Source organism: Pecten maximus, chromosome 1 (genome assembly GCF_902652985.1).
Source record: "Pecten maximus chromosome 1, xPecMax1.1, whole genome shotgun sequence".
Classification (NCBI taxonomy): Eukaryota; Metazoa; Mollusca; class Bivalvia; order Pectinida; family Pectinidae; genus Pecten; species Pecten maximus.
Window position 1 is genome coordinate 22989776 of NC_047015.1, and position 576716 is coordinate 23566491.

Consider the following 576716-nt stretch of genomic DNA (forward strand, 5'->3'; position numbering starts at 1 on the left):
ATTAGGAATATAATTCCTATCTCTCTTCATTCGAAATATGATTTACATAATTCTACATTAAACCTATTATTCCCATAGCTGTCCATTCGGAATATGATTCCAATATCTCTCCATTCGGAATATAATTCCCATCCTTCTTCATTCGAACTATAATTCCCATATCTTTCCATTCGATCTATACCTCCCATCTCATACAATTCGTCCTATAATTTCCATCTCTCTCTATTTGACCTACAACTACATTGTATATCATCTCTTTTTCAGTATCAACAAGAACGATCACTCATAAACAAAACAAAGTACAAAACATAATGATAATGATATATTGATATATTCATGATATAGGTATTTAACTGAACATAGCTGACTCCACATCGACTGTTTCGTCATACATGTAGCATGAACCAATCCTTAAATAACGGAGAAGATATGACCATATTCCATTTCAACCTTAATTCTTAGTTCAGGCTTTTCACGTAATTATGAGTTAAAGACATGCTAGTGAGATCCGTATTGAAATGAGGGCTGACATTTAGAATGATATGTTCTATGAGCTTACAGTGCCTGTGGAATTCTGAAGAAGTAAACAAGATAAGATTTTGTTGTTATTTATTGATTTGACTTGCCTATTTGATAACTAAATGTATTTAAATCAAATATGATCTTTATCTCAGCTATATAGTGTCTCAAAGTGAACTTAAGAGATTTCATAATAGTGCCTGTATCGTGGTGTTAATACTAGGTATCAAGGTAGGAACCACGCAACCTCCCAACTCAACCGCCCCGTACAAGCTTGTCCTCCCCTTGAACAAGTTCCCGTTCTCTATACAGACCTCTCCATACAAATCTGGATTTAATCTGCCCCGGGGCCACCCCCACCATTCAGGCTTCCTAGTCTACCTCCACCACTCAACCTTCCTGGTCTAACCCCAGCACTCAACCATCATGTTCTACCCACCCCAATCAACCTTCCTGGTCTACCCCCACCTCTCAACCTTCCTAGTCTGCCCTCCCCACTCAACCTTCCTGGTTTACCCCCAACACTCAACCTTCCTGGTCTACCCCCACCACTCAACCTTCCTGGTCTAACCCCAACACTCAACCTTCCTGGTCTACCCCCACCACTCAACCTTCCTGGTCTACCCCCACCACTCAGGCTTCCTGGTCTACCCTCCCCACTCAACCTCCATCGTCTGCCCTCTCCACTCAACCTTCCTGGTCTACCCCCACCACTCAACCTTCCTAGTCTGCCCTCCCCACTCAACCTGCCGAGTCTACCTTCCAAACTCAACCTTCCTGGTCTACACCAACCACTCAACCTACCTAGTCTACCCCACCACTCAACCATCCTGTTCTATCCTCCCCACTCAACACTCGACCTACCTAAACTAAACATGCCCCCACTCAACCTAGTCTACCCCACCACTCAACCATCCTGTTCTATCCTCCCCACTCAACCTCCGTGTTCTACCCCCACCACTCAACCTTTCTGGTCTAATATCCCCAAATTAACCTACCTAGTCTGTCCTCCCCCACTGAACCTACCTAAACTAAACAACCCCACTCAACCTACATAAACTAAACATCCCCCACTTAACCTACCTAAACTAAACAACCCCACTCAACCTACCTAAACTAAACATTCCCCACTCAACCTACCTAAACTAAACATTCCCCACTCAACCTTCCTAAACTAAACAACCCCCCACTCAACCTTCCTAAACTAAACAACCCCACTAAACCTACCTAAACTAAACAACCCCACTAAACCTACCTAAACTAAACAACCCCACTCAACCTACCTAAACTAAACAACCCCACTAAACCTACCTAAACTAAACATTCCCCACTCAACCTACCTAAGCTAAACATCCCCCCACTCGACCTACCTAAACTAAACATCCCCCCACTCAACATTCCTAAACTAAACATTCCCCACTCAACCTTCCTAAACTAAACAACCCCACTAAACCTACCTAAACTAAACATCCCCCCACTCAACATTCCTAAACTAAACATTCCCCTACTCAACCTTCCTAAACTAAACATCCCCCACTCACCTACCTAAACTAAACATCCCCCACTCAACCTACCTAAACTAAACATCCCCCTCTCGACCTACCGTAACTAAACATCCCCCACTCGACCTACCTAAACTAAACATCCCCCACTCGACCTTCCTAAACTAAACATCCCCGCACTCGACCTACCTTAACTAAACATCCCCCACTCGACCTACCTAAACTAAACATCCCCTCACTCAACCTACCTAAACTAAACATTCCCCACCCAACCTACCTAAGCTAAACATCCCCCACTCGACCTACCTAAACTAAACATCCCCCCACTCAACCTACATAAACTAAACAACCCCACTCAACCTACCTAAACTAAACATTCCCCACTCAACCTACCTAAACTAAACATTCCCCACTCAACCTTCCTAAACTAAACATCCCCCCACTCAACCTTCCTAAACTAAACAACCCCACTAAACCTACCTAAACTAAACATCCCCCACTTAACCTACCTAAACTAAACAACCCCACTCAACCTACCTAAACTAAACATTCCCCACTCAACCTACCTAAACTAAACATTCCCCACTCAACCTTCCTAAACTAAACATCCCCCCACTCAACCTTCCTAAACTAAACAACCCCACTAAACCTACCTAAACTAAACAACCCCACTAAACCTACCTAAACTAAACAACCCCACTCAACCTACCTAAACTAAACAACCCCACTAAACCTACCTAAACTAAACATTCCCCACTCAACCTACCTAAGCTAAACATCCCCCACTCGACCTACCTAAACTAAACATCCCCCCACTCAACATTCCTAAACTAAACATTCCCCACTCAACCTTCCTAAACTAAACAACCCCACTAAACCTACCTAAACTAAACATCCCCCCACTCAACATTCCTAAACTAAACATTCCCCTACTCAACCTTCCTAAACTAAACATCCCCCACTCAACCTACCTAAACTAAACATCCCCCCACTCAACCTACCTAAACTAAACATCCCCCTCTCGACCTACCGTAACTAAACATCCCCCACTCGACCTACCTAAACTAAACATCCCCCACTCGACCTTCCTAAACTAAACATCCCCGCACTCGACCTACCTTAACTAAACATCCCCCACTTGACCTACCTAAACTAAACATCCCCTCACTCAACCTACCTAAACTAAACATTCCCCACCCAACCTACCTAAGCTAAACATCCCCCACTCGACCTACCTAAACTAAACATCCCCCCACTCAACCTTCCTAAACTAAACATCCCCCCACTCAACCTACCTAAAATAAACAACCCCACTCGACCTACCTTAACTAAACATCCCCCACTCGACCTACCTAAACTAAACAACCCCACTCAACCTACCTAAACTAAACATCCCCCCACTCAACCTACCTAAACTAAACATCCCCACTCGACCTACCTAAACTAAACATCCCCCCACTCAACCTACCTAAACTAAACATCCCCCCCCCCCCCACTCAACCTACCTAAACTAAACATCCCCCACTCAACCTTCCTAAAATAAACATCTCCCACTCGACCTACCTAAACTAAACATCCCCCACTCGACCTACCTAAACTAAACATCCCCTACTCAACCTACCTAAACTAAACATCCCCCACTCGACCTACCTAAACTAAACATCCCCCACTCGACCTACCTAAACTAAACATCCCCCACTCAACCTACCTAAACTAAACATCCCCCACTCGACCTACCTAAACTAAACATCCCCCACTCGACCTACCTAACCTAAACATCTCCCACTCGACCTACCTAAACTAAACATCCCCCACTCGACCTTCCTAAACTAAACATCCCCCACTCAACCTACCTATACTAAACATCCCCCACTCGACCTACCTAAACTAAACCATCCCAGTCTACCCTCCCCTGCTCGGTGTTCCTGGTTCTCTGTTCTCTGAGACTCCTTCCGTGCTGATCGTGACCTGTGTGACCTTAGTTACAGATTTGTTACAGCTACCTGTGACTACCTGTGACTGTATCCACGCACGGCTAGCAGTATAAGTATGACCTGTGACAATGAAGGCAAAATGTTCTTTTGATATCGAGAAGTAAAAAGGCAAATTACCCAACAATAATGTGTTTGTAATGAGTGTATAATGGAACACCGTAAAGCAGGCCGTCACTCCGCCGATCTAAAAATACACAATAACATCTGTTGTTAGATTTTAACAATCACAATATAACACAAGAAAACTTTGTTGGTGAAAGTTCGGGCTTCTCCAATCTCCCCAAAATAAGGACGTTATTTGTGTACTCTGGGAAGACGTGATGGAGTAAACATGTTTGGAACTCTCCTCCATCAACATTCATGCCAGACATGAGTTCAATGAGTTAACAGGCGTTTGATTGGCACGTATTTTGCATGGGAACTGGCAAAGGGCTATAGTAGCAAAGGTCATATTGGGTACATGATAGTGAAATTATACCAGAATTTATTTGGATTGACATCTATCTAATGAAATACTTGTTTGATCTTCCTATCTGCTGTATGTACTCTCTCCGGTAGCCTAGGTTTGTCGGACTCCAGAGCTCCAATAACATTGAATCGTCCGGCGTTATCTACAAATGACTCGCTATGTTCGATTCGTTTGTGTGCTGAACTTTACTTATGGCCCTCGTTCATTACATGCCCTGTTCGTCCGACAATACCGACTTCATTCACACCGATATGATACACCGGTAAATCTACAGCGTGTTATGGGTATTTCGGTCAATTTGTGATGAAAGCGTGAGCCATGCAGGTGGGATCTATACGATCGAATTATAATTCACTTGTAAACGCACGTAATATTTCCACAACACGCTGGTGTGTTCCTTTACAATGCTTTGATTGGGTCGGGTGTCATTACTGTCGCCTGTTGTAAAGTCATTCGTGTGTCATTCTCCCTCCTGGTAATATAGGCTTAGTCAACCGATACAAAGACCATCCCTGGTCCGAAAAATCGCTCTACCTGTAGTGTACATTAGAGGTTTTAATGTAAATAAGTGTTGATGTAATTAATTGTCACCAAACATACACTTGTCAAGCCATGACAAGTACCCGAGGCGCCATTTCACGCAGATGACTTTTCTAACATTTTCCGCTAAGTAGACTGTTAAATCCCTTTGTCACGCTGGCGATTTTACACGTGATTTGTTATGTTAAGTTTACATATGATAACTAGTTAAATCAAATGTTTCATACTGCGCCCCACTTTTGGTCAGGCGCTCGCGATCGGTTCCCTGAGGAGTTGGCGCTAGAGTATATAGCGCTCACTGCTCACACCCGCTGAGCCCGGCCCACCAGCACACACTTATGTAACGAATATATCTCATTCGGTGGTAACTAATTACACACCGTAGACTTTCCGCAGGTAGAGCTCCCTCACAGCCGCGGGGAGATCTGATTTATTACCTGCCCTTGATAAGAGTAAGTAGTATAACCTAGTGGGTCATGTGACATACCGTTGTACAAAAAATATGCCAGCTGTGATCTGTTGTATACAAGTTAAAGCGGAGCAGTCCGAGTGCGAGGCGATACAGTACGACCATATCTAGTGGAGGACCCCGTACTATACAAGTTGTGTAAGTGAAAGTGTGTACACTCGATGAATGAGTTAGTTTTACATGTCTTCATTCAGAGAAAAAAATAGTTTGATGAAGTTCAAATGGATGTTTCCGGTTTAGCAGACGACAGCAACCTGTCGGATATAACGCCGGACATGGACAACAACAATCTGAAAATGGGCTCTCTTCAGGACGTGCAGCTCCTTTTAAGGAGCAAGGATGAGCAAATTAAAGCTCTCCAAAGGCAATTGGAACAAAAAGAGGAGAAAATATTACAGCTTCGTAGTCAACTGGATAAATACCAATCAGTGTTCCCGACAATTAAGGCATCGGTTGGTCCGCGGAAACAGAGAGCCCAGGGAATCTCGGCCGAGCCTTACTCACTCAAAACAATACAGGACTTCGTAGGACAATCGGCAATCAAACACAACAAGAGTAACAGGTAAGTGTACCAATCAGTCTAGGGGGGGGGGGGGGGGGGGGGGGGTGATGACAGGTGGAGATGTGGTGTTATGGTTCGGACGAGGCTGGTCGCCAGGGTCCTGAGTGGTAATAAAGACGACACGGTTCATCTGACCATTTATAATCATCTTGACCGAGTTGTCACCAATTTAGTGAGTCTGTCCGGTGTCATTTATAACCTTGTCATATTTTGAATCCTTTACCCCTTATCGTTATCTGTAAAATCAATCATGGTGTATCAAGACATGGTCAGTCATGTCAACAGTGATCCCGTCCTGTCTAAAACAAAGAAATATCACCAAAGTTTGAGATTCCATACCAATACTAAATATACACATTATCTAAGGCGTCGGGACAACCGGTGTCACTCTGGCGATGTCGAAAGTAAGTGTGTCACCATTATGCCTTAGGCTTTGTGTGGGAAACTCAAGACTGTATATATAACACATGTAGTTAGTGAGGGAAACGGGACATCTTAATGTGTTTGATGGTGGGCATTAGCATATGATTTATGTAGGGATATTTTGATTAAAATGGTCACACGTTGACAGATATGCGTGCACTCAATATGATAGAAGTGAGTGTGTTTACATGCTGTCGGCACCACACATACATACACATACCGTATACATCTATATATGTAATACACGGAACGAATGCACGCCGGAAGGCGATAGTATCGCACTGCCTGTTTATCCCATCACCCTCACATGTACACCGGACTATCGCCACTTCCGCACGGAATCCGCGAGTCGTTGGGTGTGTTAGTAGTCGGTAGCCTACATTTATTTGTACAATACCCCTGTGAATGACACGGTAAATGGACACACCAAAGGTGTTCTGTGTCCATCATCACATACCGGTCCGTGGTAGAAAAGATCAGATCATTAAATGCACGGTCAGTTTACGGAAATGTCCGCCATAGATGACACCCGTATACATACAGATTCGAGTCTGGTATACAAACCACAGACCCTTTGTAACAGTTTAGACACTTCTGCCCTCAAGTGACCATCAATCTCTCTGGTTGGTAGATCAGAAATGATGGACTTCTTCACATCAAGGTGCCAGTCTCGACTGAAGCGCTTTCCGAATCCCGTAACTTTATGTTACCGCTATCTCGTACCCTTATTGTCGAGCGAGATAATAATTAGTTTCTAGTATCATAGGAACAGCCCCTTCAGGCCCACTCTCAACACTCAATTTCGGGGTTGTTTTCGGAGTAAACAAATCATTCGCGTATGTGGATACTTGAAGGCTTGTGCTACTGGAAGAATTGGCGTGTATTTATTATACTCGGACACTAGGGAGATTGGCTTGACCTTATCGGTGGGATGTGAAATATTCGGATTGTTGTGAGAGTGAGGAGGGTTTTACTTTGACTGGAATTTAGCGAGGGGAGGGGTTTAAGTGGACATTTGGAATCTTCTGTGATAAAGGTCCTTATTAAACTTTTCTGTCCACTGTTATCTCGGATAATTTCCAAAAGAATCCATTATTAAAATATCGTAATATGGACATATTAAAAAGTGTAGAGCTGTGAGCAAACACAAGAATTAGACTATCGTTGTGACCCTTTAGCTTACTATCGAGACCTCAATGCATGTATCAGTATGGAGTGTTGGGGCCGATAAGGACCTTACCAAGTCCCAGTGGTGCAGACATTCGTCAGTGTGCCTCGGTGTCGACGTTATGCTGATTACATTGTTAAATCAGCGAGACATAACACTTTAACGCGGTATTTATTGCAACACTTAAACACGGGAATTATTAAAACAATTTAAAACGGGGATTATTACAACACTCTTACACGGGGATTATCACAACACTCTAACACGGGGATTAGGTTGTGGTGATGTCAATGATTTATTGGGTATAGCAACTATAGTAACTATAGTAACAGGACATAAGGTTGTGGTGGTGCCAATGTTTTATTGGGTATAGTAACTATGGTAATAGGACATGATGTTGTGGTGGTGCCAATGTTTTATTGGGTATAGTAACTATGGTAACAGGACATGAGGTTGTGGTGGTACCAATGTTTTATTGGGTATAGTAACTATGGTAACAGGACATGAGGTTGTGGTGGTGCCAATGTTTATTGGGTATAGTAACTATGGTAACAGGACATGAGGTTGTGGTGGTGCCAATGTTTATTGGGTATAGTAACTATGGTAACAGGACATGAGGTTGTGGTGGTGTCAATATTTTATTGGTTATAGTGACTATTGTAACAGGACATGGTATTTAGAAGGCGACTGTAGTCAGACATTCCTTCGTCCTCGGTTTCTCTTTCCTGTTCGATACGTGCACCAATGCTGGTCCAGGTATCTCGCCATGCTGGTGGGCCTGTTGGCAGTACGAGGTCCTTTCAATCGTCTGTACTGCCATGTGCTAACTGATAAGTTTGTTTTTCTAGCACTTTCACATTTAGCCTCGAAACTGTTAATCTTTCTTTACTGTCTGGACAGTGTCGGAGTGAAGTGCCAATCTATGTTCCCTAGTGCTGCTCTATGTAACACATACATTTAATGTCAAGTAAAATGTATTTAGATCATCATTACATAATTAGTTTTGACTTTCTTTGTCCACCACAATGGTGCTACCCAGCCATATATGTAGTACCCCCCCCCCCCCAGCCATATATGTAGTACCCCCCCCCCCCCCCAGCCATATATGTAGTACCCCCCCCCCCCCCCCCCAAGCCATATATGTAGTACCTCCCTCCCCCCGCCCCTCACATGTCCATAGATTAGGTGTCCCTTTACCAGCTACATTCCTCGTGTTAAGAACAACAAATGCACTGAGACACACGTTCCAGTTCCAAGGTTTATATAAACAAAAGTGGTTATAACATGATATGGACATCTATTACTACTATTTACTTGTGGGGCGAAAATTTCCCCGTGATATTTACACTGAGGGGACAACTTACTGGCACGCTTTGTGGCGTGTTGACCTTGAACTAGGGTTTCTTTACATGCTGTCGCCAAATTGTCACATCAAATATCTTTTCATAGGTGTAAACCCCACACCTAGCCAATGTTACAACAATGGGGAAGCGAGAACACATGACTGTACAGAGTAACCTCCCCTTTGTGAGTGCTGGTATACATAAACCTGTAACATTTCTTAGTTCAAACGTCGAAAGTGAAACGACATGCGTGTGTTTTAATCAGATCTCTTTTCCCGTTCTATCGAGGAAACAAGGATTTGATTTTAAGTATATTGGTCTGTGTTTATTCTGTGCTAATTTTAGACATGGTTTAGATACATTAATGTACTATCGTTTTCACATACATTTTAATACATGCATCTATAGTCTGTCACATTAGTACATTATGTGAGATGTTAATGACACATGGCTATCGGCAGTAACATGATATGGGAATCTAAATGGCGTGTCTATAGATAGATGTACACCGACCGGCAAAAGTGGTACGCGTCTTTTTTAAACCCGTCAGTGTTGGAGTATTTATATATACATTTTGGATTTGATGTCTTAACGAATTGTGGACTCAGCTGAAATTCACTTAATCAATCTGATATGAAAAGACTATTTAAAAAACCCCATTTATCTTTCTTGTTATGCAATTTATTTATTTATTTTTACGGCCTTGCGGCCTTTCAGCTGACGAGTGTTATGCAAAAAATAAGCATACTTTTATAGGCGATAATTCCGCCATATTGTCCCTTTTTATCGCCTACTTTTCTCTTGACATGTGTATGTGTATATGTTGTCGCCTTTACTACCAATCCCTCCCAGAGTTCAATTGCGTCCCCCCACAGAACTCTGGCACGGAACCTAGGGATAGATTTACTACGACCTCTGTATGTAATCAGAAAGTTGTGACATATGTCAGTTTCATTTTACGACGTCACATAAGGCCGTGTTAATGAGTTCACACGTGAACTACGTGTGAAAAATGTTGTAATTATGATGCTCCTTAGTGAAACCCCGGTGTACTGATGATGAATTGTTTTAGTAACGGGATTCGACAAGGTGTACTATGTATATATATATATATAGCTACGCTTCAGTAAGCTACAGTAACATGGAGCCAGGTAGGACCGTACAGTCTGGAAACACTGCCTCTCTAGATCTGTCACCGACCCAGCATCGTCACCTTCTACAAACAGCCATTAATTCAACACTGGCATATCACATTGACTTGAATTAGGAAAAAAACACACTTATAACACTGGAAAAGCATTTCAAAGGACAGTCAGATCACGTGCTCTCTGGCCAACTGTCACGTAACTCGGTGCAATGCCATTTGCCAAAGTTCATCGGAGAAAGACCTGTGGCAACGAGAAATGATGCAAATTAATCGTAACATCAGCTATAATAAATGGCGATATCATGGAAATTCACATCCAATTTATTACATTTAAATCTACCTCTGGGTTTCCGCGAACAATAAGGCATCTGATAAAATAATAGCGTTCCTTGTGTGTCTGGTTGACCGAGTTCAAAATTACATGATGTATAATTGGATCTGGCCTGATTCGTTATGGAGTTTTGTATAACATACACACATGTTCATACGTTTTTCGCTATATATGAATAGAGTTGATTCTAAGATGCCTGTTGGTGACAACTAAACCAGCCGAGGTCACCTCAGACATTTAGTACGTCTGAGAACCTGACGACGATATCTGTCCGCGCAGCGTTTATGATTCACAACAATACACTCATTATATCCACACAATGAAAACATAAGTAAAACAATTATCCAGAAACAGAATGTGATATATATGCCCCGGGACTTGTCTCAAGGTCAGACAGCCACCACCCCGGGATATGAACCAAGGTCAACTGGTGTCCCAAGGATACATTGTACTACGTGTGTATTAGCATACTGTACCTGTGCATCATATATTTCCTAAAAGTTTTCCTAATATTGTAGATCAGTGACGTCATAGAAAGGCCCAGTTAGTTGTCGAGTAGCAGGTGATGGTATGACCCATTGACCCCAGATTGTCTTCCTGCCATACCAACATAATGATTCGAACCCAATCACTACACATCCTAAGTGGCAGGGAGTGACAAGTAGAAGTACACTCCATCATAGTTATCGGTGTGGCCACAGCGGGACAATTGTGCATCATAAATTGTCGTCAGATAACTGGGACTGATTTAACTGACTGGGATTCTATACCAGTAGTTTTAGTCACCAGCTATCTCGTCTTAATAACAGGTACGATGGAACCGGAACTCTACGACATAGACAAAATCACCCACTTCCGGCTCCTGCGCCTGTTGTTATAGCTATGAAGCCGATACATGTTTTTTATGTAAGATACATTTACAGTGTCGATATATGTTAAAAAGGTAGATATAGATAACAGGAGAGTACGAGGACAGGGCTTTGGTTCAAAGTTTGATATCGGAATGAATGACCCCAGATACGCCTTGGCTGTCAAATGTATTAACAGTCAATGCATTGCTAAGCTTGCACTTGAGATAATTATATAGTTAGTGGTAAAATTATTCATTCTGCTATTAAAGATGTATTGCAAATATTGAACTGGTCGTACATAATTTAACAAACGCAACCAGGTCTTTTAACATACCTTACTAGTGATAATTATATTACCGTCATTAATGACGCAAATTGTCTCTTTAGAAAAAAACTGAAGACAATCATTTCCAATGACGTTTATTGTTTATACCAATGATCTTAGACGCCTATTGTCGGGTGGTATTGTAACAAAGCCTATTGTCGGGTGGTATTGTAACAAAGCCTATTCTCGGGTGGTATTGTAACAAAGCCTATTGTCGGGTGGTATTGTAACAAAGCCTATTCTCGGGTGGTATTGTAACAAAGCCTATTGTCGGGTGGTTTTGTAACAAAGCCTATTGTCGGGTGGTATTGTAACAAAGCCTATTGTCGGATGGAATTGTAACAAACCTGTTGTCGGATGGTATTGTAACAAAGCCTATTGTCGGATGGTATTGTAACAAAGCCTATTGTCGGGTGGTATTGTAACAAAGCCTATTGTCAGGCGGTACTATAACACAGTCTATTGTCTGTCGGTACTGTAACAAAGCCTATTGTCGGATGGTATTGTTACAAAGCCTATTGTCGGGTGATATTGTAACAAAGCCTATTGTCAGGCGGTACTATAACACAGTCTATTGTCTGTCGGTACTGTAACAAAGCCTATTGTCGGATGGTATTGTAACAAAGCCTATTGTCGGGCGGTACTATAACAAAACCTATTGTCAGGTGGTATTGTAACAAAGCCTATTGTCGGGTGATACTGTAACAAAGCCTATTGTCGGGTGGTATTGTAACAAAGCCTATTGTCGGATGGTATTGTAACAAAGCCTATTGTCAGGCGGTACCGTAACAAAGCCTGTTGTCTGGTGTATCGTAACAAAGCCTATTGTCGGGTGGAATTGTATCAAAGCCTTTTGCCGGGCAGAACTGTAACAAAGCCGACACTCGAGATTGCTGGTTGCTTTAACAATTTTGCATTTGCCCACAGGTTTCAAGGCTACTATTGGTATCTGTCCCCTGGTTTTTGGTTACAATTGCCATTTGTCCCCTGGTTTCTTGGTAACCATTGTCATTTGTTCCCTTGTTTCTTGGTTACAATTGACATTTGTCCCCTGGTTTCTTGGTTACAATTGACATTTGTCCCTCTGGTTTCTTGGCTTCTATTGACATTTGTCCCCTGGTTTCTTGGCTTCTATTGACATTTGTCCCCTGCTTTCTTTGCTACTTTAGACATTTGTCCCCTGGTTTCTTTGTTACAATCGCCATTTGTCCCCTGGTTTCTTGGTTACAATTGACATTTGTCCCTTGGTTTCTTGGTTACTGATGACATTTGTCCCCTGGTTCTTAGCTACTATTTTTACATTTGTCCCCTGGTTTCTTGGCTTATAATGACATTTATATGAACTCTTTTCCTGTCATGCTTTCTGCGTCTTGTATTGAGAACATAACTCAGTTCTTAGGATGAGTGAGGAAAAGCAATTATCAATCTGATAGAGCCGACCTGGAACTTTTAGGGGACATGTTCATTGTCTCCCAGTTACAATGCAATAAAATACATATCACCGAAGAAGAAGTACATTAATTTATGTCAACTTAGGACGGTGATGGTTCATAGATTGTTTCTGTTCATTATTAAGTACCCTTTTTGTCATTATTAGGTGTCCTTTTTGTCATTATTAAGTACCATTTTTGTCATCATTAAGTACCCTTTTTGTCATCATTAGGTACCCTTTTTGTCATTATTAAGTACCCTTTTGTCATTATTAGGTACCCTTTTTGTCATTATTAGGTACCCTTTTTGTCGTTACTAAGTACACTTTTGCAGTTATTAAGTACCCTTTTATGTCATTATTAAGTACCCTTTTATGTCATTATTAAGTACCCTTTTTGTCGTTACTAAGTACCCTTTTTGTCGTTACTAAGTACACTTTTTGCAGTTATTAAGTACCCTTTTATGTCATTATTAAGTACCCTTTTATGTCATTATTAAGTACCCTTTTTGTCGTTATTAAGTACCCTTTTTGTCAGTATTAGGTACTCTTTATGTCATTATTAAGTACCCTTTTATGTCATTATTAAGTACCCTTTTATGTCATTATTAAGTACCCTTTTATGTCATTATTAAGTACCCTTTTTGTCATTATTAGGTAACCTTTTTGTCATTATTAAGTACCCTTTTTGTCATTATTAGGTACTCTTTATGTCATTATTAAGTACCCTTTTATGCCATTATTAAGTACCATTTTATGTCATTATTAAGTACCCTTTGATGTCATTATTAAGTACCCTTTGATGTCATTATTAAGTACCCTTTTATGTCATTATTAAGTGCCCTTTTATGTCATTATTAAGTACCCTTTTTGTCATTATTAAGTACCCTTTTTGTCGTTATTAAGTACCCTTTTTGTCGTTACTAAGTACCCTTTTTGTCATTACTAGGTAATCTTTTTGTCATCATTAGGTACCTTGTTTTTCATTACTTGGTACCCTTTTTGTTATTATGAAGTACCATTTTTTGTCCTTATTCAGTACCCTTTTTGCCATTATTTAATACTGTACTCTTTATGAAATCAAATTAAAGAAAGACTGCAAAGATATTCCCTCAGATGTTTTGTATTTGAAAACCCTGATTTCATTTAGTTGAATATGACACTTTACTGCAGATCCCAAATGGCCTGATAGATACCCCCATACTTCCTATAATACAAAACAATGACACCCATTGTCTTAGCTAGACTAGTTCACAGCAACAAAAACAAATACTAGCAGCGTCCTAATAATGACTGGAAGTTACAAAAATAATCTTCGGGAGCTAATTAATTATTCATCCTCTTTAAAAGATAAATGAGAGCTCCAAATATCGGCATACAATATACAATAGTATGTTCTTGTTTTCAATCCATCATAAGTACTCCTAGGTCGGAGATGTAGTATTTTTGAAATAAGATATAAACTACATGATGCTTTGATATGTTAGATTGTGATTAGCTCCTTTGTTTACCAATATAATACGAGGCTATAAACATACCCAGCTGCTGAAGCCTCGGGTGTTCACTCGAAGTGACCCCCTTATACACTTCAACAATATTGTAAACGGACATTATTTTCCAGTACTTTATCTTTTGAAGCTTGAAATGTACGTGAGAAGTAACATTAATTGAAGCAACCAGCCGTCAGTCCTGCCCATCACAATCTCGTTATCCAAGGCCATAAGGTGAGGCCGGCTTTCATGTGGGCGCCGTATGGGACGGTAGGAGGATCGGTGGGAGGAGATTACCAACCGTGTATTACAGTTTTATTACTAATGTAAAAATGAACATACCGTTCAGATAAATTATCGATTTTTTAGGTATCTGTTAACTGACAGCAACCGCATGTTCATTGTCACCGGTTACCACAGAAATATTTGTGCTTCGGGTAAATTAAACTGATATCCTGATCCTGACTTCAATGGCTTTATAAACATCCCTTCTGTGGAATCTTCTCTACAACTGACATCGACACCAAATTTTCTTTTACTATTTATATATCGATACACTTTATATCCAATGACACCCTAATCATCAGTTACTCACTGATCTTGACACCATCAGTAACTCACTGACCTTGACACCATCAGTCTCTCACTGACCTTGACACAATCAGTAACTCACTGGCCTGGACATAATCAGCAACTCACTGACCTTGACATCACCAGTCTCTCACTTACCTTGACATCATCAGTCTCTCACTGACCTTGATACAATCAGTAATTCACTGACCTTGACATCACCAGTCTCTCACTAACTTTGACATCATCAGTCTCTCACTAACTTTGACATCACCAGTCTCTCACTTTCCTTGACATCATCAGTCTCTCACTAACTTTGACATCATCAGTCTCTCACTGACCTTGATACAATCAGTAATTCACTGACCTTGACATAATCAGTAACTAACTGACCTTGACATCACCAGTCTCTCACTTACCTTGACATCATCAGTCTCTCACTTTCCTTGACATCACCAGTCTCTCACTTACCTTGACATCATCAGTCTCTCACTTTCCTTGACATCATCAGTCTCTCACTGACCTTGACATCATCAGTCTCTCACTAACTTTGACATCACCAGTCTCTCACTGACCTTGACATCACCAGTCTCTCACTAACTTTGACATCACCAGTCTCTCACTAACTTTGACATCATCAGTCTCTCACTGACCTTGACGCTATCAGTAACTCGCTGACCTTGACATCACCAGTCTCTCACTTACCTTGACATCATCAGTCTCTCACTAACTTTGACATCATCAGTCTCTCACTTACCTTGACATCATCAGTCTCTCACTAACTTTGACATCACCAGTCTCTCACTGACCTTGACGCCATCCGTAACTCACTGACCTTGACATATGTTCTCACAGGGACTCCGCAATACACACACCGTTTGCCAATTGCCTGTGGCTGTTAACACCCACTGACTGTTTGCTTGGAAATTTTCCTGAAAAAAAAAAATCAAAAACCAATTTTATTGGGGAACCGTCATTATTTTAGCGGTGATTAAACCTAAGCACCAATTTTATTGCATAAACATATGTCGTCCAAATCCTGCAGCATATTGATCTATTGACCACGACTTTTTATCTACACATGAAATGCTTACTTAACGTAGTTACAGAGGTTTGGGAACGCGGGGTCGACTGATAGGTTGATATACTACACATGATGCATTGATACCTATCTTTATCCAACTTTAAACATATGTAGTTATCTAGATACTTCTGGTATTTTGGTTATGTTTCACGAGTCTCACGTGGTGGCCAGAGTGAAGAGTATCCATTGTCGCCTATTGGAGTCGGTACGTGTACATATGTACACAACACTTCGGGCCTTCTATAATACTTGTACATGTCCTTTGAAATTCATATCATCAAAAAGTGTATCACACTTTAATGAGTTAGGTTGGTAGGGAATTCTGTGATTTTTATCTAAATCCAAGGTAAGCTTATCCAAATACTGATTACATTATACAAGTGTTCCAATTTGTGTCTCGGTATTAGTGAGCAATGCTGTGCGAGTGGCATACTGGGCATACCAGTCAACTTAGGGGCTGTGCATGTAAGTCTAGCCTCTGTTGATGTACATGGGCTGTCAGTCTATATACAGTATAGGTTATAGGACAGGTACACGGGGGCTGTCAGTCTATATACAGTATAGGTTATAGGTACACGGGGGCTGTCAGTCTATATACATGTAACCCTGGTAAATACTAGCCGCAATATACCGCTCGGCTAGAGAGATCTTCTCTTTAGCTCGATCGGTTGAGCGTAAGACTAGTAAGCCAGGGGTCCCGGGTTCGATCCCTAGCGGAGGCAGTGATTTAAATTTAATTAATCCTGCAATCTGTTACATTGGCGCCCATGTAGGGACTCGGGAATGATACTCATCGCTGCTTGCGAAAGCATCGCTGTTACCCCTGGAAACTCGAGGACGAGTTCTTTCCTGGAGGGGGAGTATGTAACCCTGGTAAATACTAGCCGCAATATACCGCTCGGCTAGAGTCATTCTTATACAACAAGTTATAGGTACAGCGGGGACTGTCAGTCAAATCTAATACAGTATAGGTTATAGGTTAACGGGACTGTCAGTCTATATACAGTAATAGGTTATAGGTATCACTGGGACCGGTCAGTCAATCTATATACAGTATAGGTTATAGGTACACGGGGACTGTCAGTCAGTCTATATACAGTATAGGTTATAGATACACGGGGACTGTCAGTCTATATACAGTATAGGTTATAGGTACACGGGGGCTGTCTGTCTATATACAGTATAGGTTATAGGTACACGGGGACTGTCAGTCTGTCTATATACAGTATAGGTTATAGGTACACGGGGGCTGTCAGTCTATATACAGTATAGGTTATAGGTACACGGGGACTGTCAGTCTATATACAGTATAGGTTATAGGTACACGGGGACTGTCAGTCTATATACAGTATAGGTTATAGGTACACGGGGACTGTCAGTCTGTCTATATACAGTATAGGTTATAGGTACACGGGGACTGTCAGTCTATATACAGTATAGGTTATAGGTACACGGGGACTGTCAGTCTGTCTATATACAGTATAGGTTATAGGTACACGGGGACTGTCAGTCTATATACAGTATAGGTATAAAGTACACGGGGACTGTCAGTCTATACACTGTATAGGTTATAGGTACACGGGGACTGTCAGTCAGTCTATATACAGTTTAGGTTATAGGTACACGGGGGCTGTCAGTCTATATACAGTATAGGTTATAGGTACACGGGGACTGTCAGTCAGTCTATATACAGTATAGGTTATAGGTACACGGGGGCTGTCAGTCTATATACAGTATAGGTTATAGGTACACGGGGACTGTCAGTCTGTCTATATACAGTATAGGTTATAGGTACACGGGGCTGTCAGTCTATATACAGTATAGGTTATAGGTACACGGGGACTGTCAGTCTATATACAGTGTTGTAGGTTATAGGTACACGGGGGCTGTCAGTCTATATACAGTATAGGTTATAGGTACACGGGCTGTCAGTCTGTCTATATACAGTATAGGTTATAGGTACACGGGGGCTGTCAGTCTATATACAGTATAGGTTATAGGTACACGGGGACTGTCAGTCTATATACAGTATAGGTTATAGGTACACGGGGACTGTCAGTCTATATACAGTATAGGTTATAGGTACACAGGGGGACTGTCAGTCTATATACAGTATAGGTTATAGGTACATGGGGACTGTCAGTCTGTCTATATACAGTATAGATTATAGGTACACGGGGGCTGTCAGTCTGTCTATATACAGTATAGGTTATAGGTACACAGGGGTTGTCAGTCTATATACAGTATAGGTTATAGGTACACGGGGACTGTCAGTCTATATACAGTATAGGTTATAGGTACACGGGGACTGTCAGTCAATCTATATACAGTATAGGTTATAGGTATACGGGGACTGTCAGTCTATATACAGTATAGGTTATAGGTACATGGGGGCTGTCAGTCTATATACAGTATAGGTTATAGGTACACGGGGACTGTCAGTCTATATACAGTATAGGTTATAGGTACACGGGGACTGTCAGTCAATCTATATACAGTATAGGTTATAGGTACACGGGGACTGTCAGTCTATATACAGTATAGGTTATAGGTACACGGGGACTGTCAGTCAATCTATATACAGTATAGGTTATAGGTTACACGGGGGACTGTCAGTCTATTATACAGTATAGGTTATAGGTTATCACGGGGGCTGTCAGTCTATATACCAGTATAGGTGATAGGTACACGGGGGACTGTCAGTCTATATATCAGTATAGGTTATAGGTACACGGGGACTGTCAGTCTATATACAGTATAGGTTATAGATACACGGGGACTGTCAGTCTATATACAGTATAGGTTATAGGATACACGACGGACTGTCAGAGTCTATATACAGTTAGGTTTATAGGTTACCACGGGGACGTAGTCTGTCTATATACAGTATAGGTATAGGTACACGGGGGCTGTTAGTTCTGTCGATATACAGTAGTAGGTTATAGGTAACACGGGGGACTGTCAGTCAGTATATACAGTATTAGGTTATAGTACACGGGGACTGTCAGTCCATTCTATCTAACAGATAATGTTATAGGTACACGGGGACTGTCAGTCAGTCTATATACAGTATAGGTTATAGGTACACGGGGACTGTCAGTCTGTCTATATACAGTATAGGTTATAGGTACACGGGGACTGTCAGTCAGTCTATATACAGTATAGGTTATAGGTACACGGGGACTGGCAGTCTATATACAGTGTTGTAGGTTATAGGAACACGGGGACTGGCAGTCTATATACAGTATAGGTTATAGGTACACGGGGGCTGTCAGTCAGTCTATATACAGTATAGGTTATAGGTACTCGGGGACTGTCAGTCTATATACAGTGTTGTAGGTTATAGGTACACAGGGGCTGTCAGTCTCGATCAAATTCCCCAATGCATGTATTAGGTCGTATATCTAGGCTATGGTATTTCGATTGTACTATGAGTTGTCAGGTACTCGATCAATTTCCAATATCAAGATTTCGGTATGCATGCTATGTGAACAGAGGAGCTGTTGGTCGGTAGAGTACTATCCCCTCACTGTTACAACTGTTATTGTAAAATTGAATAGTCAGTAAGTCGTTATACATTATAGTAAGGCCGGGGACGTCAGCCTGATATACGAAGGTTATAGGTGGTGTAGTCTAACGAAGGTTATGGTACCGGGGACTGTAGTGTTATATCAGATAGTGTTATAGGACACGGGACTGTAGTTGTCAAGTACAGATAGATTAAGGACACGGGCGAGGAGCATAAATATGGGTTAGTAGGTAACGGGGACTTAGAGCACAGTATAGTTTAGGTAATCGGGAGAGTTGTAAACAGGATGTATAGTACAAGGGAGGGACTGTCAGTCGGTCTAACAGAGGTAAGTACACGGGACGGGTCTATATAAGTTGGTATAGGTATGGTGGCTGGTCAGCGTTAGATCAGTATGGTTATAGGACACGGGGAACTGGTCATCTGTGGAAAGTAGAGTTATGGTACCAGGGACGGCATTTAGCGGTATAGGAGGACACGGGGCAGAGTATAGTGCAGAAGGTGTGATGGTACAAAAGATCGTCCGGGAACTATTGTGTAAGTGAGGGGTGAAGGAATACTGAGGGTTGGACAAGTGAAGGAAAGGAAGGTGCGAAGGGAGAAATATGGGGAGAGGGGAAAGGGATATAGAGACGGGAGAGAGCTGGGTGAATCGAAAGGAGAGATATAGTGGGAAAAGGATGGTGATGGTGACAAGGGAGGGATGTAGGGGTATAGGAGGAGAAGGGAGAGATATAGTGGGAGAAGGGATGGTGATGGTGACAAGGGAGGGATGTAGGGGTATAGGAGAAGGGAGAGATATAGTGGGAGAAGGGATGGTGATGGTGACAAGGGAGGGATGTAGGGGTATAGGAGGAGAAGGGAGAGCTATAGTGGGAGAAGGGATGGTGATGGTGACAAGGGAGGGATGTAGGGGTATAGGAGGAGAAGGGAGAGCTATAGTGGGAGAAGGGATGGTGATGGTGACAAGGGAGGGATGTAGGGGTATAGGAGGAGAAGGGAGAGCTATAGTGGGAGAAGGGATGGTGATGGTGACAAGGGAGGGATGTAGGGGTATAGGAGGAGAAGGGAGAGGTATAGTGGGAGAAGGGATGGTGATGGTGACAAGGGAGGGATGTAGGGGTATAGGAGGAGAAGGGAGAGTTATAGTGGGAGAAGGGATGGTGATGGTGACAAGGGAGGGATGTAGGGGTATAGGAGGAGAAGGGAGAGATATAGTGGGAGAAGGGAGGGGTATATAGGTTGAAGCGAGAGTGGTCGGGTGGTCGGGTGGACACTTATCTTCCACCTAGACGGCCGGGGTTGGAATCCTCGGTCCAACGTGAAAAGGTATGGTTCATTGCCCGACCACGCGGGTTTTCTCCGGATACTCCGGTTTCTAAGACCCCTCGCACGCTTCCATCCGGGTCAACAAGCATGAGATATTTCAATTGAAAAAAAAATACAAGGAAGGGATGAGGATAGATAGATCACGGATGAAGGGATGGATATAGCCGAATGACGTTTTGTGTTAAGGGGAAAAAGGGGTGAATGGATGAATGATGGGAGAACAAGATGGAAAGGGATAGACTGGCTCGTGTCTAAAATATATTAAAATTGTAAATAAAAATTAAACTGACAATTTTGAAATCTGATTTCTAAATTTCAAACACAGAGGGAATGGGCTAGTATTATCATTTTAGCCAGTCTAGGCGGAGAAGCAAGGATTCTGGTGGATTACAATGCATCAGCGACACTCCCGACAAATTTCAGTGCGTACGAATGTAAATCTGAAATAAGCTGAGAGTTTAAAATGGCGCTGCGGCCTATACGGTATACATAATGAAGAGATACCAGAAATACTGACTGTTTGCCAGCATCAAAGACTTTTTGTAAAAACATAATTTTTCAATGCCACAAATCTGGCGTGAGGTTGATGGAGAGCCAAGCATGTGTGATGGGGTACTTCCCCTCGCTTACGTCACGGCGTGGGGAGGGGGAGGGAGGAGGGGGCAACACATCAACATAAACATTTACTTATGCAGTATATCTGTGACCTCAACATTCCTCACAGTATCCCGGAAGGTGTACAATCGCGAACGATATGACCCCGGACACCTGAGCCGAGTCTCTCGTTAACTAATTCCTGCAGATGGTGCTCTCTTTAAACAATTGACAGAACCTTCATGGTGTTGTTGTGCAATATACATATTATAAGCATATGAAGTGATGGTGGATGGGGTTGGGCGGGAGTGAGTACGACACGGTAGTGTCGGTACTTGATATTAGTACCAATAGGCCGTGGAATAATGTACGACTTGTGATTTATGTTCCATTTGTTATGTGCATTCGAAAAAATCTTTTGATTCGTAACCAAAAAGGTGTTTGGTTTTATATTATACTATGCGTCGTGGGTAATCTGATCTCCTCTTGAGCGAAAACGAAAGTAACCTAGACATACTTAGTCCATACACGTTTGGAGCTTCCGTTCTCCACACCCTGTATGTATAGTGGTTAGGAAAAGAACCTCATAGAAAGCATAAATTGAACGCAATATTATTGCATTAGAACTAACTATGGCATTTTTCTATTGTGTCCGTTGCCAGCCACCGTAGCATTCAGATTATGGGAAAACGTTAGCAAGTTTGTATTCATTGGAAACCTAGACACAAATGCAACCAGTTACGTCCTAGTCATTACCAATAATGCAAATTTTATTGATGAGATCTTCGGTAACAAACTCTAATACAAAATGACGCTTCAGTCACAAAATAGAACACACAATTACGCTTCATTATCAAACTATAATACACAGTGACGCTTCATTATCATACTATAATACACAGTGACGCTTCATTATCAAACTATAATACACAGTGACGCTTCATTATCATACTATAATTCAAACTGACGCTTCATTATCACACTATAATACAAAGTGACGCTTCATTATCACACTATAATACAAAGTGACGCTTCAGTATCAAAATATAACACACAATGACGCTTCATTATCACACTATAATACACAGTGACGCTTCATTATTATACTATAATACACAGTGACGCTTCATTATCAAACTATAATACACAATGACGCTTCATTATCACACTATAATACACAGTGACGCTTCATTATTATACTATAACACACAGTGACGCTTCATTATTACACTATAATACACAGTGACGCTTCATTATCAAACTATAATACACAATGACGCTTCATTATCACACTATAATACACAGTGACGCTTCATTCATTATCACACTATAATACAGAGTGACGCTTTAGTACCAAACTATAATACACAGTGACGCTTTATAATCAAGCTATAATACACAGTGACGCTTTAGTACCAAACTATAATACTCAGTGACGCTTCATTTTCAAATTATGATACACAGTGATTCTTCAGTCCCCAAATATAATACACAATGACGCTTCGGTATAAAATTATAACACACAGTGACGTTACAATCCTAAACTATAGTACACGGTGACGCTTTATTATCATACTATAATACAAAGTCAGGCTTCATTAAGACACTATATTACAAAGTGACACTACAGTTCCAAATTATAATACACAGTGACGCTACAATACCAGACTATAATACACGTTGACGCTACAATACCAAACTATAATACACAATGACGCTTTAGATTTTAACTATAATAGACAGTGACGCTTTATCAAACTGTAATACAAAATAGCGTTTTAGTAATAAACTGTGAAACACATTTACCCTTCAGTAAACTGTAACACACAGAGAGGCTACAGTCCAAACTGTAACACACAGAAATGCTACAGTCCAAACTGTAACACAGAGATGTTACAGTCCAAACTGTAATACACAGGGACGCTACAGTCCAAACTGTAACACACAGAGACGCTACAGTCCAAACTGTAACACACAGAGACGCTACAGTCCAATCTGTAACACACAGAGATGTTACAGTCCAAACTGTAACACAGAGATGTTACAGTCCAAACTGTAATACACAGGGACGCTACAGTCCAAACTGTAACACACAGAGACGCTACAGTCCAATCTGTAACACACAGAGATGTTACAGTCCAAACTGTAACACAGAGATGTTACAGTCCAAACTGTAATACACAGGGACGCTACAGTCCAAACTGTAACACACAGAGACGCTACAGTCCAAACTGTAACACACAGAGACGCTACAGTCCAAACTGTAACACACAGGGACGCTACAGTCCAAACTGTAATACACAGGGACGCTACAATCCAAACTGTAACACACAGGGATGCTACAGTCCAAACTGTAATACACATGGACGCTACAGTCCAAACTGTAACACACAGAGAGGCTAAAGTCCAAACTGTAACACACAGGGACGCTACAGTCCAAACTGTAACACACAGAGACGCTACAGTCCAAACTGTAACACACAGATGCTAAAGTCCAAACTGTAACCCACAGGGACGCTACAGTCCAAACTGTAATACACAGGGACGCTACAGTACAAACTGTAACACACAGGGACGCTTCATTCCAAACTGTAACACACAGGGACGCTAGAGTCCAAACTGTAACACACAGAGACGCTACAGTCCAAACTGTAACACACAGAGATGCTACAGTCCAAACTGTAACACACAGAGAGGCTAAAGTCCAAACTGTAACACACAGGGACGCTACAGTCCAAACTGTAACACACAGAGACGCTACAGTCCAAACTGTAACACACAGAGATGCTAAAGTCCAAACTGTAACCCACAGGGACGCTACAGTCCAAACTGTAATACACAGGGACGCTACAGTACAAACTGTAACACACAGGGACGCTTCATTCCAAACTGTAACACACAGGGACGCTAGAGTCCAAACTGTAACACACAGAGACGCTACAGTCCAAACTGTAACACACAGAGATGCTACAGTCCAAACTGTAATACACAGGGACGCTTCATTCCAAACTGTAACACACAGAGACGCTACATTCCAAACTGTATAACACAGAGATGCTACAGTCCAAACTGTAATACACAGAGAGTCCAAAGTCCAAACTGTAATACACAGGGACGCTACATTCCAAACTGTATAACACAGAGACGCTACAGTCCAAACTGTAACACACAGAGACGCTACATTCCAAACTGTAATACACAGGGACGCTACATTCCAAACTGTAATACATAGAGATGCTACAGTCCAAACTGTAACACACAGGGACGCTACAGTCCAAACTGTAACACACAGAGACGCTACAGTCCAAACTGTAACACACAGAGACGCTACAGTCCAAACAGAGAGTTATAAGTTATAAGTTACAGAGAGTGACACTAAGTAAACTATAAATGTTTGTAGAAATCAAGCACATTGTGAAATTAGAGTTACCTCCCTTCGTACATCACGACTTTCTAAAAGGCACGCGTCCATTTCGTTGCGAATACGAATTAATTAAATCGCGTGACTCAGTCGCATTACGTCATTTTAATATGCTTCTGGTTGAGGCTTCATGCCTGTAGGACTTAGTAAGCTTTCTTTTTTATGAGATTGAGATACATGCTGTCTGTCGTACTAAGGTCGGCTTTTTCATTTATACATGCTCCTAAAACAAAATATCTTTAGGATACAAATGGATAACGTCCCTTGGTTTTATAATCGTACGGAAGACATGCGTGAGCACGTGTGTAATTAACAGGTTTAATTACGATAACCAACATTCTTATACTGTAACCTCTATCCAGTAACGATGGTATAGAGTCGTCGTGATAGCTCTGTATCGTGATTACTGATGAACTTTGTGAACACGTAAAATGAAATATGTTAGCATGCGTATACATTTTAATTAACCGTGTTAACTGTGTACATGCACATGCAGGTAACTGTATGAACACACATGCATGTAACTGTATGAACACTCATGCAATCAACTACGTATTCACACGTGTAAATAACTTGTCGAAGTTTGATTATTTAGAACAACATTTCTCTGTTTATGACTCAATTGTACATACATATGTATCAATTAAACATACATAATACTGTACAATGTACGTATAATTCCCAAAGCTTTACAACTAGCTAAGCCTTTGTATACTGCAAGCTGGAGATGACACAATTTGACTTCGTTTATTGATAAACTAATCAGAATATCATCGAGTGCTGTTTAGAGCGAACACGGCCATTTGTCAAACAGGTAATTGCTTTCTTATTGTCTATTTATTACTGCTGACATTGACTTCAATGCGTTCACTGAAATCGAATAACATCAATAATATAATCATAAAACAATGTTCTCAGTATTGATGGGGCCGCTGTAGCCATTCAGTGTATTTGTATCTATGTCCGGTATTGATGGTGACCGCTGTAGTCATTCAGTGTATTTGTATCTATATCCGGTATTGATGGTGACCGTTGTAGTCATTCAGTATATTTGTATCTATGTCCGGTATTGATGAGGACCGCTGTAGTCATTCAGTGTATTTGTATCTATGTCCGGTATTGACGGGGACCGCTGTAGTCATTCAGTATATTTGTATCTATGTCCGGTATTGATGAGGACCGCTGTAGTCATTCAGTGTATTTGTATCTATGTCCGGTATTGATGGTGACCGCTGTAGTCATTCAGTGTATTTGTATCTTTGTCCGGTATTGATGGTGACCGCTGTAGTCATTCAGTGTATTTGTATCTATGTCCGGTATTGATGGGGACCGCTAACATAACCAATGGTATCTTATATATCATCTAACGTCTATTTTGTCATCATACATCATCAATTTCATCCACCAATTTGAACATCGGCAAAGGCCATCGATTACGAAAATCAACAAAAATTATCTTATACATCAAAGGACGTCTAACACATTAAAGCCGAAATAAATAGAGAGGGTATTGAATGGTTTCCAGTTTAATATAACATATATTTCACAAGTATGACAGAATATCGATATTTTTGACGAGTGCGAAACACTAGTGAAAAATATCGAAATATTTTGTCATACGAGTGAAATATTCTATATTAAACGGGAAACCATTCAATTTTCTTTTTATTGCATCTTACATATTTAAAGATAGAATTAGAAACATCGAAAAATTAATAGTCAAAAAGTGCGGGAATTCGTGACGTCAATTCTTTGTGACGTTACTCCACGTCAACTGGACGGCGCCATTTCGAAAGGACTAATCATAATCAACGTAGTTTAATTCTGCTGTTATCGGAGAATCTGTGCATGAATAGCTAACGTCAAATTATCATTTTGTCAAAAACTAGTCTGAATATTTCAGAAATACATTTTTCATCGATTGGAAAAACCGGCAAGTTTCAATGAGGTGAATACAAAGGTTCGCTCTGATAAGTCAAAAACGAAAAACTTACATTTTCACTGCAAAACTTATAATTTAACTGCAAAATCTATAATTTCACTGCAAAATCTTATATTTTCACTGCTCATCGCTGCAGAGAAAACATAAGTTTTATTAGTTTGATGAATTTTTATATTTCACCGGCAAAAATGCAATAAAGATTGATATTGCACTCGGCGACGAAACCTTTAAAGTCCTAAATTGAATCTTGATTAAGAAATTGCATACATTAGAAACGACTGAGTGATCGAAGAAAGCTTAATCTAGGTTATCAATCAATACTACAATGATTGCTTGAATATCCTCAATACATATTTATAAAATTTACTACAATTTACCAACACGAATGGAATGTTTGACAGCGTGTGATAGATGTGGTTAGCTTTCGTTTAGACGTAGCATACTTTATATTGGATATTATGTTACAGATGAAGCCATGTCGTTTTTCTCATACGTGGAATAATACATAGATTCCTGCTGATTGTATAATAAATCTGGATGTTATTGGCGTTTAACGTTGTAACGCACTACTCTGGTTGTATATGGATGCTAATAGAAGGGTTTGATCAGGTAAGACAATTATCCGATATATAGTATATCGGCAGTAGGGAACATGTGGTCATATAAACTGGAGTAGAGGAAAAGGACATAATACATGGTAACATAAGATATATATGGCTGGGGGAGTAGGGGGTCATAAATGCTTGTTGATTAATAAGCAGCAGGACCCTACGCTCCCCGTTGGGGGTTGGTGGGGATTTTGTTGTTGTTGCTATAGTCACTTTACAAAAGACCATAACATATCGGACAAGTTCCATTTTCAGGACTTTGGGTCAAATTTACCATTACTACAATTTCAATTTCTTGTATTTTAATGTTAAAATCAGTTACAAGCTTTCTTTTTCCTACCTTAATCATACTGTATAATAGCCAGCGACGGCCGGTAGGGGACAGGTATTGTTTTATCAATACTCAGTGTGCTTGTTATATTGGGGATCATAGGGTCATGTTTATTATTATCCCGAAGATAACAGGGTCCTGGTGCTTATTAAACCAGGTATCACAGGGCCTCGTTTCTTATTACACCGTGGGTCATGGGGTCGCGAGGCTTATTATACCGGGATCACAGGACCCTACTACTTATGATATTTCGGACCATAGGGTTCAGGTGCTTATTATAGCTGGGATCACAAGGCCTTGGTTCTTATTTTACCGGGGATCACATGGTCTTGGTTCTTATCATACCGGGGATCACAAGGCCTTGGTTCTTATTATACCGGGGATCACAAGGCCATGGTTCTTATTATACCGGGGATCACAAGGCCTTGGTTCTTATTATACCGGGGATCACAGGGTCTTGGTTCTTATTATACCGGGGATCACAGGGTCTTGGTTCTTATTATAGCGGGGATCACAGGGTCTTGGTTCTTATTATAGCGGGGATCACAAGGCCTTGGTTCTTATTATACCGGGGATCACAAGGCCTTGGTTCTTATTATACCGGGGATCACAGGGTCTTGGTTCTTATTATACCGGGGATCACAAGGCCTTGGTTCTTATTATACCGGGGATCACAGGGTCTTGGTTCTTATTATAGCGGGGATCACAAGGCCTTGGTTCTTATTATACCGGGGATCACAAGGTCTTGGTTCTTATTTTACCGGGGATCACATGGTCTTGGTTCTTATTATAGCGGGGATCACAAGTCCTTGGTTCTTATTATAGCGGGGATCACAAGGCCTTGGTTCTTATTATACCGGGGATCACAGGGTCTTGGTTCTTATTTTACCGGGGATCACAGGGTCTTGGTTCTTATTATACCGGGGATCACATGGTCTTGGTTCTTATCATACCGGGGATCACAAGGTCTTGGTTCTTATTATAGCGGGGATCACAAGGCCTTGGTTCTTATTTTACCGGGGATCACAAGGCCTTGGTTCTTATCATACCGGGGATCACAAGGCCTTGGTTCTTGTCATACCGGGGATCACAGGGTCTTGGTTCTTATCATACCGGGGATCACATGGTCTTGGTTCTTATCATACCGGGGATCACAGGGTCTTGGTTCTTATCATACCGGGGATCACAAGGCCTTGGTTCTTATCATACCGGGGATCACATGGCCTTGGTTCTTATTTTACCAGGGATCACATGGTCTTGGTTCTTATTATAGCGGGGATCACATGGTCTTGGTTCTTATTATACCGGGGATCACAAGGTCTTGGTGCTTATTATACCGGGGATCACAAGACCTTGGTTCTTATCATACCGGGGATCACAGGGTCTTGGTTCTTATTATAGCAGGGATCACATGGTCTTGGTTCTTATTATAGCGGGGATCACAAGGCCTGGGTTCTTATTATAGCGGGGATCACATGGCCTGGGTTCTTATCATACCGGGGATCACAGGGTCTTGGTTCTTATTATACCGGGGATCACAGGGTCTTGGTTCTTATTATAGCGGGGATCACAAGGTCTTGGTTCTTATCATACCGGGGATCACAAGGCCTTGGTTCTTATTATAGCGGGGATCACAAGGCCTTGGTTCTTATTATAGCGGGGATCACAAGGCCTTGGTTCTTATTATAGCGGGGATCACAAGGCCTTGGTTCTTATTATAGCGGGGATCACATGGTCTTGGTTCTTATTATACCGGGGATCACAAGGCCTTGGTTCTTATCATACCGGGGATCACAGGGTCTTGGTTCTTATCATACCGGGGATCACATGGTCTTGGTTCTTATCATACCGGGGATCACAGGGTCTTGGTTCTTATCATACCGGGGATCACAAGGCCTTGGTTCTTATCATACCGGGGATCACATGGCCTTGGTTCTTATTTTACCAGGGATCACATGGTCTTGGTTCTTATTATAGCGGGGATCACATGGTCTTGGTTCTTATTATACCGGGGATCACAAGGTCTTGGTGCTTATTATACCGGGGATCACAAGACCTTGGTTCTTATCATACCGGGGATCACAGGGTCTTGGTTCTTATTATAGCAGGGATCACATGGTCTTGGTTCTTATTATAGCGGGGATCACAAGGCCTGGGTTCTTATTATAGCGGGGATCACATGGCCTGGGTTCTTATCATACCGGGGATCACAGGGTCTTGGTTCTTATTATACCGGGGATCACAGGGTCTTGGTTCTTATTATAGCGGGGATCACAAGGTCTTGGTTCTTATCATACCGGGGATCACAAGGCCTTGGTTCTTATTATAGCGGGGATCACAAGGCCTTGGTTCTTATTATAGCGGGGATCACAAGGCCTTGGTTCTTATTATAGCGGGGATCACAAGGCCTTGGTTCTTATTATAGCGGGGATCACATGGTCTTGGTTCTTATTATACCGGGGATCACAAGGCCTTGGTTCTTATCATACCGGGGATCACAGGGTCTTGGTTCTTATCATACCGGGGATCACAAGGCATTGATTCTTACTTTACCGGGATCACAGTTACTCCTATAACATAAGAGGCCGCTGGTCGGCTCTTTTTCTATCGGATATTATTTTGCCGACTGCGACAAAAGTATCTCGCCGTGTAAAACCTCTAACATTGTTGGAGTACTGCTCAATATGCCGCAAAATATATGGTCATATTTTTAACGTCAGGATGCCTTTGGTACCTGCCGTTATAGGCGTGGTGGGAAAATGTTGTTACTGACAGATCTGTTCCGGCTAACTATTCCTCTTTTCTGTCATACAAATGATATACATCCGCAGCCTAATATAGTTCCTATTTTGATAGCAATTATTGACACAATTTAAGTGATGTAAACCGTGTTTACTGCAATTATTCAAAATGAAATGTGAATGTTTGGTGTTCTGGACTATTTTAGAGTATAAATATTAACATTTTTCCTCGTCAGTATATGCAATTTTGTTGGCGTAGGACAGAGACATATCTCGATACTGCCTTGAAAACGAAAGTAGAAAAATCAGTTTGATCGTCGTGGAAATTTACATGCATTCACAGAGAAACTATCCACATCTGTTCATCCTGAGTTCATATGCAGGAACATTTGATAGCTTAAAACCAATCCTATTTACGTAGTCAAATGCACCCGAGCATTCCACGAGATAACTTCCGCTGTCACGTGACTCATCACTAGTCAGCCAAAATGGCGGTTATGTCTACTGTAACTAAACCAACGACCGTTCGCAGTTTCATATTCATTTGTATGTCGCTGGAATACGCAAGAAATATGACCAGGAATTGAGGGCAAGTTGTAACAAACTACATTGCCGTTTTTCGTGAGGATTTTATTAAATAAGGTTATTATTTGTTGTTTGAAAAGAATCTAATGATTATGATCCGTGACTGATCATGATGTACTGGCGTCGGTGTCAAAACTAGATATGTGTCGTCGGACAACGCGACCGCAGTTTTCTATCGGAGTGAAAATGTGTTACTACGGGTCATAAAATAGATGTTTGATAGGCCTTATTAATAACTTATAGTATAAATAAAATTAAAAAAACTTCGGCTGTGTACATCTTGGATTTTATCTTTAGGTGTAGTTACTTGAACAACATGTTCTGTTAATAGACAGATTTGTCGTTCAGTTGATTCTTTTTTCAAAGTTTACAAGCAGCTTTACTGATTCAGGAGTATATCAATAATTTTCCACAAGCATTAAAGAAATGAGGAAAGAACTATACTCAGCTATTGTAAAGTTGTCAGCTGATATATATATAGAACAGGAATACCAGGGCCAGATGAAGACATTTCATCTGATACAAATGTAACTGTTTGACTATAAAATCCAATTTTAAATTTCTTATAATATGACCTCAGACCCTGACGTTTCTCATGGCCTTTGGCCCTTTGATTATCATACTACAGATCACAAAATCTTGGTGCTTATTATACCGAAGACCATAGTGACCCGGTCCTTATTAAAACACGGATCACAGAGTCATGGTATTCATTAAACCGTGGATCACAGGGCCTTGCGGTTTTTATTAGGTGGAACACTGGAGTCTTGCTGATTATTATACCAGGGAGCACATGGTCCTGGAGCTTACTTTATTATATCGTCATCACACCGTCCCGGATCTTACTTTACCGGAAATCACAACGTTCTACTGTTTATTATATACCGGCGATCGACTTTGTTGTTTATGATGCTGGAGATGGTCATGTACCAAGTAACACTAAATCAAACAGGGCTATTTTTAAATGTATTCTGTAGTGGATTCAAATATGATCTTGGGTTTCACATGATCATTAGGGTTATATGCTGGGTAACACATGATCCTTGGGGTTATATAGCGAGTAACACATGTTCCTTGGGGTTATATGCTGGGTAACATGTGATCCTTTGGGTTATATGCTGGGTAACATATGATCCTTGGGGTTATATAGCGAGTAACACATGTTCCTTGGGGTTATATGCTGGGTAACATGTGATCCTTTGGGTTATATGCTGGGTAACATATGATCCTTGGGGTTATATGCTGGGTAACACATGGTCCTTGGGGTTATATGCTGGGTAACATATGACCCTTTGGGTTATATAGCGAGTAACACATGATCCTTTGGGTTATATAGCGAGTAACACATGATCCTTTGGGTTATATGCTGGGTAACATGTGATCCTTTGGGTTATATGCTGGGTAACATATGATCCTTTGGGTTATATGCTGGGTAACATATGATCCTTTGGGTTATATGCTGGGTAACATGTGATCCTTTGGGTTATATGCTGGGTAACATGTGATCCTTTGGGTTATATGCTGGGTAACATGTGATCCTTTGGGTTATATGCTGGGTAACATATGATCCTTTGGGTTATATGCTGGGTAACACATGGTCCTTGGGTTATATGCTGGGTAACACATGGTCCTTGGGGTTATATGCTGGGTAACATATGATCCTTTGGGTTATATGCTGGGTAACATGTGATCCTTTGGGTTATATGCTGGGTAACATGTGATCCTTTGGGTTATATGCTGGGTAACATGTGATCCTTTGGGTTATATGCTGGGTAACATATGATCCTTTGGGTTATATGCTGGGTAACACATGGTCCTTGGGTTATATGCTGGGTAACATATGGTCCTTGGGTTTACATACTGGGTAACACATGGTCCTTGGGTTTACATACTGGGTTACACATGGTCCTTGGGTTTACATACTGGGTAACATATGATCATTTGGGTTTACATACTGGGTTACACATGGTCCTTGGGTTTACATACTGGGTAACACATGGTCCTTGGGTTTACATACTGGGTAACACATGGTCCTTGGGGTTATATGCTGTGTAACACATGGTCCTTGGGTTTACATACTGGGTAACACATGGTCCTTGGGTTTACATACTGGGTAACACATGATCCTTTGGTTTATATGCTGGGTAACACATGGTCCTTGGGGTTATATACTGGGTAACATATGATCCTTGGGGTTATATGATGGGTAACACATGGTCCTTGGGGTTATATGATGGGTAACATATGATCCTTGGGGTTATATGATGGGTAACACATGGTCCTTGGGGTTATATGCTGGGTAACACATGGTCCTTGGGGTTATATGCTGGGTAACACATGGTCCTTGGGGTTATATACTGGGTAACATATGATCCTTGGGGTTATATGATGGGTAACATATGATCCTTTGGGTTATATGATGGGTAACATATGATCCTTTGGGTTATATGCTGGGTAACATATGATCCTTGGGGTTATTTGCTGGGTAACATATGATCCTTGGGGTTATATACTGGGTAACATATGATCCTTGGGGTTATTTGCTGGGTAACACATGGTCCTTGGGGTTATATGCTGGGTAACACATGGTCCTTGGGGTTATATACTGGGTAACATATGATCCTTGGGGTTATATGATGGGTAACATATGATCCTTTGGGTTATATGATGGGTAACATATGATCCTTTGGGTTATATGCTGGGTAACATATGATCCTTGGGTTATTTGCTGGGTAACATATGATCCTTGGGGTTATATACTGGGTAACATATGATCCTTGGGTTTACATACTGGGTAACACATGGTCCTTGGGTTTACTATAAGACTCTATCATATGTGGTCATGTAGGATAGGGATATTCCACCCGAGGGGTCACAAAATGTGGTAAAACCCCAGGCTCCGGCGAGGGTTTTACCACATTTTGTGACCCAGAGGGTGAAATATCCCTATCCTACATGAACCACATATGATTGAGTATTTTTCTATCATTCCCCAACCTAAAATATCTAAAAATAGGCACTATCTGTCGATAGCTTTCTCAGATAGACGCCATTTTTTTCTCAATCCAAACTTTTTTTCTACTGCATATAATAAAAAAAGAACAGCGCCATTCGATTAACCATACCCCATATATGCAAACGACGTTTGCTGTTCTAAAAACGAAGGAAACCATTCATTTCCACAGTCTAACGTTGTTTCAGCAGCCCTGTCATTGCAAGCGAAGCCAAATCACTTGATGTCGGCCAAGCTAGTGTGTCCTTTCGCGTGAAAATATAGTTCCATGTTTTATTAATAAAAAACAATAAAAGAACGTGGTTTTTTTTACATAATTTATATCATAAATAAAAAATTTTTTTTATCTGATTACATATCTTAATTCAATGTATTGTTGAAATGTTTAAATCATGGAGAGATTTAAAGTACCGGCGACCTACTTTTGTATCATTGCGCGCGCGTGGCTATCCTACACCGGAAGCGAGGTAATACACACACAGCAAGCATGGGTGTATTTACCTGGACAGACCAGTATGATACCGGTAGGGATGAGAGAAATACTGGGTAACACATGGTCCTTGGGTTTACATACTGGGTAACACATGGTCCTTGGGGTTACATACTGGGTTATCTTCCGGGTATAACACTAGCCTTTGGTTATATGTCGGGTATCAAATCATCCTTGGAATTGTATAAGTGGTAATACATGATCCTTGTGGTTATATTGCAAGTATTACATGATTAAGCTATATAGGTTTTATTGCGTCATCGACACATCAGATATCATCTAATGTGTCATCTAATACATCAAATACCATCTAATGTGTCATATAACACATCAAATATCATCTAATGTGTCATCTAACACATCAAATATCATCTAATATGTCATCTAATACATTACAGGTCATCTAATGTGTCATCTAATACATCAAATATCATCTAATGTGTCATCTAATGCATCAGATATCATCGAATGCGTCATCGTACGCAGCAAGTATCATCTAATGTGTCATCTAACACATCAAATATCATCTAATGCGTCGTCTTACCAACAATGTAATCAATCTGAAATAATAGACAACAAAATTGACAGAAAAATATGCGTGCTAGTATTTGAGAGTAGGTAAAGTGTAATAACATAAGATGTACTTTTAATGTGTATGTATCTATAAATCACTAGTACCCGTATGTTTTTTATCACCTAGAGCACGTGTCAGAAATTGTGCTATCTTGTGTGAAGCTAAACCGTCGCATATTTATCGCGTTTTCATCTGCACGTGCCAATTTCACGCAGGATTGGCGTGAATAACGTTTTCAACATCATACTTACGAACTTCCGTAACCACAACTGACGGGTCTTAACATATCTCATAAAGAGATGTATGAAGCAATCAAAACGTTCACTATAAAACGCCCGTGTAATTGCATAGGTGAGAATAATTGACAATTGGAATCTTAACACCTCCCTGACGATGTATGTGGAATGTTGATCCCTCTAGGCCGGACCTCGGACCCCGGGATTACTACGGCCATGTCGATAGCCGATACATCTTTCCGCGCCACGTCTGAAGTTTTAAAGTGACCTACATGAACCAGTCGGTGGGTATTTTGATAAATCATGGTAATACATCAACAAGCATTTAGACATGGTTATCAATACTTAGATCTCTTGAATGTTTCTTCTTAGGGGAGGTGATTAATAAAAGCTCAATGGGAGTACGCCAGGATCAGATAGTGCTGCCATCGCCCCCTAATCCGCCCTGACATGGTGACACTCCCCCCGCCTCTCATCCTCGTCAGCGTGCGGTCCAGTCCTTAGTAAAGACTCACTACATGTACGTATGTTGTAAAATTCTATTGTCTGCGACAGACAGGTACTTGGCTGAGCCTGATAGTCGCCTTCCAATTCTATCTCACCACCAAACTTCACGTGCTGCTTCTGTCAGCTGACCGATTCAGGGGCAAAAAGACGAATGGACAGGATCACAGATATAGGTTGGAACATGGAAAGCTCTGCTTGTTGACTGAAAGACTTGCAATTCTTCTTTCAGTTTTGACCTAACAATGTATGATTTATCGAGGAATTTCGGTGTGTTGTTGTAATTTAAAACAATGCTACAACAGATTGATTAGTCGTATACAATCACGATAAACATTTCTCTGGGCTAATTACTGGATATCTAACTTCTCACGCCGAACCTCTGTATGCGATAGAGTCGGGACACAAAAGACAAACGGATACATACATATTTTTTAGAGTTAGACTGAATCAGGAGAACAGAACGGCCAGGCTGAACGAACGAATCAAATGGGGAAGAAAAACATTGGTATTGAATAACGTGTTTGAAGCATGTTGTTCAAAACTTGTGTCAGATTGAAACGTGCTTTCACGAATTGGAATTGAAATAGCGTACTTCCATGTACTGTGGAAACCGTTGCCTGCCAAAGCTGGGTTAACGCGTACACGTAGTCCAGACACAGTGATTGACGAACATTGAAATTAGTGTAGAATCCCGAGTAAAGAGGATCACGAGTCACGTGTCATCAACTACCACAAGTTACCAACACGTAACGTTTGTACAGGTGGCGACATCTTACGGGATATAAATAGCAACGTCTACAACAGGTGGCGACACGTAACGGCAAAGAGTTGGCGACATGTGACATGTGTCGGTGGCGACACCTGGCGACAGTACAGGTGGTTACAGGTGACTGGTCTATCTATCTGCTGATTACTTACTATAATAACACACCATTGGCACGCCACAAACTCACCAGCAACTTTTGGTACGGAGGAAATGTGTGATGTTAAGATGGTTTAATATATTGCCGACAGGCTTCCCTATAGTTTTTGTCCGAAACACCGCGTGGCTGACATAACCTTTCCCGACTTTTCATATAGCCCAGTAATTTGCAATTATTTTTTTCGGACTGTTTTAAAGATCATTGTCAATAGTTGATGCATTCTTGAGATAACTGGAGATCTTATGATAAGTCAAAGTTTTTGTTGCTTATCCAGCGATGCCCTAGCTATTACGAGCTACAGTAAACTTTGATGATGTTACGATTCTGCCTGTAAGTTGTGAGGATGATGGATTTTTTAGTGGCTTTCCCGTTGTTGTAGTAATATGAATTTGATGATAAGAGGCCACTGGTCCCCCTTTATCAAGTAACCTTTGGAACAGATAGCTTCTGTAACCATACGGTGTCTCAATGGAAATGCTGGGGAATCACTTTCCATGTATATCTGACGGAGTCTGACGATTGTTACTGTTGATAGGCCGTGTATTACGGAAACTTCCGGGGACCTGCGAGGCACTAATTTTATCAAATGTCATCGGCGGAATACTGTTGGATTAACTCAGTACATTAGGAATTATATCAAGCAATTACCAAACTGTTAAACTACGGAATTAAGGAGCATGACATTCAATGTGTTGATTGTATATGGAGGAACATTACCGTAAAGTCAAAGTATGTCCGATATATCAGCAACGACATTACTTGAGTGTCCATGTATGTCCGAGACATGAGTGAAGTGGCCATACTATACACTGTAACCGGAGTGTCCATAGTATGTCCAATGTGTAAGGAGGTACATACGCTGCAACCGGGGTGTCCAAAGTATGTCCAATGTATAAAGAGGTACATACACTGCAACCGGAGTGTCCATAGTATGTCCAATGTATAAGGAGGTACATACACTGTAACCGGAGTGTCCATAGTATGTCCAATGTATAAGGAGGGTACATACATTGTAACCGGAGTGTCCATTGTTTGTCCGTTATCTAAGGAGGTACATAAACGGAGTGTCCATAGTACATCCAATGTATACGGAGGAACACTAACGTGTGTATTTTTCATTTCGAATGTCAATTCAGTAATTTTTGGAATTCCTCTAATTTCCGATGAGTGAAAGTCTCCTACCATGGGAACACTGAGGGAGCTACAGATGATGCTAAGGGACAAAATTGACGAGTTGGTTCAAAGAGATGAACTTATCGACGAATTGGAGGCCGAACTTGACCAAAAGGACGAGATGATAGAGAGGCTCCAGACCCAACTGGACAAATACAAGGCCGTGCTAAAGCCCGCGCACGAACTACCCCATAAACAGGTCCGCCTAATCCAGCCAAGAGGCAAGAGGACCGCTATTTCTGCCGAACCTGGCAAACCGGGGTCTATGGTTACTCTGTTTAAACCTAGAAGAGTTCCGAAAGACACGATGTAAGTATATATCTGTTTAACGCCCATATCGGCCGGTCTATAGCAGACAGGTAACGCAGTACTAAGGTTTTACACATTCTTCTGGGCCGCACAAACATAGGCGTATATTCGTGTCTTAATAACAAGATTCCTCACAAATGATCTGAGCTACGCTAGTTCTGACATTAAATTCACATCCAAAGCGAGCGATATATAATGTGCTGCAAGCATGAAAACTAATTGGACAGTAAAAGAGCATATCACTAAACGCAGGAAATTACGTGTTCTAGGCAGATACTGCTTTTGTTATCGTCTATGGTAAAACTTCTAACGACAGGTGTACAGCGAGGTAACCCAGGTTCAGACACCTGTACTAATGGGTACATGTTTAACATATGTACCGACAGGAGTAACATAGGTACTGACAGGTGTAACATAGGTACTGACAGGTGTAACATAGGTACTGACAGGTATAACATATGTACCGACAGGAGTAACATAGGTACTGACAGATAAAACATACAATATAGGTAGCGACAGGTATAACATACAATATAGGTACTGACAGGTATAACATACAATATAGGTACTGACAGGTGTAACATAGGTACTGACAGGTGTAACATAGGTACCGACAGGTGTAACATAGGTACTGACAGGAGTAACATAGGTACTGACAGGTATAACATAGGTACTGACAGGTATAACATAGGTACTGACAGGTGTAACATAGGTACTGACAGGTGTAACATAGGTACTGACAGGTATAACATAGGTACTGACAGGTATAACATAGGTACTGACAGATAAAACATACAATATAGGTAGCGACAGGTATAACATACAATATAGGTACTGACAGGTATAACATAGGTACTGACAGGTATTACATAGGTACTGACAGGTATAACATAGGTACTGACAGATAAAACATACAATATAGGTAGCGACAGGTATAACATACAATATAGGTACCGACAGGTATAACATACAATATAGGTACTGACAGATAAAACATACAATATAGGTACTGACAGATAAAACATACAATATAGGTACTGACAGGTATAACATACAATATAGGTACTGACAGGTATAACATACAATATAGGTACTGACAGATAAAACATACAGCAGTGTTCCAGCTAGGTCGGGTTAGCAGGGCGCGGCGCCCTGCCCCTAATTCAAAGTTAGAAATGCGCCCCGCCCCTTTTCATGTAGTACTGCCCTTTTTCTAAGTGTCATTGGTGCTCATTTTGCCTCGTACACTCTAGATCCGATTTGCTGAAGCCATGCAATATACAGTCAGTCAGTCAGTCACTAATTGGCCACCTGTAACACCAGTCCCCTTACCTGTAGACCTTTATCCACGGTACTGATGGACGCTGCCCGAGGCAGAGATCGGTCAGCTGGGGATTGAGCTGGTGTTTTATAGATTCATTTAACCGTGACGAGTCGATAGGATCGGTTGGTAATCCAATTAAATCATAATCACGAAGGCTTTTTGAAGATGGACAAAGTAATTATAATGGATGGAAATGTTGTTTTACTTATGTAAACAACTTTTGACAAGACCGAAAAGAGCCGCACATTTGTCGTAAAGTTATCCCATGAGCATGTGTGCAATTGGCGATCGATCTATATATCTTTGAAATTTTCTTCACATGACAACACGAAATCCTTCTGGTTTTAACCAAGCAACTTTTAAGTAAATGATCATGAGATCACTTTCCAGTGATTTTCCAGTGATCAAAATTAGCTTTCGGTTGATTTTATTTGATGAAGTTTGGCGGGACGCCGGAAATGGTTCGTTGTAAATGCAGATGTCGCAAATTCCTTGTTGGATTGACGGATTTCTATACAAAATGTTTATTTTTCATCAATAAATAAAGGACACATAAAAATATCTGCTCATGTGAATAATGGTTGCAAAAGTTTAGTTTATATTGTGTTACTTTCGTATCTGAAATGCCGACTCCGCATTAACTGCGGGTCATGTGATAGCCAAGTGATTACATTTCTACAACACGCGGGGACCGTTTGTTTACGAGAGCAACGGAACAAATGTTTGATCAGAAACTTGCGAATCATGATCGGCCCTAATTCGTTTACCATTTCTTATAATTAATTCAAGAAAATGTTAACTTGCTATAATTTCCTGATTTTAGTTTACCGTTATTTCTAAAGCGTCTAAAGTGAAAGTAGAAATTTACCGCCGCTTACAAGATACATCGCAGTTATTTGGACGACATTTATTCAGATATTAAATAATATAATTTCTTTTACTTAATCATTTTTTTCTCGTATATGCTTGATCACCTTTTCTCTTTTGCTCTATAATATCTTCACTTACAATTAGTCGTCTTACAATCACAACGGACAGACTAACTTCTGGTTGAAAATATCGCTCTGTTGACTATAATCTGATAGTAACTTTTTGATTGGACGTAATTATCGTATATGGATTCTCTCAATACACCCTTAAATTGAAATAATGCTAATATCATTTTATTTTTGAATTACTCTAGGTCATAACTTTTACCATCAACATTTAAAACAATATTTGAAGAATAAAGAGAAGAAAGAAGACATTTTTACACACAAACGAAATAATAAAAAAAAATCAACAGATTTCCATTTGTCTCTTATGAATCAGGTCATATGTAATGCATGGATGTACTTAAATTGTCCTGTAAAATAAGGTAGAAGATAGATAGGCCCGGAAAAAATGTCGCGCACAAAAATGCCCTTTTTTTAGGCAGCGCCCTGCCCTTTTCAAATCCTAGCTGGAACACTGAATTACAATATAGGTACTGACAGGTATAACATAGGTACTGACAGGTATAACATAGGTACTGACAGGTGTAACATAGGTACTGACAGGTGTAACATAGGTACTGACAGGTATAACATAGGTACTGACAGGTATAACATAGGTACTGACAGATAAAACATACAATATAGGTAGCGACAGGTATAACATACAATATAGGTACTGACAGGTATAACATAGGTACTGACAGGTATTACATAGGTACTGACAGGTATAACATAGGTACTGACAGATAAAACATACAATATAGGTAGCGACAGGTATAACATACAATATAGGTACCGACAGGTATAACATACAATATAGGTACTGACAGATAAAACATACAATATAGGTACTGACAGATAAAACATACAATATAGGTACTGACAGGTATAACATACAATATAGGTACTGACAGGTATAACATACAATATAGGTACTGACAGATAAAACATACAGCAGTGTTCCAGCTAGGTCGGGTTAGCAGGGCGCGGCGCCCTGCCCCTAATTCAAAGTTAGAAATGCGCCCCGCCCCTTTTCATGTAGTACTGCCCTTTTTCTAAGTGTCATTGGTGCTCATTTTGCCTCGTACACTCTAGATCCGATTTGCTGAAGCCATGCAATATACAGTCAGTCAGTCAGTCACTAATTGGCCACCTGTAACACCAGTCCCCTTACCTGTAGACCTTTATCCACGGTACTGATGGACGCTGCCCGAGGCAGAGATCGGTCAGCTGGGGATTGAGCTGGTGTTTTATAGATTCATTTAACCGTGACGAGTCGATAGGATCGGTTGGTAATCCAATTAAATCATAATCACGAAGGCTTTTTGAAGATGGACAAAGTAATTATAATGGATGGAAATGTTGTTTTACTTATGTAAACAACTTTTGACAAGACCGAAAAGAGCCGCACATTTGTCGTAAAGTTATCCCATGAGCATGTGTGCAATTGGCGATCGATCTATATATCTTTGAAATTTTCTTCACATGACAACACGAAATCCTTCTGGTTTTAACCAAGCAACTTTTAAGTAAATGATCATGAGATCACTTTCCAGTGATTTTCCAGTGATCAAAATTAGCTTTCGGTTGATTTTATTTGATGAAGTTTGGCGGGACGCCGGAAATGGTTCGTTGTAAATGCAGATGTCGCAAATTCCTTGTTGGATTGACGGATTTCTATACAAAATGTTTATTTTTCATCAATAAATAAAGGACACATAAAAATATCTGCTCATGTGAATAATGGTTGCAAAAGTTTAGTTTATATTGTGTTACTTTCGTATCTGAAATGCCGACTCCGCATTAACTGCGGGTCATGTGATAGCCAAGTGATTACATTTCTACAACACGCGGGGACCGTTTGTTTACGAGAGCAACGGAACAAATGTTTGATCAGAAACTTGCGAATCATGATCGGCCCTAATTCGTTTACCATTTCTTATAATTAATTCAAGAAAATGTTAACTTGCTATAATTTCCTGATTTTAGTTTACCGTTATTTCTAAAGCGTCTAAAGTGAAAGTAGAAATTTACCGCCGCTTACAAGATACATCGCAGTTATTTGGACGACATTTATTCAGATATTAAATAATATAATTTCTTTTACTTAATCATTTTTTTCTCGTATATGCTTGATCACCTTTTCTCTTTTGCTCTATAATATCTTCACTTACAATTAGTCGTCCTACAATCACAACGGACAGACTAACTTCTGGTTGAAAATATCGCTCTGTTGACTATAATCTGATAGTAACTTTTTGATTGGACGTAATTATCGTATATGGATTCTCTCAATACACCCTTAAATTGAAATAATGCTAATATCATTTTATTTTTGAATTACTCTAGGTCATAACTTTTACCATCAACATTTAAAACAATATTTGAAGAATAAAGAGAAGAAAGAAGACATTTTTACACACAAACGAAATAATAAAAAAAAATCAACAGATTTCCATTTGTCTCTTATGAATCAGGTCATATGTAATGCATGGATGTACTTAAATTGTCCTGTAAAATAAGGTAGAAGATAGATAGGCCCGGAAAAAATGTCGCGCACAAAAATGCCCTTTTTTTAGGCAGCGCCCTGCCCTTTTCAAATCCTAGCTGGAACACTGAATTACAATATAGGTACTGACAGGTATAACATACAATATAGGTACCGACAGGTATAACATACAATATAGGTACCGACAGGTATAACATAGGTACTGACAGATAAAACATACAATATAGGTAGCGACAGGTATAACATACAATATAGGTACCGACAGGTATAACATACAATATAGGTACCGACAGGTATAACATAGGTACTGACAGATAAAACATACAATATAGGTAGCGACAGGTATAACATACAATATAGGTACCGACAGGTATAACATACAATATAGGTACTAACAGGTGTAACATAGGTACTGACAGGTATAACATAGGTACTGACAGGTATAACATACAATATAGGTAGCGACAGGTATAACATACAATATAGGTACCGACAGGTATAACATACAATATAGGTACCGACAGGTATAACATATAATATAGGTACTAACAGGTGTAACATACAACATAGGTACTGACAGGTATAACATACAATATAGGTACTGACAGGTATAACATACAATATAGGTACTGACAGGTATAACATAGGAACTGACAGGTATAACATAGGTACTGACAGGTATAACATACAATATAGGTACTAACAGGTGTAACATAGGTACTGACAGGTATAACATAGGTACTGACAGGTGTAACATAGGTACTGACAGGTATAACATAGGTTCTGACAGGTATAACATACAATATAGGTACTGACAGGTATAACATAGGTACTGACAGGTATAACATAGGTACTGACAGGTATAACACAGGTACTGACAGGTATAACATAGGTACTGACAGGTGTAACATAGGTACTGACAGGTATAACATAGGTAGTGACAGGTGTAACAGGTACTGACAGGTGTAACATAGGTACTGACAGGTATAACATAGGTACTGACAGGTGTAACATAGGTACTGACAGGTTTAACATAGGTACTGACAGGTATAACATACAATATAGGTACTAACAGGTGTAACATAGGTACCGACAGGTATAACATAGGAACTGACAGGTATAACATACAATATAGGTACTAACAGGTGTAACATAGGTACTGACAGGTATAACATAGGAACTGACAGGTATAACATATAATATAGGTACTAACAGGTGTAACATAGGTACTGACAGGTATAACATAGGAACTGACAGGTATAACATACAATATAGGTACTAACAGGTGTAACATAGGTACTGACAGGTATAACATAGGAACTGACAGGTATAACATACAATATAGGTACTAACAGGTGAAACATAGGTACTGACAGCTATAACATAGGAACTGACAGGTATAACATAGGTACTGACAGATATAACATAGGTACTGACAGATATAACATAGGTACTGACAGATATGACATAGGTACTGACAGGTATAACATAGGTACTGGCAGGTATAACATAGGAACTGACAGATATGACATAGGTACTGACAGGTAGAACATACAATATAGGTACTAACAGGTGTAACATAGGTACTGACAGGTATAACATAGGTACTGACAGGTATAACATACAATATAGATACTGACAGGTATAACATAGGTACTGACAGGTATAACATACAATATAGGTACTGACAGGTACAACATACAATATAGGTACTGACAGGTATAACATAGGTGCTGACAGGTGTAACATAGGTACTGACAGGTGTAACATAGGTACTGACAGGTATAACATAGGTACTGACAGGTATAACATAGGTACTGACAGCTATAACATACAATATAGGTACTGACAGGTATAACATACAATATAGGTACTGACAGGTATAACATACAATATAGGTACTGACAGGTATAACATACAATATAGGTACTGACAGGTATAACATAGGTACTGACAGATATAACATAGGTACTGACAGGTATAACATAGGTAATGACATGTATAACATACAATATAGGTACTGATAGGCATAACATACAATATAGGTACTGACAGGTATAACATAGGTACTGACAGGTATAACATAGGTACTGATAGGTATAACATACAATATAGGTACTGACAGGTATAACATACAATATGGGTACTGACAGGTATAACATAGGTACCGACAGGTATTACATATGTACTGACAGGTATAACATACAATATAGGTACTGACAGGTATGAAATAGGTACTGACAGGTATTACATAGGTACTGACAGGTATAACATAGGTACTGACAGGTATAACATAGGTACTGACAGGTGTAACATACAATATAGGTACTAACAGGTGTAACATAGGTACTGACAGGTATAACATAGGTACTGACAGGTATAACATAGGTAATGACATGTATAACATACAATATAGGTACTGATAGGTATAACATACAATATAGGTACTGACAGGTATAACATAGGTACTGACAGGTATAACATAGGTACTGACAGGTATAACATAGGTACTAACAGGTATAACATAGGTACTGACAGGTATAACATAGGTACTGACAGGTATAACATAGGTACTGACAGGTATAACATAGGTTCTGACAGGTATAACATAGGTTCTGACAGGTATACCATACAATATAGGTACTGACAGGTATAACTACCCTAACCCTAACCCTTACATGCAGTGGATGACTTTCTGAACAGCCAAGAACATGAGTTCTATAAAAGTGGCATTGAGGCTCTTACAAACACGCTGACAAAAGTGTATAGATATTGAAGGGGATTATGTTAGAAAATAATACAAAATGTCCGGCAAAATTAAAATCCTTCAATATGCGGCCCACAACTGATCAATCAGCCCTCGTAGGTCATTACAGCAAATATTTGGCGAATTCACACTAAAGAAATTGTTTTAAAGATTCAATTTTTGCCACGACTGATTTGCAAATTCTTTCCCAAAGTGAACATTTTGAGAAATTCCGTTTTAGTACCTGCAAATAAGAAAAATGTTCATGCAGACTATAAATACGGCGTTATGTATGTGTCTGGTTCATATGTCAGCGCTGTTATAGCTTGTGTTAATTACAACCAGGTTAACCTTCATGACGACAGTTGTCGAGACCGACATATGCATGATTGATACACCACCGACAGCCATACCAAGCCACAGACATAGAATTATTGAAAGACATGAAATTGTTTGTTGAAGAGTTTGAAGTTTTTGCCATTCTGTGGCGAAGCTGCACAGTCGGTACACATACCACTGAGTTCTGTTGCTGACGCTTATGACGTCACTAAAGCCTTAAGTGCGAATACACGGCGCTGATCTGGTGTATCCATTGTGGAAAATGTCTGGAACACCGATCAGTCTGGGGAGGAGGTGAGAAGAGCGGTTGCCATGTGGCTTGTTTCACCTGTAGCGGTCCAACTGTCATACAGATCTGTGATACTTCCAGTCTGGTATCGACATCTTTATCAAACCCCGCATACTGCTTTTTATTAGGGTTAGCGGTGAAACATTGACCGGTGATCCAAATAGAACGACGGATCTTTACTTACCCTGTAATAGGAGCGCTCTAGTTCCTGAAGCTAAACGGTAGCGAGCTGGAGTCGGGAACAACCAGTAGGGGGCGCTTGTTTCCATTGACGTTTGGACCACCCACGTTGTTGTTTTTGGTAACAAACTTTACACACACATGCAAGTGAAGTGTCTGTCCCGGTGACCAAAATGTTTCTATAATCACGAACATCCCACAGGCGCATGCGTCGTAGTGATTTAGATTGACCATATTTAGTGTCTAAATGAGATTTCTCTATTTTGAATAGCATAGAATATTAGATAACATGAAAACTGTGAAAAATCAAATCACAAAACTACTTAGTGTCAGAACAGTCATTTCCTCTTAATCTTACAATGACAAGTACATTTTGGTTAATCAAACATTTTCCGGCAAAAGTGTGGTATTGTCCATGTTTCTTTAGAACATTTCGGTTATTATCATGTCAACATAATCACATTAACGGAGTAATCGGGATAAACAAGTGTTCACAAGGCAAGCCTCTTTATTGTGTATATGTTGTAGATATCTTTTCAAACTCAAGCATATTTCGCCAGGAATAAGTTATCCGTTCATTTATTTATAAACTACATGTAGATTCGTATATATTCGTTAATGAATGCTTATTCAATGTAATAGGGTGACTCCTGAACAATAGATAAGAAACTACATATTGATTACGGCTCTCAGGTAATGTGTTTTATGACGTCATCGCCCACTTGCTCCCTACTGTTGAAGGGCTCCTTTGTACCAATACTAACGGCCGAGTCGTGAGGCACTGTCCTGTTGTACTGGATGTGTCATGTGTAAATGAGACTAGTCCAGAGTTGTTGTGTTGGGGTACTCCAGACTGGAGCCGACGTACTGAGAGCCAATTACAAGATGACATGTATTCTATTTAGTTAATGACTTTCCCATCCATAACGACGTACCACTACACACAGCATGTACGCTACACAGTTATTCGTTTCTAAAACTTGCAGAAATGTCATTCATTAAGCAAAATTCAGAATTACACTTTAAGGAGAAACATGTAGTAATGCATTACACACAACAGCTGGATGCGCAGTCTAAAACAACGGGCATCACAACGCGAAACAACTGGAAACAGCAACACTAAAACACGCGAAATACAACATGAAACAACATGAAACAACGAAGCCACAACACCAAACAATGGAAATATAACAAACAAACAAAACTGGAAAGCGAAACACAACAACAAACAACGGAAAACACAACAACAAACAACACCAAACAATGGAAACATAACACCAAAGTACGGGAAACACAACAAGAAACAACACCAGACAATGGAAACAACACCAAAGTACGGGAAACATAACACCAAACAATAAAATCATAACGCCAAAAAAAAAAACTTGAAACGCAACAACAACAAAAAAGTGGAAACGCAACACAAAAAAAAAACAACTGAAAAAGCAACACCAAACAACGGGGAAAACACCACACAAGAAGAAACACATGCAGCATCAAGCAATGGGACACAGCATCAAACAGCGAGAAACACAACATCATACAGCGAGAATACAAGGTTCAACACAGCATATAACAAGGTTCCAGTAGCAATAGTACGTGAGGAATTGGATATCCTTGTCCCTTTTTCAGACTTGTCAAGCTCAGTTTTCTTCTCGAAGCATTTCCGACCATGCGCATTACTGACGTAATGAACCGATACACCTTAGTCTGGCGCTAGGTTAACAGGGAATATGGTGGACTTTGCTGTTAATGTCAGATCGAGCACATTTCTCCCTTCCAATCAGTAATTGTTGTAATTGGACAAACTTTCAATCACACGGTTATGTAATTAGTGATATATATGTGGGATTACCATTCCTGTGTGGCTATGGTTCCGACACATAACTTATCGATCAAGCAGGATCGACTTTAAATCTCATACATGACAATCGTATTAGTAATAATGACATTTATACACGCGCCGGTATTAGCCCACGTGTACGACTTTACGGTGCGTTTTATTTATACACCTGTAACGGATGATTACGAGAGCCGGCAGGTGTATGGCGAGTTTTTCTGATAACGTAAACACCAGTTTCTTGAAACACCTATTTTAGTACATTGTACATTGTTATTGTCAGGCAATTTTGCTGGCTGTGTAGAGATATTTGACCAGACCACTTGTCACCTCAATATGTGATAGCAATGACCAATGATCCCAGAAACAATCTTCAAGACAATGTACCATTTTTTTAGAGGAACATACATAATTGTCGATGTCAGTGTTATGTACATATTGCCAATGTTAGCGGTACATGCATAATTGTCGATGTCAGTGGTATGTACACATTGCCAATGTTAGCGGTACATACATAATTGTCGATGTCAGTGTTATGTACATATTGCCAATGTTAGCGGTACATACATAATTGTCGATGTCAGTGGTATGTACACATTGCCAATGTAAGCGGTACATACATAATTGTCATATTAACGGTACATTTCAAAACGTCAAATTAGCGTAACAATGTACATACAAAAATAAGTCGTAATGGGGGCAGAGGTTACAAGGTACTAAAACAACAGTGTATATGTTAGTAGTCTCAGACTGAGGTTACAGGGTACTAAAACAACAGTATATCTGTTAGTAGTGAGTCTCAGACTGAGGTTACAGGGTACTAAAACAACAGTGTATTTGTTAGTAGTGAGTCTCAGACTGAGGTTACAGGGTACAAAAACAACAGTGTATCTGTTAGTAGTCTCAGACTGAGGTTACAAGGTACTAAAACAACAGTGTATCTGTTAGTAGTGAGTCTCAGACTGAGGTTACAGGGTACTAAAACAACAGTGTATCTGTTAGTAGTGAGTCTCAGACTGAGGTTACAGGGTACTAAAACAACAGTGTATCTGTTAGTAGTGAGTCTCAGACTGAGGTTACAGAGTACTAAAACAACAGTGTATCTGTTAGTAGTCTCAGCCTGAGGTTACAGGGTACTAAAACAACAGTGTATCTGTTAGTAGTCTCAGACTGAGGTTACAGGGTACTAAAACAACAGTGTATTTGTTAGTAGTGAGTCTCAGACTGAGGTTACAGGGTACAAAAAACAACAGTGTATCTGTTAGTAGTATCAGACTGAGGTTACAGGGTACTAAAACAACAGTGTATCTGTTAGTAGTGAGTCTCAGACTGAGGTTACAGGGTACTAAAACAACAGTGTATCTGTTAGTAGTCTCAGACTGAGGTTACATGGTACTAAAACAACAGTATATCTGTTAGTAGTGAGTCTCAGACTGAGGTTACAGGGTACTAAAACAACAGTGTATATGTTAGTAGTCTCAGACTGAGGTTACAAGGTACTAAAACAACAGTGTATCTGTTAGTAGTCTCAGACTGAGGTTACAGGGTACTAAAACAACAGTGTATTTGTTAGTAGTGAGTCTCAGACTGAGGTTACAGGGTACTAAAACAACAGTGTATCTGTTAGTAGTGAGTCTAAGACTGAGGTTACAGTGTACTAAAACACAGTGTATCTGTAAGTAGTCTCAGACTGAGGTTACAGGGTACTAAAACAACAGTGTATTTGTTAGTAGTGAGTCTCAGACTGAGGTTACAGGGTACTAAAACAACAGTGTATCTGTTAGTAGTGAGTCTAAGACTGAGGTTACAGTGTACTAAAACAACAGTGTATCTGTTAGTAGTCTCAGACTGAGGTTACAGGGTACTAAAACAACAGTGTATTTGTTAGTAGTGAGTCTCAGACTGAGGTTACAGGGTACTAAAACAACAGTGTATCTGTTAGTAGTCTCAGACTGAGGTTACAGGGTACTAAAACAACAGTGTATTTGTTAGTAGTGAGTCTCAGACTGAGGTTACAGGGTACTAAAACAACAGTGTATCTGTTAGTAGTCTCAGACTGAGGTTACATGGTACTAAAACAACAGTGCATCTGTTAGTAGTCTCAGACTGAGGTTACATGGTACTAAAACAACAGTGCATCTGTTAGTAGTCTCAGACTGAGGTTACAGGGTACTAAAACAACAGTGTATTTGTTAGTAGTGAGTCTCAGACTGAGGTTACAGGGTACAAAAACAACAGTGTATTTGTTAGTAGTCTCAGACTGAGGTTACATGGTACTAAAACAACAGTGTATCTGTTAGTAGTGAGTCTCAGACTGAGGTTACAGGGTACTAAAACAACAGTGCATCTGTTAGTAGTCTCAGACTGAGATTACATGGTACTAAAACAACAGTGCATCTGTTAGTAGTCTCAGACTGAGGTTACAGGGTACTAAAACAACAGTGTATTTGTTAGTAGTGAGTCTCAGACTGAGGTTACAGGGTACAAAAACAACAGTGTATTTGTTAGTAGTCTCAGACTGAGGTTACATGGTACTAAAACAACAGTGTATCTGTTAGTAGTGAGTCTCAGACTGAGGTTACAGGGTACTAAAACAACAGTGTATTTGTTAGTAGTGAGTCTCAGACTGAGGTTACAGGGTACTAAAGCAACAGTGTATCTGTTAGTAGTGAGTCTCAGACTGAGGTTACAGGGTACTAAAACAACAGTGTATCTGTTAGTAGTGAGTCTCAGACTGAGGTTACAGGGTACTAAAACAACAGTGTATCTGTTAGTAGTCTCAGACTGAGGTTACATGGTACTAAAACAACAGTGTATCTGTTAGTAGTCTCAGACTGAGGTTACAGGGTACTAAAACAACAGTGTATCTGCTAGTAGTCTCAGACTGAGGTTACAGGGTACTAAAACAACAGTGTATCTGTTAGTAGTCTCAGACTGAGGTTACAGGGTACTAAAACAACAGTGTATCTGTTAGTAGTGAGTCTCAGATCGGTCTCTTTCCTCATTCGAGTTCAGAATAATATCAAGAGGTGAAATAGTTAAATGTTTTATATTTTATTAAGGATATTTTGTTTGGTGTTTTAATGGTCAGGAGATGTGGGCGTGTCCTTCAGTTGACCCTAGGCTGAGCCGGAGGGGTACAGGCCAGACACAGTAACACCACTACATATACACTCCCGTCTCTGGACGGGCAAAATCATTTCGACTCTTGATTTGTTTACCATTAGTTCACGTGCAAGTTATTTCTAGATCATCTTACCTTTGCTGTTAGTTGCAAACGATTTGAGAATCTCTAGGCATTAAAGAAACAAAATGTAAACTATCGTTTTACGGCTTGATATGAGTTGGCTGTGAGGCTCTCTTACTATCGAGGCTTTGTATATACCATCCGTAAATACCTTACCGGTCGCCCGGTAAAGACACGGCAAAACGTTTGAAAGGTTCCGCGATAGGCCTTAAAACATCTCCGTAAGGTTGGATTTGGCGCATTCTGGACGCCTGTTGGTAGAAGATATAAACTCCGAAGATACTCGGGTCTCTCGGGGTGTCCGTAGATAAGATGTTCCGCTGGAATGTTGGTTCAGTAATTCCAAGTGTGTCATTGTTGCCAATGTGTTAATATCAACCGGGGAACTTTTTCCAAGTCAGTGGACATTGGTAGTCCTAAACACCACCAGTAATGACGAATTGATTCTTGGTTCAAAAGGTGTGCAAGCCGTGAAATTGTCGGACTCGTGTGGATTTTAATCATCGGTGCTTTTATGGCTTCAATGCATTACAAACATAGTGGTCGGTTCGTCAATAACGTACCGGGACAGTAAATACTTGCCTCCGACAGTCACTAGGTGTCGCCATCCTCAGTTATGTAGTTGTTGACCCGTGCCACACCTCGACTTTCAAGGAACAGGCTAATTCACTCACGAGCGCCAAATGCTTCAGTAAAAAAAAAAAGATATAATTTGAAGAGATCATAACTGAGACTGTTCCTAATTGGAGTGAAATGATCCCGTGACAGCCGAATTAATGTAACATAACCCACACGCTAAGGCCGCAGGATTCTACTCGAGTTTGAAATTACTGTAAACGTGTTAGCACCACGTGTCCGTGGAGATAGGTTCCCACTGTCTAATTGAAATACTTACATTTCTAATTACACGTGAGGGTATGCCAACGTTTCACGTGCACTAACAGCTGGGCCATTCATTTCCGTGTGGAGGAGTCAAGTTCCACGACATCCCTTAGACCGCTGTCGTACTGAAAGTATATCGGGGATGTGGCAGAGGGCGTGTTGGAACAGGGGCCCAAGGCACAATCCATTAACACCAATGTAGAGTTACGTCAGCGTGTGCTTGTACCATAAGGAGGGGGTGCGTGATCAGAAATCAGTGATAAGGGATGACTCCAACGCACTCCCTATGTTACCATGGTGATAAGAGTTGACTCTGGTGCACTTTCTAAGTACACACAAACTGTTATAAGAACTCTAGGGATTGTTTTTTATTTTACTGTGTAAAAGGCATATCTAGTAAAAAAAAAAAAAGCTGACCGTCAACTGTCAGACATACGGCTGACTGGACCGAGGACACAACACCTAGCATACTATTACACGTGTTTTACTGGAGTATGTACAAATGTAACAGTTACAATAATCCTTGTTGGCTGTAATTGGTCTGTGGCTGTAATTGTGCCCCATTGTTACAGTTGACAGCCGGTATTACATTGCCTTACTCTGTATCTGGGATATTACGCTTCATTAAGTCCGTCTGATGACAATTGCTTGTGGATAAAAAGGGAAATGAAATAGAGACTGGTGCGGATGTTGTGTTCCATTAAAAACCCAGTGGTTTCATGGTGTAAGTAGCCACTCCTGTCATACAATGGGGACACTCAGAGATTTACAAATGTCACTGAATGAAAAAATAGAGGAATTACGTCAAAGGGACGAACTCATTGACGAGTTAGAATCGGAACTGGACGAGAAGGATGTTTTGATAAAGAAATTACAGAACGAGTTGGACAAGTACCGGTCCATTCTGAAGCCCGCAACACCTCCTGTGAAGAAACGGGTGGCATTGACGAGAGAGCGTATCAAAAGGACGGCTATATCTGCCGAACCTGCTTGTCATTCTGTGTTGAGTTTATATAAGGCTAAACGAATTCCGAAGACACCTCCGTAAGTATCCATACTGTTCAAGGGTAGCAACTACAACCTGTTGGCAACTCAACCGGAAGTGCACCTTTGAGGTTGAAACTTTTGAACACACGTGCTTTTGTATGTGTATACACGTGCTTGTGTAAGGTGTATACACGTGTAAATACACGACTAGTAACACGTATTGTTGTAGGTGTTTAAATATGCTTGTTTAAAGTTCCATACACCTACTTGTGTAACGTGTATACACGTGCATTAATTTTTGTGAGGTTTTATACACATGCTGATGCACGACTGTTTACACGTGCTGATGTAGATATATACACGTGTTTGTGTAAGTATGTTTCTCTGCGGTTGATCTACCCTTTGGTTTATTTAATGGCTTTCCGCACTTTGACTGGATTAAAAATCCAAAATTTGGATATCTCGCTTAAAAATCCATCGTGAAGTTGACATATACACTAGTTAAGAATTCGATGAGAACAATACCGGGATATCTATAGTAACCTTCAGGTATAACATATTTACATCACATGTAGACCTGTATTCCTACCCGGATTGATTTATGTAACCCTCATAATAATTATTATTATTGTTTAAGACTTGGAGATATGTGGTTTCTAATTTAGGTGGACCAAATGCCCGGTCACTGTTTTTACTCATGGCAAAGCTTATATTTTATTGACCTATCAAACAAAATAAAGAGCACGTGATTCCACAAGCACACGTGCAAATTCCAGTCCTTGCCGCACGCGCCATGTCCGGTGATAAGATCTAGGACATGGAGCCAGGTATCTCTATACCGTGGTATCTATACTTCCATGTTTTCCGCCAATTAGCCCAGTCGCCATTTAATCGTGCATTGAGGCCCTTTCATGTACCCCAATTCAAGCCCATTCGATTTCACATGCATGCACCCCAATCAAGTGTATGTACCGTCGATTACACGTGGATGAGAGTAACGAACGATACTTCCGTAACAAACGGACGAATTTAGATGTCTTAAAATGTTTCATTTTAAGTCTAAATGTTTTCCGACTGAGAAATGTTTGTGGATTTTGCGATAAGATCGACAACCATTTCACTTCCAAGTTTATTTTTAGATATACTTATTGTAAATCATTTATCGTGATAAGCCACAGATACAAGAGTAACATTCCGCTTCAATATACTGCCATCCAACTGATAACGCTTCACAAACATGCTTCTTACATCAAAAGCTTTCCCACAAAACCTGCGATATGTTTTAAAGAGCGATCTACTGACACAAGCCAGCATTGGGCTGCTCATCATCCATGTCGTTTGGTTACAGCTGGTCTCTGGCGAGTGTGACGGCAAGGAAACAAGCATGCACTAGCCAACACGCGCGGTCCTCAATACTACAAACATGACCGGTGTATCATCGCTCACTCGGGCTAGGGGGTCTAATTTTCCCGTTTCCTTTATCATTAAGTAATTGTCTTACAAAGCCGCTATCCAACAGACATGTGCTGACACAGTATACAGTATGTTGTTTCATACAGAATTGAACTTTAACATCTTTCTTGGCACTTTTCCTTCATTGCTGCGCCGTAGTAACTAATACTATTTATCTGGTAATTACTTACCATCAATCTCCGGTAAGAAGTATAAGTCATACCATTGTTAGCGACCCATTGACATTGTCATTAGGACAAATACAAATTGGTGAGTAAAATGGGCATCACACGGAACGGCTTCAAACAAACGAAACAAACCAAATATTTAATTCAATCATCAGGTGACCGTACGAGGCACAAATTAGACAATTGGTTTTCAAACTCCCTGATTATATACTCCATGGTAACGACAATAAAACCTTAACAGCTCGCTTTATTCCACTTTGAATGTGTGGTGTCAACTTTTATTACAAATATCAACGTGTAATCACTACAGTTTGAAAGATGACGCCGGCGGACCATACTGCTGTTTTATATAACGCTATGATGTAGAAGATTTCCGCGTGACGTCAACTTTCTAATGGGAAAAAAACAACACGCGTTTGCTCTCTTGACCTATATCTGGAAGTTGTAGATATATTCTGTTTGCTTTGGATCAATCAAAGTTACTCAAAAAAGTTCTATCATGATGCGGTGTGTTTCACAGCCAACTTTTGTTTTGATTAAAAGTGAGTGGGTGAGATCTGATCTGATATGTCTGATTACTACAGGAGATAGAGATGGGTTCACTAACGTATGTACTACACTGTAGAACGCTGGGTGGTTGTTTGGAGTTCTCGTCTCGGTTATAGATGACAGCGGCATGATGTTCTAGATATTTTTTATTTATTATAAATCACGTCGACGTCATTTTGACTGTTATCTGCCTTAGTCTGCCTAAGTTCATGGTGTGTTACGTTTTGTGTGGACCACATCGATAGATTAAATTATGTTTATAGACAGGAGCCGCCGATAATGACATTAAACACTCAAAAATCATGGGTAATGTAGCAATGATTCCTCACTAATGATACCATGTGATAGGTGTTATCGGTACTAATATGCACGTACATTGCACGCTTGTCCATACAGTGATGGAATGTTTACCTGCATCAATCCCGTAAATACAAAGTAATTGAATTGATCCGAGTTTCCGGTCCGTTACTGGCACGGGAGATTCCATACCAGTATTAGGAAGCTTAGTATCGCCAGATTTATCATTAATATCAGCGCCTAAATCTCGGCATGGATCTATCCTACCTACCACCTGTCTCTCTGCCATGTAAACACCAGGTGGTGAACACTGACATAATTACCATGTAAACACCAGGCGGTGAACACTGACATAACTAAAGTTACCCTGTAAACATCAGCCGATGAACACTGACATAGCTACCCTGTAAACACCAGACGGTGAACACTAACATAACTATCCTGTAAACACCAGCCGGTGAACACCGACATGGCCATCATGTAAACGCCAGCCGGTGGACACTGACATAACTACCATGTAAACCCTAGGCGGTGAACACTGAAATAACTACCCTGTAACCTCTAGGCGGTGAACACTGACATTACTACCCTGTAAACATCGGCCGGTGAACTCTGACATAACTACCCTGTAAACATCGGCCGGTGAACACGGACATACTATCCCTGTAAACATCGGCCGGGGTAGACGGACATAACAACCCTGTAAACATCGGCCGGTTAACACTGACATAACTACCCTGTAAACATCAGCCGGTGAACACGGACATAACTACCCTGTAAACATCGGCCGGTTAACACTGACATAACTACCTTGTAAACATCGGCCGGTGAACACGGACATAACTACCCTGTAAACATCGGCCGGTTAACACTGACATAACTACCCTGTAAACATCAGCCGGTGAAGACGGACATACTTATCCTGTAAACATCGGTCGGTGAACACGGACATAACTACCCTGTAAACATCGGCCGGTAAACACTGACATAACTACCCTGTAAACACCAGTCGGTGAACACTGACATAACTACCCTGTAAACATCAGCCGATGAACACTGACATAACTACCCTGTAAACATCGGCCGGTAAACACTGACATAACTACCCTGTAAACACCAGTCGGTGAACACTGACATAACTACCCTGTAAACATCGGCCGGTAAACACTGACATAACTACCCTGTAAACATCGGTCGGTGAACACGGACATAACTACCCTGTAAACATCGGCCGGTGAACACTGACATAACTACCCTGTAAACATCGGCCGGTGAACACGGACATACTATCCCTGTAAACATCGGCCGGGGAACACGGACATAACTACCCTGTAATCACCAGCCGGTGAACACGGACATACTATCCCTGTAAACATCAGCCGGTGAAGACGGACATACTATCCCTGTAAACATCGGTCGGTGAACACGGACATAACTACCCTGTAAACATCGGCCGGTGAACACTGACATAACTACCCTGTAAACATCGGCCGGTGAACACGGACATACTATCCCTGTAAACATCGGTCGGTGAACACGGACATAACTACCCTGTAAACATCGGCCGGTGAACACTGACATAACTACCCTGTAAACATCAGCCTGTGAACACTGACATAACTACCCTGTAAACATCGGCCGGTGAACACTGACATAACTACCCTGTAAACATCGGCCGGTGAACACTGACATAACTACCCTGTAAACATCGGTCGGTGAACACTGACATAACTACCCTGTAAACATCGGCCGGTGAACACTGATATAACTACACTGAACTAAATGATGCATGCCTATTGACAAAATTACACTAATTCCTCGCTTAGTTCCTAGCGGGAGACTCCCGTTTTATATCTCGTGACCTTTAAGGGTCATCTAAATAGCTAATCTTGTGATATTTTCCAAGCCTATAAATATCTATTAGCCTGGAATTTAACAGAAATAATCAATTGATAGTATATAATATGGCTAACTATGACCATTGTTGTTGATATGTTATTTGATAAGCTGTAATTTTCGACAAAACATGCTGACAATGCATGTATTGCACATAATAACCACCATGTCGTTAAGCTCACAAATGACTATAACACGCAATAAGGGCATTTCACTTGATACGTTGGAAATGGCTGTTGTAAATGATATCACACAAATATGGCATACAGGGAGGCAGGCGTAAAAACGATGCTCTTATTAGACAGAATAAGAACTCTGAATATGTTAAAAAGACTGTTTTGGGGAACAATTTTTCAACCGTTTTAGGTAAACACTGCATAAATCTCAGAAAAACACCCCACAACAGTTGAATAATTTGTCTTGAAAGCACCAATCTTACTATTGATAAGATGTGTTTAAAGTATCCAAAAGGAACATTTCGACCAAGTGTAATCACCTTCTCCCTCCAGAGCTGAGTGTTAAAGACCTGATTGCGTCTCGGTGACATTGCTTTTTCATGATGTAACTTTTTGATGTGACTGTTATTATATTTCGTGATTGGTGTTTCAGTAGACGTACCATCGCCTTAGTTTATCTAACCATCGCTGTTTCATGTTACAGTACAAGAGACCTCATCAAACAGGCGATACTTGATAACGACTTCATGAAGAATCTAGACATGGGTCAAATCAGAGAGATCGTGGATTGTATGTATCCAGTGGAATATACACAGGACAGTCTCATCATCAACGAGGGCGAGATTGGGTCTTTAGTGTACGTCATGGAAGGTAAGGGGGATAACTCTAGTGATTAGTAAATCAATATCAATAATCCGTTTGTAAAATATAACAATAATAATCAAGCATTTGCTACCGGGAGCAAATAAATGATGAATGATTATCAATCCCGCCTTTATCTCATGTTTGACTATCCTCGGATAGTTGTCGTGTGGTTGTTGTATTATAGAAGATTGATTTAAAAACCTGACATTGATAATATCCTCCTATTTCCTGATATGATTCGACAACATATAGGACGACAGACTACTCCTGTAGTAAATGCCACGACACCACGCCTGAGTAGTAAACCATTTAATGGTGTATGCTGAAATCGGCAATTTTCTACGTTAAATAATCTATAAATGCCAGTCTTTGTTACTCTGATCAAGTCGAATGTGCGCCTGATTAACAGAGCTCCAATGCTGATGGTGTTCTCTAACAAATAAAAGAGATGTGTAAAATGCGTGAGAAATACGTATCATGTGATTTGTGACAGAGCACGTGAGGTATACACAGGTCAGAAGTATTAGCAGATTCTAGTCCGGTATCAATGTTTTAGAGAGGTGCTACACGTACTAGTGGAGACCGCTCTATCTAAAGTACAAAATAAAATTCAGGTATATTTGTATGCTCACTAATTAGTAACTTCCCGAACTAAAACGAATTGATAAAAATATCAACTACCATCATCGAAAATATAATGAGATGACAATTGTTTAAGTCTATGGTCTGTTCCCTTTTCATGTCCCTCATGAGGAGGATCCTTACGTTCCCTGGAGCCAGGCTCTTCATCCCTAAGTACATATAGTTTATAGTGTAAAGATATCATCATTTCCACTCGCGCCAACTGTTACGGTTTTTGCTCGCTTCCACTTGTTGAGCGATTATAGGTTACGTACATAAAGATAGAGGAATGGTAGATTATCATCAGATAGGTACAGTGTAGATATCACGCTAATTGATGTCGACACCTAGTAACAATGCCTACCTCCTGGTCTGTCCGTTATAACTGGGCGTGTAACTTCGATTAGTGTGGTAGTGTACCTATAACTAGGGTTAGTTTGGTAGTGTACCTATAACTAGGGTTAGTTTGGTAGTGTACCTATAACTAGGGTTAGTTTGGTAGTGTACCTATAACTAGGGTTGGTTTGGTAGTGTACCTATAACTAGGGCTGGTTCGGTAGTGTACCTATAACTCGGGTTAGTTTGGTAGTGTACCTATAACCATAGTTAGTTTGGTAGTGTATCTATAACTAGAGTTAGTTCGGTAGTGTACCTATAACTAGGGTTAGTTCGGTAGTGTACCTATAACTAGGGTTAGTTTGGTAGTGTACCTATAACTAGGGTTAGTTTGGTAGTGTACCTATAACTAGGGTTAGTTCGGTAGTGTACCTATAACTAGGGTTAGTTCGGTAGTGTACCTATAACTAGGGTTAGTTCGGTAGTGTACCTATAACTAGGGTTAGTTCGGTAGTGTACCTATAACTAGGGTTAGTTTGGTAGTGTACCTATAACTAGAGTTAGTTCGGTAGTGTACCTATAACTAGAGTTAGTTCGGTAGTGTACCTATAACTAGGGTTAGTTTGGTAGTGTACCTATAACTAGGGTTAGTTCGGTAGTGTACCTATAACTAGGGTTAGTTCGGAAGTGTACCTATAACTAGGGTTAGTTTGGTAGTGTACCTATAACTAGGGTTAGTTTGGTAGTGTACCTATAACTAGGGTTAGTTTGGTAGTGTACCTATAACTAGGGTTAGTTTGGTAGTTTGGTAGTGTACCTATAACTAGAGTTAGTTCGGTAGTGTACCTATAACTAGAGTTAGTTTGGTAGTGTACCTATAACTAGAGTTAGTTCGGTAGTGTACCTATAACTTTAGTTAGTGTGGTAGTGTACCTATAACTAGAGTTAGTTCGGTAGTGTAACTATAACTAGGGTTAGTTTGGTAGTTTGGTAGTGTACCTATAACTAGGGTTAGTTTGGAAGTGTACCTATAACTAGGGTTAGTTTGGTATTGTACCTATAAATAGGGTTAGTTTGGTAGTGTACCTATAACTAGAGTTAGTTTGGTAGTGTACCTATAACTATAGTTAGTGTGGTAGTGTACCTATAACTAGAGTTAGTTTGGTAGTGTACCTATAACTAGGGTTAGTTTGGTAGTGTACCTATAACTAGGGTTAGTTCGGTAGTGTACCTATAACCAGGGTTAGTGTGGTAGTGTACCTATAACTAGAGTTAGTTCGGTAGTGTACCTATAACTAGAGTTAGTTTGGTAGTGTACGTATAACTAGGGTTAGTTCGGTAGTGTACGTATAACTAGGGTTAGTTTGGTAGTGTACCTATAACTTGGGTTAGTTCGGTAGTGTACCTATAACTAGGGTTAGTTTGTTAGTGTACCTATAACTAAGGTTAGATTGACATTGTACCTATAACTAAGGTTAAATTGACATTGTACCTATAACTAATGTTAGATTGACATTGTACCTATAACTAAGGTTAGATTGACATTGTACCTATAACTAAGGTTAAATTGACATTGTACCTATAAATAATGTTAGATTGACATTGTACCTATAACTAAGGTTAGATTGACATTGTACCTATAACTAAGGTTAGATTGACATTGTACCTATAACTAAGGTTAAATTGACATTGTACCTATAACTAATGTTAGATTGACATTGTACCTATAACTAAGGTTAGATTGACATTGTACCTATAACTAAGGTTAGATTGACATTGTACCTATAACTAAGGTTATATTGACATTGTACCTATAACTAAGGTTAGATTGACATTGTACCTATAACTAAGGTTAAATTGACATTGTACCTATAACTAATGTTAGATTGACATTGTACCTATAACGAAGGTTAGATTGACATTGTACCTATAACTAAGGTAAGATTGACATTGTACCTATAACTAAGGTAAGATTGATATTGTACCTATAACTAGTGTTAGGTTGACATTGTTCCTATAATTAAGGTTAGATTGACATTGTACCCATAATTAGGGTTAAGTTGACATTGAGCCTATAACTAGTGTGAGGTTGTCATTATGCCGATAACAATGGTTAGTTGCAAGCACAGCAATGTTTTCATCAAATATCAGATTCTTTGCAAAAAAACAACAACAACAACGACAACAAACGGTAAGTGAACAATGCATTTTGTAAGAATGGTAAATGTATTTCTAGAATTACTATTTTCCTCACTTTTCGGTAATGTTCATCGTGGAAAAGCAGACATATTGTCGTGTGAATAACGTTGGCGGAAAATGGCACTTATACATTCCGGAAGTCTTCGGGCAAACATTGACCTACATTTCGGAAAGCAGCGCCGTGTCCTTCCGTCGACTGGGCATGCCAGTTTTGATATGTATCCCGCTGGTGTCAACTAAGCCCCCGCCCTGGGGCCGGCATTAGTGTTCAATTCTCTGCCCCTGGGTGCACCATTAATCAGTCCGTTCAGAACAGCGCCTAGTATAACGTATCAGATGGAATAGTTAAGTAATCAATCCGGACAGAGATTGGCACACTCTCCTGGCAGCGGCTCTACACCGTATATTTCACTATTCAGCCTGAGTACCGTATCCGGAGAGGGTAGTGTTCAAAGTCTAGAAATATCTCTGGTTTAAACAGTGACATAATTCATTCCTACAATGCCAATCTAAATACTGTATAATTGAAAAGATCAAAAACCAGTACCAGGTATTACACCAACAATGAACCTCCATATGTTTCCTGCGATTTTGCTCCCCAAATCAACTGCATGATTAAACCAAAATTAACTTATCAACACTGTTTAACCTTTATTATCGTTAACGCACAATGCCCTCCTATGTAGCGCGCTGGGTTCTATTACTTATCAACCAGCTTGGCTTACCGTGATGATGGCAATTGGCATTTTGTGTGCATTCTAAACATCCGGCAGCTTTACAAGCAGAAACGTTTGTTTAGCCAAATGGAACTATTGTGTAAGGGGAACACGGTATAATGATTTGTGCTCGTCTGCACCGAAATATCTCTCCCTCCCCACCCCCGCCGACATCCCCCTACTCCTACATACATCGACATTACTGTTTCCTTATATACACTGTCTATAGTTAGTTGTATGTATTGCCATCGTTATCGTCTCCAACAAGGCCGCCTGTTTCGGAAATATTGATAGGAAATGTTATGTTTCCTTTGTGGAAGCATAAAGCAATGTCTATTTGAATCAGGCCGACAAGTCGGTAGCATATAACATGTGTTTGTTTTGGTTCGTATACAACACACCACGTCAGCACTATAGTATACACGTCGTTACTGTAATGGCGGGAAATGTACTTCCTGTTGAGCCCAAACAAGCCTTCTAGAAGACAATGTATACAGCGTAACGAACGTAAACTATCCACACAATTCCTCCTTCTGTCTTCACAGGTCCCAGTGAATCGTCATTCAGCCAAATGTTTTTTTTAAAATAAGCTTACTGTTAACGGTATGAACTAGATGTCGATTTGGAAACTTTATAACGTATGTGTGTATTGATATCACCGAATGTAGTACCTGAGTTCTTTTTTTTCAACTTCGATAAACTTCTAGTAGAGGGTATTTCAAAGTAGCCGCCATCACAAGTTTTCAAAACAACTTTTTCCTTTCGTTAAAAGAAAAAAAAATGCCGGTGCTATTAGTAACACAGCCGGGAAATCATTCCCTTGTGGGAGCCCTAGACTGCATTTTCTACATTGGCACCATGTGTGGTATATCCCGGGAAAACTGTCTGATTAGTGGGGTGGGTTCAGTGGGTTGAGATATCTCCAGGATAACTGTCTGATTAGTTGGGTTGGTTATCACTCGGGGGGAAAAGTGGGTGTTTGTACCTATAACTAGAGTTAGTTTGGTAGTGTACCTATAACTAGGATTAGTTCGGTAGTGTACCTATAACTAGGGTTAGTTTGGTAGTGTATCTGTAACGAGGGTTAGTTTGGTAGTGTACCTATAACTAGGGTTAGTTTGGTAGTGTACCTATAACTATAGTTAGTGTGGTAGTGTACCTATAACTAGAGTTAGTTTGGTAGTGTACCTATAACTAGGGTTAGTGTGGTAGTGTACCTATAACTAGAGTTAGTTTGGCAGTGTACCTATAACTAGGGTTAGTTTGGTAGTGTACCTATAACTAGGGTTAGTTTGGAAGTGTACCTATAACTAGGGTTAGTTTGGTAGTGTACCTATAACTAGGGTTAGTTTAGTAGTGTACCTATAACGAGAGTTAGTTTGGTAGTGTACCTATAACTAGGGTTAGTTTGGTAATGTATCTATAACTAGGGTTAGTTCGGTAGTGTACCTATAACTAGGGTTAGTTCGGTAGTGTACCTATAACTAGGGTTAGTGTGGTAGTGTACCTATAACTAGTGTTAGTGTGGTAGTGTACCTATAACTACGGTTAGTTCGGTAGTGTACCTATAACTAAGGTTAGATTGACATTGTTCCTATAACTAAGGTTAAATTGACATTGTACCTATAACTAAGGTAAGATTGATAATTTATCTATGACTAGTGTTAGATTGACATTGTTCCTATAACTAAGGTTAGATTGACATTGTACCCATAATTAGGGTTAAGTTGACATTGAGCCTATAACTAGTGTGAGGTTGTCATTATGCCGATAACAATGGTAAGTTGCAAGCACAGCAATGTTTTCAACAAATATCAGATTCTTTGCAAAAAAGAAAACAACAACAACAACAAACGGTAAGTGAACAATGCATTTTGTAAGAATGGTAAATGTATTTCTAGAATTACTATTTTCCTCACTTTTCGGTAATGTTCATCGTGGAAAAGCAGACATATTGTCGTGTGAATAACGTTGGCGGAAAATGGTACTTATACATTCCGGAAGTCTTCGGGCAAACATTGACCTACATTTCGGAAAGCAGCGCCGTGTCCTTCCGTCGACTGGGCATGCCAGTTTTGATATGTATCCCGCTGGTGTCAACTAAGCCCCCGCCCTGGGGCCGGCATTAGTGTTCAATTCTCTGCCCCTGGGTGCACCATTAATCAGTCCGTTCAGAACAGCGCCTAGTATAACGTATCAGATGGAATAGTTAAGTAATCAATCCGGACAGAGATTGGCACACTCTCCTGGCAGCGGCTGTACACCGTATATTTCACTATTCAGCCTGAGTACCGTATCCGGAGAGGGTAGTGTTCAAAGTCTAGAAATATCTCTGGTTTAAACAGTGACATAATTCATTCCTACAATGCCAATCTAAATACTGTATAATTGAAAAGATCAAAAACTAGTACCAGGTATTACACCAACAATGAACCTCCATATGTTTCCTGCGATTTTGCTCCCCAAATCAACTGCATGATTAAACCAAAATTAACTTATCAACACTGTTTAACCTTTATTATCGTTAACGCACAATGCCCTCCTATGTAGCGCGCTGGGTTCTATTACTTATCAACCAGCTTGGCTTACCGTGATGATGGCAATTGGCATTTTGTGTGCATTTTAAACATCCGGCAGCTTTACAAGCAGAAACGTTTGTTTAGCCAAATGGAACTATTGTGTAAGGGGAACACGGTATAATGATTTGTGCTCGTCTGCACCGAAATATCTCTCCCTCCCCACCCCCGCCGACATCCCCCTACTCCTACATACATCGACATTACTGTTTCCTTATATACACTGTCTATAGTTAGTTGTATGTATTGCCATCGTTATCGTCTCCAACAAGGCCGCCTGTTTCGGAAATAGTGATAGGAAATGTTATGTTTCCTTTGTGGAAGCATAAAGCAATGTCTATTTGAATCAGGCCGACAAGTCGGTAGCATATAACATGTGTTTGTTTTGGTTCGTATACAACACACCACGTCAGCACTATAGTATACACGTCGTTACTGTAATGGCGGGAAATGTACTTCCTGTTGAGCCCAAACAAGCCTTCTAGAAGACAATGTATACAGCGTAACGAACGTAAACTATCCACACAATTCCTCCTTCTGTCTTCACAGGTCCCAGTGAATCGTCATTCAGCCAAATGGTTTTTAGCTCACCTGGACCGTAGGTCCGGTGAGCTTATGTCATGGCGCGGCGTCCGTCGTCCGTCCGTCCGTCGTCCGTCCGTCAACATTTGCTTCAAATCGCTACTAGTCAAAAAGTTCTTATTGGATTTTTACCAAATTTGGTCAGAAACATCCTTGGCAGAAGGGGATCAGAATTTGCATAAATGGTGGCTCTGACCCCCCAGGGGCCGGAGGGGCGGGCCCAATAGGGGAAATAGAGGCAATTCCTTTAAATCGCTACTAGTCATAAAGTTATGAATGGATTTGAACCCAATTTGGTCAGAAACATCCTTGGGGGAAGGGGAACAGAATTTGCATAAATGGTGGCTCTGACCCCAAAGGGGCCAAAAGGGCGGGGCCCAATAGGGGAAATAGAGGTAATTCCTTTAAATCGCTACTTGTCATAAAGTTATGAATGGATTTGAACCCAATTTGGTCAGAGACATCCTTAGGGGAAGGGGAACAGATTTTGCATAAATGGTGGCTCTGACCCCAAAGGGGCCAAAAGGGCGGGGCCCAATAGGGAAAATAGAGGTAATTCCTTTAAATCGCTACTAGTCATAAAGTTATGAATGGATTTGATCCCACTTTGGTCAGAAACATCCTTGGCAGAAGGGGAACAGATTTTGCATAAATAGTGACTCTGACCCCCGAGGGGCCAAAGGGGCGGGGCCCAATAATGGAAATAGAGGTAATTCCTTTAAATTGCTACTAGTTATTAAGTTATCAATGGATTTGAACCCAATTTGGTCAGAGACATCATTGGGGGAAGGGGAACAGATTTTGCATAAATGGTGGCTCTGACCCCAAAGGGGCCAAAAGGGTGGGACCCAATAGGGGAAATAGAGGTAATTCCTTTAAATCGCTACTTGTCATAAAGTTATGAATGGATTTGAACCCAATTTAGTCAGAAACATCCTGGGGGGAAGGGGAACAGATTTTGCATAAATGGTGGCTCTGACCCCCGAGGGGTCAAAGGGGCGGGGCCCAATAATGAAAATAGAGGTAATTCCATTAAATTGCTACTAGTTATTAAGTTATCAATGGATTTGAACCCAATTTGGTCAGAGACATCCTTAGGGGAAGGGGAACAGATTTTGCATAAATGGTGGCTCTGACCCCAAAGGGGCCAAAAGGGCGGGGCCCATTAGGGGAAATAGAGGTAATTCCTTTAAATCGCTACTTGTCATAAAGTTATGAATGGATTTGAACCCAATTTGGTCAGAGACATCCTTGGGGGAAGGGGAACAGATTTTGCATAAATGGTGGCTCTGACCCCAAAGGGGCCAAAAGGGCGGGGCCCAATAGGGGAAATAGAGGTAATTCCTTTAAATCGCTACTTGTCATAAAGTGATGAATGCATGCATGTTCTCAAAACAATTCTTGAGGTCTTTCAGACCTTAGAGAATCTGGACTTCATTAATCTTTAAAGCAGTTCGGATTCCCACACTATAACCATATATAGCATTGTTAGAGATTTACAAATAAAACAAATAGAATATGAACATTATTTTGACATTTGGTCTAATCCAACCAGGTGAGCGATACAGGCCCCATGGGCCTCTTGTTTTAAATAAGCTTACTGTTAACGGTATGAACTAGATGTCGATTTGGAAACTTTATAACGTATGTGTGTATTGATATCACCGAATGTAGTACCTGAGTTGTTTTTTTTTCAACTTCGATAAACTTCTAGTAGAGGGTATTTCAAAGTAGCCGCCATCACAAGTTTTCAAAACAACTTTTTCCTTTCGTTAAAGGGAAAAAAATGCCGGTGCTATTAGTAACACAACCGGGAAATCATTCCCTTGTGGGAGCCCTAGACTGCATTTTCTACATTGGCACCATGTGTGGTATATCCCGGGAAAACTGTCTGGTTAGTGGGGTGGGTTCAGTGGGTTGAGATATCTCCAGGATAACTGTCTGATTAGTTGGGTTGGTTATCACTCGAGGGGAAAAGACAAAAGATCCGTCACACCCATACTGTGTTGTAGGATCCGTCACACCCATACTGTGTTGTAGGATCCGTCACACCCATACTGTGTTGTAGGATCCGTCACACCCATACTGTGTTGTATGATCCGTCACACCAATACTGTGTTGTATGATCCGTCACACCCATACTGTGTTGTAGGATCCGTCACACCCATACTGTGTTGTAGGATCCGTCACACCCATACTGTGTTGTAGGATCAGTCACACCCATACTGTATTGTAGGATCCGTCACACCCATACTGTGTTGTAGGATCCGTCACACCCATACTGTGTTGTAGGATCCGTCACACCCATACTGTGGTGTATGACCCGTCACACCCATACTGTGTTGTAGGATCCGTCACACCCATACTGTGTTGTAGGACCCGTCACACCCATACTGTGTTGTATGATCCGTCACACCCATACTGTGTTGTAGGATCCGTCACACCCATACTGTGTTGTAGGATCCGTCACACCGATACTGTGTTGTAGGATCCGTCACACCCATACTGTGTTGTAGGATCCGTCACACCCATACTGTGTTGTAGGATCCGTCACACCCATACTGTGTTGTAGGATCCGTCACACCCATACTGTGTTGTAGGATCCGTCACACCCATACTGTGTTGTAGGATCCGTCACACCCATACTGTGTTGTAGGATCCGTCACACCCATACTGTGTTGTATGATCCGTCACACCCATACTGTGTTGTATGATCCGTCACACCCATACTGTGTTGTAGGACCCGTCACACCCATACTGTGTTGTAGGATCCGTCACACCCATACTGTGTTGTAGGATCCGTCACACCCATACTGTGTTGTAGGAAATAGGACAGATATAGAACACAGATGGTAGTAATTTCCATTGATAAACGGTAACGAGGAACCTAGGAATAGATTTAGATATAAGTACACGGTATGGTATTTAATCAGTTTCGAGTTAATTGACTAATTCCCGTTGTTTAGACATGCCATTACAATAAAGCCGACACGGAGAAAACAGACATACATATCTGATATCACCAAACATTGCTGTGGAGGAAACACTGACTCCCTGTATATACCCCCAGACGTTTTTGTTTATTTTATAAATGGGCTGGTTATAAGTTAAGTTTAATTTACAAAATGGCCACTACTGATGGAGGAATTACTTTGTGTTGCCTCCGTACCTGTAATAGCATGTTTACTGACTGTAAAAAGAGACGGGGAGACTGCGGATATTGTTCCAAGCGATCTCATTTCACTTAGAAACCTTTTCGAAAATCTTGTTTTCTCAGTTTTTTCCCGAATGAATCTGACCTTAGCTAGTCTGTTACGAATCCCGGACCGAATAAACATCCGAGATGGTCGCAAAGGCTTTGAAAAACGTTATCGATGTCATTTTCGTATCAAGACATGACTTCAATTATGGTCCATAAATGGTCCCAACTATATTTCGGACCAATGTGTATCCACAATAGTTGTCATGGTCGCCAATCGACTGTAATAGCGACAGATGAGGTACGTAGCGGGTCCAATAGTACTTGTTACTTTACGAATACCAGATGTACTAGCCAATCAAATGCACCGACATAAAATCACCGTGTAAACCTGTATTACTACTTCCGTTACTGTAACATGACATACCACGTGACAGTTAGATCATGCTGGTTTATTTTATTTTGTTAACGTCCTATTAACAGCCAGGGTCATTCTGAATGAAACATCAAAATGGAGACGACGTCCTGCTTGGCATAAAAACGGGACATCAGTCGATACAAATGACTATAATTACAGTAGCCACTGATCAAGTGCATGTAAATAATGTTCTTTGTCATCTTTAAACGAGACATCGCATTTCATATAAAATGCCGAAATGAACTTATTAGCGAAAGGCTTTCATTATCACAGTCGTATATATTGTATCATTAAGTTTAGGGCGGGGGAGTTCCATCAATCATGATAACAATAGGAAAACACCGCCGTGTATACTGTGGTCGAGTGTGATAGGTAAACACGACAGCAGACCCGGACGTGGTAGAAAAGTGACGGTGTCGGCCATGACAGGTGTACATGTGTCCCCATTGTCAGCCCTCGTTTTACATGCCCGTTGCGATCATAATGGGACAACAGTTCCTTCTCTGAAGGACATCCTGCTCGGCGCGCGCTTCGCCCGGCGCTTCCTCGAACAGGCCATTAAAACAAAAATGGGGAACTTCTGCCTTTGTTATCAACCCATAATTACTATATTAATATAAAGGTACTGGCTTTGTGTTTATTATTCACGTTTGGATTTTCAGAGGGGAAGGTAGAGGTGACCAAAGACTCAACAAAACTCTGTACAATGGGACCGGGTAAAGTGTTCGGGGAACTCGCCATCCTCTACAACTGTACCCGTACAGCCAGCGTCAAAGGTTAGTATACATTGCACCCGTAAAGCCAGCGTCAAAGGTCAGTATACATTGTACCCGTACAGCCAGCGTCAAAGGTTAGTATACATTGTACCCGTACAGCCAGCGTCAAAGGTCAGTGTACATTGTACCCGTACAGTCATCGTCAAAGGTCAGTGTACATTGTACCCGTACAGTCATCGTCAAAGGTCAGTGTACATTGTACCCGTACAGTCATCGTCAAAGGTCAGTGCACATTGTACCCGTACAGCCAGCGTCAAAGGTCAGTATACATTGTACCTGTAGTCAGCGTCAAAGGTCAGTATACACTGTAGCCGTACAGCCAGCGTCAAAGGTCAGTATACATTGTACCTGTACGGCCAGCGTCAAAGGTCAGTATACATTGTACCCGTACAGCCAGCGTCAAAGGTCAGTATACATTGTACCTGTACGACCAGCGTCCAAGGTCAGTATACATTGTATACGTACAGCCAGCGTCAAAGGTCAGTATACATTGTACCCGTACAGCCAGCGTCAAAGGTCAGTATACATTGTACCCGTACAGCCAGCGTCAAAGGTCAGTATACATTGTACCCGTACAGCCAGCGTCAAAGGTCAGTACACATTGTACCCGTACAGTCATCGTCAAAGGTCGGTACACATTGTACCCGTAGCCAGCGTCAAAGGTCAGTATACATTGTACCCGTACAGTCATCAGTCAAAGGTCGGTATACATTGTACCCGTACAGCCAGTGTCAAAGGTCAGTATACATCGTACCTGTAGTCAGCGTCAAAGGTCAGTATACATTGTACCTGTACAGCCAGCGTCAAAGGTCGGTACACATTGTACCCGTACAGCCAGTGTCAAAGGTCAGTATACATTGTACCCGTAGCCAGCGTCAAAGGTCAGTGTACATTGTACCCGTACAGCCAGCATCAAAGGTCAGTATACATTGTACCCGTACAGCCAGCGTCAAAGGTCAGTATACATTGTACCCGTACAGCCAGCGTCAAAGGTCAGTATACATCGTATCTGTAGTCAGCGTCAAAGGTCAGTATACATTGTACCCGTACGGCCAGCGTCCAAGGTCAGTATACATTGTACCCGTACAGCCAGCGTCAAAGGTCAGTGTACATTGTACCCGTACAGCCAGCGTCAAAGGTCAGTATACATCGTATCTGTAGTCAGCGTCAAAGGTCAGTATACATTGTACCCGTACAGCCAGCGTCAAAGGTCAGTGTACATTGTACCTGTACGGCCAGCGTCCAAGGTCAGTGTACATTGTACCCGTACAGCCAGCGTCAAAGGTCAGTGTACATTGTACATGTACAGCCAGCGTCAATGGTCAGTATACATTGTATACCAGGACCCCTGGGAACCGGAGGGGTGGTACCAAAAGAGGTCAATTTTGGCAATATTGAAATGAACGACTTTTCTGGCACTTAGCAATATATGATATTTTTATATTTCAGTGTTAGCATTCCTAGGTGGGTGTGATTTAGATTTATACAAATGATGGGGCTAACAACTCAGGGGCCTGAAGGGCGGGCCCAAAAGGTGTATGTTTGGCATTATTGAGCATTTATGACTTCAGTGGCAGTATCTTTAAGTGACTGGAATCCAAATGGGCATGGGGTCGATGCCAAAAGAGGTATATTTATCTTTCCCCACCCCAAGAGACTTAGTTTATTGGTTATATATTTGAAGTTGTTGAGATCCCCACACAATAACAATAGATATCACTGTCGGGCATCAAGAGATAAACACAATCATGTTGTAAAAATATGCCCTGGTGTCATTTCCCACCCATGGGTCTTAGTTTCTTTGTTTTATCTTTGAAACCGTTCAGCTCCCCGCCCACTAACCATGCATAACATTGACGGGCATCAAGAGATAAACACAAACCTGATGTAAAATATGCCTAGAGGTCTATCACACCCCAAGGGACTTAGTTTCTTTGAACACAATCATATTGTGAAAGCAATCCCTGTGGTCTGTTCACACCCCTCGGGGGTCTGGACTTCATTTCTGGGTTATATCTTTGAAGCAGTTGAGATTTCCACCCAATAACCATATATAACATTGTTAGACATCAACATGAACATTATCTTGACGTTTTTTCAAATCAACCGGGTTAGCAACACAGGTCCTCTGGGCTGTTTGCCTTCTGATTGGCTGAAACATTTACTTTTATTCTGTTGATTGGAAGTATTCGTATAGGAGGTTGTGCTTAGAAACTTTGACATTGTTAACAAAATGTTTGTCACCATGGTTTTTTTGTGAATGGTCAAAATCTAAATATAACATGGTAGTCCGAATTTGATGATAATATGTAGGCAGGTAAAGTATTACACTAGAAACAATGTGGACCTCAGTGTTATGTTTAAACAAAATGTCTGCTGTTTGCTGGCTTTGATTGGTCTTTGATGTTGTTTCGATCAAGTTTGTTGCCTAGGTGTATAATGATAATAATATTGCGGCTTTCTGTTGTTTTTGGCGACCTTGGTGACGGGCCCATTCAGAAGAGGAACTTTAGATAGGAGAAAAAACAACTAAATATTGCAATTTTGACACATGGTCCAAAGTGGATTTTAAATGTGTCTTGATCAGAAAATGCATCAGAAAATCTCAAATTTTGCAGCACCCTTTCCACATAAACGATTTCAGGTATAACACGCTGTGGTATCCAACAGCCATGTAATATGATGGATACTATACCAATAGTACAAGAGAGGTTATCTCCCTTTTATCAGTTAGCAATCATATATATTATACAAAAGGACACGTTGCAGTTTTAAATCAACCAATATGCATGAACATGTGTATACGGGGACAATGTAATTACCATTAAATGGATAATGCAAATATAGATAATCATAAATGTGATAAATGTAATTTGTTTTGTTGTTTAGCAATCACCGCCTGTAAGTTATGGGCGATAGACCGACCATGTTTCCAGAGCATCATGATGAGAACAGGGCTCATGAGGCATACGGAAAACAAGGAATTCCTCAGAAGGTAGGATACCGAAATTTTATAGTTTATATTTAGTTATTTCCTATTTGGTTTTATATAGAAAAATCCCTGGACACTTCCCGGCCGCCAACCTTAGATGAATATATCAGAGTTATTCCCCTTAGACCTCAATGAGAAACAACACTGCTACATTTGTATGTTGATAGGTCGCGAAACAAATAAGATATCTCTACTTAGTGTTAATTATTTTTTTGTCGGTTTCTTGTTTTTAGTTCACCGGGCCAGAAGGCCCGGTGAGCTTATGCCATGGCTCAGTGTCAGTCATCCGTCAACATTTCCTTTAAATCCCTACTAGTCCCGAACGCCTGAATTGACTTTGATGAAATTTGGCCTGGAGCATAATTGGGTAAAGGAGATCTAATGTTGAATAAAACTAAGGATGTTGCTCTCTCGGGGCGGAAGAAAAGAGGCCCAAAATCGGAAATAAAGCAAGAAAAAAAAAAAAAAAAAAACCTTTAAAATCCCTTTTTCAAGAATTACAGGATCTTTTTTTCAAGAATGACAGGATTTTGGTCCGCTTGTAGTTTGAACCATTGCTAGGTAAGACGGTTCAAAAGTAGGAAAATATTTGAAATATAACATAAATTTATAGTATTTTGCCATTATAGCAGAAATATCCAGGTGAGCGATGCAAGCCCTCTGAAGATCTTGTTTTAATTTCTATTTCTTCCATGGATTTATAATGGTTGCATGACGTGAAATAAGACGCGGACGCATACACATAGGCAATGTTGATCTGGTGAAATTTGTACAGGTAGATGAATCAGTCAGCATTGAGTAGTTTCATTAAGGTTACTTACTTTGAGTAGCAATTAATATGTTTAACGTTTGAATTCCAATGATAATAAGTTTCAAATACCGAAATCTCGCTTTTTTATTTAAACATATCTTATTGTATCATAAATATACAAAGGGATCGGGCACAAGTTTTCCAACTTACGTATATAAAGCCCTTTCCCAAAAACAGTATACAACACAAATATTTACACAAGATGACATTAGAATTTAAATAAAGTGATTTTATTTTGAGAAAATGTGAGTGTTTAAGAAGAGTGGAGATGGTATGATGATTAGTGGGAATGGAGGAAGAGAATGTAGAAGTCTCATTCATTTACAATTTATTTTACAATTTTTGAAGAATAATTAGGAAATATTTTACAAGAAAGTTTTAAAGTATTGTTTTTAGACAGAGTGAGTGATCTTACTCGACTCAGCTTCTGTCTAGCATATCCCTGTGTTCACACAAAATTCACAGGTAGGTTCAGTTACTTTATATGTCAACCATGGGCAAATAGGAAGACGAGACGAAAGTAGCATGTTATATAAATAAAGCACAATATGTTCTCTGACCCTGGCGACTGTACAAATTACACTAAACAGAAATATCTTAAAAAAAAGATAAACGGCATAGTTTTAATGCTGGTGGTTATGATTAATGTAAAACTGCAGGTGAAATAAATTGATAAGAAAATTATATCAGTTTGTATATCATTTTTGGTGATAATAATACTGGTTTTGAATCAGGAATACAATTTTATTAGTGTGTCATCTGAAAAGATGCATCCACTTATTCAGCTTGCATTCAATCTTAACTTTGTTTCGTTTTTTCCGCTACATTGACCAATCACATACTACAAATGTACATCTTGACCAGTAACGCCACCTGTCGCGTCATATCCGGGTATAACAGAATATTATACGGCTATGCCGAAAAACCATATCGAACCTTCTCGTATCTGGAACGACCACTATTTTGAAATATCGTATCACTTTTCTGAGTAGCTCTGAGTAGCCATGCTCCTAAAGCACTATTACATGGGTTTCACGCCAGAACAACTGTATCATAGCTCCCACCAGATCCACGCATGTCACTAGCACCCACATCACCTCGGACTTGAGGCGCAAGATTTTCTACAAACAAGATTGCTTTTTCCGATAAAGCTGAAAGTCAGTAAAAGGTCATTCTTCAATCATATGTAAATCTGAAACGTTGGAGAGTTTTGCTTTTAATTCAATCAACAATTGCGATTTGGTTTTCTGTCTCAACTATTTTTACTTTTGCGCTGTTCGGATTCATTATTTTTCCCGCCAATGAAATGTCTAAAAGCTTTACATATCCAAAACTCTATCACAGCCTGGTCACATCCGATGGTTTTTGATTGTCTTTACCTGACTGGGTTTCTGAAAGAATTTTCTATACACTTTTACTCGTTCTGATAAGCTATCTAAAATTGGAGTAAACTCCCTTCGTACGCAATAAAGCAAAGCAGCTGCCCCAAGCTGTAGTTGTTTTCCCAACCACCTACATATGACACCAACAAATAACACCGACACATTACACCTACATATTACACCGACATGTTACACCTACATATGACACCAACAAATAACACCGACACATTACACCTACATATTACACCGACATGTTACACCTACATATGACACCAACAAATAACACCGACCAATTACACCTACATTACACCGACATATTTCACCGACATATTACACCGACATATTACACTGAAATATTACACCTGCACCTACATATTAGACATTTTATTACACCGACATATTACACTGAAATATTACACCTACCTATTACACCTACGTATTACATCGACATCTTACACCTACGTATTATACCTACATATTATACCTACATATTATACCTACATATCACACAGACATGTTACACTGAAATATTACACTTACACATAACAACTGCATATTACACCGACATATTAAACCTACATATTACACCTACATATAACAATACATATTACATCTGTATATTACACATTCATACTACACCTACATATTACAACTACATATCACACCGAAATATTACATTCGGTAACCAGTTGTAGTCTGTTCTGACGTACAAAGTGTCTCCTTTTATCAATCAAATGTTTATCTTTATAACGTGTCCCCGTTTATCAATCAAATGTTTATCAGTATAACGTTTCCCCGTTTATCAATCAAATGTTTATCAGTATAACGTGTCCCCGTTTATCAATCAAATGTTTATCTTTATAACGTGTCCCCGTTTATCAATAAAATGTTTATCTTTATAACGTGTCCCCGTTTATCAATCAAATGTTTATCGTTATAGTGTGTCCCCGTTTATCAATCAAATGTTTATCTTTATAATGTGTCCCCGTTTATCAATCAAATGTTTATCTTTATAATTTGTCCCCGTTTATCAATCAAATGTTTATCGTTATAACGTGTTCTCTTTCATCAATCAAATGTGTATCTTTACAATTATACAGCCTTTGTATGTGATATCGTCCCAATAACTTGTTTCAAATTATCGTTTATTTTCCTTGCATATATAGTGTTTTTACATGAAGCTTGCTCAAAATATGCGAAATATTACGGAATCAAAACGATTTATATTTAAACAAAATTTTTGACGCTATTTTGGTCCTAGACGTACTTCACCTTATCAAAATACTGTATGGTAATATAATACGGCTCTGGTCCGATATCTTTGCTGTTTGTTTGGAGTTGGCATGTAACTTCCACTTGACTCGAATGCGATCGTATTGTAATCGTGTACACCACTGGTTGTAGCGCTTTTGACATGCCGAAAACATGTAGTGGGGGCGCTAATCATAGCCCGTCAGTAAAAATCGTGTTCTTTGTGTGAAAATGATGATACGAAGGTGGGTTAAGTTTATTGTAGCCATCTCTGAGCTGGTGTGTATACTGTATACATATGGGTGTGCATGGCAGTATATATACTGTGCATTCTAATTAACACAATTTAATTGAAATCAAATAGTCTACACATCAATATCACAAACCGGGAAATGACGAAGCAGGTTATCCGACGTCACATAAAAAGCGATAACATTCGGTTGCCTGAGTCTGTTTATATACCTGATAAAGATATCGTTTGATAAATCTTGGCATAATATTATGTACAAAAAGTGCGTATCTTGAAATTTTGACTGGAAACATGTCCATAGCATGTACATTAAATCTGACGAGCCGCACATTATGTGTATCCGTCACGTGGTCCATCAGTCCGCCATTGCGCATCTTGTCGGTTGTAGAAAACGTTGATAATGCCCTCCTGTAAAATGGATGGTCGAAACAGATGCGTCGTCACTTTCGTTTCTAAGATTGTCTGTATTAGCACTAGATTCCCGCGAGATTTACACAACTAACGCGTTATCTGGTGTAAGTCTCGGAAAGATGCGCTGTGTGGTTATGTGTGTTAAGTGATCAGTCGACAGTCAGTGTCATTTTAAGTCAACATATTATGAAACCCAAAATGTCACATATAGTACGGGATACGTTCTGTCAGTACACTAAATTCTACATTGTCATTTTGTAAAATTTTCGTCACAACAGGGCTATTACGTGTAAACACAGGTGTCTGCTTCTGGTTAGTATTAATAAAAAAATAAATATTATCTCTACTCCTTCTATATCAAAAAGGTGTAACACACGAAAAACCGGAAGTTGGAGGTGAGCTTCAATTCACTTTGAATTTAAGTTCAATCCGATTAAAATATCAAATGGACGTAAACTTCAGTAACGTACCTTGGTTTAGAATCCTTAAATATCAATGCATGCTATTCTTTTGTCGTATGACAATGATTTAAAGATGAGAAGATGGATCAAAAGCGATCCTGATAGCCGACGATGTATCGACTGTGGAACGGAAGTAGGCTATATATTTTAGAGTGGTATGCGGGGGTTATGTATAAACAATACTAATTGTTGACTAATCAAGTCTACTTCCGTTCCACAGTCGATGCATCATAGATCTACAAGTGTCACACCTTTTTGATATAGTATGAGTAGGGTCTAATATTTTTTTCTTTTAATACTAACCAAGAGGAGTGCAACAGTCTCTGTCCTCATAGGCTGTCAAGCGTTCCTTATCATCTGATAACGTTGAACGAATCGAATGTTGTCGATTAGAATGCTATCCCCGAGCTAACATTTTACCTGGCTTGCTATGATCCACATGTTTAAATGCGACACTGAGTATTGCCTAGCCAACTACGAACCTCAACATTCGACAGTGCGTTTCCCCTAGCTCACTACGAACCTCAACATTCGACAGTGCGTTTCCCCTAGTTCACTACGAACCTCAACATTCGACAGTGCGTTTCCCTTAGTTCACTACGAACCTCAACATTCGACAGTGCGTTTCCCCTAGTTCACTACGAACCTCAACATTCGACAGTGCGTTTCCCCTAGTTCACTACGAACCTCAACATTCGACAGTGCGTTTCCCCTAGTTCACTACGAACCTCAACATTCCACAGTGCGTTTCCCCTAGCTCACTACGAACCTCAACATTCGACAGTGCGTTTCCCCTAGTTCACTACGAACATCAACATTCGACAGTGCGTTTCCCCTAGTTCACTACGAACATCAACATTCGACAGTGCGTTTCCCCTAGTTCACTACGAACCTCAACATTCGACAGTGCGTTTCCCCTAGTTCACTACGAACCTCAACATTCGACAGTGCGTTTCCCCTAGCTCACTACGAATCTTGATGATAAATGTGTGCGTACTCCGTATCTCACTACGAACTCGAGTTTAAATGGACGGGTATTGAGTAGGGTCTACCACCATACTCGACATTCTGTCCTGATGTTAGAGACCCAATCAGTAGCTCTGCATCAAGGCTTCAACCACAGAGGAATGCCAGGGAGTCCATTACAACTAATCGGTATTACTTCTGTTTTAAAATTGCGTGGATATCAAAACTTCATAAAACTAATGCCAAGCAACATGCATATCTGGGGTGTAATTGTATTTATTTCACATAAAAACATATGCTTTCTAACAACCGGAAATAAACAATATACTAACGTGATCATGTCATTCTAGATACCGCGTAAAGTTTATAGAATAAGCGTCAGTGCAAATCAAAACATTCACCATTTAGTTTGGGGTATGTTCTTCACGTAGAGGCCATTTTAGTATCCATAGAAACAGTAAACATGGACATGTGACTCATTTCTAGAAGCGTTATGGCGTGTCGGCGTATCACCTATCAACACTGGGGTTTTATTTAAAAAATATCGAAATATATATCTGTTAACAGTGATTGATGCTTACCAAGATATACTATATGATCCGTCAGAGATCCATTGCCCTATTTAAGTTCCGTGGGATATCTATCAGCCTACTGCCCCAAACAGTTGCCAATACCTGAAATAGCTCGGAATATTATTAGACTGTGTTTATTTATTTGGTAACTGGGTATCGCGATTTGCTGTTCAGCGAGGACGAGAGCGTGTCATCACAGACACGTCATCAGATTGTGATGGGAATCAGATTACAGAACGCGCAATATCTATTAACTCGGTCGTCTGTCACGAGACACTACCGGAACCTCTCGTATGTTATGTCTTCTATCGGTAGACCCTTTCGGAACCTCTCAGTAGTCTTATCATCTATCGGTAGAACCTCTCGTCGACTTTTGTTTAACTAAGTCAACACAGACAAAACACGTGTTTGATCTAGTGGTATATTACGTAGTGCAGTATATGTTTCCCATAACACGTGTCATTGCTTGAGATTTACAAGTACCTGTAACTCGTTACTGAAAGGAGGAGGATAAAAAAATCACACATCCAACAAATAAAAGCACTTGCCTCATTGAACAGTGAGCCAATCTTATCTGTTCGGAGATTGAACAGTAAGTCGATCATGTATGTCCAGAGATTGAGCAGTGAGCCAATATGTGAGTCAGTCTTTCTCGTCTCTCCAAAGACTGAACAGAGAGCCAATCTGTGAGCCAATCTGTGAGCCAATCTGTGAGCCAATCTTTCTCGTCTCTCCAGAGACTGAACAGAGAGCCAATCGCGTCTGTCCGGATAATGATCAATGGATCGATCATTTTTGCCTGGAGATTGAACAGTAAGTCAATCCTGTCTGATCGAAGTGAGCCAATCTGTGAGCCAATAAGTGAGCCAAACCCGTCTGTCCGGATATTTAACAGTGAGTCAATCCTGTCTGATCGAAGTGAGCCAATCTGTGAGCCAATCAGTGAGCCAAACCCGTCTGTCCGGATATTGAACAATGAGTCAGTCCTGTCTGATCGGAGAATGAACAGTGACCAAATCAGTGAGCCAATCAGTGAGTCAAACCCGTTTGTCCTGATATTGAAAAGTGAGCCAAACTTATCTGTTTGAAGGTTGACCATTGAGTCAAACGTGTCTGTCGGGAATTGAATAATGAACCAATTATGCATGTCAATGAATAGCGTGAACCATTTAAAATTTAAAATTCTTAATGGTTAAATGTGCTGGAGGATGGTTTGGTCATACAGACATTCCAGCTTCATGGATGCGCATCATATTGGTGACAACAGCTGGAGGGTTCCAGCGTGGCAAAGTAGAAACCAAACATAGTTGAGCATTAGTGATTAGTTTATTTCCCCTGGAAAAGAATATTTGTACAAAGGGCTCCTAAGTGTCTAATCGGTCCAAATTCACGGAGGTATGCGATGAACGAATGTTCGCTGAATTGTCTTCCCTGTCGCAACAGGTGGCGCTCTTTACATATTGATTGAAGAATTCGTTTTACCTTTCCAGTTGCAGTTTATCTCCAACTGCAGAATCGGAGAATACATGAATACCGGGCTTAAATAACGGTACAACTTGAAAGGATCCCTGTAATTACAGCGCTAATGAAAAACATCCCTGTAATTGATCATTTTTCATTTTCCCATTTCAATTAATGTAAACATTGCCACGTTGTTTTACGCTATCCGCCCGTCTGCCGTGTGTATGGGGAACAGGTGCGCGCACATTACCGCTCTTTACGATATGTTACTTTTCTATGAACTCATTTACAAAAACATTCGACACCATAAACTAAACTTTCTCTGAACATCAGGAATAATATTTACAATCTAACCCAAGCATTGACCCAGCAATGAACATAAAGAAGAACATTTATGCGATTAATTTTCCCAAATCCTACCACGTCGGACTGATATTAATAAATATTATATGCACTCTTTCATCCGCGTGTAATAACCCCGGCGGTCTATATATACTAAGTGATTGCGCGGATAGCGTGACTCACACTCGCTATATGGCGTCCTTGTATCGCATTTGTTATCGACTGCAAGCTCATCAGTAACTGTGATGTTATCGACTGCAGGCTCATCAGTAACTGTGATGTCATCGATTGCAGACTCATCAGTAACTGTGACGTTATCGACGTCACACTCATCAGTAACTGTGATGTTATCGATTGCAGACTCATCAGTAACTGTGATGTCATCGACGTCAGACTCATCAGTAACTGTGACGTTATCGACGTCACACTCATTAGTAACTGTGACGTTATCGACGTCACACTCATCAGTAACTGTGACGTTATCGTCGTCACACTCATCAGTAACTGTGACGTTATCGACGTCAGACTCATCACTTACCGTGACGTTACCTACGTCAGGCTCATCAGTAACTGTGACGTTATCGACGTCAGACTCATCAGTAACTGTGACGTTATCGACGTCAGACTCATCACTTACTTTGACGTTATCGTCGTCAGACTCATCAGTAACTGACGTTATCGACGTCAGACTCATCTCTTACTGTGACGTTATCGACGTCAGACTCATCACTTACTTTGACGTTATCGTCGTCAGACTCATCAGTAACTGACGTTATCGACGTCAGACTCATCACTTACTGTGACGTTATCGACGTCAGACTCATAAGTAACTGGCGTTATCGACGTCAGACTCATCAGTAACTGTGACGTTATCGGCGTCAGACTGATCACTTACTGTGACGTTATCGACGTCAGACTCATCACTTACCATGACGTTATCGACGTCAGACTCATAAGTAACTGACGTTATCGACGTCAGACTCATAAGTAACTGTGACGTTATCGACGTCAGGCTCATAAGTAACTGTGACGTTATCGTTGTCAGACTCATCAGTAACTGTGACGTTATCGACGTCAGGCTCATAAGTAACTGTGACTTTAATGAAATTAATCAGTTACTGTAACGTCATGAGTCCTACATGTATCAGTAGTCGTGACCTTATCGACGTAAAACACATCAGTTACTGTGATGTTGTTTATTGACATTTTTGACATAGTGCGGTCTTCAGTAGGAACACGAACGCCTGTTTTAAACTACTTCGGTTCTCACATACAACACATCCTACGTTTGCTAGGGATGGGATGTGGTATGACTCCACTCACAATAGCGTGACGTCATCATTTTATGTAGCGTAACCACGTCGCCATTTGATAACGTCATCAATTTTGGACTCATATTTTCGAGATTGTGCGATGATAAAGAAGATTTTTATTATTCATGTCCCCTACTTCTCATTCCAAAAAAAATCTAAGAAAGGCGATTCTCATTTAAATTGGCGTTTTTTCTTATGTGGTAATTATTGATGTGGATCTATATCATGAAACTGATTAATTAATGAAAACAGACTTTGTCCGTATACATATATATGTATGATTTTATTACTTCTCCTTGGAATGTCCTTGAAGCACACTAGTCCCGCTGTACATGACCTAGCAGCTTCACGTGATTGACGCTATTACCGACGCACTTGCTTTACGACGCTACCAGGAAACATTAAGGTGCACTTGTTCGGATAATTCTCGTCTTAATACTGGTGCAAATCACAGATAATGAAGTGCCGGTTACACATGAAAGCGGACAATATCGTTGTACTCGTGTATCATCCTGATGGTTACCAGTTGTATAAACCAACTGCACACTTGTTCATTCTTTGATACTAAATCAAGGTTAACCTGAGATACGACAACCTTAAACTGAACGTCATGTTAGATCCTGGCCGATGTACTGTCGTCTTTGCATTCAGCATGAAAGGCATTCTCATTGCAATGGTTGCAACCTATTTGCCTTTTAGCGTTAAGCGATAGTTTACGTTCGTGCATTGGTACATTTTGTAACAAATAACAAGGCTCCGAGAATGCTCCTAGATGAGTTTATTTCCGTCTTTTGGTCAAAATATAAATGCCAGACAGTTGTAAATAGTTTAAAATGACGCTGTGTCAAGTAAGTGTAAATGTCGCAGAATGACGCTTAATGTCTCACAAAAACGTGTGACCGGTGTAGGTGTGGCAGCGCCTTGGCATGACTTTTAACAGAGAATGACAGGTGTCCAGTAAGAAGTGTACGTACATACGGTACATGGCAATTTGTTGACAGTCTAATTGTTGTGTTGCATTCTTCATAGTTATTTGTTTATAAATTAATTTAACTGTTAACTAATTAATGGGGCCTTTTTCTTTTTGTGTGGTATATACACTAATCCTCTCGGAGTTCCACAGTTGATTGTATACTTCTATACGTACACATGCCTGACGTTTATGGGGAAATTGATGACTGTTCTCGCATCCCCGAGGTCAAATTTATTTTGCTCTTTGAAAATTGAGATATGAACTTGAAAAATAAGCGATTCCACCTGAATAAATATGTTAGGCACTAAGTAGGCATGTTATTAATATACGACTGCCGTATGTAGTGGTGATAAGCTGGAACCACTAAATCAGTCCGTCCTCTGGACTAAGGCCAAACTACGAAACTGACCTTTATGTCCGCGGTAGTGGACCATATGTCCGCGGAAACTTACAGACCGGAAGTTGTGTGCAATTGGAAACGATCCTTGTGACGTAGAAATCACTTCAAGGACAGGCCATCAACATGAGCGTGAAATAAAACATGCTCCTGCAGACGTTAGATCCGAAATCGGTAAGATGTTTGACAGTTAGGTTTGATTTCGAAGAAATTTCAACAAATGTCTTCTGAGAGACATTAATTTTTTTATTATTTATTTTCGGGGGGCGGAGAGGGGGGGGGGGGGGGGGGGGGGGGACATCAAAAGATGAAAGTAAAAACATTCGATCGATGTATGTAATTAAAATCCTTACATCAAAACAGTGGGAAAACCTGCCAGACAAGATACATGTGTTCGCCTCACTAACGCGTGAGGCCGTTATCGGGTATTTATGTTGCGTATCTATTTGGAAAATAAAGATAAGAATCTTAATTGATGTATTTAGATATGGATGCGCGTGCGTTACTGGACGCTACCTACCACACACCGTGACAACATGGTCAAAACACGTGGTCAGCACGTATCAATCAAACTTAAAAAACATACACACTACAACTGTTCTATCGCCAGGTGTGGGGTCCTTGTCTCGTTGGTACAGTTCGTAGGTTCATGGTTACTAACTACAGACGTTGACCTTGGACTACGGGACCGCGGTAATGGCGTGGCTCCCCCTGATCCTCAGAACTTCTGATTTGTAAATGTATTGAGTGATTAGATAACTTGCAGCTTTCTCATCAAAGTTGCTTTGGTGCTTTTATTTCTGTTTATGTAAGACCAGAACACTGCCAACCACTGCACTTGTTTGTACCTATTTGTGGGAGATGCGTTAACAAAAATAAGGATTAGAAGCAAATTCGGTTTCTTTTGATTCTTTTGTTGCACCGCGATAACGCGTGTGTAGTAATATTATACAACTCTAATGTATACAGCTGTTATCATTAAGTCGCCATATACTTTACTATAAACCTGTAGTTACAATCGACAGAAAAACAGTTTATGTCATATATACATGTACCCTTAGTTTAATACGAGTAACAACGCTGTAAACCGTGACTAATAAAACATATTTTGATAACGTCATACAAAAGGCACTACTTTAGTTTGATTTTTACTAACTATATTTAGCACGTCAATCTCACACAAACTTTGTATTTACATGTCGTAATCGAATTGAAAGTTCCTTGCCGTCTGAATTTGAAAATTAACCTATACTAATTTAATCTCAAATATTAATATGTCATTATTAAAATAAGGTTGTTACATAGTGTATTTTTGATATGGACGTGTTCCTCTATATTTATCGATTAGAATCTATCGAAAACTGTCTGCCTAAAGTTAGGTAAAAAAGTATTGTATGATACGAATGATATTTTAGGCGTCGAATACCCCGGTGACTGATGCCGATTACACATGTATATCTTAGCTGTCGAATACCCCGGTAACTGATGCCGATTATATATGTATATCTTAGCCGTCGAATACCCCGGTAACTGATACCGATTACACATGTATATCTTAGCCGTCGAATACCCCGGTAACTGATGCCGATTATATATGTATATCTTAGCCGTCGAATACCCCGGTAACTGATGCCGATTATATATGTATATCTTAGCCGTCGAATACCCCGGTAACTGATGCCGATTATATATGTATATCTTAGCCGTCGAATACCCCGGTAACTGATGCCGATTACATATGCATATTTTAGGCGTCAAATACCCCGGTAACTGATGCCGATTATATCTGAAGTACCGAATACCCAAGTGACTGATACCTATAATATCTGAAGTGCCGAATACCCCATTGGCCGATATCGATACTGATATAGTTGTATATTAACCCATTTTATGGTGAAATCCTGGTTAATCCCAAACCTTACCTCTATCAGTTTGGCCAATATTGGTTTAGAAGTCCCACGGGTCTATACTACTGTCCAGGTCATTTCGTTCGCTCTAGAATAACATGGTAAATTGTATTGTTTACCGAACACAGTGAGCGTTTGATGTAGTTTGGATTGATATCATTACGTATACAACTACTGGCTGTCTAGATGAGTATAAGTATATTAAAGACAAAGGATTAATTCCTGCTAACTGGTACATAGAAATCAAACTTCACAAAACAATTCTCCAGCACCGTACTAGCTGGGAGTATTTCAGTCCAGGCACCACACAGACAATGGCTGACGACTGTACTACCTGCTAACGTAATGGTCTTTTACATATCGTGTTCAAAGATTTCCCATAAAGTAAGCAAGACGCGGCTGTAATCTACGGTATAATTTGTATCTCGCCAAAGAATGTGTCTTAACTAAGTCAGGAAGACGATTAAACGTTCGTAATGACGTCATGTTTGGAGTCTTTTGAGATCTTCACAGAGTTGTCTCCCTTGTTTGACCGTTCTGTCCTCTATTACACTGCGAACAATGTGTCTGATGTTGGAGGAGTGGTGTTCTTTCTTCTGTAAATAAAGTTCCAACAACATTTTTTCAATTGTATCGTTGAGTAGAATACTGACGTCCACATAGTCGTCGCCATTATTGACGATTGCATCGTGCTCTTTGAGGTATTACAAAGGTTTGATCATTTCCTATTTACAGGTGACGCGTTCGACATGATTCTTCCTTAACTTACTAGGTACATATTGTATGAATGTCTTTGTGCTACAAACAACAAAATTACAGGTGACAGTCAGTGGCCCAGTGTACGTGTCGATGTTTTTGTGGGCTGATATTCCGTACATTACCGCCAGTGTAATGTCGAGTCTGCCTTGATTAGAGTCCACTGTCGACACACAGACAAGTCCCTGTAGGAAGTCGACGTGTTCTTGCCAAACTAACACGGACTGACCCACTGACTCTTGGCCATTTAACAGGTTAAGTGGTCAGCATCCCGATCCGTTGCGAGTGTTGATGTCCGGTCCGATATGGTATTGTGGAATTCGGACATACTTTTCATGCTTTATCAAACGCCGGTTTTGTGCCTATATGAGAAATTTCAGTTTAATACTACAATTCCTGTCAGGATCGAAGATTTGTCAAGAATTGTTCAGATGAATTCAAACACTTTAATGTGAAACTTAGTGCCAGACATAGCATAGACATCAAAATGGTCTCATTTCAATTTTCAAAAGAGAGGGCTAATTGAAACTGTGACATTCTCGTTAACTTTTCATGTTTTCGGAAAGCACATGACTGGGTAACAATACTCAGTCAGATAAATGACATATATATACGTATTTTCGGACTCGAAAAATGTGTACATTTTGTACCAAAAAACAATACATTACCGTTGTGTATGGTAAGAACCGTGCATTACTGTATCATTGTTTATACTAACACCAACACATCACTGTACCGTTGTTTATACTAACACCAACACATTACTGTACTGTTGTGTATAGTAACACCAACACATTACTGTACCATTGTTTATACTAACACCAACACACCACTGTACTGTTGTGTATAGTAACACCAACACATCACTGTACCATTGTTTATACTAACACCAACACACCACTGTACTGTTGTGTATAGTAACACCAACACATTACTGTACCTTTGTGTATAGTAACACCAACACATCACTGTACCGTTGTGTATAGTAACACCAACACATCACTGTAACATTGTGTATAGTAACACCAACACATCACTGTACCGTTGTTTATAGTAACACCAACACATTACTATACCGTTGTTTATAGTAACACCAACACATCACTGTACCGTTGTGTATAGTAACACCAACACATCACTGTACCTTTGTGTATAGTAACACCAACACACCACTGTACCGTTGTGTATAGTAACACCAACACATCACTGTACCGTTGTGTATAGTAACACCAACACATTACTGTACCGTTGTGTATAGTAACACCAACACATCACTGTACCGTTGTGTATAGTAACACTAACACATCACTGTACCGTTGCTTATAGTAACACCAACACATCACTGTACCGTTGTTTATAGTAACACCAACACATCACTGTACCGTTGTTTAAAGTAACACCAACACATCACTGTAACATTGTATATTGTAATACCCACACATTACCGTTGTATATTGTAATACCCACACATTACCGTTGTATATTGTAATACCCACACATTACCGTTGTGTTTTGTAATACCCACACATCACCGTTGTGTATTGTAATACCCACACATTACCGTTGTGTATTGTAATACCCACACATTACCGTTGTGTTTTGTAATACCCACACATCACCGTTGTGTATTGTAATACCCACACATTACCGTTGTATATTGTAATACCCACACATTACCGTTGTATATTGTAATACCCACACATTACCGTTGTATATTGTAATACCCACACATTACCGTTGTGTATTGTAATACCCACACATCACCGTTGTGTATTATTATACCTCACTTTTGTTAGAATTCTTTTCATTGGACGAAAACATATCACCTGACATTTTATAAATCGAATATCCCCCGTCAAATGCCGTCGCCGGGGTATAACCCGTCGAATAACCATGTAACCATGGCAGCAGAGTATTATACCCCGGTGTATAACCTCTCCGCCCGGTGAATAACCCATCGTCATCGAACGCGCCTGCATCGGAAGTCGGGCAGTTGAACTCTTTTGCGTTTGTTGTCGTCTGGTTCCAAAAACACAAACAACAACACAGGCTTTTGAAACGGTAGTGTCATCACGATTTGGCCGATCAACAGAAGTAGAAATAACAGCGATATTGGACAGCAAGGATGCTTTAAACACCAAAAAGGCCACAAAATATGCTCTTCAAGCTTTACAAGCATATTGTATCGAAACAGATCGTGAGATCGATCTTTTCAACAGCAGCCCAGAATCTTTTTTATTGTGTTTTTTTCGGTATAATAAAACTATTATGACCCTCTGTGTCGGGATATATCCAGAATTATGTCCCTGGGAAGAGTTATTTTCCCTCGGGCTACGCCCTCGGGAAAATAACCCTTCCCAGGGACATAATTCTGGATATATCCCTCCACAGAGGGCCATAATTGTATATTGTATTACCCACACATTACCGTTGTATATTGTAATACCCACACATTACCGTTGTGTATTGTAATACCCACACATTACCGTTGTGTATTGTAATACCCACACATTACCATTTTGTATCGTAAGAACCGCATATCGACATTATGAACTTATTAACATATATAGGTTCACACACTGTATTTATATTTGACAGGGCCCTACGTCGTTATTGGATGTTCACTGAATCTTTACTACACAGTTCATATCTATCGCGGATTCGTCAGGAAAAAATGATCGTTTACTTGACTCTTGGACGAATCTGCACCAGCTCGCATGCCTCGTTTTCGTTACACGTTATCAGGAGCCAGCCATACAATCTATGTAGTATTCAGAAGATTCATCATCAACACTAACTTTTTGTTCACACACTGTATTTATATTTGACAGGGCCTTACGTCGTTATTGGATGTTCACTGAATCTTTACTACACAGTTCATATCTATCGCGGATTCGTCAGGAAAAAATGATCGTTTACTTGACTCTCGGACGAATCTGCACCAGCTCGCATGCCTCGTTTTCGTTACACGTTATCAGGAGCCAGCCATACAATCTATGTAGTAATCAGAAGATTCATCATCAACATAACTTTTTGTTATATAGACATGTACTATCTTCTTCATATAGATTACTCCGCGACACCTGCCGGACAGGTGAGGATGTAATTGCTAGTTCTCTAAATATCGTGCAACAAAACGGGCAGGCCAGGTTACGGCCGTACCTGTAGGCAGATATAGTCTTTGATGCGAGTTTTCGTCCGAAAAAAAATCTGAGACATTTGTAAAAAAAAATACTTAGGTGGACTGATTTAAGTTGCCGAGAGGTGTCGCACACTGACGATGCCATTCACACGCATTTTCCACAGTCATTAATTGTCTGTACTGTTGGAATTCATCTGTGTTTTTTCGACCTTCCTAATCTACCATGAGACCGTTTTTTTCTCAATTCATTACTGGGTCTATTTGCCAAAAGTCAAGGATTTCTTATGCCTTTCTGTGTACCTGGATGGGTGAGGGGAGAGGGGAGGGGGGTGCTGGCTGGCACCTGTTACGTAATAACCTTGTGGTACAGACAGCCGGCGACGGATTTCTTATACACAGTAGAGACGCAAGCACTAATTTGTAGAAACCTTGTCTTTGGTGGGCGACCCTCGGGCCATGAAGGGGAAGGGCTCGAGTCGTGGAGGGAGTTAAGTTGGGACTCGGGCCGTGGAGGGGAAGGGTTCGAGTCGTGGAGGGAGTTAGGTTGGGACTCGGGCCGTGGAGGGCGCCCCTTGGGCAATGGAGAGGAAGGGTTCAAGTCGTGGAGGGAGGGAGGGAGTTTCAGGGCTCGGGCCGTGAAGGGCGACCCTCGGGCTATGAAGGGGTTGGGGGACCGAGTTGTGAAGGGAGTGAGGTTGGGGGCTCGGGTCGTGGAGGCGACTCTCGCGTGTTTAAAGGAAATCCAGTAAATAAGATCATCTCAGTAAGTTCGCTACGGATGAACAGTGCATGGACAGATATAGAATATTGTGTATGTTGTGTAACAGTACACGACAGTACAATAGCGACCGTACAGCAGGGACATTACTCAGTTATTATATAATATATGTATAATGTCATTGGCCAAAACAGTTCTTACGGGCAGATACAGACTTTTCTTGTGGTTTTCATAGTCATGGAAACATGACGACCCCAGTAAGTGTTAACACGCGCTATGACGTCTTATTGCATGTGACCGTGTAATGTGACCGTGTAATGTGACCGTGTCATGTGACCTTCAGTACGACATCAACTGTTCTCACCTGGAATGTTATAAATTCACTGTTGAGTACAGGTGATACTTGATGGTAATGGGTGGGATATTGGAGAACGTTGGAAGTGCTGTTGGAGCATTGGAGAAGTCTGATGATAATTGGAAGTTTGGTGATTTGGTCCATGTAAGAGTATGATCTGTATATGATGTCTAAGTGGAGGTGATTGTTGGCTCTGTTATGGGCCTTGGTAGCAAGCGTTCTCAATTTCACTTTCCCCTGGCAAACTTAATAAAAGTATAATCACTTGTTCTCATATATTTAATTTGGGATTTTGAAATCGAGAAATGAATGTTATCATTGAAATACTTTGCCATTGTATGATAATACTCTTGGCATAATGAGACATTCCAGAGTATGTATTGTTCCCGTCAGCCAGAACAAACGATTGTTACACGCCGACCTGCTATCTAACGTTCATTACTATGTATTGTCTCGTCGTCAATTTGTACGTATTCCATTTATCCTGCCGCCTCATTGCCGATAGAATTTGAATTGGTATGGGACTGAAGAATAAGGTATACGATAACTTGGGTCCTGTAGGAAATGATGTATATCCTCCCCTCCCCACTTCTCCCCCGTCATCCTCAAATACCTCCTCCCTCCTCCAAATTTCTCTCCATTACAACCTCATCCCCTCCCTCTCACTACTGTCTCCGTCACTGCCCACACTTCCTCCTTCCCCTAAACTCTCTTCCTCCTCCCTTCGTCCTCTAATGCCTCCCCCACACTTCTCTTGCTCTAACGTCCTCCAGCATCTCCTCGATCACAACATCCTCCAACATCTCCTCCGTCACAACCTCCTGCAACATCTCCCCCATCACAACCTCCGTCCAACAGGCCGCCAGCACACAGCCGCCAAACAGCGCCGCCAGCACAACCGCCAACATCGCCGCCAGCACAACGGCCGCCAACAGCGCCGCCAGCACACGCGCAACAGCGCCGCCAGCCCACACCGCCAACAGCGCCGCCAGCACACCGCCAACAGCGTCCGCCAGCACAACGGCGCCCAACAGGCCGCCAGCACAACAGCCGCCAACAGCGCCGCCAGCACACCGCCAACAGCGCCGCCAGCACACCGCACACATCCGCCAACAGCGCCGCCAAGCAACGCCAACAGCCGCCAACAGCGCCGCCAGCACAACGCCAAACAGCGCCGCCAGCACAACAGCCGCCAAAGCCGCCAGCACAACCGCCAACAGCGCCCCAGCACAACGCCGCCAACAGCGCCGCCAGCACACGCCAACAGCGCCGCCACCCCAACCAAGTCCCCACACACGCCCAACAGCGCCCAGCAACAAACAGCCGCCAAACAGCGCCCAGCACAACAGCCCCAACAGCGCCGCCACACACAACAGCCCCAAACAGACGCCGCCAGCACAAACAGCCGCCAACAGCGCCGCCAACCAACAACCAGCCGCACAAAGCGCCGCCAGCACAACAGCCGCCAACAGCGCCGCCAGACACGCACAACAGCGCCAGCCAACAGCCCCAACATGCCACAAACGTCCCAACACCCCACACAACCCCAACACTCCTCCACAAACACCGCAAATCCCACACCCTCCAACCCCAACAGCCCCCACAACACCCAACATCCGTCCATCACACCAAATCCGCCACAAACACCCCATCACAACATCCTCCAACATCTCCTCCATCACAACATCCTCCAACATCTCCTCTATCACAACATCCTCCAACATCTCCTCCATCACAACGTCCTCCAACATCTCCTCCATCACACCTCCAACATCTCCCCATCACAACGTCCTCCAACATCTCCTCCATCACAACATCCTCCAACATCTCCTCCATCACAACATCCTCCAACATCTCCATCACAACATCCTCCAACATCTCCTCCATCACAACGTCCTCCAACATCTCCTCCATCACACACACGTCCCAAACACGACAACAGCAACCCAAAGGCGCCCCAGCACAACAGCAGCCAACAGCGCCGCCAGCACAACGCCGCCAACAGCGCCCAGCACAACAGCCCCAACAGCGCCGCCAGCAAACAGCCGCCAACAGCGCCGCCAGCAGAACAGCCGCCAACAGCGCCGCCACACAACAACACTCCAACAGCACCGCCATGCACAAACGCCAACAGCGCCGCCAGCACACCGCCCAACATCTCATCCATCACAACATCCTCCAACATCTCCTCCATTACAACCTCCTCCCCCCCCCCCCCCCCCCCCCCCCCCCCCCCCCCCTACTTTCCTCCACCACCTAACTCTGCCACTACCATCACTCCTCCTACTTTCCGCCTTCTCCTCTTCCTCCTTTAGGTTTACGTTAAACTGTACCCCACGGGCCGAGCTGGCCTCTCACCTACAAGCACCCGGCCACAGTTTATCAGTGAATTTAGACATCTCAATATGCTTTGATGCCTGCCTGTTTAGCACGGCCTCGACAGCCGTTATCTGACGGAGGGTGTGCAGTGCTTATATACATCGGCCCAGCTCCTCGTCTCGGCAGTCTACTATTGGATTTACCGATACAGACGATTAACGGTGCCGAGGGGACGTTGGGGACTGAGAACCAATATTGTGTGGGATATAAGGTTGTGTTATGGTTTTATTACGTTATGTACAATCACGGCTGGCATGCGAGTGACCGAGGTGGACAATCGGCTCATTAGACGCAGGTTCGAACGCGTAGCCAAAAAGTGAGTGTAGAGGTCACACCAATTCCGTGTGGACGTCGTTTTATAAAATTTTGTCGTTAAAAAATCTTTAACTTAACTTCATAATGAGTTGGGGATTTTTGCATTTCTTTAGATTTTTTTTTTCACTTCTTTGCAAAACTTTCTTTTTGTGCAAAATTTTTACCGGTGTTTGTGAAAAAATAATGCATTTTGTAAAATCAGTCGACGTGAATGATTTGTGCTGACGAAACGTTTTACATTACAGCGTCCCAACCTTCAAACATCTTCCAGAGGAATCGCTCAGTAAAATCGCCGATGTTCTCGAAGAGGTAAGTTTTAAATATTTCTTATTCCATCGGTCTTCTGTTTTGATTTTAAAATATTTTCATAGATAGCATTTGAATTAGATTTTATAGCATTTGAACAAATATTCACGTTGACCTATATACAATGTCGTGTAAATGTCGTTACGTGTTTGTGTGGTGACATTAATCTCCTTGTGAGAGAGAGAGAGAGAGAAAAAATAATTTCATTTTTGCTTGATTATTAATTATCTGTAATCATAACTATGTAGCGATAATCATTAGCAGATACTGTCAGTAGATAATCAGTGATGTTAAGAGAGTAAGTATCTAGACGATCGATGACAGTGCAAAGGGAATCTTACAAATCTTACTGGTACAATAGGGGTTCTACATAAAAGATAAGTCGGCATTAGGGGCCATTCTTCTTCGAACACCTTTCAACTTTCAGATACTGTATAGTTAATTTTTTTTTTTTTTTTTTTCAAATATAAAAGAAACAATTGAAATTCCTATGCATGTTCACGTGCATACGTGTTTAGGTTGATTCAGTTAGGACACTAAATTATTCCCAATCAGTTGATCAATCATTTTTCTTTTGAAAGCGTTCCATTGTTAATAAACGTGTGAAGTTCGGCGTCTATTTTTTCACACAAAAGAGTTTATTGAGAATACCTCGCCGTAACATTGACCAGACGTACTTACACATTGCCTATTATCTTCTCACCTTGCTCAGACCTAAGTAAGAGGAACAAATTGTAGATAGATATCTCTCTCACCATCGTAAGATAGGGGTCGATAGCATGGGAATTGTCTACTGCCGGCTTGTACTCTAAGTATGGTAACAGTTTCACGGAAACCATGGTAAGTGGTGATTACACGTTAAAATTCAAATTGAATGTTAAAACTGATGATTAATCTTGAGACAAAAATCAAATAAAACAACATAGATTATTGTTGTAAAAGTGTATGACGTACCACTCGGCACGGACATAGCGACATTCTTCCTTTACCGTCACGGTATAGACCTGTCTCTGTTACATACCAACTGCATAACCTACTTTTACATTATACTAATTAAAATTCACTGCAACAGAAATCAGCAAGGGGCTGGATTCGTTAATCGAATCCAATATCTCCAATAACGAATTCGCTGCTAACTCCATTCTCTTAATAATCAACACAGATGTACGGAATCACCCTTTTATTTATATTTTTATCGAACAGAATCACGTAGCTCCATGCCTAGGTAACATCTCCTTATCAACACAATTTATTAGCTTCTTGCCTAGGTACGATCTCCTAAGTATCATAATATCTTAGCCCCATGCCTAGGTAAGATTTCCTAATGATCACAATATCTTAGCTTCTTGCCTAGGTAAGATTTCCTTATGATCACAATATCTTAGCTCCTTGCCTAGGTAAGATTTCCTTATGATCACAATATCTTAGCTTCTTGCCTAGGTAAGATCTCATAATGATCACAATTTCTTAGCCCCATGCCTAGGTAAGATTTCCTAATGATCACAATATCTTAGCTCCTTGTCTAGGTGAGATTCTTATGATAACAATGTCTTAGATCATTGCCTTGGTAAGATCTCCTAGCGGTCAAATAAGGGTACATAAAGCTGTGTACATTTACAACGTTCTCTCTGACCTTATATACGTATGTGATATCATACTTTACGTAACATACAGTTCTAAACCACGGAAAAAATTGAATGCGAATATCGGCATCATTAATCGAATATTCGAGATAGTCACCAGCGATCGTTTAGAATTTTGAAGTACTGAAAAATATATCCTTTTTTAACTTCAGAAACTTTAACTTGTATGGATGTCACTTTGTTTTCAAACTTGGTAATATCAAAATGGCCGCCATGGGTCATTTCGAATTTGGCATTTAAAGTTTGTTACTTGGATATATCGAGAAGTGTAAATCGAAGATACCGTGTTGGGATTTCAATGAGTCTTTTGTGTACGTCACTGTTTCAGCTTGTTAACTTGTTTATAACTGCTGTTAATTAGATCAAGTTTAATATTTGATAAAAGGTATTGAAGAAGGCGGCTGTCGGGCTGATTTCAATTGTATCGTTATTTCTTAAGAACAACTTTCACTGATGGGTATCAATGTGATGCTATATATACTGAGTGTGATAGATTAGATTTGCATTTCGATTTTGATTTGCGTTTGTAACTGTTATTTCTTAAGTATCGCTGGTGAAATGTTTTCATGCAGCTTGTTGGTGTCACGTTTAAACAAGGTTAATGTAGTGACTGTCAGATTTAAACTTATGTCAATAAAGTGTCACATTTTATCATCTTCGCGATCATTTCTAACAACATTATGACGTACTATCGTAGGAGTTCATCCCAGGTTTCCATTGACGTTGGATCAAGTTTTAGAATAAATTAACATGATTAAAATTGACGATTTATTGATGCTTCTTCAGGCGTTTGGCAAGATTAATCTTGGATCTCTTGTTTAGTATGAAGTATTATATATGTACTAATCATGCAATGAATGGAAACAATACGAGGCAGGCTATATAACTGTTAATTTGTGCCAGTTATTTATTCTGATAAACAACATCAGAGATCGTATTCCCAGAGTGGACGCTACTGAGATGTTGTAATATATCCAATGTTTTCCTGTTGGTAGGCGAGATATATACTGACCCAGTTTTTAAAACTGTTTACTGTTATTGCCTGATGTTTCATTTTTAATGTGGTGTATACAAACATGGTAATAAAAAGATGATCAAGTGCAAAGTGTATCTGATAAGTATAAGTTTCTTATAAACAAGTCTGATTTCGTAGCTGACGATGACATTTATAAATATGTTTTGCAGTCCGAAAAAACCATCAGAATGGCACAAACATAGATATAATACAACGGCTATTTGTGATGGTTTTAAATTCCAGTGAAGGCCATATGATGGAGGCCGGGCGCGGGGGAGACCACGGAATAGGGTGGGGCATTGGTGTTTACGTATAGTAAAGGGGTTCGTGGGTCTTCCATGGGAAAATTAAAAGGCATGTGACTGCATATAAAAATAGAGCATGTTTTGGATAAGAAAACCCGTGTAAAACAGTCATACCTATTTAATTGTATAAAATACGAATATTTGGATGCAGTAAGTTGTTCACGTATGTGGATACAGACTTTAGGGTGTCTAACTGTATGGGGTACATACTTTAGGGTGTCTAACTGTATGGGGTACAGACTTTAGGGTGTCTAACTGTATGTGGTACAGACTTTAGGGTGTCTAACTGTATGGGGTACACACTTTAGGGTGTCTAACTGTATATGGTGCAGACTTTAGGGTGTCTAACTGTATATGGTACAGACTTTAGGGTGTCTAACTGTATGGGGTACATACTTTAGGGTGTCTAACTGTATGGGGTACATACTTTAGGGTGTCTAACTGTATGGGGTACAGACTTTAGGGTGTCTAACTGTATATGGTGCAGACTTTAGGGTGTCTAACTGTATGTGGTACAGACTTTAGGGTGTCTAACTGTATGGGGTACAGACTTTAGGGTGTCTAACTGTATATGGTGCAGACTTTAGGGTGTCTAACTGTATGGGGTACAGACTTTAGGGTGTCTAACTGTATGAGGTACAGACTTTAGGGTGTCCAGCTATACTTACGTTATATATATGTCGTTAGATGGGTTTGTTTTGGTTGTCAAGGATCTACCATCACGTGCTCAGAGTTTGTTTGTGTTCCCTATTTCAGCTTACATTATATAACCTTTCAAGCCAAGTGTTTATCGACTACGTCTGGTTTATCGTAGAATTTATTATTAAACATAAAAACGACGATTCCCTGTCGGTATTTCGTAAACAGTCTTCACTTGACTTTAGTAAAAGATCAGAATAACGAGAAAATTAAAGCCTGATTAGTTGAAGTGGTGAGATTTGGGTATTTGAGTGTGAATATCGACTCTGTCTGGTCTAGGTCTTTGGACCGTGACTCAGCCTCCCCCGGAATGGTTTCAAAGATAGAGGCCGGTTAGGGGTACAGATAACTGAGTATCAGACCGTGGAGCTCGCGTGCTACCTCCCCTTTATCCTACATTATACCCCTACGCCCAAATGTTACGGTGTAATCTGTGATAACTCTGTCCATCAGATCTTGTGTTTCCGTGGACTACTTTTCTCCAGGACAAATCTCCGTAGGAGGTACATCACTGCTTATGGCCACCCCTCTTGGCTTCCCTAGTAGGCTGTTACAGTTTCGCTCTCATTTCCTTATCTTGTATCACATCTCAAGATGTTATAACTACCACCTTCATCTAATAAAACCCTTGAATCTTACAGGCCCAGGCTTCTCACCTGTATTAGTTTTAATGACTTTTAAATAATAAATATATTAATTCATTTTAGAACAATACAAATTAGCTTTTTAAAGCAATGTCTCTAAAGTATATATACACACACAAAATAAATTCAAGAGGATAAAATCAAATCCTACTTCACGCGTCACCCAAACGTTTCTAGCAGTGCTCATCCTTGTCTTAAGCATTGTTCATCCCTATGTCTCTAGCAGTGCTCATCCTTGTCTTAAGCATTGTTCATCCCTATGTCTCTAGCAGTGCTCATCCTTGTCTTAAGCATTGTCCATCCCTATGTCTCTAGCAGTGCTCATCCTTGTCTTAAGCATTGTTCATCCCTATGTCTCTAGCAGTGCTCATCCTTGTCTTAAGCATTGTTCATCCCTATGTCTCTAGCAGTGCTCATCCTTGTCTTAAGCATTGTCCATCCCTATATCTCTAGCAGTGCTCATCCTTGTCTTAAGCATTGTTCATCCCTATGTCTCTAGCAGTGCTCATCATTGTCTTAAGCATTGTTTATCCCTATGTCTCTAGCAGTGCTCATCATTGTCTTAAGCATTGTTTATCCCTATGGCTCTAGCAGTGCTCATCATTGTCTTAAGCATTGTTTATCCCTATGTCTCTAGCAGTGCTCATCCTTGTCTTAAGCATTGTTTATCCCTATGTCTCTAGCAGTGCTCATCCTTGTCTTAAGCATTGTTTATCCCTATATCTCTAGCAGTGCTCATCCTTGTCTTAAGCATTGTTTATCCCTATGTCTCTAGCAGTGCTCATCATTGTCTTAAGCATTGTTTATCCCTATGGCTCTAGCAGTGCTCATCATTATCTTAAGCATTGTTTATCCCTATGGCTCTAGCAGTGCTCATCCTTGTCTTAAGCATTGTTTATCCCTATATCTCTAGCAGTGCTCATCCTTGTCTTAAGCATTGTTTATCCCTATGTCTCTAGCAGTGCTCATCCTGATGTCTTTAGCATTGTTTATCCCTATGGCTCTAGCAGTGCTCATCCTTGTCTTAAGCATTGTTTATCCCTATATCTCTAGCAGTGCTCATCCTTGTCTTAAGCATTGTTTATCCCTATGGCTCTAGCAGTGCTCATCATTGTCTTAAGCATTGTTTATCCCTATGGCTCTAGCAGTGCTCATCCTTGTCTTAAGCATTGTTTATCCCTATATCTCTAGCAGTGCTCATCCTTGTCTTAAGCATTGTTTATCCCTATGTCTCTAGCAGTGCTCATCCTGATGTCTTTAGCACTGCTTAAAATGCTCATGTTCCTCCTATACTACGTTTTTTAAAGACACTTGAGATGTAACGATCGATCATGAGGATTAATGCATACGACTGTTGGGTTGTGGGCTCTCGGTTAATTTTTGTATCCAATCAGCCCGTAGGTGATATATATGTGTAGTATAAACACGATATCGATAAGATGGTGGTCAGGAATGTCTAGGAAATTCTCGACACGTAAAACAAAGCCAGGGAACGCGAAGGGAAATATACAGTGATGTGTTAAACAAGTAAATACGTTTGTTTTGACATATTACTTTGGTAAACCCCGGATTATCGTCCTGTGTTGCCTACTATTCTGCGTACTAAATTACAGAATTGTCTTCATGTTCTCATTCGCGTCTGACAGAAAAACATGGTTAATTTGACAGTGACAGAAACATTTTGCCCGTTCATTTTTTTTTTATTATTATGAAACGATACCCGACATAACTGTATATATTTCGTTTAACTGTGCACACGTGTGTACAAATATGTCGGTTAAGTTATACAAACACAAATCGAAATCGATAATTGAATTTTGTTGGATTCAGATAAATTTTCAAGAAGAATGTCACCAAAACTTAACCAATTACAGTTTTTAGTTGGTGATTTCAACAAACAAACTACATTGTTTTTAACAACGGAAAATCATAAGCCTGTCCACTAATAACGTTTCAGTACAATGTTTTACTCTACTATACAGATAATTTAATTCCAACCAAAACCGATGATAAAATCATAGCAGTTCACCTGTCCCTGCCTTACCTCGCTATATAGCAGGTTTGTAGGTGCTCAGCAGATGTTACCACGTGATCAGTATAAACCATATGTGCTAAAAATGCAGTACCACCTCACAACTGACAACATCGTTTTATAACGCAATATGCACATGTCGGATAAATCTGTGTAAACCTTGTTATAAATCTCTATAATCTTATCTGACCAATCGCAATAGATCTTGGGTCTGATGAAATAGGGACGAACCTGGTCTTATAAAACTTTAGTATAAAATTGTTTTACCTGGGTCTGATAAATTGTATAAATATAGTTTGGATAAATCCGGGTCGTAAGAACGCTTCAGAAGCACGGTACATGCTGATGATTCCTGATACCGGCGATGCCCTTGTTTGAATGCTAATTGATGATGAGCCGACATGGTTACTGTGGCTTGATAAAGACGCCTGTTAGCCCACTGACCCTGATAACTTTCCTCGCTACAATCAAAGACATTTGTATCGCGGCAATTAAGAGCTAAGATACACGTGCCTCTTCCTCGTGCTCATTATTTCGAGTTATTCCCGCGTTAGTACTATAACAATAACAAGCACCGTAATTCTATGGTCTGTATCACAAACGACTAATTTTAGAATGATTTCCGGAACATCTAACAACACACACGAAAATATTGGCAGAAACATCAGTGTGATAATTATGTAATTTGACGTCATATTGAAATGACGTACTTATATTGGGATAGCCATTCCCTATGTCATCGTTCCGTTTTAAGACTGTAGGTGGCAGCAGCTGGAGTGTCTGCCTCCTCCTTAAACAATGTCACATAAATAAAATGTACGTAAATCCATGTATTAACAAGGAGTACGCTATTCAGATACGACACATTGATGTTTACTAAACTTACACAGCACCTTCAACTGTATATACGAATGTTTTATAGACTCATCTTAACAAAATGTTACCCTAGCTTATACAAATACAACTTTCCTAGCCAGGGAATGTTCCTTTCGGAAAATAACAGTATCTTATCGAACATCTTTGGCTAGCGAAGTTGCTGCAAATATTTCCAGAACATTTCCCCTGTGTCAAATTAGTATGTAAAGATGTATTTACAAATTTACTAAAACAATACGATGTTTTCCGTCCTTCTGCAATGCAAAACATTCACCGTACAACTATATTTTGAAATTATGAAATCGATGGGCAGATTGACCATTTGACTTGTGACCAAATGATAAAATGACATGTTTCTATTTCAGGCTCACTACAACAATGGCGATTACATTATACGACAGGGGGCGCGCGGGGACACATTCTATATCATCGCCAAGGGCAAGGTAAGCAGATGTCCCTACTAGATTAGGTCTACTTCATAATGTCTTTTATTGTTTTGTTCCGTATGTTTTCATTTTAAACCATTGTAAATATGTCTTCTTACTGCTAATCGGCGTCTCACAGCTTTTTTCGATGGAAAAAAATAGCATATCAATATACCAGTGAAAACAAAACACTTGTCTCTTTAAACCCATTCTTTGTTCAATGAAGACATCACCTGTGGTTGTTAATGTCTGCGTATCTCTGTGTCGTCAGGTGAAGGTCACAAAGAAGACATCGAAAGCCGGAGATGACCAGGTGATTCGCTTCCTACAAAGGGGCGAGTTCTTTGGAGAACGAGCTTTACAGGGGTACGTACAACACAAATGTTAATAGTTTGAGAATGTTAACCTTGTAACAAGGCGACAAAGAAAGATGGCACTGTTCGTGTAAATTGTTACCTTGTATCAAGGCCACGGAGTATTGCGCCACTGTTTGTGTGTATCGTTACCTTGTAACAAAACCGCAAAGTAATGCGTGTATTTCAATCTGTTTCAACTTCATAAGTAATTATTATTTACATATTTTTTCACATAATTATTTTCGCAAATAATTTCCAGTCACAGCCTTGTAGCAAAAAAGGGTTAATGTTTAGATGATAACAACAGGTTTCTTAAAATGATTCAAAAATAGCCGACAGAGCTTTTCGATAATTCCTTTCGTCTGTTAAACGGTTCTAGTGAACTTGATAAGTCGAGCATTTCAAGACTTAAAGCCTGTCAAACCGTCGGACATTCACAAGTATATCTGCCGAATATAGGCGAACGCGGCAGGTACGTAAACGTTCCATCAACTGTAGAATTAGTTTGACTAATGCAGTTCATTTGCCACAGACATGCTCATCTGACGTTTGCAGCTTAACTGTCACATCCGAGCATTTGGTACACAAACGTGACGAAATGCACTGACAGATTGCCTTGTACTTTAGTTGTGAAGATAGCAAGAAATACATTACAGTCGAACTTTTGGCGAACTATTCTAGAGGAGTAGGGATCAGACACCTCTACTTGGAAACCGCCTCTTTATCTCAGCTTAGTCAGTGTAGGGATAACCACGCCATCCTCCTCACATCGAAAACTGTTTTTTTTTTTTTAAACCTTGTACTCATTGTTATAGTGCGGACGGAGGTAAGAGTCAAAACAGAAGCAGAAGTGTACCTGTAATTGTGTAAAATAGATTATGTGTGCATGTACAAATATCTATAATAAAGTATGAGATAACCGTTCTCACTCATGATATAACAGAAAAGTGGCGCCATTGTGTACATATCATAAAAACTTGATGTAGCGAATCATCAAATAGAATGCTTAAACAGTGGATGACGGAAACATGACTCGCGTACAGACGCCTGACCCGAGGTTACATCCACCCTCTCAGAAATCCAGTTAGAATACTTCCTTTGTACATCTTCGTTGAAATGAGCCTTTCTATATTACATAATCGTGAAATAGCAATTATCTATTATATGAATATCATGTAATGTCGACACTTTCTCTTGATAATAAATTACTTTGTAATTTGTAAATGAAAACCAATCACCAGATCTCGTTTTAAGACACTGGCGTGTATCAGAATTAGCTGTTGATATGGCGTATAATGCACGTGCACAATGCCATAACTACAAAGTTATAACATGCCAAAAATAGCATTCTCACCAGAGGGCGTCACAATCGTCACATTCTGTGTATAAAATGACGGTACATGTTATATATTAAGGTATTATTAGACCAGATTGTTTTCAGCAGTCTTGTTTATAGGATGAATCATGATACACAGTTATGAAGGTTTCTCCTCAAGGCTAGACCCGGTACTGATTAAGGTCACAAATTGTCCCGTTCTTTCGTTGTATAACAAAATATAGTATTTGATGTATGGATCTCCCCATAGGCTGATACTGTAAAACCCATACACCCTATAACGGGGTCAGATATGGTCCTTATGATTCTGGAGCTCCGGCGTCTTAAATCCCTCTCACAGAATCCGCGGTACGTTCTCCATTAACGGGGCTTATTGGGTTTTAAAGAATGATTCACAAAATGAAGAAATAAAAATAGACTTAGGCCTACTCGACTAATCGTCACAATTTCTCAAGGTTAAGGACCAGTAATCTACCGGTTATATATAGTAAGCACCCTTCAAAATAAAAACTTTAAATATCAGTGATTGGCAGCGGTCATTTTGTCTGGTCGGTCATCAAGGTTCTGTAAGTATAGAAGGAAATGCCAAACCAGATTGATATTGAACGGTACGGAGTCTGCTGAAGGTTATCGCAACTGTAATCCCCAATGACTCATCACCTCTTCAAAGCACTAAAAATAGCGCTTGTTTAAAAAATGTTGGATATATTGTGAGCTTTGGAAGGCAATCGCGTGCGTTTTTGGCGTATGGAGCACTGATGCAAAGATGTATAAACGGGTTCAATATGACACGCATTAAGTCGGCGAATCAGGGAGGGGTCGAGTGCCAACCCCGACAGCAGTAGATCGCCATGTACTGGCCAGTTAAATATACATATGTCTGGGAACCCAACATTTACAAGGTGATGGCGCCGGTGTTCAACGGTATTCTGTGGGATGTTTGTTAAATATTCTCCGTTAACTGGCCCATTCCCCTTTAATGACTGTCATTGTGTAACTACTGTACGGATTTAGCGCCTTTTGTCTATTCTTGTATTGTTACACAGGAAGAAAATAAAACCGAAATTCCTGTAGACACGCCCTGCTGAACAGCACTTCGTATTATTAGATTGATCACTGACCACATGAACTGTACGCGTTTACAGACTGACCGTCGCTGCGCGTGCTGTATTCACGTTTTATGTATAGGTACATGTATTTGATTTATCTGCACGTGAGTAAAGCTCGTTCGAAATAAGAATAATATTTGTGTTTATGATAAAGCTGTACAATATCAACACGTGACGTCTTAGTTGGCGGAAGTGCGGCTACCTAGTCCAGATAACGGACAGGAATAGATGTACTTTATATCAAGGCCACGCGAGATACCAATTACAGGCCAATTTGTTGATTTTCATCCTTTTTAAAGCTACCGATAGGAAACAATCAAACATTTTCTTGATGTGAATACGGAAGTGACAATCTGTCTATTCGAACCAAAGCAGTACAAGAGGGGAAAGTCAAACCTAATGTTTAGTGTTATTGAAGTTGCGGAACAAGCTGCAAAGGACAATCTTACTTCTAATATTTAGGTGTTACTATAATTTAACCGTCCCAAGGACAATATAACCTCTATATTTAGGTGTAACTATAATGTAACAGTCCCAAGGACAATATAACCTCTATATTTAGGTGTAACTATAATGTAACAGTCCCAAGGACAATATAACCTCTATATTTAGGTGTAACTATAATGTAACAGTCCCAAGGACAATATAACCTCTATATTTAGGTGTAACTATAATGTAACAGTCCCAAGGACAATATAACCTCTATATTTAGGTGTAACTATAATGTAACAGTCCAAAGGACAATATAACCTCTATATTTAGGTGTAACTATAATTTAACCGTCCCAAGGACAATATAACCTCTATATTTAGGTGTAACTATAATTTAACCGTCCCAAGGACAATATAACCTCTATATGTAGGTGTAACTATAATGAGTTCACATACCGAAGTAGATGACATTGCTATGTTTTTATTTTCAGTGCCGCGTGCAATTTTTAAGCTTCATTTCTCATTTTATGGATTATACATTGTTCTACTTCATAAATATAGAGTTCAATCAATCATTCTCGGATTCTGAAACGTCTGTGAATCCACCTACGTTTGATGTCGGTTCCCACCCATGCGAGACTCTGGGCCTCTGACCGCGTCAGGGCGATGGCCCGGGCCTGTAATCTCCTCTGATAGTTTATCCAGTTTTCTTGCTGTTATATGTGAAAATACTGAGTATTCTCTCCTCCCTAACCCCCCCCCCCCCCCCTACACCAGTAATCCTTCCTTCAGACTGTGATCCCCCTCCTCCTCCTCATATCTGTATCCGCCTCGCCTTCCATTAATCCAATTTCGACTGTAATCCTTTCGAAAGATGCCTCAGCGTCTACGGAACATTGACGTTCAATTTAGCGTTGAAGTAAGGTAAACATTAGCCCGCGGGAACCAGCAGGGAACCTCGGTCTGTAACGCCCAGACATAAGGTGGTCACGACATGTCAAGATGGCCGATAATCCGGCAATATAGAACATCTTACGATAAACACATACACCGACATATCACGTCATTTTACCTATCTGGAAATAAAACAATGATCGTTTTAATATCTCGTTATCGGTAATTAATGTTCGCTGTTTATTCAATAAAAAATGATAAAACGATGTAAATTTAAATGGCGACATTTGAACCAGGAATCGGATTTCTGCGACTGACAAAAGGCTTGACAGTTACGTGGGCAAGGCATTAATTAGTTGATTTTTTTTTTCTTTTACAAAATGAGAGAATGATTTGCTTGTTTTACAGGGAAGATGTCCGGACGGCCAGTATTGTGGCTGCTGACCCCGCCGGAGTCGACTGTCTCGTTATTGATAGAGAGTAAGTATATGGATTTGTGTCAGCTTTCCTTCTTCAGTAAATAGACAGAAAGCCTAAGAATTCCGATCGTGTTATCTTGGTTAAATGTGACGTAGACATAATTGGCGTCATATCTGGGTCTGTGTGTTTTGAGAGCAGATACAGACAGTGTGCTTGAACTGTTGTAAATTTGCTTTGACGTCATTCTCCCCCCAAAAGTACTCTCTCTGTACCTCCGAACACAATGGTCAACTGGTGGTGTCTGGTCGACGGCGGTCATTCGCCACAGCGTACTTACCATCCATGCCGCCCAGGAGCGTGCCAGACGTTTGTAAATGTTTTCTGATAACCAGACCCCTTTTCTCTCGCTCTTAATGCCATATGGTAACCTTTTGATTTGTGAGAATTTATGCTTATTGTAATATCTGGCAGATTCAAACAACTCCTACCAGGGATAACCCGGCACCACAGAGATGGCCATTCTACACCAGCGCCATCTGGTGGGTGGATAAGGGCCACTGTAAGGGAGTGACAAATGTGCCTGATTTACACAGGGCTTCACCTAGTCCGACCTTAATAAACAGTCGAGCGATGATGAATCTTCCTCATCAAGGTCAACATAATATAGATAAGATTTTTGACATCCCGTTAAACGTCGACGCGTATAGCCCCTCCCTTGACAGACAGATATGACAGGACCCGTCAACACTAGTTCATCAGTGAAACTTAGATACACAACAGCCGCTGTAGCCAGCCTTATAATCCCGACAATGTATGCTGACTTCAGTTTGGTTGCTGATTATTGTATTAATATTGGTGGCTGTCGAATGTTTTGAAATGTTACATCTTAACCATTGGCGTTCCCGTTGGTACCAGTGAACCGGCGGTTTTATGTTTTCATCGCCTTTTTGTGAGCACTTTACTCTAAACGAGGCTGAAAATGTCCGGATGTTTTTAGCAAATGCTATTTTTTGTCTTTGAATACAAAGGTCTGTTTTTCACTAGCGGAACAAAAGTGAAGTACAGGTACGCTGTATTGCATCACAGCGAGATGTAACTCCGCCAGTAAGTGTGAGGCTCGTTAACGGGAACCTGTTGATACGATCTCCCGGGGCCTAATACCTATCTCTGGTTTATAATGGGGTGTTGACAGGTACTTCTTTGAAATATGGGATCTTAATGAGCGCAGACAATTCCCTCAATTTAAAAGCCAAACTTTGACTAATGTCCTCTAATCTTATACGGGTTCCGGAAAGGTGAGGCGTATCAAAATGGGCCCGTTTAAATACAGACATGTATACGGGTAAACGAAAATGGACTGACCACACCCAAAAGTCCAGTAAACTATCATTCAGGGCATCCAGTAGACCCTTGAGAGTATGTTTTTGACTCCCAAAATTGAGATCTGACTCTTTTGTTTGAAGGGACATGTCTATTGACATATGTTTTGGCCCTTCAGATTTCTCAGAAATAGTTATTTGACTTCTGAAATTGCTAAAAGTCAAGGGTCAACTGGATGCCCTGTCATTCATCCTCCCCATGGTCAGAATCCAAGGGTTTGGCTGTCGATGCTAACTTGCTTTGGAACGTCAAGGGGAAATTGAAGGCCTTTTCGAAAGCAAAATAGCTTGATGCCTAAAAGCATATTTGGTCTTGTACTGGATGGTCAAGACATCAAAAAATCCAGGAGCCTTCGGTTTGTGATGGCGTAGTCAATTGATGTAGAAAAAATAGCTGATAGCATGATGCGGTTCATAAGATTTCTAAAATGATGGCCTTCCCTGCTGACGGAGTCTTCATGTCTCTGTTCATGGCCTTCCCTGCTGACGGAGTCTCCATGTCCCTGTTCATGGCCTACTCTGCTGACGGAGTCTACATGTCCCTGTTCATGGCCTACCCTGCTGACGGAGTCTTCATGTCCCTGTAAAGGGCCTGCCCTGCTGACGGAGTCTACATGTCCCTGTTCATGGCCTACCCTCCTGACGGAGTCTACATGTCCCTGTTCATGGCCTACCCTGCTGACGGAGTCTACATGTCCCTGTTCATTGCCTACCCTGCTGACGGAGTCTTCATGTCCCTGTAAAGGGCCTGCCCTGCTGACGGAGTCTACATGTCCCTGTTCATGGCCTACCCTGCTGACGGAGTCTACATGTCCCATGTTAAGGGCCTGCCCTGCTGACGGAGTCTTCATAACCCCGTTAAGGGCCTGCCCTGCTGACGGAGTCTACATGTCCCTGTTCATGGCCTACCCTGCTGACGGAGTCTACATGTCCCTGTTCATGGCCTACCCTGCTGGCGGAGTCTACATGTGTCTGTTCATGGCCTACCCTGCTGACGGAGTCTTCATGTCCCTGTAAAGGGCCTGCCCTGCTGACGGAGTCTACATGTCCCTGTTCATGGCCTACCCTCCTGACGGAGTCTACATGTCCCTGTTCATGGCCTACCCTGCTGGCGGAGTCTACATGTCCCTGTTCATGGCCTACCCTGCTGACGGAGTCTTCATAACCCCGTTAAGGGCCTACCCTGCTGACGGAGTCTTCATGTCCCTGTAAAGGGCCTGCCCTGCTGACGGAGTCTACATGTCCCTGTTCATGGCCTACCCTGCTGACGGAGTCTACATGTCCCTGTTCATGGCCTACCCTGCTGACGGAGTCTACATGTCCCTGTTCATGGCCTACCCTGCTGACGGAGTCTACATGTCCCTGTTCATGGCCTACCCTGCTGACGGAGTCTACATGTCCCTGTTCATGGCCTACCTTGCTGACGGAGTCTACATGTCCCTGTTCATGGCCTACCCTGCTGACGGAGTCTTCATGTCCCCGTTAAGGGCCTACCCTGCTGACGGAGTCTACATGTCCCTGTTCATGGCCTACCCTGCTGACGGAGTCTTCATGTCCCTGTAAAGGGCCTGCCCTGCTGACGGAGTCTACATGTCCCTGTTCATGGCCTACCCTGCTGACGGAGTCTACATGTCCCTGTTCATGGCCTACCCTGCTGACGGAGTCTACATGTCCCTGTTCATGGCCTACCCTGCTGACGGAGTCTACATGTCCCTGTTCATGGCCTACCCTGCTGACGGAGTCTACATGTCCCTGTAAAGGGCCTGCCCTGCTGACGGAGTCTACATGTTTCTGTTCATGGCCTACCCTGCTGACGGAGTCTACATGTCCCCGTTAAGGGCCTGTCCTGCTGACGGAGTCTTCATGTCCCTGTTCATGGCCTACCCTGCCGACGGAGTCTACATGTCTCTGTTCATGGCCTACCCTGCTGACGGAGTCTACATGTCCCTGTTAAGGGCCTGCCCTGCTGACGGAGTCTACATGTCCCTGTTAAGGGCCTGCCCTGCTGACGGAGTCTACATGTCCCTGTTCATGGCCTACCCTGCTGACGGAGTCTTCATGTCCCCGTTAAGGGCCTGCCCTGCTGACGGAGTCTTCATGTCCCCGTTAAGGGCCTGCCCTGCTGACGGAGTCTCCATGTCCCTGTTAAGGGCCTGCCCTGCTGACGGAGTCTTCATGTCCCTGTTAAGGGCCTGCCCTGCTGACAGAGTCTACATGTTCCTGTTCATGTCCTGAATGTCATAAGTGTCCCTACTCCTTAGTAATCAACTAGACAACATCAGCTCTGATTAAGAGTCTTTTGATATATATGGCCATTCCCCCGAGTAAATACAACCTAACCTGACTACCTATCCAACATGCCTTTCCGTGATCTCGTTTGATACAACAAAGATACACTCCTCTGGAAAATTTGGCATATTGTTCATTTTATTGTACATATCTATAATTAGGGTCAGGATACTTGTCCTTGATTTGATGTCTTCTCCTTGTCGCCTTTACGTACAGAATGTATCTTTTCCATCCAGCTGTGTTAGCGCTTTCTTATAAAGTCAGTTTACAAGTGTTAACACTTCTTATGGGCAATATTTAAAGTCTATAACAAAATATTTCGATAACTTACTTTGAGTTTGGATACAGCTTATTTAATCGGGACGAAATAAGGGAACAAACGAGACAGCAAATTATTTCAATAAAAGATGAAAATCGACAGATGTATTGATGTATTGTCTGGAATACGTGAAGAAGTATGTACTGTGGTCATAACTTTACGAGGATAGAATCCATGAATAAAATATCTGGAAAGTGTGACTGGCCTCGTGACACATGGTGTGTATAAACGGCACCATTCCGGAGATACCCATGTCAACAAGGCGATGTATCTGCCTCCGCGCTAGATAGCAACTTATTCTACATGGACTTGGCTTGACGACAATATCGTATTCTTATCACATCTAATTAGCTGTGGACGTTCCCACACGTGGAAAGGTTACGGAAAGTCTACATGCAACTCGTACATGATAGAAAGCATTGTTGCTGTATACGGTCAGAACTTGTGAAGGCAACACTTCAAAAGCTAATGATTTTTCGTAAGAATCATGTCAAGTCAATGTAAATTCGATAGTTTGCTCCCCTTTCCTGAATTTTGTTATCGTCACCAAGGCCAACATTTCTCAGGGCTACTTTCATATTAATAAGCCTCGTCTCAGACCGAGACTTGGCGGGATTGTTCTCTGGAAGACTCTTAGAGGTCATATGTTAGAACATCGGCTGAACTTTCATAAACTTATATCAACCAATGATTGAAGCGTCAGTGTGTTGGTCCCGTATAGTTTGTCATTACGTGGTACAGCATACAGGCCCACCAGATATGTACTAGCTATCACGGCGATCCAAAACGTAGTCTACTATATACATCTCTGAAAAACTGCATGATGTTATAAATAGCAATATATCGGAGTCAAAAATCTACTGTGTTTAATAATGAAATAGATGTTAAGGTATAAGCGAAGATGGGTACATACGAAATACCTCACAGACAAAATTTATCGAGTTAGATAATGGGTAATAATTTCTGTAAATAGAGACACTGCAATGATGAGGTAGAGACGAAATACCTAGTAGACAACATTTATTGTGTTAGATAATGGGTATTAATTTCTGTAGATAGAGACACTGCAATGATGAGGTAGAGACGAAATAACTAGTAGACAAAATTTATTGTGTTAGATAATGGGTATTAATTTCTGTAGATAGAGACACTGCAATGATCGGGTACAGCGCCGTCCGTGTGTTTCCTGTGGTCCACACGATTTGATAGATGAAATTTCCGAGCTCAAAGACTGTACCAATCTTAGCAGATGTTTACCACTTGTTTACCAAAGTGACATACAGACTGATGTTACCTGTCTCTAACACGTCGGATCAAAGCCAAATCGTTAACGGTCTATCATTGTGTTTGTAGGTCATACTCACAGCTAATCAGTGATCTAGACGAACTCAAGCGTGTGTATGAAGATGAGGATGAGAAAGCTGTGTAAGTATATATACACACATACATATATATATAGTCTGCTAGTCCTTAAATAAACACAAGTCCGATATGCTCAGTCTAGCGGGGACATTGATTACTTGTTCTGATTACTTTTTCTGATTCATTTCAATATGGGCATGGCAGTTGCCTTTCAACAAGCATCCCAACTATCTTTTTCTTTTGAGACGACAACTATATTATCTCTGTGCGTTACAGCAATTCTACGAATTAACTGTTAAATTAAGAAGTATATTCTGACGTCTGACGTATCCTTCAGAAATCAGCGTTATATTTTCAACTATCAAACTGAAATTACATTACTCACTAGGCCATACTTAAACCGTCGACCGCTTCAATATCAAAATTTGTATCAGCATAAAACGAGTCTATCGGACAGCTGTCGGCAAGCAGAATATACATGTAGTTGTCTTGAGCTTTAACAAATATCTTGTACAGACATATTCGGAAAAGATTGTTTGATATGCATGTATGTCGCTGTTATCATTTAGGTTCGATCCGGAGTTTGTCAAGCTCAAACTCAGCGACATCAGTATCATCGCCACGCTTGGAGTTGGGGGTTTCGGCCGCGTGGAACTGGTAAGTGCCATCCTTGTACATTTGTAACGGGTTGTTTCATGTACCAAATAGTCTTGTTTACATTCTGTACCTGAGTTTTCGGATTAGTTTTATTGACGGCCTGATATTGTAAACCTAGCGATTTATTTGACAGGAGAGTTACTTATCAACTGTAACGGAACAGCACTGTACATCTAACACACATCAAACTGTAGGTAAGGGAGGGGAGGGGAAAGGTGTTGATGTAGTCCTGTATTATCTAAGATCTTGGCAAGCTCAACTGTGAAACGAAATTATAGAAAAATGATATAATTTATCACCGTTCTATAAAAAGACGATAGTCATGCTCAGATAGATACGAACAGATGCTGGCCCACAGCTGACAAGAGTATATATGTAGATAGGTCGTTGGCATTTCAGCAAGATTGGTACACCTCGCAAAAGGATTTAATACGCATTCATCAATTTCCTATAGACCTGTGCGTGCTGCGTTTTGTTTGTGGTTCGCTGGTTATCAGATAGACATGTTCGCGAAATGAGAGTTATCACCGCTGCGGGAAAACCATCAGACTTACACATAACACCACAGCTAACGGACAGTTTATTATACTCTAAAACAACTGTATATATTTGTGGTTGGTAACATTGAACTTGTAATTATTTTGACGTAACATTTTATCAGGTTTCTTCGGTAACAATAATGTGCTTGTCCTCAGTTTTATTGAGTACTATTACATCTGATTATATAACGCCCTCCCAGGTTGCGACCGTGATCTTGGTGTTTCCACATAATTGTGGCTCGTTTTCATTCCAAAGATGCGGTTTTGGCTACTTGTATTGTTTGGGGATATTACGTGAGGTAATTACATACGAAACTGAAAACTGCCAAGAATTACATCATGTTCGGTTATCTAAGGCCTTACGCCAGTGCATCAACTGTCTGGGATATGCTCTCATCCTGTAAGATCACAAAGGATGGCTTGAACCTACACTATCTAAGGTGACCACGTGTCGTTCCTTTGGTCAAGTGCGATTACGTGTGTTCTGGGAGACCATGAACTATTGGAAACATGAGCTCACCTATAACATTTAACCTATTGTAAAAGAGAAATAAACACATTGGTTTAAAACTTTACAAAAAGCTATTGTGTAAACCGTTAACCGTCCGTCCTAGTGTAGTGAGCAGTCCCTTCATTAGCTAACTTATCACCTGGCCTGTGTAAACCTTTCCCAGAAATGTATCATTGAGGCACTTTGATGTGTAGTAAAGGTAGGTCAAGCGTTTGACAGGATCGCCATTTCGTCGTTCCACTATAGACGTTACGATCTAGATTTGTGTATTGTCGACTCTGAGGCACCTGAGGTATAGTTAACCACACGTCTGGCGTAGAACTGAATGACTATGATTACGGCAAACATTTCCTATGTAAACATCAACACTCGTGGGACTCCCTCCTCACTACAAACGAGCAAACCTCCCAACTCATTACAGTAGCTATGTACAAATGGCTCCGGCGCCTCTACTCCATATTGTCACGTTCGTTTCGTGGTTATGCAGTTGTATGCATTGTAGGTGCATTGTGTCCCACCTGTGCAGACATTAGAGACAGAGAAGCCTTGGCCTGAATACTTGTATTCGTTATATACCTCTCTCCAGCAACGCTCTAATAACTAATAAATCACCTTGCCTCCTGGAGATAAATGTCTCTATTTGAAGTACCGTTCACACGTTGTTATTGTTGTTTATTTGAAGTGCCGTTCTCACATTGTTATTGTTGTTTATTTGAAGTGCCGTTCACACGTTGTTATTGTTGTTTATTTGAAGTGCCGTTCTCACATTGTTATTGTTGTTTATTTGAAGTGCCGTTCTCACATTGTTATTGTTGTTTATTTGAAGTGCCGTTCTCACATTGTTATTGTTGTTTATTTGAAGTGCCGTTCTCACATTGTTATTGTTGTTTATTTGAAGTGCCGTTGAACGATTGTTATTGTTGTATTTTTTAGGTACAGGTTAACAACGATAACACAAAGACATTTGCCCTGAAGATTCTCAAGAAACACCACATCGTAGAAACCAGACAACAAGAACATATCATGAACGAGAAGAAAATCATGTCCGAATCCAGATCAGACTTCATTGTGAGGTAAGTTTCCATTGAATCATACACGGTCTGATTTCTTGGTAATCATAATTGAAGTAGAGGATAATTGCGCTATAAGTCATCTTGCATTTGCGTTCCACCTTCTCCCAGTGGCCTTGATAAGGGCATGAGCGTGACCAGGCTTCCCCTATAGAGCTGTTTCGCACGTGCTGTTTGTTTATCTAGCTGCTGTGTTTTATTACCGAAATTTTAATGCGTCTTTACAATAGCTCTGCCAAAATGTTATTAAGTATCTTGTATCGAGTGCAGCAGTGTGGGTCGTACACATCTCTGTGTTAACACGCCCTCCGTCGTATCGCATCTCATCTCGCGCATAATATCACATCACATCTCACGCAAACAGCACGTGGGCGCACATGGTGGACTCTATTAATAACATAAAATTGAATTCAACTCTTATCACGAAAACTTCTTGCCTGGCACGCTTTTGAGACAAATCATACTGTCTTCTCTTTATCACACATTATCTCCCCTTGATCTTCCACGCCGCCATGATTACAAGTTGTTGTAAATGTTGATTTCTTTTATAGATTATATCGCACGTTCAAGGACAGAAAATACCTGTATATGCTACTAGAGGTCTGTCTAGGTGGGGAGCTCTGGACCGTCCTCCGAGACAAGTGAGTATAAACCTCTCTCTGGACCGTCCTCCGAGACAAGTGAGTATAAACCTCTCTCTGGTCCGTCCTCCGAGACAAGTGAGTATAGACCCTCTCTCTGGACCGTCCTCCGAGACAAGTGAGTATAGACCCTCTCTCTGGACCGTCCTCCGAGACAATTGAGTATAGACCCTCTCTCTGGACCGTCCTCCGAGACAAGTGAGTATAGACCCTCTCTCTGGACCGTCCTCCGAGACAAGTGAGTATATACCTCCCTCTCTCTCTGGACCGTCCTCCGAGACAAGTGAGTATAGACCTCCCTCTCTCTGGACCGTCCTCCGAGACAAGTGAGTATAGACCCTCTCTCTAGACCGTCCTCCGAGACAAGTGAGTATATACCTCCCTCTCTCTCTGGACCGTCCTCCGAGACAAGTGAGTACATACCTCCCTCTCTCTGGACCGTCCTCCGAGACACGTGAGTATATACCTCCCTCTCTCTCTCTGGACCGTCCTCCGAGACAAGTGAGTATATACCTCTCTCTTTCTGGACCGTCCTCTGAGACAAGTGAGTATAGACCTCCCTCTCTCTGGACCGTCCTCCGAGATAAGTGGGTATATACCTCCCTCTCTCTGGACCGTCCTTCCGAGACAAGTGAGTATAAACCCCTCTCCCTCTCTCTGGACCGTCCTCCGAGATAAGTGGGTATAAACCTCCCTCTCTCTGGACCGTCCTCCGAGACAAGTGAGTATATACCTCCCTCTCTCTGGACCGTCCTCCGAGACAAGTGAGTATATACCTCCCTCTCTCTGGACCGTCCTCCGAGATAAGTGGGTATATACCCTCTCTCTGGACCGTCCTCCGAGACAAGTGAGTATATACCTCCCTCTCTCTGGACCGTCCTCCGAGATAAGTGGGTATATACCTCCCTCTTTCTGCCCTCCTCACATGGCCATATCTAATCAAAGGATGTTAAACAAAGTTTAACTAAACCAAATACCCCTTCTCTATCTAAAGCAGTCTTCCAGATATCAATTGTTTGCAAATTATTTGTTTTGTATCAATATAGTATTTGTGTATGACTACCAAACAGGTCATATAGTAAGTCAAGTCGCAAGCAATATTATCATTCTGAGGTTTTGATTGAAAACCTATTAAAGTTTTAAATTTGATAAGATACTAGTAACAAACCAAACAGCACTATTTTTTTTAAAAGCCATGACCAAATGGACAATAAAGTGATTGTATTTGTTGTGTACCAGGGGTTCGTTTGATGATAGTACGACACGGTTCTACACTGGTTGTGTGGTGGAGGCGTTCGCCTACCTACATAACAAGGGCGTGGTCTACAGGGATCTCAAACCAGAAAACCTCCTCATCGACACTCAGGGATACGTAAAGCTGGTAAGTATTGCTCGATGTTAACACAGCTTTATCGTCGATTAAACTTTACAAGGAATTAGAAATGGAGGGGAAATGTGTTGACCAGGATACACGTGCCAAACAGGCTGCTTCAGCGAGTTAAAGGACTCTAGGCTATTGTTTGGTTCGGACGCCAACCTACCTTAAGCATCCAAACCCTATATGACACTGCGCAAGTTCCGCCCTTGATTTTAGGTCGAAAAGAAATAGACAATAACATCGGTATTCATTAGTCTAAACTTGGTGACAACAGTGTGTACTTACAGTTTAGGTATTATATATCCCATTTAAACAGTCAAATCACTAATTCACACCAAATTAATAATACTTTGACACAAAACACTTTGCTACACCATTCCACCGCTTCACGTAACCTATTTCGAACATGGCGGCATTGGTTGCAAAAAATACGGAATGTGTGTACCAAGCGGAACAAAGATCAAGTGCAAAGCAAATAGCTTTTCATTTGTTTTTGCTTCATATTCCATTTTTGTTTTTACCGGGCCGCCATTTTCAATCCGACTTGTTACCGGAATGAAGCCTGGAAATGTAAATAATCGTGATTGTGTCGTCTTTGAGTGCTATTTTTGTGGATTTTATGACGGATTCATAAAAATGAGATAATAACATGACACCATTATACACTTAAATGTAAACTAGCTGCTTGACATAATTAAAATCCTAACTTTGAAAATTTGACATTCTGTGCAGTGTAAATCCGCCTTGGGCAGTTAGAAGTTACATGGCGCCTGTCATAAGTTTCTCTCCGTGTTATCCTCTAACATTGTTGGAGTACAAACAGGCATGAATGCAGTTGATAGTCATTTTTACCTGTCAAACAATGAACATAAACAGGCCAAATTTAGGTACAAGAATGTTGGTAGGACTTCTAATCAAGAGGTCAAATGTCATTATGGGTTGGCCTGTATATATTTTATAACCTGGTCTATATCGGTCTCGTTCCCCCTAAGGTTGGCCTGTATATATTTTATAACCTGGTCTATATCAGTTTCGTTCCCCCTAAGGTTGGCCTGTATATATTTTATAACTTGGTCTATATCAGTCTCGCTATTTTATAACTTGTCTATATCAGTCTCGTTCCCTTTAGGTTGGCCTGTATATACACGATGTATTTTTGAAGTTAACGAGAGGTACTTTCTCACTGTGATCTTCAATCCCCGTTTCTAGTAACCAACCAACCCCATCCTCGCCCGACACATCAACACAATTTTAGAGAAAACCAGATATATTCATAAACCGAGAAACCACTGTTGGTCATTCCCACGCTATACGCCTAAACCGAGAAACCAATGCCCGTCCTTCCCACGCTATACTCGTACACCGAGAAACCACTGCCAGTCCTTCCCACGCAATACTCGTACACCGAGAAACCACTGCTAGTCCTTCCCACGCTATACTCGTACACCGATAAACCACTGCCCGTCCTTCCCACGCTATACTCGTACACCGAGAAACCACTGCCATTCCTTCCCACGCTATACTCGTACACCGAGAAACTACTGCCAGTCCTTCCCAAGCTATACTCGTACACCGAGAAACCACTGTCAGTCCTTCCCACGCTATACTCGTACACCGAGAAACTACTGCCAGTCCTTCCCACGCTATACTCGTACACCGAGAAACCACTGTCAGTCCTTCCCACGCTATACTCGTACACCGAGAAAATACTGCCAGTCCTTTCCACATTATACTCGTACACCGAGAAACCACTGCCCGTCCTCCCCGCGCTATGCGCCTAAACCGAGAAACCACTGCCCGTCCTTCCCACGCTATACTCGTACACCGGGAAACCACTGCCCGTCCGTCCCACACTATACTCGTACACCGAGAAACCACTGCCATTCCTTCACACGCTTTACATCTAAACCGAGAAACCACTGCCCGTCCTTCCCGCACTATACGCCTAAACCGAGAAACCACTGCCAGTCCTTCCCACGCTATACTCGTACACCGAGAAACCACTGCCCGTCCTTCCCACACTATACTCGTACACCGAGAAACCACTACCCGTCCTTCCCACACTATACTCCTAAACCGAGAAACCACTGCCGGTCCTTCCCACGCTATACTCGTACACTGAGAAACCACTACCCGTCCTTCCCACACTATACTCGTACACCGAGAAACCACTACCCGTCCTTCCCACACTATACTCGTACACCGAGAAACCACTGCCCGTCCTTCCCACACTATACTCGTACACCGAGAAACCACTACCCGTCCTTCCCACACTATACTCGTACACTGAGAAACCACTACCCGTCCTTCCCACACTATACTCGTACACCGAGAAACCACTACCCGTCCTTCCCACACTATACTCGTACACCGAGAAACCACTACCCGTCCTTCCCACACTATACTCGTACACCGAGAAACCACTACCCGTCCTTCCCACACTATACTCGTACACCGAGAAACTACTGCCCGTCCTTCCCACTCTATACTCCTACACCGAGAAACCACTACCCGTCCTTCACACGCTTTACATCTAAACCGAGAAACCACTGCCAGTCCTTCCCGCGCTATACGCCTAAACCGAGAAACCAATGTCCGTCCTTCCCACGCTATACTCGTACACCGAGAAGCCACTGCTAGTCCTTCCCACGCTATACTCGTACACCGAGAAACCACTGCTAGTCCTTCCCACGCTATACTCGTACACCGAGAAGCCACTGCCGGTCCTTCACACGCTATACTCGTACACCGAGAAACCACTGCCAGTCCTTCCCACGCTATACTCGTACACCGAGAAACCACTGCCGGTCCTTCCCACGCTATACGCCTAAACCGAGAAACCAATGCCCGTCCTTCCCACGCTATACTCGTACACCGAGAAACCACTGCCCGTCCTTCCCACGCTATACGCCTAAACCGAGGAACCAATGCCCGTCCTTCCCACGCTATACTCGTACACCGAGAAACCACTGCCCGTCCTTCCCACGCTATACTCGTACACTGAGAAACCACTGCCGGTCCTTCCCACGCTATACGCCTAAACCGAGAAACTACTGCCCGTCTTTCCCACGCTATACGCCTAAACCGAGAAACCACTGCCAGTCCTTCCCGCGCTATACGCCTAAACCGAGAAACCACTGCCAGTCCTTCCCACGCTATACTCGTACACCGATAAACCACTGCCGGTCCTTCCCACACTATACTCGTACACCGAGAAACCACTGCTAGTCCTTCCCACACTATACTCGTACACCGAGAAACCACTGCCGGTCCTTCCCACGCTATACTCGTACACCGAGAAACCACTGCCGGTCCTTCCCACACTATACTCGTACACCGAGAAACCACTGCCGGTCCTTCCCACGCTATACTCGTACACCGAGAAACCACTGCCGGTCCTTCCCACACTATACTCGTACACCGAGAAACCACTGCCGGTCCTTCCCACACTATACTCGTACACCGAGAAACCACTGCCGGTCCTTCCCACACTATACTCGTACACCGAGAAACCACTGCCGGTCCTTCCCACGCTATACTCGTACACCGAGAAACTACTGCCAGTCCTTCCCACGCTATACTCGTACACCGAGAAACCACTGCCAGTCCTTCCCACGCTATACTCGTACATCGATAAACCACTGCCGGTCCTTTCCACACTATACTCGTACACCGAGAAACTACTGCCGGTCCTTTCCACACTATACTCGTACACCGAGAAACCACTGCCGGTCCTTCCCACACTATACTCGTACACCGAGAAACTACTGCCCGTCCGTCCCACGCTATACTCTTAAAAACCAAGAAACCACTGCCCGTCCGTCCCACGCTATACTCTTAAAAACCAAGAAACCACTGCCAGTCCTTCCCACGCTATACGCCTAAACCGGGAAACCACTGCCGGTCCTTCCCACACTATACTCGTACACCGAGAAACCACTACCCGTCCTTCCCACGCTATACTCTTACACCGAGAAACCACTACCCGTCCTTCCAATGCTATACTCGTACACCGAGAATACAACGAGATATCGCCATCCCTCTCTAACCCATGTTATACTCCCAGAGATATCACTACCTCAGGTCATCCGCATTTATACTGCCGATTAACGCAATAGTACATCGTTACCTGGTATGCATGTACTGGTTAATTTACTAATGTAACCTTAGTAATTCAATTTGTGTTGTATACCAAACAGGCCAGCCAGCCGTCGACTCGCCAACTCAAATACAGTCCAACACACATGTCTCGTAGATATTATGATATGACTCTGTTTTGTCTGGCACATTCCTTGCATAAAACATTCTTGGTTACATGTCAAAACTGTTGTAAAGTACAATAGTTATAATTACAGTTGTAGTGTATATATAGCGTGGGTAGTTAGGTACATTCACACGAGACGTGTACATAGGGATATATATGTATCAAGGTCATCGGTACGTAACAATTACAACAGATAAAGAAACAATCAGGGCTAGCCATCACGCCATAGCGCTATCACTGCCTCCTAAAACCCATCCACCAAGTCACTAGCCTCAACACTACAACATGTATGCCTCCACAACAATTCTTCTGATGTTCCCTGACATGAAATAGACCCCCAACGTACTCTTTAATAAAACTGTCTGTGCCAGATTCAGAAGGCGAAAGAACTTCTTTGTAATGCATGGTAGATAGTGTTCGTAGGTCAATACATCCACTGTCATTCGTTAAAGATGTCCGAGTCTTCATCCCTTACGTAAAACCTCCCTGGCCTGTAGGTAGATCCTCTCCAGACCTAAAGTGAAGCCTACCTTGCTCGTAGGTAAATTAACTCCAGCCCGAAAGTGAAGCCTAACCTCTCCAGTCCTTACATGAAATCTCCCTGGTCCATAGGTAAATCCTCTTCAGTCCTTACATGAAATATCCCTGGCCCGTAGGTAAATCCTCTCCAGTCCTTACGTGAAATATCCCTGGCCCGTAGGTAAATCCTCTCCCGTCCTTACGTGAAATCCCCCTGGCCCGTAGGTAAATCCTCTCCAGTCCTTACATGAAATCCCCCTGGCCCGTAGGTAAATCCTCTCGGCCCTAAAGTGAAATTTCCCTGTCGCATCAATAATGTTATACAGTTTGTAGTGTTTTAGCACGTAATTGCATACGTTCGCATGGTTCAGTAAAAGAAAATACAAATTATATGTAAGTCTGTATTGAACAGGTGGACTTTGGGTTCGCCAAAAAGGTCGGACTGGGGAGGAAGACCTGGACATTCTGTGGCACCCCAGAGTATGTGGCACCGGAAATCATTCTTAACAAAGGTCACGATATTTCTGCTGACTACTGGTCTTTGGGAATACTCATGTTCGAGTTACTGACAGGAAGGTAAGGTATCACACCGTGTCATACAATGACACCAAAAACTCTGTTAGCTTTTCAACAACTTGATGTTCTTAGAGGTATACTTGATTAATACACGCTTGCAGATCGGTAAATGAGAAATAAATATACCCGCTGATTCATACTTCATGATCGTAAGATAGAAGCGACTTAGAAACTCGTATAGATTTCCACATTTGCTTGTGTGTTCTTTACCTAGAGGTACGAAAATGTCCAAAATCAATCAGCTTAGTCCATTTCATCATTTGTTGTCTTTCTGTCTAACTGCCTGTCTTAACAATGCCTTACCTCTGGCCTTTGTATTGAGCAATGAATGGGAATAGTAATGGATCTGTGCCGTAAGCAAGACATCACATAGTTCTTAGGTTCTTGTTATTCTCTTAATCTATCGATGTATTACACCGGATGTATCGATGTATTATCAGTAAAGACAACATTGTCTGCCATCATCATATTTTACAATACCGTCTGTAACCAATTACTAAAGAATATTTTTCGTTACAGTCCTCCCTTCACCGGTCAAGATCCAATGAAAACGTACAACATTATTTTGAAGGGAATTGATGCCATAGACTTCCCACGCAAGATCACAAAGAACGCCCAAAATTTAATCAAGAAACTATGCAGGTATGGCTCACAAAGAACGCCCAAACTTTAATAAAAAAAACTATACAGGTATGACTTACAAAGAACGCCCAAAATTTAATCAAGAAACTGAAAACCTGTGTTTACAAAAGAGCATTTGTAAGCAAAGTGTGTTAGACTATATAAATGTAAGATAAAATCATTACCTGTTTATATCCCTCTATGATATAGCACGAATATGCTGATGTCATGACGCTGTAAATGACATTGGAGTTACATAGGTAATTGTAATTTTTGTTTATAGGGAGACACCGTCAGAACGTTTAGGATTTGGACGGGGTGGAGTGCGAGAGATCCAAAAACACAAATGGTTCGAAGGTTTCAACTGGGATGGTCTAAAGAAACGGAGTCACAAACCACCTATTACTCCATCGGTAAGTCACTTTCACACACAATGGTACTCATTTGCTTTTAATATTATTCGCTTATTAGTATATATTGTGAATATCAGTCTTTTTATCATCATTCGAATTGAAACAGTGTGAAAAGGGTATTTCTAAAATGAACTGCACAATAACAATTGAGCTGGATTTTACCTTAAATTCTTTCCCATAAGTCGGACCAATTTTCATCAATGTAATTAATTCTTTATTGTATTCTTTTTACAGATAAAAGGCACAACAGATACCTCAAACTTCGATGATTACCCAGAGGAGGAAGATGAGCCTCCTCCCGACGATGTCACAGGTTGGGACAAGGATTTTTGAGGGCAGATCTGGTGATATATACTGGTGATATATACTGGTTAAATGTGATGGCAGCCTTACCTGATCACAACCGGAAGAGGTTGTGGAAGGAGAGCACAGTATGGCAAAAACCTTCATCTAAAGATGCATTTTGAGGAGTTTGAACAATGTATTGTCAAATGTATTCTCCTCGGTGTAGGAAATGACGTTATTGGCCTTACCGTCCGTTCTTACTCAAACCAGGGAGGCGTCACGTTAGTGGTAGGAAGAATGTCGTTACAGACATAGCGGAACGGCGCCCATAATGTATAACTATGCAAAACGTGAAGCAACTAGTGCTGTTCCCGTGTCTGACCAAAGTAAGGCGACTGGCTGTGATAGAGAAGTGCGTGGTATCCTGATCTCCGTTAGACATTTGTCTTTATACTTTCCAGTGTCCAATGTGTGCCTTGCACCAATGGCTGACAGTCCACATGGCTATCCTCGCACGGTTTTCATCGATCTGAAGAACCACGTACTGCAACTTTGGTTAGAACTTTGTATGCAATGTCAACAGTGATCCGAGTTGATTTAATTCGGTAATTTGCAGATCCAATCTGTTTGCCCCAGTTCTATCCGAAAGCCGTGCGCCTGTGAAATGATTTTTCCAACACCGTCCAAATATTCTCGGAACTAACAATATAATTGCGAATGTTTTAAGTGCTTGAGCGAGTCATCAGATTGTGAACACTTCTCGTATTAAGTATATGGGTCCGGGAATACATGTAAATATGTTATTGGATAGCTTTGTATGGCAATGGTAGGTTTCATTGTTAAATGCAGCTAATTTGTTAGTCCCAGTTATAATGATTCGTGTTTTTGTACTAGGGAGAGGATTCCTGTACGGTTACTGTAAATCTGGTATAATTCACAAGGAAATATTCATTCTTATCCAAACTAAATGTTTACTTAATTCGCATTCCGGCAATTTAAAGGTTTCGACACATTTCTGAAAATAAAACACTCGTGAAAAGTATTGACTAATATAGTATCCCCAGTCTTTGGTGAAACAGGAGAACTGATCACATACTTCAACATATAGCTGATATTTATCTCGGCAATTTAACATGAAATCATTTGTCAGTTATTTCTTCACGAATTAAACAAAGCTCACTAATGGTTGGATGGAGAAGTGGAACTCCTGATTATTATTCGATATACAGTAATAAGACGTACGGAGGAATTTGTAATGGTTTATATGTTATGTCATAATAGATAATAATGTAACGGCTGATGCCAGTGTATATTTAGACATTTTGTAAAGATATAAACCGGAGTTTTTCAACATGAAACGCATACAGAAAACCAGTCGTGTGCCGGCCGATGGCTGTCAGTTTTATCAATGGCGTTGCCTAATCGTTCGGTGGAGATGTATGACAATAATTTAATTTTGTCATAGAGGGTAATAATGTTTACTATTTGGAGTTGATTTTAATTAAAAATACATGTGTCATTAATTAAGGGGGCTTATTATTCAGAGGGAAATACTGATATAAAATGGGGTTAGCTGGCTAGCATTACGTATATATACTGTGTGCGAGTGTTAAATAGTGAGTGTAGTATGTGAGGACAGATGATTCTCGTGTACATTCTCGTGTACCTACGTTAGGACGTGAGGATAGATATAATTCTCGTGTACCTACGTTAGGACATGAGGATAGATATTATTCTCGTGTACCTACGTTAGGCCGTGAGCATAGATGCTTCTCGTGTACCTACATTAGGACGTGATGACAGATGCTTCTCGTGTACATACGTTAGGACGTGAGGACAGATGGTTCTCGTGTACCTACGTAAGGACGTGAGGATTGATATGATTCTCGTGTACTTACGTGAGGACGTGAGGTTGATATAATTCTCGTGTCGTACGTTAGGACGTGAGGTTGATATAATTCTCGTGTCGTACGTTAGGACGTGAGGATTGATATGATTCTCGTGTACTTACGTGAGGATTGATATGATTCTCGTGTACATACGTTAGGACGTGAGGTTGATATAATGCTCGCGTCGTACGTTAGGACGTGAGGTTGATATAATTCTCGTGTCGTACGTTAGGACGTGAGGATTGATATGATTCTCGTGTACACACGTTAGGACGTGAGGTTGATATGATTCTCGTGTACATACGTTAGGACGCGAGGATAGATATGATTCTCGTGTACATACGTTAGGACGTGAGGTTGATATAATTCTCGTGTCGTACGTTAGGACGTGAGGATTGATATGATTCTCGTGTACATACGTTAGGACGTGAGGGTTGATATGATTCTCGTGTCGTACGTTAGGACGTGAGGATTGATATGATTCTCGTGTACTTACGTGAGGATTGATATGATTCTCGTGTACATACGTTAGGACGTGAGGTTGATATAATTCTCGTGTCGTACGTTAGGACGTGAGGTTGATATAATTCTCGTGTCGTACGTTAGGACGTGAGGATTGATATGATTCTCGTGTACATACGTTAGGACGTGAGGATTGATATGATTCTCATGTACATACGTTAGGACGTGAGGTTGATATGATTCTCGTGTCGTACGTTAGGACGTGAGGATTGATATGATTCTCGTGTACATACGTCAGAACGTGAGAATTGATATAATTCTCGTGTCGTACGTTAGGACGTGAGGATTGATATGATTCTCGTGTACATACGTTGGGACGTGAGGTTGATATGATTCTCGTGTACATACGTCAGAACGTGAGAATTGATATAATTCTCGTGTCGTACGTTAGGACGTAAGGATTGATATGATTCTCGTGTACATACGTTAGGACGTGAGGATAGATATGATTCTCGTGTACATACGTTAGGACGCGTGGATAGATATGATTCTCGTGTACATACGTTAGGACGTGAGGACATATGGTCCTCGTGTACATACGTTAGGACGTGAGGATTGATATACTTCTCGTGTACCTACGTTAGGACGTGAGGATAGATATGATTCTCGTGTACCTACGTTAAGACGCGAGGATAGATATGATTATGTGTACCTACGTTAGGACGTGAGGATTATTATGATTATCGTGTACCTACGTTAGGACGTGAGGATAGATATGATTATCGTGTACCTACGTTAGGACGTGAGGATAGATATGATTCTCGTGTACCTACGTTAGGACGTAAGGATAGATATAATTCTCGTGTACATACGTTAGGACGTGAGAATAGATGACTTGTGCACATACGTCATGACGTGAGGATAGATATGTGTACATACGTTTCGTGATTTTAGTGTCACAGTTGGGCTATATAGTTGTTGGACTGTATTTATTGTTAGGTTTTATTATTATACTGATCGGTGGGATGTTTTCTGATGGCCAGTTCTACAGCACCACGGCCCGCTGTAAGGGGGCGATTACCCTGTCTCCAACAACACAAACTCTGGTTCATGATATTTCAGTCGCTACTGACATGGTAGTTTTAACACTTAGTTTTAAACGTTTAAATGAAATCTGATAAAGACATGACTATATTTATACGGATTACTGTTCACTTACTTTCCTTATTGGGATTTCGTTTGTGATATTTTAAATCTGATTTTATCACACGTATATTATATTAAGATTGTGTTTATACTGGTGCTGCAGTTTTATATGTCCGTCTGACTGTCGATACCGGACGTACAGACGGACGATACCTGTGTACTACTTGCCGTTGTTGGGTGTTCCACTGAGGGGTAACGTGCCTTAAATAGTGGCTGTGTGTACTCGTGACTATTTTGATAGAAAATAAAGAAATCTGAAATACTCATATCAGGCCTTTGTCTCAGTCTGTTAGACAGCATGTTACCATATACCATACTCATATCAGGCCTTTGTCTCAGTCTGTTAGAGTACAATCTACCATACTCATACCAGACCTTTGTCTCAGTCTGTTGGAGTACAATCTACCATACTCATATCAGACATTTGTATAAGTCTGTTAGAGTACAATCTACCATACTCATACCAGACCTTTGTATAAGTCTGTTAGAGTACAATCTACCATACTCATACCAGACCTTTGTATAAGTCTGTTAGAGTACAATCTACCATACTCATACCAGGCCTTTGTCTCAGTCTGTTGGAGTACAATCTACCATACTCATACCAGACATTTGTATAAGTCTGTTAGAGTACAATCTACCATACTCGTATCAGACCTATGTCTCAGTCTGTTTGAGTACAATCTACCATACTCATATCGGGCCTTTGTATAAGTCTGTTGGTTTAACACAACCTGACAAGAATTGAGAAAGGTAAGCAATGTTAAATGGTAGGAACTCTTGATCAGTGGGGGAGAAGGATGGTCGTCACACTGTTTCTGTTACAGGGGACATGACATGGATGTACCACTTTAAGTATAGGAAACTCTCCGAGTTACATTGGACATGACACGGGTGTACCACTTTAAGTATAGGAAACTCTCCGAGTTACAGGGGACATGACATGTGTGTACCACTTTAAGTATACGAAACTCTCCGAGTGACAGGGGACATGACACGGGTGTACCACTTTAAGTATAGGAAACTCTCCGAGTTACAGGGGACATGACACGGGTGTACCACTTTAAGTATAGGAAACTCTCCGAGTTACAGTGGACATGACATGGATGTACCACTTTAAGTATAGGAAACTCTCCGAGTTACATTGGACATGACACGGGTGTACCACTTTAAGTATAGGAAACTCTCCGAGTTACATGGGACATGACATGGGTGTACCACTTTAAGTATAGGAAACTCTCCGAGTGACAGGGGACATGACACGGGTGTACCACTTTAAGTATAGGAAACTCTCCGAGTTACAGGGGACATGACATGGGTGTACCACTTTAAGTATAGGAAACTCTCCGAGTTACAGGGGTGGAACATGGGTGTACCACTTTAAGCATAGGAAACTCTCCGAGTTACAGTGGACATGACATGGATGTACCACTTTAAGTATAGGAAACTCTCCGAGTTACATGGGACATGACATGGGTGTACCACTTTAAGTATAGGAAACTCTCCCAATTACGGGGAACATGACATGGGTGTACCATTTTAAGTATAGGAAACTCTCCGAGTGACAGGGGACATGACATGGGTGTACCACTTTAGGTATAGGAAACTCTCCCAATTACGGGGAACATGACATGGGTGTACCACTTTAAGTATAGGAAACTCTCCAAGTTACATGGGACATGACATGGGTGTACCACTTTAAGTATAGGAAACTCTCCGAGTTACATGGGACATGACATGGGTGTACCACTTTAAGTATAGGAAACTATCCCAGTTACGGGGATATGACATGGGTGTACCACTTTAAGTATAGGAAACTCTCCGAGTTACATTGGACATGACATGGGTGTACCACTTTAAGTATAGGAAACTATCCCAGGTACGGGGATATGACATGGGTGTACCACTTTAAGTATAGGAAACTCTCCGAGTTACATTGGACATGACATGGGTGTACCACTTTAAGTATAGGAAACTCTCCGAGTTACATTGGACATGACATGGGTGTACCACTTTAAGTATAGGAAAATCTCCGAGTTACAGGGGACATAACATGGGTGTACCACTTTAAGTATAGGAAACTCTCCGAGTGACAGGGGACATGCCATGGGTGTACCACTTTAAGTATAGGAAACTTTCCGAGTGACAGGGGACATGACATGGGTGTACCACTTTAAGTATAGGAAACTCTCCGAGTTACAGGGGTGGAACATGGGTGTACCACTTTAAGCATAGGAAACTCTCCGAGTTACATTGGACATGACATGGATGTACCACTTTAAGTATAGGAAACTCTCCGAGTTACATGGGACATGACATGGGTGTACCACTTTAAGTATAGGAAACTCTCCAAATTACGGGGAACATGACATGGGTGTACCACTTTAGGTATAGGAAACTCTCCCAATTACGGGGAACATGACATGGGTGTACCACTTTAAGTATAGGAAACTCTCCAAGTTACATGGGACATGACATGGGTGTACCACTTTAAGTATAGGAAACTTTCCGAGTTACATGGGACATGACATGGGTGTACCACTTTAAGTATAGGAAACTATCCCAGTTACGGGGATATGACATGGGTGTACCACTTTAAGTATAGGAAACTCTCCGAGTTACATTGGACATGATATGGGTGTACCACTTTAAGTATAGGAAACTCTCCGAGTTACATTGGACATGACACGGGTGTACCACTTTAAGTATAGGAAACTCTCCGAGTTACATGGGACATGACATGGGTGTACCACTTTAAGTATAGGAAACTCTCCGAGTTACAGGGGACATGACATGGGTGTACCACTTTAAGTATAGGAAACTCTCCGAGTTACATTGGACATGACATGGGTGTACCACTTTAGGTATAGGAAACTCTCCGAGTTACAGGGGTGGAACATGGGTGTACCACTTTAAGCATAGGAAACTCTCCGAGTTACAGTGGACATGACATGGATGTACCACTTTAAGTATAGGAAACTCTCCGAGTTACATGGGACATGACATGGGTGTACCACTTTAAGTATAGGAAACTCTCCCAATTACGGGGAACATGACATGGGTGTACCATTTTAAGTATAGGAAACTCTCCGAGTGACAGGGGACATGACATGGGTGTACCACTTTAGGTATAGGAAACTCTCCCAATTACGGGGAACATGACATGGGTGTACCACTTTAAGTATAGGAAACTCTCCAAGTTACATGGGACATGACATGGGTGTACCACTTTAAGTATAGGAAACTTTCCGAGTTACATGGGACATGACATGGGTGTACCACTTTAAGTATAGGAAACTATCCCAGTTACGGGGATATGACATGGGTGTACCACTTTAAGTATAGGAAACTCTCCGAGTTACATTGGACATGACATGGGTGTACCACTTTAAGTATAGGAAACTATCCCAGGTACGGGGATATGACATGGGTGTACCACTTTAAGTATAGGAAACTCTCCGAGTTACATTGGACATGACATGGGTGTACCACTTTAAGTATAGGAAACTCTCCGAGTTACATTGGACATGACATGGGTGTACCACTTTAAGTATAGGAAAATCTCCGAGTTACAGGGGACATAACATGGGTGTACCACTTTAAGTATAGGAAACTCTCCGAGTGACAGGGGACATGACATGGGTGTACCACTTTAAGTATAGGAAACTTTCCGAGTGACAGGGGACATGACATGGGTGTACCACTTTAAGTATAGGAAACTCTCCGAGTTACAGGGGTGGAACATGGGTGTACCACTTTAAGCATAGGAAACTCTCCGAGTTACATTGGACATGACATGGATGTACCACTTTAAGTATAGGAAACTCTCCGAGTTACATGGGACATGACATGGGTGTACCACTTTAAGTATAGGAAACTCTCCAAATTACGGGGAACATGACATGGGTGTACCACTTTAGGTATAGGAAACTCTCCCAATTACGGGGAACATGACATGGGTGTACCACTTTAAGTATAGGAAACTCTCCAAGTTACATGGGACATGACATGGGTGTACCACTTTAAGTATAGGAAACTCTCCCAATTACGGGGAACATGACATGGGTGTACCATTTTAAGTATAGGAAACTCTCCGAGTGACAGGGGACATGACATGGGTGTACCACTTTAGGTATAGGAAACTCTCCCAATTACGGGGAACATGACATGGGTGTACCACTTTAAGTATAGGAAACTCTCCAAGTTACATGGGACATGACATGGGTGTACCACTTTAAGTATAGGAAACTTTCCGAGTTACATGGGACATGACATGGGTGTACCACTTTAAGTATAGGAAACTATCCCAGTTACGGGGATATGACATGGGTGTACCACTTTAAGTATAGGAAACTCTCCGAGTTACATTGGACATGACATGGGTGTACCACTTTAAGTATAGGAAACTATCCCAGGTACGGGGATATGACATGGGTGTACCACTTTAAGTATAGGAAACTCTCCGAGTTACATTGGACATGACATGGGTGTACCACTTTAAGTATAGGAAACTCTCCGAGTTACATTGGACATGACATGGGTGTACCACTTTAAGTATAGGAAAATCTCCGAGTTACAGGGGACATAACATGGGTGTACCACTTTAAGTATAGGAAACTCTCCGAGTGACAGGGGACATGACATGGGTGTACCACTTTAAGTATAGGAAACTTTCCGAGTGACAGGGGACATGACATGGGTGTACCACTTTAAGTATAGGAAACTCTCCGAGTTACAGGGGTGGAACATGGGTGTACCACTTTAAGCATAGGAAACTCTCCGAGTTACATTGGACATGACATGGATGTACCACTTTAAGTATAGGAAACTCTCCGAGTTACATGGGACATGACATGGGTGTACCACTTTAAGTATAGGAAACTCTCCAAATTACGGGGAACATGACATGGGTGTACCACTTTAGGTATAGGAAACTCTCCCAATTACGGGGAACATGACATGGGTGTACCACTTTAAGTATAGGAAACTCTCCAAGTTACATGGGACATGACATGGGTGTACCACTTTAAGTATAGGAAACTTTCCGAGTTACATGGGACATGACATGGGTGTACCACTTTAAGTATAGGAAACTATCCCAGTTACGGGGATATGACATGGGTGTACCACTTTAAGTATAGGAAACTCTCCGAGTTACATTGGACATGATATGGGTGTACCACTTTAAGTATAGGAAACTCTCCGAGTTACATTGGACATGACATGGGTGTACCACTTTAAGTATAGGAAACTCTCCAAGTTACATGGGACATGACATGGGTGTACCACTTTAAGTATAGGAAACTTTCCGAGTTACATGGGACATGACATGGGTGTACCACTTTAAGTATAGGAAACTATCCCAGTTACGGGATATGACATGGGTGTACCACTTTAAGTATAGGAAACTCTCCGAGTTACATTGGACATGACATGGGTGTACCACTTTAGGTATAGGAAACTCTCCGAGTTACAGGGGTGGAACATGGGTGTACCACTTTAAGCATAGGAAACTCTCCGAGTTACATTGGACATGACATGGGTGTACCACTTTAGGTATAGGAAACTCTCCGAGTTACAGGGGTGGAACATGGGTGTACCACTTTAAGCATAGGAAACTCTCCGAGTTACAGTGGACATGACATGGATGTACCACTTTAAGTATAGGAAACTCTCCGAGTTACATGGGACATGACATGGGTGTACCACTTTAAGTATAGGAAACTCTCCCAATTACGGGGAACATGACATGGGTGTACCATTTTAAGTATAGGAAACTCTCCGAGTGACAGGGGACATGACATGGGTGTACCACTTTAGGTATAGGAAACTCTCCCAATTACGGGGAACATGACATGGGTGTACCACTTTAAGTATAGGAAACTCTCCAAGTTACATGGGACATGACATGGGTGTACCACTTTAAGTATAGGAAACTTTCCGAGTTACATGGGACATGACATGGGTGTACCACTTTAAGTATAGGAAACTATCCCAGTTACGGGGATATGACATGGGTGTACCACTTTAAGTATAGGAAACTCTCCGAGTTACATTGGACATGACATGGGTGTACCACTTTAAGTATAGGAAACTATCCCAGGTACGGGGATATGACATGGGTGTACCACTTTAAGTATAGGAAACTCTCCGAGTTACATTGGACATGACATGGGTGTACCACTTTAAGTATAGGAAACTCTCCGAGTTACATTGGACATGACATGGGTGTACCACTTTAAGTATAGGAAAATCTCCGAGTTACAGGGGACATAACATGGGTGTACCACTTTAAGTATAGGAAACTCTCCGAGTGACAGGGGACATGACATGGGTGTACCACTTAAGGATAGGAAACTTTCCGAGTGACAGGGGACATGACATGGGTGTACCACTTTAAGTATAGGAAACTCTCCGAGTTACAGGGGTGGAACATGGGTGTACCACTTTAAGCATAGGAAACTCTCCGAGTTACATTGGACATGACATGGATGTACCACTTTAAGTATAGGAAACTCTCCGAGTTACATGGGACATGACATGGGTGTACCACTTTAAGTATAGGAAACTCTCCAAATTACGGGGAACATGACATGGGTGTACCACTTTAGGTATAGGAAACTCTCCCAATTACGGGGAATGACATGGGTGTACCACTTTAAGTATAGGAAACTCTCCAAGTTACATGGGACATGACATGGGTGTACCACTTTAAGTATAGGAAACTCTCCGAGTTACATGGGACATGACATGGGTGTACCACTTTAAGTATAGGAAACTATCCCAGTTACGGGGATATGACATGGGTGTACCACTTTAAGTATAGGAAACTCTCCGAGTTACATTGGACATGATATGGGTGTACCACTTTAAGTATAGGAAACTCTCCGAGTTACATTGGACATGACATGGGTGTACCACTTTAAGTATAGGAAACTCTCCAAGTTACATGGACATGACATGGGTGTACCACTTTAAGTATAGGAAACTTCCGAGTTACAGGGGACATGACATGGGTGTACCACTTTAAGTATAGGAAACTATCCCAGTTACGGGATATGACATGGGTGTACCACTTTAAGTATAGGAAACTCTCCGAGTTACATTGGACATGATATGGGTGTACCACATTAAGTATAGGAAACTCTCCGAGTTACATTGGACATGACATGGGTGTACCACTTTAAGTATAGGAAACTCTCCGAGTTACATTGGACATGACATGGGTGTACCACTTTAAGTATAGGAAACTCTCCCAAGTTACATTGGACATGACATGGGTGTACCACTTTAGGTATAGGAAACTCTCCCGAGTACAGGGGACATGGACATGGGTGTACCACTTTAAGTATAGGAAACTCTCCGAGTTACATGGGACATGACATGGGTGTACCACTTTAAGTATAGGAAACTCTCCGAGTTACATGGGACATGACATGGGTGTACCACTTTAAGTATAGGAAACTCTCCCAATTACGGGGACATGACATGGGTGTACCACTTTAGGTATAGGAAACTCTCCCAATTACGGGGAACATGACATGGGTGTACCACTTTAAGTATAGGAAACTCTCCGAGTTACATTGGACATGATATGGGTGTACCACTTTAAGTATAGGAAACTCTCCGAGTTACATTGGACATGACATGGGTGTACCACTTTGAGTATAGGAAAATCTCCGAGTTACAGGGGACATAACATGGGTGTACCACTTTAAGCATAGGAAACTCTCCGAGTTACATTGGACATGACATGGGTGTACCACTTTAAGTATAGGAAACTCTCCGAGTTACATTGGACATGACATGGGTGTACCACTTTAAGTATAGGAAACTCTCCGAGTTACATTGGACATGACATGGGTGTACTACTTTAAGTATAGGAAACTCTCCGAGTTACATTGGACATGACACGGGTGTACCACTTTAGGTATAGGAAACTCTCCCAAGTTACAGGGGAACATGACATGGGTGTACCACTTTAAGTATAGGAAACTCTCCGAGTTACAGGGGACATGCCATGGGTGTACCACTTTAAGTATAGGAAACTCTCCCAATTACGGGGAACATGACATGGGTGTACCACTTTAAGTATAGGAAACTCTCCGAGTTACATTGGACATGACATGGGGTGTACCACTTTAAGTATAGGAAACTCTCCGAATTACATTGGAACATGACACTGGGTGTACCACTTTAAGTATAGGAAACTCTCCGAGTTACATTGGACATGACATGGGTGTACCACTTTAGGTATAGGAAACTCTCCGAGTTACATGGGACTGAACACGGGTGTACCACTTTAAGTCATAGGAAACTCTCCGAGTTACATTGGACATGACATGGGTGTACCACTTTAAGTATAGGAAACTCTCCGAGTTACGGGGACATGGAACATGGGTGTACCACTTTAAGTCATAGGAAACTCTCCGAGTTACATTGGACATGACATGGGTGTACCACTTTAAGTATAGGAAACTCTCCGAGTTACATTGGAACATGACATGGGTGTACCACTTTAGGTATAGGAAACTCTCCGGAGTTACATGGGACATGACATGGGTGTACCACTTTAAGTATAGGAAACTCTCCGAGTTACATTGGACATGACATGGGTGTACCACTTTAGGTATAGGAAACTCTCCCAATTACGGGGAACATGACATGGGTGTACCACTTTAAGTATAGGAAACTCTCCGAGTTACAGGGGACATGACATGGGTGTACCACTTTAAGTATAGGAAACTCTCCCAATTACGGGGACATGACATGGGTGTACCACTTTAAGTATAGGAAACTCTCCGAGTTACATTGGACATGACATGGGTGTACCACTTTAAGTATAGGAAACTCTCCGACTTACATGGGAATGACATCGGGTGTACCACTTTAAGTATAGGAAACTCTCCGAGTTACATTGGACATGACATGGGTGTACCCACTTTAGTATAGGAAACTCCGAGTTACATGGGGACATGAACATGGGTGTACCACTTTAAGTATAGGAAACTCTCCGAGTTACATTGGACATGACATGGATGTACCACTTTAAGTATAGGAAACTCTCCGAGTTACATTGGACATGACATGGGTGTACCACTTTAAGTATAGGAAACTCTCCGAGTTACATTGGACATGACACGGGTGTACCACTTTAAGTATAGGAAACTCTCCGAGTTACATTGGACATGACATGGGTGTACCACTTTAGGTATAGGAAACTCTCCGAGTTACAGGGGACTGACATGGTGTACCACTTTAAGCTATAGGAAACTCTCCGAGTTACATTGGACATGACATGGGTGTACCACTTTAAGTATAGGAAAAATCTCCCAATTACGGGGGCAGACAGGGGTACCACTTTAGGGATGGAAACTCTCCCCTTGGGGAAAATGACAGGGTGTACCACTTTAAATATAGGAAACTTCCGAGTTTCAGGGGGAAAGCCCGGGTTACCACTTTTGTATAGGAAACTCTCCCAAAATTAGGGGAACGACATGGGGGTTTCCTTTAGTTAGGGAAAACCCCCAGTTTTCAGGGACATCATGGGTGCCCCTTTAAATATAGGGAAAAAACTCCATACGGACATGCAGGGTGTACCCCTTTGTTAGGGAAACTCTCCGAGTTACATTGGGGCATGACGGGGTTTTCCACTTTTGGGATGGAACTTTTGAATTACATGGAAAATTTTACCCCGGGTTGGTTTTTTTATTTCCCTTTTAAATATGGAAACTCTCCAGTTACATTGGGCAGACATGGGGGGTTTCCACTTTAAAATTAAAAAAATTCCCAATTACGGGGTAAAATGGGTGTACCATTAAGTATAGGAAACTCTCCGAGTTACATTGGACATGACATGGGTGTACCACTTTAAGTATAGGAAACTCTCCGAGTTACAGGGGACATGACATGGGTGTACCACTTTAAGTATAGGAAACTTTCCGAGTTACAGGGGACATGACCTGGATGTACTTCTTTAAGTATAGGAAACTCTCCGAGTTACAGGGGACATGACATGGGTGTACCACTTTAAGTATAGGAAACTATGCCAGTTACGGGGACATGACATGGGTGTACCACTTTAAGTATAGGAAACTCTCCGAGTTACATTGGACATGACATGGGTGTACCACTTTAAGTATAGGAAACTCTCCGAGTTACATTGGACATGACATGGGTGTACCACTTTAAGTATAGGAAACTCTCCGAGTTACATGGGACATGACATGGGTGTACCACTTTAAGTATAGGAAACTCTCCGAGTTACAGGGGACATGCCATGGGTGTACCACTTTAAGTATAGGAAACTCTCCGAGTTACATGGGACATGACATGGGTGTACCACTTTAAGTATAGGAAACTCTCCGAGTTACATGGGACATGACATGGGTGTACCACTTTAAGTATAGGAAACTCTCCCAATTACGGGGAACATGACATGGGTGTACCACTTTAGGTATAGGAAACTCTCCCAATTACGGGGAACATGACATGGGTGTACCACTTTAAGTATAGGAAACTCTCCGAGTTACATTGGACATGATATGGGTGTACCACTTCAAGTATAGGAAACTCTCCGAGTTACATTGGACATGACATGGGTGTACCGCTTTAAGTATAGGAAAATCTCCGAGTTACAGGGGACATAACATGGGTGTACCACTTTAAGTATAGGAAACTCTCCGAGTTACATTGGACATGACATGGGTGTACCACTTTAAGTATAGGAAACTCTCCGAGTTACATTGGACATGACACGGGTGTACCACTTTAGGTATAGGAAACTCTCCCAATTACGGGGAACATGACATGGGTGTACCACTTTAAGTATAGGAAACTCTCCGAGTTACAGGGGACATGCCATGGGTGTACCACTTTAAGTATAGGAAACTCTCCCAATTACGGGGAACATGACATGGGTTACCTTTTAATATAGGAAAAACTCCGGTTTTTGGACATGAAGGGGGTACCACTTAGTAAGGAAAACTCTCCCCCTTAAAGGGAAAATACAGGGTGACCCTTTTTGTATAGGAAATTCCCAGTTACGGGGAATCCTGGGGGTTACAAATTTAAGTATAAAACTCTCCCCCTTACGGGGGCATGACAGGGGGTACCCTTAAGGGAAGGGAAATCTCCGAGTACATTGGAAAGAAAGGGTGTACCACTTTGGTATAGGAAAATTCCCAATTTCGGGGAACTGACAGGGGTACCCCTTTTGGGATGGAAAATCTCCCAGTTACAGGACAACATGGGGGGTACCACTTTAAGTATAGGAAACTCTCCATTACGGACAGGGCAGGGGTACCCCTTTAGTATAGGAAACTCTCCGGTTTAATGGACATGCATGGGTGTACCCCTTTAGGTAAGGGGAAAACCCCCCAAAATTTACCCGGGGAAAAACATGACATGGATGTACCACTTTAAGTATAGGAAACTCTCCGAGTTACATGGGACATGACATGGGTGTACCACTTTAAGTATAGGAAACTCTCCCAATTACGGGGAACATGACATGGGTGTACCACTTTAAGTATAGGAAACTCTCCGAGTTACATTGGACATGACATGGGTGTACCACTTTAAGTATAGGAAACTCTCCGAGTTACATTGGACATGACACGGGTGTACCACTTTAGGTATAGGAAACTCTCCCAATTACGGGGAACATGACATGGGTGTACCACTTTAAGTATAGGAAACTCTCCGAGTTACAGGGGACATGCCATGGGTGTACCACTTTAAGTATAGGAAACTCTCCCAATTACGGGGAACATGACATGGGTGTACCACTTTAGGTATAGGAAACTCTCCGAGTTACATTGGACATGACATGGGTGTACCACTTTAAGTATAGGAAACTCTCCGACTTACATTGGACATGACACGGGTGTACCACTTTAAGTATAGGAAACTCTCCGAGTTACATTGGACATGACATGGGTGTACCACTTTAGGTATAGGAAACTCCGAGTTACAGGGGTGGAACATGGGTGTACCACTTTAAGCATAGGAAACTCTCCGAGTTACATTGGACATGATATGGATGTACCACTTTAAGTATAGGAAACTCTCCGAGTTACATGGGACATGACATGGGTGTACCACTTTAAGTATAGGAAACTCTCCCAATTACGGGGAACATGACATGGGTGTACCACTTTAGGTATAGGAAACTCTCCCAATTACGGGGAACATGACATGGGTGTACCACTTTAAGTATAGGAAACTTTCCGAGTTACATGGGACATGACATGGGTGTACCATTTTAAGTATAGGAAACTATCCCAGTTACGGGGATATGACATGGGTGTACCACTTTAAGTATAGGAAACTCTCCGAGTTACATTGGACATGACATGGGTGTACCACTTTAAGTATAGGAAACTATCCCAGTTACGGGGATATGACATGGGTGTACCACTTTAAGTATAGGAAACTCTCCGAGTTACATTGGACATGACATGGATGTACCACTTTAAGTATAGGAAACTCTCCGAGTGACAGGGGACATGCCATGGGTGTACCACTTTAAGTATAGGAAACTTTCCGAGTGACAGGGGACATGACATGGGTGTACCACTTTAAGTATAGGAAACTCTCCGAGTTACAGGGATGGAACATGGGTGTACCACTTTAAGCATAGGAAACTTTCCGAGTTACATTGACATGGATGTACCACTTTAAGTATAGGAAACTCTCCGAGTTACATGGGACATGACATGGGTGTACCACTTTAAGTATAGGAAACTCTCCAAATTACGGGGAACATGACATGGGTGTACCACTTTAGGTATAGGAAACTCTCCCAATTACGGGGAACATGACATGGGTGTACCACTTTAAGTATAGGAAACTCTCCAAGTTACATGGGACATGACATGGGTGTACCACTTTAAGTATAGGAAACTTTCCGAGTTACATGGGACATGACATGGGTGTACCACTTTAAGTATAGGAAACTATCCCAGTTACGGGGATATGACATGGGTGTACCACTTTAAGTATAGGAAACTTTCCGAGTTACAGGGGACATGACCTGGGTGTACTTCTTTAAGTATAGGAAACTCTCCGAGTTACATGGGACATGACATGGGTGTACCACTTTAAGTATAGGTAACTCTCCGAGTTACATGGGACATGACACGGGGTCCTACCTAGACTGATGTGGCTGCTGCTGAGTTACGAGGTTCCTGTTACGAAAGTCGAGGGGTTAGATAAATCAGCTAGCAGTTATCTGAGGCGATGGTTTGGAGCTCCACCAGGTTTCACTTCTGTTGGGCTGTATGGAAAATCAACACAACTCCAGATACTAATTTCATCCATAGTCGAGAAATTTAAGGTCGCAAAATGTCTCGTCATTACCTTGAGAGATATTGCAGATTCCAGAGTCAGTGGTGCAGGCGTCTAAACCAGAACAGGAAGGAAGTGGTCGGCATCAACATCTGTAAACCAGGCTGAAAGTATGTTGGAACTGCAAGACGTTATCGGAAACACCTGTATTGGTAGACAAGGACTGGGAGTGCAGCACTTTCAACAGTTGAAACATGCATCAGTTACAGAAAGACGAGGGATGGTTCAGAGTGAAGTAAGGAAGATAGAAGAGGACCGTCGGAAAGCAAAAGCAGTGGAGCTTGGGAAACAAGGAGCGTGGATGAAATGGGACTTACCTGACAGGAAACTATCATGGTCGAAACTGTGGAGAAAGGACCAGTACAGGATAACTTTCCTGTTAAGGGCCGTGTATGACATGCTACCGTCCCCGGCAAATCTTCATCAGTGACGGCTTACTGAGGACCCTAGTTGTCAACTGTGTGGGAATCGGGGAACAATGTACAACATCCTATCAGAGTGTCCGGTAGCATTGTCACAGGGACGGTATGGATTGCGTCATGACAAGGTCCTGTGTGAGCTTGCTATCATTGTAGACGCAGAAAGAAAAAGCGCCAAAAGATAGCAGTAGGTCAGGAAAGGGTCTTCTTGAGGCAGGGGGAAAACAGCAGAGGCGAAGAAACCAGTTATTCCATCATTACTGGACAGAGGGAGGGACTGGGAGCTGAAAGTGGACCTGGATGGGAGACTAGTGCTCCCAGGTATTGAGGAAACAACACTTCGCTCAGACATGCTTCTCACGCCGACCCAGTCCAAGATTCTCATCCTAGTGGAACTCACTGTACCATGGGAGGAGAATTGTGAAGAGGCACATGAGAGGAAGAACCTGAAATACGCTGACCTGACATAAGACTGTGGAGAAAAAGGCTGGAAGGTGTGGATGTTTGCAGTTGAGGTCGGTTGTAGAGGGTTCCCAGCACAGTCGGTGAGCAGGTTGTTACAACAACTAGGAATGCTGGGAAAGGCCAAGTCATCGGCCTTGAGAAAACTTGGAAAGGCAGCAGAAAGAGCATCATGCTGGGTATGGCACCGTCGGAACGACAAAGGCTGAAAGCCAGGATCCATCGAGTAGTGGCTTGGCCACCACTACTGACCGACCAACCGGAGGATGTTATGATTCAGGGTTGAAACATCCGAGGAAAATTGGCGACCACCTAATGACGATGGAAACTGGTATCGAGCACCACGGGGCAGGGAAACCACGCATTTTAGACGATCCAAGCAAAAGAAGCAGGATTAGATCGGCTGTAAGTTATCGATGGGTGTATCACTTTAAGTATAGGAAACTATCCCAGTTACGAGGACATGACATGGGTGTACCACTTTAAGTATAGAAAACTATCCGAGTTACATCGGATATGACATGGATGTACCACTTTAAGTATAGGAAACTTTCCGAGTTACAGGGGACATGACATGGGTGTATCACTTTAAGTATATGAAACTTTCCGAGTTACGGGGACATGACATGGGTGTACCACTTTAAGTATAGGAAACTCTCCGAGTTACATTGGACATGACATGGATGTACCACTTTAAGTATAGGAAACTTTCCGATTTACATTGGACATGACATTGATGTACCACTTTAAGTATAGGAAACTCTCAGAGTGACAGGGGACATGACATGGGTGTACCACTTTAAGCATAGGAAACTCTCCGAGTTACAGGGGACATAACATGGGTGTACCACTTTAAGTATAGGAAACTCTCCGGGTTACATGGGACATGACACGGGGTCCTACCTAGACTTATGTGGCTGCCGCTGATTTACGAGGTTCCTGTTACGAAAGTCCAGGGGTTAGAGAAATCAGTTAGCAGTTATCCGAGGCGATGGTTTGGAGCTCCACCAGGTTTCACTTCTGTTGGGCTGTATGGAAAATCAACACAACTCCAGATACTAATTTCATCCATAGTCGAGGAATTTAAGGTCGCAAAATGTCTCGTCATTACTTTGAGAGATATTGCACCATATTAAGTATGGGAAACTTTCTGAGTTACAGGGTGTGAGGCATGGCTATATCACTTATAGTATAGGTAACGATGTGAGCTACTAGGGTGAGATTTGGGTGTCCTCGTCTCAGGATATCAGTATCACATCATTACAGGGTCACCGTATCAGGATATCAGTACCACATCATAACAGGGTCACCGTATCAGGATATCAGCACCACATCATAACAGGGTCACTGTATCAGGATATCAGTACCACATCATAACAGGGTCACCGTATCAGGATATCAGTACCACATCATAACAGGGTCACTGTATCAGGATATCAGCACCACATCATAACAGGGTCACTGTATCAGGATATCAGTACCACATCATAACAGGGTCACTGTATCAGGATATCAGCACCACATCATAACAGGGTCACTGTATCAGGATATCAGCACCACATCATAACAGGGTCACTGTATCAGGATATCAGCACCACATCATAACAGGGTCACTGTCTCAGGATAAACAGCCTTCCTAGCTGGAATTACTGCTGAATATTTCTGTTAAACCAGACTATTCTCGAAAAAGGATTGTTGGCCTGAAATGCTCTATTTGTCACATGTGAATATACAATGAACGAGTGTCAACATATCTCAAATCTTTTATATTTTATTATACAATTTTAAATATAACATTTGCACACGGGTAATTTTGGCTAAAAATGCAAGAGTTGTCTCCCTTCTTACAACTTTTCAACATGCACATTCACGCAACCTTCCACACTTCAACTAATACATCCAGCCAAGCTTTTGTTACAGTGTACAAGTTTTGTGTACAATGTCAGCGACCTTTGCAGCCAACAGAAGAAACTGTCCCGCTGCATTATAATCTTTGATATCACAGTTTAACCAGTAATCACAAACTTTGTACATCTTCCCACACAAGTATTTTGACCCAAGTTTAAGGTATAAATGTACAGTTTGTAGCTCTTGATTGTAATCCAAAATAATGAAAACATCTTTGCAAATGCATGCAACTTGAAATTATAGATCTTAAATTTCCTTTTCTGTTCTTTACCAACATTAAAGATGGTCATAATTATATCCTATCTACTTTTGTAAATGCCTCATGGTCAATGATGTGATAATTTTGATTTTTGTGACTTAGAATTACTAGGTCTATCTATCTATTTATGATGCTTCTCCCTCTGCTGGAGCCTCTCCCTCCTCCTTTGCTTGCTCAGGTTCCTCCTGTGGATAGAAATATTTAATATTAATAATAATTTTTTTTTTTGGAAGCTATTCAATCTATTAACATTCCTCATAAATTGTATCATAAATACAAAGCTTACCATTACCTGAGACTCATTACACACAAATACACACCTCTTTTGGTGCTGATGTCTCCTCCGTCGTTTCTTCACTTGTTTTTTCTGCCTCGCCTGCTGCAGGTGTCTCTGTTGCCTCGCTGGGTTTTTCAGCCTCCTCTGTAGCCTCAGGTGCGCTCTCCTCCTGTGTTTGGGCCACAGTCGGTTTGATCTCCTCCTCTGTGGGCTCCTGCGCCTCCATCACAGGAGGAAGCTTCGTTGGGGATGAACTCTCTTTCTTAGCACGCTCCTCCTCTGCCTATAAAGATAGACAACTCAATTTCAATTTTGGTACTAAATTGTTATCAGTAAGGGGAATCATGTACATTGTAGTCAAATCTACACATCCATACTTTTTTCTTATTATTTTTAGAGATCTGCTTTCAAAATTCTCATTGCAATTTTTGTTTCCATGTCCACTTGGATAAAGATAACTGCAATGCATGATCAGTCTTATGGGCGTGTCAGGTGTTGTGTTACCATGATTACACTGTGTCAGGTGTTGTGTTACCATGAATGATTACACTGTGTCAGGTGTTGTGTTACCATGAATGATTACACCTGTATCAGGTGTTGTGTTACCATGAATGATTACACTGTGTCAGGTGTTGTGTTACCATGAATGATTACACTGTGTCAGGTGTTGTGTTACCTTGAATGATTACACTGTGTCAGGTGTTTTGTTACCATGAATGATTACACTGTGTCAGGTGTTGTGTTACCATGAATGATTACACCTGTATCAGGTGTTGTGTTACCATGAATGATTACACTGTGTCAGGTGTTGTGTTACCATGAATGATTACACTATGTCAGGTGTTGTGTTACCATGAATGATTACACTGTGTCAGGTGTTGTGTTACCATGAATGATTACACCTGTGTCAGGTGTTGTGTTACCATGCATGATTACACTGTGTCAGGTGTTGTGTTACCATGAATGATTACACTGTGTCAGGTGTTGTGTTACCATGAATGACTACATCTGTGTCAGGTGTTGTGTTACCATGAATGATAACACTGTGTCAGGTGTTGTGTTACTATATTATTCCAGAGAGATGACACTGGTAGCACTGGAATGACCCTAGTCCTCTGTATACACTGATGACCCCAGTCTTTATTTGAGATACATGTACACAAAATTTCTTACAGGCATCAAACTATATTAAAAAATCAAGTTTTACCTTCCTCCTCTCTTCATCTTCTTCTGCAATTTTCATGGCTTCTTCTTTCCTTCTTGCTTGAATTTCTTTCTCTTTTTCAAAATTGTCTTGTTCTAGAATAAGCATCTTCTTTTCATTTTCTTTCTGAAAAATATGTATAAATATAGAATGAATTATAAAAACAAATATTTAATACCAAACAACAGTACCACAGGGTTGAGCAATATATCCCCATCGAATGCCATATAGTGTTATCATCGAATGCCATATAGTGTTATCATTGAATGCCATATAGTGTTATCATTGAATACCATATAGTGTTATCATTGAATACCATATAGTGTTATCATTGAATGTCATATAGTGTTATCATTGAATACCATATAGTGTTATCATTGAATGTCATATAGTGTTATCATTGAATGTCATATAGTGTTATCATTGAATGTCATATAGTGTTATCATTGAATGTCATATAGTGTTATCATGGAATACCATATAGTGTTATCTTTATAGTGTTGCCTAGCATTAAAATAAGATCTGAATCACCTAAGAGTGGTTAGCTGGCATGCTATAAATCTCACTTTTCACCAGAAAGTCAATGTTTGATTTTCTACAAGTTTGAGGAAAACAAGCAATTCAGTCTAACTTATTAAACACAACTTGTTATCACAATTGTAAAGCCTATCATGTTTCAAAGAAATCGATCGCAAAATGTAGGAGTAGATCTTCTGACAAACAAAAGTTTACGCCAGATGGACAGACAACACCATACCATAATACTCCCATCAAATTTTGAGTTGCATATAATATTATAGTTTTACATGTCATATCAAAATTGTGAAAACTCTTATCTAACTTGTATCAAAATCACTTCTCAAGGTTACATGTGATGTGTTGATTTTAAAGTTTTGTTCCCAAATATTGGCTACGGTTATCAGTACTATAGTGAAACATCTGTATTTAATCCTTATAGTTTATCAATGTAAAACAACAGATACAATACTATGCTGTAATGTAATGCTTAATACTTGCAGTAAATTATCTCAGTTTTTAATGTAAACACTGTATTGTAATTAATTTCAATACAAAACAAATATTACCGCAGTATATTAAAATAAATCAATGTTAATTTTCCCCTTTGCCAGGACAATGAGTTTAATTATACTTAGCTTTAGTTTTTGCTAGTAAACTGTCAACATATCATATTTGTGTTTATATCATAATTGACAGGCCTATTCAACCAATTTATCAACTGATATCATTTATCTGAATCAGGCCAACCAATTGTCAGAAAATAATCCACTGATGCATGACAGTTGAGGGCAGTCAGTAAATACCAGGTATCCCTCAACAACTACCTGGTACAGGGCACACTCATTACCTGGGCTTTATATTGTTCATTTTCTTTCATCTTGTACAGCCATTGTGCAATGTATTCTACTGGATCCCGTGGCCTTTTTTCTGCTACTTCTGCCAAGCAAGTCGCAAGGCAGGACCCCAACTGTTTCTTTAGATAGGCAGAATCCATATTAGCACCTGTGTATGAAATTAAGCAAGATAATTGTACGTAAAGTCTGTAAAATTGATCGATATAACACCAATCAGGAATGGTAACATTAGTATCAATAGTTTCAGGCATACAGTTGTTACCTGATACTGCGCCGCCAATATCTGGTAAATACAGTTAATGTTGTTACTGTCACGATAGTAAAGTAATCAACTGGTACGGACCAAACAGTAAAAAGTATCTGGTATATACAGTTGTCACTTTCATGAAAGTAAAGTCGTCGACTGGGACTGACGCACCAGTAAAACTGTATCTGGTATATATATTATCACTACTGTCAAAATAGTAAACAAATATATACACAGTTATTAATGGAGGCGTTATACCATTGTTGAACAGTGTGTTCCCTCTAGCCCTAACACCAGATTTGCACATTTTGACAGATAGATATCTCGTCTAGTTTGGATACAGCATCAGAATGTGAAGTTTAGCGTAACGTTACGGGCCAGAGGAAATCGGGTTAATTGGTTTTAATAACCGTGTATCATTTGTGTATTGATAATTTCATAGCCAGTTTCATGTGGTTGGTAGTTGTTTCAACTATTTTCCCATAATCAACATGGTCATTCCCCTCAGCACATGTACACCGTATATGTAAAATTTTGTAAACAATTTGTATAACGGCATAGAATTAGATACATTTCAGTCAGATGCTTCCTTCGCGACCGACACATTGGTGTGCCTAAATCATGTTACTTCATTGGGAAAACTATATTAGAACTAGTCGAATACATATTATTTGGGAAAGTTATTGATTTCATTACAGGACCTGAATTGACTTCGTATCATACATACACATGCGGTCATAATTTCAAGAAATATAAATCTTACTTACCAACTTCTGTTTCACCTCTTGTTCCTATGCAGCCTCGTTTTGGAATGTCAACTTCCGGTATTTCCCTAGTTACCCTTGACAATGGCGTCTCGTTGCTAACAAGAGGTAATCAGGTGTGGACTCACCTCGTGTACTGGTCTAAGGCGATCCGTGTGGGCATTTAACTGTTACAGATCGGAGGAACTAGCTCATCTAAAGCCACCAGCTAAAATGGCTTCCAAAGTGTCGTTTGCTGACTATAAAGATCCGGGAAACATGTACAATATAATTGACAGTAATGAACCATGGAGGGGAAGAATGCTTTTTACAGGTAAGTATACTACAGTAATGTAAGCATAAGCTTACATAATGTTATTTATTTATTTTAGCTTAAACTAATACAAAAAAGTTCTCCTTTAGCAGTCAAGTCACATAACCGGAATCTAGACTGAATTGTTGGAATAATTTAGTCTAGTGTCATCATAACTTTGTAAATTTTGTGACACAGTAACAGAGGACATAGGTTTAGTGTGCCAGAAGTTTAAATACACCCACCCCGAGTGAAAGTGCCGTCCAATACACCTTAAAGGCTCGTATTTACACTGGCGTTGGTATCAGTGTATTTCTATTTTCACTGAGTGTTAAAACCAGACGGAGTGTAAATATTATTTAAATAGTTAAAATTCAAGAGAATTTAGAGTTAAAAGTTTATCGTCTAAAAGTTAATGGCCACAATAGAGAAATGTTATAGTCAATAAATATTTACTGGTAGATATGATTAAGTATTCATATAAAGTGCGCTGTGTTTATCTTGTGGTTGTGTTAAACCACTTATTTCTATCTGGTGTTGTACCTTTATAATTTATTTAATTTAACTGCCAATAATCTGACTGTTTTATCATTGTACATGTGTATTACTTACTCTCTCATTTACTCCGGAATCTTGTAACACGACACATTACAATACAACTACAGTGAGCTATTTCAATAGTGACACAACTAAAGCATTAATATGAAGATCATATGTGGATAACTATATTATGTTTATTTTATATAGCTCACGTTACTTTTTTGTTAACTTAGTACAATATTATTTTACATGCTGCTTAGTTACATGTATGTCAGTATTTATCATGATGATGGTGAAGGGGGCGTTGATAATGCTGTTTTAACTTGTGTTCAAGTCTTGACTGCCTTTGGCTAATAGATACATGTATGTTTAAAAAGTAGATAAATATAGTCAGACCTTGTACTGTAAAATATTAATATTGCGCATGTTCCGATGGTGTATTAGTAAGGACACGCACTGGTGATAATAGATAGAAGATATATAGCTGAATTATTGCAATATGGCTAATGGAGATTTATAAAATCGATGACAGGCTCACTGAAACGGTACGACTAAATTTTAATAATGCAATGATTTTCTGGTTTCCATGCTATCCATGCATACTGCTGTCGTCCAACCATGCAGCTACAATTCACTTTTTTATTTGTTTTGATTAGACAACGTTCTGCCTGGCGGAAACCTGCGCCATCACGTTGAAGATTCTAGTGTTTTGTTGTGTGATCGGTATTGATAATCTATCTTGAGTTATGGTTAGATTTCCATCTAATAAATCTAATTAAATAAATTTGACGAGACGTGGATATTAGGCCCTTCTTATAATATCTTGCTCTACAAAAGCGCGCAAAAATGCATATATTCAGACACATTAGTTACAAGTCCCGATATTTACACGCGTTAGACTTTTTTTTACAGGTCCCGATATTTACACGCGTTAGACCTTGTTACAGGTTCCGATATTTACACGCGCTAGACTTTATTACAGGTCCCGATATTTACACGCGCTAGACTTTGTTACAAGTCCCGATATTTACACGCGTTAGACCTTGTTACAGGTTCCGATATTTACACGCGCTAGACTTTATTACAGGTCCCGATATTTACACGCGCTAGACTTTATTACAAGTCCCGATATTTACACGCGTTAGACTTTTTTTACAGGTCCCGATATTTACACGCGTTAGACCTTGTTACAGGTTCCGATATTTACACGCGTTAGACTTTATTACAGGTCCCGATATTTGCATGCGTTAGACTTTGTTTCATGTCCCGATATTTATACACGTTAGACTTTGTTTCATGTCCCGATATTTATACACGTTAGACTTTGTTACAGGCCCTGTTGTTAAAACTCGTTTCACTTTGATACAAGCCCGATGTTTATACGTATTACGCTTTGTCATATGGGCCCTGATGTCTATACGTATTATGCCTTGTTATACAGGCCCGATGTTTATACGTATTACGCTTTGTTATACGGGCCCTGATGTCTATACGTATTATGCCTTGTTATACAAGCCCGATGTTTATACGTATTACGCCTTGTTATACAGGCCCTGATGCCAACAGGGACCACAGGGTGACGGTGGAACAGGAACATCGACACATCGGTATCGGAACCATGTCGGCCGAGGGAACGGGAGAGGCGGATTACATTTGGAGAGCAGGGGCTCAGACCCCACACCCCAGGCCCCGTTCACGCATGGTAGGGGAGGTGGGCTGGGGAGTGCCTCGTATGACCGATTGGAAAATGCCTCGTTCTGGTAGACAGGTCATGGTACGTATTCGCACTATAAAAGTATGGGCTTGCAGTGTTTCATATCAAACGAAATTAAGTAAGTTACGGTAAAAAGTATATTATACCCATGCCAGAGAGACATAAGATATCTTATATAATTTGAATAAATTAGCATTAACGTCATAAATATTTCATTTTTACAGTTGGGAGAATTTAGACAGGAGTGTGAAGATCGCTATTCTCATCTTTATCAAAACCCATGGTGAGTCGTGTAGAGTCACAGTAGAGGTATATTATTGATAAGTACGGTCTGTGATAAGTAGTACTACACATGTACACTCATTTAAACACTATCTCGATAAGTATTTATATGTTGGTTCAGCCAGAAGGGATATTGATTGGAAAGTACACGTACAGTGTACAGGGCATTATATATGGGTAGACAGTAATGAAAGGCACACAGATCCCAATTGTGTAACATAAATGGGCTCCGGTTGGTGTCGGTATTTAATTAAATTATCTCAATAAAGGTTATCACACCAGGAACTTTTAAATAGTTGATACACAAAAGCCCGATCGATCCTTGTATTTCATGTTAGCGTTTGTCACACAGAGACCTATATAGAACAGTAGATAGTTGTATATCATAGGTCTCTGTGTCACCAAGTAACGAGTATATCTCTGCAGGTACCCCGGACCCAGAGATGACGTCACACCTGGGTCGGACGCCTCTTTGGTGATGAATGTGTACAGACCGAGAACGACCCCCGGGAACACTCGTGCAGGTAGTAGTCGGCCACGCCCACTAAATAGCCCATACAGACAGACGCCGGCTGCAACCACCGTTAACGATGGGCGGGCATCATATAACATACTTAGGGTTTCCCATACAGGTACCGAATGCTACTATTTTTGAGTAGATGCCCAGTAGATGCCCAGTAGATTCTCTCCTACTCTTACTGCTGCTGTACTGGTTCCGGGTTCATGGTACGGTCACTAAAGTCTCTTATATTAGAGACGTATACGCCACTTTTTCTGCTTAATAGATCGACTTTCAAAATAAAAGCATCCGTTTTTTTTTACTATACCCTTATTTATTTCTTCCGTTTCCCAACCCAGTTTCTGACCCGCTCAGTAATTCCGCATTTCCAACTAAATCAATATTGTCTTATTAGCTTCTTCGTCTACAAAAACGAAAATATACTATTTAGAATTTTCTCTTTACTTATAATAGTTTTCGTCTTTCCCACTAAAAATCTGATCTTGCTTATTGCTCCTGTCTATTACGTAGGTCTTTCCCCACTAGAATCTGGTCCACTTATTACCTCCGTCTGTCTCGTTAGAATCTGGTCCACTTATAACGTCCGTCTGTCTCGTTAGAATCTGACCAACTTATTGTGTTTGTCTGTCCCTCCAGAATCTGACCAACTTATTGTGTTCGTCTGCCCCTCCAGAATCTGACCAACTTACTGTGTTCGTCTGTCCCTCCAGAATCTGACCAACTTATTGTGTTCGTCTGTCCCTCCAGAATCTGACTAACTTATTGTGTTCATATGTCCCTCCAGAATCTGACAAACTTATTGTGTTCGTCTGTCCCAATAGAATCTGACCAACTTATTGTGTTCGTCGGTCCCAATAGATTATGACCAACTTATTGTGTTCGTCTGTCCCTCCAGAATCTGACCAACTTATTGTGTTCGTCTGTCCCTCAAGAATCTGACCAACTTATTGTGTTCGTCTGTCCCTCCAGATTCTGACCAACTTATTGTGTTCGTCTGTCCCTCCAGAATCTGACTAACTTATTGTGTTCATATGTCCCTCCAGAATCTGACCAACTTATTGTGTTCGTCTGTCCCAATAGAATCTGACCAACTTATTGTGTCCGTCTGTCCCTCCAGAATCTGACCAACTTATTGTGTTCGTCTGTCCCTCCAGATTCTGACCAACTTATTGTGTTCGTCTGTCCCTCAAGAATCTGACTAATTTATTGTGTTCGTCTGTCCCTCAAGAATCTGAACAACTTATTGTGTTCGTCTGTCCCTCCAGAATCTGACCAACTTATTGTGTTCGTCTTTCCCTCCAGAATCTGACTAATTTATTGTGTTCGTCTGTCCCTCCAGGATCTGACCAACTTATTGTGTTCGTCTGTCCCTCCAGAATCTGACGAACTGGTTGTGTTCGTCTGTCCCTCCAGAATCTGACCAACTTATTGTGTTCGTCTGTCCCTCCAGAATCTGACCGACGTATTGTGTTCGTCTGTCCCTCCAGAATCTGACCAACTTATTGTGTTCGTCTGTCCCTCCAGAATCTGACCAAATTATTGTGTTCGTCTGTACCTCCAGAATCTGACGAACTGGTTGTGTTCGTCTGTCCCTCGAACTATCTTGCGTATTTACCATTTGGCCATGTGTATAACTCCCGTCCTTCGTTCTTAAATATAACTGTAATACAGTGATCACCACAATTTCAAAATGATGGGTGGAGGAAAATTTTTTGACAATTTTTTCTGAATATGTACTTTTGTGGATGTCATGCAGCCTCGCGGTGCGACGTTTCGAGAAACAACATCAATTATGACATTAAGAATAGAGATTTAATTATGTTGTTTGATTTAGTTCTAAATAAATTTGCATTTTAATCATTTGCTCACTCTATGCCATATATATCGTGTAAATTAAAACAAAATAACAGCTTATACCATTACTTTAAAAAACTACAAACATACATTCCTCATTTAAACAATCATCAATTTATTTTCACAAAACCATTTCAATCTCAATTCCAACTCGCTGTTCTTTAATATAACATTGAATAAAACAAACTCAAATAGCATCTTTTACTGTTATAAATATGATAAACATTCACACCAAGATCATATTGCATTGTCAAGTATTATAAGTTAAAACATTTCAATTATTAATTTCATAAATTGCACTATAATATTATCAGTGAACATATTAATAGCAACTATTATATCTATGATACAGCATCTACAAATCAAACTCAATGGCAACTTTTACTGGACATAATATAAGAATATATAAAGTATTTAAAGCAATGCACAAGCCACAATATAATTTCAATTAAGATATCAATTCAACACAGTCACTATAATTTTCTCCTGAAAATAGTCTTCACTATATATGAACAATTGAAGCCAAACACAATTTGTCTCTCCAAATGACATGAACATTCTGCTGTTGCACAGTCCCTTCTAAAATGAAGCAGCTTTCTTGTAGGGAACTTTCTGGGTAAACACCATCATCAGAGAGTTCAAGATCCTCTGAGAGAGCCTGTTCCTGCTGGTGGTAATAAATAAATAAATAAATAAATAAATAAATATTTTTGAAAAGCTTAATGAATCTTATTGTGGTCATTACCATATTATAATTATGAACTTCTTATTCCTACAAATTTGTAATAAGCAAAACAATTAAAACCATCAATAAATCTTTGGAAAAAAAAACCCCAAAAAAACAAATTAATTATATTTTAACAAATATTCATTACAAATGTACATGTTATTTTTTAATTACATTGTATATACTTGAGGTGCTAATTAACTTATCTTTATTTAATAATAATTAAAGAAAATCAAAAACCTAGATAACACTTATCAAATAATAAATAGAGAGATACATTAGGAGAGATTCTGAGATTATTTATATTATTGGACGTTTCGAGATCGTTTTTGGAAGGGAGATCACTCTAATAGTACTTTCTAAAAATAGCACGTGACAAGAAAACCAATGCACGAAATATTCATTAGATTATTATCATTATCTAGCAAATCAAATATAGGCTAATTGTAAGCTTACCTTGGTCATCTTCATACACAATTAATCCATGCGCATTTTTGTAGCCGTGGCTTGCGCGATATATCAGATTTCAGTCTGTTGGCTGCAGGTTTTCTAGATCGGTTGTCGCGATCGCATGTCGTTCACATGGTGTATTACTTTTTGTATGCCTGTGTCTGTATCCTCTCCCACCTATCATGACTATACTACGGTAGTCTTTAACATTAGGTTACTGTGTTGGTACATTTTGTACATTTCTACTTTTAAAAAATATAGAAAGGTGGTAAGTCTAACGTACATATGTTGTTCCTCTCACTGATACCGAGTAACACGTCTCATTTTATAAATAATAAATTGTTGTGTAACGTTCTTAACAAAATAAAATGAAAAATAAAAATAAATTAGATAGTCTGGTCGTGTTTATTGGGGTATGAGATGATAATGGTAGTTCCGTGTGGTCAGTAACATAATATTAGGAAGAGTAGGACGTGTTTGTGGTTGGAACTGATGCCATATGATTTAATGAATTGTCACTGGGTTTTTCAGGTAACGTAGAGGAGCAGCAGAGTAGCTCGGAACAGGACGCTTCAACCACAGAGTAACAACAGCTGAGAGGGAGTTAAAGTAAGTATCGTCCAAGTCTCGTGTAATACTCAGCACGAGACTGGTCAGTTGTCCAGATAATGTGTCATAGGTCGAGATTATGATACTAGCTTTTGTCATCAATAAAGGTGAAAGGCGGGAATTTTACCAACTTCAGATTTGTCTCGTATATGATAACAAAACTGTGAAAACCCTTTTTTGCTGTTGCAGGCATGTGTAGTAGCGGGATAATTCTCTAGTGGCGTGGAACATTTAGGAGGAGATTGGTTCCCGGTGCTGCCATCTGATGGGATAATGATCGTGATTTTACCGTGGGACGTGCAATACACAACTAATGATTTCTTTCCACAAACCATATCAGTATTATTAATTACTATGGAGACATAGTCTTGCCAGTTACACGAGGTCTATGTGTGTTGTACGCTCGCTGTTTACCGTGTTTCTCATAGATACCTATATATATTTATTATAGTGTTCATGCACACAACAGTATTTTCTTCATAGCTTTTACGTTACTGTTTACTATTTGCACACGCATTAGATTTATTTATAGCTATTTATATAGATATGTTTAGACACACTGCTCAATACTACATGTTGCCGATGACTGTAGATTTGTTATATTTGGAAGTAAAATGCTATTCACTTTTCATCATGTGTTGTTTTCATATAATTAGCAAAAACAAAATTGGAAAAGAAACGCTAAGAAGTACGCAGACTATCATCTTGTTCTTTATAATTTCTTGTCGTGTATAGATAAAACTGTAATGGTTAAACAAAGGTAGGCATCTGCAATGCTAAAAAAATGGACTCCAAGATGGTCGGTGATACATGTAGTTGCTTAACGCGTTGATAATTCGGTACGTTGTTGTGTTTTGTTGTTATTATACTCTATCTTGGCTGATTTGATACACTTTTGAAACAATGCCCCTCCTCCCAATCACGTCAGAACAATGTCACGCCTCCCAATCACGACAGAACAATGTCCGTCCTCCCAATCACGTCAAAACAATGTCACTCCTCCCTATCACGACAGAACAATGTCCGCCCTCCCAATCACGACAGAACAATGTCCGTCCTCCCAATGACGACAGAACAATGTCCGTCCTCACAATCACGACAGAACAATGTCACTCCTCCCAATCACGACAGAACAATGTCCGTCCTCCCAATCACGACAGAACAATGTCCGTCCTCTCAATCACGACAGAACAATGTCCGTCCTCCCAATCACGACAGAACAATGTCCCTCCTCCCAATCACGACAGAACAATGCCCCTCCTCCCAATCACGACAGAACAATGTCCGTCCTCTCAATCACGACAGAACAATGTCCGTCCTCCCAATCACGACGGAACAATGTCCGTCCTCTCAATCACGACGGAACAATGTCCGTCCTCCCAATCACGACGGAACAATGTCCGTCCTCCCAATCACGACAGAACAATGTCCGTCCTCCCAATCACGACAGAACAATGTCCCTCCTCCCAATCACGACAGAACAATGTCCCTCCTCCCAATCACGACAGAACAATGTCCCTCCCAATCACGACAGAACAATGTCCCTCTTCGCACTCGTGAAAATATCGATATTCTGTCATACTCGTGAAATATATGTTATATTTAACGGGAAACCATTCAATTTTCTTTTTATTGCATTTCATAAACTAAAAAAAAAAATTTAAAAACATCAGAAAATGATATTGAGTAATATTCAGTAATGACGTCATCCCTTTGTGACGTTACTCCACGTCAACTTGACGGCACCATTTTGAAAGGACTGATCAACGCGTTTTCTGTTATAGGATATTCTGTGCATGAATAGCTAACATCAAGTGAGTATTTTGTCAAAAACTAGTCTGAAAATTTCAGAAATACAGCAAGTCGGCAAGTTTCAACGAGGTGAATACAAAGGTCCGTTCTCATTGGTCAAAAACAGAAAACTTATATTTTCACTGCAAAATCTGATATTTTCACTGCAAAATCTTATATTTTCGCTGCTCATCGCTGCAGTGAAAATATCAGTTGTATTAGTTTGATAAATTTCTTTATTGCATTTTTGCCAGTGGAATATAGAAATTTATCAAACTAATAAAACTTATATTTTCACTGCAGCGATGAGCAGTGAAAATATAAGATTTTGCACTAAAAATATAACATTTTGCAGTGAAAATATAAGTTTTGCAGTGAATATATAAGGTTTCCATTTTTGATCAATCAGAGCAGACCTTTGTATTCACCTCGTTGAAACTTGCATATGTTTCCAATTTGATTTGAAAATATTTTATTGTTATAAACAAAAGGATCGGGCACAAGTTATTACAACTTAGAAAAAGCCCTCTCCACAAATATATGTTACAGAAAGTGTGATAACGACACAAAATGATTACATTGATTTATATAGAAAGATAGCAAATAGTTGGAAGGAAAAGGGACAGATGTAGAGAAATCAGGATGAGAAGATGAAAATTGATATTTTTTATAAATTTACTAAGTGATATGTTTCCAATCGAAGCCGAGATAGATAAATTGGTTATTTTGCTGTATTTCTGAAATTTTCAGACTATAGTTTTTGACAAAATACTCACTTAATGTTAGCTATTCATGCACAGATTCTTCGATAACAGCAGAAAACGTTTAAATTGCGTTGATCAGTCCTTTCAAAATGGCGCCGTCAAGTTGACGTGGAGTAACGTCACAAATAGATGACGTCATTTCTGATTCCCCCACTTTTTGACAAGTAATTTTTCGAAGTTTTTAATTTCGTTTTTAAGTTGATGAAATGCAATAAAAAAAATTGAATGGTTTCCCCTTAAATATAACATATATTTCAGGAGTATGACAGAATATCGATATCTTCACGAGTGCGAAGCACGAGTGAAAAATATCGAAATATTCTGTCATATGAGTGAAATATATGTTATATTTAAGGGGAAACCATTCAATATCCTCTATATATTTCACTGGCAAAAATGCAATGAAGACAATTATTTTCATTATATATTATATACTGCGGTCGGATATTGTAAAAGCAATTTGGGTGACACGAAGATAATTCAAAGTAATGAAAATGATTTGTATTGTTACATGACTGTCTTAAATCGCAAATACAAAGTTATGTTTTATTGTTTTAACATTTTGTATTTGTGGTTTGAGACAGTCGTGTAAACAATACAAATTGTGTAAAGATAGGTTGATCAGACTCCAAATCGTTTAACTACACAAATAAACCAATAACATCACTACACTCTTTGGCTCAGGTTCGAGTTAACAACCCCGGAGTTGATAGACATCTCCGTCAACCTCTCGGGTACATTTTCTTGTCATTGATTGCGTAAACAGAACATTTTAAACCTTGTCCAAGATGGGATGTGATGGTTTGAAACACACCTAGTTCAATTTTCGGTATGAGCGCATGCCTGTTATACTGTTTAAAGAATTTTCTTTAAGCCCAACGGTTTATCTTAGAAGTCTAAAAACTGGTACATTAATTAGTTGTGTCAAAATCGCATTGAAATAGGTAAAACTACATGTGTTTGTTACTTTGACGAAGTAACACATGACACTTGTATATATCTAGTAACACACGACACTTGTATCTATCTAGTAACACGACAATTGTATCTATATAGTAACACAGGACACTTGTATCTATCTAGTAACACACGGCAGTTGTATATATCTAGTAACACACGACACTTGTATCTATCTAGTAGCACACGACACTTGTATCTATCTAGTAGCACACGACACTTGTATCTATCTAGTACTACAAGGCACCCGTTTATTTATCTTGTAACACACGACACCTTTTTATCTATCTAGTAACACAGGACACTTGCATTTATCTAGTAACATGTGACACTTGTATCTATCTAGTAACACAGGACACTTGTATATATCTAGTAACAAACGACACTTGTATCTATCTAGTAACACGACACTTGTATCTATATAGTAACACACGACACTTGTATATATCTAGTAACACATGACAACCTTGTATCTATCTAGTAACACAGGACAACCTTGTATCTATCTAGTAACACATGACACTTGTATCTATCTAGTAACACAGGACAACCTTGCATCTATCTAGTAACACAGGATACTTGTATCTATATAGTAACACACGACACTTGTATCTATCTAATAACACGACACTTTTATATATCTAGTAACACATGACAACCTTGTATCTATCTAGTAACACATGACAATCTTGTATCTATCTAGTAACACATGACACTTGTATCTATCTAGTAACACAGGACAACACTTGTATCTATCTAGTAACACACGACACTTGTATCTATCTAGTAACACACGACACTTGTATCTATCTAGTAGCACACGACACTTGTATCTATATATCTAGTAACACGCGATACTGGTATCTAACTAGTACTACACTACAAGGCACCCGTTTATTTATCTTGTAACACACGACACCCTTTTATCTATCTAGTAACACAGGACAATTGTATCTATATCGTAATACAAAACATCCTTTTATCTATCTAGTAACACGCGACGCTTGAATATATATAGTAACACATGATACTTGTATCTATCATGTAACACACGGCACTTGTTTATATATAGTAACACATGATATTTGTATCTATCTAGTAACACGAGACACCCTTTTATCTATCTAGTAACACGAGACACCCTTTTATCTATCTAGTAACACGAGACACCCTTTTATCTATCTAACACATGGCAGTTATATCTATCTAGTAACACAAGGCACCCTTGTGTCTATAACACACGACAGAGACTGAGAAAATGTAAAACAACATTCCCAGTCTGGTACCTCTATGTGACGTAGTCATTAACATACAGTTAGTCCCACACTACCCTTGCTAGATTTAATTTGTTTCTGTCTTGTCCAGTCTGTCTGGTACCCCCACGTGACGTAGTCATTAACATACAGTTAGTTCTCAGACGTAACTCACACAGTCAGTTGTATACATATTGGACAAGACAGAAACAAATCTGGCAAGGGTAGTGTGGGCCTAACTGAATATCATCTACCTTCCCGGTCAAGGACTCGTGCCCAATATTAATAGCGAAACACCTGGATTTTCGAGGTGCGTTAGTAAACGCTGCAGGACCGCCTCACTATTACACAAAAAGACAAAAGGGTGATAGTGCCACTACTTTTCACAATTTAATATGTTCGATAAACATTTTATTTATGATAACTATACAGCCCTGTGTATATAAAGCTCTAGACGGGAAAATGTATTGTGGCAGGACTTGTGAACGAAACCTCTTTCTCAGTTTAAACCCAAACTATAAATATAAGTTCTGTAGAGCTATAACTGCAACAAAAATAAATAAACATAATAAACAATGACATGCAAACATATTTACAGCAATTCAGAACGGATTATATAGATCTAGGAGGAGTGTATTCAAAGCTAAAACAATGTTAATTAAGCATTATGATAGCGTATCTCCGAGAAAGGCTGTATATTGAAGTCTTTGCGGTAAAATATTCTGATGCTCTGATATCATGTAGATGAAACAGCCCTTATTTGTATTGCGTAGAAATCTTGTACCGTGTGTGGGCTCAATCTTAAGGCAAATAAAACATATTTTATTGTATCAAGTAATCATGACAGCTTTGTAAAAGTAGTTCTATTTGATGCCAAAAAAGCGACACTACTATACGGTGCACAGCTTGCAATCAAAACTAATAAGAGTTACTTCCCATTTGACAGTATGCTCTAAACAAGTTCGAAGTACTTTTTATTTTAATATATAACAGCTACAATTCATAGAAAGATGTCAAGATTAAGAAACTTTAATTAGCGTCTTATGTGGTGTACCAAACAAACCGTTAGCTCTATGTTGCTATAATTATAACAAACATTTAAAAATAAAAAATCAGAAAGATTGTGCAACAATTAGAGCTGAAATCTGGAGTCGGTACCAATTTAGTCACAGTTTAATATGATAATATCGGGTCGTATACCAAAGTATAAAGGCAAGAACAGTACCATTTAAAGCATAACAGATAAAAATGATATAGCAGGCATACAAAGTGCATTTTCATGTCAGAACGAAAGAGTTCCAAAATATCTTACAACAAATTATACATGATATATCTCGTCCCTCCGTCCAGCCTTGTGACCGCTATTTTTTTAGAAGTGCCAGACGGATCTCCCTCCTAATGTAGTTTCAATTTTGAGACGTGCATGGAAAACAATAAGATGGTCAATTCTGACAGTTGTAGTTTGATGTCACTATTTCTCGGAAAGTTCTTCTTGGATCTTGAATTCAGTCTTGAAGTTCATAAACTTAGCATTGAACGGCTTTCAGTTGGCATTCATAGTCAATATGAATGCCAACTGGACAGAGGCAAATTCAACATGAAGCGCTAGCGCGCGCTTCATGTTGAATATGCCTCTGTCCAGTTGGCATTCATATTGACTATGAATGCCAACTGAAAGCCGTTCAATGCTTATATTTACCATCTGCGATTTCTTATTAGTCGTGCGATTTTTTTTTTGAAATTTTCAAATTCAAATTTCAGTTGGCAGTTCATAAGCTGGTGAACTCGCAACTGAATTGGTATAGGGTTATATAGTGGCAGTGCCATACAATGGTAAATATAAGTAGGTTCCACTTGAAGTTTAATTTGATAACCTTATTTCTCAGGGAGTATTGGATGGATCCTCATTCTTATGAGACATAGTTTTACTATATTTTTGTTGTTTTTCGATTTTCTATATCTCTGATTGAAACAATTCTTTTTATATAAAAATATGGTTATCAAAAGATAATTTCTTGATATAAAAAAAAACTTGATAAAAAGATAAATAGTAAAATGGCCCCTCACGGGCCTTCATGTTTTCAAAAGAAGAAGAATGTCCAATAAAAGTGGCTAATATCTTTACTGATCTACAACTGTTTTAGTGACATTATCGATGAACTCGTGATCGGATGTCACATCTGCGCATGCGTGAAGAGTGTAAACATTGACTAACAAACATGGCGACGTTCACGTCCGTGTACCACAGTGGAGTGCGAGAAGATCAGTATCTTGGTACATGGAAGGTTCGTACAACTCCATAAATCGTCCGTTTTACACCTGCTCATTAACTGTTTTCTTCATTCTCGTTCTCTGATTTCAGATTGTGGAATGCGTGTCTTTAGCGGGTACAGTGGACACGACCGGCATCGAAGGGTACGTAAGATTTGGTAGGGCAGCTGTAAGTCTTGTCACCGGACCTGTCGGCTTCTTATCTCTTAATGATGTTTCGCAATGGACCGTTATCGAGTTCTGAATTTTGACAAATTATAGTTAATTTTGTCACTTCAATAAAAATTCGTCGCGTTTCTTTCAACAAATTAGGTAAGATGATAAATTAATATAATATTGCGCAGTAGGACTAGTGACAAAAATAAAGTATGAGTCAGACACTATTAGTTTCGGGATATATCCGGAAGGTTTAGCTAGTCTATGCACACTACCTACAGCTGAAATAATCAAACATCACATATATGTATAACTTTTTATTACAAGGCATATAATCACTGAAGTACAGTTATAGAATGTTTGGTATATATACATATATCAACCTACAAACTTTTATGATGTTTAGTGACCCTACATGGTTATTGATACTATTAATGGTTGCCTAAAGTCAGACTTGCAGATCAGATGGGGATGGGTTTCTTCTTTCTTGCAACTGGGAAAGGGCATTGCTAATTGTGTAACATAGCAATTTGTGACTCTTCAGTGTAAAAGTAAAGTATTATAGCCATTGTTCACCTCTGTATATAGCTGTCGGTTTTTTTTTGTTGCTGTTGAGTTAGGTTTTGATTTACACAAGAATAAAGTCATTTTCATTGCCAATTCTATGGCTAACTATGTTTTCCAACTTTACAAAGTTTTTATAGCTCTAGTGTTTAGCCAACTCAATAGCTTTCATGAAAGATCTCGTTATACAGAGCTTATAGGATCTAGGGGATTTGTATTAATTCATGACATTCATGGGCATGATTTCTCTCCCTGTCTATTATACTAACATGGGGTGGACCAGCTATATGTCTCCATGTTCATCACTTCCAGTGCTGAGCTTCAGGCAGAGAGCAGTCGGTATGATTTCTAGATGGTAATTCCTTTTTCCATTGGTCATTGTGGTCATCCATCAGTCCTTAACAGTTTTGGTTATCTCTATCTCTCAGCTGACAGCTAGGTAGCTCAAATAGTTAAGAGTGTCTGTCTAAAGTTTGGAGGTCTGGGGCTTGAGTCCCACTTTGGTCACTGCATTTTTCTTCTGTTACATTTTGTGTCCAACTGGAAACTCTAGGATGCAGTATAGGGTTATGTGTGTTTCTTCAAGATCAAAGACTTTGCATGTTTCTCTCAAGTTACACATGTTCTCCCTGGTCCCTAGTTGTGCATGTTCAGTTTTCAGATTGATCAGACAAAACCATCAGAATGACTTAACAGGTCACTGGTGGTAATAAATGAATTTTGACAGGTGATGTTTGTTTTACTATTTCACAGATTGTTCTCTTTGGATCCTCTTTGTCTCTGTGTAGTTGAATTGGAGATGTTTTAATTTTGGGAATGATCATGGCGTGCAGACGAACAAAAGTTCAGTCATATTTTTTCAGTAAAAGAAATTTATTGGCCTGATAAACCTCAGATCTTGCTGTTTGTATTGTATAGGTCCGAGTTCCACCTGGATGACAGCGGGGATGTATCTTGGAAAGTGGCAGATGATGTTGATGCCATGCCATTCTTTAACTCTGACACTTACGAGGTAATTGACTACATATATAACATAAATAATTATGTAGTCTTGACATTAACACAAAGTTATTTTCTCAAATAAATTGTAGAATTCATTATTTTTATAACACAAAAATAAAGATTTTATGTGTTGTTTTTCACACTAAAAATCGTTTAATACCTTACAACCCCCACCTAAAAAATAGATTGCCAATTAAAGCTATTAAATCCATTGAAGTATTAACAATGTTTGTATAGTTGTTTTATTGTTATACAGAGTTATTTCAATTTGATTAGGATCTGTTTTTAGATATAGATATGCCTATTGAGCAGGGCATCCAGTTGAACATTTTGCATATTTCAGATGAAGTTACAACTATTGGCATTAATTCCCAACCCACAGTTTATAAATGTGTTGTAGGTACAAGATATAATCCAAGTCACTATGGAAAAAAGTGCCCTCAATGATTATCAATACACAACTTATGTATTTTCACATGTCTTTCAGATACTGTTCCCACCTGGGAAGATGAACTCTGTTCAGTTGAAATTTTTTGGAACTCTAGCCGAACATGTTATTGAGTTCAATGTAAGTACAGTATGTGTTTCTGTTAGCAAAGCATTATTTACCATCAAAATAAAAACATAAAGTATTCATGTGAATTTGTTGTGTATCACCACGTGGTAAATGTCATGTGAGTGACATGTTTGGATATATGTACTATATACTGTACTAAATATGAAATCACATGTTCAAATAGTTGCTAACACTGTCATTCATAAAAAAAGTACATGTACGCACCTCTTTGACTTGATGAAATATTATAAATTAATCAGAAACTTTAACCTTTCAATTTCTTGTAGATTATTCATTTGTCAGTGACAATGACAAATTCTTATGTAAACATAAGCCACCTTGATGGAGTTTCAGATAGGGTGAAGGGAGGGATCTATTTCCAAAATATTCCAGAAATGCATTTAAGATGTACATAACATTACACTCTATGAATGATCCTTTCAAAAATTGTTATTCTGTGAAAATATGCATAGAAATTTAATGAAATTTTTAAATGACATGTTGCAAAAATGTTGAATTTTCAGGATTTGTAGACTCAATATCCATATGGACTATTAATTTACTGTAAAAGTATTACAATATGAAGTTATCAGACATAAATAACAGCATTCAACTATCACTACATCACATTTACTGAATTTCAAAATATTTGCTGTGAAGTGTCTAGGAAATTAAGGGTGGCAGTGTATAAACATCTAATGAGTTGTTTCAAACTTTGTAAATCCCCTGATCACATTGAAATCATGTTCATTCTCACTGTTTTGTGTTACAGGTTGAGATTTCTGATGAGCTGATGTTACTGACATGTGACAGATGCTGTATGTTACAGTGTCAGAAGGTACACATTGTTTACTGAAATTTTAGAAACTCAGTTTGGAATAGTTTGACAACTCTCTGCAAAATAATGCAAAACATTTGCTTTTATTTTCCTGTTTGGGAGGGAGACTTCAAATTTAGCCCCTTAATTTTGACGATAATAATTACTGAATCATCAGTAAAATTTTATTGTTGATAATTTAAAAAGTATCAGGACAGATCAAAGGAAACAGAAAATCGGTCACAGAGTAGCGTGCATTCTAATGTACAAGAAACCTTTTCCTCTTACTCTGCACGTGTATATCCACAATTATACTAGTGTGTAATTTTCCTCGGGTAGAGATAAACGACACATGCTCTTTGCATGATCTCAACAATTGTATAAATCACAGCAACAATGCCATGACATCACATTGATAATTCAATCATGTTACGTCAGCATTTCTTGGCCAAAGTAACGTCAATATTACATTCATTATTCCTGTATATTATATTCTATTCCTGTATATTATATTCTATTCCTTATATTATATTCTATTCCTTATATTTTATTCCTGTTTAACATGATAAGAAAAATACTCCACCTTGGAATTGAGACAGGGATCTCAACCCCTGGTGTAAGGTGCCAAACATGAGGTTTATTAAAATCTTCCCCTCTAGTCGAGATCCCTTTGTCTTACCCCTGAGGGAGTGACAGCTTCTAATTAATTCTTACATATATGTAAACAGCTACTTTGACTTCACTGACACATCTGATCCCTGTACTGTATACTTGTCTCACAGGTGTCCACAGATGATACCAAAGGTGATTGTCATTACACATTTGGGAGAGCTTTGGAGGAAGGCTACTTTTCTGATCTTGTCATTACAGCTGAATCGGGACATCAGGTAAGATGATGACAGATTCCAATAAACAAAACATTTATTGTTACCAATAAACAAACAATTTATTGTTACCAATAAACAAACCATTTATTGTTACTAATAAACAAAAACATTTATTGTTACTAATAAACAAAAACATTTATTGTTACTAATAAACAAAACATTTATTGTTACCAATAAACAAACCATTTATTGTTACTCATAAACAAAACATTTATTGTTACTAATAAACAAAACATTTATTGTTACTAATAAACAAACCATTTATTGTTACCAATAAACAAAAACATTTTTTGTTTGATTCGGTGTTGTAAATTATGTATATTACAGGTGTGGTCATTTATTTTGGTAATACATAAGGCTATTTATCCACACTTTAAGTACATTTTATTTTATGAAAAAAAATAACAAAAAGTTAGGAAGTATATTGTTTACCTCGAAAATATTTTCCATCAACTGGTTACATACATATCGGACAAAGCCACCATCAAACTATAAATCTTTCAATAGATCTAGTTAGTGAGGTAGAATTGACTGTCACGGCACTATAACTACACTATGGCACGGACAGATGCTGTGGATGTTAAAAACTTGGTCCTTTAGTCTTTCTGTGTTAATTAGTCTCCTAATACAGTTCCAGGTACACTCTCTGATCCTGGGCCTGAGCTGCCCAGAAATGGACTGGTGGCACACACCCCCACCCCTGACAGGCCTTCGCGAGGATGTTCTGGGCACGGTGCTCCATTATCTCTACACGGAATGCCTCCCCAAGGGCCTCTCTGAAGAAACTGTTAAAGTCTGCATTAAAACTGTTAGCAGACTCCAAGGCATGGACAACTTTGTAAAACTGTGTAACACTTTCCTGAAAAATACTGCTCTTCGGCAACGTAAGTATTGTGCTTATATATACAGTGGACACCCAATAATCCGGATGCCGATAGTCCGTAAAACTCATGATCTGGACAGAAATGTCTGGGAACAGGATTTCCGTAACGTTATTTGTACTCAACAGTATGGAAATTTGGATTCCGATTCTGGAACTCTATTTTGGGAATGGAATGGAATTTTGTAAGTAAAATTCCTGCAGTAATCCAGACAATTTTCTCACCATGTAAAGAAAAAAAATCTGGGTCAGTCAACCATGTCAACAGGTGAACAACTAGCACACTTGACACACTGAGTAGTCATAGCAATCACTGCCCCAGGCATTTACCTGTTCAGCTCAGTTTTTGTAACAGTATGTACTTTGCTTTTCTCTACAGCAAATTAAAAACTTATAGGCTGGTCTTGTTTTTGTTTCAAACATAAAGCAGGTGAAAGCTGTGATATCAGCAAATGTTATTCCGTAGTTAGTACATACGCATCCATAAACTAACATACGTAAACAAGATATGATTATTATTGATCATAAGTAATATAACTAAAGAATATCTCTAATATAATTCATACTAAATGAAATTTAGATTTTGTTTAAATAGAAAAATCTCAAAACATGGACTGTTGGTAAGTCATTTGTTTTATGTTTTTTAACCCCGTATAAATCACAAATCATGGACTGTTGGTAAGTCTTTTATTTCAGGTTTTTTAACTCCCGTATCAATCACATAACATGGACTGTTGGTAAGTCATTTGTTTTATGTTTTTAACCTACATAAAAGTCACAAAACATGGACAAATCCTTGTGCTATTTCAACATTCTGAGGGGTCTTCATCTTACGTAAAATTACTTTTTAAAAAATCAGATTGTACGTACAGTAGCGGTATGTAGTACATGTGTGTCTTGAATGCACATGTGTGTTGTTTGTAGGTCACCTTGACTGACTTAACTGATTCATAAAACAGTTCAGTGAGAAAATGTCTTTATATTGATCACACTATACAATACACAACAAAATTCTGCACAGTGTTATTCAGAAACGCTGGTTTAAACATGCATATCATCATCATCGTTGCTATACGGAAGCTGCTCCGTAATGGGTAACTTGAAAATATATCAACTTTTACTTCAAATGTTCCTCTTAAATAAATGTTTAATTCCAATTATAGGAGGAAAGAAACATAAACCAAAACAAGAATCATATAATAAACATATGTAAATATTTATATTCACGAAAATATCCCAAATTATTAATGAAAAGTCATTTAAATGTTTCCAAGTGTATATAATCAAGGGAAGTAACTCTTTTGCGACATATTTATTTACAAAATTTGACGAAATTCAGCAGTCCGGAAAACTCATAATCCAGACAGTTTGGGCTGGGAACGAAGGTGTCCAGAATATCGAGGGTCCACTGTATATATATACATGTATATATATATTTATATAGAATTATATAGTAAGGAAAGTCTGTGTCCATGTGGAGTTGGTAAATATAGAAGAAGTAAAAAAAAGTTTGACAACCAACTTTCAAGCAGCTTTTGCCCTTTTCTGGGCTCCTCATGTAGAATTATATATATATTTATATAAGTGACAACTTTTGTAGGTTATAAAAACACATCAGAGTAAATCTTTTATTACATTTAATTTAAATATGTAAACTAAAAGATATCAATGCAAGTAACTATTCCTTTAACATTTTATAAAATGTGTGATGAACTGATATTTATTATTATGTTTGCATCATTTTGTTTAAGAAATTGTGAATTTGATTGGAGACATGCACACATCAGCTGATCGTATCATTGAGATGTTTAAATGTAAGAAGAACCCCATCACACCTGGCACCATCCCTGAGGATGCACTCGCTGCCAACCCTCCCAGACTATGCTACGTGATGAAGCAGGCAGCGAGGGAAGCTGCTATAGGTACACTGCTCTCTAGCTTTTAAGGCCATAGTCTTCAGCTTGCTAGCTTTTGAAATCAACATTCCTGTGTGGTCATTTGTCCAACTGTCCATCCGTTAACAAATCCTATTATGGTTATGGTTGTATTTTAAAATGTTGAGACTAATCGGAAGAATAAAATGGCTGACATATGGCCATCTTGGATTTTGATGATTCTTATGTTGAAGAATGTTAATATCGCTATTTCACAGAAGTTTTCATCTTGAATCTTGACAATTGAAGTGTATTCCATCCATTTTTTCTCTAATAAGTAATTGTACCTATCCCCACTCTGACTATATAGTATGTGATTGTATAACACTGACTTATGTTGTGTGCTCTCTATATAGGATGTTATTGATCCCCACTCTGACTATATAGTATGTGATTGTATTACACTGACTTATGTTGTGTGCTCTCTATATAGGATGTTGTTGATTTTACAGCAAGTTCCAAGTTTGTTTTACTCTGTGACCTGTTCGCCAGGAGAAGTGGAGAGCTTCCTCAGGAAGAAAGGCATGAGATAATTCGCTATGCTAGGTCCAGGTGGGTCAGTTATACTCGCATTTACAGGTTCCATGTTTTCTTTACAAAATTCTACACACACTTTTCATGTGTAAGAAACAAGTGCATGCTAAATTGTTAGGCTCTATGTTATTTGTTGAAATCAGACTTTAGTTATTAACTACTTGTTTCTAGATAGGAAGGTAATGCTGTGATAGCTATTGGATATTAAAACATACTTCAACAGATTTATATCCTAAATAATTATTACAATAGTTTGTTCATGTCACAGATACTTTCATCTGTTGTTTGTCATTAGTTCAAGGGTTTTTTTTTCATTTCCAGATTACCTATTTTTGTCAAACAGCTGAAAGAATTCTTTGAATCATTCAAATATCAAATGTCATTTGTTGGACCAAATGAAAAACAAGAAATTTCCACATATATTTTACCGGAGGTAAGTCCTGAGGACCAGTTGTCTCCCTTTGGTTGTAGTATTACACACCAGGACATCAAGTGTAATCCTCTATTGTATAACAATGACATATTCCTTGTTTACAATGTTTACTGATTACATTGACAAAAAAAGAATTATAAGCATTGTTTGCTGAATAATAGATACACTGATTGCATTCTTTGTTTATATTTTCCTTATTTAGTTGTAACATTGACAGATAGACACGTTATGTAACATTGACAGATAGACACGTTATGTAACATTGACAGATAGACACGTTATGTAACATTGACAGATAGACACGTTATGTAACATTGACAGATAGACTCGTTATGTAACATTGACAGATAGACACGTTATGTAACATTGACAGATAGACACGTTATGTAACATTGACAGATAGACACGTTATGTAACATTGACAGATAGACTTGTTATGTAACATTGACAGATAGACTCGTTATGTAACATTATTGATAGACTCGTTATGTAACATTGACAGATAGACATGTAAATATCAACCAAGTTTAATGAAACTTTGTATACAGACAAACAACGACATGATCTCGGACGAGTTTGAAAATTGGAACTATTCAACAGTAACTTACAGAGTTATTGTCCTGTAATAATATTATTATTGGACCTTGTGAATACGATAAACTGTGGAGTAAATATTAACCAAGTTTGATAAATCTTTGTATGTAGCCATCAAGATTGGGAATTATTTGACAGTAATTTACAGAGTTATTGTTCTTTGTAATAATGTTATTATTAACAAGTTTTTAGCTTACCTGAACTTCTGAATGGATTTTGATGAGATTTGGTCTGGAGGGGTGTTGCTCAATAGGGGAAATAGAAGAAAATCCTTTAAATCTCAACAAGTCCTGAACTCCTGAATTGATTTTGATGAACTTTTGTCTGGAGCATTATTGGGCAAATGAGATGTAGCACTGTATACATGGAGGGTGTGGCTTCCCTAAGGCACAGGTACGGGGGTCTGATATGGGAAATTGAGGTAAATCATTTAAATCCCTACTAGTCCTGAACCCCTGAATCAATTTTTATGACATTTGGTCTGGAGCATTATTGGGCAAATGAGATCTATCATTGTATACATGGAAGGTGTGGCTCGAGCTCCCCTGAAGCGAATATTAGCAAAAAAAAAAAGTAACATACACTTTCATGAGTGACAGGATTAAGTCCACCTGTAGTTTGAACCATTGTTGGGAAATTGTTTGAAATATAACTTAAATTAGAGTATTTTGCCATAATTACTGAAATATCCAAGTGAGTGGTGCAGGTCCTCTGGGCCTCTTGTTTAGTGATAACATTAACAGATAGACACATTTCATTCCTTGTTTTCATTTTGGATTTACAGGTAGAAACGTTATGCACCATGCTTACCAAGTTTACTGAAGAATTCAAAGCAGCTTTAGACAAAGCTATTACTAAAAATATTTCTGAGAAAGAGAAGGGCGAGGAAAAAGGAGAGAAACACAAGCACGTCAAAGATGTGTTAGGTAAAACACTGAGACATGTAAGTTGAGAACTTTTTTAAGGTTGACGTGTTTGTTACATATCCAATCGCAAGTGTTGTGACTTAAATTGTCTATGGCTGTTGAAAACAGTAACAGTCAGTGTTTTAATTTAATCGTTTCAAATTGACATACTGTATACCTGGTAATTTTTGTCCCCCGTTTAATTTTCGTCTTTTTCGGCCTTTGATGGTAAGGCGAATTTAAGATGACAGGCGAAAATTTCAAGCTGAATAGAAGGATTTACAAGTCATCGTACATAGGCAAACTGAAGTCGGATCCAAAACATACCCTCGTACTTTTCAAGTGTGTTTTTTCCTATACAATAACAAGCAACACATGTTATATATGTGTACGTTATAAAATAATTCATTGTTTTATTCCAGTATATGCATGTAAAATAAAATCTAGATCTAAATCTAGGCCTAGTAAATTTGCAATATCATGTCGAGTTAAATCGAGAATATAGGCAAAGAAAGCGTACTAGGTTTACTATACTGTATTTGATTTTTAAAAAAGCTATAAATACTAAGTCCCTTTAAATATCCAGTCTTTTTTTAAAATGATGCACGCAAAATAGCATCAGATTCTTGTCATTGTGAAGGCTGATTTTATGAGTTCACCGTCGCTTGTGGCTTCCATTGATGTATACAAGTGAACAAGAGAAAACACTGGTCAGTGATTAGTCACGGCACGATGAACTTCAAATTCATCGTGTTTGTTTAAAATCGACCATGCATACCTGATACTATTTGAATCAATATAGACTAAAAGTAAATCTGTACACAGGTAAACGTTGTATATTTAACACCTGATTACATTTCACACCTCAGCGGGATATGCGACGAAAAGAAAATGTGGGAACTCGATAAATCCAGAGTGTTCCGAGTGCAACTATATCGAGAATTCCGAACGGAATTTTTCGATTGTAAACGAGGAAAAGATATTTCTTAAAAGTAGTTTAGGGCGAATTTAAAACGGGGCGAATATCTTTTGTGTTGCTCAAGGGCGAAAAGGCGAAAATAACCTGGGGCGAAAAATACCAGGTATACAGTATTTGAAGCATTTTATTCAGGATCATATGTACATGCAAGAGAGACTTATAACTAAAGACTTTAGTACTATGTATGTGCTCTGTCTTATGATTTCTTATCAGTTATAGAAACTTCAACTTTATACTTATGACTGTCTGAATTAAAATACCTACCCAATGGGAGGCTTCCAGGTCTGTCAAACAGGGATAGGGACCACCAATAGAAATGATTTAATTCAAACTAATGCATATAATAGGCTGCATTTTCTCCAGCACCCATCATGCATAGAATTTCTTTTTTTTTCTGGATTCCTCCTCTTGGATATTTTACTAGATTAGCCCTTAGATGTCTCTGGTGTTGGTTTTTTACAGGTTTTACATGTGAGGGAGTTAAAGAAGTTAAAACATATGCATGATACTGCATCCAAAAAGTTTGAAACAGCATTCGAAAAACTGTAAGTATAATCTGTTCCTGGATACATTATATAAAACTGTAAGTATAACCTGTTCCGGGATACATTATATATATAAGACTGTAAGTATAATCTGTTTTGGGATTTACAGTAAAACTTGGATAAGTCAGAGTCGACAGGACCAAGCAAAATATTCGACTTATCTGATGGTTTGACTTATACATGTCCATGTGTTTACAAAGACAAAATTTTACTGACCCGAGTATCATCGTCGGCTGTATGCCGAATAAGTGCTTGAAAACATGGTCGAAAATAAGCATAAGCTTTTACTGTTTTATTTAGTGGCAGATTCAATAGGAAACCAAATGCTGAGAAGATCATTCGTGTGAGCCTTATTATAGATGAACTGAAGGATAGAGAGGTAAGTCTATTACAACGTGTTATATTGTAGGTAAAAAAGTCTCTTGTATTGGGCTAATTTCAGTGTAAATTGATGTCAACAACAATCCACTAAAATATTCTATAACAGGACTGATCACATTGACAGATGCTTTTCAGTGTGCCTGGCTTCTACTTACTGTGTATAGGTGTACATTGCAGAGTATTTAAAATCATTGAAAAGAAATAGAGGATCTTGAAGAGTCATTGTAAGTGAAATTGATTAGTCCCTTACCAGTGAAACCGGGAGGGGAAGGGGCACTTTAGGTTTCCTCTCCATCTGTCATGTATGCATGTACATAATGTTAAAGTTTTGTCAGCACTTTAGGGATTTTGATCGAGTTTCACTTAATGATAAAGGACCCTGTATCGGGGAGCTGAGTTTCAGTGTTTTTAGGTCAAGGTCACTTACTATTTTTAGCAGAGACAGGAAATGAACATGTCTTGTTTTAGCATAGATATCTATATCCACAGGCTCCCATGCTGGTAGGACGGGTGGAACAACTGGCACTTGTCCTAGAGGAGAAGTTCAAATGGCGACAGTGGAAGTACCTATTTAAACTTGGCTCGTCTAAAGTAGTAAGTTTTGATAAATGTAATCCTTTAACTCAACAATGTTGATATTGATGCCCTTCATTTATCACAGTGTCTCTTTGTGTAATATATAATTTTGTAACACCCAGAAGGCAGTAGACAATATGTTTCATACATAAGTGTGTGTAATAATGTGTGTTTGACCTTTGTAGTCCTGGGACATTAAAGAATCTTCGTGTGGTACTGTGTGTCATACCTTATAGACCCAGACAGTAAGTAAGCTGTGTATAATACTTTTTTTCATACCTTGTAGGCCTGGGCGGTAAACAAACTGTGCTGTTACAAGGCCACCCTGGCCTCCTCCATACAACAGATGGTGGAGATGGTTCACAAGGATGAGTTCACAGCCTCTCTCACTGCCCTCAGTCTCTACACTGCAGACAAATCACAGGATGGTGAGACCCCAAGTCAACAGGACAGGACAAATGCCACATATGCCCATGTAAGTTTATCCAACAGTGTTGACAAATTTAGAATCTCTATGAAATGTATGCCCACTCCTACAAGATAGCCACCATCCAAGGTAGTATGTCCTACCACCCAAGGTAGTATGTCCTACCACCCAAGGTAGTGTGTCCTATCACCCAAGACAATATGTCCTACATGTACCACCCAAGGTAGTATGTCCAACCACCCAAGGTAGTATGTCCTACCGCCCAAGGTAGTGTGTCCTACCACCCAAGGTAGTATGTCCTACCACCCAAGACAGTATGTCCTACCAACTAAGGCAGTATGTCCTACCACCCAAGACAGTATGTCCTACCACCCAAGTAAGTATGTCCTACCACCCAAGGTAGTGTGTCCTACCACCCAAGGTAGTATGTCCTACCACCCAAGACAGTGTGTCCTACCGACCGTAGTATGTCCTACCACCCAAGACAATATGTCCTACCACCCAAGGTAGTATGTCCTACCACCCAAGGTAGTGTGTCCTACCACCCAAGGTAGTGTGTCCTACCATCCAAGGTAGTGTGTCCTACCACCCAAGGTAGTGTGTCCTACCACCCAAGGTAGTGTGTCCTACCACCCAAGACAGTGTGTCCAACCGACCGTAGTATGTCCTACCACCCAAGACAATATGTCCTACCACCCAAGGTAGTATGTCCTACCACCCAAGGTAGTATGTCCTACCGCCCAAGGTAGTATGTCCTACCACCCAAGGTAGTATGTCCTACCACCCAAGGTAGTGTGTCCTACCACCAAAGGTAGTACGGCCTATATCCTGATCTGATATAACCCTGTTAGTATAACTACGTTTCCCATACAAATCACACTGACAGAACACTGACTGTAGTCTCAGTGACGAGACCTATAACTACAACGTGTCCCATACAAATCACACTGACAGAACACTGACTGTTGTCTCAGTGACGAGACCTATAACTACAACGTGTCCCATACAAATCACACTGAAAAGAAACACTGACTGTTGTCTCAGTGACGAGACCTATAACTACAACATGTCCCATACAAATCACGCTGACAGAACACTGACTGTAGTCTCAGTGACGAGACCTATAACTACAACGTGTCCCATACAAATCACGCTGACAGAATACTGACTGTAGTCTCAGTGACGAGACCTATAACTACAACATGTCCCATACAAATCACACTGACAGAACACTGACTGTAGTCTCAGTGACGAGACCTATAACTACAACGTGTCCCATACAAATCACGCTGACAGAACACTGACTGTAGTCTCAGTGACGAGACCTATAACTACAACATGTCCCATACAAATCACGCTGACAGAATACTGACTGTAGTCTCAGTGACGAGACCTATAACTACAACATGTCCCATACAAATCACACTGACAGAACACTGACTGTAGTCTCAGTGACGAGACCTATAACTACAACGTGTCCCATACAAATCACGCTGACAGAACACTGACTGTAGTCTCAGTGACGAGACCTATAACTACAACGTGTCCCATACAAATCACGCTGACAGAACACTGACTGTAGTCTCAGTGACGAGACCTATAACTACAACGTGTCCCATACAAATCACACTGAAAAGAAACACTGACTGTTATCTTGTTGACGAGACCTATAACTACGTGTCCCATACAAATCACGCTGACAGAACACTGACTGTAGTCTCAGTGACGAGACCTATAACTACAACGTGTCCCATACAAACCACACGGAAAAGAAACACTGACTGTTATCTTGTTGACGAGAACTAGCAGTAGGAGGAGTCATGTGAGCGGTAAACCAGTAACTAACTAACCCACCTACCTAAATAGCATAAATGCAGCATGTCCTTGTTGGTAAATGATCAGGGTGTTAGAATGTTACACAGGTTAAAATGTGTTAGAATGTTACACAGGGTAAAATGTGTTAGAATCTTACACAGGGTAAAATGTGTTAGAATCTTACACAGGGTAAAATGTGTTAGAATGTTACACAGGGTAAAATGTGTTAGAATGTTACACACAGTAAAATGTGTTAGAATCTTACACTGGGTAAAATGTGTTAGAATCTTACACTGGGTAAAATGTGTTAGAATGTTACACACGGTAAAATGTGTTAGAATCTTACACAGGGTAAAATATGTTAGAATCTTACACACGGTAAAATGTGTTAGAATGTTACACACGGTAAAATGTGTTAGAATGTTACACAGGGTAAAATGTGTTAGAATGTTACACAGGGTAAAATGTGTTAGAATGTTACACAGGGTAAAATGTGTTAGAATGTTACACACGGTAAAATGTGTTAGAATCTTACACTGGGTAAAATGTGTTAGAATCTTACACTGGGTAAAATGTGTTAGAATGTTACACACGGTAAAATGTGTTAGAATGTTACACAGGGTAAAATATGTTAGAATCTTACACACGGTAAAATGTGTTAGAATGTTACACTGGGTAAAATGTGTTAGAATGTTACACAGGGTAAAATGTGTTAGAATGTTACACTGGGTAAAATGTGTTAGAATGTTACACAGGGTAAAATGTGTTAGAATGTTACACTGGGTAAAATGTGTTAGAATGTTACACGGTAAAATGTGTTAGAATGTTACACAGGGTAAAATGTGTTAGAATGTTACACAGGGTAAAATGTGTTAGAATGTTACACAGGGTAAAATGTGTTAGAATGTTACACGGTAAAATGTGTTAGAATGTTACACAGGGTAAAGTGTGTTAGAATGTTACACAGGGTAAAATGTGTTAGAATGTTACACAGGGTAAAATGTGTTAGAATGTTACACAGGGTAAAATGTGTTAGAATGTTACACAGGGTAAAATGTGTTAGAATGTTACACAGGGTAAAATGTGTTAGAATGTTACACAGGGTAAAATGTGTTAGAATGTTACAGGGTAAAATGTGTTAGAATGTTACACTGGGTAAAATGTGTTAGAATGTTACACAGGGTAAAATGTGTTAGAATCTTACAGAGGGTAAAAGGTGTTAGAATGTTACAGGGTAAAATGTGTTTAGAATGTTACACTGGGTACAATGTGTTAGAAGTTACAAAACTGGTAAAATGTGTTAGAATCTTACAGAGGGTAAAAATGTGTTAGAATGTTACAGCGGGTAAAATGATTTAGAATTTAACACAGGGGCAGGGTAAAATTGTTAGAATGTTACACTGGAAAATGTGTTAGAATGTTACATGGTAAAATGTGTTAGAATGTTACACTGGGTAAAATGTGTTAGAATGTTACACGGTAAAATGTGTTAGAATATTACACAGGGTAAAATGTGTTAGAATGTTACACAGGGTAAAATATGTTAGAATGTTACACAGGGTAAAATGTGTTAAATGTTACACGGTAAAATGTGTTAGAATGTTACACTGGGTAAAATGTGTTAGAATGTTACATGGTAAAATGTGTTAGAATGTTACACTAGGTAAAATGTGTTAGAATGTTACACAGGGTAAAATGTGTTAGAATGTTACACAGGGTAAAATGTGTTAGAATGTTACACAGGGTAAAATGTGTTAGAATGTTACACTGGGTAAAATGTGTTAGAATGTTACACAGGGTAAAATGTGTTAGAATGTTACACAGTAAAATGTGTTAGAATGTTTAAGACTTGAACCATAGGGGCAGGCATTCTTATGATGTGTGTAGTTCACTTGCTGTTAAATGAATGACCTTGAACTGCATTGTGTATGTTGTTTGTTCATTGTTGCAGTTAAGTTCAGTTGAATCCCTTTGTGTTCCACCACTGGCCAGAAACAGTAAACTGGCCAAGCACTCAATAGATTTGCTGAAGAAAGGCCAGAAGACAGATATGATGTTTGAGATCATTATTGTTCATGGTAAGTATCATTACCCAAGATTGTTTATGCTTGTGAATGTTTTATTCTACAAACTTCCATTTGGTACACTTGAGGTTGGTGTGTGTAAGGTTGATAAAAGATGTTACTTAGTAACACAGCAGCTCTTCGTTATCCTAAGTTTGCACTAAATATTTTTGTTGTTGTTAATAGAAGTATAGACGAGACATGATTTTTTTGTGTGACCATAATTGAGTGTGCTTGATAATAAATAGAAAAATTTAACAAAAATTTTGGTATATAAATTGAGTCAGTTTATATGAGCAAAGCTATGCTAGAGTTACTAAAGTACTGATATCTACACGAGTACTTATATCTACACGAGTACTGATATATACACGAATACTGATATATACACGAGTACTGATATATACACGAGTACAAATATATACACGAGTACTGATATATACACGAGTACAGATATATACACGAGTACTGATATATGTAAGAATTGTACCTGCTGCCCCCATTGCATGATCGTAAGAGGCGACTAAATTTGGGATCTTATCTTTTCTCCTCTTTCTGAAAAACTTTCTTCTTCCTTATGTCTCCCTTGACAATGCCTCACTTTTGGCCTTTAGTTGAGCGTTCGCCCCTGTGAGGAAGGCTTTGGGTTCTGTCCCCTAGCCAAGACATACCAGAGTCTTTAAAAATGGTAGTTGCTACTCCTGCTTAGCGCTCAGCATACTAGGAGTGGGACGACTGGTTCGCCCGTTGTCAGTATAATGTGACCGGGTGGGGTGTGCTGCTGGGTGTCTTCGGCAGTATGCTTCAGTGAGGTAGCACTATAAATCGGCAAAAGTTCCGGCCTATCACAAGGAGACTTAACATGAACATACCGCAGCCTCCCAAAACACATATACGCACTCACCACACGCATGCATGTCGCAGGCACGGGAGGCCGTCTTTAAATGACCTTAGCTGTTAATAGGACGTTAAACAAAATAAACCAAACCAAACCAAACTGATATATACACGAGTACAGATATATACACGAGTAAATGTACTGATATTTACACAAGTACTGATATATACACGAGTACTGATATATACACGAGTACTGATATGTACACGAGTACAGATATATACACGAGTACTGATATATACACGAGTACTTATATATACACGAGTACTGATATCTACACGAGTACTGATATAAACACGAGTACTGATATATACACGAGTACTGATATCAACACGAGTACAGAAATATACATGGGTACTGATAAATACACGAGTACTGATATATACACGAGTACTGATATATACACGAGTACTGATATGTACACGAATACTGATATATACACGAGTACAGATATATACACGAGTACTGATATATACACGAGTACTTATATATACACAAGTACTGATATCTACACGAGTACTGATATAAACACGAGTACTGATATATACACGAGTACTGATATCTACACGAGTACAGAAATATACATGGGTACTGATAAATACACGAGTACTGATATATACACGAGTACTGATATCTACACGAGTACTGATATGTACACGAATACTGATATATACACGAGTACAGATATATACACGAGTACTGATATATACACGAGTACTGATATATACATGAATGATATGTATGTGAGTATTGATATGTCATTCTGTTTTGGTTGAATGTTTCCCCAGATGTTGGAGACACAGTAATAGACCACACACATGGTGAGCCTATAGCTCGTGCTGAATCTGACAGAGATGTGGATATCTATGAGATTCCTGCTCACCGTGTGATTCTCGCCTCCAGATGTAACTGGTTCTGTAGGGCACTACTAAGTGGCATGAGGGAGTCTATAGACAAGTAAGTGATTATATATAACACAGGAAGGGAGGTTAAAAACTATAGTCAAGTTAGTAACACAGGAAGGGGGGTTAAAAACTATAGACAAGTAAGTGATTATATATAACACATGAAAGGGGGGTTAAAAACTATAGTCAAGTTAGTAACACAGGAAGGGGGATCAAAAACTATAGTCAAGTTAGTAACACAGGAAGGGGGGTTAAAACTATAGTCAAGTTAGTAACACAGGAAGGGGGGTTAAAACTATAGATAAGTAAATAACACAGGAAGGAGGGTTAAAACTATAGATAAGTAAGTAACACAGGAAGGAGGGTTAAAACTATAGACAAGTAAATAACACAGGAAGGGGGGGGGGTTAAAAACTATAGACAAGTAAGTAACACAGGATGGGGGGTTAAAACTATAGTCAAGTAAATAACACAGGAAGGGGGGTTAAAAACTATAGACAAGTAAATAACACAGGAAGGAGGGGTTAAAAACTATAGACAAGTAAGTAACACAGGAAGGGGGGGGGGGGGGGGTTAAAACTATAGTCAAGTAAATAACACAGGAAGGAGGGTTAAAAACTATAGTCAAGTTAGTAACACAGGAAGGGGGGGGTTAAAACTATAGACAAGTAAATAACACAGGAAGGGGGGTTAAAACTATAGACAAGTAAGTAACACAGGAAGGGGGGTTAAAACTATAGACAAGTAAGTAACACAGGAAGGGGGGTTAAAACTATAGTCAAGTTAGTAACACAGGAAGGGGGGTTAAAACTATAGTCAAGTTAGTAACACAGGAAGGGGGGGGTTAAAACTATAGACAAGTAAATAACACAGGAAGGGGGTTAAAACTATAGTCAAGTTAGTAACACAGGAAGGGGGGGGGTTAAAACTATAGACAAGTAAATAACACAGGAAGGGGGTTAAAACTATAGTCAAGTTAGTAACACGTGAAGGGGGGTTAAAACTATAGTCAAGTTAGTAACACAGGAAGGAGGGTTAAAACTATAGACAAGTAAATAACACAGGAAGGGGGGTTAAAACTATAGTCAAGTAAGTAACACAGGATGGGGGGTTAAAACTATAGTCAAGTTAGTAACACAGGAAGGAGGGTTAAAACTATAGACAAGTAAATAACACAGGAAGGAGGGTTAAAACTATAGACAAGTAAATAACACAGGAAGGAGGGTTAAAACTATAGTCAAGTAAGTAACACAGGAAGGGGGGGGGGGGGGGGGGGGGGGTAAAAGCTATAGTCAAGTTAGTAACACAGAAAGGGAGGGTTAAAACTATAGTCAAGTTAGTAACACAGGAAGGAGGGTTAAAAACTATATACAAGTAAATAACACAGGAAGGGGGGTTAAAAACTATAGACAAGTAAATAACACAGGAAGGGGGGTTAAAACTATAGACAAGTAAGTAACACAGGAAGGAGGGTTAAAACTATAGTCAAGTTAGTAACACAGGAAGGAGGGTTAAAACTATAGTCAAGTAAATAACACAGGAAGGGGGGTTAAAACTATAGACAAGTAAGTAACACAGGAAGGAGGGTTAAAACTATTGTCAAGTTAGTAACACAGGAAGGGGGGTTAAAACTATAGACAAGTAAGTAACACAGGAAGGGGGGTTAAAACTATAGACAAGTAAGTAAGACAGGAAGGAGGGTTAAAAACTATAGTCAAGTAAGTAAGACAGGAAGGGGGGTTAAAAACTATAGTCAAGTTAGTAACACAGGAAGGGGGGGGGGGGGGGGGGGGGGGGGGGGTAAAAGCTATAGTCAAGTTAGTAACACAGAAAGGGAGGGTTAAAACTATAGTCAAGTTAGTAACACAGGAAGGAGGGTTAAAAACTATATACAAGTAAATAACACAGGAAGGGGGGTTAAAACTATAGACAAGTAAATAACACAGGAAGGGGGGTTAAAACTATAGACAAGTAAGTAACACAGGAAGGAGGGTTAAAACTATAGTCAAGTTAGTAACACAGGAAGGAGGGTTAAAACTATAGTCAAGTAAATAACACAGGAAGGGGGGTTAAAACTATAGACAAGTAAGTAACACAGGAAGGAGGGTTAAAACTATTGTCAAGTTAGTAACACAGGAAGGGGGGTTAAAACTATAGACAAGTAAGTAACACAGGAAGGGGGGTTAAAACTATAGACAAGTAAGTAACACAGGAAGGGGGGGTTAAAAACTATAGACAAGTAAGTAAAACAGGAAGGGGGGGGGGTTAAAACTATAGTCAAGTTAGTAACACAGGAAGGGGGGTTAAAAACTATATACAAGTAAGTAACACAGGAAGGGGGTTAAAAACTATATACAAGTAAGTAACACAGGAAGGGGGGGTTAAAACTATAGACAAGTAAGTAACACAGGAAGGGGGGTTAAAACTATAGACAAGTAAGTAACACAGGAAGGGGGGTTAAAAACTATAGACAAGTAAGTAACACAGGAAGGGGGGGGGGTTAAAACTATAGTCAAGTAAGTAACACAGGAAGGGGGGTTAAAACTATAGTCAAGTAAATAACACAGGAAGGGGGGGTTAAAAACTGTAGACAAGTATTGTCAAATACAAGGGGGATTAGCTATAGACAAGTAAGTAACACAGGAAAGTGGGTTAAAAACTATTGTCAAGGATAGTGAGGACTGACTGACTGAATACAAGGGGGATTAGCTATAGACAAGTAGGTACGATGAGGGCAATAAACTGGAAAACTTATACTGGATAAATAATTAGGTACAAGGGGGAAATTCTATAGACAAGTAGGTACGATGTGGACTAACTGGAAAATCTAAAAACAATTATGTACAAGGAGGATATTCTATAATGAAGTAAGTATAAGGAGAATAACTCTTATTTTCTGTATCTCTATCTATGTACGTAGCTGATGGGATTGTGTTAGCCTATACCATTCTAATATTATTCATGGAAACTTTAATCATTTATGTGATTTTTAGCCAATTGCTATTTCAGATATAGCCAAACATTCATTGTCACGTGTAAATGATGTACAATATAAAAATGTTTTAGTAAACATTTATTTGTTGTAATTTTTTGACAGGAAGATAACAGTGCATGATACTAATCCTGAAGTGTTCAACTTGTTCCTGGAGTATCTTTATAGTGGTCAGGTAGGAGTGCACGGACACACCACAGAGCAGCTGTCCGACCTCCTCACCCTGGCAGACAGATACGAGGTAGGCCATCATACTGTACAACATGAAATATTCATGTGTACTGTCTTTGGTGGTGTGGAGATTTCAAATTATTTTGTTGGGTACAAAATTTGTGGTATAGCCGACGCAACGATGTAACAATAACACTTTTAAATTGGTCTCGAATTTCATTTAGGGATTCTTGCCCAACAAGCTTGATCAATACAGCTGTTCAGGTTACTATAAATATAATCTAGTTTCGGTGCAGTAGTGTAAAGTAAATAAGACTTGGAATAAAGGAAGAAGTTTTCTAGAATAAAGGGCAGTGTCTGTTGTTTTACTGATAAATGATCCTTCTTTCCTGTTGTACACATCTGATAACAAATGGTGGGATGCTAGGTCACTCTGGGATCTCTTTTTAATGGTGCGTCTGCCACACACTTGAAATTAGGTATTCAACAATAAGTCATGAAACTTTCTCTGTATCTTACATCTGAATTTTTCTGATTCATTAGTAATTAGATAATGTTGATGTTTCCGTCACTTAATGTTGATGTTTCCGTCACTTGAGCGAAGCTCAGTGACCTTTTCCAATCTGGCTTCGTCGGTCCTCCATCATTAGTTAACATTTTCGACTTCTTCTAAAAAAAAACGAACTATTTTTGATGAAATTTTGCTGAAACCTTCCTTGGCTAAAGGTCTACCAATATTATGAATTATATGGTCTCTACCCCTAGGGGCCTGAGGGGTCAACTTGACTTATATTTCAAAAATCTTCTTCACAAGACCCAGATATGACAGAATGGTATAATCTCCATAGATGGAAGGTTCTTAAGCTACTTCATCAAAATTGTAAATTTCATTGCCCCAGGGAGTCGCTTTCCCCCTGGGGAGGGGTAAATTTTACTATAGTTTATATAGGAAACTCACATATTTTAGCATAATTTGTTTCATTTTCATTTTCATTGGTTAGCATTTGGTCAGGGCTAACTTTTCTCAATGACATATTATCAGAGAATGACAAAGGTCAATGCCTTGTTATGGGGGGGTCAAATGTAGGTCAAAAATAAAAATCTCAAATTGAGTATTTTTTTTCATCAACGTTTCTAGGTCAAATCATCAAAAATGACACAGATATGGCCCTTCGAAGAATATTTCCTGCCAAAATTCAAAATTATCCATCAATTGTTATTCAAATGGTTTTTTTTTCATTACTGTGAAACATATTTACTTGATAATAAGCACATCTACAGCATGAGTTGCTGGCTGCAATAGTTATGCAAGTAGTTGACCTTGACCAGCAAAGTTCAAGGTCACAGTAATCAAATGACCGGTTAAAGAACAGAAGTGAAGAGAAATCAAAGAGAAAACACAGGTGTAACATATGAATGTGACCATCAGATTGATAGCATATCTTTGATCATTTTTTTGATGTAAATCCCATGTTTTGGGTCAAATACTCTTCATTGATGGAAAGATGATTTATCAAAATTGTAAATTTCATGCCCCATATATTTCATGTTTCTCCCTGAAGAGGTGCTGAGCTTTACTATAGTTTATGCAGAGAAATCAAATTTTGATGGAAATGATTAAATTTTTTAGAATTATGCGGGCAAAACTATACTTCTACATGTATTTATTTATGAACTGTTTAGAAATACATTGTAAATACATTGAAGATAGTTTTATGTTTAAGTCTCAGGTGACTGTTAAGGCCCATGGGCCTCTTGTTGTTGACTCATTAGAGATTTAGTAATATTGATTATTGTTTTTCCATGTATGATTTAGTAATGTTGGTTTTTTTTGTCTGACCAATTATCTAATGATGATTTTTGTTGACTCATTAGTAATTGGATAATGTTGATTTTTTTTGTTGACCCATTATTTAATGATGATTTTTGTTGATTCGTTAGTAATTGGGTAATGTTGATTTTTTTTCTCCCATGTGTAGGTGGACAGCCTGAAATTATTCTGCGAACATGCTTTACAAAGACACATAGATAATGACACTGCTGTTTACCTCTTCAGTCTAGCCGATCAGCTCCAGACGAAGTCATTAAAAGTAAGCTATCTTTTCACCTGTACAACCAGTTATTATATCACACCAACAGTTTGTTTGTTTGTTTGTTTATGTTTTACGGCCCATCGACAACTAGGGTCATTTAGGGCCAAACAATATACTAACATGTTTTATTTTTAAAGTTAAAATCAGATAAAATTTGTCATTTTTAAAAGCATCCTTATTGTATATTTAGATCAATATGATAAAAAAGTTGGTTAAAAATAGTAAAATATGTATATGTACGAATATATTATGTGAACTTTGTTATATAAATAGAACGTCAAAGACAGTAACATAAAAGACATCAAAGTCTATAAAATAGATCGATTTCTTTCAAGTAGCTAAATATTGTTTTCGAATCCACGGAACTGAAAAGGGTTTTCATATCCGGGACTCGAAAGTATTTATCACGAATGTGCTTGAAATCGGAACATTCTATTACACCAACAGAACTATGGTCAATGAGACTTAACCTAACAATAGGAGGAGTCATGTAGGCGGTAAACCAGTAACTAAACAAAAGGTGTTATATCCCTGCCAACATATCAGTTGAGTATTCTGGAATCAGGATGTCCAGAGTAATAATGCTCCTTACTCTGTCAGTAAACTGAAGTTTGTCCAGAGTAATAATGGTCCTTACTCTGTCAGTAAACTGAAGTTTGTCCAGAGTAATGGTCCTTACTCTGTCAGTAAACTGAAGTTTGTCCAGGGTAATAATGCTCCTTACTCTGTCAGTAAACTGAAGTTTGTCCAGAGTAATGCTCCTTACTCTGTCAGTAAACTGAAGTTTGTCCAGGATAATGGTCCTTACTCTGTCAGTAAACTGAACTTTGTCCAGAGTAATGCTCCTTACTCTGTCAGTAAACTGAACTTTGTCCAGAGTAATGCTCCTTACTCTGTCAGTAAACTGAAGTTTGTATGGAGTAATGGTCCTTACTCTGTCAGTAAACTGAAGTTTGTCCAGGATTATACTTCTTACTCGCTTGACCAATTGTTTTGTAACCTTGTGCATGTGATCAGTAACCAAGGTGTTTGTGCCTTTGTGATACCCGGGTATATATTTTCCATTTCCATAATTCTCGCTCAAGTTCTTTCCCTTTTATGATTTAATTTTTTTTGTATGGAGAGGGGGGTACTAAGTGTGTCTTTTATTTAGAATTCTAATTATTTAAATTTGAGAGATTATTGCCTCCAGAATTGAGTACCTTGTAAATAAGTAAAACATTAAGTATGACTTTGAAGCAAAATGTTGATCAATGTACATTAATGATCCTTTTGTTTTGTAAAAGAGCAGCTATTGTTGACAACTGACATTTTACTGTCTGTGTACAGGAGAGGGCATTGTCCTACATGGTGGACAACCCCACACTTGCTGAGGGCGAGGTGTACTTGGAGCTTCCTCAGCATCTAAAGGATGAGGTACACAGTGCCATTCTCAGTGGCAGGTACGATACACCAACAACTTGGAAGTTGTCAGGAAGTGTCTTTTGTTGTAATAAATAATATATCTGACCTTGAAATAGAATATACTTTTTTAGTAGTCTGCATAGTAAAAATTTAAAGCATTTCACAACTCTGCTGGTCTGACATATGTCATTGAGTGATTGATTACTCTTTCATCAATAAGATAAAATTTCTGACCTTTTCATGAATTGCTGTGGTATTTTATAGGCATCTTTTTTTTCTGCCTGTTTTTTTTTATCAATATTTCACTATGAACAACTGTTTGCTGTATAAGGTAATGTTGTAACACTGTCGTTATCCTCCTAGTTCGTCCAAGACAAGGTTACCACGGATACAACATTCTGATCAGGCTGTGGTGGAAATGATTAACGAGATTGACCTCAACTCGGGGGTAAGTTTGCTCTTCAATAGACAAATTTATGTTGACTTAACACACCCATTTGGTGTGTTTGGTTCGTTGATGGAGTAACACTGTACCCTTTGGTGTAGTATGTAGAAGTACCAGTACATTTTGTTGCCTCTACCTGTTGTAGTTTTTTAGTCCACCATCTGATTGTTCTATGTCTGTCAGTACCGTTTCACAAAGCTTTATAACTTTTCCGTTTCACAAAGATGTTTGTAACTTTATTTGTATCTTACAACCAAATCATATGTTCTTCTGGTGAAGATTAAAAGAATCTTTCACCCCCTTGGGGGTGAGACAGGAGAATCTCAACCAGAGGGGAAGATTCTTAAGTTGCCAAACTTGAGGCTTGTCGAGTGTTTGACAGCTTAATTATCTTACCCCGAGGAATGAGATTCCCCTGTCTCACTTCCTTGGGAGTGAATGATTATTTTTCTCTTACCCTGTTTACCCTCTTATATATTTAATGTTGACGTTACATCAATGCAAAGAAATGTTGATGTGACGTGATTGAATTGTCGATGTGACGTCATTGTACTGTTGCCATGACGTCATGATATTGTTGACGTGACGAAATACAATTGTAGAGAACGTGAGAAGAGCATGTGTAGCTTGTCTTTTACCTAGAGTGAGATAAGAAAATCTCACCCCGGTAAAACTACGGATATCCCTGTCCAGGGTAAGAGAAATACTGTTCTCTAACATGAAGGTACAAAAAGACGACACTGTTCAAGTGAAAAGTGTATTATGGTCATGGAACTGTGTCCCGTCCCCAGACAATTAACTTTATTTTGTCTAAACAACTGTATCATCAGAAAAAAATTATTCTAAAAAATTCCAGTCGGATATTGTTTATCATTCACAATAAAAACACAATTTTCACAGATTTTGGTCACTGCACACAGAGGTTGTGCTTGAGTTCAGTTTTAATAGATGCATGCAGTGTATGAGAATGGAACAATTAGATTTATTTTGCCTTTATCGCTCTTTGATATTCAAAACTTGGGTTTTTATGTGAAACAATCATTAACAGTTCTTTTTTGATAGTTTGTAAATGAGAACAACATTGTTTTTTGTTCAAAAGAGAATTATTGCACACAATGTCATTTATTTTTTCGTATGTTATATATTACGACAGGTTGGATTTGGCATAAAGTTACTCTAGGTTTTTGATGTAAGTGATGAACATTCATAAGTTATAAAGTTTTGCAAAACTCTTGGTAATTTGTAAATCTGACTTACACAAAAGTTACAAAAATTTGTATGTTATGAAGCTTTGAGAAACAGTACCATAGTCTGTGATCTGTCTGTAAACAGTCCTTATTACCACTATTTTTGAGAAGTACAGGAGAGATGTCTCTCCACCTTCACATGTAGGTTCCCCGCAGTCCCTAGATGTGACCATTTAATTTGGAGTCTGATTGGGAAAACAAAATGGCTAACAAGGATTTTGACTGTTGAACTTTGTTATGGCTATTTCTCAGAAAATTATTTGATATTTCTTGGATTTCACATGAAGTTTTCCTTGTTATCAAATTATTAAGGGGAGATTCAATGTGATATTTTTCAGGATGATACTTCCTCCTCAAGCTCTGGAGACTTCCAGTATGAAGAGTTAGATCAGGATCCAGGGCGAATGGACCGGTTTGTTGCTGAGCTGAGAGAAGTGGTGGGAGATGAACCATCAGATGAAGACCTAGCATCATTATTGTTGTCAGCAGACTTTGATCTTAACAGAGCTATCAACTTCTTTTATACCAGCTGATAGTGTACATTTTAATTAAGATAAAGCTGCAGACAAGTGTAAACTTAGAGCTGATGTTATGTTTGAGGGGCCAATACACCAAACCTGATAACACCTGTCACCACACCTGATAATATATGTCACCACACCTGGTAACACCAATATACCACACCTGATAACACCTGTCACTACACCCGCTAACACCAATATACCACACCTGGTAAAACCCAACACTATACCTGATAACACCTGTCACCACACCTGGAAACACCAGTACACCACACCTGATAACACCAGTATACCACATCTGATAACTCTAGTTCACCACACCTGTACCCACACCTGATAACTCCTGTACACCACATCCGTCAACACCTGTACACCACATCTGTCAACTTCTGTACACCACATCTGTCAACACCTGTACACCACATCCATTAACACCTGTACACCACATCCATTCACACCTGTACACCACATCTGTCAACACCTATACACCACATCTGTCAACACCTGTACACCACATCTGTCAACACCTGTACACCACATCTGTCAACACCTGTACACCACATCTGTCAACACCTGTACACCACATCCATTCACACCTGTACACCACATCTGTCAACACCTGTACACCACATCTGTCAACACCTGTACACCACATCCGTCAACACCTGTACACCACATCCGTCAACACCTGTACACCACATCCATTCACACCTGTACACCACATCCATTCACACCTGTACACCACATCCATTCACACCTGTACACCACATCTGTCAACACCTGTACACCACATCTGTCAACACCTGTACACCACATCTGTCAACACCTGTACACCACATCCGTCAACACCTGTACACCACATCCGTCAACACCTGTACACCACATCCATTCACACCTGTACACCACATCCATTCACACCTGTACACCACATCCATTCACACCTGTACACCACATCTGTCAACACCTGTACACCACATCTGTCAACACCTGTACACCACATCCATTCACACCTGTACACCACATCTGTCAACACCTGTACACCACATCCGTCAACACTTGTGCACCACATCCATTAACACCTGTACCTACACCAGATAACACCCGTACCTACACCAGATAACACCTGTACCTACACCAGATAACACCCGTACCTACACCAGATAACACCCGTACACCACATCCATTAACACCTGTACCTACACCAGATAACACCTGTACCTACACCAGATAACACCCGTACACCACACCTGATAATGCATGTACACTCCACCTGTCATTACCAGTAAATTACTAATGATAACAAATATATACTGCGTTTTTCTTATATTTCATATGTAATAATACTGGGCCGGCCAATACTTGGTACATGAGTTTATTCCACTGAATCAGCTACAGAGAAGAAAAAATGAGGCATTATTAATTGATAAACATGGGTGTTCTTTTTATGTACATACTTATCTATGTGTATTTACATTTGGCACAATACTAAATAGATCTTGTTATATAGAACGGTGTTTAAATGATAACACAGTGAGTAGGTATTGTTAAATAGGTTGTGTTTTTTTGTATCACATAGCCACAACATCTATTGGTGGTAAATATACCAACCGTTGTCATATTTGTACTGTAGCTGTTACTGTTGCATGGAGTGGTTGGTAGCAGCCATTCATAAATACACCAATACATTGTACAAACAGGCTGACTCTGTTTTTAGCTCGCCAGGACAAAGTACAGCATCAGATGTAGACAAATAGGTGTTGTCAGTACTAGTGAAATACAGCTGAGACTCTGTGTGACATAGGACCATACTCTACTACTGAGGTGAGATTCTCTATGACATAGGACCATACTCTACTACTGAGGTGAGATTCTCTGTGTCATAGGACCATACTCTACTACTGAGGTGTGACTCTCTGTGACATAGGACCATACTCTACTACTGAGGTGAGACTCTCTGTGTGACATAGGACCATACTCTACTACTGAGGTGAAACTCTCTGTGACATAGGACCATACTCTACTACTGAGGTGAGACTCTCTGTGACATAGGACCATACTCTACTACTGAGGTGTGACTCTCTGTGACATAGGACCATACTCTACTACTGAGGTGAGACTCTCTATGACATAGGACCTTACTCTACTACTGAGGTGACTCTCTGTGACATAGGACCATATATACTCTACTACTGAGGTGAGACTCTCTGTGACATAGGACCATACTCTACTACTGAGGTGAGATTCTCTGTGACATAGGACCATACTCTACTACTGAGGTGTGACTCTCTGTGACATAGGACCATACTCTACTACTGAGGTGACTCTCTGTGACATAGGACCATACTCTACTACTGAGGTGAGACTCTCTATGACATAGGACCATACTAGGACCATACTCTACTACTGAGGTGAGACTCTCTATGACATAGGACCATATGCTACTACTGAGGTAAGACTCTCTGTGACATAGGACCATACTCTACTACTGAGGTAAGACGCTGTCTATGACATAGGACCATACTCTACTACTGAGGTGAGACTGTCTGTGTGACATAGGACCATACCCTACTACTGAGGTGAGACTCTCTGTGACATAGGACCATACTCTACTACTGAGGTGAGACTCTCTGTGACATAGGACCATACTCTACTACTGAGGTGAGATGCTCTCTGTGACATAGGACCATACTCTACTACTGAGGTGAGACTCTCTATGACATAGGACCATGCTCTACTACTGAGGTGAGACTCTCTATGACATAGGACCATACTCTACTACTGAGGTGAGACTCTGTGTGACATAGGACCATACTCTACTACTGAGGTGAAACTCTCTGTGACATAGGACCATACTCTACTACTGAGGTGAGACTCTCTATGACATAGGACCATACTCTACTACTGAGGTGAGACTCTCTATGACATAGGACCATACTCTACTACTGAGGTGAGACTCTCTATGACATAGGACCATACTCTACTACTGAGGTGAGACTCTGTGTGACATAGGACCATACTCTACTACTGAGGTGAAACTCTCTGTGACATAGGACCATACTCTACTACTGAAGTGAGACTCTCTGTGACATAGGACCATACTCTACTACTGAGGTGAGACTCTCTATGACATAGGACCATACTCTACTACTGAGGTGAGACTCTCTGTGACATAGGACCATACTCTACTACTGAGGTGAAACTCTCTGTGACATAGGACCATACTCTACTACTGAGGTGAGACTCTGTGACATAGGACCATACTCTACTACTGAGGTGAGACTCTCTGTGACATAGGACCATACTCTACTACTGAGGTGTGACTCTCTGTGACATAGGACCATACTCTACTACTGAGGTGAGACTCTCTGTGACATAGGACCATACTCTACTACTGAGGTGAGACTCTCTGTGACATAGGACCATACTCTACTACTGAGGTGAGACTCTCTATGACATAGGACCATACTCTACTACTGAGGTGAGACTCTCTATGACATAGGACCATACTCTACTACTGAGGTGAGACTCTCTATGACATAGGACCATACTCTACTACTGAGGTGAGACTCTCTGTGACATAGGACCATACTCTACTACTGAGGTGAGACTCTCTATGACATAGGACCATACTCTACTACTGAGGTGAGACTCTCTGTGACATAGGACCATACTCTACTACTGAGGTGAGACTCTATGACATAGGACCATACTCTACTACTGAGGTGAGACTCTGTGTGACATAGGACCATACTCTACTACTGAGGTGAGACTCTCTGTGACATAGGACCATACTCTACTACTGAGGTGAGACTCTCTGTGACATAGGACCATACTCTACTACTGAGGTGAGACTCTGTGTGACATAGGACCATACTCTACTACTGAGGTGAGACTCTCTGTGACATAGGACCATACTCTACTACTGAGGTGAGACTCTCTGTGACATAGGACCATACTCTACTACTGAGGTGAGACTCTCTGTGACATAGGACCATACTCTACTACTGAGGTGAGACTCTCTATGACATAGGACCATACTCTACTACTGAGGTGAGACTCCATGACATAGGACCATACTCTACTACTGAGGTGAGACTCCATGACATAGGACCATACTCTACTACTGTGGTAAGACTGTCTGTGTGACATAGGACCATACTCTACTACTGAGGTGAGACTCTCTGTGACATAGGACCATACTCTACTACTGAGGTGAGACTCTCTATGACATAGGACCATACTCTACTACTGAGGTGAGACTCCATGACATAGGACCATACTCTACTACTGAGGTGAGACTCCATGACATAGGACCATACTCTACTACTTAGGTGAGACTCTGTGTGACATAGGACAATACTCTACTACTGAGGTGAGACTCTCTATGTGACATAGGACCATACTCTACTACTGAGGTGAGACTCTCTATGACATAGGACCATACTCTACTACTGAGGTGGCACTCTCTGTGACATAGGACCATACTCTACTACTGAGGTGAGACTCTGTGTGACATAGGACCATACTCTACTACTGAGGTGAGATTCTGTGACATAGGACCATACTCTACTACTGAGGTGAGACTCTCTGTGTGACATAGGACCATACTCTACTACTGAGGTGAGACTCTCTGTGACATAGGACCATACTCTACTACTGAGGTGAGACTCTCTGTGACATAGGACCATACTCTACTACTGAGGTGAGACTCTCTGTGACATAGGACCATACTCTACTACTGAGGTGAGACTCTCTGTGACATAGGACCATACTCTACTACTGAGGTGAGACTCTCTGTGACATAGGACCATACTCTACTACTGAGGTGAGACTCTCTGTGACATAGGACCATACTCTACTACTGAGGTGAGACTCTCTGTGACATAGGACCATACTCTACTACTGAGGTGAGACTCTTGTGACATAGGACCATACTCTACTACTGAGGTGAGACTCTCTGTGACATAGGACCATACTCTACTACTGAGGTGAGACTCTCTGTGACATAGGACCATACTCTACTACTGAGGTGAGACTCTCTATGACATAGGACCATACTCTACTACTGAGGTGAGACTCTCTGTGACATAGGACCATACTCTACTACTGAGGTGAGACTCTCTGTGACATAGGACCATACTCTACTACTGAGGTGAGACTCTCTGTGACATAGGACCATACTCTACTACTGAGGTGAGACTCTCTGTGTGACATAGGACCATACTCTACTACTGAGGTGAGACTCCATGACATAGGACCATACTCTACTACTGAGGTGAGACTCCATGACATAGGACCATACTCTACTACTTAGGTGAGACTCTGTGTGACATAGGACCATACTCTACTACTGAGGTGAGACTCTCTATGTGACATAGGACCATACTCTACTACTGAGGTGAGACTCTCTGTGACATAGGACCATACTCTACTACTGTGGTGAGACTCTCTGTGTGACATAGGACCATACTCTACTACTGAGGTGAGACTCTCTGTGTGACATAGGACCATACTCTACTACTGAGGTGAGACTCTCTGTGACATAGGACCATACTCTACTACTGAGGTGAGACTCCATGACATAGGACCATACTCTACTACTGAGGTGAGACTCTCTATGACCGAGTATCTAACTTGTAGTGAGTACTACTTGTCTAGGTTACCATACTAACTGTCTAGTGTACAGATACTACTTGTCATAGTTACCAGTACTACTTGATAGTACGGACAAGCATACTCTACACTGTGACTCTGTTACCAGACTAACTTTACTAGTCAGATTATGAACTGACTATTACACTGAGGTAGCTCTTTGCATAGGCTATCTACACGAGGTACCTAGACTGTTCTATACTGAGTGAACTCTGCATAGACCATACTCTATTTGTCTGAATGACATACTTACACTGAGGTGAGTACTACTTGCTAGGACCATACTACTTGGTGCTGTCGAGTACTAGGCAACGAGTACTACTGCTATAGGTAGACTTCTTGTCTAGACTACTCTACTATATGGTCTGATACTAACTTTCTACTAGGTGGACTACTTGTCTAGGCTACTCTACTAAGTGGATCTGGAGGAATACTACAGTGGTCTCGTGACTGAATACTACACTGAGGTGAGACTCTGTTGACATAGGGACCATACTCTACTACGAGGTGAGACTCTCTGTGACATAGGACCATACTCTACTACTCAGGTGAGACTCTCTATGACATAGGACCATACTCTACTACTGAGGTGAGACTATCTGTGACATAGGACCATACTCTACTACTGAGGTGAGACTCTCTATGACATAGGACCATACTCTACTACTGAGGTGAGACTCTGTGTGACATAGGACCATACTCTACTACTGAGGTGAGACTCTCTGTGACATAGGACCATACTCTACTACTGAGGTGAGACTCCATGACATAGGACCATACTCTACTACTGAGGTGAGACTCTCTGTGACATAGGACCATACTCTACTACTGAGGTGAGACGCTGTCTATGACATAGGACCATACTCTACTACTGAGGTGAGACTCTGTGTGACATAGGACCATACTCTACTACTGAGGTGAGACTCTCTGTGACATAGGACCATACTCTACTACTGAGGTGAGATTCTCTGTGACATAGGACCATACTCTACTACTGAGGTAAGACTGTCTGTGTGACATAGGACCATACTCTACTACTGAGGTGAGACTCTCTATGACATAAGACCATACTCTACTACTGAGGTGAGACTCCATGACATAGGACCATACTCTACTACTGAGGTGAGACTCTCTGTGACATAGGACCATACTCTACTACTGAGGTGGCACTCTCTGTGACATAGGACCATACTCTACCACTATGTACCAATACCTAGCTTGGATTCTAAAAAAATTTATGCAAGATCTAACACTTTTTCCAATTGAAATATTTGCTTCAAGCGTTACCATTAATTTAGATTAAAGTGAACTGCAGTTTAGAGGCCTTAGTTATTTCAGTGCTCCCTTTTCTATTTTAATCACGGAGTGCTTGCATAATTGTTTCATGGAATACTTACATGTCTAATTATTTTTCACGGATTGCTATTTTGTCTAGTTGTTTCACGGAGTGATCTCTTGTCTAGTTGTTTCATTGAGCACTCCCTTGTCTATTTCATACAGTGGATTTGTCTACTTACTGAGTGCTAACTTATTTATTGACCGATTGCTTTCTTGTATGATTGCCAAGTGTTAACTTGTGTAGTTACAGTGTACAAATGTGTGTCTGGTTACCGAGTACTAACTTGTCTAGTTACAGATTACTAACTTGTCTAGTTACCGAGTACTAACTTGTCTAGTTACCGAGTACTAACTTGTCTAGTTACCGAGTACTAACTTGTCTAGTTACCGAGTACTAACTTGTCTAGTTACAGATTACTAACTTGTCTAGTTACCGAGTACTAACTTGTCTAGTTACTCAGTACTAACTTGTCTAGTTACCGAGTACTAACTTGTCTAGTTACCGAGTACTAACTTGTCTAGTTACCGAGTACTAACTTGTCTAGTTACCGAGTACTTATCTATTTAACTTTGCCTTGCGTATCTGTGATCCTCTGTATCGTTTGTAAGTCGAATAGAGAATTTAAATGTATTTTACTTTTACACAAATGTTCCACCTTTCTTGAATAGAAAAATTGTAGTCATGCTCTCTACAAAGTCATGTATTGTGTTTTAAACACAGCAAGTCCAGTAATATTGTGATATTTTGCGATAATAATCAAAGCCATGTATGAGAATAGGGTGCCCGATAATAATCATACTCTCCGCATGTTCACGTTTGTTTACACATCGCTTCTGAATTCATCACTTATTTCCCTTCAAATTTTGTCAAAATGCTAAACATCATATTTCACTGAGTTCAATTTTCAGTAGCTTCCCAGAATTGTCAGAGTTATGCCCTTCTTCTCTTTTTTAAGACAAACAAATGATCTACATATTGACATCACCGCTTCTGCTTTGTAATTTTGGATGATACTGATATAGTCAGTCAAACGACAGAAACTTTGCTTACTTATGTCAATGTTGTAGTTGAAAATGTACTGAATTATACTTGTACATTGATGTTTCACTTGGAAACTGTTTCATTATTTCATGTGAAATATATAAATGCTATATAATGTGCAATTCTATATACTTTAACTTCTGCTACAATAATCCAGTATGAGTGTATGTGGTAGTGTATGTGGTAGTGTATGTGGTAGTGTATGTGGTAGTGTATGTGGTAGTGTAGGTGGTAGTGTAGGTGGTAGTGTATGTGGTAGTGTATGTGGTAGTGTATGTGGTAGTGTATGTTTTAACAAGCGAGTGTTGCTATCCATTATTGTTTCTACAATATAGAGGTTCTCTCCCCTATACTTATTCCTTATACGAATGTGATATTTTGTTAAATTACATTATCTATGTAGTGGGTGGGTGCTTATAGCCAATAACATCTTAATCAATATAGATCACGGGTATTATCTAGAAATGGCCCCATTACCTTACATTATAATTAGATATCTATATTTAGATCTTGAATTGATGATGTTCTGAGATTGATACCATAATGTAAGATTTTTCATCTTTACTCATTATATAGACCGCCAAGTGTAAATTTAGTAATGTTACAATAGATAAAATTGACACAAGGTATACATATATGGTATATTGCTTGTATCAACACTACATACATGTATGTTTTTACTTAGGTTGTAGTTACGGTACAATGACTTACCTTGTGTTTAATATTTTAATATGGAGCAGGTTGTATGGGAAAGAAATCTTCAATTTTGTAGAACTTTATTATATGATGTGCCCATTTTATTTTTAACAGAATGTGATAGGGAGCATAGATGTCCATATTCTTTAATTTATATATTTTATTTAACTTATGAAACAAAAACAAACAAAAACTGCTTGCTCAGCATTGAATATAAAAACCATCATGATGGTTCTAGTCTTGTTATTGGCCATTACAGTACCCTTCAAGGTAGTATTTTAGCTAGTTGAATAAGATAATTAATTGTTGTAAGAGATGTTGGAGTGATTACATTCCAGGACACTTGTGTTTTATTTACCATATATTGGCTTCTATAGCATTGATAACATAGATACATCCAAATATATTGGATTGTAATCCGATTGCCAGAATCAAATATTTAAAATGAATATATCTTCAAGATTAAGATTTTTTTTGGTGAAAATTCAGTGTTTATATGTTGTTAAACAAAGCTATTGATTATTGGTCCAGACGTGTTTCATACTTATACATGTAGGGGTATTATATCCTGCAATAGCTTTATTAGTTTAAAATGATTTAGTGTTGTTTTCATATTGATAAAATTTGGTTAAAAGTTTGTAAGAAGAAGCATTCCTTTGGTGCCATATGTTTTTTTTTAAAGTGAAAACTGTATAAATATATTCCAGTTTTCATGGACAAAGGTGGTGGAACCGTTATTCCAAATAAATTGTTGGCACATTTTTATTTCTCTTGTGAAAATGACTCCTTGTTCAAATGAATCTCCAGTGAACTGTGGGCAAACATACCAATAAATCTGTTACATTCTTCATCGTCTCTGGTTTTCTTCATAAGCCTGATTTATACTTCTTATCTTAGCATGAAAACTCTAGAGCCTAGGGTAAAGCATGTTAACTCTAGAGCCTAGGGTAAAGCATGTTAACTCTAGAGCCTAGGGTAAAGCATGTTAACTCTAGAGCCTAGGGTAAATGCTCACTAGGGACTAGGGTAAATGCACACTAGGGCCTAGGGTAAATGTACGATATGGACAAGGGTCAGTGTACTCTATATGGTAAATGTACACTTGGGACTAGGGTAAATGCTCACTAGGGACTAGGGTCAATGTACACAAGGGACTAGGCTAAATGTACGATATGGACAAGGGTCAGTGTACTCTATATGGTAAATGTACACTTGGGACTAGGGTAAATGTTCACTAGGGACTAGGGTCAATGTACACAAGGGACTAGGGTAAATGTACGATATGGACAAGGGTCAGTGTACTCTATATGGTAAATGTACACTTGGGACTAGGGTCAATGTACACAAGGGGCTAGGCTAAATGTATGATATGGACTAGGGTCAATGTACACTATATGGTAAATGTACACTTGGGACTAGGGTAAAATGTACACTAGGGACTAGGGTCAATGTACACTATGGTAAATGTACACTTGGGACTAGGGTAAAATGTACACTAGGGACTAGGGTCAATGTACACTATATGGTAAATGTACACTGGGGACTAGGGTAAATGTACACTTGGGACTATAGGGTCAATGTACACTATATGGTAAATGTACACAAGGGACTAGGGTCAATGTACACTATATGGTAAATGTACACTAGGAACTAGGGTAAATGTACACTATATGGTAAATGTACACTAGGAACTAGGGTAAATGTACGATATGGACTAGGGTAAATGTACAATATATGGTAAATGTACACTTGGGACTAGGGTCAATGTACACAAGGGACTAGGGTCAATGTACGATATGGACAAGGGTCAGTGTACTCTATATGGTAAATGTTCACTTGGGACTAGGGTAAATGTACACTTGGGACTAGGGTCAATGTACACAAGGTCAATGTACACAATATGGTAAATGTACACTTGGGACTAGGGTCAATGTACACTAGGGACTAGGGTCAATGTACACAAGGGACTAGGGTCAATGTACACTAGGGACTAGGGTCAATGTACACAAGGGACTAGGGTCAATGTACACAAGGTCAATGTACACTATATGGTAAATGTACACTTGGGACTAGGGTCAATGTACACAAGGGACTAGGGTCAATGTACACTATATGGTAAATGTACACTTGGGACTAGGGTAAAATGTACACTATATAGTAAATGTACACTAGGGACTAGGGTCAATGTACACTATATGGTAAATGTACACTTGGGACTAGGGTAAAATGTACACTATATGGTAAATGTACACTAGGGACTAGGGTCAATGTACACTATATGGTAAATGTACACTAGGGACTAGGGTAAAATGTACACTTGGGACTAGGGTCAATGTACACAAGGGACTAGGGTAAATGTACGATATGGACTAGGGTCAATGTACACTATATGGTAAATGTACACTAGGGACTAGGGTAAATGTACAATATTGACGAGGGTCGATCTACACTATATGGTAAATGTACACTTGGGACTAGGGTAAATGTACACTTGGGACTAGGGTAAATGTACAATATTGACGAGGGTCGATCTACACTATATGGTAAATGTACACTTGGGACTAAGGTAAATGTATACTAGGGTAAATGTATACTAGTGTAAATGTATGCTAGGAACTAGGGCAAGTATATGCTAGGGACTAGGGCAAGTGTAGAGTTTGTCAGTAAGGAAGTGGCTATGGACCTGTTCTGTTTTACACAGTCTGATATAGGAGAAAAAACAATACAACAGTGAACAAGTAGAGTATTAATCATGTTTTATTTACAGCTGTTGTGTATGCATCATAAGTAGCAACAGTTGACATATTGCACATAGCTACACAGGTTGTAGTTGGCATAGTTGCCCTAGAGGCGGTGGTAACCACACCAGCCTCGACACACCACCTACTGCTGTCTGACAGGAACCACTCACCACCGAGGCAGCAAGTTCATCCCACATTAACCTAAAAGAATCACATATTGTTAATATAAAATGAAAAATACACTGAATACATAAATCTGTTCGTTTACTTTAAAAAGGGCTATATTATCTATACTACAATCTGACCAGATCTGACTTTTGTAAATATTTGACTATGAATGAGATTCTCTCCGTAAATGATCAGAAATGGCCCAGCAACACTGGTGTGTGACTGGTAAACCAGCTATGACTAGGATCTGTTAGAACCAACATCTTGACTTTCAATATCCTCATGGTCACTCGCTATATACCCAAGAACATCTTAACTGTAATTGTCCTTTTGGACATGCCAGTCGTCACTGCCCCCACTGACATCTAGGATGTCATTGTCCCAAGGGACAACTTTACTCCATCCCATGGGATATCACAGCCGTCACTGTACCCAGGGGCATCTCAGCTATCAGAGGCCCTCAGGATATAGTAGCTGTCGCTGTCGCTAGAGACTTCTCAGCTGTCACTGTCTGTAGGGACATCTCGGCTGTCACTGTCTGTAGGGACATCTCAGCTGTCACTGTCTGTAGGGACATCTCATGATCAGCTGTCACTGTCTGTAGGGACATCTCAGCTGTCACTGTCTGTAGGGACATCTCGGCTGTCACTGTCTCTAGGGACAACTCAGCTGTCACTGTCTGTAGGGACATCTCAGCTGTCACTGTCTGTAGAGACATCTCAGCTGTCACTGTCTGTAGGGACATGTCAGCTGTCACTGGTTCCATGAACATCTCGGCTGTCTCGGTCTCTAGGGACATCTCGGCTGTCACTGTCGATAGGGACATGTCGGCTGTCACTGTCTCTATAGGGACATCTCGGCTGTCACTGTCTCTATAGGGACATCTCGGCTGTCACTGTCGATAGGGACATGTCGGCTGTCACTGTCGATAGGGACATCTCGGCTGTCATTGTCTCTTAGGACATCTTGGCTTTCACTGTCGATAGGGACATCTCGGCTGTCACTGTCTCTAGGGACATCTCGGCTGTCACTGTCTCTAGGGACATCTCGGCTGTCACTGTCTCTAGGGACATCTCGGCTGTCACTGTCTCTAGGGACATCTCGGCTGTCACTGTCTCTAGGGACATGTCAGTTCCATGTATATGACTATCTACCAATGCCAGCTTTTTCATAAATGATATGAAGGATAGCAGTCAAGGTCCCTAGGGGTATACCAGCAGTCCCAAGTTATACTAAAACCTGTGATCTATCCAGTCATAACTAACAAAACTGGTCATTTTTGTTGTGATTTAAAAACTGTAAGGCTGTCAACTTTTTGTATAGCATATTTGAATCATATCAACTGTATTAATGTGGAATGTTTGCTTGATCCGATATGCTAAATTTGGGTCCATATGTAAAATGATAACCAATATCCTAAAGTTACTTCCCTTGACACTGAAGATCTAATTAATGGTCCTTATCACTGTAAAAACAACATTTAAATAGAAAATTTAAAATGATATGGAAAAACAAGTATTTAAATGATCACTGTGGGTAGGTGGTTTTTGTCTATAACCATATAGTACTGTCTCTCACTCTTATCAAATGGATGTTTTACTAAAGCATGACTGTAGATATGATGAAAATAAGTCTTTACAGGGACAATCTTTAGTAAGATATTACAGTTACTGAGACATCCCTCAGTAAGACATTACAGTCAGTTACTGAGACATCCATAAGTAAGACATTACAGTCAGTTACAGGGACATCCCTCAATAAGACATTACAGTCTTTTACTGAGACATCCCTAAGTAAGACATTACAGTCAGTTACTGAGACATCCCTCAATAAGACATTACAGTCAGTTACCGAGACATCCCTCAGTAAGACATTATAGTCAGTTACAGGGACATCCCTCAATAAGACATTACAGTCTTTTACTGAGACATCCCTAAGTAAGACATTACAGTCAGTTACTGTGACATCCCTCAATAAGACATTACAGTCAGTTACTGAGACATCCCTCAGTAAGACATTACTGTCAGTTACTGGGACATCCCTCAGTAAGACATTACAGTCAGTTACTGAGACATCCCTCAGTAAGACATTACTGTCAGTTACTGAGACATCCCTCAGTAAGACATCACAGTCAGTTACAGGGACATCCCTCAGTAAGACATTACAGTCAGTTACAGGGACATCCCTCAGTAAGACATTACAGTCAGTTACAGGGACATCCCTCAGTAAGACATTACAGTCAGTTACTGAGACATCCCTCAGTAAGACATTACAGTCAGTTACTGAGACATCCCTAAGTAAGACATTACAGTCAGTTACTGAGACATCCCTCAGTAAGACATTACAGTCAGTTACCGAGACATCCCTCAGTAAGACATCACAGTCAGTTACTGAGACATCCATAAGTAAGACATTACAGTCAGTTACAGGGACATCCCTCAGTAAGACATTACAGTCAGTTACCGAGACATCCATAAGTAAGACATTACAGTCAGTTACTGAGACATCTCTCAATAAGACATTACAGTCAGTTACTGAGACATCCCTCAGTAAGACATTACAGTCAGTTACTGAGACATCCCTCAGTAAGACATTACAGTCAGTTACCGAGACATCTCTCAATAAGACATTACAGTCAGTTACTGAGACATCCCTCAGTAAGACATTACAGTCAGTTACCGAGACATCCATAAGTAAGACATTACAGTCAGTTACTGAGACATCTCTCAATAAGACATTACAGTCAGTTACTGAGACATCCCTCAGTAAGACATTACAGTCAGTTACTGAGACATCCCTCAGTAAGACATTACAGTCAGTTACGGAGACATCCCTCAGTAAGACATTACAGTCAGTTACTGAGACATCTCTCAGTAAGACATTACAGTCAGTTACAGGGACATCCCTCAGTAAGACATTACAGTCAGTTACTGAGACATCCCTCAGTAAGACATTACAGTCAGTTACTGAGACATCCCTCAGTAAGACATTACAGTCAGTTACCGAGACATCCATAAGTAAGACATTACAGTCAGTTACTGAGACATCTCTCAATAAGACATTACAGTCAGTTACTGAGACATCCCTCAGTAAGACATTACAGTCAGTTACTGAGACATCCCTCAGTAAGACATTACTAGTCAGTTACTGAGACATCCCTCAGTAAGACATTACAGTCAGTTACTGAGACATCCCTCAGTAAGACATTACAGTTACTGAGACATCCCTCAGTAAGACATTACTGTCAGTTACTGAGACTTCCATAAGTAAGACATTACAGTCAGTTACTGAGACATCCCTCAGTAAGACATTACAGTCAGTTACAGGGACATCCCTCAGTAAGACATTACAGTCAGTTACTTGGACATCTCTCAATAAGACATTACAGTCAGTTACTGAGACATCCCTCAGTAAGACATTACAGTCAGTTACTGAGACATCTCTCAATAAGACATTACAGTCAGTTACTGAGACATCCCTTAGTAAGACATAAGTCAGTTACTGAGACATCTCTCAATAAGACATTACAGTCAGTCACTGAGACATCTCTCAATAAGACATTACAGTCAGTTACTGAGACATCCCTTAGTAAGACATAAGTCAGTTACTGGGACATCCCTCAGTAAGACATTACAGTCAGTCACTGAGACATCCCTCAGTAAGACATTACAGTCAGTTACTGAGACATCCCTAAGTAAGACATTACAGTCAGTTACTGAGACATCCCTCAGTAAGACATTACAGTCAGTTACAGGGACATCCCTCAGTAAGACATTACAGTCAGTTACAGGGACATCCCTCAGTAAGACATTACAGTCAGTTACAGGGACATCCCTCAGTAAGACATTACAGGACACCCATACTAAAGTAAGCAGCTTTCAAGATGAATTAAAATTTCATGATCTTCAATTGGTAGTCTTTAAAAGTAGCCACAATTATTTGTTCAGAGAACAATTTCCCAATTCTCTTTCAATGATCCCGTAATAAGCCTACATTGCTTCCATAAACTTCACCTTAGTAATTTTATATTTATTTGAAGTGGTGTTGCTGGGAATCAGAATTTCAAAAAAAAAAAAAAGAAAAAAAAAAAGAAGAAAGAAGAAATTACAAACTTCACTTATCCCGAAAAGTAACAAAACATCTTTGCAACTGCAGCTTTGGCAACAGTCATACAAGCCGTTGTATTCTTGTGCATTTACTCCTGCATTACCAACTATTTTCAATTGAAATAAAGTTTATAACACACAAAGAGCATGTCCAAACCTAATCCAATATCACACACATACCTGAGATTGGTGAGCAGAGACATTACTGTAGGCTTGCCTGAGAAGATGTGAGCAAAAATTTCATAGGTTGGCATAAAGAAAAATATTTATCTTTTTACAAAAATTTTGGTCTAATTTATATTGATAATATCGGTTTAAGTATAGTATACAGTTTGCTGACATCACATGGAAAGTTGAGGAGAATGCTTTCTGGGCTTCACATGTAATACATGTTCTTTACCTTAACTTTGGTAGGATACAAATCATGACAATTTTTTCGGAATTTAACTTTAAATATTACTCTCAGAAGTCTTGATTTGATTCCATTTGAAAGTGTATCACTTCAAAAATTATGGAGATATGACAAATGAATGAAATGGACTCAACTCTTCCATATAAAAATGTTTTGCATTCCGAATCATACAATTCTGATACTTGTCCTCATTATCAAACCTCCTTATCACACCTATCATCACTACCACACCACCTTATCACACCTATCACCACTACCACACCACCTTATCACACCTATCATCACTACCACACCACCTTATCACACCTATCATCACTACCACACCACCTTATCACCACTACCACACCACCTTATCACACATGTGCATACTATCACACCTCCATATGACACCTGTTCTAACGCACCATCATATATCACATCTCTCCTCACAATACACCTCCATATCATGTCTATTTTCACTACCACACCTCCATATCATGTCTCTCCTCACTACCACACCTCCATATCATGTCTCACCTCACTACCACACCTCCATATCATGTCTATTCTGACAACCACACCTCCATATCATGTCTATTTTCACTACAACACCTCCATATCATGTCTCTCCTCACTACCACACCTCCATATCATGTCTCTCCTCACTACCACACCTCCATATCATGTCTCACCTCACTACCACACCTCCATATCACATCTCTCCTCACTACCACACCTCCATATCATGTCTCTCCTCACTACCACACCTCCATATCATGTCTATTTTCACTATCATGTCTCTCCTCACTACCACACCTCCATATCATGTCTCTCCTCACTACCACACCTCCATATCATGTCTCTCCTCACTACCACACCTCCATATCATGTCTCTCCTCACTACCACACCTCCATATCATATCTATTCTCACTACCACACCTCCATATCATGTCTATTCTCACTACCACACCTTCATATCATGTCTATTCTCACTACCACACCTCCATATCACACCTGTCCTTACTACACCTCCCTCCATATCACACTCGCCTTTACTACCAAACGTCCATATCACACTCACCCTCACTACCACACCTCCATATCATGTCTATTCTCACTACCACACCTTCATATCATGTCTCTCCTCACTACCACACCTCCATATCATGTCTATTCTCACTACCACACCTCCATATCATGTCTCTCCTCACTACCACACCTCCATATCATGTCTATTCTCACTACCACACCTCCATATCACACCTGTCCTTACTACACCTCCCTCCATATCACACTCGCCTTTACTACCAAACGTCCATATCACACTCACCCTCACTACCACACCTCCATAACACACCTGATCACTCTACCATACCTCCACATCAAACATTTTTAAATATACATCACACAGGAGTATGAAGCTGCATGGCTGAGGTATAAGTAGGCAGTATCATGTCTACACCATGCCATTACCTGGGGCTTAAGCTGCCATGCAGCCCTAAAAGGCATGGACACAACAGTTCTCAAAGATCCCACCCATGAGTGAGGCAGTCCTACTGTTGAGTAGGTGGATAGGAGGGCACACCGCTGCTCCACTCATGAGTAGGAATGACACAACAGTTCATCATGTCTCCAGCCACAGGTAGCTTAGAGCACAACAGTTCACCAGCAAACCTATTTACACTATTTACAAATTTACAGGATGAAGCATAAACAAATGATCGTTAAAAATAAGAAAATTTATATAAAAAAAAAAAAACACATAATATCCATAACTTAAAGCACATATCACAGAACATCAATCATAATTTGTTCATAAAAGTTAGGCATTTTATCAACATCCAAATATGTTGCCTGATCAGTTTCTACATCCTCCAGCAATGAGAAACTTTAGTATATCACATAATTATGATCACGACTATTATTGTCCAGCTATTGTATCTGTCCAGTAGCATTAGAAGGGCCACTATATAACCAGTAACATCAGAAGGACCACTATATAACCAGTAACTAGTCAAGTGTTCATAGGCAAGGTTCAGTAGTGTCTGCATCTCCTCGAATTCACACTGCGCTTCAATATAATATTAACAGTGAGCATTACAAGGGGAGCTTTCTGCGCGTAACAATGTCTAAATAACTAATTGTACAGAAAAAGTATCATTATTCTACCACAAATACAATTTTGTCGTAAAAAGGCACACCTAGATGTTTGTTTTCACAATTATGTTGTACCTGATATAATTCACAATTGCCATTCATAATTTGCAGACAGAATGAGTAAATGTTTTAGAGATGTATCTAGAAGCTGCCAGGCAAATATCCACTAATCTGTGCCATCACTATAGCGTCAAACCCTGGATCCAGTTTAGGGGATTGATGAGTTGTCTCCCTTAGAGAGAACCACACCAATTGTAATGAGCATACATCCAAGCAGAACTTGTGTCAATGTTATGCTGCTACACCAGACACACACTACCTAAGTATCCTGAAAGGCTAAACCCTGGTTGTGTGCCCAAGTTGTGATAAAAATTGAATATCCAGCACTATGTAAAGCCACAAAACCCTGTCCCTGATAAACACTGGTATCTCTGACACTTTCAAGTTAGAATGTCATCACGGTTCAACAGACCAGATATCTACTTTTTCAGGATCCTTTAACAGTATTTCACAGAACCATAGTGTCAGGATTTTCTGGAGCTGACAATGTGACTAGGTGTGTAGATATCCGAGTTAGGCTGTCTAGGTGTCCAGCGACTACTACTGCCTGATTGAAGGCAATGTTTGACACCACTTCCTGGTTGAGGGCAATCCTTGATGCCAGTATCTAGTTGTAACAACAGTACCTGCTTGAGGGCAATCCTTGATGCCTGTATCTAGTTGTAACAACAGTACCTGCTTGAGGGCAATCCTTGATGCCTGTATCTAGTTGTAACAACAGTACCTGCTTGAGGGCAATCCTTGATGCCTGTATCTAGTTGTAACAACAGTACCTGCTTGAGGGCAATCCTTGATGCAAGTATCTAGTTGTGACAACAGTACCTGGTTGTGGGCAATCCTTGATGGCAGTATCTAGTTGTAACAACAGTACCTACTTGAGGGCAATCCTTGATGCCAGTATCTAGTTGTGACACCACTTCCTGCTTGTGGGCAATCCTTGATGCCAGTATCTAGTTGTGACAACAGTACCTGGTTGTGGGCAATCCTTGATGCCAGTATCTAGTTGTGACACCACTTCCTGCTTGAGGACAATCCTTGATGTCAGTATCTAGTTGTGACAACAGTACCTAGTTGTGGGCAATCCTTGATGCCAGTATCTAGTTGTGACAACAGTACCTGGTTGTGGACAATCCTTGATGCCAGTATCTAGTTGTGACAACAGTACCTGGTTGTGGGCAATACTTGCCAGGCCAATTCTACTCTCTGGATGTGGACTGCCTGATAGATGATACCAGTAGCTGGTTGTGGTGATATTTTATCCAGTACTGCTCATGGGGGATCCTTGAAGCCAGTTCCTGGTTGTGGGCAATACTTGAAGCCAGTACCAGTCCCATCTAACCGTCACATGATGCTAGTACATGGCTGAGGGTGAATCTTTACTGTCCCGTACACCAGTCCCATCACACAGTCACACAAATTTGGCACTAATTCTGTAGATGAGTTCATATGACCTACACAACAATGACCGCTGACGGCCAAAATGCCGCCAACAGAGATATGGTTATGACTTCACCAGGCGTGACTTGAGAGTTCGATATGGGTTATGATGACTTGGCGGTGATGGGGCTGAAAAAGCAAAATATATGTTTAGGCACATTCTACCGAAACATATAATACTACAAAAGTACTGTTATAGCTATGATTGTAAATAAAAATAAAAATATGGTTATTGAACAACAGAAACATGTTTTCAAATTTACATCTCACTTTTAAAATTAGTCTTGTCAATAAAAATCAATTGATAGCTTGTGTTTGGTAACAACTGGCCATGGGTATACAGTTTAAAGAAAAACAACAAAACACATCTAGAAACAAACAGTCATGCAGTTAGTAAGAGTCAAACTCTAGTTGTTATCTTTCAAACTTCATGCAGCAAAGTTCATGTCAGGGGAAAATAACCTGAATTACCTGTAAGTAGTTATGGTAACGACCACTGTTTGGTCTGGTTCCCCTGCCCCTAGCTAACACAGTCCTTATCAAAACTGATCTGTCCATGACCCCTTCCCAGATAGTAAAAACATTGATTTGGATCATACCATAAAGGTACCCCATTATTTCAGGATTAACCCGGTCAGTCTAGTTACTATAATACCTTTAACAGGTAGCTACATCACCAGAATCTCTTTCAAAATTCAAACTTTTATATTCTCAAATGAACATGTCATTTGTTTTGTTTAATAGTGACAATTTTTAAAGTGATTCAATCAGGAGGCAAAATTGACCTGTACTGCTCACCTGTTCTGCAACGTAACTTTTAGTGAAGAATTCATTGGAATATGTTATGCATGAGACTGAGAAAAATGAGAGAAGATTCATACAACAGATTTTACATCATGTCATAAAAACACTTGCCCGTTGCGCTGGTGAGCTGAAAATATTGAATTTGCTATCCTTTTCAGGAAAGTCTCATAATTATTCTCAGATTGCTGGAAATCCCCATGAAGGACAAGTGGTGGACTACACTAGTGTTTTACCACTCAGAACATTCCTATGGTAACCATACAGCTTCAGCAGTACTTCAATCAAAATCTAAACTTCTATTTCAATTCTTGATAGGTTTTCATATATTGGCAGAAAAAGAATATGTTTAAGTTTGGAGACAATTTCATATTACCTCAGTCTCAGAATATCAAGATTTATTTTTTTCCAACATACAAAATAAAGCATGCAGAATTGGTATGTAAACTGTGACCGAGTGCTGAGCTTCAATCATGACTGTGTAATAGACAGCTGTAACACTGCAGTATATATCACTTCATAGAGATATAGAAACAACAACAGGTCACAGTGAACGAGTGATAAAAGGGAGGGAAAACCAATCGTGAAGTGTGAAATAAACACGGCCAACTTGTCAACTCAACTGAGGCTGGCCAGCCATCAGCTTCTCCATTTACCTCAGTACTCGAGAGGTTTGGGTGATTTAGGAGAGAATAGTAGTTGGTTTGGACCTGTTATAAACAAAGAACATTTACCTTCTTACACTTAAATCAAAACAAACTAAAACAGTAAATTCATGTTAATGATATCCTCATATTCAGACAGTAAAACTAAACAGATTGTAAGAACATACAATTTACTTGTGTGGGGTATTTTCTACTCGTGATACAATGAATTCACATGCATTCTGACACCAGTCAACAGATAGCAGGCTCGTTCATCAGTGCAAAATACAATACCACTAGCACTAATTTTTATACAGATTTGGTGAACTCATTTCCCCCCATCATCTCTAACAGAATACAGTTTGTACCATTAACAGACAAATATCAACGGACCAGTCAAATTTAGTTATACCGCTAGGTAGATATCACATTCATGGACCAGTAAAATTTACAGTTATACCGCTGGGTAAAATTTACAGTTATACTGCTAGGTAGATCTCACATTCATGGACCAGTAAAATTTACAGTTATACCGCTAGGTAGATCTCACATTCATGGACCAGTAAAATTTACAGTTATACCGCTGGGTAAAATTTACAGTTATACTGCTAGGTAGATCTCACATTCATGGACCAGTAAAATTTAGTTATACCGCTGGGTAGATCTCACATTCATGGACCAGTAAAATTTACAGTTATACCGCTGGGTAGATCTCACATTCATTTATGAGAATGATCTCCCATTTAACAACTAAACTCCTACCAGAAATATGGATTGAAAAATAATTTTTATGACAAATTCCCAACAAAACATGTTATTACCATGCCAATATCACTGACAAACATAAAATATTATACAAATAACACATTATCCGATAAATATTTTTAAATGTAGTTAATTTATTTCACAAAATACAGCATTAAAGCCATAAAAACATATTACACATAATGAGTCAGTGACCACAAGTTAACCTTCCATCTCGTAAGGCACACTATTGTTAAATTAATATTCATGCACCCTATTTTGTGTATCTCTGTATTTTAGTACAGGTGGGTTTTTTTTTTAAATACTGAAGTGCTTTTAGTATTTGAATAGATTGAACTTAAGCAATCCAAAATCCCCTGAATTGTACCTTTTGGATATTCATTTTACTTTTAAATTCTAACACTGGGCACACTTTGAAATATCATTCCCCCCAGGTCTATTCCAGATAGCACTATATTGAAATGGGACACTTCCTAAGGTCTCACTATGGGGTAATCTGATATAATCTTAATACATAGACAGCAGCTATCCCCTACTTACTCCACTGGTTCGGGAAGCTTGTGACATCATCGAGACCCTCCTCAAGTATCTCCGGCTGCATGTGATTTAGATGATTCATGTCGTTGGATGGCTGAATACTACTTCCATGTATACCCAGCAATGTCCTGTCCCCTGTCACACAAAGCCATTTTATACACAGACTGGACAAAGTATACTGATCTTCACCACCTCCATCATGTAATCTCATTTAGGTATTAATTTGACTAATTAATTACGAAAACAATGTACTTAGCAGTTTCTCCAGTAACAAATTTTCCCCAAATCATTTGGAAATTTGCCAATACATTAATTATAACTATAGGAGCACTGTTTACAGTATAATTATCTTAGCAATCAGAAACTTAGTTGAAAGACTTTCTTCAAATACTTACCTAATGATCTGGCAGGAATAGTATTTAGTCCAAAAGGTGTGGACGCCCGTCTTGTCTGGCCTAATGGTGTGTCCGACTGTTCAACACAAACACAAGACCATGTATGACAACTGTCTGTTATACCAATTATCATTACTATATGACTCTATCTAGTATTGAGTGATGGTCAGATCACAGCCCAGTATAAATAATAAACAGGTGGCCATTATGAACAGCTGTTTTCATGGAAAGTTGGACTGTTGGGCTAATTCAATAAACGTATTATGCTAATAATTACAACATATGACATTATGACTGGAAGAAAAAGGTTACCCGCATGGCGTGAGTGGTGCTAGGCCGCGTGTCAACTGGAATCATAAACTGGTTGCGGTGGGGAGCCCGAATGTCTTTGTCTACAGCACTGCTGGCTCTGTTACTAGCACTATGAACCTTCTGCTGGAATTAACATAACCGTGTCTTGTATGACAAGTGATGATACATGTTATAAATGTTAAAATCTTTACATAACCATTGAACGGTTGTCAGATTTCTTTCATTGCCAATACGTATGCTATCTAAACGACAGAATGATTATTTACCTGTTATTCAGAGCAAAGTCATTCAAATGATTTATACAAAACTATAATTTGTGCTATACGAGGCGAAATGATGACAAAGTGCTAACATGATGTATTATTGTCATGTGATCTATAACACAGCTATAGTCCTGTGACTACAATCTGTATTAGCATTGGATTAATGCAAGACCACAGAGCAAAATGTAAATAATATGATTCTATATAAAACCTTACAAAATGATGTATATCACAAAGTTGTAGGGCACATATATACCACGTATTATAGACTGTTGTAGGGCACATATATACCACGTATTATAGACTGTTGTAGGGCACATATATACCACGTATTATAGACTGTTGTAGGGCACATATATACCACGTATTATAGACTGTTGTAGGGCACATATATACCACGTATTATAGACTGTTGTAGGGCACATATATTCCACGTATTATAGACTGTTGTAGGGCACATATATACCACGTATTATAGACTGTTGTAGGGCACATATATACCATGTATTATAGACTGTTGTAGGGCACATATATACCATGTATTATAGACTGTTGTAGGGCACATATATACCACGTATTATAGACTGTTGTAGGGCACATATATACCATGTATTATAGACTGTTGTAGGGCACATATATACCATGTATTATAGACTGTTGTAGGGCACATATATACCACGTATTATAGACTGTTGTAGGGCACATATATACCATGTATTATAAAGACTGAAAACATTATTACAGGATGATTTCCGACTTACTTGTGTCCGTGTAAGTGAAGGACTTGGTTCGATCTCAGAGCTGAGTGGGGGAAGAGCACCATTCCTCTGGAGGTTGAGGTCGTTATGAGGGGTGATTCGTGTGACCCTGAGAGCACCAGTGGGACCAGTCCGCTCCTCATCCTAGCAACAGACCAATAATAAGTCAGCAAATCTATCATGTCTACCACCCATATGTCACAGGTGCCACTTAAAATAATTCTGTTCTTGATGTATGACACACTACACTTGGGGTTTGGAATCTCATTTTTATGACCCTGAAGACAGCTTGAGTATGACATCCAACATTTTACATTTGGAATGCATGCCTTTACTTGACTGACCCTAAAAACTACACAGAGAGTCCAACACTTACCACATTTGGTGTTCGTGACCTTTGATCCAGAGGGGCTAGACGTAATAATGACCTGGGAATGGCAACATTTCTAGCCCCTGATAGGAACTTGTTGCCCCCAGCTGTTATACTTGTATTTGGACGATTCTGATTTTTGTGTGTTGGCTGAATACTGGAGGCTGGCCGAGCAGTGAGAGGATCTGCCTGATCACTGAAAGAATAAACAACGACGACATTGGTAACCATCACTCACAACAAGTTACTTATTACTTACAACTGTAGAGTAACTTGTTAACGCTATCTATCAATCTGTTAGTTAACCAAGTTCAAAAGTATCAAAGGAATTTGGCATTTCCTGAGTTACCTTACTAGTAAATCTATAACTGTCACCATAAGGAAAACAAGTAACTCCCACACAGGCTTCTTCTAAACCTTTCAACCAATGAGGGGCCTTCAATGGAACAGTTACACTTCCAATCCCTCAACGGGGCAAAATAAAAAAAGAAATGGGGTCTGAATGGAAAAAGAATATTAAAATGAGCATTATCAGCAAATAGGCATGAATATGTATAAATCGAAGTGTCAAGGCCACTCATAGGTGCTGTGTATGAGGGAATGAAATACAAGAGAAAAGCAAGTACTATATAAATATAAAATGGCAGGAAATAAGAAGACATTTTTAAAAGAATTGCATTCCTGATTGTTTTACTGATGATTATCCTATGTCATTTTAAGGAATTTTATTTACTTTAAAAAAGGCTGTTGACCTGTTGTTGTGTTAAAGTTGTGTTGAACGGTGAAAAATTACGATTTTAAACCTCACTTGAATTGGCATGCTATAATTAAGTTTAATTCTTAGATCAATTAATCAGTGATTTCTGTCATGTTTCTTGATCAACCACATCGCGATTCCCTATGTATGACATTCCTGTGAATTACTCTCCCAGTATATTTTGATTTCTAAGTTTTTAAATTGTACTCAATTTACAGCTTTTTTTTTTCTCTGTGTATTAACTGATCTGTATCATGATTAAATATTTGATAACTTTCGTGAAGAAACTCGTCTCGGAAATCAAATTTGTTCCCGATGAATGGGCCTACCTTATCTGTTCCGGTGACTTGTTGAATCGTACTTTCATGTTATATACTTTGTACAAGCATTTCACTATCGACTGATTTAAAACATGCAACCACTTTATTGCTATCGGAATCTCTTTTACAGAAACAATCTAACATTAGGTTTCGCCTCATAATCACTTCAACCAGCTCAACCAGCACTACCATTTTGTGTGGCCTATTTCATGGAAATAACAAACCAATCAGAATGTATTCTACTTTCATTTTAAGTATCAAATGTAAAAACAAATGGAGATTTCACTTATCAATTTCAAATTGGAAAATCTGAGACTAAAAACAATATTCGATGGGCGAGGGCCATTGTTACCAACCCAAGAGCTTGATGTGACTTTCTAATGTCGCATCAACAAGAGTGTAAACGAGTTACCTCCCCTCACAGAAACCAGGAAGCAAGTGTAGTAATTTGCACAGAAAATAGTTCTGAATACTCAGGGAACAGGTCATTATGTATGATTTTAACTGTTTTTCTATAATCTATTTATCTTAAACAAATGTGTTCAAACATACTAAAGCATGAATCATATTACTTAATGACAAACAAATACTTCGTGGAAGTAACGTTTGTCTAAAGTGTTGTTAGCAGTTTTTGGGGAAAACAATTTTCCGGTCCCATTCTGAACTAATCGGGATTCATCATAGAAATAAGCGCCATTTGATTCCTCTGAGAGTTCCGAATGAATTTGTTCTAGCGAAATTTATCAACGATCGCTTAAGGTGGCTGTTTCACAGCACCTAAAAAACAACAATCTGAAAGGAAAAAATTTATTCTCAAATGCACAATTTAAGGGGGAAAATTATGATACCCTGTATGCATAATGTTCCATTATATGTTTGGACAAGATATAGACAGACAAGCATATGCCAATATACCCCCTCTTCCACATCAACTCCTTGATTGAGGTTATAATTACAAGCATGCTTGTCTGAATAGTTCCAAACTTTTCAAAGCGTGATGAAAATCAGTTATGTAAAATTGATAATTTAACTGCTGTACTTTGTACAAGTGATGGAGACCAACAGTTTATTCTGGTTTCTCTAGTTGTTTGGGACAAAGTGTTACAGGTAAATAAGGAGTGTGAAACATACTGCAACAGTGATTTCTCCCTGGTTATCAAATCCTTCCTCGAGATTTGGAGTAGTTCATCTAACTGTGGTTTACTGTGTTTAGGAACACCCATTGTTGTGTAGGATCTAGGCAACTGTTCAAAAAACAAAAATACTCATAAATTATCATTTTAAAGCAATTAAATTTTGTATTGATAGTAAAAATTGTAAGAGAGTTAATTTCACAAATGATATGACACAGCAGTCAAACATTTTATTTACGAAGATAGACATCATCCGCAACTTCAACACTGAAGATGTTTAATTATGTATGGTCAGTCATTATAAAATTAAAGCTGAGTTGGCTTATTCCTGCTGTAGTTAAACATGATACTTCACAAATAAATCACATCTGTACGAAACTATCAATAAAACTTCACACTTGTACAAAACTATCAATAAAACTTCACACTTGTACAAAACTATCAATAAAACTTCACACTTGTACAAAACTATCAATCAAACTTAACACTTGAACAAAACTATCATCAAAACTGCAGACAATTTGTTTTACACAATTACTTTGATGAAAATATAGTGGGACACATAAAAACAATAAGGAGTTATCTACCCTTTGCATGTAGAAGGAGGGTTCTCGTGATGGAGGCAGCTGCATGGTGTTTGATGATGATATATTTATAGTCATATCAGCTACAGGGAGGGACGGCTTACTCTCCTCTGAAACAGCAGCAATATCAATATCAGTTTTTTTTCTCCTCACAGCAGCCAGGGTCATTTAAAATTCCATAAAAATATGTATTACTTATGGTATTTAAAATACATAGACAAGTATAATAGTCAGAGTTTCAATGGCACCACTAAACCACTCAAGGTCCATATCAGTGAAGTTCACATCCATTTATCATAAAAATAAATTTTACCTAAGACAAGGATCGAATACTGTCGATTCACATTTCTCATCCATTCCAAAATCTGAAACATACAATAAAACCAAATAAAATGCTGGAGAATTATTTTCCCTACTTTCCTTGAACAAGATGTTAAATCCATTAATTTAACTGTTCTTTGTTGACTTTCTTACTAATAAAGCAATTTCTCTAATAATAGATTTTGAATTAAAGATATTGCTCAATTTCTCTAATAATAAATTTTGAATTAAAGATATTGCTCAAAGTCCTATTATGTCACCATTTTATCTTCTATCTATATTATGGACTGGACATATTGATTACCTCTTGCCACATGTGATCAAACACTGAGCTCATTACAGCATCCTTGACACAGGCATTAGGTGTAATAGGAGGGTAGCCAACACGTCTACGCCGAGGCGTCAACTGCTTCTTCTGGTAGTAATCATCGTCATATCTACACAAATAAAGTATTTTTAATATCATTGTTTACACTTAAATCAATCAGACAAAATTTATTTATTTCTTCTTTGAACGATCATTTATCACTGTCGTGATCGTAAATGTTGTCATAATGTTACTCATATAAATCAAATTACAATCTAGCATCAAACATGAACTTTATTGGTTTTACCTTCCCACCAATGACATATGAATATTCTGAGGTTTCAGTCGGTGAATTAATCTTATCAGGACCCAGTACTCACATGTCTACATAGTCGATAGCTATGATCTCCTCATACTCGCCCTCCTGGCTGAAAATCTCCTCCTCGAGATGTGTGTACTCGGATGAGACATTGGACGTTGACATGCCTGAATGGTAAGATCGTGCGTCCAATGGAGGTTGTTGTGGTCTTAAACGCTGTCCTGACAGTGTTAGACTGTTGATAAAATCAGACGTGATGTACTCCCAATACCAATTACAATCAGACGTGATGTACTCCCAATACAAATTACAATCAGACGTGATGTACTCCCAATACAAATTACAATCAGACATGATGTACTCCCAATACAAATTAAAATCAGACGTGATTGTACTCCCAATACAAATTACAATCAAATGTGATGTACTCCCAATACAAATTACAATCAGACATGATGTACTCCCAATACAAATTACAATCAGACGTGATGTACTCCCAATACAAATTACAATCAGACATGATGTACTCCCAATACAAATTACAATCAGACGTGATGTACTCCCAATACAAATTACAATCAGACATGATGTACTCCCAATACAAATTACAATCAGACGTGATGTACTCCCAATACAAATTACAATCAAATGTGATGTACTCCCAATACAAATTACAATCAGACATGATGTACTCCCAATACAAATTACAATCAGACGTGATGTACTCCCAATACAAATTACAATCAGACATGATGTACTCCCAATACAAATTACAATCAGACGTGATGTACTCCCAATACAAATTACAATCAGACATGATGTACTCCCAATACAAATTACAATCAGATGTGATGTACTCCCAATACAAATTACAATCAGACATGATGTACTCCCAATACAAATTACAATCAGACGTGATGTACTCCCAATACAAATTACAATCAGACATGATGTACTCCCAATACAAATTACAATCAGACGTGATGTACTCCCAATACAAATTACAATCAGACATGATGTACTCCCAATACAAATTACAATCAGATGTGATGTACTCCCAATACAAATTACAATCAGACGTGATGTACTCCCAATACAAATTACAATCAGACGTGATGTACTCCCAATACAAATTACAATCAGATGTGATGTACTCCCAATACAAATTACAATCAGACATGATGTACTCCCAATACAAATTAAAATCAGACGTGATTGTACTCCCAATACAAATTACAATCAGACATGATGTACTCCCAATACAAATTACAATCAGACGTGATGTACTCCCAATACAAATTACAATCAGATGTGATGTACTCCCAATACAAATTACAATCAGACATGATGTACTCCCAATACAAATTACAATCAGATGTGATGTACTCCCAATACAAACAAGGAGCTGCAAAGCTTGGCATTATCCCCCGCGCCCCGCAGTTGGTATGAAAACCCAAATACATGTACAGTGGAACTTCGTTAACTTGAACTCGGAAAACTTGAATACCCCGCTTAACTCGAAGTACCTCTTCAGTCCCGGCCGAATTCTCTCTTTATCTTAGTAAAGAAAACTCGGAAAACTCGAAAAACTTGGATAATACGAAGTGAAAATTTGGTTCCAACAATAAAAATCCTATTTGAAATGATCGAATAACTCGAAGTATAATTTTCGTGTCCAACAACGATCGGTGGTAAACGCCGACATTTTTTAACAGCTAAATTCCGTTTGTAATACTGAATATATCGGCACTACAAACCTACATGCTATTATAAGTGTTTCATAAATTCATTAAAGAAATTGTCGGTGGAATCTTATAAAAACAACTCTTCGTGATAAAAGTACTGCTTTACCTACATCAGGTAATTTCCTAAGGCGGTCACCGATATTAGTACACACGATAGTCAACAACTCATCTACCCGCTCGCTCAAGTGGAACTAATCTCTGACACACCGGTAGATCTACTCGGCTGATGATTTTACAGGTGTAGAAATGAAGCAGTCACCGGTGCCTACTAAATCTTTAAACTACTGAAACAAAAGCGTAATTACTGACTAGGTGTTCAGAGTTCGACTGTAACGGTTAGCGCTGTCTATTAACCAGATAACATGCCAACTCAGTAACAGTAACATTTTATATGCACATGCGCAGCCCAACTTCCAGTGCTAATACACATGAAAGTTGCGTGGTTATCAATAAAACGTAAGTAGGCCTATCAAACAGCATTTTATATGTCCAATATAAGGTAATGGTTCTGTTACGTTTTACATACGATCTGTGTTAAACTTAAACGGTTATTTGATTTGACATGAATAAATTGTTATTCTGTCGAATTCCGTTTTATCGTTATTCCTTTGGCAAACATGACTTGCACATCAGATCGTTATTGAAGTGACTAAGTGAAAGAAACTTTATTGTGACTGTATATCGGCAAAACTACACCAAAGTACAAGTGACAGAATGAAACATTACATATATATTTACATGTATTGACCAGTCTTCACACTAAACTGATGAGCGACAGAGCGGAGTTATAATGATTATATAATGTTGACAAATATTGACCAAACTTTTCACCAAAAATGACAACTCGCTTAATTCGAACACTCGGATGACTCGAAGTTTTTTCGTGGTCCCGTCGACTTCGAGTTAACGAAGTTTCACTGTATATATCAAGCTCAAAGTAAGAGTTATTAAGGAAACAGTAATTTGGTATTTTGGATTAAGTTTCCATGGTGACAGAAAAAATACTGAAAATAGAAGGTCCGCAATAGCAAAAGGCACAACTAGGGCACTAGTCTGATATATACTGAAATTTTCAAGGAGCTGCGTCGAACGGTTTTTTAGTTATAGCCCCGAAACAAAAGGAAACAGTAATTTGGTATTTTTGACAAAGTTTCCATGGTGACAGAAAAAATACCGAAAATGGAAGGTCCGCAATAGCAAAAGGCACAACTAGGGCACTAGTCTGATATATAATGAAAGTTTCAAGGAGCTGCGTTGAACGGTTATGGAGTTATAGCCCGGAAAAGAATCTCGGACAGACACACGGACGGACAGAGCCCAATTTAATATCCTCCGCAAACGCGTTTCGCGGGGGATGATTACAATCAGACGTGATGTACTCCCAATACAAATAACAATCAGACATGATGTACTCCCAATACAAATTACAATAACGTTCATCAATAATGGACTTTTGTATAAAAAAAAAAAAAAAAAAAATTTTTTTACTTTCCATATCCACAAAACTTACTGTTTCTCAAACAAAAAAGGAAAACATTAAGTTGTATAATGATATATTAGATAAGGGCCTTATTTCTTGGTTTGGTGATATTTCAGTCTAGTTTTCTTAATTTTTGTGATTTACATGTTGATTTAGTTGTGGATCTTCAAACAACCAAATCAAACTGCATTAAGGTTATGTTTTAGTGTTGCACACAGACAAATACCTGTGTATGTCTTGCGTGGTGACCATTTCGTGGTCTGTGATATCCACCAGTCCCATACTGCCCGTGGAAGGCCGTGAACCTTCGCTCTCGATTGCCTGGAACCCCATATCCTGAGGATGGAACAATTGTTCGCCCAGGATGCTGTCAACAAACAACATCAAATATATATCTAGATATGGTTAATAAGATCTAAACTAATATAAATACACTTCTATAACATCAACTCTAGTATACAGGTACATGAAATAAAATACCTTAAAGCCTCTCCATGTTTTTGTTTATAGATATAAAGCTTCAAACCTGCTCATGCAGTTACATCAACAATTCAATAGCATGTAATAATAATCTAAAAATAGAATGTGATCCAACCAATTTATGCGATTCAACCCAATTCTCATCCCAGGATGATAAACAGAAGAGCATTGGTTTGTTCATCCTTGTTGACTCCATAAGTTGTAGATGATGTAATTTTACCCAATCCGTTTTATTTGCCTTTTGCTGCAGCAACCAATATGTCTGATCGATTTTGGGTTTCTTATAAGTGACTTTGATCACCAGTCCACCATTCTTCAAAGCAAACTGGTCTGAGCATGCGTGCATGAAATATTTTCTGCAGCTCATTTACATATAGAGAGTGGAGCAACACATAAGTGATTGCCCACATCGTTGGGTAGTTTCCCAATTTTAGTTGCAATTATATAGAACTACAGTATTGATTCGCATATCATCATTGGGGTATATTTTTCTATCATTAAATATATTTTTGTAATTGTCATATTTCATAAGTTACAAAAATATAGCAAGGGTTTAATACAGCAAAATATTTTGCAAGAAATCACAGATCAAGAGGAGGCAATTCTTAACATTGCAGGTAGTAAACAATGAAGGGAATTAGCTGTGTTTATTGAATACAGTTGTAAAAATACCCTGGTCGTGCATCAAGTACATTAATCATTTTAATAAGTAAAGAGTTGTCAAACTGTTGGAATAATCTTACAGTACATGTGTATACCTCATATTTATATCAATATACTAAACTACCTAATGTTTGTTACCGTAATCTGTTTAGGAATCAAAAGGCTAAAACAAATTTCTGTTGAGAGGAAATAAATAAAATATTAACCGTAAATGAGGAAACCGGAGATTCCATTCCTTGCACTCTTTGAGTATATAACTTGGTCCTTCTACGTTTTGTTCAAATAACATGGAGTCAATCTGGTCAAACAGGCATTGTACTGTTTTGGCTGCCTGTTTATCAAACTCCTGAAAAAAACACATCAACAATAAATGTAAACAGTTGGCGTGGGTCAAGTGACAATATCAGCTACACAATGCTGATATTTATAGCATATATTTACAAATTATTGCATGTATTTACTGTATTTTGGTTTTGTTAATATCTTAAGACACTTTTATTTCCGCAATAACACCGAGGCTTTATTATTAAAAACCAGGTATTTTTGCAGCTGTGATTATATAAAAGTAGAGTAAGTTTCTGTTATATATTCTTTATAATAAGGGAGACCACACAGGAAGAGGTTGGAGGTGATGATTTTAATGTCTCTGTACTGCTTAATCTGAAATTAAATTACTTTACTTCCTTCTTTGTACAAAATCTTTTTCATATAGCTAACTTTGACAATTTTTCTTTGTATCTAAATCAGATGAAGTATAGAATATTTCACGCCAAACTTGGACACGATCATGTATCAATAGCCACATTGTATAAAGAATGCAATTATTCTAAATATTTCACCTGAGTGAAGCCAGACCACAGGTAACAGAAGAATAATCTGGTAATAATGTAAAACTTAATGACAACTGTTGGTAATCTGACATGGCCTCTTCACCCTAAGCTAGGCTGGAGGTAGCCGACAGGAGCTCAGGTAGGGATGTGGTGAGGGGAGAGAAGGGGAAAGAAAAGAAAAGCAAAAAGGAAAACAGAATGAATGTTGATTTGGAAATGGACCCTAAAATGTACCCCTATAATTATAACCTTGTTACTATGAATATTATCTAGTAAGGGTGGACATGTTCACACATGATAACCAGATCATAGAAATCACTTGAAACCATATGATACTAATCAATACAAGCCACCTGTCCTGGGGTGGTGGTCAGACAGTTAGGGTTTGTGTAAAACATCAGGTCTCTACCAGGACAGTCAGCGGTTGTGTTAACACCAAACACTGCCATACTTCAGGTATTAATCAACAAACCCACCACTCAACAAAAAATTATTCTACCTTTGATGTTTGATTTAAAACATAACTGCCTACAATTCAGCAGAGAGTGGACAATGTTGATTTGTTTATCAACATATTGCCACAGTGGTGGATAGTAGGACTGGATATCCCTGCTGCGTACCATGGCCTGGTGTGGGGACAGATAGTAGCACCCCAGTCGTCGTACCATGGCCTGGTGTGGGGACAGATAGTAGCACCCCAGTCGTCGTACCATGGCCTGGTGTGGGGACAGATAGTAGCACCCCAGTCGTCGTACCATGGCCTGGTGTGGGGACAGATAGTACCACCCCAGTCGTCGCACCATGGCCTGGTGTGGGGACAGATAGTAGCACCCCAGTCGTCGCACCATGGCCTGGTGTGGGGACAGATAGTAGCACCCCAGTCGTCGTACCATGGCCTGGTGTGGGGACAGATAGTACCACCCCAGTCGTCGTACCATGGCCTGGTGTGGGGACAGATAGTACCACCCCAGTCGTCGCACCATGGCCTGGTGTGGGGACAGATAGTACCACCCCAGTCGTCGTACCATGGCCTGGTGTGGGGACAGATAGTACCACCCCAGTCGTCGTACCATGGCCTGGTGTGGGGACAGATAGTACCACCCCAGTCGTCGTACCATGGCCTGGTGTGGGGACAGATAGTACCACCCCAGTCGTCGTTACACAACCTATACTACCTTGTCTGTCTGCTGTCACACCAATTGTCCAGACTTAAACACTTAATGATGGGATTAGATTAGTTACGGTAAACCTCCAATTAATTCGAACACGCGGATAGTTCGAACACACATTTTTTCCTAGAAAAACAATAATTTTTTAGCTAGTAATAGTTCTAACTCTGGCTGTTTATAACAGACACTATTTCGGATAGTTTGAACTTGTCAAATGAAGAAAGTAAAGTAAGATTTTTTTCGGCAAACTCTATTGAAAGCTCGCGACGACTCGGCCCCGATGACAGGCCCAGAAAAAATGCCAAGATTTAAATTTGATCAGCAGGCACGTTTAGTTTATTAGATTGTATGCGTGATCATTAGAATGCGTCTGTGATTTAATATATGCCACATATTATAGCGTTAATTCGGTTTTTTTACATTGCAAAATACACCACGCATGAGACAGCTGATTGCAAATTTAGGCCCCAACAATGTATAAATAACATGCGATCTTTGTATTCGCGCTGTATGGCAAACTACGTAATCATCCGTGTATTTTCACATATATCTAGTGTTAACTTAGCATTATGATTATTTAATTGTGACTGGACATCTCTTAAGTATTGCCAATCAAGGTATTACCTGAAAACCTACGACCTCACGCTAGGTAAGCAGGCCACGCGAGGTGTCGCTTGCGGTAAAGTTGAAAGGATCGGCTGCCCGATCGTGCTGAGTGACGTGAAAAGCATTCATATCCAGTCAAAACAATCCACAGGTGTCCCAATTAGTGATGGATAATTTTGCAGGTATCAACTATGTTTGGTAGATAATACGACTGGGCATATTTAAAAACACATGTTGATGTTATGACCCAATTTTACCAACATATATCGCCTATTTTTACAGTAGTGCTTTTGTAAACGCAACAGGTTATGTAGACTGCTTTTGATGTATTGAAGAGACCATTTATTACAATAATATAGCGATAGTTTCTGATTCAGATAAAAATATAACCATGCAAAGATTATACTGTACAAATGTTTAACTTTTGTGTCACAAATGAAACGTGTACTGTACTTTTTTTGGGCCTACTGTAGCTACGCAATAACCGAGCGGCTTTGCGCAATAACCATCATAATTATCGCGAAATGAAGAAGTTTAACGATCAATTAACATTGAATTAAATAAAATACTATGATTTTACTTACTTATAAATGTGCCATTGTTCAGGCCGCCGTTGTTACGTATCAGATTTACGACGGATGTGTTTGTGTCTAATGATTTTACTCTGCCGAGATTTTCGCCGATATTGACTCGAATAGTTCGAACTCACGCTTATTTTCTGAAGCATAATTTTGAATAATTCGAACAGGTTCGTCAATATTTATTTAATTTTGTTCGAACTAACCTGGAGGTTTACCGTATGTAAAGTTTAGTTATGTATTTGTATGACATTGTTTATAATTTCTTCTGGCTCTCTTTATGGAAGGGTTAGAAGCAAAATCTGTCAGCTATCTATAATTCAAATTTAGTGATGGATTGCTGAGGTTTGTAATAACCAATACATTCAATACAATGCTTAGATCCAGGGCAGTCACTAACACATGATGGCAGTTCTAGCCAGGGTAGGAAAGACAGAGGGATAAGGGTTGTATTAACAAATAGCAAAACTTGGTATCTTAGTATCTCAGACTATAATGAAAAGATATTAATTTATTGTCAAAAGTTTATTACCATATCATCATGTCATGATAGAGAAAGTCAGCCATGTTGGTCAATAGTGCCTTTGTATGTAAAAGGTTAAAGTGATGTGTCATACAATTTCAGTATTCAAATATTTTGGAAATAGATATTTAATAGAGAATGTTTAACATTTACAGTAGTACCAACATACAGTCTGTGATATACATATCAACAATTACTTACATCCCAGGAGTAGTTGGAGTCAGTAGAGCTCCGCTCTGTTGTGTTGCCTGTTGTCCAGCCTCCACGTGCACTCGAAGCATTGCTCTGGGTCTCTGTGATAGTGGGAGATGATCGCCCACTACTGCTTGGCGTTCCATTGTAGCTATAGAGATATAACAATTATCAAAGTCACATAGAGGTAATATTTTAGTTATGAAGATACAACAAAAGTCAAGGTCCCATAGAGGAACCATTGTAGCTCTTGAGATACAACAAAGGTCAAGGTTCCACAGAGGAACCATTGTAGCTTTGGAGATACAACAAAGGTCAAGGTTCCACAGAGGAACCATTGTAGCTTTGGAGATACAACAAAGGTCAAGGTTCCACAGAGGAACCATTGTAGCTTTGGAGATACAACAAAGGTCAAGGTTCCACAGAGGAACCATTATAGCTTTGGAGATACAACAAATGTAAAGTCACAAATAGGATCAGGTAGTTATAGAGAAAGGTCAAGGTCAGAAGAAAGAATAATTGAAGCTGTGGAGCAAAAGTCAAAGTCACAAAAAACTATGAAGATACACCAAAGGCAGGGCATATCATATGATGGTGCTTTCTATACAGCCATGATCGTGGAATAATAAACATTTATCTTGTTATGTATCATATTAAAAAAATCTATATAGACACTCAGGGCAAATGACAATTGACAGTTGGGAGACTTACTTTGTGATGGCATTTTCTACACTGGATAAATACTCTGGGGGAAGGCCCATAGAGTTGATATCAAGGACACCTGGTACTACGGATGCCAAGCCTCTTCTGGAAAAAATAAATGAATATTTTCTTTTATTAAAAATAAGAGCAACTTGATAATCCATAGTAAAAAGTACAATCACAGGGAATCAAATTAGGCTTAAGTTGTTCCCAATTATTTTCCTATGAACATAGTAGTCAGCTCTATGGGAGAAATCTGACTAAAATAATGTCCAACATGATTTTCTAACCTCCTATAAAACTGAGTAATTTATGTCAGTAAAGAGAGGTTCTACTATGTATAGACCTGATGTCAGTAAAGACAGATTTTATTGTGTACAGATCTGATGTCAGTAAAGATAGGTTTTACTGTGTGTAGACCTGATGTCAGTAACGATAGGTTATACTGTGTGTAGACCTGATGTCAGTAAAGATAGGTTCTACTGTGTGTAGACCTGATGCCAGTAAAGATAGCTTATACTGTGTGTAGACCTGATGTCAGTAAAGATAGATTATACTGTGTGTAGACCTGATGTCAGTAAAGATAAGTTATACTGTGTGTAGACCTGATGTCAGTAAAGATAGGTTATACTGTGTGTAGACCTGATGTCAGTAAAGATAGGTTATACTGTGTGTAGACCTGATGTCAGTAACGATAGGTTATACTGTGTATAGACCTGATGTCAGTAAAGATAGGTTATACTGTGTGTAGACCTGATGTCAGTAAGATAGGTTATACTGTGTGTAGACCTGATGTCAGTAACGATAGGTTATACTGTGTGTAGACCTGATGTCAGTAACGATAGGTTATACTGTGTGTAGACCTGATGTCAGTAACGATAGGTTATACTGTGTGTAGACCTGATGTCAGTAAGATAAGTTATACTGTGTGTAGACCTGATGTCAGTAAAGATAGGTTATACTGTGTGTAGACCTGATGTCAGTAAAGATAGGTTTTACTGTGTGTAGACCTGATGTCAGTAACGATAAGTTATACTGTGTGTAGACCTGATGTCAGTAAGATAGTTTATACTGTGTGTAGACCTGATGTTAGTAAGATAAGTTATACTGTGTGTAGACCTGATGTGAGTGGGTTACAGATACAGCCAGTTGTAATGGGTTTTTTGTGTGAAATCTAACAGTTGTAAACTTACTGTATATTGATTTTTTCAAATTAACATACAAGACAAAAAAACAGACATTATCATCATGTCATAGTCAAATTTCTCTATTTATTTAGCAAAACTGTTTGACTCAAACAAACATACTTGGTATAACTTTATTTTTTATTTATTTAAAGGGTGATAAAATCATTTAATATGAGACAAAAATAAGTTGTGACTAGGAGACATTAGTTTGTTATTTTGGCGACGGTTGTTTTGTTATGTCTCTGTCACAGGAGATCGTATACCAGGGACCTAATAAGGCATGCTCTAACATGTCCATTCCATCCTAATATTGACAGGTTTGGCTGATCACACCTAGATACATCCACCCAGACACACATCATTCATACAGACATGGTCCATCGAACCTCTGTAATTAACCAACTGTAAAATGGACATGATACATTATAATGAAGTGAGGCATGTCAGATGTATTTATGAACATTTATCGTGCTGTTTCTCTGTAACTAACACAGCCCCTTGGCTTGTCGATCCATCAACACCAATCATATCACACTGCCAAATCTACACTGGTTTTCTGGTGTATAAGGGAAGTCCTAGATAAGGATCTGTTTTGTGGAGAAGTGTAAGAGTATAATTACTGTTTTAACTAATAGACCTTTAACAGACAAGGCAAGGGGCTCTTCTACTGGTCAGGCCTTATGTTGTTGGTATTGAAAAATGCTGATTTATAACTGTTACAGTAATGTGAAAGTGGCCATATGTATGTTTGGCATGATAGCCCAACAATCCATCTCCTAATACACCAACAGCTCAGTCACACTTCATTCCATTATAGGCTCCCCACCAACATAATCACCATTGTTATCAAACATTTCATTTGTTGGAATACATTCAAAATATCTGAAAGAGAAAGTATTAGCATGTAATGATATCTCAAAATTCCAGCTAAATAAAGGATTGCTTTGACAGATTCTTCTTACAAAAGTACAATTTAGGATTCAATTGACTAAATTTTATATAACTTTGTCAGTAAAAGAAACAATTGATGTCAGCACGGATTTGGATAGTATGCAGCCATATTAAGATGTAGAAACACTGCCAGCCACTGTCTAGGTAACACAATATTGATAGCTTAACTCTCATTCCTAACTTATTGTATTATAGGAGAGGGAAACTGCAAACACCTGGGACTGCCAAATTCTAGATTAAGGCTAAATGACCAATAGCATTCAGTCAAGTCCAGGTTTCACCAAGGCTTTGACCCTGTAAACACAGCCTTGAGACCTATACCACATTCTGCTACATTATCTTATTACTTGGAATATTATTATATAATAGGCCAACCTTGTATATTCCTAAAACATTCGTAAGAACTGAGGAGAATGACATTGAATCCAATATAATCCAATACTCTTCTGATATTGTTGAACTATTATGTATGTTTGTATATGTATTGCCATCAAATTATATCAAGAAATTAGAACTGTACAATAAACATTTGAAACTTAATTTGAATATAATAGACATGTAAATTACATGTGACAAGCCTCATATACTGTTGTCCAAACCTTTGAATATTGAAATAAAACAGTAACAAGTACAAGCATTGATAAACCTGAACCACCCTGGTTGTAATATAGTGCCTGAAAAGCAGTATAGGTTAGAGAAACATCATCTACCGGGGTATAAGTCAAACCTTGAAAGGCACTCTATCTTGAGTGAATCGGTTGTATGGTAAATGTTGGTTATAAAATCTAGCAAATGTAAACAACAGTGGGTAAGGCATGGAGAAGTTACAGATCCTATATGGAAGTCACCAGCAATAAAGACCATGGTGGTCACCTGGACTACGAGTCCCGCCTGGTCAGATGTCCAGTGGCCAGGGTTTACAGGGCTGTAATCCCCCTGCTGTCCACAGGTATTACCCAGTAATCAATCAACACAGCCTAGCGGCCTGTTTGTTTACAACTTAGTCAGGCTAAAAGCCCTTTGAAGGACAAGTACATAAGTATCATCTATTGCCTTCTATAATGAAGCAGGTTACTAAGTCTTCTTTGCATTTATAGATTACAGATCGATACATTGACCACTTCTTATCTAAAGTTACATGGTGACACTGGTCAGCTAAGATGCCAGAACTTCTGACCAACGAAAAACTCATGAGTGTCCTATTAGGAGGAACCACACAAGCCAGAATTTCTAACCAAAGACATGGTTAATGACATCAGATCTACAGACAACCCTAGGCCAGGAACCAGCATTTCTCACCATTGGGTTAGCTAAACTATTGGAACCCTGTAAGTCATATGTTAAAGATGGCATTGGCCAGTATTTGTGACTGAAGGAAAACTACAAAGCTTCTCATCCCTTATAGATTTCCTCTCTAAATACATTGGGCATTAAAAACAAATTTGGCAGGATTTCCTGTCAAGTAATAAAGATTGTCACTTGGACAATAGCTTACAAACAAAGTTTATTGTCACCATATATCCGCCATGGTATCCAAGACATCATTTTATAGCTTCAAAATATTTAAACTTCACAAGACATAAACCTGTAGTTAATCCAAACATGAGGTATACATGTACGTAGAGTAAGCTAGGCCAGCTTTGGTACATAGCCCAAGTACTCCTACAAGTCAAAACAATGTAAAATTCTTACATGCAAAATGCATGGTAATTATTGTTTGGGAATTAATTAATCAAATTGTAACTATTCCAAAACTTATCAATAAAAGTAGTTATAATATATATAAACATATGTTTTTTTATATTAATTAAATACTTCAAAGCTTGTGCAACTTCACAAATGTCCATATCTTTTCAAAAGGAAAGCAAAATGTAAAGATGAAAACAAGGAGGGTTCATCCTCCATAGCCAACATAGAATATATTGATTTTTCAGTTTGTAACTGCTGGACTCCTGCAGCAAGTGTATCAGATCAGGTCAACATCATCTCAAATCTATCTTAGTAAATAAACATATATAGAAGACTTCCTGGTTATAATTGAGCATTTTTACATGGTTTGATATTGTTCCCCAGAACAATGGAACATGTTACTTGTATCCCCTTGGCAACTGCTGGAATCGTGCATCAGACCGGTAGAGCCATCAATAGTTGTGTACACAAACCTTGGTCCGTTTCAGAGACTGACAGAGATAGAGAGACACATCCAAACTTATCAGTTTTATGGTGTAATATCAGACTGGTTGCTATGCTTGCCACTGACATTTAGATAGGATTCATGTTGGAAACAAGACTCTGGTTTTCAGTAGTTGTGATATTACACATCACACTTTCATCTTTATTTTGCTACCTTTGAAAATGATTTTATATATCATCCTGAGACCAATGGTTTTTATATCATCCTGAAGTTAATAGTTTATCATCCTGAAGTCAATGGTTTATATATCATCCTGAAGTCAATGGTTTTATATATCATCCTGAAGTTAATAGGTTATATCATCCTGAAGTCAATGGTTTATATCATCCTGAAGTCAATGGTTTATATATCATCCTGAAGTCAATGGTTTATATCATCCTGAAGTCAATGGTTTATATCATCCTGAAGTCAATGGTTTATATATCATCCTGAAGTCAATGGTTTATATATCATCCTGAGAAGTCAATGGTTTATATATCATCCTGAAGTCAATGGTTTATATATCATCCTGAAGTCAATAGTTTATATATCATCCTGAAGTCAATGGTTTATATATCATCCTGAAGTCAATGGTTTATATATCATCCAGAAGTCAATTGTTTATATATCATCCTGAAGTCAATGGTTTATATATCATCCTGAAGTCAAAGTTTTATATATATATCATCCTGAAGTCAATGGTTTATATATCATCCTGAAGTCAATGGTTTATGGTTTATATATCATCCTGAAGTCAATGGTTTATATATCATCCTGAAGTCAAAGTTTTATATATCATCCAGAAGTCAATGGCTTATATATCATCCTGAAGTCAATGGTTTATATATCATCCTGAAGTCAATGGTTTATCATCCTGAAGTCAATGGTTTATCATCCTGAAGTCAAAGGTTTTATATATCATCCTGAAGTCAATGGTTTATATATCATCCTGAAGTCAATGGTTTATATATCATCCTGAAGTCAATGGTTTATCATCCTGAAGTCAAAGGTTTTATATATCATCCTGAAGTCAATGGTTTATATATCATCCTGAAGTCAAAGGTTTATATAACAAACTGATGTTTTCATGGTTTTGTATTACCCTGATAAATATCCTGTAGTGTTTAATGCCTCAATCAGTCATATGGTGTTAAATGGTCCTAAATTGTCCTATAGTTTATAAGTCCTGCAGTGAACAGAAAGCACTGTTCTGATATGTCAAAAATAAAAAGATTCCGAAATCATCACTTGGGTGATGATATAAGCAGTGATGATATATATGTTACCAAGTCGATAATTTCTGATATTTCAATGGTAAATATGTAATTAAAAAAAAATACCACTTCATAAAACACCAATGCTGAAAACTGTAAAAGCAAGCCATGATAAATTATTAAGAACTAAACCAATTCTGGGACAAACCAACTACATGTACATATAATTATAGATCCTATTCTCCAGGGAAATTATTCAAACATTTATGAGAATTCAACATCAAGTACAGACATATCAAATCATTGGTTGAAATTTTATCACATTTCTTTCCTATTTTAACTGTGAATTTTCCATTCAATAAAATCGTACCTTTTTACATATACATACTAAGTTGCATCAATTAATAATAAGTAACATGCATCAGTTATAAGACACAAAGTCATGTATATTTCTAACTTATTACTTCATGTCTAATTGATAATTACTAGTAACCCGTGTCTAGTAACAACCCACCAATATCTAATATTGCTCAAAAATGTTTTTAACAAATGCAATTGATTGTCCTGTGATACCTTCAAACTTCCAGTCACACATATGTGGTGCACCCTATCATTTTTCACTATTTCTAAATTTCAGTCACACATATGTGGTGCACCCTATCATTTTTCACTATTTCTAAATTTCAGTCACACATATGTGATGCACCCTATCATTTATTACTATTTCTGACTTTCAATCACAGATTATTTTGCCCTGTGAATTTTTTATAATATGGTCAATAAAAAGAAATTTTCTTTTTTCAAATATGCTACAAGATCAAATGTTCCAAAATAATATGGACATTACCTTCTGCTGTGTATTTTGGCACTGACACAGACAATGGCTTTAGAGAGGCCATAGTGCCGTTTGTACAGGGGGAGGGAGACACGGGCGCGATCCAGCCCTCCCCTATTGATGCAGCGGACCTCAGCACTGCGTACCTCACGGTTTTCTCTGGGGTATAGCATGGGCACATATCTCACAAGTGCATCTGTCCCCATCCCAGTACTGACCCCACTATTTCATCCTCATCACTGCACTCATAATCAGCATTATCATTATACTCAATACAAAAATCCAAGATCACATGTACATCAGCTTAATCCCAGCAGCTATGATTCCTCTAGAAATACATGAAATCTTATCCATAGTGAGCTCTTGTTTTTTGATTCCATGGAAACAGTCATGTATTAATCAGCTTGTCATGAAAAGTGCGAGTTGACAGCAGTGAACACCTGTCCAGGTAGATAGTCACGATGGACACAACAGCAGTCAAAGACACTCCACCTAAACATCAGCCTCCTCTTATGACCTACTGATGCAACATCAATTTATTCATTAGCTACATCAGGTCCAGGCACATACTGCCAGAACACTGAAGTAGAACTGAAGTAATCAACAGCGGCCACTTAGGCGTGTGTGTCACAAGTCGTCTTCTCACCTGTACTATAGGTGTAAATTCCTACCACGTGGTCACCACTTTTCCTGGATACATTCCACCAAAGCCAAACCTATACTTGTAACATATGCACAGCAATTACCTGTTCGGGCTTTAAATGCTAGTTTTAGTATAAGAGGACAAACACTTCTTTGTTGACCCCCGTTAAACATCCACTGACAGTGAAGGCAGACTTTGACAGCTTTTCCTTTTGTACAACACAAATAGAATAGTTAAATGTCATATTAGAGGTGTCCGTGATAAACTTGTGTTATAGGCTAGAGCTTTGTAGTCTCTAATAAACTTCAGTTTGTATCACATCTAACTTCCCCAACACCACAGTCATTAGTAGCAATGTCAGTCCAAGGCCTATATCCTTGCGTGACTTCCTTAAACCAGGGTCCAACTCTGCTTAACGACCCTCCTCTGGTGATACAAATGGAGTTAGGCACACAAGGGCAACCTTATCAGGGTTCCTAGGGACAGCAGATAGCCAGGAAAAGGCCACAAGATGTTGTCATTTCATTATATTACCTGTGGCCTGGTCAGTGTTGTAATTGGTCGTGGTATCTCATCCAGGCCTGATTTACAGGCCCATTGATTCCACAAAGCTGGCAACCCACCGATTCTATCAAACCATGACCAAAAAGGCTGGCCAGAATTATGATTACCAAGTGATTAATCCTGTCCCCTACAGAGATGGAGAGAAAGTGTAATCAAAATCAATTACATGCCTTTGGTAGAATGGTGATTACAGAATTATATGTAACATTTCATTACCATGCAGTTTTTTGTCCTAATTGCTGATGACTGTTCACACTCTGTATCAATTTGACTTCCTTTTTATGTATTATATACCCTGGTAAAAGTTATTACTCAGAGTTCAATTCAAACTGATCTTTTGTGACAGACTTTATCAATCAATGTTTTCCAATAACATCTCCACTTTATATATAACAATTCTATCATCTACAATTGAACTGCTATTCTAGTCAGGTGCCAGTGGTGAGTGTAATTCTTCACTAAGCGACCAGAGTTCAATTCCCCAATTAGGCATCAAAAACTGTAGGGTCATCTATTAAACTGCCAGTTTTCTCAAGTATCCACCCACAATAAGACCCTCAATCTATACAAACCATATTTCGGTTTACATTTCTATACTTTAAGTCATAAATCTTGCTTAATTTAACCATGTGCTCATCAACATTAGAGAAGTAAATTTGAAATCACTCAAACAAATGTTCAAAGTATGAAATTGACCAAGATTGTAAACATGTACATTCAGGTAGCGTCTTGACATATTTGAGGTCTAGCGATTTCTTTAGGTTTCTGGGTTACACAAGTTGACAAATTACATAAATACACAAAGATATGATATATTCAGTTTTTGTCAAAGCAGGGAATGAAGCGTGAACAATTTTAATCTTCAATGATAACTTTCATGGTTGACTGAACAACTAGGAAATGATCCCACAATTCATTAAAAACAATTTTACACAAAATTGAAAAAAATCAATCAATAATTGGCCAACATTGTGAAAGACTGGGAGTACTATCTGTGTTTGTCTGATCAATGTGCCTCGGTATACAGGCCATGTCATGCTTGCCCTCATCAAACACGTACCTGATGTCAGGCTTTGTTTATAATCCCAAGTCAATGTTTGATACCATTGACAGAAGGGACTGTCTTTCATCAACACTCCCTAACATATGACAGGTCAACCATGTACGTTTACTTATGTAATTGAATTTGACAAATTCACTACTATTGACAAACTTAAGTATTAGTGAAATTGAACGATGAAGATATATACTTAACACAGTTTTATAGAAACAACTGCATCACATAGAGGCTGTTGTTCATCACACTATGAAGTGTGTCATTTCAATATTTCAGACAACGCATCCTAGTATTATCAGAGATGTAAAATGAAACTAGTTTCAGGGTGATCCCTGCGGAAATGCAGTTGACTTGAATTGTCAGGCAACCACACAAACACTTTCCCCATAAATTATAGCAAAGGATCTCTGAACACAAACACTGGGAGCTTGGATATAGTCATAAATATTAGATTGCAATTTCATAACGTATACCAGGCAAAAAATAAACTCAGTCCGACAAGATGTATAATTAATGTGTTTTGGTGTGGAAGCTCTGGATGGAATCATCCAGGGACATAAACTGTATGCTGGGTATTAATCAGGGAGCAATGATACATGACTTACTGAAAACAGGGAAGGGGTATATGTACCCACCCAACACCCCTCAACGACAGAATACAGGCAGGGGTTATATGAACCCACCCAACACACCTCAATGACAGAATACAGGAGGGGGTTTATGTACCCACCCCACACCCCTCAACGACAGAATACAGGCAGGGGTTATATGTACCCACCCCACACCCTTCAATGACAGAATACAGACAGGGGTTATATGTACCCACCCAACACCCCTCAATGACAGAATACAGGCAGGGGTTATATGTACCCACCCCACACCCTTCAATGACAGAATACAGGCAGGGGTTATATGTACCCACCCCACACCCCTCAATGACAGAATACAGGCAGGGGTTATATGTACCCACCCAACACCCCTCAACGACAGAATACAGAAGGGGGTTTATGTACCCACCCCACACCCCTCAATGACAGAATACAGGCAGGGGTTATATGTACCCACCCAACACCCCTCAACGACAGAATACAGAAGGGGGTTTATGTACCCACCCAACACCCCTCAATGACAGAATACAGGCAGGGGTTATATGTACCCACCCAACACCCCTCAATGACAGAATACAGGCAGGGGTTATATGTACACACCCCACACCCTTCAATGACAGAATACAGACAGGGGTTATATGTACCCACCCCACACCCCTCAATGACAGAATACAGGCAGGGGTTATATGTACCCACCCAACACCCCTCAATGACAGAATACAGGCAGGGGTTATATGTACCCACCCCACACCCTTCAACGACAGAATACAGGCAGGGTTTATATGTACCCACCCCACACCTCTCAACAACAGAATACAGAAGGGGGTTTATGTACCCATCCAACACCTCTCAACAACAGAATACAGACAGGGGTTATATGTACCCACCCCACACCCATCAACAACAGAATACAGAAGGGGGTTGATGTACCCACCCCACACCCATCAACAACAGAATACAGAAGGGGGTTTATGTACCCACCCCACACCCATCAACAACAGAATACAGGAGGGGGTTTATGTACCCACCCCACACCCATCAACAACAGAATACAGAAGGGGGTTTATGTACCCACCCCACACCCCTCAATGACAGAATACAGACAGGGGTTATATGTACCCACCCCACACCCCTCAATGACAGAATACAGAAGGGGGTTTATGTACCCACCCCACACCCCTCAATGACAGAATACAGGCAGGGGTTATATGTACCCACCCAACACCCCTCAACGACAGAATACAGAAGGGGGTTTATGTACCCACCCAACACCCCTCAATGACAGAATACAGGCAGGGGTTATATGTACCCACCCAACACCCCTCAATGACAGAATACAGGCAGGGGTTATATGTACCCACCCCACACCCTTCAATGACAGAATACAGACAGGGGTTATATGTACCCACCCCACACCCCTCAATGACAGAATACAGGCAGGGGTTATATGTACCCACCCAACACCCCTCAATGACAGAATACAGGCAGGGGTTATATGTACCCACCCCACACCCATCAACAACAGAATACAGAAGGGGGTTTATGTACCCACCCCACACCCCTCAATGACAGAATACAGACAGGGGTTATATGTACCCACCCAACACCCCTCAACGACAGAATACAGAAGGGGGTTTATGTACCCACCCCACACCCCTCAATGACAGAATACAGGCAGGGGTTATATGTACCCACCCAACACCCCTCAACGACAGAATACAGAAGGGGGTTTATGTACCCACCCAACACCCCTCAATGACAGAATACAGGCAGGGGTTATATGTACCCACCCAACACCCCTCAATGACAGAATACAGGCAGGGGTTATATGTACCCACCCCACACCCTTCAATGACAGAATACAGACAGGGGTTATATGTACCCACCCCACACCCCTCAATGACAGAATACAGGCAGGGGTTATATGTACCCACCCAACACCCCTCAATGACAGAATACAGGCAGGGGTTATATGTACCCACCCCACACCCTTCAACGACAGAATACAGGCAGGGTTTATATGTACCCACCCCACACCTCTCAACAACAGAATACAGAAGGGGGTTTATGTACCCATCCAACACCTCTCAACAACAGAATACAGACAGGGGTTATATGTACCCACCCCACACCCATCAACAACAGAATACAGAAGGGGGTTGATGTACCCACCCCACACCCATCAACAACAGAATACAGAAGGGGGTTTATGTACCCACCCCACACCCATCAACAACAGAATACAGGAGGGGGTTTATGTACCCACCCCACACCCATCAACAACAGAATACAGAAGGGGGTTTATGTACCCACCCCACACCCCTCAATGACAGAATACAGAAGGGGGTTTATGTACCCACCCCACAACCCAAACCCCTCAACAACAGAATACAGGCAGGGTTTATATGTACCCACCCCACACCTCTCAACAACAGAATACAAGCAGGGTTTATATGTACCCACCCCACACCTCTCAACAACAGAATATAGACAGGGGTTATATGTATCCACCCCACACCTATCAACAACAGAATACAGGCAGGGTTTATATGTACCCACCCCACACCTCTCAACAACAGAATACAGAAGGGGGTTTATGTACCCACCCCACACCTCTCAACAACAGAATACAGACAGGGGTTATATGTACCCACCCCACACCCATCAACAACAGAATACAGAAGGGGGTTGATGTACCCACCCCACACCCATCAACAACAGAATACAGAAGGGGGTTTATGTACCCACCCCACACCCATCAATAACAGAATACAGAAGGGGGTTGATGTACCCACCCCACACCCTTCAATGACAGAATACAGAAGGGGGTTTATGTACCCACCCCACACCCCTCAATGACAGAATACAGAAGGGGGTTTATGTACCCACCCCACACCCCTTAATGACAGAATACAGAAGGGGGTTTATGTACCCACCCCACACCTCTCAACAACAGAATACAGAAGGGGGTTTATGTACCCACCCCACACCTCTCAACAACAGAATACAGACAGGGGTTATATGTACCCACCCCACACCCATCAACAACATAATACAGAAGGGGGTTGATGTACCCACACCCATCAACAACAGAATACAGAAGGGGGTTTATGTACCCACCCCACACCCATCAACAACAGAATACAGGAGGGGGTTTATGTACCCACCCCACACCCATCAACAACAGAATACAGGAGGGGGTTTATGTACCCACCCCACACCCATCAACAACAGAATACAGAAGGGGGTTTATGTACCCACCCCACACCCCTCAATGACAGAATACAGAAGGGGGTTTATGTACCCACCCCACAACCCAAACCCCTCAACAACAGAATACAGGCAGGGTTTATATGTACCCACCCACACCTCTCAACAACAGAATACAAGCAGGGTTTATATGTACCCACCCCACACCTCTCAACAACAGAATATAGACAGGGGTTATATGTATCCACCCCACACCTATCAACAACAGAATACAGGCAGGGTTTATATGTACCCACCCCACACCTCTCAACAACAGAATACAGAAGGGGGTTTATGTACCCACCCCACACCTCTCAACAACAGAATACAGACAGGGGTTATATGTACCCACCCCACACCCATCAACAACAGAATACAGAAGGGGGTTGATGTACCCACCCCACACCCATCAACAACAGAATACAGAAGGGGGTTGATGTACCCACCCCACACCCATCAATGACAGAATACAGAAGGGGGTTTATGTACCCACCCCACACCCATCAATGACAGAATACAGGCAGGGGTTATATGTACCCACCCCACACCTCTCAATGACAGAATACAGAAGAGGGTTTATGTACCCACCCCACACCCCTCAATGACAGAATACAGGCAGGGGTTTATGTACCCACCCCACACCCATCAACAACAGAATACTGAAGGGGGTTTATGTACCCACCCAACACCCCTCAATGACAGAATACAGGCAGGGGTTATATGTACCCACCCAACACCCCTCAATGACAGAATACAGGCAGGGGTTATATGTACCCACCCAACACCCCTCAATGACAGAATACAGGAGGGGGTTTATGTACCCACCCCACACCCATCAACAACAGAATACTGAAGGGGGTTTATGTACCCACCCCACACCCATCAACAACAGAATACAGAAGGGGGTTTATGTACCCACCCCACACCCCTCAATGACAGAATACAGACAGGGGTTATATGTACCCACCCCACACCCCTCAATGACAGAATACAGGCAGGGGTTTATGTACCCACCCCACACCTCTCAACAACAGAATACAGAAGGGGGTTTATGTACCCACCCCACACCTCTCAACAACAGAATACAGAAGGGGGTTTATGTACCCACCCCACACCTCTCAACAACAGAATACAGACAGGGGTTATATGTACCCACCCCACACCCATCAACAACAGAATACAGAAGGGGGTTGATGTACCCACCCCACACCCATCAACAACAGAATACAGAAGGGGGTTTATGTACCCACCCCACACCCCTCAATGACAGAATACAGAAGGGGGTTTATGTACCCACCCCACACCCATCAACAACAGAATACAGAAGGGGGTTTATGTACCCACCCCACACCCCTCAATGACAGAATACAGGCAGGGGTTATATGTACCCACCCCACAACCCAAACCCCTCAACAACAGAATACAGACAGGGGTTATATGTACCCACCCCACACCCCTCAACAACAGAATACAGACAGGGGTTATATGTACCCACCCCACACCCATCAACAACAGAATACAGACAGGGGTTATATGTACCCACCCCACACCCCTCAATGACAGAATACAGACAGGGGTTATATGTACCCACCCCACACCCCTCAACAACAGAATACAGACAGGGGTTATATGTACCCACCCCACACCCATCAACAACAGAATACAGACAGGGGTTATATGTACCCACCCCACACCCCTCAATGACAGAATACAGACAGGGGTTATATGTACCCACCCCACACCCCTCCATGACAGAATACAGACAGGGGTTATATGTACCCACCCCACATCCTCTCTCTCAAAAGACTACGGTAGTAAATCATGGACCTCTATTTGATCAGCCCCTCCTAAAACTATTCATAAATCATCTTCAAAACAGGTCATTTTATAATCTCAAACAACTCTTCCAAAAGTAGCTTTTCCAATCAGTTGATAACAATATCCACAACATGCAATGTGGTGATCAATATTGAGGTTGGCTGTATTAATGTGAGTTGATGAGAACATGAAATGGTGCTCCAGCACCATTAGACAGACCAAGCTATGGAGTTGGTATCACCTGTCCTGCCTCATCAACATCACTGCCATCAACCATCACCTTGGTTACCAGGTAAACTTTGTGAAACAGCCCTAGGGTAGACATAAGCCTGTCACATCACTCAAGCTTTCTCCCCTGACATTTACAATTTTCAAACAATTTCTGGGGGTTGATCTCATGCAGATCTAGCATCACACTGAACAAATCAATACTTCACATTAAACTGTAAACGTAATTTACAAAATACAGTTACACACCAATTGTAGTAAAATAATGTAAACCCACAGTATGGGACCACTTTAGAACCTAGAAACATGAAACCATCCTACTCTCCCACAAATTGCCACATTCTCTCATTACTATTAGATCGTGCCCTGGGGAAACCAGTGAATCACTTAATGTGTTCATACAGAAACAATAACAGTAATCATTATAAATATAGGCAACAAAAGCCTTACTACACAGTCAAAATGTATCACATATTATCTACAGATCATTTCAGAATCCAAAACAAGGTCAACAATTGCTTAAAACAATGTCTACAAATGTAAACATCCTACATAAACAATGGCTATATTTTTTTTTATAATTAATATAAACATCCTACATAAACAGTGTCTACAAATGTTAACATCCTACATAAACAAGAGATCCGAGAGGGATCTTGGTGCCCACCACTGAATGCTCCATATATCAGTCAAATGAAAGACTGATCTTTTCTCTTCTTTTCCCTTCTTTCACTCTTCCTTCAAAACATTTAATAACTTTATAACACTATAGCAGGAGCAATCTGTAATTGTCAAAATCCAAGATGGCCATACTATCTGTCATCCATTTATTTCTTCCCATCAGACTTACATGCACAACTGGATACCAAGAGGAACCTCTACATTCAAATCTGAGAAAGACCCATAATGGCCATTTAGTACTTTAAGAAATTGTTAATGAAGTTGCAATAGTCAAAATCCAAGATGGCTGCCTGTTTGCCATGTTGTTGTCAGGTTGGTCCTATACAGGAATATGCATAACTAGGGATCAAGGGAAATCTTAACATATGAAATTTGAGAACTAGCAGTAACAAAACCAAAGACGGTCGCTTGTCGACTATGTTGTTTTCCGATCGGTCCCAAAATGCAATATGCACAATTAAAGACCAAGGGAAACTTACATATGAAATTTGAGAACGATCCCATCAGTACTTTCTGAGAAATAGCAATAAAAACTTCAATGGTCAAAATCCAAGATGGCTGCCTATCGGCCATGTTTTTTCCCAATTGTTCCTGAAATGCAATATGCACAACTAGAGACCAAGGGGAACCCTTCAATTCTTTCTGAGAAATAGCGATAACAAGAATTGTTTATGGAGGAATGGACATACGGCAGATGGACTGAGGGACTGACGAATTGATGGACAGACCACGGACCATGGACAAAGGACAATTTGAATAGCCCACCATCTGATGGTGGTGGGCTAAAAATGTCTACAAATGTAACCATCCTACATAAACAATGTCTACAAATGTTAACATCCTACATAAACAATGTCTACAAATGTCAACATCCTCACAAACAATGTCTACAAATGTTAACATACTACATAGTCAATGTCTACAAATGTCAACATCCTACATGGTCAATGTCTACAAATGTTAACATCCTACATAAACAATGTCTACAAATGTAAACATCCTACATAAACAATGTCTACAAATGTTAATATCCTCACAAACAATGTCTACAAATGTAAACATCCTACATAAACAATATCTACAAATGTAAACATCCTACATAAACAATGTCTACAAATGTTAACATCCTCACATAAACAATGTCTACAAATGTCAACATCCTACATAAACAATGTCTACAAATGTTTACATCCTCACAAACAATGTCTACAAATGTTAACATCCTACATAAACAATGTCAACAAATGTTAACATCCTACATAAACAATATCTACAAATGTCAACATCCTACATAGTCAATGTCTACAAATGTCAATATCCTACATAAACAATGTCTACAAATGTAACCATCCTACTTAAACAATGTCTACAAATGTCAACATCCTACATAAACAATGTCTACAAATGTTTACATCCTCACAAACAATGTCTACAAATGTCAACATCCTACATAAACAATGTCTACAAATGTTTACATCCTCACAAACAATGTCTACAAATGTTAACATCCTACATAGTCAATGTCTACAAATGTCAACATCCTACATAGTCAATGTCTACAAATGTCAACATCCTACATAAACAATGTCTACAAATGTAACCATCCTACATAAACCATGTCAACAAATGTTAACATCCTACATAAACAATGTCTACAAATGTCAACATCCTACATAGTCGATGTCTACAAATATCAACATCCTACATAAACAATGTCTACACATGTTAACATCCTCACAAACAATGTCTACAAATGTTAACATCCTACAAAAACAATGTCTACAAATGTTAACATCCTCACAAATGTTACAATGTCTACAAATGTTAACATCCTACATAAACAATGTCAACAAATGTTAACATCCAACATAAACAATGTCTACAAATGTCAACATCCTACATAGTCAATGTCTACAAATGTCAACATCCTACATAGTCAATGTCTACAAATGTTAACATCCTACTTAAACAATGTCTACAAATGTTAACATCCTACATAGTCAATGTCTACAAATGTCAACATCCTACATAGTCAATGTCTACAAATGTCAACATCCTACATAAACAATGTCTACAAATGTAACCATCCTACATAAACCATGTCAACAAATGTTAACATCCTACATAAACAATGTCTACAAATGTCAACATCCTACATAGTCAATGTCTACAAATGTTAACATCCTACTTAAACAATGTCAACAAATGTAAACATCCTACTTAAACAATGTCTACAAATGTTAACATCCTACATAAACAATATCAACAAATGTTAACATCCTCACAAACAATGTCTACAAATGTTAACATCCTACATAAACAATGTCTACAAATGTAAACATCCTACATAAACAATGTCTACAAATGTTAACATCCTCACAAACAATGTCTACAAATGTTAACATCCTACATAGTCAATGTCTACAAATGTCAACATCCTACATAGTCAATGTCTACAAATGTTAACATCCTACATAGTCAATGTCTACAAATGTCAACATCCTACTGAAACAATGTCTACAAATGTCAACATCCTACATAGTCAATGTCTACAAATGTTAACATCCTCAAACAATGTCAACAAATGTTAACATCCTCACAAACAATGTCTACAAATGTTAACATCTGACATAGACTTTGTCTACAAATGTAACCATCCTCACAAACAATGTATTCAATAACATTCTACATAAATAGTGTCATCATGTAAAATCGTATACAGAGTGAAAAATGATAGATACAACCCCATCAAATCAAAACTCAGTATACATGTATATATCTTATTATATCTAGCCTGTATATCCAGTTAACCTTACCATATTGTAGACATTTATTTAGTTTAAATATTGAAATGACATATACCATCAGCAGGATAGTTGTATTACCATACACAGTCTGACTGAGCAACAAACCCAGAAAGATGACCATGTGCACATTGTCTTCCCACTCCTTACCATCTATATGGTACCATGACTTGTTGAAAATAGATCTGTTATTTGTATTGTAGTTAAATACAATGTATGAATATGTCTTGTTCAGATTATAAAATCACTGGATCTGTACCTATGTCCAAAATTAAGGTCCAACAAAAATGCACTTACACAATAAAACACAGAGGAAGCCTGTTGGAGTTATCTCCCTTCAAAAAGACGGTATGACTAAAATGAATGTTTACCGGCAATGTCAATATTCTATAGCTGAAAATTTCATGATATCAATATTTCACAGTTGAAATTTCCTTAACACCCTAACCTTTGACATTCTCATGTGGGTATAATTTGGTATCTGGAGATGAGATTTAAAAAGCTGGAATCAGACTGAAATTTTCAAAATTTTTAGTTATAAGTCAGGGCTATTTCTGAGGGCTACTTAGGGCCAATAATAGGTCCTATTCCCAATTAGAATTATTTCATATTGAAGCCAAACTTCAATAATTTTACTCCTGAAAAAATTTCTTCCCAAAATGGGGCAATAAGACCCCATCTCAAACCAGTGAGAAAAATCACTGTTACTGACAATGTCTTGACTGAAAAATTAAAGAAACAACAATACAATGAATCTGTCATCCTTATCTGTATCGTTAACTGATGTGTTCCTGCTTAGTCTAATTGTTGGTACCTAAACCTTAATCCTAATTCTACATACTACAACAGCTTGTTCTAGTAAATACTTAAGTGAAGTCCTATACATCAACATGGACACAGCTCAGTTACAATCCAGACTGATGGGAGAGATATAATGTAAACATTTACTAGTAAACAACTCCACACAAATTAAACACTCAAGAATAAAGATAGATAACTCTGGCATGATTGTGTTGGATTTATTGAAGCCAACTGACACACTGAAAAGTCAAATTCTTCATCGTATACAATTATTTGTTTGTGCCAATGAGAAGTGACCAGCACAGTGTGAGGGGTTAAAATATTGCCATCACATTAGAAGTCTGTCAGAAGAAAATGTATACATTGAATGTTTCATAGATGGCACTGCATGAAGAGGTCAAATATGACTTTTGACCCTGAAACTTGACCAATGACCACCAGAAAATCAGAATATGTAGAGATATAAATATGACCAAATCTAGTTAGGGTTTTTAAGTTTGTCATTTATTGGAAATGTGGACAGGATGGATGGGAAAGATATGGTTAACACTCTATCCCCTCCCTAATAAAATAAGGTTTTGGGAGGTTGTATCTGTTTGAACCGTCTTAACGGATACAGATCTATAAATATTTGTGCTGGCACACTGCTCTTGGCGAGATATATAACTGTGATGGACCACTGCAGGCCTGACATGTCTCTTGGGCCATTTCTGTTGGCCACTACAGATCTGGAGTGTCTGTTGGGCCATGCCTGTTGCCCTCTCCAGACCCGTAGTGTCTGTTGGGCCATGCCTGTTGACCTCTACAGATCTGGAGTGTCTGTTGGGCCATGCCTGTTGACCTCTACAGATCTGGAGTGTCTGTTGGGCCATTTCTGTTGCCCTCTCCAGACCCGGAGTGTCTGTTGGGCCAATCCTGTTGACCTCTACATATCTGGAGTGTCTGTTGACCTCTATAGATCTGGAGTGTCTGTTGGGCCAATCCTGTTGACCTCTATACAGATCTGGAGTGTCTGTTGGGCCAATCCTGTTGACCTCTACATATCTGGAGTGTCTGTTGACCTCTATAGATCTGGAGTGTCTGTTGGGCCATGTCTGCTGACCAATACAAGCCTGTTGTGTAGCTTGGACCATGACTGTTGACCACAGCAATGTCTTGATTGGGTGTCTGCTGGGCCATGTCTGTTGACCACTACTGGCCTGTTGTATATCTTTCGCCATGCATTTAGACCACTACAGGCCTGGAATACCTTTTGGGCCATGTCTGGACAACTACAGGCCTGGAGTGTCTGTTTGGCCATGTCTGTTGACCTATACAGTCCAGCTCTCTGCTAAGTCATGCCTATTGACCACTATGCAGGCAAGTACATAGATATTACTACAATACACACTGACCAGTGTAGAGTTGTTTGGTAGTAGTCAATGCCAACTGGACTATCTTGACTTAGTGCCACACAATGACTGTTGACCCAGGTATTATATATCTGTGCCCTATGTGTATGCTAAACTCATTGATCTTTTTACCTCACATGAAAACATACAAGGGGTCTGATCAATTAAACATTTAGTAGTTCTAGTGTATTGATGGTGTAATTTATCATCTGTGGGCAGGACAGGTGAAACATTGAATCATTGAATTGACCTTTCTGTGCTTCCTTGCCAGTCTCTTGATAAATGTCCATTCCAGTATGTCCATTTGGTAAGATATGTACGAAAGTAATCTTTCAACACTGCATCATGAAACGTGGGCCTGAAGTTATAGAAAAAGGTAGCGAGCTCCATGCCATGTCTCTAACACCGATCAAAGCTTGTTAATACCAATTCTGTATTTGATTTAAATTCTGTATAAAATGTCAACAGTCGACTATCAACTACTACACTGTCTTTAGCACTTATTAAATACTGATCTGAAATAAGTTACAGAAACCCAGTAGCCAATCCTATGCATTTTTGGCTTTGTTTTAGAGAAAGAAAATATTGTTCAATATAACAACAGTTGCTGGCACAATAGTTATATGTTGCCCAACCATTCTTGCACTGTATTTTGAAAAAAAAAAAAAAAATCCAGATTGTTTGCCACCATGAGGTCACAAGTGTTGAAACGATGCATCACAATTCACATCTCAACCTGTGTACCAGTCTAGGTTATGATATGATATGATATGATATGATAAGATAAGATATGGATACAGGCAATATGCCTCTATATCCATATCTCAATTATTGGATTAAAATGTTAGTGTCTCTTTCAGATATTGTGTTATAACCCGCCCTTGTTCTCGTGTTCCTTGAATATAATTTTAAAAAAATATTTATGATGTCCCCTCTAATCGCCAATAGGCCAACGTTGAACTAAACCTTATGTTAAACCAATATCCTACGTCCAGATATAACAGTAGTGAACACTCTATACCCAGGTAACTCGATCCTAATGTATTAGCTCAATGAGCTACAGAAAACAAATCTCATTTGAAATGAAAACAAAATTAATTTTCTGTATCAAATAATGGAAAATAAACAATATTTCCAATTTCGATGTTTAAATCCTCAGTAATTATAAAACAAATTACAAGAGGCCCAGAGTTCAAAGTTGTTAAAAATATCAAGAGGATCTGCATACAACTTTATCCAAATGACTACATCATAATTACAGCTTAGACCTATACACCAATCTCGACAATGAGATTATAATAATCATATTAAACTGTAAACAATAGTAAACATAGCCTGCTTTGATTGGTAGAGTATGGTAGCCTTGCTGGACATTAACAAAATCATCACAGCTGTAAGGGGATTTTTGTATTCTTCCATATAATATTAACAATTGTTTAATGTTTACAAATGGTAATGAATCCTTCTAGTATGATTTGCCTTCTTCAATGATCAAACTAAAGTATTACAATTTCTCCAGAAAAAATAACATTATAATGTAGAACTAAAATATATTGACAGCCTTATCAACATCTATCTGTCACTTGGGGGCTTAAATAATGCAGAAAATTTGTTGATGGTGCTGGGAGTCACTAAATATTACAGATAAATATCCTTATAAATTGTCAACAGTGCTGGGATTCACAGAATATTACAGATTTACAGAATATTACAGATTATATTGGCGGTGTTGGGATTCACAGAATATTACAGACTAATATCCTTATATTAAATGTTAACAGTGCTGGGATTCACAGAATATTCCAGATTATATTAACAGTGCTGGGATTCACAGAATATTACAGATTATATTAACAGTGCTGGGATTCACAGAATATTACTGATAAATATCCTCATAAATAATAACGGTGCTGGTATTCACAGAATATTACTGATGAATATCTTTATGAAAATAAATATTACCAGGAACAATCTTGATAAGACAAAATAATTTGTCATCAATAATCATAACTGATGCTTTCAACCTTTTTATTGTCACCAATAATCATAACTGATGCTTTCAACCTTTTTATTGTCACCAATAATCATAACTGATGCTTTCAACCTTTTTATTGTCACCAATAATCATAACTGATGCTTTCAACCTTTTTATTGTCACCAATAATCATAACTGATGCTTTCAACCTTTTTATTGTCACCAATAATCATAACTGATGCTTTCAACCTTTTTATTTCCAAGTCTCAAATATGAAGAGTGGTAAGGTGTCCCGACACTTTATCACCAGCCCTCCACCTCTGGGTTGCGAGTTCGAAACCTACGTGGGACAGTTGCCAGGTACTGACCGTAGGCCGGTGGTTTTTCTCCGGGTACTCCGGCTTTCCTCCACCTCCAAAACCTGGCACATCCTTAAATGACCCTGGCTGTTAATAGGACGTTAAACAAAAACAAACCAAAAAACCAAAAATGAAGAGTGGATAGATTTTAGTTAATAAACTACACCGTTCTAAATGTCCAACAATAACCATTGTAATAAACTACACCGTTCTAAATGTCCAACAATAACCATTGTAATAAACTACACCGTTCTAAATGTCCAACAATAACCATTGTACGTCTTCCCTTGCTATTTTTACTAACGTATCTGTAGCACTGCCTGTATTTATCACAAGCTGTTTGGACAGGTATGAGCAGCACTGTGCTGTCCTTACTTGTGTTTGTATGTAATTAAACAAGTAAATTGGTGACAATGTGTCAGGGATATACAAGGGTCCCAGTGTGTACTCCACACACCCGGTCATATACCCGTCATCAATCACAAACTCCTACAGGTTTTTGACATGCTTAAGTTGCAATATATTGTTGACATTGTCTTGGGCAAACAAAAGTCTGTTTAAATTCCTACAGCCTGGATCATACTGGAGCCAAACCACCCAAACCCATGGATCACCATCTTATCTTACAAATACCTGGTCCGCATTTCATTTATCTATAACATCTACAATATGTTACTTGACAGCGACAAAAACATTTTTCAAGTGTTTATCGATCAGTTTAAATATAATCAAATGAACTGATGTTCCACAATTTTCAACAACTCCAATCATCTAATAGCCTAATCTAAAGCCATTACCTACACCAATACAACAGTCAATATATAGCATCACATGTCGCGGTAAGACACTTGTGGCGCATGCCGCCAGGCACCAACAACCATATCCCCTACTGCCAGGCACCAACAACCATATCACACACCGCCAGGCACCAACAACCATATCACACACCGCCAGGCACCAACAACCATATCACACACCGCCAGGCACCAACAACCATATCACACACCGCCAGGCACCAACAACCATATCACACACCGCCAGGCACCAACAACCATATCACACACAGCAGCCAGGCACCAACAACCATATCACACACAGCCAGGCACTAACAACCATATTACACACAGCCAGGCACTAACAACCATATTACACACAGCCAGGCACTAACAACCATATTACACACAGCCAGGCACTAACAACCATATTACACACAGCCAGGCACCAACAACCATATCACACACCGCCAGGCACTAACAACCATATCACACACCGCCAGGCACCAACAACCATATCACACACCACCAGGCACTAACAACCATATCACACACAGCCAGGCACTAACAACCATATTACACACAGCCAGGCACTAACAACCATATTACACACAGCCAGGCACTAACAACCATATTACACACAGCCAGGCACTAACAACCATATCACACACCACCAGGCACTAACAACCATATCACACACCGCCAGGCACTAACAACCATATTACACACCACCAGGCACTAACAACCATATCACACACCGCCAGGCACTAACAACCATATCACACACCGCCAGGCACTAACAACCATATCACACACCACCAGGCACCAACAACCATATCACACACCACCAGGCACCAACAACCATATCACACACCACCAGGCACTAACAACCATATCACACACCGCCAGGCACCAACAACCATATTACACACCAGCCAGGCACTAACAACCATATTACACACCACCAGGCACCAACAACCATATCACACACCGCCAGGCACCAACAACCATATTACACACCGCCAGGCACTAACAACCATATCACACACCGCCAGGCACTAACAACCATATCACACACCGCCAGGCACTAACAATCATATCACACCACCAGGCACCAACAACCATATCACACACCGCCAGGCACTAACAACCATATCACAAACTGCCAGGTACCAACAACCATATCACAAACCACCAGGCACCAACAACCATATTACACACAGCCAGGTACCAACAACCATATTACACACCGCCAGGCACCAACAACCATATCACACACCGCCAGGCACCAACAACCATATTACACACCGCCAGGTACCAACAACCATATCACACACCACCAGGCACCAACAACCATATCACACACCACCAGGCACTAACAACCATATCCCCTACTGCCAGGTACCAACAACCATATCACAAACCACCAGGCACTAACAACCATATTACACACCGCCAGGCACTAACAACCATATTACACACTGCCAGAGAAAGAAATGCCCTGCCTGTATTGTGACATCAACACATTGAAGTGAGTTAAACTATTTATCTATCAGGATTTATTTTCAATTTGTTTATATTGCCAAATGACACATGCAACTTAATAATAACTTGCTTCATCACTGCGACACCCAGTTACAACACTGTAACACCACATGATAATTTTTGCTGGATTCCAGCAGCCAGTCTGGCAGATTTTGTGTCCATTCTGTGGTAAAAAAAATTCTAATGAATTAATTTTGGACAGACTCTTGGGATTTTTTTCAAATCTGTCTGTGGGCTAATACTCAAAATATGAAATGGTGCACCCCTAACTCTCCAAATAATATTGGTTTTTCCAACAGATAACGATTCTATTCTGTAAGGTAACAACTATTCTGTTGTGTATACCTATATCATTACAGGTAATTATCCCAGACAAGCGTCAAATGTTTCATCTTGATCACACTACAAGAGGTCTGACCATGACTGGACAAACTAATATAGGGACTGTATAAGGTATATATAATATCTGATACACCCTTACCCTACTATCTCTCACATCAATCAATACAATCCAAAGATCATAGCAATCTTTTTGAAGCGATAGCTATTTCAATTTGATAGTTGATATCCTCCTAACATCACAAGGGACTAGTGTTGCTTACTTTATAGACCATTAATATTTGATATCTCACTTGCTTTGTGTGTGAGGATGTTAGGTCTGTATTGATTGGTACAGTTACAACCAGTTAAGACCTTGGCCTTTTATGTACAATTAGTCCAGGTAAATAAAGGATGAAAGCCTGGCCTGACTCCAATACTACGTAGGGCAAAATGGGTTAAAAGGACGACTGTGACAAAACACCTGAACCACATCTACTCTGTACTGGAACAGTCACGAGTCATGTCACTGTTCTGTACTGAAAGTCATAAGTCATGTCGATGTTCTGTACTGAAAGTCACAAGTCATGTCGCTGTTCTGTACTGAAACAGTCACAAGCTATGTCGCTGTTCTGTACGTATACTGAGAGTCACAAGCCATGTCACTGTTCTGTACTGAAACAGTCACAAGTCATGTCACTGTTCTGTACTGAAACAGTCACAAGTCATGTCACTGTTCTGTACTGAAACAGTCACAAGTCATGTCACTGTTCTGTACTGAAAGTCACAAGTCATGTCGCTGTTCTGTACTGAAAGTCACAAGTCATGTCACTATTCTGTACTGAAACAGTCACAAGTCATGTCACTATTCTATACTGAAACAGTCACAAGTCATGTCACTGTTCTGTACTGAAACAGTCACAAGTCATGTCACTGTTCTGTACTGAAACAGTCACAAGTCATGTCACTGTTCTGTACTGAAACAGTCACAAGTCATGTCGCTGTTCTGTACTGAAAATCACAAGCCATGTCGCTGTTCTGTACAGAGTCATGAGTCATGTCGCTGTTCTGTACAGAGTCACGAGTCATGTCGCTGTTCTGTACAGAGTCATGAGTCATGTCGCTGTTCTGTACAGAGTCACGAGTCATGTCTCTGTTCTGTACTGAGAGTCACGAGTCATGTCGCTGTTCTGTACTGAGAGTCACGAGTCATGTCGCTGTTCTGTACTGAGAGTCACGAGTCATGTCTCTGTTCTGTACTGAGAGTCACGAGTCATGTCGCTGTTCTGTACTGAGAGTCACGAGTCATGTCGCTGTTCTGTACTGAGAGTCACGAGTCATGTCGCTGTTCTGTACTGAGAGTCACGAGTCATGTCTCTGTTCTGTACTGAGAGTCACGAGTCATGTCGCTGTTCTGTACTGAGAGTCACGTGTCATGTCGCTGTTCTGTACTGAGAGTCACGAGTCATGTCGCTGTTCTGTACTGAGAGTCACGAGTCATGTCGCTGTTCTGTACTGAGAGTCACGAGTCATGTCTGTTCTGTACTGAGAGTCACGAGTCATGTCGCTGTTCTGTACTGAGAGTCACGAGTCATGTCGCTGTTCTGTACTGAGAGTCACGAGTCATGTCGCTGTTCTGTACTGAGAGTCACGTCGCTGTTCTGTACTGAGAGTCACGAGTCATGTCGCTGTTCTGTACTGAGAGTCACGAGTCATAAGTCAGTGCTGAATCCCACATTCTGTCACTATAATAAACATCAATGAAAGTCCAATGGCAATCTTCTACCTGAAGTCAAGAGTTTCTACAAGTCCAGTGTCTCTATATGTGTATCATCAGAAAGCTATCAAAATATTTGATCTATCCTCATAGTATTGAGTATATAGGTATCTCCTCAGCTGTCTGATAAGCTGTCTGATTCAATGTATACACAAACAGAATCCTACCTGGTGCCATCCAGTATTAAAACTCACTTTACACATGTAATCATTTTTCAAATAGCACTCTTTATCACCGATCTTTTCCACTCAACTTTATTGGACTAAAGTCCATTACTGAACTAGAAAAATTAAATTTCCAAAAGTGGTAATGGAAAGGAATACTAATTCAAGTCTCCCCACAACCAATACAACATATAAATGACATATGATCTGTGTAAAATCCAACTCGATCCTAATAGCAAATGAAACTGATCTACTTCAAGTTCAGTGTTATTGGCATGTACTAATTGCCATCCTCACACCTTTGTTACCAACAAATTATTCATTGCTATTGCTTCTGAAGCTGAACCTTTATGGTCTGAAGTCATCAATAGTATAACGGCAGACCTATTACCATACTACCATGGAGGTTGTTCCTACCAACAGCACTCACTAATGGCTACAACACTACCTATATAGACTTAAATCAGTAGATACATCATCAATTATACAGTATTGCCTTCCATTTCAAAATAACATTAGACTTTCAGACTCTAGGAATATAATGGTGACTGCACTCTCAGACCACAGGGATTGGTAGACCATCATTACAAAGCTGCTCCCAGTTGGATACATAACTACATGTGATAGATAGATATTTTATGTAGACCATACATTCCGCTTTATTGGGTGACCTCTTTGCGGGTGCTTTTTACCCGATTAACTGACTTATGCAATAAGCCGAAATGCATGTCGCCATCTAGGATTTGGTCTGTAATGGTTGTCAGACTTGGGTCAATTTTGGATGAAAATATTTACGTTTATTATTAATAAACAGTGTTTTTGTTTGTGCTTTTACTGATGTAAAATTGTCAGATTACTATTCCATATTGTATAGAAATATGTGTATTAAGATAATAAAATGTAGCACCTCAATTCGGGGCTGTGTATCCATGTTTCATCCACGTGTTCCTAATTTGACATACGATCTAAGGACTTGCCGACAACTAAAGCTCAAATCCCTTATGTTTATCATAGAGGCATAAAAGCTATGAAGTTTTTAATATTCCATATTATTTTCAATTGCCAAAGCACAGAGATTGGAGAAACCGAGTTTATTTGGGTCGTTTCCATTGGTATAAATACGATCTTGACACTGGCAGTCACTGATAAAACAACACGAAATCCAATTTGGTGTTTTTATTAACCAGTTCTAATCCATACCTGAGTAGGAATTATAAGCTAACGATGGGCATCTGTCCGTTTATCGCTACTGTTTTTTTAATAACTCACCTGTGTACTGGTGTCATCACATTTCCCCGTGGCCAACCCCTCACTTTTAATCCGCCACAATTAACAGTTATCAATCGGTCTGCAGCGATGTCAGACCCAGGTTAAAACCTATTGTTTAGGTTTCTGCTTCGAAGATTTTACATCCCAGAAGTAAAAGTTTAATTTTCTAGTGGCTTAATTATGCTTTTGAACACCCATTACGATGGCCTGCTGCTGACTCTAAAAATAACATTTAGTTTTACCCACAATGCCTAATCGATTTCCAACCCAATTAAACAATTTTTTTTAACATGATTCAAGAGAAAATGGTTTTGGTTTTTGAATTTTTACCCCACTTAACGAAATACCCTATTAAGCGTTACCCGATTAAGTGGAATGTACTGTATATATTTTATGTAGACCATATAACTACATGTGATAGATATATATCTTTTATTAAGACCATCATGAAACCTGCTCCCAGGGCACATAACTACATTATGATATAAGAGGTTCCCTACCAATTTATTAAAGATACTCATTGCGGAACAAAATGAAATATTAGTATGGCAATCATTGCGTTGGAGTGTTTTATCAATAGAACATTTGTTTAACTGACTCAAATATTCAAAGACGACACAAAATTGAACGTAACAGCTGAATATTACACTAATCACTTTTATAAATCCAATTATCGGTACTGTCCTTGACTTGGTACAGTAGGTATACTATTATTTCTTACAGTGATGTTAAAGGTTCACCGCAAGATTTATTCATGCATTTCAACAAATATTTTGGAAACTGGCTGGAGTGCTAAGCAATGTGTGTATTTCACATGTGTCAGTGTGTTTACATGAAATCTCTTTATCCATTTACTGACACAAGATAAATGTTCCAAAATAGAATTATATATTTTGTTCTGAGGATATAAATTCACGATAAAGGTAAGTGGAATGATTAGAAAATGTATATTTGATTTTGTTGGGGAGATTATTCACACATAATGACACTGCAGACCTACCACTGTACCAGGAAAAGGGAAGTTCAAGGGTACCGGTTAAAGGGCCAACATTATACATCACGAAAACTTCATTCAAATGACTATGCAGTGACTGATCCATTTTGTCATCCATTTTGTCATCCATTTGTGATTTGGGGTCCAGCGCATATTAAAAATTACGGGAAGTCAGTTTTGGTTAATTTGTCATGTTCAATGAGATATCTCACTTCTATGCAGATTTTAATTTACCATCATAAAATTCTACTTCATATGACTTTAACTCCAGATTATTTGATCTTTCATTGACGACACTCCTCTCACCCATTTACGCTAATGTTGACCACCAGCAAATCCGGAAAACATAGCCATGTTGATGTTTTTGATTGACAGATGACAAAGATGTTTTGGATTGACAGACGACAATAAAAACAGCAAATTTAAATATCAAAATGTATAGCCCGTGGTAATTTACACCTGCGCAAGCCCATGAGGAACATCACCTAAAGTAACAAAAATGTCGCGATTTTTTTCACACACTTTCTCCCTCATTTTGGATGTGGAATGAGGGAGATCTCCCTCATCGGAGGTTTCAGAGGTTGACATGTATGATATATATTGTTTATGTAGATCCCCATTAACCTGCTAGGGCACATAACTACATGTGATATATATATTGTTTATTTAGATCCCCATTAACCTGCTAGGGCACATAACTACATGTGATATATATATTGTTTATGTAGATCATCATTAACCTACTAGGGCACATTACTACATGTGATATATATATTGTTTATGTAGATCCCCATTAACCTGCTAGGGCACATTACTACATGTGATATATATATTGTTTATGTAGATCATCATTAACCTGCTACTAGGGCACATAACTACATGTGATATATATATTGTTTATGTAGATCCCCATTAACCTGCTACTAGGGCACATTACTACATGTGATATACAAGATAGTTTATACTGGTAAATATATTTATATATTCTGCCTTTAATGGCAGAGTATGTGTCTTTGTGGTAAATGGTAAACATCTTATATTTTTTTGATATAATTACATGTGTACACTAGATGATCATCAAACTTGCTCCCTGGAGGTAAGCCTGGTCTTTACCTCCACTTGTAATGACAAACTAATACTGCCTAATTTGAATCAAAGAGCTCCCATTTTAATCTCAGACAAAATATGTTAGTCCTGGTAATAAGTAAGAATGATAAGATACTTTATTCCTGTATTATAAGTAAACCTGGCAGTGGGAGAGTTCTAAAGGCCTTCTAGTAACCTAGACACACCAATCACCCACTGGTTTAATGCACCTAGAACAAACGAATAAATGGAAAATGCCACTGGTGTGCAGTAAGTGTGAGAAATCTACAGCTTTGCCATGACTTGTTATATAACTGCCTCAATTAACACTCTCAACACAGCTTTTTAAATAAGACCTTTATGAAATGTTAATTTGGCATGAAATAAATTTGAATTTTATACAAACAAACTGCTGTATGACCCATTAAAATAAACAGCAGGTAGTCTGGTAAGCTCTTTGATATACCCATAATCTGTACAACACCAACGACCAACAAACCAAAATTAACAAGAGATTGTTGACAATAATCTGTACAACACCAACGACCAACAAACCAAAATTAACAAGAGATTGTTGACAATAATCTGTACAACACCAACGACCAACAAACCAAAATTAACAAGAGATTGTTGACATGTTATCTGTGTTATTTTTATTCCATGAGCTTATGGTCCATGGCCATTATTTACAGCCATTCAACAAAAACAAATCTCTTACTATAGAGAATTTAATTTCTCCACACACAAATCTCTTACTATAGAGAAGTTAATGTAATGACAGGCACCAAACACAAATCTCTTACTATAGAGAAGTTAATGTAATGACAGGCACCAAACACAAATCTCTTACTATAGAGAAGTTAATTCCTAAGACAGAATTGACAGCTTACAGTAATGACAGGCACCAAACACAAATCTCTTACTATAGAGAAGTTAAGTTCTCCAAACACAAATCTCTTACTATAGAGAAGTTAATTTCTAAGACAGAATTGACAGCTTACAGTAATGACAGGCACCAAACAAAAATCTCTTACTATAGAGAAGTTAAGTTCTCCAAACACAAATCTCTTACTATAGAGAAGTTAATGTAATGACAGGCACCAAACACAAATCTCTTACTATAGAGAAGTTAATGTAATGACAGGCACCAAACACAAATCTCTTACTATAGAGAAGTTAAGTTCTCCAAACACAAATCTCTTACTATAGAGAAGTTAATTTCTCCAAACACAAATCTCTTACTATAGAGAAGTTAATGTAATGACAGGCACCAAACACAAATCTCTTACTATAGAGAAGTTAATTTCTATGACAGAATTGACAGCTTACAGTAATGACAGGCAATCAACCACTTGTTAAGCTATTCAACAAAAACAAATCTGTTTTAATAAAGAAGTAACGTTTCTAAAACATTCAAACAAATTGATAGTATGGGCACTGTAATGAGTTTTAATTAGAAATCCACCTACATACATGAGAGCTCAGTGAATCTCACAAATTTGTCTAATATATTCCATTCCACAAAATACAAATATATCCAGGAAAATATGTCTTTATAAACAATCAGATTACTGCATGCAATCCATATTTCCCCATATACACTGACAAAATTAGTGATAAAATTAATAAAGGTGTAACACTAAAAATGGGAAACCCAATTTTAATATGAAACTCACTATTTCAACCATCATAATATTACTTGTTCTATTACGAGGTTGTAACACTCAAAACAAAAAGAATGTCTACCAAAGAAATGACTCAACAAATCAATGATATAGCTCAATGTCACCTGGTTAACAAAGGGCATTAACTCTATATATGGTGGAATGAAAGTTTCTGTATGACATTATCCATCATCCCAAGATATGTACTCAAATGTAAAATTTGTGTGGTAAAAGGAAGACAAGGTTATGTATGGACACAGGGAGGGAGTGTAAACTTCCAGTAAGGTAGTAGTATAGCTAGTGGGCTACAAACTCTCAGTATATTATGTTAGGTGAAGCACTTTTAATCTATGTGAAATGATTAACAATTAGGAGGTTATGATATCAATTTTGTGATATTACGCTAATTATATTCAAAAACTTTACATTAAAAAATATGACTTTATGTGCTGTTCTTAGATCGCCTAAAAAATCAATTTGAAATCATGAGATTATTTCTCCTGACAATATGTATACTTTGTATTATTTCACTGAAGACAGAAACCAACTCCTGTAACTGTAAAGCCATTTTTATGCCCTGGTTTTCCTTTCACCAGTTTCAACCTTGATCACCATCCGTTTTACATACCATTGGTGAAATCTGGCAGGATAGAAATGTTAAATTCACATCCAATGGGATGATTCAACCTACCAAACCTAAAACACAGGTACCATAATTGTTTACAAGTCCCTGTGTTACCAGTTATAAGAGATACATACCTACCAAACCTAAAACACAGGTACCATAATTATTTACAAGTCCCTGCGTTACCAGTTATAAGAGATACGTACCTACCAAACCTAAAACACAGGTACCATAATTGTTTACAAGTCCCTGTGTTACCAGTTATAAGAGATACATACCTACCAAACCTAAAACACAGGTACCATAATTATTTACAAGTCCCTGCGTTACCAGTTATAAGAGATACATACCTACCAAACCTAAAACACAGGTACCATAATTGTTTACAAGTCCCTGTGTTACCAGTTATAAGAGATACGTACCTCGAGCCGACAGGGAGAATGTGTGCTGTACGTAGTTGGGTAGGGGTGACACTGGCTGTCCTCTCTGTGTACCCAATCCTTCCTGGCACCCCTGGCCGTGGATTCGAACCAACAATCTCCAAGTGCAACATAACAGTGAGTGCTTCCTAACAGTTAAAGCTTCTCACTATCATGTAGATACAAACCCACACTAACTTCCAGAAACAGGCAGTATATATCCCAACATGGTAAACACAGACCAAACACAGCTCCGTTTATCACATTTTGAAAATATATTTTTTATATACAACACAGAAATTACATCGGAATCACAATTGGTAAGACAGTTTGTCGTTTTCCATTCTACCACTGTAAACACACACAAGCAGTGCTACAACAATAATCCACTACAATAGGCCTGTTTATGTCCTTACACAAAATCTGTCAAACCATAATCCCAAAACAATAAATCCACACACAGCCAAACAGCTTGATTCTAAACAGAAAGTTGAGTCTTTGTCAAACCGTTGTTATTTCATGCTCTTAGTCACATGTAGTTTCTCTAGCTTCCCATAAATGTTAGTAGTTTTCATATATGCACAAAGTGTTCACTTCTCTACTTGTATTACATTTAAACTGTATGATCAATTCAAATATGAAAAAAGTCAGAGCTTTTCTTTCAAATCATTTTGACCAACTACTGACCATGATCCTTCTGATCTCGTGATAATGGGGATCAGGCTGTGACAGTTGTCAGTGAGGTGTGTATTAGTCCTGTCAGTAGGTACAGGTGGATTCTACTGTGTATCCGACCGATCCATTCGTACAGGCGGGTGGCCCAGTGTTTCCTTGTGGAATTTACATAATTACCTGTAGAAGTCTCCTGCGAGTAGAATAGGTGTGCGGTATTGACAGTGGTTTGCGACACTTTCCCTGGCAGGCCTTCTAACCATTTATCTGGGTTCTCCAGGACAGGACTTACAGATCAATTGATCTGGTCCGTAAGGTGTTTATACACACTGCTGGATACCCACACGGTCACACCTGTAGCCAGCCTGTACTATCTAACCAATATATAACGGTTCTCACTACTGTTGATTTATCTATTCCAGTTTTTTATATCACTTCAAACCTTGAAGGAGCACCCATAAATCTTCACAAATCTTATCTTTTCTCTAAAGTTTCCCACATGTTAGAACATGACTACCTTGTCCTACATTTACAAAACGTATACCATCTTTGAGTTGTACTGCCTTCGAGAAGTTCCATTTAGTTCCATATGCATCGTATCAGACTTTGTTCAAGTCCCCACTATACCAGTTAGAAATGTTCCCATACATAACAGTACACAAGGTTCAATTCAGAAATGAATGCATTAAACGTATCACAAGTATGAGATTTTGTTTTATTTGCATGTATGACTGGCATTGAAAAGTGACACGAAAAACTAAAAGGGCAATAAAAATAGAATATTCCCTGCTGTAAAATATAAATGCAATTCACTAAATATTTCATGCATTTTGGTCATGTAAGAAGGGTTTTTAATCCATTCTACATGAATTCATGGAAAACATAAATATGAATTCATGTTTTGAAATGGTGGGACAAAAGAAAGGTGATCCATTAAATCAGCCTGATCCTGCCAGATGACTGCATTTCAATAGTTTGGTAATGGAGTGCAAGTTTATCTCCTGCTGGTCCTGTTATCACAGTCAAGTTTATCCCCAAGTCACAACTTACACTTGTACATCATGTTACCAGGGTTGGTGAATTAGTGCACCATGTGACCAGGGTTTGATAGGTTAGTACATCATGTGACCAGGGTTTAATAGGTTAATACATCATGTGACCAGGGTTTGATAGGTTAGCACATCATGTGACCAGGGTTTGATAGGTTAGTGCATCATGTGACCAGGGTTTGGTGACTTGTTACAACATGTGACCAGGGTTTGGTGACTTGTTACAACATGTGACCAGGGTTTGGTGAATTAGTACATCATGTGATCAGGGTTTGGTGACTTGTTACATCATGTGACCAGGGTTTGATAGGTTAGTACATCATGTGACCAGGGTTTAGTGACTTGTTACATCATGTGACCAGGGTTTGGTGAATTAGTACATCATGTGACCAGGGTTTGGTGAATTAGTACATCATGTGACTAGGGTTTGGTGACTTGTTACAACATGTGACCAGGGTTTGGTGACTTGTTACAGCATGTGACCAGGGTTTGATAGGTTAGTACATCATGTGACCAGGGTTTAGTGACTTGTTACATCATGTGACCAGGGTTTGATGACTTGTTACATCATGTGACCAGGGTTTAGTGAATTAGTACATCATGTGACCAGGGTTTAGTGACTTGTTACATCATGTGACCAGGGTTTGATGACTTGTTACATCATGTGACCAGGGTTTAGTGACTTGTTACATCATGTGACCAGGGTTTGGTGACTTGTTACATCATGTGACCAGGGTTTAGTGACTTGTTACATCATGTGACCAGGGTTTGGTGACTTGTTACAACATGTGACCAGGGGTTGGTGACTTGTTACAACATGTGACCAGGGTTTGATAGGTTAGTACATCATGTGACCAGGGTTTAGTGACTTGTTACATCATGTGACCAGGGTTTAGTGACTTGTTACATTATGTGACCAGGGTTAAGTGACTTGTTACATCATGTGACCAGGGTTTGATGACTTGTTACATCATGTGACCAGGGTTTAGTGACTTGTTACATCATGTGACCAGGGTTTGGTGACTTGTTACATCATGTGACCAGGGTTTACTGACTTGTTACATCATGTGACCAGGGTTTGGTGACTTGTTACATCATGTGACCAGGGTTTAGTGACTTGTTACATCATGTGACCAGGGTTTGGTGACTTGTTACATCATGTGACCAGGGTTTGGTGACTTGTTACATCATGTGACCAGGGTTTAGTGACTTGTTACATCATGTGACCAGGGTTTAGTGACTTGTTACATCATGTGACCAGGGTTTGGTGAATTAGTACATCACTTCAGCAGTATTGCATGATGTCCTTGTTCTGAGACCAACAAGTACCATACTGTGGTTAGCAAATTCACAATTAATAGCATACCTTCAATAAATGCTTGATAGAAATATTTCAAAAGAATGTCTTTTTGATGTCGTTCATAATATTAATTATGACCTTGATAAATGGAGAAGCCAATGAGTATTTCATGTTTGTATTTTATTTAGATCATCACATTGTCTAAACTTTTCACATTACTAAGCAAGAGGCAGTTTATAAACTTGTATGTATCTATAAACTTAACTGAACAATTTCTTCATATTCAATATTCCCTAAGGAATTACAACTAGAATTACATCAAAACCATCCAGCACTCGATCTATTTGAGAATGAAGAAATAATATTTTCATTAACCATTGCATATTTTTAACAATTATGGCCTTGACAATGAATCACTACCAGCTAAAAAGGACAGACCCATTTATCCTTTCCTACCCTCCAAAAGACAGACCCGTTTATCCTTTCCTACCCTCCAAAGGACAGACCCATTTATCCCATTTATCCTTTCCTACCCTCCAAAGGACAGATCCATTTATCCTTTCCTACCCTCCAGAGGACATATCCATTTATCCTTTCCTACCCTCCAAAGGACAGACCCATTTATCCTTTCCTACCCTCCAAAGGACAGATCCATTTATCCTTTCCTACCCTCCAAAAGACAGACCCATTTATCCTTTCCTACCCCCCAAAAGACAGACCCATTTATCCTTTCCTACCCTCCAAAGGACAGATCCATTTATCCTTTCCTACCCTCCAAAGGACAGACCCATTTATCCTTTCCTACCCTCCAAAGGACAGATCCATTTATCCTTTCCTACCCTCCAAAGGACAGACCCATTTATCCTTTCCTACCCTCAAAAGGACAGATCCATATTTATCCTTTCCTACCCTCCAAAGGACAGACCCGTTTATCCTCTCTTCCCTCCGAAGGACAGATCCAATTATCCTTTCCTACCCTCTAAAGGACAGACCCATTTATCTTTTCCTACCCTCCAAGGGAGAGACCCATTTCATTTTTGTAACAGGAGGAGAAAATGTAGCAGCCAGACCGGGGTTCAAACTGGGACCCTCCAAACTCTAGACAGACACTTTACCACTGAGCTACCTGGTCGCCGATGATTGACCCAGTCCAGTTCCACTACATTCCTCCCTCCTTTTTTCAGGTCTTCGCCCCCGAAGACCAGAAGTTTGGATATCACCTTGCTAAGCATGATAACTCCTAATGCTCAAACAAGGGGAGGCAAGCTCACCAATTTTGTAACAGGAGAAGAAGAAAATGTAGCAGCCAGACCGGGGTTCAAACCCAAGACCCTCCAAAGTCTAGACGGACACTCTACCACTGAGCTACCCATGTCGCCGATGTTCTACTCAGTCAAGTTCCACTACACATTTATCCTTTCCTACCCTCCAAAGGACAGACCCATTTTTCCTTTCCTACCCTCCAAAGGACAGACCCATTTATCCTTTCCTACCCCCCAAAAGACAGACCCATTTATCTTTTCCTTCCCTCTAAAGGACAGACCCATTTACCCTTTCCTACCCTCCAAAGGACAGACCCATTTATCCTTTCCTACCCCCCAAAAGACAGACCCATTTATCTTTTCCTTCCCTCCAAAGGACAGACCCATTTACCCTTTCCTACCCTCCAAAGGACAGACCCATTTATCCTTTCCTACCCCCCAAAAGACAGACCCATTTATCCTTTCCTACCCCCCAAAAGACAGACCCATTTATCCTTTCCTTCCCTCCAAAGGACAGACCCATTTATCCTTTCCTAACCTCTGAGGGACAGACCTGTCTGTCCTTTTCTACCTGTTTCTTTCTTCTAAGGACAAACCTAGCTGTCCTTTCATACCATCAAAAGGATAGGCCTGTTTGTCCTTTCTTACCCTGGCCTCCCAAGGACAGACCCATTTATTTCTGGCTAATCACTTTGAACACTGATCAGTATGTGGGAATTGAAGGCTTCACACAACAATTGCTTTGTTAGCAAGCATGTAAACAACCAATATCTCGCAATCATACATTATAGAACAGGGACGGTTGTCCTCTCCATTACAAATCACTATTATCTACAAGAAACACCATATCATAATGCAGTTTAAAGGGAACACCCCAGGTAGGGTAAATTGGCTAATACATCTAGATTGTCTCAGGTTTTATACTTTTTTTTTTACCCAAAACCAGTCTGCCTGCTTGTGAGAGTTGGGAATATATAGTCCCTAATATTTTCTAGAAAATGCAAGAATTTTTCTTAATTTTGGCTAGTTTGGGAGAAAAAGTCTATTTTCGGCAGTAAAGTAGGGCAAACAACAGCACTGTCATGAAACAGATCAGAGGCTTTTTACATATCAAATTATATATCAACTCATTATATCATAGAAACATACCAAAGTCGGTCTGCATATGTGTTCATTATATCATAGAAACATACCAAAGTCTGTCTGCATATGTGTATTTTTAACATTACACATTTAATCAAATGTTCCTTCATGATAATACACCATATCATACAAAAATATAACTAGAATTGTGCTTGATTCTCATACAATGTCTGGTCAACACTGAAATAGTTAATACACTACAAAACAAGGTTCAACAAGAGGCCCATGGGATCTGTATCGCTCACCTGGTTGGATTTGATAAAATGTCAAAATAATGTTCATGTTCAATTTGTTTTATTTGTCAATCTCAAACAATGCTATAGATGGTTAAAGTGTGGGGATCCCAGCTGCTTTAAAGAAATAACGAAGTCCAAACTCTCTAAGGGTCTGAAAGACCTCAAGGATTGTTTTTACAACATGCATTCATAACTTTATGACAAGTACCGATTTAAAGGAATTATCTTTATTTCCCCTATGGGGCCCCACCCCTTTGGCCCATTGGGGGTCAAAATCATCATTAATGCAAAATCTGTTTCGCTTTCCCAAAGGATGTTTATGACCAAATTGGGTTCAAATCCATTCATAACTTAATAACTAGTAGCGATTTAAAGGAATTACCTCTATTTCCCCTATTGGGCCCCGCCCCTTTGGCCCCTCGGGGATCAGTGTCAACATTTATGCAAAATCTGTTCTCCTTCCCTCAAGAATGTTTCTGACCTAATTGGGCTCAAATCCATTCATATCTTTATGAGAAGTAGCGATTTAAAGGAATTACCTCTATTTCCCCTATTGGGCCCCGCCCCTTTTGGGTCAGTCACCATTGATGCAAAATCTGTTCCCCTTCCCCCCAGGATGTTTCTGACCAAATTTGGTTCAAATCCATTCATAACTTAATAAGTAGTAGCGATTTAAAGGAATTACCTCTATTTTCCCTATTGGGCCCCGCCCCTTTGGCCCCTTCGGGGTCAGAGTCACCATTTATGCAAAATCTGTTCTCCTTCCCCCAAGGATGTTTCTGACCAAATTGGGTTCAAATCCATTCATAACTTTACGACTAGTAGCGATTTAAAGGAATTGCCTTAATTTCCCCTATCGGGCCCCGCCCCTTCGGCCCCTTGGGGGTCAGAGTCACCATTAATGCAAAATCTGATCCCCTTCTACCAAGGATGTTTCTGACCAAATTTGGTCAATATCCAATAAGAAGCAAATGTTGACGGACGGATGACGGACGCCGCGCCATGGCATATGCTCACCGGACCTTCAGTCCAGGTGAGCTAAAAACTATAAAAGATCATTTCTATCTTCAAATGTTTAATATTTGAATTACCACATTACACCAGTTATGAATGCTGTCATCAATAATGATTTAACTTGGTGTTGTTTTGGATTTAAAAGCATTCTAAAAATATTTTTTTTAAACTTTATAAAATGGGAAAATATAAAACTTTTTCTTTTCAAAAATGTCTAAAACACTTTAGTACGTAAGTTTTTTGTACACAGACTCAAGCTTGGGGATAACTGGTTTTTCTGATGTAAAATTCTTTAAAGACAGGTTGTAACATTTTTTTGCATATTTGACATGACATATTTGCGCTTACATGAAATTCCTTTATGCTGAAATTAAATTATTTCTGTTACATCCAAGTTTTTATCAACCAAGGCACAATATACTCTGAGCTATAACAAATAGGTGGATAGATCTATATCCCATCATGATCATCAACAACAAGTTCCTGAAACAGCTATAAAACCATGCAAAAGACAGAGTATTGGATGTTTTATACCTAACATGGAACAATATCACGCATACACCAATACAGGTATTCTTACTTCACAAAGTACTATATATACGGTACATCAACTCCCATTTGATATCAAAGAGATTTATTCATTTTTGTTCAATCAATTATTCAGTTTGTAGAGATATATGGGATATGTATCTTAGTAGAAGTATAATGAAGGACTGACTACCCTATGTCATATAAAATCAATATAGTGAAGCATAGCAAATATTACAAAAGCAGGCAGCAGGCCTAGAACTAAGCAACCAACAACAAAAATCTTGTTTGTCTCAGAGCAGACAACTAGTTCAAATGATATCATTAAATGCTATGAAGATATTTACAGCTATTATCTTCAACATAAAGTCCTTTTGACTTTCCATCTCCTACTAAAATCTGACTTTCCAACTCCTACTAAAGTTCTCCTGACTTTATACAACTCCTACTAAAGTTCTCCTGACTTTATACAACTCCTACTTAAGTCCTCCTGACTTTATACAACTCCTACTAAAGTTCTCCTGACTTTATACAACTCCTACTTAAGTCCTCCTGATTTTCCAACTCCTACTAAAGTCCTCCTGACTTTATACAACTCCTACTAAAGTCCTCCTGACTTTATACAACTCCTACTAAAACATTCCTGACTTTATACAACTCCTACTAAAACATTCCTGACTTTATACAACTCCTACTAAAACATTCCTGACTTTATACAACTCCTACTAAAACATTCCTGACTTTATACAACTCCTACTAAAACATTCCTGACTTTATACAACTCCTACTAAAGTCCTCCTGACTTTATACAACTCCTACTAAAACATTCCTGACTTTATACAACTCCTACTAAAACATTCCTGACTTTATACAACTCCTACTAAAACATTCCTGACTTTATACAACTCCTACTAAAACATTCCTGACTTTATACAACTCCTACTAAAACATTCCTGAGGTTTATACAACTCCTACTAAAACATTCCTGACTTTATACAACTCCTACTAAAACACTCCTGACTTTCCATCTCCTACTAAAGTTCTCCTGACTTTCCATCTCCTACTGAAGTCCTCCTCACTTTCCATCTCCTACTGAAGTCCTCCTCACTTTCCATCTCCTACTAAAGTCCTCCTCACTTTCCATCTCCTACTAAAGTCCTCCTGACTTTATACAACTCCTACTAAAGTCCTCCTGACTTTCCATCTCCTACTAAAGTCCTCCTGACTTTCCAACTCCTACTAAAGTCCTCCTGACTTTATACAACTCCTACTAAAGTCCTCCTGACTTTCCATCTCCTACTGAAGTCCTCCTCACTTTCCATCTCCTACTGAAGTCCTCCTCACTTTCCATCTCCTACTAAAGTCCTCCTCACTTTCCATCTCCTACTAAAGTCCTCCTGACTTTATACAACTCCTACTAAAGTCCTCCTGACTTTATACAACTCCTACTAAAGTCCTCCTGACTTTATACAACTCCTACTAAAGTCCTCCTGACTTTATACAACTCCTACTAAAGTCCTCCTCACTTTCCATCTCCTACTGAAGTTCTCCTGACTTTATACAACTCCTACTAAAGTCCTCCTGACTTTATACAACTCCTACTAAAGTCCTCCTGACTTTATACAACTCCTACTAAAGTCCTCCTGACTTTATACAACTCCTACTAAAGTCCTCCTGACTTTATACAACTCCTACTAAAGTCCTCCTGACTTTATACAACTCCTACTGAAGTTCTCCTGACTTTATACAACTCCTACTAAAGTCCTCCTGACTTTATACAACTCCTACTAAAGTCCTCCTGACTTTATACAACTCCTACTAAAGTCCTCCTGACTTTATACAACTCCTACTAAAGTCCTCCTGACTTTATACAACTCCTACTAAAGTCCTCCTGACTTTATACAACTCCTACTAAAGTCCTCCTCACTTTCCATCTCCTACTGAAGTTCTCCTGACTTTATACAACTCCTACTAAAGTCCTCCTGACTTTATACAACTCCTACTAAAGTCCTCCTGACTTTATACAACTCCTACTAAAGTCCTCCTGACTTTATACAACTCCTACTAAAGTCCTCCTGACTTTATACAACTCCTACTAAAGTCCTCCTGACTTTCCAACTCCTACTAAATTCCTCCTGACTTTATACAACTCCTACTAAAGTCCTCCTGACTTTATACAACTCCTACTAAAGTCCTCCTGACTTTATACAACTCCTACTAAAGTCCTCCTGATTTTCCAACTCCTACTAAAGTCCTCCTGATTTTCCAACTCCTACTAAAGTCCTCCTGATTTTCCAACTCCTACTAAAGTCCTCCTGACTTTATACAACTCCTGCTAAAACACTCCTTCCTCCTGATAACCACCATACTATACTAATGTATCTATAAACCTTTTCCATCCATATCTGAGGAACACTATATATGGTCAGTACACGACAACCACTGTCATCTCTGATTCTATCAGTTCTCACTACATGACAACCACTGTCATCTCTGATTCTATCAGTTCTCACTACATGACAACAAATGTCATATCTTCTATTTTATCAGTTCTCACTACATGACAACCACTGTCATCTCTGATTCTATCAGTACTCACTACATGACAACCACTGTATTCTCTGATTCTATCAGTTCTCACTACATGACAACCACTGTATTCTCTGATTCTATCAGTACTCACTACATGACAACAAATGTCATATCTTCTATTTTATCAGTTCTCACTACATGACAACCACTGTCATCTCTGATTCTATCAGTACTCACTACATGACAACCACTGTATTCTCTGATTCTATCAGTTCTCACTACATGACAACCACTGTCATCTCTGATTCTATCAGTACTCACTACATGACAACCACTGTCATCTCTGATTCAATCAGTACTGACTACATGACAACAAATGCCATATCTCTGATTCTATCAGTACTCACTTCATGACACAAATGTCATATCTATGATTCTATCAGTTCTCACTACATTACAACCACTGTCATCTCTGATTCAATCAGTACTGACTACATGACAACCACTGTCATCTCTGATTTATCAGTTCTCACTACATGACAACCACTGTCATCTCTGATTCAATCAGTACTGACTACATGACAACCACTGTCATCTCTGATTTTATCAGTTCTCACTACATGACAACAAATGTCATATCTGATTCTATCAGTACTCACTTCATGACACAAATGCCATATCTCTGATTCTATCAGTTCTCACTACATGACAACCACTGTCATCTCTGATTCTATCAGTACTCACTACATGACAACCACTGTATTCTCTGATTCTATCAGTTCTCACTACATGACAACAAATGTCATATCTGATTCTATCAGTACTCACTTCATGACACAAATGCCATATCTATGATTCTATCAGTTCTCACTACACGACAACCACTGTCATCTCTGATTCTATCAGTTCTCACTACATGACAACCACTGTCATCTCTGATTCTATCAGTTCTCACTACATGACAACCACTGTATTCTCTGATTATATCAGTTCTCACTACATGACAACCACTGTCATCTCTGATTCTATCAGTACTCACTACATGACAACCACTGTATTCTCTGATTCTATCAGTTCTCACTACATGACAACCACTGTCATCTCTGATTCTATCAGTACCCACTACATGACAACCACTGTCATCTCTGATTCTATCAGTACCCACTACATGACAGCCATCTCAATTCTAATTCAAATAACCTCAGGGTTATCTCCATTCTAATTCAAATAACCTAAGGGTTATCTCCATTCTAATTCAAACAAACTAAGGGTTATATCCATTCTAATTCAAACAACCTAAGGGTTATCTCTGTTCTAATTCAAATAACCTAAGGGTTATCTCCATTATAATATAAACTACCTAAGGGTTATCTCCATTCTAATTCAAATAACCTAAGGGTTATATCCATTCTACTTCAAACAAGAGGCCCATGGGGCCTGTATCGCTCACCTGGTTGGATTGGACCAAATGTCAAAATAATGTTCATATTGAATTTGTTTTATTTGTAAATCTCTAACAATGCTATATATCGTTATAGTGTGGGAATCCGAACTGCTTTAAAGATTAATGAAGTCCAGACTCTCTAAAGGTCTGAAAGACCTCAAGAATTGTTTTTAGAACATGCATGCATTCATCACTTTATAACTAGTAGCGATTTAAAGGAATTAAAACTATTTCCCCTATTGAGCCCCACCCTTTTGGCCCCTCGGGGGGTCAGAGTCACCATTTATGCAAAATGTGTTCCCCTTTCCCCAAGGATGTTTCTGACCAAATTGGGTTCAAATCCATTTATAACTTTATGACTAGTAGCGATTTAAAGGAATTACCTCTATTTCCCCTATTGGGCCCCGCCCCTTTGGTCCCTTTGGGGTCAGAGCCACCATTTATGCAAAATCTGTTCCCCTTCTGCCAAGGATGTTTCTGACCAAGTTGGGTTCAAATCCATTCATAACTTTATGAATAGTAGCGATTTAAAGGAATTACCTCTATTTCCCCTATTGGGCCCCGCCCCTTTGGCCCCTTTGGGGTCAGAGCCACCATTTATGCAAAATCTGTTCCCCTTCCCCCAAGGATGTTTCTGACCAAATTGGATTAAAATCCATTCATAACTTTATGACTAGTAGCGATTTAAATGAATTACCTCTATTTCCCCTATTGGGCCTGCCCCTTGGCCCCTTTGGGGTCAGAGTCACCATTTATGCAAAATCTGTTTCCCTTCCCCCAAGGATGTTTCTGACCAAATTGGGTTCAAATCCATTCATAACTTTATGACTAGTAGCGATTTAAAGGAATTACCTCTATTTCCCCTATTGGGCCCCGCCCCTTTGGCCCCTCGGGGGTCAGAGTCACCATTTATGCAAAATTTGTTCCCCTTCCCCCAAGGATGTCTCTGACCAAATTGGGTTCAAATCCATTCATAACTTTATGACAAGCAGCGATTTAAAGGAATTACCTCTATTTCCCCTATTGGGCCCCGCCCCTTTGGGTTCTCGGGGGTCAGAGCCACCATTTATGCAAAATCTGTTCCCCTTCCCTCAAGGATGTCTCTGACCAAGTTGGGTTCAAATCCATTCGTAACTTTATGACTAGTAGCGATTTAAAGGAATTACCTCTATTTCCCCTATTGGGGCCCTGTCCATTTGGCCCCTCAGGGGTCAGAGACACCATTTATGCAAAATCTGTTCCCTTTCCCCCAAGGATGTTTCTGACCAAGTTGGGTTCAAATCCATTCATAACTTTATCACTAGTAGCGATTTAAAGGAATTACCTCTATTTCCCCTATTGGGCCCCACCCCTTTGGCCCCTCGGGGGTCAGAGTCACCATTTATGCAAAATCTGTTCCCCTTCTGCCAAGGTTGTTTCTGGCCAAATTTGGTCAAAATCCAATAAGAACTTCTTGACTAGTAGCGATTTAAAAGAATTACCTCTATTTCCCCTATTGGGCCCCGCCCCTTTGGCCCCTCTGGGGTCAGAGTCACCATTTATGCAAAATCTGTTCCCCTTCCCCCAAGGATGTCACTGAACAAGTTGGGTTCAAATCCATTCATAACTTTATGACTAGTAGCGATTTAAAAGAATTACCTCTATTTCCCCTATTGGGCCCCGCCCCTTTGGCCCCTCGGGGGTCAGAGTCACCATTTATGCAAAATCTGTTCCCCTTCTGCCAAGGATGTTTCTGGCCAAATTTGGTCAAAATCCAATAAGAACTTCTTGACTAGTAGCGATTTGAAGTAAATGTTGACGGACGACGGACGGACGGACGACGGACGGACGGACGGACGGACGGACGACGGACAGACGACGGACGCTGCGCCATGACATAAGCTCACCGGACCTTCGGTCCAGGTGAGCTAAAAACCTAAGGGTTATATCCATTCTGATTCAAATAACCTAAGGGTTATCTCCATTCTAATTCAAACAACCTAAGGGTTATCTCCATTCTAATTCAAATGACCTAAGGGTTATCTCCATTCTAATTCAAATAACCTAAGCGTTATCTCCATTCTAATTCAAACAACCTAAGGGTTATCTCCATTCTAATTCAAATGACCTAAGGGTTATCTCCATTCTAATTCAAATGACCTAAGGGTTATCTCCATTCTAATTCAAATAACCTAAGGGTTATCTCCATTATAATATAAACTACCTAAGGGTTATCTCCATTCTAATTCAAATAACCTAAGGGTTATCTCCATTCTAATTCAAATAACCTAAGGGTTATCTCCATTCTAATTCAAATAACCTAAGGGTTATCTCCATTCTAATTCAAATCCACCTATAAGCTTTATATGCAAGTGAGATTGATAAACTTGTGGACAGTATACTGGGGTTATAATAATACATGTAATAATGATATACATATCCAGGTAAATGCATTGTGTAAAATTATATATTGGTTACATACTAACTCAACATGTTGACACAAATATCATAGATTATGTTTGGAATGTACACGTGTATATCACAAATTAAAATGAAAATTTATTGGTACCGTTTTGTAACTGCTTTATACACAAGATATCACATGAAAGCCACATATAGCTTGTCAATTGGGTCCTCTAGTGTAAAGATCTAAATTATACATGAATTGTAACTTTTCCAGTTGGAAACAATAAAATGATGTTTTTTTGTTGTTGTTGTTTTGGGGTTTTTTTTGTCTTATAAATGTTTCCAATAATGTTATAAGATGGTGTTGAGTCTTTCATCATTGGCCACTACGTTATAATTTCTAACAAATGCCATGTTAAAATGTTGGCGGGTCCGTATATAGATTTCCAAAATTTAACCCATCAAATTTTAACACCGCCAATTAAATAGACGTTGTGAAAATTTCAATGTAGGTAGGTAATACATGTGCTCAACGCCAAATAAAAACCCTACATTTAAGGAAAATCGCTAAATTTTAACCCCCCAAAATTTAACTTTCAGTTTTTATGACCAAATTGCCAAATTTTATGACTGCTAAAATTTCCCGCTATACGGTATCTCAAATGAATAACAAAAGCCAATCATAGACCTTAAGGGTCATCCAAGTTCTGATATATCAGCCTAGTGGGAATCAGCCAGGGCCAATATGTGCATAATCAAACTACCATTAAATTCAAATAATTCTAACCAAATTTGAATTATTTCCAATGTCAAATCAACAAATGATGCTCAAAATTGTGATTTCACTATGTAAACTAAAGTAAATTTTACCCCCTACCTAGGGGTTGCCACAAGACCCCAGGGTCATGAAATTTCAAATTTTGGCCAAGCACCTGACGGTAAACCTACGATTAATTCAAACACGCGGAAGTTCGAACACACATTTTTTTCTAGAAAAACAGTAATTTTTTAGCTAGTAATAGTTCGAACTCTGGCTGTTTATAACAGACACCATTTCGGATAGTTCGAACTTGTCAAATGAAGAACGTAAAGTAACATTTTTTCCGGCAAACTCCATTGAAAGCTCGCGACGACCCGGCCCCGATGACCGGCCCAGAAAAAATGCCAAGATTTAAATTTGATCAACAAGCACGTTTAGGTTATTAGATTGTATGCGTGATCATTAGAATGCATCTGTGATTTAATATATGCCACATATTTTAGCGTTAATTTAGTTTTTGTTACATTGCAAAATACACCACGCACGAGACAGCCGATTGCAAATGTAGGCCCCGACAATGTATAAATAACATGCGATATTTGTATTTGTGCTGTGTATGGCAAACTAAGAAATCGTCCGTGAATTTTCACATATAACTAGTGTTAACTTAGCATTATGATTATTTGATTGTGACAGGACATCTCTTAAGTACTGCCAATCAAGGTATTACCTGAAAACCTGTGACCTCACACTAGGTAAGCATGCTACGCGAGGTGTCGCTTGCGGTATATAGTTGAAAGGATCGATCGGCTGCCCAATCGTGCTGAGTGACGTGAAAAGCATTCATATCCAGTCAAAACAATCCACAGGTGTCCCAATTAGTGATGGATAATTTTGCAGGTATCAACTATGTTTGGTAGATAATACGACTGGGCATATTTAAAAGCAGACATGTTGATGTTCTGACCTAATTTTACCAACATATATCGCCTATTTTTACAGTAGTGCTTTCGTAAACGCAACAGGTTATGTAGACTGCTTTTGATGTATTTAAGAGACCATTTATTATAATAATATAGCGATAGTTTCTCATTCAGATAAAAAAATATAACCATGCAAAGATTATACTGTACAAATGTTTAACTTTTGTGTCACAAATGAAACGTGTACGGTACTGTTTTGGGGCCTACTGTAGCTACGCATTGCCCGAGCGGCTTCGCGCAATAACCATCATAGTTATCGCGAAATGAAGAACGTTAACGATCAATTAACAATGAATTAAATGAAATACTATCATTTTACTTACTTATAAATGTGCCATTGTTCAGGCCGCCGTTGTTACGTATCAGATTTACGATGGATGTGTTTGTGTCTAATGATTTTACTCTGCCGAGATTTTCGCCGATATTGACTCGAATAGTTCGAACTCGCGCTTATTTTCTGAAGCATAATTTTGAATAATTCGAACAGGTTCGTCAATATTTATTTAATTTTGTTCGAACTAACCGGAGGTTTACCGTATATTAAGACCCTTCTAATTATGAACTGGTTCTACCATATCTAGGTATTGAAAAGAAGATTTTTGAAATTTCATTCAATTTAACCCAGTTTGACCCCTTCCATCAGCCCTTAGGGTCAGTCAGGTTCAATATCTGTATACAATTAAACTACCAACCCATGCTGAAAATTCAAACTAAGTTTTAGTTATTTCCAATGGAAATCAAACAAATGTTCAAAAATGTGATAAACCTACATTTATAAGTTTACCCCCTCCCAAGGGGGAATGCGAGACCCCAGGGTTAAAATCACAATTTTGGTAAAGCACCTAAGATCCTTCAATCTATGAAGATTAATTGATTCTACATTATTTGGGCATTGAAAAGAAGATTTTTTGAAATTTCAGTCATATCAATCCCCTTTTGCCCTGTGCCCTTAGGCCTCGGAGAGTCGGGGACCATATATAATTCACAATTGATTCAGGGGTTTCTGATAAGTCAAAAAATGTAAATTGTTTATGGTTATGGATGCACAATGGTGGATAAAAGGCTAGAATAGGTCATTGGAGATTTTGTCTCAGGCAACATGAAAATATCACATTACAAAACACATTCTACAAATGCAATGTTAAGTTCCCAGAAACTATATAATTTTATTGAAAGCAGAAACAAAAATTATTGTAATAAGGCATGGTCATGCAGTTAAATTAAACATACACCAATTCTCCTGTGTATATCTCATTACAATAAGGAATGATAAAAATGTTGGCAGGATTCACAAACTACTACATTGTAACAACAGGAAGGTATGCTCATTAACCCAACTTTCTAGACTAACTAGCATTGGTCCCTAGAACACATACCAGTGCAGAACTAAAATGAAGCACTAACTATAGGTAAATCCATAATAAGGCCACAATAACAAAAAGCTGTGTGCTTTGAATGCAACAGATAACAACATAAAGAGTGGGTAATGAGCTATGAAGATCATTAGCAGAACCTGATCATTGGTTTGGGTATTTATAACAATTACATATACACGAGCTCTCTGCAAGTCGTGAAACATAAACAGATTAGGAGGGTTGATAATTACAGGGATCGGTCAAGCGTGTCTATTTTTCTGGGTTTATACTTAGAGACCTTTGACAATCTATACCAAAGTCATCAAGGTTATTCAATGCTGTTGACCTTCTGCAGATCTAAATAAATACACAGACCTTCTGACTGATATATAAGGTAAAAAGAACAATGAGTTACATGTCAACGACTAACTGAATTCATCACAATTCTGTACACCATATACACAACATACCACATTTATCCTGCAATAAGCCCATCAGTCATACAATAGCATTTTACTCAATTAAGAAACATTGGTTTATCAAAGGACAATAAAACAGCACTTCTTGACATTTCTACTAAAGTGCAATATCAAATGGACTTATTATCAGACATCAAGTTATTGCCACATATAAGTTATGAAGTAAGGTATCGACCAGACAAGCAAACTATAAAAAACTATACCGAAGACATTTTAAACATTATACAATTCATCTAAAGTAAAATATCTACAAGTAATGACTAACCTATGTCAGCTCAGTGAGATTTACAGCATGATTAAAATTTACCTGCTTATTTCTAAAGGAATCTAGGTAGAAAAACATGATGAATATCAAAATGTTTGCTTTAATTTCAAACTTTGGAAAGCCCGACATCATCCAGTAATATATCACTCATGAGAGTAAAGTATTTAAGCATTCTCCCCTAAAATATAGGTGGTGCAAGTTTATCAAAATACAGGTATAGCTCTGTATGTAGTAGCTCTTAATCTTAATTGAATTTGCCACTCTTTAGTAGTTTATCTTAAATTCAGTTTTTAATATTGCAAGTGTTTAAAAGGGATGCAATGTGCCATCACTTTTTGAGTGAGTTATTTGATGTCTTAATATTTCTTTATTCCAGCTGCTATATAAAATATACAACGTAAAAAGTGCTGGACACACAGTATTATGTTCCCCAACACTCTCTGTATGTCATCATCGTCACCAACACTCTCTGTATATCATCATCGTCACCAACACTCTCTGTATATCATCATCGTCACCAACACTCTCTGTATGTCATCATCATTGTCACCAACACTCTCTGTATGTCATCATCATTGTCACCAACACTCTCTGTATGTCATCATCATTGTCACCAACACTCTCTGTATGTCATCATCGTCACCAACACTCTCTGTATGTCATCATTGTCACCAACACTCTCTGTATGTCATCATCATTGTCACCAACACTCTCTGTATGTCATCATCATTGTCACCAACACTCTCTGTTTGTCATCATCATTGTCACCAACACTCTCTGTATATCATCATCGTCACCAACACTCTCTGTATGTCATCATCATCATCACCAACACTCTCTGTATATTATCATCATTGTCACCAACACTCTCTGTATGTCATCATCATTGTCACCAACACTCTCTGTATATCATCATCGTCACCAACACTCTCTGTTTGTCATCATCATTGTCACCAACACTCTCTGTATGTCATCATCATTGTCACCAACACTCTCTGTATGTCATCATCGTCACCAACACTCTCTGTTTGTCATCATCATTGTCACCAACACTCTCTGTATGTCATCATCATTGTCACCAACACTCTCTGTATGTCATCATTGTCACCAACACTCTCTGTATGTCATCATCGTCACCAACACTCTCTGTATATCATCATCATTGTCACCAACACTCTCTGTATGTCATCATCATCATCACCAACACTCTCTATATATCATCATCATTGTCACCAACACTCTCTGTATGTCATCATCATTGTCACCAACACTCTCTGTATATCATCATCATTGTCAATCTCATGATTAAAACAACAATCTTGATGTCCCAGGTACATATTCAGCCAGGCATATAAATTTTTAAATCTTCAGTAAGGGTGATAAAACAAGTGATTTGGCAACAGATTCCAATGATTTGACATCGATTATAGCAGGAATCAGTTGATACATACAAAAGGGTGGCCATGACCACTTGTCTAAGTAAGCAGGCAGATGGTCAGTTGTGTTTAATTTTGTAAAATGATGAAGTCAAGCTTGAACTTTCCATTGAGCTGTATACATGTGACCTGTTGGAATGTTGTGTAAAGGTCAGATTATTCCTGACCTGATCATCTCCCTGATTTCAGGCTACTACTACTACAGTTTTGTCAAAAAAACTATAATGCTATACCCATGTTCTAAATACAGGTTGTCCAAACACACTTGACAGAGGGCCATGTATCATCCCCAGTGTATCTCATTTATCTTCTGAACTTAGACCTAGATTGGCTGCGGGAACAATTTTTGACAAATTATACCGAAATAATTAAGTCCTTGCACTATTTAAAGCCATATACTCATGAAGAAACATATATAGCAATGTTTACATTTTAAGCTTTTTACAGTTTTCGGACTTGATACATACCTAACAGATTCGGACTTGATACATACCTAACAGATTATCGTGAATCAGAAACTGAAAGAAAACGTGTATTTATGAAAGTATACGGGGAATTCCCTAAAATAATAACTGTAGCTGCCGGACCAAGTTTCTCTGAAAATTAGTCCCACAATGCAACGGCGGGTTTTACAGTCCATACAAAATTACGGAGCGCCACAAGCATGGAACTGGGAAAACGCAGACAGATTTTGCCAAAAAAGGACACAAAAGTGTGTGGAATCGGCAAAACCGGAGTATTTCCTTAGGAAAGGAAATGATTCGTTGGAACTTAACGAGAGAAGAAAAAGGAATAGACTCAAAGTCTGATTTTTCCGGACGTCTATTGGATTGCTGGTTAGCTTTTGAACATTGTCAACTTCACCAATCTAAGATTTTATCGATGTTTTGTTGTATGCATATTGATACATCTTGAAATTAAGTATTTAAATGTAAACTATGTTTGTTTATTTTGTTCAGTTACCTGGGGTATTACACGAATATTCTGTTAATAGGTTTAAATGAAAGCATTAATAGGCAAAGTTCACTTATGCTCGATATGTAAACAACAGCCATGTGTGTAGTTTATGTGCAAAGCAAGTTGTTATAGACTCGTTCTCAGCTCCGTGACAAATCTGGCTATAAATATAAATGCGACGACGAGTTATTTTTATGCACTGATGTCTCAAGGACTCTCCCCGGTCAAGCGTCCAGGCCAGTGTTCATTTTAATGTTGGGAGAGCGTGAATGAACATCTTGTATTGCCATTAATACACGTGTGCAACTAGATTTTTAGGTTGTTCGGGAGTATATGGCTTTAAACATACCACAACGTACAAGGATTTGCTGCATTGGCGTGTTTGGGTCCTACCGTATTTTACCGGGTATATGCCCAGGGCGCTAGTTCACTGAAAATGGGCAAAAGTCAGGGGTGGGCTTATCCCCGATTAAAACCCTATGTAAGAGGGGTAATCTTGGCCATCTTGGTTTATAATACGCATGGGGATTGCCCGATCTACATCAATGATCTATGACTGAAATATTTTTCAAAAATAATGCAATACATCGTTTATTTCATTCGGATCTTGTCAACGAATTGCAGGCGACAAAAATTGTCATAATCGTAAGTTACAAGGTTTGGAAAATGTGTTCAGTTACTGTATAATTTGTGAAGACAAATTAGAATGTATGAACCATTTTCTCATTGTTTTATTTTCACACAAGTAAATAAAGGCACTAAGAACTAGGAAATATTTTGTAGAATACATACTGTACATCTGTCTAATGGTACAACTTGAACTACGTCTACAATAGACTACACTTGCTTCATGAACAATACTTATAAGTCTGTGCTTTGCATAGGCTATCACTCGCTCAAGCTGTTTGGAATTATATTTATTTGTCACATCGTCATATCGGTTTAGAATTGTATCAAAAACAATTAGCTTGGATAACGAGCAACAAACTCTGATCATGGCTGCCATGTTTACGTACATAATGTGGCACGGACAATGGATTTGTTTCTGCAACGTAAACCAAGAAAGTATCTGTTATTAATGCTGTACATCTACTTGTTGCAAACAAGTCATTTCTGAATTAAGTCTCGGATAAATTACTTCAGCTTGTTTGCGTATTTGAGCTGGATTAAAAGAAATTAAATACACACGAGAAATCAAATAGGAATTTTAGTGTCAATCCGTTGTCCGTTGTGTACTTTTTCTCGCCATAGCCTCGTTTTGAAATCTACTCTGTCGATATGTAATATTCGGACCATTGGACTTTGCAACAAAAAATAAATGTTTGAAATATGAAAAAGAGATATATTCAAGTTTAAAATGTTTTTTATGTATACAGAATAAATTGAATCATCTATGGCAATGTAAAAAGATCGTCTTCCACCAAAAAAAAAAAAAATTTGGTAAAAAGATCGTTTTTTTTCCATAAAAAAACCCTGTTTTTTACAAAAAAAATAGAATCTACATCTAGATTAAACAACTCGTTTTCACCACATATTTTTTCGTTTTACATTTTTTCCATTGTGGATTAGATATTCAATAGTTGGGGATGGGCTTTTTCCCGAATATGAGCCTATACAGAAAAAAAGGGAAGGTCTTATCCCCAAGCATGGCCTTATACCCAGTAGGCCTAAAATATGGTAATGATAATTCTGATGATATCTGTCATATACATTTCTGTCATCTTAAGCTATGACACTGCCGATAGACTTGTATTAGATGTCTGTGACATGTAGTTGTAAACATAATTTTTATATGGTCAGGGTGTATGTCCCATTTCACCATCACTGCCATAGTTGCTTACAAATGTTAACAGAGTTAACTCCCTTATACATATTATTAATATTAACTATAATATAAGACATTATAGTTGGTAGTTTGAATTACTTCCCTTTACATATAAGCAGACTAGCACGCAGTGTAATCAAACAAAAACAAAAAAGCCAGATACAATTTGTTTGTCAATCTCATGTTCTTTATGAGGGTTTAGCCTACTGAATTTGAAATCGTAAAAACTACTGTGAGAGGTTTTTCCGAGCAAAAATTCAAATTGTAGATGCAAATTGCAGCATTCTGAGTATGTTTTCACATAAATCCTAGCAGTTTAAAATTAGAAATGCCAGGAGTGTTATTTTTTTTTGAAAAGAATAATATAAAATTAGAAAATTAATGATGCGTCTGAATCATTTTGATACATAATTCTGCACTATTTATTTTTTATTTCATTTTGCTTTAAGGACATTCAAAAATGATCATAAGATGTCATATTGAAGATCTGCAGGTCAAAAGCTACGAAAAAGGAATCATGGTTATCATTTCTAAGCATCCTCTATGTAAATGCCTGAATTGTTTTTACACAAAAACATTGGATGACCTGGATGACAGTGTATATTGAATTAATAACAAACTATTGTGTGATAAAGTAAACTTATTGTTGAGTTTTATTCGAAGCACATATTTTGATATTCCTCATGTAAAATACTGGTGCATATAGGCTATCACAAATATGTTGGAGAAATTAACATCAACACCTCCTTTCCTGTGGCACTGTCATCCTTCTTACACTTCCCAAATTATCATTAAAATAAAATCAAAATAATGTTGTAAAAGCCTTTGATTTCTCGAGTAAATGACTTCAGAAATGAATAAAAATATTATGGAAAATAAATTCTAACCCATTTTTGTCCAATGTACAAGTTTTGCAAAATAGGCTTATCAACAAATTCAGGAAAATTCACTGGAAAGGTTTTAATGGTAACCTTATTATATAGCATATTAAATTATATTTGTAAATATATTAACTTTTGATAAGCAGAACAACTTCAAGCTAATACGACAACATACCATAATATATTAACATTGTAATCTTGTCTTATTTTAAACCCTCTCTTATCTTTGTTTTTCATTATGATATTATATCATAAATAAATCTTCATTTCTATGATATACAATGCAACTTCACAGGGTTTTCCCTGTCATTTTGTTTTAGGAAGTCCCAGGGACTCCTCAACTTTAAAATTGGGAGTCCCAGCAGAAATTCAGGAGTCCCATTTATATATAATTATAAATATTGTAAAAACAGTTAACGTTACAGCCACCAAAGAAACTTCCGATCGTTCGCTGCATGGTTACAAACTTTGTCTACATCATAGTTGTTTAGACGCTTCGATTAGCCGAATGTAAGACTTTTACTATTTCAAACTCGCAGAAGACTTGGATTTACCCTGATCATAAATGACCTATATATAGCTATTACCAGGCCTAGATTTGTAAAAACATTGATTGATACCAGCGAGAAATGAACACGGCACAATACCGACAAAAAGTTATTTTTTTAGCGATGTGGTTATGTAGTTTAATTAGACGCTTTTCTATTTATTATTGCGTCCCACGGACGCAAATACTTTTTTTTTGCGAGTCCTTTGTGATTTTTTTGCGTCATAGACGCAGAAAACCTGCGTCCGGGAAAACCCTGACTTCATATATAACTTTTCAATATATGTTCACTTTTCATTCACAAAATATATAAATTACCTTTATGTGTCAAAAAAAAGGGGGATGCAGTTTCTTGTCAGCCATACCACAGCTAGGTTGTCAAGTACATGTCTTGTGTCAAAAAACATATTTGCAATCAGCACAGGGGCATATACTAAAACATGGAGCAGCATTAATGGGTTCCTAAAAGCAAACACTCAAATGACCAAAATATAAATTTTAGCACACTGGTCAAGTGAGGTTTTTCCAGTTATCACCATCAATATATAGTTGCCATCAATGTTTGACATGCATCAGAAAATCCTATAGTTACAATATACTTTTGTAGCAGACTTGATTACAAGTTATCATCAAGGGGTTTAGACATTTATTTGTTGGTATGGCAACTTACCGGTACTAAAATTATTTCAATGATTAAAATGTGAGTGTTGAAAACAATGCAGTCCAGTTACTCAGGTAGGTAGAGTACACATGGATACAGTAGAATGGCAAAGTTGAACACATGTGCCCCAAGCAGCAGTTTTCCGAATATGAGTCTATGCAGAAAAAAACCCTCAAAAATAGGTGGGTTGGCTTATCCTGAGCATGGGCTTATACCCAGTAAAATATGTACTTGATTTTACTTTATTTTGGTCTTGAGAAGAAGTTTTTTGAAACTTCAGTTAATTGGACCCTTTTTGGCCCCACCCCTTTGTCCCCTGAGGGGCGGGAACCATACCATTCACAATAATTTTGGTTGACCTTTTGCCATGGAAGGTTTCTGCAAAATTTTATTGAAATTGTTTCAGGAGAAGAATTTGAAAATGTTTATGGACGCACGACAATGACAAAAGGCTATTGAAATAGCCTAAGACTTAGTCTCAAGTGACCTAAAAAGTGTTGATTTTATTATCACTTCTCTGTTAAAAACAAAGTGATACGTATATGGTCAAAGTATGTCGGGTATTAAAATTTGGGTACCTGGGTACAAATTCTGTACCTGTGACAGTCCCAATTCAGATGTTTTTAATACATGTATATTAATTTGTACGTGTAAGTCTATAAAATGAATAAATGAATAATGTTTGTTAGATAATTGATTTAGATAAAATTCAATATTCCAATGCTGAACTCGACTCAGGTATTGACTGTGTATGCAAAAAATCATCAACATCATGTACACACAATGCCTAACTTATCCTAAACAAACTAAATTTCTAGTTGAACACATGTATTAATAGCAATCCAAGATGCTCAGTCATTCATGCCCTCCTAACATTAAAATGACCATTGGAGCAGACACTTGACCAGGGAATCCTAACGATATCAGTGTATAAAAATAACTTGCTGCATTTATTTTTATTGAGAGATTTGTCAAGGAGCAGAGAACGAAGCTACAACAACATAAACTACACACATGGCCAATGCTTACATATCAAGTATATGTTAACTTGCCTAATAATACTTTCATTTGAACATATTAGCAAAATGTTCTTGTAACAACCGATTAATATGAATAAACATTACAACTAAACACTTGATTTTAAAATAAAGAAATATGCATGCAACAAGACATCGATAAAATTCAGATTGTTTGAGTTGACAATGTTCGAGGAATGCTGAAAAAGCTAACCAGCACTCCAACAGACAACCCGCAAAAAGCGGAATTTGAGTCTCTTCTCCTCTTTCTAAGTTCCAACCTATCAATTCTAACTACAGTGTCAATGGTGGGGACACAAATAGACCAACAGGCATCATTCCCAGCCTCCACTGCACTTTAAATTGATGTTCAGATAGTGATCTGAAGCTGCCGCTTGACTGCACTTATCATGATGGCATTTTATTTTCAGTGCATAGCAATCACGATTACACAGGCACCTTTTGGCAGTATGGTTCTGTTCGGTAGTGCCATCAAGTCAGCATTAGTTCCGCCACAGGTACTAGCCTTGTGTGTCCGCACACTCATTATATAATACACAGTCTCCTAAAACACACACCACGCTCTCACCACACCCTAGCCTGAGTTTCCTGGCCCTGGCTCCAGACTTCAGCACTCTGACAGATAAATATCTACAGATTTTGGTGCCGACATTCTCGGGAAGGAGGGGGTATCCATATTATTATAAAATTATATTAATATTGCTTGTGATGAGTGAAAAGATTGAATATGAAAATAAATCTTCTTTTTTTTTTAAATATCACAACCGGACTTAGATGATTTTTTGAAGCTCTAGCTTTAGACCAAGCATTATGCAGTGGTCCTCTTTGATATTGCCTATAAATTTACATTTTGTTTTGCATTTTTTAACATTGGCGTGTCCATTGAAAATTTGTAATATTAATTACACAGGGACTCAGTTTTAGGAATTCGAGCAACATATGACATCCGTTATCTAAACTTTATTTATTTTACAACAATTGTGAAACAAGATATATCATCTTATATATTAATCACACTTGTAAATTGGACTGAATTGCAGTTTGTGAGGGGTCTTACTGTGGTAGGAAACCAGAGAACACATGGAAAACCGGCATGGTCAGGCATAATTTTTGCGTCTGATCGGGAAATCAAACCCCTGGCTTAGATGAAAGTTAAGTCAAAAAAAAAAATAAGTGTGTTACCAATATGCCATCCAGCCTATTCATATATATACATTCTTAAACCTTATAAAATATCTCTCTTTTTATACATAATTAACACCGGTTTTTTATAAGGTTTCATAATGTAAATGTCTGTGAATACTTAATTGGCAGTGCTGTGGTTGTCAACAGATGTCATGTTATTCAAAATCACGAAACTGGTCCCCTGCATTTGATTAATTAGTCTACTTACATTTCTAACGGTACTGGTTTCCTGACATATCTTCCTGTCATCATCATATTTGATGGCTGTCATATGTAAATGCCCTGAACAAGGTCATATCATTGTGATGTTTGCACATCTTCATCAAATTCTGAAATGACAATTATCGTATTTCGATGACAGCTGTAATCAAGTCAGTAATCTATAAACGCTTTGCGAATAATAAACAAGATGATTTTATAAACAAGATGATTTTAAGACCATAACAAAATAAATGATTCAAGAAGACAAATCAGTAAAACAAGGAGAAATCTCAAAAAGTGTACCTAAATTCGTCGTGAAAGCAGATATTGCTGAATTTCATGATACATTATCGAACTGTCATTCACCAATGTTGGCGACATCCAAACAAACAAAATGGCGGTATTTTTGATCCCATAATTCCCCAAACTTCACTTCTGCTCATGCGTACAACGTGGGACCGCACATGTCATTGAAAATTTCCCGGTTTCAAGAAACGTTGCCTAGTTACTATGTAAACTTACTCCAAAGCACGTGGTTCATGTTGTTTAAGACTTAAACCATTTTATTTCCCGGTCTAAGTTTGTCGACAAATAATCTGATGAAATATAATGGACAGCTAAAAGAATATTTCAATTGATACGAGGTCTTCAATATAAATTTTAATATTTTCCATAACTGACTTTAGATCTAACATAGACAAATTTTGTCAAATATTTTCAATAAAAAATCAAATGTTAAATTAAAAGAGTAATTTTGTTTCAAAATTTATTGCCAGGTTATTATGAAAGGTGATCCCGTTGCTCTCCTAGCTATAACGTATTGATCTAGATCCTATAATTAGTGGATCTACATAATTGTAGATCTATTATGGATAAAACGAATCAAAACAACCAAAACAAAACAAACCAAACCAAACCAAACAAAAGCAAACAAACAAACAAACAGACATACAACAAATCAATTTGTATGATATAGCAAAAAGATGTGGCGCGGGAAGGATGTCATAATTAAATATTTTTGCAAAAATATTTCTGCCTAAGCAAAAATAGGCAAAATTCGATTTATGCATAGGCAAAATTCCATTTATGCATAGGCAAAATTCGATTTATGCCTAGGCAGAAATAATTTTGCCTAGGCATCAATCGAATATTGCCTAGGCTGAAATATTTTTGCCTAAGCAATATTCGATTTTTGCCTAGGCAGAAATAATTTTGCCTAGGCAATATTTTATTTTTGCCTAGGCAAAAATATTTAATTATGACATCCTTCCCGCGCCATAAAAAGAATCATTTATCGAATACGTGATCCGAGTTGAGTACTGTCGGCTTAGTCTAGATCTTGTAAATATGGCGCGGGAAGGATGTCATATAGAGGATATTGAATGGTTTCCCGTTTAATATAACATATATTTCACGAGTATGATAGAATATCGATATATTCTGTCATACGAGTGAAATATATGTTATATTTAACGGGAAACCATTCAATGTTCTTTTTATTGCATTTTATAAACTTAAAAAACAAAATTAAAACATCGAAAAATTAATAGCGTCAAAAAGTGCAGGAATCAGTAATGACGTCATCTCTTTGTGACGTTACTCCACGTCAACTTGACGGTGCCATTTTGAAAGGACTGATCAACGCAATTTAAGCGTTTTCTGCTATTATATGAGAATTTGTGCATGAATAGCTAACGTCAATTGAGTATTTTATCAAAAACTAGTCTGGATATTTCAGAAATAGAGCAAAATAACCAATTTATCTATCTCCGCTTCCTTTAGAAAAATCGGCAAGCTTCGACGAGGTGAATACAAAGGCCCGCTCTCATTGGTCAAAAACGGAAAACTTATATTTTCACGGCAAAATCTTATATTTTCACTGCTCATCGCTGCAGTTAAAATATAAGTTTTATTAGTTTGATAAATTTCTATATTTCAATGGCAAAAATGCAATAAGATTAAATATTTTTGCCTAAGCAGACATTTTTGCCTAGTCCAAAATATTTAATTATGACATCATTGGACCGCGCCATATGTACCGACCTTTTTTATTAACATTTTGCGACATTATTTTGTTCATTCAACTCCCTAATCTTTATCATAGTGCGATTCGAATTGAAAGGAACAAAACCATCAATAGTACGGAGCCATTCATAATTTGAGACCAAATGGTTAAATGCAGACATAAATTAGATTTCTATAGATCTACCTATTAGCCTACTCCTAATCCATTTATGATTATGTACCTGGTCAACGAAATGAATCGCCCGCGAACAGGAATGTGCCCGTTCCACTATCTACGATCATCAGCTATCACCCATTCCATCAGCCGTGACTATCACAGATTAATGTCACAATAAATTGAACCTTGCACCTCCTGCGACAATCACAAAAGGATGTCCCAATCCCTATGAGGCACCGTTTACTATTTCTTCAAGTTTTTTATATAAAGAATTCGATTTTTTTTATTAAAGATAATTTTGTTCAAGTAAGAAAAAAGCGAAGAAATAGTTAAACAGCGCATCATCAATCCCGTCACCCGCGACCATTACCGATGCATTTAGAGGATTCAATCATCCGCGACCATAACCGATGAATTTAGAGTATTCAATCATCCGCGACCATTACCGATGAATTTAGAGGATTCAATCATCCGCGACCATTACCGATGCATTTAGAGGATTCTATCATCCGCGACCATTACCGATGAATTTAGAGGATTCTATCATCCGCGACCATAACCGATGAATTAAGAGGATTCTATCATCCGCGACCATCACCAATGATGCTCCAATCCCACCATCCGCAACCACCACCAATAAATGCAATGAATTTATCCATTCGACCTTCCATGACATTCACAGATGATACCCATTCAACCATTGCTAGCATCGCCGGTGAATTTAGAAGATTTTATCATTCGCGCCCATCACAAACGAATGCAATGAATTGACCCATTCTACCATCGGATGAATAGGAATTCGAATGTACCCATTCCACCGGCCGCGACCATCACCAATGAAATATTCCCATTCCATAATCAACAACCATCCGTGATCACCAGCAAAACGTACCGATTCAACCACCCGCTACCAAGGATGGATTAATAGAATCTTTCACCCCTTTTGGGGTGAGATAGGGGGATCTCAACCCGAGGGGAGGGGGGAGATTGTTAAATTCGCAAACACGAGGCTTGCCGAGCTAACCATAGGAAATGTTCGTTGCCAACTGCGGGCATACTACCATATACGCAGTCAAAATGAGGCACAATCCAACTATCCGCGACAACCACAAACGGATGTAATGACTGTGCCTAATGCACCATCATTAATGAATGCTTTCAACTATCCGCGACCATCATCGATTCAATCATGCACCGATAAATTTTCCCATTCAGCTAGCATCGATAAATGTCGACTATCCGCGACAATCACTGATGGATGTCCACATTTTACCGTCCTCGACAATCACTGATGGATGTCCACATTTTACCGTCCTCGACAATCACTGATGGATGTCCACATTTTACCGTCCTCGACAATCACTGATGGATGTTCACATTTTACCGTCCTCGACAATCACTGATGGATGTTCATATTTTACCGTCCTCGACAATCACTGATGGATGTTCATATTTTACCGTCCTCGACAATCACTGATGGATGTTCACATTTTACTGTCCGCGACAATCACCAATAAATGCTCTCATTCAACCATCCGTGGCAATCACCGATGAATGCTCCGTTCAATCATCTACGACCACCGCTAATTAATTAATCAATCCCACCATCTGCGACCATCACATTTCGTGCAGGGAAAGAATATGCCCACTGTATATCGTAAAAGAGGCGACTGACTATATTGTGGGGTCCCCCGACAGGGTCCTTATCAATTGATACTGGAAAAGGACAGTTACAATTGCAAATATTACTTCCACTGATATTTGAATAAAATTCCATAAATGGACATTGTTCTTGCCAGTTGAACTGCCATAGTTTTTACTTTCACAGAACCAGCAATTGATACTACTGTTAATAAAATTGATATTTCAAAAATAATTTTTGAAGCCTGCACCAATGTTTAAAAGTTGGTAGCTTAACAATTCTTATTGAATTGAAGAATCTGACAAAAACTAATGAATTCTTAACAAAATTCTCCTCTGCTTTTACAAGGGCTTGGACTCTCCTACTACATGTATATCATCAACGATATATCAATATAGTAGCCAGCATTAAACATTTGTTTATGATCATCAATTGTCATTTCCCTTTATTTAACCAGAACTTTGAATTATAAATAGTGCTTAAATCTTCCCCTTTTCCTTGCCACCCCTATGTCTTTTAAGTCTGCCCTCAATGTGTCCAAAGAAACAGCCTGTCTCCCACCTGTATCCCCTACTGTATCCCCCTCTACTGCTGATGGATGGGAAGAGTTCTTTCATCTCCACATTTCGGACTTTTCAGATGTTGCTCGTCTAACATACAGTCAAACTTCGATGTTTTGAAATTCAATGAACTAACAGAAAAAAACGTCGAAACAGCGGGACTTCGAATTATTTATGGTTGCCAATAGATCGATGTTTTCTTGATATTGACCATTATTTTAATAGTATACTATATATATAACAATGTAAAAGCAATTTGAAAAAAAAATATGGATCCTTGTATGAGTATCCAAATATTTGCTATTTCATTCCAAAAAAGGGAAAGAAAAGAGATTTAAAATCAAAGGCTTCAATGACAGTGGCTGGGATACCAGTGTGTAGACAGATGTCACAAGCCTAGAAGTCGGGACAGACTTCCCTTTCGAATTGGTGTATCCTCCTGATACAGCTGGCATGGCCAAATCGAAGATTCGTACGTCAAAGGCACTACCAACACTAGTTGCTCATCGGCCGATTCTCCCTAAACCATCTGCCCTTGGGCCTATACAGTTTTAAGTTGTCCTGTCACACCTAGTGACAGTACCAACTGCCCAATGCCAAGGACAGAAGAGGAAAGATGGAACAGATTCTGCAGGGGAAGAGTAACCAAAATAAGTCAAACCTAGAATATGATTCGTATTTTGCTGATTCAATTTTCTCGCTGTATGAAACTTTTTGTTTGGTCTAGAATTTCCTCACTATATAACGCTACTAACGAGCCTGTGTATGATTTGAATTTTCACAGATTGTTTTTTATGTATGAAAGTTTTTTTATACGCTAGCTATGATATTATAGGTAACGGACTCTGATGATTCGAACAAAAACTTACTTGTACTAATCACTCTGGTGTAACAATTCTTAACACACACACACACTTTGCGATGTCTCCACTCATACTCAAAAATGTACATGTTACTTCAGCAGTAAATCGTTAACGTACATGTAAGTGTTCATTGTACTTCTTTTGCGTTATCTGTTAAACGTCATATAATTGTTTTGCGAACGATACCTAGATCTAGTTTGTTTCTTTGATTAATAAAATACTTACTTGATGAAAAGTATTTTTCTTATTTTGTTGTGTTTGAAGTAAATTAACTAAACTTTTCAATGTGAGCATGACAGGTGACGATCAACACAAAGACAGAAAAGCTATGTAACAATTAGTGTTTTGCTACGTTTATGGTGATATGAAGCAAATATCTTGCAACCAAACGTAAGTTTTTATTAAAGTTTTTCATCGCGCCATCTTCAATGCTCCTTGGAATGTGCGTCAAAATTGATGACGTCATCATTTACGACTTGGTTACTCAACGTAAAATAATGACGTTACGTCATTGTGAGCAGCGTCATATAGCGCGTGCCGGCTGTCTTTACCCACCCTGTGTAAGATCGATTTTTCTCTCATCCCTACCGGTATCATACTGGTCTGTCCAGGTAAATACACCCATGATTGCTGTATGTGTATTACCTCGCTTCCGGTGTAGGATAGCCACGCGCGCGCAATGATACAAAAGTAGGTCGCCGAACCGAAAGTAGATCTATCTATAGATTTGTAAACACATCGTCTGCTCCATGTGCTAGGCCAGATCTAATGCGAAATTTGTTTACATTGAATTTATGATATAAATTATGTAAAAAAAAACACGTTCTTTTATTGTTTTTTATTAATAAAACATGGAACTATATTTTCACGCGAAAGGACACACTAGCTTGGCCGACATCAAGTGATTTGGCTTTGCTTGCAAAGACAGGGCTGCTGAAACAACGTTAGACCGTGGAAATGAATGGTTTCCTTCGTTTTTAGAACAGCAAACGTCTTTTGCATATATGGGGCATGGTAAATCGATTGGCGCTGTTCTTTTTTATAACATGCAGTAGAAAAAAAGTTTGGATTGAGAAAAAATGGCGTCTATCTGAGAAAGCTATCGACAGATAGTGCCTATTTTTGCATATTTTAGGTTGGAGAATGAGAGAAAAATACTCAATCATATGTGGTTCATGTAGGATAGGGATATTTCACCCTCTGGGTCACAAAATGTGGTAAAACCCTCGGCGGAGCCTCGGGTTTTACCACATTTTGTGACCCCTCGGGTGGAATATCCCTATCCTACATGACCACATATGATAGAGTCTTATAATCTTTTCCCTAGCAACCGCCGGATAACCCTGTGAAGTATGGGAGAATAAAAGAATCTATCATGGGCCTGTTCCGTGGACAGGGATATCTCAACCCGAGTATAAGAGTTTGGCCAGTCAGCACGAGGCTTGCCGAGTGCTGGCCAGCCAAACTCTTACACGAGGGTTGAGATATCCTTGTTCGCGGAACAGACCTGTGATTGATTATTTTTCTCACATACTTTCAACTAAACGTTAGTTTTTATGAACGTTTTTCATCGCGCCATCTTCAATGCTCCTTGGAATGTGCGTCAAAATTTATGACGTCAACATTTACGACTTGGTTACTCAACGTAAAATGATGAAGTTACGCCATTGTGAGCAGCGTCATAAAGCGCGTGCCGGCTGTCTTTACCCACCCTGTGTAAGATCGATTTATCTTTTCCCTAGCAACCGCCGGATAACCCTGTGAAGTATGGGAGAATATATGCTCCCCATTTAATGGTTGGGACATAATTAAATCAAATATCCAAAACAGAAGGCATCCAGTTTCATGTAAAAATTACTATTCGAACAAGAAAACTGAAAAGTTGACAACCTGTTTGTGATTAAATATTAGAACTTTTGCATGGTATAACATCATCAAGGATATGAGCTGTGATGGAAGACATGCCAATGAGGCTGAGACTGTCCACTAGTGGCACAGGACGACACTTCACGTGGCTGCGACTGTCCACTTGTGGCAGGCGACGACTCTTCACGAGGCTGAGACTGTCCCCTAGTGGCAGGAGACGACTCTTCACGTGGCTGCGACTGTCCACTTGTGACAGGAGACGACTCTTCATGAGGCTGAGACTGTCCACTTGTGACAGGAGACGACTCTTCACTAGGCTGAGACTGTCCACTTGTGGCAGGAGACGACTCTTCACGAGGCTGAGACTGTCCACTTGTGGCAGGAGACGACTCCTCACGAGGCTGAGACTGTCCATTAATGGCAGGAGACGACTCTTTTCAAGGCTCACACTGTCCACTAGTGGCAGGAGACGACCCTTCACGAGGCTGAGAATGAATGTCCACTAGTGGCAGGAGACGGCTCTTCATGAGGCTCACGATGTCCACTAGTGGCAGGAGACGACTCTTCACGAAGCTGAGACTGTCCACTAATGGTAGGAGACGACTCTTCATGAGGCTCACACTGTCCACTAGTGGCAGGAGACGGCTCTTCGTTAGGCTCACACTGTCAACTAGTGGCAGGAGACGACTCTTCACGAGGCTGAGACTGTCCACTAGTGGCAGGAGCCAACTCTTCACGAGGCTCACACTGTCCCCTAGTGGCAGGAGACGACCCTTCACGAGGCTGAGACTGTCCACTAGTGGCAGGAGACGACCCTTCACGAGGCTGAGACTGTCCACTATTGGCAGGAGACGGCTATTTATGAGGCTCACACTGTCCACTAGTGGCAGGAGACGACCCTTCACGAGGCTGAGACTGTCCACTATTGGCAGGAGACGGCTATTTATGAGGCTCACACTGTCAACTAGTGTCAGGAGACGACCCTTCACGAGGCTGAGACTGTCCACTATTGGCAGGAGACGGCTATTAATGAGGCTCACACTGTCAACTAGTGGCAGGAGACGACTCTTCACGAGGCTGAGACTGTCCACTAGTGGCAGGAGCCAACTCTTCACGAGGCTCACACTGTCCCCTAGTGGCAGGAGACGACCCTTCACGAGGCTGAGACTGTCCACTAGTGGCAGGAGACGACCCTTCACGAGGCTGAGACTGTCCACTATTGGCAGGAGACGGCTATTTATGAGGCTCACACTGTCCACTAGTGGCAGGAGACGACCCTTCACGAGGCTGAGACTGTCCACTATTGGCAGGAGACGGCTATTTATGAGGCTCACACTGTCAACTAGTGGCAGGAGACGACCCTTCACGAGGCTGAGACTGTCCACTATTGGCAGGAGACGGCTATTTATGAGGCTCACACTGTCAACTAGTGGCAGGAGACGACTCTTCACGAGGCTGAGACTGTCCACTAGTGGCAGGAGCCAACTCTTCACGAGGCTCACACTGTCCCCTAGTGGCAGGAGACGACCCTTCACGAGGCTGAGACTGTCCACTAGTGGCAGAAGACGACCCTTCACGAGGCTGAGACTGTCCACTTGTGACAGGCGACGACTCTTCACGAGGCTGAGACTGTCCACTAGTGGCAGGAGCCAACTCTTCACGAGGCTCACACTGTCCCCTAGTGGCAGGAGACGACCCTTCACGAGGCTGAGACTGTCCACTAGTGGCAGGAGACGACCCTTCACGAGGCTGAGACTGTCCACTATTGGCAGGAGACGGCTATTTATGAGGCTCACACTATCCACTAGTGGCAGGAGACGACCCTTCACGAGGCTGAGACTGTCCACTATTGGCAGGAGACGGCTATTTATGAGGCTCACACTGTCAACTAGTGTCAGGAGACGACCCTTCACGAGGCTGAGACTGTCCACTATTGGCAGGAGACGGCTATTAATGAGGCTCACACTGTCAACTAGTGGCAGGAGACGACTCTTCACGAGGCTGAGACTGTCCACTAGTGGCAGGAGACGACCCTTCACGAGGCTGAGACTGTCCACTATTGGCAGGAGACGGCTATTTATGAGGCTCACACTGTCCACTAGTGGCAGGAGACGACCCTTCACGAGGCTGAGACTGTCCACTATTGGCAGGAGACGGCTATTTATGAGGCTCACACTGTCAACTAGTGTCAGGAGACGACCCTTCACGAGGCTGAGACTGTCCACTATTGGCAGGAGACGGCTATTTATGAGGCTGAGACTGTCCACTTGTGACAGGAGACGACTCTTCATGAGGCTGAGACTGTCCACTTGTGACAGGAGACGACTCTTCACTAGGCTGAGACTGTCCACTTGTGGCAGGAGACGACTCTTCACGAGGCTGAGACTGTCCACTTGTGGCAGGAGACGACTCCTCACGAGGCTGAGACTGTCCATTAATGGCAGGAGACGACTCTTTTCAAGGCTCACACTGTCCACTAGTGGCAGGAGACGACCCTTCACGAGGCTGAGAATGAATGTCCACTAGTGGCAGGAGACGGCTCTTCATGAGGCTCACGATGTCCACTAGTGGCAGGAGACGACTCTTCACGAAGCTGAGACTGTCCACTAATGGTAGGAGACGACTCTTCATCAGGCTCACACTGTCCACTAGTGGCAGGAGACGGCTCTTCGTTAGGCTCACACTGTCAACTAGTGGCAGGAGACGACTCTTCACGAGGCTGAGACTGTCCACTAGTGGCAGGAGCCAACTCTTCACGAGGCTCACACTGTCCCCTAGTGGCAGGAGACGACCCTTCACGAGGCTGAGACTGTCCACTAGTGGCAGGAGACGACCCTTCACGAGGCTGAGACTGTCCACTATTGGCAGGAGACGGCTATTTATGAGGCTCACACTGTCCACTAGTGGCAGGAGACGACCCTTCACGAGGCTGAGACTGTCCACTATTGGCAGGAGACGGCTATTTATGAGGCTCACACTGTCAACTAGTGTCAGGAGACGACCCTTCACGAGGCTGAGACTGTCCACTATTGGCAGGAGACGGCTATTAATGAGGCTCACACTGTCAACTAGTGGCAGGAGACGACTCTTCACGAGGCTGAGACTGTCCACTAGTGGCAGGAGCCAACTCTTCACGAGGCTCACACTGTCCCCTAGTGGCAGGAGACGACCCTTCACGAGGCTGAGACTGTCCACTAGTGGCAGGAGACGACCCTTCACGAGGCTGAGACTGTCCACTATTGGCAGGAGACGGCTATTTATGAGGCTCACACTGCCCACTAGTGGCAGGAGACGACCCTTCACGAGGCTGAGACTGTCCACTATTGGCAGGAGACGGCTATTTATGAGGCTCACACTGTCAACTAGTGTCAGGAGACGACCCTTCACGAGGCTGAGACTGTCCACTATTGGCAGGAGACGGCTATTAATGAGGCTCACACTGTCAACTAGTGGCAGGAGACGACTCTTCACGAGGCTGAGACTGTCCACTAGTGGCAGGAGCCAACTCTTCACGAGGCTCACACTGTCCCCTAGTGGCAGGAGACGACCCTTCACGAGGCTGAGACTGTCCACTAGTGGCAGAAGACGACCCTTCACGAGGCTGAGACTGTCCACTATTGGCAGGAGACGGCTATTTATGAGGCTCACACTGTCCACTAGTGGCAGGAGACGACCCTTCACGAGGCTGAGACTGTCCACTATTGGCAGGAGACGGCTATTTATGAGGCTCACACTGTCAACTAGTGTCAGGAGACGACCCTTCACGAGGCTGAGACTGTCCACTATTGGCAGGAGACGGCTATTAATGAGGCTCACACTGTCAACTAGTGGCAGGAGACGACTCTTCACGAGGCTGAGACTGTCCACTAGTGGCAGGAGACGACCCTTCACGAGGCTGAGACTGTCCACTATTGGCAGGAGACGGCTATTTATGAGGCTCACACTGTCCACTAGTGGCAGGAGACGACCCTTCACGAGGCTGAGACTGTCCACTATTGGCAGGAGACGGCTATTTATGAGGCTCACACTGTCAACTAGTGTCAGGAGACGACCCTTCACGAGGCTGAGACTGTCCACTATTGGCAGGAGACGGCTATTTATGAGGCTGAGACTGTCCACTTGTGACAGGAGACGACTCTTCACGAGGCTGAGACTGTCCACTTGTGACAGGAGACGACTCTTCACGAGGCTGAGACTGTCCACTTGTGGCACAGGACGACACTTCACGAGGCTGAGACTGTCCACTTGTGACAGGAGACGACTCTTCACGAGGCTGAGACTGTCCACTTGTGACAGGAGACGACTCTTCACGAGGCTGAGACTGTCCACTTGTGGCAGGAGACGACTCTTCACGAGGCTGAGACTGTCCACTTGTGACAGGAGACGACTCTTCACGAGGCTGAGACTGTCCACTTGTGACAGGAGACGACTCTTCACGAGGCTGAGACTGTCCACTTGTGACAGGAGACGACTCTTCATGAGGCTGAGACTGTCCACTTGTGGCAGGAGACGACTCTTCACGTGGCTGCGACTGTCCACTTGTGACAGGAGACGACTCTTCATGAGGCTGAGGCTGTCCACTAGTGGCAGGAGACGGCTCTTCACGAGGCTGAGACTGTCCACTTGTGGCAGGAGACGGCTCTTCACTAGGCTGAGACTGTCCACTTGTGGCAGGAGACGACTCTTCACGAGGCTGAGACTGTCCACTTGTGGCAGGAGACGACTCCTCACGAGGCTGAGACTGTCCACTAATGGCAGGAGACGACTCTTTTCAAGGCTCACACTGTCCACTAGTGGCAGGAGACGACCCTTCACGAGGCTGAGAATGAATGTCCACTAGTGGCAGGAGACGGCTCTTCATGAGGCTCACGATGTCCACTAGTGGCAGGAGACGACTCTTCACGAAGCTGAGACTGTCCACTAATGGTAGGAGACGACTCTTCATGAGGCTCACACTGTCCACTAGTGGCAGGAGACGGCTCTTCGTTAGGCTCACACTGTCAACTAGTGGCAGGAGACGACTCTTCACGAGGCTGAGACTGTCCACTAGTGGCAGGAGCCAACTCTTCACGAGGCTCACACTGTCCCCTAGTGGCAGGAGACGACCCTTCACGAGGCTGAGACTGTCCACTAGTGGCAGGAGACGGCTATTTATGAGGCTCACACTGTCAACTAGTGGCAGGAGACGACCCTTCACGAGGCTGAGACTGTCCACTATTGGCAGGAGACGGCTATTTATGAGGCTCACACTGTCCACTAGTGGCAGGAGACGACCCTTCATGAGGCTGAGACTGTCCACTATTGGCAGGAGACGGCTATTTATGAGGCTCACACTGTCAACTAGTGTCAGGAGACGACCCTTCACGAGGCTGAGACTGTCCACTATTGGCAGGAGACGGCTATTTATGAGGCTCACACTGTCAACTAGTGGCAGGAGACGACTCTTCACGAGGCTGAGACTGTCCACTAGTGGCAGGAGACGACCCTTCACGAGGCTGAGACTGTCCACTATTGGCAGGAGACGGCTATTTATGAGGCTCACACTGTCCACTAGTGGCAGGAGACGACCCTTCACGAGGCTGAGACTGTCCACTATTGGCAGGAGACGGCTATTTATGAGGCTCACACTGTCAACTAGTGTCAGGAGACGACCCTTCACGAGGCTGAGACTGTCCACTATTGGCAGGAGACGGCTATTTATGAGGCTCACACTGTCAACTAGTGTCAGGAGACGACCCTTCACGAGGCTGAGACTGTCCACTATTGGCAGGAGACGGCTTTCCAGTCGGGTTCCTTCTGAACACAGGGTACAAAGGGACTAGCATTAATCTATTAAAATCAAATAAAATCCTACGAAACAGGTATACAGAATTAATACCACACACACACCTTTCAAGCTATTTGTAAGTATTGGGAAATGTAATGATTTCTTCATTAAATAATCTACATACCTATGATTAGTCTTATTTAAAACATAATGAAAATTATTGCATACAAATATCCAGGAAATGGCATCATTTTAAGAATAGAGATCAATTTCACATTTCATCTTTGGTGGATCCAGGACAATAACTGCATATTGCATAAGTAATAATTTCTTCATTAATTAATTAACCTATATACCAATCATTAATCTTATTTTCTTTGTAGTTATCACCTACAGAACGTAACAGAGTAGAGATATCCTTGCAGGATATATCAAGAATTTTAGAAAATTGAACATTTTCACATTTTCCTCTTTGGTGGGTCAAGGGAAATCATTCTGCATATTGTGAAATGTAATAATTTCTCCATTAATTAACTAACACATCTATAATTATTATGTAAATAAATATGGTGAGCTCTAATAATTGACAGTAAACATACATATAGCATGTAAATTTGTGTTGGTTAAATCTGTTATAACTCACATGAACGGTGTCCACCATCAATCCATTATAATGTATCTTATGCCAACTCTGACGGGAACTACATAATAGTTTGGATAAAAATTGTGCTGTTTACATTTTAAGTTAATGAGAGGTCATAATCACCGTGTATTTTCTCTTCTCGAAACGTGTTAATGCTTCTTGAATATTTTGATTGACCCCCCCAGTTGGCTTATACACGCTACAGATAACAACAGATCAAAAGTTAGAGATAGAAGATACATCATTACAAATCTAATTAATGTGATGTGGAATAACATCAACGTATCAAATAATTAAAAATATAAGGACGGATAAAATCACATTTCATTAATGATGTTACCCATATACTGGTATACGATATAAGTTAACTTTGAGAATGAATATTAGTAGTGAAAAGGGCTCAGTAGATTAATAAGTGCGGGAATCAGTAACATTACGAAACGTCAACAAGACGGTGTCATTTTGAATGTTCTCCTGTTACCCGATGATCTCCGTACAAAAAGCTTAAGTCAAGTGAGTATTTTGTCAAAAACTAAAATGAATATTGCGGAAAATGATGCATATTTAACTTCTTCACGAGTAGGCTAACAACAAATGCCTGAATTTACCGTAACCCAGTAACAACAATATACATTGTAGGCTAAATCAAGTACGTAGGCCTAATTTGACTCTTCTGAAACCTATAACATCAATCGGATTTTTTTATACATCGATAGCACCATTTTAATAAGGTTTCAGAATGAACAGGAACACTTGATTTGTTGTGTTGTGGTTGTTAATTGATGTCACATGTTACTCAAAATCTGGAACCGAACCCCTGTTGAAATAACCGTCTCGGCAGTAATATAGAAATCTAGGCCAAGCGGACATGGTTTAGAGGTTCTGGTTCTGTGGTTTTGATTGGTCAATCATCTTCTGGTTCTGTGGATTCCATTGGCTATTCAAACCAAGACTTGAATCCTTGGACATCGCACATAAGTCTCCAGCTGCGCTAAATATAGCTAAAAAAAGAGAGAAAGGCGAAGAATACAGAAAAAGAAAATGGGAAAGGAAAAAAAGGTAAATGAAATGACAGAGCTAAGAGGGTATGATGGAAATGTAAAATTGGCTACTTCAAAATTATTGTTTACTCAAACTATCTTGATAAACGAATCGAGATAAACTCCTTATCTATTAAGCATTGATGTCATTTTTTTTAGTTCCATCGGGGTATGAAAAAAATTTAGTTTGCAAACTTCTGTAAGAATCCGCTACCGCTACGCGGATTCATAGTTTGCAAAAAAAAAAATTTCATACCCCGATCAAACTAAAAAATAATTGACATCAACGCTTATAATAAATTGTAACATGAACGGTGTCCACCATCAATCCATTATAATGTATCTTATGCCAACTCTGACGGGAACTACATAATAGTTTGGATAAAAATTGTGCTGTTTACATTTTAAGTTAATGAGAGGTCATAATCATCGTGTATTTTCTCTTCTCGAAACGTGTTATAATGCTTCTTGAATATTTTGATTGACCCCCCAGTTGGCTTATACACGCTACAGATAACAACAGATCAAAAGTTAGAGATAGAAGATACATCATTACAAATCTAATTAATGTGATGTGGAATAACATCAACGTATCAAATAATTAAAAATATAAGGACGGATAAAATCACATTTCATTAATGATGTAACCCATATACTGGTATACGATATAAGTTAACTTTGTGAATGAATATTAGTAGTGAAAAAAGGCTCAGTAGATTAATAAGTGCGGGAATCAGTAACATAATCATGAAGGCGTCTCTTTGTGACATTACGAAACGTCAACAAGACGGTGTCATTTTGAATGTTCTCCTGTTACCCGATGATCTCCGTACAAAAAGCTTAAGTCAAGTGAGTATTTTGTCAAAAACTAAAATGAATATTGCGGAAAATGATGCATATTTAACTTCTTCATGAGTAGGCTAACAACAAATGCCTGAATTTACCGTAACCCAGTAACAACAATATAGGCTAAATCAAGTACGTAGGCCTAATTTGACTCTTCTGAAACCTATAACATCAATCGGATTTTTTTATACATCGATAGCACCATTTTAATAAGGTTTCAGAATGAACAGGAACACTTGATTTGTTGTGTTGTAGTTGTTAATTGATGTCACATGTTACTCAAAATCTGGAACCGAACCCCTGTTGAAATAACCGTCTCGGCATCGAAGTAATATAGAAATCTAGGCCAAGCGGACATGGTTTAGAGGTTCTGGTTCTGTGGTTTTGATTGGTCAATCATCTTCTGGTTCTGTGGATTCCATTGGCTATTCAAACCAAGACTTGAATCCTTGGACATCGCACATAAGTCTCCAGCTGCGCTAAATATAGCTAAAAAAAGAGAGAAAGGCGAAGAATACAGAAAAAGGAAAGGGGAAAGGTAAAAAAGGTAAATGAAATGACAGAGCTAAGAGGGTATGATGGAAATGTAAAATTGGCTACTTCAAAATTATTGTTTACTCAAACTATCTTGATAAACGAATCGGGATAAACTCCTTATCTATTAAGCATTGATGTCAATTTTTTTAGTTCCATCGGGGTATGAAAAAAATTTTGTTTGCAAACTTCTGTAAGAATCCGCTACCGCTACGCGGATTCATAGTTTGCAAAAAAAAAAATTTCATACCCCGATTAAACTAAAAAATAATTGACATCAACGCTTATAATAAATTGTAACATGAACGGTGTCCACCATCAATCCATTATAATGTATCTTATGCCAACTCTGACGGGAACTACATAATAGTTTGGATAAAAATTGTGCTGTTTACATTTTAAGTTAATGAGAGGTCATAATCATCGTGTATTTTCTCTTCTCGAAACGTGTTATAATGCTTCTTGAATATTTTGATTGACCCCCCGAGTTGGCTTATACACGCTACAGATAACAACAGATCAAAAGTTAGAGATAGAAGATACATCATTACAAATCTAATTAATGTGATGCGGAATAACATCAACGTATCAAATAATTAAAAATATAAGGACGGATAAAATCACATTTCGTTAATGATGTAACTCATATACTGGTATACGATATAAGTTAACTTTGTGAATGAATATTAGTAGTGAAAAAGGCTCAGTAGATTAATAAGTGCGGGAATCAGTAACATAATCATGAAGGCGTCTCTTTGTGACATTACGAAACGTCAACAAGACGGTGTCATTTTGAATGTTCTCCTGTTACCCGATGATCTCCGTACAAAAAGCTTAAGTCAAGTGAGTATTTTGTCAAAAACTAAAATGAATATTGCGGAAAATGATGCATATTTAACTTCTTCACGAGTAGGTTAACAACAAATGCCTGAATTTACCGTAACCCAGTAACAACAATATAGGCTAAATCAGAGACCTATAGGTCTCTGGCTAAATCAAGTACGTAGGCCTAATTTGACTCTTCTGAAACCTAACATCAATCGGATTTTTTTATACATCGATAGCACCATTTTAATAAGGTTTCAGAATGAACAGGAACACTTGATTTGTTGTGTTGTAGTTGTTAATTGATGTCACATGTTACTCAAAATCTGGAACCGAACCCCCTGTTGAAATAACCGTCTCGGCATCGAAGTAATATAGAAATCTAGGCCAAGCGGACATGGTTTAGAGGTTCTGGTTCTGTGGTTTTGATTGGTCAATCATCTTCTGGTTCTGTGGATTCCATTGGCTATTCAAACCAAGACTTGAATCCTTGGACATCGCACATAAGTCTCCAGCTGCGCTAAATATAGCTAAAAAAAGAGAGAAAGGCGAAGAATACAGAAAAAGGAAAGGGGAAAGGAAAAAAGGTAAATGAAATGCCAGAGCTAAGAGGGTATGATGGAAATGTAAAATTGGCTACTTCAAAATTATTTACTCAAACTATCTTGATAAACGAATCGGGATAAACTCCTTATCTATTAAGCATTGATGTCATTTTTTTTAGTTCCATCGGGGTATGAAAAAAATTTTGTTTGCAAACTTCTGTAAGAATCCGCTACCGCTACGCGGATTCATAGTTTGCAAAAAAAAAATTTCATACCCCGATTAAACTAAAAAATAATTGACATCAACGCTTATAATAAATTGTAACATGAACGGTGTCCACCATCAATCCATTATAATGTATCTTATGCCAACTCTGACGGGAACTACATAATAGTTTGGATAAAAATTGTGCTGTTTACATTTTAAGTTAATGAGAGGTCATAATCATCGTGTATTTTCTCTTCTCGAAACGTGTTATAATGCTTCTTGAATATTTTGATTGACCCCCGAGTTGGCTTATACACGCTACAGATAACAACAGATCAAAAGTTAGAGATAGAAGATACATCATTACAAATCTAATTAATGTGATGCGGAATAACATCAACGTATCAAATAATTAAAAATATAAGGACGGATAAAATCACATTTCGTTAATGATGTAACTCATATACTGGTATACGATATAAGTTAACTTTGTGAATGAATATTAGTAGTGAAAAAAGGCTCAGTAGATTAATAAGTGCGGGAATCAGTAACATAATCATGAAGGCGTCTCTTTGTGACATTACGAAACGTCAACAAGACGGTGTCATTTTGAATGTTCTCCTGTTACCCGATGATCTCCGTACAAAAAGCTTAAGTCAAGTGAGTATTTTGTCAAAAACTAAAATGAATATTGCGGAAAATGATGCATATTTAACTTCTTCACGAGTAGGTTAACAACAAATGCCTGAATTTACCGTAACCCAGTAACAACAATATAGGCTAAATCAGAGACCTATAGGTCTCTGGCTAAATCAAGTACGTAGGCCTAATTTGACTCTTCTGAAACCTAACATCAATCGGATTTTTTTATACATCGATAGCACCATTTTAATAAGGTTTCAGAATGAACAGGAACACTTGATTTGTTGTGTTGTAGTTGTTAATTGATGTCACATGTTACTCAAAATCTGGAACCGAACCCCCTGTTGAAATAACCGTCTCGGCATCGAAGTAATATAGAAATCTAGGCCAAGCGGACATGGTTTAGAGGTTCTGGTTCTGTGGTTTTGATTGGTCAATCATCTTCTGGTTCTGTGGATTCCATTGGCTATTCAAACCAAGACTTGAATCCTTGGACATCGCACATAAGTCTCCAGCTGCGCTAAATATAGCTAAAAAAAGAGAGAAAGGCGAAGAATACAGAAAAAGGAAAGGGGAAAGGTAAAAAAGGTAAATGAAATGACAGAGCTAAGAGGGTATGATGGAAATGTAAAATTGGCTACTTCAAAATTATTGTTTACTCAAACTATCTTGATAAACGAATCGGGATAAACTCCTTATCTATTAAGCATTGATGTCAATTTTTTTAGTTCCATCGGGGTATGAAAAAAATTTTGTTTGCAAACTTCTGTAAGAATCCGCTACCGCTACGCGGATTCATAGTTTGCAAAAAAAAAATTTCATACCCCGATTAAACTAAAAAATAATTGACATCAACGCTTATAATAAATTGTAACATGAACGGTGTCCACCATCAATCCATTATAATGTATCTTATGCCAACTCTGACGGGAACTACATAATAGTTTGGATAAAAATTGTGCTGTTTACATTTTAAGTTAATGAGAGGTCATAATCATCGTGTATTTTCTCTTCTCGAAACGTGTTATAATGCTTCTTGAATATTTTGATTGACCCCCGAGTTGGCTTATACACGCTACAGATAACAACAGATCAAAAGTTAGAGATAGAAGATACATCATTACAAATCTAATTAATGTGATGCGGAATAACATCAACGTATCAAATAATTAAAAATATAAGGACGGATAAAATCACATTTCGTTAATGATGTAACTCATATACTGGTATACGATATAAGTTAACTTTGTGAATGAATATTAGTAGTGAAAAAAGGCTCAGTAGATTAATAAGTGCGGGAATCAGTAACATAATCATGAAGGCGTCTCTTTGTGACATTACGAAACGTCAACAAGACGGTGTCATTTTGAATGTTCTCCTGTTACCCGATGATCTCCGTACAAAAAGCTTAAGTCAAGTGAGTATTTTGTCAAAAACTAAAATGAATATTGCGGAAAATGATGCATATTTAACTTCTTCACGAGTAGGTTAACAACAAATGCCTGAATTTACCGTAACCCAGTAACAACAATATAGGCTAATCAGAGACCTATAGGTCTCTGGCTAAATCAAGTACGTAGGCCTAATTTGACTCTTCTGAAACCTAACATCAATCGGATTTTTTTATACATCGATAGCACCATTTTAATAAGGTTTCAGAATGAACAGGAACACTTGATTTGTTGTGTTGTAGTTGTTAATTGATGTCACATGTTACTCAAAATCTGGAACCGAACCCCTGTTGAAATAACCGTCTCGGCATCGAAGTAATATAGAAATCTAGGCCAAGCGGACATGGTTTAGAGGTTCTGGTTCTGTGGTTTTGATTGGTCAATCATCTTCTGGTTCTGTGGATTCCATTGGCTATTCAAACCAAGACTTGAATCCTTGGACATCGCACATAAGTCTCCAGCTGCGCTAAATATAGCTAAAAAAAAGAGAGAAAGGCGAAGAATACAGAAAAAGGAAAGGGGAAAGGAAAAAAGGTAAATGAAATGCCAGAGCTAAGAGGGTATGATGGAAATGTAAAATTGGCTACTTCAAAATTATTTTACTCAAACTATCTTGATAAACGAATCGGGATAAACTCCTTATCTATTAAGCATTGATGTCATTTTTTTTAGTTCCATCGGGGTATGAAAAAAATTTTGTTTGCAAACTTCTGTAAGAATCCGCTACCGCTACGCGGATTCATAGTTTGCAAACATTTTTTTTTCATACCTCGATTAAACTAAAAAATAATTAGTTTAAGTTTTAGTTTAAACATATTTTATTGTCAATTAAGTGAACAAAAGGATAAGGCACAAGTTATGTCAACTTATTGACGCCCTCTCCTAAATACAATATAATATTTATTGGCCTAGACAATATTAATGAAATATAACACATTATATACATGTATATATAGTACGAATGTATATCTTAAAATCTTTTGCTGGACTTTATAAAATAATGCACATGTCTGAAAATATTTAGATTTACATTATCGGCATACAGATTGTTACCATACAATAAAGTATTCAATGTTATATTAATATTTAAGTTTCTTAAATTGTCAAATAAAATGCCTCTGCAATTTACATACTTTTCACATTCAAAGAAATAATGATAGGCACTCTCGCAACGATTTCCACAACTACAATCTGGACTATTTATGAGATTTACACGGAACAAATCATAATTCAATGCACTGCATCTATGTCGTAATTTAGTATGGATAATATTTGTCTTTCTGTCACCAAAATTATAAAATGTTGGGTATTTATCTTCATCAGACCTGGATATACTTTTTTTAAAAGTTGCCAAGGAAGGAGATGATCTGGTAGATTCATCCAGGTCATTCCACATGTGTAGAGATGAAGGTATAAAGGAGGAGGTAGTAAGGGAGAGTCTGTAGTGGGGAATTCTGTAATTATTGTTAGTTCGTAAGATGTAGTTGTTAGTATCGCCGACATTTGGAGGAAGAAGAGAATTAAGATAATGTGGAGTTAAGTTCCTATCCATTTTGTAGAATAGACTTAATTTACTTCGTTTTCGTCTCTCAGAGAGTGTCTCAAGGCTCGTTTCTGAGTATAAAGCTGAAACATTTACATATGATGGTAAACCAGTGATAATTCGTGCTGCCTCACGTTGGACTTATTCTAATTTTATAGAGTCTGATATTGAACACCCGTCCCAAAGTTCACATGCGTATCACAAAGCCGCATTCTGCGTACAAACAATGGAAAATTAATTATTTGATAATGAAAGGGACGGGACTGCAGTTTAACGAGATTTGAACTCGGACTTCTCTCCAAAAATGGAAATTGTTCTATTCGGAGCCAGTAATTGTAAATGTTTTCATTGAAAATGATATCTCAACAGTGATTTTTGAAGCCTTAACCAATTTTCGAAGGTTGAATGATAGCTTAGTCATGACAAACGTGTCTTATTATCTGACAATCACTAATAAATTATTTTTGGTTTTGATCAACTTCTGGTTTTGTGGTTTCTATTGGCTATTCAAAGCAAGATTTTTGAGTGAAATCGTAGGATATTTGTTCACGATGCAATATTACGCGTTTTGTGGAGGTGTTCAGTTCGTCCGATATAAAAACTTCCGCGCTTTGGACAAACAATGACGTAAATAACGTTAGTTGATTTAAAGTGCATATTCGCTTTAACTTCACACTCTTTTCCACTTTTTTTTTCAATGGATTGCCTGTTAATATTTGTTGGCACGACCACATCTCTTGACTGACTACTGATATGTTGGTTTTTGAGGAAAGTTATGTACGAGTTAGATATTTTTTTTTCAAATAAAGGTTGACGGTAGCTTGCGATAAATTTAGTATTTTTCATAATGTTGCCCATTCGCTCTGATCCATCTAAAATATAATGTTCCTACGTTCCTGTGATTTGTGGATTGCTGGGTTGTATGACATGGCAAGCGCTTTTCTTTGTAGGTGTTATTAGTTCCACTATAGGAATTTCGGAGTCTTTCCTGAGGCCCTTGTTAATCAGAGATTGGGGATTGATGTCTTAGTTCCTCAAGTCTCTGTTTTCTAATATTCGGTGGGCTAAGCAAAACGGAGTTTTTTTTCTCAAATTTTTCAATTGTACACTTTTTCATCAGAAACCAATCGGATAAAAAGAGAGGCTAAAGAATCTGAAATTACAAACTTTTAAAACCTGATTAAGATATTAATATGTAACCTTATTGAAATATTTTGTAATAATGATTATGTCCAATTATATTGTGTCATCAATACATAACAATGTGTGACGTCACACCATTGTGTACTGTTACTATGCACCTGAAGATCTAATACAATGTAACCGCTAGTGCAAAATGTAACGTCTTCTTATGTCAGTTATCAGTTGTATATATATATATATATATACACAGAATACTTTGAAATGTTTCCACAAAGAGTACTCTATGCAATTGCATAGTACTCAGAAATAACTCTATGTGGAAATATTTTAGAGGACTCTTTACATATACAAAAATTATAAGAGAGATCAGTTTCCGAAACACAACATCTTTCGATAAATATGTACATATTTTTTTTAATGCATTATAACTGAGCTCCAGTGATACGTTGAATCTGATCCGAAAACAGCATATTTTTGTATTGCTGAACTAAGGATGAAAGAGTTATTGCCCTTCAACAATGATATGAACTAGTATATAAGCTAATGGGGTTACCTCCATGCCAATGATAGAAATAAAATAAATTGTCAAATTCATGCCAATGATAGAAATAAAATAAATTGTCAAATTAGTTTGAAGGCTTTCGTTTATTTCCAAATGTGGGTTAATCGTGTAATACAAGAATCTTGCACTCGTAGAATGTCATTTTGAATTTATTAAACCCGTTCGATAAAATAGCAAAGGATAACTTTTATTTTGGACGATTGTCCTACCTATAACTATTTCCATCGTAAATGCTTTGATAATACTATCAATCAATATCAGAAAGGGAGGTTAAAAAATGAAAAATGTTATCGCCCAACGTGGGGCTCGAACCCACGACCCCGAGATTAAGAGTCTCGTGCTCTACCGACTGAGCTAGCCGGGCACATATCACTATTCGGATCTTTAAATCTAGATATTCTGTTATTCTCAAAGAGAACTTAGTAAAGGTTATTTCAGCCTTTAAATGATAATGTTAATACAGATTTATTGAGTATCGATGAAGCTATGTTTTCTTTGTATTAAATCGCACTTTCGATGTTTGCAAAAATAATAAAACTAAAACAAGCACCAAATAGAGAGGTTACGAATGGATATGTTCGCAACACGATGTTGTTTGTTGTTGGGCGCGAATGTAATGTTGTAAAACTTCATTTATTGCGGTAATGGGAAATCGCGACGGTAAATGCACATTTTTCCTGTGGGAATTCTACTTCTGGCTCTGTAGGTTCTGGGGAATAATTACAGCTATTGGTAAGTCATGATTTATAGGGAAAAATTAAGGCGTCTGAGAACATGTGACGGACATGTTATGGTGTGGCTTATCACGCCACTTTTTCCGTGTTTGGCTCAGAGCCAAGTGAGCGTTTGTTTACGTTTAACGGTTATAGATGTCATTGTCCTACAAACGTAATTTTCCGTTCAAAAGTTACCCAAATTTTATTTATGTATTATAAAAATTGTATTTTTTCTTTCATGATTTATTGAAATTCACGACTTCTAGATATCTACTGTGACAATGAAAATGAAGGTTTACTCGACCGTGAAAGTCGTAAAGTATTACGATACCATAAGGTCTATATATGATGTTACGTATAATACGAGTCCGAGAAGTATATTTAGACTGTCATGATCCTTCACATAGACATTCTGCACTTACATAACAGATCTAGTACTTCTGCAAAAATATTAAACTTAACACGTGCAACAGGTTCATCATGAGATGTCATTTGAAGGTCTACTGTAATATTGACATTTTGACTGCAACACGTGGTAGTCAATCTGGACTACTTTTCTCAAAAGTAGGTCTTCTAAATATGTTCATGATAACCTATTTTATAATAACGTATTACATTTTTGCTACAAGTTTATATTAACAAGTACACAAACTGGACAATTTCGTACAATGAATGAAATTAAATAGGTGTGATTTTGTAATCTCTCTTAATTTCGTTGAAATTTTCATCTTCTGTTACAAAATTGACATAATAAATATAATTCCTAGCTGCCAGATAGCCTTGCAAATTGTATTTATTGATGTATTAATTGATAGCATTCTAGAAAATCATACACTTTGGTTACTACATCTACTGTACCCACCTTCAAAAATCACAAAAATAAGTTGTGTGGTGTACTTCCCTAGCCTCAATTTTCTGATGGTCTTGCTATGCCACAGCTTAAGGGTAATGTAAAGGGTTAACCATCTGTAACCCAGGGTTATTATTGCATGTGTCAGGTCCCTGTGCTGTACACTCCGTGACCTGTAATTGTGAATCATATTGTGGTGTTACATGTTATGTCTGTATTTGTTACCTGTCATGAACTGTTCTCATGTATTGTGGTGTTAACAATGACCTCGGACATCTTCATCTTACAGATGAGCATGAACACGACACAACTTTCTCACTTACTTTCACTGCACCTGCGCGCAATGAGGTTTCCTTCTAAATCTCCTGTCCTTTACCGGTCATTCTACAACTGTCATCTATGAGGGTCAGTTGTGTCTTCTTGAATATTACTATGTCCATATAGTGATATATTATATCCAGAGCAGAGGGGATCAGGAAGCCTGGTCTTTGTATTGTATTATAATAAAAATCTGTTGAGATGAAAGAACCACTATTCCTTTATATGTTACAACCCTGTTTGACACATCAGAACTTTATTGATTAGTGATCCCCTTCCTAATAATATTGCGATTATCCAGGACTCATTTTGCTTCTACTTCAATTTTTTTTAAAATCGCTATGGAGTTTTTTATGTACAAATGTCTGCTCAAGTAGGATACCGGGTAGCTATGCATATGCTTGTAGATGATTATAGTTTATACACAGTAATCAATAATCTTCCTGAAAGACATGTTTGTATCTTAACTTACATTTTTTGCATGTCTCGCCAACTATAGTCAGTGTTCTGTCTGCCTCAGTTACTGGCCATGGTTTACTGCCAATATGACTGCCTATCGCTAGGTGTCGATTCGTCGACTATAGTCCGTGTTCTTTCGGCCTTAGTTACTGGTTTACTGCCAATATGACTGCCTATCGCTAGGTGTCGATTCGTCGACTATAGTCCATGTTCTGTCGGCCTTAGTTACTGGTTTAATGCCTACATGACTGCCTATTCCTAGGTGTCGACTCGCTGATTCTCGTCAGTGTTCTGTCGGCCTTAGTTACTGGTTTACTGCCTACATGACTGCCTATTCCTAGGTGTCGACTCGCTGACTCTAGACTGTGTTCTGTCGGCCTTAGTTACTGGTTTACTGCCTACATGACTGCCTATTCCTAGGTGTCGACTCGCTGATTCTCGTCAGTGTTCTGTCGGCCTTAGTTACTGGTTTACTGCCTCCTAAGTGTCAACTCGCTGACTATAGTCAGTGTTCTGTCGGCCTTAGTTACTGGTTTACTGCCTACATGACTGCCTTTTCCTAGGTGTCGATTCGTCGACTCTAGTCAGTGTTCTGTCGGCCTCAGTTACTGGTTTACTGCCTACATGACTGCCTATTCCTAGGTTTCAACTCGCTGACTCTAGTCTGTGTTCTGTCGGCCTTAGTTACTGGTTTACTGCCTACATGACTGCCTATTCCTAGGTTTCAACTCGCTGACTCTAGTCTGTGTTCTGTCGGCCTTAGTTACTGGTTTACTGCCTACATGACTGCCTATTCCTAGGTGTCGACTCCCTGACTCTCGTCGCTGTTCTGTCGGCCTTAGTTACTGGTTTACTGCCTACATGACTGCCTATTCCTAGGTGTTGACTCGCTGACTCTAGTCTGTGTTCTGTCGGCCTTAGTTACTGGTTTACTGCCTACATGACTGCCTATTCCTAGGTGTCGACTCCCTGACTCTCGTCAGTGTTCTGTCGGCCTTAGTTACTGGTTTACTGCCTCCTAAGTGTCAACTCGCTGACTATAGTCAGTGTTCTGTCGGCCTTAGTTACTGGTTTACTGCCTACATGACTGCCTGTCACCAGGTGTTGACTCGCGGAATTGCACACTTTATAATTCAATGATATAGATTCTGATGATGACATTTTGGAAACCATGCAGTTAAATACTATTTTCAAAACCCCAGTGCTATTCCGAATTTTCATATTAAATGCAGATAAATTTCTGCAATTTTATTGACAGGGTGACTGGGTCCCATTCCAAACATGCTAGGTAAAATCTCACTAACTCTTCCCATATCAGCTGTCAAGCTATTGCTATATACCATCAAGTGGGGGCCGCAGTGGCCGAGTGGTTAAGGTGTACCGACACTTTAACACTATAGCTAGCCCTCCACCACTGCATGGGTTGCGAGTTCTAAACCTACGTGGGGCAGTTGCCAGGTACTGACCGTAGGCCGGTGGTTTTTCTCCGGGTACTCCGGCTTTCCCCCACCTCCAAAACCTGGCACGTCCTTAAATGACCCTGGCTGTTAATAGGACGTTAAACAAAAACAAACCAAACCAAACCATCAAGTGAAACAAAGGGAAGTCACTCTAATAGATCAAAATGGCTAAATCTTTCCAAAAGTTTGTATTTCATATGTATAACCACTGGAAATTTGATTTCCCCTTGGGAAGTGTTTATAGACTATAGCTATTGAGTATACTAAATGGTTATCTATTGAATGTCCAGCATCAAAAGCATATGTAATCAATGTCTTAAGTTATAGTCAGATTGACAAGGATAAGGATATTGCCTTTGTCTATATATATTGTACAATTAAACATACTTTGTACATAGAGGAATGAGGACTGCTTTAATGGTTTTCAGCCCCCAAGATTAAATGGTAAAACAAATAATATGAAATATAACTGAATATGTGTTACAACTGTGATGACTACTAGAATACTGACCTGTTTGTAAGTGGTATAATTATTATGAATGTAATGTTTGACTTACAGCACTATGGGGAATCAGTGTGGAGGAAGCTTTCTATGGTCGATATGTTGGATTCATTCTCTTGTAAGTATATAAACATCACACTTTGAGGTTTTCTAAATCAAATTCAGTGCATCACATGCTATATTATAATATATATATATGGCAGAGATATTTAAATGAAACAATACAACTATCAAAAAGGGTCATCTGCCATCTATTTGATACAAAGATTTGATAAGTTTATTGCTAACTTCTGATTTTTTAATTTCAGAATTGAAGCTGTGATCGTAACTTTTCTAGAGGTTGTGTTTTTCATTGATTTTTGTGTGAAAATATTTAAAAGGTGAGTTTATATTGAGTTCATATATATGATGAGTAATTATAATCTTTCATCAAAAATGTAGTGTTTCAGACACTTATTTGTTTAAGAATGCGGTTTCAAGTAATTTGATGAAGTAAACTATTCAAATGTAGAGCTCTTGGTGAACATACAGCAATCAAATTGTAGCATTTTAGTGCATTTCGTAAAAATATTTCAATAGAATTAATCTGTAATGCTGAATTCTTTTACAAAAATGTGACAATTTCATATATACTTTTGGTGATCATTGTAGGTATTTAGATACTTACATTGATAGATAATATGTATACTACTATGGTGTGTCAATCATCTCAAAGGGATCTTGGCACCCACCATTGAATAATCTACATCAGTCAAATGAAAGACTGATATTTTTTCTTTTTTTCCCTTCTTTCACTCTTCCTTTAGTACATTTAGTAACATATATAGCAGGAACAACCTGCAATTGTCAAAATCCAAGATGGCCGTATTCTTTGTCATCCATTTAGTTCTTCCAATCAGACTTGCATGCACAACTGGAGACCAAGGGCAACATTCAAATTTGAAAAGACCCCTAATAACCACCTGTCGGCCATGTTGTTTTCCTATCAGTACCAGAATGCAATATGCACAACAAGGAACCAAGGGACCCTACATATGAAAGTCGAGAACCATCCCTTCTGCACTTTCTGAGAACTCTATTAATAACAATCTTCAATTGTCAAAATCCAAGATGGCCGCCTGTTGGCCGTGTTGTTTTCTGATCGTTCCCAAAATGCAATATGTACATTTTGGTACCAACACAGGGCCCAAAGTGGCGCCTATTTTAGTGGCCATGGCTTCTTGCATTCACCATTGGCGACCAGTTATTGACCTATAAGGCACCTGCATGGCAACTAAAAAATGGTGTAAATTTGCAGTTTGGTTAATCTTTCAAAGGTTTCAGTCCATGCTAAAATGATGTTCACAATAAATTAAATTAAAAAGAGTTTCTTTTCAAATTTATGACAACTAGGCCAGGCGACTAACTTTTTCAATTGGCGCCTAGAATTTATGAAATGGTAGTCAAATAGGCCACCTGGTAAAAATATCTTCTTTGAGCCCTGCTACATGCATATGAAATTTGAGAAAGAACCTTTGCGCTCTTTCTGAGAACTAGCGGTAAGAATCTTAAATTGTCTATATCCAAGATTGCCGCATGTTGGCCATATTCTCTCATCATCCCAAAATGCAATATGCACAACTAGGGACCAAGGGAAACTAACATATGAAATTTGAGAAAGATCTGTTGAGTACTTTCTGAGAAAAAATAATAACAAGAATTGTGGACAGATGGACAGACCACGGACACGGCAATTTGAATAGCCCACCATCCGATTCAAGAGATAGCCAGCAAAAGTCATCTGCAGATTATGTAAAAAAAAAATGGTATTGCCCTCAGGGTGTACACATATACAGGTAATTAAAGAACCTTTTGACAACAGCTACCATATACAGGAAATCGATAGTAGAGGCATGGACTTCTTGTGTTATATAGATGTATGGAGACGATATAAATGTATAACAGGATACTAACACAACTTTTCTTTTTCAGTAGTGATGATGATGAAGAATCTGTTTCCTGTTGTCTTAAAATCTGGATGTGTTTTCTGTGGCTGGACAATTGGAAGAAAGGAGTATTTTATTTGGTTTTAGCTGTGCCTTGTTTTATAGAACCTAATGATGCCTGGCTGGCCATTATATCGGGTAAATCTGATTAACTGTAGTTTATTTAGAGAATCTAATGGTGTCTGGCTAGTAATTATATCGGGTAAATCTTAATAACTGTAGTTTATTTATAGAATCTAATGATGTCTGGCTAGTAATTATATCGGGTAAATCTTAATAGCTAGTTTATTTATAGAATCTAATGATGCCTGGCTAGTAATTATATCGGGTAAATCTTAATAACTGTAGTTTATTTATAGAATCTAATGATGTCTGGCTAGTAGTTATATCGGGTAAATCTTAATAACTGTAGTTTATTTATAGAATCTAATGGTGCCTGGCTAGTAATTATATCGGGTAAATCTTAATAACTGTATTTTATTTATAGAATCTAATGATGTCTGGCTAGTAGTTATATCGGGTAAATCTTAATAACTGTAGTTTATTTATAGAATCTAATGATGTCTGGCTAGTAGTTATATCGGGTAAATCTTAATAACTAGTTTATTTATAGAATCTAATGGTGTCTGGCTAGTAGTTATATCGGGTAAATCTTAATAACTGTAGTTTATTTATAGAATCTAATGATGCCTGGCTAGTAATTATATCGGGTAAATCTTAATAACTGTAGTTTATTTATAGAATCTAATGGTGTCTGGCTAGTAATTATATCAGGTTAATCTTAATAACTGTAGTTAATTTATAGAACCTAATGATGCCTGACTAGTAATTATATCGAGTAAATTTTAATAACTAGTTTATTTATAGAATCTAATGATGTCTGGCTAGTAGTTATATCGGGTAAATCTTAATAACTAGTTTATTTATAGAATCTAATGGTGTCTGGCTAGTAGTTATATCGGGTAAATCTTAATAACTGTAGTTTATTTATAGAATCTAATGATGTCTGGCTAGTAGTTATATCGGGTAAATCTTAATAACTAGTTTATTTATAGAATCTAATGATGTCTCTCTAGTAGTCATATTGGGTAAATCCTTATTACATCAAATTTATTTATAGAACCTAATGATGTCTGGCTAGTAATTACAGCCATCATATCAGGTAAACCAGGTGGTCCATGAATAGAGTCGAAGATGTGTTGCTAGCCAATACATCTGGTAAATCTTATCGTCTATGGAGAATCAAAGGAAAAACCATATTAATCCTGGTTAGACATTTAATCAAATACCTCATATATATACATTTGTAGACATGTTTTTTTTCTCTTACACTCATTTCTTGAAAGTACCAATTAAATGAAAGTATACTTTTTGTTTCTACACTTTTATGCAATTTATGTTCTATATACAATGTATAGTAAACCTTACTCTGAGGGGTCAATAGTTTGCAGATTTCAAATACTGTAGTATAAAAGGAAGACATGAAGGGAATTGAAGTGTTTAATTTGAAAAAAAAAATGATATAGCTTACAGATGTAGTAATCCAGTTACAAGAAAGGTATATATGTCCAGTGTAGTTCAGATCTATTGTTATGTTACAGGTGTAATGCTGATGATGAGTGCTATATTTTATGTAATAAAAACCTTCGGGAGCACGAGTGAGGACACCCATCAAAAGCTACCACAAGAAACAACGTATGATAGGTAAGGCACTGTATAACGAAATAAAGGGTTTTATGGCTCATGACTTTACACTGTATAACGAGATAAAGGGTTTTACGGCTCATGACTTTACACTGTATAACGAAATAAAGGGTTTTACGGCTCATGACTTTACACTGTATAACGAGATAAAGGGTTTTATGGCTCATAACTTTACACTGTATAACGAGATAAAGGGTTTTATGGCTCATAACTTTACACTGTATAACGAGATAAAGGGTTTTACGGCTCATAACTTTACACTGTATAACGAGATAAACAGGGTTTTATGGCTCATAACTTTACACTGTATAACGAGATAAAGGGTTTTATGGCTCATAACTTTACACTGTATAACGAGATAAAGGGTTTTATGGCTCATAACTTTACACTGTATAACGAGATAAAGGGTTTTACGGCTCATAACTTTACACTGTATAACGAGATAAACAGGGTTTTATGGCTCATAACTTTACACTGTATAACGAGATAAAGGGTTTTATGGCTCATAACTTTACACTGTATAACGAGATAAACAGGGTTTTACGGCTCATAACTTTACACTGTATAACGAGATAAAGGGTTTTATGGCTCATAACTTTACACTGTATAATGAGATAAAGGGTTTTACGGCTCATGACTTTACACTGTATAATGAAATAAAGGGTTTTACGGCTCATGACTTTACACTGTATAACGAGATAAATGGTTTTACGGCTCATAACTTTACACTGTATAATGAAATAAAGGGTTTTACGGCTCATGACTTTACACTGTATAATGAAATAAAGGGTTTTACGGCTCATGACTTTACACTGTATAATGAAATAAAGGGTTTTACGGCTCATGACTTTACACTGTATAACGAGATAAAGGGTTTTACGGCTCATAACTTTACACTGTATAACGAGATAAAGGGATTTACGGCTCATAACTTTACACTGTATAACGAGATAAAGGGTTTTATGGCTCATAACTTTACACTGTATAACGAGTTAAAGGGTTTTACGGCTCATAACTTTACACTGTATAACGAGATAAAGGGTTTTACGGCTCATAACTTTACACTGTATAACGAGATAAAGGGTTTTATGGCTCATAACTTTACACTGTATAACGAGATAAAGGGTTTTATGGCTCATAACTTTACACTGTATAACGAGATAAAGGGATTTACGGCTCATAACTTTACACTGTATAACGAGATAAAGGGTTTTATGGCTCATAACTTCACAATTTATTCTTATATATTCGAAGTATTTGAACTGTAAGTCAAAAGGAAAAAAATATAACATGACAGTAAATCATCATTAAATCAATTTTCAGTAAAATATTCTAGTGTTATTTTGACATTGAACATATCCTTACTGTACTGCATGTTAGAGGATTGTATCCCTAATTCTTGTTATAAATATAAAAGGAAAAAGTTGAAAAACAGCCATATGAAAATATTGACAATAACTATATGTTTTTCACTGAATTTGATTGTAATATGGAGCTACAGAGGTGTTATTGTGTACAGGTTTGATGATATCCAGGAGGATCTTGAGGATAACATATTAAATCCCATAGATGATGGAGCTTTGGTGTGTGTGGCTGACCAGCAGGAGATCCTGGAGCTCTGAACGCATACTCCGAGTGTGCTATTTAATATTCACATTGCATTCCTTTGCATGTGTGTTCAGCAAGTGTATTTTGTCTCCCTTGTTGTAGTGCTTGTGTCTGTTGTGAGTGGCCTCATTGTTTTGTGGTTTCTTGTGAGGAAGTGTGACAGTTGGTGTGGTATACAATGCAGAAAGATTGTGGTTACAAAGTCCAACCATCCTATTGGAAAAATAACCTTATACCAGTAATATCATCTTCAAATAACCTAAGGGACTTGACATGTGTCTGTTTCAGCTAGCTAATAACAGGATTAGATGTTCAAGTTAGCTAATAACAGGATTAGATGTTCAAGTTAGCTAATAACAGGATTAGATGTTCAAGTTAGCTAATAACAGGATTAGATGTTCAAGTTAGCTAATAACAGGATTAGATGTTCAAGTTAGCTAATAACAGGATTAGATGTTCAAGTTAGCTAATAACAGGATTAGATGTTCAAGTTAGCTAATAACAGGATTAGATGTTCAAGTTAGCTAATAACAGGATAGATGTTCAAGTTAGCTAATAACAGGATTAGATGTTCAAGTTAGCTAATAACAGGATAGATGTTCAAGTTAGCTAATAACAGGATTAGATGTTCAAGTTAGCTAATAACAGGATTAGATGTTCACAATACCATTCTTTGTCAAAATACCAATGTACTGTAAACCATCTTTAGTATTTCCTGCATTTTCATGATTGAAAATGACATTGTAAAAGTTGATAGCTGAGAATAGAGGTAGTAATGCTTCATCTCTGATGCCATAATTACTTTGTCAAAGTACAGTATAATGCTGACCGTAATGTTTACATTAACGTTTGAGTACGAGTACAAATTTGTTTGCATTATGAAAAGAAAAAGAAAAAAGAATATTCCACTTTGGCAAAATTGATCATGAAAGCTTGTTGTCATATGGAAATTGCAGATGTTAACCACAAAAGAAAGTTGGTTTACAATAACTTTATTGAAAACAAAAAATCCATGCATGTTCCCATTTCACATGTGTTGCAGTATTAAAGCAGTTGTACACATCAAAATATATATACCGCCCTGTGGCGTTGATATTGATCTGACAAGGGCTTCGAACAAAACCCATTATTTAATATCCTATTTTAATAACACTAATAACCATTTGTTATATTCTTTAATCATAAAACTTAGTGCTTTAAATTGGCGTGCAAGATGAATGTATGTTCAGTATAAAAGTCCACGACTATGGAATCCAAATTTATAGATGTTTTATCCAATGTATGTAATGTATGACAGTATCAGTACAATAGCTCATTTCACTGACATCTACGATCAGATCATGTAGTTTATATCAGATTATTTTCAGTTTTAAAATGGAATTTTATCATTTTAATTCTCAATGTTTTATTGGTGATTTTTTCTGTTTTTCTAGTCAAAACAGGTGTTTAACTTGAAATACTATTCATCACTAAAAAGTGAAAAATATCCTGATATGCAGTAAGTTTGCTCCATCATCTAAAGTTTGTTATTGACATTCATGGTCCGTACGCCAACTATGTTCCCATATCGTTACCAGGGTAAAGTCACAAAGAATATCCCCCTCATGTCTGTATCTCTCACCAGGGCCCAAATATTCATTTAAACTGTCCGAGAGATGGTATATTTTTTGCATTTAGATTACGGATTTATTATCATCATTTTTTTTTTTTTTTTTTGCATTTGGGGTATTTGATATTTTAAAAGAAACTGAGATGACCAATTTATATTGTTGGTTTTATCAAAGTTTGGAATTTCTAATTTAACAGTTTTATTTGAAAATTAAAAGTGAAACTGGAGGGAGTATAGGTTTCTTGTACGTATGTACCCGGTACGCAACACCAAAGATCGTCAGCACTCCAGTGGCTTCATTCCTCGAGTGATTTTGATCAAACAATGATAAAGGACCATAATATTTCAGATAAGTTTGAGCTTCAAGGATTTTTAGTCAAGGTCACTGTTACTATTTTTAGCGGGGGCCAGCAGGGGACCTGTATTGCTTTAGCAATACCCAGTATGCTTGTTTTAGTTCATATATTTATTCAAAGCCTTAGACTATCATACCTTATTATGTTTTTCAGTCAACATAAGTGGTAGCATCTAATAGGTGTTTATAATTATGCCGAAGACACCAACATCTCCAATGGACTGACATCTAATTATAGGTTAACATATTTATAAAAACCCTTTATTTTCTATGATCTGTCTACTGAAAGAATCTCCATAACCATTTTGATTTTAATATGCAAATTTATTAAAGTTAGTTGTTGTTTCAGTACCTATTTATTTATATGTTTCACTTCTCACTGTGTTTTAATTAGATTTGTTAAATTCACTATTATACCAGACTTTTTCTTTAGCATTTGTTTCTTCTGTGTATTTTGCACTGAATTAACTTTCAGTAATCTCTGAAAGAAGTATGATCATTTTGTAATGAACATTTTTGTAATATTTCTGCTTTTCACATTAGAAGTGCTATTTGTTTTCTATCATCTTGAACCATTCCTGGTTGATTCTGCACATACCCTGGTGTTTGTACCTGAAGGGCTGCTTCTCACCAGGGCACACAGGTCAAGGACACTTGAAGGGCTGCTTCACACCAGGGCACACAGGTCAAGGACACCATTCTAGGGTTTACTCAAATCACAATGAGTTAAACAGTCTCCCTTACCCAATTCCAATGAGATTTTTCAAATTCAGATGAGATTTTTTTCTCTCACTTTTAATTTTTGAATGAGATTTTCAGCATTATGTTATATCAAATTAACAGTTATTTCTTGCATCAATTCTAATTTTGACTTTTAAGAAAATACAGTGAGAATCTCACAAAATTATGCACCAAATTGAACCCTGCCAGCCGTGATGTTTATACCCAAAGGGCTGCTACCCCCTAGGGTACCTAGATCGAGGATAAGTGCCTTACATATGTACTCTTTAAAAGTTTATAATGCTTCAATTGTGTAATTAAACAGTAATCTGAAACGAAAATAGAAAATTATCAATAATAATGAACAAAGTGCTAGCAATGTGTCTTCAATAGTATCTGTCTTGTAAAGACCTTGGAAGGAATGTCATTTGAATAAATTTTTTACAGGAATATTTTTTTATTGTGTCGTTTTTATTTATACACCTGTCAGATTTTGATGGAATATTTTAGAGCACCAGAATGTCAACATTTCATTCAGGTTTTTTTCAGAAGTTTCTATATGTATAAGGCCTACTGTTCATTTCTGCATCTACAAATTTCGATACCTTGAAAACCTTGCTTCACTTAAAGTAAAAATTCAGTCCCGAGAGCAAAATGCTATATAAAATATACTTGGTTACCTTGAATAGGGTACTAGGAAATTGTTTTTTTTAGCTCGCATACGCAAAGTGTTGGTGAGCATATGGTATGGTACATGAGTGGATGTCTGTCCAACTTTTAACTTTGGAATTCTATAAGCAACTGAGAACTGATATTTGGCCAGAGCCCCACTCGATTTGCACTCCTCTCCTTCTAGAATATATCTTCCGGTCACTCGATTTGTCGCTCTTCTACTTCTGGAAGATCTTCCTCTTCCGTCTCGAAGTGGGAAGATTTATCTTCCAAGATGGCGGCGACCATGTTTTATGTGTGCGAGTGATGACTTTCACTAGAGAAGGATTTATGACACATACATGCACATGTTTATGTCATAGTGTTAGAGAAAACTTAAAAACTTGTTTGTTAGCTCACCTGGACCGAAGGTCCGGTGAGCTTATGTCATGGCGCAGCGTCCGTCGTCCGTCAACATTTGCTTCAAATCGCTACTAGTCAAAAAGTTTTTATTGGATTTTGACAAAATTTGGCCAGAAACATCCTTGGCAGAAGGGGAACAGATTTTGCATAAATGGTGACTCTGACCCCCGAGGGGCCAAAGGTGCGGGGCCCAATAGGGGAAATAGAGGTAATTCCTTTAATCGCTACTAGTCATAAAGTTATGAATGGATTTGAACCAAATTAAGTCAGAAATGTACTTGGGGGAAGGGGAACAGATTTTGCATAAATGGTGACTCTGACCCCCAAGGGGCCAAAGGGGCGGGGCCCAATAGGGGAAATAGAGGTAATTCCTTAAAATCGCTACTTGTCATAAAGTTATGAATGGATTTGAACCCAATTTGGTCAGAAACATCCTTGGGGGAAGGGGAAGAGATTTTGCATAAATGGTGGCTCTGACCCCCGAGGGGCCAAAGGGGCGGGGCCCAATATGGGCAATGGAGGTAATTCATTTAAATTGCTACTAGTTATTAAGTTATGAATGGATTTGAACCCAATTTGGTCAAAAACTTCCTTGGGGGAAGGGGAACAGGTTTTGCATAAATGGTGACTCTGACCCCCGAGGGGCCAAAGGGGCGGGGCCCAATACAGGAAATAGAGGTAATTCCTTTGAATCGCTACTAGTCATAAAGTTATGAATGGATTTGAACCCAATTTGGTCAGAAACATCCTTGGGGGGAGGGGAACAAATTTTGCATAAATGGTGACTCTGACCCCCGAGGGGCCAAAGGGGCGGGGCCCAATATGGGAAATAGAGGTAATTCCTTTAAATCGCTACTAGTTATTAAGTTATGAATGGATTTGAACCCAATCTGGTCAGAAACATCCTTGGGGGAAGGGGAACAGATTTTGCATAAATGGTGGCTCTGACCCCAAAGGGGCCAAAGGGACCAAAGGGGCAGGGCCCAACAGGGGAAATTAATGTAATTCATTTAAATCGCTACTAGTCATAAAGTGATGAATGCATGTTCTAAAAACAATTCTTGAGGTGTTTCAGACCTTAAAGAATCTGGACTTCATTAATCTTTAAAGCAGTTGGGATCCCGTTACTATAACCATATATAGCATTGTTTGAGATTTAGAAATAAAACGAATTGAACATGAACATTATTTTGACATTTGGTCTAATCCAACCAGGTGAGCGATATAGGCCCCATGGGCCTCTTGTTTTTTGAAAAATGGTTTTCCGAAAAAAAGTCCGGACAACTATTGCGAGACAGACAGACGGACTAAAAATAGGCCCAGGGGTCTTTCCCAACCCCAAGGGACTTTATTTTTTCTAAACACAATCATATTGTAAAAAAACAATTCCTGGGTCTTTTCACACCTCTAGGGAGTCTGGACTTCAATTCTGGGTTTTATCTTTGAAGCAGTTGAGATCCCTTCCTATAACCATATATAGCATTGTATGGCATCAAAAAATATCGCTATTAACAAATTGAACATAACCCATTTTGACGTTTTGCCAAATCCAACCAGGTGAGCTATACAGGCCCTTTTGGCCTCTCGTTCAGATAATGTGTTGGGTGTTATGAGGGAGGGGGGGATCGTCGGAGAACAAAATTTGTATAGCCTTAAAAGTGGGAAAAAAATCTGCTAGCGCCCACATTATCACTATATTACTGCCCTGGACCCACTGGGGCCCTTTGCAGCAGATCCCCAGACCCCTCGCCTAAAAAATTTGGCTCGTGCCTTGCTCGCATTATCACTACATTACTGAACCCCCCTTTCAAAAATCCTACATCCGCGTCCGATCCCGGATGATTGCAAATTTGCTATATTCATTTTCCGCCGGGGGGCTTATATGCCCCCCTGGAACCCCCTATCAGGGTACTGCCCTGGACCCCCAAACCCCTTGCCAAAAAAAATATTTGCCTCGCACCTACGGCACTCGCATTATCACTGAATTACTGGACCCTCCCTTTCGAAAATCCTGGATCTGCACCTGATCTTGAATTATTGCAAATTTGCAATATTCATATTCCGCCGGGGGGCTTCACCCCCTGGAACCCCCTACCAAGGCGCTGCCCTGGACCTGTTGGGGGGGCCTTGGCGGCCGACAGACCCCTCGCCAAAAAAATTTGTGCCTACAACTCCGTAGTGATATTTCAATATGGAAAAAAGGCAACGTCTTAGACATTGAAAAAGATTTCAGATTTGTGGTATTGAAAAAGATTTAAGACGCCTTTATCATGGATTGATTTTCTGTGCTCAACATTACCGGTATATATATATGCCCATGCATCTGTAAAAAGTTTTATGATGGCATACATGCCTTTACCTTTGTTTAATTTCATATAGCTACATATACATAGTAAGGCTGATTCTGATGACAAGTAGAATTTATACATTGTTAATACCATAAATACTGAAAACTGATTGGTCAGTTCAGTTGGAAGACAGGACAGATTTATAGTTCTAATTGGCAAACTGCAACTAGATCTGTCCAATCATTCTATAAGTTTCATTATACATGTATTGTATTATGATAGTCGGACTACATATATGCATGTTAAATTTTCATTCCAGTTGATGAAACTGAATTAACACTCTTTCAAAAAGTTGCTTTGCCTTACATAATTATCTGGCCTCTGATATATTATACAAATTATTCCTATTTTTCTAATTTGTAAGTCAATTGGAGAAGCAATAAAGATTTTACATGAATTTCTCCAAATCTAGAGTCATAAACCCAAAAATACAGTAAAAATTAATTCAAAATTCCTGTAATTATGTATAATCTATAGGGTGCAATGAGATTACAATACAAGTATATCCCTGGTTTGGTTGGAATAACATTGATTTGATACTTCTTGAGAAACTGAGCTAAACAAAAACTTTCAACATCCCAATTCCAAGTGACTGGACCATATAATCGGAGTCCAGTTGATCAAAAGGTGATTATAGGTAGCTTAATCACTTGATTAGTGGAAATCTCATTTCTCTTTCACTTCAAAACCTGAGTGTGTGTTCTGAAAAAAGGCAGGTCGGAAGAGACTGATTAATGCTATGATTTCATAAAATGTTGTCAAGTTAGTTTTACAAGATATAATTTTATCAGGACTTCAAAATTGTTGTTAAACAGTGATTAAGCTAACACAGGATGATAATTGTAAATGAAGACATTGTTGAGACAGCCACTATGTGCTCTAACTATGTAATAAGTTTAGTTATACTTCCTGAGAAACCGATCTAAACACAAAAACTTTTAAAGTAAAATATCAATGAATCCACCAGAAAAGTAATACCAGTCTTGCCCAAGACAAACAAACTGTCATATAGAATCCAAAATGACTAATCTTAAACATACTATTTTGGAATTCTGACACTCTTTTCTGATTTCTAGCCAAAATGTTCAAATGTCAGTTTCATCTTTGCAATTTCCATAGCAAGAGGCCCAGAGGGCCTGCATCGCTCACCTGGATATTTCAGTAATTATGGCAAAATACTGTGCTTCAAGTTATATTTCGAATATTTTCTTTATTTTGAACTATCTCTCCCAACGACTTCAGGTGGACTGAAACCTGCCATTCTTAAAAAATACCAAATATGTCTTTTTTTTTGCTATATTTCCCTCATTGGGCCCCCTTTCTCCAGCCCTAATGGTGTCACATCCTTCATTTATACAACCTTGCCAAATAATTCTCCAGACCAAATTTCATCAAAATCCATTTAGTTGTGCAGGACTAGTAGTGTAAAAAGATTTCCCCTTCAGGCAAGGTGAGGAAAACAATTAATAATATATTACAAAGGGCAACAACTCTGTATGTTACTGTCAAATAATTCCCATTTTCCAACTCGCCCATAACAAAGTTTCATCACTTGGTTGACATTTACTCAAGTTATCATGTTCACAAGGATATTGTTATCAGACGGACACTGGTCACCACAGTATGGCATAGCTCACCTTGGTCTTTAAGACCAGGTGAGCTCAAAATGTAGCTTACTACATGTAGTTTCACCTCTACAATGAGTGCTGATATGTATATCTTGTTTGCTACTAGTAAAAAGTGTGGAGGAGATTTTTTTATATCAGATGTAAGCAACTTCAAACATCACAGATTTCTCCGAAACTTTTCCCAATGAAAAATAATTGATAAATGAAAAAGTATTGAAATCTTTAAACAGTACAAACAATGAAGATTGATTTCATACAACACCATGAAAGAAACAAATGGTTCCATCACCCATCTAATATTATACCTTAAGTCGTAATACATACATGTGTAGCATTAAACTTCCTTCAGTATGAAGTGAAGAAACTCCAGATGTTGAATATGGATTCTTAAAGGGAACAAGAGGATGTAAGGCCATTCCTAGCAGATCTTAGAATTGTGTATTATAAAAACAACAAAAGACAGGCTGTACAATACTCATTTTTTATTATTTTATCCTTGAGATTTCCACAGAAGACACATAAACCTAACTGCACACAAGGCTGGAGAGTATTTTGCCAGACAATATGTCCTGCCATGAGGGGAATGTTGATGCTTCCAGTACAACAACCAGTGATTCATACCTCATACTGCACCAACTAAACATCGTATCTGACCACGACACGACAAAACACCACTGGTGTCAGTATAATGTGTCATACCAAACCACGACATGACAACACCACTGGTGTCAGTATAATGTGTTGTCCACTGGTGTCAGTATAATGTGTTGTCCACTGGTGTCAGTATAATGTGTTGTCCACTGGTGTCAGTATAATGTGTCATACCAAACCACGACATGACAACACCACTGGTGTCAGTATAATGTGTCATACCAAACCACGACATGACAACACCACTGGTGTCGGTATAATGTGTTGTCCACTGGTGTCAGTATAATGTGTTGTCCACTGGTGTCAGTATAATGTGTCATACCAAACCACGACATGACAACACCACTGGTGTCAGTATAATGTGTTGTCCACTGGTGTCAGTATAATGTGTTGTACCAAACATGGACATGACAACACACCACTGGTGTCAGTATAATGTGTTGTACCAAACCTGGACACCACAACAAACCAATGGTGTCAATATAATGTGTTGTCCACTGGTGTCGGTATAGTGTGTCGTACCAAACCAGGACACGACAACACACCACTGGTGTCAGTATAATGTGTCGTACCAAACTAGGACACAAAGACACAGATGCTATTTCAGTAATCTGTCATACCTGATCAGGACACGAACAGAAGATGTTGGTCGTTGTGTCAATATAATCTGTTAACTTGAGCCAAGCAGCAGCAAATCAATCTTTTCAATGAAACTAAATGTTCATAAAGAAGAGATGGCACATGATCATAATAAAAAAAAAGCCTGGTTTTAATATAGCTCTTTGGAAATTAGGAATGTCTACCCATCATTAAAAATGTTAAGTAAGAAAAACTCATAGACAAAAAAATATTCAGGTAAAATTATGCTCTCAACCATGTTCTGTACAGATACGTACCCCTACACAAACCAAATTTCAACAGCAGGCTGGCTAGGTAGGTTGTACAAACACAAAAACATTTTACCCAAGGGTGGCAAACTGTTGACAACATTAAAACATGGTAGACATAGCACATCAATCAGATCATTACAGGTAGGAAACATCACCACAATATGGGAACACATCCACTATGTACATACAACCAAACCTGTGGCTATATGGATGGCTGGAGTTGACCTGGTAGTGGTAATACACAATATCTCCAGCCATCACAAGTTTTATATGTTGACTATAAAGAAGGGGAAAAAGGTGTGGTCAAATTTCATAAAAATATCTACATGATTATTTTACACAAAGACCACACAAAGCAAACAGAGTTAAAAGGGAAATGCTAGTTATCAATGTACAATGATTATTTTCTCCAAGTGAATTCTTCAAGACAATTCGCAAGTGCATTTAACAAACTTTTTGTTCACTCAAAGATTTTCTCCTGTGTAAGAAATTATTACATAATATTGATTTATTGTTAACATATTATATAACAGGGAGTAAGGCAAGCCAATAATACTGCCAGATAGAGCTAATAGAGCTCTAGACAGTCTGCCTCCTACAAAGGAGGTAACAAGGTCGCCATAGGGTCTGTGGACTATGGCAGTGAGTGGAGAAGATGTGTAGGTAATATGTGGCCATTTTCAGGACTTTTTAAGCTGCACTTGAAATTATTTTTTTTTAATGTAATAATGGTCTGGCAGATGAGTGTGATGATGGGAAGGCCATGTCCTCAGCTTGTGGTTGAGGCACATACCTAATCATGCCCTTGCCTGTAAGCGGGGCATATCCCCAATCATGCCCCAGCCTCTGGGCGGAGCACATCCCTTATCATGCCCCAGACTCTGGGTGGAGCACATCCCTTATCATGCCCCAGCCTCTGGGCGGAGCATATCCCTAATCATGCCCCAGCCTCTGGGTGGAGCCCATCCTTAATCATGCCCCAGCCTCTGGGTGGAGCACATCCCTAATCATGCCCCAGCCTACACTACAACTACAGGTCTGCATAGATTTCTACAAATACCAACAGCTGCTTGTTTACAAAACTTAGCAAGCATTAATGCAGTATTTAAACAAAATTACAAATGGACTTTGTGTATTTGTTTTGCATATTTCCCCTACAAATCTTCAAATAATCAATTTAAAACCAATGCAAGTTGACAATATAGCAACATCAAGATGTGTACAGATGCTACAGCAAAGAAGAAATGGTCCAAGGAAAGGAGTTGCAAGAAAGCCTTCCACTGTTGTAATAAAATAAATTTGCTGCATCACTTTTCTGTAGAAAAGGTTACACCTAACTACTTTAACTTAAATTTGATCACACACACCATATTAAGTAACAAGGTATAAAATATCTAACTCCCAATTTATAATCAGTTGTATTTTTTTTCAAATGAAAAAAATACTCTACACACATTAACACACTCTCAAGAATTCATGGCTTTCAAATTATAGTCTACCCAAATGAAGTATTACATTGTTGAAAAGGATAAACAAGTTCAAAAGCATAATGGAGAAAATAGCTGTTAATGTGTAAAAACTGATAATGTATAAACTATCTGATAATGTAATACAGTGATAATGTATACACTATCTGATAATGTATACAGTGATAATGTAAACACTATCTGATAATGTAATACAGTGATAATGTATACACTATCTGATAATGTATACCATGATAATGTAAACACTATCTGATAATGTATACCATGATAATGTAAACACTATCTGATAATGTATACCATGATAATGTAAACACTATCTGATAATGTAATACAGTGATAATGTAAACACTATCTGATAATGTATACCATGATAATGTAAACACTATCTGATAATGTAATACAGTGATAATGTAAACACTATCTGATAATGTATACCATGATAATGTTAACACTATCTGATAATGTATACAATGATAATGTAAACACTATCTGATAATGTATACCATGATAATGTAAACACTATCTGATAATGTATACCATGATAATGTAAACACTATCTGATAATGTATACCATGATAATGTATACACTATCTGATAATGTATATACTGAATGTTCATATTTGCCACAAAAACCTACAGGAATTCTACCGGTGTGTGTATATAATACTGATTATCAACAATACACAGAGGTGAACCTAATAAAACTGAACAAGGCTTCTAGATCCATATCATCAGTGTCGTATTAAAACTTGTTATAAACCTGACATGGAAAACATAGTAGCAAAGCTGACATTGTAACTATAGCAACAAATCTGACATTGTAACTATAACAACAAATCTGACATTGTAAATATAGTAACAATTATGACATTAACTATAGTAACAAATCTGACATTGTAACTAAAACAACAAATCTGAGATTGTTACTACAACAACAAATCTGAGATTGTTACTACAACAAATCTGCCATTGTAACTATAGTAACAAATCTGCCATTGTAACTATAGTAACAAATCTGCCATTGTAACTATAGTAACAAATCTGCCATTGTAACTATAGTAACAAATCTGCCATTGTAACTATAGTAACAAATCTGCCATTGTAACTATAGTAACAAATCTGCTATTGTAACTATAGTAACAAATCTGCCATTGTAACTATAGTAACAAATCTGCCATTGTAACTATAGTAACAAATCTGCCATTGTAACTATAGTAACAATGCTGTCATTATAATAATAGTAACAATCCTTGTGAAACTATCATAACAAAGATGACATGAAGCTGTTGTAACAAACCTGACATTACAATAATCTACAAAGGTATCCTTGAAACAATAGTAACAATGCTGACCTTGAAACAATAGTAACAATGCTGACCTTGAAACAATAGTAACAATTCTGACCTTGAAACAATAGTAACAATTCTGACCTTGAAACAATAGTAACAATGCTGACCTTGAAACTATAGGTACAATGCTGACTTTTTAACTAGAGTAACAAAACTGACATTGTGGCTGTAGCAATAATGCTTACATTGTACCTATAGAGATAAAGCTAACATTTTATCTATAGTGACAAAACTGACGTTACTATAGTGACAAAACTGACATTGTTATTTTGTTACTATAGTGACAAAGTTGATATTGTTACCATAGTGACAAAGCTGAAATTGTTACTATAGTGATAAAGCTGAAATTGTTACTATAGTGATAAAGCTGACATTTTAGCTATATTAACAAGTTTTATGTTATAAGAATAGTATCAAAAGACAGAACAAAGTAGTTTGCTGCAAGATATTGTTACTATAGTTTCCTACACTATCAAACATGACATTGTAACAATAAATGTGATCAAACATCGTAACAACACAATATTACAACTGTTATGTAACGAGGTATGATTTAGCAGTAAAACGTATAACAATTGTGTTGGGTACACAACACTAAAATAGCCACATCATTTCGGTGAGGAAATAAAACCATCCAGCTTTTCCTAGGTAATAAATTCACCACATCACAAGAGCCAGTATGTGGCTGCCTAGGCTATACATAGTAATGGCTGCCACGGCTGTACACATCAATGACAGCCACCAGTGTACAAGTAGCTGCTGCCACCACTACATAGTAGCAGCTGCTATGTCTGCAAATAGTGATGGCTGCCACAGATGAACATACTAACGGCTGCCACAGCTTAACATAGTAATGGCTGTTATGGCTGTACATGGTAATGGCTACCATGGCTGTACATAGAAATGGCTGCCACTTGTACAACAGTGATGACAACATTGTCCAACACCATAACTGACAGCCAATGCTGTGTGTCAAATACTCCCACCTAACGTGAAAACCAATATAATATCAAATTCAATTATTTTTTTCATTTCATACCCATGTAGAAAACTGATGGAAATACTTGCAACAGCACACAATAAAAATTGCCATTTTTTATCTCGTAGTACGAAAATAGATTTTGAACAAAGTTTTGAAGGTTGTGGGCCATACTGGCTGGATGTATGTATTATGCTTCTTCCCTTGTTATGACACAGAAGTTAACCATACACACTGATATGGCAAAATAAATAGGTAACAATAAATAATGCAAACAAATATTTCACACATGAATTGTCTCCCCTATTGTTTGTTCTTCGAATGGGTTGTGCACCTTGCTTGCATTTTATTAAAAAATTGTATATATAAAAAATTCATTCACATAATATTGTAGTATTCATGATATGACAGCGATAAAAATGGTTGAAAAACCCTCATGTACAATAAAAAATAACAGTAAAAATTTGAAACTCTGTCATAGTCAACATTAAATATACTCTCAAGATATTTTCTACAAAGGTACAATGATTTCTAACACAAAAAAGAATTATTAAAAAAAGACTGAAAACAAAAACCATGGTGACATGGTATGATGATGACGGTCAATGTCTCCTGATGAGGCGAGAGTTACTGTGCCAGGCACTATCTGTTTTTGACAGGCGTATTAGCTGTACTGACTTGACGTGAATTTTCTGACCGTGGGACCGGCATCTCATACTCTACCAGAAGGGGGAAGTGGTCTGAGGGCACATGGGGGTGAGGGCAGCCAACAACTTTGTTCTGTTGGAACCAGTTTGCATTCAGGGGGCCAAGCAGACCGAGTAAGTTCAAGTGGTCACGAGAATAAAAGATGTAATCGATGATACCCTTGAAGTCAAACCTGTAACAAACAACACAACAAAGTTATGCAATATAGCATAAAATAGTCCATAAAAATGTAGCTTTCAACATAGCAAAAGAAACAGTTCATTCATCTCTTCACACTGAATGAAACTCAACTTCATCAGTTTTATATGCATGGTGCGGTATAATGTTAAGTTTTTAGAAGAAATCAAGCAATATGTTCTTATTATAAAAGATAACATAATCTTACGTGTAATTTGTGAAAGGCATGATATCATTGTCGTAGGCACGACCAAGACGGAAATCGTGAAGCAAGAAGTCTTTCTCTGTGGACACATTGATGCGTTGTAGACAATCATCATATCCTCTCTCCTTAAAGTCCACGTGATTTCTTGATACTTTTCCTGAGTTCAGAAACTCCAAAACACCTTACAGACATAAAAAGAAACAGATTATCATCTACAATTCCTATTTTAGACTTATTTTAGGAAAAAAATCTCAATGGAAAATAGGATGATAAAATCACAATTTTGACTAATAATCTGTCTAATTTCTTTTTGTTTTGTATCATGCAGCATTAGAAAGAATTATTGATGTAAAGTACCATTAGGCCTAATGTTGTAAATACTTCCACTTACAAATTGTTTCAGATCAATATGTACAGGTAGGTAGCTACTACAGGATACAACTCCACAGGGATGTAGGTGCCATTCATTGTATGATAGACAGATGGCATCCGGCCAGACACTTCTATCCTGTACTTACATAGCTTACATATCTACCTATCACACTGCAATCTCAAATCATTTCTAAAAAAATACAAGCTATTATGTCTCTTTACATCAAATCCTAACACAGGTGCAGACTGTCTCTTTGTGTATGAGCTGGGAGTAACCATGTGTCCCTGGTTTTATAGGACTTGGCTGGTAGGCCAGACTTACTACTAGTCCAGTGGTATGTTTAACTTACTACCAGTCCAGTGGTATGTAGGACTTACTACCGGGTCTTGTGGTATGTAGGACTTACTACCAGTCTTGTGGTATGTAGGACTTACTACCAGTCCAGTGGTATGTAGGACTTACTACCAGTCTAGTGGTATGTAGGCCAGGACTTACTACCAGTCTAGTGGTATGTAGGCCAGGACTTACTACCAGTCTTGTGGTATGTAGGACTTACTACCAGTCTTGTGGTATGTAGGACTTACTACCAGTCTAGTGGTATGTAGGACTTACTACCAGTCTAGTGGTATGTAGGACTTACTACCAGTCTTGTGGTATGTAGGACTTACTACCAGTCTTGTGGTATGTAGGACTTACTACCAGTCTAGTGGTATGTAGGACTTACTACCAGTCCAGTGGTATGTAGGACTTACTACCAGTCTAGTGGTATGTAGGCCAGGACTTACTACCAGTCTAGTGGTATGTAGGACTTACTACCAGTCCAGTGGTATGTAGGACTTACTACCAGTCTAGTGGTATGTAGGCCAGGACTTACTACCAGTCCAGTGGTATGTAGGACTTACTACCAGTCTAGTGGTATGTAGGACTTACTACCAGTCTAGTGGTATGTAGGACTTACTACCAGTCTAGTGGTATGTATGACTTACTACCAGTCCAGTGGTATGTAGGACTTACTACCAGTCTAGTGGTATGTAGGCCAGGACTTACTACCAGTCTAGTGGTATGTAGGACTAACTACCAGTCCAGTGGTATGTAGGACTTACTACCAGTCTAGTGGTATGTAGGCCAGGACTTACTACCAGTCTAGTGGTATGTAGGCCAGGACTTACTACCAGTCTAGTGGTATGTAGGCCAGGACTTACTACAAGTCTAGTGATATGTATGACTTACTACCAGTCTAGTGATATGTAGGACTTACTACCAGTCTAGTGGTATGTAGGACTTACTACCAGTCCAGTGGTATGTAGGACTTACTACCAGTCTAGTGGTATGTAGGACTTACTACCAGTCCAGTGGTATGTTTAACTTACTACCAGTCCAGTGGTATGTAGGACTTACTACCAGTCCAGTGGTATGTAGGACTTCCTACCAGTCTAGTGATATGTACGACTTACTACCAGTCCAGTGGTATGTAGGACTTACTACCAGTCCAGTGGTATGTAGGCCAGGACTTACTACCAGTCTAGTGACATGTAGGACTTACTACCAGTCTAGTGGTATGTAGGCCAAGACTTACTACCAGTCCAGTGGTATGTAGGACTTACTACCAGTCTAGTGGTATGTAGGATTTACTACCAGTCTAGTGGTATGTAGGACTTACTACCAGTCTGGTGGTATGTAGACCAGGACTTACTACCAGTCTGGTGGTATGTAGGACTTACTACCAGTCTAGTGGTATGTAGAGGACTTACTACCAGTCCAGTGGTATGTAGGACTTACTACCAGTCTAGTGGTATGTAGGACTTACTACCAGTCTAGTGGTATGTAGGACTTACTACCAGTCTAGTGGTATGTAGGACTTACTACCAGTCTTGTGGTATGTAGGACTTACTAGCTACCAGTCTAGTAGTATCTAGGATTTGACCGGTGAAGACTTTACTTCTCTGTAACATGTACAGGAGTTTGAAGTGTGATATTTAGAGTAGTTTGGAGTGTGATATTTAGAGTAGTTTGGAGTGTGATATTTAGAGTAGTTTGGAGTGTGATATTTAGAGTAGTTTGGAGTGTGATATTTAGAGTAGTTTGGAGTGTGATATTTAGAGAATTTGGAGTGTGATATTTAGAGTAGTTTGGAGTGTGATATTTAGAGTAGTTTGGAGTGTGATATTTAGAGTAGTTTGGAGTGTGATATTTAGAGTAGTTTGGAGTGTGATATTTAGAGTAGTTTGGAGTGTAATATTTAGAGTAGTTTGGAGTGTGATATTTAGAGTAGTTTGGAGTGTGATATTTAGAGTAGTTTGGAGTGTGATATTTAGAGTAGTTTGGAGTGTGATATTTAGAGTAGTTTGGAGTGTGATATTTAGAGTAGTTTGGAGTGTGATATTTAGAGTAGTTTGGAGTGTGCTCTTTCGCGTCTTTGGCGTGTCCTCTTTCGCGTCGTTTGGCGTGTGCTCTTTCGCGTCGTTTTGGCGTGTGCTCTTTCGCGTCGTTTGGGCGTGTGCTCTTTCGCGTCGTTTGGCGTGTGCTCTTTCGCGTCGTTTGGCGTGTGCTCTTTCGCGCGTTTGGCGTGTGCTCTTTCGCGTCGTTTGGCGTGTGCTCTTTCTCGTCGTTTGGCGTGTGCTCTTTCGCGTCGTTTGGCGTGTGCTCTTTCGCGTCGTTTGGCGTGTGCTCTTTCGCGTCGTTTGGCGTGTGCTCTTTCGCGTCGTTTGCGTGTGCTCTTTCGCGGCGTTTGGCGTGTGCTCTTTCGCGGCGTTTGGCGTGTGCTCTTTCGCGTCGTTTGGCGTGTGCTCTTTCGCGTCGTTTGGCGTGTGCTCTTTCGCGGCGTTTGGCGTGTGCTCTTTCGCGGCGTTTGGCGTGTGCTCTTTCGCGCCTTTGGCGTGTGCTCTTTCGCGTAGTTTGGAGTGTGATATTTAGAGTAGTTTGGAGTGTGATATTTAGAGTAGTTTGGAGTGTGATATTTAGAGTAGTTTGGAGTGTGATATTTAGAGTAGTTTGGAGTGTTCCTCACCTGAGTCTGGGAGGGAGTTTAAGTCGCCACATAATATGAGCGGTATGGAGTTAATGTCCGGGGTGGAGGAACCTGGCCGGAAGCTGCGAATACTTTCTTCGATGATATGCTTGAGTTCCCACATAAGCATCATGGTCTGTATAAGCTTGACATCACAGAACTCTGGGTCCCAGTGGATGTGGGCAGTTGCTACCATTATTTGTTGACAGATAAAGTTCTCAGCTGGTGCACCTATGATAAAAAACAATCTAGGATTACCATTACTATTGCAGCAATATATAGGATTCCAAATCCATTCACAAATGGCATTATCAGTCCTCCGAGTTCTGAGAAGTACACTGATAGATGGTGTTTTGCTTTTAAATTTAGATTCAACACATCTCACACCTGTGACCTTAAAAGCAGGTCAAAGTCGAAGAAGAAGTCGAAAATGTGAATGGTTTATTGACAAATGATGGATGACTGACAAAAGGTCATTAAAATAATTGAGATTTTGTCTCGGTGACCTAAAGATACGAGATTTGTCAAGAGACTATTCACAAGAATCTAGATAAAAGGGGTAATGGAAATAATATCCATTGCTTAATCAGGATTCTTCCTCTTTCATATAGTAAAGCAGACTTGGGGGATTCCAAAATTCTTTTTCATGAACTTAAATTGGTCCCCACCTTCCCAACATATCAAAAGATGATCAGCATATGTAACTCTATACATGTAATATTAAGTACAGCAGTTGTCCAATAAAACCCACCATTTTCAAAAACACCCTCCTTTGTTTCCAGCATGGCTGCCAGTCCTATATTGTCCTTAGTCATGACCCTGTTAAGCATGTCATCAGAACCCTCAGCATTTGCCATGGCAACCTGGTTAAACTCTACTAGATGTTCCTTTAATAAGGAGAATCTGAAATACAATCATAAAGAGGTTTAAGAAGCTGTTCTGATGATGTAAATCATATATAAATCACATAGAGAACGAGCTTCCAATATATTGGGCTGCCAACATTACTCTCCATCCTCATTTAGTAGTTATATCACTTCACTGCCAAAACTACAGCAAGCAAGGTTTATACTAGCCAAACTTTGACTCCACATTATGTCACAGGACGAGATTACCTACTCTATCAAGTGCCCTTTGGGGATGTTTACAGAGAATTATCTGGCAGACAACATATTCAGACTACAGTGCAGGTTACATAAATATGTCTACACTGTTACAATGTCCTCATTCACTTCAATCCCTCCAAACATTATAACTATTCATGTGACTGATGGCTCATCACCTACAATTACCAGTAAATATCTTTTTTTTTTTGATAAAACATGTATAATAAAGGGCACAAACAGAAACAGAAAATGACCTGAATCTTCGTACAGCTGTCCTAGGACATACAGTATACAATGGATGGATATTTTTTCATTTACAAGAGTATGCTTATGAAAGCAGGGTGAAAGTAAGCCAATAAATCTATGAAATACCTACTTTGATGTTCTATAGAATATTGCACAACCATCTACATATTTCCTTTCTGACTCTGTCATGGTCCTTGCTCGAGATTTGGCAGAGAAGATGCCATCATAGCCATCCCTCTTAAGCTCGGGGAGGAAGAAATTGTAGAACTGGTCAGTTTCTACCTCCTGAAATTACATAATTTCAATAATTCAAAAAAAGAAACATGCATGGATTCCAAATACAGATCAAAATTATTAAAAAAATAATGCAGGACAGTTCTACAAATGGGTACAGCACACAGCACTCTGGTACCATACAGGACAGTACTACAGATGGGTACAGCACACAGCACTGGTACCATACAGGACAGTACTACAGATGGGTATACGTACAGCACACAGCACTGGTACCATACAGGACAGTACTACAAATGGGTACAGCACACGGCACTGGTACCATACAGGACAGTACTACAGATGGGTATACGTACAGCACTGGTACCATACAGGACAGTACTACAGATGGGTACAGCACACAGCACTGGTATCATACAGGACAGTACTACAAATGGGTACAGCACACGGCACTGGTACCATACAGGACAGTACTACAAATGGGTACAGCACACGGCACTGGTATCATACAGGACAGTACTACAGATGGGTACAGCACACGGCACTGGTACCATACAGGACAGTACTACAGATAGGTAATGTATGTGTTTTAGAAATGGATGTTTAACATATTTTGAGATTGGATTTGGTTAAATAGCTCTAAATGATTAAATTATATAGTTTAAAAAGCTCACAATACTTGTATTTTAAAGAGCATTAGATATTTATTACTGATCTTTTTTGTGATAACAGATCACTACAAAGTTCTAACAAGTGTATGTTATGTCCATCCTCCCTATCACATAATGATGGTTCTTTACCAACTGATATACAGGGTAATATTCTCACCCAACACCTGTACAGGTGTGTAAACATCACAAAGCTTACTGAGAATCAGTCACTGTACCGACTGATATACAGGGTAATATTCTCACCCAACACCTGTACAGGTGTGTAAACATCACAAAGCTTACTGAGAATCAGTCACTGTACCGACTGATATACAGGGTAATATTCTCACCCAACACCTGTACAGGTGTGTAAACATCAGAAAGCTTGCTGAGAATCAGTTACTGTACCGACTGATAAACAGGGTAATATTCTCACCCAACACCTGTACAAGTGTGTAAACATCACAAAGCTTACTGAGAATCAGTTACTGTACCGACTGATAAACAGGGTAATATTCTCACCCAACACCTGTACAAGTGTGTAAACATCACAAAGCTTGCTGAGAATAAGTCACTGTACCGACTGATAAACAGGGTAATATTCTCACCCAACACCTGTACAGGTGTGTAAACATCACAAAGCTTGCTGAGAATAAGTCACTGTACCGACTGATAAACAGGGTAATATTCTCACCCAACACCTGTACAGGTGTGTAAACATCACAAAGCTTGCTGAGAATAAGTCACTGTACCGACTGATATACAGGGTAATATTCTCACCCAACACCTGTACAAGTGTGTAAACATCACAAAGCTTGCTGAGAATAAGTCACTGTACTGACTGGGGCGTGATGTATACTACATAGGTCAATATCTGTTAACACCTGTACATGTAGCACACATCTGTTGGCTATATTTCAGCAATGATTAACACAGGTCATTGATCTGGCTGTCACCAGTCAATCTCCTCTAGACACTTATGTACCCTACCTATAGATCGTATAATAGGTCACCCTATTGAAATGTCTACCCTGACATACCGGATATATGTGATTGTCCTTAGTCACTTCTAATAATTATCAACATATGCTGGATTCAGATCACTAAACATATCCTGGTTGTTTAGTTCTATTTTCATAAAATCTGCAGTTTCTAAGACCCAGGCATGGTCTGTATACATACAAATACAGGTCAAACACAAAAGGTGCTAGCTATATAGTGCCCCTGAAAACCTTCATCCTAATGCTAATAAATATATATAACACCTAGTGCCTCAGGCAGTGTGTCATGTGACATCAGCTATTTTTTGTTGGTTCAGTGTTCAAAATTGACAAAAATGGTAACGCAATGTAAATATAAGTATTATGAACAAGGGTTTTAATGTCAGCAAAATATCTGGTGGGCTAATAATTCTGGTAGGTCAAACCTACTGGGTCTACAGTGTCACACTGTTAATGAACCTTGTCAGAAGGGCAAAATATTTGCTGGTTTTACATTTCCAGTACCTTAAAATATAACCCATCAAATAAATACTGTGAATATGCATGTATTATGATTTCTAATAAAGAGTTCTGGAATGTGGTGTCGTGGTGTGTGTCCCATGTCTACAGAACTGTGTCATGGTGAGTGTCCCATGTCTACAGACATGTGTTGTAGTGTGTCCCTTGTCTACAGACATGTGTTGTGGTGTGTGTCTACAGACATGTGTTGTGGTGAGTGTCCCATGTCTACAGACATGTGTTGTGGTGTGTGTCCCCTGTCTACAGACATGTGTTGTGGTGTGTGTCCCATGTCTACAGACATGTGTTGTGGTGAGTGTCCCCTGTCTACAGACATGTGTTGTGGTGTGTGTCCCCTGTCTACAGACATGTGTTGTAGTGTGTCCCTTGTCTACAGACATGTGTTGTGGTGTGTGTCTACAGACATGTGTTGTGGTGTGTGTCCCATGTCTACAGACATGTGTTGTGGTGTGTGTCCTCTGCCTACAGACATGTGTTGTGGTGTTGTGGTGTGTGTCTACAGACATGTGTTGTGGTGTGTGTCCCCTGTCTACAGACATGTGTTGTGGTGTTGTGGTGTGTGTCTACAGACATGTGTTGTGGTGAGTGTCCCATGTCTACAGACATGTGTTGTGGTGTGTGTCCCCTGTCTACAGACATGTGTTGTGGTGTGTGTCTACAGACATGTGTTGTGTTGTGTGTCTACAGACATGTGTTCTGGTGTGTGTCCCCTGTCTACAGACATGTGTTGTGGTGTGTGTCTACAGACATGTGTTGTGGTGTGTGTCTACAGACATGTGTTGTGGTGTGTGTCTACAGACATGTGTTGTGGTGTGTGTCTACAGACATGTGTTCTGGTGTGTGTCCCCTGTCTACAGACATATGTTGTGGTGTTGTGGTGTGCGTCTACAGACATGTGTTGTGGTGTTGTGGTGTGTGTCTATAGACATGTGTTGTGTGTCTATAGACATGTGTTGTGGTGTGTGTCTACAGACATGTGTTGTGGTGTGTGTCTACAGACATGTGTTCTGGTGTATGTCCCATGTCTACAGACATGTGTTGTGGTGTGTGTCTATAGACATGTGTTGTGGTGTGTGTCTACAGACATGTGTTGTGGTGTGTGTCTACAGACATGTGTTCTGGTGTGTGTCCCCTGTCTACAGACATGTGTTGTGTTGTGTGTCTACAGACATGTGTTGTGGTGTGTGTCCCCTGTCTACAGACATGTGTTGTGGTGTGTGTCCTCTGTCTACAGACATGTGTTGTGGTGTGTGTCCTCTGCCTACAGACATGTGTTGTGGTGTGTGTCCCCTGTCTACAGACATGTGTTGTGGTGTGTGTCCTCTGCCTACAGACATGTGTTGTGGTGTGTGTCCCCTGTCTACAGACATGTGTTGTGGTGTGTGTCCCCTGTCTACAGACATGTGTTGTGGTGTGTGTCCTCTGTCTACAGACATGTGTTGTGGTGTGTGTCCTCTGCCTACAGACATGTGTTGTGGTGTGTGTCCCCTGTCTACAGACATGTGTTCTGGTGTGTGTCCCCTGTCTACAGACATGTGTTCTGGTGTGTGTCCTCTGTCTACAGACATGTGTTGTGGTGTGTGTCCTCTGCCTACAGACATGTGTTGTGGTGTGTGTCCCCTGTCTACAGACATGTGTTCTGGTGTGTGTCCTCTGCCTACAGACATGTGTTCTGGTGTGTGTCCTCTGTCATGTGTTCCAGGGTCTGGTTCCACTTTATTACATGTTCTGGGTATTTTCTTCCTATACAGGTTATGGTGCTTGTTATCCATCCCTATAGCCTGATGGCTGTTAGTCCCATGTTGCTATATACACATCAATTTGTGGACCATCAACCCTTACCAGTGTAGAAGACAATTATTGACCAATATTCAGGTCAACCCTGTATAACCAGCCAGAGGATAATGACCTATATTTCTGTGTCTGGCCTCTGAACCTTTCTACAGGATTAATAGTGTACTGTCCCAATTTTTTTCAATAGATGCCCCTCTGTGTACTGTTTTCTTCCCTTTATTTGACAACACAATCCATATAGAGGATCTATATAAGTGGTTACCCCGTATGTGATATGGAGATTATTGAACGAGTCTAATAATTCCACATTAAAAAAACTTGAGTGTAAGACTCTGTATATCATGTAACTCATATTTTTGAAAATATTATATAAGTACCTTACTGTATTTAAGACATGGTAATATTACATGGTAGAATAGAACAGTTATGTGATATGTGTTTTGACTAGGAATAGGTGAATTACTGTATATATATATATACAATGGGAAGCACGCCACAACATAATCAGACAGTAATGTGACCATCTGTAGTAGTCAGTCTAACACCTGGATTCCTTGATAACAATAAAAAACAGAAGGGTAACACCTGCATCACAGTCCCTTTTGATGATGTCAGAGTCTGAAGTTGATGAATTGTGCTCAATTCCGTAAGACGTACCACAACCACACAAAAAGTCCTAAAGAGTCAAACAGTGTAAAACTATACAGGACTCATTTGGAGCTAAAGTAAGGATTGATGTTGACTGATAGACTGTAAAGTGAGAATCTCTGTTCATGTTTAGAAGGTACCTGACACACAGAAAATTAATATATTCTCTGGGGCATAGATAGAGGGACCAACCAACTTCCATGGCATAGATAGATGTAGGAATAACCGACCTCTAAGGCACACATTGAGAGAACAACCAACCTTCTCTTAAGGCATAGACAGAGGGAACAACAAACATCAAAGGAATTAGTAGTGGAATAAACCAACCTTCTCTTAGATAGAGGGAACAACCAACCTTCTCTTAGATAGAGGGAACAACCAACCTTATGAGGGAACAACCAACCTTATGAGGGAACAACCAACCTTATGAGGGAACAACCAACCTTCTCTAAGATAGAGGTAACAACCAACCTTCTCTAAGATAGAGGTAACAACCAACCTTCTCTAAGATAGAGGTAACAACCAACCTTATGAGGGAACAACCAACCTTCTCTAAGATAGAGGGAACAACCAACCTTCTCTGAAACAGAGGTAACAACCAACCTTATGAGGGAACAACCAACCTTCTCTAAGACAGAGGGAACAACCAACCTTCTCTAAGATAGAGGTAACAACCAACCTTCTCTAAGACAGAGGGAACAACCAACCTTCTCTAAGATAGAGGTAACAACCAACCTTCTCTAAGACAGAGGGAACAACCAACCTTCTCTAAGACAGAGGGAACAACCAACCTTCTCTAAGACAGAGGGAACAACCAACCTTCTCTAAGACAGAGGGAACAACCAACCTTCTCTAAGACAGAGGGAACAACCAACCTTCTCTTAGATAGAGGGAACAACCAACCTTCTCTGATGTAATACAGTTGAACTTCCCTAACCGATCATGCACAGCACATGGATTTTTGGCCAGGTTGGTGAGGGTTCAGTTTTGAAAAGTGATCCATTTTGAAGAGTCAGGATCCGGATATAATATTGATTGGATGACAATTCATATTTTTGAAGTGTTAATATTATGGACAAAGGTGTGCCGGCATATAGTCAACAAGGAAACAAAAGCACTGCCAATGTGGACAGAGGTGAAACAGGTAAACAGGAGGAAAGTAAATACATGAGAGGCAATGCCAAATTTAAGGAAAATAAACATACATCAGTTACCTCAAATACCTATGTTCCCTGTGTTAAATACCTGTGTTCCCGATGTTAAATACCTGTGTTCCCGATGTTAAATACCTGTGTTCCCGATGTTAAATACCTGTGTTCCCAGTGTTAAATACCTATGTTCCCAGTGTTAAATACCTGTGTTCCCGATGTTAAATACATGTGTTCCTGATGTTAAATACCTGTGTTCCCTGTGTTAAATATCTGTGTTCCCTGTGTTAAATACCTGTATTCCTCGTGATGAATACTTGTGTTCCCTGTGTTAAATACCTGTGTTCCCCATGTTAAATACCTGTGGTCCCCATGTTAAATACCCATGTTCCCCGTGATGAATACCTGTGTTCCCTGTGTTCCCTGTGTTAAATATCTGTGTTCCCTGTGTTAAATACCTGTATTCCTCGTGATGAATACTTGTGTTCCCAATGTTAAATACCTGTATTCCCTGTGTTAAATACCTGTGTTCCCAATGTTAATACATGTGTTCCCTGTGTTAAATACCTGTGTTCCCTGTGTTAAATACCTGCAGTGATGGATACAGAAAATTGTGTAACTGAGGGTATGCCCCCATCAAATTGAAAAAGATGGGGGCTCTTGATCATGACTATAAAATTGGATCTGTTTTAAAGTACTATTACATTTTAAGAATGACTTATTGCATCATTTCCTTTAAATAATTGCTATTCATAGCTGCTGAAAACAATTTATTTGGTACAATAAAACTTGGCAATAACAGTTTCTTTATATGCAGAACTTTTAAAAGAAAGACTGAATATCATATGCTAACAGATTTTTTTCATTCGGAAAATGATCAAACAAAAATTGATGTTAATGTATAATGAACATCAAACTAGATCTACATGGAAATCATGTTTTCGTTGGTTTTTTTGTTTTGCAGAATGTTCCTTATTCGTATCTTTTCTTGTTGTGTCCGCTGCTGTGTCTTTATAATGTTCGGTGTTTTTATCAGGCCTACTCTCTACATCATGATCATGATGATTCTAAAGAAACGTTATATTTCTTTATGTGTGGAGGTGGCTTTTGCCATGTTTGGGTTATTAAAGGTCACATAAGCGCTTGGATTTTCGTCATATTTTTAAGCGTTCTTGCGACTCAAGGGGAGTAACTCTAATTACGACTTCCGCCTAAATCATGTTTGTTGTAAAGACGACACCAAAACGGTATTGTACTTACTATAATTTCGTTTGATTGATAGAAACATGTTTAAAAATATTATTAAACACATCTTGTACCCGCGTTATGTTGATACATATGCGGGTCACACTAGTGTTTTTGCGTGAATTGGCCCCCACTTATATTCTGCAAGTGGGGGCAAAACGTAAATTTAGGGGGATTTTAACGATCCCGCGCCCTGGATCTTTCACTGTACCTGTGTTCCCCATGTTAAATACCTGTGTTCCCCGTGATGAATACCTGTGTTCCCTGTGTTAAATACCTGTGTTCCCCATGTTAAATACCTATGTTCCCCGTGATGAATACCTGTGTTCCCTGTGTTAAATACCTGTGTTCCCCATGTTAATACCTGTGTTCCCTGTGTTAAATACCTGTATTCCTCGTGATGAATACTTGTGTTCCCAATGTTAAATACCTGTGTTCCCCATGTTAAATACCTGTGTTCCCCATGTTAAATACCTGTGTTCCCTGTGTTAAATACCTGTGTTCCCCATGTTAAATACATGTGTTCCTGATGTTAAATACCTGTGTTCCCCATGTTAAATACCTGTGTTCCCCGTGATGAATACCTGTGTTCCCCATGTTAAATACCTGTGTTCCCCATGTTAAATACCCATGTTCCCCGTGATGAATACCTGTGTTCCCCATGTTAAATACCTGTGTTCCCCATGTTAAATACCTGTGTTCCCCGTGATGAATACCTGTGTTCCCTGTGTTAAATATCTCTGTTCCCTGTGTTAAATACCTCTATTCCCTGTGTCAAATAAAATTTCATTTCCCCAGAAGATTATCTAGTGACCTTTCAGGAAACCTAGCTAATGATCTTTATTACAAGTACATAATCCAGAGAACTTTATTCCAAGAAAACAATCAAGTGACCTTTATTCCACGAAGATAATTCAGTGACTGGTTTTCCAAACAGGAAACCTAATGAGCTTCATTATAAGTATAAATGTTATCAGGTATAAGTAGAGTGACAGAACAAGAGATAAAGGAAAACATGGGGTGGCTGTAATGACAAGGACTCACCTGTAGACAGATGATATCTGCAGCACAATGTTTGATCTCCTCCATGATGCCCTTCTTCCTGTACTCCCAGTTGAGGGCCCATGAGGGGCAGTACCCGTACAGCTGTCTTGTGCAGTATTTATCACAAAGTACATTGTAGCACATCACAGTGAAGATGGCTGCAACATAAACAATAGATATAAATGTCATGGGTAGCATAAAATCATTGAATTGTACACATGAACAGAACTACTGTATTATTACTTTGACATACCAGTCACTGGTAACTACAGTATAGTTTGACATACCAGTCACTGGTAAATACTGTATTCTTACTTTGACATACCAGTCACTGGAAACTACGGTATTCTTACTTTGACATACTAGTCACTGGTAACTACAGTATTCTTACATTGACATCGTGTTTTATTATCATTATTTTTTTGTTGTTATTTTTTCTGCAGACCAGGTACTATTTTTAATGGCAGACGTATAATTACTCATGGAATATTTTTAATGAGTGTCGACCATTTCAAGTTAATAGACCTATCTTAAAATTGTAATATTTTAATAAATAATTAAATTTGTTTTCATTTCATAAAAACTTCTAGACTCATTTCATAAAATCTCATATGAAATGAAAACTCATTTAAGATCCTATATGTGTATGGTTTCATTCAGGTATCTGCAACAACTACTAAGTTAAACCCAAAACATGGTGTTATTGACCAGATTTGGCATATGACCATAAACTGTAACCTTGTCTATGACCTCATGAATGTATATATATATAGATATGTATTTTATATGGTAGAGGTCTATAATAACAAACAAATAGAAAGCTGGAACTAGAATCTGAAAAGTTGAATGTGAGTTAAGGCTGTAGGTTCCTAGATTTGTTTATGCTGTGGTATAAACCACACCTTTTAACCTTGAACAGATTTATACATTATAGATAGTGTGAAGGAATTCATCACTGTACATACTGTACACAGATATCCTTTACTGTAAGGTATATCAATACACGCTATCAGGCATTCATTAGCAATGAAACAAAGGTAATACATAATGCTTGCTTATTTTTTACTGACCCCGATAGGTTGTTAAAGGGACAAAAAATTACCTGATCTGTGTGGTCAGTGTAAGGAAGGTCAAGTGATTTAACTGACCATCAAGCAATAAACAGTAGGACTACATGCCTAATTTATCCTGTACTCTGTCCAGTCACTATATACATTAACCAAACAAGGAAAATCGGTAACACTGAAAGCAGATATCAAAATACTTATATTACACCCATACAGGTCTTTGCCCTTAAGCATGATCAGTACATCAGAAACTTAGTGTCAGTATATATGTAGATATTATTATATGTAGTGTCAGTATATATGTAGATATTATTATATGTAGTGTCAGTATATATGTAGATATTATTATATGTAGTGTCAGTATATATGTAGATATTATTATATGTTGTGTCAGTATATATGTAGATAATATTATATGTTGTGTCAGTATATATGTAGATATTATTATATGTAGTGTCAGTATATATGTAGATATTATTATATGTTGTGTCAGTATATATGTAGATAATATTATATGTTGTGTCAGTATATATGTAGATATTATTATATGTAGTGTCAGTATATATGTAGATATTATTATATGTAGTGTCATGACAGTATATATGTAGTTATTATTATATGTTGTGTCAGTATATATGTAGATAATATTATATGTTGTGTCAGTATATATGTAGATATTATTATATGTAGTGTCAGTATATATGTAGTTATTATTATATGTTGTGTCAGTATATATGTAGATATTATTATATGTTGTGTCAGTATATATGTAGATAATATTATATGTAGTGTCAGTATATATGTAGATATTATTATATGTAGTGTCAGTATATATGTAGATAATATTATATGTAGTGTCAGTATATATGTAGTTATTATTATATGTTGTGTCAGTATATATGTAGATAATATTATATGTAGTGTCAGTATATATGTAGATAATATTATATGTTGTGTCAGTATATATGTAGATAATATTATATGTAGTGTCAGTATATATGTAGTTATTATTATATGTTGTGTCAGTATATATGTAGATAATATTATATGTTGTGTCAGTATATATGTAGATAATATTATATGTTGTGTCAGTATAAATGTAGATATTATCAATGTTATCTTGTTTACTGTTTTGTATTCAATGCTATTAGTTACCATAAAGGTAACAAGCCTTCTTTAACTCAGTACCTATAACACAAATCCGTACCTACACAAATCCGTACCTATAACACAAATCCCTACGATATACCTATAACACAAATTGTAAGTGCGTCAATACCACTGGCACTGACTGCACACATACACACACATATACAGTTATGTACCACTGGCACTGACTGCACACATACACACACACACATATACAGTTATGTATGTAGGTAAGGCTTACAGCAAGCTGTATCCTTTATATCTACCAGGGTATGTAGTTTTAATCTGTGATATAATGAACAAAGGATGTGAAAAGGTATGGGGTCAACTAACAGACCACTTGTGTTCTCTCTGGGTAAAAATACTACAGTTTCCTCATGATCAAACAGAGAACTCCTTGCATCCCGACCAACAAAAGTGATTAATAATTACAAACTGATATATAGCTTGTGTCACAATCGTTTCCAAAGTTGATAAAGTTTCTTCTTTAAATTTTATAGAAAGCTACCAGTATATTCAAACGGCAACAATTCCAAGGCCAAGGGAATTAAGATTGCTATTTTGGTGTTCAGGACAGTTCCCCCATGTCATAATTGAAATAACATAGAATTACATTTGTATACATTTGTTACTTCTATAATTTGATGACATAAAATATATTTCAATAATTTTTCTTTTAACTCTTCCATATGAATTTTGATATTTATCTTGTTGATAGTCTCTTTTATAGAACCCTAAGACCCAACACCACTGAACTGAATCGTTTAATTAATGGTCATTCATTTACTTCATTGAGCCAATACAGCACTTCCTGATTTAAATTGTTCATTAAGATTTATAACACTATGGCTGTGTACAGAGTTCTGAGATCCCTTCTGATGAAACAAAGATGTGTTTGAATTGTGATCATATTATTCTCCTCCATATCCTCATCCCATATAGCTGTCACCCTCCATATCCTCATCCCATATAGCTGTCACCCTCCATATCCTCATCCCATATAGCTGTCAGCCACTATATCCTCATCCCATATAGCTGTCACCCTCTATATCCTCATCCCAAATAGGTGTCACCCACCATATCCTCATCCCATATAGCTGTCACCCTCCATATCCTCATCCCATATAGCTGTCACCCTCCATATCCTCATCTCATATAGCTGTCACCCTCCATATCCTCATCCCATATAGCTGTCACCCTCCATATCCTCATCCCATATAGTTGTCACCCTCCATATCCTCATCCCATAAAGCTGTCACCCTCCATATCCTCATCCCATATAGCTGTCACCCTCCATATCCTCATCCCATATAGCTGTCACCCTCCATATCCTCATACCATATAGCTGTCACCCTCCATATCCTCATTCCATATAGCTGTCACCCTCCATACCTCATCCCATGTAACTATCACCCTCCTTATCCTCATCCCATAAAGCTGTCACCCTCCATATCCTCATCCCATATAGCTGTCACCCTCCATATCCTCATCCCATAAAGCTGTCACCCTCCATATCCTCATCCCATATAGCTGTCACCCTCCATATCCTCATCCCATATAGCTGTCACCCTCCATATCCTCATCCCATATAGCTGTCACCCTCCATATCCTCATACCATATAGCTGTCACCCTCCATATCCTCATACCATATAGCTGTTACCCACCATATCCTCATCCCATATAGCTGTCACCCTCCATATCTCATCCCATGTAACTATCACCCTCCATATCCTCATCCCATATAGCTGTCACCCTCCATATCCTCATCCCATATAGCTGTCACCCTCCATATCCTCATTCCATATAGCTGTCACCCTCCATACCTCATCCTATGTAACTATCACCCTCCTTATCCTCATTTCATAGTATCTGTCACCCTCCATATTCTCTATATTCTCTTTCCATAATATAGATGTCACCTTCCATAATTTCATCCCATATAGCATCCCTACACTTTCTACAGTGTGAACCTCCCATCCCTTGTCAGAATTCTCCTGTAAGTGTAATAGTATGCCCTGCACCCATTATTCTCTATTTCAGAAAAACCAATAAGGACTAATTCTATTGCCTCAATATTTTAATAGTCTTAACACATTAGAAACTTCTGATGTAAGCTGACACAAATCATTATCACACAGAACTAGCGGTGACAGCATTGTCCCACAGTTGGGAGTATTAATGTGTTTGAACTTAAAAGACCTGTACAACAGCTTATGTTTGACCTTAAATGACCTGTACAACAGTTTATGTTTGACCTTAAATGACCTGTACAGCAGCTTATGTTTGACCTTAAATGACCTGTACAACAGTTTATGTTTGACCTTAAATGACCTGTACAGCAGCTTATGTTTGACATTAAATGACCTGTACAACAGTTTATGTTTGACCTTAAATGACCTGTACATCAGCTTATGTTTGACCTTAAATGAACTGTACAGAAGCTTATGTTTGACCTTAATGACCTGTACAACATCCTACAGTGTACCCTATGTAGCTTTGAAGTCCCACTGGTAACACCTGACAGACTCTGTACCTAAATACCTCCTTTCTCATACCTCTTCTAGCCCAACCCTTCACTCCATAAACTGACACAGATTTAAATATGACCTCACCACTTCCAGCCTCATGCGGTGGTTATCATGTAGGACTATTAATTACATAAAAACATGTAAGCCTAAAACTCTGTGTGTGTGTGTAACCATTGTAGGTTAATAGATTACTGGTGTACATCCTCACCAACCTCTCCACTTGTCAGTGTTTTCCTGCAAACCATTATAGAGTTTTATTAAGCTGCCAGTCAAAGTCAACATTGTTGCAAATTCCTAAAATTCTTGAATAATTTTTGTTGCTTTGCCATAAAAAACAAGCATTCCCATAAAAACTATTTACACTCCCCCATTAGATAATGTTTAAAATGTATTCTGTACCAAAAGAAACCACTAATTACAGAATAAAATGTCATCAGGTCTTTTACTGTGCATCACAACAGGCTAATTATCATCAAATATTGTTGTGTTCTAAATTATCCAAGGTTTATAAATTTCCTTGATTTGATATCTGCATATGTATATGGTTTTTTCATAAGATTTTTTCTAGATTATTTAGTGGCAATATATATATATATAAAAAAGAAAGAAAAACATTCTGTCCAAAACATTTGAATTACATTTCTATGTAAAATATATGTACATGTACATATAAAGGTGATGATCATGATATGACTGTTTCTCAGTGGGTTTAATTTCTGGCTACCTCATCATGTGGAACTGCATAATGACAGTGACTATACCCTCCAGCCATATCTGTCCTCTTGGCCAGAGCTAGTGTAATGACCATCAAACCAAGAATGTAAGGGTTAACATTCCAATGCCATAAAACTGTACCCTGAACACACCCCACATCAGTTAGGCCATCTGTAATATCACTGTAGTTTTGACATGGTTTGACACCTCAAATAATCGTCACTAGATTTCATCTCTAAGGATATCACCTGCTTTTCGTGATGATATATATAGAAAGTTTGTGGTGCATCCCCACAGCTACAATATCATCACCGGATCACCGTCTGGTATGTTAATTATGCTCCTCTACATTTTTTGTAACCTTTTTTTCTTTATGTTTGATGTTTTCAATAGACTGTGTGTATGTTTTATGTGAATGTAAAAAAAAAAATAAAAAAATCAGTCAACAAAATAAATAGTTGAATAAAACATTCCTCATATAAAAAATGTAATTTCAAATTAACTGAAAACTCTGTTGAAATGTGCATAAGGGGTATCAGTATATAAAATAAATTCAACATTAATTTGATAATCATTATCATTACACATAGCAATTATACACCTAACACCATTGAATTGACAAAACCTATTTATAAAACCCAACTTTTTTTGTTTAAGCAACAGGAAGCAATCCCACACTCCCTTCGCCACCTACTCCCAGATGACTGTAGTGACCATGTGTTGCATGGCTACACCTCAAAATATATGTGCATGCCTACAATTTGTTTTGACCCTGACAAGAATTGTTGAATAACACAGCTTATCCTAATTGCATCTGCTCTCAATCCTGACTACATGTAAACCCAGTCCATGACCCTGCTGCACCTGTATACCACAGGAAACAACCTGAACCAAGCAGCTCAGTACAGGCCAGATTAGACACATCGCATTATAACATCAAATATAGTAATAATCTGAGATGGGATTATTGTTATGTTGTATGTTATGTTCTAAATCAATACTTTTACTGTATTCAAGCTATCAAAATAATGAGTCACCATTGAACTTTTTGTGTTTTTGATTCATGCCATTAAATATTCCTGACCTTGGCACAGAGGACAGTTGATATACAAATGTATACTGTTTGTATACTCCTGACCTTGACTGAGAGGACAGTTGATATACAAATGTATACTGCTTGTATACTCCTGACCTTGACTGAGAGGACAGTTGATATACAAATGTATACTGCTTGTATACTCCTGACCTTGACTGAGAGGACAGTTGATATACAAATGTATACTTTGTATACTCCTGACGTTGACTGAGAGGACAGTTGATATACAAATGTATACTTTGTATACTCCTGACCTTGACTGAGAGGACAGTTGATATACAAATGTATACTGTTTGTATACTCCTGACCTTGACTGAGAGGACAGTTGATATACAAATGTATACTGTTTGTATACTCCTGACCTTGACTGAGAGGACAGTTGATATACAAATGTATACTGTTCGTATATTAATGACCTTGATGAGAGGACAGTTGATATACAAATGTATACTTTGTATACTCCTGACCTTGACTGAGAGGACAGTTGATATACAAATGTATACTGTTTGTATACTCCTGACCTTGACTGAGAGGACAGTTGATATACAAATGTATACTGTTTGTATACTCCTGACCTTGACTGAGAGGACAGTTGATATACAAATGTATACTGTTTTATTTTACACAATTTGTCCGAGAGGTATAACTAATATACAGATGTTGCCTGAGAAGTATTTCTAACCTTGATCCAGGGGTACATATGATTTATATGTGTAGCAAGCTTTATTCTGAATGTCAAAAAACAAAAACAGCTTCTTCAGTTTTCTTGTTTCATTAATGTGTTTGTTAAAATAACTGCTGACTCTAGTAAAATTTAATCAACAAATATTTTTAAAATGCTAAGCATGACAACAGTCGTCGGTGCTTATATATAATATGAACACAGACAAATGCAAGGTAAGGGATGGGTGGTACAAACTTCAGAACCGTATCACGCATTTCATTAGTAACAATTTATCATCTGTCAGATAGCTCTCCTCACAACTACCTACAGGCAGTATATATTTACCTTCACCCATTGCAGACCCATCAACATTAGATTAATCACAGCTTTAAAACAATTCTAAGTTGTTTTTTAAAGTTTGCCTTATCTAAATTTACTCATGAAATTCAAATAATTGTAGGAGTGAACTAGTCTCTCACCTGTTGGTCTGTTCCTTTCAGAATTGGCTAACCATACCCACTGTCGACTAGGCGGCTGAGTGGAATTGACTGAAATGACAATAACAATACATATCAAAATGAGAATGTAATTAATTTATGAAACACTTACTTCACTTACAAATGTTATGAAGTCTCACAAAGTCCCTTGTTTCACCACAGCAATAAACAGTACACTCTTCCATAGGGTGGGATGCACTATAACATACTTGAAGAAGGGTTATTTTTTGGTTTTGTGCCTTTGGCAGTTCTCATTGTTCAAGATACTCTGAAAGTGATCTGTAATGCCTTGGGAGAAGGCATCCATTAAAGTACTATTGGAAAAAAGAAATTCATGCTTTCTTCAGGAGGTCCAGGCTAGCCTAGATCAATGTGCCAGTGCCCGATTGGCCCCCTTACGGATCAGATTAATTTGTCACCAATTTCTACTCTCATCTATAAATAGGTTGACAGGGTAGGAATAAAGAAAGTGATGTCTGGGACAGTATCAAACATACACACGAAGTAAAGAGGTAACTCCTCTTGTGATTTTATCACAAAGCTGCTAGTGGAAATGCAAAACAAACCTTTGAGAACTTCCAAAACTTCTAAAAGACCCTGCAGCTCAGGAAGTCAGAATGAGCTGAATGTTCAGTTAGATCAAGGTCATATGATATAATCCTGTACTTGTTTATATATATGGACCAATGTGGGGGTAAGGGCCATGTAGTAGTCCATAGGGACTTATTTGGAGCTTGAGGCTAGGCTCATCTACTAGTCTCTGATCTATAGGGACCAAGCTTAACTAGTCTATAGGGACCAATTTGGGGACTAGGTTAATGTACTTATCTATAGGGGTGGGGGCAATGTGGGGCTACAAGACTCATAATGCACAAGGCTATAGGGGGTCAATGTGGGGGCTGATCCTGTTACAGTCTATAGAGGCCAATCAGGGGGCTAGGACCCTGTTAGTCTATAGAGGCCCAATGTGGGGGGCTAGGACCCTGTTAGTCTATAGAGGCCCAATGTGGGGGCTAGGATCCTGTTAGTCTATAGAGGCCCAATGTGGGGGCTAGGATCCTGTTAGTCTATAGAGGCCCAATGTGGGGGCTAGGATCCCGTTACAGTCTATAGAGGCCCAATGTGGGGGGCTAGGATCCTGTTAGTCTATAGAGGCCCAATGTGGGGGGCTAGGATCCCGTTACAGTCTATAGAGGCCCAATGTGGGGGGCTAGGATCCTGTTAGTCTATAGAGGCCCAATGTGGGGGGCTAGGATCCTGTTAGTCTATAGAGGCCCAATGTGGGGGGCTAGGATCCTGTTACAGTCTATAGAGGCCCAATGTGGGGGGCTAGGATTCTGTTACAGTCTATAGAGGCCCAATGTGGGGGCTAGGATTCTGTTACAGTCTATAGAGGCCCAATGTGGGGGGCTAGGATCCTGTTACAGTCTATAGAGGCCCAATGTGGGGGCTAGGATCCTGTTACAGTCTATAGAGGCCCAATGTGGGGGGCTAGGATCCTGTTACAGTCTATAGAGGCCCAATGTGGGGGGCTAGGATTCTGTTACAGTCTATAGAGGCCCAATGTGGGGGCTAGGATTCTGTTAGTCTATAGAGGCCCAATGTGGGGGCTAGGATCCCGTTACAGTCTATAGAGGCCCAATGTGGGGGGCTAGGATCCTGTTACAGTCTATAGAGGCCCAATGTGGGGGCTAGGATTCTGTTACAGTCTATAGAGGCCCAATGTGGGGGGCTAGGATTCTGTTACAGTCTATAGAGGCCCAATGTGGGGGCTAGGATCCTGTTACAGTCTATAGAGGCCCAATGTGGGGGCTAGGATTCTGTTACAGTCTATAGAGGCCCAATGTGGGGGGCTAGGATCCTGTTACAGTCTATAGAGGCCCAATGTGGGGGGCTAGGATCCTGTTACAGTCTATAGAGGCCCAATGTGGGGGCTAGGATCCCGTTACAGTCTATAGAGGCCCAATGTGGGGGCTAGGATCCTGTTACAGTCTATAGAGGCCCAATGTTGGGGCTAGGATTCTGTTAGTCTATAGAGGCCCAATGTGGGGGCTAGGATTCTGTTACAGTCTATAGAGGCCCAATGTGGGGGGCTAGGATTCTGTTACAGTCTATAGAGGCCCAATGTGGGGGGCTAGGATTCTGTTACAGTCTATAGAGGCCCAATGTGGGAGGCTAGGATCCCGTTACAGTCTATAGAGGCCAATGTGGGGGGCTAGGATCCTGTTAGTCTATAGAGGCCCAATGTGGGGGGCTAGGATCCCGTTACAGTCTATAGAGGCCCAATGTGGGAGGCTAGGATCCCGTTACAGTCTATAGAGGCCCAATGTGGGGGGCTAGGATCCTGTTAGTCTATAGAGGCCCAATGTGGGGGCTAGGATTCTGTTACAGTCTATAGAGGCCCAATGTGGGGGGCTAGGATTCTGCTCGTCAAGTTCTATCAACATTTATATTAAACCATGCATGGTGATAAGATCTGGTATCAGGTGCCTGCTCCAGATGACAGCCCAGATAATGATATTTAAACTCTCAATACACAAAGAAAAAAACATGTACACAACATAGTTTATCAAATCTCCATCCACAAAAAAACAATGCCCCGAGAGTCCTGATGTGTATATGGCAGAGGTCAGTGTAGGACACCACCGACATGTGTCAGTGACATGCTATATGGACCTATACCTATCAGCATGTATAATATGTATATCAATCATACAACAGCTGCTGTTCAAAGTTACATCAAAAGGGGGGAAATTACGCTCTGAATAAATTGAATTTTAATCAAATGTTTCTGAATTAATTGAAACCTGAGCCTCAGATATACAACAGGACAAAGTAAGAATAGTCTTGTTTATGGAAGAAATGAAGAATTTTAACAGGTCTTTATGTGCATGTGCATAAATAATACCTAAACAGCAGGTAGGAGTCAGCCATGCTGAACATGTTGACTTATACTGCCTTTATTGGGAGTCCATGTATAGGTGGGATAAAGGCAACATTTAGTGTCCAGTAATCAATTAAATCATTACAATTATAAATAAAATCTCTCAGCTTAAGTCTACCTTTTGCAGGTGAAGGTACACATGTTAATTAATGCATGATTCTTTGGCCCCCTTAAGACTCAAGAACTCATGTTTATACATGCCCCTGATTATCGGAAAAGAATCACTGAAGCATATGACCAGACTGGCATACACTAATTGACTATCCATTACAAATTAATAAACTTCATTACAACCCCTGGAAACATCAATACATAGGGAGGATGTATTACCTAGGCCATGACAGAATCGATACTACTTACTGTTTTGTTTTGTAGAGAATACTTATTTCAATGTATACTAGCTGGAACACAAACAGTATCACCTACATGACAATAAGTTTGTTTACTGATATAAAAGGTGTCATATGTAAACAGACCAAAGGCAACACGAAGTTTTAAATCAGAATGTAATAAGAACTTAAGGAAATGACTGAAACTGTCAGTCACAAGTTCCATAACAATTAGCTGACTCTATGGGATTAACTATGGATCCCAGTGGTTTTGATGCTTTCTGTTGAATGCCGTGTATTGCAAGAGTAGGACTGAACAGCCAGAAAGAATGACTATCAGTATATTATGCCATAGGATTAAAATAGAGTACAATATAATGGGAAAACTATTGAATATTTATTACATTTCTCCAGAAAATGGACTACTGGTACATGTAGTCTAAAAGAAAGCTGTAAGCCATTCCAATGCTTACTGATCATGAACATCATTTTCATATTCTACTAAAAAAATCATTTTCATATTCTACTAAAAAAAAATATCTTATTTTCATTGTACACAAAATACTTTTATCAAGTGGTAAGTATATATATGATGACTGTTAAAAAAAAAAAAAAGTGAAATTGTTAAATAAGATCTGGAGACCCGACATTGAAGGTATGCATCATGTAGTGGTTCAGCAGCTGAAACAGGAGGTAGAACTGTGGAAAGTTGATCCCTTTAGTAGGAAACCTGCTGAAGGTCTACTAGACTGAACCATTGCTGGTGTCAATATTGATTGGGGATAACAACTTGCTGGGTGTTCCTGCTGCTTAAATACTGTATTCCATCACTCCAGCAACTGTAAGGAAAGCCACACACCCCAGATCAATACAAAACACTCCAGTAAACACCATCTCCTGTACCAGGGTTTGTTCACCTATACCCTAGCACCTCAAGTGAGGCACCAGGGTCTATACATGTACATACACCAACACCCCATGTCAGAAACCAGGGTCTATACATGTACATATATCCATACCCCATGTCAGAAACCAGGGTCTATACATGTACGTATATCCATACCCCATGTCAGAAACCAGGGTCTATACATGTACATACACCCATCACCTCAAGTGAGGCACCAGGGTCTATACATGTATATATATCCACACCCCATGTCAGAAACCAGGGTCTATACATGTACATACACCCACACCCCATGTCAGAAACCAGGGTCTATACATGTACATACACCCACACCCCATGTCAGAAACCAGGGTCTATACATGTACATACACCCACACCCCATGTCAGAAACCAGGGTCTATACATGTACATACACCCACACCCCATGTCAGAAACCAGGGTCTATACATGTACATATACACCCACACCCCATGTCAGAAACCAGGGTCTATACATGTACATACACCCACACCCCATGTCAGAAACCAGGGTCTATACATGTACATACAACCACACCCCATGTCAGAAACCAGGGTCTATACATGTACATACAACCACACCCCATGTCAGAAACCAGGGTCTATACATGTACATACAACCACACCTCATGTCAGAAACCAGGGTCTATACATGTACATACACCCACACCCCATGTCAGAAACCAGGGTCTTTACATGTACATACACCCACACCCCATGTCAGACACCAGGGTCTTTACATGTACATACAACCACACCTCATGTCAGACACCAGGGTCTTTACATGTACATACACCCAGCACCTCAAACCAGGAACAAACCACCAGGCACTAACAAACCTCAAGTTAGGTACCAGCGCCTACTTGGTACTTGTGGTTCAATGTAAAACATTACTTAAGTCAGGTACAAAAGATCTTCACCCTACCACATTTCATCACCCCAACATGATCCACATATAACTACCAACATGTTTATCATAAACACTGAACTCGAAGTACCAGTGTGAATCAAGTTCTGTGCTATATCTTTATATAGATTATTTGGAGCAGGAATCTATCAGCTTGTGGTACTCACAAGTTGTATCTCTACACCAACAAAATCATTCATATATCCTAATGGTTGATGAGGTCATTGTTATTTATCACCAAAATATTATCAAAACAAACAGTGTCTATTAGTTAGCAGACTAAACAATGCAGTGCTGAGAGGTCTAGTCAATAAGGAGTAACAGATGTGTCATACTTAGTGGTCATCATTAATAGGGATTCAGCTACTGAATGAAATCTTCAGGGATTCAGCTGCTGTACGTTACCCGAGGGATTCATCAGCTGAATCCTCAAGTTGTGTACTATACTGGTATATGAGTGATTCAGCTTGGGTAGGAAACATGTGGGACAGATATATGGGACATCCATCAGTGACACTTCTTTGTATCTGTATAACACAACACATGTTACACTTGGCCTAGTTACACAAACTCTATCCCCTGATTACATATACATTTACCTGAATATTTTCTTCTTCATTTCCAAACAGATACCTAGATGTAATTTCATCTTGTCATAATAATCACATCATCACTTTGGCCTCTGTATATAATGGTCAAACAATAACTTACCTGTCTAGATGTATTAGATATAATTTATTTATACCAATACTGAGCTAAGTTTATGTGTAGTAGCCATCAAATGTCTTCCATCAAATGTCTTCACAATATGATAGCCAGCTGATTAAAAAGTACCATTTCATTGTAAGGAAACACATGTATTGACTGTTTCTTTGGTCTAACAAAGTTTAGTGGAATTAAAAAAGTACTTTGTACAAGACATTTCATATATAGATATAAGTTATTTTTAATACTCTGTTTTCTTTGCTGTATTTTCTACCCTAGACTAATATCAACAGATTAGGGATAATGATTCCTCTTTATTGAGGAAATCTGAGCAAAATTTCTTTTCTTCTGGTCCAAGTTCACTAAAATATTGTGATACTGGTGTTAATTGTGTTAATACTGGACATGACAACACCGAAAATTAATACCACTCACAAATATCTGACATTTACACAATTCAACTTCTACCATAGTAAACTAGTGGTAAAACAGAAACTTAGTAAAACTAATGACTTCAAGTTTATGTCTACAGTTCCACTGACCTGGTTTCTAGATTACCCCTGCCATAAGTGTAGCATGCAGCATACAATTATTAATATCACTCAGGCTTGGCTCCCTTTTGTTTTGATCTTGTTCTACTGGCTAACTCTGGATAATGTAATGTACAGATCAGCAATCAAGTCATGTCTGGCTTAAACTCAATGGCTGACTTATGCTAGGTTGTGGACCTAAATCTGTTAAGGTCATTTTATACAGAATAAACATTATTTTTTTGGTTTATCTGAGGTTAGTTTGTTGTCCTTACAAAAGGTAAGATTGTATAACAACAGTAACCATATATCTGACAGGGCGTCATCTGAAATGTCATAATCTGCAATTTCTGTACACGGTATCATGACAATCCACCCTGTCACATTAAACAGGCTAACCAGATTCTTGTTCCAATATATAAAGACAAAGGTTAAACGGAGAGTAGTGAGTACATTTAATTATAAGGATATTTTGTTTGTCTTGGTCAGGAGACTAGAACCCATGGCCTTCTTTACTTCCAAACTCAACTCTTGCCAAGTCAAGCAATACAAAAAGTAGAAGGAAGTAGAAAGGAGATAAAAATATTTTCTTTGTTTTCGTGACATTTGAGTCGATTGAGAGGGCACAACACAAAAACCTCAATATCCTGTACTCAGCTGTAGGGATCTAAATTTCCATCTTAGGATTACAATGAGTTTAATTGTATAATGAATTCAACATAAAGTAAGCAGTTACTTGAATCTTAATTGACAGTACTTTATTTCACCACAGTGCACTTTTCTTTTTTGATAGAGCACATTTGTAACCAATAAAAAGAAGAGTCATACACAAAAAAAAAAAAAAAAAAAGAAGAATCAATTCCCTTTGGTAACAGTTGAAATTAGATAAGTTATGATCATTTATTTTATGATTATTCGATCAAACCAATAGGTGACAATGCCCAAGATATTATACTCACAAGATCTTAGTTGATGTGGGGGGATCATCTGTGTCTTGGGGACATTGGTTGTGTCCAGGGGGTGGCTGTACATAGAAGTGGCAAGGCTGTATACTGGAGGGTAGATGTATGGCCAGTACCAGTGGGGCACCGACATGTGGGACAGGTCTGTCAACGATTCCGAGGAGGGCTCCCCCGAAACACCAGACTGCCACATCAACTCAGACATGGAATGATTCCTGGAAGTTGCATAGTTGTTTTCAGCACTATGTAGCTGACTGATGATGCCTGATGAATCATTAGTGTCTATTAACCAGCTATGATCATAATACACAGTAAATGTTACATCAGTACCCGTCAAATCAACATAAACACTGTCAGGGAACAGGTCTTCACTGGATTTACCTCCCCTTCCAGCAATATCTATATCCAGCAGTTGTCTACCCCTGTCAGATCTTTGGCAATTGTTCTTTGGATTTCTAGATTTGAATGGTTGAGCATTTTTGGATAATTTGGACTGAGCGGGTGGTATGGTAGGTGAGACTTCAGAGGAATCAGTTGTGGTTGTCAAAGATGCCTCATCAGCTTCCGAATCTCGTATAGTAGTAGGTACAGTGAAAGATGCAGGACTTGGTTCCTCACACTCCTGGTCCTCATGGAATTCAAAGGCATTGTCTCCATGGTCATAGTAATACCGACTATTATACAAATCAGATAGACACTGAGGACATTCTGAGGGTGGGCAGTCAAATCGTACCAGGGGACATCCTGTTGTGAACAAAGCCAATTTCTCCAACTCGTCTTTGGACATTCTGGAATTCTCTGAATTTTCGTATGAAACGGACTGATCAGAGTCAGACTGGATTTCAGAACTTGAGATTGTAGATCCATTTTCACTCTCTGTATCTTCTGTTGTAACAGAACTTTTCTCACTGCTATTCAAGTCATTGCATATGACATCAACATTTTCACATTCGATGATGCTCCTGGGTCGAGAGCTGTCCTTTGTGTCAGTGACATAGTTTGCATTATTGAGAACATAATTAGCCACAAGTTTTGAATTTCTGTTTTGGGCACTGTGTGTGAAATTTGTACACCTGTCTTTCTGATGGGACTTCTCTATGACAGAGATTAAGGCACTTAGATGTTTGACATCATTCTTTCGTTTGAGATGTTTGATGTTGGTTGAATTGTCCTCCCTACCTGAAGAACTGTCCCCTTCGTTGTCTATGGATACCTCAACATCCTTACATTTGATTACAGTGTCCGCCAGAGAGCGCTGTTTCTGTCTCAGAGCTGCCTTTAAAGAATCTTTTAGCTGAATGACAATTGGGGTATTGGATTTAGTTGGCTTCTGGCGAGATTTCTGTTTCCATTTGGGGCTATTTCGTGAACGTTCTTTTTGGCACTTTTTACATGCTTGATGAGTTGTAGTGGCAGGACTCTTCCACATGTTTTTAACATAAATGGGTTCTACAGGCTCAACCGCGTCCATTATACTGACCACTTCACGCTTGACCACTGCCATCTTAGCCATGTATATATTTCAAAGACTCACTGACCTTAGAACTGCATTCTGTTGTGACTGGACCCACGTCCCCTTTAGTTATGACAGGACGTGTTCTATCCGCAATGGTTTGCTATATTCACCTGTGTATCATAAGACAAAGGCTTCGGTGTTTCTAGGTAGGAGCATGCCAATAACTCTATTACAATTACGTAGTCTTACACACAACAAGGTCCGTTTTCGTCACTTAAGCCATCAATTCAAACACAAAAAACACTCAATTTGAAGCAGTGGTTCTAAACAAAACCTCCACAAGTTTCACTGACTCAAGTTCAGGTAATGATCACACCAATAACCGTCTCACAGGAACACCAACACATAACATAAAAGTAGACAAAGAGCCAATCCTCAATGGGCACACGATTTGTACACTGACACAGACCTCTCTCCACCCAAGGAGATTTGTCCAATACGTAATGTCTACTTATAGAGTCTGTGTGTTAGATATCCCAATCCTTCAATAGAATCTTACTGAATACTGTGGAAATGAGATCAACATTAGAATTTTGTTAAACGGTGACAATTTCCTGCTCTTTGTTCGGCTAGTGACATGTGCTTTGGTTGAGAGTCCAGTGGACACAAGGCCATTGCCCCGGTAAATATTTAGTCAGAACCTTGATCTGATGAAAATGTCACCAAGTAGTACTAATAAAGTAGTCACCTGTTTAGAAAGTTACATCACATCATTACACATTACTGATGATATCACTGATCATATATGTATTACACACCTCCTTCCAGCCATTTTCTCCGATACCATCCAAGTAAATAGTCCATATCTCAATAAAATCAAATCCAGACTTTTGTTTAGAAAATAAACAGGTATATGGCAGGGTTGAGTGAGGTGAGGTGTCTAGCGTGTTCCCCCAGGGCTGTATCACACAGGGGTTAGAACACCTAGGTAAGGTATACACAGTACTAATAGTGTTGTACACACATGTAGCTCCATTCCCGGTGTGGTTCACGCATGTCTGTGTTCAGTGGCGGGTATATCCATTCAAGTTCAGTAATCTGTGTATGATTAGTTAACCAAGCCTGCAAAAAAGGTCGTATACTGTGATATCCCTCGCCAACAGAGAAAGTCACTGGTTAACAAAGGCCAGGACTGTACACAGTAGTAGTTTACCATACAGGCTTAAAGGCAAATGTTTATGATGATTATCATATACCTGTTAAAGTGTTCACTGCCTATTAACTGTAGATCCTGAGTCAATACTATAAGTCCTTATTCACATGCTACTTTCCTTTTTGTGGACCATGTGCTTTCACAGGCAGTTAGTACACGCTGATTAATTTTATGAATGGCTGTGAGTAGGAGTTGTAGAAGTGTTATCTTATCGGGTGTCAGGAGTTGTAAGATTCTTGACCTTGTACCTGATGACACTCCCCCACACACATTTGACCCCATTGAGGGGCTAGGCTAAGGGAGGGGCAATAGATGAGTAACACTTCACTTCAGGAGATGCATTTTGTCCTGGTACATTCCCCATAACCACACCAGTAAAGCAGCGGTGACGTAGAGCGGTGAGGTGAACAATTACTTCACATACCAACCTTGTTTGCTTAGTAATCCTTTTGTTATCGTTTTGTCTGTTGATCAAAACGAAATATATGTTATTCTCGGAAAAGTCTGGAGAAAGGAGAAAAGAAGCCACTTTGTTGTGATGTATAAGAGCATACACTGGTAGGGCGGCTCATTAATCAGTTATTATGAAGTGTATACATACAGGTAAAGCTGCTCCTTCATTAATCAGTCATTATGATGTGTGGCAGACCAACATGTGCTGGCTATATATATTACCATGTATACATGTGTGTGTCCCTATCTCACCTCTATCTATGGCTTTGATATCCGCATGGGTCCTACACAGGCCCTATACTGATGTGTCCACTCATGGGTTGATGTACTTGCCCCTGAAGATGAGCTTACCTTTGACCATCTATATAACCAGTGGAGGTGTATATGTCCTCTCAGTACACCTTGGCCTTGCTAGCTATGTACTCCTTCGTGTGTACGTCCTATTTCAGACAGTGCTGATGACCACTGTGCACTGCGTTCCTGATAGAATGCCCCTAACTGCCTCCCCTACACAGGTCCTCAGACCCTCAACATCACAAATTCCATGATGGTTCCCATTTGTCATACAACCAGCTCACCATCTCTCTCCAGTGCAGGGGAAATCACCTCAACTTCATGACATCACAAATGCTAATCAACATCTCCAGCATCCATAGCTAGTCACATGACCGACATCATTGCCAAAGAGTAGTGTTCCACTGGTTTTTCTAAACATTAGAGAGTGGTCGTACACAATAACCAATAAACAGCTTTTGTTATTCTTCCAGCCTCTCGGTGAATAGAAAATATTGTCAAATAAAAGGTGGAGTCAATAATTTAAGAACTAGAGCCTTGACTCATCAGCTGACAGGGTGTTATACAACCAAGACTAATGCTGGTTTTGTTTAATCCTAGTTCTGGTGACAATTATTATTAATTCTAATAAAAACACACACTATATAAATCTATAACAAAATATACATATTGATGCTATATATATATATAGGAGCTTTATTTTTCAGGACATCATGTTCCGAGGAAGGCAATATGAGTCAGTACTGTTATGTGTATATAGTAAAGAGCAGGAAATCAATACAGAAGAAGCCCCAACAATATCAAAATGTCATTACAAGATTGATATTGTACTAAACATTTACTATCCTTATCTGGAGTCGGGAAAGCTACAGCTGGCGTGATGGCTTTATATAAGGGCTTTGTCCCTTTCTCAGGTCATCAACATCTATATCACCTTACACAAGCATCTCCTATATAGCTATCTCACACCAAAAGATTAAACTGAATATAGGAACTCCAACAGGCTTCTTTAAACTCAGATATAATGGGAATGAGTTAAGAGACTTGGTTTATCATACCTAAGATTATTGTATTGTACATTTTAAAACCATTTAGATTGCAAGAAAATGACTTTTAACCACATATGTAATGCCATTGTCAGGCAATTATGATTTCGACCTATTTTATTCATTAGGACACTTCATCGTGATTTTGTCCTGTTTTATTCCTCAGGACACTAAATTGTGATTTCGTCCTATACTATTCCTTAGGACACTTAGTTGTAATTTTGTCCTATATTATTCCTTAGGATATATACTGAATTGTGATTTCGTCCTATACTATTCCTTAGGCCACTTACATTGTAGTTGTGATTTCGTCCTATACTATTCCTTAGGATATACTGAATTGTGATTTCGTCCTATACTATTCCTTAGGATATATACTGAATTGTGATTTCGTCCTATACTATTCCTTAGGATATATACTTAATTGTGATTTCGTCCTATACTATTCCTTAGGATATATACTGAATTGTGATTTCGTCCTATACTATTCCTTAGGATATATACTGAATTGTGATTTCGTCCTATACTATTCCTTAGGCCACTTACATTGTAGTTGTGATTTCGTCCTATACTATTCCTTAGGATATATACTGAATTGTGATTTCGTCCTATACTATTCCTTAGGATATATACTGAATTGTGATTTCGTCCTATATTATTCCTTAGGATATATACTGAATTGTGATTTCGTCCTATACTATTCCTTAGGATATATACTGAATTGTGATTTCGTCCTATACTATTCCTTAGGATATATACTGAATTGTGATTTCGTCCTATACTATTCCTTAGGATATATACTTAATTGTGATTTCGTCCTATAGCTATTCCTTAGGATATATACTGAATTGTGATTTCGTCCTATACTATTCCTTAGGATATATACTGAATTGTGATTTCGTCCTATACTATTCCTTAGGCCACTTACATTGTAGTTGTGATTTCGTCCTATACTATTCCTTAGGATATATACTGAATTGTGATTTCGTCCTATACTATTCCTTAGGATATATACTGAATTGTGATTTCGTCCTATACTATTCCTTAGGATATATACTTAATTGTGATTTCGTCCTATACTATTCCTTAGGATATATACTGAATTGTGATTTCGTCCTATATTATTCCTTAGGATATATACTGAATTGTGATTTCGTCCTATACTATTCCTTAGGCCACTTACATTGTAGTTGTGATTTCGTCCTATACTATTCCTTAGGATATATACTGAATTATGATTTCGTCCTATACTATTCCTTAGGCCACTTACATTGTAGTTGTGATTTCGTCCTATACTATTCCTTAGGATATATACTGAATTGTGATTTCGTCCTATACTATTCCTTAGGATATATACTGAATTGTGATTTCGTCCTATACTATTCCTTAGGATATATACTGAATTGTGATTTCGTCCTATACTATTCCTTAGGATATATACTGAATTGTGATTTCGTCCTATACTATTCCTTAGGCCACTTACATTGTAGTTGTGATTTCGTCCTATATTATTCCTTAGGATATATACTTAATTGTGATTTCGTCCTATATTATTCCTTAGGACACTATAATTTGGATGATATATCATGTGCTAGATATAAAATCTTATATTAAATTATATTACAAATACAGCCTGTTTACAACAAAGTATATGATAAAGTATGCTGCAGTTTTTACTTCTATATCAGTTTTTAAAAGCTGCTAATTTTAACAGACATTCCTTCCAAATCGACTGCTAATTTTAACAGACATTCCTTCCATATCGGTTGCTAATTAAAAAAAAAATTCCTTCAGGATCGGCTGCTAATTTTAACAGACATTCCTTCAAATCGGCTATCAGGTGAATTATTAAGCATTCTACCATGTTTGCTATGTAACGCCGGTTTTGATTGGTTTAAAACCATGTATTATTTTCCAATAACCCACGCTCGTGCCAATAATACACGGTCGTGAGTCACGGCTGTCACAATTTTAAATATCTAATATTCACCCGTTTCATAAAAGGTTACTATAGCCGAGTGGGCTAATGGGTTAGTCTTTCAATATATTTTTATCACGACGCGAGTTCAAATCCTTTGAATCCTTTCTTTGCTGTTTTTCTATTAGAAAGAGGTCAATCTCAGAACTAAACAGTACATGGTAGAATAGAAATAATCAACTTTGATTCGTGTATTGTTGCAGGATATACAACTCGGACTCGGATATTTTGCAATTTTAATTAATAACGAAGGCCTGCGGCCTTCGTTATTAATTTGATTGCAAAATATCCTCGTCCTTGTTGTATATCCTGCAATAATACACGACTCATCGTTAATTATTTCTTAAATACTCAGTTCACACATTGTGTAATTTAACATGAGTTAATGTGTTAATTTCACACGGACCTTGGAAGTATTGCACAATTATGTGATTTTATCAATACATAGTTTTATTTGTTGTAGTAATATCTACACCCACTTTGAGGAAGTTAAGACACTACATTAACTAATGTCTACATTTAAACAGGCCATGAACAGATTTTTTCCTGGTAATTTTTTCACATTCACACTTGAAATTGTAGACAATTAAATGCCTTTATTTGTTAAAATCAAGAAGTCTGAGGATAGACTGCTTGGCTATGTTATTTATAGCTATGTAGCTATATAGGAAGTTATAAACACAGAGAGGAGACAAACCATAGACTGCTTGGCTATGTTATTTATAGCTATGTAGCTATATAGGAAGTTATAAACACAGAGGAGACAAACCATAGACTGCTTGGCTATGTTATTTATAGCTATGTAGCTATATAGGAAGTTATAAACACAGAGAGGAGACAAACCATAGACTGCTTGGCTATGTTATTTATAGCTATGTAGCTATATAGGAAGTTATAAACACAGAGGAGACAAACCATAGACTGCTTGGCTATGTTATTTATAGCTATGTAGCTATATAGGAAGTTATAAACACAGAGAGGAGACAAACCATAGACTGCTTGGCTATGTTATTTATAGCTATGTAGCTATATAGGAAGTTATAAACACAGAGAGGAGACAAACCAGACTGCTTGGCTATGTTATTATAGCTATGTAGCTATATAGGAAGTTATAAACACAGAGGAGACAAACCATAGACTGCTTGGCTATGTTATTTTAGCTATGTAGCTATATAGGAAGTTATAAACACAGGAGGAGACAAACCATAGACTGCGTGGCTATGTTATTTATAGCTATGTAGCTATATAGGAAGTTATAAACACAGAGAGGAGACAAACCATAGACTGCCTTGGCTATGTTATTTATAGCTATGTAGCTATATAGGAAGTTAAAACACAGAGAGGAGACAAACCATTAGATGCTTGGCTATGTTATTATAGCTATGTAGCTATATAGGAAGTTATAAACACAGAGAGGAGACAAACCATAGACTGCTTGGCTATGTTATTTATAGCTATGTAGCTATATAGGAAGTTATAAACACAGAGAGGAGACAAACCATAGACTGCTTGGCTATGTTATTTATAGCTATGTAGCTATATAGGAAGTTATAAACACAGAGGAGACAAAACATATTTGTTGTGTTCAGACTGTATTCGGCAAATAAAGGCTACCAAAACATAACTTATATTATACAGTGCAACTTCCGAAAACCGAACCTTCTAAAAACCGAACACCTCTAATTACCGAACGAATTGTCATTGTACGGAATTGGTCCTTCTTTATTATAGTATTAAAAAACTTCCAAATACCGATCCCTCTGAATTCCGAACACCAGACTGATTTTGTGCCCGGTTCCTGTTAAAATATACCAAAAGTTACTTCTGAAAACTGGCCTTACCTGAGCGATTATGACACGAGGTCAGGCCAGTCAACCGTGAAACAACAACTGTGACGGGTATTGTGTGAAGCCTTATTGTCTCGGGACCTACGTAGGTGATTTGTTCAGGTATCCAATATATACCCCAAGGGGGCATTATGACGGAAGGCCTAGTGTATAATCAACACGACAATTATGAAACAATGCCACACTTCATTGAAGCGCGTCAGTTCATTTATCTTCTCAATGCAAGTAGAGCCAGAAACCTGAGTTTCGCATTTAATTTAAATGAGGCCCAAAGGGGGTTGTTTTTGTAAATGAAGCCAGTGATGTTTTTTTTAGACAACAGCGATGTCGCAAATACGACCAGTATCATCTGATCAATTGTAATTGATATTGAAACAAGACATCTTCACACCCTTTAATATTATTCGATGTGTAAAATATTCCGTTTCGGACTTTCGGCCCCACCCACATGACGAAGCTTCACCAGACGTAACAAAATGTAGGTCGATCGTAAAGTGTAGTTGTACATGTGAAAATACTGTTTAAAACTATAGTTATAGTCATTTGCCTTTTTTATATATTCTGCAATATATACATTGATTAACTTTCATAATATGCATATTATTCAGGCAAACCAAATTGTCTACATACATGTATGTACGTGCCGGTTTGTAATCGGGTGCATTCTAATAAAACATCGTCCGACCAATTATATCCGGAATTCGACCGGTCATTTTTTGATCAACTTTTCCAAAGCGAACCCTCTGTAAACCGAACAAATAGTCATGTCCCATGCATGTTCGGTTTATAGAGGTTCCACTGTATATATATAGGGTTGTATATTTGATTTTATGGTTTACAAATAAGAAAACATCCAATTAAAGATTAAATCAAATATGTTTGCAATTTTAGTTTTGAATACATCACAGTATTACACATATATAAATCTATATAAGTATATATGCTAATCATGTCATTTATATTGAAAATTTGCATACACATGATGATTCTATGGAGTAAAATATCAATTTTGTGTACTTAAGTAGCTAATTATATAATCAATCAAATGTTTTTGATTCCTTCTTTTACCCGATGTGTCCCAAAATTTCAGTAAAATTGTACTTTTTTCTCCTGAATTTTCTACTAAAAGTCAGCAAAATCATAGCCTATTACATCCAAACTAACCACACATATAGAAAGCACCTGACAGATAGCACAGTTATTACGAGGCTGTAAAGGCCATTACACCATATATATATTGATGTGAGAAGTACATGTCCCAGACCTGTGGCCCAGACCTGACAGTGATAGCCTATTAATATATTATTATTACAATGTGTAACCTTTAACTCCACAGCCACAAATAACTGATATTCTGAGAACTGTTACTACATGTACTCAATTAAAACTTCAGTCTTGGAAAAGTGTACCTCCACCAAATCAAGTCTACACCAATTGACAGCTTATCATGTCAACACAATCCATTAAGCTGTGGTATATGTGCCAGAAAGCATTTAGAAAATGAGAAAATTTTACTATTGTACCCAGTCAGGCTTAGAAACTGAAGTTTCATAATATCTACAGTATTTTCTAATAAAAACATGTTATTGTAAAATATCATTTCAATCTGTACTTGGTAAATCTATTGTACCAGCGTACATAGCCCGGATAAAAGGTACCCAATGGACATGTATTCTTCACTTGCTATATCTGCTATGACCTTCAAATTTGTTATGCCGGTCAAACTTGAAGCAAGCAGTTTATAACTGCAGACCAAACATCACAATTGTATGTGTTGATTTTGTTGGAATATTTATATTAGCAAGTGCAACTTGTTTTTGAGGTCATTTATTCTCGAGAAAACTTAACAATGACTTATGGGAAAGAGCTGAGCAAAAATGTTGCCTTTCAAAGCAACTTTAAAGTTTAAATAATATAACAGCACTTCAATATTCATAAAGACTATAATGGGCAGGTATCTGACCCAGCATCACTTGGTTATCCCTTAGATCTACACTATACACCATATATAGCTGTACATCTTGATGGACGTGTGGATACATTAGTTTTGGAACATAAGAGGCATTCCCCTTGCATGGTAATTATATGTCATAGAGCAAGATAATACAACCTTATAAGCATATGGTACACCATTACTAATGTTTTCAAACAGAAAAAAATCGGACATTCAATTCAAACACATCTTGTCTTTGTGTGCAAGATCTGTTATCAACCAGCTGATGAGTACTGACAATGACCTATATGATTTATATAAAGAATCCAACATTTGTAATTGTAAAGTATTTTGTATTGAATAGACATATTTGTATAAAAGTAAGGTGATATTCTGCACCCTTATCTAATACCCTCTTGAATATTAAAAATCCATTATCTGTGACAAAAAAAACACTTATCCACTTCTGGCAAGCCTAAATAACCAACATACTGTGACTGTATATATGCATGCTTTCTTTTCCATTCAAACTAGTGCCAATTTCTGACTATACCAAGCTGCATGATGGCCAATATATTTGAAATTAATATTTCTTTTAAAGAGTCACAGCTATCCCAACTTGATAGAGGACAGGTTCTTGCAATGCTCATGGTCAGTAGCACTCCACATTTTGCTTCTCACTTCAGAATTCACAAATCGACAATAAATCTGTTAGTTATACATCTAAACACCACAGGAAGAGTTGATGATAGACCAAGTTACGGACATCCATGTGTAACTTAACAACGTCAAGATCGGTTCACTTCGCTTGTCCATTTGTGTGACAAGAGATCAACAGCAACCAAAACAGCACAAAATACCAATGGTAATGCAAACCGTTGGATTCACCCAAAAACTGTGAGAAATCAACAGCGAGAATCAAATTTACGCTCATTTCGCCATTACATTGTTTGTTTCCACTGACACCTCAACGCCGAGTGTGTTGTATGCGATGGTTGATGCCAGATGTTTCCCATTGAGACATTGGAGGTCTATGCTCTTCATGGATGAATCTTGATTCACGTTGTTTCGATCAGATGGTCGTCAACAAGGCACTGACATCCCGGAGAGCTTTTTACAGACACCTGTCTTGGATAGCAACAGATTTGAGGGTAGATCGGTTTTGGTTCGGGGAGGAATTTCTCATGGGTTAAAGACACCTTTAGTGTTCATGAATTGGAATTTAATGGCTGCATGCTATTGAGATGATATAATAAGGCCATATGTTGTGCCATTTATTACGAGGCATCATTCGACCTTTCAGCTAGATAACACTATACCACATGTTGTGAGAGTTTTTAGTGACTTTCTTGCAACCTAGGATATAATCCCTATTGAATGGCCGCCATATAGCCCCGATTTGTCCCCTACTGAACACTTGTCGTATGAATTAGACAGAAGAGTTCCGAATCAGCCAAACATCCCAATTAACCTCACCCAATTGGCCAATGCACTTACTGAGGAATGGAATAACATTCCTCTATGGACAGTCAATGGCCTTATGAACTCCATGCCCCTCAGAATTAGAGATGCTATAGCTGGTCGGGGAGGACACACGATATTAGGGAATGGTCCGACAACAGCTGTTATTTCAATATTGTGTACATAAGGGTGCTTTGATTCATGGCAGCCTAATGATGTCCTCACTTGTTAAAAATTTAAAAATAATTTGAAGAGGGATGGTCCAATATTAGAACTTAACTAATGTATTTCACATTTAGGTAATTAGCTCACAAATACTATTTTGTTAAACTTTGAAATTGAAGTTGCCTTTCTTCATCCTTTCAGTATACATGTCACTATTCCTCAGAGTCCATGTCATTTGTTAAATTGTTAGATTGCCCGTCTCCTGTTGGTGTACAGGTATTTCTGTCATTACCTTAAATAAATCTATTTGACATAAGTCAGTAAGTAAGCATGTATAACTTAGTGAGGAATTAAAATATAAAAGTGTAGATGAAAAATGGAGGAAACATCACATTTTCATCATAAGATATGCTGTTTACCAGTTTAAAAAAATCAAAACAGGTTTGTATAAATTCAAGAGTTCATCATAAGTGGTCTACAGGTAGGCCACTCCATCAACCCCACAACCCTGACAGCCAGCCCCTGGGGGTGCATGGCAGCCATTATCAGGAAGTGTGTATATACCCTAACTCTATTTACTAGTGCAACAACCTTTCCACAGACATAAGCTTATAGGTCAACCTTCCAAACACTTTTTTAATTAGCCAGCTCAGATAAATACTCAGCAATCCTTGTTTATTTCACTAAGCTGGGAATATCATTTAAACTTGGGCTTGTATTAAATATCAAATTTGTTTATGATGATTTTAAATAGATGTCCAGCTAATGTAAGTTTTGGCTAGGTATAACTCCCAGCTCTAAAGTCATTACGATTATCATTCTAGTCTACCCTCAGCTCCTAATTCAGTCCCAAATATCTCCTCAGGGTTTGCAGCACTATAACATTGACACTAGACTTTATATGTACCATCTAAACAATCTTGTACAGCTAATTCAACATTGGTATCCTATTGGGCATCTTTACTTTATCCTATTGGGCATCTTTACTTTATCCTATTGGGCATCTTTACTTTATCTTATTGGGCATCTTTACTTTATCATATTGGGCGTCTTTACTTTATCCTATTGGGCATCTTTACTTTATCATATTGGGCATCTTTACTTCACTAGAACAATGTAATATGCTCAACTTAAGGAACAAATGGAAAGTTGATGTGAAATGTTAAGAAGATTCCTAAAGAGTGAGAGATTAAAAAATTACAAACATTTCAAAATGAAGAACTTAAAAAATTCCTTGCAATTTAAACCATGATACACAGATAATGTAAATTATAATGTTGGACATGTATATGTAGGTTTTGTTGATTCTGTGAACTAGATAACCTGACGTAGTATAATCATTAAACTACTTACCAACAATTACTGTATATATCTTAACAACTGTAAAATGTTTCCATTCGTGTCACAAGGTTTTAAAACCAGATCACATAATAATTGTTAACAAATTCCACTAAACCTCAGTAATTGTTTAGAGTTTGTATGGTGAGAGTCTTATCAGTATTAGCCAATGCTGAACTTATACCATATCCCATTACACTTAATTTGTCCCATACTTTTCATTTTCCAGTTCTTTTGTCCCATAACTTTTGTATTTCCTATTCCAGTACAATTTGATCTGTACAAAAGAGGGCATTTTACTAAGATTTCCCTATTGGACCAGACCTATTAAGTAATTGCAACATTGAATGAACTGAGTGGCAGGCCACTGAAGATTTCCGCCAACCAATTTAGTGTTTAATCAGACATCTGGCAGAAACTTATTTTACAAATTTTTTACAAAAGTAATATTTCCACAAAAGTGGATAGTTGCCTGCTAGGCCTATAGTACACAGAACATAAGGAAACACACTTTTTAAGTTAAGACATTTTATTGACTTCATGAATGTCAGACCAAAAACAATCTCCATTTATCATTTTCAGTATTAAAATGGCCTCTGATATCCTTGCAACCTGAAGTACCACTCCCAACATTCATGTTCATTAAGGATGCACTATTTAAGTCTAACAGGCTCAAGTGAAACTCACTTATAAGTAGAAACCAATGACCACGACATTAACACCCAAAAAGAAATCTCACAGAAACACTGCGGTGTATGACCTCAAGCCTAATGTCATACATTAAATTCAAAGTATAATCATAAGTACCGTAGTTCATTTATTCTTTATTAATGCAAAATTAGTAATGACCCATCCCAAAAAATCAAATATGTAAAATAATAAAGGTGGCACAGTGGTACATTGGTAGGACGCAGGGCTACGTGACTGAAGGGTTGCACGTTCGAGTTTTGGCACTGTGTTGTAACCTCGGACAAGATAATTAGATTTACTCCATTGTGTTCCTGTCAAATTGGCTGTAAATGAGTACCTGGTAGGGTAGTGTAGGAAATGTTTTGTGTAAGCCGTTACTGTCACAAGTGCAATCAATGATTGCGAAAGCTCATCGGCGGCAGCAATCACACTATGCATTCATTTTTTATGTATGTATAAGCATGTCATTTTGAAATTGTATGTCACATAATATCGCTCCTAGACCTCTAATGGATTTATAAACGAAATAAGAAGGGTGTGGACTTACAAGCTTTCCAAAACTAACCCCTAAAATCTTTAAAGTGGGTTTTTGTGTCAAAAAAAGTAAGTCCACTAAATGGTAAAATGCCGAAAAAATATCTGAAATTTGTTTTGCATGATTTTGCCATAACATCACTCCTGGATCTCTAATGAATGTATAAACCAAATTAGAAGAGTGATAGGTGTATACTTTTGGACTTACCCCCAAAATTTTAAAGTGAGTTTTGGTGCCAAAAACCCCAAAACTTTAAAGTGAGTTTTGGTGCCAAAAAAGTTAAGTCCACAAAATGGTAAAATGCGAAAAAATCACAATTTTTTTCTGCATGATTTTGCCATAACATCACTCCTAGACCTCTAATGAATGAATAAACCAATTTAGAAGGGCATAAGGTGTATACTTTTGGACTTACAAGCTTTCCAAAAACTTACTCCAAAAACTTTTAAGTTTTGGGGTGGGACGCCGACACTGACGCCGGGGTGGCAGCATGCGCATTAGCTCTCGGTTACTCGTAACCAGTGAGCTGTAAATGGCAGCTCCACCTGTATGATACCCAGGGAGTTGAGAAAGACATATGCTGGCTACTTATAACCACAGATTAGTGAACCTAATAATTTGTGAACTGCAGCTTGTAATGTTGCTGTGATATATCAGTATATCAAACTTGAAAGTATTATTATTATAACAGTCTTTGCTTTTAAATAAAATACACAAATACAATTTGGAGTGTGGACAGGGGACTTTTATAGTACAAGTTGTAATCAGCTTTGTGCACTAATCTCTTCCCTAAGAATTCCTCTCATCCTAACACATACTGCTGTGTAGTTAAGGAAGCACCACTAAACAGAAGATATAGAAATGTATATGTTATGTACTTTAAGGAATCACTACCTTACAAAATACATATAAAGCTATGTGGCATTTAAGGCATAGAGCTTAGGAAAATTAATATATGCACATTAAAAAAAGTCAAGTAATCATGCATTAATGTGAATCAGGGTTCATACGGATTTTGTCAAACCAAATTCAAGGCCTTTTCAAGGCTTTTTCAATGTCTTAATTAAATATTCAAGGCCCATTTTACCCGTCATCTAAGTCATCTTGAGAGGGAACAAGAGAACAAAAAGGCAACTTATTACTATACGCTTGATCAAAATACAACTTGACATGGTAATTATTAACGTCTGTAGGGGAGGCGACATGGACAAAGTTGAATCCAAATGATCAGTGGCCAGGGTTTCACTTATCCTAATGAAACCTTAATATTCAAGGCTTTGTCAAGGCTGTAAACCAATTTTCAAGGCTTTTCAAGGCCCAAGGTGAAATTCAAGGCTTTTCAAGGCCCAAGGTGAAATTAAAGACTTTCTCAAGGCCCGTGCTAACCCTGTGAATTGTTTGATTCCTTCCTGAAGTATGGGGTTGTGCTCTGTCATAACTGGTGGCAAGGTCTCCTTTAAACCACTACGGTATATATACAGGAATGTTGGGATAGACAAAGTGTACGCCCAAGGCATCTACAGAACCCTTTATATAAAATAACATATAGATTTAAACACAGTATGTAATATATATAGCCTGGTTATGATTATTATGCAAAACAACAGCAATAAAACAATATGAGATATTGGATAAGTGGCCAAGGTTAAGGGGAGTCTGTAATGCTTAATACAGGTAATTAGCAAGTGGTTATTGAGATAACAGACAACCTATTTACAGTTATTATATGCCATAGATGATTGACACTAATCTTTTAGTATCCATAAATATACATATGCATATGGTAGCAGACACTTCTAGCTGTTCAAGTTTTACAGCACGTTTAAATTTGCCGAATAAAGGCTTTAGAGGTAGACTACTCACAAAATTCACCAACACAATTGACAAAAGTACACTCAATGTAATGCTACTATTGGACACATTTATAATAATAACAATGAAATACTAATTTTGGACATATTTATGATAATAACTTAACACTATAATTGGACATATTCATAAAAATAAGAAAGCAATGCTATTATTAGACATATTTATATCAATAATAACATAATGCTATTATTGGACATATCTATAATAATGTAATGCTATTATTGCTCATATTTATAATAACGCTATGCTATCATCATTGGACATATTATTTATAATAACGTAATGCTATTTTTGGACATATTTATGATAATAATAACGTAATGCTATTTTTGGACATATTTATGATAATAATAACAATGTTAATTATATAACGTAATGCTATTATTGGACATGTGTATGATAATAATAATATGATGCATTTATTGGACATATTTATAAAGATAATAACGTAACGCTATTATTGGACATATTTATATCAATAACAATGTAATGCTATTATTAGACATATTTATAACGAGGCCCAGAGGGCCTGTATCGCTCACCTGGATATTTCAGTAAGAACACTTGTATGGCAAAATACTCTGATTTAAGTTAAATTTCAAATATTTCCTACTTTTGAACTGATTGCTCAGTTAATTAGTCAGAGTGCCAGCCATGTAAACTCAGGCCTGTTCAATGCTCCCCGGTCAGTTTGTGTTTCTCAGGAAGCTGTATCAACAGAGAATGTCATGAACAGCAGAGAAAGGAACAACCAAATATATTGCGCTATATTGAACAATCTAAGATGGCACCACAGACCTGAACAAGCCTTCATTGGTAATTAGTAAGACCAGACCCAGATCTGGAGTTCTCTCTTCATTGACGATACCTCAGTGATTTAGTAAAATCAGACCCATAGATGGAGTGGTGTTCTCCCTGAGTTTTAACATTGTTTCAACATTTGACACTCTCAAGACAGGGCCCAGCAAAACTTTCAAAAGCACTCGTCTGTCGGTCTAGCGGCCAGCTGGAAAAAAGTACTTCTCCAGAATAGAATTCAATAGTCTGGAAAGTCTCCACATACATTATTCAGAACAAAATTATGGGTTAATTGGTCATAAACATAACCTGATTTAATTCATTAACAAATGAACATCATTCAAAACATTAAATTCAGCTGATGAGTGTGGCTGAGGATCTTATACCAATAATAATTAGTGTACTTAATGTTTCTATAAAGTTTTGATACAACAGTAATTAGAGTACTCAATGTTTGTACACTTATATTGTAATTTTGATACAACAGTAATTATTGTACTCAATGTTTGTACACTTACATTGTAATTTTGATACAACAGTAATTATTGTACTCAATGTTTTTACAAAGTTTTGATACAACAGTAATTAGTGCATTCAATGTTTTTACAAAGTTTTGATACAACAGTAATTAGTGTATTCAATGTTTGTACAAAGTTTTGATACATGACATGCATGCTGCCTTCCCAAGGTGGACCCATACCCCAAGTATGAAGTTCCAGTAACAAGTAGCTATATAGTGTAGGAGATGGAGTGGGAGAAGATGGACAATGCTAACTATAGTTCCTACGTACCCCCCGGTTACTGGTGGGGTACAATAAGTAATCCAATGACAGAGCTATTGTACACATCTGTAAATTTTCATATAAATCAGATGTCATGTCTCATGACACCTGTCTCTGAGTGACCAGTAAAAAAACAATCTTTTGGATGAGCCTTTTTTATTCAGACAACTCTAGGACATCATCTTTATACAGTGAAACCTGACTTTATCATCACAATGTGAGACTGAGTCAATGTGTGTGATATGACATTGTGTCAGTAATGTCTGAGTGTTGACAATAATGTATGACTGATGAAAGCAATAGAAAATGTGTGTAGTCACAATTTCAAAATCAGATCATCAGGATAAGTGGACAGGTGATTTTTCCTTGCCCTGCAAGCTTCATCTTGACAAGAGACATTGTTAATTCTTTTCCATTCTTGATGAAAATGTTCTATGAATATTTCAATACATTTTGCCTAACACCCTGAGTGTTTCTTGATAGCACTTCATTCCAGCAATTTGTATATGATAATGGCTCTATGCATTGCATTTGTTCATAGAATGTTCTTTCAATGATTAAAAAAAAAAAATTTGCTCCTGTAACCATGAATGATAGCAAAGGCAATTTAAATTGTCTACTTATCACAATATACCTATAGCTACAATACACTTTAACAGAAAAACTAACAAATGACATTTCCTTGTTTTGATTATGTTGGCTCCCTGGACCGCAGTATATACACATAAACTCCAAAGGTTTTTTTACAGTATACACAAACATATAAGCCATCATAGTCCAGTTAGCTATATCAATACTCAGGCCTTATAACCTGTTTGAGAAGATATATAACATTTTAACACATGCAATCCCTGTTAACTAAATATGGGCTAAGGTTACATCTATTAATGACACCTCTCATCCCAGAATGCTATATATATGCATTTCAGTTCAAATTGCAGGAGCAGGGAAGTGCTACTTTTTGTAAGAGGAGAATAGTGTGGGGTCCCATTACAGGGTTGTCTAACATTTTCTGATTTTGGTGCTTTTGTCCAGTTCAGGTAGAAAAACCTGCTATATCCCACTGCTTGTTGGTAGGCAACTCAAACCACATCAGTACAGATTCAGGCATTTCTTCTTAATCTTCTAGTAATTATATAGGGGACATTGAGACCAGAAATGATCTGTTGACACCATTATAACTCTACATATCTTTATTGTGTCCTTTGTCTATTGTCTTCACTGCCTTTTAATGCTTTGTTTTAAACAGCTGAACATTCATCTTAAATATTAATGGCTACTACCATCCAAATTTGATAAATGACATTCACAAGTACCGTCCTCTATTATTGAACAGTGCACAACTAACCTGTCATTTTGGTCCATAAGACCAATAAATGATAACCTTACTGAAGAGCAGACCCACTATACCAGCTCTAAGCAATGGAAGGGAGACAACTCTATATAATTTTCATTCAGGTCAATGTGCTGTGTGTTCTTTTTAATTTTCATCAACTTTATTATACAAAATTATATCTAAAATTATCATTTAATATGGAAAACTGTTCAGATTTTTTTCAAATGTTCCAACATACAAGCTAATCATATACTATAGGATTTCTAGACTCTCATCTTGTCTTGATATTTGTAGCCTTCACTTATTTACAGATCATGCTCATAGCTCAATATTTTTTGCTTGCATTTTTTACATTAATACACACACAAAAAAATAACATTTACAAGTGTATACTTTCAGAAATATACCTTTCTTAGATAAAGAATTAAAAAAATAAACAAGAATGATGTCAGAGTGACATTAAAGCCCCTCACCATAGACAGTCAGAAGTTAATTTGTGGTGATGTACCTCCTATACTGGATGTTGGACCCCTCTCTTGATAGTATTTGTGACAAAATGAAATCAACACAAGGTAATTATAAAAAGACTGATTTCATGCTTGAAAATTTAAAGGTGGGCATAGTGTCGCATATAGCACTCAAGCAGAAAATGAGATCTGTTTTTTTTTTTATTACTATGATAAATATAATATTCTGATGTAACATACTTCTGATCAATATGAAAATAGTGTTTTCTTGTTGTGGTTTAAACCAGTGTAAGAGTTTTATCCCTTCTATTTAATAAATGGTTACATTTTTAATAAATACACAAGTGACACACTGTAGTAAGATAATATTACAGAAAACATCTAGTAATCTCAGTGCTATGGCAGCACAGCTGTAAGTTATATAACAATGTTAATGTTTTAACATGGTTTCTAATTAACAATTATCCAAAACACTGCTTGGTTCGATTACACTTTAAACAATGTATACACTTGCCCCGATCATTATGTGCTACGCATACTAATAAGTGTGAATCAAAGGAGTGTAAAAGATTATTTCAATCCACTTGTCCCAGGCAAGTAGAGCCTAAAAATCCATTTGCCGGAATGCAATTTCTACTTTCCCCATGAAATATACACTATACAGGAAGATAATATATAAGGCAGTCCACATAGAATTATAGAAAGTCTTTAAAATCTCAGTGAAGTGAAGGCTAACAGTGTAACCAGCAACTACTTTTCCCAATTCGAAAATATAACTTACAAGGTTCAACAAAGAAATATATCTCAACTACTAATTCTGATAAAGGCATAATCACACGGAATTTGGGAAACTAAACATGAAAATCATATTAATTATGATTAGCATTATCTAGCTTGTCCTGTGGTACAAACATTTCACTGATTGCCCATTTTAACACCATGGACTATGCCTATAATGATTTGCAGATGAAAATCAGAAGACTGAATGTCAGAGAGTCTACTTTTTTATTTACTAAACTTAATAGAGGAAGTATGCAAGTACTGATTTTTGTGCATGCACTGCAAACAGTAGAGGGTCTGCCAGTAATTTATCTGGACAAAATCAATTAGCAGCTTGGTTCTAGCCAGGAATAGCATAAAAACAATTCTGCATACATTACATTCATTCACAGCAAACCACAAACAAAAATGGACTTGGGATAGACCTTTGTATAGGAAGTGTCCTACTGTGTGTGGACTGTGACACACCAATATAGTGTCCTACTGTGTGTGGACAGTGACACACCAATATAGTGTCCTACTGTGTGTGGACAGTGACAAACCAATATAGTGTCCTACTGTGTGTGGACAGTGACACACCAATATAGTGTCCTACTGTGTGTGGACTGTGACACACCAATATAGTGTCCTACTGTGTGTGGACAGTGACACACCAATATAGTGTCCTACTGTGTGTGGATGATGACACACCAATATAATGTCTTACTGTGTGTGGATGATGACACACCAATATAGAGTCCTACTGTGTGTGGACTGTGACACACCAATATAGTGTCCTACTGTGTGTGGACTGTGACACACCAATATAGTGTCCTACTGTGTGTGGATGATGACACACCAATATAGTGTCCTACTGTGTGTAGACAGTGACACACCAATATAGTGTCCTACTGTGTGTGGACAGTGACACACCAATATAATGTCCTACTGTGTGTGGACTGTGACACACCAATATAGTGTCCTACTGTGTGTGGACAGTGACACACCAATATAGTGTCCTACTGTGTGTGGACAGTGACACACCAATATAGTGTCCTACTGTGTGTGGACAGTGACACACCAATATAGTGTCCTACTGTGTGTGGACAGTGACACACCAATATAGTGTCCTACTGTGTGTGGACAGTGACACACCAATATAGTGTCCTACTGTGTGTGGACAGTGACACACCAATATAGTGTCCTACTGTGTGTGGACAGTGACACACCAATATAGTGTCCTACTGTGTGTGGACAGTGACACACCAATATAGTGTCCTACTGTGTGTGGACAGTGACACACCAATATAGTGTTCTACTTCATTTGACGGACATACTCTAGGTGGACATGGACATCTCTTTTAACCACTACAGTAAATAACTGGACAGGCGGGAATATTACAGATCAAGTAATATAATATATTACGATTTCCATGTGTGACGGTAAACGAGTACTTTCTGGACATAATGTGGTATGGGGAATTAAGTAAGTAAAATAAAGAATTGTGGTTAGGAATAGGTACAAGCTAAAGTGCAGGATCAATTTATATGTGTAGGCAGACAAAAGATGAAAGTAAACCCATACCACATTATGTCCAGAAAGTACTCGTTTACCGTCACACATGGAAATCGTTATATATTAAATTACCATGATGTTGGTAGTTAACTGTTAAACACAAACTTAGCTAATTAGTTTAAAAACTGGTTTACCACCTACACCACTCTGCCTATTACTAAGTTTCTTCTAAGCACAACCATTGTGATCATGTTGAAGGATTATGCTATCATAGACATAAAGGTTGGAGGAAATGATACACAGTCAATTGAGTGACAGAAACATTTGTAGAGTGGCATTCATACATTTTGGCAGATAGGGGGATAAGAATCAATGATTGGAAGTGTGAGGATGACAAGAAAGTTCCTTTAGGTCAAAAAGTCAAGACATCAGAATTAGGACTATCTAATTATATATAAGGCCATAAGATGGGGACAAGACAGCAAGCAAGTCCACATAAACTAAGACAGAATTCAAGTAATCAGGATGCTAAGCATCTATTGTACATGAGACAGGGAAATATCATGTGCTATCCAGTACTGGATTAATTTGTCTAGAACTGGATAGTGATTTTCTGAACATGAGACACAGGATTGTGATTTTCTAAACACGTAGATGTCAGACATTGGATAGCGTGCAAGACATTTGTTTGGTACCTACATTTGATATAAAGTGCAAAGTCTGACTTCCAATTATGTCATAGCAAATTGTCTTTTTGATGCATGAAAATAATCTACTGAAAGTTTCTTGCTGACATTCTTTAACATCCTATTCTTACCTTTGTCTCGGGCAAGATTTTGTCAAGCCTGGCCTTCTTCCAACATCATTTGATTCCAAATATCTACTAGTAACAAATTCTATTTGGCCACAATGAATTGGAAATAAGGAAGAGAAGCAAGCTTACATGAACTAAAACATCAGATTAATATGAAAATCTACACAGGCAGAGACATCAAAATGACCAGGAAATCTCAATTTGTCAAAATAACTGATCACCAAGTTAATGTGATCTATATAAAGACACAAGAATGAAAACAACATCTTAATTGATGTCAAGTGGAATTGCACGGCTGGGGACCAGAAGTCTACCATAAAGCCTATATGGGAATAACAGAGAATAACATGGTAACCTGAAGACAACCATCGGGTCTATATGGTTGGTTACCTGAGGACGACCATCGTGTTGATATGGTGGTTACCTGAGGATGACCATTATGTCTATATGGTTGGTTACCTGAGGACGACCATCGTGTTGATATGGTGGTTACCCGAGGATGACCATTATGTCTATATGGTTGGTTACCTGAGGACGACCATCGTGTTGATATGGTGGTTACCTGAGGATGACCATTATGTCTATATGCTTGGTTACCTGAGGACGACCATCGTGTTTATATGGTGGTTACCTGAGGATGACCATTATGTCTATATGGTTGGTTACCTGAGGACGACCATTATGTCTATATGCTTGGTTACCTGAGGACGACCATTGTGTTTATATGCTTGGTTACCCGAGAACGACCATTATGCTTATATGCTTGGTTACCCGAGGACAAAAATCAGGACTATATGGTTGGTTAGCTGAGGATGACCATCGGGTCTATATGGTTGGTTACCCGAGGATGACCATCGGGTCTATATGCTTGTTTACCTGAGGATAAAAATCAGGTGTATCTGGTTTGTTACCTGTGGATGATGATCACGTCTCTGTTCTTGGTTACTTAAAGACAATCATCAAGTCTAAATTGGTGCCTACTGCGGGAGGAAGGTGGGGTTGGTTGTAACGGACAAGGACAACCATCATCTCTATTTCAGTGGCTATCTGGATGACAATCAGGTTGGTATAGTTGGTTACCAGAAGTCACCAGTAAAGTCTATTAGGGTGGTTACCCGAGGATGACCTATCAAGGCTGGGGCGGGACATCAGAACGGCCACATTTGTGATATTGGTGGGGACTTGATGTAGACCACATATACCAGGATTTCTATGTACTAAAATGACAGTTATGAAAATGTCAGATACTTACAGTTTGAGCCAGTGACTGGAAGGAACATGGAAGGAAGAAAAATGATGATGTCATGAAGATGTTAAAGGGCCAGAAAGAATATTACAGGTATCAAATCATATCATTCTAACTCAGTCGGAAAATTATACATAAATCCGGAGGGTAGAGACACAAGTAAACTGTCAAATACTGCCTATGAATTACATTGTATAAAACACATTACTTGTGCGTCAAAAACAAATTGTTACTGGTATATCAGATACACGTGCTTTTCATTTCAAAGAGATTACCTGTCCTGTCAGACAGTCATAATGGTTTCTGATAAGGTTTTTGCACAAAACATGCTTAACAATGATATTTACTAATGAAAAGAAAACATAAAAACACTGCATAGACTTGGCTAGCTCCGTTACAGATGTGATAGGCACATGCAGGTTTTGCTTAAAATTTACACAAAACAAAGTTTGAAGGAAACTGAATTGCTTTGGAGTTTGCATTACAAGCTGAGTGAACACTGGAGGCTGGAACACACTTTTGCCTGACCGAAACTGGAATCAACACTTACCTACGAGATGATCCAACATGTAACTCAGTAACTTCTGTGTTCCATTTGGGGAGTTGTATAGATTCATAATTTCTTGTGAAAGAGGATTGCCTTTTAAACCTGAACAACCAGAAAAAAGAATTATATGAGTTAACAAGAGCTGTTGGAGAACAGCATAGCTCGTCTTGCAAATGTTTGTCGATAAATAATTAAAATATATTAATTGGAATGGTTTCGCAAATTGCATTAATAATATTTATATTGTTTACTTGATCAGATTATGCTTTGTGAATTCAAGCAATTTTCAAAACCATACCAATTTATATATACAGTGGAACTTCGTTAACTCGAACTCGGATAACTCGAATACCCCGCTTAACTCGAAGTACCTCGCCGGTCCCGGCCGAATTCTCTCTTTATCTTAGTAAAAAAACCTCGGATAATTCGAATTCGGATAACTCGAAAAACTCGGATAATACGAAGTAAAAATTTGGTCCCAACAATAAAAATCCTACTTGAAATGTTCGAATAACTCGAAGTATAATTTTCGTCGATCGGTGGCAAACGCCGACATTTTTTAAGAGCTAAATTCCGTTTGTAATACTGAACATATCGGCACTACTAACCTACATGCTATTAAAAGTGCTTCATAAATTCATAAAAGAAATTGTCGGTTGAATCTTATAACAACAAGTCTTGGTGATAAAAAGTACTGCTTTACTTACATCAGGTAACTTCTCAAGGCGGTCGCCGATATCAGTACACACGATAGTCAACAACTCATCTACCCGTTCGCTCAAGCGGAACTAATCTCTGACACACCAATAGATCTACCCGGCTGATGTTTTTACAGGTGTAGAATGACACAGTCACCGGCGCCTATTAAATCTTTAAACTGCTGAAACAATAGCGTAATTACTGCCGAGGTGTTCAGAGTACAACTGTAACGGTCAGTGCTGTCTATTAAATCGGATAAAACGCCAACTCAGTTACAGTAACATTTTATACGCACATGCGCAGCCCAACTTCCGGTGCTAATACACATGGAAATGGCGTGGTTATCAATAAAAAGTAAGTAGGCCGATCAAACAGTATTTTATATATGTCCAATAAAGGTAATGGTTCTGTTACGTTTTGTATGCAATCTGTGTTAAACTTAAACGGTTATTTGTTTTGACATTAATGACTTGTTATTTTGTCGAATTCCGTTTTATCGTTTACCTTTTGCAAACATGACTTGCACATCAGATCGTTATTGAAATGACTAAGTGAAAGAAACTTTATCGTGACTGTATATCGGCAAAACTACACCAAATAACAAGTGACATAACGAAACATTACATATATATTTACATGTATTGACCAGTCTTCACACTAAACTGATGAGCGACAGAGCGAAGTTATAATGATTATATAATGTTGACAAATATTGACCAAACTTTTCACCAAAAACGATAACTCGCTTAATTCGAACACTCGGATAACTCGAAGTTTTTTCGTGGTCCCGTCGACTTCGAGTTAACGAAGTTCCACTGTATATAAATTATTTATTGACAAACATTCGGGAGACAAGCTATGCTGTTGTAGATTAAATGAATATATTAAATACAAATGTAATTGCTTTTGGACGTATTTCTTCAATTTTTTGACAAAATATTATCCTAATGAGAGTTGTCTCCCTTGAAAAATGTGGACCGGTATAAATTGTCTATTGTGAGCATTTTCAAATTGTTTTATTTTCAGTTTCACCCCAAGAAGGGATAGTGTAACTCCATAGGGACTCTTTTACCAAATATCAGCACCCTAGTACAATCATAAAGTGATGTGTTAAATAGCTTTCAACATTTACACAAATTTTTTTTTTAAATGTGTTTTTTCCCCAAAAAAATATTTCAGTTTAACTCCAGCAAGGGATAGTTTAACCCCCACAGGGAACCTTATACCATGTATTACTATGCCTTTCAACACTCACAATATAAACTTAACTCGAAGTCCAAAGATTTAAAAACAAAAACAAAAAAACACAGATTCAAAAAGAAAAAATCCAATTTTTTTTTTAAAGTTTTACTCCAGGAAGGAATTGTCTTACTCCATAGGGACTCTATTGCCAAATATCAGCACCCTAGTATAATTATAAAGTGATGAATTAAAAAACCTCTTAACACTTGCACCAAAAACTTAACGCAGAAATATTCTAAGTCCAAAAATTTGAAAATTCTGTTTTTTTCCCCAAAAAATCTTTTAGTTTAACTCCGGCAGGGGATAGCTTAACCCAAGAGGGAGTCTATTACCAACTATCAGCACCCTAGTACAATTATAAAGTGAAGTATTAATACCTTTCAACACTTGCACCAAAAGCTTAACGCAGAAATATTCTAAGTCCAAAAGTTTTCTAAAATCTGGTTTTTTTCCCCAAAAAATCTTTTAGTTTAACTCCGGCAGGGGATAGTTTGACCCCCACAGGGACAATATTACCATAAATTACTATGCCTTTCAACACATGCACCAAAAATTTAACATTTGGAAAACCAACGCCGACGCCGGAGTGACGACATAAGCTCTCACTCTTCTTCGAAGAGACGAGCTACAAAACAATGTTGAATCCTAATACAGTTTGTTTGTTTGCTGGGTTTAATTTATAGCCCCGTCAACAGCCAGATTCATGATTAGTCCGGGTCTTCTTGTAGTCAGTGACTATCTCACTGAAAAACATATGGGAGGCCTGTTGAGTGAGGTATTTTTTTCTTTGTTTAGGTTTCAAACTACTATTTCATGATTTGATTGAGTTAAGAAAGTTGGGGTGAACACAGATCTTGTGCCTGAAACTGAAAATGGTTTCAGGATTACTGGCCCTTGTCTTTTCTATGAATATTGTATTTTCAACTTGCATTTTCTTACCTAAAGTCTGTAGATTGAAAAGTTTTCCAAGCTCATAAGGTAGAACTCTCAAGCAATTGTGGTTGAGTAGTAATTCCCGGAGATGAGCAAGATCGCCTAGCTCAGAGGGTAAGCTTCGAAGCTTATTGGACGAAAGATCAAGATAGGTGAGCTGCGTAAGTTTATTTATATCAGGAGGGATTCTGGACAAGTTGTTGGCATTGAGATATAAAGATGTTAAATGCTGCAAGTTCCATAGATCAGGTGCCAAATTTCTCACAGCACCTAGAAAAGAAGTTAAAACCATACAATTAAAGTAGTACATTGATCTAACTGCTGCATAATAGAAAATCTTTGCCACAATTTAATACTTTTGCTCTCCTTTGTATGTAGCAGGAAAGAATTAGATAAGGTTCTCTTTTACACCTCATCAGTAAAGGGCATAATTAATTAAAACACAAAAACTTAATCCCCTTTCAATTAACTTTGGTTTTCTGGTATCACTTTACCTACTGTACCTTTACAGGAAGGAATGTCCCTTGTTCCTGCATGAGTAAGACATCTTACTGACTATACCTTTACAGGAAGGAATATCCTTTGTTCCTGAGTAAGACATCTTACCGACTGTACCTTTACAGGAATGAATGTCTCTTGTTCCTAAGTAAGACATCTTACTGACTGTACCTTTACAGGAAGGAATGTCTCTTGTTCCTAAGTAAGACATCTTACTGACTATACCTTTACAGGAAGGAATATCCTTTGTTCCTGAGTAAGACATCTTACTGACTGTACCTTTACAGGAAGGAATATCCCTTGTTCCTGAGTAAGACATCTTACTGACTGTACATTTACAGGAAGGAATATCCTTTGTTCCTGAGTAAGACATCTTACTGACTGTACCTTTACAGGAAGGAATGTCTCTTGTTCCTGAGTAAGACATCTTACTGACTGTACCTTTACAGGAAGGAATGTCCCTTGTTCCCAAGTAAGACATCTTACTGACTGTACCTTTTTCAGGAAGGAATGTCCCTTGTTCCTGAGTAAGACATCTTACTGACTGTACCTTTACAGGAAGGAAGTCCCTTGTTCCTAAGTAAGACATCTTACCAATTGTACATTTACAGGAAGGAATGTCCCTTGTTCCTGAGTAAGACATCTTACCGGCTGTACATTTACAGGAAGGAATATCCCTTGTTCCTAAGTAAGATATTTTACTGACATTACATTTACAGGAAGGAATGTCCCTTGTTCCCTAGTAAGATATTTTACTGACTGTACCTTTACAGAAGGAATGTCCCTTGTTCCATAGTAAGACATCTTACTGACTGTACCTTTACAGGAAGGAATGTCCCTTGTTCCCGAGTAAGACATCTTACTGACTGTACCTTTACAGGAAGGAATATCCCTTGTTCCTGAGTAAGACATCTTACTGACTGTAACTTTTTCAGGAAGGAATATCCCTTGTTCCTGAGTAAGACATCTTACTGACTGTACCTTTACAGGAAGGAAGTCCCTTGTTCCTGAGTAAGACATCTTACCAATTGTACATTTACAGGAAGAAATGTCCCTTGTTCCTGAGTAAGACATCTTACTGACTGTACCTTTACAGGAAGGAATGTCCCTTGTGCCTGAGTAAGACATCTTACTGACTGTACCTTTACAGGAAGGAATGTCCCTTGTGCCTGAGTAAGACATCTTACTGACTGTACCTTTACAGGAATGAATGTCTCTTGTTCCTGAGTAAGACATCTTACTGACTATACCTTTACAGTAAGGAATGTCCCTTGTTCCTGAGTAAGACATCTTACTGACTATACCTTTACAGGAAGGAATGTCCCTTGTTCCTAATTAGTAAGACATCTTACTGACTATACCTTTACAGGAAGGAATGTCCCTTGTGTCTGAGTAAGACATCTTACTGACTATACCTTTACAGGAAGGAATTCCCTTGTGCCTGAGTAAGACATCTTACTGACTGTACATTTACAGGAAGGAATGTCCCTTGTTCCCTAGTAAGATATTTTACTGACTGTACCTTTACAGAAGGAATGTCCCTTGTTCCATAGTAAGACATCTTACTGACTGTACCTTTACAGGAAGGAATGTCCCTTGTTCCCGAGTAAGACATCTTACTGACTATACCTTTACAGGAAGGAATATCCCTTGTTCCTGAGTAAGACATCTTACTGACTGTAACTTTTTCAGGAAGAAATGTCCCTTGTTCCTGAGTAAGACATCTTACTGACTGTACCTTTACAGGAAGGAATGTCCCTTGTGCCTGAGTAAGACATCTTACTGACTGTACCTTTACAGGAAGGAATGTCCCTTGTGCCTGAGTAAGACATCTTACTGACTGTACCTTTACAGGAATGAATGTCTCTTGTTCCTGAGTAAGACATCTTACTGACTATACCTTTACAGTAAGGAATGTCCCTTGTTCCTGAGTAAGACATCTTACTGACTATACCTTTACAGGAAGGAATGTCCCTTGTTCCTAATTAGTAAGACATCTTACTGACTATACCTTTACAGGAAGGAATGTCCCTTGTGCCTGAGTAAGACATCTTACTGACTGTACATTAACAGGAAGGAATGTCCCTTGTGTCTGAGTAAGACATCTTACTGACTATACCTTTACAGGAAGGAATTCCCTTGTGCCTGAGTAAGACATCTTACTGACTGTACTTTTACAGGAAGGAATGTCCCTTGTTCCCTAGTAAGATATTTTACTGACTGTACCTTTACAGAAGGAATGTCCCTTGTTCCATAGTAAGACATCTTACTGACTGTACCTTTACAGGAAGGAATGTCCCTTGTTCCCGAGTAAGACATCTTACTGACTGTACCTTTACAGGAAGGAATATCCCTTGTTCCTGAGTAAGACATCTTACTGACTGTAACTTTTTCAGGAAGGAATATCCCTTGTTCCTGAGTAAGACATCTTACTGACTGTACCTTTACAGGAAGGAAGTCCCTTGTTCCTGAGTAAGACATCTTACCAATTGTACATTTACAGGAAGAAATGTCCCTTGTTCCTGAGTAAGACATCTTACTGACTGTACCTTTACAGGAAGGAATGTCCCTTGTGCCTGAGTAAGACATCTTACTGACTGTACCTTTACAGGAAGGAATGTCCCTTGTGCCTGAGTAAGACATCTTACTGACTGTACCTTTACAGGAATGAATGTCTCTTGTTCCTGAGTAAGACATCTTACTGACTATACCTTTACAGTAAGGAATGTCCCTTGTTCCTGAGTAAGACATCTTACTGACTATACCTTTACAGGAAGGAATGTCCCTTGTTCCTAATTAGTAAGACATCTTACTGACTATACCTTTACAGGAAGGAATGTCCCTTGTGTCTGAGTAAGACATCTTACTGACTATACCTTTACAGGAAGGAATTCCCTTGTGCCTGAGTAAGACATCTTACTGACTGTACATTTACAGGAAGGAATGTCCCTTGTTCCCTAGTAAGATATTTTACTGACTGTACCTTTACAGAAGGAATGTCCCTTGTTCCACAGTAAGACATCTTACTGACTGTACCTTTACAGGAAGGAATGTCCCTTGTTCCCGAGTAAGACATCTTACTGACTGTACCTTTACAGGAAGGAATATCCCTTGTTCCTCAGTAAGACATCTTACTGACTGTAACTTTTTCAGGAAGAAATGTCCCTTGTTCCTGAGTAAGACATCTTACTGACTGTACCTTTACAGGAAGGAATGTCCCTTGTGCCTGAGTAAGACATCTTACTGACTGTACCTTTACAGGAAGGAATGTCCCTTGTGCCTGAGTAAGACATCTTACTGACTGTACCTTTACAGGAATGAATGTCTCTTGTTCCTGAGTAAGACATCTTACTGACTATACCTTTACAGTAAGGAATGTCCCTTGTTCCTGAGTAAGACATCTTACTGACTATACCTTTACAGGAAGGAATGTCCCTTGTTCCTAATTAGTAAGACATCTTACTGACTATACCTTTACAGGAAGGAATATCCTTTGTTCCTGAGTAAGACATCTTACCGACTGTACCTTTACAGGAATGAATGTCCCTTGTGCCTGAGTAAGACATCTTACTGACTGTACATTAACAGGAAGGAATGTCCCTTGTGTCTGAGTAAGACATCTTACTGACTATACCTTTACAGGAAGGAATTCCCTTGTGCCTGAGTAAGACATCTTACTGACTGTACATTTACAGGAAGGAATGTCCCTTGTTCCCTAGTAAGATATTTTACTGACTGTACCTTTACAGAAGGAATGTCCCTTGTTCCATAGTAAGACATCTTACTGACTGTACCTTTACAGGAAGGAATGTCCCTTGTTCCCGAGTAAGACATCTTACTGACTGTACCTTTACAGGAAGGAATATCCCTTGTTCCTGAGTAAGACATCTTACTGACTGTAACTTTTTCAGGAAGGAATATCCCTTGTTCCTGAGTAAGACATCTTACTGACTGTACCTTTACAGGAAGGAAGTCCCTTGTTCCTGAGTAAGACATCTTACCAATTGTACATTTACAGGAAGAAATGTCCCTTGTTCCTGAGTAAGACATCTTACTGACTATACCTTTACAGTAAGGAATGTCCCTTGTTCCTGAGTAAGACATCTTACTGACTATACCTTTACAGGAAGGAATGTCCCTTGTTCCTAATTAGTAAGACATCTTACTGACTATACCTTTACAGGAAGGAATATCCTTTGTTCCTGAGTAAGACATCTTACCGACTGTACCTTTACAGGAATGAATGTCCCTTGTGCCTGAGTAAGACATCTTACTGACTGTACATTAACAGGAAGGAATGTCCCTTGTGTCTGAGTAAGACATCTTACTGACTATACCTTTACAGGAAGGAATTCCCTTGTGCCTGAGTAAGACATCTTACTGACTGTACATTTACAGGAAGGAATGTCCCTTGTTCCCTAGTAAGATATTTTACTGACTGTACCTTTACAGAAGGAATGTCCCTTGTTCCATAGTAAGACATCTTACTGACTGTACCTTTACAGGAATGAATGTCTCTTGTTCCTGAGTAAGACATCTTACTGACTATACCTTTACAGTAAGGAATGTCCCTTGTTCCTGAGTAAGACATCTTACTGACTATACCTTTACAGGAAGGAATGTCCCTTGTTCCTAATTAGTAAGACATCTTACTGACTATACCTTTACAGGAAGGAATGTCCCTTGTGTCTGAGTAAGACATCTTACTGACTATACCTTTACAGGAAGGAATTCCCTTGTTCCTGAGTAAGACATCTTACTGACTATACCTTTACAGGAAGGAATGTCCCTTGTTCCTAATTAGTAAGACATCTTACTGACTATACCTTTACAGGAAGAAATGTCCCTTGTGTCTGAGTAAGACATCTTACTGACTATACCTTTACAGGAAGGAATGTCCCTTGTTCCTAATTAGTAAGACATCTTACTGACTATACATTTACAGGAAGGAATGTCCCTTGTGCCTGAGTAAGACATCTTACTGACTGTACCTTTACAGGAAGGAATGTCCCTTGTGTCTGAGTAAGACATCTTACTGACTGTACATTAACAGGAAGGAATGTCCCTTGTGCCTGAGTAAGACATCTTACTGACTATACCTTTACAGGAAGGAATGTCCCTTGTTCCTGAGTAAGACATCTTACTGACTATACCTTTACAGGAAGGAATGTCCCTTGTTCCTGAGTAAGACATCTTACTGACTACACCTTTACAGGAAGGAATATCCCTTGTTCCTGAGTAAGACATCTTACTGACTGTACCTTTACAGGAAGGAATGTCCCTTGTGTCTGAGTAAGACATCTTACTGACTGTACATTTACAGGAAGGAATGTCCCTTGTGCCTGAGTAAGACATCTTACCGACTGTACCTTTACAGGAAGGAATGTCCCTTGTTCCTGAGTAAGACATCTTACTGACTATACCTTTACAGGAAGGAATGTCCCTTGTTCCTAATTAGTAAGACATCTTACTGACTGTACATTTACAGGAAGGAATGTCCCTTGTTCCTGAGTAAGACATCTTACTGACTGTACCTTTTTCAGGAAGGAATGTCCCTTGTTCCTGAGTAAGACATCTTACTGACTATACCTTTACAGGAAGGAATGTCCCCTGTTCCTAATTAGTAAGACATCTTACTGACTGTACATTTACAGGAAGGAATGTCCCTTGTTCCTGAGTAAGACATCTTACTGACTGTACCTTTACAGGAAGGAATGTCCCTTGTTCCTGAGTAAGACATCTTACTGACTATACCTTTACAGGAAGGAATGTCCCTTGTTCCTAATTAGTAAGACATCTTACTGACTATACCTTTACAGGAAGAAATGTCCCTTGTGTCTGAGTAAGACATCTTACTGACTATACCTTTACAGGAAGGAATGTCCCTTGTTCCTAATTAGTAAGACATCTTACTGACTATACATTTACAGGAAGGAATGTCCCTTGTGCCTGAGTAAGACATCTTACTGACTGTACCTTTACAGGAAGGAATGTCCCTTGTGTCTGAGTAAGACATCTTACTGACTGTACATTAACAGGAAGGAATGTCCCTTGTGCCTGAGTAAGACATCTTACTGACTATACCTTTACAGGAAGGAATGTCCCTTGTTCCTGAGTAAGACATCTTACTGACTATACCTTTACAGGAAGGAATGTCCCTTGTTCCTGAGTAAGACATCTTACTGACTACACCTTTACAGGAAGGAATATCCCTTGTTCCTGAGTAAGACATCTTACTGACTGTACCTTTACAGGAAGGAATGTCCCTTGTGTCTGAGTAAGACATCTTACTGACTGTACATTTACAGGAAGGAATGTCCCTTGTGCCTGAGTAAGACATCTTACCGACTGTACCTTTACAGGAAGGAATGTCCCTTGTTCCTGAGTAAGACATCTTACTGACTATACCTTTACAGGAAGGAATGTCCCTTGTTCCTAATTAGTAAGACATCTTACTGACTGTACATTTACAGGAAGGAATGTCCCTTGTTCCTGAGTAAGACATCTTACTGACTGTACCTTTTTCAGGAAGGAATGTCCCTTGTTCCTGAGTAAGACATCTTACTGACTATACCTTTACAGGAAGGAATGTCCCCTGTTCCTAATTAGTAAGACATCTTACTGACTGTACATTTACAGGAAGGAATGTCCCTTGTTCCTGAGTAAGACATCTTACTGACTGTACCTTTACAGGAAGGAATGTCCCTTGTTCCTAAGTAAGACATCTTACTGACTGTACCTTTACAGGAAGGAATGTCCCTTGTTCCTGACTAAGATCCCGATAGGATAAGTATTGGGGCAAGCTGAATGTTTTTATAATCATGAAATAGACAAAAATGAACTGATCCATATCTGGATATATAGGCTTAGATTGCCTGCATCCAATAATATTAATATAATCATTATTAAGACATCTTAACTACCCATACATTTGATACATACCTGTTATCTCCAACTCATACCATGACGACTTCTTGCCTGCTGCTAGGTCTTCTGCAGACATAAAGGTGTGAGCACGTCTGGGATTGGGTGAAGCATATTTCTCATACTTGTTATCTTTCGGCATGATGAAAAGTTCTGTCCAAGAAGATTAAAAGTGTTAAACAAAAATGCCTAAATATATTATACATACAGACATTATAACTATATAAGTTTATGAATTGGGCCTGATCAATATTCACTTCTAAAAATGTGTAATGCTCAAACCAGAAAAGCCATAGATGTTTCTCATCATGATCACCTGCTTTTGATTACAAGTTTCACAGCATATAAACAGAAAATTAAGGATTTATTAACAATAAACAACATGTTCAGAAAGGCTCATTCAGCATATATGAGAAAAAAGCTACGATATTCATAGCAATAACAGGAGGTCTTGCAAGATCAATTTAAAAAAAAAATTAACTCCATATTATTCAGATTTATACTAAGGTAAGATTATTGCCAAGAATGTAAAGGTTTTAAAGCTTAAAGTGTGCTTTGGACACCACAATGAATAGAAGTAGATGTAGATGTAATCTAAAGATGGTCCAACTACAGTTCTGCATACCAGCTGCTTTCCTGATTTTGAAGTGATTTTCATGTTTCATCTCGAAAAAGCTTAAGAGTAGAGCTGGCTTTGCTGAACATTGAGTGATGGTGTGAACACAAGATTCCTATTCAAGGTGGAACTGAATGGTGACACCTATGTACTAGACCTTATCTGTATGTTGTAGTACCTTTCCATGCACTATGTTGGTATGACTGACATTGTATGTTTCTGTTAACGTTGTTTATTGAAAGGACACTGCACGTGTCTGGATGGAAATACATCTCACATCTAGCTTTTCCCATGAAGAAAGTTTGTTAAGGGCTTCCGGGATGTATTGTGCATGCTTGGGCGAAGATAATATTAGGCAGGATATAGAAGAGACATATAGTTCAGACGTCGATAGCTCAGTCAGAAGGCTGGTCATGTAATCTCAGGTGGAGATGATCCGAGATACAGTGTGATTTGGCGATACCTACCCATGTGGGTTTGAGTTTCTTAAGAAGCTGAGAAACGGCAGGGAAGTTATCTTCCGATAGCAAATTATCTCCCCTTAGTTTTTGTTTGCTAAATGCGTCGTGTGTGAAATGTGTTGTCCAGTCAAAAATGTCGCTCACACACTTTCTCTCCAATGTGAATTTTTAAAAATTGACAAGTATGAGTAATTCTTTGATTTCTTCTTTGGAACTATAAAAATCATTCATCGGTGGAAAATTGGGTGGAAATATAATGATATAATTATATCTGGAGTGGTCTGCCACCTCAGTAATGTATGTAAACAACTACAAAATCCATTGAATAATGAAATTTTGATTAACATTTCATCATGCCAGATGACTGTATTACTGCTACAATAAATGTAAAATTTTGGGAAATCAATGAGATTATTATATTGGCAAATCAAGATATTATACTACATAATTACTGCTTTCAGTTAATTTATCGGGTATTCAAATTTAGACGTAATTAGTCCTACAATCTTATACTTTAATGTTCCGAAAGGTTGAAGTCTCCACGCCTTAAATGTGCATGGTAAGCTTATAGACAAACTTTTGGGTCAAAAAAATTTGCCATGATATTTCAATCCAAAATATGTTTTCCTCATCTCATGTATATATTGTAAATAAGCAGATTAATATGCATATCATCTAGCTGTGTTCATGAATCCTCAATGGTGATCTAGTCAGATCTATTGATGAAACAAATGGACTACACTAAAATTCCTATGGGTAAACAAAACCTTTTCCTATACATTGTCATTCCAATATTCAACTGTAATAATAATAATAAACATTAAAAAAACTATCTTTGATGCCAATGTTGAACCTGTCATCATGCATTTCAGTTTCTTTGATATGGGTCTGTTTAATAGTCACACATCGAAAATTTGAATATCAGTTATTTTACTTTAAACAATTTAAACGTTTTACCAAAACAAGCATTACAGTTTACACTCAGTATCTTGATTCTTGCAAATGAACAGCTGATCCGTTTGAAGAGATGAGATAACTATTAAAATGTCCATTGGTTATTATTAACATCTTTTCAAAATAAAAGAATAAACAAAACGAAACGTATGCAACGATCTCAGTTGAGTACCTTCATCGATAGCTTTCCACAAACAGCTGAATAGCCCTCTTGCCTCTTTGACAGGTTTTCAAAGTCTGCCAAAAGAAATCAACATGGCGTCCGACACCGAGTGTTTTTGTAAACGTTGATTTGATTGGCTGCATGAAATTGATTGTTATTTAATTATTCATCTATAGCATATCATAAGATTTGATTCGAATAAATAATTTATCTAAGAGTTTTTTATTACTTCTGATACGAAAAGCAAGCAAGATAATTTTGTTAATCAAACTCGTATACACTCGGTAATTACCGTAAACATCTAATTTCCAATATGGCAGCGCCTATGCGTAAACATGGGACAGGTACTTGTCTACATTCGTATATATATGACATGGCACAACTCAGCATACGAAAAACGCAATATTTCTGTGATATGTCACTTGATCGCTTCTCATTTACATATGCCTTTGCCTGGCCAGCACACACGATAAGACAGGTGGCTTTCCTTAAAGTACACTATGATATTCACTTCACATTGACCGTAGCCTGCTAGGGGTTCGTTACTTAAATGACATGTACAGTTGAGTGTAAGCTAACCTTTACACCCTAGTGCACTCCACTCCTAGTGCACCACGTTTAAGCTACAGGTAAACTAGTAGTGCACTACGTCCAGTCAGGTGTGACCACAAATCCGCTATACAAGTAATGGACAGTGCAACTGGACACCTGTGCCTGTGGTAGATACCTGTAGTTGTTATATACATACACTGTACCTGTGTAGATTGACTGCCTTATATCTGTCATTCTGACTTTACCAGGTATATTTAAATGTTGATAAAATTTTATCTAATATTAACTCAAAATAAAATTGGCTGCGGTTCTTATATGATATATTGTACAAGAGGAATTAAAACTCTATCAATAGACTGGATTTGTAGTGGTTTTTTTTTATCATTTTTTTTTTAAAGATTTCATTATAGTGTAAAATTAAGGTTTATCTTCCTGATTTCAAAATTTTTATGCTTTTCATTTATTTTTTTTAGATGGAATTAATATACATTTTATATTAATGATTAATTCTACCTTAGGCCTTGATGACTAGATTTTTTTTTCAATTACACTGTATATGTACATATATTTTCATATTTATTATTTTATCAGACAAAAATGTTTTTAAATTCAATGTATTGTTACTTCACTAATATCTGTTAATTCAACCATGAAATCATTTCATAGTACATAATCAAGAATCAGAAATTCTGTATATGCTCATTTATGTTCTGTAAGAGACATATCATAACTACACACAAAGTTATGTACATGTATCGATGTATAATTGGTACTCTCAGGACATGCCTGTTGTCATGGCATAGTTTATATGCTGATTTTCTTTAATTACAAGAAGAGGTAAAATCCCCAATCAGTTATACATTTTAAAGTAAAGAACAATTAATCATTTTCTTAATGCAATAGGGAAACACTTAAATGCTGATCAAAACGTATCCCAAAATTTTGTTTTTAAACATTATTGCAAAAAACATGTTAGCATGAACTGTAAAAAAACTTTGGCTTCAGGTCCACATGTGTATATAATATATTTGTTAGTAGGTAACTTTATAGAAGAAAATTATGAAATTACAAATACAAGTGTTGTGTAATTCAAGTGTTGTATGACAAGTACAGCTCCAGATACATGAACATGTATGTGTGTTATAAAAGCTTAAAACTGTTGCCCTCCTCCTCCCCGAGTTTGCCAGTACAGTATATGTATTTCATAACAAAAATGACCTTAATTGTTCTCTCAGGCCATTATCTCATTCTGTGTTACCTGTAACTGATACCTATACCTGGTTTCAGATTCAATATGTTATATCTTCAAAGTATATACGTATTAGATACCTGCACACATGTACAGAAATTTCAACTATAATTGAAGAAAAAGGTGTACCAACCTTTTTGAACATGATTTGATTTTCGTGATCATTGATTAATGTAGATAGCCATACTTGACCACTTGATGAAGTGGAGCAGGGGTATATAATCATATAAGCCCATGTTGGTTTTATTAGCCCACCATCATCAGATGGTGGGCTATTCAAATCGCCCTGCATCCGTGGTCCATGGTCCGTCCGTCCGTCCGTCCCTCCGTCCGTAAACAATTCTTGTTATCGCTATTTCTCAGAAAGTACTGAAGGGATCTTTCTCAAATTTCATATTTAGGTTCCCCTTGGTGCCTAGTTATGCATATTGCGTTTTGAGACCAATCTGAAAACAACATGGCCGACAGGCAGCCATCTTGGATTTTGACAATTGAAGTTTGTTATCGCTATTTCTGAGAAAGTACTGAAGGGATCTTTCTCAAATTTCATATGTAAGTTTCCCTTGGTGCCTAGTTATGCTTATTGCATTTTGAAATCAATTGGAAAACAATATGGCCAACAGACCGCCATCTTGGATTTTGACAAATGAAGTTTGTTTTCTCTATTTCTCAAAGTACTGAATGGATCTTTCTCACAAAGTAGGTTCCCCTTGGTCCCTTGTATTGCATTTTTGGACCAGTCTGTCCTGAAAACAACCTGGCAAACAAACAGCCATTATCGTTAAATCTCAAATTTCTTATATAGCTAGGATTCCCTTGTTTGAAAAGTACTGGAGGGATGTCTCAATTTGCACAGATTAGTAAAATGAAGGGAAAAGTAGAGAAAAGATCAATCTGACATGGAACTTATGAAGATCATTCAATGGTGGGCGCCAAGATCCCTCTGGGATCTCTTGTATTTTGAAAATTGAAGTTTGTTATCGCTATTGTACAGAAGGTACTGAAGGGATTTTTCTCAAATTTCATATGTAGGTTCCCCTTGGTCCCTGGTATTGCATTTTGGGACCAATCGGAAAACAACATGGCCGACAGACAGCCATTATCGCTAAATCTTAAATTTTATATATAGGTTCCCCTTGTTTGAAAAGTACTAGAGGGCTGTTTCTGAATTTACACAGATTAGTAAGACTTAGAGGAAGGGAAAGTAGAGAAAATATCAATCTGACATGGAACCTATCAAGATCATTCAATAGTGGGCGCCAAGATCCCTCTGGGATCTCTTGTTTGTACTGGTATATATATACATGTATATATATATCTGTTGATTTTAAAACACTGTAACTTTTATGTTATCAACCTGAATGTAATGTTGAAGTCATTGTTTTTAATCTGTAGTCCCATTTATTTAGGTACATGTACCTTATCACAGGTAATAATTTATATCATCAAATCAATAATTTATATCATCAAATCAATAATTTATATCATCAAATCAATAATTTATATCATCAAATCAATAATTTATCACCGAATCATTCTTCAGCAAGTTGTACAATAATACACCTGCTGTAACCCAGTGCTTGTTCATATTTCCCCATTATTTCTCTCTATTCTTGTTTTAATTCATTTCTATCCTAATAACTCACTTTTCAATACCTTGTATTGTCCCCCTTGTCCCTGTCTGCTTGATATTTGGTGGTAAGTCTAAGGAGAGTCTGTTAGTATACGAAAGGTATGTGTCATATATTACAGTGAAGATGTGGCATTTCATTGTGATAGCACTATAACAGAGGCTGTCTGTTGCTGTGCCATTCATTGAAACCATCTTCATGTTCATGTGACCTTGTCTTTTGCCATATAAAGTTCCTATCAAACCTGAAAAAACCAAGCCACTATTGTTTCAATACATATCAATATGTAACGATGCATAAGATGTACTATCTAAACCAAGTCACAATTGTTTCAATACATAACAATATGTACTATTACAAATTCTTTTATATGTCTGAAATTGATCACAAACATGCTGAATTGTCTGTAATTTTTTGTCACAACATATTAGTAAGTGAACATACATGGATTAGCTTTAGTAAATTAATGAAGCATTCAAAGGAGACATTTTTTTCATATCGTCTCATTGGAGCTATCTGATCAGAATGAAGGTAACGGGGTATGATTATTTGTACTTATTGTAGATTTTCAAACTAAAGAAAATCTAATAAAAGATATAATGTAATTATTACAGCAATACAAAGACTATACGTAGCTTTGACTCAAGCCTGGACTCTGGAGAGTAGGGCCACGGCAGGGGTCTTCCACAGCCAGACTAGAAATGCTAGCACAAAAAAAGAAAAGACCAAGAAGATCAGAAAAAGGTAACTCTTCTTCACCAAGTCTTAGCCATGTTTTGCTGCAATGTCCTTCCCGCCCCATCTCCTATAATACAAGAGCCTTCACAATATTGAAATCCTAGCACAAAGACTTTAGAGTGGTGGAAAAAAACTCCAATTGGCTATGGTATGAGTGAAAAAACCCTCAATGTTGAAAAGTTATATGGGGCATTGTTTACTGTTTAGATTCATAGTAGTAAAAGGATACTATGTATATGCTTTTATTCTTGCTATTGGAAATTCCAATGTGATCTATAAGGCTTACACCATCATTCATTTGTTACAGAGTATTTAATGTTCCTGAAATGGAGTATATCAAAAGTCCACGATTGAGCACACATCTTGGGATAGCGCCAACAGATAATGTTTGGTTCACATCGGATTACCCGGAGCCATATTTCACTTTTGATGAGGCTGTTAACAGACACAAACTCATGGCACAGCCCAGCATTTATGACTACTTGGATAATTATGTGTTTGTTGATATGGTGCTCAGTAGCTGGACAAACCGTGAGGTAATTTCACCTGTCTGTGTATCACATCACTGGGTGTTATATAGATATCATAAACACAACAGCTGTACATATTTATACTGTACCTGTCTGTGTATCACATCACTGGGCGTTATATAGATATCATAAACACGACAGCTGTACATATTTATACTGTACCTGTCTGTGTATCACATCACTGGGTGTTATATAGATATCATAAACACGACAGCTGTACATATTTATACTGTACCTGTCTATGTATCACATCACAAGTGTTATATAGATTATTATAAACACAACAGCTGTACACTGTTGTATATTGGTACACATGTGTCATGTTGTGTGTTGATTGTATATTGGTACACATGTGTCATGTTGTGTGTTGATTGTATATTGGTACACATGTGTCATGTTGTGTGTTGATTATATATTGGTACACCTGTGTCATGTTGTGTGTTGATTGTATATTGGTACACCTGTGTCATGTTGTGTGCTGATTTTATATTGGTACACCTGTGTCATGTTGTGTGTTGATTGTATATTGGTACACCTGTGTCATGTTGTGTGTTGATTGTATATGTGTACACCTGTGTCATGTTGTGTGTTGATTGTATATTGGTACACCTGTGTCATGTTGTGTGTTGATTGTATATTGGTACACCTGTGTCATGTTGTGAGTTGATTGTATATGTGTACACCTGTGTCATGTTGTGTGTTGATTGTATATTGGTACACCTGTGTCATGTTGTGTGTTGATTGTACAGTATATTGGTACACCTGTGCCATGTTGTGTGTTGATTGTATATTGGTACACCTGTGTCATGTTGTGTGTTGATTGTATATATTGGTACACCTGTGTCATGTTGTGTGTTGATTGTATATTGGTACACCTGTGTCATGTTGTGTGTTGATTGTACAGTATATTGGTACACCTGTGTCATGTTGTGTGTTGATTGTATATTGGTACACCTGTGTCATGTTGTGTGTTGATTGTATATTGGCACACCTGTGTCATGTTGTGTGTTGATTGTATATGTGTACACCTGTGTCATGTTGTGTGTTGATTGTATATTGGTACACCTGTGTCATGTTGTGTGTTGATTGTATATTGGTACACCTGTGTCATGTTGTGTGTTGATTGTACAGTATATTGGTACACCTGTGCCATGTTGTGTGTTGATTGTACAGTATATTGGTACACCTGTGTCATGTTGTGTGTTGATTGTATATTGGTACACCTGTGTCATGTTGTGTGTTGATTGTATATTGGCACACCTGTGTCATGTTGTGTGTTGATTGTATATGTGTACACCTGTGTCGTGTTGTGTGTTGATTGTATATTGGTACACCTGTGTCATGTTGTGTGTTGATTGTATATGTGTACACCTGTGTCATGTTGTGTGTTGATTGTATATTGGTACACCTGTGTCATGTTGTGTTTATTGTACAGTATATTGGTACACCTGTGCCATGTTGTGTGTTGATTGTATATTGGTACACCTGTGTCATGTTGTGTGTTGATTGTATATATTGGTATACCTGTGTCATGTTGTGTGTTGATTGTACAGTATATTGGTACACCTGTGTCATGTTGTGTGTTGATTGTACAGTATATTGGTACACCTGTGTCATGTTGTGTGTTGATTGTACAGTATATTGGTACACCTGTGTCATGTTGTGTGTTGATTGTACAGTATATTGGTACACCTGTGTCATGTTGTGTGTTGATTGTATATATTGGTACACCTGTGTCATGTTGTGTGTTGATTGTATATTGGTACATCTGTGTCATGTTGTGTGTTGATGGTATATGTGTACACCTGTGTCATGTTGTGTGTTGATTGTATATGTGTACACCTGTGTTATGTTATGTGTTGATTGTATATTGTTACACCTGTGTGTGAGTTGATTGTGTATTGACCCATTTGTTGCGTATTACAGGGTGTGTTTACATCTATGCTGAAGTCTGTGGTGGTCCCTCATCCCTTTGATCCACCTGTGAAAGCAAGGCTTGCAGTTTTGACGAAGGTTTGTATCGGAAGTATAAATTAATTATCCAGCAATGAAGACTCGTTAAGAATAAAGATTATGATCTAAAGAATACACAGGCAAAGTGATTCTCATAGAATATATGGTAAAGTAATACTCTCACAGAATAACAAAACAGTATCAAGAGTATGTGTTGTTCACAAACCCTCTCTAATCATTCATCTTGTCGGATATTTATGAAAAAGTAGTGTATAAATATGTCTGACAGATCTGTACTGAATAAGGTGCGAGATGGATAAATTTCAAAGTTTTCTCATGATTGTAGCAAAAGGAGTGTGTACAGCAGGCTTTGGAGTATGGAGCGACCTACGCTGGTGGGACAGATCTTCTAGCCCAGGTAATTACTTTCATACACTAAACCCTATTCATTTGAATCTCTCAAATGGACCTATAGCATGGATTCCTGACCCAGGTTACTATCACTTATACTCACTGGTGACAATAAACATGGACATTCATGCCTGTATGCTTCAGAATTGAAAATATTCTTTCAAGTAGAATTTGATAGAAATTTCTTAGTAATATGATCATACTGTCAATTTGTTGGTATATGTAGGCATAATTAGGTAGTGCCTCAAACCACTTTTCTACTTATACAGGCCTTCAAAGTTTTTTCCTGTCAAGTTTAATCTAGTTTATGTTTTTTCCTGTAGTGTAAAAGTCAATTATACATTGCTTTATTAACTTACTTGGTCCAAAGGACCAAAGAGAGCTTATGCCATATAGTGGCATCTATCGCCTGTCCATCAACAATTTTTTTAAATAACTTCTTAACCAGTATTTAGATTTAAGTTAATTTGACTGGAAGCATCCGTAGGTGGCAGGGATTCAAAATCGTACAAATGGTGAGGCTGACCCTTCAGTGGGCCAAGGGACAGGGCAAAAGTGGCTCTGACATCTTTGGGAGAATGGGAATAAATTTTGTGTAAATGGGTGACAAAGTCACTGAATATTTAGGTGAGCTATACAGGCCCTCTGGGCCTCTTGTAAAATCGTAATATCCTGGGATAAAATCCATGTTGTCGAGTGAATAAGAAATCTATACTATTATAAACAAATTTGTTTGGTATAGATAACTCTTTTCTTTGGTAAATTAAGAAGTAACTTCCAATTTATTCTTTACCTGAGATAAAGATTTAAGTGTCCACCGTAAAATGTAGCTTTATTATAAATTAAAGAAAAAAATGTTTTCAGATACCGTATTAAAAAATTTACTCATCTACAGTTATTACAGTTGACAGACTTGTATATGATCATTAGTTCTGGCTCTCCAAATTACCACTGATGTGATATAATTCTTTTACAGATCCAGTCTGATCAAGTATCAGTTTATGAATTGGATCACATCCTAGCAACACCAGATATGTCCAAACAGTTAAAAGCCTTGCGTCCTTTATTTGGAGAAATGTTCCCAAATGAAAGAAAGGGTATGAATATCTTTGTGACTGAATTACTGATATTGGTTTGGTTTCACAAGGGGTAGGTGCTGTAGTAGTAAGACTTTAAGGAGTATTATAAAATTAAGTTTGCTCTGCTTTCTTTTAAATGTTGACCCCAGAACATTGCTGTCTCTGTCAGGGGAGCAAAGAATGTTGGCCTGTATAGACAGGTGACATTTATATGAAAATACATATACAACGACTTTTGTTCTATGCAACCTAAGATATATTTAATGATAGGTTTTAGTTACAAACAGATGCTCATATATGTTTTGAATTAAAGTGACTATAGATCCCAGTTTACCTGATGACATTTATCTTGAGTATCTAATGTCCCTAAAATAAAAATGTATAACAGTCCATAATGCTTTAAACATTCTGTTGGACTTTGAGGTTTTGTATTATTAGCAGGGTTTAGATATATTATCTATAGTTTGGTAATACATGTGCTAATCTTCAATATTGATCAGTGTTATCTCCAGATCAGTATATATAGTTAGATGATTACTGGAAATAATGCATAAAATAAAAACATACCTTGAAAGACTTGTGGTACAAATATATCTTGCATGAAAATGAAATAACAACACCGATATAAAGGCCCTGAGCTTTACAGGCCCTGTGTGTCCATATTTTGTTTGATTGGTTGCCCCGTTTTCCTCTACAGGTAGTTTGGGTGAGGACATTCCTGCTATGATGACAAGATTCCTCAGTGGAGTTGTGTTGAAAATAACTCAATCTAAAACTAAAGGACTGGCGAACATCCGATTTCCTATAGGAAAAGTAAGTTCCAAAGACTGATCACTGAGATTTTAGTTTGGCACCATGTCTATAAGGTAGTATTAAATAGGGTAACCTAAAATGGTGTAATAGCCACCAGTTACAAAAGTTCCTGTTCACTGCCGACTGACTATTGATACATTGTTTGGCTTTGTATATCTCAACAAAGAATTCGACATGGAGAGTGAAAAAAACGCATTCTTTGGTCTGGAGAAAATTCATCTTAACTTTTTAGAAATTAAATCATAAGGATTGAGAGCTAAATGAACTTGTTCTCAGAGCCCACAGAAAATATCTTTGTAAGAAAAGTTTTTGTTTATAGTTCTGATATAAAATGATAAGGATTGAGCAAGATAATACAGTGGCAGATTGTTGTTATAGGTTGATAACTACAGTGTATGTTACATCATTATATAAACCATATGCATTACACAACTGATCACATACATTGATCAATTTAATTATCTAGTTCAATTTTTACTCATGTAAGGTGACACATATTTTAAGCTCACCTGGCTAAAACAACCTAGTGAGTTCCTTGTTCGTTGTTCAACTTGTCTTTTATTAGCCCACCATCATCAGATGGTGGGCTATTCAAATCGCCCTGCGTCCGTGGTCCGTCGTCCGTCCGTCCCTCCGTCCGTCCGTCCGTCCCTCCGTCCGTCCCTCCGTCCGTAAACAATTCTTGTTATCGCTATTTCTCAGAAAGTACTGAAGGGATCTTTCTCAAATTTCATATGTAGGTTCCCCTTGGTGCCTAGTTATGCATATTGCGTTTTGAGACCAATCGGAAAACAACATGGCCGACAGGCAGCCATCTTGGATTTTGACAATTGAAGTTTGTTATCGCTATTTCTCAGAAAGTACTGAAGGGATCTTTCTCAAATTTCATATGTAGGTTTCCCTTGGTGCCTAGTTATGCATATTGCGTTTTGAGACCAATCTGATAACAACATGGCCGACAGGCAGCCATCTTGGATTTTGACAATTGAAGTTTGTTATCGCTATTTCTGAGAAAGTACTGAATTGATCTTTCTCAAATTTCATACGTAGGTTCCCCTTGGTGCCTAGTTATGCATATTGCGTTTTGAGACCAATCTAAAAACAACATGGTTGACAGGCAGCCATCTTGGATTTTGACAATTGAAGTTTGTTATCGCTATTTCTCAGAAAGTACTGAATGGATCTTTCTCAAATTTCATATGAAGGTTCCCCTTGGTGCTTAGTTATGCATATTGCGTTTTGAGACCAATCGGATAAAAACATGGCCGACAGGCAGCCATCTTGGATTTTGACAATTGAAGTTTGTTATCGCTATTTCTCAGAAAGTACTGAAGGGATCTTTCTCAAATTTCATATGTAGATTGCCCTTGGTGCCTAGTTATGCATATTGCGATTTGAGACCAATCTGAAAACAACATGGTCGACAGGCAGCCATCTTGGATTTTGACAATTGAAGTTTGTTATCACTATTTCTGAGAAAGTACTGAATGGATCTTTCTGAAATTTCATATGTAGGTTTCCCTTGGTGCCTAGTTATGCATATTGCGTTTTGAGACCAATCAGAAAACAACATGGCCGACAGGCAGCCATCTTGGATTTTGACAATTGAAGTTTGTTATTGCTATTTATGAGAATGTACTGAATGGATCTTTCTCAAATTTCATATGTAGGTTTCCATTGGTGCCTAGTTATGCATATTGTGTTTTGAGACCAATCTGAAAACAACATGGCCGACAGGCAGCCATCTTGGATTTTGACATTTGAAGTTTGTTATCACTATTTCTGAGAAAGATGTAGGTTTCCCTTGGTGCCTAGTTATGCATATTGCGTTTTGAGACCAATCAGAAAACAACATGGCCGACAGGCAGCCATCTTGGATTTTGACAATTGAAGTTTGTTATTGCTATTTATGAGAATGTACTGAATGGATCTTTCTCAAATTTCATATGTAAGTTTCCCTTGGTGCCTAGTTATGCATATTGCGTTTTGAGACCAATCTGAAAACAACATGGCCGACAGACAGCCATCTTGGATTTTGACAATTGAAGTTTGTTATCACTATTTCTGAGAAAGTATTTAAGGGATCTTTCTCAAATTTCATATGTAAGTTTCCCTTGGTGCCTAGTTATGCATATTGCGTTTTGAGACCAATCTGAAAACAACATGGCCGACAGGCAGCCATCTTGGATTTTGACAATTGAAGTTTGTTATCACTATTTCTGAGAAAGTACTGAAGGGATCTTTCTCAAATTTCATAGTGAGGTTCCCCTTGGTGCCTCGTTATGCTTGTTAGCCCACCATCATCAGATGGTGGGCTATTCAAATCGCCCTGCGTCCGTGGTCCGTCGTCCGTCCGTCCGTCCGTCCGTCCCTCCGTCCGTCCGTCCGTCCCTCCGTCCGTAAACAATTCTTGTTATCGCTATTTCTCAGAAAGTACTGAAGGGATCTTTCTCAAATTTCATATGTAGGTTCCCCTTGGTGCCTAGTTATGCATATTGCGTTTTGAGACCAATCGGAAAACAACATGGCCGACAGGCAGCCATCTTGGATTTTGACAATTGAAGTTTGTTATCGCTATTTCTGAGAAAGTACTGAATGGATCTTTCTCAAATTTCATATGTAGGTTCCCCTTGGTGCCTAGTTCTGCATATTGCGTTTTGAGACCAATTGGACAACAACATGGCCGACAGGCAGCCATCTTGGATTTTGACAATTGAAGTTTGTTATCGCTATTTCTGAGAAAGTACTGAAGGGATCTTTCTCAAATTTCATATGAAGGTTCCCCTTGGTGCCTGGTTATGCATATTGCGTTTTGAGACCAATCGGATAACAACATGGCCGACAGGCAGCCATCTTGGATTTTGACAATTGAAGTTTGTTATCGCTATTTCTGAGAAAGTACTGAAGGGATCTTTCTCAAATTTCATATGTAGGTTCCCCTTGGTGCCTAGTTATTCATACTGCGTTTTGAGACCAATAGGAAAACAACATGGCCGACACAGCAGCCATCTTGGATTTTGACAATTGAAGTTTGTTATCGCTATTTCTGAGAAAGCACTAAATGGATCTTTCTCAAATTTCATATGAAGGTTCCCCTTGGTGCCTAGTTATGCATATTGCGTTTTGAGACCAATCGGATAACAACATGGCCACCAGGCAGCCATCTTGGATTTTGACAATTGAAGTTTGTTATCGCTATTTCTGAGAAAGTACTGAAGGGATCTTTCTCAAATTTCATATGTAGGTTCCCCTTGGTGCCTAGTTATGCATATTGCGATTTGAGACCAATCGGAAAACAACATGGCCGACAGGCAGCCATCTTGGATTTTGACAATTGAAGTTTGTTATCACTATTTCTGAGAAAGTACTGAATGGATCTTTCTGAAATTTCATATGTAGGTTTCCCTTGGTGCCTAGTTATGCATATTGCGTTTTTAGACCAATTCGAAAACAACATGGCCGACAGGCAGCCATCTTGGATTTTGACAATTGAAGTTTGTTATCGCTATTTATGAGAATGTACTGAATGGATCTTTCTGAAATTTCATATGTAGGTTCCCCTTGGTGCCTAGTTATGCATATTGCGTTTTGAGACCAATTCGAAAACAACATGGCCGACAGGCAGCCATCTTGGATTTTGACAATTGAAGTTTGTTATCGCTATTTATGAGAATGTACTGAATGGATCTTTCTGAAATTTCATATGTAGGTTTCCCTTGGTGCCTAGTTATGCATATTGCGTTTTAGACCAATCTTAAAACAACATGGCCGACAGGCAGCCATCTTGGATTTTGGCAATTTAAGTTTGTTATCACTATTTCTGAGAAAGTACTGAATGGATCTTTCTGAAATTTCATATGTAGGTTTCCCTTGGTGCCGAGTTATGCATATTGCGTTTTGAGACCAATCAGAAAACAACATGGCCGACAGGCAGCCATCTTGGATTTTGACAATTGAAGTTTGTTATCGCTATTTCTGAGAAAGTGCTGAATGGATCTTTCTCAAATTTCATATGTAAGTTTGCCTTGGTGCCTAGTTATGCATATTGCGTTTTGAGACCAATCGGAAAACAACATGGCCAACAGGCAGCTATCTTGGATTTTGACAATTGAAGTTTGTTATCGCTATTTCTGAGAAAGTACTGAAGGGATCTTTCTCAAATTTCATAGTGAGGTTCCCCTTGGTGCCTCGTTATGCTTATTGCATTTTGAGATCAATTGGACAACAATATGGCGGACAGACCGCCATCTTGGATTTTGACAATTGAAGTTTGTTATCTCTATTTCTCAAAGTACTGAATGGATCTTTCTCAAATTTCATAAGTAGGTTCCCCTTGGTATTGCATTTTTGGACCAGTCTGTCCTGAAAACAACCTGACAAACAAACAGCCATTATCGTTAAATCTCAAATTTCTTATATAGCTAGGATTCCCTTGTTTGAAAAGTACTGGAGGGATGTCTCAATTTGCACAGATTAGTAAAATGAAGGGAAAAGTAGAGAAAAGATCAATCTGACATGGAACCTATGAAGATCATTCAATGGTGGGCGCCAAGATCCCTCTGGGATCTCTTGTTGCATTTTGAGATCAATTGGAAAACAATATGGCCGACAGACCGCCATCTTGGATTTTGACAATTGAAGTTTGTTATCTCTATTTCTCAAAGTACTGAATGGATCTTTCTCAAATTTCATGTTTAGGTTCCCCTTGGTCCCTTGTATTGCATTTTTGGACCAGTCTGTCCTGAAAACAACCTGGCAAACAAACAGCTATTATCGTTAAATCTCAAATTTCTTATATAGCTAGGATTCCCTTGTTTGAAAATTACTGGAGGGATGTCTCAATTTGCACAGATTAGTAAAATGAAGGGAAAAGTAGAGAAAAGATCAATCTGACATGGAACCTATGAAGATCATTTAATGGTGGGCGCCAAGATCCCTCTGGGATCTCTTGTTATCCCAATAGTTAAAAGCTTTCAAATATTTTTCAACATATTTTGGTCTTCAATATCCTGTGGACAAATTCAAGACAGCTGACACATGCACTATAGTACATTGATCACAGCATTATGAAGACTGTTACTACATGTAGCAGTTATAAGGTCCTGAAACTAAGTGACCTATTCTAATCGCCTTTTGTCCGCCATCGCCCATTTTGTGTCATCTGGGCATTCAACATTGTTTGAATGAATATCCTTGACCTTCATTTAAGGACACGGGTCAAATATGCTTAAATCTTTAAATGACTTCTCATTAAGCAAGAGGCAGAGAGACCCGATATTGGATCTATAGCATGCTAAACTAAATGATAAACGTTGATATAGACCCTCAATTCAACAGTATTTTGAATTTTGACCAGCATAAAGTGATAGTCTATACAGACAGAATAGAACACTGATATAGGACCAACTGGGTTTGTTTGGGGGTAAATTGATATCTCATTTATCCATATATGTAGTTGTACACCTTGTCTGAGTAGATGCACTCTTTATGTAGTTGTACACTTTGTCTATTCATGCTGGGATGTATAACAATATATGAGTCCCTGATGTAATTGGAGGTGTACAGAATAAGCTTTAATCCTATACTCTTTACATACATGTATATAACAAATGCAAAAACATAATTCTTGTTTATGTATTTTTTATAACTGTTCAGTATATAATACTGTACCATTTACATACTTGTGTAACAAAAACAATATGATTTATAATAACTTTGGTTCACATTGTTTTTATAGCTAAATATGGCAAACACAGAGTTATCTGACAATTTGGAAGCATTAAAGTTGGAAGTGTTTAATGCTCGACCATTAAAAGCAACAGGTATGGGGCTCTTCTGTAGAACAATATTGTTTTTTATTGAACAATTTACCGCATTATTGTAGAGCCATAATGTTCACATTACTATGTTTAACTGAAAAAAAACACCTTGTTTTATTCATGCAGTATAATTTCAGTATCTGTCATAAAATGTACATTTAGACAATGCTGACCCATACAATGTCTTGCAGGCATGTTTTGCAGGTGCATTACTACATATCTTAAATTAATTCACTAAATGGTATGTTTGGGACGATTGATAAAAATATTTTACTCCATTTGTAGTGATAGAGTTGACAGACATGAGGCTTGCCAAATGTTTTAAGAATCTTTATTTCACCAGTGGAAAGGCATAATTTGTATCATAAATTTTAGGAATGAATTTCTGAATGAGTGGCAGTCAGCTTTCTATTGTTGTCCCATTAGATTGATTACATTTGATTTCTAACAGAAAACTTGTTTTCCAGGTAAATATGTACTGCAGTTGGAGTTAGAAGTGCCACCATCACCAACAAAGTTGAAACTGGAGCCTGCAAAATATGACCTGACAGAACCAATAAAGAAGAAAAAACACTGAGACCAGTCTACAAAAGCTGTTTGTTTGATTAGTTATAATGTATCGAAATAAACACAAAGATATTCCACTTTGATGTCCTGTTCTTGTTTAACATGATTGAGTATGACACTATCATTGAACATTTGACTCATCTGATATAAACATGATTTACTAGTCAAGAATGACAGGTGTCTGGTGTGTAAACTATACACAGGTGTATGGTGTGTAAACTATACACAGGTGTCTGGTGTGTAAACTATACACAGGTGTCTGGTGTGTAAATACACACAGGTGTCTGGTGTGTAAACTATACACAGGTGTCTGGTGTGTAAACTATACACAGGTGTCTGGTGTGTAATACACAGGTGTCTGGTGTGTAAACTATACACAGGTGTCTGGTGTGTAAACTATACACAGGTGTATGGTGTGTAAACTATACACAGGTGTCTGGTATGTAAACTATACACAGGTGTCTGGTGTGTAAATTATATACAGGTGTCCAATAGAGAAACATAAAACAAATTTCAAAGAAACGTTTATTTTTCATATTCATAGATATTGAAACAACAAATGCTACCACTTCGATTGTATGGAACAGATATATAATTCCCATGTTCTCAATCTTTATTATCTGATGAATATTGACAAATGCCAAACAATTCATTAACAGCATTATTTATTAGTGTAAAAGAAAAAAACGTACAGATAAATGCAAAGAGTTAATGTGTGTTCTATTTGTGATGTTGACACAAAATAAACACTGCAGATTACAAAGTTGTGGAGTAGAAAAATATGAAAAACTTAAAATGGTGTAAAAACATAAATCAACAGGTGTGCAAGATATAAGTTATAGAGGAAAACAGCACTAAATCAGCAAGTTACACTTCAAACTCAGAATCTCTAGCAATGATATCAGTTGGACAATATGACAAATAGGGATTACTTCCCGACAAGTACCAGCACAGGTCCACATGTAATGGAATGAAGTAGACAGTATAGAAATCTGGTAGAAAAAGACTGCAGGAAATGAAGTTTGTGAATGGTGTGTTTTTTTCAAACTGGCCTGGTGATCTTATTTTTAATTAAATACATCAGGACATTCCAGAACTTTTGTTTGACTGATGTTCAGTATACATTACTTCAGATACACTTTTATCAAACAAGTTTACACATCTTCACCCTACTTTTATACATACGTTTACACTGGACCCTTTTTAACAGTTGGACAACAAACCAACACAAATATATGCATCAGAACAGTTTCCTGAATGGGGAGTCTGGCAGTTTTCTGGCAATACAAGGCGCTGCTGTATACTCACCACAAATTTAAACCATGCATTTTCTCAATCCAAAATACCCATATATAATGCTAATATCAAGGTTTAACACTTTACTACATATCAAATATATACATGTATCATACAAAACATACAGAGACAACATATTGCATGTAACAGTACTTTCTACAGATCTAAATTTAAGATATATTTCCATACATACATGTAATCTCCCACTCTAATGTGACTCAAATTCCCTGGCTTTTGGAGAAGATAACCTGAAGATTTTCTGTACAGCATTAAACTTCTCAGTGTTTTAGACAGATTTTTACTCTAGCAATGATTATAATAAGATGAATTGTGCTTTTAATTCAATAACATATTTGATAATCGAGTATGTACTTGCCGACTTTTGAATCTTTTAAAGGGAAATTCTGCAGGGATCCAATTTTCAACCCAAATATTTTGAAAGATAACCATGTTAATTAAGCCTGTATTTTTCCCAAAAGGGATGTTCATGGAGTTCAATTTGAGACAGAACAGAATTACAGATCTTTTGAGTCAATCCCAGGATCTATACTTGATTTCTGCGAGAATCCAGATGGGATTAATAAATAAACCATTGATTTGATAAAATATACTAACTATTGTTCATTTAACTTTCCTGCGATTAAAACGTTCTGATTTTCTGACAGTAAACAACTACATTAAAAGTGCTCTACTAACACTGCTATTTCTTAGTCCTGTTATTGTATCGCCATATATCACAGGATATATCAAAGTCCCACAGTAGGTCTACGTGAAAGTGAGGCCAGCCTCTTCATACACTTTGAAGATTTTCTCAATGGCTGTGATGAATGCAGCTGTTCTCAGATCCAGGCCGAGGTTGTACTTCATAGCTGTCCTCATAATGTTCTGTAAAAAAGTATACCAAGTAAGCAAAGTGGTGTCATTCTCCTCTGATAATACTAGTAAATCTAAACTCAGGAACTACATTATATTTTCAACTTAGCATTATCTAGATCCAACATCAAATGTACCAGCAATATAGCACATGAATGAAACATGAGGACTTCCCTAACCTTTTATTTAATGGTTATATCAAATAAAAACACTTAAAACCAAGTATTACACAAATTGACAATCATTTCTTTTATCTGAGCAAAGTTGGTGGTCTTTATCTTCGCTAACTATATAGTTCATCATTGAGAACTAACAGCATAACATGGCGGACAAAGATGTTCTTGCAGTAGTAATACATAAGCCAACAGGTATTCAGCCGAGGTAAAATTCAATTTGTTTCTGTTTACATTACTTACCCTTGCCGATCTTTCCATTGTGTATTCTAACCCAGAGTGTACAATATCCTTTTCAGAAGCACCCTAGAAATAAGAGTTTTAACATTCATTATAATGACTTCTCTTAACCACACATGTAAGTTCAAATCAGTAGCACTAACTGAATGTAAGGCCACAGTTCGCAACAGTTGTGTCCCTTTTAATTCAAAATGCAAGTAAATGATTCTGTTTGAAGAAGCTACTGTTGAATGAAAATTACCCTGACCTGGAATGTGTACAGTATATGGCACGACCATACCTATTATACCCAGGTGTTCATACTCATGTGTTCAGTAGTGTCTACATCCTGGGAAATCTTGTCCACTATTACATAACAGTCTGATTACTAAATCCTGTGATATGTTCTGAATAATGAGCTACCTTAATTAAACATACATGTAACCTGTCAGTGTAATTGGATTAGGTAAGCTATCATTGGTATGTGACAATCAAACTGGACTTCTAACTTACATGAATTCTCTTCTCAAAATCCTCAGAAGCATTAATGGGAATTGATCCTCCAACTTTGCCAAATTTCCTTTCCAGAGAGTTTTGGACACTTTCTGTTGAAGAATCGTAAAATGGTAAACAATTGTAGGTTTAAGAATACAGACAAATCAGGCAAAATAAACACCTCACCATGTAACTGACCACCTATATTTTCTTATATCTTAGAAACCACAGCAATCAGTCATCTTGGATATCCAAGTATGGGTAATGAGTCATCTTGTGTGTTGATAATGATAAGTACATTTTGGATAATGAAATCTGGGTAATGTTACTTCCCTCCCTCTCCAAACACATTTTTATTGTTCAATCATACAATTGAATGATATGACAGGCAAGGCCTTCATACGAAAAATACTATTAGAATGTGTACGTGGATGTGTTGGCACAGACATGGAGACATGGAGATTGAGCTGCACAAAATCTACAGGACAAAATTTAAGTTGTTATGTAGAAGGTATTTTTTCTGTTTATAGAACTATTGTCATTTGATTTCTAATATTCAGACATGTAATCCCAAGTAAACACAGTCAATAAGGAAACTTTCTGAGAACAGAATCTCAACAGAAAACTGTGGACAATTGGACAAACAAGGTGATATCGTACAGAAAACTGTGGACAATGGGACAGACAAGGTGATATTGTACAATAAACTGTGTGGACAATTGGACAGACAAGGTGATATGGTACAAAAAACTGTGGACAATGGGACAGACAAGGTGATATCGTACAGAAAACTGTGGACAATGGGACAGACAAGGTGATATTGTACAATAAACTGTGGACAATTGGACAGACAAGGTGATATCGTACAGAAAACTGGACAATTGGACAGACAAGGTGATATTGTACAATAAACTGTGTGGACAATTGGACAGACAAGGTGATATCGTACAGAAAACTGTGGACAATGGGACAGACAAGGTGATATTGTACAGAAAACTGTGTGGACAATTGGACAGACAAGGTGATATTGTACAATAAACTGTGTGGACAATTGGACAGACAAGGTGATATGGTATAGAAAACTGTGGATAATGGGACTGACTAATAAAATTTATTACCTGTTAGTGATCGAGATCGGGTTATCTCAGTCGAGGGCTAAGATTCTGTAACATAATCCCAACCGAGGCGTTAGCGGAGGTTGGGATGTTACAGAATCTTAGCCCGAGACTGAGATAACCCGATCTCGATCACTTACAGGTAAGAGATTTTTTTTCTCGCACCTCTTACATATATCTAGTTGTATAATAACAACCTATCTATATATGCGTTTAGAGTGTAAGAGTATCCCGTCTGGGGCCTCCCGGTTCAAAGCCGATTAACCACTTCATCTGCGCTTCGAATTCAGTCCTTTCGCGTAAAAATATAGTTCGGTTATATCAAAGAAGAAAAACAATGATCAATCGGTACATTTTATTTTAATAATAAACAACAACCAACCAAACAATGCATAGTAATTAAATACATGACAAAAACAGTTTGAATGCACATATTTCTAATAATATTGGTTAACTTGCGCGGATGAATACATGAATGGGTTAAAATTCCGCCAAAACTCACGTAAAGGTACCAGACAGATCGGACGAGATAGAAAAATCTAGCACTGGGTATCACGTGAGATTTCCCTGTCCGAGGTGCGAGAAAAGATAATATCGTACAGAAAACTGTGTGGACAATTGGACAGACAAGGAAATATCGTACAGAAAACTGGACAATGGGACAGACAAGGTGATATTGTACAGAAAACTGTGTGGACAATGGGACAGACAAGGTGATATCGTACAGAAAACTGTGTGGACAATTGGACAGACAAGGTGATATCGTACAGAAAACTGTGTGGACAATTGGACAGACAAGGTAATATCGTACAATAAACTGTGTGGACAATGGGACAGACAAGGTGATATTGTACAACAAGGATGGATAGTATTGCAACAGCAATACAAAGTCCCCTGCCTGACCCAGGAGTGCACCTATTTATTTCCCATTTTTTAAACTACGTGTTATACTGATCACGTATACCAAGTTTCGTTAAAATCGGAGGAGTTCTCCGGACAAGTCTCAACCAATGAGAAGCCGGCAGCCATTTTGAAAAATGAATTTAAAAAAACAAATGTGGGATGCATAACTACATGTTATACTGATCATGTATACCAAGTTTCGTTAAAATCGGAGTAGTACTTTAGGAGGAGTTGTCCGGACAAGTCTCAACCAATGAAAAGTTGGCGGCCATTTTGAAAATTGGTTTTTCCGAAAAAAAAAAGTGGGATGCACAACTACATGTTATACTGATTATGTATACCAAGTTTCGTTAAAATCGGAGTAGTACTTTAGAAGGAGTTGTCCGGACAACTATTGCGTGACAGACAGACAGACGGACGGACAGACGGAGGGTAAACCTATAGTCCCCCCGTTTTTCAAACGGCAGGGGACTAATAAACTGTGTGGACAATTGGAGAGACAAGGTGATATTGTACAGAAAATTGTGTGGACAATTGGACAGACAAGGTAATATTGTACAATAAACTGTGTGGACAATGGGACTGACAAGGTGATATCGTACAGAAAACTGTGTGGACAATGTGACCGACAAGGTGATCCCTTATCCTTCTATAAAATCATCCCAATGAAGCAAAAGTTATATATTTCAGAAAATCAGAAATGACAGTAACCTTGACTTTAACCAAGGGTACCCTTGGATTTCAAGGTCTTGGCAATGTTGTTTATATACAATATCCTCCAATTTATTTTGTACTATAAAGACTGGTAGAAAGGACAATACAATAAATACTTACGGAGAAGGAAGTAATTTGAATCTTTCTCATACTTAAAGGTGAGTCGTCCGTAGCTGACATGGTTCAGATTTTTGAGCCACTCAAAATAGGAAACAGTTACACCTCCAGCATTGATGTATAGATCCTGTAAAGATAATTTTTTTAAGAATGGTCATACAGAAGTAGATCAGCATAACTGGGATAGTTGTCTTAGGTTTGTTTACATATAGTGGTGAGAGAGTTGTCGGAGGTCTGGTAACTATAAAGTGGTGGCAGAGTTGTCCGAGGTCTGGTTACTATATAGTGGTGACAGAGTTGTCTGAGGTCTGGTTACTATATAGTGGTGACAGAGTTGTCCGAGGTCTGGTTACTATATAGTGGTGACAGAGTTGTCCGAGGTCTGGTTACTATATAGTGGTGACAGAGTTGTCCGAGGTCTGGTTACTATATAGTGGTGACAGAGTTGTCCGAGGTCTGGTTACTATATAGTGGTGACAGAGTTGTCCGAGGTCTGGTTACTACAAAGTTTTCATCTCAAATACACTTTCACCAGTGAATCAATCAAATTAATGTATCAAATATAGTCCAAAATTATTGTTAAGTATCATTAAAGACAAAAGATGACTTTTCAATAGCTTCAGTGAATGTGACAGAAATTGGATGACGTACTGGGATAACAAGGACATTTCTCTCCAAGAAGATCCTGTCTGCTCCCATGGTTGTGGGACCGTTAGCACCCTCAGCAATTATCTGGAAAACAAACCACACATAACTTTTTCATTGAATCAATATACTGCTAAATGATAGCCAATCATATCACTGCCTATATAGACAAAGCAAATGCTAAGAAATGATATTTGTTAATTATGATCTGAGGAAAATATCAAAACATACTTTTATATTTCACATTAGAAATACAACTGTTCTATACCTTAATCTACAGGGTAAACTATGTCGTACGGAATGTAAAAAAAAACTTACAAAAGTTACTCTAAAAGGTTCAAACTAATGTAAACATTACACAAATCTTTCCATGGCATGCTATCTTTGTATCAGTTACCTTGCACACATATTCACAATACTATCATTAGTTGTTCAGACATAAAAAGGCAATTGTGTGTGATACAGGACCAAGTACAATGTAGATGGTATTTAACTCTACATCTCCATGTATTGTCTCACAAACTCAGAAAATATCTTAATGGTGGGAATAACTGCAGCCTATTTGACTAAAGGGATGGGATATAACTACCTTAGCCTGAATTTGATGAGCATTTTCACTGGTGAGTTGTTTCTCACTGGCAGCTGGTACCAAGATGTCACACTTCTCCAACAACAAGTTACCTTCATACACGGAGGCTCCTGGAAATCCAATTATCGTCCCATTTTCCTGTAAACAAGGCTTGTTGCTTCAAACTTTTTCCTGTTTTGTTAAATTATTACAAGACAACTGCCATTATAGACTGCAGGCCTTTAAAAGCAGGTAAATTATTTTGAAATTATTCTCAGAAATGTTGCAGAAATGAACATGTCAAATATAGCACAGTGGATAAGTTTCCATCTTTGTAATTTAGAAATTCGGGGATCAAAGTCTGACCCTGATACAATGAAGCTTTTGAAAAAAAGAGCATTATATTTCTCCCCAAATATGATATGGCAGTAGTCCTTTTGGCATCAGTTAACTCATGTTTCTATACGGCAATTCAAAATATACCTGATGCTATTGAATGGTGTTCTCTTTACAACAGAAATGATCACACCAAAAATTTGTTTTAGACATAGATACCTAGAGATAGCAGACATGACTGCAGACAATGATGTCATTTATAGAATCCATTTAGAAAATGAAATAATATGCACTTTATCTGAACGTCATTTCTTGTAAGAAGATACGGATAGAGACTGCAGTAGAGAGGCAGGTGATCACAGATTATTTTAATGGATTCGGGAGACTCTGATGACCTGGGTTGCAATATGGGGGTAAAAAAATTCTCAAGGGTAAATATTGTATATCCTAATCTACTTACGATCTTATAGTCCTCCATGTCACGTGGACTGATGCCATCCCTGTTATAGATACTGCCATCCTTTTCTATAATACCAATACACTTGGCTCCGGCTCTGTGGAGATATCTCATTGTATGTAGACCCACGTTACCTAAACCCTGAAATATAAAACCCCTTAAAATGTCAACAAACTCCAAAGTATCAACAAACTTTAATTTCAACAATCTTGAAAACATCAGCGAAGTAAAAAATTTCAACAAAGTCAAAAATATCAACACAGTGAGTCAAAACTATTAATAAAATGTCAGCAGTTCATTGAAGTACCTTGATATTATGTTTCGAACGAAGATCATTCAGGATTGCACACTTTAAAAGCTATATCCAAATGCCAAAGTTATTTGCATTACATTTCATGTGGCTCAAGTCACTTGACCCGAATTGCCTCTTTAAGAAATCAATATTGACAGAGTTTTATGTCAATGACATCCATATGTCTCAAGGTTTCCTATAGAAAATACTATGTTAAAAGAAAACGAACAAGTGATGTTCCTTGATAACAACAGACCCTTATACTGTTGTAATGTTTTCAATGAACATATAAAATTGTTATCATTTTTCACCACCATACCAAGACTACCAACCAATGGTGACTTACCTGTACAATGTAGGTTTTATCCCCAAAGCCAGGTGTGAGTCCAATCATACTCATGTAGCTTGCCTCATTAACAAAATTTTGGATACCATGGTACACTCCCTGTAAAATAGAATCAAACTGAATATCTAGCTTCCTCATTAATACAGTTCAGAATACATCCATTACATACTTGACTAAAGCATTTTAAACAATGAATTTGTCAAACAGGAGTTGGTGTATAATTCATTTTCAGATATTGTTTATTGACAAATGGTTCTATATTGGTGAGGTCAGACATATGACTGTAAATGCCACCTTGTGTCATGAGTTTGCAGCGATGACAGAGAGAAATCGAGACCTACTCTTAGATGGAGACCTAATCTTAGCAGATTGCGACCTAAGCCTGGCTGTGGCTGTCCGAGATACATCTGTGAATGCCACCTTGTTTTACACTGATGGCCTACTCATTATACAGAAACTGTCAGAAAAAGACCTCACCCACCTGTGGCAGAGATACAACCTTGAATTGCTAACTAGTTTTATTGGGTTTACCAGTATTGGCATAGAATAGATTAACTACCGAAGAGACCTACCCTGCCTGAGGTCAAGATACAACCCGAATGCCACCTTGTTCTATACTGGGGACTTACTATACATAAGGAGACCTATCCTGCCTGTGACAGAGATATGACCATGAATGCCATCTTGTTTTATACTGGGGACTTACTATACAGCAGACCTATCCTGCCTGTGACAGAGATATGGCCATGAATGCCACTATATTTTGCTGTTTTACCAGTGATAGCATAGAATATTGGGTACCTACTAGACTAACTATACAGAAAGAGACCTACCCTTCCCGTGGCTGAGATACGACCATGAATGCCACCTTGTGTGATGGGTTTACCAGTGATGCAGGCATGGGCATTGATGTCGTTGTATCCTGAAATAAAAAAAAACATATCAATGTAGAGATATCAGTTAAAGATGAGGAATTCCATTGCAACCCAAACAACATGTTATTGGTACTTCTTGTTGTTACATCCAAGCATAGTAAACTAGAATTGTAAGCCAAAGGCAAATAAATAAACCCGTTACCATTCATTTACAACCATGGCAACAAAATGACAGCTAGTATTTTGGAAAATATCACCATTGTAAATGCTTTCCCTCAAAACCTTATATACCAATTTTCAGCTTAATGAGACGATATACCAATTTTGACCAATCAGAAGCCTCCATTATGTTTCCCTAGTATAGGCTCTGGAAACACCTGTCTTAAATAATTAAATAGGCAAGTTAAACACTTGACCAAGTTTGAATAAAACTGATCTAAAGCCTGATGAGATATTGGCCATTACAAAACACCTGTGTATAGTGACCTAGTTATCATAACCAACATATGTCTCACTGTGGCATCACTTGGGTAAAACTGATGTAACTTTATGGCTTTCAGGGAGACATATACCTAGTATATAGAGGATATTGAATGGTTTCCCGTTTAATATAACATAAATATTGAAATATTCTGTCATACGAGTAAAATATATATCATATTAAACAGGAAACCATTCAATTTTCTTTTTATTGCATTTTAAAAACTTCAAAACAAAATTAAAAACATAGAAAAATCAAAAGTGTCAAAAAGTGTGGAAATCAGGTACATAATTCATGATGTCATCTCTTTGTGGTGTTACTCCACTTCAACTTGACGGCGCCATTTTGAAAGGCCTGATCAAAGCAATTTAAGCGTTTTCTGCTATTGTCGGAGAATCTGTGCTTGAAAAGCTAATGTTAAGTGAGTATTTTGTCAAAAACTAGTCTGAATATTTCAGAAATACAGCAAAATAACCAATTTATCTATCTTTGATTCGATTGGAAAAAGTTTCAATGAGGTGAATACAAATGTTCGCTCTGATTGGTCAAAAACGAAAAACTTATATTTTCACTGCAAAACTTATATTTTCACTGCAGACTCTTATATTTTTATTGCAGATTCTTATATTTTCACTGTTCATCGCTGCAGTGAAAATATCAGTTTTATTAGTTTGATAAATTTCGATATTTCAATGGCAAAAATGCAATAAATATATTTACATATACCTACTGTGTATTGTAGGTGTAAATTTACATACCTATTGTGTATTGTAGGTGTAAATTTACATACCTACTGTGTATTGTAGGTGTAAATTTACATACCTATTGTGTTGGTGTAGGTGTAAATTTTACATACCTATTGTGTATTGTAGGTGTACATTTTACATACCTATTGTGTTGGTGTAGGTGTAAATTTTACATACCTATTGTGTGTCTGGAATCCGTAGGTGTAAATTTTACATACCTATTGTGTTGGCGTAGGTATCAGCTATCCAGCTCATTTCCCTCTCTCCAGTTCCCATGTCAGGTGCAGGCACATCAATACCAGGTCCTACAATGAAAGCCAGTGGATCGAGATTTTTCCTTACGGTCTATTTTAAGTGAATCCATGTAGCTGAAGCTAGTAAGACAACTATGTCTAGGAACATCCATCAACAATACCCAATTCTTCATTCTTGAAGACAATTACATTATAAACCATCACATCAATATATATATATATATAAAATAAAAAGCCAAACACAGATCTGCTGTCTCCCTAGTACTTTCGCGGCTACATTCTGCCGCTCTTCAGGGGATTATTGTGTTTGGCTTTTTCTTTTATTATTATTTACCGTCACATGGACATTTCAACTTTATTCTATATATATATATATAGATTACCTACAGTGATTTGTGTAACTTATAAACATATTTGTCACACTTGTTTTAGTTGTCACCACAAGAGCTGGTACACTCTCAGCAACAAAATTTAAATATCAAATACTTTTTTAACATATTTTGAAACATGTGATCAAGTTGTAGGTCAATATAACTTTTTTTAAGTACATGCATGCTTGTACTTCATTATTGTGATCCAACCTCAATGTTGAATATTGGCCTCAAAACATTCCTTTGAAAAACAACATGGACATGTTTTCCAAATTGTCATGGTTTGGACTTCAGAAATAAATGCCAGATGGCAAAAATGTCAGCTATTATAAAACTTTAATTATAAATGGTTGGTATGAAATGACAATTTTGAAGACTGAAATTTCCAATGTAATACAAAAATATAAATTTTAACCTATGAATCCTTTCTTTGCTAGTTCCACTGCTAGTCGACGAGTGATTTTTTCCAGCTCTCGTTCAGAATAATCTGTTGGGTTGATCTTCACTCCAGCCTTGGCCCCTCCAAAGGGTACATCCACTACTGCACACTTGTATGTCATGAGCGACGCAAGGGCACGAACTTCATCTACATTCACAATAGGGCTGTAACGAATACCTGGAATCAAACAAACACAATAAAGATTACAAATGGATGTGCTAGCAATTTATTTGTTTTAATTTACTGTAAATAAGAATTGATGATTTCAGTATCTAGGCATTTCTGTTAAACTAAAAAAGGCCCTCTGTTTTTTATTTACATATTCAAATACAGTATCAGGTCATCTGCCTTTAAAAATTAATTTATGACTATAAATAGAAATATGGGTTTATGCACTGTGAGTATTAACTTGCAAGCCATTCTTTTGATTATAGCTAGCTAGGCCAAATACATTAAGTTTAAACAAATTTATACGTAATCTGCACATGAGAATTTATTATAATTTCATTTCCTAAGTGATTAGAGAAAGCTAGTTTTTGATGTGTAATTGTGGATGGAGATAGGAACTATCAGGCATATCATTTAGATAAGGTACCATAGACAATTTAGATATGTAGAAACCATAGACAATTTATATAGGAACCATAGACAATTTATATAGGAACCATAGACAATTAGGTAGGAACCATAGACAATTTATATAGGAACCATAGACAATTAGGTAGGAACCATAGACAATTTATATAGGAGCCATAGACAATTAAGGTAGGGACCATAGACAATTAGGTAGGAACCATAGACAGTTTATATAGGAAGTATTAGGAACCATAGACAAGTTATATAGGAACCATAGACAATTAGGTAGGAACCATAGACAATTTATATAGGAACCATAGACAATAAGGTAGGAACCATAGACAATTAGGTAGGAACCATAGACAATTTATATAGGAACCATAGACAATTTAGGTAGGAACCATACACAATATATATAGGAACCATACACAATTAGGAAGGAACCATACACAATTTATATAGGAACCATAGAAAATTTAGATAGGAACCATCCACAATTTAGGTAGGAATCATAGACAATTTATATAAGTACCATACACAATTTAGATAGGAACCATACACAATTAGGAAGGAACCATACACAATTTATATAGGAACCATAGAAAATTTAGATAGGAACCATACACAATTTAGGTAGGAATCATAGACAATTTATATAGGAACCATACACAATTTAGATAGGAACCATACACAATTTATATAGGAACCATACACAATTTATATAGGAACCATACACAATTTATATAGGAACCATACACAATTTAGATAGGAACCATACACAATTTATATAGGAACCATAGAAAATTTAGATAGGAATTGAACCATACACAATTTAGGTAGGAATCATAGACAATTTATATAGGAACCATAGACAATTAGGTAGGAACCATAGACAATTTATATAGGAACCATAGACAATTTAGATAGGAACCATACACAATTTATATAGGAACCATAGACAATTTATATGGGAACCATAGAAAATTTAGATAGAAACCATACACAATTTAGGTAGGAATCATAGACAATTTATATAGGAACCATAGAAAAATTAGGTAGGAACCAGACAATTCAGATAGGAACCATAGACAATCTAGATAGGAACCATAGACAATTTATATAGGAACCATACACAATTTATATAGGAACCATACTCAATTTATATAGGAACCATAGGCAATTTAGATAGAAACCATACATAATTTAGGTAGGAATCATAGACAATTTATATAGGAACCATAGAAAATTTAGGTAGGAACCAGACAATTCAGATAGGAATTCGAACCATAGACAATTTAGATAGGAACCATAGACAATTTAGGTAGGAATCATAGACAATTTATATAGGAACCATAGACAATTTAGATAGGAACCATGGACAATTCAGATCAGAACCATAGACAATTTAGATCAGAACCATAGACAATTTAGAAATGTACCATAAAGACTTTATATACCCACATAGCCTATAGGTACCATGGACAATTAAGACACCATATATACACATATGCATACTGAGACAGTTGAACACCTCTACAGTCTCTGTGATGCTGTGATGCTGACATGTATTACACATCTGCACACAGTAATCACAGGCATGTGTGAAAAATACTAACATTCCTACATCTTACGTCCTAGTATACATTATGTGTGATGTATACAGTATCAAAGGTTGGGTGTCAGTCGGCCATACGCCACAGATATAATTATATATATACTCCCATGGTTCTTAGGACTTCACACTAGTACTGTAATACTAAAGTGGAGATGAAACAGCTTAATTTGTGTCAAGAAGAAAAGAGCTCATCGCCTTATTTTCTTTTGGCTTATTGTTAGATGAATACAGAAATGATAACTGAGAAATTATTGGTTTGTTAATCTAATTTACTTATGCTAACTGCTGGTGCTGGTGACTAAATAAATGTTTTAACAACAGATTTTTCACCTATGTTTGGTGATTTGTTTAATGAATAAGTCACTTGTGTTGCAATTTGTGTCAAGTTTACACATTTACACCGGGGCTTTCCCTTTACCTGCGAACAAGCATTAAATGTCTACCCAGGAAAACCATGCATGGTTGTGGAATCATGTTATGAAGGGCTGTCTTGACTGCCATGTCAGTATTTACAAGGCCAAACAAGCAACTTTGTGGAATTTATATTCTCCGCTTTCCTAACATATTACACCATTGCAAGACTTCTCTTCTCATCTGCCATTATGAAACCCTATCACGAATTTGGCAGAACCCTTAATACAATGTACTTTAAAAACAGTTCCTAAGTTTGAAGACTTTCGGAAAATACTTGGGAGTAATTATAATGGCAAATGACAATGTCTTTCATAAATCAAGGGAGGATAACTCTTTTACTCAGTTTGATGATAATCGAATAATATTTGTGGGAGTTATTGTGCATGGAAACAGCAGAAAACAACATTTTCACAACTTTTTTAGTTTTAATTTTTAGCATTCAACATTGTTATCAAGTTTGAAGAAAATCTGTTTAAAACTCGTCCAGTTATTTCACAGAAATGGCAGTAAACGATGTATTTAGTTAATGAATAGGCCATAACTCTGTCAAATAAAGTCCGACAAATACGGCAGTCAACTTGGCAGAGCCCTGAAGGCATTTTTCAAAGCCTTGTTATCAAGTTTGAAGAAAACCTGTTAACAACTGTCACAGTTATTTCACAAAACTGACAGAAAATAATATTTGCAATTGATCAAGGGGTCATATCTATGTCAAATATAGTCTGGCAAAAGTGGCAATCCAACTTGGCCAAGTGCTCAAGGCTTTTAACCTTGTTGTCAAATTTGAAGAAAATCTGTTAAAATTTGTGTTGTAAGTTATTGCACGGAAATAAAGAGTGACAGACAGAGAGTGACAGACAGACAGAGACAAACTTAAATTAAAAGTTCACAAGGTACGATTCTGTATTACAACCATCAGGCAAATGCTTAAGTGATAAGGATAAAATCATTCTTTTATGGAAAAATTATCAACCTGAAAAAGGAAAATGGGCATCACTCTTGCATTTCTGAAATTATAATTTAGATCTGATGGGGTACATATTTTACTCAAATTTTAAAGCAAACTTTTAGTAATATCATTTTGATAGGTAACCGACCACAAACAATTTATTTGTGATTTATTTTGAAATTGGCTGAAGTCATAAATTTCTGTAGATGCTTTACATTCTACAATTAGGAAACAATACTGTAAAATTAAACAATATTTTGTCTGTTGTAAACAGACTATAGGAGTGGGGACATGTTGTCATGTACTCTGTCAGTGCCAATAGACTGAAGTGGACAGCAGTTGTTTACCAGGGGTAAACACAATAGATTTTACAATGTTTACAGGTAAGCTGATCATGGAGTCATATGACTGACCTCTACCAGTCTATAATCACACAATTTGTGATAAGCTGATTTACAAAATACAAATTTAGAACATTTGGAGTATACAAAATCAGTTAGGACTGAAAGATATAGTACCTAAAATCAAACATTTGTGCAGACAATCATCAAGAATTCTTTGTTAAAGAGGCTGAAAGCATCACTGACACCGTTTTAAAATTGTGATCATGCATTATACTTTTAATTTGCATACATTCACATCATAGAATGCTTTTATTTTTTAATCTAATGTAGTGATCCTGATATTTTTAAATCTGGCACTTTACTGGCAGTGAGGAAATAATTTATGCTGTAAACAGATGAGCTGACACTTGCCAACACTTCCTTTTTTTTTGGTGTACCTGCAGGCTGAAGCAAAATTAAACCTCAAGTGAAGATGTGAGGTGTGTGGTCCTATCCTACTAAGAAGAAGCTGTGTTTCTCAATCTCAAGAAGCTGAGATCACAGACTTTCCTATTGATACATGTAAGACAATTTGGTAAGACGATTCATTTGTTCTAGATGGCATGTGCCAAGCTTTCCATATGTTTCATTAAGATAGCCATCATCTACTACAACGAGGTGCCTTAATCTTAACAATGATTATCATTTTTTAAAAGTTATTATTTTCAAAAATCTGATTTGAATAAGTCAGCATCTTAAGATATGTTTTGTGGCATACATTTTTCATAATGTTAACGGTCCATAAATGTACATTTATACATTTATAGACCTTTAACAATATATGTTATAGATATTGATTTTTTTTTGAAAACCTGTGTTTTAAGATAATTAACTTTACACTTCTGTTATTTCCATATTTAATCTTAGTTGCATTTCAATATATTCATAATTTGCTTTAAATAATTAAAATTGTTAGTAAGGTCAAGATTGTAACACAAAAATAATCTCTGTATCCAATATTTTTTAATGCAGGCTTTGCTGAATTGGAAAGATAATTCCTGGGGATTGTGTATTGTCTGAAAAATCAGAAATTATTGATAATTTTTTGAGGAAAATAATTTTGATCAAAACGTCATGACCAAAATACATGTTAATTGTCATGACCAAAATGAAAATATAGTTTAACCCCATCATCAGTGAATCAAAAGAAAGTGTAAAATGAGTGGAAATGAATGTGAAAGGTTGTGACGTCACATCCGTTAGGTGAAAGCATTATGGCAGATGTTATAATGCCTCAATAAAAAAAAAGTTGTAGTACATGACAGTCTCGGTAATGACATATTTTCCATCTCTTCTATCGAATATGAGGTTTATGTAGCTTCATAAACTAATGAAGACTCAAAACTATCTTGAAAGCGATGAGTATATATTTGATCATTTTTTGATAACAAGAGGCCCATGGACCTTAATGGTCACCTGAGATTTGAAATATTTCAGTTAATTAAATTGACCCTTTTTGGCCCCACCCGTCAGTCAAGGCTAACATGTGCACACCATCCAACTGTCATCCCATGCTGATAATGTTAACCAAATTAGAATTAATTACAATAGAAATCAAACAAATGGTAGTCAAACATGTGATTTCCCTATATAAACTATAGTGAAGTTGATTTCCCTATATAAACTATAATGAAGTTTACCCCCTCCCCATGGACAAACGTGAGACCCAAGGGTCATGAAATTCACAATTTTGGTAAAGTACCTCAACACCCTTCCATCTATGAAGAGTATTTGATTCTACCTTATTTGGATCTTGAGAAGATGTTTGAAATTTCAGTCAATTTTACCCTTTTTAGCCCCGCCCATCAGCCCCTGGGGGGTCAGTCAGGGCCAATATGTGCATACCATCAAACTGTCATCTCATGCTAATAATGTTAACCAAGTTTGAATGAATTTGAATAGAAATGAAGCAAATGATAGTCAAAAATGTGATTTTCCTATATAAACTATAGTAAAATTTACCCCCTCCCCAGGGGCAAATGTGAGACCCCAGGGTCATGAAATTCACAATTTTGGTAAAGCACCTTAAGACCTTTCTATCTGTGAAGAGTATTTGATTCTACCATGTCTAGAAGTTGAGAAGATTTTTGAAATTTTAGTAAATTTGACCCTTTTTGGCCCTGCCCCTCAGGCCTCTGGGAGGTGGGGACCATATAATTCACAATTTTGGTTGAAATTTGGCCATGGCCATGTGCGGGAATCAGTAACATAATTCATGACGTCATCTCTTTGTGACATTAGTCCGCATCAACTTGAGGGCACCACTTTGAAAGGACTAATCAACATAATTTAAGTGTTTTCTGCTGTTATCAGAGATTCTGACCATGAAAAGCTAACATCAAGTGAGTATTTTGTCAGAAAAAAACTAATCTGATTAACATTTCAGAAATAAAATGCTTATCACTGCAGTGAAAATATAAGTTTTCTTTCATCAGTTTGATAAATTATATTTAACTGGCAAAAATGCAATAAATAAGTTTTACTCAATTTGTGCAGTTATTCTCCGTCACATTAAACATCCACCAATTTTCTTGTCATGGAAACTTTCCTTTTATTGTACATGTGTTACAGGGGGAACAACTCTCAATTAATCCTAGAATTTTGTATTAAAAGAATACCAAGTGACATTGGAAATCCTAAGGAAAAATACTTCATTTGATATTCTTAATTAATGCTTTCTAGCAATTTATGAACAAAAGGCATACTTACCTATATTTCAATTGTAAGATTATTAAAATCTTTATACCAATGTGGTGTTTGAAACAAATGGGGTTTGGTTATAATGGGAAAGTGGCCATGGCATGACCAAAACATGGACCTGTTGCGCGACTCATCACCAAAACTTTATTGCGTAGTTTGTCACTTTCCAATGTTAAAATGAAGAAACACATTAAACCTTTTAAAACGATAGCAAGAAAATGTGTTCTCTTTATATAAGTACACCATTTTTTAGGGATTTACATTACGAAAAATTAATGGATGCTATTTCCATATCATCAATATACATACATGAACAAATTGTAAATCATCCGGGACAATAGGTAAGTAATTATTATTTTTTATTTCTTTTTTATTATTATTCACGGAAACGAGCATTTCCCCAATTTCCATTTGCTCCAGATGGGTTGTAATCTGATATCAAGTTACCTCCCCTTGATATATTTTGTCGATGCCCTTGGCCTCTGTGATGGAGATGACTTGCAAAGTAACTAAAAATGGAGAAGAAAAATAGCTGTTAGTCTATGATAAACAATTTGAGAAAGTTACACTATCTAGCTTACCTCCTTTACACGGTGTTCGATGTTGACTGTGCTGTGCTCGCCATGCTTCAATGATTTCAAACTCTCCGTTGTCACGACGGATAGGGAAAGTTAATTCAATCATATGGTTACACGGTTTGATCATTTTCAATATGCCCCTCACTTTTCTTCTTTTTTCATCCAATGATAGTTTTCCCTTCATGGTATCGGCTAATTTATCTTCGACCAAATCAGCTGCTTTATCGAAAAATTTATCGACAGTTTCAGAGAATGACAGTTCGTCCAAAACAGCATAGTCGTTGGAGTATGGCCTACTAACGGTCACTCCAGCAATTCCACCAACATTTCCATTGTTGAATCTAGGTAAGGTCTTGCAAACCTCGCTAACCACACGTCGATACATTGTTCTTGTATCGAAGAAAATAACAGCCGACAATTTTCTGCCTCGAATGTCCTTGTGGCACGGATTGCTCACCTTAACGGCTAGTTGTAACACCGTTTTTCATTGGATGAGAAACATGAAAATGTGGAAGGTGTGTCGGCTATGAACCAATCAAACACAGTGAATTTGTGTACATCCGGACTCGCCCACTCCTGCTCATGTGATGACGGACACAGGACTTCGCAAGATCTACACCACGTGGGTTGCTTCTAAATCAATATAGGTAGGCCCGAAACATATACCCAATGACATGGTTAATTTTATTTCTGGCACATCACCTGTTAAAGTTAACTGAACTTACACTATGCACAGTAGGCCTAATGTACAGTACAGTATGTAACAAAAATATAAACATAAACTTAGTTAAACCAGAGACGAGATATCCATTTCTCTTCTGCCGTTCTTGAAGTATCTGGTCTCTACAATTACAACAATAAAAGAAAAGGTGGTAGGCCTCATGGCCCCAATAGGATGTCCACATAATCTATTAAGGTTGATAACATTTTTCATTGTTTAAAGTTCTATATTTATTTCTTAATTTGGCACGCAATATGTTAGAGTTTCTCTTTCTAAGAAAATAATGATTTAGGAATTGTGTACGGCTGTTAAAGGATTAAACAAAATGCTTATGTCTAATGTCTAGGTCTAGCTAGTTGATTCCAAAATAGAACAGTAGACGAAACATATGATAAATTGCTTAACTGAAGTAGGAAATTCCGTAAAGAGAAGTTGTTTGCGTCACGGAAGTTATAGTGTGAGTTTTCTGAGACTAGGGGATATACCGAAGTACTAGCAGGACGTTAGTTTGTGACTGATTTTATAAAAGTTGCAGTTTTCTCCGAGATGACCAAGTGGTTCTGACTCGCTTTCAGAGTACAATGAATTTCTTCTAGCATAAGATGGTAAATCAGTAATTATCCTAGATGAAGTTTTTTAACCGAGAGAGCATCCATCCCAAACCTCACAACTATATTCAAATAATGGAAGAATGTATACGACTTATATATTTAGACAATCCAGTCCAGATACCGATTCTGATACAGATACGAGCAGTTCACAGGTTAGTTGTAGTGTGCGATATGTTATTCCACAGAGACGTAGGCAGGAGTTGTCTCCCCTATCCAGTATCCTCCCAAACACCCCAGAAGGGTCCAGGAGCTCGGAAAACGTTAGCTCAAGGTCAGTATCCCGAGTTGTTGATATACCTGCAACTGTGTCTCCAGTATCTCACAGGGATGATCACGGTTCTGAATCCACAGTCCATGTGGCCCCGGAAACTCCCAAGAGTCCGGAACAGACAGTCCGTCCAAAAAGAACCCGTAATCCCCCGGACAGATATGGAGATTGGGTTATGTCACAGCTCGCTAGGGAAGGACCCAGAGATGAAATATTTGTGTAAATAATATCAGAAACATTTTACACTAGAAAAACCGTGAATCATTATTTTAAAATGTGTAGTTGTATTAAATTCAGTGTATATTCATATATATATGGACATTACAGTGGAGAACTTCAGTTGTTTTATTTTTTTTTCAGCTTGGATATTGGAGCTTTGACAATTATGTTAAGGTACGCCAAGGACCTTAACAGGTATTTTAGAGTTTTGCTGTAATTATTTAATATTTACATTTCTTGCAGCGCTACATTTCTAATTGTTTATTTTATTTTTAGATTTGTGTATGCACAAATATTTGTTTTTGTTGCAGGTAGACCACATAACTGGTTTCCAGCTGCAAGTCATTAGATAATCAATATATGTTAGTGTATTGATAATTATTAAAATGTGGGACACATTTTCCCTAAGGGGGGGGGGGGGGGGGGGGGGGGGGGGAGTATGTAACCCAGGTGTTATATACATATTCATATATATATAACATAGTATACGTATTGTACGTTGTATACCTCTCCAGGTATACATAAGTATTCATTGTGTATGTGTGCGTCAAGTCCCTGTGTACGTGACATGTTGTCTATATTATCCTGTCAAAGTACCTGTCTTGTGGAATGTAAGGTATGTGTACAAAGTAGCCGGACCAGTCCGACGTGACATGGACATCAGCATGAACGCAACTCAGCAATTAACACCTGCACTTGCTTTGCACGCTCGTTGCGTTCCCACACCTGTTTACGTAACTTCCTTTCTGGCTTTCTATCTCTCTACCTATAGCTATCATTCTATTGCTGGACGTCGGCTCAAGCGGTCCAGCAGCGCAAAGCACTAGCTAGCATCGGTCATCGAGAGATGACCGAGTTGAATTGTCGCCATATAGAAGCCTGGTTTTATGATCTGATATTAAACCATCAAACGAACTACTTCTGTCTCTGGTAATATTTCCACACCCCGGTGACATATGATAAATTGCTTAACTGAAGTAGGAAATTCCGTAAAGAGAAGTTGTTTGCGTCACGGAAGTTATAGTGTGAGTTTTCTGAGACTAGGGGATATACCGAAGTACTAGCAGGACGTTATAGTTTGTGACTGATTTTATAAAAGTTGCAGTTTTCTCCGAGATGACCAAGTGGTTCTGACTCGCTTTCAGAGTACAATGAATTTCTTCTAGCATAAGATGGTAAATCAGTAATTATTCTAGATGAAGTTTTTTAACCGAGAGAGCATCCATCCCAAACCTCACAACTATATTCAAATAATGGAAGAATGTATACGACTTATATATTTTGGTTAAAATTTGTTTATTCAATGTAAATTTAAGCAAATATTTGCATATTTCCCTTCTTCAGCTTAGTAAACTCTTACTGCGAATAAATTAGCGTATACGCAGTGAAAAAAGGCTCAGCGGATTAATAAGCATGGGGATCGGTAACATATTTATGACGTCGTCTAGATGTAACGTTTCTGGAACGTCAACCAGACGGTGCCATTCTGAAAGGGCTGATCAACGCAACTTCGCGTTTTCTCCTGTTACCCGATGATCAACACAAAAAGCTAACGTCAAGTGAGTATTTTGTCAAAAACTAAACTGAATGTTGCAGAAATGGGTGCATATTTAACTTCTCCACGAGGTAAGCTAATGACAAATGGCTGAAGCGTACAGTTCCTTGAGAACACTTGACCACGTCACTACTAACTCTGTGTCAATACACGCTGAACTTGACAACCATAGTTAATCTGAGAGGAAATTGTGGATTGTGAATATGTCAATTGATTAAAAGTGTAAAAGGTATTAAACAAAAATGTTGAATTGTTTCTTTTATTTTTTTAACGCGCTGACCATAGGAAATGTTTGTTGAAAACTGAGGGCATGCTACCGTATGGGCTGTCAAAATAAGGTTCAATCCTGAAATATATTAGCACAATGTAATGTAATACGTAATTAGGGATTTTCAAAGGACTTCTTACAGGAACAATATAATTTTGCCCACGAACCAATTTGACCAAAACCAAGCGTTATTTCAACCATAGAGATAACTCCGTATGCTTAAATAATTCAAAAGGTCCCAAGGTCTGTGCTAAAGCCTACTTAAATGTTGCCCGCCCGAGGTGTACGACAGAGTTCGTTTTTTATCCGAAGAGTTATCAAAACAATGCCATAGGGGCCGGCCTAAAGACTTTACACACAGTAGAGAACACTTACCGATACGTTGCTTTGTGTCATCAAAGTTGGTTCCCTTAGCTACACATTTAACCCAAATCAATCGATGATATACTTGCCTAAGTAACTAATTACGTAAATAAATTAAAAAATAGGAACGCAGATTGTCACAAAACAGATAAAAATAATTATTTCAACGAAATTAGAACGTTTGAGCAATCAACTAAAACAGCAAGTATACCGCCGATAATATTTATTTTTTAAGCATTTTATGAAAAAACGTAATTTTTTTGAGAACAAATGACATTTTGAATGTCTTCCATATTCAGTCCATTCAAAATGTTTTATCGAATAGGCCTAGAGAGCCTTATCATATACCCAAACCCTACCTTAAGACCAAAACTTAACCATTTGTGCAAAATTTTGATTTTTGGTTTTGACATATATGTCACTCAAATGACGCAATGAAAGAAAGTGGATATACTAAACCACCTTGTAATACTCCAAACTTTAATGTACACACCACGGGCCTTTCCTAATATATATAACAACCCGTAACATACATGATGCCGACGTATGTAGGCCACGTTCTTTTTAAAATGACTATCGCTGATAATCATAATTAGAAGGTAAAATACAATATTACATGACCCAAGAGACGTGTGCAAAGTGTTTCAAGAATTGTCAGAAACGAAAGCCGCTATCTGAAGATCAAAACGTTGGTGTTGATGATACATAGCGGAACATCCCGTTATATCCATAGATAATCTATTCTATTGCGAGTCTTCCAACGTCAAAGGAACAATGTGTATGAAAAGTTTCAATAAAAAACTCGACCATTCATAGCCATGACTGATGGTTACATTCTGGACACAATAGGACCTCTTTCTGGAAGCGATAATGATGCGAAGATTACAAAAGCCACCATGGAAGATGACAATGTCTTTGTCAAGGGTTTAGGGATATTTTGCCAGATTTGGAATCACGTGGTTTGACAACAGATATACCGTCTTATATAAAACCTGGGCAGACTCAACATGACTTTCAAGCTAACATTGATTGATCCGTTACTAAATCCAAATGGGTAGTGGAGCTTGCCTATATGTTAGAACACCACAGCGAGTATACATAATACAGTGAGTTTCTATAGTTATCAATAGAAGTGAAATTTTATTCTGATCCAAACGACACTTATTATCTCTCATCCACCGAACTCTACAGTCTCAGTCTTCCATCAATTGTTCGTCTAAAAGCTCTACTGTTTTTCTCAAACTTTATGAGGTGTCACCTACATACATTTCAATATCAGAATGTTTAAGACTTTTTTGGTATAGTCATTTATATTGAATAAGGAACAGCAGAGGCCCAAGTACAGAGCTTTGCGGTACACTTGATAGGCTGACTTCCATATAGGTGTAGTGATAGGATGCTCACTGGTAAAGACGACGTCGCTGTTAAGTATTTTCAATATAAATATAATGGTCTAATTGCTTAGCAGCAGTTTTCTTGTCAGATTCCTTCTACCTAGCACGGATTGTACATCGTACAGGACTACTAAATCTTAAACTCAATGTCAATCGGCTCTCCCGCTTGTACATGGCATTTTAATCAACCATTTTTAAGACTGCTCCTCTGACATTTATAAACATGGTTTGTACATTCGAGCTTTTTCACATATTTCCTCCTCCCTACAGGTTCATTTTCCTGGGTTTCCACACACACACAAAGTCACAATCCGCTATAAGAGTTGTATACCTTTGGCCGTGATTTTCTCCGCCCGTTGGAAGCCCTCTTCAATCTGACCAATTTCTAAAGCTTTGATGGGGTCTAGGCTGGATGTGGGTCGAACTGAAAGCAAATCAGGGTTAGCACAGGCCTTGAGGAAGCTTTGAATTTCATGTTGGGCCTTGAAAAGCTTTGAGTTGTTTCACTCAGGACCTCGCAAAACCTTGAAAATTGGTCTACGGCCTTGAAAAATCCTTGAATATTAAGAATCATTAGGATAAGTGAAATCCTGACCATCCTTCAATGCTATTCTATCTCGCCCGATAATTTTAAAGCCCAAACCTTTTCACTACCTGTGAACTGAGAAAGGGGTTTAGATGACACTGGACTTATACCCGCGGGGTTATTATGCTCAATGCTTTGGCGGTAAATTGATAAGAAATGGAAGTAGTATTTTAGGTAAATCAAAGTTATGAGGAAAGAACTAACCGTTAAAAATAAAATGTACATACCGACAAGATATGGAATAGCAAAATAAACCTGCACATGTTTTTTATAAAGATATACAAAATATATTTTGGCAGTTGGTATTACAAAAAAGTACTACAGTATGCAACAGAGTATGAAGACTGAAATAAACAATAAACAGATGATGGAGGGAAATGCCCCGCCATGAAATGGGGGGGGGGGGGGGGGGGGGATAACATAACGTGTTCATGTCTTTTCCGTCCCGTCCGTCCCGTCCGTCTCGTCCCGATGCAACATAACTAGCTAATCTCAGGAATTGCTTATGTGATCCTCAACAAACTGTGTTTCTTGGTGTCAAGTGGCAGCGGGGGCATTTTTGTCTTGCATACATTTTCTAGTTTCTACATTGAAAACGCATTGAATTTGGTTTGACACCTGCAAATGTAACAATCATCACAAAAAAGTAATATACACATGATGTATGACCTACACCTAGATCTCTATGGGTATCATTCCTTCCTCAGCTCCAGCAACCAGTAAAACGTATGAACGGATACATACATATGTACCATAGATCTCCATTTTCTCGCTCGATATTAGAAAAGTACCTGCGACAAACCTTGGGCATTAAGTGTAGCCATACATTCATTCAAGTGGGCTGCCCCGCCGACTTAAATGTATGTGCTTCACAGACTCCTCTTATAAGTACACGGGCAAAATGTTAAAATGTTTTGAGGTAAGTTTGACCTAAAAAAAATGACCCGAAATTAACCTGAATTTTCTTGCTGAACTTCATAACGAAATTTTTTTAGGTCAATTTCATGTCAAGAAACTGATCTGAATTTGACATGAATATTTTTTCATGTAAAATTCATGTCAATTTCAAGTCAATTCTACTCTTTTCAAGTCAGTTTGATCTGAATATTTTCACATGAAATTGAATTGAAATTAACGTGAAATTAACTAGGGTATTGACATCGTTTGACAGGTCATCATTTCCGAACAACAGTATCTGAGACATGTTGTTTCATTATAAGCACGTATACGAAGTTGAAAAAAAGACGAGTGTAACACAAGTACATTGTTTTTATCTCAGTCATTGAATTAAAATGATGGACTGTTCACGAGATTTCTGCGGAACAGGTCGAAATTGAAGGAAATTCACCCAATCCTTAATCCATCATGAAGTATTAGGCCAATCCTAGGTAGCAGTGTACAGTAAAAATGCCAAATTCTGAAAAATATGGCACATGCTTTAGATATGTAAACATTGCCAGTTAACCTTACATATAACCTCTAATAAAGTATATATATTTGAAATCTGTACAACATTTGCAATTTTAATAGAGCTCTGAAGGATAAGTAAACTGATATTTTCTGTGATTTTTAGAGCTGTGAATACCATGGTAACAGCTTAAAAAATTCTCAAAAATTGCAAAATATTATGATATTTGACCCAAAATGGCACAATTCTCTACACAATTTTTTTTCTGAAACCTATTTAAAATTAAATATCTCTATCCCAAAGACAGAATTAATCTTGTTTGGACATATGTTGTAAATTAAGTTTTTCCGCTATCTTACCTTTTCTGTGGGCTTCCATTTTGCGCTGTAGGCGAAACTAAATTTCCTGTGTAAACACACGTTCGGAAAATCCGGATATTTAAAATCCGGAACCAATTTATTGATTTTTGTTTTAATAAATGTGAAGCCTGTATGTACTACTTAATACTGGATATACCAATTATAGTGTACATTTATTTTTTCATTTTTTATACATATCATAATACAGGAGTTATTTGCTTAACAAAAAAATTGCCCATGGCCAGGCTGTCTTACTGTGGTGTGCTACCCTACTACCACAAAGGTAAAAAAGGTGATATTTTAATAATTGATTTGTGTAGACGTCTTTTTATTCTAGATATTTAAGGGTTATATTTAATCAAATCAGTCAGGGAGTTCCAAAGGCTAATTACTACTGAAGGTAAAAATGAAATGAAGGTAAAAATGATTTCAGATGTAAAATGGTGCGACAAGTTATAGGAGGGAAGTTACTACCAACATGAGAATAGTAAACGTGTATTCTATTGTTTCGTGGAGGAAGTATGTCTTGAAGGATTTGAGGAACCAGTCCATATTCTATGTTGTTCGCGTCTTCACTCGAGAGGAAGCCAGTCAGTTTCAGTATAGAGTCTCTCTTTGCTAGTCAGCCTTATGGCACATGTAACGATTTGTACTGTTTAATTTAATGTCTTTTTATAGGTTGGATTGAGCTTTTTTAAGACCGTCCCAAATAGTATAACCATATTCTAGTATGGGTCGAATAAGGGTGAAATATAAAGTTTGTAGACAGTAGCAGTCCAACGAAAATTTAGAATGACCATAGAATATTTGGATAAATATTCATAAATGATTCTAAATACCCGGTAATATTCAAAATTGTTAAAGGACTCGCTTAACTGTTAGGGAATTTCAAATATGATTGTGAGAGAATACACCACCTGAAATCTGCTGATTTTTTTTTAATTCCTAAAAATAAATTAGTTTATTATCCACTGCAGGGCCATTAGAGGAGAAAACCTTGATAAAACCACAAAGTGATAACAGCTCTATGAAACAACAGTGCATTCCAAAAAATAATGTTTTCAAGATGTATGTTCCACCTAGTATACAGTAGTTCCTGGCTTCTCTATAATTAGAACAGGCAAATTCCCCTATATGGTAACATCAAAGTGCCAAACATTCAAAGACCTCCATAGCCTGGCCGGTGTCATTCCAATTGCGAAAACATAAATGAGGGGTTGGATCGCAGTGTCTGGACTCTACAGAGGAACAGATGAAGCAATGCTTATTGCGGATGCCAATGTAGAGAAGTTTGCCATTTACCGCACCAAATATCACACCAACTCCACCAAGACCATCCGCCGTCACACATCAAAGATAAAACTGGTACTCCTTGGTGGTAATCATTTCTTTCCATGGCTAATCGCCTTTCTTCAGCACCGGCTTCTAACATATCTTTTTTTTCAGTTCATGGTGCGACAAGTCCCCTATATCCTGCTCTAAGGAAGTATATTGACTTTGACTCATTCCTTGGATACCCATAGTGGCTAACATAACATTTCTTGAGGAAAGTCCCCGAACAGTTACCACAGACCCCTAGACAGTCCTAAGATTGATCTCGTACGATGAAGAATTGGGTAACTTGGCACTGGTTTCAATCGTAAATGACTGCCCACATCCACAACACGATATCTGGAGCTTGCTTGCATATCCATGTCGCATTTCCTCGGTAGTAACTGAAATAGGAGGCTTCCCATCTCTAGCTGCTGGGCATACTGCACAGTGAATGGTTATTTCAGTCATATGACCTTGTAACAAATACATATTGATGATGCGAAATCCATCTGGTACTGGTTTACTTTCATCCCTGATTTTGATCCGAGTTGCTTCTGAGTTGAGTCTTAATAATCGCATACGGCGTGATGTTGAACGAAGTCTTCTTACGAGAAACCTAAACATTTGCTGTAAACTTGGTAAGATAGCTGCTTCTAAGCAGTAGTCGACTGTTCAAGATTCACAAGTTTTGCCTCAAGTCGTTTTTGTTTCTGCTTATACACATAAGAATTGATGCCTCTTGGTGTATTAACTTAAGTCTGGCTCCTTTTCTCCTCTTCCTTTTGTTTTGATATAGAATTGTGAACAATATCTGCTGTTTGAAATCTGAAAAATTAGATGAAAAGTCCTGATTGCTTACAGGAAGGCAATCCTCAATCACAAATGTGTAATTCCAAAGAAAATAGAAAAGTTATAGAATACAATTTAGCAAGACAATCCCCACAAAGAAATGTAGAATTCCAAAATACGCTGTCAAGTAATTGCAAGAAAATAAACCATCAAGCAAAATGATGATTAAATGTAGAACTCTGTAGTAATTCAGATGATGCAGATGAAAAATTCGTCTGCAGTCTCCGATGGCTCCCGATACATAACATCTTTCGCTTTCACACACATGTATCCGTATAATGTATACCTGGTGCTTGACATCCGTGTACATATCAATGGGGTATGTGAGAGGGTGCGTGCAACTTCTAACTTATTATTACAAATGTAAATAACTGAAACTTTCTTCCAATTATATTTCTTTTCATGAAAATAAATACACAGAGACTTTCAATCCTATTTAGAATTGATTAATTTTGGAAAAGGTTAATTAATATTTTACACACAAGGTCTCATTACAATATGATGACGTCGGGTGGAAAATGGTAAACATGCCGATATCCATGGTGACTTTTAATTTATTCTTCTTGTAAATTAAAAAAAAAAACAATCGGCATGCATTATTCGCACGACCGTACCATAAGTTTGGACAGTAAATATATGCGTACAACTTCAACAAAGGGTTGAAATTGTCTTCGTGAAACAATAATCGTGAACAATTTCCTCGAAAATTCATGTGGGTCCAACTTCTGACAGCCGGAAGTGACCAAACAACGTGCGAATTCGCCATTTAAACACAAAATAAAGAAATATTGTGTATAACAGATAAGTGCATAAAAACTATGAGCTAAAATGCTTGCTGACATTGTTTTGCTGGAAGTTTTGCCGGCAAAGCACAGTAATTTCATGTATGTACTGTGTTACACATTTTAGTATGTCAATATTGACATTATTATTACATAGATTACATCCTTTTAGAAGACCATTAGTATTATAGTGATTGTAGTCATCTTGAGTGTTTATTTGTGCTAAGCTTTAAATTAGATGTTGTGTATCTTTATTTAAAAATGGACATTCAAACATGAAATTTTGATTTACATATTTTAGATTGATGGAAAAACACTTTTTGAGTAACTTTCAGTTCTGCAAAGTGGGGGATTGAAATGTCGATTATTTCTAAGGGGATATCTAATGTGTGTGTTGTCATTAATGTGTGGTTCAATAATATCTGCAAGGTATTTAGGTGTTTCATTGTTTAATATTTTGTACGTTGATACAAATTTATGATTCTTGCGTCTAAAGTCAAGAGTTTCAATTCCAGTTTCGATGTTTAATTTATCATGGGATGCCCCCCTTCTTAATCCTGTAATTATTCTTAGAGCTTCTAGTTGGATTGATTCTAAACAGATTTTGTTTTGGTTTGTACAATTATCCCAGATTACATCCCTATATTCTAAAATTGGTCTTATGTGTGAGGCATCAATGGTCAATAGGCTTTTTTTCTATCAACTTTGTGTTTTAAAAATCTTAGTATGTTCATTCTTTTATGTGCTTTATTAAAGTATTATTTATATGAGTGTTCCATTTTCCATCATTACTAAAAGTCTTAAATGTTTGTGATCCACAACACAATTAACTATATCATTAGCAAATAGAATATCTCGATTTATTATCTCCCTTTTTCTCGAGAGAAGTACTGATTCTGTTTTTATTTCAAGGAATTTAAATTTATATCCCATTTTATTGCCAGTGTATTTATATTATCTAAATCATTAGTTAACTTTTCAGAAATTTCCATTTGGTTATTATCTATCATTTCATACAATGAAGTATAATCAGCAAAAGTTTAATTTTGCTTTTAACACAATTGGTGAGGTCATTGATATATATTAGAAATAAGAAAGGACCGAGCACTGAGCCTTGGGGAACACCTTTATTTACAGTTTTGAATGTTGAATAAAAAGCCTTCTGTTGATACTCTTTGTTTTCTATCAGTCAGATAAGTTTTAAACCACTGCAGTACTTAACCTTTAATACAATATTTTTCTAGTTTGTAGAGTAAACCTTCATGCCAAACTCTATCAAAGGCTTTACTGATGTCACAGAATATAAATTTTTCAATATTTCTATCAAGGTTACTTACAATAGTATCATATATTTCTAATAATTGATTAATAGTGGAGTCTTTTGGTAGAAAACCTGACTGGTGTTTTGTAATTATGTAACAGTCTTTCATATAATTAAACAGATATTTCAAAATAACTTTTTCTATTATTTTACTGAAGCAAGGTGCAATAGATATTGGTTTATAGTTAATAACATCACTATTTGATCCTTTTCCTTTGTAAATTGCATTTATATTAGCTGTTTTCCAAGAAGATGGTATAATACCTGTTTCTAAAGTTGTATTGCTTGGCGGCGTTAGGGGATGTATTAAAGAAGTGTAAAAAGATGGGGTTAATTGTTTGATTCTTTTAGGTATCATGCTATCAGGACCAGGTGGTTTTTAATCATTAAGTGTAAATAACTGATCTTTAATGTCTTGCTCTGTGATAATGATATTTTCTATACTAAATGGAAAGTTATTTTCAAGTGGATCAGGGAGTTCAAGGTTAGGAGAGGATGTTGATATTGAGCTAAAATAATTATTTAGACATTCTGCTTTATCATATGGGTGATGGATAAATGTATTATTATCACATAGTGGAGGCAAGCGGTTAGATATATTATTACAATTCATTACCGACTTAGCTATTTCCCACCATTTGCTAGCAGGAATGGTTTTATCACGTAGAGATTTTTGCAAGTTATCATAAAAATTCCTTTTCGCTTCTCTTACTAGGTCAACAATTTTATTCCTCAGGTGTCTAAAATTAGTCCAATCTGTTTCCGAGTTAGTATTTTTAGCTTTACGGTGTAATCTATTTCGTTGTCTGATTTTCAGCCTGATATTGTTTTTCATCCAGGGTTTGTTATTCGGGCGTATAGTTATAGTTTACTAGGAGTTTGGTGGTTATTAAATTCATTAGAGTTCAAATTATTTTCTAATGTATCCCAATCAATGTTATTTATGGTCCTATTCATTTGATCAAAATCTGCACCATTATAAATTAACATTTTTTGGTAAGCTTTAAAGTTTAAATACAGAGTTTGAACAAGTAAAATGATCAAATAAATGGTCGCTGTATATTGGTGTTTTCACTGTAGAATTGTTTTTATTAGATTTATGTTATTAGAGAAAAGTATATCAATGGCAGTGGTAGTAGTCCCTGTAATTTTTGTTGGTTCATCAATTATACTTATGTAACTCTGGTAAATACTAGCCGCAATATACCGCTCAGCTAGAGAGATCTTCTCTTTGGCTCGATCGGTTGAGCGTAAGACTAGTAAGCCAGAGGTCCCGGGTTCGATCCCTAGCGGAGGCAGTGATTTAAATTTAATTAATCATGTGCTCTGTTACACTAGTAAGATTATATTTAACTAACAGATGATGGTTACCAGTAATGTTCAGCATATCTACATTTATGTCATCTGTTATTATAATGTCCATAGCAGTATTACAGGCATTATCTAGAACATGGTCAAGCTTATTTCAGTATTTTACATTTGATTCGGTTCTATAGATACAACCTAACAAATTCTTCATTTTATCAACAAGTACTTCAATCCTCATCATTTCTACATGTTCAAGATCCTGTCTTCTAATTGTGTAAACAGTGTTTTTGTAGTAAATGATTACTCCTCCCCCTTGTCCTGTTTTTTTTTATCACGCCCTTGAACATCATTAGAATAGGAGTTAATGGTGATTTCTGAGTCTGTAATATTAGACACAATATATCACTGTCATGTAATTCTGCCTTAATAGTATCTATTTTATTTCTGAGAGATCGGACATTGAGATGGGAGATTTCAAGATTACACTGGGGTCCAGGTTCAGTATTTGAAGAGAGGTAAAGATGAGATATTCAGTATTTTTAGGATGTATCTTTTCAATTTGATGCGAAGTAAGACATGTTCGATGGTCATTCTTATGTTTATTGGTTCCGTTTTCACTATCCTGGTTCTAAATATAGAATGTAACATTACATTATAATTTAATATTGACAACACTAGTGTCGCCATTGAGTCACAAGACGCCTCCCCGCTTAACACATTTGTTTTTACTGTTACAAGGGATTTCCGTGTCGATCCACATCTGTTCATATTTTGCTTTTGTTTGAGTAGGACTCGTGCTGAAACAACGCTATTCTTTACACGATATGTTGAGCTAAGATGGAGGCTCTAGGCTTACTTGGCATTCTCTTGTGGAGTCACAGACGTCATTCGTATAGGGCTTTGGATGTAGACAGATCCATGCATCCTGTAGTTCTCGTCTCCCTCCCATAATAGAATTGTGTTTGTTGTTTTTTCTCAGATATTTGTACATATATCAGTCCTATATCATCCTCAAATTCTTGATGTATATAAAAGGCAGTTATCATATAATAATAGAACTGGTAACAGGGATAAAAGTTCGACACAAAAAAATCAGATTGATTACGAGGAAAGTATATCTATTTTCATAACATATTTAAACAAATTATGATATGCCGTATATAAACAGAGTTATAATGTAGCACAAGTTGAGACAGACGGCACCAAGCGATATTTCTAGGAAAGGTATTAGATTGATCCATAATGTCGGTCACACAGGTAAATGTTTGTCATTTAGTGATTATCTTAACTCACTGTAAGCTTGTGGATATCTTTATAGGCATACAAGATTTTTTTTTATAATGTCATTAATAACGAGTATTCTAAGATTGATATATTGAAAACAAGAACAGGGCGGTGTATTATTATAACGCTCTGTATCTGGTAGGTAATAATGGTCTGATAAACGATCACTTTTAGAATGATGTTTTCCATTATTTATTCTTATTTCTTTTCAATTACTTCTAGTCCCATTTGATTACTTGCAGTGAATATATTGTCGGCGCTGAAGAAAAATGGTCCGATTTGTGCTGTAGTACCAGATATTGTATTTTGTATAATTTGTTATAAAAATATCACTCTCATCCCTTTAATTAATCTTCAAATCTCTGGTACTGATTCTATAACTTATAACTTCTTTTTCTACAACAAGGCAAATTTTTACAACAAAAAACTAAATATTCCTTATGTAAAGCATTCTCAAATCCTTTTGTGTATACAATCTATTTATTTCAAAACATATCATAAATAAGTGCATCATACGGCACGATATCTGTTCATCTTCCGACAATAGGACCAGTCTGAAAGGATAACATTCATTGGTAAGTATTCAGTTTCAGAAGAGTTACTATGGAAACAAACGGATTATACTGGAATCTGTTCCTCCCAGGATTTCGCATAAATTTCAACTTGTGTCTCCCTGAAAGTCATGGAGTTTTATGAATTTTTACCGAAGTAATGACCCCTGATGTCAATAAGTGTGACATATCCTATCCGGACTACTCCTCCAGGTCGACCGATTTCAATAAAACTTAACAGGGATGTTAGAGAATATGTGAAGGTGTGCTTGTTCAGAAATTAAGGTTGTTATGGTAACCAAAATATTATACACAGATTTTCGATGAGGGTCAATATCTCATTGATCCTTAGATCATTTTTTTTAAACTTGGTCAAGTCGTGTAACATATTAATAATGAATGCTAAAACGCCAAGTGTTTCAGTCGGATAGAGCGCCGACCATACAATCTCAGATGAAGAAATGAATATAAAATGATTGCTAGCATTTCCTTGACCTTTTTCAAATTACATGCTACACGAATTGGTATATAGTTCATATTGCCCCCTCCACTCCCTCCCCTCCTGATATTAGTTTCCCTATCATCAGACATACCAACGGTTGTCTGCATTCAGGAGGGATGTTGAAGATTCCATTAGGAAGCGCTCCTTCTGTGACATCTGACAAAAGGTAGGTTGATTCACCTGGTGCTGTACGAACAATAATGAATAATGCTTAGATTTAGATACTATTGTATGACAATTAATGACATCGTCAAGATGAAAATGCTGTTATACCATAGGTAAGAGTGATATTAACAGTTCTATGTTTACAAAGACTTTCATACGATCGTTGTCTATAGAATGCTGATACTTATCTTACATAATCTATGTACAAATTAAGATTGTGCCAAGGTAACTGTCTCAGTAACCAGATTATATACAGTGTAAACGTAAAGAACTGTTTTTTAATTTCACAGTATAGGTGTATACTTACATCCATTGATATTGCCGTACATTGATTCCTGTACAATCGTACATGTATCGTTAGTGACAGTAACTTTCAACGTCAGATCACTTGTCGTTATCCTCCATGTGTTTACAACGAGACTATTATTAGGACTCCCCATAATTTGACTTCCAGCAAACACAGCGTCATCTACGACACAAAGAAATACACGTTCTTGTACTTCATTTAAGCTTGCCCATGGGTCTTGTTCAATGACCTTCCACGATATTGCCATTATTTTCTATCAATGAAGCGTACAAAATTTACATCATCGTGCAATACAAATCGAGGATACAGTATATGTGTAAATTCTGATAAGAATTAAAACATGAAAAGCAGATTAAACCGTAACCTGTATTCTTGGTGAAAACATTCAGGGGAACTAAGACAAATTATGTACTAATTACAACAATGTAATAGTATGATGATGACTGTGTTGCCCGTTATTATAATTACAATGTATGTACTAGCTACAACAATATAATAGTATGGTGATTACTGTGTTTCCCGTTATTATAGTTATAAGTATGTACTAGTTACAACAATATAATAGTATGATGATTATTATGCTACTCGTTTTAATGATTATATACTAGTTACAAGAATGTAATAGTATGATGATTACTATGTTACTCGTTATTACAATGTATGTGCTAATTACAAGAATGTAATAGTATGATGATTACTATGTTACTCGTTATTACAATGTATGTGCTAATTACAACAATGTAATAGTATGATGATTAATATGTTGCCCGTTATTACAATGTATGTACTAATTACACAATGTAATAGTATGATGATAACTATGTTGGCAGTTATTATAATTATGTACTATCTGTAATACTCAATGATATTTGATAATAGTCTACTATATCACTTGTTGATTAGCTATGATATATGTGATTATTTCAGACAATACTTTACGGAAGGTTATTGACTGAAGTAAGATACAGTGCAGCAAGTCCGGAAGACAGCCTACCTGGTATACACAGACGCTGTGCCTCATTATAACTGGCGTTCTTTGTACAGACACCGTCGTATATGCTATAGGTGACATTCTGTAGAGATCGAGACATCATACATTTATCTTTATATTTTCAACAAATCATTTCAAGCACTCATCAGCGAACACAATAAACAAAATATACAACAAAATAGAAAAAAGCGACAACAATTGACTGTTCGGCAATATCACTCTATCCCACCAAGATAAGATTATTCTGTTTGACAATCTAATCCGTAAGGTACAGATATTCTGATCGACAATGCCTATCTACTACCACAAAGTAAAGGTTTCTAATCGACAATGCCTATCTACTACCACAAAATAAAGGTTCCGGTCGACAACACCTATCTACCACCACAAAATAAAGGTTCTGGTCGACAATGCCTATCTACCACCACAAAATAAAGGTTCTGTTCGACAATGCCTATCTACTACCACAAAATAAAGGTTTCTAATCGACAATACCTATCTACTACCACAAAATAAAGGTTCTGGTCGACAATGCCTATCTACTACCACAAAGTAAAGGATCTGATCGACAATACCTATCTATCCCTTCAAAGTAAAGGGTTCTCGTCGACAATACCTATCTACCCCTACAAAGTAAAGGGTTCTCGTCGACAATACCTATCTACCCCTACAAAGTAAAGGGTTCTCGTCGACAATACATATCTACCCCTACAAAGCAAAGGGTTCTCGTCGACAATACTTTCTTTTATCCGAAGTGTAAAAGAAATTATGATAGTTCAACATAAACATTGATACAATGTATCAATGTTTAAGTGTCGCTTTCAACGGTGGGTATCTGACTCCTCAAAATGAATAATATTTTTATAATATAAACTTTCATTGCAATTAACACTTTTTTTTAAATCAACGGAATTAGACATAACATCATTATAGAATTACATGTATCTATTTTGAAAATGGCCAAATAATCTAAAAATTCTTAAATGGTAAGTCTTTAGTAAATTTATTTTTCGACATTATCCATCAAATACATAATCTATATTGTTATCTATTGATAATACAATGTAACATAGCATTGTTAATGTGAGATACAGAATGGATAAATTATTCATTATTACACATATAGCATTGTTAACGTGAGACCCAGATTAGATACATTATACAAAATCACACAGTATTGTTATCATGAAACAAAGAATGGACATATTATACAATATTATACATAGGATTGTTATCGCGTGGCAAAATAAAAATGGTATTGTAAATGTGGGGTATAGAATAGTTAAATTATCTAATAGTATACAGAGTATTGTTATTGTGAGGAAAACAATAGATGAATTATAAAATATTACACATTTGATGCGAGGTAAAATAATAACAGGGCCAATTAGAAGATATACAATATTTGGTGTCTTCCCGGTACTTACATTTCTGTAGTCGATTATAGAGATCTGCTCCTTACCGTCAACCATCGCCACCGTTTTAGCCATCCTTTCAGTGTAGTCATAGTAAACACGAAAATTGGACTGTATCAAACAAATCATAAATCAGTTAAAAAAGACTTTTTTCTGATAAATTACTTTTTCTAATGTAGTTACAGTAAGCTATTATAACACTATTACATGCATGCATAATACATCCCAGGGACTTGGTATGACTCTTAATTAATGATTTTTTTTAAACCCATGTTACTATTTATAAGAAGAGATCATCGTTTGATGAGTACAGTTTTAGTCACATTTACTGTTAATGTTTAGAGTTAAGTTTATAGATCTAAGCGATAGCAATGTCTATTCTCATCCGCCTTTTTTATTATGACATGTACTGTGATTCACCTCAACCATTTGCATACAAATTAATAAATTAATAAATTGTGAACAGTCATTCAGAACCGGATTAACCGATGTTCGGTCAGTTTGCGTGTTTGTTAGTATGAAGGAAAATTCCAGCAATGTTTCCCATAATGGTCGGCCTATTTGTTTGTTTCCAGCCTTAGATACCAGTCAACGATACATTTCTTTGTGTTATCGAAGCTAGTTCCCTTGCTATACATTTAACCCATATTAATCGATGATGCAATTTCCTGATTAACGGAATATGTAGCCGAAGGACAAAAACTAAGAACGTAAAATGTCACAAAACAGATGCAAAATAATCATTTATTTTAAGAAATAGGAAATTTGAATCATAAACTAAATACCGAAATACTAAACGTATACCGCCGATAATCTTTAATCTTTAAGCATTTTATGAAAAAAGGCTATTTTTTTCTCGAAGAGGCGTCTGTAGGAACAGTTCCGACTCACGCTCACTTTACCATCTCCATCTAATATACAACGGTTGTCTCAAACTACTTCATATAAGCACATTTTACAAAAATACTACTAGTGTTTGATAGCAGAACCTTTATGTCAGATTTGACTACCAGAAGCAGCTGAAAAGTAAATGTCATGTCCCTTGAAAATTATATAATCTATCTACAGAATTCAATTACTTGTACTGGTGCACAAATACGAATATTAATAAATTTCTTTTTTTTCTTCTTCTACGTACCACACTACAAAGTACATGTATTATAGCTAAACATAAATATTGCCGTATTGATATTTCATCATTAAAATGTGAATAATATTAATTTCTATGTCATGCAGGTACTGTATCTCCGACAAAGAGTAATTATGAAAACAAGACAGGATGCTGTTTATATGTTTTTCACTTTCATCCTATATATTTAAAGTGAAGAAAATCTATCCTGCTTCCATCTTGCTGAAATAGCAAAGCTGAACAATGCATTATTTAGCTTTTAGAAAATCAAGCAACGTTATATTGGATTATTGACGTACTGAAATTTAACCTCGGCTTAGAGGTTATATATCAATGTACTAAAGTTTTACCACGACTGACGACGTTTATTATCGCCTTACTGAGGTTTTACTTCAACTGACAGAAGTTTAACATCGACTTATTGAAGATTTACCCCGACTGACAGAAGTTTAACATCGACTTATTGAAGGTTTACCTCGACAGATAGAAGTTTAACATTGACTTACTGAAGTTTTACCTCGACAGAGAGAATATTAACATTGACTTGCTTTATCAATATGAAATGATATGTCATGGAACATAAATATACTATATCAATGTTGGTTAAAGATTGTAAGGATCACGACGTATTTTCTGACTTGATATGGTTTAGTCACTGACTTTCCTCTGTAGAGAACGCTACCCTGTAGTTCAGTAAAGACTTGATCTCGCCACTTAGGATTCGTTAACGCCATCACTTGGTCCGAGTACTAAACCATTCAATACATAAAAGGTACACGTCATCAGAGAGCTAACACATAATAAGTGACTACGTAGTAATCCTATAGACCCATACCATGCGTCTGAAAACAGAAAACTACCTCGATAATGTATTAGGTACAGCCATTGTTTGAATACTATAATTCAACACCACGGGATGTATGGAATGTATCATCAACATTCCTTGTGAGACAAAATTTACGTTGGAATATGATAATTTATTCATGTCATTGCAAAAGGTAAATGCAGAAGAGCTTCGCCAATCCATAACGTATATTCTTCTCTTCCTCATTTCGTATTCAGGAGGTGTTCGTTTAGTCGTATCTCAGTAGACGAAAGTAACGGTACTAAAAGTGGAAAGTTATCGCCTTGCTCTCTTCATCTTTGCATCTCCTCACCTCAATACGTCAATCCTTCAGCCCTGCGTCTCTTCACCTCGACACGTGAATCCACTATCCCTGCGTTTCCTCACCTCGACACGTGAATCTATCATCCGTGCGTCTCTTCGCCTCAACACGTGAATCCTTCATCCGTGCGTCTCTTCACCTCAACACGTGAATCCTTCAGCCCTGCGTCTCCTCACCTCAACACGTGAATCCATTATCCCTGCGTCTCCTCACCTTGACACGTGAATCTATCATCCGTGCGTCTCCTCACAATGACACGTGAATCATTCATCCGTGCGTCTCCTCACCTCGACACGTGAATCCTTCATCCGCGCGTCTCCTCACCTCGACACGTGGATCCTTCACCCATGCGTCTCCTCACCTCAACACGTGAATCCTTCATCCGTGCGTCTCCTCACCTCGACACGTGAATCTATCATCCGTGCGTCTCCTCACAATGACACGTGAATCATTCATCCGTGCGTCTCCTCACCTCGACACGTGAATCCTTCATCCGTGCGTCTCCTCACCTCTACACGTGAATCCTTCATCCGCGCGTCTCCTCACCTCGACTCGTGAATCCACTATCCCTGCGTCTCCTCAACTCGACACGTGAATCCTTCATCCGTGTGTCTCCTCACAATGACACGTGAATCCATCATCCATGTGTCCCATGTGGTGGGTTATTATCGATACGTTAAAATTAGTTCGTAAAACTTTTTTTCATTTGATTTTCATTAATTGGATGGTTATTTCTTGATAGCACCAACACTGTAAGGGGAAGTCACTGTCACGGTGTGATTATTCTCTGTCAATGCCGGAAACACATCTGATAGTATCAGTTAACTACACCACCGATCGTCTGAAAAGTTTAGTGTCAATCTACCGAGTTCCGACAGCAAAGCTTGTGTTTGACTGAATCCCAAATTACAGTTCGTTGTTCTCATTTTGTTTTGACATTGTGTATATTCATGGCAACACGTGAACACCTCATAGAGTCGTGAATGCCACTACTGTATGCGAAGTACTACATTACTTCCGTTATTGATATCGAGCCACTAGTTCGATATCTTACTTATAAATTATTCTGTTACCAATGATCAGTATGACTATTTGACTTCCTGTCTTTTTTACACTTTCAGTTTTCGATAATATTACTGGTCAACTGTAATAATGTTATAATTTCGTTCACTTTGAATAATATTTCATTTAAATATAAAGTTGATTTAATTTGTCAACAAGTTTATTTAAAAACATTACTTCTACCAAACACTCTTACCAAATATCATACAATTACCTACACTGTTAAAACTGATATAAGTTTCTTCTATCTCCAAAACAGGTTTAAATTATTGAAATACACTCATGCTTCTAAATATTTCTCTACTTCCGGTACCTAATGTGATCAATTGCTCGATCCGTTCTGTGGGGTGTCCTGATTCGTGTTTTGTGCATGTTTTTGTCGCACAAGTTTTGATCTTCTTGGACTTCCGTTTTTGCTGTCTGACCGTTTAAGGTCGCCATTACGCCGTTCAATACTGTTGCTCCTTGTGCAGGTCAATGCTGTTTCCTCTGTAACCTTGATCAGAAGTTCGTGCATCTGTAGGAAACTACTTTCTAGGGTGTAGGCAAAATAATCTGAACTTGTTTCACTGCTACTTTTAAACGATGTCACACAAACCACAATGTTGCTCGGATGTGGATTATAACACACCCCATAGCCGTCCGGAACCACAGGCCCGTAACACATCATAGCGTCCATTGTCGTCGGAACCTAAAAACGAACTATTTATTAGGAGACCTGTTTGATTGAAACACTTATACAGAATATATAAACTGCTCTTATTCTTTTTTTGCGTCAACAGATAAACTAGATAGACTAATAGTTTAGTGTATTTTTTTTTATTGTATTCGTATTCAATAAACAGGCCGAATGATATTTAAAACACCGGAAATAGTATATGATTATTAAGCGTGTGTACAATTGAAACATATAATGTCATGTTATGAACAAATAATTATGTCCCTGTCGGACAAACAGATTCATATCTATACAATGTCGACTACTAAGTCCTTTTTAAATACATAATTGTCCAGCATCGTTCTTTGTATTTGCTTTAAACGAAACAGAATTCCAACGTGAACAGAACTCGTAATACCATGCCTAATGATTATATTCAAAATATTCTTTTATGATTTGCACTTAAACCCTCTCTAACCAAAGTGTTCTTCCTAGGCAGCTGTTAAATTTATAGCGATAGTTCACGCAATCGACTGACGAGCTCGGCTGAGTGGATTGTACTAGTTTCTTCCTAGAAATCATTGGTGTTTCCGATGTGAGGAATTAAAACACTTTCATAATAATTTATGTATAATTATCGTAACGGGAAGGAAATGCATTTGTTGTCGAATTTAAATACGATGGGAATGTCACATTGACAGTATCACCACAAATCTTTTACCGCTATTACGCAAGAAAATGCTCAACTTGAGATTGGAAATATTGTTAGATAATTACGAAGGCACTAAAATGTCACTTAAATAGATTTTCGAACTCCTTTTGGTGACGATCGATATCACTGGGAACGCTTCAGCTCCACTGAGTGGTGGTTATACCAGACTCTGTCAGATCAAGGCACTCGGACAATGGCATGTTAAAACATTACAGAACACAGAAAGTACATTAAGGAAATTGATGTCCAACGTACGGTTAAAATCTAGCTTGATTGCATACCGGTTACTAAAATAGTTAAAACGAAATTTGCGAGCTCTTAAGTTTCATTCAAACATTTATTACGAGATGGTGTCGTTCTTGAACAAGATCATATCGAGATTGGTGAACATGAAACAGTATGTTGGGTAGGATTTAAACTTTAACCAAATAATGATAAAGATTATACCGTTAGAGTGCCACAACTTACATTTAGAAAAAGAGAAATAGTTTTATATTTGAAATGTCTCCTCCTTCAGACAAGTTGGAACATACCTGACTCGTAGACAAAGAGAAATGATTTGCTATTTGAAATGTCTCGTCCTTCAGAATAGTAGGAACGTTCCTCCCAGTCTCCAGTGCTATTTCCTTAAGACCAAGAAGATGGATGTCTACACCGTGTCCAAGAATAGTCTAAAACGCAAAAGGAATGTCCGGTAAAAGGAGTAGACACATAATTATTTCGTAACCAAAATGTAATAAAAAACCGAGTTATTCTTGTATCAATTTTAAATGTTAAAACTTTTGTTCAAAATTCCACTTTGCTTACTGAAGCCATTGTTTTATTTGATCCTATTGCGTAAGGCCGCACGTATGGTTTCAGTCTCGTTCTTTAATGTACACTTATTGGTTTAAGTCTCGTTCTTTAATGTACACTTATTGGTTTAAGTCTCGTTCTTTAATGTAGACTTAATGGTTTTAGTCTCGTTCTCTAATGTAGACTTAATGGTTTTAGTCTCGTTCTCTAATGTAGACTTCATGGTTTCAGTCTCGTTCTTTAATGTAGAGTTAATGGTTTTAGTCTCGTTCTTTAATATAGACTTAATGATTTTAGTCTTGTTCTTTAATGTAGACTTAATGGTTTTAGTCTCGTTCTTTAATGTAGACTTAATGGTTTCAGTCTTGTTCTTTAATGTAGACTTAATGGTTTTAGTCTCGTTCTTTAATGTAGACTTAATGGTTTCAGTCTCGTTCTTAAATGTAGACTTAATGGTTTTAGTCTCGTTCTTTAATGAAGACTTAATGATTTTAGTCTCGTTCTTTAATGTAGACTTAATGGTTTTAGTCTCGTTCTTTAATGTAGACTTAATGGTTTCAGTCTCGTTCTTTAATGTAGAGTTAATGGTTTCATTCTAGTTCTTTAATGTAGACTTATTGGTTTTAGTCTCGTTCTTTAATGTAGACTTAATGGTTTCAGTCTCGTTCTTTAATGTAGACTTAATGGTTTTAGTCTCGTTCTTTAATGTAGACTTAATGGTTTCAGTCTTGTTCTTTAATGTAGACTTAATGGTTTTTGTCTCGTTCTTTAATGTAGACTTAATGGTTTCAGTCTCGTTCTTAAATGTAGACTTAATGGTTTTAGTCTCGTTCTTTAATGAAGACTTAATGATTTTAGTCTCGTTCTTTAATGTAGACTTAATGGTTTTAGTCTCGTTCTTTAATGTAGACTTAATGGTTTCAGTCTCGTTCTTTAATGTAGAGTTAATGGTTTCATTCTAGTTCTTTAATGTAGACTTATTGGTTTTAGTCTCGTTCTTTAATGTAGAGTTAATGGTTTCATTCTAGTTCTTTAATGTAGACTTAATGGTTTTAGTCTCGTTCTTTAATGAAGACTTAATGATTTTAGTCTCGTTCTTTAATGTAGACTTAATGGTTTTAGTCTCGTTCTTTAATGTAGACTTAATGGTTTCAGTCTCGTTCTTTAATGTAGAGTTAATGGTTTCATTCTAGTTCTTTAATGTAGACTTATTGGTTTAAGTCTCGTTCTTTGATGTAGACTTAATGGTTTTAGTCTCGTTCTCTAATGTAGACTTAATGGTTTCAGTCTCGTTCTTTAATGTAGAGTTAATGGTTTTAGTCTCGTTCTTTAATGTAGACTTAATGGTTTTAGTCTCGTTCTCTAATGTAGACTTAATGGTTTTAGTCTCGTTCTTTAATGTCGACTAAATGGTTTCAGTCTCGTTCTTTAATATAGACTTAATGGTTTTAGTCTCGTTCTTTAATGTCGAATAAATGGTTTTAGTCTCGTTCTTTAATGTAGAGTTAATGGTTTTAGTCTCGTTCTTTAATGTCGACTAAATGGTTTCAGTCTCGTTCTTTAATATAGACTTAATGGTTTTAGTCTCGTTCTTTAATGTAGAGTTAATGGTTTTAGTCTCGTTCTTTAATGTAGACTTAATGGTTTTAGTCTCGTTCTTTAATGTAGACTTAATGGTTTTAGTCTCGTTCTTTAATGTAGAGTTAATGGTTTTAGTCTCGTTCTTTAATGTAGACTTAATGGTTTTAGTCTCGTTCTTTAATGTAAGACTTCATGGTTTTAGTCTCGTTCTTTAATGTAGAGTTAATGGTTTTAGTCTCGTTCTTTAATGTAGACTTAATGGTTTTAGTCTCGTTCTTTAATGTAGACTTAATGGTTTTAGTCTCGTTCTTTAATGTAAGACTTCATGGTTTCAGTCTCGTTCTTTAATGTTGGCCAACTGGTTTTCGTCTCGTTAGTTATGTAACCCTTATGGTTCTAGATAAAGATCTGGTCATATAAAGTACTGTTTATGTGAATGTCAGTAGTTTTACACGGGGAAACGCAATAAACGTATAATCTGGTGCTTTTTTTTATATGAACAAGAATGTACGGATAATTTTACCACATGACCGTTACTTAATTGGAGAAAAAGCTAATATGAACTATGAATCAAATCTTACTTGTGTCATGATATCTGTCTGCCATTCCATAGCCTTTCTCAGCAGTCGTATTATCTCAGAATCCTGCAACAGCATTTCATATTTTCTTTTGGAACACTAACAAAATGATATTTTATGTATCTATTTATTTGACACTACAAAAGTCAATAATATCTTCATTTCATTATTAACTTCATTGTTTGTTTATCTTGAAACACATTAAATAACACGTTTTTCAATCTTGATAGTCATCATTCTAATTGTATTTATTATAGTAGAAAGAACAATCTAATTCAAACCAACCGGCAGTTCCGTTTCTCCCACCATAGCCTTTACCCAGTCCAATGCCTGGGGGGAATTAGCACGAATGTTATCGACCCTTCCCAGACGAAATCTCCGCGTGGAAGCACTCTCATACGTAGACACTAGACAATGGTGGACCCTGTGAATGAATGAGCACAAACTAAAACGTCCATCAACGACTGACTTATTTAGAAAATAACAATTACACTAGCTACATGGATACCTGTTTAAAATCTCGAAAACAAACACGAACAGTATACCAATACAATAGCCATGCCCATATCAACGAGATGTGTATTTACATTCTGTTCTCGGAGTAAATAGCACATGAAATCGCCTAGCAAACTGAAGTAAAACTTTGGAAAGTTCTAGTTGTAATGTGTAAGTCTGCCATGGCAGACGGCGGGTGAGATGGAGCATTGTCGGTAAACGAAGCCATGACAGATCCCAGACTTTAAAGATCGAGGGGGGTCACGAGAAACCTACATCTATATGGTATTACACATCGAGGGGGGTCACGAGAAACCTACATCGATATGGTATTACACATCGAGGGGGGTCACGAGAAACCTACATCTATATGGTATAACACATCGAGGGGGGTCACGAGAAACCTACATCTATATGGTATTACACATCGAGGGGGGTCACGAGTAACCTACATCTATATGGTATTACACATCGAGGGGGGTCACGAGAAACCTACATCTATATGGTATTACACATCGAGGGGGGTCACGAGAAACCTACATCTATATGGTATTACACATCGAGGGGGGTCACGAGAAACCTACATCTATATGGTATTACACATCGAGGGGGGTCACGAGAAACCTACATCTGTATGGTATTACACATCGAGGGGGGTCACGAGAAACCTACATCTATATGGTATTACACATCGAGGGGGGTCACGAGAAACCTACATCTATATGGTATTACACATCGAGGGGGTCACGAGAAACCTACATCTATATGGTATTACACATCGAGGGGGGTCACGAGAAACCTACATCTATATGGTATTACACATCGAGGGGGGTCACGAGAAACCTACATCTATATGGTATTACACATCGAGGGGGGTCACGAGAAACCTACATCGATATGGTATTACACATCGAGGGGGGTCACGAGAAACCTACATCTATATGGTATTACACATCGAGGGGGGTCACGAGAAACCTACATCTATATGGTATTACACATCGAGGGGGGTCACGAGAAACCTACATCTATATGGTATTACACATCGAGGGGGGTCACGAGAAACCTACATCGATATGGTATTACACATCGAGGGGGGTCACGAGAAACCTACATCTATATGGTATAACACATCGAGGGGGGTCACGAGAAACCTACATCTATATGGTATTACACATCGAGGGGGGTCACGAGTAACCTACATCTATATGGTATTACACATCGAGGGGGGTCACGAGAAACCTACATCTATATGGTATTACACATCGAGGGGGGTCACGAGAAACCTACATCTATATGGTATTACACATCGAGGGGGGTCACGAGAAACCTACATCTATATGGTATTACACATCGAGGGGGGTCACGAGAAACCTACATCTATATGGTATTACACATCGAGGGGGTCACGAGAAACCTACATCTATATGGTATTACACATCGAGGGGGGGTCACGAGAAACCTACATCTATATGGTATTACACATCGAGGGGGGTCACGAGAAACCTACATCTATATGGTATTACACATCGAGGGGGGTCACGAGAAACCTACATCTATATGGTATTACACATCGAGGGGGGTCACGAGAAACCTACATCTATATGGTATTACACATCGAGGGGGGTCACGAGTAACCTACATCTATATGGTATTACACATCGAGGGGGGGTCACGAGAAACCTACATCTATATGGTATTACACATCGAGGGGGGTCACGAGAAACCTACATCTATATGGTATTACACATCGAGGGGGGTCACGAGAAACCTACATCTATATGGTATAACACATCGAGGGGGGTCACGAGAAACCTACATCTATATGGTATTACACATCGAGGGGGGTCACGAGAAACCTACATCTATATGGTATTACACATCGAGGGGGGTCACGAGTAACCTACATCTGTATGGTATTACACATCGAGGGGGGTCACGAGAAACCTACATCTATATGGTATTACACATCGAGGGGGGTCACGAGAAACCTACATCTATATGGTATTACACATCGAGGGGGTCACGAGAAACCTACATCTATATGGTATTACACATCGAGGGGGGTCACGAGAAACCTACATCTATATGGTATTACACATCGAGGGGGGTCACGAGAAACCTACATCTATATGGTATTACACATCGAGGGGGGTCACGAGAAACCTACATCTATATGGTATTACACATCGAGGGGGGGGGGGGGGGGGTCACGAGAAACCTACATCTATATGGTATTACACATCGAGGGGGGTCACGAGAAACCTACATCTATATGGTATTACACATCGAGGGGGGTCACGAGAAACCTACATCTATATGGTATTACACATCGAGGGGGGTCACGAGAAACCTACATCTGTATGGTATTACACATCGAGTGGGTCACGAGAAACCTACATCTATATGGTATTACACATCGAGGGGGGTCACGAGAAACCTACATCTATATGGTATTACACATCGAGGGGGGTCACGAGAAACCTACATCTATATGGTATTACACATCGAGGGGGGTCACGAGAAACCTACATCTATATGGTATTACACATCGAGGGGGGTCACGAGAAACCTACATCTATATGGTATTACACATCGAGGGGGGTCACGAGAAACCTACATCTATATGGTATTACACATCGAGGGGGGTCACGAGAAACCTACATATATATGGTATTACACATCGAGGGGGGTCACGAGAAACCTACATCTGTATGGTATTACACATCGAGGGGGGTCACGAGAAACCTACATCTATATGGTATTACACATCGAGGGGGGTCACGAGAAACCTACATCTATATGGTATTACACATCGAGGGGGGTCACGAGAAACCTACATCTATATGGTATTACACATCGAGGGGGGTCACGAGAAACCTACATCTATATGGTATTACACATCGAGGGGGGTCACGAGAAACCTACATCTATATGGTATTACACATCGAGGGGGGTCACGAGAAACCTACATCTGTATGGTATTACACAAACTGTCAGAATAAGCGCCACGGATCTACGTATCCCGGGATTCCTGATAAAACAGGAACTTCACACAGACAACGCAGCGAAATACTGGATACCGCAATCGCTTAAATGAAAGTTATGTTCTGTTGTAGACAGGCCATATATAAGTAAAAATAGCGAGTCGTATATCATGTATATAATACGCTCATGTTACACTACAAAAGTAGTTTTCTTCCTTTTTCTTAATTACGGGACTTTTGTGGTACTGGGGTTAGTGTAAATGACATCGTGTATGTCATGTTTGTGGTACTGGGGTTAGTGTAAATGACATCATGTATGTCTTTTTTGTGGTACTGGGGTTAGTGTAAATAACATCGTGTATGTCTTTTTTGTGGTACTGGGGTTAGTGTAAATGACATCGTGTATGTCTTTTTTGTGGTACTGGGGTTAGTGTAAATAACATCGTGTATGTCTTTTTTGTGGTACTGGGGTTAGTGTAAATGACATCGTGTATGTCTTTTTTGTGGTACTGGGGTTAGTGTAAATGACATCATGTTTGTCATGTTTGTGGTACTGGGGTTAGTGTAAATGACATCGTGTATGTCATGTTTGTGGTACTGGGGTTAGTGTAAATGACATCGTGTATGTCATGTTTGTGGTACTGGGGTTAGTGTAAATGACATCGTGTATGTCATGTTTGTGGTACTGGGGTTAGTGTAAATGACATCATGTATGTCTTTTTTGTGGTACTGGGGTTAGTGTAAATAACATCGTGTATGTCTTTTTTGTGGTACTGTGGTTAGTGTAAATGACATCGTGTATGTCTTTTTTGTGGTACTGGGGTTAGTGTAAATGACATCATGTTTGTCATGTTTGTGGTACTGGGGTTAGTGTAAATGACATCGTGTATGTCATGTTTGTGGTACTGGGGTTAGTGTAAATGACATCGTGTATGTCTTTTTTGTGGTACTGGGGTTAGTGTAAATGACATCATGTTTGTCATGTTTGTGGTACTGGGGTTAGTGTAAATGACATCGTGTATGTCATGTTTGTGGTACTGGGGTTAGTGTAAATGACATCGTGTATGTCATGTTTGTGGTACTGGGGTTAGTGTAAATGAAGTTGTGTATGTCATGTTTGTGGTACTGGGGTTAGTGTAAATGATGAAGTGTATGTAATGTTTGTGGTACTGGGGTTAGTGTAAATGACATCGTGTATGTCATGTTTGTGGTACTGGGGTTAGTGTAAATGACATCGTGTATGTCATGTTTGTGGTACTGGGGTTAGTGTAAATGACATCGTGTATGTCATGTTTGTGGTACTGGGGTTAGTGTAAATGACGTTGTGTATGTCATGTTTGTGGTACTGGGGTTAGTGTAAATGACATCATGTATGTCTTGTTTGTGGTACTGGGGTTAGTGTAAATGACATCATGTATGTAATGTTTGTGGTACTGGGGTTAGTGTAAATGACATCATGTATGTCATGTTTGTGGTACTGGGGTTAGTGTAAATGACATCATGTTTGTCATGTTTGTGGTACTGGGGTTAGCGTTAATGACGTCGTGTATGTCATGTTTGTAGTACTGGGGTTAGTGTAAATGACATCGTGTATGTCTTGTTTGTAGTACTGGGGTTAGTGTAAATGACATCGTGTATGTCATGTTTGTGGTACTGGGGTTAGCGTTAATGACGAAGTGTATGTCATGTTTGTAGCACTGGGGTTAGCGTTAATGACGAAGTGTATGTCATGTTTGTAGCACTGGGGTTAGCGTTGATGACGAAGTGTATGTCATGTTTGTAGCACTGGGGTTAGCGTTGATGACGAAGTGTATGTCATGTTTGTAGCACTGGGGTTAGCGTTAATGACGAAGTGTATGTCATGTTTGCTTGTGTTCCAACGCTTTATACATTTTGTATATAGAATGATTGATAGTATGCTAAAGTTTAACGCGAACAAAAGTATGTTGTCCGCCTGTATACAGTGTGTATCACCCAGTAAACAAGCGATAGGATATCCTTGTAATAACCGTAGGGTACCTCTCAGAACAACGTGACATCCTTGTAATAACCGTAGGTTACCTCTCAGAACAACATGGAATATCCTTGTAATAACCGTAGGTTACCCCTCTGAACAACATGGGATATCCTTGTAATAACCGTAGGCTACCCCTCTGAACAACATGGACTATCCTTGTAATAACCGTAGGTTACCCCTCTGAACAACATGGACTATCCTTGTAATAACTGTAGGTTACCTCTCAGAACAACACGGGATATCCTTGTAATAACCGTAGGTTACCCCTCTGAACAACATGTGACATCCTTGTAATAACCGTAGGTTACCCCCCTGAACAACATGGATATCCTTGTAATAACCGTAGGTTACCCCCCTGAACAACATGGATATCCTTGTAATAACCGTAGGTTAACCCTCTGAACAACACGGGATATCCTTGTAATAACCGTAGGTTACCCCTCTGAACAACATGTGACATCCTTGTAATAACCGTAGGTTACCCCTCTGAACAACATGGACTATCCTTGTAATAACCGTAGGTTACCCCTCTGAACAACATGGATATCCTTGTAATAACCGTAGGTTACCCCTCTGAACAACATGGACTATCCTTGTAATAACCGTAGGTTACCCCTCTGAACAACATGGATATCCTTGTAATAACCGTAGGTTACCCCTCTGAACAACATGGACTATCCTTGTAATAACCGTAGGTTACCTCTCTGAACAACATGCGCTGCCCTGTAATGCTTTCTAGAGCAACATGATTAAAGTGTCAAGCACTGGGCTCCTAAGAAGCACAAACTGTCCTTGGTAGGGATCGAACCACACACCTAGGACATTTCCCTAAGCCATATTGTCTGACGTACCACCAACTAGGTTGAGTTAAGATCTGCCAGAAGATATAATGTTATAGATATGGCTGATAGCTGACGTCAATACACACGTACTTGTAGTATGTCAGTTGAAGGGCCAATTGGATGAAGGAATCTGGACTCATATTCTGGGACTTCGGAAAGTCTCTTCCAAACTTCTCAAAGCGAAGAACAAAAAGGTCTAAATCATCAATTAGTCTGGAACAGATGAAAAAAACAGGCAACAAATAAAACAACAAATCTAATTTATAAGTATGATTGCTGCTGAACGCTGCATGTCTTGTTCGTATATGACCGTTTATCTCGACAAGCTCTCTTTAAACCAAAACAGAATTAGCGACGAGTCGACAAAGGGTATGTCAGAACGATGAAGGTGATACATGTCTTTTATGTCACAAAAACTGAAGCATCGTCCAAAAATGAAGGACTTGCCTTTGACTTAATCTATGGGGCATTAGTAAAATGTAGTATAGGAGGCGAATAATCGGAGTATTGTGAAATACTGAAATTTTACAGTAATTATGTATGATTGTTATAGCATATTTAGTAAGTAGATTAAAATCAAATGTTAAACATAAACAAAACGAAGGCCAGTTTTGTTTAGTTTCGCTACCTTTTAATGTATTTAAAGAGCCTTCTTTTACATAACACTGACCTGTTAATATGGACCGTGGCTTCCTCCATGCGCTGACGGACCTCGTCTGACACCTTCCAGTTCAGTTTTCGGGGGTAGGGGATCTCACATATGGACTGCATCCTCGTCAGTTTCTGCACACGAACCTCCTCCCTATATAATGATAATCAATGTATCATACATTTCAGGAGCATACTTATAATACAGATTGAATGGAAGTATGTGATATAATAAGCATGTGACATCTGAACAGAAAATAGACCGTTTACAAGTGGCATATGACTACAGTAAGAAAAAACCTTAGAAAGATTAACATTTCGCATCACCTCACTCTCTTAATTGATGAACTGAAGTTTGTCGTTTTTACTGTATTACGTTTTAAAATTGTTCTTGACAGACTATACAGTTTAATGGTAAAAGAATAGGCTTATCTGAAGTTGGTCTTTTAAATGTATCTTAAATGAATCTAATCTCGGGTCTTAGAGACATCAGACACGTCTTAATGTTACACACAAATCTGGTGCCTTTTAAGTGGGAACAACTAACTCTGGTGATCAAACAATGTATGATTTATAATGTTTCCGCTCAGCAACGGTTTCTTGTAATGGATATATCGCAAAAACCTATGTTCAACATCAACGTGTCGGCAAACATCAATAGCAGTAGACAATGGAAAACTTACATATAACGTAATAGATGTTCTATCAGTTGAACAACAGCGATGCCCTCTGACGGCGAATGTTCATAACATAATCCACAAGCGCCATCCTGGCAGATGATGAATTGCATAGTTTTGTCATACCAGCGGTTAGCCCCGTTCTGCTCCGAACCAAAGCCGTGAAGCATCTGGTACAACAAGGACACTTCGTCCCGGATATTCAAGTTGGTCTCGTCGATACTGTTCTGATGATTGAAAGATACAGGTATAGAACTATCCAAACACAATATAAAAATACTCCTCTCGATGGCGTCCAAAGAATCACGATTTGTAGAGTCTGAAGAGAAAATGAGAGCATCATTAACATGGTAATTCGGGTTGTAGCAACAAGATAAGATGAGGACATATTGTAACAAGAAACAATTCAAAACCATATACCGGAAATACATACATTATCGACAACACATGTACATTTGTACATGTACAAATAAGTAAAGTGAGCAGAACCGTTAAGTTATGAACAAAACAGACGAATGTTAGGAGAATTCTAATCTGATACCTTGCATGAGTTTAATTCTGGCATCACCCCATTTGTCCCTGTAGGCCGCCGTAAGTATCCCGACAGGCTCTGCGTTGGTCACCTCCTCCGCCATCTTGTATATCCGATCTAATTGTGTGAGTAAGTCGTCTTCACTAAGACGGGTGAAGTTGATAACGACATCCAAGACGAAAAACTGATGACACAAACATAATTTAACATGGTTTTAGGTTTCTTTACTTTAATAATGTTAATTATTATTACAAACCTGCAATAATCAATGACCTTTGATAATAGATACAATTTAACAAAAGGGGAAATATGATATATACCTAGTTTGTGTAACGCAGTTTTTACCTATATCTTATTAGGTGATCATCTGAAACAGTTATATATATTTGCCAATAAAACGTTTTACGGATTGACTAATTCAACAAGAGAATGTGTTGTCATTAAAAGTGATATTTGCACTTCTGGAGGCAATTTTCAACGCCGAGTCTAATGAGAATGTATCTTTTAAAGAGAAATACTATTCAATACTTTTTATATTTCAAATAACTCGAAACTATCGATAACATTTTTTCATGATCTTCATTTAACGGCGCAACCTTCAGATACAGTCATGTGTTAACGCATGCATGCTATTTTAATGGTGAAAATGGTAGAGCATATATGCAGTTCCCTATCATGGCGGATCAGACAGCTATATGTCGACTGAGGAAAGCCTTAACTCTTCTCATTAGCTGGTGATTGCAAGTCATTGCCTTCGGGAAAAGGCTGCAAATTTGTAATTATCAGAATAAATCTTTAATCAAGCGTCAAAAAGAAAAAAAAAGTCGTTCATAAGGCGCGGTAATCTTTCTAATGGACAGCGCAAATCCGTTCCATCGATCGAGGGGAGATGTTGGTGTGCGCGGTAATACGATAGAGGTCCTGCTGGTGAGCACCTAATGGCCTAATCCCTATTTAGGACACGTGTAAGCTAATCAGCATGATTGAGCTAGTCTATACTAACAAGTAAACAATTAGAAAGCATTCGTCGCTATTTAGGTAATTTATAAGGAGAGGTTACCATGTTCTTACTTTTACAAACCGTAGTGAAACGAATATTGATGTCCTGACACCTAATAAGTACCCCCGCCAAGTTCTGCGAGTTCGGAGGATCGGCAGCGGAAGCAGCTCGGACTATCTAGATTGCATGTGATGTACAAACATGCCTATTATGACGTCAGAGCACGACGTATATCAAGCATTATTAACGTGTTCAAGATAAAGGTTATATGGACGCTAACAAACCAGGTACACAAGGTCCCAGGATAACCACGTGATGTGCTGACGAGCTGCTGTAAACGACATATTGTTCTGTTTGGCGTCCCTAATCAATTGCTTGTTGGGTACTAAATCACTTTATTGGCCTTCGTGGGTGATTGTTTGAAAAAGACACAATATCTTAAAATGTTCAGAATACGTTTTGATTACCTAGTTGGTATTGTTGATAGCCTATTTCGGTTTAACATCTAGTCAAACTGTTTAAGACAGATTCGATGCAAATATGACATCCAAACCTTAGTTGACTTGGCACTTGACAGGTGAAACTATTTTTCGTGGTAAAATTACAAATACATACGTTATTGACCGAGACTAGATAAAACCAAAATGATCAGTCAGAGGTCATCTATAATCATACATAGGTTAACATATGGTAAGTAACATGTCATCTGTGATGTCTTAGTGATCAGTGGTCAGTCAGAGATCAATTGTAAATGATGTAGTGACCACTGGTCATTCATATGTCATATATGATGATGCAGTGGTCACTGGTCAGTCACATGTCATCTGTAATGATGGAGTAGTCACTGGTCAGTCACATGTCATCTGTAATGATGGAGTGGACACTGTATGGTTAGTTATATATTATCGTATGGCGCATTGGTCACTGGATAGTCACGTGTCATCTGTAATTATTGTCAAACATACCCACCTGTCACAAGTTGTAGTTATTTGTGTAAATCAGGTACATTGCCCTTATATATATGTCGAAACTCTCTGGTTTATTATTCTATTGCAAGGATGACTCCAGTTACGGATGATAGGCAATGTATTCTGGGATATAATAAACATGGCGGCATCCATTACCGGAAGTCATTTCTCGCGAATTAATCAATGTGTGAGCACCTGAGTTTCACCCCAAAAAAATCATCAGTGTCTAATGTTTCTTTGTTTTGATATTAACGAGTATTTAATATACTTCCGACACATTCCGTGTCGATCTAAACCTCGTGTACTTATTACCTGGTTTTTGCATATGACGATGATATGTTCCGGCTCCGGCATCAGTTTGCTGGTGTTGGAGATTAGACAGTCTTTGTTGACGCCCGGAACTCGGTACGACGTAAAAAGACGGTAGTATTGCTCCATACATAACGGCTGACCTTTGACCTTGTGACGCGCTCGATCTATCGGTAGCCCATGTCTATATAGGGGAAAACAGAGAGAAAATATTACTTAATTACAAAATACTCACATCGTATTTCTCACCAGCGCCCACTTGTTTATTTGGAAGGAGTTCTATACAAAGCTATGAAACGTGGAATTTGAACAACATTGAATCTATCTAAAATATCTTCTCTGTCTCAAATCATTTCACATAAATGTTATACCAGTCCAGTCTAACAAGAATATAGATGAAAGATCATGTTTCCAATATTGCAATGTGACTTGTTCCGATAAATTTTCAAAAATAAAAGACTGATTCAATATATGCATGATACATTAATGTTCCAACAACGTTTTTATATCGTTTATATCGTGGTATAGAGATGCCATGCAAGTAAAGATTTCTTTAACTCATTGTCGTCCCCTTAATTCAGAATTTGAAATCAAAGCATTAAGAATGTTTCAATGTCGACCGGCAGTGTTACCATGGCTGTCGGCCAGTGTTACCATGACGTTTGGCCGGCAATGTTACCATGGCTGTCGGCCAGCGTTACCATGACGTTTGGCCGGCAATGTTACCATGGCTGTCGGCCAGCGTTACCATGACGTTTGGCCGACAATGTTACCATGGCTGTCGGCCAGCGTTACCATGACGTTTGGCCGGCAATGTTACCATGGCTGTCGGCCGGCGTTACCATGACGTTTGGCCGACAATGTTACCATGGCTGTCGGCCAGCGTTACCATGACGTTTGGCCGGCAATGTTACCATGGCTGTCGGCCGGCGTTACCATGACTTTTAAAGCTGTCGGCCGGCAATGTTACCATGGCGGTCCGGGATGTGACAAGAGAAATTAGGAAGAACCAAAGAGGTCATTTTCAAGGGTTAAAGGGATTTGTCCTTTTTGTTAACATCTGCTTAATGATATATTTTTATTGTTTCAACTTTGCGCAGGTATTTTCAATTTTCTCTAATAATTTTTCTAGCTTGATTAAGTCGTTCTTTATGAAACATATAGTTTGTAACAGAGAATCATGTATGGAATTAACAGAGTCGACGTTAAACATAGAAAGAGAAATGTTCTTGATTATGTAACCCAGTGTCAATAATGTGGCCGTTCGAAATGAGAATAAAAGTTCAAGGACGCGGCTAGATAGAAACAATTTAAATCCAGGGTAATATAAAATGTAAAAGCTATATTAAGGCGAGTTTTGTATTGCCTCGATCATTACAAGGCTGGAATTGAAGTGAAATTGTATGTTCTATCGAGTATAGTTTATAAATCTCTTGATTTACAGCTAAGATAGGCTGCCGTTAATTATACGCCACCTTTATATTCACATTCATTAACGTTCCATTTATTTTTATTTTTATTTAAGAGAAAATCGATGTGTATGAAAATACCACTAAAGGAATTCATCTTGTTTTCAGCTGTGTTGACGTCAACTGTGAGTAATGTAGAGTTGTGTGGTTCAGAGTATAGCTTATGTAATCTGTGCAAACTCAACGTCATTATATTTATAAAAATATTCACACCGACGACAAAATGCTATTCACCATTATGATCCATGCAGAACCCAGTATCATTAGCGCCAGCATTATCTAAGGGATTTCAATCTATAGATTTAATTAGAAGATAGACTTTTTAATTATTCTAGTATATTATCCAAGACTTTTGATTATTCTGGTGTAATAACTTCAGTTCTAACGTGTTGCAGTAATAACTCGTTATGATTGACATATCTAATATACGAATATGAAAGTGAAACCATCAAAGTTGCCATTTTATTTTATATCACTAACAGAGTGTTAAATTGTAACCTGTCTTGGCATAATTTCCGTGTAATTGTTTGGTTGAGAAGGAAATGAGTTTTACATGAAGACAACCCACAATACAGCATCATTTCACGATGAAGTAGACTTGCTCATGCAACCTCTGTACTGTTCTCAGTGGGCCATGTGTATGAGATATAAAAATTAAACAGTTTTTATACAATTCTGAATGGTGATGATGACATGATAACGATGGCAACGTGTTGTTACATAGCAACCTGAGACACGAGGATAGCAGTAACGAAAAAATATTAATACTCACGCGTCAATTATAGTTTTGTAGTCAAGTATTCCGGAAATAAGTCTCGTTGCATATCTGAAACGTAACATATTAATAATTAATACATCATGACAAACAAACATTTTGTTACACGAAATACAGATAGTAAAGAGGTACGTTATCAGTGTGTAATACAAAATACTAGATAGTAAGGGGTACATTATCAGTGTGTTAGAGGAAATACTAGATAGTAAGGGGTACGTTATCAGTGTGTTAGAGGAAATACTAGATAGTAAGGGGTACGTTATCAGTGTGTTAGACAAAATACTAGACAGTAAGGGGTACGTTATCAGTGTGTCAGACAAAATACTAGATAGTAAGGGGTACATTATCAGTGTGTTAGAGGAAATACTAGATAGTAAGGGGTACGTTATCAGTGTGTTAGAGGAAATACTAGATAGTAAGGGGTACGTTATCAGTGTGTTAGACAAAATACTAGATAGTAAGGGGTACGTTATCAGTGTGTTAGAGGAAATACAGATAGTAAAGAGGTACGTTATCAGTGTGTAATACAAAATACTAGATAGTAAGGGGTACATTATCAGTGTGTTAGAGGAAATACTAGATAGTAAGGGGTACGTTATCAGTGTGTTAGAGGAAATACTAGATAGTAAGGGGTACGTTATCAGTGTGTTAGACAAAATACTAGATAGTAAGGGGTACGTTATCAGTGTGTTAGAGGAAATACTAGATAGTAAGGGGTACGTTATCAGTGTGTTAGAGGAAATACTAGATAGTAAGGGGTACGTTATCAGTGTGTTCGACGAAAAAACTAGATAGTAAGGGGTACGTTATCAGTGTGTTAGAGGAAATACTAGATAGTAAGGGGTACGTTATCAGTGTGTCAGACAAAATACTAGACAGTAAGGGTACGTTATCAGTGTGTTAGAGGAAATACTAGAGAGTAAGGGGTACGTTATCAGTGTGTTAGACAAAATACTAGACAGTAAGGGGTACGTTATCAGTGTGTCAGACAAAATACTAGATAGTAAGGGTACGTTATCGGTGTGTCAGACAAAATACTAGACAGTAAGGGGTACGTTATCAGTGTGTTAGACAAAATACTAGACAGTAAGGGGTACGTTATCAGTGTGTCAGACAAAATACTAGATAGTAAGGGGTACGTTATCAGTGTGTTAGAGGAAATACTAGATAGTAAGGGGTACGTTATCAGTGTGTTCGACGAAAAACTAGATAGTAAGGGGTACGTTATCAGTGTGTTAGACAAAATACTAGACAGTAAGGGGTACGTTATCAGTGTGTCAGACAAAATACTAGATAGTAAGGGGTACGTTATCAGTGTGTTAGAGGAAATACTAGACAGTAAGGGGTACGTTATCAGTGTGTTAGACAAAATACTAGACAGTAAGGGGTACGTTATCAGTGTGTCAGACAAAATACTAGACAGTAAGGGGTACGTTATCAGTGTGTTAGACAAAATACTAGACAGTAAGGGGTACGTTATCAGTGTGTCAGACAAAATACTAGATAGTAAGGGGTACGTTATCAGTGTGTTAGAGGAAATACTAGATAGTAAGGGGTACGTTATCAGTGTGTTAGACAAAATACTAGACAGTAAGGGGTACGTTATCAGTGTGTTAGAGGAAATACTAGATTGTAAGGGGTACGTTATCAGTGTGTTAGACAAAATACTAGATAGTAAGGGGTACGTTATCAGTGTGTTAGAGGAAATACTAGATAGTAAGGAGTACGTTATCAGTGTGTTAGACGAAATACAGATAGTAAGGGGTACGTTATCAGTGTGTTAGACGAAATACAGATAGTAAGGGGTACGTTAACAGTGTGTTAGAGGAAATACTAGATTGTAAGGGGTACGTTATCAGTGTGTTCGACGAAATACAGATAGTAAGGGGTACGTTAACAGTGTGTTAGACAAAATACTAGACAGTACGGGATACGACGTTATCAGTGTGTTAGACGAAATACAGATAGTAAGGGGTACGTTATCGGTGTGTTAGACAAAAAATACTAGACAGTAAGGAGTACGCTATCAGTGTGTCAGGCAAAATACTAGACAGTTAGTAAGGGGTACGTTATCAGTGTTTTAAACAAAATACAGATAGTAAGGGGTACGTTATCAGACAACATCTGATTTTCGTTAACCCCCCCCCCCCCCCCCCCCCGCCCTCTACAGACAATTTCTGGTGTTTGTTATCCTTACAAAGCTAAAGTAATCATCAATGTTTGTTTTCCTCCGCCCCTACAGACAACATATTGTGTTTGTTACCCCCGCCCCCTACAGACAACATCTTGTGTTTGCTATCCCCTGTCCTCCCCTGTCCTCCCCCCTCCTCAAATACAACATCTGCTGTTTGTTATCCCCCGCCCCCTACAGACAACATCTGCTGTTGTTATCCCCCCCCCCTACACACAATATCTTGTGTTTGTTACCCCCCCCCCCCCCCCCCCCCCCCACACACACACAAATACAACATTGTTGATCCGCCCTCCCTCACAGACAACTTCTAGTGTTTGTTGATCCGTCCTCAACATATACAACGCCTGATGTCTATGGGACCGCCCCAACAGATGCTTTGTTTATTGATCCGCCCTTCCCCACAGATAACATCTGATGTTTGTTGATCCGCCCTCCCCCACAGATAACATCTGATGTTTGTTGATCCGCTCTCCCCCACAGATAACATCTGATGTTTGTTGATCCGCCCTCCCCCACAGATAACATCTGATGTTTGTTGATCCGCCCTCCCCAACAGATAACATCTGATGTTTGTTGATCCGCCCTCCCCCACAGATAACATCTAATGTTTGTTGATCCGCCCTCCCCCACAGATAACATCTGATGTTTGTTGATCCGCTCTCCCCCACAGATAACATCTGATGTTTGTTGATCCGCCCTCCCCCACAGATAACATCTGATGTTTGTTGATCCGCCCTCCCCCACAGATAACATCTGATGTTTGTTGATCCGCCCTCCCCCACAGATAACATCTGATGTTTGTTGATCCGCCCTCCCCAACAGATAACATCTAATGTTTGTTGATCCGCCCTTCCCCACATATAACATCTGATGTTTGTTGATCCGCCCCTCCCCCACAGATAACATCTGATGTTTGTTGATCCGCTCTCCCCCACAGATAACATCTGATGTTTGTTGATCCGCCCTCCCCCACAGATAACATCTGATGTTTGTTGATCCGCCCTCCCCCACAGATAACATCTAATGTTTGTTGATCCGCCCTCCCCCACAGATAACATCTGAATGTTTGTTGATCCGCCCTCCCCACAGATAACATCTGAATGTTTGTTGATCCGCCCTCCCCCACAGATAACATCTGATGTTTGTTGATCCGCCCTCCCCCACAGATAACATCTAATGTTTGTTGATCCGCCCTCCCCCACAGATAACATCTAATGTTTGTTGATCCGCCCTCCCCACAGATAACATCTGATGTTTGTTGATTCCGCCCTCCCCCACAGATAACATCTGATGTTTGTTGATCCGCTCTCCCCCACAGATAACATCTGATGTTTGTTGATCCGCCCTCCCCCCACAGATAACATCTGATGTTTGTTGATCCGCCCTCCCCCACAGATAACATCTGATGTTTGTTGATCCGCCCTCCCCCACAGATAACATCTGATGTTTGTTGATCCGCCCTCCCCCACAGATAACATCTGATGTTTGTTGATCCGCCCTCCCCCACAGATAACATCTAATGTTTGTTGATCCGCCCTCCCCCACAGATAACATCTAATGTTTGTTGATCCGCCCTCCCCCACAGATAACATCTGATGTTTGTTGATCCGCCCTTCCCCCACAGATAACATCTGATGTTTGTTGATTCGCGCCCCCACAGATAACATCTGATGTTTGTTGATCCGCTCTCCCCCACAGATAACATCTGATGTTTGTTGATCCGCTCTCCCCCACAGATAACATCTGATGTTTGTTGATCCGCCCTTCCCCACAGATAACATCTGATGTTTGTTGATCCGCTCTCCCCCACAGATAACATCTGATGTTTGTTGATCCGCCCTCCCCCACAGATAACATCTGATGTTTGTTGATCCGCCCTCCCCCACAGATAACATCTGATGTTTGTTGATCCGCTCTCCCCACAGATAACATGTGATGTTTGTTGATCCGCTCTCCCCCACAGATAACATGTGATGTTTGTTGATCCGCTCTCCCCCACAGATAACATCTGATGTTTGTTGATCCGCTCTCCCCCACAGATAACATCTGATGTTTGTTGATCCGCCCTTCCCCACAGATAACATCTGATGTTTGTTGATCCGCTCTCCCCCACAGATAACATCTGATGTTTGTTGATCCGCCCTCCCCCACAGATAACATCTGATGTTTGTTGATCCGCCCTCCCCCACAGATAACATCTGATGTTTGTTGATCCGCTCTCCCCCACAGATAACATCTGATGTTTGTTGATCCGCCCTCCCCCACAGATAACATCTTATGTTTGTTGATCCGCCCTCCCCCACAGATAACATCTGATGTTTGTTGATCCGCTCTCCCCCACAGATGACATCTGATGTTTGTTGATACGCCCTCCCCCACAGATAACATCTGATGTTTGTTGATCCGCCCTCCCCCACAGATAACATCTGATGTTTGTGGATCCGCCCTCCCCCACAGATAACATCTGATGTTTCTTGATCCGCCCTCACCATATACAACGCCTGGTGTCTATGGGACTGCCCCAACAGATGCTTTGTTTATTGGTCCGCCCTCCCCCACAGATAACATGATATTTGTTGATCCGCCCTCCCCCACAGATAACATCTGATGTTTGTTGATCCGCCCTCCCCAACAGATAACATCTGATGTTTGTTGATCCGCCCTCCCCAACAGATAACATCTGATGTTTGTTGATCCGCCCTCCCCCACAGATAACATCTGATGTTTGTTGATCCGCCCTTCCCCACAGATAACATCTAATGTTTGTTGATCCGCCCTCCCCAACATATAACATCTGATGTTTGTTGATCCGCCCTCCCCACAGATAACATCTGATGTTTGTTGATCCGCCCTTCCCCACAGATAACATCTGGTGTTTGTTGATCCGCCCTCCCCCACAGATAACATCTGATGTTTGTTGATCCGCCCTTCCCCACAGATAACATCTGATGTTTGTTGATCCGCCCTCCCCCACAGATAACATCTGATGTTTGTTGATCCGCCCTTCCCCACAGATAACATCTGGTGTTTGTTGATCCGCCCTCCCCCACAGATAACATCTGATGTTTGTTGATCCGCCCTCCCCCACAGATAACATCTGATGTTTGTTGATCCGCCCTCCCCCACAGATAACATCTGATGTTTGTTGATCCGCCCTCCCCCACAGATAACGTCTGATGTTTGTTGATCCGCCCTCCCAACAGATAACATCTGATGTTTGTTGATCCGCCCTTCCCCACAGATAACATCTTATGTTTGTTGATCCGCCCTCCCCCACAGATAACACCTGATGTTTGTTGATCCGCCCTCCCCCACAGATAACATCTGATGTTTGTTGATCCGCCCTCCCCCACAGATAACACCTGATGTTTGTTGATCCGCCCTCCCCCACAGATAACATCTGATGTTTGTTGATCCGCCCTCCCCAACAGATAACATCTGATGTTTGTTGATCCGCTCTCCCCCACAGATAACATCTGATGTTTGTTGATCCGCCCTCCCCCACAGATAACATCTTATGTTTGTTGATCCGCCCTCCCCCACAGATAACATCTGATGTTTGTTGATCCGCTCTCCCCCACAGATAACATCTGATGTTTGTGGATCCGCCCTCCCCCACAGATAACATCTGATGTTTGTTGATCCGCCCTCCCCCACAGATAACATCTTATGTTTGTTGATCCGCCCTCCCCCACAGATAACATCTGATGTTTGTTGATCCGCTCTCCCCCACAGATGACATCTGATGTTTGTTGATACGCCCTCCCCCACAGATAACATCTGATGTTTGTTGATCCGCCCTCCCCACAGATAACATCTGATGTTTGTTGATCCGCCCTTCCCCACAGATAACATCTAATGTTTGTTGATCCGCCCTCCCCCACAGATAACATCTGATGTTTGTTGATCCGCCCTCCCCCACAGATAACATCTAATGTTTGTTGATCCGCCCTCCCCCACAGATAACATCTAATGTTTGTTGATGCGCCCTCCCCAACAGATAACATCTGATGTTTGTTGATCCGCCCTCCCCCACAGATAACATCTGATGTTTGTTGATTCGCGCCCCCACAGATAACATCTGATGTTTCTTGATCCGCGCCCCCAAATATGCACTGGGCAACAGCCCCTAGGTGTTTTGTTAGATGTTCTCCACTAGATTCTAATACTAGACGATCCCCACACACCCCTAGTTAGAAACAGACATATCATCGAGACCAAAATCAACAAACTCAATTTGATTTATAATTTTGATATTCTAGAGACAATTGGTCTTCCCCACATATAACGCCTTGTGTTTGTTGATCCTCCTAGAGACAACATTTTGTATGTGTTGATCGTTTTCCCCCTATTTATCACTATCCGTTAATAAATCTTCTTACAATTACATGTCGAACTTCAACCAAACAAATATGATGACTGTGTGAATCACAGATGACGTTTCCAGCACGACTAGATATCGCGGCTCTGCCCTATTATTAGATTGATCCCAGTGAACAATTAACCGTGCCCTATAAAGCAGATTGCTACTGTTAAAAATTAACATAATACCCGTTATGGGACACATTCGGTCGCGTGTCGATGTTCCGTAATAGCACCGACGAGTATAGCACGTGACCATCGTGACTCTCGTGTACGGGAATCACCGGAATACTGACGGCTTGTCAAAGTGACGTGGTGGGCGCGCGACAGTTTTGATAACGTTATTGGAGAGACGTGTTTAAGACTCACAGCTAGTTAGTTGTCTTGATGGCGTCGTCAATGGTTGGCGAAAGGGGCCCTACATAACGGCGTGTTAGAACGTTCCTCTCAACTCCCAGAAGGGGTATAAACAGGTCACTTTCCACGCATCTAACGAGACAGCTAAATGAAGGCTACACCATTACCAGCTAATGGCCGAGATTGGAGACGGTTAGCAGTGTTTTACTCTCGGCTACGGCTGATTCCTTCCCGCGGGATTTCGGAATTGTAACTCTATATATCACCAACATTCCTTTTATCAACATTGTTTTTGCTTCTTTTAGATAAAAAAAAAGGAAAAAACTAAATAAGCTCTTTTCAATTTAAATGTGATTTTTGTATAATCTTCTTCCTTGGTTTCCCTGGCAATTAACAACGTATTAGATTGTTCAAGGACGTTCGCCCCGGAGGGTAAAACGTAATTATTCCACGAACAGGATAATAACTGAGATACTACCCGTGACGTATGCATACCTACATACATACATATATACATACATAGATATGATAGTTTTGTTTCATACATACATACGTACATATATATGATAGTTCTGTTTTATACATACATACGTACATAGATATGATAGTTCTGTTTCATACATACATACATACGTACAAAACCCACATCAACACCAAAAGCGATATTTTCACAATCAAGTATTGCTGATTTGCAAAGTTAATAGAAGATATTAGAATGAATTTGGTTACACACTATAAAATTGCTTTCTACATGTACACATAAATAAGTTTTAACTATTTATTTTATTTTTATTTGAAATATTGATAAATTGTATGTTTTCTGATTAGTGACCTGAGAATATATGAGGATGCAGTTACGAGTTGTCTTTCTTCTGTCATATTTTACACTTATCACGTATACAGTCTACAGCAGTTGTCCAATAGAGAATTGTAAACTATCTTTACAGATAATATATCAAGATACACGTATGTCTGTATCAACATTGGTCATAGAAGGAAAATCAGGAGCAGTCTGAATACATCTACATTATATAGATTATCTGCCAGAGTACCATTTCTCTTCACAAGGCTGCGTCTTTTTTTTTACTTATATTTTCCGAACCTGTATCAGTAATATCAAAGTTATTGAACCATAACAAAAATGAAGTGAAGATCTTAAAACAAACTACCCCAAACACCTATTCTACCACATTTTAAAACGGTCTTTTTCCTTTAAGATGTTCTTTAAATCAATAAATCGTTTTAACAACTTATGATACTATTTTTGATGTTATTTGATGATTACATGCAAAAGAAATGCTTCTATCAACAGGATAATAACTATATAATAGTTACCGTAGCTGATCCCTGCGGTCGATGAATTGTTGTTTGGGGAAGATCATCCCAGGGTTGGAGTTGATCGGGAGGGGAAGTCGGTTCTTCATGTACATGTCATCAAACCACCAGCTATATGCCTGAAACCATAATTATAATTGGGAATGAGATATGTGAACGGGAAAAGTAGAGGGAGGACACACGAGAATGGGAAACGTACAGGGAGGACACACGGAAATGGGAAAAGTTCAGGGAGAACACACGGAAATGGGAAAAGTTCAGGGAGGACACACGGAAATTGGGAAAAGTTCAGGGAGAACACAGGGAAATGGGAAAAGTTCAGGGAGAACACTCGGAAATGGGAAAAGTTCAGGGAGGACACAAGAAATTGGGAAAGTACAGGGAGGACACAAGAAAATGGGAAAAGTACAGGGAGGACACATGGAAATGGGAAAAGTACAGGGAGGACACAAGAAAATGGGAAAAGTACAGGGAGGACACAAGAAAATGGGAAAAGTACAGAGAGGACACAAGGAAATGGAACCAAATACAGAGAGGACACACGAGAATGGGAAACGTACATGGAGGACACACGGAAATGGGAAACGTATATAGAGGACACACGGAAATGGGAAAAGTACAGAGAGGACACACGGAAATGGGAAAAGTTCAGGGAGGACACAAGAAATTGGGAAAAGTACAGGGAGGACACAAGAAAATGGGAAAAGTACAGGGAGGACACATGGAAATGGGAAAAGTACAGGGAGGACACAAGAAAAGGGGAAAAGTACAGGGAGGACACAAGACAGTGGGAAAAGTACAGGGAGGACACATGGAAATGGGAAAAGTACAGAGAGGACACAAGGAAATGGGAAAAGTTCAGGGAGGACACAGGAGAATGGGAAACGTACATGGAGGACACACGGAAATTGGAAACGTATAGAGAGGACACACGGAAATGGGAAAAGTACAGAGAGGACACAAGGAAATGGGAAAAGTACAGGGAGGACACAAGAAAATGGGAAAAGTTCAGGGAGGACACAAGAAAATGGGAAAAGTACAGGGAGGACACAAGAAAATGGGAAAAGTACAGAGAGGACACAAGAAAATGGGAAAAGTACAGGAAGGACACACGGAAATGGGAAAAGTACAGGGAGGACACAAGAAAATGGGAAAAGTACAGAGAGGACACAAGAAAATGGGAAAAGTACAGGGAGGACACATGGAAATGGGAAAAGTACAGGGAGGACACATGGAAATGGGAAAAGTACAGTGAGAACACAAGGAAATGGGTAAAGTACAGAGAGGACACACAGACAAACGGAAAAGAAAAGTGATACAAACGGAAAAAGAAGGGTGAGGACAAACGGAAAAAGAAGAGTAAGGACAAACGGAAAAGAAGAGTAATACAAACGGATAAAGAAGAGTGAGGACAAACGGAAAAAGAAGAGTGAGGACAACCAGAAAAAGAAGGGTGAGGACAAACGGAAAAGAGGAGTGAGGACAAACGGATAAAGAAGAGTGAGGACAAACGGAAAAAGAAGAGTGAGGACAAACGGAAAAAGAAGATTGAGGACAACCAGAAAAGAAGAATGAGGACAAACAGAAAAAGAAGGAGTGAGGACAAACGGATAAAGAAGAGTGAGGACAACCAGAAAGAAGAATGAGGACAAACGGAAAAAGAAGAGTGAGGACAAACGGAAAAAGAAGAGTGAGGACAACCAGAAAAGAAGAATGAGGACAAGCGGATAAAGAAGAGTGAGGACAAACGGTGAGAGCAGGCGATTGGAAGAACAGTAGGTTTAAACTCTGATTGAAACGTGTGGGATTTATGCATGGGATTAGGCAGAGAAAACACATGTTATTGAGTGGCATAGATATAAAGACAGTTACACAGACGTAGAAACAGAGGCATGTCTGAATTGCTAGGAATGGGGAGAACATATGGAATGGCCGCACGGCACAAAGTTAACCTTGTTCTTTGATGCTAAAATGAAATATAGTCTCTGATATGAAATATTGCCCCCACAAAAGAACATTAATATATCTAATGCACGTCCCGTCAACATAGCGAGCTCTGTGTCTCGTCAGCATACACACCTTGTCAATATAGCTAGGTTTCTCCAGCAACTTTTGCCACTTATTTTAGTGATGATTACCAAAACAAATGGTGAATAAGAAACAGCTTAGGCACAACATACTAAATATATTGTCACAACAGACACCGACTTTTTCATTGGTCTGTTCTGATACCGCGGGATAACATAATCGTGTAAATCCTGAGCTAGCTGTTTTGACATAAACGACATGGCTTGAGCACATTATCTAGGATTACGGACGGTTGATTTCTAATCGTCTATCCCTGTGTCATCTTGCTTCAGGCGGGGAGAGGGAGACTTCACTTCATCATGGAGATCGTCTGGATTGGGTTGAGATAGCAGGGAAAACAAGGTTTTATATAAGAGATGAATGTGTTTGTCACTGCAGGCACAAGACATGAGACTCGCATTCAGACCAATTTACTTTCGGCTTGTTTATCATTTCCCGTACAATGTAGTGTGCATCTGGCCGTTTACATTGTAGCACCCCGGCTTCCTCTGATGGTGTTTACTCACCAAACACACCAAAGATCAACACACTAAATGGTCAAATTCAATGGACGTTGTTTCTCTCCTCACGAGGCTATTGATTAAGAGCTCTGTGCCACACGCGTCCCTGGGGACTCTCTCTCTCGATATTCATGTTTGAGTGTATACATCATTAAAAGATGCTGTCAAATATAACGAATCGGTATCAATAAATGACACCATCTATATTGCCTCATGGTACAACGTGTCATGTCTGACCACGATCACCCCGACCGCTAGATGGCGGAGCACACGTCGTATACTGTTATGAAATTGACAGTTTAAGTGATTTGATGAAATTCCCTGGATAAAACGGTAACTTTATAATGTAGAAAAAACAATCACAGTAGTGTCACTTTGATACAATAGTAGTCTTAGTCAACGGAAGTAAACAATGACTCAGTTTGGTACAGCCAACAATCCTAAAATTATTGGGAGATATCCATGTTGTTAAAATCCTATGTTCGGGAAATTACACTTTACTTACCCATAAAATACCATTTAAACCTATATTATCAATCACCTAAGAAATATTGCCATGTCTATGGATGATAATTGGGCCTATTGGGGCGAGAAACCAATTATCATCGAAGCATTCCTTTGAAGACGATGAAACAAGCACCTATATAGTTATCGATTGCTGTTTGACTTGGATGACTATCTTTGAAGGCTATATCTCTGATATTTATTTCACGCGCTGACGATTGCGCGTGCGTGTTCGTTTCATTATTTGTCATAAAACCATCGATAATGATCGATCGACAGAATGTCTTTAACTCTGGCAGAAAAATCCAATTGTGACTCTTGAGATTTACGCAGTTTACTATCGAAAAGAAACCGGTCAATGTAATTAGTTTTCTGCACTGACACATCGCACTTTTGTAGTTGCTCTGACTGGGAATTCGTCAATAATACGGAAGCCTTGTTAAATATTTCATAACGTATGTCGGCAAATACGCCCTCCCTATCCACAACCAGACCCACATTGTCATCTATAGTCAGTTGGGTTGTATTCTGGCTACATGGTCAAGCGACACGCTGGTAGTAGTTCCCGTCCAGGTCAATATATTACATTTTTAAAATTTTATCTTGGATCGTTAAAATTGCATAGTTCATCACTATATAGCTAAATATTAACCTCAACAATGTGTCGTCGTCATAACTAAGAGAAGCTGCGTGCACATGCGTTATCAGTCAGTTTAAGACTGTACAGATGAGTTTGTATATATGTATCCAGGAGGTTGACTTGCTGATACAGTAGAAACAGTGATTTATTCTAAAAACGTGGTACCATTTCTATCAGTCAGTATACGACCACACTTTCTAGAAACAATTTCAGAAAAGTGCATACGACAGTGGTGTAATATCAGAACTGATATAGTCCCTGTGAGTAATAAACTCACTGTAACCTCTCCGACATGTGAATCCAATAAATGACATTTAACAAAGTATAGGCAGAATATCGCATTGACCCTCAAAATTTGACAGCATGAATATTAAAATCTTAGACTCTAGACATCATGTAACATTTTCTACACTTCACATATCCCTATATAACCAGAGTAAACGTATCTTGTGGTTACAATTCATCACCATGGTTATCCTCTTCATGTTATTAATATCAGCTTACGGTTCAACCTAGATGGCAAATAAACCTTTGGACATATGATATAAAAAACATAAACAAAACAACAAAACAACAGCAAACAAACAAATGAAGGAGAAAACATTACTACAAATCATTTAAACATCCGGTAAGAAAACGTTAATGCATAAATCACCACTCCGTGTTTTACAGATATTCGAACGGAAATATACTACCCATGGGAAACAAACCAAAATAGCACTCATGAAAAGACTAAATACAACACGCCTAGAACAAGCAAAGGCCATACCAGTAAAGAACGTCAAGCCAAAAACCAAACTACAAGCCAAAAACCAACTAAACGAACGACAAGCTAAAAACCAACGTAAAGAACCACAAACCAAAAAATATCACGTAATAAACGACAAGCCAAAAACTAACACGTAATAAACGACAAGCCAAAAACTAACACGTAATAAACGACAAGCCAAAAACTAACACGTAATAAACGACAAGCCAAAAACTAACACGTAATAAACGACAAGCCAAAAACCAGCATGTAAAGAACAGCAAGCTTACGATCAACACATAAAGAACGACAAACCAAAAACCAACTTAAAGAACGATAAGCCAAAACAAAAAACAAAAAAACAAAACAAAAAACGTAAAGAAAGACAAACCAAAACCAGCATGTAATGAACGACAAGCTAAAAACGAATATATGAAGAACGACAAGCTAAAGACCAACTTAAAGAAAGACAAGACAAAAAGCCAACGTAAAGAACGACAGACCAAAAACTAACATGTAATGAACGACAAACCAAAAAGGAATAAGAAATGAACGACGGGCCAAAAAACGAATATATTAAGAACGACAAGCTAAAGACCAACTTAAAGAACGACAAGCCAAATGCCAACGTAAAGAACGACATACCAAAAACGAATATTAATTGCACGACATGCCGAAAACTATCGCAATGAACTACAAGCCATCAACGAATATCTAATGAACAACAATCCAAAAACGATTATGTACTAAATGACAGGAACCAAAAACCCACGTAATGAACGACAAGCCAAAAACGAATATGAAATGAACGAAAAGTCAAAAACAAACGAAATGAGCGACAAGCCAGAAACCAACATGTAAAGAACGATAAGCCGAAAACCAACATGTGATGAACGACAGGCCGAAAATCAACATGTGATGAACGACAGGCCGAAAATCAACATGTGATGAACGACAGGCCGAAAATCAACATGTGATGAACGACAGGCCGAAAATCAACATGTGATGAACGACAGGCCGAAAATCAACATGTGATGAACGACAGGCCGAAAATCAACATGTGATGAACGACAGGTCGAAAACCAAATCGTAAAGAACGACAAACCAAAAACCAACATATTAAGAACAATACACCGAAAAATGAAATGAAGCAAGCAAATGATAGCAAGAAAAGTATAGCAACTCAGAACACAAAACGAGAACAAGCTTGAAATTGAAACTTTTAGAGAAACAACATGATTATACCAATCTGTAAAATCTATAACATGAGAGAGATATATAGCAAAATTAGATTTTCACGGAGGGTTTTTGAAAGATCAGAGAGAATAAGACCATGTATTAAGTTAGTTAAAGCGTCTTCTGTTACATCGAAAACCACAAACCAAAATCTAAACTTATAAACACCGAATAAAATACAGTATCAAACATATAGACATTCATTCAAAACAAGAACATCACTGCATCAATAAAATGTCTATATCTTTAAAATCAGTTGTACGGATTTCACAGACTAGCTTAATGACTTTGAGGACACATTTTGTAAGACCGTGCTAGATGTCGTGAATACCACTTAGAACCATCAGCACCACTAGGCCATATTTTATCTTTAACAATAAAACTAGATGTTAGACTACTGGATGTATCCCACATTGTGTGGCGGTACGGCCTGATGGATGGACGCTAAGCGGTGGGCCTGGTCTAGCTGGCGTGATGTATGGCTGCTTCGGGTGCCTCTCCCAAGTTTCCTTTCCATCTCTCAACAGTTAATTACAGATACGTTACATGGACTGGTACAAGTTACAGAGAATTTACATCCAATAAGCCCATATCCAATGACACCAGTCCAACACAAAACAAAGTTGCTTTCCCTTAATTGCTTGCTTGAAAGGCTTTGTGCTCGGAAAGAGGGCGATCACATAGCGGCGAATTACCCAACTTGTCTGCTGCTGTTTTTGATTATACAAAATCTTGTCCAAATAAAAGTATTCTTTAATCACGGCTGCTCAATAAAGGCCAGTATGGCTCAGTCCGCTTGGTTTATTGGTTCCACACTCTTGTGGCTTGGCAATGCGATTTTCCATTAACGAGATACATAAATGTACAAACACGTGTAATTCAAGATGTTTGCTTCCAAAAAGCTTATCGACTTGCAGAATTTTGTAGAACTTTCACTTTAACAATGTGCACTTTATTTCTATGATGTGTATGAGGAGGAAATATCTGTATTGACGTCCAGACGGATACATATGACATATCTTTATATTTGGAAACTGAGATGATGCCGTGGTGTCGGTTTGGCATTACATCAGTCATGATCCAAATGGTTAGTTCGAGTAATACCGAGAGAGCTAGCATGTCATTTCAAACATCAAGAATGTGATAAATGTATACCATATTGTACATACATACCTTAATATATACATATGTGTGTCGGCGGCGACTTTTGAATTAAGCAGTGTGTGGTTTGTTTGTCAGCTGGGTTGATGCTGATGTACATGTATAGATTTTTCTACGTACAGCTGTACAAGGATTCTATAACGTGAAACATTGTTTTGCATTGAAAGGAAATCTGAGCTATTTCACTTCGCAATATGTTTTTAAAAGTGTATTTTTCCAATAGACTGTGTACATAGCGAATTCTTTTTGCACTCATTCAACACTTTGGGGTACGAATTCAAAAGTATTCAAATTTGGCCATCACTTTGTGTACGTACCCAATTCTCCTTAGACTCGGCGAACAATTTCAGTTGTTCTTGCAGGATCTCGCCCTCACCCCCGGGATCACAGAACTCCTTTATAAGGGCCTTCGTTTTAAGGAACTGTTGAGTGGACACGATGGGTCGGATGATTGCCAAGTACTTCTGTACGGTACTGTGTAGTTCGGGAACCGGTAACTTTGGAAGCGGTTTCTGGAAACGAAACAAATCCTTGCAATACATTGCATATTGAATTACTTTGTTTTCATATTTACATAAAAATCAGATGCCATAATCAGACATTGTTTTGAACACCTGTAAGCAAAATTTTATCATGTATATTTTTGTGTGTGATATTATTGTTTTTTTTTATTAGAAACAGCGATACGAGTACGAAGTACTTACCGTATTAATTTTTTTTTGTAAAATGAATGATAATAAATGGCAAGATGCAATCTTGAAATCTTGTTTTATTCGTTGTTTTCCTAACGATGTAACATGTTTAAACGTAAACACACGTATGAAGCATGGAGCATTTAACCCTCACATAACCTATATATTACACTGAAACTCACATGACTCTAATATGACTTTCATATGACCATGACCCTTACATGACCCCATACGCGGTCATAGTAACAGAGGCACAATTGTGGTTATTGTATTATTGTATCCCGACACGCTCTCTCTCGCCTAAACTACTAATCAATTTGTATCAAAGATAAAAATAGATTATCATGAATAAACCATGCATCTGCAACAAGTAAAAATTCGCACACTTTTTACAGGTATACTTTCTACTATGGGGAACCTAATTATGTATCGTATGTCAGTGAGTCTTACAGGTTGGTTCTAAAACAAAATATATTTAGATATCTGTTATGCCTGCCTGGTTTCTCGGAATTGGTAATAGTGTATCGGGGAAACACAACCTTATTACACTCCTGATATGCATCACAAAAACACCAGATATAAATTGGCCGCTATATTGTACATACAAAACGCTCTTTCATCCAAAATCAACTTCTTTGTTTGTTTCTGAAATCTGTTAATCAAAACGGGTAACAAAACCCGGAACAGAAACGTTCAATTCATGCACAAACAATAACATCAACATTCACTTCCTGAACTATTCAGCAAGGTCTTACCAGAATTCACTTCCTGAATAATGCGGCAAGGACTAGCCAGTATTCATTTCCTGAACAGCAAGGCCTCGCCAATATTCACTTACTGAACAGTTCATCAAAGCCTAGCCAGTATTCACTTCATGAACAATGCAGTTAAGCTTAGTCAATATTCACTTTCTGAACAATTTAGCAAATCCTAGCCAGTATTCCCTTCCTGAACAATTTAGCAAGCCCTACCCAAACATCCCCTCCGGAACGATTCAGCATGGCCTACCCAACATTCACATCCGGAATAATTCAGCAAGGCCTCCCAAACATTCACTTCCTGAACTAATAAACAAGGCCTGCCAAACATTCGCCTCCTAAGCAATTGAGCAAAGCCTGGCCGACATTCACTTCCGGCACAATTAAGCAAGGCCTCCCCAACATTAACTTACTGAACAGTTCATCAAAGCCTAGCCAGTATTCACTTCCTGAACAATGCAGTTAAGCTTAGTCAATATTCACTTTCTGAACAATTTAGCAAATCCTAGCCAGTATTCACTTCCTAAACAATTTAGCAAGTCCTACCCAAACATCCCCTCGGAACGATTCAGCATGGCCTACCAAACATTCACATCTGGAATAATTAAGCAAGGCCTCCTAAACATTCACTTCCTGAGTAATTCAGCAAAGCCTACCCATCATTTACTGCCGGAAAAATTAGGCAAGGCCTGCCCAACATTTACTTCCGGTACAATGCAAAGGGAAAAGTGAAGAATCAGGATATGCATACATCATTCAACAATGTCTTTATTCAGAGTAGACTAGATTAGATCAGTATACATCCTGATATCGCTGTTCTATTGTTCTATTGAATACTACAAATACTCTTCCTATTAGGTTAACTGATACAAAACCTTACGTACCTGGAGGATAAGATCGCTCACTGTATTCCGTGTGTTAGCGATGTGATACATGCTATTTGCTAAAAACACAATTGTGCGGAAGTGATAAAGACAAGATGCAGTCAGGACCGTGGGCAATATGTAGACAGAGCCGGAGAAAGGTCTTTTAGATGAAAGTAATTATTAATATTAAAAACATAATTTCAAGTTTTTAATTGTTCATTTTTGAATTCCTTATGCCTGGTATATCAAGCTCTTGTTATGTTTGTTGATTTATGTTTAACCTTTTTCTCTTGCAAAATGAAATGCCAAATTGATTTTTAATGTTAGAATACGGCAGAAAATTTATATCAATTGTACAATTATTTGATGAAAGACTAAAAAAGCTTTTATCAATAATTTTTCATCTGAATCTTCGTATACCACGATATATAGTCTAGTCAATGACTAGGACACATTCCCACCGACAAAAAATGTTGCGGTTATGATAAAACAAAGGAACTAAGCAAAGTTAAAAAGTGATTCGTTATTCCAAATAACGAGTAACTGACTAACTTCACTTTTGTCATGAACTATCAGTTGACACAAAAACAGGTCAAGGCCTGAATTCCGAATTCTTTCCCATAATCCAGTATATGATTGACGGACAGCTATATATTAAGCTACTTATATTAATTTTGTACCAGTGACTTCCCTTGCGCTGTTCTAAATCTTACATAACTAGCGAGAATACCACATTGATTATACTGGGTCTAAATGACATTAAATTATATCCCGGTAATAACCTCCTTACGATGCATCGTGCATGAAATAATGGGTTCTATTTGAAATTAATCACAATTCGAAAAATCGCTCTTTGTACCATATAATTAAGTATCGACATATAATATTTCAAGATAAATTATGTGACAAAAGTTAATTAATCTTGACATGTTGTTTTGATAAAAATGAAAAAGAAAGATCATTGTGAGAGCAGCAAAGCGGAATTTGTATTTATTTTTGTTTGGAATTATCTTATAAACATTGTGGAAGTAGATAGTGACCAATTCTTATGCAATCGAAATAAAAAAAAAACCAACAACAATAAATTGACTTTTTCGATAAAATTAATCTGATTCTATGGAGGTGTAGCGGATGGGTGGGGAAGAAACATTTCATCTATGGGCAAAATATAACGATCAGTCAGAGGCCCACCGTTGATATGAACATTTTATTTGGGGTTGTTCCGACATCTCGAACCAAAGTGAAGGTTCTGCCTTCCATAATGGCAGTACATGTAACGTCTCGGAATCTGAAGCCTGCTCAATTCTGTCAATAAACATACAAAGAACAAATCCCTTGTACCCAGATCCCGCAGATTATGGATGAGAAGCACCTGTAATCCTCATTATCACGGAGTTAGCTGCACTCGGTGAGATCAGTGCAAAGTTACAATGTGAGACGTTGTTACGGTGCCTACTCGATGTCGGGACAACTGATGGCGTCATGGTAACCACCTCTCCGACCACACGATAGGTGATGGCAGTCTCCAATGGACGGGTACTAAAGGTCAAAGGATTCGGTGTTATTACCACTCAACACATGCGTAAGGGATACCGATTCCGGAGGGACCAAGGTGTTGATGGATTGTTAGTGTATCCTGTGACAGGAATGACCTATTTATGTGTTAGTACAATAATGACATGGCTATTCCGATGTCGTGTGTGTAAATAACTTATAACGCAGTCCGTCAGACAACATACCAGGTAACAATTCATTACGTTTAGAAAGGATAAGGATTCCCTACAATTAAGCATGATACACACAGCGTTCTTTCATCTTTTGACTTCTTGCAATTTTCGAAGCATGTTCTGACCTAGACGTTTACACGTGTTTTGTTGAATGCCATTGCTGGGCTCTATAATGTAGAAAATGATTGATGCCAGGAACACAAACCAATAGATATCATGCATCCATCTTCATCCGATCTTTAAATAAAAATTAGAAGAACAGTTTTATTAGCGTAGGTTAAAGCGTTTTTTTTCTGACTGTAGAATTTTTTATTTTTATTTTTGTTTGTTTTTGTTTTGGATTTTTTTATTATGCTCAAGCATTGTGACAGCCACTGTTTTCTAGTTTAGGTAGGAGAGAGTTGCCTGTTAAATAGGACTGAACCTTAGGGCTATATGAATACAGTGTATTACATGTTTTTTTTTTTTTTAGCATTCATAAGATTTATGCCGGTATCACAGCAGATTTATAAAACTCTACATATTCAACCTACACCTACCAGAGAGTATAAACAATACGGTAATTTTGACCATAAACAATATGAATATTCATTTCGGAGTATTTATTTACATGAACCCGTTTGGTAAATATCTGATAGTACACAAATGCTACATTACACAACAGCAGACTTCTATCACATCTCCACCCAACAACACATTCATTGTCTGTTACAGCTTGAGCATTCATATATTCCATGTCAAACTGTGAATCTGATTGAGATATCTTACTGCGTTCTGTCTGTCAAACAATGTATAAGACTAGGATTTATGACAATTCCGTTAAATTATACAAATGGAAAAAGACCGGAAGGTCATATTTCACTAGTGGAACATTTAAGCATTGAACTGTTACAAAATGGTAGCATACAGTCGATATGAATACAATTTGGGTGATAGATAAATATAATGTCGCCCGTTATACTACCATTTGGTAACAGTTCAATGCTAATATTTACATTCAGATTATTTTTTTATTTACTGTAGCTTAAGCCGCGTTTAAATCTGCCGCTTGCCCCTATCACTGACGTCATCAAGTTCAAATACCGGAACAGCCGAAATTTCCAGAAAGAATAGTATAGTCCGTCACATGTCGTTATTAATAGCATTCACATAAACTGGTTTTTGCATACATTTGGCTTTATTTCATATACGTCTGTAGATATCGTCAAATTGTTCACAATCGCATCATTTCTGATTGTTTTATAATAAAGCCGTTTTTTCGGCGCAATGATATACGGTTAACATTAAGAAGTAATGCGGCGTTGAACAGGTATTCCACAGGACAGACTCGATTTCTCGGAAACACTTATGTTTCTATTGACTAGATTTACGTTATTTTCAGAGGAATATCATCTCTTAAACTCTAAATAGAAGTCATCTTGACAGTAGGTGAACACGAATCCAAGGATATTTCTTTCGAAACCGATTCCAGTCTAACCCATCACATCAGTGTCGCTAACTTAGCAGACAATGTTCAACTTCACAGGGGCTCGATTTTGGAGTAAGGTAGGCCTTTGACATCAGTGAATAACCACAAAACTATAATTCAGGATGCATACACAAACGGAAACCATGTCGATACTGCCGCTTTTCGCAAGATTTTTTTTATATAAATGCTGGACTTTAAATGTTGTCGCGTCTAGCATTTCTAAACATTTGGCAACGAGCCCCTGTACTGTGTGTGTGTGTGTGACGACATTGACAATTTGATTACTTCGTATAGATCAAGAATAACGCTTATAATAATTTTGTGTCGACTTTAAAAAAAAAATTTTTTTACACTCATAACTTGCGTTGCTTTATGTTTTTGTAGTAGTTTACAGTATGTAGATAAATGCTAGCATTTGAAAGCTCTCTAGGCCGAATGTAACTGGTGGCCATTGTTTTAACCTACAATACCTGAAGCTGTTTTCATACACTGACCGAATCACTGTAAATTGTAGTATACAGTCTCATGAATACAATGAATACAATGAATACAATTTGGTTTACTAACGACATATAGGCAAATGCTACACAGAATGTATATACAATGGCTTGAGAATGGAATAACACAGCGTATTGTGGTAGAAATAAATATATAGTACCATTATTTAGTCTTTTCTTTAACTTTATACAAGATGTTTTGCTATTGTAAAAGTGCTATCTGTATCCTTTACATAACCTTTTTTTTATACTTTCTTATCTTTAAAGACATTTCTATTTCATAAAAAACATTGTATAAACATCACAACAAATACACGAACATACATCAAATCTAATAGGTATGGTTTGTAATCATCATCATCATCATCATCATCATCATCATCATCATCATCATCATCATCATCCATTTAAATCACCATTTTTATCTTCATCGTATAAGATCATTATTCTTTTATATATCAATATGTTATGTTTTAATATTCATAATTATCATCATCATCACCCTCCTCCTCCTCCTCCTCCTCCTCCTCATCATCATCATCATTACAAACTACATCAATTTGTTCATTGATAACCATATATACCCATACATGTGTATATACATAAGTATTACATGACAATACATATTTATGACAAAGTATCACATGGCAATACATGTTTATGACAAAGTATTACATGACAATACATGTTTATGACAAATTATTACATGACAATACATGTTTATGACAAAGTATTACATGGCAATACATGTTTATGACAAAGTATTACATGACAATACATGTTTATGACAAAGTATCACATGGCAATACATGTTTATGACAAAGTATTACATGGCAATACATGTTTATGACAAAGTATTACATGGCAATACATGTTTATGACAAAGTATTACATGACAATACATTTTATGACAAGGTATTACATTATTTCACCACTAGTTCTCATCAGTTCTGACACTTTGCTCATCAACGTTACTAGAAACATATAACGGATTAGGGAATTATAATTTGTCATCATTCCAGTTTAAGAAAAGCATGCATCGTGAAATATTGAGAAGAAATATATACCGTCTTATCTAAAACAAGTTTTTACAATGCTACGTGATCGTGTGTAATACTGAGTGTGCGCCAAGGAAAAGACCTGTGATTCTCCGATTGAAATGAAATAATTAACATCCATTAAGATAAGTAACTTTAATTGTTGGAGCTCGCAACCTTCAACATATAAGGAGGCAAGAGATCTTCCTAAAAAAGAAGCGTTCTACTTCTTGGACGAGAAGTAGAGACCGCCACGCGATAAAGTGGGAAACCCGTCATCTGCCCTATTCCCGTTTTGTTCTTGAGTGGAGATTCAGTTGCAATCATGAATAATTCAGATTCTGGATATTTTGCGATTCGAAACTGTCTGGAATTTCATGACTTTAAATGCTTTCTCCAGAAAAATAAAACCCATTAGAGAAACTGCTAACAAGAGGCTAGGTTATGAAAGATGTATACCAGATAAGTATGTAGACATATATTGCTAGTACTTAGAAGATAAAAAAGCAATATTGTAATGAATAATATAGACCAGCTAAGTCTCTAGGTACCGGCGAGGATTTGTAACCTATGCATGTTAAACGAATATGTTGAAAGGCGCTGGCGTAAATATAGAATTGGAACAAACGGGTGCATAGGGGTACAATGGATGAGGAGGTGACGAGGAGAGCATGTTGTTCCCGAATGTGATTGAGAGATGATAATATTCGGCACGTTTTCCAACACGAGTGTACATGAGCGCTGATAAGTTGCATATACATCACGTATATATTCGGAAACTATTCAAAAAATAGTCTTGATTATCAATAACTCTAAATACATTTCATCAAACACGTTCTTTAGAAATTATGAAAATATCACATACCGTAAGATCCCATTTTGGATATATTTCTTGATCAATGGATGCAACCCTCTTGATGTACTCTCTGACGTGACCCGTCGCCATCACAGGAAGCGGAAATAGCTTAGTCGCAGAAGTTAGTGAGCTCAGTTCCGGTCTAGCTGTCGTAGGATTCGGATAAGTGCCATATCAGGAAGACGTAAAGTATTGAATGTTTGTAATGTCAGTTCCACCAGAAGACGATCGTACAAGCTAGGTCAATCAAGCCCATTACGAAAGATTAAATGGACCTGATCATCCTGTATTGATCAGAAGCCACAGGATCCATACAGACAAATCGGTAAATTTCCTCTTCGATCAATTGGTCTCCGGGTGAAGTGTCGAATCTAGAAAATAAAGAAAACACCCTGTAACAGGAAATAGTTTGAAAATGTCATAAATGCACACAAGATATCGCCAAAGAACTAATGCAGGGAGAAAGTAATCTAAAAATCCATTTTTATTACCAGAAGGCGTATACGGAGAGGACATGAGTAGGAACTACAGATAACATGTAATAACATAGAATAGGAAAGATGAATTGAGAAAAGTTTGTTCAAACAATTGCGAGGCATGAACAGCAGGCAGGCTCTGTCAGTATATATACAACTAAGTTACGACACCATCGATCCAGTCTCCACTCGCGCTACAGTCACACACTCTTCTGCTAGACATGAACATTTTTCTTCATTTCAAAATCCCTACTAGTGTCGGAATGTAACTGTTTCAGAAGACGATAAATAAACAGATTTAAATCACCTTTCCAGCTAGGCACTGGAGCTACAATACTAAATATCTTCTAAATTTACTTGGAATAGGAAAGTAAAACCTCAGACTATAGACATATGTAAGAAATAAATAAGGTATGTGAGAGAAACAGGTATAATTAGCCTACCCTTTCAATGGAGATCTCCTGCAACTGTTGGCGTCCTAACAGGGGCTTGCTTAAAGAGCGTATTTGTCGATTTTATGTTAAAACTAATCGATTTTTTATTTTTTTTCTATGAAATACAGTCAGACATGCTATTGTAGCATACTTTTATGTATGAACAACGTGATACAGTGAGCGTCTCATTACTATATAATTAGGTCTGCACCCGTCCACTGTACAGGTGTACCTCATGTACTCCAAAGAGAAATAGTTGATTTAATGCGAGGTACATCAACCTAATTACGTATTTTAGTGCAGTAGTGCATTAGGCAACCATTGTATTGATTAAACTTTCTCACTCCTCGGGGATGACCACGTGTACTTACCATATGTCTATACTATATACGACTGTAAAGTCTTGTAAGTCACCTAGGCAAAAAGAATGAGATTAAACAAGGTTATTTGTGATCATAACTTTTTCTTATCTTGACACTGATTATTCGAATACGATCTTGTATTCTAACTGTGATTGTATGTATGTAGTCTTGTATTCTAACTGTGATTGTATGTAGTCTTGTATTCTAACTGTGATTGTATGTATGTAGTCTTGTATTCTAACTGTGATTGTATGTAGTCTTGTATTCTAACTGTGATTGTATGTGGTCTTGTATTCTAACTGTGATTGTATGTATGTAGTCTTGTATTCTAACTGTGATTGTATGTAGTCTTGTATTCTAACTGTGATTGTATGTAGTCTTGTATTCTAACTGTGTTTGTATGTAGACTTGTATTCTAACTGTGATTGTATGTGGTCTTGTATTCTAACTGTGTTTGTATGTAGACTTGTATTCTAACTGTGATTGTATGTGGTCTTGTATTCTAACTGTGTTTGTATGTAGACTTGTATTCTAACTGTGTTTGTATGTGGTCTTGTATTCTAACTGTGATTGTATGTAGACTTGTATTCTAACTGTGTTTGTATGTAGTGTTGTATTCTAACTGTGTTTGTATGTAGTGTTGTATTCTAACTGTGATTGTATGTAGTGTTGTATTCTAACTGTGTTTGTATGTATGTAGTCTTGTATTCTAACTGTGATTGTATGTAGACTTGTATTCTAACTGTGTTTGTTTGTATGTAGTCTTGTATTCTAACTGTGTTTGTTTGTATGTAGACTTGTATTCTAACTGTGTTTGTTTGTATGTAGACTTGTATTCTAACTGTGATTGATTGTATGTAGACTTGTATTCTAACTGTGATTGTATGTATGTAGACTTGTATTCTAACTGTGATTGATTGTATGTGGTCTTGTATTCTAACTGTGATTGTATGTAGTCTTGTATTATAACTGTGATTGTATGTAGACTTGTATTCTAACTGTGATTGATTGTATGTAGACTTGTATTCTAACTGTGTTTGTATGTATGTAGACTTGTATTCTAACTGTGATTGATTGTATGTAGACTTGTATTCTAACTGTGATTGATTGTATGTAGACTTGTATTCTAACTGTGTTTGTTTGTATGTAGACTTGTATTCTAACTGTGTTTGTATGTATGTAGACTTGTATTCTAACTGTGATTGATTGTATGTAGACTTGTATTCTAACTGTGATTGATTGTATGTAGACTTGTATTCTAACTGTGATTGTATGTATGTAGACTTGTATTCTAACTGTGATTGATTGTATGTGGTCTTGTATTCTAACTGTGATTGTGTGTGGTCTTGTATTCTAACTGTGTTTGTATGTAGACTTGTATTCTAACTGTGATTGTGTGTGGTCTTGTATTCTAACTGTGATTGTATGTAGTCTTGTATTCTAACTGTGTTTGTATGTAGTCTTGTATTCCAACTGTGATTGTATGTATGTAGTCTTGTATTCCAACTGTGTTTGTATGTAGTCTTGTATTCCAACTGTGATTGTATGTAGTCTTGTATTCTAACTGTGTTTGTATGTAGTCTTGTATTCTAACTGTGTTTGTTTGTATGTAGACTTGTATTCTAACTGTGATTGATTGTATGTAGACTTGTATTCTAACTGTGATTGTATGAAGACTTGCATTCTAACTGTGATTGTATGTAGTCTTGTATTCTAACTGTGATTGTGTGTGGTCTTGTATTCTAACTGTGATTGTATGTAGTCTTGTATTCTAACTGTGTTTGTATGTATGTAGTCTTGTATTCTAACTGTGTTTGTTTGTATGTAGTCTTGTATTCTAACTGTGTTTGTATGTATGTAGTCTTGTATTCTAACTGTGTTTGTATGTATGTAGTCTTGTATTCCAACTGTGATTGTATGTAGACTTGTATTCCAACTGTGTTTGTATGTAGACTTGTATTCTAACTGTGATTGTATGTAGTCTTGTATTCTAACTGTGTTTGTATGTATGTAGTCTTGTATTCTAACTGTGTTTGTTTGTATGTAGTCTTGTATTCTAACTGTGTTTGTATGTATGTAGTCTTGTATTCTAACTGTGTTTGTTTGTATGTAGTCTTGTATTCTAACTGTGTTTGTATGTAGTCTTGTATTCTAACTGTGATTGTATGTAGTCTTGTATTCTAACTGTGTTTGTATGTAGACTTGTATTCTAACTGTGATTGTTTGTAGTCTTGTATTCTAACTGTGATTGTATGTAGACTTGTATTCTAACTGTGATTGTATGTAGTCTTGTATTCTAACTGTGTTTGTATGTAGACTTGTATTCTAACTGTGATTATATGTAGTCTTGTATTCTAACTGTGATTGTGTGTGGTCTTGTATTCTAACTGTGATTGTATGTAGTCTTGTATTCTAACTGTGATTGTATGTATGTAGTCTTGTATTCTAACTGTGATTGTATGTAGTCTTGTATTCTAACTGTGATTGTATGTATGTAGTCTCGATTCTAACTGTGATTGTATGTATGTAGTCTTGTATTCTAACTGTGATTGTATGTGGTCTTGTATTGTAACTGTGTTTGTATGTAGACTTGTATTCTAACTGTGATTGTATGTAGTCTTGTATTCTAACTGTGATTGTATGTATGTAGTCTTGTATTCTAACTGTGATTGTATGTGGTCTTGTATTGTAACTGTGATTGTATGTGGTCTTGTATTCTAACTGTGTTTGTATGTAGACTTGTATTCTAACTGTGATTGTATGTGGTCTTGTATTGTAACTGTGATTGTATGTATGTAGTCTTGTATTCTAACTGTGATTGTGTGTGGTCTTGTATTCTAACTGTGATTGTATGTAGTCTTGTATTCTAACTGTGATTGTATGTATGTAGTCTTGTATTCTAACTGTGATTGTATGTATGTAGTCTTGTATTCTAACTGTGATTGTATGTATGTAGTCTTGTATTCTAACTGTGATTGTATGTATGTAGTCTTGTATTCTAACTGTGTTTGTATGTATGTAGTCTTGTATTCTAACTGTGATTGTATGTATGTAGTCTTGTATTCTAACTGTGATTGTATGTATGTAATCTTGTATTCCAACTGTGTTTGTATGAAGTCTTGTATTCCAACTGTGTTTGTTTGTATGAAGACTTGCATTCTAACTGTGATTGTATGTAGTGTTGTATTCTAACTGTGATTGTATGAAGACTTGCATTCTAACTGTGATTGTATGTAGTCTTGTATTCTAACTGTGATTGTATGTATGTAGTCTTGTATTCTAACTGTGTTTGTTTGTATGTAGTGTTGTATTCTAACTGTGATTGTATGTAGTCTTGTATTCTAACTGTGATTGTATGTAGTCTTGTATTCTAACTGTGTTTGTATGTAGTCTTGTATTCTAACTGTGTTTGTATGTAGTCTTGTATTCTAACTGTGTTTGTATGTAGTCTTGTATTCTAACTGTGTTTGTATGTATGTAGTCTTGTATTCTAACTGTGATTGTATGTAGTCTTGTATTCTAACTGTGATTGTATGTAGACTTGTATTATAACTGTGATTGTATGAAGACTTGCATTCTAACTGTGATTGTATGTAGTCTTGTATTCTAACTGTGTTTGTATGTATGTAGTCTTGTATTCTAACTGTGATTGTATGTAGTCTTGTATTCTAACTGTGATTGTATGTAGTCTTGTATTCTAACTGTGATTGTATGTAGTCTTGTATTCTAACTGTGATTGTATGTAGTCTTGTATTCTAACTGTGATTGTATGTAGTCTTGTATTCTAACTGTGATTGTATGTAGTCTTGTATTCTCACTGTGATTGTATGTAGTCTTGTATTCTCACTGTGATTGTATGTAGTCTTGTATTCTAACTGTGATTGTATGTAGTCTTGTATTCTAACTGTGTTTGTATGTGTGTAGTCTTGTATTCTAACTGTGATTGTATGTGGTCTTGTATTTTAACTGTGTTTGTTTGTATGAAGACTTGTATTCCAACTGTGTTTGTTTGTATGAAGACTTGTATTCTAACTGTGATTGTATGTGGTCTTGTATTTTAACTGTGTTTGTTTGTATGAAGACTTGTATTCCAACTGTGTTTGATTGTATGTAGTCTTGTATTCTAACTGTGATTGTATGTGGTCTTGTATTTTAACTGTGTTTGTTTGTATGAAGACTTGTATTCCAACTGTGTTTGTTTGTATGAAGACTTGTATTCTAACTGTGATTATATGTAGTCTTGTATTCTAACTGTGATTGTATGTATGTAGTCTTGTATTCTAACTGTGATTGTTTGTATGTAGTCTTGTATTGTAACTGTGATTGTTTGTGGTCTTGTATTCTAACTGTGATTGTATGTGTGTAGTCTTGTATTCTAACTGTGATTGTTTGTATGTAGTCTTGTATTCTAACTGTGTTTGTATGTGGTCTTGTATTCTAACTGTGTTTGTATGTATGTAGTCTTGTATTCTAACTGTGATTGTATGTAGTCTTGTATTCTAACTGTGATTGTATGTAGTCTTGTATTCTAACTGTGATTGTATGTATGTGGTCTTGTATTTTAACTGTGTTTGTTTGTATGAAGACTTGTATTCCAACTGTGTTTGTTTGTATGAAGACTTGTATTCTAACTGTGATTATATGTAGTCTTGTATTCTAACTGTGATTGTATGTATGTAGTCTTGTATTCTAACTGTGATTGTTTGTATGTAGTCTTGTATTGTAACTGTGATTGTTTGTGGTCTTGTATTCTAACTGTGATTGTATGTGTGTAGTCTTGTATTCTAACTGTGATTGTTTGTATGTAGTCTTGTATTCTAACTGTGTTTGTATGTGGTCTTGTATTCTAACTGTGTTTGTATGTGGTCTTGTATTCTAACTGTGTTTGTATGTAGTCTTGTATTCTAACTGTGATTGTATGTAGTCTTGTATTCTAACTGTGATTGTATGTGGTCTTGTATTCTAACTGTGTTTGTATGTAGACTTGTATTCTAACTGTGTTTGTATGTGGTCTTGTATTCTAACTGTGATTGTATGTAGACTTGTATTCTAACTGTGTTTGTATGTAGTCTTGTATTCTAACTGTGATTGTATGTAGTGTTGTATTCTAACTGTGTTTGTATGTAGTCTTGTATTCTAACTTTGTTTGTTTGTATGTAGTCTTGTATTCTAACTGTGTTTGTATGTAGTCTTGTATTCTAACTGTGATTGTATGTAGTCTTGTATTCTAACTGTGTTTGTTTGTATGTAGTCTTGTATTCTAACTGTGTTTGTTTGTATGTAGACTTGTATTCTAACTGTGTTTGTTTGTATGTAGACTTGTATTCTAACTGTGATTGTATGTAGTCTTGTATTGTAACTGTGATTGTATGTAGTCTTGTATTCTAACTGTGATTGTATGTAGTCTTGTATTCTAACTGTGATTGTATGTAGTCTTGTATTCTAACTGTGATTGTATGTAGTCTTGTATTCTAACTGTGATTGTATGTAGTCTTGTATTCTAACTGTGATTGTATGTAGTCTTGTATTCTAACTGTGATTGTATGTAGTCTTGTATTCTAACTGTGATTGTATGTAGTCTTGTATTCTAACTGTGATTGTATGTGGTCTTGTATTCTAACTGTGATTGTATGTAGTCTTGTATTCTAACTGTGATTGTATGTAGTCTTGTATTCTAACTGTGATTGTATGTGGTCTTGTATTCTAACTGTGATTGTATGTGGTCTTGTATTCTAACTGTGATTGTATGTAGTCTTGTATTCTAACTGTGATTGTATGTAAGTCTTGTATTCTAACTGTGATTGTAGTCTTGTATTCTAACTGTGATTGTATGTAGTCTTGTATTCTAACTGTGATTGTATGTAGTCTTGTATTCTAACTGTGATTGTATGTAGTCTTGTATTCTAACTGTGATTGTATGTAGTCTTGTATTCTAACTGTGATTGTATGTAGTCTTGTATTCTAACTGTGATTGTATGTAGTCTTGTATTCTAACTGTGATTGTATGTAGTCTTGTATTCTAACTGTGATTGTATGTAGTCTTGTATTCTAACTGTGATTGTATGTAGTCTTGTATTCTAACTGTGATTGTATGTAGTCTTGTATTCTAACTGTGATTGTATGTAGTCTTGTATTCTAACTGTGATTGTATGTAGTCTTGTATTCTAACTGTGATTGTATGTAGTCTTGTATTCTAACTGTGATTGTATGTGGTCTTGTATTCTAACTGTGATTGTATGTAGTCTTGTATTCTAACTGTGATTGTATGTAGTCTTGTATTCTAACTGTGATTGTATGTAGTCTTGTATTCTAACTGTGTTTGTATGTAGTCTTGTATTCTAACTGTGATTGTATGTATGTAGTCTTGTATTCTAACTGTGTTTGTATGTATGTAGTCTTGTATTCTAACTGTGTTTGTATGTATGTAGTCTTGTATTCTAACTGTGTTTGTATGTAGACTTGTATTCTAACTGTGATTGTATGTAGTCTTGTATTCTAACTGTGATTGTTTGTATGTAGTCTTGTATTCTAACTGTGTTTGTATGTATGTAGTCTTGTATTCTAACTGTGATTGTGTGTGGTCTTGTATTCCAACTGTGATTGTATGTAGACTTGTATTCTAACTGTGTTTGTATGTAGTCTTGTATTCTAACTGTGATTGTATGTAGACTTGTATTCTAACTGTGTTTGTATGTAGTCTTGTATTCTAACTGTGATTGTATGTGGTCTTGTATTCTAACTGTGTTTGTATGTAGTCGGATGCTAAATCATACTGAATTTAAATCTAAGGTGCAATTCATCTGTAAAACATATCGTTCATCCCTGTACTGTTCATACTAGTGGACACTACTGTTACAAAAACATTCAATATCGCACACAAACTCACCTCATAGATCCATCTACCGTTACTAAGACATGACACGCGTGGTATGAGTTCCAACAAAAGCATTCAAGGTTACAAATATTTCACACTTCCGTCCTAATATCAAACCATTTTAATATGGAAAACCTGTTTTGATCAATCTAAAACAAGATAGCGGTATATCTACCCTCTATACCAACAAACTGGGTCACTCTTTTGATTAAGCTGTTATAAGCGGTTTACATTGTTTTTCGTTTCGGAGTAAATATACACAGAAATCTTTATTTACCATAAACATTGATACATCAAAAGGAGAAGTACTACTGACAGTACTGTTAAGTGATCAAATGTATGGTTTTGTTAACAAAATTGATCTCTAATCCTATTAGTACTATTACACATATATTTGAATGTTAATCAGCTTTATACGCGTTCGTAAAATGTATGTTACTAAATTCCTTCCTTTTAAATAATTTATTTTAGTGTATGTTGTATAGAGCCCTGGATTTGTTCTGTAGGTAAAATCTACCAAATTGGTCTGTCACTGAGTATCACAAAGAATACTCGTCGTCTTATCTTGATAATGCTATATATACCTTTAATTATTAGCTGATTTACATATTATTGTATATTGTATCGTCAGTGTAATATTATTGTATACACGAGGCCAGTTAATTATATTGTATCGTCAGTGTAATATTATTGTATACACGAGGCCAGTTAATTACATTGTATCATCAGTGTAATATTATTGTATACACGAGGCCAGTTAATTATATTTTATCGTCAGTGTAATATTATTGTATACACGAGGCCAGTTAATTATATTGTATCGTCAGTGTAATATTATTGTATACACGAGGCCAGTTAATTATATTTTATCGTCAGTGTAATATTATTGTATACACGAGGCCAGTTAATTATATTGTATCGTCAGTGTAATATTATTGTATACACGAGGCCAGTTAAAACAGTATATCGTCAATGTAATATTATTGTATACACGAGGTCAGTTAGAAACAGTATTATCGTCAGTGTAATTTTATTGTATACACGAGGTCAGTTAAAAACAGTATTATCGTCAGTGTAATTTTATTGTATACACGAGGTCAGTTAAAAACAGTATTATCTGTGAACTATATGTTGTAGTCACTTGTAGATTTGTTGTTTGCGTGTAGATGATGGGATGTATTGATGAATGATGATCGACGCCGTGGACTCTTCTTCATATTTATTCTGTACAAGTTCTAAACATATATGGTATTTACAAAGTACATGTTCAGTGAGAGCGAGAGTGTCCCCGCCCGGCCTACTGGCCGGACTGTCCCGAGGACCAGTCACCTTTGGTCCTAAGGCTGTCTCTCCCCTAACTCTTGTCGCACTGCTTCTTTATATGCTAGGGACGATGTTAATTACATAATCCAAATCACTTAATACTTAGGTAAATATATAACTCGTGTCCAAATAGACAGAGTTCTTATGTAAATGGCATTGTATACCCAGGGGCAGTGTCCGTGTCAGGTAGCACACCACAGTAAGACAGCCTGGCCATGGGCAATTTTTTTGTTAAGCAAATAACTCCTGTATTATGATATGTATAAAAAATGAAAAAATAAATGTACACTATAATTGGTATATCCAGTATGAAGTAGTACATACAGGCTTCACATTTATTAAAACAAAAATCAATAAATTGGTTCCGGATTTTAAATATCCGGATTTTCCGAACGTGTGTTTACACAGGAAATTTAGTTTGGCCTACAGCGCAAAATGGAAGCCCACAGAAAAGGTAAGATAGCGGAAAAACTTAACTTACAACATATGTCCAAACAAGATTAATTCTGTCTTTGGGATAGAGATATTTAATTTTAAATAGGTTTCAGAAAAAAAATTGTGTAGAGAATTGTGCCATTTTGGGTCAAATATCATAATATTTTGCAATTTTTGAGAATTTTTTAAGCTGTTACCATGGTATTCACAGCTCTAAAAATCACAGAAAATATCAGTTTACTTATCCTTCAGAGCTCTATTAAAATTGCAAATGTTGTACAGATTTCAAATATATATACTTTATTAGAGGTTATATGTAAGGTTAACTGGCAATGTTTACATATCTAAAGCATGTGCCATATTTTTCAGAATTTGGCATTTTTACTGTACACTGCTACCTCAACAGGTAGTGGCCACGTTTACAAATATACTGCCCTTAGGACATACTGTGCCATCTGAATATCAATTTCCGCACTCTTAATAATTTTGATAAATTTCAAAATAAATCATTATACTTCATTCGTCCCTTTGTCAAAAATGATTTCAAATTAGATCTAATTTGACATCATACTACTGAATTTTAAAATAAATCATTATTGGTTCATATCGTCAGTGTAATTTTATTGTATACACGAGGTCAGTTAAAACAGTATTATCGTCAGTGTAATTTTATTGTATACACGAGGTCAGTTAAAAACAGTATTATCGTCAGTGTAATTTTATTGTATACACGAGGTCAGTTAAAAACAGTATTATCGTCAGTGTAATTTTATTGTACATGTTTACACGAGGTCAGTTAAAAACAGTATTATCGTCAGTGTAATTTTATTGTATACACGAGGTCAGTTAAAAACATTATTATCGTCAGTGTAATTTTATTGTATACGCACGAGGTCAGTTAAAAACAGTATTATCGTCAGTGTAATTTTATTGTATACACGAGGTCAGTTAAAAACAGTATATCGTCAGTGTTATATTACTATATAGACAACTTATCCGTTGTACCAGTAATACTGTACATTATTGACTGAATAAGTAATTGTTATATACAAAACTGTATATCGTACCTAAACCTAGTCCCTGTGGTAAAACATATTAATATTGCACAGCAGTGTGACACCGAGTTCACCTTTTGCATGTTAAGTAGTGTTGACAATAAGCCACATTACATGGGTGTTCTAAACATCACATCTCATTCAGTACAGATATTATGTGACCACCGTTGATTTGATTCAGACATATATCATAATGAGTTGTACAGCTGTAGTGGTTTACTTGAAGGTTATATAGGTCTAATTGAAATCCCGCCATCTGTCTGCCTCGTGTGGATTCCCTAGAGGTGGCTCGTGTTACTTCAGACCTTAGTCTTGGACTTGGCCATGGAGCCGTAACTAAACCATCACACCTGTTGTAAAATTATCACCACTAATTCAGGTCACACGACTTTAATAGTTACCGAGCACTAATCGAGTTCATAGCATATGAATCATTAGACCGTGAAGATTGAAATGACATAGCAAAAAGTACACGTTGGCTACACAAGCACACTGGTTTTTACTTTTTGATAATATACGAATGTATCATTACTATCTTTCAGAAACAGATACTTCAATGTAAATCTAAGACCGTTATTAAAAACATTGATGCTATATTTGTTAAGTATTATCCCATGTTTAGTCCGAGGCGCTGTGAATACCAAAATGGTACGGAACCTGACAAGATGAATATAAAAATCACCACTACACATTCTACTTGTAAAGGCAGACTTACCTGAGGATGGCAGTTAGATGCAGTATCTACGAGTCTGGAATATCAGTACTTAATATAATTGTGCCATAACGGAGTACACACTGTTAAATATATCTCGAAAGCAAAATCATAACATGAACATTTTGTCAGAGATCACTAGACTTGGCAGTACGTGCCAACATTAATATTTTATCAATATGTTGTTACCTTTATGAATGATATATCGCAGTTCATTTCCTATCGATACTTTTCCTGTTTTGACACATTGTATATGGAATGTCCCATCTCTGTTCAAATCAGTCAAAACAGAATAATATCGCTGAAGTAAAATATTTCATACATGTCTATATGGTATATCAGATGTAATGTAATGGTAACTGATATGGCTTGTGGTGGCTGCGCATATGTACCGTTCTCCGACTTAATGCTTTAATTAAGCCATACTATAATCAAACCTAGCTGTTTATAAAGATACAGGAAGTTGAATTGATAAACAATGCATTAAGAACATACCTTCTGATTTACCTATATTTCCAGCATATTCCCTATTTCAGGATTTCATTTATTTGTGATGATACCTGGGTAGCATTCTTTTCCATGAAAGGCAAACGGCGCTATAAAAAAAATAGTGGTGAACTAAACGGGAGCATATGTCGTTAATCATACGACTCGGGTCATTCAGCTCAAACTTTTCAAAGGTAGCCATTTTGAAATTTTGTAAATTCCGCAGTAAAAGTTGTAAGAAATCCTAATTTTTTATCTGTTTATTATTGTGACCTGAACTTTTGAAAAAAAATCAAAAAAATCTGACTTACCAAATTCATATCAAAATTACCCATGAATAGTTTACCGATCAGGCTCATCCCTGGCTCAACCTTGTATAAGTCTATTTTTTATTTGTAGATTGTTTCCTATCATGATTATCATGACGATTTAAATTTTCCAAATGTTAATTTTCCATTTCTAGATAGCAGCATTCTGCTTCTCCTACCTATGGTTCGATATTCAAGGACATATTTCCGTTATCAGATTTCCGTGACAGTTGGTTGACTACTGACGGAACATTTAACAATGCAATGTTGGTATACTCTTTCTCTCCTTCTGAAAATAATACATAGATGTTTATGGAAAAATCCCATTCGGTTGTGTCAGGAATGCAAATGATGTCCTATTTATTTCCCCATAATGTGCTATTGTTCACATCATTGGTTCTATTCTGGACCACTTCAGTGGATTCATTCCAAGAATATTGTATTAAGTACTTGGGAGGCCGAGCCTTTTTCTGCCCTTTAATGGCCAGGGTCAAACGTTAACGTATAATCTCTGTTTTCTACCTTTTAATGGCCAGGGTCAAACGTTAACGTATAATCTCTGTTTTCTACCTTTTAATGGCCAGGGTCAAACGTTAACGTATAATCTCTGTTTTCTACCTTTTAATGGCCAGGGTCAAACGTTAACGTATAATCTCTGTTTTCTACCTTTTAATGGCCAGGGTCAAACGTTAACGTATAATCTCTGTTTTCTACCTTTTAATGGCCAGGGTCAAACGTTAACGTAGAAGCTATAAAACAATCAGATTACCTTTGATAGGATTTTGATTTATATATACATATCTAAATAAATATGTAGCAAATATGTAGAATGCGCATCAATTATATTTGATTCAGTGATTGAATACCTGATTAAATAATATATTGGTACCACACATGATGACAGCTTACCTTTATAACTGACTTTTGTGTTCGCCGTCTTCAAGCTGAGAAGAATGAAGTCTGTTTCAGATATTTTGATTTATAAAAATAACTTGATTTAAAATGCAGTTTGATCTGTTTTATTGTTATTTTTTTGTTTATCTCTCACCAGAAACAGTTGATCCTTTACATTAGGTTGAGTGATAAATATACTGTACTCTAGCGGAGAGAAATAATTTAGTTAATTTCCATTTTGAAACACTGGGCTTGTAAAGAGAAGTTAAATTTTGAGTTATTATGTTTAAGAAGAAGACAGCGTTGCTATTAACATTTATGAAATGACCTAGCCTTGTTCAGAAGGGATAGTTGTATTGCTTAATCATTGCTTGCAAGCAATCTGTAATCATACTTTTTTTTTGTATTTTAATGTTTTTGTTATTCCTAACACATGTATTTCTATTTTGTTTCCACAAGGTTACATGTTCAGGAGCGCAGATTTTGCTTTTCTCTGAGCCTTATTTATAGCCGTGTTTAGACTAGCCATTACATACTTTGGTGCAACAGCTCACTATTATTTGTTATCATGTAACAATCAAACATTCTCAGTCGAGCCACAACAAACTTACTACACGTTTGAGAGTTGCAAGATGATGGGGCTTAAAGATGTTTCCGAACACATGTTGATGTTCAGTGTTAATTTCTTTGGGTTCCATTATCTAGTACTCCGCTTTCAAAAGAGAAATCAGGTAGTGACAGCAGATCACAGACATAGTGCTACCAAGGTGTGGTTTATTTTGGTGACGCCGAATAGGTAATGATTAAATCACAACCCTTTATAAATAAAAACAAAATATGTTTAGTAGCACGAAACTGAGTTTACGATTCAGGCATGTTATATCTAGATCACAAGTAATAACTATAATGCTACTTTTAACATGCTTTTCAAGGACAGCGCCTAGGGCTTCCAACTATCTTAATCGTCATCAATGTCTATATCTGCACACGAGAAGATTTTGTGCTTCAATCTACGATTTCTCCAATTTCATATTGATTTCATCATGTGAAAGATAAGGCCGTTTTTAAATAAAGATCCTGTCTGCAGAGACTTAAACCGAACCACATTGGTTGGATACTCTAACTTATGTAATTCTCTTAATTAAGAACATGTTTCAGAATTTGGAATTTTATAAGTTAAATACATTATAGTTAAATAAAAATGACACAAAAGGGAAATATTATTCAGTGTTTAGAAACATTCCAAGTTCTACATATCATGTTCCTCCTTCACTAAGCAGTACAAGTAGGTTTTAACTTATTTTGAAATATTTTCATTTTGCATGATTTTTCTTTTAAATGTGACAAAGGAAAAAGAAAAAAGTAAATGAATAGGAAATGATCAAAGATTTTTTGTGTAGACCAGAAGGCAATTGTTGGTAGGATGAAGGAAGGTTTTCTGGCATGAGTTTTGCGTAATTAAAATGGAATATGTTTGAAATGAAAGTGCCTAGTGCAGCATGACAATGAACATATATATATATATTCTGTTTCTTTGTTTTTACGGCTGTTGGATTTTATAAACGTACATGTATTCCTTCTTCTTCATTAAGAGATGTTCAAACAAATTCGTGACTCCTCAAAATTCATATAGAAAGATGAGAAATTAACAACAGTCCGTTAAAGCTATGAGACCAGATATGTTTATTTTGCTTTGTCGAGGACACATGTCTTGTAATTGTAGGTCATAACTAATTATTGAGTTGTTATAGTGCGATCTGTGTAAATGAAAAGGGAACTCCAAGTCGTTTTGCCCATCACGTGACATCTTACGTTTCCAGTACACTTTTGTATCTTTTGTCGACAGTTTTCTTTTATATTTTGATGAGGATTTTCCAGGTTAACTTGATTTAGCCACACGTTGGTAAGATACATCATACTCATTGTAAAGCTACTAGTCAATAATGATGTGTAAACATCTATTACTTCTGTTTAGGGATATAATTTTTAGTGTATAGAGGAAAAAGTCATTGTCATTTTCAGTGACATTGTCAAGACCTGGTTTAAGTGAATAAATAAAGTCTGTTTTAAATATTTTTAGGTAACGTTTAGAAATTTTGAAAATGTGAAAAGTAACAATCCAGTTCAGTCTAAGTAACTATCCAGTTCAGTCTAAGTAACTTTCCGGTTAAGTTCAAGTAACTATCCAGTTTATTAGAAATAACTATCCAGTTCAGTCTAGGTAACTATCCAGTTTAGTCTAGGTAACTATCCAGTTTAGTCGAAGTAGCTATCCAGTTCAGTCTAAGTAACTATCCAGTTTAGTGCAAGTAACCAAACAGTTCAGTCTAATTAACTATTCAGTTCAGTCTAAGTAACTTTCCAGTTAAGTTCAAGTAACTATCCAGTTTATTAGAAATAACTATCCAGTTCAGTCTAAGTAACTATTTAGTTCAGTCTTAGTGACTCTCCAGTTTAGTACAAGTAACTATCCAGTTCAGTCTAAGTAACAATGCAGTTACATCTAAGTAATAATCCCGTTTCATCTAATAACAATTCAGTTACTTCTAAGTAACAATTCAGTAACATCTAAGTAACAATCCAGTTACATCTATGTAACAATCCAATTAAGTCCAAGTAACAATCCAGTTAAGTCTAAGTAACAATCCAGTCTTTCTAAGAGCAATAACGTTACTGTGTGTTAATATTCAATACTACCATTGATAGGCGAAACATTTAGTAACAAAACAATAAGAACTGGTGCTTGGGGTACAAAGGTGCAATGTTGTATTACCCTAGTATAGATGGATACTATTACTATTATATATTATATTATGTATTTACTAAACTTCATGTAATTTTTATTGCTGGACAAATTTAAATCTACAGCAAGCTGTCAACTAATACAGACCGACTACAGAAGTCTTAATTCTACATGAAGTATGGTCGTTTTCCGCTTAGAAGTATGTCTGTTTTCTACTTATCCATGACCTAGGCAACGTACAGCGATAGTCTGGTCTAAAAATACAGGTAAAATATCACATGAGCTAAGTGATTTCCACAGTACCAAGATAGATCGTCATGGTTCAATTGCGCACTGTGCGTTGTGAACAGATATTAAATAGGCATTTTACACTACCCATCCATGTATGTCTATTGTCAACGTTTCAGTTCATTTATATTTTACTTTGAAATATACGGATTAAATCGGTTATTTTACTCCTTTTCCCATCTAAGTGAATATATTCGATCTAAACATTTTTATCTTTTTTTTATACTAAATACTTTATATTAAATATGCATTTAATGTTGAAATATCTTTCAAACGTGGTCAAGAAAATTAAATTGTATTAAGAAACATAACATCATATACAAAATAAATCTGGGTGATTCAAACTCCAAACATTCGGGGTTTTAAGCGGTGGTTCACCAAATGAGCTATGCGGACTTACGGAAAATTGAAGTTTATGAGTTATATATTATGTGTAGTTAATTTTAAACTAAAACATTTCATCAACTACATATTCTCAATTTTGCGATACCAGCGCTTCGGAGGACTGCATTTAAATAATAAGATTTTAGTTGTCATTTTGAACATAGACCAAAATAAGACATTGATATTGTAAAAGTTGGTCTTCCGATGAGCTCTATGTCAAAAAATGATCTGAATGCATACAACTCATGGATGTCGGTGCAATATTAAGACCAAAGGTATTTAAAATAAAAAAGAATAAATAATGTGACAATCTTACCAATGCTCATTTATTTTCATGTTTTTGTGTTGAACGAAATTAATGATTGCCATGATTTTTTGAAAGTATGGCAATAACTCTCCCAAAAATTATACAAATTAGCGTGAAAAATGAGAATACTTCCACTTGCAAATAAATAAATTCACATCATTTTTTAGCTAAATCTGTAGTAAAATAAATTTTTCATGAAATAGTGTCGTATTTGATATCAAAATAACAGCTGAAATGTGCAAGTTAATTATGGCATTGAATAATTTTTTGATTTAAAAAACCCCCTGAAAACAGCTTTTAACACTGATATATGCGTTCGTCAATGAGGTTCCATTTGCTATAAATGAGTTCTTTAACCAATTATTTCTTGATGAAATTTGCTAATGGTATACCTTCCAAAATGTAAGTTATTTTCAATACAACGTACTTGTATTTACAGCTTATCTTAATAATTTCTTTGGGATGCTTGTCGTTGATCGATGTTTTTAACAATATATTGTACTTGCTGTATTTCAATTCAACCATATACACCTTTAACATCTTGTAAAATGTCGTCAGCATCGAATATTAGCGCGAGCAAACATTTAACTAACACACATGTGTGTCAAAAGGAAAGAAACAATTAACCATCGTTTCCATTTTCTAATGTGCATTTGGGCGATTCAAATTTCACATATCGTGATAAAAGTTATGTTTCACTACTATAATAATCTGGATATCTGGAAAGAAAAAAACAATATCATCCTTACTTATATTCTTCCCTTAGAGGAGATCCTTGGCTGTAGAAAACCTGACAAATCCTCTTCCTTAGGTAGAGCAATTCCTTCCCTCAGAGAAGATCCTTGACTGTATACAATCTGACAAATCCTCCTCCTTAGGTAGAGCAATTCCTTCCCTCAGAGAAGATCCTTGACTGTATACAATCTGACAAACCTCCTCCTTAGGTAGAGCAATTCCTTCCCTCAGAGAAGATCCTTGACTGTATACAATCTGACAAACCTCCTCCTTGGGTAGAGCAATTCCTTCCCTCGGAGAAGATCCTTGACTGTATACAATCTGACAAATCCTCCTCCTTAGGTAGAGCAATTCCTTCCCTCATAGGAGATCCTTGACTGTATACAATCTGACAAATCCTCCTCCTTAGGTAGAGCAATTCCTTCCCTCATAGGAGATCCTTGACTGTATAAAACCCAACAAAACGTCCTCCTCGGATATAGAGTAATCTACTGCTCTGCCAGCAGGTTAGAGAAAGCTTATATTATTCATTCTAACAAGAGACTACTTGTTCCTTATATGAAAGGTACGATTCAAGGATTTTCAGAGTATGTCATAAGAAACAAGATGTTTTCTATTCACTTGTGAGGTTCATACTGGGATTCATTAAGTACACTATTTTATGACAAATCCTTCACTTTGCAAAAGGCAAAATCAAACGTTGATTCATTCTCGAAAACACTTTAACTCTTGAATGGTGCAATTACTTTTTTCTCTTCCTACTTAGGATGATATCTACCCGATTAGCACGATATCTACCCAATTAGCATTATATCTACCCAATTAGCATTATATCCCACCCAATTAGCATTATATCTACCCAATTAGCATTATATCTACTCGTTTTGCATTAGATCTACCCGCTTAGATCGTTTAGCATGACCAATTATTCTTTACGTTTTGCACTTGTCCCATCCGTTTTTTTCCTTTGGTTATTAAAACATTTCCTTAAGAGCTTTTTAATTTGTATTTGTCCAAAAGGTAGGGTCATGTTATGCCTTTCGATAACCGTGCAAAAAAGTTTATATCAATGAGAAGTGCCTCACATGATTGAGTGACTTTAGGAATGTGTAGAGAAAATGTTGTTGGACAGCATGTAGAGGTATAATCCTGCTCAAAAATATTAACATGGTCTACTGATTTGAAGAGTTTGTCTGTGTCAAGGCTCCATATGTCTGTACCCGAGCTCATCGTGTTGTTTGATTATCGTATCTGGTAACTGGACATGAAAAAATTGATGGTGGTCCCAGGCAGTACACAGTATTCCCATTTTAGGTATATCAAGGACTTAGATACGAGGTCATAAGTTATTTCTGAGTTTATTTCAGTGTTACGTTAAAAAAAACGAAAGACGAAAATAAATAAGCGCTGTTCTCATTTAAAGATTTAATGACGTTTCAACAATATGACTGTATAAGATATTTGGTGATTGAACATTTGTTTACCAGAAATAGTATGGGCAGATGACTTGTTTAGTTGTCAAGTTTTGGTATATTACAGAGAACATGAGATATTCAATTATTCACTCAATAAGTGTGAAAGAAAACAATACCTTAAAAAGGTCCTGCTTATAGAAAACCCAACGTCATATAATAAGAATACAAAAGTACCTGACACCAAAAACACATCCGTCGTCTCTGACAAAATTTTAAATGACCAACGTACCAAATTTCGGAGTCTCGGTGCATTATACATGTATTTAGATTTTCGCAAGGTTACCACGTATCCAAACAAAACACAAACAACAACAAAACAAAACCAAAAACAAACAAACAAACGTTTTCATGTAACAAGCGTATTTTGTCATATTTACATCAACATCATCAGATGTGATATACGGAAATTCTGTAGACATTTCAGGTTTGGGGTGATAAGGTTTTGGCGGAGAGGAGATATTTCGTACCCATATAAACCACAATAAATGATGATATATAGTCGACTCTATGTCGGACTGTTGTACAAATAATTTACTTCATAGCTTGGTTGTCTTAGATTAGAAATTAATGTTAGGTAGGCTGCTGAAGTTCCGGAGGGCGGAATCGATATAAACCGGGGTTTAGAAAGACCTAATGAGCGCATATCTGTGGCAATTAGAGTGGACGTGTATGAATGTGTCCTAAATGGGATGATTAGTAAATATGTATAGACCGGCATTACGACATAAGGCCATCAATACACCGCCGATATCAGTTATCAAAACCACTGAGTAAATGGCAGCACCTGGACATGTCTCAGACCCAATCGAACTGTTACATCGATCAAACCGGTAGTTATCGTACAATTGCCTCTGTATTCTCAGTATGTCTTTTGGTCCAATTACGACGTCCATAGAACAACTTGTGCCTAGATTACCCCTATTCCCTGACAGATTATCAATACATGTTCCTTAGTTACATATACGAATAACTGTGGTGATGTTTACTCGATAAATCTCCTTATCATATATCAATTGGTTATCGATTATTTATCGATCACATATCGGTATGAGGTATGGAGATATGTTTTGTCCGGTCCAGTTACTTGTATAATAACCGAACTCTTACCCAATCTTTTACCCACAATTCGGTAAAATAAGACGATGTTGAATTTGTGAATACATTATAGGTAAATCAAACGATGCAATTTTAAAGTTTGAAAGCAACCATCATTCGGAACGTCTCGTAAACACAAGAATACGTAAGCATCGAACTTCGTTAAAACTCGAATAAACATATATCAGTGATTCTGTCAAACAACAATGTCGTAAGCTATTTAATTGAAATCATTGTCCAATAAATAACCACAGAAAAGTGTACAGAAAGATGACTTTCGACTAAAATTCTATTAGCGAGTGAAGAATATGAACAAAAGAACCTGTGGACGTGATACACTCGAGTGTAAAGTACATGGATAAGGGTTTATGGAAGTCTATGCCGAATAATGAATAGAAAACTGCATCATATAACCTTGGACTGTGTGAAAAATCCAGAAAGAACAAAAAAGAAAAAAAATTGAGGCACATTTTACCCCATAAGTCAATCATTTTGATATTTATGAGTATTGGATGATTTCAAAAACATGACGTATTGTGTATATTCTGAACTGGGGTCACACATCCTTTTTAGACGTGGAATACCGGGTGATTACGTCGTTCTTTAACCATTTATTATACTGTCACTACGAATGACAGCTATAGGGTGTAATCCTGAACAACTTAAGTTAAAAGTTCTATATTGACGTCAGCTGAAGTACATATTAATGTCTTCAGGCAATGGGAACTCTTTTTGTTTTGTTTTGTTTTTGTTAATCAGCCTACATGTATAGATTGCTATTAAGTAAACGAAAATGCTTCCATATAAGTTATTAGTTTTGTGTTTCTGGCCCTGTATTTACGGTTTAAGTTATACCAACAAGAATTACACATAAAAACGATTCTATGAAGTTATAGAACAAGAACTTCAAAACACCTAGTTTGAGCCTTTAATTTAGCATCCATTTTACATGATTGTTTAGTGATGACGCATATTTGCAAGAATATATCATCAAAGAATCATGATTTGATTTTATAACATTTTCCGTAATATTTTATGGTTAATTACCAGCTTTTAAACCTCTGGCTAGTTAGAGAGGTATGCTGGTTTGTATGTCTCCGTGATGGAGTGTGTTTGGTCGAGTGCCGTTATTACCCACAGATAAAGGCCACTCGCGAAACACTCCCGAATCACTTTGGATTTCATTTCTCCAGTCAACATGCAATTGATCAATGAATTTACATTATGAACGCTTTACTTTGTTCGAGGGTACCACTTAAGGGTGAAACTTGATAGGCTAAAGCAGACTTTAGTTATCGGGGTCCTGAACAGGGGAAATATTGGGGCTTCCACGGGGCGACGACCGGTTAACAACCATCAGACTCTCATCCTTTAAAGATGGTATCGATCACTATGAGGATTTACACATAATATTAGTGTCGGCACCCCTGTTTGTATTACATAATAATATAAATAAAATTAAATATATTTGGCTTAGTAAGACCAATGGTAAGTCATTTGCATCTGTTAGAATTAAACCCAATTCACACTTTTTAGGATTTGATCACAAAACGTTTGCAAATTGCTACTTATCAGTCAGAGAAATGCAATTTAACTATCAATTGGACATGTAGATGACAATTTGTTAGAAGATCGCAACATATACAGTCTTTTTGTCCCCTATCACGTCCCATATAACAACCTATCCCCCAGTTCTCATGCTTACCGAATCCTCTCCGGACATACCATGTACATGTACTATCATTGCAACTACCAATCTGATTCTGGAACGTCTCGTGAAAAACATCCCAACTACCAATCTGATTCTGGACCGTCTCGTCCAAAACATCCCAACTACCAATCTGATTCTGGACCGTCTCGTCTAAAACATCCCAACTACCAATCTGATTCTGGAACGGCTCGTCCAAAACATCCCAACTACCAATCCGATTCTGGAACGTCTCGTCTAAAACATCCCAACTACCAATCTGATTCTGGAACGTCTCGTCTAAAACATCCCAACTACCAATCTGATTCTGGAACGTCTCGTCTAAAACATCCCAACTACCAATCTGATTCTGGACCGTCTCGTCTAAAACATCCCAACTACCAATCTGATTCTGGACCGTCTCGTCTAAAACATCCCAACTACCAATCTGATTCTGGACCGTCTCGTCTAAAACATCCCAACTACCAATCTGATTCTGGAACGTCTCGTCCTAAACATCCCAACTACCAATCCGATTCTGGAACGTCTCGTCTAAAACATCCCAACGACCAATCTGATTCTGGACCGTCTCGTCTAAAACATCCCAACTACCAATCTGATTCTGGACCGTCTCGTCTAAAACATCCCAACTACCAATCTGATTCTGGAACGTCTCGTCCTAAACATCCCAACTACCAATCCGATTCTGGAACGTCTCGTCCTAAACATCCCAACTACCAATCCGATTCTGGAACGTCTCGTCTAAAACATCCCAACTACCAACCTGATTCTGGACCGTCTCGTCTAAAGCATCCCAACTACCAATCTGATTCTGGAACGTCTCGTCCCAAACATCCCAACTTCCTCCTCTTATCTTCACCTACATGTTTTCGAAACAGACGCCTGAAGCAAGGGGATGGATCCTTGCATTCTATAATAACATCACTCAGAAACCAAATTATTCAATGATCAACATTAACCTCTTTTATATAATCTAGGGTTGAAAGCAGCTTAACATTCTGAAAACATGATGACATTCTCTCCCGACTTTCGTATTTGCAAAAATATTTGGCCCCAGCATCAACGATGGAAGTTTTAAAATGTAGAGTATTTTTATTAGGATGTAGGGTGTTTTTTTTTATTAAAAGGTAGGGTAGTTTTATTAAACTTTAGGACAGTTTTATTAAAATGTAGGGCAGTTTTATTAAAATGTAGAGTAGTTTTATTGAAATGTAGGACATTTTTATTAAAATGTAGGGTAGTTTTATTAAAATGTAGGATAGTTTTATTAAAATGTTGGTCAGTTTTATCAAATTGTTCAAACAACTGCTGTTCGCTCGTGTCTTTTGAACAATCCTTTCAATATGTCAACATGCACTGACAGGAATACATGATAAATTGAACCACAAACAAGTGCGTGTGTTCAATCTTTTTTCTGATGGCATTTAATATTTTGATATATTTATATTAATGTTATGATATTGTCCCTATCCTGATGTATTTCATGTTCACGGCTATTTAGCACAAATCCGTTAATTTTGTCAAATTCAAATGATAAAATCTAGCAAAAGTTGCCACTAATCACAAAGTGTATGCATTCTCATAACTATAGGAGAGCTGCTTATAATTGCGACAAGTATCACCGTCTAACGAGGGCTACATATGGTAAGAGATTAAATGGAGCGTTCAACAACGTCACGAAGTTCTCAAACGGACGCCAAACCTGGGGCGTTGTACGGTCTTTATGGGGAATGACTGACTACTGTAACGGTTCGCTAACCCAGACGCCTTCAATTAGCGATATACGCGTTACTGCCTCTCACGAATCGGCTACGGCAGCCATTGTGCTATTAGTACATTCCGACTCCTTTTAGGCGTAAGTCTTCGCCAGCAATTGGCTGCTGAATATTCCACGTATAGAAGATTCAATATTCCACCGAGAACAAAAACAGACAGTCGAATAAATCAGTTGCCGTCAATCATAACATCAGTTTCACGTCTTATATTGTTTCGTGATGAAAGTAAATGATTTAAACATCCAGTTAATTCAAATACATATAATATCCAACCAACGATATTGTAGAATCAATATATATACATATTATCAAACAGAGAGCCATGAGAGGTAGATGACAAACTAATAATGACAAATGCAGTTCACCAACTGTGTTTTTATTACATTAAGTACGCAATTTCAATCGGTTTATTCTTTACAAAAAGTCCTTGTAAAGGTAGGTTGTATAAAATAAGGTTACGATGGGAAATTTCTACAAGTAAAACAAACTCGTCTTACGAATTCGCCTGTAACTCCATGGATCAGAAGAAATCTTTATAGTGATAGGACTTTAAACTTTATATGATTGATATAAATTTGAGGGTTTTGCTAACTTCATAATAAGCTGAAATTCGTATCAAACCTTTTGTATTTATGTTTGATATAACAGGGCATTTTAATGACTACCATGCACCAGTATTCCTTATCCAGTAACGTATTTTACCCCAGTAACGTCATCTTCTGTTGATAGTAAGACAATATTGTGTATAGTACGTAACGATGGCTAATTACCTGTGGCGATGTTTCCAATTGCGTACATTGATAAAAAAAGAAAAATTATATATTCTAATTTCAGGGATCGGTGTAAACAATGGGCGGTTTATAGCTTCGTTCCAGTAGATTTCCAGTATGAATGCCATCGCGCTATGTACAAACAGGCAAACCATGTTAAAGCGCCCTTGGTACGCTGATTGGAAGGATAACGTGATTAATTAACACCTTTTGTGACATCAATGAACCCTCTCCCCTGCCTATTACAAGTTAAGCGAGGCAATCGATATCGGTAAGCAGCAGAATCGGAGGAGCCGCCATCCCTCTCAAATGGCGTGTCGCGGCAAATCTCAGCTAACGCAGCTCCATTTATCCCTCAGTATTTGCACATGATTTGCAAAGAATTCAAAATAAGTGAATTATACTTTATTATATTTCACCGGTGACCTTCGCTTTGTGGTATTTGTACATGCAAAACCAACATTAATATCATCGATATCGATGGCCCACTCAATGAAGTAAATGCAGGTCTTCCGGGCAGACGGGAGGAGAAGGGTTCTCGGTAGCAAGGGCGTTATTCTTACAAGGTTTGATGAAGAGTGATTACATAACCTCGCTAGTAGTTATCATGCTGTAATACAGCAGATTCCATCCATAATTTCTGGGCACAACGCCAGATGGAAGCCGCAGTCCGCTACAACTATAGGGCGCCTGCTATATTCGTACCCTGACGCTGGTGAAAAACAATTGCATTTCTACCCATATCTAAATGGAGACGGATACTGTTTATATATACATTCGTTATATTTGTAATTTAGTGACTTTTTATTATACTAATGTTATACTAATATTATACTAATGTTATACTGATGCTATACTAATATTATACTAATGTTATAGTAATCACATAAAATATCCCAGAAACAAATCCTATCAGCTACAGTGGAAAAGCAATAAGAAAAAAATTGAGAAAGAACCGTATTGCTTGTTGCTTGATGAACCACATTCAAATGATAAGCACATTGAAAAGTACATATTTTAATGTGTGTTGGTTTTACATTTGTATATATTATTTTAAAACAATATTAGCAATTTTATTTCTCAGTATTTTAACTCAGTTATATAACCTCATTGCCTTAATATTTCAATAAATAAGTATCTCAACAATCCGGGATGAAACTGTGCTCGTATTTTTACGCGCATATTTATATTATTTGCTTTTCAAATGCCAAGTGTTGGATAATAATTGCATAAAATAAACGGGTAAAATAACAAAAATGTCTATGTATGAAATTATCCCAGGGAAAATAGTAATATATGATAATATGTTTATGTATGAAATTGTCCCGGGGAAAAACAAGAGCAATATTTCTGTGTATGAAATTGTCCTAGAGAAAATAAGACATGTCTTTGTATGGAATTGTCCCGGGGAAAATAACAATGACAATATGCCTAAGTATGAAATTGTCCTAGAGAAAAAAAGACATGTCTATGTATGGAATTGTCCCGGGGAAAATAACAATGATAATATGTCTGTGTATGAAATTATCCCGAGGAAAATAACAAAAACAATTTGTATATGTAAAAATTTGTCCCGGGTAAAAAAACAATAACAAAATGTCTATTTATGAAATTATCCCGGGTAAAATAATAATGATAATATTTATACATGTATGTATGTCTATTTATGAAATTATCCCGGGTAAAATAACAATAACAATATGTCTATGTATGAAATTGACCTAGAGAAAATAAGACTATGTCTATGTATGAATTTTGCCTGGGGAAATAAGAATAACAATATGACTATGTTTGAAATTATCTCGGGGATAATAGCTATGACAATATTTCTATATATGAAATTGTCCTAGGCAAAATAACAATGATGATATATATATTTATTATGACGAAAGTAAATATGGAATATCACAAGTAGGCCTGGTACTCCATACCCGATGGTATGAGATTTGAGGCCAACAGCAAGAAACTAACAACTGCACGTGTTAATTACCAGGAGCATATTATCTCTCCTTTTCCTTCTGACATACAATCATCTGGGGGTAATTTAAGGGGATTGACAGCATCTAGAATAGTCACTCTCGCTATGTTACATTGCAAACATTTCATCAGTGTTACAATTGACAGTTCAGAGATATACCCCGCTGGAGAGAAGTTGCAAGGTCAAAAATGTCAAATATGAAATATGATTATTTTACGACATGATGTGCAATTTCCTAGAGGAAGTCAATAACAAGAGAGCTCTCCCCAAGTGCGATAACTCCGGTCGATAGCTAATTTTTACTTTCCCTCTCCATTCATCAGATTTAAATGTCTACTGGCGCTTGGCCTGGCACTGCACCATTGTACCGGATTAATATTTGACTTTCATACACTGCCAACACGGCCGGTTTCTATGATATGTTTCTCGTGTATTTATGAGCCCGGTCTCGCGGGACTGTTAGGCTAATTATATTATGTACTTTACCCTGATGCTTCCGACGGTTTCGGTGGGAAAGATTTCTGTGCATTCTATCGGCATTTCGCATGGTTCTCTATGATTGATCAGGCATAATGGCTACGAATAGAAACTTCTAGCCGGTTGCAAAATTACAACGCCTTTTAATCAAAACATATTGTTTCTTTTAAGCACGAATACAGTACAGCTTACAATCATGTCTTTTATCAAAACCAGTTAGCATATAATGGAATTAGTATCAAATTGTTGTATATTTATCGTAAAATCCTAATGATATACACACAGGTACTAACAAATTATTCATGTTGTATTACGAAAATTTCTCCTACCATAACCAGTCAAAATTTCTCCTACCATAACCAGTCAAAATTTCTCATACCATAACCAGTCGAAATTTCTCATACCATAACCAGTCGAAATTTCTCATACCATAACCAGTCGAAATTTCTCATACCATAACCAGTCAAAATTTCTCATACCATAACCAGTCAAAATTTCTCATACCATAATCAGTCAAAATTTCTCATACCATAATCAGTCAAAATTTCGTTAATATATAACACCTCTGCTTTAGAGCAATAAAATCGGTTTCATAATTTCTGTTCTATTCTGATGATGATTAAGTACATTTTTTACACATGAGTGTAGATATGCTAATTATGCTTAAGTTTCAAATGTCAATTCGTAATGTAACAGACACGTGATCACAATTGTGTGGTTTGCATAAAAAAACTCCAGGTCTACGATTTTCTTAAGTTGAACAGTTGGCTTATTTTCACGCTGTTTCAAGATTTGTGCCAATGAATATCCCATGTCTTATTTAAGAGATATGCTTATTGTCAAGACTGGTTTAAGATTGAAATGTATAGATACGAGTGTAATAATGGGGATATTCCGAATTACTAAAGAATCGAGGCTAAAAGAAATGTCGAGAAAAAGTAATGTTGAGGGGTGGCGAATTCATTCTTTGGTTTCGACTTCAAGACTATCAATTGTTATTGTCCCGAGTTTACTTTGCCCCAAATGTTTTCTTTCCAAACAAGCGATGATCTTGCTAATTTCATCTAAAAAATGCATATTTTAGGACGTGTATTTGTTTCCGATTCTCGGATAATTTCTGCTTTAAAAATGTCCATAATCATCACCAGATTATAATTGTATAAATCTATATATTGAAACGGGTCATGCTAGTTGAAATGAGATTTTTCAATCCCAATCATTTATCCTCCATATGAAATATGACTGATGTATCCTTTTAGAAGTGCTGGTAATACTGTATTTTTCCTGCCATACATAAAGTCGAGCCACGGATAAAAATAATTTCACAACCATGGGAATTGCAGTAAGGTTGTTTACAGGAAGAACAAACAACAATATGTTTTATGAATAAACCTGCATCGCGCTAAAGCATCAATGAAAACATATGTGGAAAAGACAGTTTCGAAAATCCGCGTGATCTCCACGTAAATCCTTTTGTGCCTGTGTCCTCCTTGTGTTATCGATTTCGATATAGAATCGCGATATTATCTCGAATTTTAAGATGACTTATCATCATTACACCGGAATTATCTGCCGATTATCACATTAATAACCTACGTTACGTCTGTTCTCTAGTTAACAGAAACGTTCTCTTCGTATTGGTTTTGCTCTGTTGTTACCTGTGGTCATCTCAATCATACATGTGTTTCGAATATGATGCCATATCCTAATCGGGATGACGGGGTTACTATGCTGAAGGATTGTTTTCAGTAACTATCCTCTGTTAACATCGTCTATCAGTATAAATGTTAGATACTATCTTTTTGGACCGAAACGAACCATTTCCACCGTTTGCATGTTACTAGCTTAAAGAGGGATACATCAAAGTCGTCCTACTGTTAAATCCGCGGATTGCGACTGACTTGTTAGGATCATGGGAATGTTAAGTAACTCCAGACATAATCTACGTGTGCGCGATAAATCTAGACACATGTCGTTAAAAATCGCAAGAATTGACGACATGTCACCGAGTGCAAAATCTAGCAGCGTGTACGGCATATAAGACGGCGAGAGGGTTGGAACAATGTATCCACTTGTAGAACAACAGGTACCTATCAAATAGAAGGTCTATATCAATCAACTACCAAACAGGTACCCCGTAATGAGAAATCATTTGAAAAATCTGAAATATATTTTATGCTTGATTTTCTTTGTTACGAATTATTTTCGATTAGAACAACCTGAAACTTGAAATACATTCTAGACACAGCCAATTCACAGGAGCAGACAGGTGATTTCATAAAAAAGGTTGATTAAGTACAGAATATATAAAGGAACGATTTAGGATAATCCGTCTACTTTTGTGACTAATTTAGATCACATGACATCATGTGACATATACCGAAATCTAACTGTTCAATTTTAACCATTGTTAATATTCTTTTTATTTAGGACAATAAGACCAAATCAAAAGTCTGGGCGGTAAATATAAGAACAAAAGGTCTTTCTTGTGGTGTGTAAATGAATGATAACATTAAACATGATACCGACATTAAGTTTCAGGCTCAGTTTTATGTATCATACTGAACTTCATTCTTTGATCCAACAACCGGAAATGCATTTTAAGTTCAAATTCTACTTACGAAAAAAACAAAAGTCGGTTGATATTTGATAATTTCTCACCGAAACAAGTGAAACGATACATGTAAACGTCATTGGACCAGAAACAGAATTTTTTCTTTACATATCTCTTGCTTAAATTTTCTGGACGCGATCTGAAATGCTGAAAAAATTGGAATTTATTATAGATTTTTACCACATTAAGTGCAACACAATTCTTGATAGCTATTTTTTAAAATTCAGATTATGTTCTTAAATCACTTTCACGAAACAACGCCATCTTGCTAAAAATGCATATTGTTATTGGACCTATATTTAGATAGTGTACATATAACGTTATCATAGTGAGCTAGGAAATGTCACGTTTATATATCCGGGCGGTGTGTTATTGTACAAATTACCATTATACTACAGATTGTGTATGGCGGTGTGTAATTGTACAAATTACCAATATATTATAAAATTTTGTATGGCGGTGTGTAATTGTACAAATTACCATTATACAACAGATTGTGTATGGCGGTGTGTAATTGTACAAATTACCATTATACTACAGATTGTGTATGGCGGTGTGTAATTGTACAAATTACCATTATACTACAGATTGTGTATCGAGGTGTGTAATTGTACAAATTACCATTATACTACAGATTGTGTATGGTAGATAACATATAATACGCATAGTGCTACATACAAGGTAATCTTTGTTTCTAATACATATATATACCATACATATACATCTACATAATAAAGTTATGTTCATAATTATCAACTGAAAACAAACAATATGGGTTCTAAATAGCAACATGAACTTGATACATTCAGGATCACATTTCGTTAATTTTAGTGGACGGTTATCTAACGATCATAGATCTATTGGGCCAAATGTCTTTGTGAAGAACACTAAAAGGAGACCGAACGTGGTATTGCCTAAATCCCGAGGTAAACCAGATATATCTAATGAAGTGGACTCTAAATGGTCTATAGTGCCATACCTGCCTAATCAGCCTGTCGTCGTTAGATCGACATGTATCAATAGACGGCAATTTATTTTTGTCGTGTTACCCAAACAATCCTTCATCAGTTGAGGTCAGCGGCAGTTCGTGTATCCGGCCACCAAATAGCTTGATTGCGGACACTGCTGACCGCAGTAAACGGTCATCCTCAAACAAATCTCGACTTCTATCGGTGGCCGAAGGTGCCTCCAAACGAGATAGCAATTGCCTCAGTTTTCTACGAGTATAATAATTTCGGGCAGTAAGATCAGGCATGTTTAATGTTTTTTTTTCGTTTTGGCGCTTCGTGACATCTACGATAAAAATAGAAAGGTTGAAACGGAAAACATTTCTTTTAATGCCCCTTATATACAGACTTAATAATAAATCACACGAATGATTGTGTTTTATCACCAAGATATTACATTTAAATTAGAGAAATTTGAATTCCGTACCAACTTTCTAGGAAATTGTAGGCAAAACACATGTATTTTCGTGATTTAGATACATTTTGTGTGTGTCGTGTCCACGGCGTGGATGTCATTGGTACCTTGGCTCGGATATTTTCGATATACACAGATACCTGCACATTGCTATAACCGCTCACTTTACCTTGGTACAGTATGACAGCTAGCCGAATGTCCTCAATTTAGAACTTCCGTTGTGGAATTGGCTATTCGGTAGAATGAAACGATGACATTACGGGAGAAACGGTAGGTCTATGATCTTGACGATATTTATAAATAGGCACATATTAAATAAACACAAATAATATCCAATTATATTTCTACAGAATGGTAGAGTATGTATGCTCATCAAACCTTTGTATATAGGAATATAAAACTCGAGCAGTCTTAACACCAAACACTAGGCCACAGTGTTTATCGTTCTAAACATTTATAAAAAAAACTATACTATGGTGTTCCTCGGGCCCATTTCTTACCATTCCTGTAAATATCCAGGAGAAATGGATTGTTTGAGTGTTATTGTAGAAAACATCATGTCTGGTCTGCTCAATTAGGACTTGTTTTACAGAAAAGGAATGCAACAATTTTAGAATAGTGAATTTACGCAGCCCCTTACTTTTGAAATTGTTTACATTTGAGAACAGAAGGATTTTACCAGATTCCGATTAACTTAATTGTGAGCAGCTGTCATGTAACCAATTTTTATTCATAAATAGTTTTATTGCGACTATTGAAGAAAACATGTATATCTTTGTACAATATGAATTAAAACAATTTGACTGAAATATTCTTTTCTCTTCCAATGAAATTCATATATATATAAGAATGGTATGCATAGACTTTTAACAATGATAAAAAAAATCATATTAACTCGTCGTCTTCGCTTAAGACCAGATTAAGTAATTAATGGATAGAGAACATAATTAATTCCACATCATAAACAGACGACAAAGATAAAGATTATATGATAAACTATGGTAAGACGTTTCTCCTTGTAGTACTTCGGATACTTTAATTCACCATCAAGGAAGCTGATCCTATATCTTATTTCATTTATTTCAATATGGTCCATTTACTTAGTTCTTCATTATGTTATACCGGTCAGGTATTTTACATAGCTAAAGCTAATGATGTGTTTAACAATATGTATGAACTTATAGAAAATACATCCAAGAATTATCCTAAATAATTTTTATATGTATGTACATATATATTTATAACATATTTGTAGATACTTGTAAAATGCATTTACCTCAACATGTATATATTTCTAAATACTTTAAATATGTATTTACCTCAACATGTATAACCTATTTCTAAATACTTGTAATATATATGTTCCTTAACATCTACACAACATTTCTTAATACCTATAATGCATGCAGGTTAGCTGTGAAAAGGACAATGACAATATAAGCTAGAAATTCCAATTTGTTGGAACTGCAATTTGACATTATAACGAGTCATAGTATGTAACATCAAACCTGTTGTGTCACGATAATATTAATATGTAACATCAAACCTGTTGTGTCAAAATAATATCAATATGTAACATCAAATATGTTGTGTCACGCTTATATTAATATGGGACATCAAACTTGTTGTGTCACAATAATATCAATATGTAACATCAAACTATATGTGTCACAATAATATCAATATGTAACATCAAACCTGTTGTGTCACGATAATATGAATAATATACATCAAGTGACATGTTATGCAAACCGATACGACAAAATAAGAACTTAAATACAGTAATGGAAGTGTAAAGCAAGTTTTACAAACCGATGCGGCCTTATAGCTCAATAGCAAACCTGGTGTCTTTTTCGTAAAATTCTTGCGGACAAAAGACAATTTTCATTATGTATTCAATTGTATTAATTATAGTCGTATCAGACAACAATATTTATCAAATGTAATGACGAAGTATGATATTAAGGAAATTTTAGATATCCTTTTATGGGGTTATCAATAACTAAACACTAAGGAAAATGAAGACATATTCATGTCCGTGCAGAATTTCATTTGTAACAACAGTAAAAGATTTTAATAATGTCCACATCTTTATTAGTTTTAGAACACCACTGAGGTTACATAAAATTTTCCAGAAATGATTTGTTGAACCTACGTGTACATACAAATCATAGTACAATTAAAAGTATTAAATATGTAATCAACTCAAGTATTTTGTTGAGAAGTTAATTTGTCCATTTCATTATTGTGTGTAAATATCCATGATTTAACGCCGTAATCGTGTTTTCGGAAAGGAATTAGTTTAAGCTTTTGGTTTGTTTTACGATCCTACATGTATATATAACTTGTATTATGATGCTGTGTGTAAGTGCTTGAACATTGGTAAAATACTGTTAAAACTAAACTCCAGTGACACTATAGGAGTTATGTTTAATGGTGTGGTGATATAAAGAGATCGCGAGCTACTGCGGATATGTTGCCTATGAGGTTTTATATTTGGAATACCTATGAAAACAACCACTTAGATATTTCTTTATTTAGAGTGTTGTAAACATTGCAGTAGAAATATTTATTTAAATAGTAAAGGATATTTGTAGTTTATAACATATATGCGACTTCCCGATTGTACAAATTTTTAGAATATGGATGTGTTAAAACATATTTCCTTTTGTCAGTAGAAGTTTAACCTAATTCTTATGAAAAGCTGAGGTTCCTTTTTAATCATTTTCAATAATTAATTATTCGCCTTATTCATACAATATGCCAGTATTTACGCTTCTGTTACATTTAGACATAGCATCTTATAACCATTTTTTAGTCTTGTTACAATGACCTTGTCAGGTCACAAAGCTGATGATATAATGACTGGATTTGAATTAGAGTTATGTCATTCACATATCTTCGTTTAGAATTTATATTGTTCACATGCCATTGTCAGATCTTCCGGCCTGTCATAATGGCGCCTGTGGTCGATTCGGATGTGAAGCTGCTGTGCTGTCCTAGTCTCTGTAACCGGGACTATAGACTTCAAGTGTATCAGGCGAGAGCATTACAAAACGGCAGTCACACACGGATTCCATCGTTAGAACTGGAACAGCGGATATTGAATGTTTGCTTTGTGATTGAAATAATGATTTACTCTAATATTATCACATATTAAGTGCACGTAGTTAAACACAGCTAAATATTTTGGATGACTTTTCTATTATAGTCAATGTTAATGTCTACTTTTGGATGACTTTTCTATCACAGTCACCGTTGGTGTCTACTTTTGGATGACTTTTCTATCATGGTCACGGTTGATGTCAATTTTTTGATGACATTTATATTTTAGTCACCGTTGATGTCAACTTTTGGATAACTTTTCTATCATAGTCACCGATGATGTCAATATTTGGATGACTTTTCTATCATAGTCATCATTGATGTAAATTTTTGGATAACTTTTATATCATAGTCATCATTGATGTAAATTTTTGGATAACTTTTATATTTTAGTCACCGTTAATGTCAACTTTTAGATGATTTTTCTATCATAGTCACCATTTTCTTTTGTATTACATAATAGAACGGAAAATTCAGAAACTTTATTTCAAGTGAACATAAACTCAAACTCTAGTGCTGCAGGAAATATTACCTCAATTATACACTATACATCTTCTGTGACCCAAATATACTTATATATTTATCTTTGGTGTTATTGTTTATACTACTTCTCTGAACTTTGTCTGTAAACCATAAACAATTTCCACTACAAACATATTTCATTTCTACTTCAAGCAATTCAAAGTTTAACTGTAAATTAGACGTTATTTCTTCAATATATCATATCGTATTCTATATCGTTTATCTACTATAAGCTAGTTCAAATGAAAAGAATATCTTATTTCTACTGTAATTATGTAATTTCCATTGTAACAATGTTATTTCTACTGTAATTATATTATTTCTACTGTAACTATATTGTTTCTAATGTAACTATATATTATTTCTATTATAACTATATGTTTTCCTACTGTAACTATATGTTATTTCTAATGTAGCTATATCTTATTTCTACTGTAACTATGTTATTTCTAATGTCACTATATGTAGTGTCTACTGTAACTATATGCTATTTTTACTGCAACTAATACATTTGTGTTATTTCTACTGTAACTATATGCTATTTCTACTGCAACTATATGTTATTTCTACTGTAACTTTATGTTATTTCTACTGTAACTATATGTTATTTCTACTGTAACTCTATGTTATTTCTACTGTATCCTTGTTATTTCTACTGTAACTTTATGTTAGTTCTACTGTAATTATGTTATTTCTACTGTAACTTTATGTTATTTCTACTGTAACTATATGTTATTTCTACTGTAACTTTATGTTATTTCTACTGTAATTATATGTTATTTCTACTGTAATTATGTTATTTCTACTGTAACTTTATGTTATTTCTACTGTAACTATATGTTATTTCTACTGTAACTATATGTTATTTCTATTGCAACTACATTGTATTTGTAATTTCTAATGTAACCGTATGTAATTTCTATTAAAACTATGTTATTTCTATTGTAAGTATATGTTATTTCTATTGTAATCATTTGTAATTTATACTGTAACTATATCATTTCTACATTAAATATACCGCGGTATGTTATTTCTATTGTAACTATATATTATTTCTAGTGTAACTTCGTGTTATTTGTTCTTTTATTATTTGTTATTTATATTGTATCTATATATTAATTTGGTTGTAACTATATGTAATTTCTATTGTGACATATTATTTCTACTGTAACTATATATAATTTCTACTGTAACTATATATAATTTCTACTGTAACTATATATAATTTCTACTGTAACTTTTCCGTTGTTTCTAATGTAACCAAATGTAAACTCCACTGCACCTATATGTTATTGCTAATATTACTATATACATGTGTACTGTAACTATATCTAATTTTTACTGTAACTATGTGTAATTTCTACTATAATTATATATCATTTCTACTGTAAGTATATGCTATTTTTATTGTAGCTGTTTAATTTTTCTACTGTAACTATATTATTTCTACTGTAAATATTTGTTATTTCTCTTTTAACTATGTGTTCTATCTATTGTAACTCTTTTTAATCTATACTGTAGCTATATTATTTCTACATTAACTATATGTTATTTCTAGTGTAACTTTGTATTATTTCTTCTTTTACTATTTGTTACTTAAATTGTATCTATATATTGTTTCAGCTTTAACTATATGTTATTTCTCTGTAACTATACCTTATTTCTATTGTTAGTACATGTATATGGTATTTCTTTTGTAACTATATAATATTTCTAGTATAACAATGGGTTATATATATTGTAACTATATGTTATTTCTCTTGTAACTATATGTTATTTCTCTTGTAACTATATGTTATTTCTATTGTAAGTATATGATATTTCTACTGTAATTTTTTGTTATTTATACTATAACTATATTATTTCTACGTTAACTATATGTTAGTGTAACTATATTTTATTTCCACTGTAACTATATCTTATTTCTATTGTAACTATATGTTATTTTTGCTGTTAATTATTTCTTATTCTTATTCCAAATTATTCTTTATCTTTACTTCACAACAAAGAATACGAATGCTACCTTTGTTTTGAGATTAAACTGAATCTGTATTACATTGTTTTTGTCTATGTCAAAAATTTCTAATTGTCGCCATGCTGTGTAAAAATGTCCGCTCCTTTTATGTATATATTGCTTAGGATATGAACACGTCCAATTTCAAATCGAGATATCAAAAATGGAAAATATTATTTTGGCTTAAGATGGAAACAAAAATTTCAATGGTACATATATAAATATGTTTTATACAAATACGAAACACTAATGGCTTTTTGAGCATCTTTTATACCGGTTGATTTACTGATGCGATTATTATTATTATTTTTATTTTTTTTCACAAAAGAAAATCAATGAAACTTTTCTAAAAACATCGAAAAATGTATGTCGGCAAGAATAACAACTTCCGTGTTATTTTTGTGTAAACTGTCAATAATATAAGACCCAAGAGGGTCGTTACTTACGATCACTATGCTTTTAGCGCATGCCATCTGCTTATTGTATAATCTTGCGATGTGTGCAATAGATCTTGGTATTACCATCACAAAAGTCACGTGATCGGGTCCGTACTGATCACTACAGAAATATGATGTCGGGTAAATGTCTGAGCACTTATCTGGTACATTTATACATGTTTGGCATTTATTAATTAAGTTGTTACGCTTATCCCGGATAATACACAAGAGGAAAAACAAATATTTCATTATCATTCCAGTAACATGGAGTGTAGCCATTTCGTTTACTTGCGAGAGCACTTTAGTCTGGTAGTGCTATTGTATCATTGATGAAAATCACACAAAAACATCAGTCTAGGGGAACACAAATAACAGCTGAAAACTCATGGGAATGCATCATCAGTTTAAATAGCATTATGGTGATTGCCAGTGCGTTTGTTCTGCTCTGACATGCTGGCTATCTTACAGGAAGATAAAGGCCATTTAAGGTCTGTGTTTTCAAGAAACGTAAAGATAAAATCATTATAGAATTAAAACATTGCACAATGAGATGTAAGATGTCGTATGCGCATGTGGAGACCATGTAGTCACTTTGATGTTTGTCGGCTGTATACATCGATGTTTGTTTTTCCCTTCGTCTTACCGTCTGCGCTCGTATTCGCGACCAATTACTAGGTATTGCAATGGTAACTTCCTCAGACAATCTCTACATATTGGCATAGCTCTTCAATAATCCACAGCGCATATCTCATACAAGTAAACTAACTTTATCTACTTAGACTTTTCCTATAAATCCTTTCCGGTATAAGGTCACTTGTTAAAAAGAAAAAAAATAATCTTATTTGACAAAAATGCAGCACGTCAATGATATCCACTTTTGACCCCGATTTCGAAATAACTACACAGCTATGAGCTCTGTATTTCGCCATAGTTACATACACTTCTATCGCACTGTCTTGTGTTTCGAAGTAGATATATTTTAAGATATCATAGCATAATTTTCAAATATTTACCAGACTTTATTTATCAGTTGAGATATAAGGCATGGAATATACCATTTACAGACTACAGGTAGTAACGTGTAAACTATTTTACCAACACGCCAAAGAGCAAACCCCGAACTTGGAGTAGCATTAGGAAGATAGTATGTTTTTGACACATAATAACATTGCAAATACAACTATTTACGAGTATATTCAAGCAAGGAGGTTTATTCAATCAACATACAAGCATGGGAAATCTCAAACAAATATTCTTCATTCTAAAACGGGGGAAGGACGGTATAACAACTAAACAAACAAAACTTTACCAGATTGTGTAACTATTATCACACGATTCCAATAAACTATGAAGTCTAACTACATAATGGTTCCGTCTATCACAGTGATATTAATGTAAGTACTCATAAGTTTACTTAGCCAGTTTACACTGTAAAAAGTATCTACAAACATATTGATATAACAAATGACAGTGAATACTGTCGGTATGATGACCTAAGTCTACAAGTTAATGTACAAGTCGTCTATATTATATACAGTGTATTGCAATATTTACATTTCTGTTGTACGGCCTTTAGATTAGGAAGCTCAAAATGTCATCCACTGACTTCAAGAATTATGAATTATTGTATAAGATTTGAGTTATTGATTAGCGAGTTGGCTTTTAATTTTTCCTGGGACTAAATTAGACAGAAAATTCTTAAATTGAATGTGTGCCCGATGAAATTTATAGCAATAGAAACAAGACTTTGATCCCGCAAAACGGATGTTCCATTATTTGTCTTTTTTTTTTCCTCCAAAATTCATCATAAGCCTATATAACCGAGCAATAAAGATAAAATACAATGTTTGTTTCGAACGAAAATACTATGTCCATCGTATTAGAAATAGTTTGATTCGTGTTAACTGTTTGTGCGAAGATATTCTGCATGACATTATACATGTAAATTAAATTGTAATCCTTCACATATCTACATTATATACACTAGTTAAGATAATTTTTGTATACCTAAACATTTTTAACACTTTGCATACATATAATACTATCCATATAAAATGTTCCTTGAACGCATAGAACAATATTTCAAAATAACTACATTGTAACATTGTAGCGATTCTTGAACAAAGATGCTGCGTTCTAATGTTTACTTAGAAACATTTACCCATATCTAATTTTTATTCATAAACATTTACGCATATCTACGTAATGTTTATTCATAAACATTAACCCATAGCTGATGTTTATTCATAAACATTTACCCATATCTAATGTTTATCTAGAAACATGTGCCCATACATTTACCCATATCTAATGTTTATTCATAGACATTTACCCATATCTAATGTTTACTTAGAAAAATTTACCTATATCTAATGTTTATTTAGAAACATTAACCCATATCAAATGTATATTTAGAAACATTTACTCATATCTAATGTTTATTTATAAACATTTACCCACATCTAATGTTTATTCATAAACATTTACCCATATCTAATGTTTATTTAGAAACATTTACCCATATTTAAAGCCAATGACTGAGCACGAAAAGCAAAAACGATCCGCATTATGTATCAGGTTTACTTGCGCGGTGTCGGTTATACCATTTACTCTGTAATAAACAAAAGAAATACATACTAGTAATAACATCAATTCCACTACATGCCTTTTGTTTTATTGTTGATGTATCGACATTTTTATGTATATGTTTCTATTTTAAAATCATAAAATATGAATTATATTCATCCCTATGTCAATTTTGTTACAAATTTCACAGTGTGATTAATTTGCTCGCCTATACATATAGATCAGTAGGATTAACTCTAAGTAAAATATATATATAAGTATGTGTTTATATACTAATTAATTGTTTATATACTAATCAATATATAACGGATTACGTATTTACAATGGTGTATCTACATATTTTTTTTTTACATATTTCATCGCAGTATCAATAGTATGTTATGGATCTTAAATAAAGTAAGTAACAATTATTATTTACAATAATACATATGTACATGTACATGTGTTGTTTTACTAGTAACAGTGTATTTGAATAAATTGAATTTATCTAAGGTTGGTCATACGACATTGAGTATTCGTTAATATCTAACAAATGATGCCACCTCTTCATTCAGTAGTCGATTCACAGCCTACTAACATCAACATCCCATTCACATTTCGAGGTTAAATTATTGACACCTTTACTTTTGCATATGTAATATTACTTTCAATCGCCCTCGAGTCAAGACGCTTGATGTATATAAAACGCATGCAAGCTAAACACCGAATTAGCACTAACTAAAATCACTGTTTTGTTTATTCCAACAGGAATATGTCAGTGAGTACCGTTATCCGACCGTCCGTGTATAACACAAATCTCAAGTTTAACACTATATTCAATGCATGGAAATATGTTATTGTGTGGGTAATAACAATGTTATTTCACATAGAAGTCCGTATTACTAAAAATATAAATCTTAAGACAGTGCAAACAAAGAAATTTGTCGAAAATATTACACTGAAATTTTGATATAGTATGAATAACGATCATAAAAATGATCCACTAATGCAAGCATTATGACATTAGCTTATAGACTCACCTCGACACGCGTGATCGCATCTTGGATGAAATTATAATAAGAAATACAAATATCAGTATTACTAAATATAGTAAAATAAAATAAAATATATGTTAAGCATTTACATATATATCATCATGTACAAAAATGTTTAAATTCAATAAATAACATACAGAACATAAAATGAGTGTGAGAGTTAAGTCAAAAGATGAAAATAGATAAATAGATATATTCAGAAACGAACAGACGTGTGGAAACCGACGTTTTTTCTATATAGCATTTATTCAAGCTTTTGTTTGTAAGCTACATTTGTAGGTAACATGACTACGGCTCAAATAAGATATCTAGATGACAATAAGTAATTTTTCATTTTTAAAAAGTTCTCTTCTAATCAACGAAATGATTTATTTTGTATAATAATTTTAAGAAGTATGATTTATTTTCTTTTTGCATCCCTATACATATGATGCTGCGATAATGTACGAAATTATTATAATTCCATTACAGGTCGGCTTTAAAAAAAATCTGTTAACCATGCAGTCGCTATATGCCTTCATGTAAACTATACCTAAATATAATTTGGAAATATTTAAATCCTAGTTCTTTTTTATTGAAATAATTGTAATCAATGTAAATCCAAAGGCAAGGCAATATTGCAAAAGTCCATGGATTAGGTTTAAATGGTAAAATTGTAAGGGACTTTACTGTTATACCATTTGTTGCAGAACAGTTAAAATAAGAATAAAAATAAAAAATAATACATATGCAATGCAGATGTAAAATTGCTAAATTATTGTAATAAAGAATTATCACTGGTGTTTTTTTTACAGATAGTCGGTTATCAAACGTGGCTTGCATATCTTTATGACAATCTACTTTGTATCCGGTAAACGGAATAACTATGTGAATGGTGTTCTTGTATATCCTTACGTATCTAAATAGAATTTGACATTCATAAATCACATTTATTTCGATTTTGATATTGAATATTTTGTCAATATTTTTTCTACGCAGTATTTTATTTGTTATATTTCAAGCTTCACTTTTTTCTAAATCCGTGACCAATGTGATACCCCTCTTAGAATATTATCAGCTATGAAATATTTCTTCAAAAGAAGAGTATAAAGGAAATTTGTAGCTATGATTCAATTGGTAACAATAATCAAAATAATCCGTATCTGACAAAAATATAATATAAAATCTAGATAAAACCCGTCTTGTCCATCTGGATCCTGTTTCTGCACTCTTATACCCATCGTAACATGATACACTTATTTGAACGTGTTTTATTAACTCTCAAATGACGAATGAACCATACCAAATATAATACGAAACCGAAAAGTATATATTCGGTTCTTTATAATAATGTTATTACGAAATACAATCTTTTTGTCCTTCAATACCATTTTGTGTCTATGCTACTTTTTTGATGAAATGTGTACGGTCACTCTACCTATCACTTTTATAGAATTCTTTGCCATTGCGACTGTTTATATAAGTTACTGTAGGTATTTTGCGAAAAATGAATAACTATACTGTAATAAGTATTTTTAATCAAGTAAATCATGCATGAATAATTTTGGGTTGATTTGATCAGGGATATATACTAATATAAAACGGAGGTAATGCTTAATTCAACTTTTGATATATAAACTTTTTTTTCTGTTATATTTATATTGTTCTAAATTTCCTACACAAAACTAACATTTCATATTTAAAACAAACTAAATGAATACCATAGTATAAGTAAACAAACATTTTGCGGTAAAAATGAAACAAAATTTATCATATTGTAAATATTGTTGTTACGCGTTCTTTTAATTTTACTTTTAGCAATGTGTATACATAATTACACGTATCATAACGATTTTAACCGAATAAGATTGAACTTACATCGTCAGACCAATTAAAGCTGAGTGGAATAGAACTACTGTTAACAGCTAGATTAAACCTATAGAAAACATCTTCTAACATAAAAGGGGTTTTAGCAAAGTGTACATGAGACATGACCGACACACACACTCCATTACGGGTTTTAAGGATGGCCAACCAGTGGTAAATACAACATAATTCCACGACTTTTACTACTTCGTCCTACTAACAATAAAGTTACATATGTAAGCCATATCGTTATGGAAAGAGGTAACATAATATAAATATAAAACGAGAAACCTTCTCAAATGTATTGAACCACAACATCTGTATTTCTAGACATACACTAATTACTACCGATGATAGTTGATTATAGAACTTTCAAAGTAGCACGTTAAAAAATTGTCATCCTATCGAAAGAAAAAAATAATAATGTGCTTATAGTTTTCACCTTGGACCGTAAAATGAGTAGGTTTCAGGATCCTTTGGCTCAAAATAGTCAATTTCGGCATTCCCGATGTAGGTGTTCTCGGAGTGTTTCCCTAATCTTAAGTGATTTTCGCCGTTAAGATTGTTCACTTCTTTTATTTTGCCGTTCGGAAGTCCTCCATTTTGCATGTAAGTACTGTAGTCTTTCGGAGGGGGATCTGCAACAAGGATATCACACTCATCCGTGAATGGTTTGTACTCATAGATTCTTCTCAGAAACAATATCACCGGTGCATACAAGAGATTGCTGAGCATTATTGCAACATTGAGCCACATGAATCCAATGGTCTGTACGATCTGTCCGGCCATTATTGGTCCTAACGCATATGCCAGGGAGTACGATATGTCGGCAATGGCATAAACACTTCCGTATACGGAAGAATGTCGAACATCCACAAGATAGGCTAGCGTTGGGAGGATGGCAGTGTCCACAAACGCCACACCCAAGCAGAGGCCCATCAAAGGGAACAAAACCACAAAGAAAGCACTGGAAAATGGAATTATAAAACAACATAATCCTTCAATGATAAGTCCCGTTAACGAAACAACCCATTGGTAGCTTGGATATCTTTTGGCCAGGTAGACTGTTAAAACCACACCTCCGATATATGGCAAAAACGGCGGCAGCCAAACAAAACCTATTTGCCATTCGGTCGCGTTCATAGTTCCCTTCATCCACATAGCTATAGTTGGTTCGAGAAAAGCTAGAGATATGTTGGACATAGCTAGGGCCCCAGCCGCTACTAAGATGTAGGGATCCATAAGGAGTCTATAGATAGGAGTTCCCTGGGGCCGTTCTTCCTTTGGTATAAGGGACCTCTCTAACCGCACAGGCTTCATTACAAAAAGGAGGAGTATTCCATCTACTAAACACATTGTGGCCAGAAAGATGAACGGAACCACCTTTCCTGCAAACTCGAACAAAGTACCTCCAAACGGTGGAGCAACTAAACATCCAAATGATATGAAAGATTGTGCTATTCCTAGAGCTTTCGTTCGCTCTCCGTCCTCTCGATACCTATCTGCAATCATAGCAAGGCCTGCAGTGTCCGCAAAAGCAGACCCGAGCCCTTGTAAGCTTCTTGCAAAGAACAAAACGGCATATGTTTCACCAAAGGCAAATATTATTGTAGAAAAAAACATAATGATAAGACCTATCATTAGCGGAATGTCGTATCCTATCCTGTCTATGAGGGCGCCTGTGAACGGGTTTACCATTAGCTGAACAATTGCCTTGGATGCAAAAAGAACACCAACTGCACCTCCTCCCTCGGCATAGTCTGCGTAGGAGGATGAATCAGATGAAGCCGGTGCTGGAGTTCCAGTCAAGTTGTGTGTCGAATTCCATGTTGCATTGAAAGGAGCTACTGCCACAGTTTCATCATCACTTCCCCAGTCTAGGACATCCTCTAAGTACATCGGTATGATTGGCACAATTACCATGTACAACATGTTATCCAAAAGCAACGCCATACTTACTATCAGCAGGACTAGACGTCGCTGTGCTATCGGGTCATTTATTCTATCATTCAACATCTGAATGAAGTCTGTCACTTTTCCTTTCAGTGTTGGGGGTATCGCCACCATCTTGACACTGATGATATTGCTTTCAAAAATTTAAATCCCAAATTATTCCTTTGTTCTTTGTACAGTGTAACAAACTTGTCGTAAATTCCTTGTAACGAATATCACACTATCGTCACAGAAAACATTCTGAACGAGATGAGTCAGATTTAAAACAAGAGCTGCACTTTTTAGTTAGAAATATTAAATTACCTGAGCGTCCGATGAAAGCTTTTTCACATGGTACTTAAATGTCTTTCCAAAAGTAGAATTGTCCCATCCAAGTCCTGCGTGTATAGTGCCGATAGCCGTGTGTTCTGTCCGAGTGCAATGCCACCATCGCCTTAAAGAGGAGAAGAAATAGAATGGTGTTGAGGTCTGCTGTAAAACATCCGATACTTTAACAGGCAAGAAAGGTACCTCTAACTGACGATTCTAACACAAAACAGGGCGACACCAACAACGTCAACCACAAAATCTAGCATCACTTTCATTGAATAATTGTATAATACGATCGATCGTTGTTCACATCTAGCCTCCCATCAGTTTATATCCCTAGTCTCTACAATTTTCCTTCCATTCTCAATAATAGAAATTATCATTGGACTTTTACTGATGAGTTTTTATATTCTTAATTCTATACATAACATAGAAGTTATTCTTCTCATTCAATGATGTAACTTGTGTTAAGGCATGCTTTATAAGTCCGAGTGTTAGACACACTCGTGTGCTTTACCACTAATCGATCAACGGCGTTGTTCTCAATATTTTCGCTAATTCTGCTTACATATTTTATTTGAATAGAGAAGACTGAGATTTCTTTAATTTTCATTATGTCTTATTAAAACGGCATTAAAAGCTACATTTTAAAATGAAAAAAAAAATACATAACGTAATTAAAATCATTTTAATGATCAATTTATATTTAGTAACTAACCTTGTTCTATTATATTTATAAAAGTATCATGTCACTATTACGATTTTGCCTCAGGTTTATAAGGGATGAAGACATACAAACACTTTCTTAAATATCGTTAGTTTTAATCATACCGCTTGTTACAATGAGACAGGTTGTACGGTTTAATGCCCTAGAGTACTAAGGGATAATGGTCTGAATCATTACTCCTTATACATTAGCTCATTGCTGCATTTCATCGCAATGCTGATACAAAACAATAAAAAAATAAATAAAAAAATGAAAATTAAAAAATATTACAGCGTAGTTTTATTTGGTGAAAAGGGATTAAATATTACACAGAAATCGGAATTATTATCTCAAAAAAGGGATAAAGAAAATTTGCCATAACTTATTTTGCAATTGTTTTAAAATAAGATATTTTACATTAGATATTTATTGAACTGATGTTTTCTTTTTGAGGTCATCAGAGCTATCAAGAACAATTTGTCCTCTTTGTAACAACGTTAATATTTGAACTATAATTATACATTACATTAAGCTTGAATCAATATATTTAAGGTCAGACCCTTCTGAAATTCAATTGTTATGTTTCTATCATACGCAGCGAATTTTCTCTTCATTATACTAACACAGCTACCATGCAACATGGATTAAAATCCAACATTGATCACCACATATACAGGTGTACATAGATAATTATTTTTTTCAAGCACCCACCTGTCATCACTCTCAATTTCGAAATGGTACCTACATATTCCGCACAATTAAATGTGATACGTCTCGCGGCCGTCTGTTTTTATTTATTTATTTATTTGTATTTTTTTTTTTTTTCATTTATTTATTTATTCTAGTGAAAGTGAGAATTCAGTTTTAACAATTTAAAATAGTTTATAATAAGATACCCGCACAACACCATATAATAAATAGGATGTAGTTGATGTAAAAAGTGTCTGTAACAGAGAGTAATTAGTTTTCTAGATCTCTACTATTACCTAATAATCATAACGCATTCGTTGATAATATTTTCATATTTGAAAGCCTATTGTATTTATACTTAAAAAAAATTGTTTTGAGATATTTTTGGCAATCGATCTCTAATTATCCATACCAACTTTTGAGGATTTCTGCTAATTATTGCTGACCCATTACTATTGATAAGCTAACTATCCTTCGGTATTCCAGTTAAGCTTGTTATAGAAAGAACAAAAGTCAGTGTCCATTTCTAAAGAAGCACGGGATCAATTTTCTTGGGGAAACTTGCTCATTTAGGTTCTTGGTAATGATATTTTCTGCCTGAAAAAGTCTTTTCCAACCGGAAAATACCAATAAAGATGCCTCTACTTTATTCAGTTGAGTAAACAACTGTATTCATGTGGCTTTGGCACCATCGATCGGACGCAGGCTAAGATTGCGGGCTGGCTTTATAACATGGAGGACGAACGAAATTACACATAATTTGGACAACATAAAACCTCTACGAAACGAAGCAAGCAGATCCTAGATTAGTAGTACGGATGGAAATTGATTTAAACGTTCATTTTCGTAATGCAATTTGTAGTCATGATTTCTCCCAATGTTAACAATATTATAGGATTAGAATGGACCATCATGAATTTACAATATTACAAACAAGATACTGTCTCCAATGTATGGTATAAATGCTCTATCATACATGCATATAGTTTGTTAAAAGTTATAAACTTACAATAAATTGAAATTACAACTAAATCTAGAAAATCGGATCGGAGGAAAATATTGATCGTTCATAAAACACACAAAAAAAACACTATTTACATTCAAAACAATAACATTATTTCAGCTTTCATGAAATATGTCAAAGTCATTGTTTTAATGAATAGTGGATATCCCATTCAACTAGTTTGGTTGACCAGACAGACACAAAAAGGTCAGGCGGCTAGAGACAATAACTTTTAAATTATCCGAAAACAGAAAAAAGAAGCATGATACCATTTCTACAAATTCCATAATGCTATGATATTAATTTTTATTTTATTTCTTTTTTCCAAATTTGTCGAAATATAACATTTATCCGACAATCCGATTGTGCAAAGCAATAATGGATGTCAGATTTATTAGGATCGATGAAAATCAAATAATTCGCTTGTCAAAAATAAAGCTATAAATAGATCTAGAAAAAAATAAACTTGGATGTATTCTATAGAGTCTTTGATACTGTTTGTTTAGCGATTTTAAGGTTACTTTAGCCAAAAGCTTCACATCATAATCTATTTAAACATCAAATATGAAAGGCTAGAATATGGAATGTTTTATCAAAACGTAATCTGTTTTACTCTTTAGATAAAATGAGAGCAGATATACCACACTTCGCAGTGTCAACGAATAAAAAGATATTTATAGAATGAAGTAATTTCGTTCATGGAGAGATCTATCTGACGAGTTTGTGCCGAAACGTATCCCTCTCAAACGACATTGACGATGCGAAGGTGTGACTACGTTTTAAGGATGAAGTGAAATGATTTTATCTTTTTTAGCATTGCCAGATAAGAGAAACGAGAGGAAACATCTTCTGTTGTTTGGCACCTCGTGTGCATCACCGTATCTGGTAAATCAGAGTGCATTAAATTGCCTCTGACATTACTATACATAATCAGTAATGGGTTTGCTAGTAGTTACTGGGACATTTCGTCGATACATCTGACTGGCGACATTATCAAAGAAGTTCAAAGAAACCGGTGACGTATTTGTTACCATGTCTCCAAGCTTGATCCTGAAATATTTACTTCTCGCTGTTAGTAAATACTACATTGGTCGGCGGGGTGTACTGCATGTTAAAAATAAAATCTGTTTCAAGCTCTGAACAGACAAGGGGTTTTCTGAGGATTCCATTAACATATATATGAATAAATGATCTTCTCAACATCTCCTTACACACCGATAATCCATAACAATTAAACGCAAATAAATAATTAAAACTGTTTCGCCCGAGCTCAAAGGCAAGAATGCGTCAATAGCAGGATCTCAGCTTCCAACACAAATAAAACATAATTTAGTCGACTACCTAGACGTAATTTCATGGAGTGTGTAGCCCCAAATATTCCATTTAAAGATTTTTCAGTCAATCTTAATTCTACAATAGCTTTTGTGTATTGCAATTAAATCCATAAATATGTTTGTCGTTAAATAAAATATGTAGATTACGCCCATATTGAGAAGGTTTCTTTTTATAGTTGCCATTAAAGTTACTCCTGAAAAAAGGAAGGCAGAAAATTAATACTGGGTGAAAGTACGAGTATGGTAAGGAGAGTAGGCCTCAATGACGTAGTCAATATAGCTACTTTATTCAACAATTCGTTCGTACAACCGTCGAATTTTATAATGCATCTAGAACATTGAGATATGATTGTAATCAATATTCCTCTATATGTTTGAATCAGTACTTTAAATAGAACAGCAGCAAAATACATAAAAACATCAACAAAATACTTAAAACAATAGAAAAATACCTAAAACAATATCAAGTCGAAAGTTTAAAAATGACTTATTGCAGAGGATTTTCTGAAAACCATGGCATGAATTTCTTCCATAAAGGTGAATCCTGGTGAAGAGATCAAACCGAAATAATGACAGGGATATAGGATTTACTGATGTTTTCAAAATAATTATAAATAATATAAATAATGGTATAGCGATCTTAATGTCTATTAACGAACAATTAGTTCTGCGCTCGTTGGGTTTATTTGTGCACACACTTTTACAATATTTTGGTATATTCCACAGTGAACATCCCATTAAAGAGTATGGCCCTCGTCTCCCTGAGTACACATGGGGTTTACTACAATCATCAACTACTATTATTTCATTAGAAAAGATCTTCGAGTTGCCTATAATAGAGAAACACAAGAAAGTACAGTTAATTCAATCCATTCACTTATCGAAAGAGAGCATATTGTTTTGTTCTGATTTATCTTTTCTGTTTCCACTTAACAAGATACCTAGAACACCCTGTTTAAGTGATTTTTCTAGTCTTACATAACACTACATTTATAAGAAGAAATCACGTGTAAGCGACTTGTTTACCGGTAAAGAACCAATCCTTCCATTCTGTGAGACTTTTAAAGAAAGCATATAGGCACTTGATTTTAAATTCGCCGTCTTCTCTTTTAATTCCATTAAACTTTTTAAAACTGAAATTTACAGCCTCGCTAAGGCTTTGCATTAAGTTAGTCTTGTCTAAGTAGGATGAAGTTAAAGCCTGACATCCTAAACAGCTGCTAGAGAATGGTGGTCGGTTACCATTGATCACTGCTAAAAATCAGTGTCAGTCGAAAAAAAAACCACAATATGTGGAGGCACAAGAAGAATTGTCAGGCACAATCAGAATTGATGTTCTACTTGTGCGACCATCAAGTGTAATTTTCCAGCTCTAGATATGCCAAACAACAAATCAACAACGGAAATTTGACAAGAAAATTGGATAATGACCACGAATCGAAATTAGCATTCTTATAAACCGTCTACCAAGGAAAGGCAGCCATCGTTGGTAGAAGTCTCGTACAAGTACAGGGCCAGCCATGCTCTACACTACTGATATTCGAGTTGGTAGTACGGAAAAACAACCAAAGTTAAAGACCGGTTTGCAAATGCAACGTCTGAATTTGTTTTAAATGCTGACATTTTGTCTGATATCAAATTGCAAATTTCTGAGAGTTACATTATTGCCCAACCAGACACCAGTATCAAAGAACCAGGATTTCTGGGCAAACATCCATATTGTCGATCATTTGACCCGGTGACGTAATAAGATAATCGGCCAATCAAAATCGATGAATTCCGAAAGCGGTGGTACTAGAAAGATCACCAGGAAATTGGTTCTGTCTTGTACACTATAACTATGTGAGTATGAATATATATAATTAACGCTGCTATGACGTCATAGACAACACAACCTTATAAAGACTCTATACAGCATCAAGTTGGCAAAGTTCCAAAATAAATACTTATTTAGAACTTAACTCAATCTTAAAGATAAAATATTTTTGTCTTAGTTTAGTCAGACAATAGCAAGGGCCGCAAACAAACGACATGACATACCAGGCTATACACTCAATTTCGTATGAAATACACAAGACAGCAGTGTAGTTTGTATCGTGTATTTAATTATTTCGATGTAATTTAATCCAGTTGAACGAAGTTAAACATGATACATAATCGCGTGTTAATATAGTCAAATGTCTATTTATAGATAGCATTATGATTACAAAGGCGACCAGTCTATGTCATCTGACGATTTTTATAGAATTCCTAAATGTGTTTTTAAACTCATGCAGCTCAATCCAATTAACGTATTTTTGAGTTGCTTTGGTTTTATTGTCTGACATGTGTCTCTGACTAGTTTCTCTACCATATGCCTGTATACCGAACCATATAAAGACATGCTCTACACCTATTAAAACGATCGATACAAAATCCACATGAAATAGATCCTAAGAACAAATTGTAATATTTTAATGTCCCCTATACACCGTCAGAGGGTCTAGGAAACTGCGGTTGATTGGCGTAACATGGCGGACTCTGAGGATGCGGGGAAGATGTGTTAGTTACTCCATTACATGTGACAGGACAGTGATGGATAAACTCTCTTTACAATCTTTTGCCACAATCTAGCACCGTAAATGTGACTTTATTTCCCGTTTTTATCACCCCCTCCAACCAATTCTTGTTGCATGTTTATGTACCTCTAATGTCTCCCTTTAACGCTATACAGGACGCCTTGTGCGCGTTGTCTACGTCGCGTGCACGCACACGTCCATGCCGGTTAAACTTTTGCCTGACTGCCTGTCGGTATACCACAATGATCTTAAGGTCTATGATTTATTATCCAGTGATTCTAAGAGCTATGGGTCTGTTAGGAAGTGTTCGTCCTCTCTCAGGAAGGGACGCTCTTCAACCTTGTTATTTATCTGTCGCCTTTTGATGGAGTACCTGGTATCAATGTTCCATCCGGTATGGTAACGACTCCAAGAACCATGTACATCCTCTACCGAGAAGCGTTAAGGGTTGTCATATCCGGCGATTTACATATTCGTGACATCGCATTCCCTATCAAAATAGGCCGTCAAAGAATTGTACACAATTGATATATACGAATTAAATAAAAACTTTTGTATGAAACAGATCAAATCTGGCTCCTACAAGAGGTCGGTATTATATATATATAATTTCTATATATATATATATATATACACATTGTATATATATAATACGCCAAATGATTCGGATACCAAGTATAGAATTTCCTGATAGTTTGTTTGACATGCAACAGCTGTAAATGTAGTGGACAGTTCTTTTATGGTGGTATGATTGATCATGATTTTGCGATAATAGAACAATAATTTGAAGGTTACAAGTACTGCATGCTGTGTCATATCGATTTGGTGGCTTTAAAAGATCCGGACCATTTTCTTTTGTTTTTCTTTTTTCTTTTTTTTTTCCGTATAAAACCTCTATTGTTGATAATGTTATACAGGTCACTTGGTTATCATATAATCAATAAATGTATCTTAACAGAATACCGCACTTCCTACATCTTACTTAATAATTCCTATTATTTTGCATGAGTGGTCTTAATAAACATATAAATTGAATCCATTCTTGGCGGTGTGTTAGTACCACGCATGTTTTCCAAGGGGTATATTGCTAGCTAAATGCTCATTATGGCATAAAGTTGCATAATTTTCCTCAAAGCCTCGAATCAATATTACATTAAGAAATCTGGGATATTTTTTTGTTTTGTTTTTATTATGTGGCACTGCTATATCTGATATAATATAAAGCCATGCCTATGGGTTTTTCGAAGAATACTTTCCACTTCAAGGCGTGATTAGTGTATTTATAATCTGGCTACAAGGTTTCTTTGACATTGTTATCGGAAGAATTATTCTCAGAATTCACCTTAACACAATTTGATAGAAAATGTGCTTAATTCTTCAAATTGTAAATAATTGCAGAATGCCAAACGTTGGGTATCTAATAAAATCTAAACCGTAAACGTCCTTGTAACAATGTTGTGTACTGGAATATCGTTGAATACATTTAAGCCGACGTCATAAGATATTTACATTCTGTATTTGTAAGCATTCAACCACCATTTAAACGTAAAACAATTTAACAAGTTATGACGCTACAAATTTATTGCAAAAATGTATCATGTATTTAGATACAAAATTACCAATTCGGCCTCGGGGAATATTGTCCAGGTCAGGTCCGTTAAACCATGGATTCCCCTTAACCAAAATTTGTATCTGTGTAATATTCGTTGAAAACCATATCACCTCTAATGATAACAGTATATCAGTGCGAAAAAGAAAACGGCTTTCATTTCAAATAATCAGAAATTATGTTATTTTTAACAATTTCTACGATATCTAAACACGTGAAATATAAAATAAAGACAAATTTGTGTTACAACCATTTTATGAGTGTGTCGTTTACGACGACACGAGGAACTATATTATTTCTTCTGGAAAATTGCCTATTCCTAGATTTGAGTTTACTGACGTCTTTCATATATGACAAGCGGGAAATTCACACAAATTTACTTCAGTCAAAAAAAAAAAAAAAATAATGAATGTATATACTAGCATACATTCGATATGAATAAAATTTGGGTTACAGATAAATAAACTGCAATTTTACAGATAATTTAAAGGACGCACTTTAAACTGATGTATAAACTGTATTTTTCACAAATATTTCACATGAAGCAGTTAACACGCCAGTAAACGATAAAATAACAAGAATTATTCTTTGAATTAATCACACTGTTTTGTAGTTAGATTGTAACGTGACACGGCCATGTAAGCATACCAGCAATACTACCAATTCAATAGTGAGAGTACTGCCACGTCACCAGATATGACTAGAATAAACAATTCATTAGAATTCTAAGTACAATGTACTTTGTTTTTTCACTATCACTTCCTGAATTGTGAGTTGCATGTCACTCATAGGACCAGTGTTGTTCTACCTAATAGTTATAATAACGCATTTGATAAACCTATCTTATCCTCTGATCAATATAACCTCTTAAAATCTCAGACCAAACTAACTTCATCCGAGTTTTATGTTCCGAATCTAGGTCTGATGACGTTAAACCTATTTTAGTACGAGCGGATTACACAATAATCCACAATATCGAGGCCGAAAAGTACACAACATTCGGTATTTGTTGTTTTACGCTGAAGAAAGTTTCTCGTGGAAAGCACTCTACACATTAGAATATAGGTTTAATCATTATAACTGTATAACCGACCGGTAACTTATACTGGAGATGGCATAGTGACAGCAACACTCTACCTCGTCAATTTGAGGAATACACGACGTTAATGCTTACTGCTGACCGTCGTTAAAGATTGATACAGCTGACAGCAGACCAAATATGAGGTCCGGCCGCGAGGAGCGACATGTCACTATTTTCTTGGCTTGTTAAAGTCAAGAGAGTTTCTTATTGAGTGGTACTCGCTTGTCAATATCACCATTTAATGAACAGTCATCCCAAACAAACACAGTGCAGAGTCGCGGTTTCCGGCTAGAGGACAACCACAGAGTTCGTCAACTTGGCTTAAATTGCCCATTTGTGTCCTGCTCATGCCCATGCCGGTCATTATGCACGACACAATTATATTTAGAACGAGCTGTAGGTGTGACCACACGCGTCTATTAGGCGGTATGTATCGGTCTAAAGTTGTCTAATCTAGAGGAAATGTAGGAACCAATCAAAGTAACCTAGAGATCAATATAACCCTCATTACACAGGGGTCCACGTGATAAAGGACTATACTCTCCCTCGTACGCATGTCCACGTGATAAAGGACTATACTCTCCCTCGTAATCATGTCCACCTGCTCTATCGCAGGTGTAAGTACATATCTGAATAGTTAATTATTATTTCACGAGCCTTTCACCCTCCCAAGCCAGGGTCAGGACACATTGTGGAATATAAAGTATGATCATATTAAATACCCACAGTATCAGTCAGTTGATCTATTCCCACCAGATACACGGTACTCCCTATTTACCACAGTATCAGTCAGATAGCTGTAACTATCACCACCAGATAGACGGTACTCCCTATTTACCACAGTACCAGTCAGATAGCGGTAACTATCACCACCAGATAGATGGTACTCCCTATTTACCACAGGACCAGTCAGACAGCTGTAACTATCACCACCAGATAGACGGTACTCCCTATTTACCACAGGACCAGTCAGATAGCTGTAACTATCACCACCAGATAGATGGTACTCCCTATTTACCACAGGACCAGTCAGACAGCTGTAACTATCACCACCAGATAGACGGTATTCCCTATTTACCACAGAACCAGTCAGACAGCTGTAACTATCACCACCAGATAGACGGTATTCCCTATTTACCACAGAACCAGTCAGATAGCTGTAACTATCACCACCAGATAGATGCTACTCCCTATTTACCACAGTACCAGTCAGATAACTGTAACTATCACCACCAGATACACGGTACTCCCTATTTACCACAGTACCAGTCAGATAGCTGTAACTATCACCACCAGATACACGGTACTCCCTATTTACCACAGTACCAGTCAGATAGCTGTAACTATCACCACCAGATACACGGTACTCCCTATTTACCACAGTACCAGTCAGATAGCTGTAACTATCACCACCAGATACACGGTACTCCCTATTTACCACAGTACCAGTCAGATAGCTGTAACTATCACCACCAGATACACGGTACTCCCTATTTACCACAGTACCAGTCAGATAGCTGTAACTATCACCACCAGATACACGGTACTCCCTATTTACCACAGTATCAGTCAGATAGCTGTAACTATCACCACCAGATACACGGTACTCCCTATTTACCACAGTACCAGTCAGATAGCTGTAACTATCACCACCAGATATATGGTACTCCCTATTTACCACAGTACCAGTCAGATAACTGTAACTATCACCACCAGATAGACGGTACTCCCTATTTACCACAGTACCAGTCAGATAGCTGTAACTATCACCACCAGATACACAGTACTCCCTATTTACCACAGTACCAGTCAGATAGCTGTAACTATCACCACCAGATAGACGGTACTCCGTATTTACCACAGGACCAGTCAGATAGCTGTAACTATCACCACCAGATACACGGTACTCCCTATTTACCACAGGATCAGTCAGATAGCTGTAACTATCACCACCAGATAGACTGGTACTCCCTATTTACCACAGTACCAGTCAGATAGCTGTAACTATCACCACCAGATACACGGTACTCCCTATTTACCACAGTACCAGTCAGATAGCTGTAACTATCACCACCAGATAGACGGTACTCCCTATTTACCACAGTACCAGTCAGATAGCTGTAACTATCACCACCAGATACACGGTACTCCCTATTTACCACAGGATCAGTCAGATAGCTGTAACTATCACCACCAGATAGATGGTACTCCCTATTTACCACAGTACCAGTCAGATAGCTGTAACTATCACCACCAGATACACGGTACTCCCTATTTACCACAGTACCAGTCAGATAGCTGTAACTATCACCACCAGATAGATGGTACTCCCTATTTACCACAGTATCAGTCAGATAGCTGTAACTATCACCACCAGATACACGGTACTCCCTATTTACCACAGTACCAGTCAGATAGCTGTAACTATCACCACCAGATACACGGTACTCCCTATTTACCACAGTACCAGTCAGATAGCTGTAACTATCACCACCAGATACACGGTACTCCCTATTTACCACAGGATCAGTCAGATAGCTGTAACTATCACCACCAGATACACGGTACTCCCTATTTACCACAGTACCAGTCAGATAGCTGTAACTATCACCACCAGATACACGGTACTCCCTATTTACCACAGGATCAGTCAGATAGCTGTAGCTATCACCACCAGATAGATGGTACTCCCTATTTACCACAGTACCAGTCAGATAGCTGTAACTATCACCACCAGATAGATGGTACTCCCTATTTACCACAGTACCAGTCAGATAGCTGTAACTATCACCACCAGATACACGGTACTCCCTATTTACCACAGTATCAGTCAGATAGCTGTAACTATCACCACCAGATAGATGGTACTCCCTATTTACCACAGTACCAGTCAGATAGCTGTAACTATCACCACCAGATAGATGGTACTCCCTATTTACCACAGTACCAGTCAGATAGCTGTAACTATCACCACCAGATAGATGGTACTCCCTATTTACCACAGTACCAGTCAGATAACTGTAACTATCACCACCAGATACACGGTACTCCCTATTTACCACAGTACCAGTCAGATAGCTGTAACTATCACCACCAGATAGATGGTACTCCCTATTTACCACAGTACCAGTCAGATAGCTGTAACTATCACCACCAGATACACGGTACTCCCTATTTACCACAGTACCAGTCAGATAGCTTTAACTATCACCACCAGATACACGGTACTCCCTATTTACCACAGAACCAGTCAGACAGCTGTAACTATCACCACCAGATACACGGTATTCCTTATTTACCACAGAACCAGTCAGATAGCTGTAACTATCACCACCAGATACACGGTACTCCCTATTTACCACAGGATCAGTCAGATAACTGTAACTATCACCACCAGATACACGGTACTCCCTATTTACCACATTACCAGTCAGATAGCTTTAACTATCACCACCAGATACACGGTACTCCCTATTTACCACAGGACCAGTCAGATAGCTGTAACTATCACCACCAGATAGATGGTACTCCCTATTTACCACAGTACCAGTCAGATAGCTGTAACTATCACCACCAGATAGATGGTACTCCCTATTTACCACAGTACCAGTCAGATAACTGTAACTATCACCACCAGATACACGGTACTCCCTATTTACCACATTACCAGTCAGATAGCTGTAACTATCACCACCAGATACACGGTACTCCCTATTTACCACAGTATCAGTCAGATAGCTGTAACTATCACCACCAGATAGATGGTACTCCCTATTTACCACAGTACCAGTCAGATAGCTGTAACTATCACCACCAGATACACGGTATTCCCTATGTACCACAGTACCAGTCAGACAGCTGTAAATATCACCACCAGATAGACGGTACTCCCTATTTACCACAGTACCAGTCAGATAGCTTTAACTATCACCACCAGATACACGGTACTCCCTATTTACCACAGAACCAGTCAGATAGCTGTAACCATCACCACCAGATACACGGTACTCCCTATTTACCACAGTACCAGTCAGATAGCTGTAACTATCACCACCAGATACACGGTACTCCCTATTTACCACAGTACCAGTCAGATAGCTGTAACTATCACCACCAGATACACGGTACTCCCTATTTACCACAGTACCAGTCAGATAGCTGTAACTATCACCACCAGATACACGGTACTCCCTATTTACCACAGTACCCGTCAGATAGCTGTAACTATCACCACCAGATACACGGTACTCCCTATTTACCACAGGACCAGTTAGATAGCTGTAACCATCACCACCAGATAGACGGTACTCCCTATTTACCACAGTACCAGTCAGATAGCTGTAACTATCACCACCAGATACACGGTACTCCCTATTTACCACAGTACCAGTCAGATAGCTGTAACTATCACCACCAGATACACGGTATTCCCTATTTACCACAGTACCCGTCAGATAGCTGTAACTATCACCACCAGATACACGGTACTCCCTATTTACCACAGGACCAGTTAGATAGCTGTAACCATCACCACCAGATAGACGGTATTCCCTATTTACCACAGTACCAGTCAGATAGCTGTAACTATCACCACCAGATACACGGTACTTCCTATTTACCACAGTACCAGTCAGATAGCTGTAACTATCACCACCAGATACACGGTACTCCCTAATTACAACAGTACCAGTCAGATAGCTGTAACTATCACCACCAGATACACGGTACTCCCTATTTACCACAGGACCAGTCAGATAGCTGTAACTATCACCACCAGATACACGGTACTCCCTATTTACAACAGTACCAGTCAGATAGCTGTAACCATCACCACCAGATACACGGTACTCCCTATTTACCACAGTAACAGTCAGATAGCTGTAACTATCACCACCAGATACACGGTACTCACTATTTACCACAGTACCAGTCAGATAGCTGTAACTATCACCACCAGATACACGGTACTCCCTATTTACCACAGTACCAGTCAGATAGCTGTAACTATCACCACCAGATACACGGTACTCCCTATTTACCACAGTACCCGTCAGATAGCTGTAACTATCACCACCAGATACACGGTACTCCCTATTTACCACAGGACCAGTTAGATAGCTGTAACCATCACCACCAGATATATGGTACTCCCTATTTACAACAGTACCAGTCAGATAGCTGTAACTATCACCACCAGATAGACGGTACTCCCTATTTACCACAGGAACAGTCAGATAGCTGTAACTATCACCACCAGATAGACGGTACTCCCTATTTACCACAGTACCAGTCAGATAGCTGTAACTATCACCACCAGATACACGGTACTCCCTATTTACCACAGTACCAGTCAGATAGCTGTAACTATCACCACCAGATACACAGTACTCCCTATTTACCACAGGACCAGTCAGATAGCTGTAACTATCACCACCAGATACACGGTATTCCCTATTTACCACAGAACCAGTCAGATAGCTGTAACTATCACCACCAGATAGATGGTACTTCCTATTTACCACAGGACCAGTCAGATAGCTGTAACTATCACCACCAGATACACGGTACTCCCTAGTTTGGACAAGTAACTGAGGTCAAACAAGACAAAATCTGGGCTAGTAACTGAGGTCAAATAAGACAAAGTGTGGGCGAATAACTGAAATCAAACTGGGCAAAGTTTGGACACGTAACTGAGGTCAAACAAGGCAAAGTTTGGACACGTAACTGAGGTCAAATAAGACAAAGTCTGGGCTAGTAACTGAGGTCAAACAACACAAAGTTTGGACACGTAACTGAGGTCAAACCGGGCAAAGTTTGGACAAGTAACTGAGGTCAAATAAAACAAAGTCTTGGCTAGTAACTGAGGTCAAATAAAACAAAGTCTGGGCTAGTAACTGAGGTCAAACAAGACACAATCTGGACAAGTAACTGAGGTCAAACCGGGCAAAGTCTGGACAAGTAACTGAGGTCAAACAAGACAAAATCTGGGCTAGTAACTGAGGTCAAACAACACAAAGTCTGGGCTAGTAACTGAGGTCAAACAACATTAAGTCTGGGCTAGTAACTGAGGTCAAACCGGGCAAAGTTTGGACAAGTAACTGAGGTCAAACCGGGCAAAGTCTGGACAAGTAAATAACGTTAAACAAGACAACATCTGGACACGTAGCTGAGGTTAAACAAAGCAAAGTGCTGGCAAACTTATAAAAAACATACAACCACCGTTTAAGTAATACAGGTTTTTAGGAAATGATAGCTTTAGGGAAAGTCAGATTATCAACAATATTTCTCTACATATGATTTGATCACACATTTGAAGTCTCCTACAAGTACTTTTAATCCTCCTTGTCTATAAAAACACACTTACAACACTGCAACTGTCATTTTAATTATCAGTAGTATATTGCGTTTAGACGATTAATCATTAATGCATGCCCAACTAGGTGTAGCGGAAGTAAGGTGTCAGAGTGTTGTCTGCTGGGTAATCATAGAGATAAGCTGATATAGAACATAAACTTAGAAGACAAAGATGTCACATCAGCATCAAAGTGTACTGTTACAAGCAAAGGCTTGTTATTCTCAATTGATTCATATCTGGGCTCTATAAATCTGGCAATGAATTCCAATTAAATTGAAATTTCCTTCAGAATTCCGGGTTGAATCCTAGAGATTTGGTATAAAGTTTCTGCGAATAAAAGACAATTATATAGATGCAGGTTACGATGACAAGATCAGAAAAGAAACCGCCGCTAATTGGACTGAATATGAATATCACTATTCCGACAATTCCTCTACTGTGGACGCTCAAGCTACATGGCATGATGCTGATTTGATTTCCTTTGGTTAAACTGAAACGGCCGCAATATCCAAACTGATGGTATATGGTTGAAACCATTTTGCTCTCCATATCAAATCCCTCCTTACCTACAGTGTAGAGTAGATGGGGTCCTGTCGAACCCCTCCTTACCTACAGTGTAGGTAGATGGAGTCCTGTCGAACCCCTCCTTACCTACAGTGTAGAGTAGATGGAGTCCTGTCGAACCCCTCCTTACCTACAGTGTAGGTAGATGGAGTCCTGTCGAACCCCTCCTTACCTACACTTTAGAGTAGATGGAGTCCTGTCGAACCCCTCCTTACCTACAGTGTAGGTAGATGGAGTCCTGTCGAACCCCTCCTTACCTACACTCTAGAGTAGATGGAGTCCTGTCGAACCCCTCCTTACCTACAGTGTATATGCTTATATCACTTCCTTATATGTCTGTATAGTTTCTAAAATGCCTTATGCAAATAGGTGTTTGTGCACAGGTACTTGATACAATGCGTATGAACTTGTCACAATTTTCAAACGTTGTTTGCAATACGCGTGCCCAAAACAACCAAATCAAAGTGCGGGGGTGTTTTAATATTGAGGGAAACCGAAGTACCCAGGGAAAGCCCACGTGGTCGGGCACCATTTAACGTCAGCGAGGGGGAATCGAACCCCGGTCGCTTAGGTGAAAGGCTAGTGTAAACACTGTGACATCCGTGCACTCAGAAAAGGAAAAAATCGTATTTTATACAAGATTGATTATTTATGATGGAGTAGACATGTGTATCTAAAACAAGTTCTTGTACATTAAAATGACATATTGAGAACTTACAATGATCGATACATCGATCTATCTATATGGCAGGACTACCACATAAAATAATCGATGTACATGTAGCTTTAACAATCTTTTTCTAATTACACACGTTTTTTTCCGTTTTTGACAGATTTCGCCTTGTCATTACATGTATATTGTATTGTAAAAAGAAAACACTATTCGGTACAGTCTAGAAAGCTTATCAATCATTGTAACACAACTACAATGGTAGATATTGATTAACAACTGTGTACATATCGCCAGTAATTAAAATTCTCAGAACAAGTGGGGTGTAAACCTGTACCTACAATTGTACAACACCATACGATGGTGTTTACCAGTCAGGGTGTCTCGAAACCAGCTCTATACACTTCATAATTTGTCCGAATAAGAACCGAAATGGTTTTTCATTTTCTTGGCAAACTATATGTAGATTTAATCAAAAATCAGTTCATTGGACAGATATGTTTGTCTCGGTCCGCCATGTAACAAGTAAATAATAGCCCCGGTACCAGATCAGGACGGAAACATCGATCAGCGGTCATTGGTGCGGAAATGATGGAGGATCGGAGGTTTCCTTGATATAATTCTCGATTAAAGTAGGAAAAAAATCATATTATCAATATTTCTAAAAACACAGTCCACATTCCTATATCTCAGTGAGGATAAGGGAAATTATAACCAAACAATATACAGCATTAATATATTGCCAAGCAATATGCAGCGTTCATGTTATTTATCAAAATATAGCCATACAGCATTTATATTGTTTATTTAAATATCGCCGTACAATATACAGCATTTATATTGTTTATTCAAATATCGCCGTACAATATACAGCATTTATATTGTTTATTTAAATATCGCCGTACAATATACAGTATCCATATTGAATATTAAAATATAGCCATACAATATACAATATACAGCATTCATACCTAAATGTGATGTGTTATAATAAAAGAAGCATTGTTTGAATGCAGTACCTAAATGGAAATATTTCTTTTTCTCAATTGCTGAAATAACAGGTGTTGCCACCGAAAACATCACAATAACACTCTAGTCCTTTTTATGTAATTTTTCCACTTTGTTTTCTTTCTTTTTTACCATAAACTTGTGTTTTATTTTCACTTGCAGGATAATACATGTTTGACCAAAACGCTCCGATTTCTTATCTGTGTGAGAATAACTGACGGCTTCAGCATGTACTTGACACATTACACCTGTTTGTCCTAATATTGGCAAACCTGGATGACATCATCCATTCAAGTGTTGTATGGTTACCCGTTATCTATTTTTGGATTTGAAATCATTTAAAACAGACATGGTGTATTTGGACAATTATCAAAAATTAATTTCGTTTGCAAATAATGAAAAACAGTTAAGAGTAGAAAGCAAACAAACATTATAACATTCCAAGTCACCTCTCTGGGAACTGGTGATATTTTATCAGCTGTCGGCTCTCGTATGAATACGTAGACCTTATATTTGTAAAGGAAAGGCTTGATGATCTGGCATGATTGAAGGAAGAGTTCGATATATGGACAATGGATAAAAAACTGTATATTTGCTTCGCCAGGGTATGTATTGAAATACGTCATCGATACCACTGGTCTCGATGTAATCGAGAAAACAACCAAATATATGGACTTTTATACATCTTAAAAGGTTCCCGTGTTTAAAGGTTTATTTGAAAACGAAAAAATGTCTATTTCAAGATGTCGTATTCTCTACAAGTATTGATGGGTGATACTCTAATTGTATGAAATATGTGTGCTTATCGTAATTAATACACACACAATATTGGTTCTCAAGGTTCAAGGTTTTATTGGTTCACTCTGACACACTGACGTGTGTAACAAGGTATAACACCCCTATCCAACACGACTTAATGTGTACATTGAGGAATACAATAGGCATTGTATATATCTCGGTGTCTGGCAAGGCATGTTTTTCCTCAAACATCCCACGGGAACAAAGTTAACAGCCAAATCAGTCAAATATGACGTTCTCGATATTCCGGAATGGTAACATCAATAAAGAAGGCTTATAAAATTCATATCTATTATCAGATATACTAAATAAGACGTATGTACGTAGTCCTAGGTACTGAACACAGTTTGACAATTAACGTTTAATGTGATATAATATTACATTATCATGTGTAGCAAACAGAACGGGACTTGTATATGACAATAACTGGACTTGTATATGACAATAACAGGACTTGTATGACAATGCATATAAACAACACGATTCTGCAGGTATTTTTTCAGTATTCAGCTGATTTCAATTCATAGTTATGAGTTATGTCGGTTTAAAAAAAATCTCCGTTATGAAATGATGCTTTACAAAAACAATTATATTTTCTAGGGAGTATATTATTGGATAACAGAAAATGAAAATATGAAAAATAAATATTAAAAAAAAAATAGAAATTCTTGATAATTATATAACTAGATGAATACCACTAACTATAGAGATAGCACTTCAACATCATATAGCCCCTATAGATATCAGATGTTTATATAAGATGCTGGAATTGTGCAGTATATACTTAGTTAAATATCAGAACCACATTACAATGGTTCATTCTATAGCTTTTTATTAGCAATAAGGAGAAAACATTGATGTTTTAACGTTATTAAATTATGTTGCTTGTGTGGTTTTTTTGGGTTTTTTTTTAACTTATCATTATTATTATTATTCATTCGCTCGCACGGATTTTTAAGAAAAACAAGCTAACTGGTGCGTGTTTCTTATTGGCGATTTAACCAACAGAACAAAAAACGATATGTTCCAGATGCAGACCACATCTGATAAATTTCATGTTTGATAAACATTGAAACGAGTATTCTTTATGAATGTTCACTTAATTTGATATTTGTATTTATCATTTCACCAGTAAAGTTACAACTGTACAGCGAATTAGAAAGATTTGATTGAATTCCTGCTCGGCTATAACAATACAATACTGTCGCATGACAATCGGAACCTAACTGGACAGGTCCCCCGACACCTGCTGCAGGGAGATAACTAGTTTACACAAATTACCTAAAGTCAGTCTGGTGCGTCTGATAGCAGATAAGGTGACGAGAGAAAAACCCTCGAGACTCTAACAATAGTCAGCCGCTATTGTTTACTAACACGTGTTAACATATTTAGCGTAAAATGTAATTGACATCATATTGATGTATATGTATTTCTATTTGACATGGATACTTGTATCATAAGCTAAGATGCTATAAAACAGATGCCGTATCTATTGTTTCAGCTGAACTTTTATATAAAAGTTTGTACAAAATATAACATTTTAAATTCCCTTGTAGTATAAAGCATTGTATGAAATAAAATTGCCGCGTTAGTTTAAACTGTGTTTTATTTGTCAATTTCCAATGAACAACATATAAACAACATATAAATGATACAGAAAGGAATCAGAAACAGGTGTCAAGACACTTATATACATGTAAATCTGACACCTATATATATAGAGGTTGACGTTACATAACAGCACATCCTATCAAAATGACAAAAGAGTCTATTATGAAAACATCAGTTAGAATTTGTTCAAAACTGCCGCGTTAATTCTTGAATAAATCAACTATTATTAAGATCTCATTTAATTAGATTAACATAAAAGTTTCGCTTTTATTATTTTTTATTACGGCCTCATCGTGGATCTAAATTGATAAACAAATGTAATTTTCATGTTCGATCGCTCATCTGTACTGAAGGGAATATCTGTGTAATTCTATAAAGTCTGTTCTGAATATTTTAAAGACAAATGAAGAAATAATGTCCTCACCTCAGTAAGTTATTAGCCGCGAAGAATTTACTCATTCACCGTATCACAGATCCGGCGTCGGTACCGTAAACTATTTACGCCTGAATCTTTTATGGAACTTGGAGTCCGTATCCTCTTCGTAAATTAGACGTTCCAATATCTCTCTAAAGTCATCTCACATACGCATCGCCAACGGAGCGATTGTCACGTTAGGCTATTTTGAGGACCAAATTTCCAGAAACATTGGTTAGGTCACGTGATTGGATACTGACAAATGTATAGAGGATAGTTATACAACTCACGTGCAGTTTTATTTTCGTAACAGCAACTCACGTGATGTGGTATTTCCTTAGCTGCAAATGTAGTTATATGTCAAATATCTCACTAACTGGACTGGGTAATCATAAATTCCTGCGCGTGATAGTACGTTCCGTGATTGTTTCGCATGCACTGCCCCAATTGACACACATACAACGACCAGGCTTTATTCTCCTCAAAAACAATGTGTAATCATATTCAGTCATAAAAATATAAATTAAATCTTTTTCCGCGATCGATATGCACGCGCTTATAAGTAATCGATTTGTATTTAACTTGTCAACGCCAAACCAGGACAGGAAACTTCAGTAATTATTACAGTGTAACCTTATCGCAAACGACATTAAGACAACCGATAAAAGTAAGAGAAAAGAAGAGAAAATCGAAATAGACAAGCCATCCGTCATAGCAACTGGACGGACCTATCATACATACCACCGCCATATTCAGCTCGTTTGTTCAGATACAAGACACCAATAATCTAATTTCCAGTTAAGAAATTTGAAATGAAAACGCAATGTTGGCATTTTATCCACATGTTTCCACACACTTCAAACAAATTTCGGAAGATGCTCCTGTTCCGCAAACCATAACAGTCCCGTTTTTACAGCCTATTAGATTAATTCGACATCCAGCTCTCTCTTGTTTTCTGTTAAAGATTTCAAAACGTACATACCCTTCACGATTAATATAACTGCAATCAAATATCTTGATCTAGAAAACCGTCATGAATAGTTTCCTTACTTTGTTAAGAAATATTATATTTTTCCTTTGTGAGTGACATCTTTTCTATTTCCAGTTCCCCATTCAAAACAACTGGTATAAAATTCCAATCCTAACAACCGTACTTTTTACAACTTCATTGTAATTAGGAAAATGTGTGGAGTATTTTATCAATATGAAACTTTGATTATCTTATGAACTTTTATCACTTGGAAGCAATCAGTAAATGATATCAAAAGTGCTGCCCTGTCATTAACAACAAGACGTTGTTAAACTGAATCACAGAAAGGGGATTTTATATTAAATACAATGTAATTGCGACTGCACTCGGCTCAAGACATCATATCGCTCTAGTTACGGAGTCGTTATCAAATAATTACTGTTATAGCTATGTGTCGCCGAACGTGTGTCGCAGTGTGATTCACTTGTTAAGTCTACATGTAGTACACCGAGCTCAAATCTAAATAAGAATTTACTGTTATGTATAAACATTTACATGTGAACTTCATGTGTTAAGTCCTTTATACCCTTCTAGGAATCTTGCCGGACTTTTTCGTCCGAATTTGCTTTTACATCTAGTTAAAGATAAAGTTAACAATAAATTAAATGGCTTACCTTGATTGAGGATTAGATGTCACCTTTGTTTTTTTGTGTGATGATCTTCATATATCTCCCGGACTGATCAAGGCGATTAAAGGCATTTAAATGTATGTTTCGTCTTGTTATTTAAAAGACGGTTAATTGCAGTCACGTGACTAGTTTATACCGGTTGTCCGTTGCTGAAATCAATATCCGTTTTGCCCACGAACCCTTAAGATCAATGCTGATCCGGCGCCGTGACTCGCTGCTCTGCCCCTACTACGCTGTTCCGTCAACTGTGGCAGTCCAACGAAGCGTACCGCATTCCGCTTCCACACTCCATGCCAATAATCCTAATGATGGAGTTGAGTTTAAATCACACGAGATGATAAAGTCATCCGTTAAACTCTTCAGACGATGTTTGCTGGTGTTTCGTTGATATGGTGAGATTGTTCTTGGAATAAACAAATTAGAATGTGAATCCAAAGAATAATTAAAACAAAATAGGCAGTTAGAAGAGTACACGTATACCATGCGTATATATATTCTGTAAATTATCGGACACAAGGAATATTTTAAAGCCAAAACATGCACAAAATCAAGATAAAACGGTATTAAAAGGTCCATTTGATCTGATTTCTAAACAAAAGATAAGAAAACCTTTTTTTGACTCTGTAAGAGAAAATAGTAGCGAACAATTACCAAGAAGGTCGTAAGAATGAAACAAGTATATACCAAATGGCCATGTCGTCCTGTTATCGTCATATCAACTGTATCGGAGAACGTCCAATGGTGGATAGGATTAGCAATTACAGTCGACTCGAAGGCATCGGTCCATAGTTGTCTGACACGCCATTATGAAATATCTCTGTTTCTGGAGTGTGTATCAGCATTCGCACGTAATCTGACATTTTGGAACTGTATGACCAGTCCTAGATACTTCGACATTAAAGTATAAAAAAATGGGAAAGCTTTTCTTGGGATTCGCCAACTAACGTCTACAAACTATATAGTTACACAGTATTGTTATCCTATCCGTCGTCTTACGCCCAGATATATTAATGTCAAAGGAGAAATCCCAAGGCGGATAACGAAGTCGTGTTTTATCAAAACGCGTACCACTATTCTGGGGTTAATACTACAGCAAAAGTGTAACATGATGATGTATGTTGGAAGAACACCATGTGTCAATGCTTAACATTACCTATACCCGTCCACGTGTGTCATTGTTATATCACACCTGTAGCGTCCACGTGTGTCAATGTTTAATCATACCTGTAGCGTTCGCGTGTGTCATTGTTATATCACACCTGTAGCGTCCACGTGTGTCAATGTTTAATCATACCTGTACTCGTCCACGTGTGTTAATGTTTAATCAAACCTGTACCCGTCCCTGTGTAGCAATGTTTAATTATTCCTGTACCCGTCCACGTGTGTTAATGTTTAATCAAACCTGTACCCGTCTACGTGTGTCAATGTTTAATAAAACCTGTACCCGTCCACGTGTCATTGTTATAGCACTCCTGTAGCGTCCACGTGTGTCAATACTATATCACATATGTAGCGTACACGTGTGTCAATATTATATCACATTGTACGCGTCCATGTGTGTCAATGTTTAATTGTACCTGTACCCGTCCACGTGTGTCAATGTTTAATCAAACCTGTACCCGTCCACGTGTGTCAATGTTTAATCATACCTGTACCCGTCCGCGTGTGTCATTGTTATATTACACCTATAGCGTCCACGTGTGTCAATGTTTAATCATACCTGTAGCGTCCACGTGTGTCAATGTTTAATCAAACCTGTACCCGTCCCTGTGTAGCAATGTTTAATTATTCCTGTACCCGTCCGCGTGTGTCAATGTTTAATAAAACATGTATCCGTCCCTGTGTATTAATGGTTAATTATTCCTGTACCCGTCCACGTGTGTTAATTTTTAATCAAACCTGTACCCGTCCACGTGTGTCAATGTTTAATCAAACCTGTACCCGTCCCCGTGTAGCAATGTTTAATCATACCTGTACCCGTCTACGTGTGTCATTGTTATATCACACCTGTAGCGTCAATGTGTGTTAATGTTTAATCGTACCTGTAGCGTCCACGTGTGTCAATTTAATATCACATTGTACGCTCCAATGTGTGTCAGTGTCTTATCAGAACTGTACCCGTCCACGTGTGTTAATGTCATATCACACCTGTAGTGTTCATGTGTGTCAATGTCATATCACGCCCGTACCCATTCACGTGTGTCAATGCCATATCACACCTGTAGTGTCCACGTTTGTGAATGTTATACCACACCTGTAAGAGTCCACGTATGTCAATGTTATATCACAACTATAAGCGTCAAAGAGTGCCAATGTCCTATCACACCTGTACTTGTGCATGTGAGTCAATTTATATCACACCTGTAAGCGTCCACATGTGTCAATGTTATATCACACCTGTACTTGTCCATGTGTCAATTCTATATCACAATTGTATGCGTCTGAGTGTGTCAATGACATATAACACTTATAAGCGTCCACGTTTGTCAATATTATATCACACTTGCATGCGTCCAAGCGTGTCAGTGATATATCAAACTTGTACGCGTTCGCGTGTATCATTGTTATATAACACATATAAGCGTCTACGTGTGTCAATGTTATATCGCGCATGTACGCGCCCACATGTGTCAAATAACACACCAGCACGCGTCCATGTTTGTCAATATGGCTTGATGTCAGACCTGTATGCGTCCAAGTGGTATGTCAATGCGGCTTTATATCACACCCGTATGCGTCTGTGTCGATGTGGCTCTATATCACACCTACATGCGTCCACGTGGTGTGTCAATGTGGTTTTATAAAACATGTATCACACCTGTATGTGCCCACGTGTGTCATTATTGCTTCATGTTACACATGTACACGTGTACATGCGTCAATATTGCGTAACATCACATCTGTATGCGTCCACCTGTGTCAGTGTGGCATTTATCATGAACGCCTCAACGTGTGTAAGGTAATTACAGGTTAGGTTTGTTTTATTGATTAATACCACGATTTATCTCGTTTTCTTGGGAGATTTACGGATGTATTCGGAACGAAAATCATTGCTTTGTCGGCGGTAATCTGTATTGATGCATCATTAACCTCAAAGACTTCAGGTGTCAATAACTGAAAAAAAAAGACAAAAAAGACAACATTTTAGATTATTTTGGTGTTTGACCCTATGAACTAACCAGTATGTTCCTTTTTCTGATCTAACCAGTATACCTTATTTTTGTTTCGACCCCCGAAATAACCAGTTTGATATTTTTGTATTTGTTTTTACCCGATACTCAAACAGTATATTCCAGTTTTGCCTTTGATCCCTGAACTAATCCACATATTCAATATTTTGTTTTGACCTGAAACGCAGCCAGAATATTCTATTTTTGACTTTGGCCCTTGAAATAACCAGTATTTTATATTCTGACTTTATCGCATAACTAAACAGTATTTGCCACTGTCGGATCATACAACTTTATACATGATATCACAAAGGATACATGGTATTATGAGATACACGCAGTCTTATCTGTCAATCACCTCCCTCTGATTAGCCCTATCCCAATTATGTATGGATCATGTTTGGTATCGGGTCTGTTTTCCCTACAACTCGGCATCTGTCCTTTAAGGAGTCATGTTTCATATTGTAGTAAATGTTCTGTTACAGTAACTGTTTTGTAGTAAATGTTCTGTTACAGTAACTGTTTTGTAGTAAATGTTCTGTTACAGTAACTGTTTTGTAGTAAATGTTCTGTTACAGTAACTGTTTTGAAACTAAGAATATATAGCAATCGCCAGAGCACAAGTGTCACCCTGAATAAAAAAAATCTCCTCAAAAGAGAAATCGCCAGCAGAGTGTTTGCCTGGTAGACACATCGACAATGACGTGTTGATCACTTCACACACTTGTATAGCTTTTTAAAAATCTCAAACATTCCTAGCCATTAACGGCAACAGCGTTATCTGTAAGTGTTATTTTGAAGCTGCAAGCAATACAACGGAATAGAATGATAGCACAAAGAACGTGTTGGTGCCATTTATTTCAAAACCAAACGGCCATATTTGAAAGAGCTGTCACTTTAGGAATATATGTTTTTAGTTTCTGACTGGTGAATATAGAGCTATGATGTAGGTACATTTTGTGTGTTTCTCTGAAGGAAAACTGACACACGCCTAGTAGTGCCAGACACCATCTCTATGTCAAATCTGCGTTTGTAGGAGTTCGTATCTACGAAGATGTCATATTACGCCATTAGGACAGCATAGTCAAGTGTCGATTTAAAATAGCAGTGACAAAGTCAAGTTGTTTAGTTCCAGTACACATAAGGAGTTAAGTATTTGCCTCCAGTACAAGTGACAAAATGATCCAACAATAACCCATGAGTTGAATGACACAAAATACAATCACAAAACTCACAATAAACCAAAGAAACCCACGTGATTAATTCCAGTACAAGAGACAAAGCCTATTGTTCCAACAACACATAACAACCTGGAGTGTTCGCTTCCAATACCAACGAGATTGCCAAGCATTCACTTCCAAAAAATAACCAGCAAACTTAATGTATACTTCTAGTAAACTAAGGAAGGGTAATAAGTAACACGGACAATATTAAAGTTTAGTACTAAAACAACAGTAAATGTACATGTAGGTTATAGTCAAAACAGTCTAAATATCTCCTATCATCACCAGATAGAGTACTGTATGTTGAAATCCCTCTTAGCCACGCCTAATCTATAAAGGACGATGTTTGATACTCAGATATAGAAAGGGTACCTTTTGTTGGGGTTATTCTAACAAAAACACCACAGGACCTACGGGTTGGACCCTCAGATATAGCAAGGATACCCTTTGGTAGGTTTATTCTAACAAAAACACAACACGACCTACAGGTTGGACCCTCAGATATAGCAAGGATACCCTTTGGTAGGTTTATTCTAACAAAAACACAACACGACCTACAGGTTGGACCCTCAGATATAGCAAGGGTACCTTTTGGTGGGGTTATTCTAACAAAAACACCACAGGACATATTTGTTTGGTGTGGGTATTGCCAGTAGATTTGTAATATTTATCATCTTTTATCAATGCACTAGCGGATCCAACGTATTACCTACCAGGCCATACCCGGCTAGCGTATGTTGTACGTATTACCTAACTTGCCATACCCGGCTAGGGTACGTTCTACGTATTACCTACCTGGCCATACCCGGCTAGCGTATGTTGTACGTATTACCTACCTGGCCATACCCGGCTAGCGTATGTTCTACGTATTACCTACCTGGCCATACCCGGCTAGGGTATGTTGTACGTATTACCTAACTTGTCATACCCGGCTAGCGTATGTTGTACGTATTACCTAACTTGTCATACCCGGCTAGCGTATGTTGTACGTATTACCTAACTTGTCATACCCGGCTAGCGTATGTTGTACGTATTACCTAACTTGTCATACCCGGCTAGCGTATGTTGTACGTATTACCTACCTGGCCATACCCGGCTAGGGTATGTTGTACGTATTACCTAACTTGTCATACCCGGCTAGCGTATGTTGTACGTATTACCTACCTGGCCATACCCGGCTAGGGTATGTTGTACGTATTACCTAACTTGCCATACCCGGCTAGCGTATGTTGTACGTATTACCTAACTTGCCATACCCGGCTAGCGTATGTTCTACGTATTACCTACCTGGCCATACCCGGCTAGCGTATGTTGTACGTATTACCTAACTTGCCATACCCGGCTAGCGTATGTTCTACGTATTACCTACCTGGCCATACCCGGCTAGCGTATGTTGTACGTATTACCTAACTTGCCATACCCGGCTAGGGTATGTTGTACGTATTACCTAACTGGCCATACCCGGCTAGCGTATGTTGTACGTATTACCTAACTTGCCATACCCGGCTAGCGTATGTTGTACGTATTACCTACCAGGCCATACCCGGCTAGGGTATGTTGTACGTATTACCTAACTCGCCATACCCGGCTAGCGTATGTTGTACGTATTACCTACCAGGCCATACCCGGCTAGCGTATGTTGTACGTATTACCTACCTGGCCATACCCGGCTAGCGTATGTTGTACGTATTACCTACCTGGCCATACCCGGCTAGCGTATGTTGTACGTATTACCTACCTGGCCATACCCGGCTAGCGTGTGTTGTACGTATTACCTAACTGGCCATACCCGGCTAGCGTATGTTCTACGTATTACCTACCTGGCCATACCCGCTAGCGTAGTGTTGTACGTAGTACCTAACTTGCCATACCCGGCTAGCGTATGTTCTACGTATTACCTACCTGGCCATACCCGGCTAGCGTGTGTTGTACGTATTACCTAACTTGCCATACCCGGCTAGGGTACGTTCTACGTATTACCTACCTGCCATACCCGGCTAGCGTGTGTTGTACGTATTACCTAACTTGCCATACCCGGCTAGGGTACGTTCTACGTATTACCTAACTTGCCATACCCGGCTAGCGTATGTTCTACGTATTACCTACCTGGCCATACCCGGCTAGCGTATGTTCTACGTATGACCTAACTTGCCATACCCGGCTAGGGTACGTTCTACGTATTACCTAACTTGCCATACCCGGCTAGCGTATGTTGTACGTATTACCTAACTTGCCATACCCGGCTAGCGTGTGTTGTACGTATTACCTAACTTGCCATACCCGGCTAGCGTATGTTCTACGTATTACCTAACTTGCCATACCCGGCTAGCGTATGTTGTACGTATTACCTAACTTGCCATACCCGGCTAGCGTATGTTGTACGTATTACCTAACTTGCCATACCCGGCTAGCGTATGTTGTACGTATTACCTAACTTGCCATACCCGGCTAGCGTGTGTTGTACGTATTACCTAACTTGCCATACCCGGCTAGCGTATGTTGTACGTATTACCTAACTTGCCATACCCGGCTAGCGTATGTTGTACGTATTACCTAACTTGCCATACCCGGCTAGCGTATGTTCTACGTATTACCTAACTTGCCATACCCGGCTAGCGTGTGTTGTACGTATTACCTAACTTGCCATACCCGGCTAGCGTATGTTGTACGTATTACCTAACTTGCCATACCCGGCTAGCGTATGTTGTACGTATTACCTACCTGGCCATACCCGGCTAGCGTATGTTGTACGTATTACCTAACTTGCCATACCCGGCTAGGGTATGTTGTACGTATTACCTAACTTGCCATACCCGGCTAGCGTATGTTGTACGTATTACCTACCTGGCCATACCCGGCTAGGGTATGTTGTACGTATTACCTACCAGGCCATACCCGGCTAGCGTATGTTGTACGTATTACCTACCAGGCCATACCCGGCTAGGGTATGTTGTACGTATTACCTAACTTGCCATACCCGGCTAGCGTATGTTGTACGTATTACCTAACTTGTCATACCCGGCTAGCGTATGTTGTACGTATTACCTAACTTGCCATACCCGGCTAGCGTATGTTGTACGTATTACCTACCTGGCCATACCCGGCTAGCGTATGTTGTACGTATTACCTAACTTGTCATACCCGGCTAGCTTATGTTGTACGTATTACCTAACTTGCCATACCCGGCTAGCGTATGTTGTACGTATTACCTACCAGGCCATACCCGGCTAGCGTATGTTGTACGTATTACCTACCTGGCCATACCCGGCTAGCGTATGTTCTACAGCTGGCAGTCGACAGAAGGGCGATTTTACAGCTTTCGTTTACGATATACTACTAATTATGATAATGTCTAATCACTTATCGAACGTTCCTTTTATTGCCATGTAATGAAATTATTTCATTTTTGTGGGTTTTTTGGACAAAGGGTTGGGTTGTCTAAGAAAATACTCAAAACTCTTTGTCTTTATTGTTGCCAATGCTTCAAGGCTGATATGTGTATCATTCCAAGTTACCAAACGGATATCTTCTTGATCCAATTCAGGGTTTCGACAGCTAACTTTGATTTACAAACAACTGACGATTGAAATGTTTCCTTCAATAGTGATGACCAAGATTTGTTTATAACATTGCTGAAAAGAACACATAACAAACGCAAATTTCACTAACATTAATGTAAAAATCAATGTATAAAGTTAACTTAATGATTCAGTAATCATTTAACTGGAATAACAATGATGAAACAACAAGCTGACCCCTTACATTGTTTAACACTGTTAAATGTATACTCTGGTGGATGATGCGTGTATAAGTTCCCTTTGTTTATAAATCTATTGTTTCGATTCAATGTGAGATAAATAAAGGATTGTATTGAAAGATTTTTTGTGCTAGCGCACGCTTGAAATAGTTTTTTCAACCTTAAGTATTTCAATCAATCATGTAATTCTTTGTGTAGGAATTAATCGATATAAACTATAGGAAAACAGAAAGGTTCGGTTTTTCTTATATTACTTTCAGACATAATGTGGTCTAAATTCAATTAAATTTCTCACTGAACTACCTCCGTGAAATGTGAAAATGTTCTTTAGTTAAAATTTAGTTGAACGTGACCCTGCTTGACACTGCATGCTTTCAGAAGATTTTTTCAAGAAAGGGTGCATCCGGGGTACTCATGCACCATATGTGCTGATAAATCATCACAAATCGAACATTGAAACAGCACAGAACAGTTACAAAACATTTCTTTTCAAAGCGATAGTACAGTGAAATGCCGCGATTGAATGAAGTCGATATATAGGGGTAGGGCCACTGCTCTGATAATGCATGGGTATAAGCAACATGAGCCCAGCAAAATGGTGTACTTAACGTCTCAGAGCCACAGAGATATTGGGTGACCGTATCAGAGACACAGAGATATTGGGTGACCGTCTCAGAGCCACATAGATATTGGGTGACCGTCTCAGAGACACAGATATATTGGGTGACCGTCTCAGAGCCACAGAGATATTGGGTGACGGTCTCAGAGACACAGAGATATTGGGTGACCGTCTCAGAGCCACAGAGATATTGGGTGACCGTCTCAGAGCCACAGAGATATTGGGTGACCGTCTCAGAGCCACAGAGATATTGGGTGACGGTCTCAGGAACGAACGAACGTGCATTACGTCGCGAAACTCCATATTGCTAGTGTTTGTCGTGACTGGCTCAAAACAACATTCCAGTTCTTGACTGGCCACCATACAGTCAATATACTGTCCCCAATCGAGCATTTGTGGGACGAGCTAGACAGGAGGGTAAGGGGGCGCGTCAATGTCCAATATAATGTCACTCAACTCACGCAGGCCCTTATTCAGGAATGGAAAATAATATCCCTTAAAGGGCAATAAACATTGGGTCATTGTTAAGAAGAGTAAGACCAGCGACTGATACCAGGGGTGGGCACACGCGCTACTGATTTGGATCAGGAAACTACATAGGGTACTTTTGGTTAAACGGTATACACGCAAACACCGTCTGTAAAAGGACAAAAAAAGGTATTCAGCAATGATGAAATAATCGAGAAATCATGGCAAATAATAACTATTGAAAATAAACTGGTGTTTGTGTGTATGTACAATAGTAAGCATATGTTACACATTGGTGAAATATGTTTACACTAGTAAGACCTATGTTATACGCTGGTGAAATATGTTTACATAAGTAAGACATATGTTATACGCTGGTGAAATATGTTAACACTAGTAAGACATATGTTACACATTGGTGAAATATGTTTACACTAGTAAGACATATGTTACACATTGGTGAAATATGTTAACACTAGTAAGACATATGTTACACATTGGTGAAATATGTTTATATTAGTAAGACATATGTTATACGCTGGTGAAATATGTTTACACTAGTAAGACATGTGTTATACGCTGGTGAAATACTTTTAAACTAATAAGACATATGTTATACGCTGGTGAAATGTGTTAACACTAGTAAGACATATCTTACACATTGGTGAAATATGTTTACATTAGTAAGACCTATGTTACACATTGGTGAAATATGTTTACATTAGTAAGACCTATGTTACACATTGGTGAAATATGTTAACACTAGTAAGACATTTGTTACACATTGGTGAAATATGTTAACACTAGTAAGACATTTGTTACACACTGGTGAAATATGTTTACACTAGTAAGACATATCTTACACACCGGTGAAATATGTTTACATTAGTAAGACCTATGTTACACATTGGTGAAATATGTTAACACTAGTAAGACATATGTTACACACTGGTGAAATATGTTAACACTAGTAAGACATATATTACACCCTGGTGAAATACTTTTACACTAATAAGACATATGTTATACGCTGGTAAGATATACATGTTTATGTTATACAGTAGTATGATATACATATGTGTTGTACACTAGTAAGAAATATCAATGGTAGAAACAAGCTCTTCGCGTAATGGTCCCCCCTTGTCAGTATAGCAAGTGTTAAAACAACTCCAAAATCCACTTAAACCTTAACATGGCTTTTCACCCAAACATTCATTGTTCCCGACGACTAAGAAGAAAATGCATTGAACATATTGCATGATCAATTGTACTATCAAGTTTAATGTTAGTCAATTAGAGAAGTTATCACGATGTCAGGTTGATTTCTGAAATTCTAAAGTTTTTACCTAAAAAATCACCTAATTCACGTAATGTGTAGGTGTTTTGAGATGTCCATCCTTCAATGTGCCAGGATTTGTTGGAATAACACAGAATAGTTTCACTGAGATAAACATAACAATTTAATATTCTGATTCTCATCATCTCATCATCATTGGACCAACATTATGGGTGGTATTCCATAAATGAAGGGTTTGTTGAGACGACTATATACCAAGTTAAAGTTGGACTTGCATTTTTTGAGTAACGGATCTAACGCTAAACTTAAAATGAAATGTTGATGACCACGCCGCCGGAAAAGTGTCACAATAGTACCACTTTCGCTGTTTACAATAGGAGAAACCTACTTTGTTGTATGAGATGAGTCTTTGTAATTGTATTTTGTTTATGTAAACAAATTTCTAAGAAAAAAATACAAGAAAGATTTATGCTGTACCTTAAAAATAAGTATGTTTTTTAACAGTAATGTCTACCACAGGAAGAAAGCATTGGGCTATGGAGATACATTACTGTACGTAGGTTAACCTATAGAAACAATACATGATATCCAGCCAGCCAGCCTAAGGCGTGTACTCTAGTATGACATTTACAACACACCAGAACGTGCTTCTGTTTGACAAGATAAGCGATACATTATAGAACCCATATGTCCTACCATCAACAAAGACATGCAGCTTTTGGTTCCTATTATAAAAACACAAATACTATCAAGTTTCCCTACAAGAATGATGTAGTATATACACTTTTTTTCAGATATTGTAAAATTGCCTCATTTCAGTGCAAGATTTTAGGAGGTAAAACACAATGGGAATGACGATACCTAGACCAATCCAAAGTTACTACTACGATCAGCATAAATGTAACCAGAGTAGACTGACGGAGAAACCCAGAGCGGGCTTCACTGGAGAGACCGGTTACATAGAAACCCTGATACCAAGACCGGACTTTACTGGAGAAACCAGGGACATAGAAACCCTGATACCCAGACCGGACTTTACAGGAGAGACCGGTTACATAGAAACCCTGATACCCAGACTGGACTTTACTGGAGAAACCAGGGACATAGAAACCTTGATACCCAGACTGGACTTTACTGGAGAAACCAGGGACATAGAAACCCTGATACCCAGACTGGACTTTACTGGAGAAACTAGGGACATAGAAACCTTGATACCCAGACTGGACTTTACAGGAGAGACCGGTTAAATAGAAACCCTGATACCCAGACCGGAGTTTACTGGAAAAACCGGTTAAATAGAAACCCTGATACCCAGACCGGAGTTTACTGGAGAAACCAGGGACATAGAAACCCTGATACCCAGACTAGACTTTACTGGAGAAACCAGAGACATAGAAACCCTGATACCCAGACCGGGCTTTACTGGAGAAACCAGGGACATAAAAATCTTGATACCCAGACCGGAGTTTACTGGAAAAACCGGTTAAATAGAAACCCTGATACCCAGACCGGAGTTTACTGGAGAAACCAGGGACATAAAAACCCTGATACCCAGACTGGACTTTACTGGAGAGACCGGTTACATAGAAACCCTGATACACAGACTGGACTTTACTGGAGAAACCAGGGACATAGAAACCCTGATACCCAGACTGGACTTCACTGGAGAAACCAGGGACATAGAAACCCTGATACCCAGACCGGGCTTCACTGGAGAAACCAGGAACATAGAAACACTGATACCCAGACCGGGCTTCACTGGAGAAACCAGGAACATAGAAATCCTGATACCCAGACAGGGCTTTACTGGAGAAACCAGGGATATAGAAACCCTGATACCCAGACCGGGCTTTACTGGAGAAACCAGTACATAGAAACCCTGATACCCAGACTGGACTTTACTGGAGAGACCGGTTACATAGAAACCCTGATACCAAGACTGGACTTTACTGGAGAAACCAGGGACATAGAAACCCTGATACCCAGACCGGGCTTTACTGGAGAAACCAGGGACATAGAAACCTTGATACCCAGACTGGACTTTACTGGAGAGACCGGTTACATAGAAACCTTGATACCCAGACTGGATTTTACTGGAGAAACCAGGGACATAGAAACCCTGATACCCAGACCGGGCTTCACTGGAGAAACCAGGGACATAGAAACCCTGATACCCAGACTGGACTTTACTGGAGAGACCGGTTACATAGAAACCTTGATACCCAGACCGGACTTTACTGGAGAAGCCAGGGACATAGAAACCCTGATACCCAGACTGGACTTTACTGGAGAAACCAGGGACATAGAAACCTTGATACCCAGACCGGACTTTACTGGAGAGACCGATTAAATAGAAACCCTGATACCAAGACCGGGCTTTACTGGAGAAACCAGGGACATAGAAACCTTGATACCCAGACTGGACTTTACTGGAGAAACAGGACATAGAAACCTAGATACACCAGACGAGCTTTACGAAGAAACCTAGGGACATAGAAACACTTGGGACCCAGACCGAACATAACGGATAGAACACTGGGAATAGAAACCTTGACTACGCAGACTGGACTTACTGAGACACAGAAACATAGGACCTGAAAACCAGAGGACACAGAGAAACAGGGACATAGAACCTTGAACACCAGACTAGGACTAGAAACACTAGACACATAGAAACACTAGGGACACAGAAACACTAGGGACATAGAAACACTAGGGACATAGAAACACTAGGGACACAGAAACACTAGGGACACAGAAACACTAGGGACACAGAAACACTAGGGACATAGAAACACTAGGGACATAGAAACACTAGGGACATAGAAACACTAGGGACACAGAAACACTAGAGACATAGAAACACTAGGGACACAGAAACACTAGGGACACAGAAACACTAGGGACACAGAACACTAGGGACACAGAAACACTAGGGACACAGAAACACTAGAGACATAGAAACACTAGGGACACAGAAACACTAGGGACATAGAAACACCAGGGATATAGAAACACTAGGGACATAGAAACACCAGGGACACAGAAACACTAGGGACATAGAAACACTACAGACATAGAAACACCAGGGACATACAAACACTAGGGACACAGAAACACTAGAGACATAGAAACACTAGAGACACAGAAACACTAGGGACACAGAAACACTGGGGACACAGAAACACTAGGGACATAGAAACACTAGGGACACAGAAACACTAGGGACATAGAAACACTAGGGACATAGAAACACTGGGGACACAGAAACACTAGGGACACAGAAACACTAGGACATAGAACACTAGGGACATAGAAACACTAGGGACATAGAAACACTAGGGACATAGAAACACTAGGGACATAGAAACACTGGGGACACAGAAACATTAGGTACATAGAAACACTAGAGACATAGAAATACTAGGGACATAGAAACACTAGGGACATAGAAATACTAGGGACACAGAAATACTAGGGACACAGAAACACTAGGGACATAGAAACACTAGGGACATAGAAACACTAGGGACATACAAACACTAGGGACACAGAAACACTAGGGACATACAAACACTAGGGACATACAAACACTAGGGACATACAAACACTAGGGACATACAAACACTAGGGACACAGAAATACTAGGGACATACAAACATCAGGGACATACAAACACCAGGGACATACAAACATCAGGGACATACAAACACCAGGGACATACAAACACTAGGGACATACAAACACTAGAGACATACAAACACCAGGGACATACAAACATCAGGGACATACAAACACCAGGGACATACAAACATCAGGGACATACAAACACCAGGGACATACAAACACTATGGACATACAAACACTAGGGACATAGAAATACTAGGGACATAGAAACACTAGGGACATTGAAATACTAGGGACACAGAAACACTAGGGACACAGAAACACTAGGGACACAGAAATACTAGAGACATAGAAACACTAGGGACACAGAAACACTAGGGACACAGAAACACTAGGGACACAGAAACACTAGGGACACAGAAACACTAGGGACACAGAAACACTAGGGACACAGAAACACTAGAGACATAGAAACACTAGGGACACAGAAACACTAGGGACATAGAAAATACTAGGGATATAGAAACACTAGGGACATAGAAACACTAGAGACACAGAAACACTAGGGACATAGAAACACTAGAGACATACAAACACTAGGGACATACAAACACTAGGGACACAGAAACACTAGAGACATAGAAACACTAGGGACATAGAAACACTAGGGACACAGAAACACTAGGGACACAGAAACACTAGGGACATAGAAACACTAGGGACACAGAAACACTAGGGACATAGAAACACTAGGGACATAGAAACACTGGGGACACAGAAACACTAGGGACACAGAAACACTAGGGACATAGAAACACTAGGGACATAGAAACACTAGGGACACAGAAACACTAGGGACATAGAAACACTAGGGACATAGAAACACTGGGGACACAGAAACATTAGGTACATAGAAACACTAGAGACATAGAAACACTAGGGACATAGAAACACTGGGGACACAGAAACACCAGGGACACAGAAACACTAGGGACATAGAAACACTACAGACATACAAACACCAGGGACATACAAACACTAGGGACACAGAAACACTAGAGACATAGAAACACTAGGGACACAGAAACACTAGGGACACAGAAACACTAGGGACACAGAAACACTAGAGACATAGAAACACTAGGGACACAGAAACACTAGGGACACAGAAACACTAGGGACACAGAAACACTAGGGACACAGAAACACTAGGGACACAGAAACACTAGGGACATAGAAACACTAGGGACACAGAAACACTAGGGACATAGAAACACTAGGGACATAGAAACACTAGGGACACAGAAACACTAGAGACATAGAAACACTAGGGACACAGAAACACTAGGGACACACAAACACTAGGGACACACAAACACTAGGGACATAGAAACACTAGGGACACACAAACACTAGGGACACAGAAACACCAGAGACATAGAAACACTAGAGACACAGAAACACTAGTGACACAGAAACACTAGGGACATAGAAACACTAGGGACATAGAAACACTAGGGACACAGAAACACTGGGGACACAGAAACACTAGGGATATAGAAACACTAGGGACACAGAAACACTAGGGACATAGAAACAAAATGGACACAGAAACACTAGGGACACAGAAACACTAGGGACACAGAAACACTAGAGACACAGAAACACTAGGCACATAGAAACACTAGGCACATAGAAACACTAGGGACACAGAAACACTAGGGACACAGAAACACTGGGGACACAGAAACACTAGGGATATAGAAACACTAGGGACACAGAAACACTAGGGACACAGAAACACTAGAGACACAGAATCACTAGAGACACAGAAACACAAGGGACATAGAAACAATAGGGACATAGAAACACTAGGGACATAGAAACACTAGGGACATAGAAACACTAGGGACACAGAAACACTAGAGACACAGAAACACTAGGGACACAGAAACATTAGAGACACAGAAACACTAGGGACACAGAAACACTAGGGACATAGAAACACTAGGGACACAGAAACACAAGGAACATAGAAACACTAGGGACACAGAAACACCAGAGACATAGAAACACTGGGGACACAGAAACACTAGGGACACAGAAACACAAGGGACATAGAAACAATAGGGACATAGAAACACTAGAGACACAGAATCATTAGAGACATAGAAACACTGGGGACACAGAAACACTAGGGACACAGAAACACCAGAGACATAGAAACACTAGGGACACAGAAACACTAGAGACATAGAAACACTGGGGACACAGAAACACTAGGGACACAGAAACACTAGGGACACAGAAACACTAGAGACATAGAAACACTAGGGACACAGAAACACTAGAGACATAGAAACACTGGGGACACAGAAACACTAGGGACACAGAAACACTAGAGACATAGAAACACAAGGGACACAGAAACACTAGAGACATAGAAACACTGGGGACACATAAACACTATGGACACAGAAACACTAGGGACATAGAGACACTAGGGACATAGAAACACTAGGGACATAGAAACACTAGGGACATAGAAACACTAGGGACACAGAAACACTAGGGACATACAAACACTAGGGACATACAAACACTAGGGACATACAAACACTAGGGACACAGAAACACTAGGGACACAGAAACACTAGGGACATAGAAACACTAGGGACATAGAAACACTAGGGACACAGAAACACTAGGGATATAGAAACACTAGGGATATAGAAACACTAGGGACATAGAAACACTAGGGACATAGAAACACTAGGGACACAGAAACACTAGGGACACAGAAACACTAGGGACATAGAAACACTAGGGACATAGAAACACTAGGGACACAGAAACACTAGGGATATAGAAACATTAGGGACAAAGAAACACTAGGGACATAGAAACACTAGGGACATAGAAACACTAGGGACACAGAAACACTAGAGACATAGAAACACAAGGGACATAGAAACACTAGGGACACAGAAACACTAGAGACATAGAAACACTAGGGACACATAGAAACACTAGGGACACAGAAACACTAGAGACATAGAAACACTAGAGACATAGAAACACTAGAGACATAGAAACACTAGGGACACAGAAACACTAGGGACACAGAAACACTAGAGACATAGAAACACTAGGGACATAGAAACACTAGGGACACAGAAACACTAGAGACATAGAAACACTAGGGACACAGAAACACTAGGGACACAGAAACACTAGAGAAATAGAATTACTGGGGACACAGAAACTCTAGGGACATACAAACACTATGGACATAGAAATACTAGGGACATAGAAACTCTATGGACATACAAGCACAAGGGACATACAAACACTAGAGACATACAAACACTATGGACATAGAAACACTAGGGACACAGAAACACTAGGGACATAGAAACACTATGGACATAGAAATACTAGGGACATAGAAATACTAGG

At 38.2% G+C, this 576716-nt stretch overlaps 15 protein-coding genes, 1 long non-coding RNA gene and 1 other non-coding gene across 72 annotated transcripts; 7 read left to right on the forward strand and 10 right to left on the reverse strand.

Moving 5' to 3' along the window:
* The first annotated feature begins 5141 nt into the window (after positions 1 to 5141).
* Positions 5142 to 126757, forward strand: LOC117328060 (cGMP-dependent protein kinase 1-like). 8 transcript variants are annotated; one of them, XR_004532816.1, is made up of 19 exons: positions 5142 to 6055; positions 58881 to 59047; positions 70351 to 70464; positions 73354 to 73459; positions 93864 to 93927; positions 101504 to 101581; positions 101835 to 101929; positions 106098 to 106169; positions 111450 to 111521; positions 112028 to 112115; positions 114099 to 114238; positions 114787 to 114876; positions 116116 to 116257; positions 121450 to 121613; positions 122133 to 122255; positions 122518 to 122647; positions 122882 to 124987; positions 125323 to 125361; positions 125514 to 126757. XR_004532816.1 is itself a non-coding variant. In XM_033885400.1 (17 exons), exons 1-17 carry the CDS (start codon positions 5715 to 5717, stop codon positions 122978 to 122980), a joined length of 2085 nt encoding a protein of 694 aa, XP_033741291.1. In that variant the 5' UTR covers positions 5142 to 5714; the 3' UTR covers positions 122981 to 126757. The 8 variants fall into 8 exon arrangements, 3 of the variants coding, with proteins under 3 accessions (XP_033741291.1, XP_033741304.1, XP_033741312.1); XR_004532826.1 differs by having other exon boundaries at positions 122882 to 124880; XR_004532793.1 differs by having other exon boundaries at positions 122882 to 125177; positions 125323 to 126757.
* Positions 126758 to 142475: 15718 nt separating this feature from the next.
* On the reverse strand, positions 142476 to 146856 carry LOC117328091 (DPY30 domain-containing protein 1-like). The gene is made up of 5 exons (XM_033885449.1): positions 146756 to 146856; positions 145735 to 145889; positions 144372 to 144494; positions 143208 to 143447; positions 142476 to 143072 (listed from the first exon to the last, which is right to left on the reverse strand). Exons 2-5 carry the CDS (start codon positions 145879 to 145881, stop codon positions 143013 to 143015), a joined length of 570 nt encoding a protein of 189 aa, XP_033741340.1. The 5' UTR covers positions 145882 to 145889; positions 146756 to 146856; the 3' UTR covers positions 142476 to 143012.
* Positions 146857 to 146871: 15 nt separating this feature from the next.
* On the forward strand, positions 146872 to 154371 carry LOC117328082 (uncharacterized protein C4orf45 homolog). 2 transcript variants are annotated; one of them, XM_033885433.1, is made up of 6 exons: positions 146872 to 147065; positions 149135 to 149358; positions 149523 to 149581; positions 150007 to 150212; positions 153663 to 153740; positions 153930 to 154371. In XM_033885433.1, exons 1-5 carry the CDS (start codon positions 146966 to 146968, stop codon positions 153716 to 153718), a joined length of 645 nt encoding a protein of 214 aa, XP_033741324.1. In that variant the 5' UTR covers positions 146872 to 146965; the 3' UTR covers positions 153719 to 153740; positions 153930 to 154371. The 2 variants fall into 2 exon arrangements, with proteins under 2 accessions (XP_033741324.1, XP_033741332.1); XM_033885441.1 differs by having other exon boundaries at positions 150007 to 150104; positions 153930 to 154343.
* A 6351-nt stretch (positions 154372 to 160722) lies between these two features.
* LOC117328099 lies at positions 160723 to 197076 on the forward strand. 19 transcript variants are annotated; one of them, XM_033885462.1, is made up of 24 exons: positions 160723 to 160790; positions 160868 to 160920; positions 162415 to 162508; positions 162986 to 163066; positions 163827 to 163892; positions 164654 to 164758; positions 165390 to 165642; positions 167390 to 167560; positions 168025 to 168124; positions 168428 to 168539; positions 169918 to 170076; positions 171480 to 171562; positions 171863 to 171941; positions 172433 to 172537; positions 172806 to 172994; positions 176713 to 176839; positions 178511 to 178679; positions 181725 to 181860; positions 183770 to 183880; positions 185213 to 185325; positions 185651 to 185735; positions 187318 to 189362; positions 193986 to 195712; positions 195773 to 197076. In XM_033885462.1, exons 1-22 carry the CDS (start codon positions 160725 to 160727, stop codon positions 187510 to 187512), a joined length of 2652 nt encoding a protein of 883 aa, XP_033741353.1. In that variant the 5' UTR covers positions 160723 to 160724; the 3' UTR covers positions 187513 to 189362; positions 193986 to 195712; positions 195773 to 197076. The 19 variants fall into 19 exon arrangements, 1 of the variants encoding a protein (XP_033741353.1); XR_004532872.1 differs by lacking the exons at positions 160723 to 160790; positions 160868 to 160920; positions 162415 to 162508; ... (18 more) ...; positions 187318 to 189362; positions 195773 to 197076 and adding exons at positions 192416 to 192775; positions 192899 to 193105; positions 193660 to 193905; positions 193945 to 193985 and having other exon boundaries at positions 194029 to 195747; XR_004532871.1 differs by lacking the exons at positions 160723 to 160790; positions 160868 to 160920; positions 162415 to 162508; ... (18 more) ...; positions 187318 to 189362; positions 195773 to 197076 and adding exons at positions 192416 to 192775; positions 192899 to 193105; positions 193660 to 193905; positions 193945 to 193985 and having other exon boundaries at positions 194070 to 195747.
* Positions 197077 to 198967: 1891 nt separating this feature from the next.
* On the reverse strand, positions 198968 to 284561 carry LOC117328142 (protein FAM149A-like). 25 transcript variants are annotated; one of them, XR_004532914.1, is made up of 18 exons: positions 231216 to 232128; positions 224853 to 224948; positions 224151 to 224292; positions 220450 to 220589; positions 219327 to 219467; positions 215937 to 216110; positions 215554 to 215686; positions 215242 to 215293; positions 214932 to 215038; positions 214343 to 214455; positions 212141 to 212330; positions 211768 to 211908; positions 210744 to 210866; positions 210432 to 210507; positions 210040 to 210171; positions 204402 to 207418; positions 204247 to 204308; positions 198968 to 204215 (listed from the first exon to the last, which is right to left on the reverse strand). XR_004532914.1 is itself a non-coding variant. In XM_033885644.1 (17 exons), exons 2-17 carry the CDS (start codon positions 284204 to 284206, stop codon positions 207354 to 207356), a joined length of 1872 nt encoding a protein of 623 aa, XP_033741535.1. In that variant the 5' UTR covers positions 284207 to 284280; positions 284456 to 284561; the 3' UTR covers positions 198968 to 207353. The 25 variants fall into 25 exon arrangements, 5 of the variants coding, with proteins under 5 accessions (XP_033741535.1, XP_033741527.1, XP_033741507.1 ...); XR_004532885.1 differs by having other exon boundaries at positions 198968 to 206968; positions 207018 to 207418; XR_004532889.1 differs by having other exon boundaries at positions 198968 to 204730; positions 204980 to 207418.
* A 7141-nt stretch (positions 284562 to 291702) lies between these two features.
* On the reverse strand, positions 291703 to 293700 carry LOC117334678. Its single transcript, XM_033894473.1, has one exon. The coding sequence runs from the start codon at positions 293698 to 293700 to the stop codon at positions 291703 to 291705; it is 1998 nt and encodes a 665-aa protein (XP_033750364.1).
* A 13605-nt stretch (positions 293701 to 307305) lies between these two features.
* Positions 307306 to 307378, reverse strand: Trnak-cuu. The gene has a single exon. It is a non-coding gene; the product is annotated as a tRNA-Lys (tRNA).
* A 200-nt stretch (positions 307379 to 307578) lies between these two features.
* On the forward strand, positions 307579 to 319755 carry LOC117328211. Of its 3 annotated transcripts, XR_004532926.1 has the most exons (7): positions 307579 to 307746; positions 311377 to 311437; positions 311628 to 311699; positions 313291 to 313442; positions 314906 to 315008; positions 316528 to 319223; positions 319266 to 319755. XR_004532926.1 is itself a non-coding variant. In XM_033885657.1 (6 exons), the coding sequence occupies exons 1-6, from the start codon at positions 307659 to 307661 to the stop codon at positions 316628 to 316630; spliced, it is 579 nt and encodes a 192-aa protein (XP_033741548.1). In that variant the 5' UTR covers positions 307579 to 307658; the 3' UTR covers positions 316631 to 319755. The 3 variants fall into 3 exon arrangements, 2 of the variants coding, with proteins under 2 accessions (XP_033741548.1, XP_033741560.1); XM_033885657.1 differs by having other exon boundaries at positions 316528 to 319755; XM_033885669.1 differs by having other exon boundaries at positions 307586 to 307746; positions 313294 to 313442; positions 316528 to 319755.
* An 8108-nt stretch (positions 319756 to 327863) lies between these two features.
* LOC117328226 (CCR4-NOT transcription complex subunit 6-like) lies at positions 327864 to 395979 on the reverse strand. Of its 4 annotated transcripts, XM_033885692.1 has the most exons (12): positions 395874 to 395979; positions 393689 to 393823; positions 386255 to 386518; positions 383378 to 383476; positions 382834 to 382848; positions 351510 to 351578; positions 343812 to 343969; positions 335659 to 335813; positions 334928 to 335079; positions 334177 to 334407; positions 330800 to 330977; positions 327866 to 330586 (listed from the first exon to the last, which is right to left on the reverse strand). In XM_033885692.1, the coding sequence occupies exons 2-12, from the start codon at positions 393810 to 393812 to the stop codon at positions 330349 to 330351; spliced, it is 1683 nt and encodes a 560-aa protein (XP_033741583.1). In that variant the 5' UTR covers positions 393813 to 393823; positions 395874 to 395979; the 3' UTR covers positions 327866 to 330348. The 4 variants fall into 4 exon arrangements, 3 of the variants coding, with proteins under 3 accessions (XP_033741571.1, XP_033741583.1, XP_033741591.1); XM_033885700.1 differs by lacking the exon at positions 382834 to 382848; XR_004532928.1 differs by lacking the exons at positions 382834 to 382848; positions 383378 to 383476; positions 386255 to 386518; positions 393689 to 393823; positions 395874 to 395979 and adding an exon at positions 358826 to 362565 and having other exon boundaries at positions 327864 to 328756; positions 328809 to 330586.
* A 180-nt stretch (positions 395980 to 396159) lies between these two features.
* On the forward strand, positions 396160 to 411284 carry LOC117328252 (50S ribosomal protein L1-like). Its single transcript, XM_033885725.1, has 9 exons — positions 396160 to 396208; positions 399911 to 400040; positions 400342 to 400570; positions 402491 to 402577; positions 402864 to 402935; positions 403905 to 404025; positions 404705 to 404820; positions 410558 to 410642; positions 411107 to 411284. Exons 1-9 carry the CDS (start codon positions 396178 to 396180, stop codon positions 411214 to 411216), a joined length of 981 nt encoding a protein of 326 aa, XP_033741616.1. The 5' UTR covers positions 396160 to 396177; the 3' UTR covers positions 411217 to 411284.
* Positions 411285 to 411423: 139 nt separating this feature from the next.
* On the forward strand, positions 411424 to 412034 carry LOC117328258. The gene is made up of 2 exons (XR_004532938.1): positions 411424 to 411586; positions 411665 to 412034. It is a non-coding gene; the product is annotated as an uncharacterized LOC117328258 (long non-coding RNA).
* LOC117328245 (glutamate dehydrogenase, mitochondrial-like) lies at positions 411718 to 430605 on the reverse strand. Its single transcript, XM_033885712.1, has 12 exons — positions 430140 to 430605; positions 422898 to 423098; positions 422076 to 422162; positions 420589 to 420677; positions 419756 to 419854; positions 419121 to 419258; positions 418346 to 418483; positions 417763 to 417843; positions 417115 to 417238; positions 414281 to 414372; positions 413792 to 413854; positions 411718 to 413387 (listed from the first exon to the last, which is right to left on the reverse strand). The coding sequence occupies exons 1-12, from the start codon at positions 430519 to 430521 to the stop codon at positions 413268 to 413270; spliced, it is 1614 nt and encodes a 537-aa protein (XP_033741603.1). The 5' UTR covers positions 430522 to 430605; the 3' UTR covers positions 411718 to 413267.
* Positions 430606 to 445180: 14575 nt separating this feature from the next.
* Positions 445181 to 448817, reverse strand: LOC117328272. The gene is made up of 5 exons (XM_033885757.1): positions 448690 to 448817; positions 447266 to 447344; positions 446272 to 446433; positions 445891 to 445985; positions 445181 to 445300 (listed from the first exon to the last, which is right to left on the reverse strand). Exons 1-5 carry the CDS (start codon positions 448804 to 448806, stop codon positions 445277 to 445279), a joined length of 477 nt encoding a protein of 158 aa, XP_033741648.1. The 5' UTR covers positions 448807 to 448817; the 3' UTR covers positions 445181 to 445276.
* A 722-nt stretch (positions 448818 to 449539) lies between these two features.
* On the reverse strand, positions 449540 to 559319 carry LOC117328266 (choline O-acetyltransferase-like). The gene is made up of 14 exons (XM_033885743.1): positions 559082 to 559319; positions 492110 to 492471; positions 484517 to 484711; positions 477323 to 477441; positions 469072 to 469125; positions 466834 to 467014; positions 464563 to 464737; positions 464028 to 464340; positions 463367 to 463498; positions 462787 to 462909; positions 456644 to 456782; positions 456362 to 456424; positions 453938 to 454075; positions 449540 to 452725 (listed from the first exon to the last, which is right to left on the reverse strand). Exons 2-14 carry the CDS (start codon positions 492188 to 492190, stop codon positions 452357 to 452359), a joined length of 2082 nt encoding a protein of 693 aa, XP_033741634.1. The 5' UTR covers positions 492191 to 492471; positions 559082 to 559319; the 3' UTR covers positions 449540 to 452356.
* Positions 514213 to 515142, forward strand: LOC117334755 (DNA-directed RNA polymerase II subunit RPB1-like). The gene has a single exon (XM_033894586.1). It carries the CDS (start codon positions 514213 to 514215, stop codon positions 515140 to 515142), a length of 930 nt encoding a protein of 309 aa, XP_033750477.1.
* On the reverse strand, positions 535212 to 536840 carry LOC117334840 (vesicular acetylcholine transporter-like). Its single transcript, XM_033894698.1, has one exon. The coding sequence runs from the start codon at positions 536838 to 536840 to the stop codon at positions 535212 to 535214; it is 1629 nt and encodes a 542-aa protein (XP_033750589.1).
* Positions 559320 to 571209: 11890 nt separating the features above from the next.
* Positions 571210 to 572076, reverse strand: LOC117334921 (endo-1,4-beta-xylanase B-like). Its single transcript, XM_033894811.1, has one exon. The coding sequence runs from the start codon at positions 572074 to 572076 to the stop codon at positions 571210 to 571212; it is 867 nt and encodes a 288-aa protein (XP_033750702.1).
* Positions 572077 to 576716: the final 4640 nt, after the last annotated feature.

Excerpts from the sequence above, each read along its gene's own strand:
- LOC117328142 (XM_033885539.1), bottom strand. The coding sequence starts at position 231,409 with ATGGGGACAGATGCACTTGTGAGATATGTGCCCATGCTATACCCCAGA. Across the intron at positions 224,949-231,215 it reads GCCAAAATACACAGCAGAAG|AAGAGGCTTGGCATCCGTAG; the intron begins GTAATGTCCATA and ends TATTTTTTCCAG. Across the intron at positions 212,331-214,342 it reads AGGGAGAAATCACTGTTGCA|TGATCAGGCAGATCCTCTCA; the intron begins GTATGTTTCACA and ends TTATTCTTTCAG.
- LOC117328272 (XM_033885757.1), bottom strand. The coding sequence starts at position 448,806 with ATGATTTGTTTGATACAGTCCAATTTTCGTGTTTACTATGACTACACT. Across the intron at positions 447,345-448,689 it reads CTATAATCGACTACAGAAAT|AATGTCACCTATAGCATATA; the intron begins GTAAGTACCGGG and ends CGATCTCTACAG. Across the intron at positions 445,301-445,890 it reads CTGAATGCAGACAACCGTTG|ACTGGTCCTATTGTCGGAAG; the intron begins GTATGTCTGATG and ends TTATCCTTTCAG.
- LOC117328099 (XM_033885462.1), top strand. The coding sequence starts at position 160,725 with ATGGCGACGTTCACGTCCGTGTACCACAGTGGAGTGCGAGAAGATCAG. Across the intron at positions 163,893-164,653 it reads GTATGTTACAGTGTCAGAAG|GTGTCCACAGATGATACCAA; the intron begins GTACACATTGTT and ends CTTGTCTCACAG. Across the intron at positions 176,840-178,510 it reads TGAGATCATTATTGTTCATG|ATGTTGGAGACACAGTAATA; the intron begins GTAAGTATCATT and ends ATGTTTCCCCAG.
- LOC117328226 (XM_033885680.1), bottom strand. The coding sequence starts at position 360,341 with ATGGCTAAGATGGCAGTGGTCAAGCGTGAAGTGGTCAGTATAATGGAC. Across the intron at positions 351,579-358,825 it reads CCCACATCAACTAAGATCTT|TCAATTCCACTCAGCCGCCT; the intron begins GTGAGTATAATA and ends TTGTCATTTCAG. Across the intron at positions 334,408-334,927 it reads GGAGGGTGTTTTTGAAAATG|GTGCACCAGCTGAGAACTTT; the intron begins GTGGGTTTTATT and ends TTTTTATCATAG.
- LOC117328252 (XM_033885725.1), top strand. The coding sequence starts at position 396,178 with ATGGCAGCGCCTATGCGTAAACATGGGACAG. Across the intron at positions 396,209-399,910 it reads TATGCGTAAACATGGGACAG|CAATACAAAGACTATACGTA; the intron begins GTACTTGTCTAC and ends TAATTATTACAG. Across the intron at positions 404,026-404,704 it reads GTTCCCAAATGAAAGAAAGG|GTAGTTTGGGTGAGGACATT; the intron begins GTATGAATATCT and ends TTTCCTCTACAG.
- LOC117328211 (XM_033885657.1), top strand. The coding sequence starts at position 307,659 with ATGGGAAATCGCGACGGTAAATGCACATTTTTCCTGTGGGAATTCTAC. Across the intron at positions 311,700-313,290 it reads TGTGTGAAAATATTTAAAAG|TAGTGATGATGATGAAGAAT; the intron begins GTGAGTTTATAT and ends TTTCTTTTTCAG. Across the intron at positions 315,009-316,527 it reads CAAGAAACAACGTATGATAG|GTTTGATGATATCCAGGAGG; the intron begins GTAAGGCACTGT and ends TATTGTGTACAG.
- LOC117328091 (XM_033885449.1), bottom strand. The coding sequence starts at position 145,881 with ATGGATTCTGCCTATCTAAAGAAACAGTTGGGGTCCTGCCTTGCGACT. Across the intron at positions 144,495-145,734 it reads ATGAACAATATAAAGCCCAG|AAAGAAAATGAAAAGAAGAT; the intron begins GTAATGAGTGTG and ends CATATTTTTCAG. Across the intron at positions 143,073-143,207 it reads AGACATCAGCACCAAAAGAG|GAGGAACCTGAGCAAGCAAA; the intron begins GTGTGTATTTGT and ends TTCTATCCACAG.
- LOC117334678 (XM_033894473.1), bottom strand. The coding sequence starts at position 293,700 with ATGGACAGTCTCAGCCTCGTGAGGAGTCGTCTCCTGCCACAAGTGGAC.
- LOC117328060 (XM_033885400.1), top strand. The coding sequence starts at position 5,715 with ATGGATGTTTCCGGTTTAGCAGACGACAGCAACCTGTCGGATATAACG. Across the intron at positions 73,460-93,863 it reads AACAAGGAATTCCTCAGAAG|CGTCCCAACCTTCAAACATC; the intron begins GTAGGATACCGA and ends TTTACATTACAG. Across the intron at positions 112,116-114,098 it reads GTTTCGGCCGCGTGGAACTG|GTACAGGTTAACAACGATAA; the intron begins GTAAGTGCCATC and ends TGTATTTTTTAG.
- LOC117328082 (XM_033885433.1), top strand. The coding sequence starts at position 146,966 with ATGGCTTCCAAAGTGTCGTTTGCTGACTATAAAGATCCGGGAAACATG. Across the intron at positions 147,066-149,134 it reads GGGAAGAATGCTTTTTACAG|GCCCTGATGCCAACAGGGAC; the intron begins GTAAGTATACTA and ends CTTGTTATACAG. Across the intron at positions 149,582-150,006 it reads CATCTTTATCAAAACCCATG|GTACCCCGGACCCAGAGATG; the intron begins GTGAGTCGTGTA and ends ATATCTCTGCAG.
- LOC117334840 (XM_033894698.1), bottom strand. The coding sequence starts at position 536,840 with ATGGTGGCGATACCCCCAACACTGAAAGGAAAAGTGACAGACTTCATT.
- LOC117328245 (XM_033885712.1), bottom strand. The coding sequence starts at position 430,521 with ATGTATCGACGTGTGGTTAGCGAGGTTTGCAAGACCTTACCTAGATTC. Across the intron at positions 423,099-430,139 it reads TCGAACACCGTGTAAAGGAG|GTATTCGTTACAGCCCTATT; the intron begins GTAAGCTAGATA and ends GTTTGATTCCAG. Across the intron at positions 419,259-419,755 it reads ATAAAACCTACATTGTACAG|GGTTTAGGTAACGTGGGTCT; the intron begins GTAAGTCACCAT and ends TTTATATTTCAG.
- LOC117334921 (XM_033894811.1), bottom strand. The coding sequence starts at position 572,076 with ATGTCCTGTTTCTCCAGTAAAGTCCAGTCTGGGTATCAAGGTTTCTAT.
- LOC117328266 (XM_033885743.1), bottom strand. The coding sequence starts at position 492,190 with ATGGCGACGGGTCACGTCAGAGAGTACATCAAGAGGGTTGCATCCATT. Across the intron at positions 467,015-469,071 it reads TACAAAACTATAATTGACGC|ACATGGGCTACCGATAGATC; the intron begins GTGAGTATTAAT and ends TCCCCTATATAG. Across the intron at positions 464,341-464,562 it reads CAGAATTAAACTCATGCAAG|ACTCTACAAATCGTGATTCT; the intron begins GTATCAGATTAG and ends TTTTCTCTTCAG.
- LOC117334755 (XM_033894586.1), top strand. The coding sequence starts at position 514,213 with ATGTACATGTACTATCATTGCAACTACCAATCTGATTCTGGAACGTCT.